At 41.3% G+C, this 563,268-nt stretch overlaps 11 protein-coding genes, 1 long non-coding RNA gene and 1 other non-coding gene across 28 annotated transcripts; 7 read left to right on the top strand and 6 right to left on the bottom strand.

Moving 5' to 3' along the window:
* Window positions 1–20,967: 20,967 nt before the first annotated feature.
* wdhd1 (WD repeat and HMG-box DNA binding protein 1) lies at window positions 20,968–63,868 on the bottom strand. Of its 4 annotated transcripts, none has more exons than XM_062968664.1 (26): window positions 63,850–63,868; window positions 50,241–50,326; window positions 49,795–49,906; window positions 47,351–47,502; window positions 45,541–45,652; window positions 43,982–44,032; window positions 42,317–42,412; window positions 41,910–42,002; window positions 40,419–40,525; window positions 39,323–39,464; window positions 38,987–39,188; window positions 38,672–38,850; window positions 36,545–36,729; window positions 35,900–36,141; window positions 34,709–34,846; window positions 32,840–32,996; window positions 30,996–31,110; window positions 28,631–28,762; window positions 28,166–28,407; window positions 26,311–26,462; window positions 25,632–25,673; window positions 24,517–24,560; window positions 24,254–24,415; window positions 23,597–23,727; window positions 23,295–23,430; window positions 20,968–21,913 (listed from the first exon to the last, which is right to left on the bottom strand). In XM_062968664.1, the coding sequence occupies exons 2-26, from the start codon at window positions 50,315–50,317 to the stop codon at window positions 21,707–21,709; spliced, it is 3,408 nt and encodes a 1,135-aa protein (XP_062824734.1). In that variant the 5' UTR covers window positions 50,318–50,326; window positions 63,850–63,868; the 3' UTR covers window positions 20,968–21,706. The 4 variants fall into 4 exon arrangements, with proteins under 4 accessions (XP_062824734.1, XP_008116546.2, XP_008116547.2 ...); XM_008118339.3 differs by lacking the exon at window positions 63,850–63,868 and adding an exon at window positions 53,097–53,244; XM_008118340.3 differs by lacking the exon at window positions 63,850–63,868 and adding an exon at window positions 53,097–53,244 and having other exon boundaries at window positions 26,311–26,456.
* On the top strand, window positions 61,705–80,126 carry socs4 (suppressor of cytokine signaling 4). Of its 3 annotated transcripts, none has more exons than XM_008118342.3 (3): window positions 61,705–61,928; window positions 66,873–66,978; window positions 78,078–80,126. In XM_008118342.3, the coding sequence occupies exon 3, from the start codon at window positions 78,187–78,189 to the stop codon at window positions 79,495–79,497; it is 1,311 nt and encodes a 436-aa protein (XP_008116549.1). In that variant the 5' UTR covers window positions 61,705–61,928; window positions 66,873–66,978; window positions 78,078–78,186; the 3' UTR covers window positions 79,498–80,126. The 3 variants fall into 3 exon arrangements, with proteins under 3 accessions (XP_008116549.1, XP_003225827.1, XP_062824735.1); XM_062968665.1 differs by lacking the exons at window positions 61,705–61,928; window positions 66,873–66,978 and adding exons at window positions 67,358–67,609; window positions 68,737–68,856; XM_003225779.4 differs by lacking the exon at window positions 66,873–66,978.
* Window positions 80,127–135,492: 55,366 nt separating this feature from the next.
* Window positions 135,493–153,121, top strand: mapk1ip1l (mitogen-activated protein kinase 1 interacting protein 1 like). The gene is made up of 4 exons (XM_003225783.4): window positions 135,493–135,617; window positions 143,894–143,921; window positions 147,459–148,139; window positions 149,119–153,121. Exons 2-4 carry the CDS (start codon window positions 143,898–143,900, stop codon window positions 149,128–149,130), a joined length of 717 nt encoding a protein of 238 aa, XP_003225831.3. The 5' UTR covers window positions 135,493–135,617; window positions 143,894–143,897; the 3' UTR covers window positions 149,131–153,121.
* Window positions 153,122–175,249: 22,128 nt separating this feature from the next.
* On the top strand, window positions 175,250–202,152 carry lgals3 (galectin 3). Of its 2 annotated transcripts, XM_062968663.1 has the most exons (7): window positions 175,250–175,385; window positions 192,683–192,705; window positions 194,814–194,925; window positions 194,968–195,275; window positions 199,475–199,563; window positions 201,327–201,495; window positions 201,725–202,152. In XM_062968663.1, the coding sequence occupies exons 2-7, from the start codon at window positions 192,688–192,690 to the stop codon at window positions 201,878–201,880; spliced, it is 852 nt and encodes a 283-aa protein (XP_062824733.1). In that variant the 5' UTR covers window positions 175,250–175,385; window positions 192,683–192,687; the 3' UTR covers window positions 201,881–202,152. The 2 variants fall into 2 exon arrangements, with proteins under 2 accessions (XP_062824733.1, XP_008116550.1); XM_008118343.3 differs by having other exon boundaries at window positions 194,814–195,275.
* Window positions 202,153–202,780: 628 nt separating this feature from the next.
* Window positions 202,781–249,051, bottom strand: dlgap5 (DLG associated protein 5). Its single transcript, XM_062968662.1, has 19 exons — window positions 248,891–249,051; window positions 245,482–245,723; window positions 243,929–244,146; window positions 242,751–242,828; window positions 242,091–242,175; window positions 240,037–240,150; window positions 239,726–239,796; window positions 238,674–238,966; window positions 236,980–237,119; window positions 235,832–235,946; window positions 235,413–235,498; window positions 228,261–228,421; window positions 227,067–227,162; window positions 222,931–223,144; window positions 213,659–213,872; window positions 210,062–210,125; window positions 208,512–208,752; window positions 207,925–207,986; window positions 202,781–203,284 (listed from the first exon to the last, which is right to left on the bottom strand). Exons 2-19 carry the CDS (start codon window positions 245,711–245,713, stop codon window positions 203,159–203,161), a joined length of 2,610 nt encoding a protein of 869 aa, XP_062824732.1. The 5' UTR covers window positions 245,714–245,723; window positions 248,891–249,051; the 3' UTR covers window positions 202,781–203,158.
* A 1,298-nt stretch (window positions 249,052–250,349) lies between these two features.
* On the top strand, window positions 250,350–256,706 carry imp3 (IMP U3 small nucleolar ribonucleoprotein 3). The gene is made up of 2 exons (XM_003225786.4): window positions 250,350–250,630; window positions 253,263–256,706. Exon 2 carries the CDS (start codon window positions 253,272–253,274, stop codon window positions 253,833–253,835), a length of 564 nt encoding a protein of 187 aa, XP_003225834.3. The 5' UTR covers window positions 250,350–250,630; window positions 253,263–253,271; the 3' UTR covers window positions 253,836–256,706.
* A 4,341-nt stretch (window positions 256,707–261,047) lies between these two features.
* Window positions 261,048–345,946, top strand: fbxo34 (F-box protein 34). 5 transcript variants are annotated; one of them, XM_062968659.1, is made up of 4 exons: window positions 261,048–261,195; window positions 318,237–318,318; window positions 341,999–342,205; window positions 343,201–345,946. In XM_062968659.1, exons 3-4 carry the CDS (start codon window positions 342,126–342,128, stop codon window positions 345,287–345,289), a joined length of 2,169 nt encoding a protein of 722 aa, XP_062824729.1. In that variant the 5' UTR covers window positions 261,048–261,195; window positions 318,237–318,318; window positions 341,999–342,125; the 3' UTR covers window positions 345,290–345,946. The 5 variants fall into 5 exon arrangements, with proteins under 5 accessions (XP_062824729.1, XP_008116554.2, XP_003225835.3 ...); XM_008118347.3 differs by lacking the exon at window positions 261,048–261,195 and adding an exon at window positions 274,719–274,872; XM_003225787.4 differs by lacking the exons at window positions 261,048–261,195; window positions 318,237–318,318 and adding an exon at window positions 323,451–323,642.
* A 9,687-nt stretch (window positions 345,947–355,633) lies between these two features.
* atg14 (autophagy related 14) lies at window positions 355,634–384,801 on the bottom strand. Its single transcript, XM_062968655.1, has 10 exons — window positions 384,617–384,801; window positions 374,660–374,722; window positions 374,512–374,554; window positions 370,947–371,028; window positions 369,319–369,556; window positions 367,005–367,234; window positions 364,529–364,646; window positions 361,705–361,795; window positions 361,520–361,605; window positions 355,634–359,529 (listed from the first exon to the last, which is right to left on the bottom strand). The coding sequence occupies exons 1-10, from the start codon at window positions 384,799–384,801 to the stop codon at window positions 359,220–359,222; spliced, it is 1,446 nt and encodes a 481-aa protein (XP_062824725.1). The 3' UTR covers window positions 355,634–359,219.
* A 30-nt stretch (window positions 384,802–384,831) lies between these two features.
* Window positions 384,832–404,723, top strand: LOC134295613 (uncharacterized). Of its 2 annotated transcripts, none has more exons than XR_010002245.1 (4): window positions 384,832–385,149; window positions 393,758–393,956; window positions 398,927–399,066; window positions 401,749–404,723. It is a non-coding gene; the product is annotated as an uncharacterized LOC134295613 (long non-coding RNA). The 2 variants fall into 2 exon arrangements; XR_010002244.1 differs by having other exon boundaries at window positions 400,750–404,723.
* Window positions 388,862–403,089, bottom strand: tbpl2 (TATA-box binding protein like 2). Of its 2 annotated transcripts, XM_062968657.1 has the most exons (8): window positions 403,000–403,073; window positions 401,906–401,920; window positions 400,803–401,191; window positions 396,797–396,884; window positions 396,454–396,545; window positions 393,770–393,937; window positions 389,893–389,987; window positions 388,862–389,171 (listed from the first exon to the last, which is right to left on the bottom strand). In XM_062968657.1, the coding sequence occupies exons 1-8, from the start codon at window positions 403,048–403,050 to the stop codon at window positions 389,092–389,094; spliced, it is 978 nt and encodes a 325-aa protein (XP_062824727.1). In that variant the 5' UTR covers window positions 403,051–403,073; the 3' UTR covers window positions 388,862–389,091. The 2 variants fall into 2 exon arrangements, with proteins under 2 accessions (XP_062824727.1, XP_062824728.1); XM_062968658.1 differs by lacking the exon at window positions 401,906–401,920 and having other exon boundaries at window positions 403,000–403,089.
* actr10 (actin related protein 10) lies at window positions 404,579–417,269 on the bottom strand. 2 transcript variants are annotated; one of them, XM_003225781.4, is made up of 13 exons: window positions 417,111–417,269; window positions 412,626–412,698; window positions 411,865–411,947; window positions 410,673–410,781; window positions 409,839–409,946; window positions 409,333–409,400; window positions 408,196–408,275; window positions 407,042–407,077; window positions 406,801–406,880; window positions 406,618–406,691; window positions 405,908–405,989; window positions 405,400–405,601; window positions 404,579–405,106 (listed from the first exon to the last, which is right to left on the bottom strand). In XM_003225781.4, the coding sequence occupies exons 1-13, from the start codon at window positions 417,185–417,187 to the stop codon at window positions 404,925–404,927; spliced, it is 1,254 nt and encodes a 417-aa protein (XP_003225829.1). In that variant the 5' UTR covers window positions 417,188–417,269; the 3' UTR covers window positions 404,579–404,924. The 2 variants fall into 2 exon arrangements, with proteins under 2 accessions (XP_003225829.1, XP_062824726.1); XM_062968656.1 differs by lacking the exon at window positions 417,111–417,269 and adding an exon at window positions 412,788–413,577.
* Window positions 407,251–407,328, bottom strand: mir5435c (microRNA mir-5435c). The gene has a single exon (NR_130065.1). It is a non-coding gene; the product is annotated as a microRNA mir-5435c (primary transcript).
* A 29,111-nt stretch (window positions 417,270–446,380) lies between the features above and the next one.
* Window positions 446,381–533,072, top strand: armh4 (armadillo like helical domain containing 4). 3 transcript variants are annotated; one of them, XM_062968654.1, is made up of 8 exons: window positions 446,381–446,639; window positions 466,929–468,246; window positions 474,656–474,817; window positions 480,043–480,252; window positions 496,984–497,250; window positions 523,345–523,376; window positions 523,767–523,901; window positions 529,294–533,072. In XM_062968654.1, exons 1-8 carry the CDS (start codon window positions 446,628–446,630, stop codon window positions 529,360–529,362), a joined length of 2,205 nt encoding a protein of 734 aa, XP_062824724.1. In that variant the 5' UTR covers window positions 446,381–446,627; the 3' UTR covers window positions 529,363–533,072. The 3 variants fall into 3 exon arrangements, with proteins under 3 accessions (XP_062824724.1, XP_062824723.1, XP_008116556.2); XM_062968653.1 differs by having other exon boundaries at window positions 474,614–474,817; window positions 529,297–533,072; XM_008118349.3 differs by having other exon boundaries at window positions 474,614–474,817.
* Window positions 533,073–563,268: the final 30,196 nt, after the last annotated feature.

The following is a 563,268-nucleotide window of genomic DNA, read 5'->3' as shown; positions in this document are numbered from 1 at the left end:
CTTGGCTTTGCAAACAAGCCTTTGGAAATGGCTAAGACACCGACCAAACAAATTGACCAAAGTGAAGAAGCGGGGCCAGGAATACATCATTCCCCCATGTCTCCTGTGTCAATATATTTATTTATTTATTTCAATTACAGTAGAGCAGGGGTCCCCAAACTAAGGCCCGGGGGCCGGATGCGGCCCTCCAAGGTCATTCACCTGGCCCCTACCCTCAGTTTTCATAGAATCATAGAATCATAGAATAGTAGAGTTGGAAGAGACCACATGGGCCATCTAGTCCAACCCCCTGCCAAGAAGCAGGAAATCGCATTCAAAGCACCCCCGACAGATGGCCATCCAGCCTCTGCTTAAAAGCCTCCAAAGAAGGAGCCTCCACCACGGCCCCGGGGAGAGAGTTCCACTGTCGAACAGCCCTTCTCACAGTGAGGAAGTTCTTCCTGATGTTCAGGTGGAATCTCCTTTCCTGTAGTTTGAAGCCATTGTTCCGTGTCCTAGTCTCCAGGGCAGCAGAAAACAAGCTTGCTCCCTCCTCCCTATGACTTCACGTATTTGTACATGGCTATCATGTCTCCTCTCAGCCTTCTCTTCTGCAGGCTAAACATGCCCAGCTCTTTAAGCCGCTCCTCATAGGGCTTGTTCTCCAGACCCTTAATCATTTTAGTCGCCCTCCTCTGGACGCTTTCCAGCTTGTCAACATCTCCCTTCAACTGTGGTGCCCAAAATTGGACACAGTGTGATTCCAGGTGTGGTCTGACCAAGGCAGAATAGAGGGGAGCATAACTTCCCTGGATCTAGACGCTATTCCCCTATTGATGCAGGCCAGAATCCCATTGGCTTTTTTAGCAGCCGCATCACATTGTTGGCTCATATTTAACTTGTTGTCAACAAGGACTCCAAGGTCTTTTTCGCACACACTGCTGTCAAGCCAGGCATCGTCCCCCATTCTGTATCTTTGATTTCCATTTTTTCTGCCGAAGTGAAGTATCTTGCATTTGTCCCTGTTGAACTTCATTTTGTTAGTTTTGGCCCATCTCTCTAGTCTGTCAAGATCGTTTTGAATTCTGCTCCTGTCTTCTGGAGTGTTAGCTATCCCTCCCAGTTTTGTGTCGTCTGCAAACTTGATGATCGTGCCTTCTAACCCTTCGTCTAAGTCGTTAATAAAGATGTTGAACAGAACCGGGCCCAGGACGGAGCCCTGCGGCACTCCACTTGTCACTTCTTTCCATGATGAAGACGACGCATTGGTGAGCACCCTTTGGGTTCGTTCGCTTAGCCAATTGCAGATCCACCTAACCGTAGTTTTGTCTAGCCCACATTTTACTAGTTTGTTTGCCAGAAGGTCGTGGGGGACTTTGTCGAAGGCCTTACTGAAATCCAGGTACGCTACATCCACAGCATTCCCTGTATCGACCCAACTCGTAACTCTATCGAAAAAAGAGATCAGATTAGTCTGGCATGATTTGTTTTTGGTAAATCCATGTTGACTATTAGCAATGACCGCATTTGTTTCTAAGTGTTCGCAGACCACTTCCTTAATGATCTTTTCCAGAATTTTGCCTGGTATTGATGTGAGGCTGACCGGACGATAATTGTTTGGGTCGTTCTTTTTTCCCTTCTTGAAGATAGGGACCACATTCGCCCTCCTCCAATCTGCTGGGACTTCTCCCGTTCTCCAAGAACTCTCGAAGATAATTTTATAATATAATATTTTTATATCAGTTTTAATAATATAATATATTGTATATACATATAATATTGATAATAATATTATCATGTTATTCAATATAATACTAATAATACCACATAATAATATTAAAAATATGTTATATATTACATATAATATTACAGTATAGTGGTGTAGTTCAATATGATGATATATAATGCTAATATTGTGCTATGCTAATAATATAATATATTGTATGTACATACAGCTGCTCCGAGTCCCCTTCGGGGTGAGAAGGGTGGGATATAAATGTAGTAAATAAATGTAGTAAATGAATAAATAAATAATTTTTGACTTAGGCTCGCCCAAAGTCTGATATGACTTGAAGGGACACAACAGCAACAACAATTCTAATTAACTTGACTATCTCATTGGCTAGAAGCAGGCCCACACTTCCCATTGAAATCCTGATAGGCTTATGTTGGTTAAAGTTGTTTTCATTTTTAAATATTGTATTTGCATTACAAATAAGACATTTGCAGTGTGCATAGGAATTTGTTGGATTTTTTTTTTCAAGTGATAATTCGGCTCTTCAACAGTCTAAAGGATTGTGGACCGGCCCTCTGCTTTAAAAGTTTGAGGACCCCTGCAGTAGTCTCACTTATCCAAGCTAAACGGGCTGGCAGAAGCTTGGATAAGCGAATGTCTTGGATAATAAAAAGGGATTAAGGAAAAGCCTATTAAACATCAGGGGGCCAGTCGAACATTGGGCACCTAGTTTCTGCTGTAGAGCCCCCAAGAGAAGTAGGTCTGTGTATGGGAATTCCTACGATCTCTGGGAGGGGGAGATATGACGGTAGGCTCAGGCCGAATATTAGAGGGAGGCTGAGTCGACGGAAGACTCGGCCCCCCTCTGACCTGCGGCCTATCCCCAAGTGCACCTATGACAGGCGACCAGTTTCCTCCCCTCCTACCCTGGTGTTGGTGAATGCTAGGTCCATAAGGAATAAAACTGCTACTATCAGAGATTTTCTTACTGACCAGGGAGCTGACCTAGTGTGTATCACTGAAACCTGGATCCAAGAGGGGGACGAGATCCTACTCCAGGAAATAACATCTCCAGGTTATGTAATCACCCACCAGATGCGGAGTGGGAGGCGGGGGGGTGGGGTGGCTATGCTCTCCCGAGAAAGCTTTTCTCTTAGGGCAGTTCCTGTTGTGGACATCTCTGGCACTGAATGTGTTGGTCTGGTGTGGGATTCCCCTGAGAGCATGGCCTTTCTGCTGGTGTACCGTGCGCCTAGTGCACCAGCAGACAGCCTATCCCAGCTGCTCGAGACTGTGTCGGAGTGGTCCTTGAGGTTCCCCAGACTTGTTGTCCTGGGGGACTTCAATGTCCACGCTGATACGGACTCTTGCTCAGCAGCGGCTATGGACCTAGTGTCTACCATGGAGACACTAGGACTCTTGCTCTGCAGTACTGGGCCCATGCATCAAGCAGGACATACGCTAGACTTGATCTTCAGCACAGGAATTCAAGTGACCCAAGCCTCTATTTTAGAGGTTCCATGGTCGGATCACTGTGCCCTGAGAGTCAGGCTGGAGCATGCCTACCCACCTGGCAAGGGCGCCGAGCCGATTTGGGCTCGCCCAAGAAGACTTATGGAACCTAGTAGGTTCCAGAATGCTCTGAAGGATCTGGAGCCTGTCAGCGACTCAATCGATGTGCAGGTGGACATGTGGAACATCAGGCTGTCCAATGCACTCGACGAGATCGCCCCTAGACGCCCTCTCCAACCCCGCCGAAATCGGTCTCCTTGGTTCACCGAGGAACTTCGATCGATGAAGCGGGAAAAGAGACGGCTAGAGGGCGTGTGGCGAGAACTTCATGACAGAGCTTCGAGATCAGCTTACAGGGCATTTATGGAGTCCTATGAGCATGCTACCATCGAAGCAAAGAGAGTATACTATGCCTCTTTGATAGAGTCCGCCAGCTCACGCCCGGCAAAATTGTTCAAAATAATTAGATCTCTAACGACGGTTCCTACCAACCCAAAAAGTGATGATCAGACCCCTTCAGCCGAGGCTTTTCAAAGCTATTTTGCTGACAAGATCTCACTACTACGCCGGGACCTCCCCGCCACAACTGATACAATGAGAGAACTTGAGACTCCGTGGCCACTTGCTGGGCCCACCCTCGACCAGTTCATCCCACTGGACGCAGAGGGTCTCGATAGGCTCATAGCTGCAGCTAGACCGACCACTTGCTCCCTTGACCCGTGTCCCTCTTGGTTAGTAAAATCCTGCTTGGAGGGATTACGTGACCCGCTGCTGAAGATAATAAACAGCTCCCTTGAGCAAGGAGTCTTTCCAGAGGGATTAAAAGAGGCAGTGGTCTCTCCTCTGCTGAAAAAACCAGATTTAGATCGTTTGGTTCCCTCCAGCTACCGCCCAGTTTCGAATCTTTCATTTCTGGGCAAGGTGATTGAGAGGGCAGTAGCGGTGCAGCTGCAGCAGTTCCTAGACGACACAGCCGGACTGGATCCTTTCCAGTCTGGCTTCCGTGCGGGGCATGGGACAGAGACTGTATTGGTTTCCATCACAGATCATCTCCGATGCCAGCTTGACCGGGGCGGGTCGGTGTTGCTTGTGTTATTGGATCTCACAGCAGCATTTGACACAGTCGATCACAATCTTCTGACCCACCGCCTTGCCGTTGCTGGAGTTAGGGGGACAGCTTTAAATTGGCTGGCCTCCTTTCTTCACAACCGTGGACAGCGAGTGGAGAGGGGGGGCCTGGTCTCTGAGAGGTCCCCTCTACATTGTGGGGTTCCTCAGGGGGCCATTCTCTCCCCTCTGTTGTTTAACATCTATATGCAACCACTTGCTCAGCTGGTCCGAGATTTCGGGCTCGAGTGTTATCAATATGCTGACGACACTCAGCTTGTGTTAAAGATGGAAGGCCAACCGGAGTCTGTACCCGACAGTTTTCACCAGTGCCTCGAGGCCATTATTGGATGGTTGCGTTCCAGTAGTTTGAGGGTGAATCCAGCAAAGACGGAGTTCCTATGGCTGGGCCGACCGGGCAGTGGGGATATCCAGTTGCCAACCCTGGATGGCGAAGTGCTACGCCCGTCTTCACTAGTAAAGAGTCTGGGAGTCCTCTTGGACCCTTCATTGACGATGCAGGCCCAGGTCTCCGCCGTTACCAAAACTGCCTTTTTTCATCTTCGGCAGGCTAGACGGCTAGCCCCCTATCTATCTAGGGACAACCTGGCTACAGTGATCCAGGCTACAGTCATCTCGAGACTGGATTACTGTAATGCCCTTTACATTGGCCTTCCTGTGTCGGTGATCCGGAAGCTCAAATTGGTGCAAAATGCAGCTGCCCGGCTCCTTGCGGGAGTCCCCATAAGATGCCACATAACACCAATCTTACGGCAGCTGCACTGGTTACCAATTGAGCACCGGATCACTTTCAAAGTGATGGTGCTTACCTTCAAGGCCTTACATGGTCCAGGGCCGATGTACCTGAGGGACCGCCTCACCCCTTACAAACCCCAGAGATCCCTCTGTTCTGAGGACCAAGACCTGCTGGAAGTCCCCAGTTTTAAGACCTTGCGTCTAACTGCAACTAGACGCAGAGCCTTTTCAGTAGTGGCGCCATCTCTGTGGAACACCTTGCCACCTGAAGTTCGTGCCTTGCGGGACTTGTTGGCCTTCCGCAGGGCATGTAAGACACACCTGTTTCGGCAGGCTTTTGAGTTCTGTTGCTGATGTTTTAAAAGGTGCTTTTAGGATGTTTTAAAGATTTTTTTTAAATGATGTTTTTAAAATGTTTTTTAAATTGTTGATTTTAGCCGGTTCTTGTAAGCCGCTCCGAGCCCTAGGGGAGTGGCGGCATATAAGTTTGAAAAATAAATAAATAAATAAATAAATAAATTAGTTTATGATTTTATAAATTAAGCACCAAAACATCATGTTATACAACAAATTTGACAGAAAAAGTAGTTCAATACGCAGTAATGTTATGTTGTAATTACTATATTTACGAATTTAGCACCAAAATATCATGATATATTGAAAACATTGACTACAAAAATGGCTTGGATAATCCAGAGGCTTGGATAAGCGAGGCTTGGATAAGTGAGACTCTACTGTATACCCCGCCCATCTCACCCGAGGGGACTCAGGGCGGCTTACAAGTGGCAATTGATGCCGTTTACACCGTTATACAATGAACTCAAACATTAAAACAGTTAAAACAGTCATAAAATACAATATACAAAGTTTAAAACAATGCAAAGTACTTATGCCATTTATCCACCAGACCTTATAACAGGTAAAGGTAAAGGTTTCCCTTTACGTTAAGTCCATTCATGTCTGACTCTGGGGGTTGGTGCTCATCTCTATTTCTAAGCCAAAGAGCCGGCGTTGTCCGTAGACACCCACAAGGTCATGTAGCCGCCATAATATATTGTATGTACAATAGATTCTCGCTTATCCAAGGCTTGTTTCTCCAAGGTTCTGCATTATCCAAGGCATTTTTGTAGTCAATGTTTTCAATATATCATGATATTTTGGTGCTAAATTTGTAAATACAATAATTGCAACATAACATTACTGCATATTGAACTACTTTTTCTGTCAAATTTCTGTCAAAACATGATGTTTTGGTGCTTAACTTGTAAAATCATAACCTAATTTGATGTTTAATAGTCTTTTCCTTAATCCCGCCTTATTATCCAAGATATTCGCGTATCCAAGGTTCTGCCGGCCCGTTTAGCTGGGATAAGTGAGACTCTACTGTACTTTATAATGGAGTGGACAAAGGGGGCCGGGGGCGAGGGTGCCAAGCACACCCTCAAAGAAAGGCTGACATCCCACTGGCCATAACATTTGGACGCAGTATTTCAGCAGAAATTTATTCTTCTTTTTCTTCCCAGTGCCCAGCCAGAGGAGCCATCCGGTCCAGCTTATCTATCCAACAGTATCTCCCTTTATGAACCAGTTTGAGCACAGGGAGGTCCTGCTCTCGGTCCCACTGCCTTTGAAAGCGCGATTGGTGGGTATGAGAGACAGGGCCTTCTCGGTGGTGGCCCCTCAGCTGTGGAACTCCCTCCCCAGCGAGAGCAGATTATTATTTCCAATATTTCCAATTAGCCCCCTCCCTCCAAGCATTTAGGAAACAAGTTAAGGCTTGGCTATTTAAACATTTCGGAGAATAACAGAATGAATGCAATCTAACTGTCAGGGTGGTGTGAATGATAGGATGGGGAGTTGAATTGATCGTCGCCCTGACTGATTTGGTGAGTCAGTTCTCTCCGTCTGCTCACCCGAAGGACCACTTTATGCAGCTACAAAGTGGCACCAACAAAACGACAGCTCAGTTGTTATTTACTGCTGATCCCAGCAGGTCTAATTACTTTATTATACACTAGCTGTGCCCGGCCACGCGTTGCTGTGGCAAAGTGGTGGTGGTATTGGTTAAAAATGTTTTGTAATTTTTATTTGACATTATTTGCATTTTTTTATTAATTTTATTGTAAGTTATATTTTTATTTATTATATTTTATTATTTTCTTGTATTATTTTTAGTTATTTTCTGTTATTATAGTATTTTATTGTATTAATTTTTTAGTGTCACGACCCAGGCTACAGAGCACCAATAACCATACGCAGAGGCCAGATTCTATCTAATATCTTTATTAAGGAAATATATAAAGTTAGTAAAAGCAAATGTAAAAGATAGTCCAGAAGCAGACCTTCCAGGAAAGGTCAAAATTAGTCCAAAGAAATAATGTCCAATATGAAATATTAAGGTCCAAAGTTGTAATCCAATAACCGAAACACTCACTTTGACAAGCAAAGTGAGGGGAGATGACAAGGTCCTTTAGTCCATGAAACTTGAGCGAGGCTAGGAAATAACTTGATACTTGAAACAAGGCTTAAAACGTGGAACAAGGTAACTAGGAACAAGAACAAGGTCCGTGGAATAACTTGGTAAAATCCGTGGAACAAGGCAAGGATTGGTCCTGGGAAACAAGGCAAAGTCCGTAGATAAACAAAGGCTGGGAAGCAAGGCGAAGGCTGGATAGCAAGGCAAGGCTTGAGCAGGAGCGAGGCTTGAATCGGAGCGCGCTGTCCAGACACAACTCGCTCCGTAGGCTGACGAATTGACTCCGCGAAGTTACTACGCGGGCAAAACACCTATATAGAGTCTAACTTTCCCACCGAAGCAGTTCTCTGGGAATCAGAAACGAAAGCTAAACTCTGAGACCAGATGTTAAACTCCTTAAAGATTCTCACGAGAAGCAGTCTTAATTGGCTACATTCTTAGCTGCAATTCTTGCACTCCTGCGCGAAGCTGAATCCAAACTTCTCTGTTGTTTACAAAACTCCCGGCGCAAGAACACGGGAGAAGTAGGCTCTGGGCTTGTTTGACATACTTCTGGGAGACAACTTTCTTGCAGGTGCAAGGTTCCCAGATCTGCCTGGGAAAGATCTGGCTGAGAGGAATCCAGTTCAGACTGGGAAGGTAAAAAACCCAAGTTTTCATCTTCATCAGGAATTACCATGTCCTGAGCAGGACTACAAGGCCCATGGGTCATCACACTATCCCCCTCCTCAAGGCCCCTCCCAAACTGGGGCCCTCTCCCCGAGGCGCGAGGTCGCGGCTTGGCGGGATAGGTCTGATGAAAGCGACGGGTTAGCTCAGGAGCATGGACTGTGGAGGCGTCTTCCCAAGAGCGTTCCTCAGGGCCAAAACCCACCCAGTCAATGAGATATTGTAGGCGGCGGCGGTGAAAGCGAGAATCCAAAATGTCCTCAACCTCGAACTCCTCCTCCCCATTCATCAAAACAGGAGGGGGGGCCGGTTGGTCTGTATCAGGACGCACACCATCCGCCGGAAGGAGCAGGGAACGGTGAAACACTGGGTGGATGCGCATTGAACGCGGAAGTTGGAGTTTGAAAGTCACGGGGTTTAATTGCGCCACCACTGGATAGGGGCCAATGAAACGGGCGTCTAACTTCCGGCAAGGGCGGTGGGAGGGCAGAAAGCGAGTGGACAGAAAAACCCGATCTCCTACCTTGATTTCGGGGCCCGGCTGGCGATGTTTGTCAGCGTGGCGTTTATAGTCCTCCTTGGCTTGGTCCAGTTGCTGGAGCAAAAGTTGTTGTACCGCTGTGAGTTCCTGCAGCCAATCCTCTGCTGCGGGAACTTCTGAAGTTTCAATGACAGGGGGAAAGAAACGTGGATGGAAGCCGTAGTTTGCAAAGAACGGCGTTTCTTTTGTAGAAGCTTGAACTCCATTGTTGTAGGCAAACTCAGACAGTGGTAACAGAGAAGCCCAATTGTCCTGTTGGTAGTTTACATAACAGCGAAGATACTGCTCCAAAGTGGCATTGGTGCGCTCCGTTTGCCCATCTGTTTGGGGATGATGAGCTGAAGATAAGCGAGAGTCTATGCCCAATAGTTGTTGTAGCGCCTTCCAAAAACGAGAGGTGAATTGAGATCCACGGTCTGTGACTAAACTCTTGGGCAATCCATGTAGTCTGAAAACATGTTGAAGGAATAGATCCGCAGTCTCTTTGGCCGTGGGGAGGCCTTCGCAGGGAATGAAATGGGCTAACTTGGTGAAAAGGTCCACCACCACTAAGATCGTGGTGAATCCACAGGAAGGTGGTAGGTCAGTGATGAAATCCGCAGAAATTATTTCCCATGGGCGAGATGGGGTAGGAAGGGGGTGTAAAAGTCCTGAGGGCTTCTCCCTTCTTATCTTGGAGCGCTGGCATACTGGGCAGGTGTTGACATATTTTTCCACATCCTTGCGGATCTTGGGCCACCAAAAGTCCCTTAGGATCAGATGCATGGTTTTAAATAGTCCGAAGTGTCCTGCTGGTTTGCAATCATGACACAGACGAAGCGCTTTTTCCCTGCCCGGTCCGGGTGGGATATAAACATGATTTCTATAGCAAAGCAGCCCATCCTTAAGCGAAAAGGGAAAATGCAGACCTTGGCGAAGTTGGTCCTGCGCCCAGGCATCTGCTTGCTGACTAGCCCTGATTTCTTGAGCACAGAGGGGTCCTGGAGTAGAGGAAGTTGAACCAATGGGAATGGATTTGGTGTTCCCCACTGTGAGCGTGGCAAAGTTCTCGGGTTGTAGTAGTTGGGATTCAAAGGTCTCCTTGCGTCCTGCAGCGTATTCCGGTTTACGTGACAGGGCGTCTGCTTGCTTGGTCTGGGCTGGGGTCACATAATGAATCTGGAAGTCGAAACGTTCGAAGAATAAAGCCCAACGTTGCTGCCTCTGATTTAGTTTGCGGGCAGTTCTTAGATGTTCTAGATTACGATGATCAGTGTGGACTTCAATGGGAAATTTGGCCCCTTCTAGCCAATGTCTCCAAGTTTCAAAGGCTGCCTTTATGGCCAGTAGTTCTTTTTCCCAAATGGTGTAATTCCTCTCTGGTGTGGTTAGTTGACGAGAGTAAAAGGCACAGGGATGGAGGTGATCTCCCACCGGTTGTAAGAGTACAGCCCCAATTGCCACATCTGAGGCGTCCGCTTGCACAACAAAAGGGGTTCCAGGATTTGGGTGCTGTAGAATTGGCTGGGAGGTGAATAGTTTCTTTAGTTGCTGGAACCCTTTCTCTGCTTGATCAGTCCAGCGGAAAGGCTGCTTTCCACGGATGCAGCTAGTGATGGGGTCGGACCAGCGGGCAAAATCTGGAATGAACTTGCGGTAATAGTTCGCGAACCCCAAGAAACGCTGCACCTCTTTCTTGTTAGTTGGCGCCCGCCATTCCAATACTGCTGAAACCTTGGCTGGATCCATGGAAAGCCCTAGAGGCGAGATGCGGTAACCAAGGAAATCTACCTCTTGTAGATCAAAGGCGCATTTTTCCAGCTTGGCATAAAGTCCATGATCCCGCAATCGTTGTAACACCATTTTGACGTGGTTCTCATGTTCTGATTGTGATCTAGAAAACACCAAAAAATCGTCCAGGTAGATTATCAAGAACCTGTCTAGATAGTCCTGAAAAATGTCATTGACAAAATGCTGGAACGTTGCGGGAGCTCCGCATAAACCGAAATTCATAACTCGGGACTCGAATAATCCGAATTTGGTCTGGAAGGCGGTCTTCCACTCGTCCCCTTCCCTGATGCGAACTAAGTTGTAAGCCCCCCGAAGGTCCAGCTTGGTGTAAACCTTGGCTCCTCGAAGCCGATCCAGTAGATCCGAGATTAAGGGCAGGGGATAGCTGTTCCGCTTGGTGATATTGTTCAATGCTCTGTAGTCCACCACCAAGCGTAGTTCCCCTGACTTCTTCTTCACAAACATCACTGGGGAGGCGGCTGGGGATTGAGAGGGTCTGATGAATCCCTTGCGAAGGTTTGTCTCTATGAATTCCCTGAGAGCTTCTTGCTCTGGTTCAGTCAGGGAGTAGAGATGCCCTCGCGGGATCGGGGCCCCCTCCACCAAGTCAATGGCACAGTCATAAGGTCTATGTGGGGGTAATTTTTCGGCTTCTTTCTCATTGAATACATCCCAATACTCGGAGTACTTCTTTGGCAAGGTGATGATGGGCTCGGTGTCCGTGGCATGGCAGACCTTGGCTACGAGGCAATGGTTTTGGCAGTACGGTGAAGCAAACTGCAGTTCTCTGTTGGACCAGGAGATGTTAGGGTCGTGGAGAGTCAGCCATGGAATTCCCAAAATCACAGGGAAATGGGGAACCTCGGTAACAAAGAAGGAAATCTCTTCCATATGTTCCCTTATCCACATCCTGGTGGGTTCCGACCACTGACTTACGGGGCCCGTCTTGAGGGGGCGGCCGTCTATGGCTTGCACCACACGGGCATTCTGGAAATCATGATATTGTAATCCCAGAGAGTCGGCATACTCTCTATCAATGAAATTGTTGGTAGCTCCAGAGTCTATCATGGCGTGGATCATGACGGGTCCCCTTTTTGCTGACCATAATGTGACCACGAGAAGGAACAGGACCCCGGTTGGCGGCTCTTGAATGGATTTTTTGACCGGGTTGGCGAGCCTCTCTACACCCGGTCGTTGGCTTCCCCCGCCGGCTGTGTGACAGTCGGCTCAGACGTCTTCGTCTCCGTGGAGGACGCCGCCGCAAGACGGGCGGCAGGCTTCCCTTTGGCTGGGCACTCTCTGGCGAAGTGGCCCCCGTTCCCGCAGTACCAACAGAGGTTTAAGCGTTGACGACGGGCCTTCTCGGTGGCATCTAGTCTGGGACGCACATTGCCCAACTGCATCGGCACCTCCTCGCCTCCTCTGGGGTATGGGGTTGGCGGTGGGGGTCTCCACACTGGACGTGGCTGAACGCTGGCGGGAGCGGGGGGTTTTGCCCCGGCTCTACTGCCCTGGCCTCGAACCCACTGTTTCCTGTTGGCAATCATGACTTCAGCCCGTAAACATTGATCAATGAGTGCCTCGAGGGTCTGGGGAGGATCCACCTTGGAGATTTCTTCCAGCATTTCAATGTTGAGACCCTCCCGGAATTGTCCTCTGAGGGCTACATCGTTCCAGCCGGTGTTGTGGGCCAGCACTCGGAACTCGGCTATATACTGAGACATAGGTCTGTCTCCTTGGAAAAGGCGGCGTAGTTTGTGACCGGCTGCCTCCAAATTGTCCTCGATTCCCCAAGTCTCCTTGAGGTGGTCCAAGAAGTGTTGCGCTGATCTTAGGTGTGGAGAGGCTTGGTCGAACAGTGCCGTCGCCCAATTGGCCGCTGGCCCGTCTAGAAGACTGTAAACCCACGCCACTTTGATGTCTTCTTGGGGAAACTCGGCATCACGGGCCTCTAGATAAGCTTGACATTGGCGACGGAAAACATGAACCTTAGAAGCTTCTCCAGTAAACTTGGTAGGCAACGCCATGGCCGGGAGGCGGATTCCGCGCTCCCGCAAGCCCTTTATTTCTCCATCCTGGGCGTTGAGTCTGTCGCGGATGCGATCCACTTCGTCCTTGCTGATGGTGTAGCTCAGTGGCTGCCCACCGGGCACGGTTCCGGTAGACATTCTGGCCGAGGTTAATTGGTGCTTAGGGTGGCGGAGTCAAACTGTCACGACCCAGGCTACAGAGCACCAATAACCATACGCAGAGGCCAGATTCTATCTAATATCTTTATTAAGGAAATATATAAAGTTAGTAAAAGCAAATGTAAAAGATAGTCCAGAAGCAGACCTTCCAGGAAAGGTCAAAATTAGTCCAAAGAAATAATGTCCAATATGAAATATTAAGGTCCAAAGTTGTAATCCAATAACCGAAACACTCACTTTGACAAGCAAAGTGAGGGGAGATGACAAGGTCCTTTAGTCCATGAAACTTGAGCGAGGCTAGGAAATAACTTGATACTTGAAACAAGGCTTAAAACGTGGAACAAGGTAACTAGGAACAAGAACAAGGTCCGTGGAATAACTTGGTAAAATCCGTGGAACAAGGCAAGGATTGGTCCTGGGAAACAAGGCAAAGTCCGTAGATAAACAAAGGCTGGGAAGCAAGGCGAAGGCTGGATAGCAAGGCAAGGCTTGAGCAGGAGCGAGGCTTGAATCGGAGCGCGCTGTCCAGACACAACTCGCTCCGTAGGCTGACGAATTGACTCCGCGAAGTTACTACGCGGGCAAAACACCTATATAGAGTCTAACTTTCCCACCGAAGCAGTTCTCTGGGAATCAGAAACGAAAGCTAAACTCTGAGACCAGATGTTAAACTCCTTAAAGATTCTCACGAGAAGCAGTCTTAATTGGCTACATTCTTAGCTGCAATTCTTGCACTCCTGCGCGAAGCTGAATCCAAACTTCTCTGTTGTTTACAAAACTCCCGGCGCAAGAACACGGGAGAAGTAGGCTCTGGGCTTGTTTGACATACTTCTGGGAGACAACTTTCTTGCAGGTGCAAGGTTCCCAGATCTGCCTGGGAAAGATCTGGCTGAGAGGAATCCAGTTCAGACTGGGAAGGTAAAAAACCCAAGTTTTCATCTTCATCAGGAATTACCATGTCCTGAGCAGGACTACAAGGCCCATGGGTCATCACATTTAGTGTTTTTTATTATTATTTTTTGGGTTGCTAGGAAACCAAGTTGGAGGAGCTTAGCCTTCTAACTGGCAGCAATTGGATAAAAGCAATTATTCCTCTCTCTCTAATTAGGACTTTATTTTTCTTTTCTTTTTGTTGTATCAACCTAGAGGCGTGGATGATGGGTCGTGTTGTCAAATTTCGAGGTTGGGGGGCCTGTAGTTTTGTTGTTTTGTGGGTCGCCGTGATGCCATCACTCTTTTATATATATATAGATAGATATATACAGTTGCTGAAAGCCATAGATCTCCGGACACATGGAGCATCTTCTCTGCTCTGCTCGGCTGTTATCTCTACAAAACTGGCACCTCCCGCATTCCTCCGGCCAGACGGAAGCCCTGACCTATTGGTCCTGTGGGCAATCAATCAAGCTGGCTTGTGCTTAACCCTTGTGCTGCTGGAATGCTTTGCCAGTTTCAAAACACCCAACAGCTTAACTTGATATAACATTTCACCTTAAACAGAATGCACATACCACTAACATCCTGTCATGACATGGTCAGAAATGAAGTAGCTGAATTATGACTACAGATGGGTGCAATGTGATATTTGTGTATTGGATTTATCATGCTTAATATGTTACTGGTTTTAGATTGTATCTTATGTTTACTGTTTTAATGATTTTACGTTGTGTTTTAACAGTTTGTATAATTGAGGCATTGAATGTTTGCTGAAATATATGAAGCATGCCGCTCTGAGTCCCCTGCAGGGTGAAAAGAGTGGGATATAAATGAAGTAAATAAATAAAATAAATCCTTAGAGTTGGAATAAATCCCAAGGGCCATCCAGTCCAACTGTGTTCTGTGTTAAGGAACACACAATGCTGTCACTCCCAAAAGATGGTCATCTAGTGCAAAAACCTCTAGAGAAGGAGACTCCCTGGGACTTCCAGGCAGTCACAAATTTCTCTCTCTATATATGTGTGTGTGTGTGTATGATATAATAATACAATCTGTGAATAGGTAATAGACAGCTATTGTGTGTACACATTATATATGATGAAACCTTTTATATGATCTATTAATTTCCTTTACAAAGTTATTCTTTTCACTTTTCCCTCCATAAATTCCACTATTGAACAGCTTTTACTATCAGGAAGTTCTGATGGAATCTCTTTTCCTGTAATTTGAATCCATTGCTCCATGTCCTAGTGTCTAGTGCAGCAGAAAAAAAGGTTTCCCTAGCTTCCCATGCGGGGACATGAGAGAAGCCTTCCAGCAGGATGGTAACACATCCGTGTGTCCCCTGAGCAACATCTTTCTAGACAGCCGATTCAGTCCACACCACTGAAGGGAGGGGAACCACTTGCCTGCAGGTTTCCATTGTCAATTCCGATGAATCCCCTTCATCCCCAAAAAAGCATTTTTGCCCTAAAAATGACTAAATAATGAGCTCTAATGAGGTGAAAAGGCCAATTTTATTTGGTGTTAACTGCTGAGACTTGTGCCATCAACATGATTCAGACTTGTGAAATTGATCCATTCTTGGGTTTTTTCCTGCAAGATCTCTTCAAGGGAGGTTTGTCATTGCCTGATGTTATGGTGAGAAAATATGACTGGTACATATACGGAGCCTCTGGTGGCACAGTGTGTTAAAGCGCTGAGCTGCTGAACTTGCAGACCGAAAGGTCCCATGTTCAAATCCGGGGAGCGGAGTGAGTGCCCGCTGTTAGCTCCAGCTTCTGCCAACCTAACAGTTCAAAAACATGCCAATGTGAGTAGATCAATAGGTACCGCTCCGGTGGGAAGGTAACGGTGTTCCATGCAGTCATGCCGGCCACATGACCTTGGAGATGTCTACAGACAACGCTGGCTCTTCGGCTTAGAAATGGAGATGAGCACCAACCCCCAGTCGGACACGACTGGACTTAACGTCAGGGGAAAACCTTTACCTTTACCTACAGACATATACTAGGTTTCCATATGTACCTTTTGTTAATGTGGGATTTGTGTATTGGTAGTGTTTAAATGCAATTTGTGTCTTGGTTTGTATTGCATACTGATTGCATCATCCAGAGTGTACTATAGTCTGTAAAGAGTTAATTACTGAGAAGCTGTGATGACCTTGATGTGTGGCTGGAACTGGGGAGTGTCCAGACACAAGTGTGTGTGCATTACTGATTGCATCAGTTCAGTTCTGATTTGAGTAGTGTTCTGTTCTGTTCTGTCTGCTGAGAAGTCAAGTCCTGTGTTTGTCCGCAAGTCTGTTTGTCTTGATTACTGCTTTCAGTAAAACTTTGTATATAGTTTTACTAACGTCTTTTGATGTCTCTTCGTTCTCCATTCCTCTGACTCCATCCAACTACTGCTGCGCTGTGTAAATTACTCTGACACCTTTGAGATTGAGGTACAATTCGATGCCACTTGTATTGCCAGGGATTAACACTAGGAGTTGTACTTTGATGAGGCACCAGTATTCTTTGGCACAGAAGGCTAAAAAAGTGCGTGAAACTCTAATTCTGATGGAAACTCCTTCTTTTATTACCTACCCCTTGTGTGAGTTCCCTAAAAGCACCATAGATTTTTCATTTTGTAAAAATGTGAGTTATTGGCAATGCGAGTATTAAGTAAGCCCTGTTCCAAACGAACAGCTTATTTGTCTTTTAGTTCTGTTGCCCGTTATACTGTACGCAACATGGGAGGGAGAAAACTGTAAGCTGCATTGACAAAATCAGTAAGGGGAAGTATGTCATGAACACACACATTAGTGACTCATTTCCTCACCACCCCTTGGACACTAATGTCATTAACACAGAAGAGAAAATAACTACAACGAGACACAGGGTTGTTGTATGTCTTTCGGGCTGTGTGGCCATGTTCCAGAAGTATTCTCTCCTGACGTTTCACCCACATCTATGGCAGGCATCCTCAGAGGTTGTGAGGCATGGATAAACTAGGCAAGGAAGGTAAATATATATCTGTGGAGTCCAGGGTGTGACAAGAGTCCTTTGTCAGTTGGAAGCCTTTCCAATGCTAATTAGGGCGATTAACTGAAACATTAGCGCTGGCTACACAGAAATGAATGATTATTTAATCCTTCTTCCACCTTCCGTAACTTCTTGAATTATATTCAGTGTATTGAGAAACAGTCTTCATATGGGAAGAAACAGTAACTTGTTTTTATTTATAGCGTTCTTGTGACATAAGCGTAATGGTTACAATTGTATAATTTGTTGTCGAAGGCTTGTATAATTGCTTGGTGGTTGAGTAACAACGTATCAGTACAGCTTTCCTTCTATCTTTCTTTTCCTTTTACACAGAAAGGATTACTTTATTACTACGTAGCGGTAGATTTTCGATTATTTTCAACTTATTTTTCTGACTACTTCTTCAAAACACCATCCCTTAATGTACTCCTTGACTCTTACTGTGTTTCCCCGAAAATAAGACAGTGTCTTATATTAATTTTTGCTCCCAAAGATGCTGTAGGTCTTATTTTCAGGGGATGTCTTATTTTTTCCATGAAGAATTCGCATTTATTGTTAAACAAAAAAAATGAACATTTATTGTATACTGTACAGTAGTTGTCATCACAAACCAGCATAACGAGACAAACTGTGAATCCTATCAATAATTTCTTGTTACTACCAGTATTTCCATGCACAACACTCTATGGTGCGTACATTTACCAATCCTGTATGCTCTGGTGTTCTGTTCAGCAAGCATGCTTCCAAACAAAAACTTTGCTAGGTCTTACTTTTGGGGGAGGCCTTATATTTAGCAATTCAGCAAAACCTCTACTAGGTCTTATTTTCTGGGGATGTCTTATTTTAGGGGAAACAGGGTATTTACTGACTAGTAAGTTATCATGACCTTCCAGCTAGCTCCTTGTCTATGCCAGTTTTTAAGGTTGACTTTAAGCCCATCCTTAAATCTCTTTTCCTGCCCACCAACATTGTTTCCCATTCTTGAGTTCGGAGTAGAGTAACTGCTTTGGGAGACGGGCATTCGGACAACGTGGCCAGTCCAGCGGAGTTGATGGCGTAGGAGCATCACTTCAGTGCTGGTGGTCTTTGCTTCTTCCAACATGCTGACATTTGTCCGCCTGTCTTCCCAAAAGATTTGCAGGACAACAGTAAGTAGTTACAATTTGAGAGTCATCAGGATATAGTGGTTTGCAGGTTGGACTAGGCCATTGAGAAACCAGGATTCAAATCAAGACACACAACTATTGGTGGGTTGCTGTGGGTTTCTCAGCCTGTATGGCCATGTTCCAGAAGCATTCTCTCCTGATGTTATGCCCACATCTATGGCAGACACCCTGCAAGGGAGGTTTATATATCTGTGGAAGGTCCAAGGTGGGAGAAAGAACTCTTTTGTCTGTTGGAAGCAAGTGTGAATGTTGCAATTAATTACCTTGATTAGCACTGAAAAGCCTTGCAGCTTAAAGGCCTGGCTGATTCCTGCCTGGGAGAATCCTTTGCTGGGTGGTTAGCTGGCCCTGATTGTTTCCTGTCTGGAATTACCCTGTTTTCTGAGTATTGTTCTTTATTTACTGTTCTGATTTTAGTTTTTTAAAATACCGATACGCTAGATTTTGTTCATTTTCATGGTTTCCTCCTTTCTGTTGAAATTGTCCACATGCTTGTGGATTTCAATGGCTTCTCTGTGTAGTCTGACATGGTGGTTGTTAAGAGTGGTCCAGCATTTCTGTTCTCAAATAATATGCTGAGTCCAGGTAGGTTCATCAACCTGGACATACAACTATCAATTTACTGCATTTCCAGAATACCCCAAATCAGGTGGCAAAGGAAACATTATCACTTTCTAATGAGAAGGCAGAATCCACTCTGTTTATTGTATTCTCTGGGGCAAAGACAAGACATGGTCTTCCTGGAGAAATATTCAACTCTTATCTGCAGGCTAAAGTGATACCACCTAGGATAGGTTCTCTCTCTATTTCAGTGGTTCTCAACCTGGGGTCTCCAGATGTTTGTGGCCTACAACTCCCAGAAATCCCAGCCAGTTTACCTGCTGTTAGGATTTCTGGGAGTTGAAGGCCAAAAACATCTGCTTGACATGCTTTATGTAACCAATTGTTTTTATCGCATGATTCTCTAATATTCCGGTGGAATTCTTTGCTTGCAGCTTTTTAAAAAGTGGGTAGCCTGCCTTAGCGTTTGGGCATTGATCTGTAGCAAGGATGGTATGTTGTAACAGATAAAGATTTGAGCCCAGGCTCTTGGCAAAGGCTGCTTGAGGTCAAATTCTATTTGAGTTGTGTAATCAATAAACAGAACGGATCCATTCCCCAAATGTCAAAAGTTTTCCAAAGTTCAACACTAAGCTTTCCTTGTCCCCCCCCCCCCCCAAAAAAAAAGAATTCTTTTCATTTCACAAAAAATCACTGAGCTTTTTTCTATCTGCACATTTAGACCTTTCCAATGCTGCTATAAAAAGTTACTCTTTGAAGTATAACTCTCAGAACACGAAGATGGGGGTTTCTGGGAGATATTGTTCAAAATGTAATGTTGCCAAGCGTTGCTAGATTTCAATAATTCTCCTAGAAAGAAGGCACTTCTTTCCCACAATAAACTGGAAACAAAATTAAAAGTTTCCACACAGCACTCAATACAATGCTTTGCTAACTAGTCATGCTCTTCCATGTGGACAAGCACCTTTAATCCTCCTAGAGTAAATTAAAAGCTAATTTTGAAAGAAATTGCCTCAGTGTAACTTTCCATTCTTGCAGAGTATGATTAACAGATGTCTTTTCTCTTAACAGGACAGACATAGCTTAGTTAACAATGCAGATATCTTCTAGAATAATTCTTAGAAAATCTGGAACTCAAGGTAGAAATAGCTTGGAAGGAATAGGCAGATGTTTCTGCACCTTGTAAAATAAAAGGTTCAGCATGTTTCAGCAACCTTTTTCTTCAAATCTTAAATCCAGGCATTCCTCTGGAATCTTTTCTTAATTCCATCTGTGCATATTGTTAGCTTGAACTAGAAGTTGCTGAAATGTGTTGAAAGGGCCTAACTACCTTAAAGATAGCAGATCCTGTCCGATTTTAGAAGCTAAGCAGGGTCAGCTTAGACATGTAGTTAGTGTATATTGATGAAAACAGAAAGCAATCATATGTGCCTAATAATCCATCTAAGACACAGATGAACAAAAACAAACAAGCATCTTGAACTCTGAGGATCACCTGGGAAGAAATCCCACTGGAGCATTGCAGCACACCAAAATACCTGGGAGTCACTCTGGACCATGCTCTTACAAGAAGCACTGCTTGAATATCAAGCAAAAAAGTGGGTGCTAGAAATAATATCGCAAGAAAACTGGCAGTTTTGGGATCACAACCAGACACAATGAAGACATCTGCCCTTGCGCTGTTACTCTGCTGCTGAGTACACATGCCCAGTGTGGAATACATCTCACCACATTAAAACAGTGGATGTGGCTCTTAATGAGACATGCCACATTATCACAGGATGTCTTCGCCTCACACCACTGAAGAAATTATACTGTTTAACTCGTATTGTATAACCTGACATCCACTGGGAAGTAGCAGCCAGCAATGAAAGGACCAAGGCATTGACATCTCCGGCCCATCCTGTTCGGATATCAGCCAGCATGCCAATTACTTCAATCAAAAATAGTTTTCTAAGATCTACGGATACTTGCAGGAACACCTCATCAAGCAAAAGTCCAAAAGTGGCAGGTAAAAACCCGGAACCTCAATCAGTGGCTGATACCGGATGAGAAACTCCCTTCTAGGCACACAGAAAAGTGGCTGACTTGGAAGCTGTTGAACAGACTGTACTTTGGCACAAGGTGCAGAGCAAATCTTAAGAAATGGGCCTACAAAGTGGAGTCCACGACATGCATGTGGAGAAGAGCAAACCACAGACCACTTACTACAATGCAGCCTGAGCCCTGCCACATGCACAATGGAGGACCTTCTTGCAGAGACACCAGAGGCACTCCAAATGGCCAGCTTCTGAACAAAGGAAATATAGTGTAATGCCAAGTTTTTAACTTTGTGGATTTTTTATTCGTTATAGCTGTATTCTCAATTTGCTTCTGACGTGATAAATAAATAAATGTGTGGCCTGTGGCACTAAAAAACAGCTGTGACTTTGCATCTCTTTTTTCATTTACTAAAGAACATAATTATTCTGAGATTAGAATTTAAACCAGATTCTTGTACAATGACAGCAAGGCAGAAAATGAGAAAGAAATCTGCAACAGATAAAAAAGGATAATTTTGTTTTATTTATTCACTATTGATGAGGCAAAAATACAATATTCTAAGATCTAGGGGAAAAACATGGTTGTGCTGCAATATGAGTTCAGGGCTGCACATTTGCTGCTTTCAACAGATACGAGCAGATGTTACATCTCATATGTCTGGGGTGAAAAACCTCTTTATCTTTTCCTTGTATAAGGTTGGATGTGGATTGAGAGAATGTTATTCAAACTGGATCAAAACATGGCTCAGAAAACTGTCATCTGATTTGCAGAAAACATAGCGAAAACTGTCATCAGATGATTCGTCAGATGACTGGTAAACAGAGGCCTTGTGAAAGGCTCTTCAACTCAATTATCCAAAAAAGTGAGAAATGCTAATTTTGAACGGCAATGCAGGGTAAATCTGGCATGCAAGTGAACTTACATACTTTGCCTTTTTTGATGGATCATATCTAGTTTCCCCCTGCTGTGACATCCTTAAAATAACCCATCACACCATTGTAAAACCAAATCTTATCCAGGGAGGATTGAGTCCTTGCTCGCTGAAACCAAAAATATATTTATAACTGTCCTGTGCAATGACGATAAAACTACACACATCAGGTGTGTAGCTATGTTTCCATGCAAACGTCTTTGCATGGATGGTCAACACACAATCATTTCTCCTTTGGAGACCTGTCTTTCCCTGCCTGTTGGGAGGAAGGTTCACACAACAGGTTAGTAAAAAAAAAGGCCAGTTGGTTTAGCTTGGCTTGTATGCAAACGCTGATAGCCTTGTGACAGTAGACTTCTTAAAGGATTTAGATTTTTTAGCTGAGCTCGAGTCTTCGTTTGGCCTTTGTAGTTGGTCTTCTTCTTGCTTGTTTTCATTAACACCTTCCAGGCGCTTCCGTTTTTTCCCTTCGGCCGGGTCACTGGCTTCTTTTCCTTTGGCTTTCTCAGTCCAAACCTTGGATTAAAATAAAAAGCAATAAACAATAAACCCTACTGTGATGTGGACTGAGAATGACTATATATTTATGAAAGTGGGGAAAGGATCCTGTAGGAAACTAGGAAAGGAAAACAGGAGAAAAGAGCAGGATGACACACTAGAAACAAACCCAAGCCAACAGAAAAACAAAGTTCTCAAAGTATTGTTCACAGCCAGAAACACTGGGGTGTTGTGTGGTTTCTGGGCTGTATGGCTGTGTACTAGTAGCATTTTCTCCTGATATTTCACCTGCATCTGTGGTTGCCATCTACAGAGGATATGATGGTGGTAAAGCAAGTGAAGTTTATATATATGTGGCAGTCCAGAGTGGGAGACAGGGTATAATTAACAAGCTTAATTTCAAGTGTGGAGTGGGATCCACTGACATGCTAATCCTTTACACTTGCTTAACAGACAATAGTTCTTTCTCCCATCCTGGACACTCCACAGGAATATATACACCACTTGCTTTACTACCATTAGATCCGCTGAAGATACCAGCCACAGATGCAGGCAAAACATCAGGAGAAAATGCTGCTAGAACACGGCCATACAGCCTGGAAACCACACAACACCTCAGAGTTCTCAAAGTGCTTGTATTTCTTAATATGTCTATATTTCAGAATTATTCATAACCTCCTTGTCAGGAACAGACTGATAAAAAATATTTGTGCACTCTGGAAATAACCGAGAAATCCCAATACTTTGCCATGGATGCACTCACACTAGAAGTTTTTTCAAAAAATTGAAGTTCTTCTCACAATTTACTATTAGGTCAGTTGGGCATATGGATATATGCAAACACAGCCTGGGAGGGCAGCATGCAAACTCAGAATCACACTTTTCCTTCCACTATATTTCTTGTTATTGTCTTGCAGTCAGATCAGCTTTAAGTTGATCCTATGCACAAGAGCCTTCTCTGAGCCCTAGGCATTAACTGGTTTGCAAACATGGGGCCATGTTTTCCTGATTTAATCAATGCACCTTTAAAATAACTCTCCTCTTTTCCGACTGCTTTCCACTTTACTGACCATCATTGTCTTTGACAATGAGTCATATAGTCATATGATCTGTCCAAAAACATGTATCTTATTTAAAGAGAAAAAAAAACACAACATAGCCTGCTTTCCAGCAACACAAAGATAACTCCTTCGAATCCAGGGGAACTTTGACCCTCAAAGAGATAACTGAACCCCAATTCCTAACATCCACAATTAGAATGACAAAGAACCAAGATACTGGGAGTTGTAGGATAACAACTTCTGGAGGACTATGTGAAAACAACACACAAAAGGACATTTGTAAAGTCATCGGAGAAGAACGTAATCCAGGGCTATGTAGAAAAAGAGGAGTCCATTACCATCCTTTCTTCAGCCGACAAAGCTCTGAACCGACTCATGCCTTCCTTTATTATCTCTGTTTCTTCAAAATGAGGGTTATCTGTCAAAATACAGCTTCTGTTCTCTTCAAGCCACATCTGGAATCCAGTCTTAGGTCTGAAAAGAATTGAAAAAGATTTCTGTTCAGGAAAATACTCCCAAGCGAAGGCTCTGAAATACTGGACATCATTTCTATTTTCACATTTTGATTTTTTTCCCCCAAGAAGAGGTGTTGGGACAACAGAGACATCAGCAATGAAGAAAGAGTCTGTGGCACACTGACCTTTTACTGTCATTATCTTCAGTTAAAGTTTTGGATTCAGACTCTGGAGTTCCATTTTTCTCTCCTTTCTCTTCCACTGATTTTTTCTCAGTTCTAGGTGTTCGAGGTTGGAAAAATGCAGCAGCTGCAGTCTACAATAAGATACACATTTCTACAATTCACAAATGAACACTTACATAATTTCCTTTTAGCAGAGTGGTTCTCAACCTGCGGGTCCCCAGGTGTTTTGGCCTACAACTACGGGAAATCCCAGCCAGTTTACCAGCTGTTAGGATTTCTGGGAGTTGAAGGCCAAAACATCTGGGGACCCACAGGTTGAGAACTACTGTATTTAACACACCAAGAATGCTATAAAATCAGCCTTAATAGTCAAAAGAGTTGTAAGTTATAACTTTATTTTGCTGCAGTACCTCAAATATCATGAAAGAAAATATTTGGGGAGGAGAAAATAATTAATGTTTCTCTTTTTTAGATAATAGTCACTTGAAGAATAGTAAGAGAAGAACACAGGAACGAGCTTACTTTCTTCTTTTTCCTATCCACACATCAATTTCCATTCTTGGTCCTAGAACTTTTAGCTTATGCTTGATAATGGAGTGAAAGCAATGGAATCAAGGACTGTTACAGTCAACCAGCACAAACATTTAAGATCTTCACCTGCTTTAACTTGGGTTTAGGTATCAAGGGTTTTATAACCGGACTCTTCTCTTTGCTTGGAGCGCCTCGGCCAGTCGGTGTGGTATTTTTCTTAGACAATTTAGTCATGTTGTCTAGAATGTTAGCTGAGTGACCGAGTGACTCCTTTTGACTATTGGAAACCTAGAAAAACAAAATATTTGTGAAAACATTCTGTCCTCAACGTTTCCCCATCAGGACTTCTAATTTCTTTCAAGGTCATGGGAAATCATAAAAATTCTTACTTTGAAAGGATTGGTTCTCCCTTGGTTGGCAGCTACAGGTGCAGCTTTTGTTTTGAAAAGGGGAAGGAATAGAGAAGAGAAGGAGAGCACAAAGTTAACATTCTGAAACAATCTCGTGCCTTTTCAAAAAGGCACTCAATAATTTTGATTCACAGCAGAAATGTATAAACTAGCTCTATAACCATAATCCCCCTTGGTTCCTTAGATAGAGACAGAAACATGCCTCCCTCACCTTATTTGGCTATAAAAAGAAAGAAGAGAAGGGAGGAGAGATACAAGGGCTAACAGTTGTTATTGTCATTGATGTTATTATAATTATTATAATATAATAATAATTATTATTATTAATAATAATATTGGCATATACTTTCATGGATATAAATGTAATTCTTCTGATGCATCCCTGCATGATATTTAGGCCTCAGGATAAAACAAATGTTTACATAGTTAATAGAAATGGGAGGTAATAGGATGAAGGAAGATGCCAATCATAAGTCTTATCCTAAATTTTCAAAGGGCTGTAAGAGTCTCCCTTACCCAAAATGCTTGGGATCAGAAGTGTTTTGGGGAGTTTGGAATTTTTTAGATTTTGGAATACTTATATTTGCATATATTTACGTAATGAGATATCTTGGAGATGGGACCAAAGTCTAAACATGACATTCATTTGTATTTCATATGCACTTTATGCACATAGCCTGAAGGTAAATCTTATACAATTTTGGAATAATTTTGTTTGTGTACAGTGAACCATCGCAAAGCAAAAGTATCCCTATCTCAGCCACCTATCTGAACTACTTTGGATTTTGTAATATTTTAGGTTTCAGAATACTGGATAAAGGATGCTCAACGTATATAGGTCTTTCAGACCTTAGCAGTGGCTAGTTAGTGTTGTGAAAGCAATAAATCTGCTTGTCAAGTATTTGGCACAGATCACATTTAAGAGGTTCCTATTTATTTAATTACCCTACAGACTTCCTACAGGACACAAACAAGTTGTTTAACTAACTAAATAGGAGGAAACAGATTTGGACAGCAGGTATCAAAGGCTTAGACAAGTTTGTCCAACATTCAGAGAAGTTTTCCTTGCTCAGAATAAATTCAGTCTGACTCACCAGATTTGGGAGTAGATGCACTTTCACAGGGTATGGGAGATCCTTCAGAAGGACACAAAAATAATGTGCATTTGAATGCCAATATAAAAAACAGCAACATTTTAAGCATCTTCTCAGTTATTATGTTATGGGCCATATTCTAATACAAAGAGAATACCAGGGTGGATAAGGGAGCTTTTACATGCTGAAAAAACTAGAAAAGCACAGTTCCCACTTGCTATTAAGGAGAAGAGGAAGCAATACACTTTTCCTTCATAAGAAAAGAGATTCAAGGGGGGAAATTACGCTTTTGTTCCCCTTTTTCTGAGGCTGTTAGCTATCATATCTCCTCCTATAACAAGTCTGGGCTACTGTGTGAGGCCCAATTTTCCCCCAAGACCCACCTTCCCAAAGCAAGTTCTAATACCTCCTTTTTCCTCACGTCACTTCTTGTTACAGCTTTGAGACAGAATGTAGAAGAAAACAGAGGTATTTGGGGAACAGTGCATGGTTCTGGGGGGTTTGTGAGAAGTATTTTTGCATGTTTGGGTTTTTTCTGCCTGGCAAAAAATAATTGCAATTACCCTGATATTCGTAAGTTTCCTACAGAATGCCCCATGCCTATTTGTCCAATGGAAAAGGATCTACTTGATAATCAAAACTGGCCATCCTTGCAAATCTGAGAAATATCTGAACATACCCTGAATATTGCTGTCTGCTTTACTAGGTTTTGTCTCAACAGGTATGTCTTCCTTGGCCTGGTCTGTAATTTCTTCATCGTTTTCCGTGCTCTGCTGGCGCTGAGGTTTTCTCACACGAGCCTGATTCCATTCTGTGGGAGTATTACTGTAACTTAAGCAGAAAGATAAGAGAGAATTGAGAGAAAGGGAGCTTTCACAGATCCAATGTAAGGGAGGCTGGGTCATGGATAAAATAACGAGTCATGGCTACAACCCCCAAACCTGATTGTTATGACAATAAATTTCACAATTTCTACTGACCAAATATTTTGAGGACAAAAATCAAAGTCTTGTGGAAAAACAAAAGAATTTGGTATTGTCAAAAGTTATTACAAAGGCATCCTATTAATAATGACTACTACCAATATTAATTACAGCAACAGAAATATACTGCTATCATGAAATTAAACAGTCACTCCAAAACTCATCAGACATGAGAACCTTTGGCTTCGTGTCTAAAAGCCAGTATGAAAATGACCAAATTCAAACCCAATGTACCATTTCCTGAAACTCAATGAGCATAAGCCTGATCGGTTTCTTGAAGGGTTCCCTGAATGCAATTTGCTCTGAGTGGTTTAAAAAGGAAGTGCAGGATATACACTGAAAATAAAAGGATCTGACATTCTGCACATTATCTCCCATTATCTGCCTTAAAGCAAGCTCCAAACTCCTGGTTGAGAGTAAACCCAGGTGAAAGTCACTGGGAGCATAACCTTAAAACTAACTGGGAGAAGTGGGTGAAATTCAGGCATGAGAGCAACTTAATTTCTTAACCAAGAGATCAGGAATGTTAGAGCTGTGCAGAACCTGTGTGTAAGCTATTTTTATATTGGTTGAATGTGTTGTCGAAGGTTTCCATGGCCGGAATCACTGGGTTGCTGTGAGTTTTCCGGGCTGTATGGCCATATTCCAGAAGCATTCTCTCCTGACATTTCACCCACATCTATGGCAGGTATCTTCAGAGGTTGTGAGGTCTGTTGGAAACTAGGGAAGTAGGGTTTATATAGGGTTGTTGTATGTATTCCGGGCTGTGAAAGCCTTCAACAACACAGGGTTTATATATCTGTGAAAAATCCAGGGTGGAAGAAAGAGCTCTTGTCTGTTTGAGGCAGTGTGAATGTTTCAATTGGCTACATTGGTTAGCATTGAATAGTCTTTCAGCTTCAAGGTCTGGCAAGGTCAAGGCCTGGGGGAATCCTTTGTTGGGAAGTGTTAGCTGGTCCTGATTGATTCATGCCTGGAATTCCCCCTGTTTTCTGAGTGGTGTTCTTTATTAATTGTCCTGGTTTTAGAATAATACTGGTAGCCAGATTTGGTTCATTTTCATGGTTTCCTTTCTGTTGAAATTGTCCACATGCTTGTGGATTTCAGTGGCTTCTCTGTGTAAACTGACACAGATATATAAACTCCACTTGCATAGTTTCCAATATACCTCACAACCTCTGAGGATGCCTGCCATAAATGCAGGTGAAACACCAGAAGAGAATGCCTCTGGAACATGGCCATACAGCCTGGAAAATTCATAGCAACCCAGTGATTCCAGCCATGAAAGCCTTCGACAACACAATGGAATAGATGGCTTTGCAAAGTAGTGGACTCTCCTTCTTCAGAGGCCTTTAAAAAGAAGCTGGCTGGCCATCCCATAGATGTTTTAGCTGTGTATTTCCGCACTGCCAAAGGATTGGATTAGATGGCCCCCACCAGCAGTCTCATACAACTGTAGGGTTCTCTGAATCTATTACTTTATGAAATCAAAATGGTTTCTTTCTCTGCATATATTGGTTAACCACTATATAAATTAGAATTCACTATTACCCAGCATTTAGATGGTTCCTGAAATCCTGTTGTGGCTGCTGCTGCTCCTTTCCCTCCTCCTCCTCAGATTCTTCAGCAGCTGTCTGCTCTGCTGCTCTCTCTGCAGCGAGTTCACTCAGCCGCTGGGCAAGAACCAGCCTCCGAGAGCGAGAGGCGTACTTGATAGCTAGGCTGGTGGCATTGTGTGTCATGAGCTCAGCCAGCTCCATGCAGCGAAACTCACGTTCCAGTGTGCAGGAAAGCTTTAAAAAGAAAGAGGGAAGATTATCTTGAAAAGGTAAAGCCTGGATCGACACTGCCAAATGACATTAATCCACCATGAATCCCCTCAGGGAGAGAGGGCGGAATATAAAATTTTATTATTTTTTATTATTATAAATGATGCAATTTGAATCTGCATTACATGGGCAGTGTAGACCTATATAATGCAGTTTTTTGAATTTAAGACACTGCTTGCTTACTTACTGCAAACATTTTCATCAAGAGATTCTGCTGTTCTTGAACTGCATGGCCTTTGACACTTTCATCATGTTCATATCCATTTTTGGATAAGTAATCCAGGTAATTGTGAAACAAGACAGAGCGCCAGAACTCCTCCTAAACCATGCAGAGGAAAGAAAGAGAAATAAATCCAGACTTTACATGTAACCATTTTAATCTATGCCAGTTGTATGCCCTCATTCCATAGGAGCACATAGATGGAACAAAATGATCTTAGTCAGGGATTGCAGGTAAGGAAAAAAGTCAAATCTATATTAACACAATTTTCCAATTTGGTTGGATTCTGAGTTTACATGGAAAGAAAATTTAGAATTTGAATAATGCTGAATGATTACTCTTTCACATAGCAATTATTATTAGTTATTCAACACTAAACCATTATGCTTAACTAATGGAAATATTAACTTCTCTGCCCCCTTTTTGCTTCTGAGATTTCACCTCAGGTTCCCAATGACATTTCAAGCATATATTTGCAGACATGATGACTAAACATTTGTTTTATTGTCTGATGTCATACGTTTCTTGGTAAAACCTGGCATTGAAAAGTTCTACTGAAAGCCAGATCTGAAGCAGGCCCTAAAGTCTCCTCAAAAGATGTGCTATAAAGAAAGACACAAATGTCAATACTGTACCTTCTATATGGCATAGAGTAACATATATACAACTAAAGCGACCTTTTATATGGTTTTTCCTTGAAGCAGACAACTATAAGTCAACACGTAATGCCATTTTCCAGCTACATAGATAAGTGTGGAAGTTCTACATTGTCTTTTTTTCAAAACAAAGAATCATCTGCACCATTAATATTTGTAATTGGTATTCAATTAAAAGATCATGTAAAATCCCTTAAGAGGCAAAAGGAAATCATAGCATCATTGAGTTGATAGAGACCCCAAGTGCCATCCAGTCTAAACCCATTCTGCTATGCAGGAAGACGCAATCAAAGCACTCTCAACAGATGGCCTCCCAGTCTCTGTTTTAAAAAATCCAAAGAAAGACCCCACCTCAGTTGGTGAAGTGCAAGAAATTCTCTTTGGGAATCTGCTCCCAATCTCTTTGGTGGGCCTTGCCAATATTCTTCAGCCATGGCAAATGCCACAGAGCCACTCTGGCTCTCCAGAGCATGGTAGTGATTGGCTCTGGTGGGTCACACCAGCTATTCTACTGCTGCAGCATCACAAGGCCACTCGATTAGCAAGGGCTTGTTCTGCTGACCTCTGAGAAACCTGGCAGATTCTGAAGAGCTGTTCATTGGTTGTATGAAAAGCAGAGGGCTCATAGTCACAGGACTAAGCAATTTGGTGGAGTAAAGAAGAGGGGAAGTGCAGCAGCTGTGCATGTGATGGATTGTTATCTTGCCGTGGTGAGGGGGCTTGCGTGTTCCAATGAACCTGAGGGCACAACCACTGGAGTCATGCACTCCCAGGAGTGGCCACAGGGGAGGATCCAGACCAAGAACAATCCGAAGACCCTAAGACCTCAATGGCGGAACAGGCAGAGGATAACATGGTACATGTGAAGGGGGAAGAAGGCTGCAACAGACTGAGAAGCCACTCTCGTTGTGTTAATCACACCACTGCTGGGACCTCACTCTATGAAGACTGTGTTGACCGGCCGTGCACCGACTTCCACACATTAAAAAAAATCACGCACAGGCGTCTTCCAAGAAAAATTACTGGAAGACCATCATCCTCAAACTACGAGGGATCACCTAAGTACAGTTTCCAAAGGTAATGATGCAAGAGGGGAGGAGATGGACCACACATGCACACTTTGATGTTCTTTGTTTGCCTATGCACTATTTAACCCTTGGGTCTCCACCTTCCATGGGCCTTGGCATCTGGAATTGAATGGCTGACCAAGGATAGACTGGGTAGAACTAGTAGTTTAGGCACCAAATTCTATCATTGGCTGAGAGGGAATTATGGACTTCCTCAGCAAACAGGCTGGGATGTGTCTTTGATGTATATTGTCTGAATCATTTGGCACCAAACAGTATTTGGCACCAAACAAAAGCTTGGGAAGTTCTGGAACTAAATCCGTTTCCTTCAGTACAGAACATGTGCCCCTTCTTCCAGTAATGGAATTTCTTCAGCTCCGATTCCATACAATACAAAAAAAAGTATACCAAGTAAATGTGAGCAATGAAAGTGAACTGCCAGCACTTATATTCTTCTCCAAAAGGTCCCTAGGGACTAAAAGGTAAGTTCCGATTAGGAATATGTTGCATGAACAATCTTACATGCCAACCAAATACCAATCCCGCCCCTCCCGCCACACACATACCTCTAAAAGTCAACAAACAGGGCTGATGTCCACTATTACGTACCTCCATTTGGCCCTTATCTGTTGCAGTCTGACAAAAGGGAAGTTTAAATGGCAGCACAGCTACTGCGGGACGGGGAAGGGTAGCAGGGAAACGGGCTCCTTTACAAGGAATGCACCTACATGGGAAAAAGACATAAAACTCATACTGATGTCTATGGAAAGGATCTATTTACATATTTAGCAGCAGTACAAGGCAAAGCTTTTAATTAATTTTTAGACTTCAGATCAATAATAATAATAATAATAATAATAATAATAATAATAATAATAATAATAAATCTTTATATCCCACTTTTCTCCCACACAGGACCCAAAACAGCTTACAACATATTAGAATCATGTAAAACACAATCCAAATACATCGATACAAAGTATAAATCATAAAATAAACAGTTTTAAACAACAATAATATACATTCACATTCTTGTGGCATCATGTCAGATCATATTGCATTTTGTTCCAGTACATAAACATTATGGTGTTTATGTTGGCATATTTCTTCCACAAAACTTCTTTTTTTAGTAAGCATATAAAACAACAGCATATCAGGAAAGCACACAAGAATGTTGAGATATCACAACAGCTCACAGGTTTCTATGTATTAAGATTTTAATAGTAGTATTATCAGGAACAATAAAAATTGCAGAAAATACAAGAGGCAAACAATTAGTATTTGGTCAAATAATTAAAATTATACTACAGGGGCAATTATCAGAAAACAGTTTTCAAGATCTCATCAAAAGTTGGCCCCATGAATTACAGGCAGCCCCCAAGTTACTAACAAGGTAGGTTCTGTAGGTTTGTTCTTAAGCTGAATCTCTATGTAAATCAGAACAGGTGTATTTTTAATATAACCACACACATACACATACACATGGATGCACACACACACACACACGCACACACAAGCTTTGGAGAGTATAGGAAAGGATTAACACCCCTGTAGTGTTTGTTTTGCTGTTTATGCCCCTGTTCAGAAGATTTCATCTTCCTTTCTGTCCCTGTGATAACTGGATTTTGAAACATTTGGCTTGTTGTGGAAACAAGGATTTATGAGAAAGCTTCAGTGGAGACACCTTTCTCCCATAATAACTCTTTCAGGAGTGTATTTCCTCCTAGTTCTTAACTAGGAGTCGCTTCTAAGTCGGATGTTTGTAATTTGGGGGCTGCCTGCACTCTAATAATCAAGCTTCACCTTAGGAGTGTTGTTTCATTCTAACAAGGAACAATTCGCTATATTTAAATAACGTTCTCTTAAGTTATCTTGGAAGGGATGAGAAAACCACAATGACTGTCATTCAATGATTGTCTGTCCAATATGTCCTTGGGCTTGCAATGAATTTCCTAGAAATGGGTGACTTGAAAGAGGAAACACAGGAACACAGTTGGCAAATTGGACAGATAACAGCAAAATGGCTCTTTGTCAAATTGCACTGGGCTCCAGCTTAATTTTATCAATGGAAGTGCAAGAATACTTGACTAAGATGTGGCTGTCCTTAATGTTTAGGAGAGATTAAATGGCAAGGAAAGAGCCACAATATCCTTTAAGTGAATATGTTGATGACAGGACATCAGCAGTGGCAAGAGAAGTGCAACTCAATTTTAAAAGAGGAATGAGCTCATGACAGCTCTATAGCCCACTTTCTAGCAAAAAATTAAAGTTAGGGGTGTGGCTACTCAGCTGGAGATGAAGCTATGAAGACCTGAGGCAGAGAGCAACAAAGGATTGCTGAACAGGTGGTGTGGGCTCAGATCTGTTTGAAAAGTTCTGTATGAAACAATAGTACCTTTTTCAACTTATAGATATAGAAGACAAGAAGAACCAATACAAAGTTATCTTCCTACCTGAGTTGTTGAGGGTTTTCATGAATGCCAACAACCCAGTAATGGTCTGACTTTCCTTTACAGTGTTCCCGTGTATTACAGACTGGAGTCCATGTATTACCAAGCCCTCTATTCAGCATGCGCACGATGCCCTCTGAATCCACGTAACAAGGGGTGCCTGTTCACCAGCAACACACAGAACACACACACTGAGACAGTTTCCTTTAAAGCAGCTTTACGAGTTCAGGACCTGAAATGATTCTGAGTCAATAAGCATCTCTCTGCTGTCTTTGAATATTAAAAATGTAAAACATTTGGAAGAGAATCAATTCATCTGCTGATAATTTTGGAAATATCACCACCTTCTGGTAGTTTGCAGTAATGGAACCACAGCCATTCAAGTGAAACAACCATCACAACAGGTATCAGAGCAGCTTTTCTCATACATTCCCAGTGCATTGGACTACAAACCCCAAGATCCCCAGCCAACCAGAATGATGGGGTTTCTAGAACAAAGCAAGGGGAAATGTCAGATTAGGTCTGGCATCATCGTTCCTATATTATTTTTTCCAAGTGCCTTCAAGCTAATGCCGATTTATACCAACCCTAGTCTAGTTTTCTAGGTAAAAATTCTTCAGAGATTTGTTATACAATTCCTCTGAGAGTGAAAGTTCAGAGTCCTCTAATCCAATGGTTTTCAATCTCTAGGTCCCCAGGTGTTTTGGTCTACAACTCCCAGAAATCCCTGCCAATTTATCAGCGGTTAGAATTTCTGGGAGTTGAAGGCCAAAACATCTGAGGACCCACAGGTTGAAAAGAACTGCTCTAATGGATTTCCATTTTCTATAACCCATAAAACTGTGCTGTTAGGTTTGTTGTGCAAACAGTGAAACTAGAATCTGAGAAAAAATGATCTCCAGAAGAAAACCCAGAAAGAATCGATATATTTTTGTTTGGACTGCCTTAAAACACTGAAGGTTAAGTGTTTTAAGCCATCTTTTATGTTTGTGACTAGTTTCTTGAATAAACTGTTTTGCTCTCTAATTGGCGTCTGACTTTTGACACCTTATCTCGTAGATCCCTAGTCCAACACTCAAATGATAATTACCAGGCCCTTTTGTAATTTTCAATATTGATCAAAGGCGCTCTCATATAAACTTTAAATACATCACCTCCGCTGAACAAAGCATGTAGCTGTATTATTGGTGACATTTTATTCTCTTTTATTTATATCCTTCTTTCTTCCCAATATGGGCTCAAGGTGGCTCACAACAGACTGAAAATCGATTCTTTCTGGGTTTTCTTGGGGAGATCCATTTTCTCTCAGATTCTATTTTCAGAGTTTCACTGTTTGCACAACAAACCTATCAGCAGTTTTATGGGTTATAGAAAATTCCATATACAGTACTATAAAAGAAGAATGTGTGAGCAGCTTTTCTTGCATACAGACATTTGTGCTATCTATATTTCAGAATATATAAAGAGCAAGTTTAAAAGGCCCAGCACAATTTACTCTTTATGTTACACTGACCACAAAATTCTGTTTGCAGCCATTATGAATATTTTCATCCGTACATCTGTTTACAAAGATCTGTAACAACCCTGCCCCTTCCTCACATTTGCAGCTGATGGAAGTTACTCTGTGAGTCACCCTAATGATTAGTGGCTTGGCTGCCAACAGGTTTCCCCCCTGCAGCTGGAACAAAGATGCTGTCCATGGAACTATATTTTCTCTACTCCGACCTCTTCAGCTTTTGCTCATGGGAGTTCAACAATATTAGGGATTTAGTGTGAAATTTAGTGTTGGGGCAGTGGAAAGAAATCCCCACAGAAACAACTGGAAGTCAGATCAAATATTGATACTTTTAAATAAAAAGGGGGGAATTTTACCTTCTGCTGAAAATCCTACCCATGTTGCGTAGGATTTCCTAGATAGGGGAAGTGGGTCACCATGTAAAACTTGTCTCTTTTTTCGTCCAAGTTCTATAAGCTGCACCCCAAGATTCTGATCCCCTTCAAAGCCAGTACCTAAAAAAGGGGGAAAGTGATCAATATGAATCTGAAGGAATATAGAACAGCTCAAAGTTTCATTCTACATGTTCCAGTAGCTATCGATATACTTAAAATACCTTGTTGGATTTTTATTTCCTGGGTAAATTTGATCCAAAAATATAAAGATATCAGAATATAAAGTTTTATTTTTGGAAAACAAAGTAATATCCATGGTGTGAAATCTAATGTACAAATTTCTGCAAAAGAAGATTGCATCTAGTTTTAATGCTCATTTGTTTCTACTATTTTGTTTTTAAAATTCAAGATTTATAAGACTGAGAAGAGAACCCTTAACTTTTAGAACTCCTGTTGTTCTCTCTTTAAGCTATTTTGAAAAAATCCAAACAGAGGCAAATAGAAAAAGGAAGTCCAGAGGGAGCCACACAATAAAATGTGATTGCCAGGAGGGTGGACTGGATGGCACATGGGGCCTCTTCCAATTCTAGGATACTATTCTAAGACCACGTCACTTTAATGTCTGAGGCATTTCACGTTAGAGAAGTAATGCTGCAGCTGGGAAGATGGGGCAAATACAGATTTGAAAAAAGATAGTGTAAGCCAGCGGTGTGATAGTTAAAATAAAAAAGTAGATGGGACCTTATTTTATGAACATTTGTATGTATTTGCCTTCAAGTTGCCTGTCGACTTATGGTGAACCCACTAATTTCAAAGCAAGTTTTCTAGGCAAGAAATACTCAAGGGGATCTTATGAGAAGCTTACAAACATTTAAATAACTAATCACAGTAAATATTTCAATAAAAGATAATAATAATAATAATAATAATAATAATAATAATAATAATAATAATATACATTGACAAAATTACTATCTGCCAACTGCAAAAGGCCACCCTACTAGGATCTGCGCGCATCATCTGAAAATACATCACACGGTCCTAGACACTTGGGAAGTGTTTGACTTGTGATTTTGTGATACGAAATCCAGCATATCAATCTTGTTTGCTGTGTCATACAATATAATAATAATAACAATAAAAAAGGTAAGAGAAGCAAGATAGGGGAAGCACCTTTGTGAAATATCACCAGGAGTTGCTCTCCATGGCCCGCCATTGATACCACAGGGCCAGGGAGGCTCAGAATCTCTTTCTGGACTCCCCCAATGGTGAACACACGAAGAAGGCGGGAGCTGGTGGCACAGGCAGCCCAGCCGTGGCCCAGGCAAATGGCTTCCACCTCTTCACCCTGCAGCATGTCCACAGTCCATTCTTTGCTGGAGTCCCAGGAGTTAAAATGGATGCAGTGAAGCTTGCTAAAGGTGAAAGGGGAGAACCAGCAATGTGGAAAACAACAGCTGAGTATAACTCAGGAATGAGTTAAAAGAAAACAACTCACAGCAACCCAGAAAACACTGGACTCTACTGTTCAGTTTGTATTTAGAAACTAAGCAGTTTATCCGAAGAACACATGCATTCAAAGTACCTTAAGGAATATGAAAATCGGATATTAAGAGGTTTGCACTCATTAATTCTACCCTTTCTTCATCCTTCTGCTGTTCTCTTTCAGTTTTGCAAGAAACACAAGCTACATCATCTCAAAAGTTGACATATGCCTAACAACAAGCAGAGATGTATTCATTTCATCCTGACTGCCTCCACCCCTTGCCAGTAAACATGTCAAAACTGATTTTTCCACATAGACACAAACTGGCTTACCTTGCTAGCTCCTCCGTGCTCTCGCAGGCTAGCAAAATAGCTTCTCTCGAAAGATCAGCCAGTGTGTGATTCAAAGAATTTGGCAAGTGCATTGCATGATGTATGGCAGTGTCATGGAATTCAACATCAATAGCGTTATCTTCCTCATCATTATAACAGCGTATGATACCAACAGAATTCCAAACCTACAAACGGGATGTCAAAACTGGTTTAGGAAAGGCAAGGTATAAATGTTTAAAATATACAATGCCTGATTTTGCTCAAGACAACATTTGTTTATTTATTTCAAGTGTTTCTGTATCACCTACTAGGAGCCCCCAATGGCGTAGTGGGTTAAAGCCTTGTGACTTGAAGGTTGGGTTGCTGACCTGAAGGCTGCCAGGATTGAATCCAACCCGGGAATAGCGCGGATAAGCTCCCTCTATAAGCTCCAGCTCCATGTGGGGACATGAGAGAAGCCTCCCACAAGGATGGTAAAAACATCAAAACATCCGGGCATCCCCTGGGCAACGTCCTTGCAGACGGCCAATTCTCTCACACGAGAAGCGGCTTGCAGTTTCTCAAGTCGCTCCTGACACTGAAAAAAAATCACCTACTAGCCCACAAGGCTTTCCAAGGTGATAAAAAAAGTAAAAACCAATTAAAACATTTTAAAAACACATTGAAATACTCCTTAAAAATTCCAAAAACAGCAGCTTAGAAATAATCCCAGAATACAATTAAAACAGCAATTTCAAACATTGAATGCCATGAGGTGGCTGACTTCCAAAATCTTAAAAGAGATGGTGCTAGATCAACTTTCTTGAGCAGGGAGTTCCACAGTTGAGTGCACTGTTAGAGAAATCCCTGTGATGTGTACCTTCTAATCTAGGTTCATAAGGAATCGTAACATGTCTTTAATGCAACAGAGAACTATATCCATCCGTGCAATCTAGCTTACTCTAATGTACTGTGAATGATACCAGTCACCAGTGTATCTTCCACTCCTGTGAGAGGAGCTTTTCAGTTTTACCTGCTTCTCCATCCATAGAGAGCTCACCCTAACAAGGACTTCCTAGACCAGACATTGTCTCCTTTTCAGTGCAAAATTAAGAAGCTTCTTGTTCTAATCACACTGACTGACTAAAGACATTTTTCTACTATTTGATGGAATTGGATTGGTCAGTTTTCAATATTGTGCTACTAATTATTCCATGGGCTTGTGAGGAACAGGGCAGGAGTATGTATTGTTTATGTTACATGTAATTTGCAGTAATCTGCTCATATTTCTGTTCTGAATGGCATCAGAATCTTCCTGAAGGTTCAGGTGCATAGTCTGGTTGCATTATCTGGGACTATAGGCAAGCATGATTTTTACCATTGTAGCCTCATCCACTGGCAGTGGTCATACTTTGATGAGCTAAGAACTATGTTGCATGCATGTCCTGATAATCCCCAGGACACAACCACTAAGTGATACTACATTTAAAAACTATTTGGAAATTTATATTAGTAGTTGTAGCTGCAGTTGTTATTTTTTTTATTAAACCTCACTTTTCAGTGTGAGATCTGAAACAGGCTACAAAAGCTTAAAATAGATGGAGTGAGAAAAATTACATCATACAAAATGTAAGCTTTAATAAAATTAAAAACAGTTAAAAGGATGTATTGTTGAAGGCTTTCATGGCCAGAATCACTGGGTTGCTGAGTTTTCCAGGCTGTATTACATACAGATCTAACTATTAAAATGTATCAAACCATTCTGGTACAGGACTTGGAAAATGCATTTTATAGCAGAAGAATGCATATCATCAGCACGTCTTTTGATTGCTGTAGTTTATTAAGATGGATTTGGTACCTTTTTGGAAGCAAGCTCCACAAAGACAAAGAACACAGAACACAAAATGACCTTTCGCCTTGAGCGGTCAACCCTTAAAGGTCTGCTGAGAGAAGGACAGCAAAGAAGGCCAATCCAAACAATCTAAAAAGGGAGTTTCAAGGGCTGGGAGCAGTCACTAAGAAGGCCTTTTCCCATGGACCCACCAAATGTACCTGCGAGGTTGTGGGATAGGTGGAAGAGCAGTCAAAGAGGATTTCAAGACAAGCAGGTACATAAGAGCCAGTGAAACAATGAAACCTGAAACTTACCATGAAGCGATGTGTGAGATGCACTGGGGTGGAACCAGCCTGGAATGGCTTTTGCCGAGGTGTTGGCACTGGTCCATCATAGAAAGGTCTCTGGGTTGAAGAGAGTGGCTGGACTGGAGCAAGGCTTTCTTCATCATCGTCTTTATCATGGGTAGAATCAGCTTTCAGCAATCCAGTATCTGTGAAAGCCAGATAAGCCTGATTTGAGAGTTTAATGGTTTTCCGCAGCTTCCAAAGAGTGTTGGTAGCTAAACTAACAGCATCAATTCTAAACTCATCTCTGCCTCTCCATCCCACTTGTACAGAAATTCTAACCTAGAGAATTCTCATCATCCTCTATTCTTGCTCCTTTATTTCTGGATCGTCCTGATGCCATCATAAGGTCATCGTCGTCATCTTCTTCATTTATGACTGCTTTTGAACCCCAGTCAACTTCATCCAAGTCTCTATTCAGAAAGTCTTCATTATCATCCTCATCAAAAAGATCATCATAGTCTTTGGTAGTGGGAACTGATGTCTGGAGCCAAGATTTAAATGTTAACAATCTTAAATATATATGCCAAGTTCAACATCAATAAAACATGGAACTGTATACTCGATCCGCAATACTTGAGATTTACACCTGGCCAAAAAAAGTATCATGTGTATTACCGCTTTATGTGATTTCTTTTCATCCACATCACAGACACTTTCAATTAATCCCAGATTGCCTTCCATGTCTGTATAAGCAATTTGACCTCCCTTCGGGTGCCATGCCAGCCCACAGATGGTATAACGCTTTTCATGCTTCACTCTAAAAAAAGGCAATATAAATAATGAAAATACTGGGGTTGCATAAGAGGCTCTTGTTTAAAAACCACATTCCATTACAACAGTTGCAGGAATGGAAAATGCCTTTGGTCCACGGAATTAGAGTTGGTCAAATAATAGTTTGAAGTGATGCATTCATAGAGATGAACAATACATGATCATTTCAATTATATTTGATGTACAGTAGGCTTAAATAAGAACTAGTGAATGGCTCTCACTTGCTATGAAGGGAGTTCATGTTTCTTTGGGTTCTTTCGATAGTTTATTCACTACACCACAGTAGTTCAGGAACCAAACAAGGATTGATTAAGCCTGCCATTCCAATTTCAGTTAAATAGGGTATCTCATCTTATTTATACATTCTTTTAATTTGTTTTATTGGAGCCCCCGGTGGAGTAGTGGGTTAAAGCCTTGTGACTTGAAAGTTGGGCTGCTGATCTGCAAGCTGCCAGGTTCGAATCCCACCCGGGGAGAGCACGGATGATCTCCCTCTATCCGCTCCAGCTCCATGTGGGGACATGAGAGAAGCCTCCCACATGGATGATAAAACATCAAAACATCCAGGCGTCCCCTGGGCAACGTCCTTGCAGACAGCCAATTCTCTCACTCCAGAAGCAACTTGAGGTTTCTCAAGTCACTCCTGACACGAAAAAAAATTGTTTTATTTACTTTATTTTTATCCCTCCTTTCTCTCAATATAGCGACTTAAGGTGGCTAACAATAAATATGACACAATGAAATTAAGTATCAAGAATCAGTCTGTTACAGACTTGGGGCTGAATTCTGATTTGATATAAGAGAATCAATACAAGGCCTCAGAAAAGGAAAGGGAGGCTGTCCCATCATAAACGGTTTTGCCTGTAGACTAATCGACAAAAGCTGTAAAAAGAACCAGGTGTCCCTTTTTACAAGAAATCCTAAGAAAATAAACTGGTACCTCTCTAGGCACTCCTGGGTATCCATCTTCCAAATCGCTATACAGCCATCGATACTTCCAGCTGCCACATACTGTCCACATGGAGACCAAGCTACAACATTGAGGGTCTAGTAGGCAAAAGGAAAAGATGTATTTTTAGCTTGGAATCATCTTATTTTCAATTTTGAATTCATACTACTGTTGTGATTATCAGTGCTTTGTGGGATTTTCTGGGCAAAGTAAAAGGAGAAATATAGGAAGACACAGTGCTTTCTTTTATCATCTTTGTGATGAATGAAAAAACAGATATTTTAAAATCAGATATTTCCATCATCAGTTGGAAGATTTAGAATGTATTTCCAGTTGTCTATAAATTCAAATGGATTCCACTTTACCACTTGAATGAATATTAAATCTCACAGGCAACCTATTTCATTATGCTGTTACTTACTCCCCAAAGCAATGAGACATCTAAAGGCTGTAACACTGGGCTGAATTTACCTGTCAGGGCAACCTTTACAGTTGAAGCTTACGACATCATTGCAATTACTTATTTATGATATATACAACAGAGAATGTCAGCTGCAATCAGATCCCAGGCAGCATATAGACCCCGAGTGCAGGTATAAATGAAATCTTTCTACAATCAAACTCTCATTTTCTCTCTATTGCAGTCTCTTTGGCTCTCTCAAACACTACACTTGCTGATAAACTAGAATCCTAGAATCCTAGAGTTGGAAGAGACCTCATGGGCCATCCAGTCCAACCCACTGCCAAGCAAGAAAATTGTGTCCAAAGGACCCCCGACAGGTGGCCATCCAGCCTCTGCTTAAAAGTCTCCAAAGAAGGAGCCTCTACTTAGGTAAACACTTCCAATCATTAAAAAATAATAATCACAACCCTTCTGAACCAGACTGTGGGAAAAAACCTTCACTGAATGAGTTGCATTTCTGACCTCAATGAGGCTTCTGGTTGTATTAAGGGTAAAGATAAGCTACCCAGGCTACATAGTATTTTGTATTGTTTTACATCTTTATTTTAATTGCTTATGTTTTTATTCTTTTGTATTGTTGTGTATTGGCATCAAATTCTGCCAGTTTTGTATGCCGCCCTGAGTCCCTTCGGGTGAGAAGGGTGAGATAGAAATGATAGAAATAAATAAATAAATAAAAATAATAGTGCTGTATTAGCACATTGGAAAACCAGAGCTCAAATCCCTGTTTGACAATAGAAACCTACTGGTGACTTTGGGCAAGTTACATTATCTCAGTTTCAGAGGAAAGCAACGACAAATGCTCTTTAAACTAATTCAGGAAAGACAATGCCATATTAGGTTCCCCCAACTTTCACTGTAAGTCAGAAATTACTTGAAAGCACTCAACAACAAATAATGCACATGGAACTCTGCATGGTGCAGTGGCTTAAGCATCGGTTGACAACTATGCAGACCAGGGTTCAAATCCTCCTAATAACATATTCAAATTAAACAGCAGCTAGTCAAATGATACTGGCCTGTGTAATGAAATCATCCTTCAGATCCAGCTGATGATGCCAAGTTTCTCTTTTATACAGTTTAATGATTTTCTCAACTGGAACAGCTAGCAGCTAGCAAGGCAAGAAGCAAGATGTTTATTTATTTATTATAGTATTTCTTTCCCGCCTTTCTCACCCCCGAAGGGGGACTCAGAGTGGCTTACAACCAATTATAAAACCAATATAAAACAGTTACAATACAACAATAATACAATTAATCAGGTTAAAAACATCCATTAAAACATTTAGAGGCGCATTCAGAGTCTCAGTCCAAGTCTATCCGTTCTTTGTTGTAAGTTCATAATTATTAGTGCCCCCATCCATTTAGTTTTCCAGATCTATATGCGCACCTTCACAGAACTCAAGAGACAAACAGAATGTATTACCTTTCCTGTCTTTGGTTGCCAAGAGAGTCTACATATTGATTTTGCATTCACCACATCATTACACTTCTGCAGCAAGGGCCAACTTGTTTCACAAGTCTAGAAGTAAAATATATTCATGCTGTTTATTCAATTTGATGTGCACTCTTCTGAAATTCAAAATGAAAGGAATTCTGGGTAGTGTAGCACACCCCACCACAAAATAATTTTTGCTCAGTAATATCGTAAGCATGAGGCATCTAAAACTGCATTCTCTTAACCTGACATAAGAGTTCTGTTCTGCTGATAATTACCCTAATACTACACCTACCACAGAATCATAGTTGGAAGAGACCACAAGGGCCATCCAGTCCAAACTCCTGTCATACTAATATACATATTATTAATTGCTACATTTCTTATATAGCGATTTTCAAATTATCCTGAGTTTATGGATGCTATTCAGCAGTTTCTTAAGAGAACCAGGAATAGCAAGCAAACTTTCATGAAAAATAGATTTGCCACTGCTACTGACCAAAGTATTAGCAAAAGTGGGTTTCATCGCTCGGACTTGGGTTCCCCGAGTTCATGGGGTGTACTTCCAGATGAGCACAGAATTAGAGCATCAATCCCACTGTTATCTGCTTATTATACAGCACTGAGACTGAAAGCTACAGTTACAGATTTCACTGCAAAGGTTCAAATGGCACCCTGTTTGTAATCCACATGCAGCAGACCTGGCTCATGTGCATCTCTCTTTCTGGTCAGGAAAAAGTGTCTTTGTGTGCCTTCCAGTCATTTACATCTCACAGCAAACCTAAGTGGTCTCTGGTCAAGTAGTCCCTGATATAAAAAAGTTGGGAACCACTGGTTTAGAGGGAGTATGCCATTATCTTCCTCTGCAGCTAAGAAAGGGTGATTTCCCAAGGTTACACATACTGTATCAATGTATTTGTATTGCTAAAACACTAGGCTAATTTGTATTTGAATTTTTCAATGTTCATGTGCTTCAGTCAGAACTGTTATGATTACTCAGTTACAATGATACATCAAATCACATGGTTTCACCTACATCCTATAAGTCTTTTTTTAATAGATGATTTGTTCATTTTGTCAAAATTTTCTGGAATTTTAGCTACAATGTTGTGGTATGGTCTGGCATGGGAAGTCATGGAAGTGACACCATGAACTGCTGTACTGAATGACACTGGATGGTGATTTCATTGACGAGCAAGACACAGTGGTTTCAGTATTGTTCTTTTAAATTATAAGCCCCTTTGAGTCCCAATTTTGGTGGAAAAGTAGAATACAAATCAAACAAAAGCAATAATACTAGCCACATGAGATATAGTTTTTTCTCTTTGTGTTTTAATACTATGTGAATTAAATTAAAATTAAGTTCTGTGAAGAGCAACTGATTTACATTCGCTCAGTTGCGTCTTTTTGTAGAGAGGCGACTTCACTGTACAGTTTTTCAAGGGATCTGTTTTGAAAAAGCAGAAGAACAATACATTTCTTTCACAAGAATAAAAAACCCAGCAGGCACTGACATCTATGCTCCACAAAATGCTAATATTCAAACAGGAACAATACAACATGTATAACTCAATAAAATCAATGTAGAAATGAGAGAAATTCCAAATGTTATTAAAGCATCTTTTGTAGCCAGATTCTAGAAACAGTTTTTACCTGTTCTGAAATATTCCACACTCGGACAGATCCATCACAACTTGCTGTGGCCTATAGAGGGGAACATTTTATAGCATTATTAAAGCAATGGAGTAACAAATACTGTTGCATTAACATTTATCTTTAAAACAGCACAGTGATTCCATATCATAACTGCTTTATGTTAGTGGACCAAATATTAGAGGACATAGTGGTCCTGAAATACCCACTAAAAGGAAATCTAATCAGCCAAGACAGGTTAGCTTGCTTTCTAGGGAAAAAAATCTGCTGATGTGAAACATGAAACAGTTACAGTTCTGAATAATTAAGTCATCTGAAGAAAACTCTATGAAGTTCAAAAACTTTAATTTTTTCTACAAAAAATGTATACTACATCTCTTTACGCATGTAAGATGCCACAAGACGTTAAGATGCTATAATTCTTTTCACAAAGAGCTAATTACATGCAATCCCTCTATCTCAGTGCATACCAGAGAAAAAGATGGAAGTAATTCTGATATTATGGGTAGTAACCTATTTTGCTCCTTAATGCATTCAGTCTAGCACAAGAAAAAGACACGTACAATGCATTTTGAAGAACTTTAAAATCAACATACTAGGATGCATGTTAAAACCAACATAGGAAAAAAAAATTCCACTGGTACTGGAAAACACAGGCATAAGTAATCAGGAAAGACATCTATGATTTCCTTCGCAGTGGAGTGAGTGCCACAAATAACATTCAATTACACCTGTAAGAGAGCTATTTTTGCAAAACTAATATATAAGACATAGCTATATTCTCCCAAGTTTTACACTGTACACTTGAAGGAAATTACTGTTTTCATGTGCTCAATGTGCTATCTAGGAGAACAGCAAAAGCATCCAGCTGTGACCTTTTATCTTGAAAGTATGTTGCTTGTCAAACACACACAGAATTCCATTTCTTTTTTTTAACTGATGCTGTAATACCTCAATACCACACACCATAACACTTAATAGTGCATAAAGACCTGGTTTTCTAAGTAAGAAGAATAAAAACTGGGAAATAAATTCTCTCTTTCCATAGATAAGCACATTGGGAAAATGAAAAGTTAACCTCTACTAATATCCAAATTCTAAGGGTTAACCTAAAACAGTCCCTCACACTTGGCAAGTCCACCTCCACTTCTCCCTTAGTCTCCTTTATTATAACTCAGCTCTCAGATCCCTCAGTTGTAGTATTTGCAGGAGGTTCTGGGAGTAGCAAAAGATAAATGAAAGTAGCAAAAAGAGAGGCAGGAGCTTTTTCATCTGTGGATTCTGTTCAACCAGCATAACATTGAATGGTTTCTCAAATCAATAAAATTGCAATAATAAAAAAGCCGTCTTTACATAGTCACTTCATTAGAAAATCAGTTTTGTAAATACATTAAAGGTGCATTCCTTAGTCCATATTCTCAATTTTGCTGTGCAGATGTTATCTGAGTAGCTGAATGGATGTTGAAAATACCACAAAACGAATTTCATTTTAGAAATTATTAGAATTAGAGTGTATACGATTAAGAGAGTAAGAAAAATGTCACAAGAAAATGTTTTACCAGAAAAGTGTCCTTTGTATCAAATGAAACGCTTAAAACAGGGGCATCATGTCCTCTAAATGTCTTCTGCTTGCTGCTGTCAGCTACCTCCACAATCTTCACCAGAAAGTCACTGGAGATCATCACAATATGATCAACAAATGTATTTTAAACTATGAAATGTAGAAATACTGTTTCAGGATGCAAATGAACACAATATTTCCTTCATTTAAAAATGTTTAATCATTTAATCACATTAGAACTTTGTTTCTCTGCCCACCACCTGAAAAACAATTCCAGGGGATTGACCTAATTTAAAACCACAGTTTTGAGAACTATACGCCCCTGTATTGGGTGGGGAGGAATGACCACCCTTTCCACATAAACTGGATCCCACTGTAATGCCAGGGGAACTCCATGATTAATTCCTACCCTCTAACTATAATTCTGCAGTAGCAAGTGTGTGTAAACATAAGCAATCAATCGTAATTAATTCATTCTACAAAAAATAAAACAAACAAACAAAGAAAAATCAGAACAGAACAGAAATTCAGCTTTGGTGAACTTCTGCAGTTCTGAAATTCATTTAGTATAATAGGCATTTTAATTATTAATTAAATTGCTTTTTTGACTTGGATATTTTAATTGATAAATAGTTGATGGATCTGGTGTTAAGGGGCTGTACACATTAAAATGAGTACAGTATAGATAAAAACAATGCAGCACCTCTTAAAAGCTTTTCTCTTTAAAACCTTTTAACAGATATACCTATGACAAAAAAGCAATTAAAATAATATACTGCATATACCAAAGGTTGGGTAGTCAAAGTTGTTGGACCACATATGCTGTTAAAACTGTAGTTCTCAGAACCCCTCATCAAAATCTAGAGCACTAGTTCATTTCTGTTGCATATAAGAAACTGCAGGAATTTGATACAAGAACACAAACAGCTTTTTATGATCAAGTGCATATTTTACTTGTACACTTCTCAAGAAAACTGTCAATATCAAACAGGGAGCTGTTACCATAACATGCCCAACACATAAGGCATTTCTGAACGATGCTGTCTAAATAGCCACATATCTTCTGGCATCGTTTTGCTGACATGAAAGATTTGTCTGGAACAGGAAACATCCTGGCTTTCTCCCACAGGAGAGCCTTGAAGACTGATTCCTGTACACTTATGGGATGAATGCTTGATTCTCTCATTGTGACCTTCATCCAGGCACAAAAGATAGCACAAGTGACAATCTTTCTTAGATATCTTGGCCACACAAGAAGTACACTGTTGAAAAGAGATGGATTAAGCCATTCTAAGTCTCATCACAAATCAAACATGCAAGCCAAATGCAATTCATTACCGAAGTCAGGAAATCTGTAATCAAAATGAAAACCAAATCACAATCCAAAAGTCAACCATATGTTCAAATCTGAAAAAAGCCAAATGTCAATCCAAAAGAGAAATAAAAAATCCAAAGCAAAGTCACCTATGCTGCTTATGTGGTGGACAAAAAGGAACTGGTGCCCCTTCTACACATCTCAATAAAATCCCACATTATTTGCTTTGAACTGGAATATATGGCAGTGTGAACTCAGAAAATCCAATTCAAAGCAGATATTGTGGGATTTTCTGACTTGATATTCTGGGTTATATGGCTGTGTGGAAGGGCCCAGAGACACTGAATGGGAACCGCGTTGGCCTCATTTACCAGTGCAGGAGGGCTCTAGCCCAAACACCAAATAGCTCTAGAAGGTCATAAATACTAACCCATTGTAGGAATCACTTAGACAGCAAAGAAGGACCTAAATTTCCCTGCATCTTTCAAGTTACCTGGATCCTGCAGCTACTTTATTCCCATCAGCATTGAAAACCACATGATTGGCATTCGTGGTGAAGCGTGTCAGGATACCATCTGGAGCACCGTCCGGAAATGTATGGATCTGAACAGCATTGTTAGACGTTGCTGTTATCAATTTCCCATTCTACAAATAAGGCAAAGTTAGTGTTAGACAATATAAAGGAATCATGAATTGACACAAAGGAAACAAGTTTATTCTCATCTTTCATGTAGAGAAACAGTGGGAAGAACACGACCAACCCATCTGTAGTTGGACCCACTCCCAGCAGCCCAAACTCACCAAATTAATGGTGAGGAGTCCTGGGAGTTGCAGTCCAAAAATATAAGGAGGGCTACATGATTCCTTGTATGAAAACACAGAAAAACTGGGGAAAATTGCTTCCAAATCCAACATGACTGCCAATAAAGCTATCAATATATCAGGCCATCTTAAATCAGGATAAAACTATATCATGAAGAATTCTATCTTTTGTTTTTTCAAAAGTGCAGTAATCAAAAGTGAAAAGAAGTGTACATAACTCTTTCCTGGCCTTCTGATTTTCCCTTAGAAGTGCTTCCCAGCCAAAGGTTTTTAACATTTTTTTCCAGAAGTGAAAGTGTGACAAAAAAAATAAGATCAGCTGATCCCAATTTGCAGAATCAGGAAATAAGTAGTGGACTAATTACCTTCTTTTCACACATTGTTATCTTTTATAAGTATTAATTAATTATCCCTCATTGAGTCTACTTTAGAAAATATAGGTTTGGGAATGTCCTGAATTGATATTTCAGTTTACAAATTACTGTGAAACATATTTGCATAAAAATCCCATAACCAGGTTAATATTTATACAACTAAATGACAGCCATTGAGCAATTAAAATTCGACACTATTTTCCACATAAGAAGAGCATGATCAAGGCTAGCTACACATTGTTATTGGTTGAACAAGATTAGACATTGATCACAGATTTAACAAGGGCATCTTGGGGTCAAATGGCTAAAGACTTTTTATGCCAACTCCCCAGGGCAGCTTACTGTTACCCAATTAAAAATTAAGAAAGAGCAGGAATGAAATTTGGAACTTTTCGATCAGTATGGATGTGCCCTCAGAGAAAAAATGGTGCTTCTCGCTGACATGTCAAAATGTGTGTGTGTGTCTTTTTACAGCATTAACATTTTCCAGGGAAATTTATAAGCCCAATGCAAATATAAGGCTTAATAAAAGACAAGATACAAACTAATTGAGGGCTGGTCTACTTCTAGAAAACAATTCTTAAAAAAAATTCCTTGCCATATTCACAAGGGGGCAGAGCTGGCCTAAGTTTCACAGGTAATACACTATTCCGAAAAACTCCAATTTACGCACCAAACCTAAAACACACACACACAAGAGTTTTGAATAAAATCAATTTTCTTAAGAGCCTAACATAATATTGAGGGAAAACATACCAAATTATAATTTTTATCTCTTTTATTAATCAACCCACAAAAATGTTGCCACACTATAAATGAATCTAGGCCACTTGTTCATGTTATGTGTTGTTAATCATATCTGTGCTAAATGGTATCAATAGTTGACATGGAAAAAAGAAGGAAACCCAGCTCTTTCAGTTTAGAAAGCTTTAATGCCAGATCATGAATTTTAGTTGTCACCAGGGAACTGTCTTCAAACCCGAAATAACTGTCTATGAAAATGTAATTGTTCAAAATCACTTCCACCTAAACCAATGATGGGCAAACTTTTGCACTTGGTGTGTCAAAATTCACCAAAAAACCTAGCATGACTTGGGTGGTGTGTCACTTGGAGAGAAAAAAAACCAGAATTTCACAATATATATAGTTTAAATAACAAAAATATATAATTGTAATAGATAACTGTATTTAATAAACCAAAAACTATTTACTGCCATTATTTCCATGTACAACAATCTATGGTACCTCTTGTAGTTTCCACACTGATTTCTCTCTATTGTAGTTTCAGTGTAGTCATGAATAATGAATAATAATATAATAATAATATAATAGTAATAATATTATAATATACTACAATAATAATAGAATAATAATAGAATGATTTTATATATATATATATATAAAAATGTAATGTAATGTATATATGTATATATAAATGTAATGTGCATAATTCCCATGGAGTAAACAACAAAACCACTGGACCAAATTACACCAAATTTGGCCACAAAAGACATAGTCATCCAATCCATCTGCATGCAGCAGTGTGTCAGCAAAAATGGCTAGGCGTGTCAGTGCTGACACGTGTGTCATAGGTTGGCCATCACTGACCTAAACCAATACAGCAAATATCTGTGTATATGAAAATAACATTTTCTTAATCCACAGGCCTATTCAATGATCTTACTTTTATAAATGAGAAAATGCATACTGGAAGAACTTGATGCAACACAGGTCACTTTACCTTAAGAGCAAATGAGTAGGCTTTTTCTCCCACATTAATGGACTTGGGATCATCATCATCTAGGCTTTCCCAAATTCTGACATCTCCATCACTACCACAAGTTACAATGTAGCTATTTTAAAAAATCAACAACAAACAAAAATATATGGAATTATTCCAGAATTGTTGACTTACATACAAAGCTTCCATTAAAATAAACATTAACAAAGCATTAAATTATCCAAATGTAATAAAAATGATGACATCAGTTTAAGATCTGTAGATTGCAGAGGTCAAAAACAAGACAGAGAGAAATGGGAAACATCTGCTGACATGTTGTTTCCAAGTCACAGACAGAACTTTTAAATGCATTTGAAAAACAAAAGGTAGCACTGTATGTATTAGAGATGTATTAGAGCACAATTTATAAGATCTACTTGCATGAGTATGACTATGGGTTCACTTACCTCCCAGTGTCATCAAAGCAGACCTCTGTATGGCCTTCTGTGTGACCATATCGCATTGGTTTTTGTGAGGATGGCATTTTCTGTATCTAAGAAACAATGTTAATAAAACAAATGTTAATTAACACCAGATTATTATTGCATTTTTTTAAAAAATCACCTTTCTTATTTACTTTAGATTTACTCAAGTCTAACGTGTCACTAAATGTAATGCACACCACAATTTTCAAAACTCTGAAACCAAACAGGTATTTTCTGACGAATGGAATGCACAGCAGCAAAAGGTGCACGCTTTGCAATATACCCAGTTGCTGCCTGGTTAGAATTCCTTCCTTAAAAACAAAAGTGTTAGAGCACCAAAGCTTCGAGTAATGGAAAAGAAAACGTTGGGGTATCTATTAGGAAATTGTATAATTATTACAAATTTTACTGGGAGATTTTACGTGTACTGTTGTTTTATACATATATCATGTATTTATACTTGTGTATTGTTGTTCATACGCGGCACTTGCAGTGTTTCTGTGAACCATCCCAAATCCCTTCGAGGAGATGGTGGCGAGCTACAAATAAAGATTTATTTATTCATGCTGAAGAACAAATACACTTTAACAGCCATGATTCAATGCTAAGGAGTCATGGGGGATGTAGTTTTACAAGTTCTTGGGCCTTCTTTGCCAAAGAATGCTGGTGCTTCACCAAACTACAAATTCCAGGATTTCATAGCATTGAGCCCTAGCCAGTAAATTATAGGTGGCATCCCTCAACTAGAAGCTTCAAGTGTATCTCCTGATGCAGTTTCCCCTATTGCTTTGACTCTAGGATGACTCTAAGCACTAAGATTACCATATTATGCAAAATCCAAAACACACCCCAATTTCTGCAAGGTGATTTAGTTAAAAATAAAAGGTGAGTGTTAAAATTGAAGTAAATACAGTATATACTACATCCTTCACAAGAAGAGAAACAATTCACCTCTAGAGAAGTCATGCTATCTCTCTATTCTGCCTTGGTCAGACCACACCTGGAATCACACTATGTCCAATTCTGGGCACCGCAATTGAAGGGAGATGTTGACAAGCTGGAATGTGTCCAGAGGAAGGCGACTAAAAGGATCAAGGGTCTGAAGAACAAGCCCTATGAGAAGCTTAAAGAGCTGGGCATGTTTAGCCTGCAGAAGAGAAGGCTGTCAGGAGACATGATGGCCATGTATACATATGCGAGGGGAAGTCATAAGGGAAGAGGGAGCAAGCTTGTTTTCTGCTGTCCTGGAGACTAGGACGCAATGGAACAATAACTTCAAACTACAGGAAATGAGATTCCACCTGAACATTAGAAATAGCTTCCTCACTGTGAGGGCTGTTCGGCAGTGGAATCTCTGCCTTGAAGTGTGGTGGAGGCTCCTTCTTTGGAGGCTTTTAAGCAGAGGATGGATGGCCATCTGTCAGGGGTGCTCTGAATGTGATTTTCCTGCTTCTTGGCAGAATAGGGTTGGACTGGATGGCCAGCGAGGTCTCTTCCAACTCTAAGATTCTATTATTATATAACTAAACTACAATATATACAATATATTATTAGTATATTATACTATTACAGTAGTCTCACTTATCCAAGCTAAATGGGCCGGCAGAAGCTTGGATAATCCAGTATCTTGGATAATAAGGAGGGATTAAGGAAAAGCCTATTAAACATTAAATTAGGTTATGATTTTACAAATTAAGCACCAAAACATCATGTTATACAACAAATTTGACAGAAAAAGTAGTTCAATACGCAGTAATGTTATGTTGTAATTACTGTATTTACAAATTTAGCACCAAAATATCACAATATATGTTAATTATCACAATATATGTTATCACAATATATGTTAATCTATGTTAATTTTATCAATATTTTTATGTATGTATTTTTATCCTTTACAATTTTATCTTGTAAATCGCCTAGAGCATCGTGGATGGAGGGCGATTAATAAGTAATTAAATGATGATGATGATGATGAATATATTGAAAACACTGACTACAAAAATGGCTTGGATAATCCAGAAACTTGGATAAGCAAGGCTTGGATAAGTGAGACTCTACTGTAGTATTACAGTAGAGTCTCACTTATCCAACGTAAACAGGCCGGCAGAACGTTGAATAAGCGAATATGTTGGATAATAAGGAGAGATTAAGGAAAAGCCTATTAAACATCAGATTAGGTTATGATTTTACAAATTAAGCACCAAAACATCATGTTATACAACAAATTTGACAGAAAAAGTAGTTCAATACACAGTAATGCTATGTAGTAATTACTGTATTTACGAATTTAGCACCAAAATATCACGATGTATTGAAAACATTGACTACAAAAATGGCTTGGATAATCCAGAAAATTGGATAAGCGAGTGTTGGATAAGTGAGACTCTACTGTATATATTGTTTAACATTATTAAACTACAATATATAAATTATTAGTATATGATGCTATTACTATTATATATTATATTGTATTATATTTATTATACTACAATATATACAATTTCTCCTCTATCTGATTTAATCTAACTGGAGTTAATTATTATTTAATATTATCCATATTATTTAATAACAATTTTATTGAATTCTTATAGACATGTTTTTAAAGGCGCATTATTCCACATTCTTTTCAATTCTTGAATATTCCGTCTTGTATTTTAAAAATCAATCAAAAATCATTATTTTAATAGTTCATTTCCCCCCTTCCCCCCCCCCCCCCAAATCTGCACCTGAGGAAAATAAAGAGGGTCCCTTTCCCAATGAAATGAAGCGAGGAGACGCACACATAGAGATACATTCATTCCCCCCTTCCATTCCACTTTAATCAAGTCCCCTCACCAGCCCACGAAGGCAAGGCCTCTCTCGCTTCTCCTTCCCCTTCTCCCGGCTTCTTCGAGGTTTCCCGCGCTCTGGGCCCGAGGCGGAGCCCCGCGCTGGCGTCAGAGGCGGGGCCGGGCTTGGCGCCCAGGAGGCGGGCCGGGAAACTACGAGAGGAGGCGGAGCCAAGAGGGCGGGGAAACAACTAGGCCTCAACTCGCCTGGGAGCCCACCCACACAGCGACATGACCCAGAATAGCAAAGCAGATTATTCTGGTTTATATGGCTGTGTGGAAGGACCCTGGGTTATCTGAAGCCCCTTCCACACAGCTGAATAAAAACCCCACATTATCTGCTTTGGACTATATGACAGTATGGACTCAATTCAATATGGGTTTTATACAGTTGTGTGGAAAGGGATATTAAGGCAGAAAACCCCACAATATCTGCTTTGAACTGGGGCCCCTTTCACACAGCTGAATAAAACCCCACATTTTCTGCTTTGAATTGGAATATATGGCAGTGTGGACACAGATAACCCAGTTCAAAGCAGATGTTGTGGGATTTTCTGCCTTGATAATCTGGAATATAGGGCTATGTGGAAGGGCCCTGGGTTATATGGGTCCACATTGCCATATATATTCCAGTTCAAAGCAGATAATGTGGGATTTTATTCAGCTGTGTGGAAAAGGCCTCAGATCATGTGCTTTGAACTGGATTATATACATCTGCACTGCCATATAATGCAGTTCAAAGCTGATAAACTGGATTTTTTGTGGCAGTGTAGATGGGGCCTATGTAGCACGATTTTTGTTCCTGGGTTATGAATGATTCTATCATAAAAACATGGGAAAAGGTTTATCAAACTGCAGAAGTTTTGTTTTGGTTTGTAGGACGGACATCATCCTGCGCCACATTTTGCTCTAGTTTTTCAATGACTATCTCACCGAGTCTCAACCAATTCGACATAGTTTGTGCCACGGTTTCCGGCGTATGGTAACTACTTTCAAAGTAAGGACTGCACAATTAAACAGGAAATAATGCTTTCGAATGAGGAACAGAATTTATTTTATTTTCAAATTTTATTAACTTAACGTTATTTTCCACGCATCAATACGCTGCACAATTCCCTCAGCAGGACTCCAAATTTCCCTTTTTAAATTTGGCCTCAAAAAGCATTTCAAGGACTCGCAATTTTAATGTTTTAAGGTTGCAAATTTCTAGTCTGTGAGTGTAATAAATAAATTCATTCCTTCATGGCCCTTTCTTTTGCTATAAAGTCCACATTTGCCCTGCTCCATTGTTCGTTCCTATGCTATTTTCTTCAACCAGTCCCACAAAAAGACCCAAAATTATATTTTACTCGTAAATATTCCTCACATTTTCCCACACCATCACCTCAGATTTTCCCATTTACTGTTTGCCTCACAAATATTCCTCACAGTTTGACCATTCTTTGGCCATATTACTTTCCCCATTATTCTTATGCTGCTTTCTTCAACCTTTTTTCCAGACACAGAAAACCCCCAAATTATTTATTTACTCATATATAACATACATGATTCCTCCTCCAGCACGGCCTCAGATTTTCCCATTTAATTCCACCACATAATTTAGCTGACTTCCCTTTCTCTACTATTCCTATGCGATGTTTAAAAACCATTCAATTCCACACCAAAAAAACCCCTAAAATAATTTTACACACAAATACAGTAGAATCTCACTTATCCAAGCTAAACAGGCCGGCAGAAGCTTGGATAAGCGAATATCTTGGATTATAAGGACTGATCAAGGAAAAGCCTATTAAACATCAAATTAGGTTATGATTTTACAAATTAAGCACCAAAACATCATGTTTCACAACAAATTTGACAGAAAAAGTAGTTCAATACTCAGCAATGTTATGTTGTAATTACTGTATTTACAAATTTAGCACCAAAATATCATATATTGAAAACATTGACTACAAAAATGGCTTGTATAATCCAGAAGCTTGGATAAGCGAGGCTTGGATAAGTGAGACTCTACTGTATATTCTTCACAAATCCCTCACCCGACACAGATTTCCTATGTAATTTTGCATCACAGCTTTCCTTTGCTTATACCTTTCCCATCTCTTTGCCCTTATGTGTACCCTGGTCCCATTTTTTGGACCCTAAACCCCTTATTGTGGCATCTGATTCACCTTTATATTCTTTTTGAACCCCACTTTTGTGGCTCCTAGGCCCCCTTAGTGACCCCAATTCCCACTTTTTTATGGCCTTTAATCCCGTTTTGGTGACAAATAACCTCCTTTTTGGTGACTTTTGACATCGTTTTCTGGTTTCTAACTCCTTTCTCTATGGCTCTGATCTCCTTTTGTGGTCCCTGATCCCCCTTTTTGTGGCTCCTGACCCCCTTTTTGGGAGACCCGTTCCTCTTTTATGGCCTTATCTCCTTTATATGTAGCCTGGTCCCCTTTTTTTATCTCTAATTTCCCTTTTTGTTGCCCCTAATCTCAATTACAGCATGTGATCCCCCCCTTGGTGGTTCCTAGTCCACTTTAGTGACCCCAATTCCATTTGATGGCCTTTGATCCGATTTTGGTGACTAATAATCTCATTTTTTGTTACCTTGATGTCTTTTTCTGGTTTCTAACCCCTTTATGACTCTGATCTCCTTTTTGTTAATGTGGGATTTGTGTATTGATAGTGTTTAAATGCAATTTGTGCCATGCTTGTATTGCAACTAATTGCATCATCCAGAATGTACCATAGTGTGGAAAGAGTTAATTGCCAAGAAGCTATGATGACCTTGATGTGCGGCTGGAACTAGGGAGTATCCAGACACAAATTTTTGTGCATAACAATTGCATCAATTCAGTTCTGTTCAGTTGAGTTCTGTCTGCCTAGAATTTGAGTCAAGTTCTATTGGAGAACAGAGCAGTCCTGTGTTCGTCTGTTGTCTGCAAGTCTGTTTGTGTTGATTACTGCTGTATACAGTAAAACTTTGTAAATAGTTTTACCAACGTCTCTGAGTGTCTCTTCGTTCTGTGTTCCACTGCTTCCATCCAACTACTGCTACGCTGCAAATACTCTGACACTTTTGTGGTCCCTGAACCCCCTTTTGTGGCTCCTGACCTCCTTTTTGAGGAACCTGATCCCCTTTTATGGCCTTACCTCCTTTATGTGTAGCACAAGATCTCAACAAGGACCTGAAATTACCACCATTGTGCAAAAGTTCTTCACAGGTAATAGGTCCTGAATCTTTGCTCCCTCTTGTCGGCCACAAAGGACAATCGTTTCCACAACTGGCAAGTATCTTTCTGTTTTCTTCTGCATTCTTTTCTCATCAAAGCATTTTCCATTGCAAATTAGCAAGAAGTTTTCATCCAAGCAGAAGTTGTTCTGATGGTACTGGTTTTTTGGTGTCTGTCGAAAACTTCTATTGCATTTTCCCATCGCACCAAGGGTTTAGCAACGAATGCACCAAGCTTCTGATGACCACCTTTACGCCCAAACTTCTCATCCAAATATCACACCGTACTTAGAGAGCATACCTTGTACATGAAATGAGTAGACTAACCAGGGAAATCTGCTGCACGATTTGGGTTGAAGCCTTAGATACCTCTTCTTATCTACAGTAAAGACATATCCTGCAATGGAGTCTGGGGATTTTGCACTAACTGAGCTTTCACTTGGTCATCCAAAACACTCTTGTTCATATAAAGTCCAAGGTCTAACAATGGCACAGCTTCTTGTCTTTGCTCCTGTTCCATGGTTTCTTTGGCAGGGTTTGGATTAGATCAGTGATTCCCCAACCTGTGCCCATGGACCACCAGTGGTCCCCAAGAAATAAAATATGGTCTGTGGCCTCACTGTTGCTACACCATTGCAACAAGAGCAACTGGTCTCACAAAACCCTCTTATAGTGCCAAGGCAATAGGGATGTCCAGAGGGTAGAGGCTGACTGTCCATAAAAGGCACAACAACAAGCCTCCTGACTGCTGCTTCTCCTCCTCCTGAGCTTAGCCGTTCCATGTGGTGCCTAGAAGCCTTTGTGCATTCGTTTTTAGGCTTGTTCCTGGGGTTATTTGTGGTAGTGATTCTGAAAATTGCATTGGATAGACCACATCAGCTCTAGAGCATTAAATATGGTTTTCTGTGGGTGAGCAGATGGCGACTACTGGATGGCATATGTTCTGTATCAGAAAGTAGAGCTGATGTGGTCTACCCAATGTAATTTTCTGAATCTAGACCCACATAACCAAACTGAATCTAAAGTTTACCAAAAACTGATTTATAAGCCTCTTGGTAAGGAGCCCCGGTGGCAAAGTGTGTTAAAGCACTGAGATGCTGAATTTGCAGACCGAAAGGTCCCAGGTTCAAATCCTGGTAGTGGAGTGAGCGCCCGCTGTTGCTCCAGCTTCTGCCAACCTAGCAGTTCGAAAACATGCCAATGTGAGTAGATCAATAGGTACCGCTCCGGCGGGAAGGTAACAGCGCTCCATGCAGTCATGCCGGCCACATGACCTTGGAGGTGTCTACGGACAACGCCAGCTCTTTGGCTTAGAAATGGAGATAAGCACCAACCCCCAGTGTCAGACATGACTGGACTTAACGTCAGGGGAAACCTTTACCTTTAAGCTTTTTGGTACAAATGTTGGCGAGTGGTCCCTGGTCAAAGTGGGCCCTGGTCAAAGTGGTCGCTGATCAAACAAAGGCAGAGAACCACTGGATTAGATGAACCAGTGGGAAACACCTCCGTTTCCTCAGTTTTCAGTTTTAGTTGATGTTTTAATTAATCTTAATTAGATGTGGGCGAAACGTCAGAAAAGAATACTTCTGGAACATGGCCATACATACAACAACCCTGTGATCCCGGCCATAAAAGCCTTCGACAACATACTTCTGGAACATGGCCATACAGATCGGAAAATACAATGTGATGCGGCTGCTAAAAAAGCCAATGGGATTCTGGCCTGCATCAATAGGGGAATAGCGTCTAGATCCAGGGAAGTTATGCTCCCCCTCTATTCTGCCTTGGTCAGACCACACCTGGAATACTGTGTCCAATTCTGGGCCTGCAATTGAAGGGAGATGTTGACAAGCTGGAAAGCGTCCAGAGGAGGGCAACTAAAATGATCAAAGGTCTGGAGAACAAGCCCTATGAGGAGCGGCTTAAAGAACTGGGCATGTTTAGCCTGCAAAAGAGAAGGCTAAGAGGAGACATGATAGCCATGTACAAATATGTGAGGGGAAGTCATAGGGAGGAGGGAGCAAGCTTGTTTTCTGCTGCCCTGGAGACTAGGACGCGGAACAATGGCTTCAAACTACAGGAAAGGAGATTCCACCTGAACATCAGGAAGAAATTCCTCACTGTGAGGGCTGTTCAGCAGTGGAACTCTCTCCCCCGGGCTGTGGTGGAGGCTCCTTCTTTGGGAGCTTTTAAACAGAGGCTGGATGGCCATCTTTCGAGTGTGCTTTGAATGCAATTTCCTGCTTCTTGGCAGGGGTTGAACTGGATGGCCCAAGACTCTTCCAACTCTACTATTCTATGATTCTAAAACAGGGTTCCTCAAACTTTTTAAGTGGAGAGCCGATTCACAGTCCCTCAGACTGTTGGGGGGCCGGACTATGAAACAGTCCAAAATTAGGATTGTTGTTGTTGTGTACCTTCAAGTCATTTCAGACTAAAGTTTAGGACAGGGACCAGGTTAATGACCTTGGAGGGCTGCATCCGGCCATGGGCCTTAGCTTGGGAACCCCTGATCTAGATGATCTCAAGACCATAGGTAAGCAAAGAAACCTCCAAAGACCATCTAGATGGTTTCATAAGACCATAGATAAGCAAGGAGACCTCCAAAGACCACCTAGATGATCTCATAAGACCATCAGTAAGGAAAGAGACCTCAAATACCATCTAGATGGTTTCATTAGACCATAGGTAAGGAAAGGGACCCTCAAAGGCCATCTAGACGATCTCATAAAACCGTAGGTAAGTAAAGGGACCCTCAAAGGCCATCTAGACAGTCTCATATGACCATAGGTAAGGAAAGTGACCTCCAAAAGCCATCTAGATGGTCTCATAAGGCCGTAGCTAAGCAAAGAGATGAAAGACCAAGTAGACTTAGGTCAACCCTAAGTCTAAAGCAGGGGTCCTCAAACTTTTAAAGCAGAGGGCCGGCCCACAATCCTTCAGACTGTTGAGGGGCCAAATGATCATTTGAAGAAAAAAAAAATGAACAAATCCTATGCACACTGCATATGTCTTATTTGTAGTGCAAAAACAACAACAACAACAACAACGAAAGAAAAATACAACATTTAAAAATAAAAACAATTTTAACCAACTCAAACCAATCAGGATTTCAATGGGAAGTGTGGACCTGCTTCTGGCCAACAATATAGTCAAGTTAATTAGGATTATTGTTGTTGTGTGCCTTCAAGTCATTTCAGATTCTGGGCAAGCCTAAGTCAAAATTTATTTATTTATTTATTTATTATTTACTACATTTATATCCTGTCCTTCTCACCCCGAAGGGGACTCAGAGTGGCTTACAATTTATATCTATATACAATATATTATATTATTAGCATAGAACAATATTAGCATTATATATTATTATATTGAATTATCCCACTATATTGTAATATTATTAGCAATATTACATGCAATATATAATATATAATTAATATTATTATATGGTATTATTATTAGTATTACATTGTAATATTTCTATCAATATTATATGTATATACAATATTATATTATTAAAACTGATATAAAAATATTATAAAACTGAGGGCAGGGGCCAGGTAAATGACCTTGGAGGGCCGCATCTGGCCCCCGGGCCTTAGTTTGGGGACCCCTGGTCTAAAGTTTAGGACAGGGGCCAGTTAAATGACCTTGGAGGGCCTTAGTTTGGGGACCCCTGGTCTAAAGTTTAGGACAGGGGCCAGTTAAATGACCTTGGAGGGCCTTAGTTTGGGGACCCCTGGTCTAAAGTTTAGGACAGGGGCCAGTTAAATGACCTTGGAGGGCCTTAGTTTGGGGACCCCTGGTCTAAAGTTTAGGACAGGGGCCAGTTAAATGACCTTGGAGGGCCTTAGTTTGGGGACCCCTGGTCTAAAGTTTAGGACAGGGGCCAGTTAAATGACCTTGGAGGGCCTTAGTTTGGGGACCCCTGGTCTAAAGTTTAGGACAGGGGCCAGTTAAATGACCTTGGAGGGCCTTAGTTTGGGGACCCCTGGTCTAAAGTTTAGGACAGGGGCCAGTTAAATGACCTTGGAGGGCCTTAGTTTGGGGACCCCTGGTCTAAAGTTTAGGACAGGGGCCAGTTAAATGACCTTGGAGGGCCTTAGTTTGGGGACCCCTGGTCTAAAGTTTAGGACAGGGGCCAGTTAAATGACCTTGGAGGGCCTTAGTTTGGGGACCCCTGGTCTAAAGTTTAGGACAGGGGCCAGTTAAATGACCTTGGAGGGCCTTAGTTTGGGGACCCCTGGTCTAAAGTTTAGGACAGGGGCCAGTTAAATGACCTTGGAGGGCCTTAGTTTGGGGACCCCTGGTCTAAAGTTTAGGACAGGGGCCAGTTAAATGACCTTGGAGGGCCTTAGTTTGGGGACCCCTGGTCTAAAGTTTAGGACAGGGGCCAGTTAAATGACCTTGGAGGGCCTTAGTTTGGGGACCCCTGGTCTAAAGTTTAGGACAGGGGCCAGTTAAATGACCTTGGAGGGCCTTAGTTTGGGGACCCCTGGTCTAAAGTTTAGGACAGGGGCCAGTTAAATGACCTTGGAGGGCCTTAGTTTGGGGACCCCTGGTCTAAAGTTTAGGACAGGGGCCAGTTAAATGACCTTGGAGGGCCTTAGTTTGGGGACCCCTGGTCTAAAGTTTAGGACAGGGGCCAGTTAAATGACCTTGGAGGGCCTTAGTTTGGGGACCCCTGGTCTAAAGTTTAGGACAGGGGCCAGTTAAATGACCTTGGAGGGCCTTAGTTTGGGGACCCCTGGTCTAAAGTTTAGGACAGGGGCCAGTTAAATGACCTTGGAGGGCCTTAGTTTGGGGACCCCTGGTCTAAAGTTTAGGACAGGGGCCAGTTAAATGACCTTGGAGGGCCTTAGTTTGGGGACCCCTGGTCTAAAGTTTAGGACAGGGGCCAGTTAAATGACCTTGGAGGGCCTTAGTTTGGGGACCCCTGGTCTAAAGTTTAGGACAGGGGCCAGTTAAATGACCTTGGAGGGCCTTAGTTTGGGGACCTCTGTTCTAAAACATACAACAACCCTATGATCTCGGCCATGAAAGCCTTCAACAAGATACTTGTGGAACATGGCCATAGAGCCCTGAAAACATACAACAACCTAATGATAACGTGAATAAGCAAAATTTGTTTGAGATAGTGCTTGCAGTTCTGGAGGGAGCCTAATTTTGCCTTCTCATAGACTTGGCAGGGGGGGTTGGTTAAGCAGTTAAAATTCATGAATAAAGCATTGTTTTTTTTGTTGTTGACCTGAAACATTTCGGGGGTGGTTTGAACCCCTAAACCGCCCCTTTGGCTATGGCCCTGTTTCCCCTTCTTTTCCTATCTCTCCCTCCCCCCTTCTTCTCTGATTGTGATGCCTTCCTTTCTCCCATTCCCTTCCTTCCTTCCTTCCTTCTCTTCCGTTCCGCCCCCGCAGCCCAGCCCAGGCCCTCCTCCCTCTTTCCCTCTTTCTCCAGCTGTGCAGCTGATCCATGCTGCCTTTGTGTCTGACAAGGAGCAGATGCGCCTGGCAATGAGACCCTGCTCTCCTTCTCTGGGTCACACGGAGTGATGCCTCCCAGAGCGCCCCTTCTTCTGGGTCTGCCCCCCAAAAGGCCCCTTCTCTTCATCAGCAGGTGAGTAGGCGTTCTCTTATTATTATTATTCTTATGGCAATTCCATTCCACATCCTCTGTCCAGGGCCATTGAACTTCTGCTTGTGCTTTACTTGGATACTGTGTTTCCTTCAATGTGGCCGGGAAAGGATATCCGCTATTTGTAGCTCTTTCAAGGGTGGAAAAAAAGCTACAAAATCTCTTAACAGATTCACCATCAGGGATATTTAAAAAAAAAAAAATCCCAGATGGCAAAACTTTTCTAAAGAGTCTTATGTCGAATTTTGAAACCACTGCTCCAGCCTAAAGCTTTGTCAAGGAAACTTTTGATTTTTTTCCCCCTAATATGTTCCAGAGCAGGCATGGGCAAACTTTGGCCCTCCAGCTAAAGTGGTGTCAAACTGTATTCATTCTGCAATGTAAACCACGCCTAGGGCAAAATTTGGCCCTCCAGGTGTTTTGGACTTCAACTCCCACAATTCCTAACAGCCGGTAGGCTGTTAGGAATTGTGGGAGTTGAAGTCCAAAACACCTGGAGGGCCCAAGTTGGCCCATGCCTGTTCCAGAGAGATTTGTGTGTAGGCAATGTGGCCCCTTCCACACAGCTGAATAAAATCCCACATCTGCTTTGAACTGGGATATATGGCAGTGTGGACTTTTAACCCAGTTAAAAGCAGATATTGTGGGATTTTCTGCTTGGCCATTCTGGGTTATATGGCTGTGCGGAAGGGCCCTTTGACTCAATTCTGATGCATTCATGTGCATTTTAGAGGACAGCATGCATTACAATTACAGGATGATGATTATTATTATTATTATTATTATTATTTTAAGTTATTATTATATTTATTTCTACCCTGCTTTATCTCCCCAAATGAGACTCAAAGCAGCTTGACATAAAAGCATTAGTATATAATTTAAAATATACAAATATGCAAACATTAAAACACAAACAGCACTAAAAAATATGATGATGATGATTATTATATTTATTTATACCCTGCTTCATCTCCCCAAAGGGGACCCAAAGCAGCTTGACATAAAAGCATTAGTATATACTTTAAAATATACAAATATGCAAACATTAAAACACAAACAGCACTAAAAAATATGATTATTATTATTATTATATTTATTTATACCCTGCTTCATCTCCCCAAAGGGGACCCAAAGCAGCTTGACATAAATGCATTAGTATATACTTTAAAATATACAAATATGCAAACATTAAAACACAAACAGTACTAAAAAAAAATCATGATGATGATGATATTATTATTATTATTATTATTATTATTATTATTATTATTATTATATATTTATTTATACCCTGCTTTATCTCCCCCAAAGGGGACTCAAAGCAGCATGACAGAAAAACATTACTATATAATTTAAAATATGCAAATATGAAAACATTAAAACAGAATTAAACACAAACAACACTTAAAAAAATTAGTTAAAACCCATCAATACGAATTCAGAGTTAAAACCACATCACTCCCTGACTAGATCTTGAACCCAGTATATCAAGGCAGAAAATCCCACAGTGTCTGCTTTGAACTGGGTTATCTGAGTCTACTGCCATATATTCCAGTTCAAAGCAGAAAAATTATTCAGCTGCGTGGAAGGGGCCCGAATAAGAAGGTTTTAGCCTTTTGCTCTGTTCCTAGACACACTATTCACTTGCATTTGGTCGGTAGAAAATAATATTCACAGAGAGGTCAGCTTTAGCCTTAATAAGTTGCCTTTTATCTTGCAATTCTACCATGCAGCTACTGTTCCTTTTCCTAAGTGAGCACAGAACTTGTTATTTTTAACTTTTATCCACTCATGCTGCCATTAAAAGTTAAAAATAAGGTTTCCTTCTCCTCCCAGTCGGTCATTTCCAATGTGCCTGCTGATGTTACCCTTTCTTTCATGCATACTCTTTTAAGTTTAATACCTTAATATATATTCTTCTTTCTTCTTCTTCTTCTTCTTCTTCTTCTTCTTCTTCTTCTTCTTCTTCTTCTTCTTCTTCTTCTTCTTCTTCTTCTTTGCTTCATGCCAGCAAAAAATGACATAGATGCATGTCTTACTTTACTTCTTCAGTGTGTGTTTGAAATAGTCCAGAAACATGTTCACAATGATAAAAATAAAAACCTGAGAGGTCATAAAGAACAACGATTTTTGCCCTGCCTGCTTGTGTGTTAATATTTGGCTGTTGTTGATATCTAAGCTGATAAAATGTTTCTGGGTGGCTTGTTTGATTATGTTTACAGTACATAGGAAAGTGTTTCAGGACTCATGTTGATTTATGAGATGTGTGTCTTACTGTGGCAAAATACATTTTAGGATATGTTGATGTGCTTTTGAAAAAAAATGTTGGTACCTCATTCTGTTTCGAAGAGTGTGACAATTTTATTACACTACTAGCTTGGGTACCCACCATTGCACGGATTATTTGAGAAAGTCAATTTTTCATTGTACAAAATGCATAAGGTTGTGGATTAACTTCAACTGACATCATGCCAGGTTAACCCTGAGAAATTAATCAGTACTAAAAGTTTGTGATGTTGGGCAAGTTTGCTCTAGATGCATCATTGGTGGGGTTCAGTGTGCTCTCTGGCTGTAGGGTAAACTACAACTCCCACTATGGTGAGCCAGTCCCCTCAAACCCCTCCAGTAGGTTGAGTTAGTCATGGGATTCTGCTTGCCAAGTTTGGATCAGGTCCATCATCGGTGAAGGTCACAGTCTCCCTGGTTGTGGGTGAACTACAACTCCCAGAAAGGAAGGTTAGTTCCCCCAAAACCCCTCCAGTAATCAAATTTCGGCATATCAGATATGTGTGCCAAGTTTGGCACAGCTCCATTGGTGTTTGGGTTCACAGTGCTCTCTGGATGTAGATGAGCTACAACTCCCCTAAATCAAGGTGAATTTTCCCCAAAGACCTCCAGTATTTTCTGCTGGTCATGGGGACTCTGTGCCAAGTTTGGTCCAATTTCAGCTTTGGTGGAGTTTAGAGTGCTCATTAATTGCAGGTGAACTGTAAATCCCAGTACCTACAACTCCAAAATGTCCAGGCCAATTCCCCTCAAAACCCATCAGTATATAAATTTGGGCATATTGGGTATGCATGCCAAGTTTGGTCCAGATCCATCCTAGTTTGGCTTTCATAGTGTGCTCTGGATGTAGGTGAACTACAACTCCTATAAATCCCTCTAAAACCACTAGTATTTTTTGTTGGTCATGGGGTTTCTGTATACCAAGTTATTTGCAGAGTCATTGTTGGTAGAGTTCAGAGTGCTCTCAGATTGCAGGTGAACTATACATCCCAGTACCTGTAACTCCTATAAATCATGGTGAATTCTCCCCAGACCTCTCTAGTATGTTCAGTTGCTGATCAATTCCTCCTATACTGTATGCCAAAGAAAATAATAGGAAAGGGCCATGGGAGAGGCTGTGGGCGGGGTCATGCAAATTCCACACCAATTGAGAGAGTCAGAAATACTGGGATGTCTGTGGTGGATGAAAAATAGAAAATCTAGGATGAAATTGTCTCTGTATGAAAGCCTTCCCTTGGCTGATGGGCATGATGGTGTTTGTGGAGGACATTGACAGGCTCTTGGACATGTTCACAGTGCTTGCTATAACCTGCAATGTCATTGGAGGGAAGGCCATTGGTGTCTTCATAGTAGTGGGAGCTATAGGTATTTTTGGAAGTGGGATCTCAGCCACACACATATGTACACATTTTCTCTTTAATTATGTGCATAGATGGATAGGACCAAATAGGCTGCTCTGCTTTCAGGTTTCTGTCATCTCTTGGTCTGTTGTCTTCATTTATTTTATTTTATTTCTATTCTAATCTGAAGATGTTTTTCTTAGAGCTTGAATTTCCAAAGAGCAGTTGGGAATGTGCCCATCTTTATGCCACGCCTATCTCTAGCCTTATCCACTTTGCCTTTTCAGGATCAAATACTTGTGGATATATGGATCTAATACAGGGCTGTGCAAGTGTTAGTGTCTCGGCGGAGCTATTGCCTCCTCCATGGGCCTTGAGAAGGACACACCCTCTGGGAAAAAAATTGATTTTCCTCTTCATCCATTGCTTTCTAGTGGGTGGGAATTTTAACAACATTTTTTGTCCTGTCTGTGCCATTTTTGGGTCAAGAGAAGCCTTCTTTTTCTAAACAGCAGTGCCTGGAAGTCAGTTCCTCAGTCACTTCCTGTTAGGAAGAGAGAAAAAAACTTCTTGAACGTAAAATGGCTTGGGGAAAAACATTGAGAAATTGCTTTCATATCCTCTGGCACCATTTGGGGGCAAAAATGTGTGTTTATTTATTTGAATGGCCTCCGGGAAGGCCTTGGAATTACAAAAATAGCCCTGGAGACTAGTTTATTTATTGCATTTTATGAAAGCACTTCTATCCTGCCCATTATGATAGAATCTCAGGACAATGTGCAAAATAACAGTGTCTCTACTCCCAATCTAGTAACATCAGTGGATTTGGGGCACTTTTAAAGACAGCAGGATAAGGAGATGCATTGGGAAGCTCTTTCTATAGAGATCAGAACAAAATAAATGGGAGCTGCGTGAAAATATATTGTCTGCTTCCCTTCACTTTAGACCAGGCATGGGCAAACTTGGGCCCTCCAGGTGTTTTGGACTTCAACTCCCACAATTCCTAACAGCCTATAGGCTGTTAGGAATTGTGGGAGTTGAAGTCCAAAACACCTGGAGGGCCCAAGTTTGTCCATGCCTGTTTTAGACTCAAGTCATTTCTACACTACTATATAATCCAGGTTATCAAAGTAGATATTCCATATTATCGGTTTTTTAACTGGATTATCTGAATCTACATTGCCATATAATCCAGTTCTGATAACAGTGTGATTTGGAGGTCTCTCGTTCATAGAATTGTCTTAAGTCAAATGTGAATCCACACCAGTTAACAACAGCAATCTTCCATTAATTTTCTCAGGGCTTTCTCAGATTTCCCAGAATAATGTGTTCCATAGAAATGGTGTGTTGTGAGATGCCATTTGGGTTTCCTCCAAGTGGACCAAATGACTTATACATACGAGGAGGTAAGGAATCAATACCTAGTATCAAAGCATTTTGGTGATGTGATTTCATCATCACACTTACAGTCATAGCACTATTCAGTTACAGTTATATTACAGGCAGTCCCCGAGTTACAAACATCCAACTTACAAAAGTCTCATGGTTATAAAAACGGGGTGACACAACAGGAAGTAAGAGAAATCTACCCCTCGGAAGGGAAATCCACTCCTGGAAGAGTTATTATCATGAGGAAAAGGTCCTTCCACAAAAGCTCTATCTCCACAACAAGCCAATTTGTTTCCACAACAAGCCAATTTTAAAAAAATCACGGGGACAGAAAGTGAAATTTCATCTTCTGAACAGGGTCACAGACAGCAAAACAAGCACCACAGGGTGCTAACAGGGATTTCAATGGTTTCTCTGTGTAGTCAGGCATGGTGATTGTTAGAGTGGTACAACATTTCTGTGTTCTCAAATAATATTCTGTGTCTAGGTTGGTTCATCAAGTGCTCTGCTATGGCTGATTTCTCTGGTTGAGTTAGTCTGCAGTGCCTTTCATGTTCCTTGATTCGTGTTTGGGCAATGCTGCTGCGTTTGGTGGTCCCTATGTAGATTTGTCCACAGCTGTATAGTATACACTAGACTCCTGCAGAGGTGAGAGGATCTCTTTTGTCCTTTGCTGAACATAGCATTTGTTGGATTTTAAAATATATAAACCCTACTTGCCTAGTTTCTAACAGACCTCACATCCCCTGAGGATGCTTGCTATAAATGGGGGCAAAACATCAGGAGAGAATGCTTCTGGAACATGCCCATACAGCCCGGAAAACTCACAGAAACTCAGTGATTCTGGCCTTGAAAGCCTTCGACAATGCTTTCCTGTAATTTCAAACCCCTAGCTCTTGAGGCAGCAGAGATCAAACTTGTCCCCTGTGTGACAGTCCTTGAGGTATATGCAAGAATATCACCTCTCAACCTTCTCATCATCATATTGAGCAGGGGTCCTCAAACTTTTTAAGCCGAGGGCCGGTCCACAATCCTTCAGACTGTTGAGGGGCCGGATTATCATTTGAAAAAAAAATACAAACAAATTCCGATGCACACTGCATATGTATTATTTGTAGTGCAAAAACAACAACAACAATGAAAGAACAATACAATATTTAAAAATAAAAATAATTTTAACCAACATACATTTATCAGGATTTCAATGGGAAGTGTGCTCCTGCTTCTGGCCAATGTTAATTTAGTCAAGTTAATTAGGGTTGTTGTTGTTGTTGTTGTTGTGTGCCTTCAAGTCATTTCAGACTTTGGGCGAGCCTAAGTCTAAAATGTATTTATTTATTATTTATTTATTTACTGCATTTATTTACTACATTTGTATCACACCCTTCTCACCCCAAAGGGGACTCAGAGCGGCTTACAAATTAGATGTACATACAATATATTATATTATTAGCATAGCACAATATTAGCATTATATATTACTTTATTGAACTATACCACTATACTGTAATATTATTAGTAATGTTATATGTAATATAGAATATATAATTAATATTATTATATGGTATTGTTATTAGTGTTGTATTACATTATAATATTATTATCAATATTATATGTATATACAATATATTATATTATAAAACTGAGGGCGGGGGCCTGGTAAATGTCCTTGGAGGGCCGCATCCGGCCCCCGGGCCTTAGTTTGGGGACCCCTGATATTGAGCATGGTGAAGTCTCTCAATTTGTTCTCATATTTTGTACTCTGTACCTTTTAGGTCAAGGTGGAAGAAAGAATCTCATAGTCTGCTGGGAACCTAACTCTGCCTTATCCTAGTCCAAACTTTAACTGCAACCCTTCACTGGCTCTGTGCCTTTGTGAGCTCACATCCAAAGAGGTAGAAGTGAGTTTCCTGGAGTGAATAGTACAGCCAGAATTTACTTGCCTGTGTATCCAGTCTCATGAATAGTGACCCCTAAATCTCCTTTACTGAAGCAGGGAAGTAGGTTTTGCTGAGTTGTATTAATAACTTGCTTACTTACTTTCCTTTTCTGAACATGCAGCATTACACATAGCTATTCAGCTCTTTTGTCCTTTTAGTTTCTCATTGCTGTACAGTTCCTGTACAAATGGAATTACAGATTTAACTGCATATATACAGTATAAGTTGCAGCATCAAATTGCTCATTGGCATTCGTATTTTAGTATCTACTTTAAGATACAAGCAGATTTTAAATAATATTTTTGGATGGGGAAGTATTGGCACAAAGTTATAAAATACCCAAACAGAGTCATTTCCAGTTTGACACTTGCTTTTTAAAAAACATTTATTAGACCCAAAAAGTTATTATATTAAAACCTCTTTTTTCTTTTTTTCTTTTTAAAAAATCTATTGTAGCATATTCTATAATATGTGGCACCTTAAAAAAAACCTTATGGAGCAAGAATTTGTATTTAATAGTTGGCTTTCTGATGGCTGTTTATTAAACAATCTGAGAGAAAATGGGCATCTTGGCTGAGAAGGAACAAGTGGCTGCCCAGGAGTGTGTTTTTGGAGAGTGTTTTTTGTAGCTGTTATGGTTTGGGTGTATGCTTACAGTTTGAGATATTTATTTGTAGCCTACAACTGTATTGTTACATTGGACATATCCTTGGAGGCCACACTCCCTTTCAACAGAAATATAGAGATGGGTCATTTCCTAGTCTTTAACCATCAGTCACTTAGAATGCACCTATACCAGGCATGGGCAAACCTTGTCCCTCCAGGTATTTTGGACTTCAACTTCCAGGGTTTTTTTTAATATTGGTAGTCATATTTTGTTCATTTCCATTGTTTCCTCCTTTCTATTGAAATTGTCCACATGCTTGTGGATTTCAATGGCTCCTCTGTATAGTCTGACATGGTGGTTGTTCAGCATTCCTACCAGCTGTTAGGAATTTGTGGGAATTAAATTCCAAAATTCCTGGAGGGCTGAAGTTTGCCCATGCCTGATCTATACTGTAGAAAGAATGCCATTTGACACCACTGCAACAGTCATGGCTCAGTGCTTTGGAATCAAGGGTATTGTAGTTTTACAAGGTCTTTGTGCTTCTCTGCCGAAGAGTACTGGTGCCTTACCAAACTACAGCTCCTGGAATCCCATGGCATTTAGCTACAGCAGTTAAAGTGGTGCCAAGTTGCATCCATTCTGCAGTATAGACTGTCTCAGAGAGCCTCTTTACTTGGTACAGAGATGATCAAGATAGAAAATAACATGTTTTACCCTTCACCAATCTTCTGCCTTTCCTGGGTTTGGTGTAGGGGGAAAATCCTACAATCTTCTATGGAAGTAAGTCAGAAACCTATAGCTTTTGTGAGGAATTAAAGGCAATATTCTTGGTTCCATGCTCGCTCTAAGATAAGAGTGCAGCGAAATTGTAGTCTGCTAAAGAGGCAGTCCTGTGGGAAGGAACAATGGATCAAACTGCTCCACTTCATTTTTCATGCTTTGGTGACTTCCCTTGTGGCAGAATCATATGGTCCGAGGGGAACCCTTCATTGTATTGTCTCTATATGGAAGCTAGCTGCATGTTCAAGTGTTTTGTCAAATGCACAGTGCTTTTAAAATGTGTTCATTGTGCTCTCTAACAAATAAGATGGCCACGGAGGATGCGAGGATCCTTTCTGCAGAGGTACTCTGCTTATATGTCACATGTGTGCTCAGTTTTGTGAAAATAAAGGCCAAAAAAGCAGACTTCAGAACTTGTCTTACTGAATGGCTCACTCCATTAACAATGCCCTTGGGGTGAAAATTTACTTAATATCTCTGCTGCCTTTCATTTTTATCTGTATTGCTGGTATTAGTGGTCCTAAAGCTATATACGTACATTTATTTAATTAAAAAATCTTTGGGTTGTGAAGAGAGAGATAAAGCTGAATGTGGATGTGTGGACTGGATGAAAATGACAACAAGGAAAGGTATGGTGTTGAGATGAATCTAGTTCAGATGAGTGTTCTTCTACAGTACAGCAAGCGTGATGAGAATTTTTCTGTAATCTAACTGTCTTGTTAATGTATATGCACTTTCTTTTGATTTCCCGTGGTTACACAAATAATGTAGTTGTAGAATGTTAAATATGCTTCCAGGCATTTCTTCTGCCTTTTTCCTCCAGCATTTCAAAATGGTGCTATAAACAGGTAGAAAATCATCCCTTTCTCTCTTAGTCATTCACTGCTTATACAAGGGAAAAAAGTATGTTTGAGAAATCAGTATATGTCCCCTCAGGGAACAGGGCAGGGAGACTGAGCGTCTCGTGCAGCAATATGGGTAAATATAATAATGAGAATGGATTAATTAGATGGAGAGAAGAACTAAGAGCTTTGTTCTTTTATCTTCTCAATCAGATTAATAAGGGAGAAGTGGAAAGTGGGGCTCAGGGAGGAAGGAATGTGCAGCTTTAATATGAAATCATTGCTCTGAAGGTCAAATGGAAAGCTGGCTTTAGACCCCCCATACCATCTCTTTTTAATCTTATGTATAGATGAGCTCCTTTCTCCTAATCTGAGAGAAATTTCTGATTTCAGGTATACATTTATAGAATTCTTTTCTGTTTTCTTAGAACCTAAGCTAAGTGGGGGTGGGAGCATGCTTAACAGTGTGTTGTTGAAGGCTTTCAAGATCTCATAACATCAGAGGATGCCTGCCATAGATGTGGGCAACACATCAGGAGAGAATGCTTCTGGAACATGGCCAGACAGCCCAGAAAACTCACAGTAACCCATGCTTAACATTGCTATTTTTCTTTGATTCTTATCAGAGACAACATTTAAAATTACATCCACTTTGGATTATGATGATATGAAGTTGCTTTTCAGGAGGGCTTGGAAACTTCAGCCAGTCTGATGAGCTCCAGCCAAAGGGGTGGTCAGGCCACATCTGCTTTGTTTCAACAGTTCCACTAGCAGTCTGTCCATTTCTGAGTGAAATTCATAGTTCTGGTTATGGTCTTGTGAACCTGATTGAGTTTTGACACGTTGGAGAAGACCCTTCTTTGTCCCGCCACTCTCATGGGTTCTTTTTGTTAGGTTTTTGTTAGGGGAAACTCCCAAAATACAGCAGAGCATCCAAAATACAAACAGGATACTTATAGTTGAGCATTCAGCTCACAGCAAGCACAGAGCGAAGTGTTGTGGCCATGAAAAGAATTTGGAGCTTAGGAGGCAAAGATGCAGAGTTCAATCTTTAAAATTACAAAAGATTTATTTACAAAAATAATAACTACATTTTAATACAGTAGTAAAGAACTGGGTCTGAGCTACTCACTATCTCTATATCTCTAGGGTTCAAAAGAGAGAGAGAAAAACCTCCAAGCACTGCATCTCTTCTGACATACACAAGCAGAGAGAGGTCTCAAGGCACACTAAGATGTAACAAGCAGAAGTCTGAAACAAAAGCATACACCTGAAAAGTATCCATTCTACATAATCAATCAGAATGAGAGCAGAAAGAGAGAGAACAAATAGATATATTCCTACTGTCATTCAGGAGTCAGGGGGGAGGGATTCCTGCAGCCTATTCTAAAGCTAACAAAATGTTCCTCATTGAAGACAGCAGACTTGAGCAGTGTGGGATTGGATTGCAACATTTTTGATGGCAACACAGTAGAAGGCCTTGGTGGCTGCTTCCAGGCTCTGGAACTCACTTCCCAGAGCGGGATACTGGCATCTTCCTTATTATGTTTTCATGGACAGGTGAAAAGTCTTTTGTTCTGACAGGATATTTGAGAACAGATTTGTGTGGAAATGTGTCAATGTGGGATTTGTGTATTGGTAGTGTTTAAATGAAATTTGTGTCTTGCCTGTATTGCATACTGATTGCATCATCCAGAGTGTAACATAGTCTGGAAAGAGTTAATTACTAAGAAGCTATGATGTCCTTGATGTGTGGCTGGAACCAGGGAGTGTCCAGACACAAGTGTGTGTGCATTGCTGATTGCATCAGTTCAGTTCTGATCTGTTCTGCTCTGAGTTGAGTCAAGTGCTGTCTGCTGAAAGTCAAGTCCTGTGTCCATTGTCTACAAGTCTGTTTGTCTTTATTACTGCTTTCAGTAAAACTTGTATATAGTTTTACCATTGGCTCTGATGTTTCTTTGTTCAGCGTTCCACTGACTCCATCCAACTGCTGCTGCGCTGCGTAAATTACTCTGACAAAATGGGCCTTGCATAATGTGCTGGACTTTTATTTGATTTTGGCCTTATAATATTTTGTTTTCCCTGTAATTCTTTATAATCTGATTTCTTTGAATGTTTGTATACTGTGATTTTTTAACTATGCTTGCTTTAACTGTTGCAAGCCACCTGGAAACAGGTGGAATAACAACAACAACATCTTGAAATCATAGTTTTGACACAGCCCAATACATCTGTGATCCTGTGGTTATTGTGGAACTCAGAACCTGCTAAATCTGGCCAATACAAATTTACCATTGGAACACTAAGTCCTTAGTCTGTGCTGAAGTTTCTCCAATCTGTACTAGTTGTACACAGTTAACATGCCACTGAGAAGGGTGGGACGTATATTTCAGTACGCATTTATAGGATTGCTCAGTTTGAATTGTGCCCAGAAATACATTGGGAGCAAATGAAGATGTTAGAGTATCAGGAAAGTATGTTGTTTATGGCAGGTTCCAGTCAACAATCTTGCTGCCAAATCCTAAGCAAGCTGAAAATGCTGAGGATATTTCAGAGGAAGTTCCATGACGATTTGTGACAGAAGGAGCCAAAAATATGATGGCATGGTGGGTTAAGTGAGAGAAAGGGAAGGCTTTGGTTAGAATCACAGCTAGTAGTCCTTGATAGACTTAATATTCTCCTTGAATGTGCCTCATCCATCTTTAAAGCTCTCTGAATTATTTGCTGTCACATCCATGAATTAATTATGCATTGCATAAAACAGTACTTTTGGATTGCAATGGTGGCTTATCCATTTATATGCTTCCAAATCAGAACATATCCCTATTCTTAGAAAACTAGAATTTGTGGCAGAAGGCAAGGGTGGAAATCTTTTTGACATGCTAGCTTTCTGTATGCAAGAATGTAGTTCAAAAAATGTCTTCTAATGTAATCCTGCTATTTAAATTAATGTATATTAAAACAAAATTGGGAATCCACAACAAAACTGTGGTCAGCACTGATAAGGTTTCCATCTCTCCTGCCCCCCAGGTTTTATTCTAACTCCATTCTCTAATTTAGTATTGATATAAAAATCAGTGGGTTAAATCCTTTGGTGTGTGCTGTCATGAGTACAATGCAGATGACAGCCAGTTCCATTTTTCATTCTGCAGCATACACAAGCTGACAATGTTGAAAATCAACAGCTTCCTTTGGTTTTAAACAAGTGCATGTGGGCTGGGATTATAACTTAAAATATGTATATATTGCTATTCGTTAACAAAACTCCACAGCAATGTACAAAATTAATTAGATATCAAAGCATGTTAAAGTGGAAATATATATAAAAAAAGATTATCCTGTGGTAAAAAGCTTTTGACATGGAAAAAGCACCATTTTGGAGATTGTTACGAGGAATTATGATGTGCTCATTTCTCGAGATTGTTTGCCTTTAGTTGTAATAAACAGTCGCTTTCACTGGATGCTTGGTTGAGATGAACACTTGCCATCGTGCAGGTGAAGGGGTTTATATATCTGTGAGATGACCAGGGTGGGAGAAGGAACTCTTGTTTGCTTGAGGCAAGTGTGAATGTTGCAGTTGGCCAGCTTGATTAGCATTGAATAGTCTTGCAGCTTCAAAGCCTGGCTACTTCCTGTCTGGGGGAATCCTTTGTTGGGAGGTGTTAGGTGACACTGATTGCTTCCTGTTTGGAAAGAGTTGTTTCTGCCACCCTGGACGTTATTCCACAGATATATAAACCCCACTTGTCTAGCTTTCAACAGACCTCAGAACCTCTGAGGATGCTTGCCATAGATGTGGGCAAAATGTCAGGAGAGAATGCTTCTGGAACATGGCCATACAGCCAAGAAAATTCACAGCAAACCAAGGCCATGAAAGTCTTGGACAACACTTTATCACTCTGCTGCAACCCAGTACTCAAAGTACTTCCCTAGCCCTCTTTTACCATTGTCTTGATGCTGGTAAAAGAAAATGCCCAGTGGGATAGAGGCTGAGACTAAAAAGAGATGCCAGGGGCTTTGTTAACTGAGATATGCCTGTATTGTGCAGTGTCTCTCCATCTCTTTAGAAGAAGTCATGATTTGTTTCATCATGTGGCAAGAGTATGAGCTTATTAATAACTTTCCCATAATTGATTTTTAGCATTGCTGGCTTGTAAGCCACATTTCTAATCTTCTAGTTCTACAACACAGTACCTGAAAACTAGTTTGATGGTGTTCTTTTCCCAACTTTAGAGGTGCTGAGACAGTATATCCTTTTCAGACTAAACGTTGTGTTTTATTTTTATTTGTAGTACAACTTTCCTTAAAGTTGACTTTTAAATAATTTAATAATTGAAGTGCTCAGCAAAAAAATCCCTCAAGGGTTCAAATATACTTGAGTTATGCAGTGACATTTCCAGTTGCCTGTCTTCTTACTTCCTGAATAAAAACTCAGTTCTGAATAAAAACCGTCTGAGGCACATAAAAGCATATTATCATGCATGAGTTAATTCCTGAGGGAGGCTTAATTTTAGTAATGTCAATTTCTCTCTCTCTCATTCTGCCATACCTAAAAAGCATATCCACTCATCATGGTCTTTTAAAATGGCTTTCAGTCAAGGAACTGGATTTTATATAATCCCTTTCAATATGTAAAGCCTAGATAGTTCAGGAGCCTTGGGGACATCCTTAAAAATAAAATTCATTTTGAAAAGCAAGTGACAAGAGATTCCCAGTCTGTGACTTATGTATTTTTAATTAATTTCTGTCTTGAGAGTGACCTGAAAGTGTCACTACAGAATAGCATCTCTTAACATCATGCTTATGTGAACTAATATTGAACAAGCATAACATGAATCTTTGAGTATGTTATATTTCTTGACCTACTTTGTTTCTCTTCTGGGGTTTTTTGCTCACGAATGGTTCAGTGTCATGAATGCAGCATTTGTCCAAAAGACAGCCAAAGCAAAAAGGTGTCTAGGAAGCATCCCTTCTCCCTTGAAATCCAACACTGCAGCTTATTTGTCTGAGCCCGATAAGAATGGAAGCACTTGAAAACTAATTGGGTTAAGGTTAAGGTGACGTCTTGTGTGATTCAAACCACCATCGCCCACAAATCCATTTGTCTGGAAGCATTGCAAGATAAGCGGCTCCAAAGGCCTTTCACTGTCTTTTTTGAAAACGAGGGAGAGAAAACTAGCAATTCCAATGTACAGCTTATAAAGATGTTATCATTTACAACACATAGAAGAAGAAAAATACCTTTTTATGATTGTGCGATGTCTGTTGATGATGATGATGTTGTGGCTCAGCAAGATGCTGGGATTTCTCAGAGGAGGGGGGATGATGGGTTTCCAACTGAGGAGTCTGTGTGATCAGGGTGAATTGCAGGCTTTAGATCAGAGAGAAGTGCAGATAGTTGAAGATGGGTAAAGCAACAGCAACGGGGTAAAGTCCGTTTCTCATGAGAATCGGCCTTCAACTGATGGGGAATTTTCCTGTGTTATCAGATTAGGTCTCCACAGAGAGGGAGTGAAGGATAGATTAATTAAGTGGTCAGAGAGACTGTGTGGGAAGTCCTTGAAACCCAGATGTGTGGGGCATGATCTCATGGCTTCTTGGTTGGTCTTGGGCTTAAATTAAGTGATGGTTCCTTGGTGTCTCTCAGAGCAGACAACGTTGCCAAAAGGTTCTGATTTCTGTCTCAGTTCTCAAGTTCATGATTCAAGTTTCCTGTGTTGGCCTATGTTCCTGAAAGAGTTTTGCCTTGGAAAAAAGTCCTGTTTTCTTACTTATGGATTTATGCCTGTGATAATGACTTCCTTGACTTCATGTAACTTGCCATTTTTGAACTACTGTTCTTTTGTATGTGGATTACTGCTATTTTATAGTTCCTGTTCTACTGCTCATTTGGAAAATACCCTTTTCCCTTTGTACCTGCTTTTCTTAATAAACTGCTGTAGTTAGTACTACTGGTCTCTGTTGCGGTGCTGGGTGAAGAGGCGTCTCAAAGCTAGAGTGCAACAGATCAGAAATAGAGATCTTGGAGACCACATAAGCCCCCCAGAAGACTTTGGAGACCTGCACCCTTGCATAAACCATATATCTATATCTTTATAAATCAAAGTCTGTCTGTCTGTGCCACAGAAGCTGTTGCTAGGTGAAGTGGCCCTCTTTGATGTCAAAGGGAAAGAGAGGTGATGTATATGAAAGGAAGGGAAAGAGAAAAGCGCCACAAAGTGAGCCATGTTACCATGAAGACATTGTGATGTAGACCAAACCTTTTCAAGAAAACTATGTGATAGGGTCATCGACTTCAGAAACAATTTGAAGGTGTACAAAAAAGGAAGCAGAAAAATTCCACTGGAAATTTTAAAAAAATAAAATAGAGTGAGACAACACCTTTGCTAAGGCAGAAACAAAAAAAAAAATGAGGCACCCCTTCAAAAAACAGCCTGTACTGAGTATAACATTCTGGGTCAGTTGACAAACTAAACATGACAAACGAACTGACAAACCAACAAGATGATAACATCTTGCTTAGAAAGGAAACAAAGGATATTTTAAGGTTGAGGACTCAGTTCTAAAGGCCTTAGTGAAGAATTGTGAGAGACCAAGAGAGAAACAGACCAAGAAAGGCTATGAACAGTTTGGCGAGCTCAGGCATGGGCAAACTTGGGCCCTCCAGGTGTTTTGGACTTCAGCTCCCATAATTCCTAACAGCCTGCCTGCTTTAGACTCAGGCCATTTCTACACTGCCATATAATCCAGATTATCAAAGCAGATAATCCAGATTATCTATTTTGAACTGGATTATCTGAGCCTACACTGCCATATAATCCAGTTCAAAGCAGATAATCTGGATGGATATGTAGAAGGAGTAGGCTTTGCATGAATGGGAAGCAGGGCTGTGTACTTGGATTCTCACGCATGTACTTGACTGAATGCTCTCTTTTCTTTTTTCAAAGGTCTTTTCCAGAAGTACCTGATGGGTGCTTTCTGTGACAGAAACTGGGACAGAAGGATCTAGAAATAGCAACTTCAGAACTCTTGTGAAGTCTGTCACAACGGCAAAGAATGGCAGAAAATAAAGAAAAGAGTTCTAAAAATACCGATGTCCGACCTAAAACGAGCCGGAGCAGAAGTGCAGATAGAAAAGATGGATATGTGTGGAGCGGAAAGAAACTTTCCTGGACAAAAAGGAGAGAGAGCAGTTCTGATGCTGAAACAGCAAGTATCTCAGGGAAATCCTCTTGTGGTTTAAGGAACCAAGAAAGGAAACACAGTTGTTCCTCAACGGAGCTGGACCTGGAACGTTCCTGCGGCCACCGATTCTTAGGCCGTTCCCTTAAACAGAAACTGCAGGATGCTATGGGGCAGTGTTTTCCTATAAAGAACTGCAGCAGCCGGCATTCTTCTGTGCTTCCATCAAAGAGAAAAATACATATCAGCGAGCTTATGCTGGACAGATGTCCTTTCCCACCACGATCTGAACTAGCCTTTCGTTGGCATTTAATCAAACGTCATACCGCCCCTGTCAAGCAAAAATCTGAAAGTTGGTTGAGTTTGGACTCGTTGGCGGGGGAAAGGAAGGATGGCGAGCTGAGGGATGTTGAGAGTACAGATGGAGGAGGCTCGGCGATTTTGCAGGCTTGTAACGTCAGTGACAACGCTTCTTGTAGATGTGATCCTCTGGGGGAGTCTACTATGTTTAGGCAGCTGAAGAACAACAGAGAGGAAAGTGACATGGACTCTGATGACGAAATGATGGTGCTTTGTACCAGCTCTAGGAAAAGAAATAAGCCGCGATGGGAAACCGATGACGAACTGATACAGCTGGAAACGCCACCCAAGTATCACACCCAGATTGATTATGTCCATTGTCTTGTTCCTGACCTCCTTCAGATCAATAATAACCCATGCTACTGGGGGGTGATGGATAAATATGCTGCAGAAGCCCTCCTAGATGGGAAGCCAGAAGGGACCTTTTTGTTACGGGACTCTGCTCAGGAAGATTACTTGTTCTCTGTTAGTTTCAGGCGGTACAGCCGTTCCCTACACGCCAGAATTGAGCAGTGGAATCACAACTTCAGCTTCGATGCTCACGACCCGTGCGTCTTCCATTCTCCCGACATTACTGGGTTGCTGGAGCATTACAAAGACCCAAGCGCTTGTATGTTCTTTGAGCCACTTCTCTCTACTCCTTTAAATAGGACTTTCCCCTTTTCTCTCCAACATATATGCAGGACGGTTATTTGTAACTGTACCACATACGATGGCATAGATGCCCTTCCTGTCCCTCCGTCTGTGAAGTTATATTTGAAAGAATATCATTATAAGTCAAAAGTGAGGGTCCTCAGGATTGATGTACCAGAACAACAAGTCTAGTAAACGTTTAATGATGACTTTTGGGTCGTTAAAAAGTTTGAGAGGATTTGTGTGGGCTTTTTTGGTTGGTCTACCCCGCCTCCCCATTATTATTTATAGTTTGAATTCTGAGTTTTATGGTCCAAATAGATTTGTATTCCTCAACCCCAATGAACAGGTTTTTGTATGTGAAGATACACAATCTGTAGTTTTACTGGTTGTAATAGGGTTTTCTGGAACCTCACGTAGTTTTTTGGGTTTTGTTAAATTTTCACTCAAGCCTAAGCTTTTAGATTTGAAACTGAGTCAAAACTGAATCTGACTTGCCTTTTGTAAACTGATTTATATTATATGCGGTACAGGCATGTTTAAAACACTGTATGCAATGTTTTCTGCAGAGTGACCAATTTGTATTTTCTACCTTTATTTAAGAATCAGTACTTTGTCCTCTCCACAAAAAGTAAAATTAATATTTCTGTTTATAATGCTGATGCTGTGTGGGTTTTTGAGTATCTTTTTTTTTTGTATGACTGAAGTTTTCTCAGTTTTGAGATTCTAAATTACAATTATCTGGTAATTTGCACAATGTTTTCCCATTGTAGAAAACACACATATTGATCTGTATATGATTAAAACAGTATTTAACTTCCTCCTATGGATCCCATTCTCTAACTTTTCTGTTATCTCCCCTTTTATCAAAGTTAGTCCACTCCTCTCCCTAACACTCTACTCAGCTATTTTCCAATAATAATAATAATAATAATAATAATAATAATAATAATAATAATAATAATAATAATAATAATAGTTTTATTTGTATCCCACCACCATCTTCCAAAAGGGACTCGGGTGGCTTTATTATCGTATCAAAAGCATTGAATAAATAAATACATTTAAAACTGATAATATAAAGGGATCACAGGCTGCTAAATAGTTTTAGACCAAAAATTGGCAATAGCGATTGCATTGACCATAGCTCGAAACAGTTCTTCCTCTGTGCATGAGTCTGGGTGTTGCGGGCATTTTGCCAGATTGTCTTTTGATCTGCAACTCCGCTTCTGAGTCTGTTCAGGAACTTCCAAATTGTCCATTATTGGTTTGTCCCTGGAGAAAGACCCTTGTGGGGGTCTTCCAGTTGGAACTGCCTGATTTTGCTCTCCATGGGGATATTCTTGCTGTTGCTGGGGAAATATTTAGAGGAGTGATGGTTCTCATGAAACTTTGCCTTGATTTGAGTCTACTGGGAGGAGGCTGATAGCCATGCAGTGGGTGGCTTTCACAGTGTTCAATCTTATTTCTCACACAATTGGCAGCAACTTCCCGTCACATATCGGGAGGAGGGGAAATGCCAGTTAGCTTATACCGTGTTTCCCCGAAAATAAGACAGTGTCTTATATTAATTTTTGCTCCCAAAGATGTGCTAGGTCTTACTTTCAGGGGATGTCTTATTTTTCCATGAAGAAGAATTCACATTTATTGTTGAACAAAAAAATGAACATTTATTATATACTGTACAGTAGTTGCCATCACAAACCAGCATAACCAGACAAACTGTGAATCCTATCAAGAATTTCTTGTTACTACCAATATTTCCATGTACAACATTCTATGGTACGTACATTTACCGATCCTGCATGCTCCGGTGTTCTGTTCGTTGGGCATGCTTCCAAACAAAAACTTTGCTAGGTCTTACTTTCGGGGGAGGCCTTAAATTTAGCAATTCAGCAAAACCTCTACTAGGTCTTATTTTCTGGGGATGTCTTATTTTAGGGGAAACAGGGTAGAGTCTATCAACAGGTGTAGATTTAAGATAATCTGTGATTATTCTGCATGTCTCATTCAGTGCTAAGGGTGGCTTATGAGACACGTATTCTCAATATGCCACTTTCCGCACTCTCTAAGCCAGTGGTTCTCAACCTGTGGGTCCACAGGTATTTTGGCCTATGACTCCCAGAAATTCCAGCCAGTTTACCAGCTGTTAGGATTTCTGGGAGTTGAAGCCAAAACATCTGGGGACCCACAGGTTGAGAACCACTGCTCTAAGCCAACCTTTTATGGTTGCTAATATTCCTATTTTCCAAAAAGTGTGGAACATACCACATCCCAATCTAACTACCCACAATATAATCTGCAGAGAGCATTTCCACGGACCTTAGTGTTTCCACAGAGAATTTATATGTGAATGTCAGTGAACTTCCAACAGAATTGTGGTTGACGTAACAGATGATTTCTCAAAAATGAGTGAACTGGCATAGAGAAAGCTGAAAGGAAAAGCCAGAAGGTCCAAATCCTTCCATGGTATTGGGAATCACATGAATAGTGACTAAGTGTAGGTTGTAAACAGTTGTAAACGAAAAGAAAAAAAAATCCAAGAGATAGGATAACTAAGAAGCAGTGCAAAGGAAACTGTTAGAAGTAACAAAGACTTAATTCCAAAATAAAGTTTTGTCTGAATGAGGCATGCTTAACGCAAATGTTCACATTGGAAATGAAAGCAGAAAATATGGGATGTTGTGGAACATAGAACAACAGTCGTATAACAATACAATTGAAAGGGTTTTGAAGGAGGATAAGGAGATGGCAGAAAAGCTTGTGGAGTTCATCATTCTTCATAGCTGAAAAGATAGAGAAGCAACCATGCCTGGACTAATGTTTCTAGGAAGAAAGAGTGAGGAACTGAGACAAACAGCAGTGACAAAGGGGGATATTCTAAACCAGGCATGGGACAAACTCACAATTCCTAACAGTCTCAGGCCTCTTCCTTTTCCCGCTCAGTAATTGTAGGAGTTGAAGTCCAAAACACCTGGAGGGCCCAAATTTGCCCATGCCTGTTCTAAACCTCATTGACAAATCACAAACATCACTAATCTAGATCGCATCAAACCAGGAGTTCATAACAAAATTAAAAGATACAATCTTGGTCTTCTAATTCAGATAGGTAACATGGCCTTGAGATCAACATTTGAACCAGAAGACTGAAAAATGGCCAGTGCAAATATTTTTTTTTCCAGGAAGCTATAGGCCAGTTTGCTTAACCTCTGTGTCTGGTAAAATGGTGGAAACTAACTACTATTAACGACAACATCATTAAGCCTATAACAAGCCTTGTTGAAGAAAGAATCAAGATAGCTTGGCAAGGTAAGTCCTGTCTTGCTAAATTTGATATAACATCATAAACGTCTGAAAACATGCAGAGAAAAGTGACTAGACATTATCTGTCTAGATTGTGGGGTGGTTTGCTGGTAGCACTGAATTAATTAGGGTGATGAGAACAAGAACAGATTGTGAAGAGTACCAAAATTATATCTCTAAATAGGGAGAAAGGGCAATAAGACGACATGAGATTCAGCACAACCTGGTATAAAGTGGTACATATTTCTACGTGGATTAAAATCAACTCCCCAAGGAATATTCCAAGAAAGTGTGCCATTGCTTCTACAGAAACATACCCTGCAGCATGTGATATCCTTTGACTTTCTATATACATTGTTAGAACCTCAAGAAATGGATTTTGAGGTGGTAGTAGGTAATTTGAAGAAGATGTTTTGAAAGGGAGAGGAGAATGAAACTCAAGTTGTTCTTGCTGTGGTTGTTACTATGGTTATCTCTGTAGTGTCATCAATACTGTTGGTGTTCTTGTATGCCTTCAAGTCATTTCTGTCTTACAAAAATTTTAAGATGAAAGTGCTGCAGGATTTTCTTGACAGGATCTGTTCAGAGGGGGTTTGTCATTGCCTTCTTCTGAGACTGAGAAGTTACGACTTGCACAGGGTCACATAGTGAGTTTCCTTGGCTAATTGTGGATTCAAACTCTGGATTCATAATCCAAAGCTCAAACCACACCACCATGTTCCCATCATTATCAATACAGATGATGGTTAATGAATATAAAACAGCCAGAAGACACTTCCTGCCAAAGGTTGACAAATCTAATAAAGAAATATGGCTCTAGAGAGAGATTGATACAAATAAGGTTTTGACTGAGTTTTTAAAACATTAATTTTGGTCCGCAAGTTCAGCAGCTAAGCACTTTAACACACTGTGCCACCGGGGATCCCAACTTTTAATTATAGTCCATGAATTCTTCACTGGAGGGAAGGATATTAGAGGCAAAGTTGAAGTATTTTGGCCACATCATGAGAAGACAGGAAAGCTTGGAGAAGATCATGATGCTGGGGGAAATGGAAGGAAAAAGGAAGAGAGGACGACCAAGGGCGAGATGGATGGACGGTATCCTTGAAGTGACTGGCTCGACCTTAAAGGAACTGGGGGCGGTGACGGCCGACAGGGAGCTCTGGCGTGGACTGGTCCATGAGGTCACGAAGAGTCGAAAACGACTGAACGAGTGAGACGATGACGACCATGAATTCTTCACCTCTTTCTTGTAGGTTTCCAGGCCTCATTCCTTAGGATGGCATGTCTAGATCTCAATCATACATCTTTCATACAATTCTTTTCAAACCGTATATCATATTTCATGACACTATGGCATGTAAACAGTGATATGAAGCTGGAAAAATACAGAGAAATACAACAGAAATTATCAAAGGACTGGATTATTCCTTACAAGGAAACATGAAGCACTGAGAGGGATTTACCTTAGAAAAAAATAATGGGAGATATAAAGAAGATATGTAAAATTATTTAACCTATGCCAGTGATGGCCAATCTATGATACGCGTGTCAGCACTGACACGCCTAGCCATTTTTGCTGACACGCTGCTGCCTGCAGATTGATTGGATGACTAATGTCTTTTGTGGCCAAATTTGGTGTGATTTGGTCCAGTGGTTTTGTTGTTTACTCCATGGGAATTATGCACTATATATATATATATATATATATATATATATATATATATACACACACACACACACACACACACACACACACACACACACACACACACATATATATATACATACATACAGACATATATATATACATATATATATGTGTGTGTGTGTGTGTGTGTATGTATGTATGTATGTATATGTATATATGTGTGTGTGTGTATATATATATATATATATATACACACACACATATATACATATACATACATACATACATACACACACACACACACACACACATATATACATATACATACATACATACATACATACATACATTGTGCATAATTCCCATGGAGTAAACAACAAAACCACTGGACCAAATCACACCAAATTCTATTCTTATTCTATTATTATTGTAGTATATTATCATATTATTACTAATATATTATTATTATTCATTGTTCATGACTACATTGAAACTAGAATAGAGAGAAATCAGCATGGAAACTGCAAGAGGTACCATAGATTCTTATACATGGAAATAATGGTAAGAAATAGTTTTTGATTTATTTAATACAGTTATATACAGTAGAGTCTCTCTTATCCAATATAAATGGGCCGGCAGAACGTTGGATAAGCGAATATGTTGGATAATAAGGAGAGATTAAGGAAAAGCCTATTAAACATCAGATTAGGTTATGATTTTACAAATTAAGCACCAAAACATCATGTTATACAACAAATTTGACAGAAAAAGTAGTTCATTACATAGTAATGCTATGTAGTAATTATTGTATTTATGAATTTAGCACTAAAATATCACAATACATTGAAAACATTGACTACAAAAACGCGTTGGATAATCCAGAATGTTGGATAAGTGAGACTCTACTGTATTACAATTATATATTTTTGTTATTTAAACTATACATATTGCAAAATTATGGTTTTTTTCTCAAAGTGACACACCACCCAAGTCATGCTAGGTTTTTTTTTGGTGAATTTTGACACACCAAGCGCAAAAGGTTGCCCATCATTGACCTATGCAGAAGGTAGGAAAAGTTACTTTTTAATCTCTCTGATAATATTAGAACTAGAGTCATCTGCTAGATCTGAATAGTCTTAGGACAGAAAATAGGAAGTACTTTACACAGTGTGGTCAAAGTGGAAGCCATAGCCACAAGATGTAGCTCCGGCTGCCGATTTAGATGGCTATAAAAGAGGCATTTGGTCAGAGAGATTTGAATGTGTCATTCAACTCCAAACTCCTTACATTCATTGCAAATAACAGGGTTCTTCATCAATACAGAGAACGCTGTGTCCTTCAGATGAAGGTTTTAGGAAAGACACCTTCTTATGAGAGGCATTGGGGAGGTATAAAAATGGACTACATAAGCTGAACTACATTTGCACTTTGTCCTTCTTTGCAAGGACAGCGCTATGCTTCCTCTGAAATTAGAAGGAGAATATTAAGCTTTTTTTATCTGTTACTATTTTAAAATTGCTCTAGAATGTCAGAAGTCTCCCTGAATAGGATGGCAGAACACAGGTCCTATTTATCGGTCACTGTTCTTTGTGCATAGAAACGTATGAATACGTCTATGACGAATAATCCATCCTAATGCATATTTTTTTATCATTCCTTCCCCTTCAATCAATTCAGTCACTGTGTTTTATTCAAATATATGTATTCATATATATATATACTAGCTGTGCCCGGCCACGCGTTGCTGTGGCGAAGTATGGTGGTATGGGAAATAAAGTACTGCTTAGAACTGGATTATATGAGGCCCCTTCTACACAGCTATATAAAATGCACACTGAAGTGGATTATATGACAATGTGGAGTCAAGATAATCCAGTTCAAAGCAGATAATATAAGATTATAAATGGGTAATACAGCTGTGTGGAAGGGCCTTGAGTCTGCACTGCCATATAATCCAGTTAAAATGAGATAATTTGTATTTTATAGGCAGTGTGGAAGAGACCTAAGTGAGGCCTAACTCTGCCTGTCCCCTGGGCTGAGTGGGTTGCTAGGAGCCCAAGTGGGCAGAGCTTAGCCTTCTAACTGACAGCAGACCAAGTGGGTGAAGCTTAGCCTTCTAACTGGCAGCAATTGGATAAAAACAATTATTCCTCTCCCTCTAATTAGGACTTTATTTTTCTTTTCTTTTTGTTGTATGAATGTAGAGGCATGGATGAGGGGTTGTGCTGCCAAGTTTAGTGTTTCTGGGATGTGTAGTTTTGTTGTTTTGTCCTAGGCCGAAATTTCATTACCCTTTTATACAGTGTGTGTGTGTGTGTGTGTGTGTGTGTGTGTGTGTGTGTGTGTGTGTATATATATATATATATATATATATATATATATATATATATATAAAAATTCATAGACCTCTATATTCATGAAAAGCCATAAGAAGATTTTTTAAATCCAACTCAGCTAATGCAATATCTAATTTTCCACCTTTTCCCCCTTTCAAATGATCTTTAAAAAGGACTTTATTCATCTTATTAAAATCTCTCTTCACCTTTAGAAGATATCAAGGCAATATATATTTGATTTCTATTTCAATGGCTAATATATATTTCATTTTATTTCATCAAGATGCCCTACTCTCTGGATTGTTTTCTATATGCATTTGCTTTTCCCTTGCTGTTGTGTCTAAAATAATAAATGAAAACAGCCCCTGTATTTCCTTGCAATGAAAACCGAAAAACATTGTATTAGATAAAAGTCACTGTTGCCACCTTTCCCATTCAGGAGAACAATAATATTTGCACTGAATACCAAATGACTTTGCATAGAAAGTGTCCTTAGAAACCTCATTCTTGGAGCTCATCTTGTTTATGGGCATCTGAAAGGTTAATATAAACAACAAGATGCCCTGAGACAGGTTTTACTGCCTTCGAATATGCTGTTCTGTACTTTTGAAGCATTATTGACTTATGGTGACCCTGTGGCAAGCCTATCAAAGGATTTTCTTAGAAAAATTTTGTTCAGAAGGGTTTTGCCACGACCTTGTTTTGGGGTTGAGAAATCAATGGCAAATAATTAATTGTGAAAAAGCAGCCACTGGAACCATTTTAAGGTGTGTGGAACATCATGTTCAGTGCTCAAGAAGTACATTTACCCCATGAGTTTCCAGTTGTGATGGAAATCAATCCCCATGCCTTCATGAATTTTGGGCTCTGGAGCTGACCTTTGGTTGAAGACAGTTTCCTCCATATACAGTAGAGTCTCACTTATCCAAGCCTCGCTTATCCAACATTCTGGATTATCCAACGCATTTTTGTAGTCAATGTTTTCAATATATCGTGATATTTTGGTGCTAAATTCGTAAATACAGTAATTACAACATAACATTACTGTGTATTGAACTACGTTTTCTGACAAATTTGTTGTATAACATGATGTTTTGGTGCTTAATTTGTAAAATCATAACCTAATTTGATGTTTAATAGGCTTTTCCTTAATCCCTCCTTATTATCCAAGATATTCACTTATCCAAGCTTCTGCCGGCCCGTTCAGCTTGGATAAGTGAGACTCTACTGTACCATAAATTAGGGTGTATACCCAGCATTGCTTGCATGGGTTTGCATTTTCTTTGTAATGTTATAAAGAACTTTTCAATAACTTTAAAGCATAGGTTCTTTTTATTGCAATTTTCCAGTAAGAGGGAATCAGAACTTTTACACAAAGAACGACATTGGACATACAGATATACAGTAGAGTCTCACTTATCCAACACTCGCTTATCCAACATTCTGGATTATCCGACGCATTTTTGTAGTCAATGTTTTCAATATATCATGATATTTTGGTGCTAAATTCATAAATTCAGTAATTACTACATAGCATTATTGCATATTGAACTACTTTTTCTGCCAAATTGTTTGTATAACATGATGTTTTGGTGCTTAATTTGTAAAATCATAACCTAATTTGATGTTTAATAGGCTTTTCCTTAATCCCTCCTTATTATCCAAGATATTCACTTATCCAAGTTTCTGCTGGCCCATTTAGCTTGTATAAGTGAGACTCTATTGTACATTGAATCCATGACCAACCTTGGATTAGCTAACAAACAAAAAAGGGGGATTCCACATCTACTCAGCATTCACATTTTGTTGTTGTTCAATCACTCAGTCATTTCGAACTCTTCGTGACCTCATGGACCAGTCTACATTCATGTTGAGGTTTGTAAAGACACCATTATGGATGGGTTAACTGGAAAAGTATGTGTAAGAAGCTGATTGGCTGAGCCTGCGAACAGCTAAGAATCTGATTGGTCAGTTTCTCTGCCATGCCCCTGGGGAACCAATTTGGGCAGGTTTTTACCTTGGAGAGAGAGTGTAAGCTGACTGGAAACAGAGGCCCTGTTATTTCTAAGGTTCTGAGGCAATTTTATGGACTTTAAAAGGACTATTTATTTCTACTCTCTGTAAGCAATCAGAGAGACTATTGTAAATATTATTGTTCTGTTTGATCATTTTGAAGTCAGTAACTGCAAAAGGCCACCCTACTGGGATCTGCGCACATCATCCGAAAATACATCACACAGTCCTAAACACTTGGGAAGTGTTTGACTTGTGATTTTGTGATAAGAAATCCAGAATATCTATCTTGTTTGCTGTATCATACAATAAAATAATTTTATTTCTTACTCATCTCTCCTAATGTTTCAAGGCAGGTTACAACATTGCTAAAAACATACAATCATCTAAGAATATTCTACAAAACACACATATTGCAACATTTCTACAATAGTCAGGTATACAGTACTCATTTGTGACCTTGACATAAGCAATCTTATATTAATACAACACAAAAACTACAGCAGATGCTTTATATCTCAAGCAAAGCCCTTGGAGAGAGTATCTATTCGCTTCAGAGAGAATTGGAGCAAGAACTACAAGATTGAAGGAGGGCGAATGTGGTCCTTATCTTCAAGAAGGGAAAAAAGAACGACCCAAACAATTACCGTCCGGTCAGCCTCACATCGATACCAGGCAAGATTCTGGAAAAGATCATCAAGGAAGTGGTCTGCAAACACTTAGAAACAAATGCGGTCATTGCTAATAGTCAACACGGATTTACCAAAAACAAGTCATGCCAGACTAATCTGATCTCTTTTTTCGATAGAGTTACGAGTTGGGTCGATACAGGGAATGCTGTGGATGTAGCGTACCTGGATTTCAGTAAGGCCTTCGACAAAGTCCCCCACGACCTTCTGGCAAACAAACTAGTAAAATGTGGGCTAGACAAAACTACGGTTAGGTGGATCTGTAATTGGCTAAGCGAACGAACCCAAAGGGTGCTCACCAATGCGTCGTCTTCATCATGGAAAGAAGTGACAAGTGGAGTGCCGCAGGGCTCCGTCCTGGGCCCGGTTCTGTTCAACATCTTTATTAACGACTTAGACGAAGGGTTAGAAGGCACGATCATCAAGTTTGCAGATGACACAAAACTGGGAGGGATAGCTAACACTCCAGAAGACAGGAGCAGAATTCAAAACGATCTTGACAGACTAGAGAGATGGGCCAAAACTAACACAATGAAGTTCAAGAGGGACAAATGCAAGATACTTCACTTCGGCAGAAAAAATGGAAATCAAAGATACAGAATGGGGGACGCCTGGCTTGACAGCAGTGTGTGCGAAAAAGACCTTGGAGTCCTCGTGGGGAACAAGTTAAACATGAGCCAACAATGTGATGCGGCAGCTAAAAAAGCCAACGGGATTCTGTCCTGCATCAATAGGGGAATAGCGTCTAGATCCAGGGAAGTTATGCTCCCCCTCTATTCTGCCTTGGTCAGACCACACCTGGAATACTGTGTCCAATTTTGGGCACCACAGTTGAAGGGAGATGTTGACAAGCTGGAAAGCGTCCAGAGGAGGGCAACTAAAATGATCAAAGGTCTGGAGAACAAGCCCTATGAGGAGCGGCTTAAAGAACTAGGCATGTTTAGCCTGCAAAAGAGAAGGCTGAGAGGAGACATGAGAGCCATGTACAAATACGTGAAGGGAAGTCATAGGGAGGAGGGAGCAAGCTTGTTTTCTGCTGCCCTGCAGACTAGGACACGGAACAATGGCTTCAAACTACAGGAAAGGAGATTCCACTTGAACATCAGGAAGAACTTCCTCACTGTGAGAAGGGCTGTTCGACAGTGGAACTCTCTCCCCGGGGCCGTGGTGGAGGCTCCTTCCTTGGAGGCTTTTAAGCAGAGGCTGGAAGGCCATCTGTCGGGGGTGCTTTGAATGCGATTTCCTGCTTCTTGGCAGGGGGTTGGACTGGATGGCCCATGAGGTCTCTTCCAACTCTACTATTCTATGATTCTATGATTCTATGATTCTAAGATACGTATGAAGGACAAAAAATAAGGTCATCTTCAAGTCCATAGCAGTTTCCATACTTATGACCCAGCAAAGAAAGAAGATGAGAGTTTACTTTCACTATTGTTCTCTAAATAATTTTACAAGGGAAGATGCCTACTTGTTATATTGGCTTAATGATGTTTTGGAACGGTTTTTTATACTTTTGATTGGTCCAGTTTGAAAGCTGAGGTTCAGCTAAGGTATCTTTTTGTACAAGACATGGGGTGTTCAAGTTTGATATTAGTCATTTAGTTTTTGGTAGATTTACCAGGTTCGTCTTGTTTGGCATAGAAGCGTGATGTTTGTGGGGAAATGTTTGAAGGAGGGTTTTGTGTGTTTCCATGGAGTTTCATTATCTTTGCACACAGAGAAAGCAAGAGATTTTAAATCGTAGTCATTTCAAAAAAAGCATTTAAGTTCCTAAAATTTTCCTCTACGCCATATCACTTTCAATCAAGCTCTTCACCAGCTCCATCACCCAAATCCCTGATGATAATAATAATAATAATAATAATAATAATAAGGAAAAATAAAAATAAATAAATAATAATAATAATAATAATAATAATAATAATAATAATAATGAAAAATAATAAGGAAAAGCTGATAAGGAGAAGACCTGGCTCTGGCTCACGAATGGGACCCTGAAGAAGGAGACAGAAGGCCTGATCCTTGCAGCCCAGGAGCAAGACATCAGGACAAAGGCAATCAAGGCCAAGATCGAAACATCAGCTGATGACCCAAAATGCAGACTGTGCAAGGAAACCAATGAAACCATTGATCATATCCTCAGCTGCTGTAAGAAAATCGCACAGACAGACTACAAACAGAGGCACAACTATGTGGCCCAAATGATTCATTGGAACTTATGCCTCAAGTACCACCTCCCAGCAGCAAAGAACTGGTGGGATCACAAACCTGCAAAAGTATTGGAAAATGAGCACGCAAAGATACTGTGGGACTTCTGAATACAGACTGACAAAGTTCTGGAACACAACACACCAGACATCACAGTTGTGGAAAAGAAAAAGGTTTGGATCATTGATGTCGCCATCCCAGGTGACAGTCGCATTGACGAAAAACAATAGGAAAAACTCAGCCGCTCTCAGGACCTCAAGATGGAACTTCAAAGACTCTGGCAGAAACCAGTGCAGGAGGTCCCGGTGGTGATGGGCACACTGGGTGCCGTGCCAAAAGATCTCAGCCGGCATTTGGAAACAATAGACATTGACAAAATTACGATCTGCCAACTGCAAAAGGCCACCCTGCTAGGATCTGCGCGCATCATCCAAAAATACATCACACAGTCCTAGACACTTGGGAAGTGTTCGACTTGTGAATTTGTGATATGAAATCCAGCATATCTATCTTGTTTGCTGTGTCATAATAAAATTATTATTATTATTATTATTATTATTATTATTATTATTATTATTATTATTATTATTATTATTATTATTTGTTTATTATGTTTATTTACATCCCACTTTATCTCTCACCAAAAAAAACCCAATAATAGTGTTGCCTTAGAGCAGGCATGGGCAAACTTCGACCCTCCGGGTGTTTTGGACTCCAACTCTCACAATCACTAACAGCCTACTATCCTAAGGCTTTCTCCCAGGCAGGAATCAGCCAGGCCTCGAAACTCCAAGGATTTGCAATGCTAATCAAGGGGATTAATTGCAACATTCACACTTGCCTCCAACAGAGAAGAGTTCTTTCTCCCGCCCTGGTCATTCCACAGATAGATAAACACCACTTGCCCTGTTTCCAACAGACCTCACAACCTCTGAGGATGCCTGCCATAGATGTGGGTGAAACATCAGGAGAGAATGCTTCCGGAACATGGCCATACAGCCTGGAAAACTCACCATGATTCTGGCCATGAAAGCCTTCGACAACACAATGTGTACAAATATTTTCAGACTTGATCCAGACAGGGGAAGATGGTTTGAAAACAGGATCAAGTGTTTCTCGCCAAAACTGAGTGACACTGACCAAACTGTTTTCTAGTAAATCCATCAAGAAAATCAGGCCTTCAAAGAGATGAGAAAACTACAAAACAAAACAAATGAGCAACACTAGTTTGCAGTGGTTCAGCAATAAATATTGTCTAGATTGTGTCTGTACTATGAACAGCAATTCTTGAGAAAAATGGCTACCCATGTTTTCAGTAGCAGAAGAAAAACAGGGCTGTTTGGTTCGTTGCAGAAGGTCAAGGGATCATCTTACAACTTGCTACAATATTTATGTTTTTTTAGAAATGTGACGTCCTTTACTGTAGCATCTGTTTCCACAACACCGCCAGTTTCTCACCCACACCTTCTCATCTCAGTGGACAAAACAGCTCATCGGATCAGAAAGTTGTGTTGGTGAAAATAGTTGCCTCCTTCCTCCCTTTCTGTCCCGTCACAATAGACCAGGCAGAGCTTTTTGTTTTTACTTTTCACAGGTGTTGGAGAGTTCAAGGAGGCTGGAAGATTTAAACTACAGTAGAATCTCACTTATCCAAGACTCGCTTATCCAACGTTCTGGATTATCCAACGCATTTTTGTAGTCAATGTTTTCAATATATCGTGATACTTGGGTGCTAAATTCATAAATACAGTAATTACTACATAGCATTACTGCGTATTGAACTACAGTAGAGTCTCGCTTATCCAACGTAAACGGGCCGGCAGTACATTGGATAAGTGGATATGTTGGATAATAAGGAGAGATTAAGGAAAAGCCTATTAAACATCAAATTAGGTTATGATTTTACAAATTAAGCACCAAAACATCATGTTAGACAACAAATTTTGCAGAAAAAGTAGTTCATTACACAGTAATGCTATGTAGTAATTACTGTATTTACGAATTTAGCACCAAAATATCACTATGTATGGAAAACATTGACTACAAAAATGCGTTGGATAATCCAGAATGTTGGATAAGCGAGTGTTGGATAAGTGAGACTCTACTGTACATTTTCTGCCAAATTTGTTGTCTAACATGATGATTTGGTGCTTCATTTGTAAAATCATAACCTAATTTGATGTTTAATAGGCTTTTCTTTAGTGCCTCCTTATTATCCAACATATTAGCTTATCCAACATTCTGCTGGCCCGTTTATGTTGGATAAGTGAGACTCTACTGTACTAATTTTCCTGCCAAACGGGTTTATAGTGTGTAGAAACAGAGATTTTAGGAGTCGGGAAGCAATCGTCTTCAGAGCTCCCAATTCGTGCAGAAATGGCTCACGGTGCTTATTTTAATGTGGGATGGGAACTGTATGCATTGTTGTAGTGACATTAAAGAGTGTCCGTTCCTGTGAAGGATCTCAAAATGTGCCTTGATGGGAATACACTCACCTGTGTGATAGCTCCCAATGCAGCAGATTTGTGTAGAAATGGACGAAGCACATCATGTGCAATGGAGGTGAATAAATCATCCGTTTTTCTTATAAGACGATTCCCTCCGCTTTCTGCCCCAGAGAGAAAGGGAATGTCAAGATATGCAGGGAGCAAAAATAGATATATGTAGGCCAGTGTTTCTCAACCTGGGGGTCGGGACCCCTGGGTGGGTCACGAGGGGGTGCCAAAGACAATCATAAGGCAATGTGTTGTCGAAGGCTTTCATGGCCGGGATCACAAGGTTGTTGTATGTTTTCCGGGCTGTATGGCCATGTTCCAGAAGTATTCTCTCCTGACGTTTCGCCCACATCTATGGTAGGCATCCTCAGAGGTTGCGAGGTGACTCACAACGTCTGAGAATGCTGCCATAGATGTGGGCCAAACATCAGGAGAGAATACTTCTGGAACATGAACATACAGCCCAGAAAACATACAACAACCCCAATCAATACACACATAAATCTCAGCAACTACAACTCCCAAATTACAAAATCAATCCTCCCCCCCCCATCTCCACCAATATTCAAATTTGGGCGTATCAGGTATTTGTGCCAAATTTGGTCCAGATTCATAGTTGTTTGGTTTCACAGTGGTCTCCAGAGGTAGGTGAACTACATATCCTCTAAATCACTGTCAGCTTCTCCCAAATTCTCACAGTATTTTTCTGTTGGTCATGGGGTTCTGTATGGGAAGTTTGGCCCAATTCTATCATTGGTGGGGTTCAAGGGGCTCTTTGATTGTAGGTGAACTATAAAGCCCAGCAACTGTAAGACAATTACCTTCAAAGGATCCTGGCTCAGGAGGGAAATCAGACACAGAAACTCAGTCTCGTGAGAGATGCAAAAAGCAAAGTTTATTTTCTGATAGCTATGAGAAGGCGAACAGCCATACATACCCCAGAGGGCTGTATCATGAAAATGTGTTTATTATGTATTTATTATTTATTTATTTACAGTATTTATATTCCGCCCTTCTCACCCCAAAGGGGACTCAGGGCGGATTACAATGAACACATATATGGCAAACATTCAATGCCAACAGACAAACAACATATATAGACAGACACAGAGGCATTTAACATTTTTTTCCAGCTTCACGATTCCGGCCACAGGGGGAGCTGTTGCTTCACTGTCCACTAGTGGCTGTACTTCCTCATTCCTTTCCTCGTGTTTTGCTGGCAGTTTTATGATGTTATAAATTAGTTAAATTAGCCTCCCGCATAAAGCGTACCTAAATTTCCCTACTTGACAGATGCAACTGTCTTTCGGGACTGCATAGGTCAACAGCAAGCCGGGGCTATTTAATGGTCGAGGGGCTTAACCCGACCCAGGATTTGAACTCATGATCTCTTGGTCAGTAGTGATTTATTGCAGCTGGTTACTAGCCAGCTGCGCCACAGCCCGGCCCAGGCTGTTCTTAATTTTAACAGATGTTCTTAATTTTGGTCTAAGATGGCCGTCGCAACATGTGCGTAGCAAACAAAGGATTTTATATCTCAGCTTTTCTAGAATTGACCAATGGCTGAGGATCTTCCTCACCTTCCACACCTACTTGTGTTGTTAAAGTGTGCAGGGTTCCATACTTCGCACTTTAACAACACAACCGTTCAATGCTAAGGCTTCCCGCCAAATGGAACTGAGTTGAGGAGTTGAGGAGTTACGAAGGTGGAGGCATTACTTTTCATTCAACCCTCGTAATTGCGTCATATCTCAATTTCACCCCTAAAAGAGCACCCAGTTCGATTGTTGGACCAAACCCAGAACATCCTAGTTTTGGAGGAGGAAAACCGTGACATTTTGCACAAAAAACAGCAACTATAACGAATGTTTTACCAGCCTCTCCCTACAGCTCGAGGCGGGATAGGACATCATGAAAACAAGAGATAAAACACTATTCAAGCAAGGAGATGCTTCTTCACATGAGAAGACCTTCTGGAAAATAAGAAGCACTCCCTTTCTCCGTCTTACTGGAAGAGACTGTTTTCGCCCTGAGCAAGTTTGCCTGCAAACAAAGAGCCCTGTGCAATGCGAGCGAGAGAAACAAACCCATATTGGGATTACATAAGCTTGCTCCCTGGTTGCAATTAAGGGAAATGGTAGGGACAAAAAAAACAAGCAAACATTTTAACCATGGGATGGTATAAAAATATAAATATAGCATGGAAATGGCGGGGAGGAAAAACACACTGTAAAGCATTTGTCTCTGCTGTTTAGGTGTGGTCAGATTCTTGGAAAGGTAGAAAATTTTGTTGTTATTGCTCAGGTTCAACTTCCTTTAAGTTATTTATTTCTTTAGCAAATGTCTCATTATAATTTCATCACAGATGTTCTTAATTTTGGTCTAAGATATAATGAAATGGATCTAAGAGAAAAAAAATTTATAAGATGATGTTTTCACAATATTTTATTTATTATTTATTTATTTATTTACAACTTTTATATCCCTCCCTTCTCGCCTGAGGGGACTCAGGGCGGCTTACAAAAATTGGCAAAATTTAATGCCCAAAATACAATCATAAAAACAAAACAATAACAGATCTATTAATAACATTGTTAAAACACATTATAAAACCTTAAAAATGTATATATAATTAATTCCATTCGTCCGAGATCCTCATTCTACATCCTTAAATCAGTCCATGTCAACTTTGCCAATATTTGATCCCTGCCCAAAACATTGCCGGAATTTTGGTAAAGAAGACGGAACCTTTTCCCTCATGTAATAAAGAAAGGTTTTGGAACGAAATACAAAAGCCATTGAAAAAATATTCACAGTCCCAATCCAGTACATGACCATTGGAGAGAGATTTCTGTATAGATAAAACTGAAAAAAGCCAGCTGTATCAGCAATCTATATATATAAAAGGGTAATGAAATTTCGGCCTAGGACAAAAACAACAAAACTACACATCCCAGAAACACTAAACTTGGCAGCACAACCCCTCATCCATGCCTCCACGTTCATACAACAAAAAGAAAAGAAAAATAAAGTCCTAATTAGATGGAGAAGAATAATTGTTTGTATCCAATTGCTGCCAGTTAGAAGGCTAAGCTCCGCCCACTTGGTCTCCTAGCAACCCACTCAGCCCAGGGGACAGGCAGAGTTAGGCCTCACTTAGGCCTCTTCCACACTGCCTATAAAATACAAATTATCTCATTTTAACTGGATTATATGGCAGTGTAGAATCAAGGCCCTTCCACACAGCTATATTACCCATTTATAATCTTATATTATCTGCTTTGAACTGGATTATCTTGAGTCCACACTGCCATATAATCCACTTCAGTGTGCATTTTATACAGCTGTGTAGAAGGGGCCTCATATAATCCAGTTCTAAGCAGATAATATAAGATTATAAATATAATACGAAATAATTACTGTGGTATAATAATACAGAACAATATAATCTCTAAAATCAGGACAGTAAATAAGGAGCAACACTCTGAAAGCATAAGCCACAGCAACGTGTGGCCGGGCAAAGCTAGTAGAATAATATATTGTTGAAGGCTTTTATGGCTGGAATCACTGAGTTGCAGTGAGTTTTGCAAGCTGTATGGCCATGTTCTAGAAGCATTCTCTCCTGATGTTTCACCCACTTCTACGGCAGGCATTTTCAGAGGTTGTGAGGTCTGTTGGAAACTAGGCAAGTGGAGTTTATATACCTGTGGAATAATGTCCAGGGTGGGAGAAAGAATTCTTCTCTGTCGAAGGCAAATGTGAATGTTGCAATTGGCCAGATTGATTAGCATTAAATAGCCTTGCAGCTTCGAAGCCAGGCTGCTTCCTGCCTGGAAGAATCCTTCGTTGGGAGATGTTAGCTGGCCCTGATTGTTTCCTGTCTGGGATTCCCTATTTTCTGAGTGTCAGGACAGAAAATAAAGAACTACACTCAAAAAACAAGGAAATTCCAGACAGGAAACAATCAGGGCCAGCTAACACCTCCCAACAAAGGATTTCCCCAGACAGGAGGCAACCAATCTATGAAGCTGCAAGGCTATTCAATACTAATCAAGATGGCCAGTTGCAAAATTTGGTGAGACAGTCACTGGATGACCAGCCTCAGTTGACATTATAACTCTATCCTGAATTTTATTTGATCCCTTTTATTCTGGTATTTTAACTGATGATGTTATTTTTATATTGCTGCTGCAGTCCCCCCCACCAATGAAGTAGACTAAATTTTACTTGATGGTTGATTGATATTATTAACTCTTGTTTTATTGTCTTACTGTGTTTCAATTTTTTTTTTTTTTTTGTAAATTGTGCTAGTCGGGCCTTGCCCCATGTGAGCTGCGGGGAGATGGTGGTGGGGTATAAGTAAAGTATTATTATTATTATTATTATTATTATTATTATTATTATTATTATTATTACACTTGCCTCCAACAGACAAGAGTTCTTTCTTCCACCATCTTTCTTCCGCAGATATATAAACCCCACTTGCCTAGTTTCCAACATACCTCACAACCTCTAAGGATGCCTGGCAAAGATGTGGGTGAAATGTCAGGAGAGAATGCTTCTGGAGCATGGACATGCAGACCGAAAAACTCACAGCAACCCAATGGAAGAATGGATCATGAAGGCCTTCAAATAGACTGCCCTGCTCAGGTCTTGCGAATACAGGTCAGCGATGCAAAACAAGCAGGACATCCATGAGCTTGTTGCAACCACACATAATTGCCATCTTCTAGTAGGATCATTTTATTTTAATTACTGCGCAGAGCTGGAAAACAGGTCACTAATGCCTAATGATCATTAGAGTTAATCATTGTTCCAGGCAGCCGTTGCACTTTTCGGAATACGACTGGCAAATGAAAGAACATGGTTGGATGTGGTATTTCCGCAAAATGACCCTTGATGTTTAAGGCTACAAGGCAACTGTATATACCAGGCATGAGCAAACTTCGGCCCTCCAGGTGTTTTGGACTTCAACTCCCACAATTCCTGGTCTCAGGTCCCTTCCTTTTCCCCCCTCAGCCGCTTAAGCAGCCTGATGCTAGGGATTCTGCCTCGAAGAATGAAGGGAATGATGGATTTTTCACTGAGTCTGTGTGTGACCAGCTGAACCTGGGGCCAGGCTGTGGCGCAGGCTGGTTAGTAGCCAGCTGCAATAAATCACTATGACCAAGAGGTCATGAATTTGAGGCCAGCCCATGTCAGAGTGACCATTAAAATAAAAAATAGCCCTGCTCGTTGTTGACCTAAGCAACCTAAAAGATAGTTGCATTTATCAAATAGGAAATTTAGGCACCACTTATGCGGGGAAGTCATGAGTTCGAGGCCAGCCCATTTCAGAGTGAGCACCCGACCATTAAAATAAAAAATAGCCCTGCTCGTTGTTGACCTAAGCAACCTGAAAGATAGTTGCATCTATCCAGTAGGAAATTTAGGCACCACTTATGCGGGGAGGCTAATTTAACTACTGTATATACTCAAGTATAAGCCTAGTTGTTCAGCCCTTTTTTAAGACTGAAAAAGCCCCCTCGGCTTATACTCGGGTGAGGGTCCTGGTTGGCTTATATTTGGGTCAGCTTATACTCGAGAATATATGGTACATTTACTATTTTTCTCTGTTATTATTGGTATTATTACATTTATTATTTTTCTCTATTATTGTTGCTACGATTACCTTTATTTCACTCTATTTTTATTATTATTATGAATACATTTATTATTTCACTTTGATTTTATTATTATTATTGCATTTATTATTTTACTCTATTTATTATTACTTGTATTATTTTCCTGTATTTATTATTATTATTATTATTATTATTATTATTATTATTATTATTGTTATTATTATTATTACATGTATTATTTTACTCTATTATTATTAAAAGGATAAACAAGCACATTTACATTGAAGAAGATGAGAATAATGATTTGATCAGAGTTGGACAATCTTATCTTAAATTTGAGCTTTACGTAAATATTCAGAAACATTTAACCTACTGATGCCTCAATTAATGTAATTTTATTGGTATCTAGTTTTATTTCTGAAATTTACCGCTTTCAGCTTATACTGGAGTCAATGTTTTCCCAGTTATTTGTGGTAAAATTAGGTGCCTTGGCTTCTATTTGGGTCGGCTTATACTCGAGTATATACGGAGTATATTAATTGGGGCATCAGTAGGTTAAATGCTTTTGAATTGTTACATAACGCTGTAATTTAAGATAAGACTGTCCAACTCTGATTAAATCATTATTCTCATCTTCTTCCATGTCAATGTGCTTACGTATCCTTTTAATAATAATAGAGTAAAATAATGAATGTAATAGCAAGATCAGAGTGAAATAAATGTCTTAATAATAATAAAAATAAATGTAAAATAACAATAATAGAGTAGAATAATGAATGTAGTCATAATAATTAAAATAGTAAAATAACAAATGTAATAATGCCAATAATAATAGAGAAAAATAATAAATGTACCATATATGCTCGAGTATAAAGGTAAAGGTTTCCCCTGACATTAAGTCCAGTCGTGTCTGACTCTGGGGGTTGGTGCTCATCTCCATTTCTAAGCCGAAGAGCCGGCGTTGTCCGTAGACACCTCCAAGGTCATGTGGCCGACATGACTGCATGGAGCGCTGTTACCTTCCTGCCGGAGCAGTACCTATTGATCTACTCACATTTGCATGTTTTCGAACTGCTAGGTTGGCAGAAGCTGGAGCTAACAGCGGGTGTTCACTCAGCTCCCCGGGTTTGAACCTGGGACCTTTCGGTCTGCAAGTTCAGCAGCTCAGTGCTTTAACACACTTTGCAACCGGGGCTCCAATAATACCAATAATAGAGAAAAATAATAAATGTACCAAGAGAATTGGCCGTCTGCAAGGACGTTGCCCAGGGGACGCCCGGATGTTTTGATGTTTTTACCATCCTTGTGGGAGGCTTCTCTCATGTCCCCGCATGGAGCTGGAGCTGGTAGAGGGAGCTCATCCACACTCTCCCCAGGTGGGATTCGAACCTGGCAGCTTTCAGGTCAGCAACCCAACCTTCAAGTCACTTAGTCCACTACGCCATCTGGGGGCTCCTATGGTTGAGTATAAGCCGGCCCGAATATAAGCCAACCAGGACCCTCACCCAAGTATAAGCCAAGACGAGTTTTTTCAGGGTTATACTCGAGTATACGTGGTAAATTTCTTTCTGTGTTAGGAGTTTGTTGCACCAACTGATATTCCACTACAGCTGTGTTATCATACATAGTGGATTGTTATCATACCCTGTTGAGTACCCTCGATGTCACACTTCTCTCCCTTACTGCAGTTGTGCTAGTTTGCCAATTTATGACCGTGAGATAATATTTCAACACTTCTTGTAACCCTTTCTGAATCATGAGAAGGGAAAGCAGACTGGCCAAGGGATGCACTCAGAGTTGTGTGATGGGGACTGTCCTCAGTGATGGTGTTCCGGCTACAATGCTGGTTTGCCTGCCTTGTGTGATACACTCCTAAGAACGCACACACATGGCACACAACATCTGCCCGGGAGCTTCCTTCCTCCTCTGTCCCTTCCTTCTTTGCTGTCCTGACTCAGCAAGTCTTGGAGTCTCTCCCTCTTGACTCCTGAAGCCCCGAGGCATCCTTGTCTTTCAGTCTCTGCACAACTGTTTGGACTGCCTTTGGGGATTTGAGCTGAACTGAGCCATTCGAGATGACAGACAGAAGCTCTCTTGCTCAGCCACCCTTCTTTTCCATGTCTCCCTCTGCGATTTCACTGGTTTTGACATATGGCCACTGCTCCTTACTTTAAAAAATCACTCAACGGATTCATGAGCAGGACAGGTCTTCAATGACTGCTTTAAGAGGCTCTTCTAGGGTGTATCTACACTGTAGAATGAGTGCAGTTTGACGCCACTTGGCTCAATACTATGGAATCATGGGAGCTGTAGGTTTACAAGGTGTTTAGCTTTCTCTTCCATACTCCACAAGACAGGAGCAACATTCAAAACGATCTTAACAGACTAGAGGGGCCAGGCTGTGGCGCAGGCTGGTGAGCAGCCTGCTGCAATAAATCATTCTGACCATGAGGTCATGAGTTCGAGGCCAGCCCGTGGCGGGGTGAGCACCCGTCAATTAAAAATAAAAAATATCCCCTGCTCGTTGCTGACCTAGCAACCCGAAAGATAGTTGCATCTACCAAGTAGGAAATAAGGTACCACTTATAAAGTGGGGAGGAGAAATTTAACTAATTTACGACGTTGGAATGAGGAAGTGCGGTCACAGTGGATGATGAAGCAGCTGCTCCCCCCTGTGGCCAGAATCGAACATCCCCTCAGGAGAAGGTTAAATTTGTCAGGGTATTGTGAATTGTGTGAAATGTTAAAATCAATCTAGGCTGTTAGGATTGTTTTTCTGTATGAGTTTCAGCAACGGAGGAGTTAATAAGAACCTTTGATTGATGTAACACAGGACCAATGGGGTCAAGTCTGATTGACCGGGACTTCCTACATGATCTGTGGAATGCAGGGGAGTGGTTTGTGTTCGGCGTGAGCGTTCACTGAAGATGGACGATGAATGCTTTGCTCTGTAGCCGAGGAGACACTGCCATGTGTCTGGGACTTATTGCGAATGACTGCAACTGTATATAGTGATGTAAATAAAGTTTAAGTACCGTTGGATTTTCAACTGAACCTTTGACTGCTGGTGTTTTGTTGACCAGTGCTGATTCTCCGCATGAGAAGGCAGCCTGGAGAAGGAGGGATCTGTGAGACCAGGATGATGATTTTTGGAACCCACTCTGCATGGCAACCAGAGTCTCACCCCAATGTCCCCCTGACAAAATTGCCTCTGTGTCTGTCTGTCTCTGTTTGATGTATTTATGGGCATTGAATGTTTGCCCTATATGTATATAATGTGATCCGCCCTGAGTCCCCTTCGGGGTGAGAAGGGCGGAATATAAATACTGTAAATAAATAAATAAATAAATAAATAAATAAATAAATAAATAAAGAGGTGGGCCGAAACTAACAAAATGAAGTTCAACAGGGAGAAATGCAAGACACTTCACTTTGACAGAAAAAATGAAATGCAAAGATATAGAATGGGGGACGATGCCTGGCTCGACAGCAGTACGTGTGAAAAAGACCTTGGAGTCCTCATGAGGAACAAGTTGAACATGAGCCAACAATGTGAAAATGTAAAAAAGCCAACAGGATTTTGGCCTGCATCAATAGGAGTCTAGTGTCTAGATCCAGGGAAGTCATGCTCCCCCTCTATTCTGCCTTGGTCAGACCACACCTGGAATACTGTGTCCAGTTCTGGGCACCACAGTTGAAGGGAGATGTTGACAAGCTGGAAGGTGTCTAGAAGAGGGCGATTAAAATGATTAAGGGTCTGGAGAACAAGCCCTATGAAGAGCGGCTTAAAGAACTTGGCATGTTTAGCCTGCAGAAGAGAAGGCTGAGAGGAGACATGATAGCCATGTACAAATATGTGAAGGGAAGTCATAGGGAGGAGGGAGCAAGCTTGTTTTCTGCTGCCCTGCAGACTAGGACACGGAACAATGGCTTCAAACTACAGGAAAGGAGATTCCACCTGAACATCAGGAAGAACTTCCTCACTGTGAGAAGGGCTGTTCAGCAGTGGAACTCTCTTCCCCGGACTGTGGTAGAGGCTCCTTCTTTGGAGGCTTTTAAGCAGAGGCTGGATGGCCATCTGTCAGGGGTGCTTTGAATGTGATTTTCCTGGTTCTTGGCAGAATGGACGGGTTGGCCCATGAGGTCTCTTCCAACTCTAGGATTCTATGATTCCCTCGATCTGTTGATGCACTACAAACAACACTGGTTTCTGGGAGTTTGGGGGCGCACAGGTTGAGAACCACTGATATATGAAGACCAACTTCCTTCAGGCTTTAGACCAGGCATGGGAAAACTTTGGCCCGCCAGGTGTTTTGGACTTCAACTTTGTTAGTGTTGGCCCCATTTTAGGAGGCAACCCCTGGCAGTGAGACCAGGGAGAAGCCTGTTGGCAGAAACCCAGCCAAATGATAGCCTGAGCTGCCCATTGTGAGTCCCTGCTGTGGTGAGCATACAGACCAGGCCCAATTGAAATTAGCCAGCAAGCAAGGAGAGAAGGTGATTTTCAGCCAAGGAAGATTTTATTATCTGCAGATAAGATGCTAGCTAGTGATTCATTCACAAAGTAGATAGCACACAGAATACAGTTTCACAGCCCTTTTTATACACAAACTGGCACAAGGTTCTAATTCTGACCAGTCACAGAGAGGGGCTTGGCTCACTGGCCAGCATGGGCTGGGACAAGGGATGATTAAGTGTCAATGAGTGAGGTTCCTTTTACTGAACAGGAAAAATAACAAAGTGATTGAGGGCATCTCTGGCCCTACACAGGAATGATATTGTCTGGATGGGATGGACATGATCGGGCCCATCAGGGGCTGATCTGGCGGTTCCAGACCCCAGAGAAACAAAACATCATGTTCTGACATAAGCATGCAAAATGACAGAGGTTGAGGTTTGGCTGTAGACATTCAGATTCCTTCCAATGCGAGCAGTCCCGATCATCAAAGGTGCAGGGTGGTGAAAAGGTTCTTCCCCAGAGGGCAGGGAGAGGTGATTGCCCTGCCCGAGTAAACTATTGTGTTACAATGTCCAGATGAAGTCCAAGAGATGGGTGAGGCTGGAAATTGATAAGGAAATTCCCAGCTTGGTTTCGTCCCCGCAGGCTATATGATTGTGTGGGATGCAAGACATCTTTGGGTTCAGGATCAAGGTTTCCCCAAAGGGAAGGAATGGAGATCTGAGGAGCATAAAACATTAGGTTAACACAACATATAGGCAAAATAAGAACACATAGGGAAAAACATGGAATGTTTGGGGCAAATTATATGCATGAGAGACAGAGTTTTCCAAAGTACCTTTAACAAGCCAGGTTTCCCAGTAAGTCATGGCCCGGGGTAATCATGGCACATCATATAAACCTTCAGAGGAAGATTATGGCAAGGCATCTAAGTAGTGCTCTTTGCCTTTCATTGGGTTAGTGCTCCGGCAGGTGCCAGAGAGAGAGAAAAAGAGAGGGGCATCGCACCTTCACTTCACTTCACTTTATTTCTTAATTAGTCGCTCTCCACCAGAGTGCTCCGAGCGACTTACAATTTAAAATATCATTCCACAATATAAAAACATTCAACATAAAAACATTCAACAGTGACTATTTGGCAAATTAGATCTGATTTACTTAAATGCACAGCCAAACAGCCAAGTCTTGAGCGCTTTTACAAAAGGTTGCAACTCCGACATTGCTCTAACATATGGAGGCAATGAGTTCCACAGAATTGGAGCATAGGTTGAAAAGGCTCTACGCCTTGTAGCACCTCAGGTTAGGTTCACCTTGCTCAAGACACCAGACTGCACCCAGGCTGAAATCTTTTCTAGTTTATTGGGGCCGGGCTGTGGCGCAGCTGGCTAGTAACCAGCTGCTATAAATCACTACTGACCGAGAGGTCATGAGTTCGAAGCCCAGGTCGGGTTAAGCCTCCGACCATAAAAAAAAAAACAGCCCCGGCTTGCTGTTGACCTAGCAGCCCCAAAAGACAGTTGCATCTGTCAAGTAGGGAAAATTTAGGTACGCTTTATGCGGGAGGCTAATTTAACTAATCTACAACACCACAAAACTGCTCACAAGGAAAAGAATGAGGAAGTACAGCCACCAATGGACGGTGAAGCAACAGCTCCCCCTGTGGCCGGAATCGTGAAGCTGGAAAGATGTTAAAAATGCCTTTGTGTCTGTCTAAAACTGAATGTTGTTTGTCTGTTGGCATTGAATGTTTGCCATGTATGTGTTCATTGTAATCCGCCCTGAGTCCCCTTCGGGGTGAGAAGGGCGGAATATAAATACTGTAAATAAATAAATAAATAAAAGGTTCTTTAATAGTAAAGTTCCAAAAGATCGTTCCAAAACAAAGCCTTAAACATTGATCCAAGAAATCCCAAGGAATAAAACAAAGTCCCAGTAAAGCATGACAAAGTCCCAATAACATGAACACAAAGACTGCAGGATAATCCAGGAAACGAGAGCTTGCTTCTTGGTTAAACGAAAGTTGCTTTGTCTCCAAACGCACTGCTTTAATACCCTTTGCCAAGCATGAAAGCATTTCTTTGGCCTCTGACCTCCTTCTTATTTGCTATCCTAACACTTCTTCGAACCCTGAATTCCAAACGGTCAGCTCGATCTAGAGATTCTGTTCCATCAAGGCCACCCTGCTCATCAGCGTCTGCCTGCCTGCTATCAGGCTGAGAAGTGTCCTCCTTTCTGAGTCAACTTGCACCTGGCTAGTTTCAGTATCATCAACATCATTCCCTCCTGTGGGAAAAACTCTCTGTTGCTCATCTTCTACAAAAGGGACAGTCTGAACCTGATCAGGGACATTCTGAACCTGATTTTGAACCTGAATCCCATAATCTCCATCAGAGTCAATCTGAGGTTCCAGCTGAGTCACAACAAGGGGGAAAAGGGGTCTTCAGTGAGCGGTGACCTGGCCCAGGTAAACTAGACATCCCAAGGATCCAGGGCTGGTTTTCTCATGCAACATTAGGAATTGTGGCAGTTGAAGTCCAAATCACCTGGCGGGCCAAAGTTTGCCCATGCCTGGTCTAAAGCTTGGAGGAAGTTGGTCTTCATATATCAGTGGTTCTCAACCTGTGGGTCCCCAGACTCCCAGAAATCCTAACAGCTGGTAATCTGGCTGGGATTTCTGGGAGTTGTAGGACAAAACACCTGGGGACACACAGGTTGAGAACCACTGTCATATATGGATGCTTGCTTCTGTCACGACCCAGGCTGCAGAGCACCAATAACCATACACAGAGGCCAGAATCTATCTAATATCTTTATTGTAGGAATATATAAAGTTAATAAAAACAAGTGTAGAAAATAGTCCAGAATTAGACCTTTCAGGAAAGGTCAGAATTAGTCCAAAAAAGCAATGTCCAATAAGAAATATTAAGGTCCAAAGTTGTAATCCAATAACCGAAACACTCACTTTGCCAAGCAAAGTGAGGGGAGATGACAAGGTCCTTTAGTCCATGAAACTTGAGCGAGGCTAGAAAATAACTTGATACTTGAAACAAGGCTTGAACGTGGAACAAGGTAACTAAGAACAAGAACAAGGTCCGTGGAATAACTTGATAAATCCGTGGAACAAGGCAAGGATTGATCCTGGGAAACAAGGCAAAGTCCGTAGATAAACAAAGGCTGGGAAGCAAGGCGAAGGCTGGATAGCAAGGCAAGGCTTGAGCAGGAGCGAGGCTTGAACCGGAGCGCGCTGTCCAGACACAACTCGCTCCGTAGGCTGACGAATTGACTCCGCGAAGTTACTACGCGGGTAAAACACCTAAATAGAGTCTAGCTTCCCGCCGAAGCAGTTCTCTGGGAATCAGAACCGAAAGCTAACTCTGAGACCAGATGTGAGACTCCCCAAAGATTCTCACGAGAAGCAGTCTTAATTGGCCACATTCTTAGCTGCAATCCTCGCACTCCTGCGCGAAGCTGAATCTAAACTTCTCTGTTGTTTACAAAACTCCCGACGCAAGAATACGGGAGAAGTAGGCTCTGGGCTTGTTTGACATACTTCTGGGAGACAACTTTCTTGCAGGTGCAAGGTTCCCAGATCTGCCTGGGAAAGATCTGGCTGAGAGGAATCCAGTTCAGACTGGGAAGGTAAAAAACCCAAGTTTTCATCTTCATCAGGAATTACAATGTCCTGAGCAGGACTACAAGGCCCATGAGTCATCACACTATCCCCCTCCTCAAGGCCCCTCCCAAACTGGGGCCCTCTCCCCGAGGCGCGAGGTCGCGGCTTGGCGGGATAGGTCTGATGAAAGCGACGGGTTAGATCAGGAGCATGGACTGTGGAGGCGTCTTCCCAAGAGCGTTCTTCAGGGCCAAAACCCACCCAGTCAATGAGATATTGTAGGCGGCGGCGGTGAAAGCGAGAATCCAAAATGTCCTCAACCTCGAACTCCTCCTCCCCATTCATCAAAACAGGAGGGGGGGCCGGTTGGTCTGTATCAGGACGCACACCATCCGCCGGAAGGAGCAGGGAACGGTGAAACACTGGGTGAATGCGCATTGAACGCGGAAGTTGGAGTTTGAAAGTCACGGGGTTTAATTGCGCCACCACTGGATAGGGGCCAATGAAACGGGCATCTAACTTCCGGCAAGGGCGGTGGGAGGGCAGAAAGCGAGTGGACAGGAAAACCCGATCTCCTACCTTGATTTCGGGACCCGGCTGGCGATGTTTGTCAGCGTGGCGTTTATAGTCCTCCTTGGCTTGGTCCAGTTGCTGGAGCAAAAGTTGTTGCACCGCTGTGAGTTCCTGCAGCCAATCCTCTGCTGCGGGAACCTCTGAAGTTTCAATGACAGGGGGAAAGAAACGTGGATGGAAGCCGTAGTTTGCAAAGAACGGCGTTTCTTTTGTAGAAGCTTGAACTCCATTGTTGTAGGCAAACTCAGACAGTGGTAACAGAGAAGCCCAATTGTCCTGTTGATAGTTTACATAACAGCGAAGATACTGCTCCAAAGTGGCATTGGTGCGCTCCGTTTGCCCATCTGTTTGGGGATGATGAGCTGAAGATAAGCGAGAGTCTATGCCCAATAGTTTTTGTAGTGCCTTCCAAAAACGAGAGGTGAATTGAGATCCACGGTCTGTGACTAAACTCTTGGGCAATCCATGTAGTCTGAAAACATGTTGAAGAAATAAATCCGCAGTTTCCTTGGCCGTGGGGAGGCCTTCGCAGGGAATGAAATGGGCTAACTTGGTGAATAGGTCCACCACCACTAAGATCGTGGTGAACCCACAGGAAGGTGGTAGGTCAGTGATGAAATCCGCGGAAATTATTTCCCATGGGCGAGATGGGGTAGGAAGGGGGTGTAAAAGCCCTGAGGGCTTCTCCCTTCGTATCTTGGAGCGCTGGCATACTGGGCAGGTGTTGACATATTTTTCCACATCCTTGCGGATCTTGGGCCACCAAAAATCCCTTAGGATCAGATGCATAGTTTTAAATAGTCCGAAGTGCCCTGCTGGTTTGCAGTCATGACACAGACGAAGCGCCTTTTCCCTGCCCGGTCCGGGTGGGATATAGACATGATTTCTATAGCAGAGCAGCCCATCTTTAAGCGAAAAGGGGAAATGCAGACCTTGGCGAAGTTGGTCCTGCGCCCAGGCATCTGCTTGCTGACTAGCCCTGATTTCTTGAGCACAGATGGGTCCTGGAGTAGGGGAAGTTGAACCAATGGGAATGGATTTGGTGTTCCCCACCGTGAGCGTGGCAAAGTTCTCAGGTTGTAGCAGTTGGGATTCAAAGGTCTCCTTGCGTCCTGCAGCGTATTCCGGTTTACGTGACAGGGCGTCTGCTTGCTTGGTTTGGGCTGGGGTCACATAATGGATCTGGAAGTTGAAACGTTCAAAGAATAAAGCCCAACGTTGCTGCCTCTGATTTAGTTTGCGGGCAGTTCTTAGATGTTCTAGATTACGATGATCAGTGTGGACTTCAATGGGAAATTTGGCCCCTTCTAGCCAATGTCTCCAAGTTTCAAAGGCTGCCTTTATGGCCAGTAGTTCTTTTTCCCAAATGGTGTAATTCCTCTCTGGTGTGGTTAGTTGACGAGAATAAAAGGCACAGGGGTGGAGGTGATCTCCCACCGGTTGTAAGAGTACAGCCCCAATTGCCACATCAGAGGCGTCCGCTTGCACCACAAAAGGGGTTCCAGGATTTGGGTGCTGTAGAATTGGCTGGGAGGTGAATAGTTTCTTTAGTTGCTGGAACCCTTTCTCTGCTTGATCAGTCCAGCGGAAAGGCTGCTTTCCACGGATGCAGCTAGTGATGGGGTCGGACCAGCGGGCAAAATCTGGAATGAACTTGCGGTAGTAGTTCGCGAACCCCAAGAAACGCTGCACCTCTTTCTTGTTAGTTGGCGCCCGCCATTCCAATACTGCTGAAACTTTGGCTGGATCCATGGAAAGCCCTAGAGGCGAGATGCGGTAACCAAGGAAATCTACCTCTTGTAGATCAAAAGCGCATTTTTCCAGCTTGGCATAAAGTCCATGATCCCGCAATCGTTGTAACACCATTTTGACGTGGTTCTCATGTTCTGATTGTGATCTGGAAAACACCAAAAAATCGTCCAGGTAGATTATCAAGAACCTGTCTAGATAGTCCTGAAAAATGTCATTGACAAAATGCTGGAACGTTGCGGGGGCTCCGCATAAACCGAAATTCATAACTCGGGACTCAAATAATCCGAATTTGGTCTGGAAGGCGGTCTTCCACTCGTCCCCTTCCCTGATGCGAATTAAGTTGTAAGCCCCCCGAAGATCCAGCTTGGTGTAAACCTTGGCTCCTCGAAGCCGATCCAGTAGATCCGAGATTAAAGGCAGGGGATAGCTGTTCCGCTTGGTGATATTGTTCAATGCTCTGTAGTCCACCACCAAGCGTAGTTCCCCTGACTTCTTCTTCACAAACATCACTGGGGAGGCGGCTGGGGATTGAGAGGGTCTGATGAATCCCTTGCGAAGGTTTGTCTCTAGGAATTCCCTGAGAGCTTCTTGCTCTGGTTCAGTCAGGGAGTAGAGATGCCCTCGCGGGATCGGGGCCCCCTCCACCAAGTCAATGGCACAGTCATAAGGTCTATGTGGGGGTAATTTTTCGGCTTCTTTCTCATTGAATACATCCCAATACTCGGAGTACTTCTTTGGCAAGGTGATGATGGGCTCGGTGTCTGTGGCATGGCATACCTTGGCTACGAGGCAATGGTTTTGGCAGTACGGTGAAGCAAACTGCAGTTCTCTGTTGGACCAGGAGATGTTAGGGTCGTGGAGAGTCAGCCATGGAATTCCCAAAATCACAGGGAAATGGGGAACCTCGGTAACAAAGAAGGAAATCTCTTCCATATGTTCCCTTATCCACATCCTGGTGGGTTCCGACCACTGACTTACGGGGCCCGTCTTGAGGGGACGGCCGTCTATGGCTTGCACCACACGGGCATTCTTGAAATCATGATATTGTAATCCCAGAGAGTCGGCATACTCTCTATCGATGAAATTGTTGGTAGCTCCAGAGTCTATCATGGCGTGGATCATGACGGGTCCCCTTTTTGCTGACCATAATGTGACCACGAGAAGGAACAGGACCCCGGTTGGCGGCTCTTGGATGGATTTTTTGACCGGGTTGGCGAGCCCCTCTACACCCGGTCGTTGGCTTCCCCCGCCGGCTGTGTGCCAGTCGGCTCAGACGCCTTCGTCTCCGTGGAGGACGCCGCCGCAAGACGGGCGGCAGGCTTCCCTTTGGCTGGGCACTCTCTGGCGAAGTGGCCCCCGTTCCCGCAGTACCAGCAGAGGTTTAAGCGTTGACGACGGGCCTTCTCGGCGGCATCTAGTCTGGGACGCACATTGCCCAACTGCATCGGCACCTCCTCGCCTCCTCTGGGGTATGGGGTTGGCGGTGGGGGTCTCCACACCGGACGTGGCTGAACGCTGGCGGGAGCGGGGGGTTTTGCCCCGGCTCTACTGCCCTGGCCTCGAACCCACTGTTTCCTGTTGGCAATCATGACTTCAGCCCGTAAACATTGATCAATGAGTGCCTCGAGGGTCTGGGGAGGATCCACCTTGGAGATTTCTTCCAGCATTTCAATGTTGAGACCCTCCCGGAATTGTCCCCTGAGGGCTACATCGTTCCAGCCGGTGTTGTGGGCCAGCACTCGGAACTCGGCTATATACTGAGACATAGGTCTGTCTCCTTGGAAAAGGCGACGGAGTTTGTGACCGGCTGCCTCCAAATTGTCCTCGATTCCCCAAGTCTCCTTGAGGTGGTCCAAGAAGTGTTGCGCTGATCTTAGGTGTGGAGAGGCTTGGTCGAACAGTGCCGTCGCCCAGCTGGCCGCTGGCCCGTCTAGAAGACTGTAAACCCATGCCACTTTGATGTCTTCTTGGGGAAACTCGGCAGCACGGGCCTCCAGATAAGCTTGACATTGGCGACGGAAGACATGAACCTTAGAAGCTTCTCCAGTAAACTTGGTTGGCAACGCCATGGCCGGAAGACGAACTCCGCGTTCCTTCAAACCCCTTATTTCTCCATCCTGTGCATTGAGCTTATCACGGATTCGGTCCACCTCTTCCTTGTCGATGGTGTAGGTAATCGGCTGGCCGCTCGGCCCAGGTACGGTTCCGGTAGACATTCTGGCCGAGGTTAATTGGTGCTTAGGGGGGCGGAGTCAAACTGTCACGACCCAGGCTGCAGAGCACCAATAACCATACACAGAGGCCAGAATCTATCTAATATCTTTATTGTAGGAATATATAAAGTTAATAAAAACAAGTGTAGAAAATAGTCCAGAATTAGACCTTTCAGGAAAGGTCAGAATTAGTCCAAAAAAGCAATGTCCAATAAGAAATATTAAGGTCCAAAGTTGTAATCCAATAACCGAAACACTCACTTTGCCAAGCAAAGTGAGGGGAGATGACAAGGTCCTTTAGTCCATGAAACTTGAGCGAGGCTAGAAAATAACTTGATACTTGAAACAAGGCTTGAACGTGGAACAAGGTAACTAAGAACAAGAACAAGGTCCGTGGAATAACTTGATAAATCCGTGGAACAAGGCAAGGATTGATCCTGGGAAACAAGGCAAAGTCCGTAGATAAACAAAGGCTGGGAAGCAAGGCGAAGGCTGGATAGCAAGGCAAGGCTTGAGCAGGAGCGAGGCTTGAACCGGAGCGCGCTGTCCAGACACAACTCGCTCCGTAGGCTGACGAATTGACTCCGCGAAGTTACTACGCGGGTAAAACACCTAAATAGAGTCTAGCTTCCCGCCGAAGCAGTTCTCTGGGAATCAGAACCGAAAGCTAACTCTGAGACCAGATGTGAGACTCCCCAAAGATTCTCACGAGAAGCAGTCTTAATTGGCCACATTCTTAGCTGCAATCCTCGCACTCCTGCGCGAAGCTGAATCTAAACTTCTCTGTTGTTTACAAAACTCCCGACGCAAGAATACGGGAGAAGTAGGCTCTGGGCTTGTTTGACATACTTCTGGGAGACAACTTTCTTGCAGGTGCAAGGTTCCCAGATCTGCCTGGGAAAGATCTGGCTGAGAGGAATCCAGTTCAGACTGGGAAGGTAAAAAACCCAAGTTTTCATCTTCATCAGGAATTACAATGTCCTGAGCAGGACTACAAGGCCCATGAGTCATCACAGCTTCTTGGTTAAACGAAAGATGCTTTAACAAAGTTTTGTCTCCAAACACACTGCTTTCATATCCTTTGCCAAGCATGAAAGCATTTCTTTGGCCTCTGACCTCCTTCTTATTTGCTATCCTAACACTCCTTCGAACCCTGAATTCCAAACGGTCAGCTCGATCTAGAAATTCCGTTCAGATGTTTTGTCCTACAACTCCGAGAAATCCCAGCCAGTTTACCAGCTGTTAGGATTTCTGGGAGTCTGGGGACACACAGGTTGAGAACCACTGTCATATATGGAAGCTGCCAGCTACCATTATCTTGGCAGGAAGTCTGTTCAAACCAGAAAATCTTTACATATCAAGTGAGAAGAACTGATGCAGTTTGACATCACTTTCACTGCTGCAAATCAATGGTATGGAATCCTCGGATGTGTACTTTGGCAGGCACAAGCACTCTTTGGCAGCGAAGGCTAAAGACTTTATAAAAGTACAATTCCCATGACTCTGTAGCATTGAGCAATAGCTGTGATGTCTCAGGCACCTTTGGCCCTTGACCCCGCAGCCATTACTGATCAAGCTGCTGAGGAGTTTTTCCCACCTCAGCAAGTTTCTCTCCCTTTCCAGATGTCTCCTGTTGATGTTTATGTGCCAGAGCCAATTAAGGATGCCCTTGACTTGGAGCCGACTCTTCCAGGCTCTCCAGAGAATTTAATGTTTGATGTTTCTCCAAACACACCGGTCTCGTAAACAGAGTCTTCGCCGGAGCGCGAGATTAGCCGAACGGGAGGATTGTGATTGAGACCGCATTTGGAGCCCGTTCCCTTGCGAAGGAAAAGGGAGGCAGACATCTGGCGGGTTGTTGTTACTAGCTTGTTCCCTTGGGAAGTTTTGGGGCATCAGGCACCTGTTTGGGGGAGCTCTTGAACTTTCATAAAAGTTCTGTGCTGAGACTCTCCATTGCAGTGTCAACATGACTATTCAAAGAAGAACATCGTCCCTTGTTCCAGAGCTTCTAAGCGGCCCTCCGGTGCACTTACTAACAAGTAGACCGGGAGTTGCGTTTCCACTCCTGATCAAGTTTGGACTGCGTTTCAGATCCACCACGAATTACCTTGCCTAGCCTCAAATCCTTGTCTGGACTTTACTTCAAGAATCTCCCTGTGAATCCTTGCTCTTTCCCCACTCAAACTTCCAAAGAGTTTGAGTGTGTTTCGGTTATTGGATTATAGACTTTGGACTCTAATACTGGACATATAACTTCATTTATTTGGACTATTTTTGATCTTTCCTAAAAGGACAATTGCTTGACTATATACTCTGCATACTTTTGTTTTATTCTTTTATTGCATTAATAAAGATATTAGATTGTTTATTGGCCTCCGTGTTGGTTTCCAGTGTTCACGCAGCCTAGGGGTGTTACAGTAGCAATTAAAGTAGTGTCAAACTGCATTAATTCTATAATGTAGATGCACCCTACATTTCAGGGATTTTATCCTCAAGCCCAAATCTATGGTGTTCCTTTTTCCAACCAACTGTCCTCCTTTTCAGCTCAAGGAAGTTGTCGTTTCTGTGACTGATTTGTCCATGCTTTCCTTGTAAAACAGACAAGCTCTTAAATAATTAAAAACCAAGGAGGGAGGGAGCGAAAAAGGAGGATGGAGAGCAAGGAGGAGAGGAAGGAGTCTCAAGGAAGCTTTTAGTGATTTCTTTGGCCAGGTTTATTGATGGGCCGGTGATCAATTCTCCTCCGTTCTTTCCTGAATGTAATGCTAATGGGAGGTGAATGGCTTTTAGTTAAGCTGTCTGTACTCCTAGAAATAAAAGGGAGACACAGACCACTAAACAATGAGAAAAAAGCTATTCCCATAACCTTTTAGAAACCTGCGAAATGCAGCAAACTGGACTCCGAATGTCGCTTGTGTGGCCATTCGTGAGAAAAATGGCCTGTCCTCCCACCTCCCTCCCTCCCTTTCCTTCTTTATTTTACAAGAGATAACATAACCCGCCCTATTATTTATTCATGAATCGTTGCCATTAAGGCAATAAATCAAATTATCAGTTTCCTGTCTCGCTGCAGTTTTAATCATTTTTTACAGCCGGCGTAATACGGAGACAGCTTCCTTCCTATGAAACGGGAGAACCTTTGGTGACCTATTTATTAGGAACCTGCATTTCCTTCCCATTTTTAAGTCTATCCTAGTCGTTTTCTCTGTCAATTCGAGCCGTAATAAAAATCCAATAAGGAACTTGAACACTGATTCAATGGAGCAAAACGACCCATGAAACCAGGGGGCTCTTTCACCTTTCAAATATATAAAAGGAATAAATTATTTCTACGGCGTTCAAGGGATGCTTCAGAGGTGACGCGAGAGCAATGTTTAAATATTTGAAAGGATGTCATATTGAAGATGGAGCTGCTCCAGAGACTTAAGACATCGAGTCATGGGTTCAAACTACAATTTATCATCATAATCCATAACAATAGCTGCCTTACCAAGTCCTTGTCTATATCTGTAAAGAAGTGTGATGTTTTAGTTTATAGATGTCATGTTTAATTGTGTTTTAGAAGTCAGGTTTAGCTATGTTTAAAATGGGTAAGTATTAGAGTTAACAATAAGTGGGGGAAGGTAACCAGCTCAGCATTCTGAGGCAGGTTACCATAGCAACAGGGGCGGAGCCAAACATTTGGAAAGAAAAGGAGGGAATGTTTTAAAACCAGTTGAGTCTGTGATCTGAGAGTCACAGGAGATAGACTGGTTCCAGGTTTAGGGAAACCAGGGAAGTTCAAATCTTAGTCTGTGATTTTTAGTCACAGGAAAGACACTGGTTCCAGATTAGGGAAACCAGGGAAACAGACCTCTAATAGTGCCAGACTAAGCAAGTTGGGTGACTTGTTTAGGGTTATGTGTAGAGGCTGAGAAGTAAAGGGAAGTAATCCCAGTAGATCCAAGAGATCTGTTAATAGTTTTGATTGGAGAGGAGAAAGTATTTTGGAAGTTGGAACACCTCAACATCTATTTGTAACAGTTATTTAAGTGTCTTAAAGAAGTTATTGAACCACTAAGCTCTGTACATGAAATAAACTTGTTTTGTTCTTTAAACCATCTAAGCCTCTGTCACATTCATATTCAAACTAAGCAACGATACCATCAAAAGTGAAATAAGTAAATAAGAAGAATTAAAAAGAATAAATTATCCTCTGCCTGACATCTCCACAATTGGTGGCAGCGGATATATATATATATATATATATATATATATATATATATATGTTAATTAATTAATTAAAATCATCATCCAGACATGGGATAAAAAGATTCCTCCCTGTCACATCATCGCAATATCCTTCTTCAACATAAAGTACCAAGGACTGACACAGTGTTGTGACTTCTTCTGATAGAGCAGTGAACACAGACAAGTCTTGTATAGGAGTGTTTGCAAAGGCCAAGAGAGTGGGTGCCTCACAAAACTATAAATCCCAAGATCCTGTAGCATCGAGCCGTGGCAATTACAGTAGGGTCAAACAGCATTAATTCTACAGTGTAGAGAGCCATCCCAAAGACTGCCTTTATTGCCTTTTTGTCTCCCGGAGTATTTGGACTCACTCTGGTTGCATTCCTCACTAAGTTACAACAGGAACTGCTGTTGTAGTTTTGGTGAATGAGTTCCTATTTACTGAGGCATTTCTCTAAGTTTTATTGCTGTTTTCCTTGTGTGTGTGTTTTTAACGTCTCCGGTGGATTTCAATTGATTTCATGCTCCCACTCTGTCATTTTTATTGTTTTTGGGAAGTTTTATTGTATTTGTTATTTTTAGCCTGCAGGCTCTGCAGGAAGTCTTGTGCAGACAGGAGGTTTATTAATTGTCTACTCGGAATAAATTTTGAAATACATAAATACTCTAACAGTTGATATAGCCTTTGTGGTATTAATAAATAATACCCTTCTTCATAGAGCTTAAAACCCCTTAATAAATAATCCGTCTTTTCCTTTAGCACAGAGGAACATTGAATTCCCTAAGTCATTCCAGTTAAGGTCAATGTCGGAAAGATGGCATAGGAAACATAAAGAAAGTGCTTCTTCATATTGCGCCTAATGAAACTATGACATTAATTGCCACAAGAACAGTGTTAAGCGGCTTTCAATTTGAATGGTTTTAAAACGGATTTGGAAGCCAAGGAATGACTTAAGTTGCTGGGTATGCTTGGTTTGGAGAAGAGAAGACTGAAAGTTGAGATAATAGCAATCTTTAAATGTCTGAAAGGATGGTATGTAGAAGAGTGTGCATGGAATCATAGAACCATAGAGTTGGAAGAGACCTCGTGGGCCATCCAGTCCAACCCCTTTCTTTCAAAAAGCAGGAAAATCTCATTCAAAGCACCCCTGACAGATGGCCATCCAGTCTCTGCTTAAAAGCCTCCAAAGAAGGAGCCTCCACCACACTCTGGGGCAGAGAGTTCCACTGCTGAACAGCTTTCACTGTTAGGAAGTTCTTCCTGATGTTCAGGAATGTATCCTTCTGTCGCCCTGATGTTCAGGAATGTATCCTTCTGTCGCCCTGATGTTCAGGAATGTATCCTTCTGTCGCCCTGATGTTCAGGAATGTATCCTTCTGTCGCCCTTTCACGGTTAGGAAGTTCTTCTTGATGTTCGGGAATGTATCCTTCTGCCTCCCTGAGTCCCCTATGGGTGAGAAGGGCGGGATATAAGTATTAATAAATAATAAATAAATAATGTTTCTTATTTTTTCCTATTTTTCCGCAACTGTGTAATCATCATGCAATTCCGACATTCTTGATTCTTGTTCTGTCACGCGCTGGGCCTGTAGCTATTGTCTTTGTATAGGATGTATACTTTATGCCCAGTGGGAAGCCAGGGTGCCTCAAAGAGAGGTTCTTGAGGATTTTCCTGAAAAGGATAGTCCTTTGAGTCTTTAATGAGATCACAAAGTCTTTATTGTTGAACAAATAATAAATCTTCAAGGAGTCAAATAACGCTTCAAGGTTTCCTTAATAAACTGTTGGCCCTTTCAGTTTTGTCCCCAGGGGACAGACAATTGGCTTTGGATAACTGTGAAAACCCTCTTATAACCTCTCCCAGGCTGTCTATTATATGGGCCTAGCTGATGTAGGACCCACTACCGATTCCAAATGCGTCTGGGTATCGAGTGGACCTACCAACCAAAGCTTGTAGATGTTTCAGCTTTCTTTTGTTTCAGCAAAAGAAAGCTATCGAAGAAGAAATAGAGACAGTATAGCAATATTGGATTCATTGACAAGTATTTTTTTCCTTAAAATGAAAAGACAAGATTCAAGTGCAATGCAATAATGGAACTAACATGACACTATACGACCTCATCACATTGAGAGGGGAAAGCATGGGCGACCGTCCTTTTAATGTAGAAAATCGCCTCTCTTATATCATCAGCCGTCCCGTTTTGCGTTCTGCCTCCCCATCACACTCCGACGTGGAAACTTAAGAGCTGACAATACATTCATCTTACATTCATCACAAGGTGTTGCGTTACCTGACATTGTGTAGTATGTGTCTGTTTAGCACATTTCCTCCAGTTTTCAATCTTCTGTAAACTCCTGTATGTTATCCACTTAACAGCTGTGAGTCCATGGACCGTAATAAAATTTATATATGTTTTTAATCAGGAAATAATATCTGAAAACCAAGAGATCCCTTGCCCTGCCCAAAGCCCTTTCCATTAAAGGAGACTTAAAAGGTAAAGGTAAAGGTTTCCCCTGACGTTAAGTCCAGTCGTGTTCGACTCTGGGGGTTGGTGCTCATCTCCATTTCTAAGCTGAAGAGCCGGCGTTGTCCGTAGACACCTTCCAGGTCATGTAGCCAGCATGACTGCATGGAGTACTGTTACCTTCCCGCCAGAGTGGTACCTATTGATCTACTCACATTGGCATGTTTTCGAACTGCTAGGTTGGCAGAAGCTGGGGCTAACAGCGGGTGCTCATTCCGCTCCCCGGATTCGAACCTGCGACCTTTTGGTCCGCAAATTCAGCAGCTCAACGCTTTAACGCACTGTGCCACCGGCGGTCCCAACTTTTAATTATAGTCCATGAATTCTTCACCTCCTCCTTGTAGTTTTCCAGGCTTTATATAGACCACAATCATACATCTTTCATATAATTATTTTCAAACCATACATCATATAGAATCATAGAATCATAGAATAGTAGAGTTGGAAGAGACCACATGGGCCATCTAGTCCAACCCCCTGCTAAGAAGCAGGAAATCGCATTCAAAGCACCCCCGACAGATGGCCATCCAGCCTCTGCTTAAAAGCCTCCAAGGAAGGAGCCTCCACCACGGCCCCGGGGAGAGAGTTCCACTGCCGAACAGCCCTCACAGTGAGGAAGTTCTTCCTGATGTTCAGGTGGAATCTCCTTTCCTGTAGTTTGAAGCCATTGTTCCGTGTCCTAGTTTGCAGGGCAGCAGAAAACAAGCTTGCTCCCTCTTCCCTAGGACTTCCCTTCACGTATTTGTACATGGCTATCATGTCTCCTCTCAGCCTTCTCTTCTGCAGGCTAAACATGCCCAGCTCTTTAAGCCGCTCCTCATAGGGCTTGTTCTCCAGACCCTTAATCGTTTTAGTCGCCCTCCTCTGGACGCTTTCCAGCTTGTCAACATCTCCCTTCAACTGTGGTGCCCAAAATTGGACACAGTATTCCAGGTGTGGTCTGACCAAGGCAGAATAGAGGGGGAGCATAACTTCCCTGGATCTAGACGCTATTCCCCTATTGATGCAGGCCAGAATCCCATTGGCTTTTTTAGCTGCCGCATCACATTGTTGGCTCATGTTTAACTTGTTGTCCACGAGGACTCCAAGGTCTTTTTCGCACACACTGCTGTCAAGCCAGGCGTCCCCCATTCTGTATCTTTGATTTCCATTTTTTCTGCCGAAGTGAAGTATCTTGCATTTGTCCCTGTTGAACTTCATTTTGTTAGTTTTGGCCCATCTCTCTAGTCTGTCAAGATCGTTTTGAATTCTGCTCCTGTCTTCTGGAGTGTTAGCTATCCCTCCCAGTTTGGTGTCGTCTGCAAACTTGATGATCGTGCCTTCTAACCCTTCGTCTAAGTCGTTAATAAAGATGTTGAACAGAACCGGGCCCAGGACGGAGCCCTGCGGCACTCCACTTGTCACTTCTTTCCATGATGAAGACGACGCATTGGTGAGCACCCTTTGGGTTCGTTCGCTTAGCCAATTACAGATCCACCTAACCGTAGTTTTGTCTAGCCCACATTTTACTAGTTTGTTTGCCAGAAGGTCGTGGGGGACTTTGTCGAAGGCCTTTCAGAAATCCAGGTAGGCTACATCCACAGCATTCCTTGTATCGACCCAACTCGTAACTCTATCGAAAAAAGAGATCAGATTAGTCTGGCATGACTTGTTTTTGGTAAATCCGTGTTGACTATTAGCAATGACCGCATTTGTTTCTAAGTGTTCGCAGACCACTTCCTTAATGATCTTTTCCAGAATTTTGCCTGGTATTGATGTGAGGCTGACCAGACGGTAATTGTTTGGGTCGTTCTTTTTTCCCTTCTTGAAGATAGGGACCACATTCGTCCTCCTCCAATCTGCTGGGACTTCTCCCATTCTCCAAGAACTCTCGAAGATAATTGCCAGTGGTTCTGAAATAACTTCCGCTAGTTCCTTCAGTACTCTTGGATGTAGCTGATCTGGCCCTGGGGACTTGAATTCGTTTAGAGTGGCCAAGTGTTCCTGGACAACTTGTTTCCCTATTTGGGGTTGGATTTCCCCCAATCCTTCGTCCATTCCATGTTGCTGAGGTTGAAGATGGCTTTCTTTTTGTGAGAAGACCGAGGCAAAGAAGGCATTAAGCAGTTCTGCCTTTTCCCTATCCCCTGTCGCCATCACCCCATCTTCTCCTTGCAATGGCCCTATCGCCTCCTTTTTCTTCCTTTTTCTACCAACGTAAGCAAAAAAGCCTTTTTTGTTGTTTTTTATGTCCCTGGCAAGCCTGAGCTCATTTTGCGCTTTAGCCTTGCGAACCTTTTCCCTACAGGTGTTGGCTATACGTTTGAATTCTTCTTTGGTGATTTCTCCCCTTTTCCACTTCTTGTGCATGTCACTTTTGAGCTTTAGCTCAGTTAGAAGTTCTTTGGACATCCATTCTGGCTTCTTTGCACTTGTCTTATTTTTCTTCTTTGTTGGCACTGTTTGCATTTGCGCCTTGAGTATTTCACTTTTGAAAAACTCCCATCCATCCTTAACTCCCTTGTTTTTTAATATCGGCGTCCATGGAATGCCACTCAGTAATTCCTTCATTTTTTGGAAGTCAGCTCTCTTAAAGTCCAGAATGCGTGTTTGACTTGTCTTAGTTTCAGCATTCCTTTGTATTGCAAACTGCAGGAGCACATGGTCACTTGCCCCTAAGGATCCAACCACTTCAACTGTATTGATCAGGTCTTCCACATTTGTTAAGATTAGATCAAGAGTTGCTGATCCCCTTGTTGCCTCTTCTACCTTCTGGACCATAAAATTATCTGCAAGGCAAGTGAGGAATTTGTTGGACTTTGTACTCTTGGCTGAGTTTGTTTTCCAGCAGATATCGGGATAATTGAAATTGCCCATGACTACTATATCTCTTCTTTGTGCCTGTTTGGTCAGCTGTTGACAGAAGGCTTCATCAAGTCCTTCATCCTGACTCGGAGGTCTGTAGTAGACACCCACGACAAGGTCTTTTTGAGTCCCGGTTCCCTTGATTCTTATCCAGATGCTTTCAAGCTGGTTTCCTGGATTACAGTCTTGCATTTCTTCTGCAACGTAACTGTTTTTGACATATAAAGCTACTCCCCCTCCTCTCCCCTTTGTTCTATTTCTGTGAAAGAGGTTATAGCCCTCAATGGTTAAATTCCAGTGATGGGAGTCATCCCACCAGGTTTCAGTGATGCCTATGACATCGTATGTGTGGTGCTGTGCTAGGAGTTGGAGTTCGTCTTGCTTATTTCCCATGCTCTGAGCATTAGTGTAAAGACATGTAAGCCCCTGTGACCTCCCCTTGAGCTGTTTATTTGGGATTATTGTGCTCTCTGTACTTGGTCCTTGCTGTGTTTGTGCAGCCCTCCGTTTAGCCTTTCGGCGGTTCCCTGTGGTCATGGGTAATATAGTGTTCGCCAGGCTGTTGTTCCCCTCCCCCAGTGGATCTAGTTTAAAGTGCGCCTGATGAGGTTTGTGAGTCTGTGTGCAAAAAGATGTTTTCCTACTTGTGTGAGATGCACCCCATCGCTTGCCAGTAGTCCATCCTCTTGGAAGAGTAGACCATGGTCAAGGTAGCCAAAATGCTCCTCTTGACACCATTTTCTGAGCCAGTTATTGACCTGTACTATTTTTCCGGCCCTTGTAGAGCCGTGTCCTACAACGGGGAGGAGGGATGAAAAGATCACATGTACATTATACAGTTTTAGCTTTGTTCCCAGAGCTCGAAAATCATTTGTGATCTTTTGAAAAGTATGCCTAGCGGTGTCATTGGTACCTACATGAATCAACATAAGGTGGGGAGGGTGATGGGGCTTTAGGAGCCTGCTGAGCCTCTGAGTGATATGGTGTATTTTTGCCCCCGGGAGGCAGCATGTTTCTCGAGCCATCCCATCCGGTCTGGAAATGATGGCTTCCGTTCCTCTAAGGAGGGAGTCACCTACTACCAAGACCTGTTTACTTTGAGGATTGACAGGGTCCCTTTTGTGCAAGACAGTGTGTATGTCCCCTGAAGAGTGTTCCTGTTGAAGTGAATCATGTAGGTGTAAAGTGTTGTCCTCCTCCTCAACATCCCCAGTGCATTCATCAATGACAATCCATTGAGATACATCCGAGAGCCCTTACTCTCCCAAGGATGTTCCTGTTGCTCCTGGTCTATGATTGGGGATGGAGCATTTGCATGATTACATAAGTGTGACTGTGGTGATATAACAGTGGGCACTCATTCCGCTCCCCGGATTCGAACCTGCGACCTTTTGGTCCGCAAGTTCAGCAGCTCAGCACTTTAACACACTGTGCCACCAGGGGCCCAGTTAGGAGACTTACATCAGTTTAAAACCATTTCTTTCCATGGGATACAATTGTTCTGCCCCAAACCCCATAGGATACAAGAGACAGTGTTCCAGGTTAAAACCATTTATTTCCATGGTATAACATTGTTCTGCCCCAAATTCCATATGAAACAAGAGACTGCTGATGGTTGGGCAATGAAACGGACAGGAAACGGTGATGGTTCCCATCCTACCTGCTTTTTAGTTGTAAACATGGGAGTAAGTGTAATAAGAGACAAGAGTTCTGAATAGGATTGCTAGCCTGTGTTCAGGGTTCAGGACATGTTTGCCTCTTTTCAACCCTGGAACATGTGATGAGCTCCATGCCTCTCCATGCTTGAAAAGAGGCTGAAGTCTCCTACCGGAGGAAATGTCTCAATGTGATAAGGTTGATTGCGGAATTCCCTCCTTTCAGGACACTTCTGCCTCTTTTCAACCACGGAGGGCTATACATGACGGCCAGAAGTAGTTTAACTCATGTGATGAGATCAATGACTCTTCATGCTTGAAAAGAGACTAAAGTGTCCTATGATTGGGAAATTTCTCAATGTGATAAGATGGTTAATTGATTCACCAGCCAACTACTTCAGCCTGTTGTTTCTTAACAAATAGATATAAAGTAAGCATTAGTTCTAGACTGTGCTAGCATCCGTATTTCTTCAGGACAAGGTTTTGTTTTGCCAATGGATTTCCAAGAAACTGTGTGGGGTCAACTAAGGAAACATCTTGTTTAGTACATACAAAAATGTGTGATCAACAGGATTACTACCCCAAAGCACTGTTATCTGTTTGGCCACAACCACTAGTGTGTGTTGATCCTTCAGGAAACAACAACATCACAGGACAGGTGGGGTGGTACTGAAACATCACAACATCCTTTTTCATCACAACATCACAACATTCTTTCATAGATGAATGCCAGGACACGAAGAGCATACAATACAGCCAAGCAACATCATAGTATGGATGCACAAGAGTGCATGGCAACAAGAAAGCAAAAGTTATATATGTTTTAAGCAGAGAAACAATGGAATGGATGTATGGCTTCAGTTAAAGAAAGTCTGAAAGCCCTCTAGTTTTTGTCTCATATTAACCTTTTGCATACATTGCGTCTCTGTAATGTTGTCTGGTCATATCCAAGACCCTTTCCTTTAATTTCCATCGTCCCCATGGAAATGGAAAGATGGGAGGAAATTACTCAATGAATGTACATCAGGGCTCCCCGGGTCCGAATCCAGCTCCCATTGATAAGTTCGGAGCTATCTCTGGGAAATATACAGAATCTATGCCCCAAGCCAGCTTCACATATTGCTATATGTGTGTGTGTGTAAAGAAATCCTTGCAAAGATGTTTGCAAGAGATCTCTGCAAAAGAGCTCAGCTTTGCAGAGGCAAAGCCACGCCTCAAAACAATGTATCTGTTTGCTGGCAGATGGCTGGTTTGTCAGTTGGAATTTGAGCTTGCTGGGAGAGCACAGAAAAAGACAGGCTCTCTATATAGCTATGGTCAAGTAGCAGCTTAAATATGCTATGCTGGATATATTTTGAATGCTGATTGATTTAGTTATTGATCCTATGCAACTACAAGGACATTGTATGATTGCTGAACTGTTTATTTGACTTCAACTCAACAAGTAAAGTTTCCTTTTGTTCTTTCAATTCTTCTGCCTGGTCTGAGTCTTTTGCACATGGTGTTAACTGGACGTTGCTGGTTCCGCTATACACTCACCTGGTAACAGCCCGATCGTCCCCAAGACCCTTTCCTTTAATTTCCATCGTCCCCATGGAAATGGAAAGATAGGAGGAAATTACTCAATGAATGTACGTCAGGGCTCCTCGGGTCCGAATCCAGCTCCCATTGATAAGATCGGAGCTATCTCTGGGAAAGATACGGAATCTATGCCCCAAGCCAGCTTCACATATTGAGATGGTCATCATCCCCAAATATCCATTGTGTACACTGGACTAACCCTATTGTGCCAACCAGAGCTAATCAATTAAGCGTATCGGGAACTTAGTACATATTGCCACACTATATTCCTTCTGGATCGTACCCTTTTCAGAGGCAGACCATTAAATGTACTGGCACTTCAAATGCTTCAATAACATTTTATTGAATTTCCCATTACCACGAAGAGCCAACCAGAGCCTGAGACAGAGTGTGGTTCCTAGCTGGACAGTTTTCTAACCAATCAGTGTATAGCTGTCAAATGAAATAAAACTGCTCTGTGTTTTGGATTATGTTATGTCAATGCTTTGGAGTGCCTTTCTCCGCCGACATCCTCTTTGGCCATTGAGAATAAACCTCGGCTTTTGCCTTCTACCTTGTCTGTGTCTGATTTGGCCTTCTAGAACAGCTTGACATGCCAGGCTTCCAAAACCACAGTTCTTGTGGATGCTGAAATCATATAAAACTCTCACAAAAACATCAAGTCCACAAAATCTCCCCAAAAACATCTGGGGACGTTTAACCCGATAGACGCAATCACATGTTATGCTGTATACTACCCAAAATGCCTGTCTTGTTAGCTGAGCTCCTGTTTGCCAAGCTCCACAGACTGGGGCTGCAACTATATAGAGTGACAGTGGCTATTAGCTCCTTCCTCAATTACTAGGTCAATTTAACCCATTTTGGTAAGGTCTTTTAAAGAAAATAGATGTATCTCCAGAGTCATAGTTCAACATAGACCATGGTCTCTGGATCATAGGGCCAAGCTGTGGCGCAGCTGGTTAGTAGCCAGCTGCAATAAATCACTACTGACTGAGAGGTCATGAGTTCGAAGCCAGCCCGGGTTGGAGTGAGCTCCCAACCATTAATAGTCTAGTTCGCTGTTGACCTATGCAGCTCGAAAGACAGTTGCATCTGTTGAGTAGAAAATTTAGGTACCGCTTTATGCGGGTAAGCTAATTTTACTAATTTACGACACCATAAAACTTTCCAGCAGTGTGCGGAAGAATGAGGAAGTACTCCATCAAGGACTCAGTGTCACAAGTGGACGTTGAAGCGGCAGCTCCCCCTGTGGCCGGAATCGAGCATATCCTCATGAAACCAGAAGCTGGAAAATGTTAAAATTGCCTCTGTGTCTGTCTATATATGTCGTATATCTAATGGCACTGAATGTTTACCATGTATATGTGCATTGTGATTCTCCCCGAGTCCCTTTCGGGGTGAGAAGGGTGGAATATAAATATTGTAAATAAATAAATAAATAATAGTCCAATATACTTGTCTTAGGCTCGATCTACACTTGCTGTTATATCCCAGCCACCTTTGGATTCTGAACCTGGTTCAGAAATGAACTTTGACCAGGATGAAGCTTACTCTGACTTTTCACCCAGTTCTCCTCCGAGTTCCTTCCAATTACAGACCCCAGTTGTGGATAGCACCGAGGCTTCCTTAATTGGGAGAGATACTGATAACATTACTCCTGTGGAAGAACCAGATGTTCCAAGCTCCCCAGGGAATGTATCCTTTAACAGAAGACAGTTTTTGCAGCAAGAAAGATCCCAGACGCAGCAGCTTCTCAGGAGTCAACGATTGGCATCTAGAAGGGATACTGGATAGCAGATTGTTTTGGGAACCTTTGGGGAGTTGGGTTCCCTTTGCTGTTATTAGATCTAACTTCTATAAAAGTGTCTTGCACTGTGAGTCAGTTGTGGTGTCAACGTAGCGACTTCACCGTTTCCAGTTCCCTGATTCTCAAGCCGAGTCTCATGCTTCCTGGCGGCCAAGGCGAGCCGCGACTGCCATTTTAATCCGGAGTGAATTCATGTCCTGGCCTTGTTCCTGAATCCAGATTGCTTTTAGCTTCGTCTTTTGCCTGCCTTGAAATCCAAGACTTTCTAGTGACTTTGGACTTTGTTATTTACTCCTGCTTTCTTGTTGTTTCCCCGCTCAATAACTTTTCATCAGTTTTGAGTGTGTTTCGGTTTCTGGACTATGGACAATAATATTGGACATATCTCTTCAATGGTTTGGACTAATTCATACCACATCATAAAGGACTATTGGTCACTCATCCTTTCCACTTATTCTTTCCTGAATTTATTATTGTTTTAATAAAGATATTATATGACTATTGGTCTTTGTTTGGTTTCCAATGTTCAAGCTGCCTTGGGGTGCAACACTTGCCGTATAATGAACTTTGAATGCTCCACTATATGATCAATGTGGACCTATATAATGCAATTTATCTGCAATGAACTGTATTATATGAGTCTACACTGACCATATGATGCAGTTTCAAATGGCATTATATGGCAGTGTAGATCCAGCCTTAGAGAGAAGTAATGCTGTGATATCGTCATTTTGTTCTGTTCTTTGCGGTCGGGTTTTTGCAGCCGTGTTGTTCATTGCTTATTGTTTCGTAGACTAGCCTAAAATGAAATTAGAGACCCAATCTCTTACTTTTTCAGAGCTGGCCAAGTTATTACTCCTCATTAGCCTAAAATAAAATTAGAAACCCAATATCTTACTTTTTCAGGGCTGGGCAAGAATGAATGAAATGAACTTGCTGGCGTTTAGCAGCATCCTTCTTTTGCATCCGCCCTATTTCTTGGGAAGCCTGACTCATTGTTTCCCCTTTTCCAACTCAGCTGCAGCATGTTGCATCAATTTGTCAGGGCTTAAGATATCAATTAAAAGAGCCGCTCTGCATTCCCACCCTCCCCATCTTTGCTCCCTTCCTTCCTTCCTTCTCTCCATACAGACACAAAAATAATGAACTGCCTAATGCCCAAGAGGCAGTTTCAAATTATCTCGCATAATGAGGGGTCCGTAGCAGGAGATTTATTGGCCTCGTTTGATCTCCGGTTAATGTATTCCTCTGATCAGCCCAGCAGCGGTTCTTTGACACCACTGCTGCTCCGTTTATTTCAGGGGGTTTGTTAGCAACCGGCCAAAAATGACAGCAAAGATCTCAGCCTACCAGCTAATCCAATTGTTTGTCTCAGTTGGAAGCAAAATTGGATTAGGAGACTTCCTGTATTGCAACTTACTTTGAGAGGGAGACGTGCACACACACACACCATTCGGATGAGATGGATTTTGAAGAATTAACTCAATCGTTTCCCAAACGATTCAAGAATGAAAACCTTCCATGAGTCCATTGTGAAAGGAGGATGCTCACTGTGTCTCTTCCTGAGCGACTGCTCTGCCTTTGGCTCTTTCACATAAGGCTTTACTGGCAGAAAAAAATGATATAAGATTGGTGACACCTGATAGTACATATGGTAGGGATCTGCAGCGGGTCCCATCTCTGGTCACACTCGCAGCTCCAACTTTTTCTCCACTCCAAACTCCAGAAACAGGTCCAGTCTGTGCTCTGGTTCAGTCTAGGATCTGGCCAGTCTAGGAACTGGTATCTGGCCCATAACCAAATGTCAGAGTAATTTGCAGCGCAGCAGTAGTTGGATGGAGTCAGTGGAACGCAGAACGAAGAGACATCCAGAGACTTTGGTAAAACTATATACAAGTTTTACTGCACAAGACAAACAGACTTGCAGACAATGGACACAGGACTTAACTCTCAGCAGACAGCACTCGACTCAGAACTGAACTAAACTGATGCAATCAGTAATGCATACACACTTGTGTCTGGACACTCCCCAGTTCCAGCCACACATCAAGAACATTACAGCTTCTTAGTACAGTAGAGTCTCACTTATCCAACATAAATGGGCCGGCAGAATGTTGGATAAGCGAATATGTTGGATAAGAAGGAGGCATTAAGGAAAAGCCTATTAAACATCAAATTAGGTTATGATTTTACAAATTAAGCACCAAAACATCATGTTAGACAACAAATTTGGCAGAAAAAGTAGTTCAATATGCAGTAATGCTATGTAGTAATTACTGTATTTATGAATTTAGCACCAAAATATCACGATATATTGAAAACATTGACTACAAAAATGAGTTGGATAATCCAGAACGTTGGATAAGCGAGTGTTGGATAAGTGAGACTCTACTGTAATTAACTCTTTCCAGACTATAGTACACTCTGGATGATGCAATCAGTATGCAATACAGGCAAGACACAAATTTCATTTAAACACTACCAACACACAAATCCCACATTAACAGGATCTAGGAGTCTTAGTAGGCAACAAACTGCTCATGAGTCGACAGTGTCATTTCATGGATGAGGTAACAATGCACTGAGACCGGCATCCAGTTGGTTATTTTCAACAGGGCTAGACACTGTCAATCAATAGTTGAACAATGAGCTGACACAGAGATAAATCGAATTGATTCAGTGGGTGAGGTCCAGTCTAAGAAAGGAGTTAGGCCAACAAGGATAAAGTGATGCTCTGTCTATTTGATGTCGGCTCTCTAGCCAATCACACATACAAAGAAATAAAGTTTAGCTTCTGAGGAAAAGACTCAAGAGGGTGTCATAGAGGAACAAGGTGTCCACATCTATCACCAAATGGACAAACCAGCGGATGAGACCGGTGGCGGAAATGAATTTCAGAGTGCAGTCAGCTCTCTTACGGAGCTGAAGAAGAGATTGATTGCTTCATTTATACCATCTGACTTCCTGAAATGTCGCCCCGAGCCACCTAAGTGTTTCTGCAGTTTGTCTCCTCTTTATTCTGGCAAAATATCGTGCATCGGGAGCATCTGAGACCAAGGCAGGGAGGAAATTGAGATTCAGGGAAGGGGACACTTTGATCGGGCAAACTAAATTATAGTGTCAGTTATATATCTAGAAACACCCAATCTCAGCCGGATTTCAGAGTATCTTCTACAGCGGTGGTTTTCAACCTTCCTAATGCCACGACCTCTTAATACAGTTCCTCATGTTGTGGTGACCCCAACCCATAAAATTATTTTTGTTGCTACTTCATAACTGTAATTTTGCTACTGTTATGAATCGTGATAGTGAGGCGGGGGGGGTTAAGGAACCCCAGGAAATACCATATATGGGCAGAGATGGCGACAGCTAGCGACCCGGGTGCATAAACTCACAGAAACATGTGACTTCTGGGAAATCATGTGTTTCTGAAGAAATGAAAGCTATAGATAAACAAACAGAGCATGCGTACGCAGGCGCTCTGAAAGATTTGTGAGCACGGCACAAAAGGGTGCAGCCGGCCTGCTGGTCAGCATTGATTGGGCAGCGTCACAACTCTAAGCCAATGAATTTGCTTGTGGGCGGGCATAACCCGAACCCTGTAGTGTGTATAAATGTTTGCTCAGCATGCCACTGAGGGTTCCCCTGGAGAAGCACTTACTTTGTGCTAGGGGGACCCCTAGTGGCCATTAGCGAAATAAAACTGTTTTCTTGGAAATTCCTTCAGTTGTCCGTCTTCAAAATTCCTCCACTGCGCCAACAAGAACCGTAGCACGAAGGTTCCGCTACAATATAAATATCTGATATGCAGGATGTATTTTCATTCACTGGATCAGATTTGGCACAAATACCCGATATGTCCAAATTTGAATACTGGTGGGGTTGGGAGGATTGATTTTGCCATTTGGGAGTTGTAGTTGCTGGGATTTATAGTTCACCTACAATCAAAGAGCATTCTGAATTCCACCAACAATGGAACTGAACCAAACTTGGCACACAGAATTCCTATGACTAACAGAAAATACTGGAAGGGTTTGGTGGGCATTGACCTTGAGTTTTGGAGTTGTAGTTCACCTACATCCAGACTGTGGACTCAAACAATAATGGATCTGGACCCCAAACCTGCCCTCAAGTTATCTCTGAGGGGATACAGTATAGATCTCGTTTGCTGTGTCATACTGTCTTTCTGTCATAATAATAATAATAATAATAATAATAATAATAATAATAATAATAATCAACAACAAAACATTGCATGGAAAGTTCCTTGACAAAATTGAAGGGAAAGCTGATAAGTAGAAGACCTGGCTCTGGCTCACGAATGGGACCCTGAAAAAGGAGACACAAGGCCTGATCCTTGCAGCCCAGGAGCAAGACATCAGGACAAAGGCAATTAAGGCCAAGATCGAAAAATCAGCTGATGACCCAAAATGCAGACTGTGCAAGGAAACCAACGAAACCATTGATCATATCCTCAGTTGTTGTAAGAAAATCGCACAGACAGACTACAAACAGAGACACAACTATGTGGCCCAAATGATTCATTGGAACTTATGCCTCAAGTACCATCTGTCAGCAGTAAAGAACTGGTGAGATCACAAACCTGCAAAGGTATTGGAAAATGAGCACACAAAGATACTGTGGGACTTCCGAATCCAGATTGACAAAGTTCTGGAACCCAACACACCAGACATCACAGTTGTGGAAAAGAAAAAGGTTTGGATCATTGATGTTGCCATCCCAGGTGACAGTCGCATTGACGGAAAACAACAGGGAAAACTCAGCCGCTATCAGGACCTCAAGATTGAACTTCAAAAACTCTGGCAGAAACCAGTGCAGGTGGTCCCGATGGTGATGGGCACACTGGGTGCCGTGCCAAAAGATCTCAACCGGCATTTGGAAACAATAGACATTGACAAAATCACGATCTGCCAACTGCAAAAGGCCACCCTACTGGGATCTGCACGCATCATCTGAAAATACATCACGCAGTCCTAGACACTTGGGAAGTGTTTGACTTGTGATTTTGTGATATGAAATCCAGCATATCTATCTTGTTTGCTGTGTCATACAATAACATAATAATAATAATAATAATAATAATAATAATAATAATAATAATAATAACAACAACAACAGCACTTTATTTCTATTCCGTCCTATCTCCCAAGCGGACTCAGGGCAGATCACAGTACACATACAGGGCAAACATTCAATGACGTTTGGACAGACAAGACAGAACAGAACAGACAGAAAAGAGGTATGTTGTGTTTGAAGTCCAGCTTCGGTGCCTTGGAGATTGTGCTCAGATTCAGCCACAGGGAGGCGCTCTTGCTCCATTCTCTATGAAGAAAAGCCATCAGGACTTCCTCCATCCTTTTGGTCACTGGCATTTTATGGTGTTGTAAAATACCTCCCCCTGCTTAATTAGCTGTACCTAATTTCTCTACTTACACCTCTAAGCTGTTTTTGAACTTCTGGAACATGGCCACACAGCCCAAAAGACTTACGACAACCCTGTTTTTGAACTGCTTAGGTAAACAGTGAGCAGAGCTTGATAGTCGAGTGCTCACCCCAACCAGGCTTTAAAATAATTATTATATTACTAGTGTTAAATACAGTGAAAGCGAGGAAAACATTGTGCAAGGATAGTAAGGTGAGAGTGTCAGGGAAAAAGAGGTGGGAGAATAAGAGAGAGATAAGAAAAAGAGAAAAAAGAAAAACAAAACAAAAAAAGGAATAATAATAATAATAATAATAATAAAAATAAAGAGAGAAAAAAATTGTGTCTTCCCATTGTCCTCTTGAGGGTTTAAAAGTCTTTATAATTACCATTGTCCGTTGTCTTTTCTGGTTTAACAGTCTTGATATTTAAAGTATTTTCATACGTCGGAAAAGTCTATTGTTAGTGTATATCCGTGCATTCGAATGAAGTCTCTAAAGCCTGACCAGTCCGTTTTATCCTTTACATCTCTTAGTTTTTGAGTCAGATTATCCATTTGGATTATATCAAATAATTTTAGAATCCAATCGTCGATAGTAGGTACGTTTTTTGTTTCCAGACTTAGTCTAGAACCAGTCTTGCCGCAGTCCCTATTATCTTGATTTTTGTTCAATTTTACATTTGGTATGCCCAGCAGATACATTTCAGGTAGTAGGGTGAATTTTATTTATATTATTTTTTGTGTTGCTTTGTGTATATTATTCCAATATTCTTTAATTTTTTTACATTTCCACCATTGGTGGGAGAAGGTTCCTAATTTCTGTAAATGCCATGGCTCAATTCTTATGGCGTCCTGAGTAAAGTAGTTTTCACTCTGCTAGACAAGGTTAAAGACATTGCAAACTCTCAAGATTCAATGGCATTGAGCTTTGGTGGTTATAGTGGTATCAAACTGCATTAATTCTGCTGTGTAGATGCACATCAAAACAACAGCCTGAGCACCAAACCACTCTCCGCTTTGCAAGGCTTGCGTGCAGAGCCGTTTGTGAGAGCTTTGCCTTTTTTAATTTATCAGTGAAGCGTCTATCCAGTTCCTCAAGGGAGACCAGCTGCTGTTTCACAAATGCCGTTTCCTCGACATAATCTCTTCCTCCTCCTCTGTTCCTACACGAGCGAGTATTACATTAATAGCCCTGGGAGTTGGAAGAATTAGCCAATTGCCATGGAATTCGCTGGGTTTGTCCTTGTCGTCATAAATATCCCTAAGGACAGAAGTGGATAGGGGAAGATGTTTCCAATTATTTGTATAATGTTTGCAAAGCCATAATTGGAGAGCACACAGAGGAGCATCAAGGAGGGTTAAGAGCAAAAATAGTGCTTGTTTAAAGGGTTATTGTACAGAAATTATACCAATGGGCATGTTGATACCGTGCATCAAGCATCTAACCATACAAATATTCAGAGGAAGGCAAAAGCAAAGCATCTCTGGAGTACTCCTTGCCTTAGTCTGGATCTACACTGCCATATAATGCAGTTTGCACTGCATTAAAAGATCAGTGTAGACCCATGTAATGCAATTTGAACTGAGTTAAACTGCACTATATGGGTCTACATCAGGCATGGGCAAACTTGGGCCCTCCAGGTGTTTTGGACTTCAACTCCCACAATTCCACGGATTGGCACGGATACTCAAATTATTGGTTCTGATTTTTATGTTAGGAATTTACCTGTAGCTTGAAAGGTCTTTTCTTCTTTATACAAGCTTGAAAATAACTGGCTTTGGTACTTTTAAAAAATCTATACATTTTATAGTTCTTTGTTGCGGCTATTGCGAGCGCAATAAGCATATCGATTGTTGATTGTCACATAATCATAGAATCCTAGAGCTGGAAAAGACACCTAAGGGCCATCCAGCCCAACCCCTTTCTGCCATGCAGGAAGACACAGTCTAAGCACTCCCAACAGATGGCCATCCAGCCTCTGCTCAATAATAATAATAACAATAATGATTTTGTGATATGAAATCCAGCATATTATTATTATATTTGCTATGTCATACAATAATAATAATAATAATAATAATAATAATAATAGAACAATAGAATTCTAGAGTTGGGAGATACCCTTAAGGGCCATCCAGTCCAACCCCTTTCTGCTATGCAGAAAGACACAATCCAAGCACTCCCAATAGATGGCCATCCAGCCTCTGAATAATAATAATAATAATAATAATAATAATAATAATAATAATAATACCGTAGTAATAATAATAATAGAATAATAGAATCCTAAAATTTGGAGAGACCCCTAAGGACCATCCAGTTCAACTTCCTTCTACCCTGCAGGAGAACACAATCCAAGCATTCCTGACAGATGGCCATCCAATATCTGCACAATAATAATAATAATAATAATAGAATCATAGAATCATAGAGTTAGGAGAGACCCCTAAAGGCCATCCAGTCCAACCTCTTCTTGCCATGGAGGACACAATCCAAGCATTCCCAACAGATGGTCATCCGGCCTCTGAATAATAATAATAATAATAATAATAATAATAATAATAATAATAATAATATCATAGAATCCTAAAGTTGACTACTAAAAGGCAGACTGCGTTGGATAATCCGGAATGTTGGATAAGGGAATGTTGGATAAGTGAGACTCTACTGTATTTTGATTTGGTTTGTTTAGTTTCTGTTATTTATTATGGCATTGAATGTTTGCCATCTTTTGTTGGAGTCCCACCTGGGGAGATAGAGAGGGTTATACATACTAATAATAATAATAATAATACGAAATCCAGCATATCTATCTTGTTTGCTGTGTCATAATAAAATAATAATAATAATATCTTATTACAATGTTATTATTTCTACATATTATTATAATAATATAAAACTTGCACAAATGGGCAAAAGCAGGGTTTTCTAAAAAAGCTGAGTCTCTCAACCTTGCCGTGTCTTTATATTATTAGTCATGTTTTTCAAGTTCCCATGTAAGGAAAGGCAAAGAGAGATTGTAATAAATTTGGGATTTCACTCCAGCAGCAAGATCTTTTTTTAAAGGTGCAATTCCGGTTTCCCACCAGCAGCGGCCGCTGTCGCCTCTTAAGCGTCCTGCCCATTGGCGTACTCACTGATTCCGCGGAAAAGGGGGCGGGGCTAACGGTAGACGTCGCGTGGCCAGAGAGCCCACCTCCCTTCTCGCGAGAGCGGGGTCCATTTCCGCTTCCGCTTCCTTGCTGGTGAAGAAGAAAAGAAGAAAGCCGAGGAGAAGGAGTCTCGCCCGCTTGTGAGTCGTTTGTTTGTCCCCTGGGGGCTTGCCTTTATACCTTATTGTAATATTAATCTATATAATAATATATTAGATGGATTACAGTATATACAATAATATATTATGTATGATATTAATATATATGATATTAATATACTAGCTTGGGTAAAATGCATAAGGTTGTGGGTGAACTACAACTCCCATCATGCTAGGTTAACCCCGAGCAACTCCATCAGTACTTAAAGTTTATTATGGTGGGCAAGTTTGCTCTGGATGCATCATGGGTGGGGTTCAGTGTGCTCTCTGGTTGTAGGGTGAACTACAACTCCCATTATGGTGAGTCAGTCCCCTCAAATCCCTCCAGTAGGTTGAGTTAGTCATGGGAGTTTTGGGTGCCAAGTTTGGTCCAGGTCCATCATTGGTGGAGGTCGCAGTTTCCCTGGTTGTGGGTGAACTACAACTCCCAGAAAGGAACGTCAGTTCCCTCCAAACCCTTCCAGTAATCAGATTTCGGCATATCAGGTCTGTGTGCCAAGTTGGGTCCAGATCCATCGGTGTTTGGGTTCACAGTGCTCTCTGGATGCAGGTGAACTACAACTCTCCCAAATCAAAGTGAATTTTCCCCAAAGACCTCCAGTATTTTTTGCTTGTCATGGGGGCTCTGTGTGCCAAGTTTGGTCCAGTTCCATCTTTGGTGGAGTTCAGTGTGCTCATTGATTGCAGGTGAGCTATACATCCCAATATGTACCTACAACTCTGGAATTTATTTATTTATTTGCAGTGCAGTAGAGTCGCACTTATCCAACACTCGCTTATCCAACGTTCTGGATTATCCAACGCATTTTTTTAGTCAATGTTTGCAATACATCGTGATATTTTGGTGCTAAATTCGTAAATGCAGTAATTACAGCATTACATTACTGCGTATTGAACTACTTTTTCTGTCAACTTTGTTATATAACATGATGTTTGTCGCAGCTAGCAAATTGGGTTCCAAACTCTCAACCCCTTCTGCGGAAGTTGCACCCTCGTCCAAGGAGAAAAAACCCCAAAACAAACTGTCCTTTGGTAAAGAAAGATTTATATAAACAAAACATACAAAACACAGTCCTTTGCTTTTATCAGCAGCAAAAACAAAGCTTTCTTATCTTCAAGCTTTAACCTTTGTGGTTTCTGGACTCTCCGTCTTCAAACCTCTCTTCGGTTCTCCTTCAGTAGCTTTTCAGCAGCAATACCATCTTTGCCACCATCACAGCATCTTCATATTCACCTTCACTCCTCTCTCCAACAACACCACTACAACACCACCACTACAACACTACTACAAGACTTACTCAGACTCTATTAATAACCCTCAGTCTTTAGCAGGTGTCTTAATTGCTGCTGGTCAAACATAGATGGGACATGATTCTTGCAAACACTTATTCATTTTCACATGAGAAATGACCCAAATAATATAAAACTCTGACAATGTTTTGGTGCTTAATTTGTAAAATCATAACCCAATTTGATGTTTAATAGGCTTTTCCTTAATCCCTCCTTATTATCCAACATATTCGCTTATCCAACATTCTGCTGGCCCGTTTATGTTGGATAAATGAGACTCTACTGTATTTATGTTCCACCCTTCTCACCCCGAAGGGGACTCAGGGCGGATCTCAATGTACACATACATGGCAAATATGTCAGAGAGTGACAAAGACACACAGAGGCCAATTTCCCTGCAAACCTACCAATGTTCAAATTTGGGCATATTGGGTATGCATGCAAAGTTTGGTCGTGATCCATCCTTGTTTGGGTTCATAGTGTGTTCTGAATGTTGATGAACTACAGCTCCTATAAATCCCTCCAGTATTTTTTGTTGGTCATGGGAGTTCCACATATAAACAAACAGCACATGAGCATATAAACAGCAACATAAATTTAAAAACAACAAACATAAAATCACATCTGTTAAAATTGTAAGATTCCTAAAACCTAGTAGAACCTGTGAATAACGATGAGTATCTGAAGTTAGAAATCAAAGTGCGGAGTGAAGCAATTGGTGGATCCTTAATTCTGACCATAGATTACACAAGGTAAAAGGCCTAAAAAGCCTTGTTTTTAAACTAGCCCAAAAGGCTTGGAGAGTGGGGGCCAAACTTATCTCTCTAGGGAGGGTATTCCAGAGCTGGGGGGCCACCACCAAGAAGACCCTCTCTCTTGTCCCCACCAACCATGCTTGAGATTGTGGTTGGACCAAGAGAAGGGCCTCCCCGGCATATCTCAAAGCCCAAACTGGTTCACAAAAGGAGATGCAGTCTCAAAGATTGGTTGGGTCCAAAGCGTATAAAAGTAAAAAATAAGATGAACATCTGGTTCTGTAGAGCCACCCATCCCTGAGCTGTGAAGCTGAGCTGAGTTGTGAAGGAAGTGTGAAGGAAGGTTTTTTGCTTGCAATGTATTTTGCAAGAATTCCAGCACTGTCCTGTTCTTTATCTCTTTTAAGGAGAGACCAAAGACAAAGTATAAAGTTTACGACTATGGCGCCTTCTGTATCCGCATTATCTGCTTTAAACTGGAGTCTACACTGCCATATAATCCAGTTCAGAGTAGATAATCTGGATTTTATATAGCAGTGTAGAAGGGTCCTTAATTATTATATTGAGGGGGGAAACACTTGTTTTCCCAAGGGCCTGGAAACTGAAAGTACTTTCAAGTAAATGTTGACCTAAGTGAGGCTTTTGAAATTTAAATCTCTCTCCAATCCAGCGATCAGAAGGGATGCTCTTGACTTTCATGATAGCAAATATCCCAATTTCCCCCATTTCTAAAAATTCAATTTGTAATATAAAATATAATTAATGAAATTAACAGTACTTATACACATATAAATATACTTGAGCAAGTTACATAACTAAACAATTTTTCTCACCCAACATACATCTCTGTTGTAATTACATGTAACTTTAAAATACAAACATTTATACATAAATTATTTTTAAAAGAGGATTTTCTGCTTCCCTTTTGTCAGGTTCTATATAGTTTAACCATTTTTCTTCCACCTTGCATCCAGCATGCTATTTTGTTCTGCTTGTTTTTTACATTAACTAATCAATATCCTGGCAAATACCCCTTTTGTAATGAGATCTGTTGCCCCAAATATGTCATTGTTGACATATAATATAGGGAGAAGTTCTTTCTAGCTCTCTTCTGCAGACCTTTAAAACAATAAGGCCCCTTTGCTTCAGCAAATCTTGTTCTACGAAGCATTACATCTACTTGAAGTTAAGTGGTTTTGGACCTAGTTATTACTTGGATGGAAGACTATCAGGAGAGTATAACATGGATCTCCTTGTTGGGCCAGGGAAGAATCCTGCCAGAAATCCCAGCAAATAGTAACTAACAGTCAGAGTAGACAGTATTGGGCTGTATGGAGCAAAGTTCAAATGTATGATAAGGTGGTTTCCTGCATTCCAGTTATGGGTCCACTTAAGAGTGCCCCCTTTTATCTTTTTTGTAGCTACACAGGGTTGGATCTGGTTAGTACTTGGATGGGAAACTACCAGGAAGGATAGCCAGCGTGTTCCAAGTAGAGTGAAGAAAGAGTACCCCTATTGTAGTGGGAAGACATTATTTTATGCCTCTTTTATGAGGTGACAGGCTTTGATGTTATACAGCAACATAAATTGGTTGCATCTCTTAGCTTCACTTGGTAAGTTGGTAGTTCCCTTCTGTGGAGCTTTGCTGGGACCCTGACACAGCTGTTGAGGACAAGGCAAAACTTAGGAGTGAATGAACTGATAGTGGGGTACATAGTTCTCTTACCTTTTTGTGATAATTGGGACCTTAAAGAGCAGCTCGAAACAATTTTACAATTTGCAGCACTTGACAAATATTAACAAATTAGCAAAAGGCACATAGCAACATATATCCTGCATCTATAAATTATCAATACAGAGAGCTTAGTACATCTCCCAAATGGAACTGAATAAGAAATTAAGAAAAGAATCCCTTTCCTCTATAGCAGGGGTCCCCAAACTAAGGCCCGGGGGCCGGATGCGGCCCTCCAATGTCATTGACCTGGCCCCTGTCCTAAACTTTAGACTTAGGGTTGACCTAAGTCTACCTGGTCTTTGGACGTCTCTTTGCTTACCTGTGGTCTTATGAGATCATCTAGATGGTCTTTGAAGGTCTCTTTGCTTAGCTATGGCCTTATGAGACCATCACTTTCCTTACCTGTGGTCATAGGAGACTATCTCAATGGTCTTTGAGGTCCCTTTCCTTATCTATAGTCTTATGATGGCCTTATGAGATCATCTAGATGGTCTTTGAAGGTCCCTTTCCTTACTGATGGTCTTATGAGACCATCTGGATGGTTTTTGGAGGTCTCATTGCTTACCTAAGGTCTTGAGATCATGTAGAACAGGGGTCCCTAAACTAAGGCCTCATTTACCTGGCCCCTGTCCTAAACTTTAGACTTAGGGTTGACCTAAGTCTGAAATGACTTGAAGGCACTCAACAACAACAATCCTAATTTTGGACTGTTTCATAGTCCGGCCCCCCAACAGTCTGGGGGACTGTGAATCGGCCCTCCACTTAAAAAGTTTGAGGACCCCTGCTCTATAGGATGCTAGCTTAGCTATGGGACATGTTATCTTTCAGCAGTAGAAGCACTGATTTGCATGACACTTTATGCAAATCAGACTGGTTCCTGCACTCAAAAGGACTTGGACTTAAAGGCTAAAATAATTTGCCACCAGTTCAAACAAGAAAAGTTCAGGTGTGTGTCAGTTCTGATTTAGAAATTCGAACTATTGCTTCAATTTGTACAGAGATAAAATGCGGTCTCTGCACTTGGAAGACAATCCTACTCAGCCATGACTGATAGCATATGATAATGAAATAAGATTCTGTTCTAGAGACTTCTCAATAAAATTAGAAATTCAGTACATACCATTAACTCAGTTTGATGCAGTTTTCTGAGGGCCTTTCCACACAGCCATATAAACCAGAATATCAAGGCAGATAATATTCAATATTTGCTTTGAACTGGATTATCTGAGTCCACACTGCCATATAATCCAGTAAAATGTGGATTTTATACCACAGTGTGGAAGGGGCCTGAGAAATCTAAAGGTGCATTAGTGTTATTTATAATTGTTTCTTCTGTCTACAAGCAGTGGAATGTCTTGCGCCATGTCTTCTTTGTATTCTTCTTCTTCTTCGTCACATAGCTACGGTATTTGTACTGTCAATGAGACCAAGAGCTATTGAACATAGATTACTAAAAGTAAATAAATAGGAGGCATAATATCTTATATAATCATCGATAAGAAGGTTGAAAGACATTGTCTTACTATTTTTGTAGTTGCTTCTATTTTGCTGATAATTTTTGTAGTTGTATTTTTTATCTTCATATTCCTATGTTTAGTTTTATAGTATAAAAATACTGTGAAAATAATAAGAAGAAAATTAAGGTTCTTCCTTAATTGATAGCCTCCACTCAGAGACATATAGAATAATCACAAGATGTCTCAAACCTACACCTGTTGATACTCTATAAGCTAGATGGCATTTGCCACCCCTTGATGTGTGATGGGAAGTTGCTGCCAATTGCAAGAGAAATAAAGTTGAACACTGTGAAAGCCACCCACTATATGGCTATCAGCCTCCTCCCAGTAGCCTCAAATCAAGGAAAAGTTTCATGAGAACCACCACTCCTCTAAATGTTTCCCTAGCAACAGCAAGAATATCCCTCTGGGTAGCAAAATCAGGCAATTCCAACTTGATGCCCCCCATGAGGGTCTTCGTCCAGAGGCAAACCAAGAATGAGCAACTTGGAAGTCCCTGAACAGACTCAGAAGTGGAGTTGGCAGATCAAAAGACAACCTGGCCAAATGGCACGACCTAGAAGAATCTTCTGCCTTGTGGGACTGTGGAACAGAACAAACAACTCCACATCTGTATGCTTGCTCACAATGCCCTGCCTCATGCACAGAGGAAGAACTGTTTAAAGCTACAGACAATGTGATCTCTGTTGCCTGATTTTGGTATAAAACTACCTAGCAGCTTATGATCCCTTTATTTTATCAGTTTTAAATTTATCTACACAATGCTTTTGACACGAAATAAAAAAACTCAAAGAGGAGCCTCACCTCTTCAGGCATGCTGTTTTCTGTTGGCAACAACAGAAGTGGGCATGGCTTGTATTGAAGAGGTGAGTAACACCAGCGTGTTGTCACCTTCTGAATGCTTCTAATTAAATGAATTTCCCCACCCATTATTCATTATATTAAGATGCTTCCTTCTTCCTCCTCCAGAGTTGTGTCCAAGAGCAACTGGTACAGTTTTTCCATTTTGCTGTGGTGTTTGTTGTCTCTTGATGCAGCCTTCTACTTTACCAAGCATTATTGCCTTTTCTAATTAATCTTGTCTTCTCGTTATATGTCCAAAGTCCATTAGGAGACAGAAATACAATCTAAAACAGGTGAATACAATCTAAAAATTGTGAAAGAATTGGCTGGCCAATTTGATTTAGGCAGAGATGTCTCTTTCTAATATGAATTCCATTGTTGCAACCTTCCAGAATTCCCTCATGGGGCTATGTCACTGATACCAAGGGCGTTTGCCACTCTGTTGTTGTGATCATAGTTTCTGCCTCTTCTGGGCTTAGTCAGCAGCTGGCGTAAAGGTCCTCCGGCTCATTTTCCCTTGTTCCTCTGGGTCATTTTCCTTGCCTGGGTGTGGCACCACAGTTACATCGGGAATTCCAAGAGCAATTATTGCTGTAACAGTTCTATATTTAACTTTTATGGGTTAGCTGTTGAATACCAGGCACACTTTTAGATTTGTGTGTATTTTTATTCATATGTATCTAACATATAAACAGATTGTAGCTGTTGTATCTAGATCCTCTCACACAAGCCTCTCTAAAACCCTGGTGCCCTCCCCCCTTCCCTGTAACACATCATTCTTATTATTCCAAAAGTAAACATTTATTACATGGAGGAAGCCTAAAAGGCCATTAACTTGGTCTAAACAAGTTCCAAAGAACATGGCATCAATGAGAGAGAGAAATATAAGAACAAATAGATTTCAGTCATCTGCATTGAATTCAGGGTCACTTAAATGTCCAACTTCATGGCATGTATTTGGTGAGAAGATGCAAGAATAATATCCTGTCACCTGACGTTGATTTTCTTGCAGCTGATCATTTTTATTGAGCAGGCTTTCCTCCTCTCCATTGAGGAGGCTGATCATTGAGCAGGCTTTCCTCCTCTCCATTGTCACCAGCTGACTGCCCTGCACATTCTGATTTTAATTTTTAAAGTATATAGGTCACAATATATATTTATATACTGTATATGAGGCCCTTAGAATCCTAAGAAATGCCAAAAATTCACTGTTAATAACAATTTTTGAATTACCCCCCTTAAAAATCAAAGTGCCTCCCTGTGGACTCCACGTTGGAAACCAGGGCTCTAGATCAGGCATGGACAAACTTTGGCTCTCCAGGTGTTTTGGACTTCAACTCCCACAATTCTTAACAGCCATAGGCTGTTAAGTATTGTAGGAGTTGAATTCCAAAACACCTGGAGGGCTGAAGTTTGCCTATGCCTGATCTAGATGCTATTAGTTGCTTGCATTTAACGCAGTACTGGGATAATATTTTTTTGAAAACTGCAGAGGATTGGGGTTGCGGAGGGTAGCAAGGGAGATTCTGGGGTGAGGAATGCAAATGGTTGATGAGTCATTATGTAATGCCTTTTGGAATACTTCTCCTTATAAAAGAACAAAATAAAATACAACAGTTAAAATGTAGGATTTGTTTGTGACATATGTCAGATTCTGCCTAGTGCTTTGGGCACAACATCCCACTCTCACAACCTTATTTGGTATCTTCATCTGAATTTTTAAAAAAATATGTTCTAGGGGTGATGCATATGTGAGTAGTGAGTAAGATTTTCACATGATTTCTAATTTTAATTTTTTTAATTTATATTCCACTTTGCTCCTGACGTAGGATCCAAGGCACTCAAAACTTATTAAAAACAAAATAGACTAAAATCTATTTGGTACAAATGTTTTTTTAGGAAATTAAGTAAAGCAGTTCTGTTAAAAACCTTGCATGTTGCCATGTTCATCTCCTTTGAAGCACACTATATATATATGGATTCATGTGGTAATGTACCTAAACAATAGACTGTGGTAGCACTGGAGTTCTAATCAGAAATACATTGTACACTTCTTACATGCTGTAATAGTAAATGCTTTACATTAAATTATTCCTTTTTCCTCTCGATCTTTTACAGGAAAATGTCAGCAGCTGATGACTTTTCGGTGAGTTGTCCATCCCAACATTTTCCCAAATTATAAACTGTTTGCGGTGCTTAATGAAAATAATCCAAATGTTTGAGCAGAGAGATCTAGATCCTTAGTCATTGCTATTGTGTCCCTTCAAGTAAATTCTGACCTATGTTTGCCATGAATACTTTTTAAAACAAATGTTCTTTTTATTGCAATTTCCAATGTATATCAGAATTTTTATAGAACTTTTACACAAAGAATGACATTAGCCATCCAGACATACAGATTCTATGTAACTACATTGGATTCACAAACTACCTACAGTTACATTGGCTAACAAACAGATAAAAGGGAAATTTTTACTCAGCATTCACACGCATGTACATGCATTCAACCTAATACATATATCACAATTTCTCAATTTTTCCTTTGTGAAAAATACCTGTTAGGCAAGACTGCTTCCTTGCAAATCTGCCAATCCACCAAAGCTTCTAGAACACCAAAATGCATCCTTTCCCTAAGAACAATGCCAAGGATCAGAATCTTTGTTTTCTCTGCAGCAGAAACTGACTCCCTGCAATGTAAAATGACTCCAAAACGCACTCCTTCCTTTTCCCTTGAGAAAAGGAGGCCCCAGTGTCTCGAATTCTGCTTTCCATTGCAGATCTGCCACTCTCCATGCACCATCTCTTTCCATAGAGCATGGCGGGTAGACCAGAATTCACCCGTCTGCCACACTTTTGAATTGTCATAAGGTTTGTTATATAGCAATATTTTGCTGATGTTGTACCAAAAGTTGTAAATTAATGATAGACGTCTTTCATCCTGGAACATGTTGATTTCATCTCAGTTTCCTGGCAGATGTTGACTCTGTGTAATTGGTGTTGATTCTCAAGGAGCCTTGTGTTGACTTCCTTCTTAACATAAAGAATCTTGTAAACAGTTCCTTAACTTACAAGAGCCATTGTCTCTTATTAATGTAAACATGTTGTTTTTTCCCAAAAGTTCATCAATTACAGTTCAGCAAGCAGGTAGTTAGTAATTGCAGGTCTTAATATTTTTGAATGGTGTCTTCAGCCAAATTAGACCCCATCCATACACCTTTCATAAAATTCATTCATACCCACACATATTAAATCCACATTTATAAAATCTGCACATCATTTTCCATCATGACATGTTGACCCTAAGAGAAACCCATCACAGGCTTTTCTTGGCAACAATTTGTTAAGAAAGGGTTTGCTTTCCTCTGAAATTAAGAGTGTTACTTGTCCAAGGTCGCCCAGTGAGCTTCATGGCCAAGTGTGGATTTCAGCCTTCATATTCCCCCAAATTGAGTTCTTTTTTAATGGAGAAAACTTCAATTAACAGTCTCTAGTTTTTGGGACTGTGATCTGTGGCAGGGAGGAAGGGATCAAGTCATTTGGAAAGTTCATAGGAAGGATTTTTTGGAGAAGGAAACGGGGGTACCAGCAGCTTTCTTTGGAGGAAGACTAACACTTGTCAGGCCATCCCTAGCTTAGTCCCTTTCAGATATAGTAACCTACAGCCTCTCATATTCTCACAACCAGCACCTACCCTACCGTGTTTCCCCGAAAATAAGACAGTGTCTTATATTAATTTTTGCTCCCAAAGATGCACTAGGTCTTATTTTCAGGGGATGTCTTATTTTTCCATGAAGAAGAATTCAGTTATTGTTGAATAAAAACATGAACATTTATTATATACTGTACAGTAGTTGTCATCACAAACCAGCATAACCAGACAAACTGTGAATCCTATCAGGAATTTCTTGTTACTACCATTATTTCCATGTACAACACTTTATGGTATGTACATTTACCGATCCTGCATGCTCTGGTGGTCTGATTGTTGGGTATGCTTCAAAACAAAAACTTTGCTAGGTCTTACTTTCAGGGGAGGCCTTATATTTAGCAATTCAGCAAAACCTCTACTAGGTCTTATTTTTTGGGGATGTCTTATTTTAGGGGAAACAGGGTATGAAATAAAGAAAACAAAGTTGCCACTAGATAATACAACAAATTAGAAAGAGACTGTGGTCCATTTATTACCTATCTGAGATTTCTCAACAAATGCTTGGTAACTTGAAAGACAGTAGGAAAGAACACATTACAGGTACAGTAGAGTCTCGTTTATCCAACATAAACAGGCCGGGAGAACATTGGATAAGAGAAAATGTTGGATAATAAGGAGGAATTAAGGAAAAGCCTATTAAACGTCAAATTACGTTATGATTTTACAAATTAAGCACCAAAACATCATGTTTTACAACAAATTGACAGAAAAAGCAGTTCAATACATGGTAACATTATGTAGTAGTTACTGTACAGTAGAGTCTCACTTATCCAAGCTTCACTTATCCAATGTTCTGTATTATCCAGCGCAGTCTGCCTTTTGGTAGTCAATGTTTTTGTAGTAAATGTTGCAATGTTTTGGTGCTAAATTCGTAAATAATGTTACTACTTAACATTACTGTGTATTGAACTGCTTTTTCTGTCGATTTGTTGGAATACATGTTTTGGTGCCTAATTTAAAATCATAATGTAATTTTATGTTTAATACGCTTTTTTCTTAACCTCTCCTTATTATCCAACATTTTCGCTTATCCAATGTTCTGCCAGCCTGTTTATGTTGGATAAGTGAGACTACTGTATTTACTAATTTAGCACCAAAATATCACAATGTATTGAAAAGATTGACTACTAAAAAATTGACTACTAAAAAAATTGACTGAAGAATAAAATGAACTTAGAGTAACAACATTGTCTGAAGTTAAATCCGTAAAAGTTCACTCCTTTCTGCCTAAAGAAACAGCTTTGGATCTGGGCGGGAGGAAGACTGCGTTGGATAATCCAGAATGTTGGATAAGCGAAGGTTGGATAAGTGAGACACTACTGTAGATAGATTCAATCAAGAAAGCCATAGTCTTGAGTCTGCAAAACCTGAGCAGAGCTGTTGACAGTACGGTGATTTGGAGGTCTCATATTCATAGGGTTGCTGGACAACCAAATTAACTTGATGGCAAATAAACAGCAACAAATAAAATGGAATTCAGTCATGTTTGCATGATATTAGTTTTTTTAGATAATCATTGTGCTTTCTCATGAAATTGAATATCTCAGGTTTTCCCATTAAGCAGCAATACTTTCACTAAAATAGTTGGTTGAAATGAGAATGAAAAGAATTATGGTGGGCCCTTGATACCGGCTGGTTTCTGGTTCCAGGGTCCTTCTGTGGCTGCTCAAGCTTAAAGACACGATGATGGCACCAAAGCATTTCCCAGGCTGACACGAAATCACAAAATCGGATTGAGAATGTCTGAAAATGAGAATATCTGAATAACTTTGACAAATGGTGGTAGGATATAGGTCAGGAATGGGCAAACTTTGGCCTTCCAGGTATTTTGGACTTCAACCCGAATTGTGGAAGTTGGAAGTTGAAAACACATGGCCGAGGTTTGCCGATGGCTGATATAGTTTGATGCCTTGAACAATAGTGAGATAACAGATATGGTGGCTGCCCCATCTCACTGGAGTTTCTCTCTTCCAGCTGGCAGACGCTCTCCCGGATAGTTCTCCTGCCAAGAACGCCTCTGTAGGCAGCGCAAAACCTGCTGGCCAGCCCCCCCAAGCCTGGCCGGGTTCCAATCCCTGGAACAACACTCCTAGCGCTCCCCCTGCAGCTCCGTCCGGATTGCCTCCAAACACATCCACCTCCAACGTGCCCTTTGGACCACCTCCCACGGGAATGTATCCTTCCCTGCCCCCTGGAGCACCCGTCCCTTTCCCTCCCCCTGGGTCTGCTTGCCCCCCTGGCAGTCCCTACCCACCCCCAGGTCCCGCCCCACCAGGGCAATACCCTCCACCAAACATGCCCTTTCCAGAGCTGCCCCGACCATACGGGGGTCCGACAGAGCCAGCTGCACCCCCTCCGGCTGTAGGGCCTTGGGGGTCCATGCCGGCCGGAGGGTGGGGTTCCACTGTTGGGGGTCAGTATCCTGCTCCCAGTGTGCCGTATCCTCCCCCGGGGCCCTATTCTGCTCCGACCCACACACCAGGAGCTGCTCCGACAGTGCCGTGGGGAGCCGTCCCTCCGGGACCTTCGCCTCCAGCCCCCTTCCCCCCACCCACAGGCTCCTATCCGGCTCCAGGATTGTACCCTACGCCGCCTAATCCATACCAAGTGCCACCCGCATCTGCCGGAGCTCCGTCCATGCCTGGTGGTCCCCATGTGAGTATCTGAATTGTATGATCCAGCATTAGACCTAACAATGGGAATCGCAGCCCAAAAAGATCTTGTTGAGGCTGCAGCTCAGGCATGGGAAAATTTTGGCCCTCTGGGTGTTCTGGATTTCAACTCCCACAATTCCTAACAGCCGGTCTAAAACACGTGGAGGGCCGAAGTTTGCCCATGCCTGTCGTAGCTTGTGGGGATATTTTGGTATCTATAGCAGGGTAAAGTGCAGTGTGGCCAGCGCCATATAATAATAATAATAATAATAATAATAAAAAATATATTCCAACCTATCTCACCGGGGGGACTCAGGGTGGATATAGGAGCTTATGGTGGGAAACAGGAGAGAAAATATGCAAGATGGTTCTGGTAAGGTTTAAAAAGCTAAAAAAAATACTTTTATTATAGGAGGTAATAAATCCTCATATAAAAGAGTAGATAGACAAAAGGAAAGTTACCTAAATTTGGTAAAAGAGTCCCTAATGCTGATTCTTATGTCTCTGTGTTGGCCATCTTGAGGCAGAGAGAAGTGTCATGGTGCTCCATGGTGCAGTCATGAAGTGAAACACCTTGGGTTACATAGATTTTAGAAACAGCAGGGTTTTTTTAAATGTCAGAAGTGATTTGAGAACATACTGCAAGTTGCTTCTGGTGTGAGAGAATTGGCCGTCTACAGAGACGTTGCCCAGGGGATGCCCAGATGTGTTAGCATCCTGCTGGGAGGCTTCTCTCATGTCCCCGCAAGCTAGAGCTGACAGATGGGAACTCATCCCATCTCACAGATTTGAACTGCCAACTTTCAAGTCAGCAACCCAACCTTCATGTTGGCAATCCAAACAAAGTTTCCTCTATAATCCATTGCTGTATAGACAAGTATGGGTGCTTCTTCATTTTCAATCTTGCATTGATCGAATTAGCTAGCTCTAAACCCCTTGGCATTGTAGAAACAGATCTCTTTCGCTTTATCTTTTCACAGCCTTACCGTTGAGGTGGCGGCGTCAGGCTCCTGAAGTAAGCTCTCCCCACCTGCTATTTACAGAGAATTTTTAACAGTTGTTTTTGGTAACCTTTTGGAGTCTGGAAGAGCACGCCCACCTTCTGCGGTCCGTCTGAGGTGTGAAGGAGCACTGTGTGTAAGCCGGACTCTGTTCCAATGGTGAAATACGTCTTTTTGTTTGTCTGTCGAGATGAATTAGGAGAAACACGCCAATTGCCCCAGTTCTGCAATCCTTGCTTGAGGGAGGATCCTTCCTTGGGATAAATGGGTGTTGGCCCTGCAAGGAAGGACAACTCCGGAATAAGACCAGGGACCTAACGAAACCTGGGAATCTTTGCCATAACTGCTTCATCAAGAATGGACTTGCAGGCCTCACCAGAGTGATAACCCCTTCTGTGTCTTTGTTTGTTCAGGTGATTTTCATCATTTAAATAAACTCAGTGTGTTCTGGAGACCTCTGTAAAGAAATGGGCCGGACACAGTACAACCATTTGTCAGATTGAAGGGAAGCAAGGCATGTTAACGGGGAACCAATTTTCAGCATCCGCCTCATTTCCCTCTCTACTCTTGGGAAGTAATTGCAAAGATATTTGGGACTTTATTCCTATATACACATTTGTGCATTGTCTCACGAGTCAATTTAGGTGTTCTAGAAGCTGCCGTAAATCTGAGCTGTGAGGTTTGCCAAAATGACTTAGACTTTGTACATTTCATAAGCCATTTCAGAATTAAAATCCATGTTAAATGTGAAACTTAAGGATTTTAGCTTGACTGGTGAGACCTTGAAAGCGTTTTGGTTGTCTTGTGTGTTTTATTCCTGCAAACTGAAGTCCTGTATTGAAGTGTTTCATCTTGGAGAGGGTTAAGAAACATGATCAGAAATATATTTTCTTGCCCAGCACTCCAGAACCTTGGACATGTCCTGCATCGCTGTTATCCTGCTGTGGTATTATGTAGAGCTCCATAGACTGCAATTGGACACAGAGTTTAATCTAGGACTAATAATCAGGAAAGTGTCTAGTTGGGCTTATTCTCAGATAATTTCTGTTTAATTGTGCCATTCATGGGTGATAAACACGAGTCAGTTCTTGCTTATGGATTACACGTACATCTGTGCAGACTTTTGAGAGCACTAAACCTCACTTGGGATAAAGAGCTGGGTTTTTTAAAAAAGCAGTTGGCCTTATTAAAGCCTTTTTTCAAAACAGCTTTAATGCTTAATTTAGTAATCTGCAAGAGCAAGAATTAGCTCTGGTCCAGCTGATGTGTGTAAAATTCTGTCTGGTGCTCTCAGATCTCATAGCAAAAAGACTATGGGCCTGTTTTTCGAAGCCAGTTTTGTCAGAAAGATCTGTTGAGAATTGCTATTTCTCTTCCCAGTAGTTGATGGGCTGATTTAGCAGAACGCTAGGGTTGAATATGCCACAAAAGAAACTTCTGTGATAGTTATACGGCCATTTATTTGGAGTGGAATTAAAACATTGAGCAGAATTTATTACATGGAGATGAAAAAGTTTTCACAGTCAGTCCCTGGGCAAATTTGGGCTGTCTGTTTACCTTTTGCATGTCTCCCCACTACCAGAACCACTTCTTCCTTCTCTTGTAATGCTGTTGCATTGTCCCAGAGTGTCAAAGCACAGATATTGTGCTCCTGGGAAGAGGCAAGTGTCTTTCAGAAAACATTCACAATAAGTTTGAAATGCAGTCTGCAACATGCCTGTGCCTCTCACGAGCAACCACTTGTGGCAAGTGCAACTCATCACATCTCTGCAGACATGGAGGACGCCAAAACCACAACACTTTAAAGCAGTCATGGGCAAACTTCGGCCCTCCGGGTGTTTTGGACTTCAACTCCCACAATTCCTAACAGCCGGTAGGCTGTTAGGAATTGTGGGAGTTGAAGTCCAAAACACCCGGAGGGCCGAAGTTTGCCCATGACTGCTTTAAAATATAATCCTGCCTCTTTCAATTTCCCGGTTTGTCCCACATAGAGACAGTACTGCTTTCTCTTCTCCTTGACTGAAATATTTCTTCCTCCCCATGTCGCTGGACCTCATTGAACTTGACTCTGGGTATTTAAATATATATATAACATATGGAAATTTTAATTCAGCTTGGGGTACTTTGGCCATAGAAGAACCATAGGAAAACTTGTTTTTAATTCATCCTAAATTGGAGTAAACGCATCCATTATTTGCCACTGGTGTATTTTATACAAGGATGGGGATAACTTTGCTTCTAGGACTGCTTTGGAGTTGATGTTGACAGTTCTATATAGAAGTTGAAATTTCTGGGATAAAAGTATTGTGTGAAAAGATGACATAGTGCATATCATAGATCTGTCTTCTAAGATACTTTCCTGTATATTTCTGTCTGCTATACAGGCAGTCCCTGAGTTATAAATATAAAGTGAGAGAAATCTACTCCTTGGCAATTCACTCCTGAATGAGTTATAATGGGGAAAAGGCTCTCCACTGAAGCTTTCTCACCTATTGTAGTTAAAAAATGTATCTGTTCCGACTTGCAAACAAATTCAAATTAAGAATTAATCTATAGAACCTGTGTTGTTCGCTACGTGGGAACTGCCTGTATATAAATGGAACATTTTGTGAATGAGACTTAGAGCATATTACTTTTTCCAACCAAAGTTCAGGATACAAACAGGTTGGATTTATTGGATTAATCTCAATCTGTTGTTTGTCTCCATCATGAGGCCAGCCTGTTATAAAAGTACAGGAGGCACTTAATCCTGGGCAGAAAGACAATATGATATGTGTCTACTCAGAGATAGGTGCCAATTGGGTTCAGTTACTCCCAGGTAAGTGGGCACAACATTGCTCCTGAAGTCAGAATTACGGTTTATCCTTCTGCATAGACAAAGGGCAAAACCATTCCAAGACAAGTGGGATCATGTATGTGCAACAGATGCACTTTCAATGCGTGCCGTGTTTGATGGAGACGAGTCACTTCCAGTAAGTGAATTTAATCCAAGCAGTCTTCCAGGCAGCACACTTTGGCATGTAAACAACATAAAAATAGTTCTAAGAAAAGCCAGATCCTGTGGTTGTTGAAATGTGTGCAATGCTTATAATTCTGGGATGGATTAAAGAACTAAACAGGTTATTCAGCCTTCAGCTTTGTTCTCTGCTCTTGAACCCTGTGACTTCAAGGTATTGGCTTTAAAGTGGCCCAGTTCTGCCTCCTGCCTTTTCGTTGCTTGCTAGAAAAAAGCAACCAAAACACAGCCCTGCTTGCTTAAGGCATTAGTTATATGTAACTGTTTGCTGAAGGCCTTTAGGCCATCTAAAAAGTAACTTTGGTTCCTGTTCTGCGTCCGCATAGTAGAAGAGAAGGGCAAGGTACAGCCAGGTTTCAATGACAGATAAAATTCATGTATGAAAAGCAAAGGGCTTTTGGAAAAACATGGAGCTTACTGCCAACTCGGCATCTCTGCTTGGTATTACGTGATGTTATGAGGAAAGCTTGACTTCTTCTGTCCCATTTAGACAACTTCTCCCCCCCAGAAATCGTGAGGTGCTTCCCTTGCAACCAAGCAATTGTGGGACGTGGCTGTGTATTAAAAAGACATTTTAAACCATTCTGTCCCAAGTGTGAGCCTGAATTCTGGGCCTGATGCTTGTTAACGCAATGAAATCCGTATTGTTCTTCTTGTGTTCTTTGTGAGTAAAAAACTGCTGAGAAGTTTGGGTTGGTTTTTAAAATATATTTCTGTTTTTGGCTTGTGCTTCTGGGGTGGATATTTAACTGCATTTTGTTTACAACATGGAATTATTAAGCAATCACACTTCTGAAGGCATAGACCATATCACTTGCTGCTGTATTCGTTTTGTTTTCCTTTCTAGATGACAAATATTTGCTGTATGATGGTAGTGAAGAGGCTTTAAATACAGGATTTGATATTTTTTTGAAAATACTGTCACTTTTTGTATACAGTTAGACATTAAACGTATTTTCAAGATGAGCCTGTCCACTGTCCTCCATAAAGGGTATCTAACTGTTCTTGGGCTTTCAATTCACAGAGTAACCCATATTTTTCTGTGACTTGTACTTTAGGTGAGGTGCTGAGAATTTTCGATAGACACTTGGTTTTCCTCTCTTGACTTCTGCAAAATTTCCAGCAAGGGGGGGAATTATACACAGCCCTTTGATGCTGGAGTGGAATTCCCAACAGCGCAGCCAACATAACAGTGCAAACTCCTCCACAATCACATTCCCAAACCTGCCTTTTAAGGATTGCCTGGAGAAAAAGTAAAAGATAGTTAAACTATATACATCTACAGCAGCTCATTAACATAGCCCAGTACTATCTGGGATGATGGGAGACGGCCTGGATGGCCCTTGTGGTCTCTTCTAACTCTTACGATTCTCTGAATTGATTTCCTCCCATCATTGGATTCAAGAGGAGATGGGAGTTTTAGTCCTAAATCATCTGGAAGAAAGAATGTATAGTTTAGATACTATTATATTGGTTTGGATATTTTAGCACAGCAGGTTAACCACCAGCTGCAATAAATCTTGCCAATCCAAAGGTTGGCAGTTCGAAGCCCGGGTCGGGGTGAGTGCCCGACCATCTGCCTAGCTCACTGCTCATCTAGAAGATCGAAAACAGTTGTGAGTAGATAAATAGATACTGCTTAAGCGGGAAGGTATTTTAATGGCATCATAAGGAAATACCAGAAAAATGGCGATTAAAAGAGGCCTGTGAACAGGAAGTCACAGGGCCGGGCTGTGGCGCAGCTGGCTAGTAACCAGCTGCAATAAATCACCACTGACCGAGAGGTCATGAGGTCGAAGCCCGGGTTGGGTTAAGCCCCCGACCATTAAATAGCCCGGCTTGCTGTTGACCTATGCAGTCCCGAAAGACAGTTGCATCTGTCAAGTAGGGAAATTTAGGTACGCTTTATGCGGGAGGCTAATTTAACTAATTTACAAGATTATAAAACTGCCAGCAAAACACGAGGAAAGGAATGAGGAAGTACAGCCACTACTGGACGGTGAAGCAACAGCTCCCCCTGTGGCCGGAATCGTGAAGCTGGAAAAAAATGTTAAATGCCTCTGTGTCTGTCTATATATGTTGTTTGTCTGTTGGCATTGAATGTTTGCCATATATGTGTTCATTGTAATCTGCCCTGAGTCCCCTTCGGGGTGAGAAGGGCGGAATATAAATACTGTAAATAAATAATAAATAAATAAGTCTTCGATGTGGAGGATGGAGAAATAGTCCCCACCCCACCACGTGACCAAAATTGAGCACAACCTCCAAGATGCCGAAGATTGGAAATGCTTATACATCTCTATCTGTACTGTTATCTGTCCTGTCTGTGTATAATGGCATTGAATGTTTGCTGTATATGTCTTCTGTGATCCGCCCTGAGTCCCCTTTGGGGTGAGAAAGGCAGAATATAAATACTGTAGATAAATTTTAAAAAAAGTTAGAACAGTTTTAAACCTGATTTGACAGAGAAACAGTGTGGCGTAGTGGTTTGGGTGCCGGACGATGCCTCTGGAGACCACTTTCTGACCTTGGAGGAGTCACAGGGGCTCAGCCCCAGAAAGTCCCAAGGTAAGGTGGCCATAAGACAGATATGGCTTGAAGACTAAAAAAACAGATTGGATGTAATCATTAGATTTTCTAGAAGCTTTAGTAAGAGCCCATGTTTTAACTTTGTGCCAAACTGAAGCCAGTATTGACACTAATTGACCTGTAAGAGAAGGGCCTTCCTGTAACTCTCCTCCCACAATATCTTGCATCCCTTCAGCAGGTGTCAGTTTTGAGAAGCAGAACATAGAATCACAGGAGTTCTGAGTGGTTTGATGATGTCTCGGTTCAAGAAAGATATCAGCACTGGGAAATGTCCAAAAAGGGTTGCCAAAATGGTCAAAGATCTGGAAGCTGGCTTCAGGAGCTGGGGATATTTAGCTTGGAGAAGAGAAAGCTGGAAGGGGACATGACAGCCAAGTGGCTTATGGATATCTTTGATGGAGAGCTGCCCATTAAATGGTGGACAGGGATGCAGAGCTAGACCATATAGTTTTAGAAACATAATCTTCAATTAAAAGGAAGCCTAGTTGGTCTTCTATATCCACTGGTTTTGCCTCCACAGGTTCAACCAACCATGGTTTCAAAATATTTCCCTCCAAAATGCAAATTTTTGCCAGGTGGCATCTCACATAAACTCACATTTGTTCATGAATGTTTTGTATAAAGGACACCGTTTTACTATTCCATAATGTTATACGCCTACAAAACGTGGACCATCTACAGATGTCACACTCAACATTCTAGAACGATTCCAACAGCGTTGCTTCCAAAAAATCCTGCAAATCTCTTGGGAAGACAGGTGGAAGCAAAGACCACCAGCATTGAAGCCATGATCCTTCGCTATCAACACCACTGGACTGAATTCCAAGTTGTCCGAATACCCAATAATCACTGTCTCTCAAAGCAGTTATTCTACTCCCAACTCAAGAATGGAAAACGGAAGATTGGTGGACAGGAAAAGAGATTTGAAGATGGGCTGAAAGCCAACCTTAAAAACAGTGACATAGACACCCAGAGAGAACTGGGGAGCCTTTGAATGTTTGAATTGGCCATCAGCTGTGACCAAGAGTGCGGTGAAATTCAAAGAGGCACAAATGGAGGGCGGAAGGGAGAAACGTGTCAAGAGGAAGAAGGCATGTCAAGCCAACCAGGACCGCCTTCCACCTGGAAACATATCCTCACTGCAGAAGAACATGCAGGTCAAGAACAGATACAGTCACCTACGGACCCACTGCCAAGATCCTACACTTGGAAGGCAATCAAACTCAGACACGAGGGATCGCCTAAGCATGCCATAATATGTAATAGGACTTTTGGTATCCACAAGGGAACCTGCAACCAGTGGATACCAAAACCGACATACTACAGTATATATCAATGACGGGCAACCTTTTGCGCTTGGTGTGTCAAAATTCACCAAAAAAACCTAGCATGACTTGGGTGGTGTGTCACTTCAAGAAAAAAACCATAATTTTGCAATATGTATAGTTTAAATAACAAAAACATATAATTGTAATATATAACTGTATTCAATAAATCAAAAACTATTTCATAGAATCATAGAATAGTAGAGTTGGAAGAGACCACATGGGCCATCTAGTCCAACCCCCTGCTAAGAAGCAGAAAATCGCATTCAAAGCACCTCCGACAGATGGCCATCCAGCCTCTGCTTAAAAGCCTCCAAGGAAGGAGCCTCCACCACGGCCCCGGGGAGAGAGTTCCACTGTCGAACAGCCCTTCTCACAGTGAGGAAGTTCTTCCTGATGTTCAGGTGGAATCTCCTTTCCTGTAGTTTGAGGCCATTGTTCCGTGTCCTAGTCTGCAGGGCAGCAGAAAACAAGCTCCCTCCCTCCTCCCTATGACTTCCCTTCACATATTTGTACATGGCTATCATGTCTCCTCTCAGCCTTCTCTTCTGCAGGCTAAACATGCCCAGCTCTTTAAGCCGCTCCTCATAGGGCTTGTTCTCCAGACCCTTAATCCTTTTAGTCGCCCTCCTCTGGACGCTTTCCAGCTTGTCAACATCTCCCTTCAACTGTGGTGCCCAAAATTGGACATAGTATTCCAGGTGTGGTCTGACCAAGGCAGAATAGAGGGGGAGCATGATTTCCCTGGATCTAGACGTTATTCCCCTATTGATGCAGGCCAGAATCCCATTGGCTTTTTTAGCAGCCGCATCACATTGTTGGCTCATGTTTAACTTGTTGTCCACGAGGACTCCAAGGTCTTTTTCGCACACACTGCTGTCAAGCCAGGCGTCCCCCATTCTGTATCTTTGATTTCCATTTTTTCTGCCGAAGTGAAGTATCTTGCATTTGTCCCTGTTGAACTTCATTTTGTTAGTTTTGGCCCATCTCTCTAGTCTGTCAGGATCGTTTTGAATTCTGCTCCTGTCTTCTGGAGTGTTAGCTATCCCTCCGAGTTTGGTGTCGTCTGCAAACTTGATGATCGTGCCTTCTAACCCTTCATCTAAGTCGTTAATAAAGATGTTGAACAGAACCGGGCCCAGGACGGAGCCCTGCGGCACTCCACTTGTCACTTCTTTCCATGATGAAGACGACGCATTGGTGAGCACCCTTTGGGTTCGTTCGCTTAGCCAATTACAGATCCACCTAACCGTAGTTTTGTCTAGCCCACATTTACAGTTACTACCATTATTTCCATGTACAACAATCTATGGTACCTCTTGCAGTTTCCATGCTGATTTCTCTCTATTCTAGTTTCAATGTAGTCATGAGCAATGAATAATATAATAATAATATAATAGTAATAATATGATAATATACTACAATAATAATAGAATAATAGAAATTAATTATATATATAGAGAGAGAGAGAGAGAGCGCATTTATATTTATTTACAGCATTTATATTCCGCCCTTCTCACCCCGATGGGGACTCAGGGCAGATCACATTGCACACATAAAGGCAAACATTCAATGCCATGACACAGAACAGAGACAGACACAAGACACAGGCACCGGGCTGGCCTCGAACTCATGACCTCTTGGTCAGAGTGATTTGTTGATTTGTTGCAGCTGGCTTGCTTTCCAGCCTGCACCACAGCCCAGTCCATTTTTATATATATATATAAATGTAATGTGCATAATTCCCATGGAGTAAACAACAAAACCACTGGACCAAATCACACCAAATTTGGCCACAAAAGACATAGTCATCCAATCAATCTGCATGCGGCAGCGTGTCAGCAAAAATGGCTAGGCGTGTCAGTGCTGACACGCGTGTCATAAGTTGGCCATCACTGGTATATATCATAGACCAGTGGTTTTCAACCTGAGGGTCCCCAGGTGTTTTGGCCTACAACTCCCAGAAATCCCATCCAGTTTACCAGCTGTTAGAATTTCAGGGAATTGAAGGCCAAAACATCTGGGGACCCACAGGATGAGGACCACTGCTGTAGACAGATGTTTTGCATAAATAAAATCATAGCTGTAGTTTCCTAGTTTAGCCAGAAGAGAGCACCAAGCCCCCTACTTGATAATATTAGAAAGTTTATTGTTGGATAATTTATGCCAAATTGCTTAACTTCATTAACAACTTTAGACCATGTTTCCAAAAATAAATATATGACACAACTTCAGAATAAAGGTACCAATAGTCCAGAAAAAAAATCGGCATGTAGGTCACCACTAACTCAAGATTCAAATTGGTGAATAAAAAACAAAGCAGGGTTAATCAAAATCATTATACCTCTCTTGATTGGTTTGGGTATGTAAATGAGAATTTGAGGGAAAGATCATTTGTAGAATCATTCATACTGAGTGGGGATTGTGAGAGCTAGGCTCCGAAAAAGGTCAATTTCCCGAATTTTGAGATGGGTCAATTCCTAGCTTGGGTTTTTTTTTTCTTTATCCCCAAGTTATATAAAATTCCTAAATTGTTCACATGGGTGTCTGAAAGAGTGGCACCTTTATTTTCTCATGGTTCAGTTTAAACAAAATACATTTCATGTTCAAAATTACAAAAAAATGTGTACAATTACTTTAAAGCTGTATTTGAAACATACCGTGTTTAGATTTGAGTCCCATATGTTAGCGATATCATTGTATGCAAACAGGTATATGCAAAGGCTGCAAAAACAACCTGAAATCGAAAACACTTCCAGTCCCAAGCATTTCAAATCAGGAATACTCCACCTGTAATAATAATAATTCCTCACATACCTTACAAAGTTGTTGCAAGGTTATTGGAATATCGCACACAAATACACTGAAACCATGGGAAAGGTCTGCCTACATTTCTTCCTGAGCCAGCTCTACTGTGGCTTGAAAAGAGTCCATGTGAAAAGGATCTAGGAGTTTTAGTGGACCACAAGCTGAACATGAGCCAAGAGTGTGATGCAACTGTTTAAAAAGCCAATGTGATTCCAGGGTTGAGGGAAGTCATAGTCCCTTTCTATTCTGCTTTGGCCAAACCTCATCTGGAACAATCCTGTGTCCAGTTCTGGACAAAGCAATTCAAGAAGGAGATGGACAAGATGTAAGGTGTCCGTAGTATTATTGAGAAATCTACCCCCTCCTCTAATAATAACTGTACATTTATAGCATATTTTTAGAGCTTGACTGGGTCTCAGCCTAGCTCAGTTCCAGCCCAACCCCAAACATTCCTGGTAGGATTAATTTGATCAACTCTTCTTTTGTGATTCTGAGGAAACCCCTGGAGCTGAGATTAGGCTATGACTCCCAACACCTCAAGATTGACCTTTCCCTCACCACCTAAACCCCATCCTCTCAGCCTCAAGATAAAAATACAAAGATAAAATGCCCTTAACCCTGCCACCCAGGAAACAGCTACACATACAGATATAGAGAGATCGATTGATAGGTGAAATCATACATTTTAAAAATTAACAAAACAGGCCCAACTCTTTTCCACTGGGTATCTCTTTCCTTTTTTCCTAACTTCTTCACTGTTTACATAATTAAACTGCCATCTCCAATATTTTACCATTCTGTTTCTGCAACTGTGCCCCCGCTGTACAGTGGACCAGCGATCCAAGGTTATCAAATATCACATATTATTTACAGTGTTCCCTCACTTATCGCAGGGGTTAGGTTCAAGGACCACCGCCAATAAGTGAAAATTCATGAAGTAGGGACGCTATATATTTATACATTATTTTAGTAGTTATACACAATTTTAAGTCTTTATCAACCAATCATGTGTTGATAAACCGCCTCCTTCTCCTGTTGCCGCTTGGGCTCCCTTTCTCTCCCTTCTGCTTCTCCTTCCTCCCTTCCTTAGGCTGTAAATTGTAATTTTTTAAATTATTTATAATAGTATTTTAGTGTTTATTGAAAAACCGCAAAACAGCAAATCTGCAAAAAGCGAACCGCGAAATAGTGAGGGAACACTATAGTGACTGTGGACTATGTGGCTTATCTTGAGAAACAACCCAGATTCTTCCAGTGGACTCCCTGCTGGGAGACTGATTGCTAGAACCCAGGACTCATAAAGGACTTTGTTTATCTACTTGATTGACTTTCCAGTTTCCCAAGCCTCACTCTTTGTGTAGAGATTATTCCAAGCTCCCAAAGTTCGTTAGTGCTAATTATCCATTCTTTCCAGTCTGGATAATGGGATCCACACTCTCAGAGATGGGCACAGCAACAAACTTAATTTTGAACCTCACCAATCCCAGCTGTTCTCTCTTCCACTCCACCATAGTCTGTGATATCAGGAGGAAGTCTCAGCCAACGAGAATGTAGATCCTAGGAAGCATGTCTCTTGACCAAGCAGGGGAGGGAGTGGGAGATTTGAATGGCTGCACTTTTCCGTATGGGTTATGTCAGTTCTTTTGTGTGATTATGCTGTTCTGTCATCCATCTGGCCAGTTGAATAAACCTCTGTTATTGCCTTCAAACTCGGTCATGTTGTTCCTGACTTTCAAAGTAGCATGACATGCCGGGCAACGGACCATCACTGTCACCTGGTGGCAGACTGTTGCTTTTGGTAACAAAAGGTGGGCAACCAAAATGGTCAACAAACCTATGAATCCTTATGAGGAAAGAGTCAGGGAACTGAGGAATTCTTGGCTTGGAAAAGAGGAGATTGAGAGGAAGCATGACAGCCATTGTTATACCCCAGCCACCTTTGGGTTCTGAACCTGATTCAGAAATGAATTTTGACCAGAATGAAGCTTATTCTGACCTTTTGCCCAGTTCTCCGAGCTCCTTCCAATTACAGACCCCAGCGGTGGATAGCTCCGATGCTTCCTTAATTGGGAGAGATACTGAAAACATTACTCCTGTGGTAGAATCAGATGTCCCAAGTTCCCCAGGGAATGTAACAAAAGGGAGTTTTTGCATTGCCAGAGATCAGAAAAACAGGAGCTTTGAAGGAGTCAACATTTGGCATCTAGAGGGGATAATGGATAGGAGATTCCCTTGGGAACTTTTGGGGAGTTGGTTTCCCTTCGTTGTGATTAGATCTAAGTTCCATAAAAGTGTCTTGCAATGTGAACAATTCGTGGTGTCAACGTAGCGACTTCTGAGAACACTTCCCCATTTCCAGTTCCCTGATTTCACCAAGCCAAGTCTCCTGTTCCTGGCGGCCAAGCCGACCCGCAACTCCCGATTTGATCCGGAGTAAATTCACGTCCTTGCCTTGTTCCTGAATCCGGATTGCTTTGAGCTTCGTTTTCTGCCTGCCTTGATATCAAAGACTTCCTAGTGACTTTGGACCTTGTTATTCACTCCTGCTTTCTTGTCGTTTCCCCGCTCAAGAACTTCCCAACAGTTTTGAGCGTGTTTTGGTTTCTGGACTTTGGACAATAATATTGGACCTATCTCTTCAACTCTTGGGACTAATTCATACCACATCATAAAGGACTATTGCTCACTCATCCTTTCCACATATTCTTTCCTGAATTTGTTTCAATAAAGATATTATATGATTATTGGTCTCTGTTTGGTTTCCAGTGCTCACGCTGCCTTGGGGTGCAACAACCATGTTTACCTGTTTCAAAGGAGGCCTCATTGAGGAGGAGAAGCTTGTTCTCTGCTGCTCTGGAGACCAGGACACAATGGAGCATATACCTCACAACTTCTGAGGATGCCTGCCATAGATGTGGGCGAAATGTCAGGAGAGAATACTTCTAGAACATGGCCATACAGCCTGGAAAACACACAATAACCCAATGGAACAATGGATTCAAACTACAGGAAAAGAAATTCTGCCTAAAGATTAGGAAAAACCTCCCGAGCTATTTGGGAGTCTAGTGGAGTCTCCTTTTCTGGAGGTTTAAAGCAGTTGAAATCACCACAAGCAGAGTCACTCAGTGTAAGCAATTAGGCACTATATACCGTGTTTTCCCGAAAATAAGACAGTCTTATATTATTTTTTGCTCCCAAAGATGTGCTAGGTCTTATTTTTAGGGGATGTCTTATTTTTTCCATGAAGAAGAATTCAAATTTATTGCTGAACAAAAAAATGAACATTTATTCTATACTGTACAGTAGTTGTCATCACAAACCAACATAACCAAACCAGACAAACTATGACTCCTGTCAAGAATTTCTTGTTACTACTGTATAAATATAAATAATATAACATCTTAATATATTATTACCATTATTTCCATGTACAACTCGTATGTACATTTACCGATCCTGCAAGTTCTGGTGTTTTGTTTGGCGGGTGCCAGGCATGCTTCCAAACAAAAACTTTGCTAGGTCTTACTTTCGGGGGAGGCCTTATATTTAGCAATTCAGCAAAACCTCTGCTAGGTCTTATTTTTTGGGGATGTCTTATTTTTGGGGAAACAGGGTAGATATTCATTGTTGCTGAGTATAACAACTCCTGAAGAAGGGGATTTTCTCCCTGAAACAGGGTACAAAAATACCCGGGGACCCCTGTAGACTTGGGACTTTATTTGGACTTTACTTTCGAAGACTTTTTTGAGAGCGGTGCTCCATCATTATTTTCTTCATTCCAGTATACAGCAACACGACCAACCATCTGTTTAAATTGTTTGGAAGATATTTTCATTGACTATGTATCCCTGAAGCCTATATACATTGGAACCAATATCAGACTTGGATAACTTTTGTGTTAGAGCTGTTGCTCCTTTTCATTTCGTCTGGTAAGGCCAAATTGAGCTTTGCTCTGGAGACCAGGACACAATGGAGCATATACAGTAGAGTCTCACTTATCCAACACTCGCTTATCCAACGTTCTGGATTATCCAACACATTTTTGTAGTCAATGTTTTCAATATATCGTGATATTTTGGTGCTAAATTCATAAATACAGTAATTACTACATAGCATTACTGCGTATTGAACTACTTTTTCTGCCAAATTTGTTTTCTAACATGATGTTTTGGTGTTTCATTTGTAAAATCATAACCTAATTTGATGTTGAATAGGCTTTTCCTTAATCCCTCCTTATTATCCAACATGTTCGCTTATCCAACATTCTGCCAGCCCTTTTATGTTGGATAAGTGAGACTCTACTGTACCTCACAACCTCTGAGGATGCCTGCCATAGATGTGGGTGAAATGTCAGGAGAGAATACTTCTAGAACATGGCCATATTTATTTATTTATTTACAGTATTTATATTCCACCTTTCTTTCTCACCCCGAAGGGGACTCAGGGCGGATTACAATGAACACATGTATGGCAAACATTCAATGCCAACAGACAAACAACATACATTAGACAGACTCAGAGGCATTTTTAACATTTTTCCAGCTTCACGATTCCGGCCACAGGGGGAGCTGTTGCTTCACTGTCCAGTAGTGGCTGTACTTCCTCATTCCTTTCCTCGCGTTTTGCTGGCAGTTTTATGGTGTTGTAAATTAGCCTCCCGCAGAAAGCGTCCCTAAATTTCCTTAATTGACAGGTGCAACTGTCTTTCAGGGCTGCATAGGTCAACAGCAAGCCGGGGTGGTCGGAGGCTTAACCCGACCCGGGCTTCGAACTCATGACCTCTCGGTCAGTAGTGATTTATTGCAGCTGGTTACTAGCCAGCCGCGCCACAGCCCGGCCATACAGCCTGGAAAACACACAATAACCCAATGGAACAATGGATTCAAACTACAGGGGAAAAAAATCTGCCTAAAGATTAGGAAAAAAACTCCTGAGCTATTTGGGAGTCTAGTGGAGTCTCCTTTTCTGGAGGTTTAAAGCAGAGGCTGACGGAACATCTGTTGGGAGGGTTTGGATTGTGCCTTCCTGCATGGCAGAAGGGAGTTGTCTAGATGGCCCTTGGAGTCCCAACTCTACAATACTAGGACTTTTAGATGTATTCAGAATCTATTCAGGGAGGTCTTCTGAGACAGTTACATAGTCAACGGTCCTTGGGTTGGAAACGCTGTGCCCCATTCCTCCGAAGGGAGGGAACCTGGGCTCGGAGAGAGACTTCACTCCCCTGTGAAAAATGCTTCTGTGCATAACTGTGGTTGGGTGGTGGAGGGAGTGTGACTCACCCTTTGGCATGCGAAACCGTTTGAGTGTTTGCAAAGCTCAACTTCACCCACACAGCTTCACAAAACAAGGACTTCCCCGAAACAGCTCTCCTAGTGTTCTGAAGTCTGAAGGTTTTCATACAATCTGTGAAACGTGTTCAAGTGCTGACATGTCTTCTTCGAGAGTTCGCTGGAGATTTGGTTGCATGCACAGAAGCATTTCCCATCTGTGGCCAAGGGTGCGTCTACACTGTTGAATTAATGCGGTTTGACCCCACCTTGACTGCCATGGTTCAATTCTATGGAACAGGTGCAGTCGTTTGGCAGACCAGGCATGTGCAAACTTGGGCCCTCCAGGTGTTTTGGACTGCAACTCCCACAATTCCTAACAGCCGATAGGCTGTTAGGAATTGTGGGAGTTGCAGTCCAAAACACCTGGAGGGCTGAAGACTGCTCATGCCTGATACAGATCTTGCAAAACTACAACATCCATAATTCCATGGTATGGAGCCATCGCTATTAAAGTGAGGTCAGAATACATTCATTTGACAGTGTACATGCTCAGAATATGGTCGAACTGGAAGATGTTGAGTATAAATAACTACAATCTAAGAAATACTGCAGCAGTTTGCCTTTGCCTAAATCAAACTACAGTCAACCTTTGCTAAGTTGAGGGGCAGAGGATCCCAGTAAATTTGAAAAATTGCAAATAAAAAATATCCTTTTTTTAAACCTAGGAGATCACTGCTGCAGGAATTTCTAGGTCATCCAGTACAGTTCTTGAATCCATTTCTACAGTCAATAGATCTGCACAGGAGGATAGATCTGCACAGCCTTTTCAAGACCTTTCATTATTCTCGCCATAGAAATGACTTGATGCAATTATCATCATCATCATCATCATCATCATCATTGGCTCTCCAATTCCTGGGAAATTTCCCAGTTCCTGGGAAAAATTGAGAGCAAAATTGACAAGGAAAAAACATGGATGCAAATGGAACATTGAAAAAGGAGACGGAGGGCCTGATTCTGGCATCCCAAGAACAAGCCATTCGAACAAATGCCATCAATGACAGAATTGAAAAGTTGAGGACAGATCCCAAGTGTAGGTTCTGCAAGGAAGCAGGAAAAACAATGGATCACATCCTCAGCTGCTGCAAGAAGATTGCACAGACAGACTACAAGCAGAAGCATAATATGGTTGCTCAGATGATTCATTGGAACTTGTGCCACAAATACTATCTGCCTGTGATAAAGAACTGGTGGGATCATAAGCCTGAAAATGTTACAGAAAATGACCACGTCAATCTACTCTGAGACTTCCGAATTCAGACTGACAGTTTTGGAGCACAAGACTCCTGATCTCACGATCGTGGAAAAAAACAAAGTATGGATTGTCGATGTTGCAATCCTAGGAGACAGCAGAATTGACGAGAAACAACTGGAAAAGTTTGCATGATACAAGGATTTGAAGATCAAACTGCAAAGACTCTGGCACAAGCCAGTCAAGGTGGTCCCAGTGGTGATTGGCACACTGGGTGCAGGGCCTATAGACATTGACCAGCATTTGAAAATAATTGGCGCTGACAAAATTACCACGTCAGATCTGCATGCATTATTCACAGATATATTTAGTGAATATGAATATATTCACCGACGTGTGATCCAATACAACAGCCAGCAGAGTGATCTTGTTTGCTGTGTACTAAACTTGTTGTGTATCAAATAATAATAATAATAATAATAATAATAATAATAATAATAATAATAATGTACAGTACCACCTGCCAGCAGCAAAGAACTGGTGGGATCACAAACCTGCAAAAGTATTGGAGAATGAGCACGCAAAGATACTGTTCGACTTCCGAATCCAGACTGACAAAGTTCTGGAACACAACACACCAGACATCACGGTTGTGGGGAAAAAAAGGTTAGGATCATTGATGTTGCCATCCCAGGTGACAGTCGCATTGATGAAAAACAACAGGAAAAACTCAGCCGCTATCAGGACCCCAAGATTGAACTTCAAAGACTCTGGCAGAAACCAGTGCAGGTGGTCCCGGTGGTGATCGGCACATTGGGTGCCATGCCAAAAGATCTCAGCCGGCATTTGGAAACAATAGACATTGACAAAATTATGATCTGCCAACTGCAAAAGGCCACCCTATTGGGATCTGTGCGCATCATCCGAAAATACATTACACAGTCCTAAACACTTGGGAAGTGTTCGACTTGTGGTTTTGTGAAACGAAATCCAGCATATCTATCTTGTTTGCTGTGTCATAATAAAATAATAATAATACAAAATCCAGCATATATATCTCGTTTGCTGTATCATATGATGTCTTTGTGTCTATTATTATTATTATTATTATTATTATTATTATTATTATTATTATTATTATTGGCTCTCCAATTCCTGGGAAATTACTGGGAAATTTCCCAGTTCCTGGGAAAAATTGAGAGCAAAATTGACAAGGAAAAAACATGAATGCGCCTCACAAATGGAACTCTGAAAAAGGAGACGGATGGCCTGATTCTTGCAGCCCAAAAACAAGCCATTCGAACAAATGCCCTCAAAGACAAAATTGAAAATTCGAGGACAGATCCCAAGTGTAGGCTCTGCAAGGAAGCAGGCAAAACGATTCATCACATCCTCAGCTGCTGCAAGAAGATTGTGCAGACGGACTATAAGCAGAGGCATACTGGTAATACCATTGCTCAAATGATCCATTGGAACTTGTGCCACAAATACTATCTGCCTGCAACAAAGAACTGGTGGGATCACAAGCCTGAAAAAGTTACAGAGTATGAACATGTCAAGCTACTCTGAGATTTCCGAATTCAGACAGACAGAGTTTTGGAGCAGAAGACTCCTGATCTCACGATTGTGGAAAAAAACAAAGTATGGATTGTCTATGTTGCAATCCCAGGTTACAGCAGAATTGACGAGAAGCAACTGGAAAAGTTTGCATGATACAAGGATTTGAAGATCAAACTGCAAAGACTCAGGCACAAACCAGTCAAGGTGGTCCCAGTGGTGATCGGCACACTGGATGCAGTGTCTAAAGACCTTGGCCAGCACTTAAAAACAATTGGCACTGACAAAATTACCACCTGTCAGCTGCAAAAGGCCACCTGACTTGGATCTGCACACATTACTCACCAATACACCACACAGTCCTAGACACTTGGAAAGTGCCTGATATGTAGGGATTTTGCTGTGTACTAATCTTGCTGTGTATCTAATAATAATAATAATAATAATAATAATAATAATAATAATATAATAACCTGCTTTGATTGAAGTCAAAAATCAGAAACTCCTCAATGCACAGCAGACAAAAAGCCAGTACAAGAAAACCGCACTACAAACTAGAGCTGACAACTGGCACAACAAAACATTGCATGGAAAGTTCCTTGACAAAATTGAAGGAAAAGCTGACAAGGAGAAGACCTGGCTCTGGCTCACGAATGGGACCCTGAAGAAGGAGACAGAAGGCCTGATCCTTGCAGCCCAGGAGCAAGCCATCAGAACAAAGGCAATTAAGGCCAAGATCGAAAAATCAGCTGATGATCCAAAATGCAGACTGTGCAAGGAAGCTGATGAAACCATTAATCATATCCTCAGCTGCTGTAAGAAAATCGCACAGACAGACTACAAACAGAGGCACAACCATGTGGCCCAAATGATTCATTGGAACTTATGCCTCAAGTACCACCTCTCAGCAGTAAAGAACTGGTGGGATCACAAACCTGCAAAAGTATGGGAAAATGAGCACGCAAAGATACTGTGGGACTTCCGAATCCAGACTGACAAAGTTCTGGAACACAACACACCAGACATCACAGTTGTGGAAAAGAAAAAGGTTTGGATCATTGATGTCGCCATCCCAGGTGACAGTCGCATTGACGAAAAACAACAGGAAAAACTCAGCCGCTATCAGGACCTCAAGATTGAACTTCAAAGACTCTGGCAGAAAGCAGTGCAGGTGGTCCCGGTGGTGATGGACACACTGGGTGCCGTGGCAAAAGATCTCAGCCGGCATTTGGAAACAATAGACATTGACAAAATTACGATCTGTCAACTGCAAAAGGCCACCCTACTGGGATCTGCGCACATCATCCGAAAATACATCACACAGTCCTAGACACTTGGGAAGTGTTCGACTTGTGATTTTGTGATACGAAATCCAGCATGGTCTATCTTGTTTGCTGTGTCAGACTAGGTTGTTGTGTCAATAATAATAATAATAATAATAATAATAATAATAATAATAATAATAATGTTTTAATTCAGATGACAATCACACATAGGAACAGTGGACTTTGGGTAACATATACTCAGATCTCCAGGATGGTATCCTTTTTTGGACATCTCAGCAGTGTGCTTTCCCCAAGACATGTCAGTGCAAGTGCTAATAACAAACTATGGATGAATCAATAAGGAAAAGAGGTGAACATTAGTTTCCTTTATGGGCCCAAATCTGGAACCAAACTGGGACACCGATGGCCAAGCAAAACCAGAGTGTGGCCAAGGTGACAAATGAGACGATGGAGGAAAATCGACGTAAACGAGGAGAGTTTGGAGCAGTTTGCTTTTGGGTGGTATTATTGGCAATAAGTGAAAATGTGAACTTTAGCCAGATCAGTTGTCCATATGTTCTCTCTATGTGGCTTCCATACCTTCGGTCATGTTCCTCCTTTCAAAGGAACAAGCACAAAGCGCATTTAACCGCAGTGACTCTGAGCATGCACAGTGCTATTTCCAGCAGCAGTGAAAGCTGTCCATTTGTTGTTGTGCGCCTTCAAGTCCTTTCTGATTTATGGTGACCCTATCACAGGTTTTTCTTTGTGCATTACATTCCTCTAAGGCTGAGAGAGTGTGACTTGCCCAAGGTCACCAAATGGGTATTCTGGCCCCCAGACTCTTTGCTCAATGCCCAAACCATAGTCCTTTTAGAGACCTCTGTAAATAAATACTCAAGAAGTAAAGATAGATGTGTTATTTCTACTCTTTGTGGAACTAACTGAAGGTGCATCTGCACCATAAAATGAATGCAAACTGGCACCACTTTAACTCGGCTCAATGCTATAGAATCGTGGGAGTTGTAGTTTTACAAGGACGTCAAAATTCTCTGCCTTGTCAAACTACAAATCTCAGGATCCCATAGAACTATAGAACCATAGGGTTGAGAGAGACCACAAGAACCATCCATTGCAATCCTGTTCTGCAGAACAGGAAGACACCAACCAAACTCTCCCGACAGATGCTCATCCAGCCTCTGCTTAAAAACCTCCAGAGAAGAAGACTCAGTTTTCCCTTGCCTTGAGCCATGGTGGTCAAACTGCAATGATTTTCCTTGCTTTCCTCCCTGGGTGAATTTCATTGCCGACAAAATATGAGCAAACGTATAATTGTTTCCAAAGACACACGGAGCTCTTGCTGTTTTGCAAATGTAATAATGGGAATGGAAAACAAGGGATGAATCACCGTTCTGTGGGGCTTCCTGGGGCCTTGTGGGTTTTGATTTGAGGCCTCCGGCATGTGATGGCATGATTGCAAGCCTTGTGACCCCGATGTTGGCAGCAACGCTTCTATGCATCTTGGACAGCTTAATTTTGTGAGCCATGTGCCTATTGTTCCGCTGTTCTACATTGTTTGCTGTGTCTCTTCAAGTTGTTTCCAACTAACGGAGACCCTTCGGCTAAATTATAACAGGGTTTTCTTGGCAATATTTATTTGAAACGTGGTTGCCTTTGCTGTCCTCCGAAGTGGAGAAACTACACTGCAGCATAGTTAATCTGAGCATGGACAGAGTGTATTTTGTATGAAATGTAAATCAAGTGTTTACTGCTGATGAGCAAGAGTGTGTATTTTTCAGTAATGAAATAGTTAACAGCAGGCTAGTTTTGACTGACAGCCTGTTGTGATTGCTATGACCTATCAGGCATGACTTCTGGCCTTTGGGGGTCGGAACTTCCTCTGGACAGAGGAATGTGTTTCTTATCTTATCTGTGGTGTTCGGCTTGAGCTCTCTCTGGAGATGGACTATGAATGCTATGCTCTGAAGCCGAGAAATGCAAACTGTAAATAGACATGTAAATAAAGTTAATCAACAGTTGGACTTCGCCTGCTGGAGTATTTCTTGACCAGTGCTGATTCTCCGCATGGGAATACAGTCTGGAGAAGGTGGTGAGACCGGGATGATGAATTTTGGAATCCACTCTGCACGCCATCATCCCCTGACACAGAGTGCCATTTCCGCCACCATCAACAGACCGAGCCCTTTGCAACTGTGCGTGCCTTCAAAAACATTTCTGACCTATAGCGACCCGATTGCAGGATTTTCTTGGAAAGATTCACTCACAAAGCCTGAGAGTCTATCTTTCCTCTTGCAGGGAACTGGCCATTCAACACACCATCAGCCCAAACCAGGATAAGGGACGGTTTCCTTTGATATCAGACCCCAAGGCAACCCTATTTGGAGGTTTTCTTAGTGAGAATAGGTCAGAAGCTTTTCCTTGCCATAAATCCTGAGAGCTTAGCCCTCCTCTTGCAGGGATTTGGCCATTGATTGATAATGAGCCACAACCAGAGGGCAAAGTGGGTTCCTTTGGCACCGAACCATAAGAGAGTTTTCATGACAAAGCCTTTCCTTGTCACAAAACTTAAAAACTTACCTTTCTACTTGCAGGGATCTGCCCAACCACAACCAGGATAACAGGCTCATTTGATGCCAAACCCTACAGCATGGGATATTTTTGGAAGAATTGATTTCGAAGCCTTTTCCTTGTCACAAAACCTGAGAGCTTACCTTTCCTCTTACAGTGGTTCTCCATAAATGGTCTATCAATAAAACCATGGTGGGGCAGAGGTCCTTTTACATCAAATCTTAAAGTTTTTCTGGGCAAGATTGATTCCAAACCCTTATCCTGTCCTAAAGCCAGAGTGCTTACCTTTCCTCTTGCAGGGATCTGGCCATTGATGGCTGATAGATCAATTCCTTTGTTGCCAAACTCTAAAGCATGAGATTTTCTTGGAATAATTGGTTCCGAAGCCTTCCCTTGGTCACCAATCCTGGGAACTTCTCCTTTTATAAAAACCTGAGTGCTTTCTTTTCCTCTTGCAGGGATCTGGCCATTGATGGCTGATTGATCAATTCCTTTGGTGCCAAACTCTAAAGCATGAGATTTTCTTGGAATAATTGGTTCCGAAGCCTTCCCTTGGTCACAAATCCTGGGAACTTCTCCTTATAGAAAAACCTGAGTGCTTTCTTTTCCTCTTGCAGGGATCTGGCGCTTGACAGGTGATCAGCCATAACCTGAGGAAAGGGTGGGGTATCCTTTTGTGCAAAACCCAAAGGCAATGTTATCCGGATTTGCATTGTCGAAGGCCCGGAATACATACAACAACCCTGTTATCCGGATTTGTTCCAGAAGGATTCGCTTTTCTTTGTTACAAAGCCGAAAGCTTATCTTTCCTCTTGCAGGGATCTGGCCAAATTCCTAGCTCATAAATCCATGACAAAGGAAAATGGGTTCCCTGGAACTACAAAAAAAAAGTATCCACTGTTAGAGTAATACCAAAATTCTTTTGAATGTCAGTAAACATATATTTAGTTTAATGCATCAATATGAATTCAAAAACAAATAAAGCCATCACTATACAGTAAAACATAAGCTCATAAATCAAACTTTGGTGAGAACGGATACTTTGGTGCCGATGGGAGTATTTTCATGGCAAGGCTGGCTCAGAAGTCTTTCTGTGCCAAAAAGCCTAAGTGTTTACCTTTCAACTTGCAAACATATGGGTGTTGAGAAATCTTTAGTGACCAACCCAAGGGTTCTTTTATTAGCCATTACGGTTTAGAAGGATAAACTTGTCACAAAACCTGAGAGCTTGCAAAGATAGATAATCAGTTGCAAGAAGACGGTGTGGTTCTTTTGGTGCAAAACCCTATCAAGATGTGCTCCGAAAAGCCTTTTTTAAAAAGTGTTATGAAGCCTGAAAACTTATCTTTCCTATTGGAGGGATCTGGCCAATGGAGAGATCAAGCTACATAACAAAATTGGAGAAAATAAAATATTCTGTTCCTGGTTTGAAAATGATATTTCCCTACTGAAGTTGAGCTAGAATTTGGAGGGTCTCGCCCAAAGGGAGGGAGCCCGCAGCCTTTAGGATCCAAATTTCCCCTGAATTTCCTGAATAAATCTCACCAGAGCTGAAGAAAATGCCAGCGAGTTGTTTTATTGCGATCATAAAAAGGATGTCAAACCGTGATCATTTGTCAAGCAGACATACCACACAAAGCATTACAGTATACTTTATAGCAGAAAAACAGGGCAGTCACGGATGACAATCAGCTGTTCTTTCCCTTCACATTTAATTCCTTGAAATAAAATGTTATTTCCCAAAGGATAGAAATCCAAAGTGCAGAAAGTGAGATAGCAGTTAGTCTTAGAATTAGCCTAGGAAAGTATGATGCCAAAATGGTGCCGATCCATTGGCGCGCGGATACCGGGACCTAATGGTTCTCAGTATCCACGGTAAAGTTAAGATGAAATGATACTTTATTTGGGATTAGTTACATTGTTAGGTTTGGGGAGAGAAAGTAGAGGGAAAAGATCGTCACGGCTCGTTGAAAACTGCTGCTGGCGCACATCTCATGGTGGCTAGCTCAACGAAAGTTTTCTGGATCTGTGGAACTCCCTGCTGCAGGTCAGATTAGATTGAACGCAGGGAGCCCTTGGGGGCTCGATCTCACTACTCCAGAAACTTCATTTTGCCACAAACTAGGTTGAATTGGATGAGAATGATATTACAGTAGAGTCTCACTTATCCAAGCCTCTCTTATCCAAGCTTCTGGATAATCCAAGCCATTTTTATAGTCAATGTTTTCAATATATCATGATATTTTGGTGCTAAATTCATAAATACAGTAATTACAACATAACATTACTGCGTATTGAACTACTTTTTCTGCCAAATTTGTTGTATAACGTGATGTTTTGAAACTTAATTTGTAAAATCATAACCTAATTTGATGTTTAATAGGCTTTTCCTTAATCTCTCCTTATTATCCAAGATATTCGCTTATCCAAGCTTCTGCCGGCCTGTTTAGCTTGGATAAGTGAGACTCTACTGTAATTGGAAAACTATAGCCAAATGTGCAATAGCAGGATGTGTCTCCTGCAGAGAACAAAGTTTTGGTAGTTTAATAAACTTTTCCCATAAATGTGCTGTCGAAAGTTTTCATGGCCAGAATCACTAGGTTGCTGTGAGTTTTCCTGGCTGTATGGCCATGTTCTAGAAGCATTCTGTCCTGACATTTCACCCACATCTATGGCAGGCATCCTCAGAGGTTGTGAAGTCTGGTGGAAACTAGGCAAGTGGGGTTTATATATCTGTGGAAGGTCCAGGGTGGGAGAAAAAACTCTTGTCTGCTTGAGACAGATGTGAATGTTGCACTTGGCCACCGTGATTAGCATTGAATGGCCTTGTAGCTTCAAAGCCTGGCTGCTTCCTGCCTGGGGGGAATTCTTTTTTTGGGAGGTGTTAGCTGGCCCTGATTGATTCATGTCCGGAATTCCTGTTTTCTGAGTTTGTAGTCTTTAAAATCTGTTTTCTGAGTGTTGTTCTCTACAATCAAGACAGTAAATAAAGAACAACAATGAGAAATTATTTATTATTATTATTATTATTATTATTATTATTATTATTATTATTAAATAGAAACAATGATCTGGCCCCCCAGCTCTGAAACTCCCTTCCGAGGGAAATTATATCAGCCCCAGCCCTGTCCTTGAAGCTACAAGGCCATTCAATGCTAATCAAAGTGTCCAATTGCAGCATTCACACTTGCCTCCAACAGACAAGAGTTCTTTCTCTCACCCTGGAGATATATAAACCCCACTTGCCTAGTTTCCAACAGACTTCACAACCACTGTGGATACCTGCCATAGATGTGTGCGAAACGTCAGGAGAGAATGCTTCTGGAACGTGGCCAGACAGCCCGGAAAATTCACAACAACCCAGTGATTCCAGCCATGAAAGCCTTTGATAAGTTGAATTGGTTGAGAGTGATGTTCACTGAAAAACTAATGTGCTAGAGCAGGATGTCTCTCCTGCAGAGAACAAAGTTTGGGCAGTTTAATAAACTTTTCCAATAAATGTTTAGAGGATAGAACTACAGTAGAGTCTCACTTATCCAAGCCTCTCTTATCCAAGTTTCTGGATGATCCAAGCCATTATGGTAGTCAATGTTTTCAATATATCGTGATATTTTGGTGCTAAATTCGTAAATACAGTAATTGCAACATAACATTACTGCATATTGAACTACTTTTTCCGTCAAATTTGTTGTATAGCATGATGTTTTGGTGCTTGATTTGTAAAATCATAACCTAATTTGATGTTTAATAAGCTTTTCCTTAACCGCTCCTTATTATCCAAGATATTCGCTTATCCAAGGTTCTGCCGGCCCGTTTAGCTTGGATAAGTGAGACTCTACTGTATATTGAAAACATTGACTACAAAAAACATTGACTACTAACAGGCCGACTGTGTTGGGCTGTGGCGCAGGCTGGTGAGCAGCCAGCTGCAACAAATCACTCTGACCAAGAGGTCATGAGTTCGAGGCCAGCTCGGAGTCTTTGTCTTTGTTCTATGTTAAGGCATTGAATGTTTGCCTTATATGAGACTCTACTGTAATTGAATTGGTTGAGAGTGATAGTCACTGAAAAACTATAGCCAAATGTGCAAGAGCAGGATGTCTCTCCTGCAGAGAACAAAGTTTGGGCAATTTAATAAACTTTTCTTATCAATGTTTTGAGGACTGAACCAATTAGGAAATGATTTCGATAACCCAGGAACAAAAATCGTGTTGCATAGGTGCCATTAGCCACGACCAGAGAGAAGTTCATTTTGGTGCCACACTTGAAGAATGGGTTCAGAAAGAAGTTTTTCCTTGTCGCAAAGCCTGAAGGCTTACCTTTCCCTTTGCAGGGACCTAGCCATTGGGTGGTTCAAAGGCAGAAGCTGGTCTCTTTGGAGCCAGGCATTGGAGAGAGGCCACTTTACCCCTGAATCTCCTCCTCTGCATCTGGGTGAGCTCCTCCTCCTCCTCCTCTCGGGTGGGGCTTGGCTATTTGAGCGCCTCCAGCCCTTCCCTGTTGCTTCAGCCTGTCTTTGGCCACCGAGGAAGGCTCTTTGGCTACTGAGAGACACCCAGGTGTAGACCCACCCAGGTAAGGAGAAAAGGAGGAGAGGGATTGGCTTCTTGGGGTCTGGGTTTCCAACCCGAAAAAAGTCGCATTTCTCCAGAATTTGCAGATTCAAGTCTGAGAAAGGCTCCTTTTGCTTCCCTGGTTTTGGCAACTCTTGTATCATTAATGCAGGCATGGGCAAGCTTGGGCCCTCCAGGTGTTTTGGACTTCAACTCCCACCATTCCTAGCAGCCGGTAGGCTGCTAGGAATGGTGGGAGTTGAAGTCCAAAACACCTGGAGGGCCCAAGCTTGCCCATGCCTGCATTATAGTTAGAAGTTCTAGCATCCTGGAATCACACTGTGTCCAATTCTGGGCATCATAGTTCAAAACAAAGATTGACTCTAAGCTGGAAGGTGTCCAGAGGAGGGTGACTAAAAGGATCAAAGATCTGGAGAATAAGTCCTATGAGGATCAAAACTAAAAGGATCAAAGATCTGGAGAATAAGATAATAAGATCTGGATAATAAGATCTGGAGAATAAGTCCTATGAGGATCAAAACTAAAAGGATCAAAGATCTGGAGAATAAGTCCTTAAAGAGCTGGGCATGCTTAGCCTGCAGAAGAGAAGATTGAGAAGAGACATGAGAGTCTCACTTATCCAAGCTTCTGGATTATCCAAGCCATTTTTGTAGTCAATGTTTTCAATATATTTTGGTGCTAAATTCGTAAATACAGTAATTACAACATAACATTACCGAGTACTGAACTACTTTTTTCTGTCAAATTTGTTGTATAACATGATGTTTTGGTGCTTAATTTGTAAAATCATAACCTAATTTGATGTTTAATAGGCTTTTCCTCAATCCCTCCTTATTATCCAAGATATTCGCTTATCCAAGCTTCAGCCGGCCCGTTTAGCTTGAATAAGTGAGACTCTACTGTATTGTTCTTTTGATCTTGTTTAATGTAGTGTATATTTTCTTTTATTGTGTTGTTTAATGTGCTATGATTTGTTGTTCTATTATATTTTGTTATATTGTATTGTTCTGGGCATGGCCCCATGTAAGCCTCCCCGAGTCCCCGTTGGGGAGATGGTGGCGGGGTATAAATAAAGTTTATTATTATTATTATTATTATCAACACAACGACGTTGTATGGCACAGCAAACAAGATAGATATGCTGGATTTCGTTTCGCAAAACCACAAGTCGAACACTTCTCAAGTGTCTAGGACTGTGTGATGTATTTTCTGATGATGTGTGCAGATCCCAGTTGGGTGGCCTTTTGCAGTTGGCCTTTTGCAGTTATTATTATTATTATTATTATTTTATGTGAAAGGCTGTCATAAGGAAGAGGGAATAGGCTTGTTTTCTGCTGCCCCTGAAACTAGGACTCGGAGTAATGGGTTCAAATGACAGGAAAGGAGATTCCACCTGAACATTAGGAAGAAATTTCTAACTGTAAGAAGAGCTGTTCAGCAGTGGAACTCTCTGCCTCAGAGTCCATTGGAAGCTTTTAACCAGAGGCTGGATGGCCATCTGTTAGGGATACCTTGATTGTGCTTTCCGTGCAAGGCAAGGGTTGGACTAGGAGGCCCATGTGGTCTCTTCCGACTCTATTATTCTATGATTCTATGAATCTCTTTTCCTGCTTCTAAATCCATTGCAAGCTTCCAATATTTAAACCTGGCTCTCATGCTCCCCTTTCAGCCTTCTTTTCTTCAAGCCAAACCTCTCCAACTCCCTCTAATAAGCCTCTTCTCATTGGGATTCATAGTTTCCATATCTTGCACCATGTTGGTCATCTTTCCCCTTGTTAAAGGTTTAATACTCGGGAGAGTTCCTTTCTCCTTTCATGGCTTTGCAGAGCTGTTCAGCAGTGGAACTCTCTGCCGCAGAGTGTGGTGGAGGCTCCTTCTTTGGAGGCTTTGAAACAGAGGCTGGATGGCCATCTGTTGGGGGTGCTTTGAATGTGATTTTCCTGCTTTTTGGCAGAATGGGGTTGGACTGGACGGCCCATGAAGTTTCTTCCAATTCTATGATTCTAAAAGGGGATTTTCCCTCTCACGTGCCTTTTATTAGAATATTATAAACAGGCGTAAATATATAGACACAAACTAACATATAGACACAAACCAATATATCCATAAACAGTTTTTCCAACAATACATACATTACCATATACATTTCTACCATTCACAAACACATACCGTATATACTTGAGTATAAGCCGACCCGAATATAAGCCGTGGCACCTAATTTTACCACAAAAAAACCTGGGAAAATGTTGACTCAAGTATAAGCCGAGAGTGGTAAATTTCAGAAATAAAAATAGATACCAATAAAATTACATTAATTGAGGTATCAGTAGGTTAAATGTTTTTGAATATTTACATAAAACTCAAATTTAAGATGACTTTCCAACTCTGATTAAATCATTATCCTCATCTTCTTCAATGTAAATGTGCTTATGTATCATTTTAATAACAATAAAGTAAAATAATAAATGTAATAATAATAATAAGATCAGAGTGAAATAATAAATGTATTAATAATAATAAAAATAGAGTAAAATAAATGTAATAGTAGCAACAATAATAGAGAAAAATAATAAATGTAATAATGCCAATAATAATAGAAGAAAATAATAAATGTATCATATATTCTCGAGTATAAGCTGACCCAAATATAAGCCAACCAGGACTCTCACCCGAGTATAAGTCAAGGGGGGCTTTTTCAGTCTTAAAAAAAGGGCTGAAAAACTAGGTTTATACTCGAGTATATACAGTAAATCTTGCCCAGAAGAAACCCCCAGTCATCGGTTCATCTTACATCAACAATGACAGTATAATTTGAGTTGTTGTTGTTGTTGTTGTTGTTGTTGTTGTTCTTCTTCTTCTTCTTCTTCTTCTTATTATTATTATTATTATTATTATTATTCCAACGAAGCCATGGATTTTGGAAGACAGAGTTTCCATCCATCCCCATGGGCAACATATATCTATTTAATTTATCTGTCTCGCTATCTAATTATCTTGCTATGAAATGTTCCAAAAAGCAACAGGGAAAAGAAGTGGATTTGTTTTACAGTAATAGAAAGATCAAATAAAGCAAAGTAGGGTTGTGCCCCAAGGAACGTATCATTAAAATGTGAATATTTAGACGTCTAGAAGTTTGCTGCCAACGTTTCTAATGTTTGCAAAACACCTTGGTTGACAAACAGCCACGGGAAACAATAACACTAGAAAGCAAAACATAAATACAGCACAAATATAGGAACAACCTAAACATCAAGCTAGAAGAGGAAGATGTTTGCAAAAAAACAAGGTTTGCAATATCCCCATCCAGCATGTTTGCTGCATGATTCCTAGAATTGTAGTCCAAAAAAGTAACTTTTCCAAACATAGCAAGGGTTAGACTAGATGGCCTTGCAGGGTCCCCATGCAGTTCTGTGGTTTTGTAAATACAGTAGAGTCTCACTTATCCAACACTCGCTTATCCAACGTTCTGGATTATCCAACGCATTTTTGTAGTCAATGTTTTCAATATATCGTGATATTTTGGTGCTAAATTCATAAATACAGTAATTACTACATAGCATTACTGCATATTGAACTACTTTTTCTGCCAAATTTGTTGTCTAACATGATGTTTTGGTGCATAATTTGTAAAATCATAACCTAATTTGATGTTTAATAGGCTTTTCCTTAATGTCTCCTTATTATCCAACATATTCGCTTATCCAACATTCTGCCGGCCCGTTTATGTTGGATAAGTGAGACTCTAATGTAATTACAAGTTGGACCTAATGAAATTGCATTTGAAAAGTAAGAAAATGAGAGGAGGGAGTAGTGATACTGACATAATGCTATCAATGTTATTTTGTTGGTGTAACTATACAGTATATGATCTGGTTCCCAGAGTTAATAGATGCATCTACACTGTGGAATTAATGCAGTTTTGTGCTACTTTAACGGCCATAGATCAATGCTACGGACTCATGGGAGTTGCAGTTTGGAGGGCTTCTCTTTGGCAGAGAAGGCTAAGCTACTGACCTTGCAAAACTACAGCTCCCATGATCTTATTGAGCCATGACAGTTAGAGCAGTGCTAAACTGCATTAATTCTTCAGTGTAGATGCACTCAATATCTCATGCAACCCAGGGCTTCCAAATAACAACTTTGCAATAAGTTACATAAGTTCCAAAAGTTTTCCATTGGTAGGAAACTGCTATTAAAGTGACCTTATTGCTGCAGTTTTACTCCTTGCTATAACTTTATTTTTTGGAGAAGCATTTTGAGAGGCCCTTCTTCAGGGATTGCTCAAGATGTAGCCAAGAAAGAAAAAGGAATCAGCAAGGCAGCCAGTCCAGTCATGCGCAAGCTATGAGTCACTTTTAATAATATTTCAGTGAGGAAAAACATTTTTTTTAAATGGCCATAAACAGCAAAAAAAATATATTTAAAAGGCACGTCTGGCTTTATGTGGACAGAGAAACTGAGCGAACCAAAAGTCTTGCCAATCTGCTCTAACTAGGTTGAAAAGCAAAAGAGATAATTCCTCTTTTGGGTCTCTGAAGTGAGGCTTTTGTTGCCTAAATATTGGATGTCCTAAGAGACGTGCTATTACCTCTGACTCTCCTTCTGTGAAGGTATTATTTGCACCTGGGAGGAAAGCCCAGGCACGTCTGGGTTTGGTTTTGAAAAGAGTATTGATGCCAGGATGCAGTTCAAAGAAGATGAAAGATATGCACTTAAGACCAATGGCTTTTAAAATTCTAGCACATTGATGTCTTTGGGTCTCCTGAACTGAGGATGCATGATCTACACTGTAGAATTAATCCAGTTCGATGCAGGTGGTGCAATGGGTTAAACCCTTGTGCCGGCTGGACTGCTGTGCTGAAGTTTGGGTTGCTGATCTGAAGGTTGGCGGTTCGAATCTGTGAGGCGGAGTGAGCTCCCGTCTGGCAGCTTTAGCTTGCGGGGACATGAGAGTAGCCTCCCAGCAGGATAGTAACACATCCGGGCGTCCACAGGGCAACGTCTCTGTAGACAGCCAATTCTCTCACACCAGAAGCGACTTGCAGTATGTTCTCAAGTTGCTTCTGACACGATAAAAAAGATACCCCATGGCTCAAAACATTAGAAATCATGAGAGTTGTAGCTTTACAAGGACTTGTATCCTCCTTTGCCAAATAATGCTAATGCTTCACCAAACTCCCATGATCTAATTGTGTTAAAGCATGGCAGTTTTTTAAAATCATGTCAGAAATGACTTGAGAACATATTGCAAGTTGCTTCTGGTGTGAAAGAATTGGCCGTCTACAGAGACCTTGCCCAGGGGACATCCGGATGTGTTACCATCCTGCTGGGAGGCTACTCTCATGTCCCCGCAAGCTAGAGCTGACAGATGGGAGCTCACCCCATCGTGCAGATTCAACCGCCATCCTTCAGGTCAGAAGCCCAGCCTTCAGGTCAGCAGTCTAGCCGGCACGAGGGTTTAACCCAGTGGTTCTCAACATATGGATCCCCAAATTGCATTAGTTCTACAGTGCAGATGCAACCCTGAGACATGCTGAAATCTCTCTCACTGGTGTTTTGCAACCTAGGATTTTGCAACCTAGGATTATTGTTTTTTATTATTGAACTAGCTGTGCCCGGCCACGCGTTGCTGTGGTGAAATATGGTGGTATGGGAAATAAAATATTGAGGGAATTGGTGGTAGTTAAGGTAAAGGGTAAAGGTTTTCCCCTGACATTAAGTCCATTATAAATGGGTTATATAGCTGTGTGGAAGGGCCTTGAGTCTACACTGCCATATAATCCAGTTAAAATCAAATAATCTGTATTTTATAGGCAGTGTAGAAGAGGCCTAAGTGAGGCTTCTTGGCAGGGAGTTGGACTGGATGGCCCATGAGGTCTCTTCCAACTCTACTATTCTATGATTCTAGGCCTAACTCTGCCTTTCCCCTGGACTGAGTGGGTTGCTAGGAGACCAAGTGGGCGGAGCTTAGCCTTCTAACTGGCAGCAATTGGATAAAAACAATTATTCCTCTCCCTCTAATTAGGACTTTATTTTTCATTTCTTTTTGTTTTATATGAACGTAGAGGCATGGCTGAGGGGTTGTGCTGCCAAGTTTAGTGTTTCTGGAATGTGTAGTTCTGTTGTTTTGTCCTAGGCCGAAATTTCATTACCCTTTTATATATATATAGAAAGGCTGAAGGAGCTGGCGAAGAGAAAACCCAGGTGGAAACATGATCAAATTCCTTGCTTCCTAAGAGGATCGGACCAGGTCGAATAGCTTGAAGTTACAGGCAGGTAGATGATTTTGGTTGAACGTTAGAAGGGACTTCTTGACAGTCAGAGTAGTTCAGCAATGGAATGAATTACTTAGAAAGGTGGAAAGGTCTCCAAAGAAAAGCAAGAATGGATCCTTGTTGGGGATGCTTTGGCTGGAGATCCTGCCCTGAGCAGGGGGTGGACTAGATGGCCTTTAGGGGACCCTTCCATGACTCTCATTATCAAGGACCTTCTGAAGTCAACAAAACTAGATCTGGATTTCAATGTGAAACTGTAGAACCTCCCTTGGAAGAATCGCTGAGCTGCTATTGAGGATTGATATATGTACATATTTCTGCTCAACTCAGAAAGAGCCCTTTATCTGGTGCCCTTTTGGTGACTCACTCTTGCCTCTAGGCGACTAGGCAACAAGGAAAGTTATCTCTTTCCTCCCACAGCAATAAAATAAAATATCCTGCAAGTGACTCACAGAAGCAGCTATAGGTGAATGTACTTATATACTTTTTTTTAAGCATACAACAAACTTGATGTGAAGTAAAGATGCATCTACACTGTATCTTGAATGCAGCTTGACACTGCTTTATAAGCCATGGCTCACTGCTATGGATTCCTGGGAGATATGTTGTTCAAGGCTTTCATGACCGGGTTGCTGTGAGTTTTCTGGGCTGTATGGCCATGCTCCAGAAGCATTCTTCTCCTGACATTTCGCTCACATCTATGGCAGGCATCCTCAGATTCCAGGGAGTTTTAGTTTGGTGAGGCACTAGTGCTCTTCGGAAGAAGAGGCTCAAGGTTAAAGCAATGCTTCAAACCATCTGTAATGTTGATTCACCTAGTTGATGGGAAGCTTCCCACCGGAGTGGAAATCATCTATCGGACAGATGGCAAGCTATTTAACCTCAGCAGAGTGAGAGCCAAAACCAAGGTCACCACAACATCTGTTATAGAACTCCAATATGCCGATGACAACGTAGTCTGTGCGCATTCAGAAGAAGACATACAAGCCACTCTAAACACCTTCGCAGAAGCATACGAGAAGCTCGGCCTCTCACTGAACCTCGAGAAAACCAAAGTGATCTTCCAATAGGCACCAGCTAATCCCTCTGCAAAGCCAGGAATACAGCTTAACGGTGTCACATTAGAAAACGTTGACCATTTCCGCTACCTTGGCAGCCACCTCTCCACAAAAGTCAACATCGACACTGAAATACAACACCGCCTGAGCTCTGCGAGTGCAGCATTTTTCCGTATGAAGCAGAGAGTGTTTGATGACTGGGACATCCGTAGAGATACCAAGGTGCTTGTTTACAAAGCCATTCCCCTCCCAACCCTGCTCTACGCCTGCGAAACGTGGACTGTGTACAGACGTCACACCAAACTCCTGGAGCGTTTCCATCAGCGTCGCCTCAGAAAAATCCTGCAAATCTCTTGGGAAGACAGGCAGACAAATGTCGTTGTGCTTGAGGAAGGAAAGACCACCAGCATTGAAGCGATGCTCCTACGCCATCAATTCCGCTGGACTGGCCACGTTGTCCGAATGCCCGATCACCGTCTCCCAAAGCAGTTGCTCTACTCTGAACTCAAGAACAGGAAACGTAATGTTGGTGGGCAGGAAAAGAGATTGAAAGATGGGCTCAAAGCCAACCTTAAAAACTGTGGCAGAGACACTGAGAACTGGGAAGCCCTGGCCCTTGAGCGCTCTAATTGGAGGTCAGCTGTGACCAGCAGTGCTGCGGAGTTCAAAGAGGCACGAATGGAGGGCGAAAGGGAGAAACATGCCAAGAGGAAGGCCCATCAAGCCAACCCTGACCAAGACTGCCTTCCACCTGGAAAACGATGTCATCACTGAGGGAGAACATGTGGGTTAAGAATAGGTTTCTTCAGCCATCTACGGACACACCCCCAAGATGGAAGACAATCATCCTCAAACTACGAGGGATCGTAGTTTGTACATCTACACTGTGGAATTAATGCAGGTTGACACCACTTGGTTTAATACTATGGCATCCTGAGAGCTGTAGTTTGGAGAGGCACCGGCACTGCTTGGCAGAGAAGACTAAGACTTTGCAAAAGAAGAGCTCTCATGAATCTGTAGCATTTGGCCATGGCAGTCCAATTGGTGTCAAACTGCATTAATTCTACAGTTCAGATGCACCCCTCGCTACCCTTTACAGTCACAATACTGAGAGGTAACTGATGTTTCTACCTCTAAGCTGGCTGCCAGACCAGTTTTGGGAAGCGGCTGGAGGTGACTCAACTGAGATTAACACGAACTGACACGCCTGCAATTCAGGTTCTGCCTCTCGAGGGATCCCATTCTTATTCTTGCTATTCAGTTCTGCATGAAAGAGTCTCCAAAAGGGACAGAGGTAACTGAAAGCCATGCTGACTGATGAGAGTATAAGAACTGCAGGAATTAAAGATGGGTGCATCTACTCTTCAGATCGAATGCAGTTCGGCACCACATGAACTGCCTTGGCTCAATGTTATGGGATCCTGCGAGTTGTGTTTTGGTGAGGTACGAGCAGAGAAAACTCAAGATCTTGCAAAACTACACTTCCCAGGATCCCATGGCATTGAGGGAAGGCTGTTAAACTGCATTAATTCTACAGTGCAGATGCAGCAATGGCTTCTGTTGTCAGGCCATGCTCAGTCCCAGCAGCAATCCTGGGATGTAACAGCACCACAGAATTGTAGCATAGTCATAGAATCATTAATACAGTAGAGTCTCGCTTATCCAACCTACACTTATCCAACGTTCTGTATTAGCCAACACAATAGTCAATGTTTTTTGTAGTCAATGTTTTCAATATATTGCAATATTTTGGTGCTAAATTCATAAATACAGTAATTACTACATAGCAATATTGTGTATTGAACCACTTTTTCTGTCTAATTTGTTGTAAAACATGATGTTTTCGTGCTTAATTTGTAAAATCATAATGTGATTTAATGTTTAATAGGCTTTTCCTTAATCCCTCCTTATTATCCAACATTTTCACTTATCCAACATTCTGCTGGCCCATTTATGTTGGATAAGTGAGACTCTACTGTAATTAGAATTGTGATAATTCATATATCTGTGAAATGTCCAGTGTGGGAGAAGGAACTGTCGGAGGCAAGTGTGAATGTTGCAGTTGGACACCTTGATTAGCACTGAATGGCCTTTCAACTCCAAAGCCTGGATGCTTCCTGCCTGGGAGTATCCTTTGTTTGAAGCTGTTAGCTGACCCTGATTATTTCATGCCTGGAATTCCCCTGTTTTCAGGGAGTTCTTTATTAATTGTCCTGGTTTTAGAGGATTTTTTGTAATACTGGTAGCCAGATTTGGTTCATTTTCATGATTTCCTCCTTTCTGTTAAAATTGTCCACATGCTTCTTGTGGATTCCAATGGCTTCTCTGTGTAGTCTGACATGATAGTTGTTGGAGTGGTCCAGCATTTATGTGTTCTCAAATAATATGCTGTGTCCAGGTTGGTTCATCAGGTGCTTTGCTATGGCTGATTTCTCTGGTTGAATTAGTCTGCAGTGCCTTTCATGTCCCTTGATTTGTGTTTGTTGGTCCCTATGGAGACTTCTTCTCCACAGATGCATGGTATACGGTAGTCTTAAGTTGTTGTTGTTTGTTTGTTGTTGTTGTTAGACTACTGTAGAGGTGAGATCATCTCTCTTGTCCTTTGCTGAATGTAGCATTTGTTGGAATTTCTTAGTGAGTTTGCAGGTTGTGTTTCTTCATCAGCTTCCTATGTATCTGTCTATTTGTCTATCCGTTTGTCCATCTATCCACCTATCCATCCATCCATCCATCCATCTATCATCTGTATTTTATATCCTGTCTGTCTGTCTGTCTGTCTGTCTGTCTCTATCCATCCATCCATCCATCCATCCATCCATCCATCCATCATCTGTATTTTATATCCTGTCTGTCTGTCTCTATCCATCCATCTATCTAATATCTGTATTTTATATCCTGTCTGTCTGTCTCCATCCATCCATCCATCCATCCATCATCTGTATTTTATATCCTGTCTGTCTGTCTGTCTCTATCCATCCATCCATCCATCTATCTATCATCTGTATTTTATATCCTGTCTGTCTGTCTGTCTGTCTCTATCCATCCATCCATCCATCCATCCATCATCTGTATTTTATATCCTGTCTGTCTGTCTGTCTGTCTATCTATCTATCTATCCATCCACCTATCCACCTATCCATCCATCCATCCATCCATCCATCCATCTATCATCTGTATTTTATATCCTGTCTGTCTGTCTGTCTGTCCATCCATCCATCCATCCATCCATCCATCATCTGTATTTTATATCCTATCTATCTATCTATCTATCTATCTATCTATCTATCTATCCATCCACCTATCCATCCATCCATCCATCCATCCATCTATCATCTGTATTTTATATCCTATCTATCTATCTATCTATCTATCTATCTATCTATCTATCTATCTATCCATCCATCCACCTATCCATCCATCCATCCATCCATCCATCCATCCATCCATCCATCCATCTATCATCTGTATTTTATATCCTATCTATCTATCTATCTATCTATCTATCTATCTATCTATCTATCTATCTATCCATCCATCCACCTATCCACCTATCCACCTATCCATCCATCCATCTATCATCTGTATTTTATATCCTGTCTATCTACCTACCTACCTCTCTGGACGTCCTTCCTAATATTTATCCAGAATCTTCTTCATTGCTTTGAGATCTCTGCGTCCCAAGAAATGATCTCATCCAGGAATCCACTAAGACATCCCTGGGAGGTGGAGGAGGTCCAGCATATTTCAATTTTTCGAATGAGAAGTTCACTGCTGTCAGATAGCTCTTACCCTCAGGAAATATTTCCCACCAATGTTTTAGTTGGCACATCCTTTCTGATCATTTCATCCCAAAGTTCAGGCTCGTTTCCGAAACTGTCCGTTCATTCATTTCTTCATCGCACAGCACTTCATTTGCCAAGTTGGCTAAGTTGCGATGAAAATGAAAGGCTATCAGATAAAACTGCAACAATCATAACTGAAAAAATGTATGACAACAATACAGCCGAGAGATTTTTCAAACCGCCGAGTGACGGAATGGTTGTCAGTAACAATAAACATTAATTCAGGAGACATGACGGAATCGCTGGACAAAATAAAAGGAGATTTGCTTGGTGCCGAACACGAACTTGTAATTCTGCAGGATTGTGACATTTTGAAAACACAAAAATCGTGTGCCTTGAAACATAAACAGGGAGGAGGATAAATTATATATAGCTCTAAACTGACAATTAGGCTACAAGCTCACTTTTATTTTCAGCAGCTAAGGAGAGCAGAAGCAAAACATTTGGCTTGTTACTGAACCATTAAGTTCTGTTTCTTAACAACAATATCTATCAATCTCATCTATATATTTTATCATCTATCTGTGTCTGTCTGTCATCTGTATTTTCTATTCATCTATCAATAATCTCTCTCTTCTATAGCTATCTATCTAATCTCTATTTATCTGTCATTATCTCTCTTCTATATACATCATATCTATTCTATATCTATCTCTTTTCTATATATATCATATCTATCTCATCTATATCTATCCCTCTTCTATATATATCATATCTATCTCTCTAATCTATAACTATCGTCTATCCTATATATCATATCTATCTGTCTAATCTATCTATCATCTCTCTCTCTTCTATATATATATAACAAGCTGTGCCTGGCCACGCGTTGCTGTGGCGAAGTATGGCGGGATGGGAAATAAAGTATTGAGGAATTGGTGGTAGTTAAGGTAAAGGGTAAAGGTATGGAGTCCATATAATCCAGTTGAAGCAGATAATATAAGATTATAAATGGGTTATATAGCTGTGTGGAAGGGCCTTGAGTCTACACTGCCATCTAATCCAGTTAAAATCTGATAATTTGCATTTTATAGGCAGTGTGGAAGAGGCCTAAGTGAGGCCTAACCCTGCCTGTCCCCTGGGTGAGTGGGTAGCTAGGAGACCAAGTGGGTGGAACTTAGCCTTCTAACTGGCAGCAATTGGATAAAAACAATTATTCCTCTCCCTCTAATTAGGACTTTATTTTTCTTTTCTTTTTGTTGTATCAACCTAGAGGCGTGGATGATGGGTTGTGCTGTCAATTTTCGAGGTTGTGGGGTGTTTAGTTTTTTTGTTTTGTTGGTCGCCAGGATTCCATCACTCTTTTATATATATAGATTATCTATCATCTCTCTCCCTCTCCATATATATCATATCTATCTAATCTATATTTATCTATCTGTCATCTCTCTCTCTTCTATATAGATAGAGATATATAAGTCTCACTTATCCAACACTCGCTTATCCAAGGTTCTGGATTATCCATCGCATTTTTGTAGTCAATGTTTTCAATATATCGTGATATTTTGGTGCTAAATTCGTAAATACAGTAATTACAACATAACATTACTGCGTATTGAACTAATTTTTCTGTCTAATTTGTTGTATAACTTGAAGTTTTGGTGCTTAGTTTGTAAAATCATAACTTAATTTGATGTTTAATAGGCTTTTCCTTAATCCCTCCTTATTATCCAAGATGTTCACTTATCCAAGGTTCTGCTGGCCTGTTTAGCTTGGATAAGTGAGACTCTACTGTACTTACTTTGGAAAGTAGTTCTACTCCAGAAACTTTGTTTTAGTGGCACAAACTTATTTTGAATTGGTTGAGTCTCAATGAGATATTCAGTGGAAAATGAGAGCAAAATTTGCTGCAGGATGTCTCTCCTGCAAAAGCAAAGTTTTGGCAGTTTAATAAAACTTTCCCATGTTTTTATGATAGAAACCAACGAGGAAATGACATTGATAAACCCAGGAACCAAAATCATGTTACATAGTATACTAATTTGGGGAACAGGGTTGGAATCCCCACCCAGCTATGAAAATCTGTTGTGTGACCCAGGGCAAGTCACTGTGTCAGCCTCGGAAAACCCTGTGATTGCTTTGTCATAATCATGAACCCACTTGTATGCACACAACCACAACTTCAACAAACCCAAAAGTGATGGAGAGAGGCGTTTACCATGGCAGCAGCTTGGATTGTGTGACAAATAAACAGAGAAGCAAAGGCAGCAGAGTCCGATGCCCGGAGCCAAATCCATGGGTGTGTCGAGCGATGACTCGTATTTGCACAGCGGTTTGGAAGTGAAACTGTGGACAATCGCTGCTTGTGTTTCCCCAAAAACTATTGCTACAGTAAATTAAAATATCCCTTGGAACATTAAAGAAAGGGCTTACTGGTTGGGTTGGTTTTCCAGGCTGTATGGTCATGTTGCAGAAGCATTCTCTCCTGACGTTTCGCCCACATCTATGGCAGGCATCCTCAGAGTTTGTGAGTTCTATTGGAAACTAGGCAAGTGCGGTTTGTATATCTGTGGAAGGTCCAGGGTGGGAGAAAGAACTCTTGTCTGTTGGAGGCAAGTGTGAATTCCAGACAGGAAACAATCAGGGCCAGCTAACACCTCCCAACAAAGGATGTTTCACCCACATCTATGGCAGGCATCCTCAGAGGTTGTGAGGTCTGTTGGAAACTAGGCAAGTGGGGTTTATATATCCAGGGTGGAAGAAAGACCTTATGTCTGTTTGAGGCAAGTGTGAATTCCAGACAGGAAACAATCAGGGCCAGCTAACAGCTCCCAACAAAGGACGTTTCACCCACATCTATGGCAGAGATCCTCAGACGTTGTGAGGTCTGCTGGAAACTAGACAAGTGGGGTTTATATATCCATGGAATAACGTCCAGGGTGCCAGAAAGAACTCTTATCTGTTTGAGGCAAGTGTGAATTCCAGACAGGAAACAATCAGGGCCAGCTAACACCTCCCAACAAAGGACATTTCACCAATATCTATGGCAGGCATCTTCAGAGGTTGTGAGGTCTGTTGGAAACTAGGCAAGTGGGGTTTATATATCTATGGAATAACATCCAGGGTGGAAGAAGGAACTTATGTCTGTTGTCGAAGGCTTTCATGGCCGGGATCACAGGGTTGTTGTATGTCTTTCGGGCTGTGTGGCCATGTTCCAGAAGTATTGAGAATACAGGAGAGAATACTTCTGGAACATGGCCACACAGCCCGAAAGACATACAACAACCCTGAACTTATGTCTGTTTGAGGCAAGTGTGAATTCCAGACAGGTAACAATCAGGGCCAGCTAACACCTCCCAATAAAGGACGTTTCACCCGCATCTATGGCAGGCATCCTCAGAGGTTGTGAGGTCTGTTGGAAACTAGGCAAGTGGGGTTTATATTTTCATGGAATAATGTCCAGGGTGGAAGAAGGAACTTACTTATGTTTGAGGCAAGTGTGAATTCCAGACAGGAAACAATCAGGGCCAGCTAACATCTTCCAACAAAAAACATTTCACTGACATCTATGGCAGGCATCCTCAGAGGTTGTGCGGTCTGTTGGAAACTAGGCAAGTGACGTTTATATATCTGTGGAAGGTCCAGAGTGGGAGAAAGGACTCTTGTCAGTTTGAGGCAAGTGTGAATTCCAGACAGGAAACAATCAGGGCCAGCTAACACCTTCCAACAAAGGACATTTCATCCACATCTATGGCAGACATCATTAGAGGTTCTGAGATCTATTGGAAACTAGGCAAGTGAAGTTTATATATCTGTGGAATAATGTCCAGGGTGGGAGAAAGAACTCTTGCCAGTTGGAGGCGAGTGTGAATGTTGCCGTTGCCCACCTTGATTAGCATTGAATGGCCTTGCAGCTTCAAAGCCTGGCTGCTTCCCACCTGGGGGAATCCTCTGTTGGGAGGCGTGAGTTGGCCCTGATTTCAAAGTTTGCCTAGTTTCCTACAAACCTCACAACCTCTGAGGATGCCTGCCATAGATGTGGGCGAAACGTCAGGAGAGAATTCTTCTGGAACATGGCCATGCAGCCTGGAAAACTCACAGCAACCCAGTGATTCCTGCCATGAAAGCCTTGTTGGTTGTTTACGTCGTAAGCTCTGTATACAGGCTGCGCTGTGCATTGATCCTTTTCAACAAAACCAGCTCTGTTTGGTGTCGAGAAAACCCGAAATATGCTCTTTTGAGTTTGTTCCAAGTTGAGTCAATGCCATGTGTGTATAAAACGCAGAAGGAAAGACATGGGATGAGCACTGGGCGTGCTTCCTGCACTTCGCTGAATGGATGGAGCGAGGTTGCATTTCTTTAGAAGGGACCGCAAAGGTCATCTAGTCTAACCCTCAGCCACCTTGTGTCCTTCTTTGGCCCACTGTTAGCTTGTCTTTCCTCCATCCAACACTTCTCAAACCACATTTCGTGCCGAGTTAGAGGGTGCATTTACATTGTAGAAGAGGTATGGGCACGGAAGCCAAGCACATCTGGAGGCCAGATGTTCCCCTTGTTTTGCTCTCCAGCAAATAAGACACATCTGGACCTTCAGCTTCGTCCTCAATTCCTTGCCACCCTCGAAGTAAGATCAGAGAGGAAGAAAAGTTAGGGATTTTTCATATAATCCTCAGCGGAAATATTCCAGAATTTCTCAGCAAACTGTTTTTGCTGCTTTAACGTTTCTGACCTCAATAAACACCTGAAGACAAGCAAAACATCTGCCAGTATATATAGAAATGGAACACTTGCATATTGTTTTATATAATAATAATATATTCGTAACCTGCAGATTACATTTCATATCATGTTCTTCCCATTGCTAAACACTACAATTCCTAGTAATGTGTTGTCGAAGGCTTTTATGGCCGGAATCACTAGGTTGCTGTGATTTTTCCAATCGTTATAGCCATGTTCCAGAAGCATTCTCTCCTGAAGTTTCACCCACATCTATGGCAAGTGCGGTTTGTATAACACCTCCCAACAAAGGATGTTTCGCCCACATATATGGCAGGCATCCTCGGAGGTCGTGGGGTCTGTTGGAAACTAGGCAAGTGTGGTTTGTATATCTATGGACTCTCCTGGGTGGGGGAAAGAACTCTTGTCTGTGTGAATTCCAGACAGGAAACAACCAGGGCCAGCTAACACCTCCCAACAAAGGACGTTTCGCCCACATATATGGCAGGCATCCTCAGAGGTCGTGGGGTCTGTTGGAAACTAGGCAAGTGTGGTTTGTATATCTGTGGACTCTCCTGGGTGGGGGAAAGAACTCTTGTCTGTGTGAATTCCAGACAGGAAACAATCAGAGCCAGCTAACACCTCCCAACAAAGGATGTTTCTCCCACATCTATGGCAGGCATCCTCAGAGGTCGTGGGGTCTGTTGGAAACTAGGCAAATGCGGTTTGTATATCTATGGACTCTCCTGGGTGGGGGAAAGAACTCTTGTCTGTGTAAATTCCAGACAGGAAACAATCAGGGCCAGTTAACACTTCCCAACAAAGGATTCCTCCAGGGAAGAAGCAGCCAGGCTTTGAAGCTGCAAGGCTATTCAATGCTTATCAAGGTTGGCCAGTTGCAACATTCACATTTTCTTTAAACAGACAAGAGTTCTTTTTCCCACCCTGGACCACATTCCACAGACATATAAATAATAATAATAATAATAATAATAATAATAATAATAATAATAATAATCTTTATATATACCTTTCTAGCTCCAAACATAAGTACAAACAACACACACTTTCATAAACAGCACAATAAAACATATCGTTAAAACAAGATATAACTATACAACTAAGATAAACAACTGGCACAAACAAATCCCACTTGCCTAGTTTCCAGCAGACCTCACAACCTCTGAGGAGGCCTGCCACAGATGTGGGTGAAACATCAGGAGAGAATGCTTCTGGAACATGGCCATGCAGCCTGGAAAACTCACAGCAACACAAAATGCTAATAAATTCCAATTGATTTCTATTATGTTGCTGTTCATTATTATTATTGTGCCTTTCTCTCAATATAGGGTGGCTTTAGCTGTTAAAATACCACACTGGCTCTCATTTGCTTTGAGGTGGGGCCGGTGACATTTAAGGATATGTTGTGCTCTATTAATCCGTTCTGTTTTTCCTTTTCTCCTCCAGGAAAGATGTCTGACGGATTTTCGGTAAGTGCTTCTTAAAGGAGGTATTATTTTAAGGCATTAGTTTTGGATCCTCCTGTTTAGCTTTGTTTCTTGCAAGCAGGTGGAGACTTTTTTGCTTTGGCAGAACTTTCAGTACTGACTACTTTATTGAGAAAGAAAATGTAATGACATTCTATGTTATCCGTGCTGGTTGTTTCTCTAATGGTTGTGTTTTTAATTACGTGTTTATCAGACCCTGTGGAGATGCTATTGGCTAGTTATGTAGTTATGGAGTTGATCTAGAATTGAGGATGACATAAATATATTATTATACTGCACTCCAGTATACAACCTCAGCTCCCTATCAAAGATGTACATATACTACTTAGAGACAATTGAGATAGTACAGAAATGTTGGTTAGAATACACACAGAGAGACTCTCAGTTAACTGGCATGCATGGGATTGGTAGGTGCCAGATAAATGTAGTTTCTGGTTGCATGAGAGTTACTTTTAAAAACAAGCCGACCTAATGCAATATCCCGTACTATACCATACCCGAACTTTTATTGACTCCATATTAGTATTGAAATACAGTCATTAAAAAGCAAGTTTAATGTAACAAAGTTTCACTTTGTTATATAAAAGTAGAATTGTGTTACATTAAATTTTTTATTGACTTCATATTCGTATTGAAATACAGTAATTAAAAAGCAAATTTAATGTAACACAATTTTATAAAAGTAGAACTGTGTTTACATTAAATTTATTATGATTGCATTCTGCATTCACAAAGCAATTTATTATAAAAACTGCCATGTGAATGCAAAATGCAATAATAATAATAATAATAGCTTTATTTCTTACCCTCCTCTCCTCATGGCTTGAGAAAGGTTACAACACATAATCATCATAAGGTTTTCCCTTATCCTTAAGTCTAGTCGTGTCTGACTCGGGGGGGGGGGTTGGGGCTCATCTCCATTTCTAAGCCGAAGAGCCTGCGTTGTCCATAGACACCTCCAAGGTCATGTGGCCGGCATGACTGCATGGAGCGTCGTTACCTTCCTGCCGGAGCAGTACCTATTGATCTACTCACATTTGCACATTTTCGAACTGCTAGGTTGGCAGAAGCTGGGGCTAACAGCATGAGCTCACCTCGCTCCCCAGTTTCGAACCGCCTACCTTTCAGCCAGCAAGTTCAGCAGCCCAACAGTTTAATCCGCTGCACCACGGGGGGCTCCAATCATCATAAACATTATCTAAAATATATATATTAAAATGTATTTTTAAAAAATATGTATAGCAATACCCTCCTTCCTTACTTACTAAACTTACTAACAAAACTCCATTGTCAACTTATTATACTTTCCTTGCCCTTTCCCCCTCACTCTTATGGTATAAAAGTGTGAAAATTAAATTTTAAAAATGTATGAAAAAATACATATATTGAAATACACATAACAAATATTAAATAATAATAATAATAATAATTGTCCCCCGATTTATGTCTCCCAAAGGAGACTCAACTATAGTGAACACAAGACGTGAATATAAAGGAATTGTATTAGGAATGGTGGGAGTTGAAATCCAAAACACCTGGAGGGACAAGCTCACAAAATCAATGTGAGATTTGTGTAATGAGAGTGTTTAAATGTAATTTGTGCCATGCTTGTATTGCAGTCAGATTGCATCATCCAGAGTGTGTAATAGTGTGTAAAGAGTTAATCACTAATGAGCTATGATGACCTTGGTGTGTGGCTGGAACTAGGGAGGATCCAGACACAACTATTGCATCAGTTCAGTCTGTCTTGAGTTCGAGTCGAGTTTGAGACCTGTTGGAGAACAGATCAGTCCTGGGTTTGTTTGTCGTCTGCAAGAGTCTTGTTTGTGTTGTTTACTGCTTCATTCAGTAAAGCTTTGTATATTGCTTTTACTGACGTCTCGAAGTGTCGCTTCATTTTGTGCTCCATTGCTTTTCATACTACTACTGCTGTGCTACAATATTCTGACACAAACTTGGCTCAGTATGTGTATAGAGTCCTAGAGTTGGAAGAGGCCACAAAGGCCATGCAGTCCAACCCTGTCTTGCAAATGTTTTTGCTTGCAAATGCTGGCAATGGATTGTCTGATGCTGTTTTGCTTCTCCCGCAGCTCTCCGATGCCCTGTCAGGGTCCAACAACCCCAACCCGAATGCACAGCCTTCTTGGCCAGGTCAGCCGGGGGGATACCCAGGAGCGCCAGGCGCATACCCAGGAGCACCAGGCGCATACCCAGGAGCGCCAGGCGCATACCCAGGAGCACCAGGCGCATACCCAGGAGCACCGGGCGCATATCCAGGAGCACCAGGCGCCTTCCCAGGAGCTTATCCAGGAGCACCGGGCGCATACCCAGGAGCGCCGGGCGCATACCCTGGAGGCCCATCAGCCCCTGGCGCTTACCCCGGGGGTCCCCCGGCTCCAGGCGGATATCCCAGCGCACCAGGGGTTGTCTCGCCCGGAGCATCGGGAATGTATCCCTCTCCTGGGCAGCCACCAAGCGGTTCTGGAGCACAGCCGACTGCCCCACAGACTGGACCGGGATATGGGAGTCCTGGAGGCTCTTCTGCTCCAATGGTAAGGAGTATATTTGTGTGTGTTTGTGATTGTTGCACCCGTTAACCCAGCACCACACCAGAGCCCAGTAAAGGTTTTCCCTTGACATTAAGTCAAGGGGGTTGGTGCTCATCTCCATTTCTAAGCCAAAGAGCCGGTGTTGTCTGTAGACACCTCCAAGGTCATGTGTATGGAGTAGCATGACTGTATGGAGCGCCGTTACCTTCCCGCCGGAGTGGTACCTATTGATCTACTCACATTTGCATGTTTTCGAACTGCTAGGTTGGCAGAAGCTGGAGCTAATAGCGGGCGCTCACTCGGCTCCCCGTATTCGAACTTGCGACCTTTCAGTCTGCAGGTTCAGCAGCTCAGTAGTCCAGTAATAAAAATTTTATTGAGAAAATAATTTTAAAAAAATCTCAATTCCAAAAGAGATAAGTCAGGATAACATGAAATATATAAAACAAGCCAAAATCCAATCGCAGTACAGTAGAGTCTCACTTATACAAGCCTCGCTTATCCAAGTTTCTGGATTATACAAGCCATTTTTGTAGTCAATGTTTTCAATATATCATGATATTTTGGTACTAAATTCGTAAATACAGTAATTACAACATAGCATTACTGTGTATAGAACTGCTTTTTCTGTCAAATTTGTTGTATAACATGATGTTTTGGTGCTTAATTTGTAAAATCATAACCTAATTTGATGTTTAATAGGCTTTTCCTTAATCCCTCCTTATTATCCAAGATATTCACTTATCCAAGCTTCTGCCGGCCTGTTTAGCTTGGATAAGTGAGACTCTACTGTATTTCAAAAATGCCAAGGAAAAATCTCAGAACCAAGAAACCCAAAAACATAGAAATACTCCAAGGTAATTTCCATGAACATGAACACAGGAATCTCTTCCAGGTAAACCCTTCCAAGGTACATAGGCAAAGACAGGAACATGAAGCAAGAATCTTTACAATTCAAGAACCAGGAACTTGGAAACAAGAACAGGAGACTGCTTCCTATTTAGCAATGTTGTCTCCTCTGAAATGCACCTAATTTAAGCCCGTCCAGGTTCCCATGAAATCATGTCTAAGGCTGTTAGGAAATTGCAGGAGCTGAAGTCCAAAACACCAGGAGGGACAAAGTTTGACCATCTCTGGACCAACCCCTTATAAGAGATACTGAAACATCCCTAAATTGTAATAACAAAACACAACATCTATCATGAAAAGCTCTCATTTATATGTTTTCAAATACATGGTATGTAAGGTAATAGCATACATTTCCAAGATTTTTGTCACTTCTCGTTATGTCTGTGCGACACACTTACACACTGCAGCCGACATACTCACGTGTCACGACACACAATTTGTTACACCTTTCTGTGGTCATCGGTGAATAAATTAAAATATTACTTTTTCCCTCCGTACCCCTAGTTCACATGAGAAAGGCCTTGGATCCCAAGACATTCCTTGCATTAAGGTGTAACTCACCTCCCTTTTATTACCAGGTGTCTTGTTGGTGTCATGTAACATGTCTCTGGCTAACAATTAGTCCCATCTGACAAGTATCTAACACAACAACAACAACACTTTATTTGTATACCGCTCTTTCTCCACAAAAGGGACTCAGGCGATTTCCAATAAAGGTAAAGCATTCAGTACCAAACACAGAAGAGCATAAAATACAACATAGTAAAAAACATAAACATAGTTACTATTTAAAAAATAGGAAATAATTAAAACTAGTTTCAGAACTATTCCATTGGGCGACACTACTCTAATACCCATCAATGCATAGTAGTAGGAAATCCATAATACCTACAAATGCAGAGTATTGATAAGGCATAACAGGATGAAGACATCATAATCTCAAACACGGCTGATCCTAGGCGTAGGATCCTAACAGACTTGTCAGTTACCGAGGGCTGAGGAATTAAGGAAAAGCCTATTAAATGTCAAATTATGTTATGCTTTTACAAATTAAGCACCAAAACATCATGTTTTACAACAAATTGACAGAAAAAGCAGTTCAATACACGGTAACGTTATGTAGTAACTATGAATTTAGCACCAAAACATCGTAATGTATTGAAAACACTGAATACTAAAACAATGACTACTAAAAAATTGACTACAAATAAAGATAGAATTGCTGCCTAGAGAAACAGATGTGGGTCCAAGCGGGAGTCAAACTGTGTTGAATAATACAGAACGTTGGATAAGCGAAGGTTGGATGAGCGAGACTCTACTGTACTTTGATTCTAAGGATGTCATCAAATGGTTGGAGAGAAATGTGGAGAAACCATGCTTCTATGGTGGCTTTGGCTGCAATAAGATAAAAACCAGTATAGACGGTCCCCCAGTTGCAAAAATTTACAGATTTGAATAAAACCGTTATCTCTAAGTAATCTCTAGGTCACCCAGTGTAATTCTGTGGTCAGTTCAATCAAAGAGTCATGATGGAAGACATGGCAATTTATGGAGAGATGTACTCTTACATATAAAGTCTCACTTATCCAACATAAACGGGCCGGCAGAACGTTGGATAAGCGATTATGTTGGATAATAAGGAGAGATTAAGAAAAAGCCTATTAAACATCAAAATAGGTTATGATTTTACAAATTAAGCACCAAAACATCATGTTACACAACAAATTTGACAGAAAAAGTAGTTCATTACACATTAATGCTATGTAGTAATTACTGTATTTACTAATTTAGCACTATCAGAATGCATTGAAAACATTGACTACAAAAATGCGTTGGATAATCCAGAACGTTGGATAAGTGAGACTCTACTGTATATATCTTTCGTGAAGTCCCTGTGCTTGTAACCCTAGTCAATGTGGAGGACTGGCTCCTCGTCAACAAACCCGAACTATATATTAGAGTGAAGTGGACTTCTATGTATTGTTTTGGGATTGTTGCAGAGATTAGTATTACAATCAATATTCGTTAAGATGGATCTATGTTTGTCAGGATACCAGCCACAGTGTGACGCAAGGGCAAACTGGCTACAAATCCATGTGTAGGATTCCAGGATAGATCAGAAGTTGCGTCTACATGGCTGCAAGATGAATAGACGGATTTGCAGCACAACCGCTGCAAGTAGCCATTAATATGGGATTTACTGAGAAGGATAAAGGTCATGTTAATGTGGGATTTGTGCATTGATAGTGTTTAAATGCAATTTGTGCCATGCTTGTATTGCAACTGATTGCATCATCCAGAATGTACCATAGTGAGGAAAGAGTTAATTGCTAAGAAGCTATGATGACCTTGATGTGTGGCTGGAACTAGGGAGTATCCAGACACAAGTGTTTGTGAATACCGATTGCATCAGTTCAGTTGAGTTCTGTCTGCCTAGAGTTCGAGTCAAGTTCTGCTGGAGAACAGAACAGTCCTGTGTTCGTCTGTTGTCTGCAAGTCTGTTTGTGTTGATTATTGCTGCATACAGTAAAACTTTGTAAATAGTTTTACCAACGTCTCTGAGTGTCTCTTCGTTCTGCGTTCCACTGCTTCCATCCAACTACTGCTGTGCTGCAAATACTCTGACAGGTCCTGTCCACTCTCTAGACTCTCAAGACAGTTAAAGTGATATCAAACTGCATTCCTTCTACAATGTAGATGTACCTGTAGTGACAGGAAGGCAAGAATATTTTAAGGAAGCGGTGAATGGATGGGTAAAGGAGAGCTAGAAGCCACAAATAATGAAAATATGAAACAGCACACATTATTATTACTGTATTACTAGCTTGGGTACCCAGCGATGCCCGGGTTATTTGAAAAGAGCCTTGTTTGTTTAGGTCCAGGTGCATCATTGGTGGGGTTCAGAGTGGTCTTAGGTTGTAGATGAACTATACATCCCAGTCCTTACAACTCCTAGAAATCATGGTGAATTCTCCCCAAACTTGCCTCTCTCAGCTGCTGATCAATTTCTCTGCTTCCTGCGTGCCATAGGAAAGGGTTAAGGGAGAGGCAGTGGGCGGAGTCATGCAAATGGGAGAGAAAGGAACACTGGAATGTGCTTGCTATAACCTGCAATGTCCTTCGTGGCTCCTCAGCACTGGGAACTATAACCTGTTTGTGGAGGCCAGAGGCTGTCTGTGTGAACAGACACCCGTGCCACATACACACATACAGATTTTCACTTTTATTATGTGTATAGATTATTATTATGTCTTTATGTTTACTTGAACCTCGCTTTTTGTGCTCTTTTTCAGAAGGTTCCCTGCGATATACCTCTTCATTCTGGGCTCGTCCCTCGCTTGTTAATAACCATCGTTGGAACAGTGAATCAGAGACCAAACAAGTAAAGGATGGAGAAAGGGTTTGCGGGGAAGGGGAGGACTATGACTGGATCTGAAGTTTTCTTGTTTCTTTTATATATTGATTTGTTTATCCGTGCATTCATTTAGCAAATTGATAAATAACTCCCTCTTCTTCACCCCTTTTCAGGGACGTTAACCATCTCACAAACCATCTCAGAGAACTGAGTTGAATCAGAACTTATTTCTAGTTGGATTTTGGGGTAGACTCTGGTTTTTGGTGACTAGCTGAACTACCAAGAACTTGCAATCACTGCAGCTTGGGATTGAGGGTACAGTGAAAGTGAAAAATCAAATATAAAGTTATTGCATTTTTTTAAAAAAAATCTGGAATAATATCTTTATTAGAATTTCTGTTTCCCAGAATGACTCTGTGGTTAACTTCTGCTGGAAAATGCAATGGAGGACCTAGATCAGTGATGGCCAACCTATGACACGCGTGTCAGCACTGACACTAGCCATTTTTGCTGCCACGCTGCCACATGCAGATTGATTCGATGGCTAATGCCTTTGGTGGCCAAATTTGGTGTGATTTGGTCCAGTGGTTTTGTTGTTTACTCCATGGGAATTATGCACATTACATATATCACATTCTATTATTATTGTAGTATATTATTATATTATTACCATTATATTATTGTATTATTCATTATTCATGACTACATTGAAACTACAATAGAAAGAAATCAGCGTGTAAAACTGCAAGAGGTACCATAGATTGTTGTACATGGAAATAATGGTAGTAAATAGTTTTTGATTTATTAAATACAGTTATATATTACAATTATATATTTTTGTTATTTAAACTATACATATTGTGAAATTACGTTTTTTTCTTGAAGTGACACACCACCCAAGTCATGCTACATTTTTTGGTGAATTTTGACACACCAAGCGCAAAAGGTTGCCCATCATTGACCTAGATATTACTAAAGATTGTACAAAACTGCAATTCCTCCAATTCCATAGCGTTGAGTCGTTGCAAAGTTAAATTGCATTAATTATACAGTGAAAATGCACCCTGAATCCGGGAGAATTAAAAACACAAATGTCACGAAATAATAACAAATGTCTTCATATTCTTTTGTAAAGCCTCTCATGGGTTTTCTTTCTGTCATTGTAAACTAGCAATTATGGTGACATCACAATTTGCCTAAAAATAATCTTAGCCTAAAAAAAATATATTCCCAATATGTAAAAAATGAGCTTCTTCTTCATAGATATTGTTACCAGGTGAGTGTATAGCGGAATCAGTAGCGTCCAGTTAACACCACATGCAAAAGACTCAGACCAGGCAGAGGAATTTAAAAGAACAAGGGAACTTCACTCTTGCTTGTTGAGTTGAAATCAAATAAACAGTTCTGCAATCGTACAATGTCCATGTAGTTGCATAAGATCAATAACCAATCAATCAGCATCAATATATACAGCATAGCATATTCAAAACAGCTACTCGACCATAGCAAGAGAGCCTGACTTTCCTGTGCTCTCCTTACAAGCTCAGATTTCCAACTGACAATCTCAGCCACCTGCCATCAAATAGATACATTGTTTTAGGCGTGGCTTTGCCTCTGCAAAAAGGCTGAGCTCTTTTGCAGAGTTCCCTTTGCAAACCAATTTTGCAAGGATTTCTTTGCAAGGATTTCTTTACACACACACATAGCAATTTGGCGCAATAGATATATGTTTCAATATTCCTTGAAAACATCCAGGTTGTTACAGGTTGCATCTCCTTGTTTCTTTGCAGGATCCAGGTGGATTTGAAGAAAGGGAACGACATCGCCTTCCATTTCAATCCCCGGTTCAATGAGGACAACCGGAAAGTGATTGTCTGCAACACGATGGTGAACAACGGATGGGGAAAGGAAGACAGGACAGCTCCAAGGTTCCCTTTTGAGGCCGGCAAGCCATTCAAGGTAAGATGGGAGAAATTTCCCTTTTCGGTCCCTGTTGGTTTGTTTCATTTCTATTCCACCTTTCTCCCAGACCAAAGCAGGGTCCAGGAACATTCAATTGAAAGATTTTCACAATAAAATTTTTTAAAAAATTGAAATCATACAGTGATAAAGTTGGGAGACCACAAGGTCCATGCCACTTTCTGCCATGCAGAAAGACGTTATCTAAACCTTTTCAATCCTTTGTTAGATCCAGATCTTGTGTGAAGCGGATAATTTGAAGATCGCCGTCAACGACGCGCACTTGATGCAATACAACCACCGTATCAAAGAGCTGAACAAGATCAACAAGCTGTGCATCGGTGGAGACATCACCCTCACCAGCGTCACCCCAACCATGATCTAAGCCAACCTTTGAGTCGCAGAAGCTGAACGCTAAAGATTCGAATCCTGTTGGTGACTCCCAACTTGAGGAGATGCATTGAATCCAATTGTTTGATGTAGGTCAACACATAGCTACATCCAGTTGGGTCCGTGCCTTTACTCTGGTTAGGAGCAACCAACAGAATATTCGGCCTAGGTGTGAACAGCTGCTTTTAAAATATATATATGAAAAATATCTGGAGTTAACTTTGCAGGGCAAATTAAAAATAAAATTTAGGACCTGCTCAACAAAAACTGGGTGTCATTTTTATATAATAATAATACATTTGTTACCTGCCTCTCTTCTCATTATAAGAGAGGCAGTGTCATATATAAAGGTATGAGTGTTGGATTGGGGGTGCATTTACACAGAATTAATGTGGCTTGATACCACTGTAAATGCTATGTGTCAATGGTATAACATCATGCCATGCCATGCCATGCCAATTCTCAAACTGCCCCACCCACGTTTTTGGACAATTTGACAAAAATCGACCCTTTTAACTCTTTTATGATCCTGTACTGGATTATGGTAAATTTGAATGCAGCAAATGGACTCAAGAACAGCCATTTCTGGTCAATCATTTCTCCAAAATCAGGCAATATTCGTGAGGGGAAGCACCACACACTCTCACCATGGCGTGCCATAGGTTCGCCACCACTGAACCAACACGTCCAAAAGGGCAGTCAGGTGGACAGGAGTGACTCTAGTTTCAGTGCTGCCATAAAGGTTAATTGGAAAGACCCTCCCTTATACCGGGTACTTGTTTACAGCACTCTTTTGGTTTTGTCCATTGCTGTCCTATCTCAGGTCACCTTTGTCCAACATTCCATGTTTATGCCAGAAGGACAAATGGCAGAGGCGCAAACCATAGACAAAACATTTTTGTTAAATACATTTTTATTTCCACTGAATATTCAAGTATAACAACAAATTATCTAATAACATGAATGGTATCTTAAAAACCTCCAAGAAAATTTCTGCCAGACAATTAAGATTTTTCTCTTTCAACCTTAACAAAGACAAGTCAAGTCCTTTTATTTGCAGATTTTGGTTTTTTAAAAATTAAAACAGATAAAAAAAAGATGCTCACATCCATACTCTTAATCACATGCTGTTGGTCCTAGACCTCTATGAAACAATTACTTTAATATCCAAACCATATGAGTAAAAGTCATAATAAAAACAGAGACAAACACACAATATGAAGTCAGTGTCCAGGTGCAGTTGCTCTCGATTTGTATTCCATCTCTAGTAAACTCATTTTCCCTTTTCTGGGACTGCTAAGGGAGAGAATGACATAAGGTCATTGCACGCAGAGGCTCCTATTAATTGTTCTGTTTTGTTCCTGAGCGGAGTGAAAAAAAGGCTGTCCTCCAATTCTGGCTGTATGGAAAAAATGAGACAAGTGTCAGAGTTGGAATGAAAGGACCACAGTTTAGTCTACTGAACATTAAAAGGCTATGGCTCCTAATGGGCCTAGTGGTTATTAAATCCAAAGCAGGACTTTGGAACAGGACTCGAATCAGCTACTCACATTCACTGGGGATATAGGACCCATGTAAAAGTGTAAAATAAGTGAAAAAGCAGTTTTAAAACATGAAACAAAACAATCCACAGATTCAACCCACTGCAGATTCCGATCAGAAATAAAGACAACATAGTAAAAAGAAATACAAAAAGGCAATGTTTTAGTAAGTATTGCTAAAACTATGCAGCAGTATAACTAGCTTCTAGCATACCAAACTAAATCATGCAAACACGCTAACCTAACACATACACACATTAACATGTACATACTACACATGCCTAACTACAGAAACAATTCTACGAATCTCACACTCAGTGTCTCTTGATTTTTAGCCCTTAATAATATTCCCTTGAGAGAGTACTATATGACCACATTATAACCAAGGATATCATTTAATAGGGATGCCTAAGCCTTACTTCATGTTAGGAGCCTCCCTCAGCCTTGCGAGGCTTGCAGAGATTGCAAATGTGAGGCATGATTTAGAAATCCCTATTAAAAATGGTGTTGGGCAACAACAGCAGGGAATAAGCCACAAATAATAACACCTGCTTGTAGTACTTCATAAGCAGAGAATCAGTGTGGTGTAATGATTGGAGAGCTGGGATTATGAAACTGAAGGCATCCAACAACAATCTCACACAAGGAAGATGTCTGCTCCTATCGACAACTGCAGGTTACAGGTCTGTAAATTTTAGCAAATGTGGAAGCTGTATGCTCCAGAAACAATTGCCTCAAAACAGACAGCATACACAACTGACGCTCCGTTTTTATAAGTTTAGTTTTTTTCAAAATTGATTCATGGACTTGATTATAATGTTCACTCTAGGAATTGTTAGTTCCTCCAGTGAGAGTTTATGGTCAACTGCTGCTTGGAATTGACCATAAACATAAAGTCATGCTGGAGGGCCTGGAGAGAATGCCTCCTTAGGTCCTCTTCTTGGAAGTTGAACATAGAATCATGCTGGCGGATCTGAAGATTCCTAGAGCCTTACTCCTACAAATATGGAATGACAATTAAACACCTGCCTGGAGTTTCATTACAAACAAAGGCACTCTGGGTATGCCTGCATTTGCTTTCAGGGAGGGAAGCAAATTAACCTCATTGTTGCAGAAAACCTAGAAACTGGGTTAATATTGAAGATTCTTATACAGAGTTCCAGGGAAAGCTTCCAAATGATGGGCCTCATCAAAAGGGCCTCATTGTATTCTGAAATGTCCCTTTGGCTCCCCAAGCCACAGCCCTGCTTGCTTCCGAAACATTTCACCAACATTATCCTCACAAAACATTATATGATCTAGAACCAATTCCGATTATTGAAGTGAATGAAACATCTTCACCAACACGTTAGTTCAATCATGAGAACAATGACTTCAACCGCTTATTCTAACTGGGACCAAAATTGGAGTCAGTCCTTGCAATAGACTGAGCCCTTTGAGGAATTAATATTTTATTATTTTATTTCTCCCCAGCTTTCTCTCTCCCAAAGGAGACTCAAAGTGGCTTACATTAAAGGTATGACCACACAACGTATAATATACAAATATGCAAACATTAAGTATTATGTTTGCATAATGTTTGCAGAATAGTCCAATGTGGTACTGTACTTCGCTTTCTGGCAACCACCCCTTAGTGTTTTTCTGCAGACTACACTATTGCCATTTTAAATCTCCTTGTTTCCAGTATCTGATTGGAAATAGATACGAGATATTTGAACACTGAGCTTCAACAGCACCATTTCCTAGGAAGTGGCTTAAGAAACAACTGTGTGATCGGTTCCATTAGTAGGTTAAGCCTCCGACCATAAAAAAAAAAAAAGCCCCGGCTTGCTGTTGACCTAGCAGCCCCGAAAGACAGTTGCATCTGTCAAGTAGGGAAAATTTAGGGACGCTTTATGCGGGAGGCTAATTTAACTAATCTACAACACCATGAAACTGCTCACGAGGAAAAGAATGAGCAAGAACAGCCACCAATGGACGGAGAAGCAACAGCTCCCCCTGTGGCTGGAATCGTGAAGCTGGAAAGATGTTAAAAAATGCCTCTGTGTCTGTCTAAAACTGAATGTTGTTTGTCTGTTGACATTGAATGTTTGCCATATATGTGTTCATTGTAATCCGCCCTGAGTCCCCTTCGGGGTGAGAAGGGCGGAATATAAATACTGTAAATAAATAAATAAATAAATAGGTGGAAAAGGTAGGACTGGAAACTCAGTCACTGGGCAGCTTTGCTAGGGAAATTTATTGAGCAGGAACTGTGGATGTACTGTTCTTCCTTATATTCCTAGTTTACTTCCCAATTAAACTCTAAGAATCGAGATTAGAATCCAATAGTTTAATTCGGCAGAGTAACAGAGAGCTGGGTATGTCTGGCTTGGAGAAGGGAAAAATGGAGAGGTGACATATATTTAAATACCTGAAAGGATTTCATCTAGCATTTGGAGTTTGGTTTCTGCTGATGAAGACATGACTCAAGGAATTCAAATTACAAGAAAGTTCCACCTAAATATTAAGAAAAACTTCCTGACATCAAGAACTGTTTGACAGTGAAACTCTCTGCCCTGGAGTAGTAAAATCTCTTTCTCTGGAGGTTTTTAAACACAGGCTGGATGGCCATTCCTGTATGATAGAAGGGGGTTGGACTGGAAGGCTCTTGGAGTCCCGTCCAAGCGTTATGATTTTACAGGCAGGCTATGCTCTGCATGCACATAATAATAATAATAATAATAATAATAATAATAATAACAACAACAACTTTATTTTTATACCCCGCCCCATCTCCCCGAAGGGACTCGGGGCGGCTTACATGGGGCCTTGCCCGATACAACAATATAATAACAACAACAATAGGTAACAAAACAATAAAAACCACATGTTGAATATGCAGACAAAATTCCAACCAGAATCCATCTCCTCTAGTGGCTTTAATTAATTCAGAAACACACCTCATGGCAGTTAAAGCTAAATTGTTGTGGTTTGAATAAACGCAGGCCCTTAAAAAAAAGTGCCTTCCTCCCTGGGTGTCTCTACATCTGGCGTGTGGAATTGCACGCCTGAAAGGGTTTCTTGAGGAGACACTCCTGAGCCGCCTTCTTCTTGCTTAACAACCTTGCCTTGGGGAAGATCGGCCCAAACCTACCAAACTGGTTGTAAAATTAGGTGCCTCTTGGGGAAGACCCAAAGGTTTTCCCAAGCTTGCCAAGAACTTAAGCAACACTTGACTTCTCATATTCTCTGGGAGGAGTATTACAATATCAATTCTTGTATATATTAATCTGTAAAAGTACACCTTTCCCTATCTTGCTCCAACATGCCCTCAAAGCTATCCATATTAAACTCAGCCTTTGGGCCAGAATGCAATTTGTGGCTTCTAATGGGAGCAGACCTATTACCAAAGGTGTGATTTATCATTCAGCAATTGATTAAATGCATTTGCTGTAATTAGAAGACTCACAAGGGGCCCTCAGTGGTGCAGTGGATTAAACCCGAGCCACTGAACTTGCTGATTGAAAGGTTGGAGGTTCAAATGCAGGGAGCAGGGTGAGCTCCCGCTGTTAGCCCCAGCTCCTGCCAACCTAGCAGTTTGAAAACATGCAAATGTGAGTAGACCAATAGTTACCGCTCCTGTAGGAAGGTAACAGCGTTCCATGGTGTCTACGGACAATGCTGGCTCTTCGGCTTAGAATTGGAGATGAGCACCACTCCCCAGTCGGACACGACTAAACTTAATGTCAGGTGAAAACCTTTACCTTGAGGACTCACAATTCAAGTAGGCCTTTGAAGATGGATTCCAGGTGCCAATTGTCAAAGAATGTCGTCAAATCCATAATGGCCCAGCCAGCAAAGCCACATTTGAAGCTAGCCATCATGGCTAACAGCAAGTGTTTTGTTTTGGGAGCATAAGGTGGGGTGTTAATATAGCCAGGAGCAAAACCTGTTCCCTCTGTTAAAATTCTTCTTCTTCCTTCTAAATACTTCCATACAATCCACTTCTACTGCGGTGACTTAAGGTTCATTTCACTGCAGATGACATGTTCTGGCACATCCCACGTTGCTACTATGTATTGCTTTGTTCCTTTTCTTTTTATTGCTGAACTTAGAAAGCAAGCTTGTATGGGTCAGGAGGCCAGCCTGAGCTTTTTCCTTATGAAACTCGACTGCACTTGGAAAAAATGGCTTTTTTGGACCATGATTTCCAGAATCCCCAACCAGTGGCCATGACAATTGTGAGACTAAGTGTTGCAGCTCAAAAAACGTAACCTTCCCAAGCTGTCCCTTTAATGCAGTATCATTTGCATTATGTGAATCCTGGGATTGATAACATCTTGCTTTGCATTTTAGGCAAGTGGGAGGGAGTTGCCATTCTGATTCTTCTTCAATCCCATTTTAAAAAGGGGAGGGCATGGGATACAAATAATATGAGAAATACTAGAACAATGCAACTATGCAACTGAAATTAAGGAAAATCCCACTCGGCCGACTCCATTCCAAGCAAATGTACCTGCTGATCAGATGTTCCATTGCCACAGGGTATTTCGCAGGATAAATCACCAAGAAGGAGGGCTGGAAAATTAAGACAAGTTTACTATTAGAGGCTTATTGTAATTTAAGACTGGGTTAACTTCCAGTGCAGAGCGCTTGTAGAAGATCAAGTTATTATTGGGCTGTGCACAATAAGTTATTTATCTCATTACCAGAATGCTATAGCAGTTTGAGCATCAGAACTACGATTCTGGAGACCCAGATTCAAATCCTTGCTTAGCCATTGAATCCCACTGGATGACCTTGGGTGAGTCGCATACTCTCAGCCCCAGAAAACCACACAAGAGGGTTGCCTTAGGATCACCGTTAAGTCAGAAATGACTTGAAGGCACATAACAATAGCAAACTCATTGCAAGTACCAAAGATGTATGAATAACCGGAGTTAGCGGGAGACAGTAGTTGTGGGCCAAATGTGATGAAAAAAATTCCTCAAGTGTCCAGAATCAAACTTAAACTGGAGGAAGAAGCAGCCAAGTGCACTGGTAAACATGCTTTCAAAACATCTTGAGTTCACACTAGAAAATGGAAGAGCTTATTCTACTTACAATCTGAATCCTGCTGTGTTTCCTCCTGAAGGAGTTGGTTTTCAGACTGGGAATCTCTCTTGGGACTGCAGAAAATGTCTTGTTCATTCACAGATTCATTGCTTTGTTCCATCTCTTCTGCAGCTTCTGAAACTTCCTTTTGAACATTGGGATATTCCACGGTTTCGTCTAAGTTTACTGAAACCAAGACATCATTCTGATCTCTTGAGGATTCCTTATCACATATGGCTAACTGTGTGTCCTAAAAGATTTGGGAAAGAGAAAAGACCTAGATTTCAAACACCATGAAGAGCAGAAATGGGCCTGTTCTTCGTTATTTTACAGAAAAAGTGTCAGTTAGATCTGCAAATCCACTTAAACCAGGAGCAGACAACCACACTTTGCAATTATAGTGCCATGAGTCCACTTTTACCTCTTGTGTTAGTTAATGGAATCAAGAAGTATTGAGAATTCTAAGTTCAAGAAATATTGAGATTTCTAACCCAGGGTGCCCTTGTGCCCTAGCAAACTATAAATCCACAGAATGCAGTGTTGGGACTCAACCACATCCTGCACAAGTTTATAGTCCTCAACAAGGAAACAGATAGACAGATAAGTTAGATGGTAGGGAAAGCCCTTCCTCCGTTGTCCTCTTTCGTATCTCTCTTTTTATCTCCTGGTTTGGTGTGGGTTTTTCGGGCTGTATTGCTCATGTTCCAGCAACAGTCTCTCTTACATGGCCATACAGCGTGAAAAATTCTCAGCAACCCAGTGATTCCGGCCATGAAAGCCTTCAACAATTATCTCCTGTTTGTTAGACTGATACTTCTCAGGGACATGCCTCTTTTTATTCAATTTCCAGACTGCATGGCAAGCCTCCGAGTCTCCATATTCTTCTTCTCCTGTGAGCATGGAGAAAGGCAAGATGTCTCCAGAGAGCTAGATCGTTAGATAGCTAGGTCCTAAATTTCCTATACAGAAATGTAGTTCTTTCAATAAAGTCTTTTGTAACTTTTAAAGCTTGGCTCTGCTTCTGAAATTGCTGCAGCTCATTCGTCTACTGCTAGCTAAAGAAGCTTCTGAACTGCTAAAACTGCTGTTGTTACTGATTTACTTTTTAAAATCTTTTTTCCTTTTTGAAATTACTCAACATGCAGCCATGGGAGACGAAAGGAAATTGCAATACTGTATTTGATTAAGGCCCCTGTCATGTCAACGTCCATCTGGTGCATAAAACCATCAAGATTAAAATGGAAAAAAAAATAACAGCTTTGTTTGGATTCCATTCCATAGAACTATATAATTTCAAAGGATCTAGTAGCGCAGCCCTTTATTAACACTAAAATTCCATTTTTAAAGGATTTGCAAAACTTCTTATGAAGTTCCAGTAGTCAAATAAGCTTCTGCCGTCAGAAAGTTCCTGCTCTTGCTTTTGTTCAAATCCTTCTTTCCTGGCAGGAATTCATGGTTTCAGGCCTTTTTACCCTTTTGTGGTAAATCAATACTAACATTAATGGTTCAAGAATATGCTAGTATTTGAAATCAAGGATATACAGCAAGACTGGACTTACAATAGCTTCTTCTTCTGGCATGTTTTCTGTTGTAACGCGTGGCTCCTCTGTAGCTTGAGCGTCGCTGGAGAGGAAGGAGAACATTTCCTTGAGGTTATTAGATCAATACTCCGAAGAGAAAACAGTTTAGCACGAAGAATCACATAGCGGATTTGACTATTTGTTTTTAATAGTTTCAATGTCTAATCCTATTTTAATGTTTGAATGTTTTTAGGTTTGAAATTATATATTGTATTGTTTTTACAATAGCTTGCTTTAGAGAGATTAAGTGGGATAGAAATACAGTAGAGTCTCACTAATCCAAGCCTCGCTTATCCAAGCCTCTGGATAATCCAAGCCATTTTTGTAGTCAATATTTTCAATATATCGTGATATTTTGGTGCTAAATTCGTAAATACAGTAATTACAACATAACATTACTGCGTATTGAATTACTTTTTCTGTCCAGTTTGTTGTATAACATGATATTTTGGTGCTTAATTTGTAAAATCATAACCTAATTTGATGTTTAATAGGCTTTTCCTTAGTCCCTTCTTTATTATCCAAGATATTCGCTTATCCAAGCTTCTGCTGGCCCGTTTAGCTTGGATAAGTGAGACTCTACTGTAGTAATATTAATACATTCAGCTAAATATTTCTTTTAAAATGTACAGTCATAAAACACATTCCACAGTGTTGGAAATGACAAATCTTCTTCAAGCCCTCAGTAGTACTGTTTTATCTAGGATCCTGTTGCTTACTGTGGTCTGGTATGCAGCTTCCTTTACTCTATGGTTCCTGAGAAGTTGCAGAAGGGGCTGCTTTTGACTATATGACCTGTTGATAGCTATTTTGTTGTAAGAGATGCCCTGGCCCGATGGCACAGAGAATGATCTCAAACGTATCTGAAACTGGACTGATAAGTGTAGTACCTGTGTATGCTGAACACATGAAGGTTGTGAGTAAACCAAATATGGTATTTTTTATCAAAGCCTACTTCATTTTTGTCTCTTAAGTGCATGACAGAAAACAAGTAGTTTTATGGGAGATTAAAAGTCCCTTCGGGTGAGAAGGGTGGCATATAAATGATGGAAATAAATAAAATAAATAAATAAATTATATATTTTTGGACACTGAAAAACACTTCTAAAGCTCTGCTGTTTTTATGCACTGGCAATATCTCTGTTTTCCTAACAGATGAGAGATAACAGGTTATTCAGTCTAACAACTGAAACTATTTATTGGAAATAACTGCAACCAGTCTCTGGGCACATATCATTTTGGAAATAAACGGCAATTATAACCTTATCGAAAAGGAAAAATGATGTCACATCTCTTTGGCAAATGTGAATCAACATTAACATGTAGAGACCATCTTTTGAAAACTACTAGTCAAGAAAAGCATGACCTTGTTAGAAGTCAACCTTCTGAACAAGTGATATTCATAAGTATTCATGTAATGGCACAAAGATAACCCATCTGTTAAACTGAAGAATCATGTATTTAAACTGCCAAGGATAAAGACATGCCACTACACAAATATATTTGGTTAGTAGAGGATGGTTGTTTCTTTGAAATTGAAATTGCAGTTGCCCAAAAGATATACACTCCCTTGAAACCTCTTAGTTAAAATATGCACTCAGAGATAAAAAAAACAACAAAGTCTTCTTTGAAAAATAACATCTATTATTTCCTCACAAACATCTTGTATTAATTCACCATACAGGCACATTTGTTATTAAAGTTCAGTTATAGATAGGATGTAGTTCTCTGTGTTGAGTACACAGGGTATCATTCTTAATCAATAGTCCATAGTCTTTAGGTATAGCTGTACTCACTTAAGTCCAAAAGTCATACTTCTCTACTAAAGTCCAAAAGTAAATGGACATCCACCTCCACTGAGGTGTAAAGCAGACACTGAATACAAAATGGAGTCCTGAGTCTGAACATGCTCAGTACAATCACATGTCTATAACCCCTCCCACACCAAATAGACACAGTTAAACTAGCAAGTCAACATACACATTGAATACAGGTGAGCAAATATACATTACATATATAGTAAAAGGCTTGGGAGGTTGCTGTTTCCAACACCATTGCCTGGCATAATTACATCTGGTTGTATACCACAAGGGATGATTCTACTTTCAAGGGGTTTTGGCTCTTTTCTGAAAGGTCATGCTTTTCTAAAAGTTATGATCTCCAAAAGGTGTTTTCCAAAAGGTTAAAAATGCCATTTTCCAAAACACCTGCACCTGTGAAAAATGGTCTCTTTAGAAATTTGTCAGATCTTCCAGGCCATTCTCTGATTACCACAGAGCTGTGGATAGAGAGAATACCTCTCTAGGTCTCTCCAATGCAACTCCGTTATGCTGGGACTGGAAATTGGATAATTTCATGGTGTTGAGTCATATTTGTGATTTCAGGTAACTACAGTACGGCTGGGAACATCTTCCCCACAGAGATGAGTATCTTTACTATCGATCACAAATTCTGCCAGGTAAACAAGACATCTGCAACATGTATAGAATCATCTTTCCAATGGCTGGGCCAAAATATCATGCAACAGTTGGAGACAGATTTGATGCTATGCATGCCTGTACATGTAAACAACTAATATTAGATTGAATGTTATTGCTGGAAGGAACTGTGTTAGGGGAGGAATAATATGAAAGAAGAATTTCTCTTAAGGTATGATTGAAATAATTAGTGGCGTGTCTGTATGGCAGCTTCTGATGCAAGAAAAACCAAAATCAGGTTTTAGCAAGGGTTTTGTGACACAGGATGAAAAAATAAAGAAGCATCAACCATTGCTGTGCATCACAGCTTGGTAAGGCATTACAAGTGACATTGCTATCTATAATACAGTATTTTTTTCAGATAATAACTATAGTAGTCTCCTCCTTCTCCGTATTTTAGATTCAACATATTACAATTTTAGGTATATCAAGCATCAGTTTGTTGTTACTCCTAAAATATTACATTGAAGTCACTTTACAGCAGGCATGGGCCAACTTCAGCCCCCAATGTCAGGTGTTTTGGACTTCAACTCCCACAATTTCTAACAGCCGGCTATTAGGAATTGTGGGAATTGAAGTCCAAAACATCTGGAGGGCCGTAGTTGGCCCACACCTGTTTTACAGGAATGTTGAGTCATTAAGATTTGTGTCAAAAAGTAATTCATTATACAGTCTATTGTACATAATGGATTAATACTGACAGTATTGAGAGCCAATGTGGTGTAGTGGTTAGTGTAGTGAACTAGGGGTGCATCTACACTGTAGAATTAACACAGTTGGATACCACTTGAACTGCTCAGTGATGTGGAATCATAGGAATTGTAATTATGCAAGGTTTTCGGCCTCCTCTGCCAAAGAGTGTTGGTGCCTCACCAAACTACAACTCCCTGGATTCCACAGCATTGAGCGATGGTAGTTAAAGTGGTGTAAAACTGCATTTTTTTCTACAGCATAGATGCAACCCAGGGCTCTGGAGACAAAGGTTCGGGTCCCACTCAGTCAAAGAAACACACTGGTTGAACTAGGGTAAGATTCAGGGACATCACCCCAACAATGGCTTAGCAAAATGGTTCAGTTCAGTTCTGGTTTGACTGCATACCTTTGTTCAGAAATGGACCCAAGGAGGCTGGCTCCACAAGGCTCCGTGCATGCATCCAAATCTGGCAGGGGGGTAATGGCTTTGGTTGTTGCCGGAGTGCCATGCGTGAGAACACAGGTTTCTGCACAACTCTGGAGAAGGTCCTTCATGGCGGACCTTGGAGTCATTCGCTTCGTTGGTCGAGGAGTCCGGCCAGCAGATTTGGGAGTCCAACCTATGGACAAGTAGGATGGTGGAGTGGTAAGTTATCAAACACTGTCATTTCAATGTTATTCCATGGCAAAAGATGAACCAAGTTCTCAAAAACTGCACTGTGCCCCAGTCCAAGAATTTTTACGTACCCCCTGGTTATATAGGTGTATAAAACACTGTTTGCCGGCTGCTGGAGGAGCTCCGACCCTGCTCATCAACAAATCAGACTTTTAACAAACTTCTAACAAGTTTACCTTCTGAGACATCCAAATGAAGAGAAATAATAACAACAACAGTCAGATAAGTTCATATTAAATTACTCTTATCATAAGGGAAGCTTTGAACTTAACTCTATAAACATACTTCAAAGTAACTCGGAAGAGCAAAAGAGGTGGGAGTGAGAAACTAAACTGAACTGACTTGTTTGACATTCCAAGGAATGGAGGCAGAAACAAACACAGACTTAAAATCAGTGTAGTGGACACAGCAAAAATAACTATTCTATTACAAGTATTTGCTTGTAATTAATTTTTCACCCGCTGGTATAGTCAGTTTTGTGGTGGCTACAGAGTCAAAAGCTTTTGTTTGCTGTGAGCTTACTCTAATGCTGAAGAAGAGCAAGCAAGGAGAAAGAAAGAAGGGAGATATAAGATACAACTAAGCAAGTCAGAGCTTGAAGTTTCGGGACACTTACAACTTAAAGAAAGTCAACACAAAGTTTGCTGACCACAGAGACAAGTTCCTAGCGAGTCTGTTGCACTGCGGCAGAAGGGGTCAGAATACCTTCAACCAGCCTTTCTGTTGCTGCCTTTAGAACTACTTGAGAGGAGACTGCAGCTTCAGGTCCCTTTCCAGCTGGGCGCAAACACATATTAAAACCACACATTTACTGATAGCAAACTAGCATTTGCAAGGCTTGCTAAACACACTGATTTTCCTTTTAAACAAAGCACAGCTGAAGCATTTTCTGCAGAGTCCGCAGTAAAAAGTGCATAGCAGATTCATGCAAATGTCTAAAACAGCCACAAGGAGGCATTCACACTGTTGCCAATTTTTTTCAGGATTCCAATATTGAGCTAAAGGGCCCCCACCTGAGGCCAGGACCTGCAGTTTAAGAAGCAGTGCCCTAGAACACCTGGAAATTGCTTCTACCTATCCGGGAAGCAGAACACAAGGGATATGTTCTTTGCATAATGCAAATTTCAGATGAACTGAATTCTCTACTGAATTGCTATAAATGGCAGGGGTGGTAACTATTGGAAGAGTTTGGGATTCGTAGATTTTTTGCATGGTCTGCCAGGGCTTTAACTGTGCTTCTTTTTTGAATTGGGTGATGGTTAGAGATGGTTGAACCCCACCTTCTCCAAGGTGTACTGAATCACCTATACTGGACTCTGCAGGTCAATGGATACTCCACCACAGACATCAGAACAACTGCTAGGCCAAGAACAAGCCATGACAGTAAAAAAAAAAAGGATCCACCCGGAGGAAAAGTGTTCTTACCATACATCAAGAGAACCACTGACTGCATAGGGAAGCTGATGATGAAACACAACTTACAAATTATCTACAGACCAACTAAGAAAATCCAACAAATGCTACATTCAGCAAAGGACAAGAGGGATCCTCTCACCTCTGCAGGAGTCTACCATATACCATGCAGCTGTGGGCAAGTCTACAGAGGGACCACCAAACACAGCATTGCCCAGACATGAATCAAGGAAAGGCTCTGCAGACTAACTCAACCAGAGAAATCAGCCATAGCAGAGCACTTGGTGGGCCAACGTGGACACAGCATATTATTTGAGAACCCAGAAATGCTGGACTACTCTAATAACCACCATGTCAGTCTACGCAGAGAAGCCATTGAAATCCACAAGCCTGTGGACAATTTCAACAGAAAGGAGGAAACCATGAAAATAAACAAAATTTGGCTACCTGTATTTTAAAACTCTAATCAGGACAGTAAATAAAGAACAACATTCAGAAAACGGGAATAACTGACAGGAAACAATTAGGGCCAGCTAACACTTCCCAACAAAGGATTCTCCCAGGCAGGAGTCAGCCAGGCCTTGAAGCTGCAAGGCTTTTAAATGCTAATCAAGGTGATTAACTGCAGTATTCAGACTTGCATCCAACAGACAAGAGGCCTGGTTAACAGAGAAGTCCTCACCACCTGGTTTGCAGAGTACATAAAAGTTTTGGTTTTGAACTACAAATCCCAGAAACCTGCAGCCACCATGGCCATCACTGATAGTTTTGACATTCTATAACCTTTAAGCCACCAAAAAGGTTTTGAAGTTCTATCCGTTTCCAGTTTCAACAGGGCAAAATCACTTTTCTTTCCCAATTCAGGTTGAACGTTCCTTATCTGAAATACTTTGAACCAGAAGTGTTGCATATTTTGGATTTTTCTTTATTTTGGAATATTTGTAAATACATTATAAGATATCTTGGCAATGGGACCCAAATCTAAACATGAATTCATTTATGTTTCATGTACACATTGTACACACAAGGCCATTTTATACACAATAATGTAATAATTTTGTGTATGAAAACTTGGTTACACTGAACTCTTAGAAAACAAAGAGGTCACTATCTGTTATGATTGAGCCTCATGGCTCTGTTACTGACAGACGTGGGCGTAAGACTCCTCGGGAGTCAGATACTCTCGAGGAGCGAGAGAGAAAAAGACTGCGAGACATATTTGCAGCACCATCTGACGAAGAATCTTTCGAAGGGTTTACGGAGAGAATGGAGGAGGGGCTGGTTAGCTCAGAGGAGGATGAGATGGATTGGACTCGGGTAAGGGAGGAATTGGGGGCCACTGGCCATGATGGGGCAGAAGATGAATGGGGACCTTCAGGATTAGACCCATGGCTTAGCTGGAGGGATGGGACGGGATCCACAGCTGGAGATGCTGTTGGGCGTAGTCAGAGGTGTTCCAGCTCTGACGAGGAAAGTGATGAGGAAACGCCCGGGTTAAGGAGGACAGCTGACAGTGATGAAGATTTGTAACTGGCATAAAATGGGGCTTGGGAGCAATTGCAAATTGCGTCAGGCAAGGTAATCTGGGCAAACGCTTGGGATCCGTGTGTGTGTGGGACGCTTCCCTGAAGACTTGTGTACTTTCCTGTGCTGAGACGTAAGTTGATTGGAATCCAGGGTCAGACGGCGGGAGGGATTGTGTGGGCATTTGTTTGTGCAAACCTGTGCTTACTCTTATTAGCTTGACCTTCCGTCGTCTTTCTGACGGACGCCATCTCCTGCTTTGAGAACCCGGACTGAACTGACCACGGCTTGTCTTCCCCCCTTCTTGGACTTGGAAAAACTACAAACGTCTGCTTCTGGCTTTGATCTACGGAACGGAACTGGTCTACTCTACTTCTACAATCCTTGGCTGAATTGCTCGTGTTGGAGATCCTGTCTACTGTGTGTGTGTGGGAGCGACGCAAGTTACTCTAAGCACAGTGCTGGCAGCAGAGAGGAATCTGCTGCCAATTAGTTGCATTCTTTGTATCTTTTGTTCCTTGGCTTTCGTTCTGTTAATACCTAGGCTGAAGCAAGCAGTTTGTTTTTACCCGGATTAAACTCCGGTTTAATCCGGTTTATCTTTTGAACATTTACTTTTGTCCCCTTTTTGCTCCTAAAGGCAAAAATTGCCTGGCCCTTGTGTTTTTACGGGCATTTTTGAGTTCTGTAATCTAATAAACTCTGTTACTTTGAATCTTGTGGCGTTCTGTCCTTGACAGATTGCCTGACGCCCATAAAAAGTTTATTGCAGCAATAAACCCGTCAGGAAGACGATGGATGAGTTAAGAGCCAAAGTAGACCAATTGCAAACGGCCTTTACCGTAAGCCAAACAGCTTTTGCTGTGAAAGGACATGTTTTGACTCCTGAACGCTTTGACGGAACCAGGTGCAAGTTGCCAACCTTTTTGGCACAAGTGGAGCTTTATTTTTCCCAGCTCAGTGCTCATGCTTTTCCTACTGACACTAGCAAGGTGGCTTTTATTTTGAGTTTGTTGACCGGTCCCGCAGGACAATGGGCCACTAATTTAATTTTGGGAAATGACCCAGTCAAGGACAATTTGAATAATTTCAAAAAGTTGTTAACTGATACTTTTGGGGATCCTCTCCGCACGGAGAACGCTGGGTGGGCTCTGTATCGGTTGAAACAGGGAAAGGGGACTGTTTTGGATTACTTAAATAAGTTTAACCTGTATCGCCACCAGCTGGATTGGGGGGAGAATGCATTCATGCTTTTATTTACTGCCGGGTTAAGTGATATGCTCCAGGATGAATTAGCACGCTTGGAGCCGGCTGAAAGCTGGGACGCCTTAGTAGCTAAGGTGCTGCGTTTAGACGCAAGGTTCGAGGCTCGTAAACACTCAAAAGCAATGTGTGCGCCACCCATGCATGTAACCAGGGCACCTGTGGTGATGGGGGAAGAGCCCATGGAGCTTGGGGTCTTTAAAAAACTGTCTACAGAGGAAAAGAGCCGTAGGAGGCAGCTGGGCTTGTGTTTGTACTGTGGGAATGCTGGGCATTTTGCCAAAAATTGTAATGTGAAACCTTCCCAGCTTTCGGGAAAAGGCCAGCCCTAGTGCGACGTGAGTCCAACGCACTAGGGCTCCTCAAGCAGTCAACTGAGGGGAGGAAGCATGTTTTCGTACCCATTACATTATCTGTTGGGGGAAGGGAACTTGTTTCTACTCTGGCACTGCTGGACTCAGGAGCTACAGTCTCCTATGTAGATATTGAGTTTGCTAAGAAGCATGGCATTCCTAGAGTGCGCAAGGCATGCGACGTGTGGGTGGAGGGAGCAGATGGGAGACTGCTGGAGACTGGGGTGGTTAACCAGGAAACCTCAGCAGTAACGTGGGAGGTGCAGGGAGTAACGGGAACGTTTGTGTGGGATATTACGAGCTTGCCTCGATATGATGTGATCCTGGGGATGGATTGGCTAGCTGTAGTAAACCCACAAGTGGATTGGGCAACACGTAAAGTGATCTTAAAGAGGCAGGATTGTTGCACTCTAAACGTTACTCATGCTGATATGGAGGGAGTGCCTGCTGAGTATGGGGAGTTCTCTGATGTATTTTGTAAAAGAGAAGCGGACAAATTACCACCGCACAGGCCATATGATTGCGCCATCAAGTTGGCAGAAGGTGCGAAACTGCCAGCAGGGAGGCTGTATGCCTTGACTGTACCGGAAAGGCAAGCTTTGCGGGAGTTTTTAGATGAAAATTTAGCCAAGGGGTTTATTCGCCCATCTAGTTCTCCAACTGCGGCACCAGTATTCTTTGTAGCCAAAAAGACTGGGGAACTTAGGCTGGTCTGCGACTATCGGATCCTAAACAAATACACCATTCGGGATAGGTACCCGCTCCCTTTAATCTCGGAACTGTTATCAAGGGTGCAAGGGGCTAAGGTCTTTACCAAGCTTGACCTGCGGGGGGCCTATAACTTAATCCGTATACGGGAAGGGGATGAATGGAAGACGGCATTTAACACGTGTTTCGGATGCCACGAGTTCCGAGTCATGCCTTTTGGGCTTTGTAATGCTCCTGCGGTCTTCCAGAGGTTCATGAACGATGTGTTCAGGGACCTAATTGACCAATTTTTAGTGATTTATTTGGATGATATCTTGATTTTTTCTAAGGACGAGAAAGAACATCGTCAACATGTCAAGCAGGTTCTGCACCGACTGCGGGCTAATGGGCTTTTCGCCAAGGCTTCCAAATGCGTCTTTCATGTGCCTGAAGTGGAGTTCCTAGGTCATGTAGTGTCAGGTAGGGAACTTAAAATGGACCCACATAAGGTTGACGCCGTCAACTCATGGCAGGAGCTGAAAACTAAGAAGGATGTACAAAGGTTCTTAGGTTTTGCTAATTACTACCGGGAGTTTATTCCGAATTTTGCAAAGCTCACGGTACCTTTGACGCAGCTTCTGCGCAAGAAACAGCCATTTGTGTGGGGGCGGGAAGCTCACGAGGCGTTTCTACAACTTAAGTCTAGTTTTCAATCGGACAACATACTAACCCATCCTGATGTTGACAAACCGTTCGTGGTAGAAGCGGACGCTTCTAGCTACGCGTTGGGGGCTGTATTGTCTCAGAAGGATTCCTCAGGGACCTTGCGTCCCTGTGGATTTTACTCGCGGCAACTAACACCCTTCGAGCAGAACTATACCATATGGGAGAAGGAGTTGTTGGCGATTAAGGTGGCGTTTGAGGTGTGGCGGCACTGGCTTGAAGGGGCACGGCACCAGATCGTGGTCAGATCTGATCACAAGAATTTAGAGCACTTGCAAACAGCAAAGAAGTTAAACCAGCGTCAAATCCGATGGGCTTTGTTTTTCTCCAGGTTTAACTTCAAGGTGCAGTTCGTAGAGGGGAAGGCAAACTTGCGGGCCGATGCTTTATCCCGCAAGCCGGAGTTTAAGACCAATGAGCAGGTTGTATGTCAGACCATCTTGCCTACTGCCTCTCTGTGTGTTGTAGATAATGAGCTCGGGTTACATGACCAGATCCTTGAGGCTCAGAGGGATGATGTGTGGACACAGGAGCAACTGATGCTGCTCTCAGCAGGTAACCGTACCATACTGCCGCATCTACAAGATCAAGACGGAGTATTGGTACGCAGGGGGCAGGTCTACGTACCAGTGGGGGCCCTCAGGTTGGAGGTGATTAGAGCCCACCATGACGAACCCATGGCTGGGCACTTTGGCAGATTCAAGACCGTGCAGCTCATTACCAGGAGCTATTGGTGGCCAAAGATGCGGCAAGACATTTTGCGCTTTTGTGACAGCTGCGCCGTTTGCCAGCAGAGTAAGACGCCTGTTGGGCGCCCTAGAGGGTTGTTGTCGTCTTTACCTGTTCCGGACAGGCCATGGCAAATCATTTCCATGGATTTCATTTCAGATTTGCCTAAGTCTGGGGGTTATACTTGTATTTGGGTGGTGGTGGATTTATTTAGTAAACTGGCTCATTTTATTCCTTGTTCAACCATTCCGGCGGCCCCTACGTTGGCCTTACTATTTACTAAGCACATCTATCGTTTGCACGGAGCACCCGAGGTGATTATTTCAGATAGGGCTCCGCAATTTGTGTCACGCTTTTGGAAACATTTCCATGAGTGCTTGGGGACTAAGTTAAACGTTTCTTCAGCCTTTCATCCGCAAACGGATGGACAGTCGGAACGGGTTAATGGGCTCTTAGAGCAATACCTGCGTTGTTTTTGTTTAGATCAACCCACGGCTTGGGTGAAGTGGCTACCGGTGGCGGAATTTGCTTACAACAATGCGGTGCACACATCTAGTCAGCATACGCCATTTGAACTAACTTATGGTTTTCACCCACGGGGAGGTGTGGCGCCGTCGACCAATGTGGTCTCTTCGGACCCTGTGTACCGCTCTACGGAAATGGCTGCATTGCATGATGTTGCCCGTCGCTTACTGTTGGAAGCTAAGGCAACGCAGAAGACTCAGGCTGACCGCCACAGGCAGGCAGGGGAGGAGTTGGAAGAAGGGGATTTGGTGTGGTTATCTTCCAAACATATTAAACAGGCTGGGGGAAAGTTTGCGCCTCGGTATTTGGGTCCCTTTCCTATCGTTAAAAAGATTTCTTCCGTTGCGTTTCGTTTGCGTTTACCGTCTAGTTTAAAGGTCCATCCAGTCTTTCATCGTTCGCTGTTGAAACTTGATACCTCTAGTCGTCGTGGTGCTATAGCGGAGGGTATCACTGCCACTTCTCCGCCATCGGGGGAGGAGGCCTTTGTGAGAGGGGATAGTGTTATGATTGAGCCTCATGGCTCTGTTACTGACAGACGTGGGCGTAAGACTCCTCGGGAGTCAGATACTCTCGAGGAGCGAGAGAGAAAAAGACTGCGAGACATATTTGCAGCACCATCTGACGAAGAATCTTTCGAAGGGTTTACGGAGAGAATGGAGGAGGGGCTGGTTAGCTCAGAGGAGGATGAGATGGATTGGACTCGGGTAAGGGAGGAATTGGGGGCCACTGGCCATGATGGGGCAGAAGATGAATGGGGACCTTCAGGATTAGACCCATGGCTTAGCTGGAGGGATGGGACGGGATCCACAGCTGGAGATGCTGTTGGGCGTAGTCAGAGGTGTTCCAGCTCTGACGAGGAAAGTGATGAGGAAACGCCCGGGTTAAGGAGGACAGCTGACAGTGATGAAGATTTGTAACTGGCATAAAATGGGGCTTGGGAGCAATTGCAAATTGCGTCAGGCAAGGTAATCTGGGCAAACGCTTGGGATCCGTGTGTGTGTGGGACGCTTCCCTGAAGACTTGTGTACTTTCCTGTGCTGAGACGTAAGTTGATTGGAATCCAGGGTCAGACGGCGGGAGGGATTGTGTGGGCATTTGTTTGTGCAAACCTGTGCTTACTCTTATTAGCTTGACCTTCCGTCGTCTTTCTGACGGACGCCATCTCCTGCTTTGAGAACCCGGACTGAACTGACCACGGCTTGTCTTCCCCCCTTCTTGGACTTGGAAAAACTACAAACGTCTGCTTCTGGCTTTGATCTACGGAACGGAACTGGTCTACTCTACTTCTACAATCCTTGGCTGAATTGCTCGTGTTGGAGATCCTGTCTACTGTGTGTGTGTGGGAGCGACGCAAGTTACTCTAAGCACAGTGCTGGCAGCAGAGAGGAATCTGCTGCCAATTAGTTGCATTCTTTGTATCTTTTGTTCCTTGGCTTTCGTTCTGTTAATACCTAGGCTGAAGCAAGCAGTTTGTTTTTACCCGGATTAAACTCCGGTTTAATCCGGTTTATCTTTTGAACATTTACTTTTGTCCCCTTTTTGCTCCTAAAGGCAAAAATTGCCTGGCCCTTGTGTTTTTACGGGCATTTTTGAGTTCTGTAATCTAATAAACTCTGTTACTTTGAATCTTGTGGCGTTCTGTCCTTGACACTATCTGAGCTGTCCATGTGGACAATTTTGGATTTTCAGAGTATTTCAGATCTCATGCTGACAGATGATCTATCTCCAAGATTTGATACCTTCCAAAGGAGAACAATCTCCCTTTGAGAGAACTGGACTTACCTGAGAGCACTTTGGCAGGAGATTCGACTTGGAAAAACCCTCCATCGAAGACCACTTTCTCTCCTTCTACAGGTGCCTCTTGGCTCACAGATGCTTCCACCTGCTTCATCTTGCTCTTCATCATAGCCTTGATGGCAGCCAGGCGTTTCTGGGCTGCTGCCTTTTCCGCGGCCCCATCGCCTGCTTTGGTTGCCCTCTGAGGAGCAGCCTTCTTCTGGAAATGAAAAAGTTTGGCTAATGTTATTTCTTCCCCTTCACCTATTGAAGAGCTCAGTGCTACCAGAGGAATGTGATTTGGTGGGGAGAGACTATATAAACCGGCACAGGCAAACTTCAGTACTCCAGGTGTTTGTTCTTCATCTCCTAATCTATACACATAATAAAATTGAAAATCTCTATATGTATATGTGGTGGAGGTGCCCATTTACACAGATAGCCTCCAGGCTCCACAAACTGCTTTAACCCAGGGCTGAGGAGCCACAAAAAGCACTCCCTCCAAGGACATTGCAGGTTACAGAAAGTCACATCCCAGTATTCTTTTCTCTCTCCATTGGTGTGGAATTTGCATGACCTCGCTTCACTACATCTCCCTTAACCCTTTCCTATTATTTTCTGTGGCACACAGCAACTTAACATACTAGAGAGAGAGGTTTGGAGAGAATTCACCATGTTGTAGGGACTGGGATGTATAGTTCACATACAGTCAAAGAGCACTCTGAACTCCACCAACAATGGACCCGAACTAAGCTGGCACACAAACCCAATATGACCAACTTTGCATACTGGTGGGGTTTGGGGGTGATTGATTTTGAAATCTGTGAGTTATAGTTCACCCTTATCCAGAGAGCACTGAACCCAGCCGATGACAGATCTGGACCAAATTTGGCATACAGACCCAACATGGCCAACTGTGAATACTGATGTAGTTTGGGGAGGAGTGACCCAAGATTTTTGAAAACTGCCATTCATCCACATCCTTGTACATTTTCTAATGGGAGCATTCATTAAAAACAAAAGGATTGCATTTTTTCTAAGAAATAGCCTAACTTATGACCAAACTGATATTACCTAACATCCAAAAACAAACAATGGCCTTTTCAAATAACCTGGGCGTCGCCAGGTACCCAAACTAGTAAATTATAAAATCAAAGAGTAGGAAGTAACCACAAGGGCCCATTCAGTCCAATTCGATTCTGCCACACAGGAAGATACAATTCAAACACTCCTGATAGAAGTTCACCCAAACTGCTGAAAAACCTCCTAAGGCAGCAGCACATTCTACTATCAAACAGCTTTTACCATCATTTCCCCCCATTTTAAATCCATGGCTTAGTCTCTGTAGCTGCAGAAGATAAGCTTGCTCCTCAAAATATTGTTACCTAGTGCGAAGATGTAACCACCAAAGACTCAGAGAGGAGACCTTTTACTTTTCTTTCTTTCTTCTTCTTCTTATTCACTTTAGATGGTAACGCAACTTGGTTTATAATATACGCAACAGAGGCTTAGATGTTGGAGGAACAGTAACAAGTTTATTCAGGCACAGAGCTTAGTGGTTACAGTGTTGTTTCTCACTTAGAGGCACTGTTATTAACAGTTACAATACTAGAATGAGGTGAGTCAAACTCCCTGAAGTGTCACTTCTTTTACTTAAACTAGTTAGAACTTCTTCCTCTGCTACTTTTAAACCGCAGTCACCCTGTGATATACGATCACAGATTCTCTGTTTCTTACCAGGACACAGACTACATTAAATAAGTCACCAAACTTATTTTAAACTGACTCAAAATGATAAATTGAGTCTCCTTGATCCCCTCAACCTAGGATCAATCTTCCCTGTGCCTCATCAGAGCACAGACTGAATCCCTTTTTTAAACTCTGCACTTCTTCAACAAAACGGCAGTTGGCTCCGCCTACTTCTCCATGACAACCAGCCTCTAAGTGCTGAGATGCAATAACTGTAATACTTACCCTTTTAAAACACAAACACACAATTAAACGTAACATCTGTAAACCAAAAATGCATACTTCATTACACCTAGTTTACACATTTGACTCAAAACTTCTTTTATAGGCGAGGAAGAGAACAATTGGAAAGAAACCATTCAATTACCTGTTGTGCATGTTGTACAATCTGTATTATATCAAATACATTTATGGGATTTACCAAGATTAGGTGAAGTGCTTTTAATTAAAATCTCCAATGTGGGCTGATACCAATGCTCACGGTTTTTTGGACAATGCTCCCAAACAGAAATGGCAGGGAAATCCCAGGAAGTATACTCAAAGGTTTTAACTACTCAGGTCAGTATTCCTTTCTGTATGAGTGTAGCAGAGCAAAACACTTTTCTGTTTTCCAAATTAGGGACATCCTTTTAGGGATAACTATTCAATAGGCCCTTAAGCTGTAGTTTGGTTCCAGACTTCCCCGTAGATGCTGTTTTTGTGTACTGGACAAGGACTTTGGAAGACCAAAGTTAGAGTCACCACTCAGCCATGAAAACTTACTGGGTGATTTTGAAGTAGTAATGCTTTCCCATTCTCAAGAAGAAGGCAAGGCCAACCCCTGCGCTCAAAAATTCTGGTATAGAAAACCCTACAACTTCCCTTTAGGGTTGCTGTAAGTCCAAAATAACATACACACCTGTTTCGACAGGCTTTTGAGTTCTGTTGTTGATGTTTTAAAAGGTGCTGTTAGGATGTTTTAAAGATGTTTTTAAAGATGTTTTTAAGATGTTCTTTAAATTGTTGATTTTAGCCGGTTCTTGTAAGCCGCTCCGAGCCCTAGGGGAGTGGCGGCATATAAGTTTGAAAAATAAATAGTGACAGCAAAAATGCCATACAGGAAGCAGCGCCTTCTAGTGGCTAACTGCAGAATGGACATGGCCCCATTCATAGAAGTCAAGTGAGACTGGTGACAGACACTTGAACACAGTGTTTTGCCAGCAAACAACAGGTCCATGTACCTTCATATGGGGACATTATAATCCTCCCTCTCTTGGCTCTGCACCAAAGGGGAGCAGTCAAGAGTTCTTGGCCATGAAAAGCTGTAGGTTTTAAAATAGATGATATTCATTATTAAACTCCCAGGCTCTGGAACTTGCTGGCCAAATAGTTTCCACTGGCATCCTTCATTCCTATCTTTTCTCACCGAAATGGCAAACTTTCAAATCCAGCAGGCTTTTGAGAATTGATTAAGATGACATAGGCTAGAAGTAATGTGCTAGATTATTTTTGCTTAGTACTTTAATTATTTGTTTTAATTTTCTGAATAGTTTAATTACTTTTAGTTAGGAATTTTAACAATGTATGTTTTATTTATAACACCCTTTCCATGTAAGGGAAGAAATCAAACATTTAATGGTTAGAAAAAAATAATTAAACATAACATTACGCGGTTTCCAATGCTATTGGAAGCTGTCTTAAGACCTGAATTGGGAAGAAGATGGAAGATGATGTTATAGGTTAAGCATCCCTGTCTGGAACACCTAAAATCCCAAATTACCCACATGGCTGGGAGAGATAGTGGCACCTTTGTTTTAATGATGGTTCAATGTACGCAAACTTTGCTTAATGCATAAAATTATTAAAAGATATTATGTATAAAATAATCTTCACGCTTTTGTGTGAAAGATACACAGTCAGGCTTCCACATTTGCTGGGCTTAGAGGTACGGGACCTCTATGACAGTAGAAAAAGTGAATAAATTCTTTGGGAATCTCTAGGTCCTCCAGTATGGTCAATTTCCAGCAGAGGTTGACTATAAAGTCCTAGAGAGACTATATTAATCAAATCTGCAAATTGTGGGCAGCTCATTGAATATGAAACATAGGTGAATTCTTTGTTTAGGTCTGGGTCTCATCCCAAAGTTATATCATTCCGTAGATGTATACAAATACAGGTATTCCAAAATCTGAAATTCAAATCACTTCTAGACCCAGGTATTTTGGATTAAGGATGCTCAACCTGTAATAAGTACAACAAAGGCTCTGCCGGCATGAAGTAGAATCCCAAAGAAATGGACAGAGGGCTTGTTCTGAGCTACCATCTGCTGAGGCTGATGATAGCAGCCTTCAAAAACAAATAACATTTCCAACTAAGACAAGCATGTAGGAACAGAATCACAGCAACTGCCATACCTTGCATGGCTTCTTGGCTTGGACATCGGCCGCCATTTGCCATCCATTCCCCTGAAGCTTCCTCAGGTTCTCAAATTTTTTATTTACATCTTTTACCTATGGAAAGGAAAAAGCAAAATATGCCAGAACGGGCTCAGAAAACTTCATGGGGCCACATTCCTCATGAAAAGAAAAAACACAATTGAAATGGTTGGAACGACCACACCCTACACAAGGTTATAGTCCTTATCAGGGAAATAGGTAGGCAGATGAATCATCTGGCAATGAAAGCCCTTTTATCACTGCCTTCTTTGTCTGCCTTTCTCTCTTTCTCTATTGCTGTCTCCTGTTTATTAGACTGATACTTCTCAGGGACACACTTCTTTTTATGTAAAGTTCCAGGTCCTCTATTTTATTCTTCTCTGTGAGCATGGAGAGAGACAGATGTCTCTAGAGAGCTAGATAGATAGCTGTCCTATATAGAAATGTAGTTTTCAAAGTGTTTTCTGTAACTTTTAAAGCCTGACTCCACTTCAGCTCTGCTGAAGCTCATTCACTCTACTGCTACATTCTAGAAGCTTATAATCTGCTAAAACTGCTGTTGCTGCTGATTTTCTTTTTAAAAATGACTCAACAGAAATACATAGTGGATCAATTCCTAGACTGCAGCATGAGTAACTTGTAAATCATAGAGTAATAGAGTTGGAAGAGGCCACATGGGTGATGTAGTCCAACCCCCTGCCATTCAGGAAAAGCACAATCAAAATACCCCTGACAGATGGCCATCCAGTCTATTTAAAAACCTCCAAGGAAGGAGCTTCCACCACACTTCAGGATAGACTATTACATCCTGAAATTCTTTACATTTCGAGGTTGTAATCTTGGGTGCAGAATTCTGCATTTGGAGAGCCTCTGCTTTGGTTAAAGAAATACATTTCTAGCCCACAGTGGCCAAAATAGGCTGGGATTTGGCCTGCTAAGATCTCAGAAGTTAGAAGGCATTTGTACATTAGCTGAAGGTACCACTTCCATAGGATTTACAGCTATCCAGTCTTTTCCACAACTAGGATATTTTCCTTAAGACGATGCTACTATTTTATGACCTTATTCTGGCTGAAGAATCTAGGTGGCCTCCACACACAAGCACTGTCTCCATGCTTCCAAAGCACAGATTGAAAAATGCCGACTGCTAAGCAAAAGCAAAAGAATTCTTACCTGGAAGTTCACCATATCCCAAAATCCATCCAGATCTGTACAGGTTGTCTCCTTTTCACCGCGCTGGAACTCACAATTATCCACCAGCCCTTCAAACTGCTTGAATCTTTCTGCAATGAGCAGTCTGGTTTGTCCAATAGTTGTGCGAATGAGATCCTTTGCTGCAGAAACACACGTTCCATGATATATGTCAAGTACTGGTTAAATTAATTTGTAAACTGTGTTTACTTCATAAATCGTATTTTATTTCATTTTTAAAGGAAAAATTCAAGCAAAATTACAGGATGAGTTTCTCTTATCTGAAATGGTTGGGACCAGGAAGTGTTTTGGATTTGGTTTTTCTCCATTAATTTCAGAATGCCTCCATTTGTACATATGTACAAAATGGGAATTTTTGGGAGAGTGGACTCAAGTCTAAACACAAAGTTCATTGATGTTTCATACACACATTATCCAGATTGCCTAAAGATAATTTGTTATGATTGAGCCTCATGGCTCTGTTACTGACAGACGTGGGCGTAAGACTCCTCGAGAGTCAGATACTCTCGAGGAGCGAGAGAGAAAGAGACTGCGAGACATATTTGCAGCACCATCGGACGAAGAGTCGTTCGAAGGGTTCACGGAAAGAATGGAGGAGGGGCAGGTTAGCTCAGAGGAGGATGAGATGGATTGGACTCGGGTAAGGGAGGAATTGGGGGCCACTGGCCATGATGGGGCAGAAGATGAATGGGGACCTTCAGGATTAGACCCATGGCTTAGCTGGAGGGATGGGACGGGATCCACAGCTGGAGATGCTGCTGGGCGTAGTCAGAGGTGTTCCAGCTCTGACGAGGAAAGTGATGAGGAAACGCCCGGGTTAAGGAGGACAGCTGACAGTGATGAAGATTTGTAACTGGCATAAAACTGGGCTTGGGAGCAATTGCAAATTGCGTCGGGCAAGGTAATCTGGGCAAACGCTTGGGATCCGTGTGTGTGTGGGACGCTTCCCTGAAGACTTGTGTGCTTTCCTGTGCTGTGACGTAAGTTGTTTGGGATCCAGGGTCAGACGGCGGGAGGGATTGTGTGGGCATTTGTTTGTGCAAACCTGTGCTTACTCTTATTAGCTTGACCTCCCGTCGTCTTCTTGACGGACGCCATCCACTGTTTTGAATACCCGGACTGAACTGACCACGGCTTGGCTTCATCCCCTTCTTGGACTTGGGAAAACTACAAACGTCTGCTTCTGGCTTTGAATTACGGAACGGAACTGGTCTACTCTACTGCTGCATTCCCTGGCTGTGCTGGAAATCCTGTCTGCTGTGTGTGTGTGTGGGAGCGACGCAAGTTACTCTAAACACTGTGTTGGCAGCAGAGAGGAATCTGCTGCCAATTAGCTGCATTCTTTGTATCTTTTTTCTTGGCTCTCATTTTGTTTAGGCTGAAGCAAGCATTTTGTTTTTACCCGGATTAAACTTCGGTTTAATCCGGTTTATCTTTTGAACATTCATTTTGTCCCTTTTTTGCCCCTAAAGGCAAATACTGCCTGGCCCTTTGTGTTTTACGGGCTTATTTTGAGTTTTGTAACCTAATAAACCTTGTTACTGTGAATCTCGTGGCGTCTGTCCTTGACAGATTGCCCGACGCCATTAAAAAAGTTTATTGCAGCAATAAACCCGTCAGGAAGACGATGGAAGAATTACGGGCCAAATTAGACCAACTTCAAACGGCTTTTACCGTAAGCCAAACAGCTTTTGCTGTGAAAGGACATGTTTTGACTCCTGAACGCTTTGATGGAACCAGGTGCAAGTTGCCAACTTTTTTGGCACAAGTGGAGCTTTATTTTTCTCAGCTCAGCGTTCATGCTTTTCCCACAGACACTAGTAAGGTGGCCTTTATTTTGAGTCTGTTGACCGGTCCCGCAGGACAATGGGCCACTAATTTAATTTTGGGCAATGACCCAGTCAAGGACAATTTGAATGACTTCAAAAAGTTGTTAACTGACACTTTTGGGGATCCTCTCCGCACGGAGAACGCTGGGTGGGCTCTGTACCGGTTGAAACAGGGAAAAGGGACTGTTTTGGATTATTTAAATAAGTTTAACCTGTATCGCCACCAGCTGGATTGGGGAGAAAATGCATTCATGCTTTTATTTACTGCCGGGTTAAGTGAAATGCTCCAGGATGAATTAGCACGCTTGGAGCCGGCTGAAAGTTGGGACGCTTTAGTTGCCAAGGTGCTGCGCTTAGACGCAAGGTTCGAGGCTCGTAAACACTCAAAAGCAATGTGTGCGCCACCCATGCATGTAACCAGGGCACCTGTGGTGATGGGGGAAGAACCCATGGAGCTTGGGGTCTTTAAAAAGCTGTCTACTGAAGAAAAGAGCCGTAGGAGGCAGCTGGGCTTGTGTTTGTACTGTGGGAATGCTGGGCATTTTGCCAAAAATTGTAATGTGAAACCTTCCCAGCTTTCGGGAAAAGGCCAGCCCTAGTGCGGCGTGAGTCCAACGCACTAGGGCTCCTCAAGCAGTCAACTGAGGGGAGGAAGCATGTTTTCGTACCCATTACTTTATCTGTTGGGGGAAGGGAACTTGTTTCTACTTTGGCACTGCTGGACTCAGGGGCTACGGGCTCTTATGTAGATATTGAGTTTGCTAAGAAGCATGGCATTCCTAGAGTGCGCAAGGCATGCGACGTGTGGGTGGAAGGAGCGGATGGGAGACTGCTGGAGACTGGGGTGGTTAACCAGGAGACCTCAGCAGTAACGTGGGAGGTGCAGGGAGTAATGGGAACGTTTGTGTGGGATATTACGAGCTTGCCTAGATATGATGTGATCCTGGGGATGGATTGGCTAGCTGTAGTAAACCCACAAGTAGATTGGGCAACACGTAAAGTGATTTTAAAGAGGCAGGATTGTTGCACTTTAAATGTTACTCATGCTGATATGGAGGGAGTGCCTGCTGAGTATGGGGAGTTCTCTGATGTATTTTGTAAAAGAGAAGCGGACAAATTACCACCGCACAGGCCATATGATTGCGCCATCAAGTTGGCAGAAGGTGCGAAACTGCCAGCAGGGAGGCTGTATGCCTTGACTGTACCGGAAAGGCAAGCTTTGCGGGAGTTTCTAGATGAAAATTTAGCCAAGGGGTTTATTCGCCCATCTAGTTCTCCAACTGCGGCACCAGTATTCTTTGTAGCCAAGAAGACTGGGGAACTTAGGCTGGTCTGCGACTATCGGATCCTAAACAAATACACCATTCGGGATAGGTACCCGCTCCCTTTAATCTCGGAATTGTTATCAAGGGTGCAAGGGGCTAAGGTCTTTACCAAGCTTGACCTGCGGGGGGCCTATAACTTAATCCGTATACGGGAAGGGGATGAATGGAAGACGGCATTTAACACGTGTTTCGGATGCCATGAGTTCCGAGTCATGCCTTTTGGGCTTTGCAATGCTCCTGCGGTTTTCCAGAGGTTCATGAACGATGTGTTCAGGGACCTAATTGATCAATTTTTAGTGATTTATTTGGATGATATCTTGATTTTTTCTAAGGACGAGAAAGAACATCGTCAACATGTCAAGCAGGTTCTGCACCGACTGCGGGCTAATGGGCTTTTCGCCAAGGCTTCTAAGTGCGTCTTTCATGTGCCTGAAGTGGAGTTCCTAGGTCATGTAGTGTCAGGTAGGGAACTTAAAATGGACCCACATAAGGTTGACGCCGTCAACTCATGGCAGGAGCTGAAGACTAAAAAGGATGTACAAAGGTTCTTAGGTTTCGCTAATTACTACCGGGAGTTTATTCCGAATTTTGCAAAGCTCACGGTACCTTTGACGCAGCTTCTGCGCAAGAAACAGCCATTTGTGTGGGGGCGGGAAGCTCACGAGGCGTTTCTACAACTTAAGTCTAGTTTTCAATCGGACAACATACTAACCCATCCTGATGTTGACAAACCGTTCGTGGTAGAAGCGGACGCTTCTAGCTACGCGTTGGGGGCTGTATTGTCTCAGAAGGATTCCTCAGGGACCTTGCGTCCCTGTGGATTTTACTCGCGGCAACTAACACCCTTCGAGCAGAACTATACCATATGGGAGAAGGAGTTGTTGGCGATTAAGGTGGCGTTTGAGGTGTGGCGGCACTGGCTTGAAGGGGCACGGCACCAGATTGTGGTCAGGTCTGATCATAAGAACTTAGAGCACTTGCAAACAGCAAAGAAGTTAAACCAGCGTCAAATCCGCTGGGCTTTGTTTTTCTCCAGGTTTAACTTCAAGGTGCAGTTCGTGGAGGGGAAGGCAAACTTGCGGGCCGATGCTTTATCCCGCAAGCCAGAATTTAAGACCAATGAGCAGGTAGTATGTCAGACCATCTTGCCTACTGCCTCGCTGTGTGTTGTAGATAATGAGCTCGGGTTACATGACCAGATCCTTGAGGCTCAGAAAGATGATGTGTGGACTCAGGAGCAACTGATGCTGCTCTCAGCAGGTAACCGTACCATACTACCGCATCTCCAAGATCAAAACGGGGTATTGGTGCGAAGGGGGCAGGTTTACGTACCAGTGGGGGCCCTCAGGTTGGAGGTGATTAGAGCCCACCATGACGAACCCATGGCTGGGCACTTTGGCAGGTTCAAGACCGTACAGCTTATCACCAGGAGCTACTGGTGGCCAAAGATGCGGCAAGACATTCTGCGCTTTTGTGACAGCTGTGCCGTTTGCCAGCAAAGTAAGACGCCTGTTGGGCGCCCTAGAGGGTTGTTGTCGTCTCTACCTGTTCCTGAGAGGCCATGGCAAATCATTTCCATGGATTTTATTTCGGATTTGCCTAAGTCTGGGGGTTATACTTGTATTTGGGTGGTGGTGGATTTATTTAGCAAACTGGCTCATTTTATTCCTTGTTCAACCATTCCGGCGGCCCCTACGTTGGCCTTACTATTTACTAAGCACATCTATCGCTTGCACGGAGCACCCGAGGTGATTATTTCAGATAGGGCTCCGCAATTTGTGTCACGCTTTTGGAAACACTTCCATGAGTGTTTGGGGACTAAGTTAAACGTATCGTCCGCCTTCCATCCGCAAACGGATGGACAGTCGGAACGGGTTAATGGGCTCTTAGAGCAGTATTTGCGTTGTTTCTGTTTAGATCAACCCACGGCTTGGGTGAAGTGGTTACCGGTGGCGGAATTTGCTTACAACAATGCGGTGCACACGTCTAGTCAGCATACGCCGTTTGAGCTTACTTATGGCTTTCATCCACGGGGAGGTGTGGCGCCGTCGACCAATGTGGTCTCTTCGGACCCTGTGTACCGCTCTACGGAAATGGCTGCATTGCATGATGTTGCCCGTCGCTTACTGTTGGAAGCTAAGGCAACGCAGAAGACTCAGGCTGACCGTCACAGGCAGGCAGGGGAGGAGTTGGAGGAAGGGGATTTGGTGTGGTTATCTTCCAAACACATTAAACAGGCTGGGGGAAAGTTTGCGCCTCGGTATTTGGGTCCCTTTCCTATCGTTAAAAAGATTTCTTCTGTTGCGTTTCGTTTGCGTTTACCATCTAGTTTAAAGGTCCATCCAGTCTTTCATCGTTCGCTATTGAAACTTGATACCTCTAGTCGTCGTGGTGCTATAGCGGAGGGTATCACTGCCACTTCTCCGCCATCGGGGGAGGAGGCCTTTGTGAGAGGGGATAGTGTTATGATTGAGCCTCATGGCTCTGTTACTGACAGACGTGGGCGTAAGACTCCTCGAGAGTCAGATACTCTCGAGGAGCGAGAGAGAAAGAGACTGCGAGACATATTTGCAGCACCATCGGACGAAGAGTCGTTCGAAGGGTTCACGGAAAGAATGGAGGAGGGGCAGGTTAGCTCAGAGGAGGATGAGATGGATTGGACTCGGGTAAGGGAGGAATTGGGGGCCACTGGCCATGATGGGGCAGAAGATGAATGGGGACCTTCAGGATTAGACCCATGGCTTAGCTGGAGGGATGGGACGGGATCCACAGCTGGAGATGCTGCTGGGCGTAGTCAGAGGTGTTCCAGCTCTGACGAGGAAAGTGATGAGGAAACGCCCGGGTTAAGGAGGACAGCTGACAGTGATGAAGATTTGTAACTGGCATAAAACTGGGCTTGGGAGCAATTGCAAATTGCGTCGGGCAAGGTAATCTGGGCAAACGCTTGGGATCCGTGTGTGTGTGGGACGCTTCCCTGAAGACTTGTGTGCTTTCCTGTGCTGTGACGTAAGTTGTTTGGGATCCAGGGTCAGACGGCGGGAGGGATTGTGTGGGCATTTGTTTGTGCAAACCTGTGCTTACTCTTATTAGCTTGACCTCCCGTCGTCTTCTTGACGGACGCCATCCACTGTTTTGAATACCCGGACTGAACTGACCACGGCTTGGCTTCATCCCCTTCTTGGACTTGGGAAAACTACAAACGTCTGCTTCTGGCTTTGAATTACGGAACGGAACTGGTCTACTCTACTGCTGCATTCCCTGGCTGTGCTGGAAATCCTGTCTGCTGTGTGTGTGTGTGGGAGCGACGCAAGTTACTCTAAACACTGTGTTGGCAGCAGAGAGGAATCTGCTGCCAATTAGCTGCATTCTTTGTATCTTTTTTCTTGGCTCTCATTTTGTTTAGGCTGAAGCAAGCATTTTGTTTTTACCCGGATTAAACTTCGGTTTAATCCGGTTTATCTTTTGAACATTCATTTTGTCCCTTTTTTGCCCCTAAAGGCAAATACTGCCTGGCCCTTTGTGTTTTACGGGCTTATTTTGAGTTTTGTAACCTAATAAACCTTGTTACTGTGAATCTCGTGGCGTCTGTCCTTGACATAATTTTATACAGAAAGAGAGGTGTATAAATACTTATTATTATTACTATTATTATTAATGATATGAAATCCAGAATATCTATCTTGTTTGCTGTGTCATAATAAAATAATAATAATTTTGTGCATTGAACAACATTTTTGTCCATTGGTCCTTTAGAAAGGTATCACTGTTTCAGTCAAAATTTTTGGAGTATTTTGAGTTTCAGAATTTCCAAATGGAAGCTCATCCATACTACCTCACTAAAAAAATGGCTTAGAAATGTCACAAAGTCAGAAGAGCTTGGGCAAACAACGTGATCTTCCATGCTCTGCAGATAGTTCTGTACAGTATTCCACAGCTACATTCTGTATTTCTTCCCTTACCGTCCTCAGGGATGTCTGTTTCAGCTGTTCCGTCCCATTCAAGGCACTGCGCCGATAGCCTCTCAGTTTCCGACTGAAGGATGTTTCTTTTTTAAAAAGTCAGATCGGCACATACATTAGTCTTATGAGCATTATTATTATTAAAACTATTGATATTCTTCCCTCCTCTCCCCAAAATTGGGACAATACAAAGCCCACCAGGAGTTTTGAACTTCAACTCCCAGAAGCCTCAGCTCCTTCGTCAATGATGAAGGATTCTGGGAACTAAAGTCTAAAACACCTGGAAATCCAGACTTTGGAAAACACTGAAGCAAGGGAGCAAACTCAAAAAAAAGCACCCGTTCATCAATATGTAAGAGGTTTGATTATATATGGCCTCTGAAGTTTTCATGCCATAACTTCTGCCATTTTCAACAAACCTGAAATAGGGCACATCATGCTGTGCCTCCTTTGCTGGCTCTGCTACTGGACTTACAAACAGGTCTGTCAGCTGCAGACTGGGAGCAATTTCCATCAACTCCTCAGGAACAGATTCTGGAAAGGCAAAAAATATTTTACAAGAAGTCAGGTAGGTTCAGCAGATCCAGAGGATATTTTTTCCTCCTAAGGAAAAAAACCCATTACATCAAACCAGGATAATATTTACCACTTTAAAAAACTTTTTTAAAACACAAGATGGGATAAGAAAGTAAGATTTACTTTAAATGAGAATAGTAGGTCTAGGAGTATGAATGTAATTTTTATTTTTCTGGCAGGGAAAAATATTGATAAGGGCTCCAATGAGAAGGAAGGATAGAAATGGCCCTGGAAAAATTACAGAACTCTGAATACAACCGAGGTCAAAGGTAAGTTTCAGTATTACATTCTATGGCTGTTCAATTGATAATTGCTTAAAAGTCTTAAAAGATTCATATCACAAAATTTTGTCATTTTAGTTGCACTAAGAAGCCTGTTTTCCTGATTCCTGGCCCAAAGAATGGACATTACAACCAAGGCACTCTCAGAACTAGGGATCAACTGACCAAAGTATCCTCCCAGATCATCTGGCTACTTTTGGAAGTCTGGAAAGCTCCCTAAACCTGACAACAATCTTTTCTTCTTTCCTTCACCACCAATGCAAGATCTTGAAAAAACAGCTTCTGAAACATGCCATTACATGATTAGGTTTACTGATGTCAGCAGACCAAAGCCAAAAGCCACTTTTCAATTTGACTGTTGCCCATATTGTTGTCCTATATTGGACTTTTAGTGCCTTGAATGATTGTTTTACTATTTTTGCTTCAAATTGTTGTATTTAAATTATGACTTGTTTAATCAGTTTTTAACGTGATGCTTGTCTCAGCTGTTCATTTTATGATGTTATACAATTTGCTGGGCTTGGCCCCGTGTGAGCCGCTCCGAGTCCCCGTTGGGGAAATGGAGACGGCATATATAAAAAAAGTTTTTATTATTACTATAAAAGAATGAAGTCTCGCTGAAATTAGTTTGTTGTGGAATAAAGACCTCAAATGGGACCTTGGCCTCACAGCATAGTCACCTGATAACACAAAGGTCCCTTCTGACACACCTGTTTCAACTGCAGGCAATTCCAGCATCAGCTGATGTTCCCCGGTGATGTTCTCAGTCATTTCAGGGGTTGCAAAGAACTTCTGATTCAGACCACAGACATTGGACCCTAATTCTTTTGCATCTTCTTTAGGGACTTCGCTAGGAAAAACAACAACCTATTTTTTATATTCATAACTTGTATAACTTGACAGTTTTTCAATGAACTTATTAGACAAATTCAGTGGTTTTGAGCCTCTCAGTACCAGTGTCTGAGTAACATAAGTGGGACAGTGCTAATAACAACAACAACAACAACAACAACAACAACAACGCCCTACAGAAGTGTTTCTCAAATTGTGCTGCTCCAGTTGTTTTGGACTTCAGCTCCCAGAAATCCCAGCCATCTTACCAGCTGCTAGGAATTGTGGGACCCGAAGTCCAAAACATCTGAAGGAGCAGTTTGAGAAACGCTGCCCTACAGAATGACCATGAAATTAAAAAAAAAATCTTTCATTTTCCTTGTGAGAACACCTGTCTTCCATTGCAACTCTATAGGTAACACCCACTGTCGACTATAAAGTTGTGCTGGAGAACCTACAGATCTCTAGAGAGTTCTCTCTATGATCAGCAGCTCAACTTTATGGTCAACATCTGGATAAAGTTGAGCATAGATCTACATTGGAAGCTTTCCTAGAGATTCTTAGAAAGGCTATATGAACGAAGTCCAAAAAAGTTAAACTTGCAAATATACTCTAAATCCGAGTGTCTTACTGCCTATGTTTGCAAGAACATTATTTTTAATCTCATCAGAATAATAAGAACAAGTCAAAGGAACAGAGACTGGAAGTGAGAGAAAAACAGGAAGGGAAAAAAATACCTTTTTCAATTTTAAATAAAAGAATAAATTTAGAATGTGCACCAGGTGGTGAAGCAGGCCATTATAACTTCCTATAGCCTCTGTTGAATTAAGGTTTTCAAATACTCAACATTTCTCAAAAAGCCCAAAGACTGAATCTTAGACCAGACAATATTGGCTTGATTTGACATTTTAATCTTAAAAAAGACTTCAAGGACATTTTATGATTTTTTTCAAGTACAGTAGAGTCTCACTTATCCAAGCTAAATGGGCCGGCAGAAGCTTGGATAAGCGAATATCTTGGATAATAAGGAGGAATTAAGAAAAAGCCTATTTAACATCAAATTAGGTTATGATTTTACAAATTAAGCAACAAAATATCATGTTATACAACACATTTGACAGAAAAAGTAGTTCAATACGTAGTAATGTTATGTTGTAATTACTGTATTTATGAATTTAGAACCAAAATATCACGATATATTGAAAACATTGACTACAAAAATGGCTTGGATAATCCAGAAACTTGGATAAGCGAGGCTTGGATAAGTGAGACTCTACTGTATTCTAAACAACATCCATTTTAGGTGGAGAGTACTTAGTGGGAATTGTCCTGATGTCAGTAACAGTCTTCTAGATTAAAGCTAGAAGTTGATCACATCAGGAATATAGCTGTAGAGAAAGCTGGGAAAGTAATCATATGAAGAGATAAGGACCCTCACCAGCAGGAAAAGCAAGTGTCTGACCTGAGACACAGCACCTCCAAGCTGCAGACCATATGAGTGATTTTTTCCATGTCTCAGCATGGGCCAACTCTAAAGCATCTTACAGGAAAGCCTAAGTTGCAAGGTGTTTACCTAATATTCTTCATGGGACTCCAGGAGAGATTGGGCGACAGAAACCCGTCTGCCTTGGAGGGGGACATGGGCTTCACCTTGTAGGTGGTCAGGCCTTCCAGAGGCTTGAAGACGAAGTTCTGAGGAGCAAAGGAACGTGTTCTCTTTGGTGGCACTGAAGCTGGGATGTGAGAGGCTGGAAAGCTTTCGTTCTCAAGGAAAGCCTCATCCTGCATAGTTTCTTCAACAAGCAGAGGTGATTCCTCTTTTTTCACAGGGTCCATAACAGCAATCTCTTCCATCTTGTGCAACACCTTGTTAAAAGACAAGAGGGATTTCTTCATTACCACTTTAGTGGTCGATAGGCACAGGCTTCTAGACTCCTAGAAAATGCCTGGGTAGCTCATCCATCTATGGATTTTGTAGCCTCCCAGAGAGAATTACATAGAACCACAGAGTTTGGAAGAGACACAAAGGCCATCCAGTCCAACACCCTGCCATGCAGGAACACACAAGTATACCACCATCTGAGGATTTTTCTGTTATCCATTATGATATGCTCAAAACAGGGATGCAAAAGGCAGCTATGATCATTAATTGACTAAGAATATTGGACCAGAAAGCCACCAGTCCACAGGATGCACTGGACTAGCCAAAATCCTTGGCTTTTCATATTGTCAAGATGAACAAAACACAAAAACTAGTAAATCCAAACACAAGCTATGAGTCAATCCTCCACATTCTCTGAGGTTAGGAGCACAGGATTCTCATATATATGGGGAAAATTGCAAATTAAAAAACACACAGTTACCTGAGAGAACATCTCCCTAGGAATCCCTAGGTCCTCCGCTGGAAGTAGTCAAACAAATGCCTAGATAAGTATCTCTCTAATAATCTCTAGGTCATCCAGAGTGACGCTATATTCATATTCCAGCAGTAGTAAACCACAGGATAGACCTGAAGGACCTAGAGTTCCCTAAAAAGGGCATATCCATCAAATCTGCAAAACGTAAACCTGGAAACACGGAGGTCAATTAAAATGTGAAAACGGGCATTAAAACTGAGAAACTTACTACTGCCTCTTCCTTTTTGACCCCTCTTTGCTGCTTTCCTTTATTTGTTTCTTTTTTCTGTGCCGAATTGCCTAGAACAGAAGAAATCTAGCATTATATGAGCAACTTGTGACCACAACGCTTCAAGCTGACATACCAATATGAAAGCAAAGGACCGTGTTTAAAAAAAATAAAAACACACCAATCTGCCACTCATAGGAAGAGAAATAAACAGTGCATTATAAGGACGAAAGGGCAAAGGGTCAGAGAATTCCAACCAAGCTTGAAAACTAGGTTTTTTTACAAATAGAAACATATACTAAGTGACCCACCTGTAGTTGCAGTAGGCCGTTTGACCTGCGGTATTTTGGTCTTTGCAACAGCAGCTGCAGCTGCTGCTCTTGTAATTCTTCCATTTGAAACTGTGGAGATCACTGCTGGAACTTCTGAAAAGGAGAAGGGGTGAAAGGTGGGAATGCTTAAACCTTTCATATTCTGGTTGCAAAGCATTTAGGGTATTTTATTTATTGTGTAAGAAGCAACTTGAGAATACAGTTATAATTTATAAAAAAAACCACAAAGTTTAAATACCATGAAGTTAAAAACTTGTCATTATACTAAATTTCCTTTGCCCAGAAGCTGGCCACTTGGGAGTGCCTCTGATGTCCCTGTAAGAAGGTCCTCCATTGTGTATGTTCAAACTGCATTGTAGTAGGTGGTTGTGGCTTGCACTTCTCTGCACTCGCATGTCAAAGACTCCAGTTTATAGCCCCATTTCTTAAGATTGGCTCTGCATCTCGTGGTCCCAGAGTGCAGTCTGTTCAGTGCCTTCCAAGTTGCCCAGTCTTCTATGTGCCCAGGAGGGACTTTCTCATCGGGTATCAGACACTTATTGAGGTTCCAGGCTTTTAACTGCCACTTTAGGACTCTCGCTTGCTGAGGTGTTCCTATGAGTATCTCCGTAGATCTTAGAAAGCTATTTCTTGATTTAAGACGTTGGCATGCTGGCTGATATATGAACAGAGGATGGGCCAGAGATGTCATGGCCTTGGTCCTTTCATTGCTGGCTGCTACTTCCTGATTGATATCAGGTGGTACAAAACCGGCTAAACAGTATAATTTCTCCAGAGGTGCAGGGTGTAGACATCCTGTAATAATGTGGCATTTCCCATTAAGAACCACATCCACTCTTTTAACGTGGTGAGATGTATTCCACACTGGGCATGTTTATTCAGCAGCAGAGTCGCAAAGTGCAAGGGGAGATGTCTTCATTGTATCTGGTTGTGATCCCCAGGTTGTGCCAATCAGCTTTCGTATGTTGTTATTTCTAGTGCCCACATTTTGCTTGATATTCAAGCAATGCTTCTTCTATGTCAGGGCACAGTCTAAAGTAACTCCAAGGTATTTGGGTGTGCTGCAATGTTCCAATGGGATTACTTCCCAGGTAATCCCCAGAGCTCGAGATGATTGTCTGTTCTTAAGATCAAAAGCATATGTCCGTGTTTTAGATGAATTAGGAATCGGCTGGTTTCCCTTGTAATAGGCAGTAAGAGTACCTAAGGCAGACATAGGCAAACCTCAGTCCTCCAGGTGTTTTGGACTTTGGGAGTTGAAGTCCAAAGCACCTGGAGGACTGAAGTTTGTCCATGCCTGACATAAAACTGTGAAGAGCTTCTGTTCAACCATTTCAAAACTCTCTGTTTGAGCAGTGCATCAGGCTGCATTTAGCGTGCAATGCAGCTACTCAGAATTATACATTATACTATCACCTGAAAATAATTTTGTACATATTTTTAAAACATTTTGTGGATGAAACAAAGTGTGCGTACACTGAACCATCCCAAAGCAAAGGTGTCACTATCTCAGACACGAATGAGATAATCTTCCCTTAAGAACATTGAGATGTGGTGAAAAGTAGATGGCTTCCTGAGTAGGATCAAAATCTGGCCAAGTATGTTTATTATCCCCTTACTATCCAGGTCAAGCGTAAGTTAGGTGCAAAGCCAAAGATTTTGCAAAAATCTTGTGAAACAGAGGAAAAACATAAGGAATGAATTGAATTGAACATAATGGCAGGAGCCCAATTGGACATTTTAAACCCAATGATTTCATTACTAAATTGATGGTGGGTACATAGGTCACTACATTGTTTCAGTATGTCTACTCCAATCAGGATTAACAATAGAATTTAGGCTACTCCTGCTGTAGAGGCCCTCAAATGTGAAAAACCTCAGTTTACAGAACAGATTGTGACAACTAAAACAGTACAGGGTATGTATTAAACTGGATAGGCACTATGCCAGCAGATTCTGCTTTACACATACAGCACTTGAGTGGGCCTGGTATTTGAGTTAACCCAATACAGTTTGGATGATAAAGTTCATACCTTTTTTTTCCCTTCTGGGAAGTTTGTCTACATAGATCAGCTTCTGCTGAGATATCTGAGGAATGCCACTCTTACTGGGGGCCTTCTGCAGAGAGAAATCAAGAAAAATGTCATGACCCAAGAAATGCACATTTTCTACTAACCATCCACCCCTTTGGAGTTTGCAGGTTTTCTTTTATGTCCAACCACCTTGGCATTCTATCTCCCTGATTTAATAAAAAATCCAAAGATCTATTCTTTGGAAAGTATCATGTCTAATCATCTGAAGGATAACCCTACTTGTTGCAGATGGCTAGCAGAAGGTATTGCTTTTAAGTAATTCCTGCTAAATAGCATGCATTGAAGGCAACACCCAACTGAAGAAGTGATCTAAAGCAAAGGTCTCTGTTACACATGAGGCTGTCGATTTGTGCATCTTTCTACTCCTCGGGTAGAAAGACAATTTAAGTGTTCATCCTATTTAAAAACTATTTCAGCAAAAAGAGGTCTTTGGAGATCAAGCATCTGGCTTGAAAGAACTGTGTAACTACAGTCAGCCCACCACATTTGTGGATTTAGCTTTTGCAGAATTGATCAATACGGTCTCTCCAGAAATCCCCAATTTGTTTCCGTCTGTATTAAAATTTCAACAGTATAAATAATTAAAAATACAAAACCAACCAAAGAAAGCTGTGGTCTAATTGGATCTTGCGCCTGGTTCTTCGTCTTTGATCTTGTTACCCGCACGGGAGGTGCCTCCTAGGAGTGGCCCAGAAAAAAAAAGAGTCGGTAAACTGGACCTAGAATATGACTTGGATTATGTGATTTTAACTCTTGTTTTATGTTATGTTTTAATTGGTTGGTTTTAATGCTTTTCTTTCTTCAAGTTCATGCCATCAATTCAAGGATATATACACACACACACATGAGGCATTGAATTGTTGCCTTCATAAGGACCCCTTGAGTCCTCTTCGAGGTTAAGAAAGGCATGATACAAGAAATAAATAAAATAAAAATAAATAAACTACTTACTCCCTTCTTGTTGGATATTATAGTCTAGCAATAAATATATAAATAAATACAAACCACCCAATTAGGAATAAATTTGTACCACCTAATTTATTAAAGTGCCAGTTCTCAACTGAAAGGAATTCTCCAGGAACTTTGGTTGGGTCCAAGGAAATTGGGATTTGAACTTTTTTTCAGTAGTTTAAGCCCAACATTCTAGTTCTTCATCATCCCTGGCTATGTTGGGAGTTGCATTTCACCAACATTTGTAAGACAATACATCATCACCATTATTATTATTATTATTATTATTATTAATTAGCCTGCTTTTCTCTCAGGACCGGGGGGGGGGGGGGTCAAAGCAGCTCATTTCCCAATCCTTGTTTCTAATAGTGTAGGCTGCTACACTAGGCAAAGCCCAGGCAGGATTGGGTACAGAGGCATCATGCCAGAAAACATTAGATAAAATAACCTTTTTGAAGTGCTATAGTGCTGCACCAATGCAAGACAACATCAAGGACAGTTGGCAAAGAAAAAAGCCAGGGGCAGAAAGTATATCACTGGGACAATTTCTAATATACGAAACCCTATAGCCCTTCCTTGGGAGATAACATGTGGAATAAAGGTAACATTCTAAGTTCTAACATTCCTCTATATATGGCCTCCGAACCAGAACATGTAAACTACTTGCTTATTTAAGTCTAGATAAATAAACCAGAATGGGGATTAGGAAAGAACTGGAGCATTGGAGTAAAACAAGGAGCTTCTATATAAGCCCAAAATGTGATTTAGCGGTTATGCATGATTTCAGCTGTTTGGCTAAAAGGATGAAGGAAATTCAGCACAAGTACCACAGTTGCTGTTTTCACCACCGTCTCTTTCGGCTTGCTCAGGACTGGGATCTGTGATGCTTTTGTAAGAAAGCCCGGGGCTTCTGGCTTGAACCGGCCACATTTAAACACAGGTTTCTCTCGTTGCTCCTTTAATTTCCTTAGTTCTTTTTCAGCTTTGTAACGTTGGAGTAATTGAATACGTTGCTGTATCTTAGCTGTCGCTTTTGAAGTCTGATCTAAGTGGATTTTAAAAAAAGAGTGTGAATGCCCCCACCTTGAACTTAATTTCAGTTCGCCTTTGAGAACTTTGAGTCTCCTTTGCGGAGTATAAAAAAACAATAATAATGAACAGCCAAGTCTTATCAATGTGAACAGATAGCAAGAGTTGTCTACACCTCAGGACACAACATGAACAGGCTGAAATCCGAGTTGAAACTATGTCAATAAATGTTAAGTCTAGCAGTTAGGTACTTAAAAAGACAAAAGCAAAGGATGAGGAGATAGGCTTTGCTACAGCAGTGCATGAGAGAAGCTCTACAAGTCTCCATGGATCACAAGATGAACATTAGCCAGTCATGTGATGCAGCAGTTAAAAATGTAATCATAAGCTGCAATTGCCCATGCTAAAATATTTCCCATTTCCATATACAGATGTGAAAGCTAGACAGTGAAGAAAGCTGACAGGCAAAAAACTGAACCAGTTTAAAATGTAAGCCATGGGCTACTAGAAAATCTGAGAGGAAACCATGCCTGAACTCTTCCTAGAAACCTAATGAGTAAACTGACATCATTGCATAGTCAACCTAACATTGGAGCACAGTAGTTCTGTGAAAGTGAAAACCACATATAAAGAAATCACTAATTATTTTTTTAACAAAGATAATTCCACTCTATGAATTTCTTGGTCTTCCAGAATGACTCTATTAGAAAGTTCTTGGAAGAAAATGCTACTAGGTAGCTTTGGGAAACAGCAGCTTCAACTTCAATAGAAGTATTCAAGAAGAAATTGGACACTCTTGTCTATTGCATCAGAATCTGGGCTTCCAAGGCAATGTGTAATGAATAAAAACATTTAAAACACTGTGTACAATAACAAAAAACTTTGGAATACAGACAACTCAATTCCTGAAAAGTAATTTAAAAACCACAGATGAAACAGCTAGAGAATCTACACCTGGTTTGTAGGACATGCAAAACAATACTGTGCTAAGGGGAAAAGGTGCTAAGGTTAAAAAAGTTAGAAACAGCTTAATTTTCTAGGAGGGCATTCTATGTGATCCCAGTAATCTTGAATGAGAGTCCTCCAAGTCACCCTATTGTCAACAGATTTGTTCAGGTCTTGTAAAGGCAGGGCAGCCATGACTTCCCTGATGGAGTCTATCCATTTGCAATGTGATCTTCCTCTTTCCTCCTGCCTTTCATTCCATGCCTTTTAATACTTGATGAGCAATTAAAGTATGAGACATCCCAGTCTTTTTTTCCAAATTGGATCTTTATGACCTTAGGGAAGGCTACCATGGCAAAGTCTAAAAGAAAAGATTGTTAAACCAGTGTCACAGTTCTCTACTTACTCGGCTTAGCCTTTCCCTTGGGAGAGTGATCTTCCTTTGTCTCCTCCAGTCGAGAAAGGTTCTCCTCCCTTGATACCTGTGTATTCACATCTATCGGTCCAAACTGCCGGCCCCTATTAAACTCCTTGTACCTGCTCTCCTTCTGATGAAGAGATTTCCGGTGGACAAGTTTTGTCTTGAGCGTCTCGGTACTCAGATCCTTTTTGTACCGAGTAGAGAAATTAGTAGCCATCTTGTCTGTTCTGGATATGAATGAGAGATAAAAAACAGTTTATTTCATATGATTGCTACTCACCACCCAGGACATTTCTAATCAGAGATTGAAGGGGCCCTTTGACTTCAACCCTCTGTTCAATACAAGATCTCCATCTATGTTCAATTTTCACTGGAAGCTGAACACAAACTCACATGGCCAGGGCCGGGGGGGCGGGGGCGGGGTAGGGATCCCTAGATAGGTGGTGCCTCTAAAAATCTCAAGGTCCTCCAGCATAACTACTTGCAAGACCTGAGAAGCACTGTTGATGGCCAAATATAATATCAATAAATAAAGTGTAATATATTGCAATACATTATAACCAAATATAATATCAATGAAGTATAATATATTGTGAAACTGTATTACAAAGCATTATAACAGACTACAATATCAATTAAGCGTAATGTGCATTGTCAAAGGCTTTCATGGCTGGAATCACTGGGTTACTGTGAGTTTTCCAGGCTATATGGCCATGTTCCAGAAGCATTTTCTCCTGATGTTTCACCCACATCTATGGCAGGCATCCTCAGAGGTTGTGAGGTCTGTTGGAAACTAGGCAGGTGTGGTTTATATATCTGTGGACAGTCCAGGTTGGAAGAAAAAACTTTTGTCTGTTGGAATACGAATGTTGCAACTGGCCACCTTGATTATTGCAACTTCAAGAAGTGGCTGCTTCCTGCCTGGGGGAAACCTTTGTTTGGAGGCATTTGTTGGCCCTGATTGTTTTTTGTCTGAAATTCTTGTTTTTGAATGTTATTCTTTATTTACTGTCCTGATTTTATAAACCTACAAACTATCTACAGACCCACTAAGAAAATCCAACAAATGCTACCAGTATGTTTAGCAAAGGACAAGAAAGATCCTCTCACCTCTGCAGGTGTATACCATGCAGTTGTGGACAAGTCTACATAGGGACCACCAAACGAATCAGCATTGCCAAACATGAATCAAGGTACATGAAAGGCACTGCAGACTAACTCAACCAGAGAAGTCAGCTACAGCAGAGCACTTGATGAAACACCCTGGACACAGTATATTTTTTGAGAACATAGAATTGCTGGACCACTCTCACAACCACCATGTCACACCACACAGAGAAGTCAATGAAATCCACAAGCACCTTGGAAGTGTTAAGCTGGCCCTGATTGTTTCCTGTCTGGAATTCAAGTGTTTTCTGAGTGTTGTTCTTTATGTATTTACTGTCTTGATTTTATACTTTTTTAATGCTGGTAGCCAGATGTTGTTCATGTACAGACAGCCCGGATAATTCAAAGCAACCCAGTGTTTCTGGCCATGAGGGCCTTCGAAAACACATTGGGTAAAATATCAATAAAGTGTATATATTGCGATAATATATTGCAATGCATTATAACTGAATATAATATCAATAAAGTGTAATATATTATGGTAATATATTACAGACTGGCTCTGACTTTGGCTCGAAACTTCCCCTGTTGCAATGGTCACGTTTTAATTGTTTTAATTTGATTTGGACATCAGCTTTTATTTGTGTTTTATGTTTGGTTTTTACTACATGTTGTATTATATGTAGCATTTAATTCTGCCATTGTGTAAGACCGCTCTGGATCCCCGGGGGGTGGGGGTTTGGGGTGGGGGGGAGAAGAACGGTATATAAATTATATATATATATATATATATATATATATATACACACACACAGTAGAGTCTCACTTATCCAACACTCGCTTATCCAACATTCTGGATTATCCAACGCATTTTTGTAGTCAATGTTTTCAATATATCGTGATATTTTGGTGCTAAATTCATAAATACAGTAATTACTACATAGCATTTCTGCGTATTGAACTACTTTTTCTGCCAAATTTGTTGTCTAACATGATGTTTTGGTGCTTAATTTGTATAATCATAACCTAATTTGATGTTTAATAGGCTTTTCCTTAATGCCTCCTTATTATCCAACATATTTGCTTATCCAACATTCTTCCGGCCCGTTTATGTTGGATAAGTGAGACTCTACTGTATATATAAACATTATAACAGAATATAATATCAATAAAGTATATTGTTATATATCGGTTTAATTGTTGTTTTCCAAATATATTAAGCATATATATATATATTCATATTCATATAAATATATGGATACAGTATATATATGCTTAATATATTTGGAAAACTACAATTAAACTGATATATCACACACATATATATACTGTATATAAGATTATATATATAATATATAAATATCTGGATATATATACTTAACACATTTGGAAAACTACAATTAAACTGATATATAACGATATATATATATACACACACACAGTATGTATATATATATGTACACACACATGTATAATGCAAATATTAACGCTATTAATAATATTTAATCTATTATAACAAATCACTATTTTATTTTTATTTATTTTTTTCCGTGTCAGGAGCAACCGGAGTTGCTTCTGGAGTGAGAGAATTGGCCATCTGCAAGGACGTTGCCCAGGGGACGCCCGGATGTTTTGATGTTTTTACCATCCTTGTGGGAGGCTTCTCTTGTGTCCCCGCATGGAGCTGGAGCTGATAGAGGGAGCTCATCCACACTCTCCCCAGGTGGGATTCGAACCTGGCAGCTTTCAGGTCAGCAACCCAACCTTCAAGTCACTTGAAATCACTATATAAAGCATATAAGGCTCCAAATCACTATATAAAGCACTAGCTTTGCCCGGCCACGCGTTGCTGTGGCTTATGGGAATCCTTATGGAATAGCAGTGAATAGCCTTGCAGTCTCAAAGCCTGGCCGTCTTCTGGAGTAGCTGGAGCTTTTTATTGTATGAACGTAGAGGCATGGATGAGGGATTGTGCTGCCAAGTTTAGTGTTTCTGGGATGCGTAGTTTTGTTGTTTTGTCCTAGGCCGAAATTTCATTACCTTTTTATATATATAGATAGAAGAAGATGCTATACACACTATAATTTATTTATGTATTTATTATTCAAACTTATATGCCGCCACTCCCCTGGGGCTCGGGGCGGCTTACAAGAACAGGCTAAAATCAACAATTTAAAAACATCTTAAAAATCTTTAAAAACATCTTTAAAACATCCTAAAAGCACCTTTTAAAACATCAATATTGTTATGGAGAGCCAATAATGGCCGACCGCAGCCTTTCTCTTACCTTTCTCTCTTTTGCACACGCCCAACTTCGTTGAACTCCCGAGCCGACTGGTGATGGCTGACCGCCGCAAATTCAAATTCCAAACGCAGCGAGCGAGTGACCGTTGGAAAACGAAAGCGTGGCTTTCTATTGGACGAACATCCTGTCCTGCTAAAGTAATTCGCCTATCAGCGTCATCGGCAATAGCCCCGTCGTTCCCGATTGGATAACTGTCTTCACCTCTCACCTTCTACTTCGCCTCACGATGGCCCGCCTCACTCCTTCACTCCGTTTCTGATTGGTCGCAACCTGTCTCTAGATGTTTCATTGGCTCAGCTTAAGCCATAATACAAATCTCGAGTATCAACGCGCATGCGCTCAGGGAGTTTGGACTTCAACTCCCAGAATTCCCGGCCTGTATAATCATTGTGCAGGAATTCTGGAGATTGTAGTCTCCAAAACCTAGAGCGCAAAATTTAGAGAACTATCAATGTTTACTAGTGGTGATGCATATAACAAGAGGCTCCCTTAGAAAAGCCTTTGGTCCGCTTGAGGTTGCATCCACACTTGTAGAATTAATGCAGTTTGGTGCCAGTTTAGCTCCCACGGCTCAATGCTTGTATAAGGAGTTTTAGCTTTTCAAGATAATGGGAGTTGTAGCCTTGCAAGATAATGGGAGTTTTAGCTTTTCAAGATAATGGGAGTTGTAGCTTTGCAAGATAATGGGAGTTGTAGCCTTGCAAGACGAGAGTTGCAGTTTTGCAAGATAATGGGAGTTGCAGTTTTGCAAGATAATGGGAGTTGCAGTTTTGCAAGATAATGGGAGTTGTAGTTCTGCAAGATAATGGGAGTTGTAGTTTTGCCAGACAATGGGAGTTGTAGCCTTGCAAGATAATGGAAGTTGTAGATTTGAAAGATGAGAGTTATAGCTTTGCAAGATAATGGGAGTTGTAGTTTTGCAAGATAATAGGAGTTGTAGCCTTGCAAGATAATGGGAGTTGTAGTTTTGCAAGATAATGAGAGTTGCAGTTTTGCAAGATAATGGGAGTTGCAGTTTTGCAAGATAATGGGAGTTGCAGTTTTGCAAGATAATGGGAGTTGCAGTTTTGCAAGATAATGGGAGTTGTAGCCTTGCAAGATAATGGAAGTTGTAGTTTTGCAAGATAATGGGAGTTGTAGCCTTGCAAAATAATTGAAATTGTAGCTTTGTAAGATAATGAGAGTTGTAGTTTTGCCAGACAATGGGAGTTGGGAGTTGTAGTTTTGCAAGACAATGGGAGTTGCAGTTTTGCAAGATAATGGGAATTGTAGTTTTGCAAGATAATGGGAGTTGCAGTTTTGCAAGATAATGGGAGTTGTAGCCTTGCAGGATAATGAGAGTTGTAGTTTTGAAAGATAATTGGGGTTGTAGTTTTGCAAGGTAATGGAAGTTGTAAACTTACATATTTTGCAACTAGAAATCCTAGGACGCTATTGCATCAAGGCATGCAATGTTAAAACGGTATCAAACTGCATTCATTCTGCAATGCAGATGCACTCCAGGGTGGGTTCTTTTTTCCCCCCGTTAAAATCAACTCGGAATCTATATGTGGCGTATGCATCTTTTTTATTCATAAGTCTATCAAGCAGGAAAAAGGGGCGGAGCTTGGAAAGGAATAGGAGAACCGGAAGAAGGAAGTGGCAAAGGCGGGCTTTCACGTGTTTTTGCTGCAGAGAAAAACTGTCTCGAACGACACAAAAGCGGATTTCAGCAACGCTCAGGTAAATGTGATTTATATGCTGCTGGGGAGGAGGCACTTCCAGAATAGATGGGCTGTTGTTTCCCAGGAAAAGTTACTTTGGGGAACTACATCTCCCAGACCAGGCATGGGCCAACTTGGGCCCTCCAGGTGTTTTGGACTCCAACTCCCACAATTCCTAACAGCCGGTAGGCTGTTAGGAATTGTGGGAGTTGAAGTCCAAAACACCTGGAGGGCCCAAGTTGGCCCATGCCTGGTATAGACAGTTTTTAATTATTATATTTATTATATATTATATATTTATTGTTTACCATTTACATTATATTCATTTGTTATTTATTATTATTATATACTTCTGTATATTTATTGTATTTATATATTTTTATATCATTTATTAAGTCACTTTCAGAATTACATGAAAGGTAGTTTAGGAAAAAAGAGAGGATGACTGGGGAGGGTTAAGATATAGGATACGAATAAAGGTTGGGAGGGAAGTCAAGGTATGGTAAGATCAAATAAGGTAAGAGGAAGGGGAGAGGTTCTTTTGGTCTTCCATTCTTTTTTTTCTAGGTCTTTCCTTCACTTTTTTTCTCTGTTCTTTATGGATTAATTTACAATTCTTATCCCCTTTTTTTCTATCTGTTCTTCCTTGCTGTGATCGAAAGTCCAACAAAGTCTTCAGGAGAATCGTATTGATCTTCAATTACCTATTCATATATTCTTTGAAATATCCCCAGACAGTTGATTTAATTGGTCTCCCTGTATTGTATTTATATTTACTATATTACATTTATAGCACATTGGGTGCCGTGCCAAAAGATCTCAGCCGGCATTTGGAAACAATAGACATTGACAAAATTACGATCTGCCAGCTGCAAAAGGCCACCCTGCTGGGATCTGCGCGCATCATCCGAAAATACATCACACAGTCCTAGACACTTGGGAAGTGTTCAACTTGTGATTTTCTGATATGAAATCCAGCATATCTATCTTGTTTGCTGTGTCATAATAAAATAATAATAATAATACCCTCATTGGGTGCCGTCTTGTCATTGGCGGGGGACTTAACTACTTCCATGATGTTAAGTTGGGAAGTGTCTGATGTGTGATCCAATACAGCAGGCAGCAGAGTGTCTGCTGTGGACTCATCTTGTTGTGATTCTAATAATAATAATAATAATAATAATAATAATAATAATAAACTTTATTTATAGTACACCTTTCTCCCCAGGGGGACTTGGGGTGGCTTTCAGGCAAAAAGGCAAAGCATTCAATGTCTTGGTGATAAACAACACATAAATCAAATACTGCGATATAAACGTCGTTATAAACTCATAGATTACTAAACAAGAAAATAGAATTAATAATTACATAAGCCTAATTATCTACATCAATGGTTCTCAACTTGTGGGTCTTCAAATACGAGGGTTATCCAGAAAGTAGATTATGTTTTGGAATTAAAAATGAACAAAGTTTAGGAGAAAACATTTACCATATGCAGTTGAAAGCCACACCCAAATACCACCTCTCAACATAGTCCCCATTCAAATCTAGGCATTTATCATAGTGATGAATGAGCTTGGCAACTCCTTCCTCGCAAAACTCTGCCGCTTGCGTCCTCAACGCAGCGTTTTGGCAACGATGCGCAGCTGCGTGAAGGGGTGACCGACTGGTTGAGGACACAAGTGGCAGAGTTTTGTGGGGAAGGAGTTACCAAGCTATGATAAGTGCCTAAATTTGAATGGCGACTAGGCTGAGAAGTAGTATTTGGGTGTGGCTTTCAACTGCATATGGTAAATGTTTTCTCCTATACTTTGTTCATTTTTAATTCCAAAACGTAATCTACTTTCTGGATAACCCTCGTATTTTGACCTTGAACTCCCAGAAATCCTAACAGCTGGTAAACTGGCTGGGATTTCTGGGAGTTGTAAGCCAAAACACCTGGGGGCCCACAGGTTGAGGACCACTGATCTAAACAAACACATAAGCTCCATAATAACTAACAGTACCAATACCAAAATGCATAATAAAAGTAAAATAATTTAAGATGATTTATAGCAGCTTGCAGGGTCAAGATAAAATTGCCAATGACCCAGAAGGTAGTCATTACTATGTCTTAAAACTTTGTTTATAACCCGCCTTATTTTCCGCAGGGGACTCAGGGTGATTTCCATCAAAAGTGCCATAATAAAACATACAAACAACAAATCAATCAACGCAAAGAATAAAACAACATCGATATAAACTTATAATAACAAATCCACTATCCAACGTAAATGGGCCGGCAGAACGTTGAATAAGCAAAAATGTTGGATAAAAAAGGAGGGATTAAGGAAAAGCCTATTTTCCTTAATCTCTCCTTGCAGGCTGGAGACTGCCCAACAGGAAAAGTCTGCCGGTGGCATTTCGCCCTTCCCTGTGGTTGCCTGGCTCACTGGGATGCCCACTGTGCATTGCTGCCTAGAGAAACAGCTGTGGATCCAGGCGGGAAGCAGACTGCATTGGATGATACAGAATGTTGAATGAATGAAGATTGGATAAGTGAGACTGTACTGTATATCACATTACACACATTTACCAACATAATAAAAATACTTCGTAACTAAAATGCATTAAATATATATGTGTTTCTCTCTTTGGTGGTTCGCATCTAGAAGGAAAAAATGGTGCGCAAACTGAAGTTCCATGAGCAGAAGCTCCTCAAGAAGCTTGACTTTGTCAACTGGGAGGCCTCTACGGGGAACCTCCATGAGCTGCGCGTACTCCGCCGCTTCCGCCTGCAAAAGAGAGAAGACTACACTCGCTATAACCAGCTCAGCCGGGCGATCCGAGAGCTGGCTCGCCGCATCCGGGACCTTGGCGACGCACCCGAGTCGGCGGCTTTCCGGGCCCAGAGCACAGCGGCCCTCCTGGAGAAGCTGTATGCCATGGGGCTGGTGTCGTCCAAGCGCTCCCTAGAGCAGTGCGACAAGGTCTCGGCCAGCTCCTTCTGCCGCCGGCGCTTGCCCTGCCTGCTCCTGAAGCTCCGCATGGCCCAGAACATGAAGTCGGCGGTCACCTTCGTGGAGCAGGGCCACGTCCGGGTTGGGCCGGAGGTCATGACGGACCCAGCATTTTTGGTTACCCGAGCCATGGAGGACTTCATCACCTGGACGGACTCCTCTCGCATCCGCCAGCATGTGCTGAACTACAACCAGGAACGGGACGATTTTGACTTGGCTTGTTAAGAGTACTGTTTTCTCATCCCGTTAGTTAACCCCAATCTCTTATATAATCCTCTATGGCTGGATCTATACTGCTATATGAACCAGTTTCTTAATCCAGACTGTGCTTTGAACTGGATAGTATGAGGCCCCTTCTACACTGCCATATAATCCAGATTATCAAAGCAGATAATCTGGATTTTATATAGTAGTGTAGAAGGGCCCCAGGTTATCAAAGCAGATAATCCACTTTTCTACTTTGAATTGGGATAATATGAGTCTACACAGCCATATAAATAATAATAATAATAATAATAATAATAATAAACTTTATTTGTATCCCACTCTATCGCCTTGATAGGGACTCAGGGCGGCTAACAGCATATTACAGCAATATTCAATGCCGTATAATACAACCAGACAATGAACAAGACATAGCATAAATTTAAAAATGACCCAGCAACCCTTAATAGAAGCAATAACAAAGCATTATCACTGAATTAAATGAACACTAAAATTTCAATTTAACTCATATAACAAAACTAAAAAGTTTTAAAATTAGTTAAAAAATTAAAAACAATAAAATTTGATATAAACCCAAAGTAGCAGCCATTTCCATGTAATCCAGTTCAAAGTAGATAATTTGGATTCAGAAACTGGATTATATGGCACCGTAAATGGGACCTGTATATGCCTTTTTGTCCTCTGTTTATTTATGATACATCCACGCTGTAGATTAAGTGCAGATTGACACCACTTCAATTGCAACGGCTCAATGCTAAAGAAACGTGGGAGTTGTAGTTTTGGTGACACACCAGCACTTGTTGGAAGAAACCTTGTAAAACAATAAAAATTTCCCAGGATTCCATTGCTTTGGACCAAGGCGTTTAATTGCATTCATTTTACAGTGTAGATGCACTCTTAGTAATTTTGCTGGGATAGAATCATAGAATCATAGAATAGTAGAGTTGGAAGAGACCTCATGGGCCATCTAGTCCAACCCCCCGCTAAGAAGCAGGAAATCGCATTCAAAGCACCCCCGACAGATGGCCATCCAGCCTCTGCTTAAAAGCTTCCAAAGAAGGAGCCTCCACCACAGTCTGGGGGAGAGAGTTCCACTGTCGAACAGCCCTCACAGTGAGGAAGTTCTTCCTGATGTTCAGGTGGAATCTCCTTTCCTGTAGTTTGAAGCCATTGTTCCGTGTCCTAGGACTTAACCTGGGCAATTCTCACTGTTCCTTACCATTCCCCAAGCTGGCAAGTAGATGTGGATTTTCTACCATTTTGACTGATAATCACACAGCATTGTTTGAATGTCAGTGATTGCATCTACACTGTTGTGTTAATGCAGTTTGATACTACTTGAACTGCCGAGGTCATTGCTATGGAATTGCTATGGAGTTGTAGCACTCTTTAGCATGATTCTATAGCATGTAACAATGGCAATTAAAGTGGTGTCAAACCATGTTGATTTCATGGCATAGATGCTCCCAGTGTTGTGTTATCCAGTGGCTCTTCCAAGACTTGGTGGGCCCTAATTACTTAATGAAAATCTTCCATCTCGGTATGTCAGATGGCTCTACTGCAACAATTCTTTCTTGTTGTAAGAAAAGTAAAATACAAAGTGTGAAAAAAGTGTGTATTTTGAAAATCCAGAAGTTGTATATCCATAACTCTGTGTTCACGGTATCCAGCAGAGGGAGGTGGTGGACAAAAAGAGATCTAGGCGAACTCCGGTGAAAAAGCATATTGGCAAAATGGAGACAATAAAATCCCCATAACTGGAGATATCTTACCCACAGTTTCGCTTACCTGCGCCCAAGGAAAAATGGGAATTCGTTAGGTTCTCCAGCTAATTCCATGGAATGCTCCTCTTGGAGGTTACCATAGATTTGCATTGTAGGACCTAGCAAATTCCTAGAAACATTACCATTCTAAGGGTACACCTACACTATAGAATAAATGCAATTTAGCATCATTTTAACTGCAATGGCTTAATGCTGTGGAATCCTGGGCGTTGTAGTTTGATGAGGCATCCATTCTCTTTGACAGGGAACACTAAAGGTCTTCCTAAAACTACAACTCCCATGATTTTATAACATTGAGCTGTGGCAAAACTGCATTAATTCTACAGTGGAGATGTGCCCTAAAATATCTCTAGGTTTATCCAATGCAATTTTGTGGTATTCTAGGACTGGAATTCAGATAATTAAATGGCATTTGCTCATATCCCCCGTTTCAACCAATCACAGGGTCTTACTGTATTCTGTATATTATAGGTCTTTTCAAAGATCGTACTGGAGATTAAATAACTGGATTACATTTGACCCCTTTCCCGAAGGCAGCCTCAAATCTTGATCCATCTTGAATGCTTTAATAATAATAATAATACACAGATGAATTGTATTCACTTCTGATCTGGATGGCATCCAGGCTCACATCCTCATGACTATTCTTTTCAGAAATCTATTTTTTCCCCTTGGCCTTGCAGCAAAATCATTTTTCTGTTTGTCTCTATGGTAACAAGTTTCTTGATGGTGTTTCTTGATAGCCACTCCGCTGTTGCATTTCTTGGATAGGTCTTTAGTTTTCGAATTGGGGCTTTTTGTGTCTTTGTGCATTTGTTGTTCTTGGCTCTCTCCTCCATTGTTTCTAATGTGAAAGGAACACGTCTTTTCCTCCTCTGGTGTTTTTGGCAATAGCTTGACCCCAAAAGTGGGCTTTGAAATAGATTTTGGTGGGGCTACAATTATTAATATTATACCCTGTTTCATGGCCCAGTATGATTTAGCTCTTTTCCCTTGTGAAATGAAGTTTGTCCCCTAGCTTTGCATTATATTTTTAAAAACACATAGTTCCAAAATACTGTTAATAAACATGCAAGTTTGTAATCAATGCGCTGTGATGTCTGAGCAATGTAGTAGTTGGAGTTCAAAACAGCCATTAGATTTGTCAGTCATTAAATATCAATTTAGTAGCTAAGACTGAGCACTGGCATAGCTCTATACTGCAGAATGAATGCATTTTGAAATCATTTTAACTGCTATGGATCAATGCTATGGGATCAAGGGAGTTGTTGTTTTACAAGGTCCTTAGCCTTCTCTGCCAAAGAGGGCTGGTTAATTAAAGTAGTTCCAAACTGCATTAATTCTGCAGTGTAGATGCTCCCCAGCAGACATTCGGTGCGCACAACCTCGACAACATTAACAAAAAAATATGGGCAAGATATGCTGCTGAAAACCACAAACCACCAGAGAAATATGGAGGTGTGGGTCTCCTTTATCAGCTCTCCAAACCCAAGGAAAACAACAATTTGTGTTGAAACTCCAAACCAGAAGAGACATTACCTCACTTGCACCAGGAGTAAAATTATCACCCGTCAAAACCAGCAGTCACCTGCACTTTTGCCCCTGCTAGAACTTTTAAATGTTTCCCATATTAAATGAGACCTGAGTTGGAACAGTTATTTTCTTTACTACTAGCCTTTGGACAGCTGCATTGATCTGTCCGTACTATGTTAAAGTTTTGGACAGTGAACTGGGGGTATATCTACACTATAGAATTAATGTAGTTTGACATTACAGTACTCACATATGCAACACTCGCTTATCCAACGTTCTGGATTATCCAACGCATTTTTCTAGTCAATGTTTTCAATATATCGTGATATTTTGGTACTAAATTCATAAATACAGTAATTACTACATAGCATTACTGCGTATTGAACTACTTTTTCTGTCAAATTTGTTGTATAACATGATGTTTTGGTGCTTAATTTGTAAAATCATAACCTAATATGTTTAATAGGCTTTTCCTTAATCTCTCCTTATTATCCAACATATTCACTTATCCAACGTTCTGCCGGCCCGTTTATGTTGGATCAGTGAGACTCTACTGTACTTTTAACTGCCAGTTTTTGTTTGTTTGTTTTTGTTTTGTTTTTTTGTGTCAGGGGTGACTTGAGAAACTGCAAGTCGCTTCTGGTGTGAGAGAATTGGACATCTGCAAGGACATTGCTCAGGGAATGCCTGGATGTTTTGATGTTTCACCATCCTTGTGGGAGGCTTCTCTCATGTCCCCAGATGGGGAGCTGGAGCTGACAGAGGGAGCTCACCTGCTCTCCCTGGATTTGAACCGCTGGCCTGTCGATCAGCAGTTCAGCAGCACAAGGGTTTAACCCATTGCACCATTGGGGGCTCCAACAACCAGGTTATTAACCTCATAATTAACTTGTATTATTGGAATCCAAGATTCCTAGAGTTGGAAGAAACTCCAAGAACCATTCTTCCCAACCCTATTCTGCCATGCAAAAAGACACAACCCAAGCCCTCCTGACGGATGGCCATCCAATCTAAAAACCTCAAGAGGAGACCCCACTGAACGAGAAAGCAGTGGATTCCATTGTTGGACAACTCTCATTGCCAATAAGTTGTTCTTAATGTTTATTAGGTTCATAAAAAATGGAACCATCTTTTTCTGATGAACCTAATTGAACTAGAGAGGCAAAAAAGCATATTTGGTAAGAAAATAGCAGCAATGGGAGTCAGGTTTGGTGACTCCAAGGCACTGTTTGCAGTTTTCCTCTCCATGGAATGATCCTCAACTTATCCACAGGTCAAAGCAAAACCCCCAAGTTCGCCCCCAAAATTTTCCCTTGACTTATGAATGTATATGCAGTAAATTTAGACAGGAAATTGAGGGAAAATGTTATACACACATATGGTCACATTCAGTTTCACTCCCTCTTACACATGTTCTCATACTCCCTCTTATATTCTCACTGTAAGGAGCTAATAACGACTGCCACCAATTTGTAAAGGACTAAGAATGACTAAGGTTCTTTCGGGCAGGGGGGATCTTTTTTATCCCACCGCCGCCACCAATTTGTAAAGATGCAACCACCAAAGACTCGGGGAGGAGACCTTTTCCTGTGTTTTTTCTTTCTTCTTATTCACTTTAGATGGTAACACAATTTGGTTTATAATATATGCGACAGAGGCTTAGATGTCGGAGGAACAATAACAAGTTTATTCAGGCACAGAGCTTAGTGGTTACAATTGTATTTCTCACTTAGAGGCACTTTTATTAACAGTTACAATACTAGAATGAGGTAAGACAAACTTCCTAAAGTGTCATTTCTTTTACTTAAAGTAGTTAGAACTTCTTCCTCTGCTACTTTTAAACCGCAGTCACCCTGTGATATACGATCACAGATTCTCTGTTCCTTACCAGGACACAGACTACATTAAATAAGTCACTAAACTTATTTTAAATCGACTCAAAAAATGAACAATTGAGTCTCCTTGATCCCCTCAACCTACGATCAATCTTCCCTGTGCCTCATCAGAGCACAGACTGAATCCCTTTTTTAAACTCTGCACTTCTTCAACAAAACGGCAATTGGCTCCGCCCACTTCTCCATGGCAACCAGCCTCGGTGCTGAGATGCAATAACTGTAATACTTACCCTTTTAAAACACAAACACACAATTAAACATAACATCTGTAAACCAAAAATTCACACTTCATTACACTCACCCTCATTCATTTTATCTTATACACACATTTTCACATTCCTCTTATGCATACAAGCACCCTCCCTCTCATACATAAACTCCCTTACTCTTACACACAATTACACTCACACTAAGTCACACATTTTCACACTAACACTCATTATCACACTCCCTCCCTCCTAGGTACACACACATTCATTCACTCAGTCACTCCCTCTTACACATTCTCATATGTTCTCACATTATCTTACACACAGATTCTCACACTCACTCTTGCACAAACTTTTTCACACTCGTTCCATCCCTCTTGCAAATATGTACATTCTTACACTCCCTTTTACACAATGCATTTTCCCCTCATTTACATAAACATTCTCACACTCCCTTCTATACATATTTTTACACTTCCAGTTTCACAAATTATCGTGCACCCTCTCTTACACACACACGTAACATGCTCAGACACATCCTCACAATTTATAGTCAACCCTCTATATTCACAGGTTCTGCATACACAGATTCAGCCAACTATACCTTGAAAAATGGGGAACTTGATTTTGTTGCATGTGGAGCACTGTACTGATGGCCCTTGGTGTCTCTTCCAACTATAATTCGATGCCCTTCAAGCAATATTTATCTTCAATTTTCAGTCAAAGGTTGCATCTACATCAGAATAAATGCAGTTTGACACCACTTGAACTGCAATAGCTCAAGGTTATGGGATCTTGGGAGCTATAATTATATCGAAGTGGTGACAAGCTGCATTCATTCTACAGTGTATGAGAGTTGAATGAAAAGTAATGCCTCCACCTTCGTAACTCCTCAACAGATGGCAGTCCTGGTCTGCGGCAGATATTGGCTTGTTCAGTAGACTCTTCTCTACAGTTCCATTTGGCGGGAAGCCTAAGGATTGAATGGTTGTGTTGTTAAAGTGCAAAGTATGGAACCCTTCGCAGACGGTTGGTCAATGCGACTTAAGCAACTTACATTCACGGAATTCTTGACAGCAGAAGGTGTCACCCCAAAGGAGATTCATCAGAGAATGCAAGCTGTTTATGGTGATTGTGTTGATGTGAGTACTGTGTGTCGTTGGGTGAGTAAGTTTAAAGATGTTGAGGTGGGAACATTCGACATGCGTGACAAACAAAAGAGTTGGACGTCCTGTGACAGCAACTACCGAGTTTCACAAGCAAAAGGTTGACAGATTGATTCAGGACGATCGTTGTATCACTCAGAGAAATTTCAAGCATAACCGGCATTTCACAAGAACAAGGCTATCGGAAAATCTGTGCACAATCGGTAATGTGAGACTTCTGTGATGGCTTCAGAAAACATGTTCATCTTTGGCAGAAATGTATCCAATTGTCTAGTGATTATGTGGAAAAGTGAATAGTGGTAGTTAAAGAGCACATTTTAAGGATTATTTCTGTGTTTGATTTATTAAAATATTCCTATCCAAACCCAAGTAACGAAGGTGGAGGCATTACTTTTCATTCAACCCTTGGTATTTTCAAGGTATTGAAAGTGTCTTTCCAAACGTTACTGGCAAATAAAACAAACTCCTCGACAAGCACTGAAGTTTACTGAAGCCAAGCAAATATTTGGGGACACAGCTCCGCTTTGCAAGACCCCACAATGTTTTCCCTCCACGTTAATTAGGACAATGCTGTCAAACTGATCTGCTGCATAGCTAACATTCTTCCTTCCTGCCATAGAAACCGGGCTGCAAAGATTCTGACAGCTTTGTTTCCTAAGAGGTTGGAATGTCATGAACGTTCTGTCACATTGACCAGGCTCGAAGGTAGATTTCCACTTTGGAAAAGAGCTTCGGTATCACAGAACCCATGAAAGGTCAAGAAGAGTGAGAAGGTAAACAATAATAGAAAATAAGAGTCCTTAGATTAAAGCAAGGATGTCTAACCCATTTTCATGGAGGGCTACAACATCCTTATAGTTGCCTTCAAAGGGCCACTGAATCCTTGGACAGAGAATCAGTGGAAACAGAAGGTGGACTATAATTGTTTGACATGGTGGTCAGTGCTCTAGTTTTTACTCTATTAGGATTCCCTGATGTTATTGAATGAATCACAGCCTTCTCTTTAAACTGAAAGTGCATCTACACTGTTGAATTACTGCAGTTTGACCCCATTTTTAATTGACGGGCACAATGCTATAGGAACCCTGATATGTCATGGCTTGCAAAGATACTATATGTGTGTTAACTGGAAAACCAAATGCATGTTGCAGATTGGCTGAGTTTGCAAAGACCTGGGAATAGGTTTGCAACTGTTGTGTGCCATCGCGCCTGGGACTATAACTCTTAGCGAAAGAGGCATGGACGTGACATCTTTCCCCAGGGGATTGTTTCTTGCCCTCCTTTAGGGAAGCTGGAACTGCCAAGGATCAAAACACTATAGATAACTCAAAACTGGTTTTATTGTTTCAAAAGGTTATCCCTTTAAGGCAATAAGCTGGAAGTTTCAAAGGAGTAAAGGAAAACATACATTACAGTCTCTGATTGTCTTAAGTCCAAGGAGCTCTGCAGCTGAGAAGCTTTTCCAGGTCCCTCTTTCTCAATGGCTGTGAATGCTGGAGCAATCCTCAGCCTCAGTCCAAATGGCCTATGTTTGAAGACACAGTCTTCCTCTGGTGCCAAAGAACTTGAGACTCAACGTTGTCCAGGTTGGCCTGAACATGAAGCATAAGTCTCAAGGGTAGGAACTTCAGAATTGGTGCTGAGAGGTAACTTAATCAAGGGCTTTTAGAACCAAGTCTCTCTCTCACATCCATCTGATAGAAAGCTTGGTGGTGAAATGAAAAAGGAAACACTGACCCACTCCAGGAAAGAGTGGAGTCAAACAATTGAGCTGAGGGAGCAATATAGCTGGTGCAAACAGCATTGATTGACAGCTATAAATAACCAATCAATCCAACTACATTTAGAGGGTAAAGGCAAACTCAGGCATGATACAATTCAAATCTTGCAACTTACAGTTCCACATATAGATGGTGCCACTCACGCCGTCACATGTTGCTGTCCTGTTGCTGGAGAACCAGTTTGAACAGGTTTCTCGGTGTGTGTGCGTGAGAGAGTCTACTAAATACTGGCTGGAAAGAAGATGGCTCTGTACTCAGAGAGGCCTGACTATTTCTGAGGCCTTGTTTGCTGCTCATCTTCACTGAAGCAGATTTATGGACTAAGAAAGGACTGCTTATGACTGTTGATTTCTGTAAGCAACCAGAGGGACTATTGTAAAATACCATTGTTCTGTTGTTGTCTTGGGCTTAGTAATAGTTCCTGTGTTATTTGTTCTGCAAAGCTGAGTGGTGCATCATTCTGCAGGATGACTCTGGGTTCATGGGCACACGTAAGAGTTTCTACCTATCATCCACAATCCCCAACATGATAGTTTACCAAAGTGTCAGTATTATCTGGCAAAATTACAACGCCCAGGATTCCATAGGATTGAGGCATAGGCAGTTAAAGTGGGGTTAAACTGTTGTAAATCTATAGTATTGATGCACCTTAATTGCTGGAGACTCATATTCATGCCCTTGTGAACAGCTATCTTGGTTAATGTTATCTCTACAAGCAGCAGATTTTTAACATCTTCAGGCTAATAGGGATCATGGTCTTAACAGACGGAAAGTCCTACAAATGCCTAGGGAAATGATTGTTGTTGTTATTATATTTATTTATATCCTGCTTTATCCCTCCCTAACATAAAAACATTAGCATACGATTTAAAATATACATATATGCAAACTGTAGGTATCTCTAGGTGAGAGCTTTCCAAGCATTTTGTGTTGGTGACACACTTTTTAGATGTCATTTCACGACACAGCTCTTAAGTTTTACTGGTGAATCGAAGGTTGAACCAGATGCATACATAAATTGAAACAATGAAAAGTGTTAACACTAAACATTTCTCATGAAAACCTTTAATTTATATTTTGAGGAATATATGACTCATTGCTTATTTCACACAGACGCAGAGATTTCTCATTATGTTTGTGTGACACACCTGACATCGTGGCCGTCCCATTAATGTGTTGCGACACGCCGTTTGGAAAGCTCTGCTCTAGGTCCCTCAAGCATATCTCTGTGACAGAATTAGACAATAGTGAAACCAGCAAATGTGGGCGGCTGTTTACATTTTGGGACACCCTTTTTGTGTATATTTATGTGTGTGCATGTTTACACTTGAGGAATTTGTCTAATTCCTTCACAACTGCCCATAGGAGGCATTATACTATGCCTCTTTACTATTTTTATTTATTCTGTGCAACTCTTTGTGCTGGATTAATGTGTGCAGCTGGCCATTGAAGGGGTGTTGTAAGTAAGTGAGTGTGAAAATATGTGTGTGCATTAGCCTGCCATTCCCTCAGTGTCACGACCCAGGCGGCAGAGGCACCAATAACCATACACAGAGGCCAGAATCTAACTAATATCTTTATTGAAGGAATATATAAAGTTAATAAAAACAAGTGTAGAAAATAGTCCAGAATTAGACCCTTCAGGAAAGGTCAGAATTAGTCCAAAAAAGCAATGTCCAATAAGAAATATTAAGGTCCAAAGTTGTAATCCAATAACCGAAACACTCACTTTGCCAGGCAAAGTGAGGGGAGATGACAAGGTCCTTTAGTCCATAAAACTTGAGCGTGGCTAGGAAATAACTTGATACTTGAAACAAGGCTTGAACGTGGAACAAGGTAACTAAGAACAAGAACAAGGTCCGTGGAATAACTTGGTAAAATCCGTGAAACAAGGCAAGGATTAGTCCTGGGAAACAAGGCAAAGTCCGTAGGTAAACAAGGCTGGGAAGCAAGGCGAAGGCTGGATAGCAAGGCAAGGCTTGAGCTGAAGCGAGGCTTGAATCGGAGCGCGCTGTCCAAACACAACTCGCTCCGCAGGCTGACGAATTGACTCCGCGAAGTTGCTACGCGGGCAAAACACCTATATAGAGTCCAACTTTCTCACCAAAGCGGTTCTCTGGGAATCAGAAACGAAAGCTAAACTCTGAGACCAGATGTTAAACTCCTTAAAGATTCTCACGAGAACCAATGTTAATTGGCAACATTCTTAGCTGCTATCCTCGCACTCCTGCGCGAAGCTGAATCCAAACTTCTCTGTTGTTTACAAAACTCCCGGCGCAAGAACACGGGAGAAGTAGGCTCTGGGGTTGTTTGACATACTTCTGGGGCACAACTTTCTTGCAGGTGCAAGGTTTCCAGATCTGCCTGGGAAAGATCTGGCTGAGAGGAATCCAGTTCAGACTGGGAAGGTAAAAAACCCAAGTTTTCATCTTCATCAGGGATTACAATGTCCTGAGCAGGACTACAAGGCCCATGGTTCATCACACTATCCCCCTCCTCAGGGCCCCTCCCAAACTGGGGTGCTCTCCCCGAGGCGCGAGGTCGCGGTTTGGTGGGATAGGTCAGATGGAAGCGACGGGTTAGATCAGGAGCATGGACTGTGGAGGCGTCTTCCCAAGAGCGTTCCTCAGGCCCAAAACCCACCCAGTCAATGAGATATTGTAGGCGGCGGCGGTGAAAGCGAGAATCCAAAATGTCCTCAACCTCGAACTCCTCCTCCCCATTCATCAAAACAGGAGGGGGGGCCGGTTGGTCTGTATCAGGACGCACACCATCCGCCGGAAGGAGCAGGGAACGGTGAAACACTGGGTGAATGCGCATTGAACGCGGAAGTTGGAGTTTGAAAGTCACGGGGTTTAATTGCGCCACCACTGGATAGGGGCCAATGAAGCGGGCATCTAACTTCCGGCATGGGCGGTGGGAGGGCAGAAAGCGAGTGGACAGGAAAACCCGATCTCCTACCTTGATTTCGGGGCCCGGCTGGCGGTGTTTGTCAGCGTGGCGTTTATAGTCCTCCTTGGCTTGGTCCAGTTGCTGGAGCAAAAGTTGTTGCACCGCTGTGAGTTCCTGCAGCCAATCCTCTGCTGCGGGAACTTCTGAAGTTTCAATGACAGGGGGAAAGAAACGTGGATGGAAACCGTAGTTTGCAAAGAACGGCGTTTCTTTTGTAGAAGCTTGAACTCCATTATTGTGGGCAAACTCAGACAGTGGTAACAGAGAAGCCCAATTGTCCTGTTGGTAGTTTACATAACAGCGAAGATACTGCTCCAAAGTGGCATTGGTGCGCTCCGTTTGCCCATCTGTTTGGGGATGATGAGCTGAAGATAAGCGAGAGTCTATGCCCAGTAGTTTTTGTAGTGCCTTCCAAAAACGAGAGGTGAATTGAGATCCACGGTCTGTGACTAAACTCTTGGGCAATCCATGTAGTCTGAAAACATGCTGAAGAAATAGATCCGCAGTTTCTTTGGCCGTGGGGAGGCCTTCGCAGGGAATGAAATGGGCTAACTTGGTGAAAAGGTCCACCACCACTAGGATCGTGGTGAATCCACAGGAAGGCGGTAGGTCAGTGATGAAATCCGCGGAAATTATTTCCCATGGGCGAGATGGGGTAGGAAGGGGGTGCAAAAGCCCTGAGGGCTTCTCCCTTCGTATCTTGGAGCGCTGGCATACTGGGCAGGTGTTGACATATTTTTCCACATCCTTGCGGATCTTGGGCCACCAAAAATCTCTTAGGATCAAATGCATGGTTTTGAATAGTCCGAAGTGTCCTGCTGGTTTGCAGTCATGACACAGACGAAGCGCCTTTTCCCTGCCCGGTCCGGGTGGGATATAAACATGATTTCTATAGCAGAGCAGCCCATCTTTAAGCGAAAAGGGAAAATGCAGACCTTGGCGAAGTTGGTCCTGCGCCCAGGCATCTGCTTGCTGACTAGCCCTGATTTCTTGAGCACAGATGGGTCCTGGAGTAGGGGAAGTTGAACCAATGGGACTGGATTTGGTGTTCCCCACTGTGAGCGTGGCAAAGTTCTCAGGTTGTAGCAGTTGGGATTCAAAGGTCTCCTTGCGTCCTGCAGCGTATTCCGGTTTACGTGACAGGGCGTCTGCTTGCTTGGTTTGAGCTGGGGTCACATAATGAATCTGGAAGTTGAAACGTTCAAAGAATAAAGCCCAACGTTGCTGCCTCTGATTTAGTTTGCGGGCAGTTCTTAGATGTTCTAGATTACGATGATCAGTGTGGACTTCAATGGGGAATTTGGCCCCTTCTAGCCAATGTCTCCAAGTTTCAAAGGCTGCCTTTATGGCCAGTAGTTCTTTTTCCCAAATGGTGTAATTCCTCTCTGGTGTGGTTAGTTGACGAGAATAAAAGGCACAGGGGTGGAGGTGATCTCCCACCGGTTGTAAGAGTACAGCCCCAATTGCCACATCAGAGGCGTCCGCTTGCACCACAAAAGGGGTTCCAGGATTTGGGTGCTGTAAAATTGGCTGGGAGGTGAATAGTTTCTTCAGTTGCTGGAACCCTTTCTCTGCTTGATCAGTCCAGCGGAAAGGCTGCTTTCCACGGATGCAGCTAGTGATGGGGTCGGACCAGCGGGCAAAATCTGGAATGAACTTGCGGTAGTAGTTCGCGAACCCCAAGAAGCGCTGCACCTCTTTCTTGTTAGTTGGCGCCCGCCATTCCAATACTGCTGAAACTTTGGCTGGATCCATGGAAAGCCCTAGAGGCGAGATGCGGTAGCCAAGGAAATCTACCTCTTGTAGATCAAAAGCGCATTTTTCTAGCTTGGCATAAAGTCCATGATCCCGCAGTCGTTGCAACACCATTTTGACGTGGTTCTCATGTTCTGATTGTGATCTGGAAAACACCAAAAAATCGTCCAGGTAGATTATCAAGAATCTGTCTAGATAGTCCTGAAAAATATCGTTGACAAAATGCTGGAACGTTGCGGGAGCTCCGCATAAACCGAAATTCATAACTCGGGACTCGAATAATCCGAATTTAGTCTGGAAGGCGGTCTTCCACTCGTCCCCTTCTCTGATGCGAACTAGATTATAAGCCCCCCGAAGATCCAGCTTGGTGTAGACCTTGGCTCCTCGAAGTCGGTCCAGTAGATCCGAGATTAAGGGCAGGGGATAGCTGTTCCGCTTGGTGATATTGTTCAATGCTCTGTAGTCCACCACCAAGCGTAATTCCCCTGACTTCTTCTTCACAAACATCACTGGGGAGGCGGCTGGGGATTGAGAGGGTCTGATGAACCCCTTGCGAAGGTTTGTCTCTAAGAATTCCCTGAGAGCTTCTTGCTCTGGTTCAGTCAGGGAGTAGAGATGCCCTCGCGGGATCGGGGCCCCCTCCACCAAGTCAATGGCACAGTCATAAGGTCTATGTGGGGGTAATTTTTCGGCTTCTTTCTCATTGAATACATCCCAATACTCGGAGTACTTCTTTGGCAAGGTGATGATGGGCTCGGAGTCTGTGGCATGGCATACCTTGGCTACGAGGCAATGGTTTTGGCAGTACGGTGAAGCAAACTGCAGTTCTCTGTTGGACCAGGAGATGTTAGGGTCGTGGAGTGTCAGCCATGGAATTCCCAAAATCACAGGGAAATGGGGAACCTCGGTAACAAAGAAGGAAATCTCTTCCATATGTTCCCTTATCCACATCCTGGTGGGTTCCGACCACTGGCTTACGGGGCCTGTCTTGAGGGGACGGCCGTCTATGGCTTGCACCACACGGGCATTCTTGAAATCATGATATTGTAATCCCAGAGAGTCGGCATACTCTCTATCGATGAAATTGTTGGTAGCTCCAGAGTCTATCATGGCGTGGATCATGACGGGTCCCCTTTTTGCTGACCATAATGTGACCACGAGAAGGAACAGGACCCCGGTTGGCGGCTCTTGGATGGATTTTTTGACCGGGTTGGCGAGCCTCTCTACACCCGGTCGTTGGCTTCCCCCGCCGGCTGTGTGCCAGTCGGCTCAGACGCCTTCGACTCCGTGGAGGACGCCGCCGCAAGACGGGCGGCAGGCTTCCCTTTGGCTGGGCACTCTCTGGCGAAGTGGCCCCCGTTCCCGCAGTACCAGCAGAGGTTCAAGCGTTGACGACGGGCCTTCTCGGCGGCATCTAGTCTGGGACGCACATTGCCCAACTGCATCGGCACCTCCTCGCCTCCTCTGGGGTATGGGGTTGGAGGCGGGGGTCTCCACACCGGACGTGGCTGAACACTGGCGGGAGCGGGGGGTTTTGCCCCGGCTCTACCGCCCTGGCCTCGAACCCATTGTTTCCTGTTGGCAATCATGACTTCAGCCCGTAAACATTGATCAATGAGTGCCTCGAGGGTCTGGGGAGGATCCACCTTGGAGATTTCTTCCAGCATTTCAATGTTGAGACCCTCCCGAAATTGTCCTCTGAGGGCTACATCGTTCCAGCCGGTGTTGTGGGCCAGCACGCGGAACTCGGCTATGTACTGAGACATGGGTCTGTCTCCTTGAAGGAGGCGCCGGAGTTTGTGACCGGCTGCCTCCAAATTGTCCTCGATTCCCCAGGTCTCCTTAAGGTGATCCAGGAAGCGTTGTGCTGAATTTAGGTGGGGGGAGGCTTGATCAAACAGGGCCGTCGCCCAGCTAGCCGCTGGCCCATCTAGAAGACTGTAGACCCACGCCACCTTGATGTCTTCTTGGGGAAACTCGGCATCACGGGCCTCTAGATAAGCTTGACATTGGCGGCGGAAAACATGAACCTTAGCAGCTTCTCCAGAAAACTTGGTAGGCAACGCCATGGCCGGGAGGCGAACTCCGCGCTCCCTCAACCCTTTTATTTCTCCATCCTGCGCGTTGAGTCTGTCACGGATGCGGTCCACTTCGTCCTTGCTGATGGTGTAGCTGAGCGGCTGTCCAGCCGGCGCGGCTCCGGTAGACATCCTGGCCTCGGTTAGTTGGTGCTTATGGGCGGCGGAGTCAAACTGTCACGACCCAGGCGGCAGAGGCACCAATAACCATACACAGAGGCCAGAATCTAACTAATATCTTTATTGAAGGAATATATAAAGTTAATAAAAACAAGTGTAGAAAATAGTCCAGAATTAGACCCTTCAGGAAAGGTCAGAATTAGTCCAAAAAAGCAATGTCCAATAAGAAATATTAAGGTCCAAAGTTGTAATCCAATAACCGAAACACTCACTTTGCCAGGCAAAGTGAGGGGAGATGACAAGGTCCTTTAGTCCATAAAACTTGAGCGTGGCTAGGAAATAACTTGATACTTGAAACAAGGCTTGAACGTGGAACAAGGTAACTAAGAACAAGAACAAGGTCCGTGGAATAACTTGGTAAAATCCGTGAAACAAGGCAAGGATTAGTCCTGGGAAACAAGGCAAAGTCCGTAGGTAAACAAGGCTGGGAAGCAAGGCGAAGGCTGGATAGCAAGGCAAGGCTTGAGCTGAAGCGAGGCTTGAATCGGAGCGCGCTGTCCAAACACAACTCGCTCCGCAGGCTGACGAATTGACTCCGCGAAGTTGCTACGCGGGCAAAACACCTATATAGAGTCCAACTTTCTCACCAAAGCGGTTCTCTGGGAATCAGAAACGAAAGCTAAACTCTGAGACCAGATGTTAAACTCCTTAAAGATTCTCACGAGAACCAATGTTAATTGGCAACATTCTTAGCTGCTATCCTCGCACTCCTGCGCGAAGCTGAATCCAAACTTCTCTGTTGTTTACAAAACTCCCGGCGCAAGAACACGGGAGAAGTAGGCTCTGGGGTTGTTTGACATACTTCTGGGGCACAACTTTCTTGCAGGTGCAAGGTTTCCAGATCTGCCTGGGAAAGATCTGGCTGAGAGGAATCCAGTTCAGACTGGGAAGGTAAAAAACCCAAGTTTTCATCTTCATCAGGGATTACAATGTCCTGAGCAGGACTACAAGGCCCATGGTTCATCACACTCAGCCAGAAAGAAGAGGAGCAGAAAAAGGGGAGCAGCCCAGTGTCCCTCCGTCCCTGGCACCGCTCTTCTCCATCACATTTCAATGAGTTCATTTTCTTCCTATCAGATTTCCCCGTTGCTCAGCTTTCAAAACCCTACACAGAAAGAAGAACTATTGTATGATACATGATCTTGACCTTGGTATTACACTTGCATTTACCTTTTGGGGTTCTCATACCAAAATCTGTTGGTGATCAAGTACCATGATATCTATATATATAAAAGGGTAATGAAATTTCAGCCTAGGACAAAACAACAAAACTACACATCCCAGAAACACTAAACTTGGCAGCACAACCCCTCATCCATGCCTCTAGGTTCATACAACAAAAAGAAAAGAAAAATAAAGTCCTAATTAGAGGGAGAGGAATACTTGTTTTTATCCAATTGCTGCCAGTTAGAAGGCTAAGCTCCGCCCACTTGGTCCCTAGCAACCCACTCAGCCCAGGGGACAGGCAGAGTTAGGCCTCACTTGGGCCTCTTCCACACTGTCTATAAAATACAGATTATCTGATTTGAACTGGATTATATGGCAGTGTAGACTCAAGGCCCTTCCACACAGCTACCCTGTTTCCCCTAAAATAAGACATCCCCAGAAAATAAGACCTAGTAGATGTTTTGCTGAATTGCTAAATATAAGGCCTCCCCCGAAAGTAAGACCTAGCAAAGTTTTTATTTGGAAGCATGCCCATCGAACAGAACACCAGAGCATGCAGGATTGGTAAATGTACATACCATAGAGTGTTGTACATTGAAATATTGGTAGTAACAAGAAATTCTTGATAGGATTCACAGTTTGTCCGGTTATGCTGGTTTGTGATGACAACTACTGTACAGTATATATAAAATGTTCAATTTTTTTTCCAATAATAAATGTGAATTCTTCTTCATGGAAAAATAAGACATCCCCTGAAAATAAGACCTAGCGCATCTTTGGGAGCAAAAATTAATATAAGACACTGTCTTATTTTCGGGGAAACACGATATATTACTCATTTATAATCTTATATTATCTGCTTTGAACTGGATTACAGTAGAGGCTCACTTATCCAACATAAACGGGCTGGCAGAATGTTGGATAAGCGAGTATGTTGGATAATAAGGAGAGATTAAGGAGAAGCCTATTAAACATCAAATTAGGTTATGATTTTACAAATGAAGCACCAAAACATCATGTTATACAACAAATCTGGCAGAAAAAGTAGTTCAATACACAGTAATGCTACGCAGTAATTACTGTATTTATGAATTTCGCACCAAAATATCATGATATATTGAAAACATTGACTACAGAAATGCGTTGGATAATCCAGAACGTTAGATAAGCGAGTGTTGGATAAGTGAGACTCTACTGTATCTTGAGTCCACACTGCCAAATACTTCACTTCAGTGTGCATTTTATCCAGCTGTGTAGAAGGGGCCTCATATAATCCAGTTCTAAGCAGATAATATAAGATTATAAATATACAGTAGAGTCTCACTTGTCCAACATAAACAGGCCGGCAGAACATTGGATAAGTGAATATGTTGGATAATAAGGGATTCAGGAAAAGTCGATTAAACATCAAATTAGGTAATCATTATACAAATTAAGCACCAAACATCATGTTATACAACAAATTTGACAGAAAAAGTAGTTCAATGCTCAGTAATGCTATGTTGTAATTACTATATTTACAAATTTAGCACCAAAATATCACAATGAATTTGAAACATTGACTACAAAAACATTGACTACTAAAAGGCAGACTGCGCTGCATAACCCAGAACACTGGATAAGCGAATGTTGGATAAGTGAGATTCTACTGTAATATGAAATAATTACTGTGGTAATCCAGTCCAACCCAATTCTGCCATGGAGGACACAATCCAAGCACACCCAACAGATGGCCACCCAGCCTCTCAATAATAATAATAATAATAATAATAATAATAATAATAATAATAATAATATCATACAATCATAAGGTTAGGAGACACCCCTAAGGATCATCCAGTTCAACTTCCTTCTACCATGCAGGACGACACAAACCAAGCCTTCCTGACAGATGGCCACCCAAGATCTGCACAATAATAATACAAATCGAATCATAGAATCAGACAGTTAGGAGAGACCCCTAAAGGCCATCCAGTCCAACCCAACTCTGCCACTGGACGATACAATCCAAGCACTCCCAACAGATGGCTAGCCAGCCTCTCAATAATAATAATAATAATAATAATAATAATAATAATAATAATAATAATAATAATAATAAGAATAACAACATCATCATACAATCCTAAGGTTTGGAATGACCCCTAAGGATCATCCAGATCAACTTCCTTCTACCATGCAGGAGGACACAATCCAAGCACTCCTGGCAGATGGCCATCCAGCCTCTACATAATAAAGATGAAAATGATGATGATGATGATGATGATGATGATGATGATAATAATAATAATAATAGAAGCATATAATCCAAGAGTTTGGAGAGACCCCTAAAGGCCATCCAGCCCAACCCTTTCTACTATGCAGCAGGACACAATCCAAGCATTCACAACACATGGACAACATATAAATGCTATACAATATTACACAGGGACATAGACCTCTTCTATCCTCGCCACTTTCACAATACACAAACAACCAAATGCATACTAAACATAAAGACAACCATACAACAGACATTCAATACCACCACTACCTCAACAATTTCTCACCAACACCACCAGACAACGCCACAGCAATGCGTAGCTGGGCACAGCTAGTGTGTGTATATATATATATGTGTGTGTGTGTGTGTGTATGTATGTGTGTATACACACACACACATACTATATATATATACTAGCTGTGCCCGGCCACGTGTTGCTGTGGCAAAGTGGTGGTGGTATTGGTTAAAAAGTGTTGTGTAATTTTTATTTGACGTTATTTGTATTTTTTTAATTAATTTTATTGTAAGTTATCTTTTTATTTATTATATTTTATTATTTTCTTGTATTATTTTTAGTTATTTTCTGTTATTATAGTATTTTATTGTATTAATTTTTTTAGTGTTTTTAATTATTTTTTAGTGTTTTTTATTATTTTTATTGGGTTGCTAGGAGACCAAATTGGAGGAGTTTAGCCTTCTAACTGGCAGCAATTGGATAAAAGCAATTATTCCTCTCTCTCTAATTAGGACTTTATTTTTCTTTTCTTTTTGTTGTATCAACCTAGAGCCGTGGATGATGGGTTGTGTTGTCAAATTTCGAGGTTGGGGGGGGCCTGTAGTTTTGTTGTTTTGTGGGTCGCCGTGATGCCATCACTCTTTTATATATATAGATAGACTAGCTGTGCCCGGCCACGCGTTGCTGTGGCGAAGTATGGTGGTATAGGAAATAAAGTACTGAGGAATTGGTGGTAGTTAGGGTAAAGGTTTTACCCTGACATTAAGTCCAGTCATGTCTGACTCTGGGGGTTGGTGCTCATCTCTATTTCTAAGCCGAAGAGCCGGCATTGGCCGTAGACTCCTCCAAGGTCATGTGGGATGACTGCATGGAGCGCCGTTATCATCCCGCTGGAGCGGTACCTATTCATCTACTCTCATTTGCATGTTTTCAAACTTCTGAGTTGACAGAAGCTGGGGCTAACAGTGGGGGCTCTCTCCGCTCCCCCAATTCAAACCTGTGACCTTTCGGTCCAGAAGTTCAGCAGCTCAGTGCTTTAACACACTGCGCCATCAGGGGATATTATTTTGTAAAGGTTGTGAACATACAATATTTCTGATTTTTTTTGTCTGTTGGAGGCAAGTATGAATGCTGCAATTAGGGGAAATGACTAGGATGTAATGGCCTTGCATCTTTAAAGCCTAGCTGTTTCCTTCCTGAATGATTTTTTTGTTGGGAGGTGTTAGCTGGCCTGGATTGTTTCCTGTCTGGAATTCCCTTGTTTTCAGAGTGGTGTTCTTTGCGATATTAATTAGATAATCTGTGGAAGAGGCCTAAGTGAAGCCTAAGTCTGCCTGTCCCCTGGGGTGCATCGGTTGCTAGTAGACCAAGTGGGCGGAGCTTAGCCTTCTAACTGGCAGCAATTGGATAAAAAACAATTATTCCTCTCCCTCTAATTAGGACTTTATTTTTCTTTTCTTTTTGTGGTATCAACCTAGAGCCATGGATGATGGGTTGTGTTGTCAAATTTCAAGGTTGGGGGGCCTGTAGTTTTGTTGTTTTGCCGCTGCCCTGATGCCATCACTCTTTTATATATATAGATAGAAGATACACAGCTAGTGTGTGTGTGTGTGTGTGTGTGTGTGTGTGTATATATATATATATATATACACTGTATACACACACACATACATACACACACATATTGTGTGTATGTGTATATATATATATATATATATATATATATATTTATAGAGAGAGTGTAAGGGTAGGTAAGGAGTGTGAAAGTGCTTTGTGTGTGAGCATGAATATATGGTTTGTGCGCCTGCGCAGTCCCTTGGCCTTCGGAAGCCCCCTCCGAGCCGCTGCCCGCCTGTCCGTGGCCTCTGAGGCGGGAAGGAGGGAGGGCGGGCCGGGCGCAGGCTCCACCCCAGGCCGAGGATTGGCGGGCGGGACTAGGCCGCGGCTCCTCCCCGCCCAGTTGCGGAGGGAGACCGAGGAAGAAGCAGCAGAAAAGCAGCCCCGGCAGCAGCTTCGGAGGCCCCGCGCTCGGACCCCAGGTAAGGCAGGCCGCTCTGAGGCGCAGGCGAGGCGGAGGAGAAGCGCCATGATCCCGCTTCAGCTGTCACCGGGGGTCCATAAGGGCTGGGAGGGCAGGGAGGCCCCGGCTGGGAGATCCCGGAGGCCCCTTGGCGGGCAAAGGGGGCTCGAATCGCGATAACTGTGCCATGTAGGCGCCTGCCCCGTCGTTTGAGGGTTGCCTATTATTGTTATTATTATTATTATTATTATTATTATTTTATTATCTTATTTTTATTATTTTCAATATTATGTCTTATTATGCCTATTACTTTATTATTATTATTCTTTATTATTGCCTGTATTGTTACGTCATTATAATGTTTTTATTATTCTCCTTATGTTTCTTATTATTACCTTTATTATTATTATCAGCATCATTATATTATAGTATTTTTGTTTTTATTATTATTGTGTTTTATTATTATCTTTATTATGATTATGTTTATATTATCTTTATTGTCATTATCTTTATTATAATGTTTTTGTTATTATAATATTTATTATATTTAATGTCATTATTATGTTTATTATTATGTTTTTATCATTTTATTATTTTTATTATATTTATTATAATGTTTTTGTTATCTTATTTTATTGTCATTATTGTTATTACTATGTTTATTATTATCTTTATTATTGATTGATTTATTGCATTTATATACTGCTTTTCTCACCCCTGGGGGGGCTCAAAGCAGTTCATGGCATATTTTTATTATATTTATTATTCTCATATTTATTATAATGTTTTTGTTATTATCTTATTATTTTAATTGTCATTATTATTATTATTACTATGTTTATTATTATCTTTATTATTGACTGATTTATTGTATTTATATACTGCTTTTTCGACCCCTGGGCGGGCTCAAAGCAGTTCAAAGCATAATCAATAGCAAAATTCAATGCCTCACATATGTAAATATCAAATACCAAATCACCAACATATAACAATAAGATAAAAACCATTAAAACTATAAAACTGCGATAGCAATCACAGACATAATATAAAATATTTAGACATTGCATAAATCCTGGATGTTTTTCCATATTTCTGTCAATTGCCAAATGCCTGCTTGAATAACCAAGTCTTGACTTGTTTCCTAAACGCTAGGAGGGAGCGGGCCGATCTGATCTTACTGGGGAGGGAGTTTCACAGCCAAGAGGCCACCACCGAGAAGGCCCTGTCTCTCGTTCCCACCAGTTTAGATCTACCACCAATTTAGATCTACCATATCTATTTAATTACTTACCTTTTTGGCTAGTTATAATAAGTTTGTATTGATGTGTTTGCTTACTGTTTTATTTTGTTTCTATTGTTTATTATGGCATTGAATGTTTGCCATCTGTTGTTGGAAACCGCCCTGAGTACCACCAGGAAGATTGGGCGGGTTATTCAGGAGTATTTCTGTATCTATGTATTTGAATAAATGTAAAATGTAAATCCTGGTGGAGGATGGGAGACAGGGCCTTCTCAGTGGTGATCCCTTTGGCTATGGAACTCCCTCCCCAGGGATATCAGACTGGCCTCTCCCTCCTGGTCTTTAGAAAAAGAGTAAAAACCTGGTTATGGGATCAGGCATTTGGATAGGCATTGGGTGGTGCAATAGAAAATAGGCAAAACTGTATCAACAAAAATGACGACACTTGGATTTGGTATCATGGCTTTTAATTAGTTTTATGGTTGTTTATATGTTTTTATTGCATTTTTGTATATGATGTATTGCTTTTTATCTGATTGTATATGCAGCATTTAATATTGCCATGTTGTAAGCCACGTTGAGTTCCCTATGGAGTGAGAGAAAGCGAGATATAAATACAGTAAATAATTGTTGTACTTGGAGGAAAGGTATTACTATTTTCTTTATTATTATCTTTATTATTATCTTTATTAATATTATTTTTTATTTTCTTTATTATTACTATTATCTTTATTATGTTTATTATTATTTTGTTATTATAATTATGTTTTTATTGCCATTATTATTATTATTATTATTATTATTATTATTATTATTATTTTATGTTTATTATTACGATGTTTATTTCTACCCCGCTTTCTCCCTCTACTAACAAGACTTAAAGCGGCTTATAGTAAAACCAAATAACTTAAAATGTGAAAACTTGGAACATATACAAACATTTAAAAAGAATTAAATAATAATAATAATTCTGGGAGGAATGGGTATTGTCGCATTAGGTCTGAGCTCTCTTATTATTTAAAGGTTTGAAAATAACAACAGCAACAGAAATATCTCAGGCCCCTTCCATACAACTGTATAAAATCCACACTGACCTGGATTATATGGCAGTGTGGACTCAGAAAATCAAGTTCAAAGCAGATATTGTGGATTATCTGCCTTGATATTCTGGGTTATATATGGCTATGTGGAAGGGCCCTTATTGTTTTGTGATATTATTTCTACAACACATTTCCCACATTTCTTCCCATACTGGCATGTGTCAGCTATCTAATTATTTTTAAAGCTTGAATAACAAGGTTAATATTGTATTTTATGTTTTAAGTAATAATACATGTTAGTATTACTGTTTTACTAGTATTATTAGTATTATTGCTGCTGCTGTTACTATACTTGTACTTTACTTTTCTCTCAGAATTGGTATGTGTAAGCTGTCTTAAAGGCTTGAATAATAATAATAATAATAATAATAATAATAATAATAATAATAATAATAATAATATAATAACAACAACAACAACAAAACAACAACAACATAATAATAATAATAATAATAATAATAATAATAATATACTGCAACTACAACTATAACAGTTGCTACTATTACTACTTCCACTTTTCTCCCAATATGGTATATGTAAGCTAGCTTATTATTTAAAGGCTTTATTATTATTATTTGTGCCCCATTTTTCTCCCAAGACTGGGACCAAAAGTGATTTGCAGCCTTAAAAACCACACAACTATGCATACCATAATTCATGTAGTCCGCATAAGCTATCATATTATTTTAAGGCTATAATAATAATAATAATAATTTGTAACCCACTCCGTGCTCAGTACTGGGACCCAAAGTTGCTCATAGCCTTTGAAAAGCTACACAATTTTTTAAAAATGTGTAAATGTGACTCAGACAAGGAAAAAACACACACATATCATTTAAAGGAAAACCAAAGCACTGTGTTGACAAGTCATTACATTTCGACCTTGTAGTCCCATCTAGGCAGTATTTGGGGTTTTGTTGTGTTTGCTATTGTTTTTCTCTTAGACATAAGGTGCAGAAGGTGTATGACAGCATTTGGGGTTTTGTAAGGTTGTGTATCTCTTAGGTGCAGAGTAGTTATGAGTGTGTAAGGTATGTGTGTCCCTCACCTATGCAGCATTTGAGGGTTTGTAGGGTTGTTGTTTTCCCTCTCTGGGTATTACTTAAGTACAGTAGATGCTGAGTTGGGTTGTGGAGGTTTTGTGTGTGCATCTGAATCCCGTCTATGTAGTATTTGAGATTTTGTAGGGGTTTTATTTTTCTCTTTGGTATGGGTGAGTGCAGAATAGGTTGTGGATTTGAGATGTTGAGGGATTGTTTGTGTGTATGAGAGTCATTTATGTAGGGCTGTTTTCTCCTACGTGTGGGTGAGTGGGGAATAAGCTGTGGGTTTGAGATGTGGACAGTTACTATGTGGTATTATGGATTTTGTAGGGGCGTTTTTTCTTGGGTGTGGTGTGGGTAGTCATAGTTTTGAGTTTTAGGATGTGGAAGGTATGTGTCTCATTTATGCAACATTTGGGGGTTTGTAGAGTTTTCCCTTTCTTTGTTATGGGGTGGGTACAGAGTAGGTTTTGTGAGTATGAGCCTAATCTCTGCAGCATTTGGAGATGTAGGACTCTTTTATGGAGTGGGTGGGGAGTAAGCTGTGGGTTTGGGATGCAGTTTGTGTATTGAGTCTCATTTGGGATTTAGTAGGGTTGTTTACTATTGGATATGGGATAGCTGGGGAGTAGTTAGTGGGTTTGAGATGTAGAATATGTGTGTTTATGCAGTCTTAGAGGTTTAGTAGGGTTTTTCCTCTCTTGGGAATGGAGTAGGTGGGGAAGAGCCTATGGGTTTGGGATGTGAAGGCTGTATGTGTGTCTCATCTATGCAGCATTTGCCATTGCCTGTGTTGACTTTCAAACACATTTATTTTACACAATTTACAGAGATACTTAGAGGTGGGTTTTTTGTAAATTCCTCCTTTTGAAATATAGCTACAGCACCACGTATTTGTAGGTGGTCTCCCATCCAAGGACTAACCAGGGGTGACCCTACCTAGCTCCCAAGATCAGCCAGGATATGACACTTTTAGGGTTTTTAGGCCTGTTTAGGGGAACATTTGACTAGGCAGCTCCCTTCTTTTGGGTACAGGAACTTCATTTTTTATCTATAATTCAAGATTAGGAATGGAATTGGAAATGTAGCTTCAACCCTATATCCATTTAGAAGCAAGCATGTTTGAGGCTGGAGCTTTGAGATGAGGACTCCCAGTCCCATTTCCTCTTTATTAGAAACTATTACTCATTTCCAGTTTTAGATTCAGAGATGGCTGCCTCTGCTTTCAATATTTGGGCAGTTGTTGGTGGCGGCTTCTAATATGGGTGTTTATGGGTGTTAGTAGACCATGCATCCCAATATTTAGGATTTTATTTTGGGAAGGGGAACATAAACTAGGCAGCTGCTTCTGTTTCTTGTAAGATTTGGAAGCTGTCTCCAGAATGAGAAATGAGAAATTTCTTTTTTTTTTTTCAGCAGGGAGGAGGGAATTTAGGGGCCAACCTTTTATCTTTCCGATTTCCACTTAGATTTTAGAGCATGATCTTTGCCTTTTCATATTTCAGTTTTCTTAAAGGTAAAACAAAAGCCCTGGTGGCGAAGTGCGTTAAAGCACTGAGCTGGAGACCGAAAGGTCCCAGGTTCAAATCTGGGGAGCGGTATGAGCTCCAGCTTCTGCCAACCTAGCAGTTCGAAAACATGCCAATGTAAGTAGATCAATAGGTACCGCTCCAGCGGGAAGGTAACAGCGCTCCATGCAGTCATGCTGGCCACATTACCTTGGAGGTGTCTACGGACAACGCCGGCTCTTCGGCTTAGAAATGGAAATGAGCACCAACCCCCAGAATCAGACATGATTGGACTTAACGTCAAGGGAAACCTTTACCTTTAAAACAAGATCAGAGCACTCTTTTCTACCTGTCAATATCCACATCATAGGTTTTCATGTTTTTAAGGGTAATTTGCAGCGCACAGAGAATACACTTCACCATTAGCTTTGGTAGCTTCACCTCCTGGGTGTAGCAGCATTTGATGGGGCTTATGACTATCTAATTAGTTTACACATCAAGTAGAATTGAGGAACAATGGTTCTTTATGGCTGTTGGTATATGGTTGATGCTTTGAGATAATAAAAAACCAGTTTCAGTATTCCATGGCTAGAAGACCTTTGCCCTCCACCAGTTTTGATAAGCGACAGCGCCCATCACCCCTCAGCAGTAGCTAGGCAAGGACTTCTTAAATTTTTCCTGCTGGCAACCCCTTTCTGTCAAGAAATTTTTACGTGACCCCATGCATATAAGTATATATAAAAAGGTATAAAAACCAAACATTTACTGATAACCAATCAGCATTTGCAAGGCTTGCTAAACAAGCTGATTTTCCATTTTGTGCAATACATTTGAAGCATTTTCTGCAGAGTCGACTGTAAACACTGCATGTTATTGCTAACAGATTTGCGTTCAGAAATACTTTACTGTTGCCAGTTTTTTTCGTGACCCCAACATTGAGTGAAGGTGACCTCATTTGGGGTAGGGACCACAGTTTAAGAAACAGTGGGCTAGGCTAATGAGAGATATTGGCAGAGCATAGGAACTTTTGGAGAGTCACACTTTCCCTGTTATTTGTTATGTGCCTTTAAGTTGATTCTGACTTATGGAGGCCATCTCCTAGAATTTTATTGGCATGATATCTTTTGGGGTTTTGTCACCACCTTCTTCTAGGAGCGAGAGAATATGACTTGTGTTAGGTCTCTTGATGGATATCCAGATCTGCAGAGATTTGAACCCTGGTGTCCGGAAGTTGCCAACCAACACTCAAACCTTGATATCTCCACGGGTTTCTCATTCCTGCTTTAGTCACAGCTTAGCAATGTAGTGTGTAATCCTGACCATATGAGGTAAAGGTAAAAGTTTTCCCCTGACATTAAGTCTAGTCGTGTCCGACTGGGGATTGGAGCTCATCTCCATTTCTAAGTCAAAGAGCTGGCATTGCCTGTAGACATCTCCAAGGTCATGTGGCAGGCATGACTGCATGAAGCACCGTTACCTTCTCGCTGGAGCAGTACCTATTGATCTACTCACATTTACATTTTTTCGAACTGCTAGGATGGCAGAAGCTGGGTCTAACAGCAGGAGCTTACCCTGTTCCCCGGATTCGAACTGCCAACCTTTCGGTCAGCAAGTTCAGCAGCTCGGTGATTTAACTTGCTGTGTTTTAGTCACAGCTTAGAGATGTAGTGTATAATCTTGACCATATCAGTATATGCAAATTTCACTCTAATGTTTACCTCAATGAAGGGAATTTCATCCATTCATTAAGAAGCACTATTCTCTTTTCCACTGTTTCCGGTGCTCACACTCTGGGATGGGCAAACACACTTTCCACCTTTAAATAGTATTCCTCCAAGCCATTGTAACTACCTCTCTGCTCTTTTCTTCCTGAGGATACTCATGCCCTTGTAGTAGCTGCACCATTTGAAAGAAAAACTGTGAAATACATATAAAATGAAAATGATGGAAAGCTTGCATTTGGCCTCTTTCCATCTCTCCCTACCTTTTCCACCGTATAACTGTGGAAATTGGCTGTACAGATGATTTGTCAGTTTCACTTTACCACTGGAATGAGGCTGTAGATCCTTGTTGTGTTATTTCAAATTGTTTTCAACTCATATTAAACCTGTCATGGTAGTTTCTTTGCAGTATTTGTCCTCTGAGAAAATGCAACTGGCCAAGGTCACCCAGCCAATGATTTGAACCCTGGTCTCCAAAGTAATATGGTAGTCCAGTCTTCAAATCACTACACCATGCTAGCGGTTTTACCCATCCCATATTATTTTCTAAAAGCGAAATTGCTTCCGTGTGCTCTCTTTATCTTGGCAGACCTACTTTTGTTTTTTCAAGGTAAAGCAAGGAGCTCTTGAGAAACACTTTTGGAATTGAATTAGCAGATGATAGTGCATGGATGGCTCCAGGCAGTGCAGGAGGCTGAGTTATACACCATCATGGAGGACAACTTAACCCATAGCTGGTTGCTATATTTGTAACAGAAATGCTGAAGATAATGTCAGGCTTGTTCCAAACTTGCTAGCTTTCATTCATTTTTCAAAATATGCCAGCCACCCCTCTGAAGTCTAGAATGGTACAGTCCTGGAAAGCCATTACCATTTTCTTTCTGTTTAATATATAAAGGGATTCTTGCCAGCTGTGTATCTTCAGTGCCAAATTGCCCATCAAAAAAATTCTGTACCATGCAAATGGGTGGTACAGAGTCTTAATGTCTCGATTGTGCTCTTTACATGGGCAGTGTTTTTGTATAAATACAATCTGTTCATTTTTAAAAGACAAAATCTGCTCAAATGCAGTCTGTTAGAATCCTTTAAAAACCTGCCATCAGTCTTGTCCTTATTTTTATGGTTGCATGGTAAATTTTGTTCCCTTCCTTTCCTTCTGTCTCATTGCTGTGTGACAGTTACATAAAGAGGGTATTGTGAGACTGGATTGGGCAGAGTGTCGTCAGATGCGCAGGGACTCTTCTGAATTTGCTGATAATGCTCTGTAATGCGCACGGAACAGTGCGCCTGGAGTGAGATGGCATCATGTTTAAAATATTCAGCACGTTAGCGATTCTGCAAAACGTCCTTTTTAAGATAGCCTTCACATTGCTGTGTTTATACTAATTGAACTGTTAAATATAGGTTAAATGTGCGTATGTCATTTTGTTTAAACCAAGGAGGTAATGATAGTAGCTTGTGATGCTTGCTTTGGTGTTGAGGCTTCCAGGGGAATGGTGACGGAGCGCATTTGGAGGCATGTTATTAGGTTGCCAGCTTGAATCTTTTATTAACGAATGGAAGAGTATGACCTCAGGTTGCTGGGCTGGTTTGTGCATGTGTGTGTGTTTTAGAATTCAGCTTTTCTCAAATGGTTCTAGTCATTACCGCCAACATGTTTGTATAGTGGGCTCTTGGCATCTACTGGGTTTGATTCCAAGACTCCCCGGAGATACCAAAATCCTTGAATGCTCAATTCCCATTATATACAATAACATAGTAAGATGATCTTCCTTATATAGAACATTTACTTTTTGCTGAGTATTTTGAAACCATGAATGGTTGAATCCATGGATACAGAAAGCTGACGGTATAGATTGATGAGTATTTGCAAACCTTTTTAAAACAGGGAAACCATATTTCAGCATGAGAATGAGAGTTAACCTTGTGTCCACAGATATACGGGCAGCCATGCTGGTTGGAAATAATGAGAAGAGTAGCCAAGAACATACAGATAGTGCCGTATTGGAGGAGGCTGTGTTGACCCATCTTCTGCTTGCTTTCTAGTTTCATCCTGTATGGATCTACTTTATGAGCAGGGTTCTTAGGACCTTTCACATGTTCTTTTGGTGCTGTGAGATAAAACAAAAACATACGTGGTGTTCATTTATCTGCCCCAAATACTTGTTTACCCTACAAGTTAGCTGAATCATGTGTTCTCATTAGGAATAGCAAGCATAGCCTCCTCCCCTTTATGTAGACATGGTTGGTTGAGAGCATAAATATTCAATGCATCCTCTCTTTCTTAAGTGAAATTTAACTCTTGCTTGTGAGCCAAGAAGGGTTCTTGGCAAGTAATACTGTGGAATGGGCACCTTGGAGACCTCAGGTCAAATTCCAGCTCCATTGTTGGATTGCTAGTTCTGTCTTATAAATAATCTCTCTCCAAAAGTCTTGGTCCCCTATTGAAGCTGGGGATGATGATGGGCTTTAAAGATGAATGAGAAAATTGACTTATAAAGGACACTACAGGTTAAGAGCTTGTTTCAACTTGAAGGAGTAAAGACTAATGGTGGATAGAAACCAAAGGAATGGTTTGGAGTGTATCACTAGCTATAACCCTGTCAGGATAATACACCCTTGTTTTTCCCCCTCCCTTTATTATGCTTTCAGGAGTCTGCATGATTGTGGAATGTTTTTTTTTCCTTTTATCAAAAAAGTGGCTTATCTGTATGTGGAGATGGAATATACTTTTGTTATCTGAGAACTTGGCAGCACATTGCATTTATCACATCAAGCATAGGATTATTTTTGCCAGGTTTGGATGATTGGAAGCACTGATGCTTCCCTGGAGTCAGAGAGAATGGTAGGGGCCAGGTCTTGGAAAAGTTATTTTGAGGTCTACAACTCCCTAGCATCCATGTTAACTAAGTAAAAATCTAAGCATTTTAGCCCTCAAATCAACATTTTCAAGCACTATCAAACACACATGGGGGCAGGATGTCCTATTTATTTATTTATTTACAGCATTTATATTCCGCCCTTCTCACCCCGAAGGAAACTCAGGGCAGATCACATTGCACACATAAAGGCAAACATTCAATGCCATAACATAGAACAGAGACAGAGACAAGATGCAGGCACGGGCTGGCCTCGAACTCATGACCTCTTGGTCAGAGTGATTTGTTGCAGCTGGCTTGCTTTCCAGCCTGTGCCACAGCCCGGCCCACCTTCCCTATTATATCTGGTCAGTTAGTTCCTAAATGAATTCATTAACACCCCTATAACCATGGAACCTATATCTGTGTTTTCATTTACCCACACCTGGGGGGAATAGTCTCACTGAGCATTTGCTAAGTCCCCCATTATGAATCAATGGAATGCTTCCCCTGGAAATTACCACAGAGTCATTCTGGAAGACCTGATAAATTCTTAGAGAGGGTGCATCCTTCAGTCCTCCAATGCTACACTATGGTATGTTGGGACCAGAGGTCAGATTATGGTGTTTGGTCATAGCTATAGTTTCAAATAACCATGGTCCAGCCAAAATATATCTCCTCTGAATATGAAGTGTGTGTCTTATTGTAAAGGATAAGTAGAGAGAGTGCTGTTCTTGGTCCCTTATATGCTGATGTGTGAGGTTTCTTCCAGCTTCTTCCCCCATTCTGTGAGACACCCTTGGATTCTGGAGCTGGATTTCAAAGCAAAAGTATAACAAGAAGCTGTCTTCAGTTCCTTACTAAATAATCTGTGTTAGTGACACCAGACTCTCAGGACTTTACAGATGGAAATTACCCCAGCTACTTTCTGAGCGGAGGTGGGAATAACTTGGTCTTCAAAATGTTGAACTCTTGACTCCCAGCATTGCTCACCATTGGCTGTGCCAGTTGGTGCTGGTGGGAGATGCAGTCCACCCACTTTTGGAAGGCCACATAATTGCAGCCCCTGCTATAGAGCTTCTGAGGTCAACTTCCAAACTAATTAAGGTCTTTCCAGGGGCTACCTGAAGGTGTTTTAATCCCAGGTGTTGATACATGAGATTGAAATCTTTGGTGTAATGAATGGGCAGGACTTAAGCTAGTGGGAAAATTAATAGTCGATTTCAAAAGGTGGTAAAGTATGGCATATATCTATCTATCCATCTATCTATCTATCTATACTCTTCAATCTTCTCTCCTCATTACACTTGTTTCTATCATAAAAGCTTTGCTTGTCTTCTGGAGTTTGGCCCTTGAAATCATAACTGCAGCATGTTTCCTCCATAATAAATGGCTAATCTTAATGCTTCAGGGACTGGGTGTGTTTGGGCGACTGAGTTCTAGGGAGGGAGTGCCTTGTGCAGTTTTCCACACAGCTATGGAGTGAAAGAGCCTCTTTCAGGAGCTATGCTTGGTATCGCATCCAGCTTATCCCTGCTGCTGCTGCGTGGCAGCATTTGTCAATGGCTTTTATTGGGTTCTCAATAAACACAACAACAGAAATAAAACCTTGAGCGAGAAGCAGTTCTCAAACCGTCAACACCACTCCCTTGCATTTGCCCTACTTCTACCGTCCTAAAAAAGATTTAAAAACAGCGCCCTCGTTGCATTGCTTATTATAATTTCTAGGTTTAAATTTTAACCAGTGAAAGGACATGGGACTGCTTTTTTTTACAGTGCAGTTGCTATACTCTTGACATTCAAAAAAAGGCAGTCTACACACATATCTCTAAAATGCCCTCTGCCTTCTAAAATCTGGTTTTTAACCTAATTATATTTTGTTCAAACATTTCATTCTTCGCCTTTAGCAGTAATTCCTCTTTCCTGTGGACTTGTTTTTCTGGTTTTTAACCGACAGTGCATTAGCTGCTTTCTGAAAGTGCCACTTCAGACCTTTGTATCCTGCCTAATATGTCTATAGAAATCAAATATAATTACATAAGAAAACATGCTAATGTTATCCTGAGAATTAGCATGGTGGAGTGGTTTGGGCAAGTCACAAACTCTCAGCCTCTAAGGAGAGCCATGGCAAACCTATTCTGAACAAATCTTGATGAGAAAACAGTGCAATCGATTCCCCATGGGTTGAAAATTACTTAAAGGCACACAACAGTGGTATCCTGCATTCAGCAGTTTTCTGTGTTACATTTTTGCTTCCAAGTATTCCTTCATTTACTTGCTTGCATTTATATCATGCTTTTGTTCTAGTGAACACATGGAAGCGTATTGGCTGTCCTTCTCCCCACTGTATCCTGTGAGGCAGGTCAGACTGGGAGAGAAAGGGAATGTTAACTAGTTTCAAATCATTTGATAAATATCATGGTTTTAGTAGAGACTTCAACCTGGGTCCTCTTTCCCACTATCTGCAGACCACCTTTCTCATCACTAGACCATATTGCTTGTACTGTTCTATCAAAACTAAGCAGTAATAACCCTTTCTGCAGTGTCCGTTCTGTGCTTCATGCAGTGGAATTTCACATTTTTATAGAACAAGGTGGTTGTCATGGGATCTTAGAACTCCAGGTGTAGTAGAGTTTTGCTTATCCAACGTTCTGTATTATCCAACGCAGTCTGGCTCCTGCCCACATCCACAGCTGTTTCTCTAGGCAGCAATGCACAGTGGGCCAACATGCCCAAAAACAATACAAGTACAGCCACACTTCCAAACAAGTGGCAGATTTGTTGTAAAACATATTTTGGTACTTAGTTTGTAAAATCATAAAGTAATTCGGCGTTTGATAGGCTTTTCCTTAATCCTTCCTTATTATCCAACATTTCCGGTAATCCAGCATTCTGCCAGCCCGTTTATAAGTGAGACTCTACTGTAATAATAATAATAATAATAATAATAATAAAACTTTATTTATATCCCGCCACCATCTCCCCGCGGGGACTCGGGGCGGCTTACATGGGGCAGTGGCCCAAACAACATAAGAACAAAATATGAGCAACACAATACAATCACAATATAAAAAGATAAAACAATAATACAATATATCAATATAAACAACAATACAAGATAAAAATTTCATTTAAAACACATAAATGGAAAGACTGTAATAAAAACAAGATAAATTATTAAAAACCCTGTACTTGGATTGAAGGTTGCATCAGTAGAAATATAGATTGGGGGAAGTCATAGTCTCACTCTATTATTCTACTTTGGTTAGACTTCACCTGGAATAAAAGGAGCTCCTGGTCGCGCAAAGGGTTAAAAACTTGTGCTGGCATGACTGCTGACAGACAGGTCGACGGTTCAAATTTGGGGAGAGCGGGTGAGCTCCCTCTGTCAGCTTCAGCTCCCCATGCGGGGACATGAGAGAAGCCTCCCACAAGGATGGTAACACATCAAAATATCTGCCGTTCCCTGGGCAATATCCTTGCAGACAGCCAATTCTCTTACACTAAAATTGACTTGCAGTTTCTCAAGTCGCTCCTGACACAAAAGAAACCAAAACAAAAACCAGGAATAAAATTTTGGGCACTGCAATTCAAGAAGAAATATGGACAAGCTGGAACATGTCCAAGGAAAGGTTACCAAAATGACCAAAGGTCTGGAAACCATGAAGCCTTCTGAGGAGTGTGTTAGGGACCTGGGGATGTTTACTTTGAGAAAAGGCAAAGAGAAGATATGATGACTTATGTTTAAATATTTGAAAGAATGCCATATTGAAGATGGGGCCAGTTTGTTTTCTGCTGTTCCAGAAACTAGAACACAAGAAGAATCAATCCAACCTGCAGGAAAGAAGATTCTACCTGAGCCTTAGGAGGAACATACTGATGCTAAGAGTTGTTTGACAGTGGATTGTGCTGATGCCTGGGAGTCTGGTGGAGTCTCCTTTAGGGTTTTTAAAAGAGAGGCCAGATGGTCATCTGTTGGGGGAGCTTGGATTGTGTATTCTTGCAAGACAGAATCAAGTTGATTTGAATGGCCCATGCAGTTTCTTGCATCTCTAGGATTCTGATTCTACTTGATTCTACCTGATTCTACTTCAATGCTTGTCCAGTACTTGGAAGAAAATCCAGAAGCAAAAGCACTAAGCACCCACAAGGTATCCTTAGTGCCAGAATTTTATTTTGCCATTTCCTTCCTAAAACAGAGCTATCCTGTTCTCTATCCCATGAATCTTGTTTCTGAAACCGCAAAACATTGGCAGATTGCTAGAGGGAAAAGCATATTGGCCAGAGCCAATCAGCAATCAATAACATAGATAAGAGAATTTTATTTGCAAGGAAATCCCATTTTTGTTAGCATTCTTTGAGAACTCTTGAGACATCTGGGTAAAGAAGTTGCTGAGTTTGTAGTTTTAGCACTTGGGTGGATATATTCCTTTACATTCTGTCTGAAAAAGAGGTTTTTCTCTGTGTGTGGAAGACTAGATCACTTGGAGATGCCTGTATAGCTTCAAGGAGTGTGTTTGTCCTAAAGCAATAAGGGTGTGAGAGGAAATGAAATTTCACACCTTTTGCTTTCTCCATTGGCTTCCTGCCTCTTTTGAGATATAGTTCAAAATACTGTTTTAGCCTTTTGATCTCTTTGGGGCTTGGTTATCTCAAGAACTGTGTGTTTCTATCTAAATGGACAGAGACATTTGCATCTCTATTCCAAAATTTTTCTGAGTACCCTCAATATTATAGGTAATATGGATGGAAATCGGGAAAGGGGCCATATTGATGTTTATGTATGTGTGCCTTCAAGCCACCTGCCAACTCCATGAAAGAGTTTTATTGAAGGAATACTCGGAAGTGCCTTTGCCAATTCTTTCATTTGAAATACAGCCTTCAGTACCTGGTATGTGATGATGGTCTCCCTTCCAAGTACTAATTTGGGCTGATCTCACTTCCAAAGATCAGATGGGATATAATAATAATAATACCTACTTGGATCTGTACACATTATCTGCCAATACATCACATAGTCCTAGACACCTGGGAAGTGTCCAACATGTGATCCAATACAAAAGCCAGCATAGTTATCTTATTTGATGTGTACTAATCTTGTTGTGTATCAAATAATAATAATTGTATTTCTTATTCGCCCTCCTTGTGCCTCGAAGTGGGTTACAACATAGCTAAAACACATTGTCATCATAAATATTATATAAAATACATATATTAAAATGTATTTTTCAAAATAAATATATTCAAATACATAGAACAAAGGTGAAAATATACTAAAATAAAATGTGAATTTAAAATTCATGATTAAAGCTGACTGGGTATAGTGCTTTAGAGATGGCCCTCTAATTATGGAGTAGTGCTTTCATAGAGGTTTTTCTTGTTTCTAAATGCCAGTGTAGGTAAAGGTAAAGGTTTTCCCCTGACGCTAAGTCCAGTCGTGACCGACTCTGGGGGTTGGTGCTCATCTCCATTTCTAAGCTGAAGAGCCGGCGTTGTCCATAGACATCTCCAAGGTCATGTGGCCGGCATGACTGCATGGTGCGCCGTTACCTTCCCGCCGGAGTGGTACCTATTGATCTACTTACATTTTCATGTTTTCGAACTGCTAGGTTGGCAGGAGCTGGGGCTAACAGTGGGCGCTCATTCTGCTCCTGGGATTTGAACCTGGGACCTTTTGGTCCGCAAGTTCAGCAGCTCAGTGCCTTAACACACTGTGCCACCAGGGGCCCCTTAAATGCCAGTGTAGAGGTCCTTATTTGTCAGGATTTTAAGAAACAAATAATTTGCACCTGGCTTCCAAGAGTATTTACATAGCCTGACTTTGTATGGCTTTAAATTATTTCTCTCCATGGTATTCTTTACTTTCTAGAAAACAATTTTGATATGTTTTAAAAATGGTATTCTTGACCCCGCAGTCGTTCTTTAAATAGGGTCGCTATTATCCATGACTTCAGGTATCCATGCAAATTTTGGGCCATATTGGGCCATACAATATATGAAAATCTAAACGTATTTTCAGCATAGTGAAATCCCAGCTGGTTAACAATAAGTATCTTTTTCAAAATGCCCCCAGGCCATAGCAATTTCGTCCTGTACACAAAGCGGCCTTGTTTACAACTCTCAGAGTTATGTTAAGTGGTTTTTGCAGGAGATATTTTGATTCGTTTGAGGCTTTGAAGCCGGCTTCTTGTCTATCAAGCCAAAACCATAGGTGTGAAAACCACAGGGGAACCATTTGCTACTCAAAAGACCTGTTCTTTCCTTGGCAACAGTTGATCTTGGTGTTTGTTTTCCAGAAAACCCACATCATGCCCCTTTGCAAGCGGTTTGTGGGTTCAAAGGTCACAGCAACTTAAAACATGTTTGCTTTTCCATGCACATTGCTGTCTGGAATCTGAGTGATGAATGGCGCTTGTGAAAAGCTGCAGTCGGGCTGAATTGCTTTCCTTGCATTACTTTCTGCTGCATTATTTCCCCCAAAGAATGGATGTGCTAGGGATGGAGTCTCAATCTTACTTCTAGCTATAAAATGGTATTGATGTCTTTTGGGAATTTTCGAAGTAATGCTTTGCTGATGTTTTATTTCAATTTATTGCCTACTCACCTGATTTCCTACAGCCTGCAAATGGAAGACAAGTTGAGCTGATGGATAGAAGTGATAATTCTCACTCAGCAGAGGTCTCTTAAAGCATAAAAAAATCATAGCTCCCAAAGCCACCCTTCCGGGATAGGGATTCCTGGAATTATTGTCCGCAATGTGATTTTTCCAAGTCCTGTATCTTCTGAGTAAATCCCTGTCTGTTTCAGGGATGGTTTGTGTGTCTGGTTTGTGACCATTTTGAATTGTCCGTCTTGGCTACCAGGATACTTTGGATTAACATTGTTTATTGATATGATTTGTATTCTGTATCTTATGTGGTATTTATTATTTTAACGGTTTTTAATGTGTTTTAAGTTATTTTTATTGATGTATGTTTGATTCTGTTTTAATATTTGTATGTTGTAGATTTTTAATTGCAATGTTCTCTTTTAATACTGTGAGCTGCTTTGTATCTGTCAATAGATAAAAGTGGAGTATTATTGTTGATGATGATGATAATAATAATAAGGATAATTATTATGGTGTCATGGCTTAAGTGTTGGACTCAAATTGGGAGATGAGAGTTCAAATCCCTATTTAACATCAGCCTGCTGGTGATCTTGGGCAAGTCACATACTCTCAGCCTCAGGGGAAGGCAATGATAAACATCCTTTGAAGAAAATCTCACCAAAATAGAAGAGTGGTGTCATAAATTAAGAGTTGACTTGAAGGCACATAGCAACAACACTACTTATTTGTGGTATATTTTGCATGGCAAACTTTGATAGTGGACATGGTGGCTATGAGGTTTTGGGAATATATTTTATTTTCATGCCTAGTGAATTTTGGAAGTTGGAGAAGCACTGTGTTTCTCCCGGTATGTTATATGGCCTTCAAGTCATTTCAAATCATGGTGATCCTAAAGCAAACCTATCATGGGTTTTTCCTGGTAAGATTTGTTCAGAGGTCAAAAGGGGATCTGGAGTTTCATCTTCAGAGTTGTAATCCAGCACTTCTAGCATTACAGTACATTGAGCGCTCTATGCTTCTCTCATGCTTAGATTTTTGGGGGATGGGGACATCACTTTCAGCTGGGAAATGGAGTTTTAAATTGGCAGGAACCTTCTGAGAAACTGAGTTTTGAGTTGGCAGGAACCTTCTGGCATTTGTGGGAGGTAGAAAAGTCTTCTTTGGAATTCTCGCTGTGGGCTGTATAATCATTTGCCTGACTGCAATGCCACCCACAGTGCTTTGGAGAGAGATTCTTGAATCCCAAGGTAGAGCAATTATGTCAGGCTTACTACAGCAAATGCACTTGCAACCACCTCTGGCACAAAACCTGGCTTTTAGTTTCGTGTTGTGTCACAGAACATTAACATATGTAGGTATCATAAGCCAATCTGTGCCAGGGGTGCCAAGACTGTAAATTAGAAAGGATAACCAGTGCACCATACTGGTTGGAACATATAATTGTCAAGTAACCTTCTGTCTTGAAACTTAGTGGCTGTACTCCTCCCTCTAAGATTCTCCTACTTCTTAGGTTGTTGTGAGGCTATCTTCTGCAGAATTTTGGCCAGATCAGGGGGAATCCTTGGGTGCAAAATTAATGCCGTTTGACACTACTTTAACTGCCATTGTGTAATGCCTTGGAATCCTGGGATTTGCATTTTTGAGAGGCACTGACACCCTTTGGCAGAGAAGGCTAAAGACCTCATAAAACTACAACTCCCAGGATTCCATAGCCCTGAGCCATGGAAATTGAAATGGTTTCAAACTGCATTCATTCTACAATGCAGACACACTGCATGAACTGAATGTGCATCGTAGAGCATGCTAGACTTTCATTCAATACGTTTGTAGGTGACAGTTTATAAAATGGTCCCGATCTGTTCATTCCAAAACTCTTGATAATCTTTAAAGCCTCCACACTGGATGAACACTCGAGAGATAGATTTTCTCATCTCTGCTTGCTTTTTTGCTCCTCCACACTCTGCATTTCATCCTCTGCGTTTTTTTCATTTTGCTAGTGCTGATTTCTGCATCTATCTACTTGTAATACGTTTAAGTTTGTAATCTGCAGCAGTGATATAAAATGACAGCCTGCTGAAGGAAAGTCTTGGCTGATTAGAACCAGATAACTTGTGTTTATTCAGAGGAGCGGGTGTAATGCCACACTGAGGTCATGGGGATGTTTTTAGACAACTAACAGCAAGGAGGGCAAAGACTGTCAAGAGCTACAGAAATCATGCACACACCAGTGATGGAGTTGTTGATTCCTCACCATTTTTAAAAATTCTTGGTTATAATTCATCAGCCTTTAAATTGGTTTGTAGAGCTTGGTTGCAAATCTGTATTTCATTTGGCGGGACCCTAAAAGGGATTTAGGATTTTAAAAATTCAACCAGTGATGGTTTGTATGTCATTTGTTTGTTGTCACTAGACTTTCTAAATGCAGTTTTCCAAATTGGATCTATTGGGTTGACCATATTAGCAGAGCCTTTTGAACTACAGTGCCTATGATCTCCAAACAGTGTAGTCAATTGCCATGTGAGTTGTAGTTTTCTGGTAATCATAGTTCAAAAAAGGGATATCTTCTAGCTCTGCATATGAGTTATCCTAGTGATGCTTTGTTCATTCTGGCGGTACATCTTGCAGCTGGAAGAAGCGCTGGATGTGTCATTCCTGCTTATCATGTAGTGTTGCTCTTGGCATGAAATCAAAAGTTCTGCTTTGCTGAGTCAGACCAATGTCCGCTTCATTTGGCATTTCTCTGCAACAATGAACAGCTGGAGTTTTCCAGACGATTGTGAGCAAAGCGTGAAAAAGATAGCTAGTGCTGGATTCTGGGTTTTGAGGGCCCTTGGGCAAAACTAATGTCCACAAGCATTGACCCTGTGAATGAAAGACCACAAAGTCACCCTATCCTCAACAGCCCTGCTTGGATCTCAGAGGAACTGTGACTTCTTTGGTGGAATGCATCCATCTGAAATATGGCCTTCCTTTTTCCCTCCTGCCTTCTGCCTTACCAAGCAACATGGTCTTATCTAGTGAGTCATGTCTTCTCACGATATTTCCAAAGCGTGAGAGCTTCAGCTCAGTAATCTTGGCTTCAGACTTGGTTTGTTCTTAGACCCATGTATTTGTCTTTTTAACAGTCTGTGGTATCTGCTGAACTCTACTCCAGCATCACATTTCAATTTAGTAGATATTCTTAAATGTCCAGCTTTTACAACCATATATAAAGATGGTAACACAAGGCCATGGACCATCCTTAACTTCTTCAGGATTCTATAGTTACACTTCAGGATCTTGTCTAATTTCTTCTATTCTTCTTTTAATTTCTTGATGGCCTTTTCCATTCTGATGAATAATTGAGACAAATATTCATTGATTTAACTATTTTAGAGTCTTCGTCATCTGTTTTAAAGTTATGTAAATTACCTTTGGTTATTATCAGGCAACTAAGGCATGGAATTCACTGCTGCAGGACATACTTAAGACTGCTTTAGAATGGGTTTGGGTTGATAGAGATGGGGACACTCGGTCTCTTTTATGAATAGCTGTCATATCAAACATCTTCTTAGACACAAGATGTTTCTGCAAACACCGGGACTGTGGAATGAGAGACAAAGGTTGTGGTTGCCCTTCTGTTCTGTTAGTAGTCTGTTCATAGGCAACCAACCGACTGGCTAACTGTGCTGTGTGAGCAAAATGGGCAACAAGATTGGCGCTTTGATCTGATCCAGGTGCCCAGCGAACCTCAGCAAAGCAGAGTCTTATCACTTTCTGAGAAAAGGTCTTCCACTGTCAAACTGCTCTTGCTGTCAGGAAGTGCTTACGGATGTTTATCCAAACACCTTTTCTTAAATTTGAATCTGCAAATTTAGGTCCTACCACCTGCAGCACCGGAAGATCCAGCTAAACTGCCTAACTTTCTCAGTTGTTCCTCATTTGTCTTGGTGGCATTTCTTTTCTTTCAAGCTGAATCCTGGTTTCTGAAGCAGCAGAAACAAAAACAAAAATTGCCCCCTCTATAAGACACCAGATGTTAAAAGGGGCTGCAAGGCTCTCTCATCTTCTTTTCTACCCAGCTTTCTAAATCATTCCTTATCTTTTGCTATCTTGGTTGCCTTCCTCTGGACAGTTTGTCTGATTCTTTAGGCTTGATACAGTTTTGCAGGTGATGGTCTGACCAAAGCAGAATAGAGTGGTACTTACTTTTTTTAATCTGGACACTTATCATGCAGTGGTTTCCAACCATTGTTCCTCCAGTTGTTTTGGAATTTGACTCCCAAAGACCCCATCAAATTTGTCCAGTGGCTAGGAATTCTGTGAGCTGAAGTCCAAAACACCTGGAAGGCTAACGGTTGGGAAGCACTGTTACAAATGAAGCTGTTGATCCAGTATAGAATTACATTGAGTTTTGTTGTTTCATCACACTGTTGTTTCATGTTAAGCATGTAGTCTATCAAGGTGCTAGGCTTATATGCAATGCTTTGAAGTCAAGTATCAATCACTGTGCATATATGTATGTGCGCTTCTGATTGTTCCTTCCTAAATCTGTTGAAATCTATTTTGTTAGTTTTGTCCTAGATTCTCAATCTGTTAAGTCACCACGAATCCTGATTTTTGTCTTCTAAGGTATTAGCTGCTCCTCCTAGTTTGGTGTCACCTGCAAAATTAATGAGGTTTGGTTTTATCTGTTATCCGAGTCATTTATAAAAATGTTAACGAAAGACAGAAACCTGTGGCACCCCACTGATTACTTTTCTTAAGGATGACAAGGATTTGTTGGTAAGTATGAGAGTTGCAGTCTAAAACAGAGGTGTGGAATCATTAACCCTCTAGACCTTTTAGGCTACAACTCCCACAATCACTTGTCACTATGATGGCTGTGGCCTTTGAGAACTGAATTGCAAAACAGTCTGGAAGGTTAGGGTTGCTTCTACTTTCATGTAGAGGAATGGAAATAAAATTTGGTGGTGGTTTGAAATAGATTGTATAGTTGTGGAATTGAGAGCTAGTGGTTTGGAAAACAAGGTTTGAATTTCTGTTCAGCCATGGAAACTTACTGGATGTTCTTAGTCAGGTCACATTTTCTCAACCTCAGATAGAGACAAAGGCAAACCCTCTTCGAACAATCTTGCCAAGAAGCCCATGAGATAAGTTCAACCTAGGTTTGCCGTACGTTGGAAACAACTTGAAGGCACACAACAAGGTTTTGTATAACCTAACAGTAGGAATGTGGGGGGGGGGGGGGTGGGTATATTTTCCAAGGACGTTTTCTCTCTGTGAAGAGATCTGGGAGAGGCACTTTTACATTGGCTCATATTCAGCTGGTTTGCCAAAACTAGCAAAATGAATTTCAGCATGAAGAAATGTCAGGTACTTATACGAAATGTAGAGGTCTAGGACAGGTAGCTCCTGACAACAACCCATGTGAAAGGAATTTAGGAGTCTTAGTACACCATAAACTAAACATGAGTCAACAGTATGAGGTGATAGCTAAAAAAGCCAATGTGATACTAGGTTATATCAGTGAAAGTATAGTGTCAGGATCAAGGGAAGTCACAGTCCCTCATCTGGAATTTCACTATGTCCAGAAGGAGATTTACAAGCTAGAATTGTGTCCAGAGAAGAGCTACCAAAATGGTCAAAAATCTGGAAGCCAAGCCCCATGAGGAGCATCTGAGGGAGCTGGGGATGTTTGGCTTGGAGAAAAGAAGATTGAGAGGATGCATGATAGCTATATTTAAATATAGGATATCGCATTGAGGAGGACACAAACTTGTTTTCTGTCATTCTGGAGTAGAGAGTGGGACACAATGAAGCAATGGATTCAAATTGCAGAAAAAGACTCCATCTAACCATTAGGAAGAATGCTCTGACATTAAGAGCTGTTTGGCAGTGGAGTGCGCTGCCTGAAAGTCTCCTTCTCTGGAGGTTTATAAACAGAGGCTGGATGACTGTCTTTTGGGAGTGCTTGGCTTGCGTCTTGCTTCATGGGAGAAGGCGGTTCAACTGGGTTGCCCTCGGGGTCCCTTCCAACTCTATTGTTCAATTCTGTGGTTCCCTATTTTCGTGTGAATCTGTGCAACACAAGCTTCGTTGAAGTGCAATGCCTATGTTATTGTGTATAATTATGTTTTTATTTTGATGTATTTTTTAATCTTCTGATGAAATGTACAGTAGAGTCTCACTTATCCAAGCTAAACGGGCCGGCAGAAGCTTGGATAAGCTAATATGTTGGATAATAAGGAGGGATTAAGGAAAAGCCTATTAAACATCAAATTAGGTTATGCTTTTACAAATTAAGCACCAAAACATCATGTTATACAACAAATTTGACAGAAAAAGTAGTTCAATATGCAGTAATGTTATGTTGTAATTACTGTATTTACGAATTTAGCACCAAAATGTCATGATATATTGAAAACATTGACTACAAAAATGGCTTGGATAATCCAGAACCTTGGATAAGCGAGGCTTGGATAAGTGAGACTCTACTGTATTAAGTATGTATTTTTTCTGTTTTATTGTAATTATCCGGGTTTGGCCCAATGTAAGCTGCCCCGAGTCCCTTCGGGGAGATGGAGGTGTGATACAAAAATAAAGGTGGTTGTTGTTGTTATTGTTTATTAAGAGAAACTGTTGTGCATTAGGCAGAGTGCTTCCCTGGCACCTATAGTTGGCCCTGGGGATGGAGTTGAACAATCTGGGCATGTAATTCTTGTAGCTCAGACCTATATATTTTGGGCTCCCAAGCCTCGTCACACCCTGCATTGAGCTCTGTTGTAGAATTATGTAAGCTTGCCCTGTGTTTACACAGAAGTAGGTGATCTCCTGCCAAAGACGCCTGCCCCTAGGCAATGCTGGTATGTTCTGATCTCCCCACATTTTTGTGGGATTTGCGTTTATGTGTGGCTGTGTGCCTTGAAGTCTCATGTCAACTTACAGCGACCCCATGGATTTTATATGGTTTACTTAGTCAAGAAATACACAAAGATGGTTTGGCTGGTCCCTTCCTCTATTATATTTTATCTTTTCCTTACCTCTTTTCTTTCCTTAAAAAAATAGCCTTGCAGGTAAGAACCCGGTTTGGTAACCTAAGATTTATTACTGCCTGTTCTTACATTTGATCAGAACCATCTGTTCATCTTTTCAGAAGTTCAGCTTAAATAGCATAAACACAATTGCTGCATAGTACATTTCGTCTGGAACGAATATAGATAAGCTGGGAGTTGTGGTTGCTGTGACCCAGTTGGCACAGAAAGACCTCAATCATACTATTCCATGATGACAGATCTGGGGGTACAAACTATTCACTGGTTCCAGCAGGCATTCCGCTGGCCTATGAACTGTTTAATCCTACCCTGTCCTTCTTTTGCTTTGGTCATCTCCAGTAAAACTTCCCTGCCTGCTGGACTCTTCACTCATCCTTTTTAAAAAGTAATTCCTATTCAAGAAAACAACAAGCTAAAACACACAGATGCATACGTCCCATATTAGTCTATTCGCTTTAAATTATATTATATAGTCACACTTCTACCTTTGGTAACACTCTACTAATTGATGAGTCCTACAATTGACAAATGCCCCCATTGTTGTTTTGAAAAGATAATGAAAAAGCCCCGGTTTTTCTTAAAAGTCGGTCAGATTTCTCCTTAATCAGTATAGTCCATTTGTGCATTTCAACTAGTTCAGAGATCTTCATCATCCATTTTTTTCTTTCATTCCTTCCATCTCTGAACATATGTAATTCTTGTTGCATTTATCATATACTGTAATATTCTTCCAGCATTCCCAACAGAGAAAACTCTGGTTTCATTATCACTTCACTCATCCCCTAGCAGTGCCTGTTTGCCTTTACAGTACTCCAAATGTGGGCAACACACAGCTAGAGAGCTGTATCTGCTGCCAGTCTTATTTTTCAAACACCCAATCCACCTCGTCACTTCTGTCATCGGAAAGTGTTTTGTTTTTGTTGTTCAAAGGAGAATTCCTCTCTGGGACACCTCAAGGGGTGACACATCTCTTTCCCTAAAGCAAGGCAGTCAGGCAATAGAACATGGAGGCTCCAGCCTCACCTTTCCTCTTGATATCCCTCCTTCAGTGTTTCATGCATAGCAAGAACACACCGTCTTTAAAGAAGGAATTAAAGTCAATGTGCTTTTCATCATCATCTACCTTACATACAATAAATCCAGCCTTCCACATTTGTTGGGATTAGGGGCACAGGATGTGAAAAACTACAAACAAAGCAGCATGTTCGTACTTAAGAGAACAACTCTCTAGGATTTTTTAGGTTTTCTAACATAACTGGAAACTGACCCTAGAAACTCTTTGGAGGACCTGGAGATTCCTAGAGAGGTGTTCTCTCTAGAAATCTCTAATTCCTCCAGCATGAGTAGAGGAAGTTGATCATGGAGTCACACTGGAAGACCTAGAGATTCCCAGAGATAACATTGTTAATCAAATCCATGAACAATCAAATCCGCAAAAGTCAAAACTAAATGTGGAGGGACGACTTAAAGTGGCTTCAGATACACTTTATAGACTTGGAAAACTAAGTATTAATGGTGCCCACCATATACAGATTGATTTATTTGGTCCTCAAAAGGCATTGACTTGTGGGTTGAAGTAAATTTCCCCTTTACAGCTTTTTACTTCTTCCAGAAAATGGTTTACTAAGCACCTCTTTCAACACGATGTGCACATAAGCTTTGGAACATCTGATGTTAGATATAAGGTTTGTGGCCACTCTTCTGGCATATGTTGATTTATTTGTTTTCTCGTGTTTCAGATAATTAAAGGCTTGTTCATACAAGTTAAGAGTTTTCTCAGAGTTGTCACCCTGAAATGAACTTCCTGAGGCACACACCCCTTTTTGCCTATTGCAGCTCCTATGCGGAACTGGGAAACCCCACTTTTCAGACATGAGAGCCTCAATATCATTGACACAGGCAGCAGAAGGGAGAAACTCAAACCAAAAGTCCCTGTTTTCTATTTTATCTGACCGGCGATTAAGCCTAGGAAAATATGAACAAATCAGTGTCTGAACTGAATCCAACGTAGGATTTTCCCAACACATAAAAGGTGATGGGTGGTGAGATCAACTGTCTCCAATCTGATGCAATCGTGATTATTTGGATTGCAACAGTTAGCAATTCACCCTTTATAGTACAAAATGATGGGCACTGTCATTCAAAACCAACAAAAGGCACCAGGTTGGGGAAGCCTAGTCAAGAACACGGCTGTTATCTTATCTAAATAATGTGGAGAAAATGGAGTGACACACTAGTGGGATAGCTTCAGTTTCCTGTTTATGTGGAAGAAGAAAAATGTGTCCTCCAAATTCCCAGATCAGTGGAAGACAGCTGCAAGAAACAGACTTCTAAACCAAGTGGACTTTGGACCTAATCCGTCAGGGTGTTTTGATGTATATATGGTTCCCTTATCTTCATGGTCTTTTGATGACTCAAAGTAATTTGGATCAATGCTTCCCTTTCAGCATTATTGTCCACAACAATCCATTTATAACAGCTGAGAAAATCCACTTTTTACGATTTTTTTGGGTTATCTCTTAAACTAGAATAGGAATAGATTCTCTCAGTAGAGAATATTTGAGGCATGCCATCTTTTAAAACATTTTTATAGGCATACTTTATTCCTGCTTCGATGCTTCCTAACACTTAGCAACCTGGGGAATTTGCATAACCTTTTGGTAAACACTAAATCTCTCTAATTGCTGGTTTGTCTGATTATTGTGTTTTTAAAATGTTCTCAGCAGATCTGAACTATTTCTGGCATGCCTTGTCATTTAGTACAAGGTGTTCTGGATAGCTATTAATTATTAAAGTTCATTGCTGTTCTTTTGTTATGGCATGGGTAGTGTTGCTACACACACACAAAGATCAGTACAAACACAGATTTCCATTAGAAATGTCGTTTTTCTGTTTTTAGTAATCTGTAATGAGGCTTCAAAGCAGCCAATTACATAAAAAGGAAAAAATAAGGAGTAGAACTGGTCTTAAAAGCAAATTTCTCCCCAACGTCAGTTGTTACCACTTCAGAATGTTTCAGAGCATTTGGTTGGACCCAGAGTCTGCTCATGTTGGTGAAAGAGATACAGGATATGCTTTTTGCTGAATTTTCCCTTCCACAGTAATCCTTAAAAATCTGCTATAAAGAAGGACATGCATTGTGTGGTTTCAGACATAGGAGGAAGTAATGCAAACAGTCTTGGACTTTGTTCCCTTCAGTAAATGGGGAAAATCCTTTCTCTTTGTGGAAGGGGCACCTTGGGTCCAACCCATTGTCTTAAATAATGTGCCTTTTCTGATCCTTCCTAACACCCTGAAAATTCAGGCTATCTTTTGGGTCTGTCATTTGTAATCTGAGCATTTTTTTTGTCTTCAAAGCAGAATTGGTTTCATTTCACTAAATAAAAAGAACAGTTTGGACATGGGAACATTTAAGTTTCACAGGACATATTTGGGCATGTTCAGGAAATGGGTGCTTTCAAAATGAGAATAACACCTTTCCCAATTTGGTTCTCATTAGATGTTTGGCTACAATTCCTGTCATTCCCAGCCAGCATAGCAATGGGTTTTGCTGTCTCGCAGGCTACAGCTCTGCATACCTGTTTTCTCTGCCTTCTGTCTATGGTCTTTGTGAGGCAGTAGACTATTTATCTGACATGTTTGTTCTTTTCTAATTTTAAATTTTAAATATTATTAATCCCTTTTGGAGGATGATTATAGAGGTGGAAGAGACCACAAAGGCCATCCAGTCCAACGTCTGCCATGCAAGAATACGCAATCAAAGCATTCCTGGTATTGTTATGATATTTATCACTGTCATCCCACTTCTTTCCATTTTGTATTTGAGACAGTGTAGCATAGACAGGTCTTACAGGTGATTTACAGAAAATGTGTAGTATACAAGAGCTAAAAAGCAATGACATCATTAGAAAATTTGAGAGAAAATAAAATGACAACAAATAAAATTCCAGCACATTTGTGGCCCCCGAAAAATCAATCCTCAAGAGACACCCCTCAGTTTTCTCTTCACCAAACTGAACATGCCTAGCCCCCTTATTTATTTATAATTTATTTATTTACAACATTTCTACCCCACCTTTCCCAACCCTGGAGGGAACTCAAGGCAGCTTACATATAGGCAACTATTCGATGCCTTAAAAACAGCGTACAATTCAAGTCAACATTGAACATTATGCAGTTTTGTTCCAGAAATGTTGAAAGGCTGTTTCATAATCCTCAGAGGGAGTATGAAACATTTTAGGTGCAAAGTCAACCTAGTAGTTGGGAGGGTTGATGGGTCTTCACTGCCACAACAGTTGGTGATGTTAATGTAGACTGAAAATAATTTTCCTGAATAATATACTTTGTGCTCTCTTAAAATAGACAGGAATAAGATTGCTTTTTTAAGAGCACAAAGTTTCTATTTCAAGTTTTAATGAATTTCAAACAGTCCTTGTCCTGGTTCTGTCACAGTTCGCTTGGATCAGCAGTTTCTTGCCAAGCAGGACCGTATCTTCCCATATGAGCCTGTCTGAGCTCTAAGATTAGAGGCACAGCTGGTGGGAATCCGGGAGAAGGCCTGTGTTCTCCATTGTCTGCATTGAGATTTTAGCATCTATGGATTTTCGTTTCTGGAAAAAAGGGGAAGGGATCCTAGAACTAGCCCTGGTTAGTATTTTGATCACAGAGTCATAAGAGACCAAAAGGGCCATTCAGTCCAGCCCTATTCTCCTCTTCTGAACATTTTAAAGCAGAGGCTGGATGGCCTCATTGGGAGTGTTTTGATTGCATTCTCCTGTATGGCAGGCAATTGGATTGGATGGCCCTAGTGGTCTCTTCCAGCTCTATGATCCTAGGATTCTAACATGCAGGAATGCACAATCAAAGCACTCCTGGCAGAGGTCCACCCACCCTCTGCTTAAAGACCTCCAGAGAAGGAGACTGCACCACACTCCCAGACAGCATGTTCCCCTGCCCCTCTTGACTTTCTCTTCTCCAAACTCAACTTACCTAGCTCCCTAAGATGTTCCTCAAAGGACTTGGCTTCTAAAGCTTTAACTGTTTTGGTCGCCCTTTTCTGTACATATTCTAGCATATCCAAATAGTTATTGAATTATGGTGCTCACAACTGGACACAGGGTTATTCTAGGTGAGGTCTGGAGACCATCAGCAAATACTAGGTGCTATAGGCTATAGTTCAAAGAACTGGCAAAACCATTTCTGAGTGATCCTTGTCTAAGAGAATAATACATGAGGTGATGATGACAGGTGATTTGAAGGTACATATGTATATGGAATTGTGGGACTCCATTTATGTCTTGTTAGCGTTGATGGAGATATGAGTGCTTCTCTGCATTAAGAGGGAGATCTGGAGTCTACACTTAGAATGTAGACAATAGTACAAAACTTTTTTTTTTCTTATGAGCCTTCGAAATTTGCATTGAGAAATACCAAGCCAATATCACGTCTTGTCCAAAACACTCAGATGCCGACCATTTACCAACACTAGATGACATTCTTCGCCTGGGGAAACGATTAAGGTTTTGATGAGGATTTCCCTGAATTCCAACATGTCCTTTTTATTTGACATATTTATTACCGTAGTTTTAATGGCAACATCTGGGGGATTTGTGTACAGGGAATATTCCTTCATTGTATTTCCTGTTCTCCTTCCCTCGGAAAGCCAGTGTGCGAAGCGGTAGTGTAAACTTTCAGGGAGATGATGGTGTTTCAGGCAAAGCAGGGAGGCCAGTTTTATAATAAACGGCTTAGAATGATCTGTCAGGCTGTGCCTGGTGCAGAGCAATATTTAATTGTATTCTGCATGTCTAAGCAGACTTCAAAGCTTGACTGTCTTTTCTCTCTAAAAAAAAAAAAAAAAACATTCCGCCACACCCACCAGTACTGTAATAACTTGCATGCAGCTTCCAGCCAACTCAAGCTATTAAACTCTCTGGATATTGTTGTTCCACCTCAGGGTTCAAATAAATATGCCTCCCATGCTGCTTAGAAACTAGGCATTTCATAATCCACTTCCTAAGAGAGCATGACCTAGTACAGACCGGTTGGCGTCCTTTATGGAAGGTGCGTAGAGAGAGAGGGAAAGACTTTCCAGTTTTACGTGAGCTGTAACTTTCCTGTTCTGTATTTTCAGTGCGTTGGAGAGTTGTTTGAATAGAGTTGGCGGAGTGGAATTGGTGGAAGCCAACAAGGAAAGCTTAGCTTACCGTGGGTAGATCATTAACAACTCGTGTTTTCCTTACTACTTAACTTCCTTGTTCCTTGGGGAATCAACACTCATAAAAAGCGATTTGGTCCCTTAAGAGGAAATTGAATTTGGGGTGAAGTGCAGATCCACAGGCCTTTAAAGATCAACATGGATGTTATCTCATCCCGTCTACTTTTTTTTTTTTTCCCCCTGAGGCGCGAGACGTGGTGTGTTTTGCAGCCCACAGGATGGGGAGAATATATCTGTTTGTGCATGGCTGGCTGTTTTAATCACTGTTTGCACAGTAACCTGAGCTGCGAGGTGCCTGGTGCCAAATTCTCTTGTCTGTCTTTATTCTGGCTGGGAATGCAGGTCACTGGGCATTGGGCAGATTTTGTTTTCTGACTTTTTTTTCCAGAAAATGCTTTGCTTCAGTAAAACAACAAAGGAATTCTCTCACCCACCAACGCAGCAGCTTGTCCAAATGTTGCGTGACTGTTGAGGTTTTGCCAATGTCGTTCTAGGCCTTGTCCCAGTTCCTACCCAACTAGGAGTTTATTTGGACCAGCAGAGAATCACATGGACAAACAGTTTCTGGAATCTGGCAGAACAGGCTGTGAATGAGGATTATATGATTGAACGAGTATTTCAGGGGAGAAGGCTAGGTAAAAAACATCTTCTGAACATACCACAAAGAAAGTTTCTTTTCATTCTTGCAAACATTTCAGCCCATGATTCTCAGGTATGTAGGTATGGGGCAAAAGAGGTTACCTCATTTTGAAATAGAATTCAATCCCCCAAATATTTTCTTTCAGTACCCACATTTCCAACATTACAGTAACTTAAAAGCTAAGCTGGACATTTAGATTAATAGAATAATAGAGTTGGAAGAAACCACAAGGGCTATCAATTATCCAACCCGCTGCCATACAGGAAAATACAGTCAAAGGACATCTGACAGATGACCATCCAGTCTGTGATTAAAAACCTTAAGGCAGTACTTATCTTTGGGTCCCCAGATGTTTTGGCCTTCAATTCCCAACTCCCAATTCCCTAACAGCTGGTAAACTGGCTGGAATTTCTGGGAGTTGTAGGCCAAAACACCTGGAGACCCACAGGTTGAGAACTACTGCCTTAAGGGAAGAGGTCTTTACCATACTATTCCACTGTCAAACAGCTCTTTCCATCAGGAAGTTCTTCCTACCATTTAGGTGGAATCTCTTTTCCTGCCTTTTGAATTCATTGCTCCATTGTGTCCTAGTCTCTAGAGCATCAGAAAACAAGCTTGTCCCCTCCTCAATGGGACATCCTTTCAAATATTTAAACATGGCTATCATGTCCCCTTCTCTTCTCTAAGCTGAACATACGCATCTTCCTAAGCCACTTCCCATAGGGACTCATAGTTTCCAAACCTTTGACTGTTTTGGTCACCCTTCTCTGGTGGACACGTTTTAGCTTGTCAATATCCTTCTTGAATTGTGGTGCCCCAGAATTTAGTTATACAATTGAGGCCTCCAAAGAAAAGTGTCCAAAGAAAAGTGTAGTGTCCAAAGAGCAAACTCAAGATTTGCTTTTGGGAATTTTTTGAATATTTTCAGGTCATGGGTGGTGGAATCTGTAGATGCAGAATGATTGGATGTGGAGTACTAAAAATTTGGGAAACGAAGGAAAATTTCATAGAGGAAGTCTTATTGAGGAAGAAATGGCTATGTTTCCTTCACTCTTGATAGGTACACTTGGAGTGATTCTACCACCTCCTGTTTGAAAATGGCCCAGAAACAAGTTGCTCTTTGATGAACTTTATCTCTAATATGCTTCTACTTTTGGTTGCAGCAGTATTTCAAGTTACTGGGTCTAAAGGGATGACGGAGTGTTGGGAAGAGCCCTTAGATTTAAATTACTTTCCCCCTATTTTGATGTGGCACCTACTTTATCTCATGTAAACAGATTACAACAATTATTCTTAAATGCAGCATATCCCTGCCTTAGAGAGTTTTATCTTAAGGTGGACAAGGAAGACAAGAGAGTTATGGGAGAAACCTAATCTCAGTCCTCCCACATTCCTTGTTATTTATTCTCCCATTCCATTCTCCTATAATTCCTGCTCAGCATAGCCAAAATTCTCTTCCTTCAGCTCTATTGATCCCAGAGCCAATTTCACCACTGCTTTCCACTGTTGGAAATCTCTCAAATGTTTTAGAGCAAAACATTTACTCTTCATGAAGAGTAAATGTTTCATCAGCGATGTGTTTTGAAAACCTGTCATTGCAGATGGCCAAGTATTTCCCTTTTGTACTCCAGGGTCCATAGAGGAAGAACTTTGTTGTGCTGATGTAAGTGTGGTAGAGAAAAATAAATAAATTTCTTTGCTCGTATTATAGTCATGGAGCAGGCCTATTAAAATGGCTATCTGTTCCGTTGTGTTTGAAAGTCTTCCTTGACCATTGCTGCAGTCATTCGCTCAGATATTTGGTAACAAGAGATTATATTTAGGAAATATTGTATTAAATATGTGGATCATCCTGCCATTTCACAATTGCCTGGATCTCTGGATCACCAGCTCTAAATACCAGCCATACATAGGCTTATGGTTCAGATTTATGAGATCTCCCTCTCCTATCAGCTCAGCCCTTAATTCCATATTCTGTTATTCCTCTCTTTTTGTTGTTAACTGCCATCAGGTTGATTTTGACTTATAGTGAACCTGTCAGTGAGAGATCCTATCATTGGCAGTCCAGCGCAGGTCTTGCAGATTCAAGGCATCCATGCTTTCCTTGGTGGAGTCTATCCATCTGAATGTAGTCTTCCTTTTTTCTGACTGGCTTCTAACTTACCAAGCACCATTGTCTTTTCTAGTGAGTCATGTCTTCTTATGATGTCTCCTAAGTGTGACAATCTCAGTTCAGTCCTCTTAGCTGCTAGGAAGAGTTCAGGTTTGATTTGCTATTGGACCCATTGATTTGTCTCCTTAGAAGTCCACAGTATCCACAGAACTCTTCCAAAAAGTTAATTTCTTCCTGTCTGCTTCCTTCACAACCATACACAGAATTGGGGACCATCTTAACTTTAGCATGTAGGGAGATATCTTTACATTTCAGAATCTATCTTGTTAATAGCTTCTATTGCAAGTCCTATCTTCTTCTGATTTCTTGAATTTAGTCTCCATTCTCATCAGTGATTAAGCCAAGCTATGGAAAATCTTGAACTATTTCAACGTCTTCATTGTATGCTTTAATGTTATATAAATCATCTGCTGTCATATTTTGGTTTTCTTATTATTCACCTGCAAACCAACTTTTCACTTTCTTCTTTTACTTTTCTCATTAATCATTTCGAGGCTTTGCTATTAACTTCTAGTGATATGGTATCATTTGCATATTTTCAATAGATGATGTCCCTTCCTCCAATTTCCACGCCTTTCCTCTGAACCTAATCCTGCTGATATTTTCAGCATACAAGTTAAACAAATAGGGTGATAAAATAGAATGATAGAATTGAACCAGTGAAGGTCACATAAATGAACAAGAGTCTTGCTAGGTGTGACCATTGGTTGCAAACTGATACCACCAATATTGTGCTGTTCTGCAGCAGAACATGACTCTGGGAGACTTACAATGCAAAGGGCTAAGAAAGTAATACTGAATTAATCTCAAGTGTTTCAGATAATTTTATATAAGAGGCAAGACCATCTCTATAAGACAGAATGTTTTGTTGTTAAGGCACTCCTGGGTTGCATTTGTGTGTGTATGTTTCTGATTCTGATTCTTTTTTCTCTCAAACCTCCATGTTGGCTCTTAAAAAGAGGGAGGATTGTACACAGCCCGGATCAGCTTGGTCAGCTGCTGATCCCTTTCTTGTTACAGACCTCTTGCTAATGCTTAATCTCAATTTGCTTTCCCCTCATCTTAAAACCACTGGATTTTGTTGTATTTTCCATGGATACGGTGAATACAGCCTTCAAACTGAAGCAGGCAAGGTGTTCCCCGAAGACAAGCCGCAGTGTTGGTTATATCAAAATGCTGATAATGGCTGCTTTTGCAGCTAAGTCTTATAGGTCAGAGCTGTGGAAAACAGTAAGCCCCACTTCCCTTTGCCTATCAATTGGGAGGTTCCCATTTGCAGGATGAAAGAGATGAAAACAGTCTTGCTCACTGTCCCAGAAATTCTTTGAACGTTGTTGTTATTAATTTTTTCCTCTGAAATGGAAGAGAAAGAGCAGCAGTACAGCAAATGTGGAATGCAAGGGGTAAGGAGAGGGAGATGAGGTTTGAGGAAGAGGTCAAAACCTTCATTTGTAAAGGTTTTGTAAAGATTCCACTTAGATTTCTAGTCTCCCCCAAAGCCTGGGAAAAATACTTTCAGAGAGTAACACCTCTCAGTTTGATAATATGCATTGCAGGACTAAGGAATGCATGCATGTAATTTATTTCATTGCTATTGTACATATCTACACATAATCCAGAGACTTCTTGATGTGTGCCTTGATGTTGTTTCGGGCCTATAGTAAGTTAAGAGGAACCTATCTCAGGGCTTTCTTGACAAGAAGGGTTTTGCCATTGCCTTCTTCTAAGGCAGTGGTTCCTAACCTTTTTTTGACCAGGGATCACTTTGACCAGGGACCACTCTCCAACATTAGTATCAAAAGGGTTATGAATCAATATTTGGTCAACTTTAGATTTGGTTTGGTTGTTTGGGGTGCTGATTCAGAAAATTGCATTAGATAGACTACTTCAGCTCTAGTTTCTGATCCAGAGCATATGCCATCCAATAGCTGCCATCTGCTCACCCACAGAAAACCATATTTAATAAGCCTCGGCATATAAGAGGGTTTTGTGAGACCAGTCGCTCTCGTTGCAACACTGTAGTAATGGTGAGGCTGCAGACCATATTTTAGTTCTTGCGGACCACTGGTGGTCCATGGACCACAGGTTGGGAACCACTGTTCTAAGGCCAAGAAAATATGAATTGCCCAAGGTCACTTAGTGCAGTGGTACCCAACCCATGGGTCATGATTTATTTATTTCATGTCAAAAGCACTGCATAATAAATAAGTTTAAAAGTGATAAAATAAGGGAATCACAAGCAGCTAAATAGTTTTAGACCAAAAGCGTGCAGCAACAACCGCATTGTCGGTAGCTTTAAACAACTCCTCCTTCATTCATGATGCAGGACATTGTGGGCAAGCATACATATGTGGAGTTGTTTGTTCTGGTCCACAATCACACAAGGTGGAAGATTCCTCCAGGTAGTGCCATCTTGCCATCTTGCCAAGTTGATCTTCCCACTCGGCTTCTGAGTCTGTTTAGGGATTCCCAAGTTGTCCATTCTTGGTTTGCCCCTGGAGGCAGACCCTCATGGGGAGCCATCCAGTTGGAATTGCCTGGTTTAGCTGCCCAGAGGGATACGCTTGCTGTTGCTGGAGGAACATTATGATGAGTGGTGGTTCTCATGAAGCTTTCCCTTGATTTGAGTCTACTGGGAGGAGGCTGATAGTCATGCAGTGGATGGCTTTCACAATGTTCGACCTTATTTCTTTTTCTGGTCGCCAGACAGTGGTGAGCTATGAAAAATTTAAAAAAGGGAAAACAAAAATCACATCAACGCATCCTGCACAGGGACTCTTCTACCAAAGTTAGGTAGGTTTGCTTGTGTAAATATGTAAGTTTGGTGATTGACTGTATGGAATGTGGGTGCTGCTTGGCTTGTGATTGGTTGATTCTTAGATACATGTGTGCTGAGTGCCATAGTCTTGTTTCTTATGGGCAGCAATTGTTTTTCTTAGATACCAGTGAATTCTGCAAAATATAATACATTGTATGTTGACATGAATTGAATAATCCCATTTCCAAGGATCTGATGCGCAGCACATGACATGTTTTCCCTTCTTTGGCTGGCTGAGTAGCCAGCCAAGAGCAATCAACCACAAGTTGAGTAGTGCTGTAAGGTCCAGACACTACAGCTGTCACCAACAGCTCTTGATTTTTAATGTGCTGGGGTCACGGATCACTTTGCCTTTATAAAATGGGGTTAGGACTAAAAAAAGATTGGGAACCCCTGACCTAGTGGGTTTCACGGCTGAATTGAGATTCAAACCCTGGTCTCCATAGTTATAACCCAGCACTCAGACTTCTGCATCATTTTGGCTCCCTTAGTCCAGAGAATATCTATTGCTATGTAAAACTAAAAATAGTGTTTCACTGTGAACAAGCATTCCCCAACCTGGGATAGAATCAAAGAGATGGAAGAGACCACAAACGCCATCCAGTCCAGTCTCACATTTCCCCGTTGTTCTTGCTGACTGGTGGGAGTTGTAATTTGGGTTCTAGGAGGTAGCAAGTTGGTGAAGATTGCAGGCTAAATCACTGTCAAAAGAAATATGCAGCTGTGGAATGAGAAAGAAGAACCTTTCCTAGCAGATGTAAGATGCAGATACCTTTGCCAAGTCAGAAATTGTTCAATAGGTTAGTTCCCTAACATTGACATAACATTATTGCACATTCAGCCAGATAGAAGCAGAGCGAGTTGTTCCCACTGCAAATGTTCAAGTTGGTCAATATAGACTTGCAAAATTATGTGCTGCGTATTGTAGGGATATTTGGCATATGTTTCAGAGTAGAGTCGAGCATAGTCAATGCTATATATGAGTTTATAGTAGGAAATACGACAGAAAATATGCAAGATGTTTTAGTAAGATTTTTTAAAAAGTAAAAACCTATTTTTTATTGTAGGTTTTTTAAAAGTTACCCAACTTTGGTAGAAGAATCCCTAATTCTGACTCTCATGTCTGTGTGTAAGGCTACTTGAAGCAAGTAGAAACCTCATGGTGCTCCCTTCTGAAACAATGGTAATAAAGCACACTAAAGGATTTTGGGGGAAAAGGAGAAGTGGCCTCTATAGACAGGTAGGAAACAAAAAACATTGAGTTATATGGATCTACGAAACAATGGTGAAAAACAAGACAGCAGGCCCGCACTACAAGAGTCCCAAAATCCCCAATTGTTCTCTATATACAAGTGCCGATACATCTTCACTTCCAACACTTGTGACCTACAGAACTGGTCATCCCTGCTCCAGACAATCAGGAATGTGGAATAGTGGAGTGGCTGCTGCATTAAGAAGTACCCTTTCATTTCAGAAGATCTGAAACAGCATTGCGTACAGGTTTAAACAGTCCAGACTGGCCCACGGGGTTCTCTGCCCTTTGTGCAGAAAGGTAAATGTCATTGGAAATTTAAAAGCAGGCGCTTAGGACTCTGGAGAGGAGTTAATTGAGTTCTTTTATTGCCCACCTTTCGATCTGCGGTTAAAAGATGTACCAACCCTGAAGACTGGCAGTTAGCAGGGCACCAGCCGGGAGGGTGAGGGACAGCCTTTTATTCACTGCTATGGATGTATAATCTCCATCCAGCAGTGTATTAAAGGGATGTGTGTGTGTGTGTGTGTGTGTGTTTATTTTTCTCCTACACTTTTAAATCTTGAGTTTAGCCAGCTGCGAGCTTGAATGGAAAGCCAACAGAGGAGTTGTGCCAGATGTTGCTTTCATACTACAACAGTCTAGGTATTGTTGAATTTGTCTTGTCTTCCTCAAGTTGTAGGAAAATGTACAGTGCCACAGATCTTTCTCCTTATGGACTATAACTCCCAGTATTCTCAGTCAAGCTCTTTGTGGGATTCTGGGATTTTTAAAAAAACATTTGTGTTTCCCAAACTCTGCTACAAGCTTGTGTGTCTGGTTTGCTGTAAGAACTCACAACTGGAAGTGCAATCAAACACTATTTTTCTGTTGCTGGTTGAACTTTATAATGTATATCCATGTGTAAGTTGATCTTATGTATACGTCAAGGTGAGGTTTTGGGACCAAATTTATGGATTTTAATATGAGTTGAAAATCATTCTGGAGAGAGGAGAGAGCATAAGAGTTAAGGTACAGCATAATAATAACAACAACAACAATGTTGTGTGATCCAATACAACAGCCAGCAGAGTGTCTGCTGTGGACTCATCTTGTTGTGTTTCTAATAATTATAATAATAATAATCCTCTTCTCTTGGCTTGAGACAGGTTATAACATCACTAAAACACGTAATCATCTAAAACATTATATAAAATACACATATTAAAACATATTTCTACAAAATACGTATTAAAATACACAGAACAAAGATTAAACATAAGATGCCAGTTTAAAATTTGTGATTAAAACTGGCTGGATAGGCCTGCAGGAAGAGATAGATCTTCAAATGTGTTTTCAATTCCAACATAACTGGTTGACACACCTCCACCTCCAGATTAGGACCCTTGATGGCAAGCACCTCTGTTTTGTCTGGATTCAGTTTCAATTTGTTTTTTCTCATTCAGCTCATGATCTTCTCCAGGCATTTGTTCATGGTACCAAAAGCCACTGAGAGGTCCAGAAGCACCGAGACCCACACCCTTTGTCAGTTTTAATACTGAGATCATCCACTAAGGCAACCATAACAGTCTCAATTCTATATCCTTCTCTGAAGCTGGTTTGAAATGTGTCGTGACCTGTGAATAAGTCAATCCAGTACTTTGCTAAATTCCTGGACTTATATATGATTAAATAAAGAATTTAAAGTGTCAGTATTAATTTGAATCGTGCAGTGAAGGCTTGTCTACTCATTTGGAGTGATTAGAAACAAATATTTCCCTGCTCCAGAAAAAAAGAATACTATCCTCATTCTGTTAGGAACACTCTCGTAAAATAGCTATTTCTAGCATAAAGTGTAGGAAGGGAGAAACTGCTTCAAAATAGGAATAATGACGTCAAAGTAATCAAGTAAAGGGTGTGCAGCTGGAATGGAAGGCAAATTCTTGAGGCAAATAGTGAGAAGCAAATCCATAAAAGGCTCAGGACTGTGACAAGCAAGGATTGGCGAGAATAAATGGGGGAATTTCCTTGTGTTCTTGTGTTTTCTGTTCTTTCATGGAGTGCTCTAGAAGGACACAGATTGCTGTGAATCTGAAGGCATCATGCATGATTTCATAATAATAATAGTACTGGATTGACTTATTCACAGGTCATTGAACTAAATTATTTTATATTATACTTACAATTCTGTTACAATCTTCTATCTACTTAAGTATATTTTGTTTTATCCCTCCCCTCCTATCCCTCTTATCCCTTACACTTTTCTTGTGCCACCTCCACCTGTACCAATAATTGTCCAACAACATGATGTAGCAGTTAAAAAGGCCAATGTGATTCTAGGCTGAATCAATAGGAGTCTGGTGCCTAGATCAAGGAAAGCCATAATTCCACTTCATTCTGCTTTAATCGGATCTCACCTGGAATAATATAGGCAAATGCCAAAGTTACAAACATCCAACTTACATCTGACACATAGTAAAGAATGGGGGTGAGACTACAGGAAATGAGAGAAATCTACCCCTAGGAAGGAAAATTACCTCCTGAAAGAGTTGTTATGGGGAAAGGTGTCTCCACTGAAGTTTTCTCTCCAATCCTTGCTTACACAACAAACATTTTTCAAAATCCAATGATCACAGGGAAAGAAAGTAAGGTGAAATCTTCTGAACCTACATCCATCCATCCATACATACATACACATATGCACACACACATACATTTGATTGGCCAGAATTATATTTTTAAAAATGTACCTGTTCTGACTCACAACAAACCCAACTTCAGAACAAACCAACAGAACCTCTCTTATTTGTAACTTGGGGGCTGCCTGTACTCTGTCCAGATCTGAGCAACATAATTCAAGAAGTGTGTTGAGAAGCTGGAAGGTGTCCAGAGAAGAATGACCAAGATGAACAAAGGTCTGAAAAGCTAAGCCTGGCATCAGGAACTGAGTATGTTTAGCTTGGAGAAGAGAAGAATGAGAGGGAGAGGACATGATAGCCATGTGCAGATATTTGAAGGGATGTTGCAACAGACAAGCTTGTTTTCTGCTGCTCTGCAGATTAGGACATGGAGCAATGCATTCAAACTACAGAAAAGAAATTCCACCTAAACATTAGGAGGAAAATCTTAACTATAATGTTGTTTGACAGTGGAATATATTGCCAGGAAGTGTGTTGGAGTCTGAAGGTTTTTAAGCAGTGCTGGATGGCTATCAGTCAGGAGTGCTTTGGTTGTCTTCCTCCCTAACAGAATGTAGTTGATCTTGATGGCCTTTGGGGTCTCTGCCAACTCTAGGATTCTTTGACTTTATGCTCACTCTACAAATAACAGGTTGATTCCTTACATCTCCCCTGTCCAGCTGAATTAGCCTCGGCCTCTGAAACTCAGTTTTGTCTTGTTACCTAAAGGCCTCAGTAAGCAATATGCCACAATTCTGGGATGTGTGTTAAGACAGCACCCTTCTCCGCATCCCATATATGTGTTTATATGTAGGGATGAATGTACAGTACGTGGTGCTTTAGCACCAAGAGCACACTAAGCTGTTCTTACATTAGAACATGATAATGGAAATGTGTCCTTATCATTTTTTTAAGTCTTCAGTATGCTGTACTTGGGAAGCTGAATTCTGGAACTTCTATCCAACATATAAAGATAGCAATTTTTGCATATTTTACTCTGCTTTTCCTGGTCATAGTGAAACACAGTAAGACATGACAAGGAAGCGTTGCATCCCAAGCTGGTGAAAATTAATCACCTGTTGTCCAAATAAATACCTGTCCTTTCGGTCTTAGAGCCTAGAAGGTCATTTGTTTTCTTCTTTCTTTTTAATGGGACTCTCTCAAAACTGTATTTTGTGCTTCATATTTTATGCTCTTCCTTTCCCCATTTCTCTCTCAATCTGTCTTTCTCTGCAGGGAACTTCTCATATTGCCCTTAATGGGCTATTGCCCTTGCCATTCAGGATTTTGGGGGGATGTGGCTTCCAGATCCCTCAGCCAACATGGCAACTGATTATATTGGCTAGAAGATTTTGGGAGTTGTAGTCCAAATAAAGGAGATTCGTTAAAACCTGGAAGGGAGTCATTTGTGGTATGCACATCTGAGTAAAGGCGTATAGGACTGTGTGCATTACATAATCTCGTTCATTACATGAATGTGGTTTCTTCCCTTTTCCTCCCAGCCTCCCCCTTCAGCTATTTTTTGATTCTGTCCTTTCCTCACCCCCTGGGATTCCTTGTTCTTTTCTACAAGAGCTTTTCAGGGGAGTGAAAACAAAAGGCGAACGGCAGGGCTTGAAGTGCCAAGAAGGAGCAAGGCTCCTGGAATGTGAAGTGAATGCTTTTGACTGGTTGGAGCAAGTGCTTTGGTTGTTTCTTCTTGCCTTCTTTACAAGCGCCTTCATTGTTGGGGCTACAATAAGTGCAGGTCTAAACTTAGCAAAGAGGCTGGGGTTGTGGCGTTCGGGAGGGGTGGGACGTTGCCTGGCACTCTTGGCTTCCTTTTAATCCAGTATTTAAATATGATTTTGTGTGTAACTTCTTAGCTTTTCTATTGAGAGTGAAGGAAGGGTTTATGCCATCAGAACCTTGTATTTAGGAGAATACATACTTATCTGAAGCCACAGATATTTTGGGATAAATATACTATAAGACCATCTCCCCAGCTTATGCCAACCTAGCAGTTAGAAAACATGCAAATGTGAGTAAATCAATACGTACCGCTTTGGCGAGAAGGTAACGGCGCTCCATGCAGTCATGCCAGCCACATGACCTTGGAGGTGTCTATGGACAACGTCGGCTTTTCGGCTTAGAAATGGAGATGAGCACCAACCCCCAGAGTCGGACACAACTCGACTTAATGTCAGGGGAAAACCATTACCATTACCTTTAAAGGATCCAGCAAATTCATAGAGACCATTCCCCCCCTCCCCCTCCAGACTTGGATAGATGAAATCTGCCCATGGGCTTTGTAGTTATGAAGGTCTTTCTCTGCTGCAGTTTCCAGGGCATTAGAGATAAAAACATTTTATTTGTTGCTGCTCTGAAGATAACTCCGTTGAGCTTTTGTGTGGCTGCGAATTCAACTTTCTTCAGGATTCTCCGTCCACTTCAGTGTTAGGCTATAGCTGTAACTGTAAAACCAATAGGTGTTACAGAACAGTATTAGAAATGTGGTGCTCAGAGTATTCCAGGTGATGTCTAACCAAAGCAGAAGGGATTGGACTATTGCTTCCCTTGACACCATATACCCATTGCTACAGCCTAGAATCTCTCTGGTGAATCCATTTTGTTAGGTTTGGCCCAGATCTCCATTCTGGCCAGATCATTTGGATTCTGATCCTGTCCTGTGTGGGGGGAGGGGGGTTTAACTATACTTACTAATTTGATGTGTTCTGCATGTTTGATCAGCCAGCCCACTGGGCCCAAGACAGAACCCTGTGGCACTGCACTAGTTGGGAGCCTGTATAGCAGTCAGTTCCTTCCTTTGAGTTAAGAGGATTTTTGAAATAAAGAGAATGATAATCTCTTTGTCAGACCCCGACAAAATGTTACCAATCAGTATGCCAGTTCACAGTTTTTATTGGCTTTATTCGTTTTTATTAGTCTCATAAGTTGACCCAATTTTATTGAAAGTTGAAACCTGCATGTTTACCTTCATGTTGTTTTGGCTGTATATTTGGTATTCAGACCAAAGGTTGGAAATGTTACTTCTTTGGTCTACAATTTCCAAAATCACTTTTGGCAGGATTTGGGGAGCTGTAAACCTCGAGAGTAACTTTGGTTTTGATTATAGGATCGTACTGTAGTGATGTTTTGTTCTTCTTACTGGCATATTTGAGATGTGTAAAAGAGCTCCAGAGGTTGGTTTGTTCGTGTATAGTCATCCCCTCACATTTGCTAGGGTTAAGGATGCAGAACCTGTACAAAAGTGGAAAAACAGTGAAATATATCTGTCACATAATATATATGTGTGTGTGTATATATCAGAGAACATTTGTATGTATGTTTGTACTACAAGGTTGCTAGGTGAAGTCGCCTTCTGTGATGTCACTGGGAAAGAAAGGTGGCATGTATATTAGGGGAAGAATGGGAAGAAAGAGAAAAATAAAGGAAAGAAAGAAAAATGATGGAAGGAAGGGCAAGGGGAAAAAGTATGAAGAGAGCGATGGAAAGAAATAAAGAAGGAAAGAAAGAAAAAGGAAGGAAGGAAGGAAGGAAGGAAGGAAGGAAGGAAGGAAGGACGGAAGGAAGGAAGGAAGGAAGGAAGGAGTAAAGGAGGAAAGAGAAAAAGGGAAGAGAAAGGAAGTAAAAGAAAGGAAGAAGAGGAGGGAAAGGTGTATGAGGAAAACGAAAGGAAGGGCAAAGGTGTCTGAGAGAAAGGAAGGAAGGAAGGGAAAAAGAGCCACAAAGACAGCCTGCCCATAGATATCAAAGTGTTTCCATGGAGGGGGTAGGCTTTCTCAGAGCTGGAGAAGGGAGAAAGTAGGCAGGCAGCAGTCCCAACAACACCCAGACAGTGCTGGGTATATACGTGTGTGTATGTGAATGTATGCTCTCCTCCTTTTTTAACCTAAGAGAACACCTCTCTAGAAATCTTTAGGTCCTCCTGCATAACTCCATAGTTAACGTCGGGTCAACTTTTGTTGATTTGATTGTTCATGGATTTGATTGAAATGTTCTCTCTAGAAATTTCTGTGTCATCCAGCACAACTCTGTGATCAATGTCTATCTGATGTTGATCATAGAGTCACACTAGAAGGTCTAAAGCAAACTTGAGCCCTTCTGCCATTTTGGACTTCAACTCCCACAATTCCTAACGGTTGGTAGGCTGTTAGGAATTGTGGGAGTTGAAGTCCAAAACACCTGAAGGGCCCAAGTTTGCCCATGCCTGGTCTAAAGATTCCTAGAGAGAGCAACCAAATCTGCAAACCTGTGAAGGGCTGCCTCTATAATTTTCTGCTATTGTTGTTACTTCTAAAATTGTGCTGCATAATTTGTCCACTTTGTCATTCCCAACATTCTCCAGAGAGAATACCACTAATGGATTCTGAGTATTGTTTTTTAGAAGGTACATTTGCTTGATCTTGTCCTCCAGTAATTTTTATAGTATGTCCTTGGCTTTAAACAGCTTCCTACTAATTATGTGCAACCCTTTAACCTTCTCTTCTCCCCCTTGTATTTGCTTTTCAGAAATGCCCTTCAAAGGACTGTGCAAAACACAGAGGAGGGTGCTGTGATGTCTGAAACTGTGCAGAAGGGCTGCTCTCTGAAGGTACCTCTTACATCTTATCCCCAACAATGGATCTGTGATCAATGTATTTCTTCTACTATTGGCTTTTTTGGAAAGGGGGAACAGGAAAAGATCCCCTTTTAGACACACACAGTTTGCTTATTTTTTGTTTTTTAAAAAAGGGATAGGATCTGTCACTATAGTACGAGGGGAGTTGGAAACAGGAGAACATGGCGCATAGATTTGATGAAAGTGTTCTAAGTTGTTTGTTGTTGGGGCACACTAATGGACTATGAGAAAACTTCTGCTAGGCATAAATAAAGCAATTAACTCCAAGAATTTCCCTTCCGATATGACTGTTAACCATGCTGACTGGGATATTCTGGGAATAATGTAGTACAACTGCTGTATCCATGAGAAAAAATGTTCCTGAACATAAGGTGGAAACCAGAAATCATTAATAACACTGGTCAACACATGTTTTGTTGCCTCAAATGTTAGACCTGTTTCTGTGTATATTTGACCTCTTAAGTCCAAAAATGGCACCCGTTCCTCTCTATCAGCACTCGTTTTTGAGCTACAGAACATATGTATTTGAACCATTCTTTAAATGCTCACTCATAGAAAATCGTGATAGCCATATCTAAGAAACTAGAACTGATGTGGTCTATCAAATGCAATCTTTTTGTGTAATGAATTCTCTTAAAATGAACAATTTCCAGCAGAAGTCATCATAGAATTGCCCTGGATGACCTCTAGGTATTTGATCTATTGTAACCTCTGGCAGAAACATGCCATATGATCACTTGGAGGATCTAGAAAAGTCCTAGAGAGGACATATGTTGTTGGATATGGGCAGGTGAGATGGCAGTATTGATCCTGCTGAAACAGGGGTCGTACTACAGGGTGAAAAAAGTATATTTTATACGTCCTGGGTTGTATCAGGAAGATGCTTGCTTGCCATGTCCCTGCTATATTTTCTTGGTCTGGTCCGAATCAATTTTGACCAATTTGGTGATGTATTTCTTCACTGGCTCCTGCTGAAAAAGTATTGTATAGTAGAATATATTTTTTCACACCTATATTTCACATCTGTATGTGATAGTTGTATTAGTTGACACACACATGAACCTAGATAGCAGTTTTGGGGGGTTAGTGTAGATTCTGTTAAAGTACTCTTACCTTTTGTAATATTGTCAGTCAAAGCCTGGGAAGTTTACTGAGGGGCTGCAGTTCCCACAATCCCCTGCTAAGCCAGGCTGGTTGGGGAATTGGGAAATTGTAGCCCCCAAGTTACCTTTCTAAACTCAAGAACTAGTGCTAACAACCAAATATGACAATGGGGGTTGAATGAGAAAATCCTTGCAAGTCCATTAAGATTATAATTGAAAGCATTGATGTATTCTGCCAGCCTTACCTGACTTTTGCGTTGTTAGCTAAGCCTGGATTTTGCTTCACAATTTCCATAGTAGGTGGTCTTGTTTGTGAGATTTTGATAAGAGCTGAGACTCAGAATAGGTGGTCCTCAGTAGATCTAGGAGGGACAATGAGCTAGTGTTACCCATCTAAAGCTGGTTTTGGACAGAGACTGAAAGTCCACAAAGTTGGAGAAAAAGTGAAGGACTCAGGGAACAAGGAGGTGGGCAATGGAAAATCTTGGGGTTTGCTGTTTTCAGACATTACCAAGTATCTTTGGTCAGAAGAAACCAAGCCTGGGAGTGAGTCTCAAGCAATTGAGATGAGACTATCAACACTGTCTTTGTGCCTTCAAGGATTCTTCAGTGAAGCGGCCTTTTTATTGAAGGGAGGAACTAAAGTTGTAGTGTGTGTTAATTGGGAATGACTTTGATCAGGGATGTCCAACCTTTTTTAGCTTCTTGGGCTACATTAGATGAAGAATTGCATTGGGCCATACATAAAAAATACTCAGATGAACTATAGCTGATGAGCAAAAAACAAAAAGGTCCATGCATAATTTTCATGATATCCACCACCACAGATAAGCAAAAAAATTCCTCAAATAATCATCCCAATTATGTGCCGCCCCATTTGGAGAGTCTTTTGAAATCTTCAAGCAGGTTTTCTGGCCAAACTGTTTGCAATTATTCCATTACATTGTTGTCTATAAAGTTTGTGCTCAAGGACCGTGCAATCAAGTTCAAAAAAGAATCACAAGAAAACCCCATCATGTTTTAAATAAGTTTATGATTTTGTGTTGATTCATAGCTGTGAGTTGAACAAGTCTGACTTAGAGGAACCTGATCAAGTTGAAGAGCATACACCCAAAGTAGCCATGTTTCCCATAGCTGTTTTGGACCCTTCTTCACCTCTTCGGTGCCATCCTGGTTAGGTTTTTCTGATCACTCTTCCCTTTTAAGGAGTGCTGAGGCACCAGGAAATGGCATTTGCCTTTTGTTGAAGGCAGCGAACCATTCAGCTTGGTTTGAATGCACTTAAATGTTTTGTTTTGCCAACTTCCTTTTCAGAGATTTGAGCCACACTGGTCTGGTTTTTAATTCCTAAATGTCCATTGTGAATCTGCTAGAATAGTGGAGAGCAGGTAAATCTGTAAAGGCAGAGCTTTCAAACAGATGTTAAAAGATGATTAAAAGTACATCTATGCAGTAGACTTAATGCAGTTTGACACCACTTTAATTGGCATGGCTGAATGTTACGGAATCAGAGGATTTGGTGTGGTACCAGTATTTTGTTTTGTGGAGAAGAATAAAGATCTTGTAAATTTACTACTTTCGTGATTCCATAGCATTGAACCATGCAGTTAAAGTAGTGTAAAACTGCATTAATTCTACAGTGTGCATCCCAAGAGAATTTTTAGAAGATGAAATGGCTGGGGGTGGGCTATTAATTCCTTCTGAATTAATAACCTGGTTCCCTTTCTCTTATAACTCTGGGATATAGCGTTGTTCACTGGCCAAATGGTAGAATATTGAAGAAATTGCGTAATGAAATTTTGGAACTGATTGCTGAATTATACAGTTTTAAAGGCGATTTTAAGAATTCATGGAAGTTGGCCATGTGCTATCAAGTCAGCTTTGTCTAACTCAAGCCCCTTGCTCTGATCTTGCAAACTTTTGGCATTGGCTTCCTTGATTGAATCACTCCACCTAATAGTCTTCCTGTATTCAAACTGTTATCTTTTCCAATAAAAATTGTCATCTCATGATGTGTTCTAAATATAATAGCCTCCGTTAAGTGATTTTGGCTTCCAGGAAGTGTTTACTCTCTTGATTTACTCTCTGACCTATTTATTAATTTTGGCTGCCTATGGTATCCACAGAATCCTTCTCCAGCACCATGTTTCAGAAGAATTGATTATTTTCCCGTTAATTGTCTTCACTGTCCAGCTTTCCTATCTGTACATAGAAATTAGGAATACTATGGCATGGATGGTCTTGTTTTTGCTATTGAGTGGTTACTTTTATACTCGAGGATCTTCTCTTCCTTATCTTCATATCTTTCCTTTGAAGCCTTAGTTTTGATTTTATCTCCACTTGATTAATGACTGAGCCAAGAAAATCTTTTAACTATTGTATGGCTAGCTCTACACTATAGAATTAATGCAATTTGAGGCCATGAAATCTTGGAAGTTGTTGTTTTACAATGCCTTTAGCATTCTCTGCCAAAGAGTGCTGTTTTCTCACCAAACTACAAATCCTAGGATTTCCTGACGTTGAAGTGGTGTCAGACTGCATTAATTCGGCAATGTAGAGCTAAAGTCTTCATCACAAACATATCTGTATACTCTTCAGTATTAGAATCAGTACTTCAGTGCAAGTTGTTTAAGTGCTTTCTTATTAGCTTGCTGTAGACAAATGGTTGGCAATTGTGGAAACAAATTATAGTCCATTTTGTATATTGGGCTACATAGGATCTTAGTCTGATTCTTCAGGGTTCTTCTTCCTTTAGATATATTTCTGGCATGATTTTCCTAGAGCAGGGTTTCCTAGAACCCAAGTGTTCCTTCAGGGTTTTTTTTGGGTTCCTTAAGCGGTCATGGTTGTTTATATAGATACATGGTTGTTTATGTAGATATAGCTACAATATGTTTTATGCAGGGGTTCCTTGAGGCCTATCCCTTTTAAGCAGGAAGTCTCTGAAACCTGGGAATTATTTCAAGGTTTCCCCCAGCATAAAAAGACTGGCCTACAGGTTTTAAAGGGCTAGCATTTTCTTCTCCATCAACACTTCCTCCAAACCTCTGCCTTTGGGGCACTGATGGAAGGAGGTGCCTGTCTGATTCTTGAGGCTCCTCGTCCCAACATGCCCTTAAACACTTCTAAGAACAATGTTTGGTCCTGAACTTGGGGTGGGATGGAGAAGCGAGGAAGCTGGAATTTATAGGATGAATAATAAATGCAGCAAATTGAGTCAGCTCTCGGGTTGAAACACAATCCGCTCCGGACTTTGGTTGCAGTGGGGAACAGCTGTGAAGTGGCCTGAGGATTGTGCAAAATAGTGAAGCCTCTCCTTGTGCCAGGGCTGTCTATACACCAAGGAGGGAGATTGTGCGCACGCATAGAGAAGCACCTCTTCTGGCTGAGTTTGTCACTTGGCTGGAAGTGAATGGCTGGTCTGTTTGCTCAGGGCAAAGCTGCAAGATGTCAATGAGTTCTCTGTAGGTGGGTACAGCCCACCTCAATCCTTGACAAGGAAGGACTGTCAGTGTGTTTGAGGAACCGGCGGACTGGAAAAAATTAAAACAAGATCCCTAATGTGGAACATGCCGTACTTTGTGATTGCACTGGGGTTGGTTAGGGTCTTTGCCTAGGAATAAGAATAATAAAAAGTCAAGTTAGTTAAAACAACATAGCAAGCTGTGATCTAGAATCATAGAACCCCATTCTGCCATGCAGGAAAATACAATTCAGAACACTCCTAACAGATGGCCATCCAGCCTCTCCCAGGCAGGGCGTCAAGTGAAATCCCCTTCTATGGATGGCCATTTGTCGGGAATGCTTTGATTGTGTGTTCCTGTATAGCAGAAAGGGGGTTGGACTGGATGGCCCTTGGGTTCCCTTGCGACTCTGTGATTGTGTGACTTGACAGCCCTGTTTGTGTGTTGCGTTCACAAAGAAGCCGTCTCTGCCTCATGATCGTGCAGCAGTTCCCTAACGCTGGGTGCCGAACAGCCCCCATCATTCCCATGGTAACAGACTGATGTCACAGCCTCAAGGACGTGATTTCAGTGCCTGGATGATGCAGGGAGGCCTGATGTCTCAGGTGGAAGAGCAGGTGGGCTTATTTTCCGGGCTGGAACTCCGGAAGAGAACATGTGCCAAGGGGATGTGCTCAAAGCCAGAGGATGCTGTGCCAACTGACCTTGGAGCGCCGATGAAGCGTTGCAGGTATCTCTCTCTTTCTTGCTCAATCTCTCTCTTTCAAATGGATTGCTCAAGGGGGTGGGTTGAAATCTGAACCTCATCTTTGTGTATGTGTCTTCCAACCACCTGCTGACATACCGTTTATTGTTAAATTAATAGGGGTTATTTTAGGAAGAAATACTCAGAGGTGGTTTACCAGTTCCTCTGAAATGTAGGCTACAGCACCTGAGATTCTTTGGCGGTTCCCTATCTAAGTACTAACCAGGACAGCTTACCTCCACAGATCAGACTAATATACAGTGGAGTATCACTCCCATTGCCTCCAGACTGGGACCATGGGGTTTGCGATGCATCCTGCAAGTGCCAGCTTAGGAAGAGGCAGCTGTAGCTTGTCGCTTCCGTTGGTAGAAGTTTCCTATGTCGTCATCTTATATTAATTCTGTTCCAGTTGCCTCATTTCTTCTCTGAACAACACTCTTCCCTCCCCACCCTCTCTTTTTATTTGTTAGGAAAGAGAACAAACCATTTTTCTCTTTCTTTTCCTCTTACCCTCTACGTTACAGTCACATTTTCCTATATCCTATGAGCAGATTCCAAGATTGTTGAACCGGGTCCCCACCCTTTTAATTTGGCTGCAACCTTTTGCTCCCATGGAAGCGAGGCCGATTGTTCTGAATCTCTGTGGATATATGCTTTGGCAGGGCTTAAAGGGACCAACAGTCACACCGCTCTTTTGTCAAACAAATCAAAACGGTGCAGCCCCAGGGCAGTAAAGATAATGGTGTGGTACTTCTCCCTCCCCACCCTCTCCTGCCCTTCTTCTTTTCATGATTTATGAATTCCCACAAACTATCCTTTTCTCTGTATGTTCTCATGTATCACACTCATCGATAGAGGCTCTCCATCTCACTACTCCTGGCTTGGTGGGTTTAAATTCTTATATGTTTCCCCTCTTCCCGCCACCAATGTAATAATAATAATAATAATAATAATAATAATAATAATAATAATAATAATAATAATACAATTTTATTTTTGTACAGTTCATTCCACTCCTTTTTGCTTGCACCTTACATGCAGAAAAGCTCTTGTGTTTCCTTTGGCCTTAGTTGTATGTTTTTTTTAAAAAACATTTGTACTAATATCTTATCTATTTCAATCTTGCCTACTCTGTCAAAGGCTTGCTTAAACCAAACAAAACAGCAAGTAGTGATCTGGATGCTGGACTATATGGGCTTTTGCTCGGTCTGCTGGAGTTGCTGACTTGTGACACCAGAAAGTCATGCGGTTTCTTCCTTCATGTGCCTCTTGCCTGTTGGAAGTAAGTTACATGCCCACCTCCTTGCCTAGAATTACAGTTGGAAGAGACCACAATGGTTTGATGGTATCTTTAATCTTGTGCTTTGACTCCGTTGCTCTGTGTCCTAGTTTCTAAAGCAGCAGGAAGCAAACTTGCCTGTCCTCAAAATGACATCATTACAGATAATTAAGCATGGCTACCAAGTCACCTCTCTGCCTTCTTTTCCCCAGACTCCTGTTTCCTCAACCACTCCTCATAGGGATTCATGGTTTTCAGACCCTTGACCATTTTGGCTGCCCTTCTCTGGACACGTTATTGCTTTTCAATATCCTTCTTGAATTGTGGTGCCCAGAGCTGGACACAGGATTATCCCAGATGAGGTCTGACCAAAGGAGAATAGAGTAGTACTATGGTTTCCCTCAATCTAGACACTATACTGTACTCCTCATGATGCAGGCTAGAATTTCATTGGCTTTTTTAGCTGCTGCATTACATTGTTGGCTCATGTTCAGCTTGTGATCTGCTAAGACCCCTAGATGCCTTTCATTTGTACTTCTGTCAAGCCAAGTATAACTCATCCTATATGTATGCATCTTGGCATTGTCCCAGTGAAATGCTGAAGACTTGCAAAGCTTGCTTCAGAGTCAAGTTGGCTTTGATTCAGTAATACTGGCTCTTGAACTATTTCCCAATAACATTGATTAGTAAAACTTGTGTTTTACAAATGTTTTTGTTATCAAATGTCTTTGTTAAAGGTGTGTTGTTTTTGTATCACAATTCCAAGCCTCCTCCCCAAGATCGCATGACCAATGACATTTATTTATTTATTTATATACTGCTTTTCTCAAACTAAACTCCGATTCATATGAAGAGAGAAAATCCCATAATACATAAATGCTCGGGTATACTTTACAGAAAGAAAAAAGAGGTGGACATTTGAAAATATGTCATTATTTCAGAACAGACAAATTCTAGCTTTTTAGCTTTGATTTGTGGAAGCTTCATTGTATCTTTGGTTTAACAAATCCACCAAAGGAGCAATGCCTTTATAGGTCACCCAAAATGTGCAAAATGTGCTCAATGTAAGAAGCTGATAGAGCTTTGAATGTTTGTATGTGTTTTAGGCCTTTTGGTTGGCTGATAAGGGTATCACTCCTTTGTGGATTTTGGATTTTGTGTTATGACGAACCCAGCTGCCTCTGAATATATTTCTTTTTGGTTTGAGAGAGAGTGTGTGGCCAAACCCATGGCACTGTGTGGCTCTTCAGGTGTTCCTGGGCTGTAATTCTCATCATTTCCTTCTACTAGTTATTCTGGCTGAAGTCAATGGAAGCATAACAGCAGAAGGGTCAGAATTTCTAGGCGGATCCTTCTGAATCTATGCAAAACCGGGACATATAGTGATTGAGCTCTGATTAGTACCACATGGATTTGGACCCATCTTTAGATATTGGAACAGCATGTCTCTGTCTGTATTGGAATGGGAAGCTGCAAAATAAGAGTGGGCCACTCTCACCACCATCATCTTTCTGGTGCGCTAGCACATGGCACATTGTGGTAGAAGTGATATAATGCCACTTCAGGCTGCTCTTTTGGCTTGGTTTTTGCCATTTTGGAGGGTGGGGACATTGCGGTGTTCTTGGAGTTTGGCGAAAATATACTGCCATATTTGTGGATGGTTTTTTGGGCGGAGAGATGATAGTCATAGAATCATAAAGTTGGAAGGGCCATCTAGTCCAAACCTCTTTGACTATGCAGGATCATGCAATCAAAGCAGTCTTTACAGGTGGCCATCCAGCCCGTTTTGAAAGCTTCAGAGATGGTGACTATGAGGTAACATATCCCTCATATGTCAAATAGCTCTTTCCCTCAGGAAGTTCTTCCTGATGTTTAGGTGGAATTGCTTTTCTTGCAGCTTGAATCCACTGCTCCCTCTCTTCCATTGTGTGTTGCCTCTAGAGCAGCAGAAGTAAGCCTGCCTCCTGCTCAGTGTGATCCTTTCCAATATTTAAACATGGCTATCATGCCTCCTTTCAGCCTCTCTTCTCCAAGCGAAACACCCCCAACTTCCTTAGCTGCTTCATTTCCAGACCTTTGACCATTTTGCTGACCTTTCTCTGGATGCTGGAAGCGTGTCCATACCCTACATGACTTGTGGTGCCCAGAACTGAACACAGTCTTATTCCAGATGGGGTCTGAACAACACAGAACATACTTTTTTGGGCAGTTTTCAGGCAAAAGAAGTCACCTGAAATTTAACCAATTTTTAAGATTATGAATCTGGGAACTTTGGTGTGGCCTCAACAAAACATCAGGGGCCACCTATTGAGACCCCGGGGGGCCACACTTTGCCCACCATGATCTCCAGTATTGGAGATCCCTTCCAAGTCAAGGACATGGTGTCTTGATTATTTGCAATTGCTGTGAAGACAGAAGGAAGTGGCAGAGTTTTTGACTGCTTGGTGATGGGAATTGGAACATTCTTGGCTGAGTAAGACTTCATCTGGAAACACTTTCCATAGCACACTTTCATTTACAAATGACCCACCAAGCTTTTCCCTCCAGCAAATGTGCAAATTGTGAATGACTTAAGAATTGCTTTGCCAGACCAAGCCAGAGGTCTGTTTTGCCCTACAGTCTCTTCAGTATTGGCCATCCAGAAACTGGAAAACTCATTAACAGAAGATAGTCACCTTTTCAAGTATTCATGTGTCATTTGGCTCTCAGAGGATAGAAGGAAGAGTTTCTGTTGTATAGAATACATACAATTGCTAGTGATTTGCTGGATAGTGTAGTTTGCAAAATTTATGATTTTGGATTGTACTTCCCAGAATTGGCTAGCTATCTGAGTATAGTAACTTTTGCAAGCTTTGAGTTTGCCCAAGAGCTCCTCTCTGTGGCCGGTAGGAAGAGAATAAATGATAGTATGTATTTAGAATTATTATTATTATTATTATTATTATTATTATTATTATTATTATTATTATTATTATTATGTTTGTTTATACACCGCTTTTTCTCCCCATGAGAAGACCCTAATTTTAGCCCAAAGCAATATGAAATAAGAATAATAGTAAGCAGATCTTTTTAATTTGCATATCAGTTCTGCTTCATTTGCATACATGTTATGGGTTTTTCAGTGTTTCTGTTCTGGAAGATAGAATTCTTGTTTTGGAGCAGATTAGGAAACAAATGGTCCCATTTAATTTAAACCAAGATTAGAAAAATCTTGCTTTCTGAGTTGTATTTTTATTCATTTTTTAACATTAATATGCCTGGAGCCCTTGGTCGCACAATGAGTTAAACCTTTGTGCTGGCAGACCACTGACTTGAAGGTTGGGTTGCTGATCTGAAGGTTGCAGGTTCGAATCCAACCCAGGGAGAGTGTGAATGAGCTCCCTCTGTCAGCTCCACGCGGGGACACGAGAGAAGTCTCCCACAAGGATGGTAAAACATCCGGGCATCCTCTGGGCAATGTCCTGGCAGATAGCCAATTCTCTCACACCAGAAGCAACTTACAATTTCTCAAGTCACTCCTGACACGATTTTTTTTAATATGCCACCTTTTTCCCAGAGCAGAACCCAGAGCGGCTTCTTAAAGCAGTAGGTTAAAAACAGATATCACACAATGTCAAAACAATTAAAATAATATAATACATTTTAAAATCAATTCAAGACGTACAAAAGTTAAAAGATTTGAATGGTGCTGCATTGCAGCTTCCACCTGCCTTAGCCAGTGTAACCAGTTGTGAGGACTGCTGAAGATGCAACTTACAAATATTATCTGGAGGACCACATATTTCCCCATTCCTTGTTTAAATTAAAAGGTGTTTCTTTCAATTGTCATACATTTTAGACGATTGCAAAATATGTGAATTTGACCTGTGTGTCACACAGCCTTTGCAAAACTGTCAACAAAATGACATAAGAATTGAGAAAAGGACTCCAGATTGTTCTGTAATCCGCAAGATTATGAAGTCTTTTGGGGATTTTTAACTTCATGTGTTTTCTTCCTTTCTTCCTTGTTCAAAGAAACAACTTCTTAAAATTGTGTCCATAATGGTACTCCTGGTGACCTGATTTTTTAAAATGCGTTTTGGAAGAATGTAGGTTTCTCTTAGGAGTAATATGTACCCAGTGTTATTTTAAAAATAAACCCTTTTTGTTATGTGGATATACAGTATTAGCAAATATTTCGTACCTACCATTTTATTTTTGTATTTACGTATTTAGAATCCTAGAATTAGAAGGGACCCAAAAACCACCCAGTCCAACACCAATCTGTCATGCAAGAACACCCAAACAAAGCACTCTTGATAGATGGCCAACCAACCTCTGTTTAAACACCTCCAAATAAGATTTCCAATCTCATTTTTCAATCTCATCCTTCCATTAAGAAACATTAAACCCACAACGTAATTAAAGCAAGTTTAAAGCATGCACACAAACAACAACAGTAGTTTATTAAAGCATCAAGAAAAGTTGACTACCCTTCTCCAAAATCAGAAGTGATCAGAAGTGTTTTGGATTTAGGATTGTTGTGGACTTTGGAATACTTGTATTTGGATGTATAGTCATAATGACATAGCTTGGAGATGGGATCCAAGTCTAAACACGAAATGCATTTATGTTTCATGTGTATCGCATACACATTGCCTGAAGGTAATTTTATACATTTTGTGCATGAAATGAAGTATGTGTACATTGAACTATCAGGAAGCAAAGGTGTCACTATCTCAGGTACCCACATGGACGATTTTGGAATATTTCAGGATTCTGCATGAAGAATCTGTATGTTCGACTGTTGAGAAGATCTGGGAGTTGTAGTTTGGTGAGGCACCAACACTCTTTGACAGAGAAGGTCAAAAACCTACTAAAACGAAAGCCCTTATGATCCCATAGCATTAACCTTTGTGTCAGTTTAAATGGTGACAAACTCTGTTATGTCAGGAGGTCATTTGCTGGCTTTCATGCATTTCTTTTCTTCTTTTATCTACCCTGTTGTCAGTTTTAGGCTGTAAGATTCTAGGAAGCTGTTATATGTTTTAGGAAACGGTGCAAAATCCCTGCCAACCTGCATCCTTTGTTGGTGAGACATACAGAAGATCTTCCAAAGAAGATGGCAAGTTACAGGCTTATGGTAGCTGGAGCTTTGCCTTTGTGTGTTTTTGTTAGTATTTGGGAAGCAATCCTTCTCATTGAACTGGAATTGTTGGTGGCCTAATGCACTGTTTCATCCCTGTGTGGACTTTTCCAAGATCTGCAGGGCGTGATGTGCTTCTTTCCAAGTTCCTGTCTGGGTGAGGTGACTGGGAGGGTCTGCTTGCAACAACAACAAGACAATAAAAATGATAAAAATGGCATTGCTCCGTCTTTCTTTGCTGGAAAATAATCCACTCTGGTATCAGCAGGACAAAGCAGTGCCAGATGGAGAAAAAAGGGAAGTCCTTGGATTTTGTTTTGTCCTCAACGCGTGTTCCTCTGTGATAGAATGGGGCTGGACTAGATGACCTTTGGGCGTGCCTTCCAACTCTAGGATTCTATTATCTCTTGATTAAGCAAATCAGGGATAGAACTGGGTTCCACAGAAAGTAAATGTCTTCTGAAACATTCCATGTTTGGGAGCCAATGGTCTAAATCATGTAGATACGGTTTTTCTGAAGGTCTCATACCCCAAAACGACAAAAAGGATTGGCCCAAATTTCACTTCCAAAGGGAAGTTTATAGTTTCACCTGGGATAGTGCAAAAATACTATCCCAGTTGTGTTGTGTGGAATTGCAAGGAAACAAAGGCTAGGGGCCCTGGCTGCATTCCCAGGGGTTATGTTGCCTTCCCAACAATGGAGGAAAATAATGTTGTAGTCCTTGTAGGTCAGGTGTAGCTATGTTGGCCTAGGCAGTGGAGTAGCTACCATAATAAAATGGCCATGGTAGAACAAGAGGGGAAGAAAATAAAGTTGACACCTCTTAGTCTGCTGGCACGGCAGCTTTCTCTGGCAACGGAAGTGCCTTTCCACCTGAAAATCGCTCTGAAAAAATACTGTGCTCTGCCGCAAATGACTGACTAGGATCCCAGCTCTCCTCCAATTCTGTTTTTCAAGAAGTGTGGGTGTGAGACAGTACATCAGATGTGAGGCAGTTTACTTGTCACTGGGAATTATTCAGCGTGATGAATACTCCGTTTTTCTCACATGTCATTTTGGTGGCGTTTGAGCTGCATTTGCTTGTCACTTGATGACTACTGCAGTTGCTTCACGTGGCTTTCTCTTGAGTTGCCATGTGTTGCGCCACGGGTGGATGCGAAGGCACGTGTGTGGCGGCCCCCCAACATCTGAGTAAAAGTCAGGGCATCCAAGGGCACTTACAATCCCCTTTATAAGACCATCTCAGCCATTTGTAATAGCTTTTCTACTTCTTTGTATCATATTCCAGCTACCTATATCCATAGGTTTCCTGTTTGCCCTTGTCCATCTTGACTTCCAGAAGCGACACAGTTTATGCCCCCTTATCAGTGTTTGCAACCACTTACAATCTTTTTGAATGTCAAAGAACAAAGACAATACTAAAAAGTAGATTGTCATGGTATCTGTCTATATATGTTGATTGGTTGGTACCATAAATATGGAATATGCTGATATATAGTGCTAGTGTTGTGCTGTGCTAGTGATACAATACACTGTATGTAAATATTATTTGTAAACCACTCTGAGTCCCCTTCAGGGTGAGAAGGGCAGGATATAAATATAATAAATAAATAAACAAATACAAGTTTCTACATGGCTTGATGGATCTGGACCAAACTTGGTACACATACTCATCATGAGCCAACTTAAAATATTAGTCAGGTTTGGAGGGGAACTGATAGAGGGCGATGGGAGTTGTAGTTCAGCACATCTGGAGATCCATGTGAATTCTATTCACAATGGATCTGGACCAAACGTGATATACCTATGTGATTTTATAAGAGGTTCCATTGTGTGGGTATACATTTCCCACTGGGGCAGTTGGTAACATCTTAATGCTAACTCTTAGTATTTCTAATAAAAAGAATTAGAAAATGTATACCAAGGCAACGCCAGGTACATAAGCTAGTATATAACTAAGACTAAACACCTATTTGACCACAAAACTAGATCTAAAACACACACAAATCTGGTGTGTGCCTACATTGACATACACACAGTAAACACACAACTACAGAATCTATTCTATAAACCTCACACTCATTGTGTCTTGATTTTTTACCTTATTCTACTCCCGTCAGATAGTACTATATAACCACACTTTTACTTTTAATACCACCCTTCTAATTCAGAAATCCATTCATGAAATTTGTCCCCATCGCTGTTGTGAAAAAGGGATAAGCAAGTCCCAATCTTTCTTGAAGTTGGTCAAGGATTTCTTCTTCATCAGTATCATCAGTTTGTCCATCTCAGCTAATTCATAGATCTTCAGCTGTTCATTTTGCACTGGGTTAAAGGGTTCCTTCCATCTCTGAGCATAGATTATTATCACTTCATTTATCATATATTGTAGTGATCTTCCATGCTTTCTTTCTAGTTGATTGCCCAACATTCCCAACAAATGAAATTCTGCTTCATGGTTTCATCCAACATCACTTGTATTTGAGTCCACTTTATTTGGGCCTTTTTGCAAGACCACCATATATGATAACATGCCCCAACTTGTGCTCACATTTCCAGCGTTTATTAGAGCTGCCTTTATACAGCTCTGCCTTTCTGGTGTCAAGTACTACCTGTACATCATCTTATAAAAAACTTTCTTTCAAAAGGAACTTCAAACTCTTTCTCCAAGAATGCCAAAGGTTTTTATGACTTCCTTCAACACCCATTTATTAAAGCGAACACGAAAGAATAGGTGAAAAATGGAGCACGAACGCCCTCGCATTCTTTAAGTGAATCTGTCACTTCCTCCTCCTTTTGATGGAAAATGAGAAATCTTGGAATTGATTTTCTGTTTGTTTTTCAGCCCAAAGCCTTCGTGTGATCTTTCTGGAGCGTGCCTTTAGCACAGAAATCTCTTGGCATCTCCTAAGCTTTGATCCTCCTTTGTTTTGAATCTCGGAAAGGAGCTGATGGCTTTCCGAATGCCCCATCAGCTCTGGGCTGCTTTGATTACCAGAAGAGATAGCAGCTTTAATTGAATTTTCTGGTTGGACATTTTTGATTTACCACATTTTCTCTCTCCCCCCTTCCAACCTAATTACATGCATAAAAAATTACTATAGCCGTAAAATGGGTCATTCGTATTGAGATCAGCTGAAGCGCCGAGAAAGGAGGTATAAGGAGGAAAAACAGCTTGAAAGGAGCAAATGGGAGGAGGGTTGCATGGGCCCACAGGTGTTTCTTCAGGCAATGACGATTGGAGAGCCCTTAATCCAACTCCAACCAACCGTGCTTCCTTGTGTCGGCATAAGTCCAAGGCAAACACTACTGTCAGGTTGCTCTTGTTGAACCTAGTGCTGTCCAGTTCCAAAGAACAACACACCTAGCTCCAGTTTCAAACTGCAGACAAAGAGGTGGGGTGTTGGTTAATGGACAGGTTGCAGAGTTTCTATATTGGTATGTTTGTAAGTTGCACTTGAAATTTCATGGTGTTTTAATGTTGTGGTGTTAGCATTGTAGCTTTTTGCCTGCTTTTACTCCGAGGAGTCAAAGTTCTGGGAGAAAGCAGGATATAAAACTGATAAAGAACTGGTGGTTCTTTCTCTGGAAGGGCCACCTCACCAGTAAATTCACCCAGGGGTTATCTTTGGGCTGTGGAAAGTATATTCTTATTTTTCTTGTTTAACCTGTCCAGCCGCTTGACCTTATTCATTATCCCCTTGTATCTCTCCCACTTCCTGGGTCCTTTGGAACAACAACAACATTTTCTTCCACCCCTCCTCCTTTTCCTCCTCTTTCCTCCTCACCTTTGGCTGTGACCTGGAGAAAAAAAGCCGAATGCCAGTCTTGTGTCTTAACGCATTTGTGTGTACCAATTGTATGTTATTTAATACTAATCTATACTGTCTGTAACAGTTGGTTTATCATTGACATTGTATATCTTTGTGTTTGTGGGCAAACATTTTTTTTGGTTTAAGTGTCGAGCCATTGGTATTTAGTGATGGGTGACATTTTCTCAGTCCTTACCCTGCTGTTTTCTTTGTTTGATGGCAGTTTTGAGCCACATACATTTTGCAGTCCTTTCCCGGCTCTCTTGGGCAGAAGGGCTGAGTGAAAATGAGGAGTGGGTTTGGTTAAATAATTGCATTTCCCCATGCCTATTATTTCACTGAGGTTTTTTGCTCTCAGTTCCCCCACCCATTTTCCTGCTTTGGCTATCACTGTGTGGGGAACAACTGTCCCACTTTTCCAGTCCAACTCCATTCCCTCCTCGCAATACTACTTCTTTCCTCACAAAAGTGCCATAGGAGCAGATGAAAAGTATAGTTCCATGTCTCCCAAGTACTGTAGATTGCCCTTTGGCAGTTTTGACATATCTGAAGGATATCAGCCTGCAGAAGCGTGTTGTCACAATTAATCTTTCCTCTTAGCAGAACTGGTGACAGCTGAGATTTTTATGCAGTCACTGTTCCAGATGTTCGATGTAGGTGTATAAAATGTTTTAAACAGAAGAGGTGCACAAAATTAGTATGTTAAAGGCATTTTTTTCTAATCTTGTGGCTCCTGGGTATGTTGGATTACATCTCCCACCTCCCAGAGAGCCATTCCAAAACAGAATCATAGACTTATAGAGTTGGAAGAGACCCCCCGGACCACCCAGTACAATCCCCTTCGGTCATGTAAGAATACACAGTCCAAGCCCTCCCAATAGACATCCAACCAGCCTCTGCTTAAAAACCTTCAGAGAAGGAGACTTCACTGGACACCCAAGTAGCATATTCTACTGTTGAAAGCTCTTAGCATCAGGAAATCTTGCAATTTGAATCCATTGCTCTGTGTCCTGGTCTCTAGACGAGTGGAAAACAAGCTTGCCCCTTCCTCAATATGATGTTCTTTCAAAATTTCAAGAATAGCTATCATATCCCCTCTCAAACTTCTTTTCTCCAAGCTAAACATATGCATCCCCATATATCACTCCTAACAGAGATTTATGGTTTCCGTTTTGATGACCCTTCTCTGGACACCTTCCATCTTGTCCATATCCTTCTTGAATTGCTTTGCCCAGAACTGGAGACAGGATTATTATTCCAGGTGGGATCTGACCAAAGCAGAATATAATGGGACTATGGTTTCCCACAATCTAGACACTAGGTGCTTATTGATGTACCCTGCAATCACATTGGATTTTTTAGCTGCCACATCACACTGTTGACTCATGTTCTGCTGGCCAGAAACTGGTTTAAGACTCCAAGATCCCTTTTACATGGACTGTTTCTCCAACATCCAACTAGAATGACCTCTCTTACTCTGTAGGGTTGCTGGCCAGAAACTGGTGTAAGGCCTCCTTGAGAACAAGAACTACTTTCCTTTGTGGGACAGTCAATTACAGTCGACACTACATATCCACAGGTTCAACCAACCACAGGAAAAATCTTAAAGTGGGAAATCCAAAAAAGCAAACTCTCTTTTGCCATGTTCTGAGCACTATGCTGCTGATATGAGGACATATCCTGCTCTATCTTCCACCATGTCACAGATCAACATTTTATAGGGCAATGTTTTACTGCCCATTATATATAACAGAACTTGAGCATCCATGGATTGTGATATCCATTTGGGGGGGGGGGGTCCAGGAGATACCAAGGATCCATTGTACTACCCAGAAACTGGTTACTGGGTCTGGAATAAAACATACTGATGCAACAAATCTTTCTAATAAAAACCCATGTTCGGACCGCCTTAGGTTGCCATAAGTTAGAAAAGGAGCAGCTACACACACAAAAAGAGAGATTTCCTGACATTAACCGACCTGCATCTAGACAGTGGTGCCATTAAGTACATTTTTAAAATGAGAGAAGCAAGATTTGGGGTGTTTCAAAGGCTGTCCCTTTGGCACAGTTGATGCTGCACCATTTTGTGCAGCTTCTCTTCTGATCTCCTTTTCATTCTACCACATCTCTTTCTTTTATTTCCCTTTTCTAAAGCCGAGGGATTTGTGTCTGCAGCATCCGGATATCAGCAAAAGCCCACCTTAATTTCTTGTAAGAATAGCCACCCAGTGTGTGCGGAGCTGTTAAGCTGCCCAGAGCCATGGGTGTTCCCCAGGAAGGATTGCATGTGGTCTTTGGGTTTTCATGCTTTAAGCAAACATATAAGACAGAGGAATGAGTGTACCTACCTACTGATCGCCACCCCCTCAGCATTTTCCGAAGGGATGGCATGTTCTGTCTCACCAACGTGCAGAGCACTGATTTTTTTCTTTTCTAGCTTTTAAAAATACATTAGAATTTGAGTTTGTAAAAGCCACCATTCAAAGTCTCCCTTATGCTTTTGTTAGTCAGGCTTGAAACACTTAAAAAGGTAAAGGTTTCCCCTGACGTTTAAGTCCAGTCGTGACCGATTCTGGGGGTTGGTGCTCATCTCCATTTCTAAGCTGAAGAGCCGGCGTTGTCCATAGACATCTCCAGGTCATATGGCCGGCATGACTGCATGGAGCGCCGTTACCTTCCCACCAGAGCGGTACCTATTGATCTACTCACATTGGCATGTTTTCGAACTGCTAGGTTGGCAGGAGCTGGGGCTAACAGCGGGCGCTCATTCCACTCCCGGGATTTGAACCTGGGACTTTTGGTCCACAAGTTCAGCAGGTCAGCGCTTTAACACACTGTGCCACCAGGGGCACAGTGTGTTAAACATTTGGATGACTGCAATCAACCTTCCAGATTCATTGGACCTCTTCAAAAATGAAAAATAAAAAATGCAGTGTGTTGTCGAAGGCTTTCATGGCCGGAATCACTGGGTGCTGTGAATTTTTCGGACTATATGGCCATGTTCCAGAAGTATTCTCTCCTGACATTTCGCCCACATCTATGGCAGGCATCCTCAGAAATTGTTGAGGTTTGTTGGAAACTAGACAAAGGAGGTTTATATATCTGTGGAATATTCAGGATGGGTGAAAGAACTCTTTTCTGTTGGAGGCAAGTGTGAATGTTTCAGTTAATCACCTTGATTAGCATTGAAAAGCCCTGCAACTTCAAAGCCTGGTTGATTCCTGCCTGGGGGAGTCCTTTGTTGGGATATATAAAACCCACTTGCCTAGTTTCCAACAGATTTCAACAACCTCTGATGTGGGTGAAATGTCAGGAAAGAATGCTTCTTGAACACAGCCATACAGCCTTGAAAACACATAACAACCCAAAAATGCAGTTTTTGTACTCAAGTATTTCTGTAGTAATGTCTAAGTAGGTGGTCCTCAAACTTTTTAAACAGATGGCCAGTTCATTGGGGGGACGGGACGGGACGGGGACTATAGTTTTGGGGGGGGGGGGGGAAACCATTAACAAATTACTATGCATTCTGCACATATCTTATTTGTACTGCAAAAAACATGAAAGAACAATACAATATTTAAAATTAAGAACAATTTCAACCAACATAAATTTGCAGTGTTTCCATGCAAAGTGTGGGCCTGCTTTTGGCAGATGAGACAGTCAAGTTAATTAGGATTGTTGTTATGTGCCTTCAAGTCATTTCAGACTTTGAGCAGCCTTTCCTTAGCTGCTCCTCAAAGGAATCCATGGTTTCCAGATCTTTTCCTATTTTAACTGCCATCCTTTAGAAATATTCAAGTTTATCCATGTCTTTCTTGAATTTTGGTGCCCAGACCTGGGCAGAGAGTTGTTATTCTAGGTGAGCTCTGACCAAAGCAGAAGAGAGTTGTTATTCTAGGTGAGCTCCTGTTGATGCAGCTTAAAATTGAATTAGTGATTTTAGTTGCTGCATCACACTTTTTACCCATGTGGCCTACTAAGACTCCTAGACCTCCTTCATATGTAATGTTGGTAAGCCATCTTATGTCTTTACAGTTGCCTTGCGTGTTCTGCATGGAAAATAGAGCAGGACTGACCCATAGGCTGTGCTGGAGCCTCAAAGTGGGCCCCTTAATGATTAGATAAGCTGTGAGATTTTGGAAGTTTTCTGTAAACATGGGGTCATGCAAAGCAGGACTGGAAACTCTCGAGTTCAGATGCTGTTGAGGTACATCTCCCATCGTTTGAACACGTAACCAACCCACACTGTGAACTCTAGTTGGTTGTTGTAAATTAATGTGGATGATTGTTTGGATTTTATGTTATTATATAATTTTGTTTGACTACATGTAGCTTAATTTATTGATGTTAGACTTTAAATTGATAGGTTTTAATGTTATTTTTATATGTGGGGTTTCTCTGGGATTTTATCTCAGTATTTGCTTGTTTACGGAGGCATTGAATGTTTGCCGTTGTATGTTGGAATCTGCCCTGAGTCTCCTTGGGGAGATAGGACGGAATACAAATAGTATTATTATTATTATTATATATTATCATGCTCTAGCCCTTGGCCTTTGTGCTAGGACTTGTGGGTAATGCAGTCTGGCAGGGATCACATTGGTGGAGCTCTGACCTTAACATGGCGATGCAGGCAGAAACCACAAAACAGGTGCCATGATAGCCCATATCTGCGGAATAGCACCACTGGCAAGCTTCGTGCTACTGAACATTAACCAGCTGCATGGAAAATGCCCCTGTATTTTGCTGGAGGGTGGAAGATAAGCAATGAATTCTTACGTGTTATCTTTATGGAACAGATGGGGCATTGTCTGCTGCTTTTCGGTGGCAGGATCTCAGCGCTGCCTCTATGTAGTGGAGTCCCAAGTGTTGTTGTTCTCAGATACTACTATCATGGCCTGTGTGTTATCTGTTATCTCTGTGCAGTATTTTTCTAGAAATGAACTCCTTTAGCCCCTTTTGTGTGTGTCTGGGCAAGTCCACTTATTTGTATTTTATTGTGTTTATTATTTTAGTCAAACGTTCAGCCTGTTTTGCATAAACATTCCCTATTTGTTGTTCTGGAATGCCACCTTTACTTATTTTTTTACCCCCTGGTGAGGCAAAATCTGTTATATTGATGTACTAAAGTGGGCTGGGGTCCATATTTTCTTTCTCCTTGGAAAGTTGCTCCTTTCCCTCCCAGTTTGGCCATTTTCCTGGAAGGAACTTGGAAAATGTGCAGAATTGTGCGAAACTAGGTGCCAGGAGAAAAGCGTCACAGTGAAATTGTCATAGTTCAGCAAGACCAGGAATGTCTTCCTAAATACACCATTGGAGGCAGCATTTATAATTACAGTAGAGTCTCAGTTATCCAACATAAACGGGCTGGCAGAATGTTGGATAAGTGAAAATGTTGGATAATAAGGAGGGATTCGGGAAAAGCCTATTAAACTTCAAATTACATTATGATTTTACAAATTAAGCACCAAAACATCATATTTTACAACAAATCGACAGAAAAAGCAGTTCACTACATGGTAACGTTACATAGTAATACAGTAGAGTCTCACTTATCCAACGTTCTGGATTATCCAATGCATTTTTGTAGTCAATGTTTTCAATACATTGTGATATTTTGGTGCTAAATTAATAAATACAGTAATTACTACATTGCATTATTGTGTATTGAACTACTTTATCTGTCAAATTTGTTGTATAACATGATGTTTTGGTGCTTAATTTGTAAAATCATAACCTAATTTGATGTTTCATAGGCTTTTCCTTAATCTCTCCTTATTATCCAACATATTCACTTATCCAACATTCTGCCGGCCCGTTTACGTTGGATAAGCGAGACTCTACTGTAGCTGTATTTACAAATTTAGCACCAAAATTTCACAGTATATTGAAAAATTGACTACAAAAACACTGAGTACTAAAAGGCAAACTGCGTTGGATAATACAGAACGTTGGATAAGTGAAGGTTGGATAAGTGAGACTACTGTATTTAAAAAATCTGTATGGATTTACATAATAAAAACTTACAGTAATACCAAAATTGCCTCAATTTATATTTTCAAGCTTTTGTTGGTGGGAATTTTTCAATAGTTTCAGTAACTCAAATTTATATATAATTTACAATAATATATAATAATTATAACATATTGTATATACATATAATATTCATAATATTGTAATACAATATAATACTAATAATACAATAAAATAATATTAATTATATATTATATTTTACATGTAATATTACTAATAATATTACAATATATTGATACAGTACAATATAGTAATTTATTACCAGTATTGTACTATGCTAACAATATAATATTGTATGTAAATTTAATTTGTAAGCCACTCTGAGTCCCCTTCGGGGTGAGAAGGGCGGCATATAAATGTAGCAAATAAATAAATAAATAAATAAATAAATAAATAAATAAATAAGGTAAATCAGATTTGAAACACAAATGTGTTGGATGATTGAGTTGCCCTTGACTAGTTGTGCTCCTTTGCCACATTTTCAATGAATTTGTCATTCTGTTGAACGATCTCTCAGCTGAAGAATCATAAGCTGGTCCTGTACAAAACAGTTTAATGGCAAGGCAAATAATGGCAAATCGACCTTGCAGTTTTTTGTCATAAATTTCATTCAGAAGTCCAATCGTGCTTCTCTCAGAGCAGAAAACTGTCTTGTGAAAACTTCTAAGGTAAAAGGTTTTGTGCAGTAAGTCTTCTGACAGATTTTTCTCATATGTTTTGCCACAGATGTTGACCATTGGCATAAACGAGAGTATGAATAGTGATAAATCACAAATATGAAACAAAACGATGAGAAGATAATGTACTTTGCCAAATAAAGTAGTTCATTTTAGCTGGATGGACAAAACATAAGTTGATATTTTATAAAGTTGCCTTCCCTATCCCAGAGAGGAAATATTTTTTCCTCCAAGTGCAAATGATACCTCTTGGTCTTGTTCTGCTCACATTGGGTTTCAGCTTTAATTTGCACTAGGTCTTTAGTCTCCTGCCCATTCTAGTTGGTGCAACTGGAGGTTTTGGACCTCATCCTGAAGGTAGTGTCTCTGATGGGATTCATACCATCATCAGATTGAAGACATGAATGAAGTTTGGGAGGAAATGTGAAATAGGATTTTAAGGGTGCCTTTTGCACCTTTTTTTAGTGCACAATTCTGGAGGGAATGCTGGTGTGGGTATGATACTAACTGGCCATGAAAGCTCTTGACTGAGGAACATTAGCAGGTATTTGTAGTAAGACTGCTGGAAAAAGCATCCTGCTTGAGGATTTTCCATGTCCATGCAGGTATCTCTAGTAGAGTGCAATATTGCTAATGCTATATTTGAACTTTTCATCCAGAGCTTGATAGATTGGTGGTCTTCAGGGACATAAGAAAAATTATTGTTTTTTTCTTGTGTGCCTTCAAGTCATTTCTGATTTTTAGCAACCCTAAAGTTTTCTTGGCATAATTTTGGCAGAGGGTCACCCAGTGGGTTCCATGGCTGAATGGGGATTTGAACTTTGGTGCATAGAACATAGTAGGTCATCTGGTTTGTGTAGAGAAAGTCCTTTGTCTGGTGTGTGTTTGGGGGGTGGGGGAGTCAGCTTGAACATCCCTTATACGGAACCCAAAATATTGCAAAATCACCCACAGGATGGCTAGGATTGTGACTCCTTTGTTTTCTAATGGTTCAGTGTAGACAAATTTTATTTAGTGCACAAGATTATCAAAATATTATATGAAATTGCTTTCAGACCATGTGTATAAAGTGTATATGAAACATAGATTAATGTTGTATTTAAACTTGGATCGTATTTCCAAGATATCGGATTAAATACATATCTGGAAGTAAAGGTATTCCAAAACTCAAAAATATCTGAAACCAAAAACATTTATATCCCAAGCATTTTGCATAAGATTCACTCAACTTGTACTAAAATGGGTTTGTCTGACTTAATACGGCTGTTAGTAATTGTGGGAATTGAAGTCCAAAACCCCTGGAGGGCCCAAGTTTGCCTATGCATGACTTAGTAGAATGTGGTTTCCTTTCCCATTACACAGGCTACATTCCTGACGTGACCTAACCACATCTCTCATTTTTATTCTTTTGCCTCAGCATTTTGTAGGTGCCAAAGACCTGGTTGGCCACTGTGTGGGGCGAGACAAGCGGGTGCAGGAGCCCCAGCGGAGGGCTGAGATGGACTGGCTGTGACGGCCTGCCGCAGGTGGAGGAGCAGGGAGTTATGATGAAGAGTTCCTGCCGAGCTGGACTCCACCGGGAACTGCTGAATTCCACGTCCTCCACATTCCACCCAGTCAAACGGTATAGTAGACCAAGGCTCTCTGCCCATCCAAATCATTCTAAATCATGCAAACATAGAGTTGGAAGAGATCTCAAGGGCCATTCAGTCCAACCCCATTCTGCCATGCAGGAAACCACAATTAAAGCACTCCTGATAGCTTCCCATACAGTTTCTGATTCAAAACCTCCAGACAAGTAGATTCCATCATATTCTCAGGCAGCATATTCCACTGTCAAATAACTCTTAATGCCAGGAAGCCTGTTATGTCACAATTCCTGACATTTTCCTATAATTTGAATCTGTTGTACCATGTCCTAGTCTCCAGAGCAGCAGTAAACAAGCTTGTCCCTCCTTAATGTGACAAGTATTTAAACATGGCTCTCGGTGTCCACACTGAACCTTGTGTTCTCCAAGCTAAACATACCCAGCTCCTTAAGACTCTCCTCCTAGGGCTTGGTTCCAAAGCTTTGATCATTTTGGTGGCCCTTCTCTGGACACTGCCTACCTTTCCCATATCCTTCTTGAATTGCTTTACCCAAAACTGGACTGTTTTCAAACCATTTATCCCCCCCTCCCCGCCATCCTATATCTGTGCATTTTGGTTTTGTCACCAAAGTGTAGTACTGTACGTTTCTCCCAGTTGAATTCCATTTTGTTCATTTTGACCCAGCTCGTCAATTTGTTCAGGTCATTTTGGATTCTGATCCTGACCACCACCACCCAAATTTGGTGTCATCTGCAGGATGATTATCATGCCTTCTATTCATCATTGAATATTCTATTCATCATTGATAAAGATATTGAATAGCCCTGGACCTGATGAGGAAGAGGATCAATTGGACAGAAGCACCCTTTGGGTTTGGCCAGTTAACCAATTCCCAGTTTCCCTAACAGAAATATTATCTAGCCCAAATTTTACTAGCTTCTTTGTGGGAATGTTGTGGGGGACATCCAATCTTAGGTACCATGGTTCTTTAACAGACATGTGATTTCTGTGTCTTCTCCCTTTCCTTAGAATATCTGGCATGCACTTAAAGCCATATCTCAAGTTGCAGAAGAAGGAGCGATCTCTTGACTTAAGCCTGGACTCCCCACGAAACCCACCCATGAGCCAGCAAAGGGGGGCCAGTGAGGAGGAACCCGCCAGCGCCTCGCCGAGCCTTTTCCCCAGCCCTTCTCTCCGAAAGCCCCTGCGCGGCATCTCCCCCAACATCCTCTGTGTCAGGACCGGCAGCCAAAGCCATGCGGAGGGGCCCAGCGTCAAGGAGAGGAGAGCCGCCCAGCCTGCCACCATTCACCAGGGTGACGATGGGGAAGCACCTCTTGATATCTGGGCGGTTGTGAAACCGGGGAACACCAAGGAAAAAATTGCCTTCTTTGCCGCCCAGCAGTGCAGTGACCACCGGGTGTCCTCCATGAAGAACAAAAGCAGCTGGGACATCGACAGGAGGGCGACGAAGCGGAGGAAAAAATCCCTCGATATCAAAAGGGCCAAGGTCCACCTGGAAAAGATGAGGGAAGCCAGTGGGAGGTGCCACCAGCCTGAGCCATTTGCCTGCAGCATTGAGCACTGCTCCGTACATAATGTGAATGAAGCTGGGGAGGGGGGCTTCCCGACCCGGCCCCTGTCGGTCGTTGAGATGGTCGCTTTCCTAGAACAGAGAGCCAGCCTTTTACTGGGCGGTTGCGCCAAAAATTGCCCCAGTGCCTCTGCCGTAATCAGATTCCCAGGGCAGCTGAAAGCCACTGCCTCCTCTGCCCCCGTATCCTTCTCTGCCGTTGGAGCTGATGAGTCGCCGTCTGAAAAGGCACCCTGCCAAGGAAATGGTGGAGGTGGCAGCAGCGGTGACAGTGGGCCACAAGCCGAGCCGGTGCGTGTTTTGGAAATGGTCGCAAAGCTTGAATCGGAATGCCTGAGGCGCCAGAGCGAGCGAGAGGCAGGGAGCCTGTCCCGGAACAACAGTTTCCGGCGGAATGTGGGGCGGGTGCTTTTGGTCAGCGGAGCAGCACCTGAAACTGGTGCCGAGAAAGTGTCTTCTGTTGGGCAGGAAGAGCACAACGATGAGGAGGTAGGGGAGCAATGGAAATCTCAGCACAGCTCTTCAGCAGAAGACAGCGGATGGGAAGGTCCATCCCCTGAGCAGCCATCTCCATCCGTTGGTGCCCCAGAAGTGAGGAAAGACCTTCATCTTGACCAAGGAAACTCAGATACTGCAATGATCTCCAGGCTTTCTCACCTTTCAGCATATCCAGCCATTGCTCAGGCGTGCCCACATTCCTCATGTAGCAAGAACACCGTTCTCAGCTGTACATCTCAAGAGCCAGTTGTGAATTCAAACATTCGTGTAACAGAGTCTGTGAGTATTTGCATATCAGTCACCAGGACGGAGAAAGGTCGTAGGAAGAGCCAGCCTTCTGACTCCAGTTTTGGTGAAGACGCCGTGCCGGGGAGATTGTTTTTGCTGCTTTCTGAGTGTGAAATCTCTCAAGAGCGGCCTTCAGAAGAACATCAAGCGGATGATGCTCAAGGTAAGGAGCTCTCTTCCGCTCATTGCGTTTCTGGCGAATTCCCCGAACTCCCTCCAGAGGAGAGCGCTCTGCAGACGCTCGGCTCTTCCGCTCTGAAGAGGCAGCGGTCGCACGACTTCTTAGAGACCCGCTTCAAGATCCAGCAGCTTCTGGAGCCCCAGCAGTACCTGGCCTTCCTGCCCCACCACATCATCGTCAAGATCTTTGCCTTGCTGCCCACCCGGAGCCTGGTGGCCCTCAAATGCACTTGCGTCTACTTCAAGTTCATCATCGAGTACTACAACATCCGGCCGGCGGATTCCCGCTGGGTCCGCGACCCCCGCTACAGGGAAGACCCCTGCAAGCAGTGCAAGAAGAAGTACTCTCGGGGGGACGTCTCTCTCTGCCGGTGGCACCCGAAGCCCTATTGCCAAGCGCTTCCCTACGGCCCCGGATACTGGATGTGCTGCCACCGGTCCCAGAAGAGCGTCCCCGGGTGCAAGTTGGGTCTCCACGACAATCACTGGGTCCCCGCCTGCCACAGCTTTAACCGCACGCTTCACAAGAAATCCAGGGAGTCTGAGGAGGACTGTTAGGGCATCCTTTCGAGAGCCACACGCTTTGGTGGTAGGAAGAGGAGGAGGAGGAGGACTCCACGCCTTGTGTGATGTTTACACTGTATATAGTTTGTGGGTGGTTGTTTCCTTTTTTTCCCTTTCCACAGGGCTACGAAACTGCACATATTTTTCGAATCACAAAAGCCTTTTGACCTTTTTAGAGGACATGTCGTGTGTTGAGGCCATCTCTGTACAGAAATAAAGCTCTCAAATCTCTTTTTTGTCCCCGAGAGTGTCGAACAAGCGTTAATTTGCTACAACGCAGCTATTTGAGAGTGTTGCGGCTACAGTCCCGTGTTTTAAAGTGTCTTGTTCTCAGTCTGTATATCCTGTATAAAGTATACATACATATATATAAATATATATATATAAAATATATATATTAAAAATTGTTTCTGGAAGGAAACTCTAAATAGATAAAAAAGAACAAATCTTCAAAAAAAAAAAAGATGGTTTAACTGGACAACCTAAAACTAGACTTAGAACAAATATTTGTTATATCTTAGGGTGGGAACTGATCAAAAGAGGAATATTCTGTAGGAAAAGAGTATTAAGAAGAGCTCTGGTCTACTGTGTCCACCTTACCTGGTTTTTGTTTGCTTTGTTTTTTTACTTAAATAAAATGTGCATTCTCAATCTGCCTTTCCTTAAATCATTCCCCCCCTCCTCTACTCTACCTCCTTTTTGTCAAGTATTGCAGATGCCCAGGATGTATGAAAGTGACCCATATTCTCCTTCTGCCTGATTTGGAGTGGGGTGCAGAGCATCAAGGTTTGAAGATGTTCCTGTCTTGGACTGCAAGGCCCAGAACTGCAGCCCACTTCGATTTTGGGAGTGGTAGTCTCGAAAAAGGAATCCATATTCTCCATCTCCCAGATTACTATAGTGAGCATTGTGTTTTGTAGGTGGGCTATAAAGATGATCAATAACACTATGTAACACGATTTTTGTTCCTGAGTGTGTATGTCTCACTTATCCAACATAAACGGGCCAGCAGAATGTTGGATAAGTGAATAAGCGAATATGTTGGATAATAAGGAGGGATTAAGGAAAAGCCTATTAAACATCAAATTAGGTTATGATTTTACCAATTAAGCACCAAAACATGTTATACATCAAATTTGACAGAAAAAGTAGTTCAATATGCAGTAATGCTATGTAGGAATTACTGTATTTATGAATATAGCACCAAAATATCATGATGTATTGAAAACATTGACTACAAAAATGCATTGGCTAATCCAGAACATTGGATAAGCAAGTGTTGGATAAGTGAGACTCTATATATATATATACATACATACATACACACACATACATACATACATACAATTTTTATATTCTGCCCTTCTCACCCCGAAGGGGACTCAGGGCGGATTACAATGAACATATATATGGCAAACATTCAATGCCATCACACAGACAACATACAGTATAGACACACACACGGGCAATTTTAACATTTCCAGCTTCATGAGGGTATGCTCGATTCTGGCCACAGGGGGAGCTGTTGCTTCATCATCCATGAGTGACACCGAGTGCTGTACTTCCTCATTCCTTTCCACGTACTGCTGGCATTTTATGGTGTTGTAAATTAGTTAAATTAGCCTCCTGCATAAAGCGTACCTAAATTTCCTAATTGACAGATACAACTGTCTTTCGGGCTGCTTAAGTAAACAGCAAGCCAGGCTATTTAATGGTCGGGGGCTTAACCTGACCCGGGCTTCGAACTCATGACCTCTCGGTCAGTAGAGATTTATTGCAGCTGGTTACTAGGCAGCTGTGCCAATGGTTTAAAGCCATTGTTCCCCGTCCTAGTCTCCAGAGCAGCAGAAAACAAGCTTGCTCCCTCCTCCCTAAGACTTCCTCTCACATCTTGATACATGGTCCTCACCATGTCTCCTCTCAGCTTTCTGTTTTACAGGCTACACATGCCCAGCTCTTTCAGCCGCTCTTCATAGGGCTTGTTCTCCAGACCCTTGATCATTTTATCCACCCTCCTCTGAACACATTCTAGCTTGTCAACATCTCCCTTCAATTGCAGTGCCCAGAATTGGACACGGTGTGATTCCAGGTGTGGTCTGACCAAGGCGGAATAGAGGAGTAGCATGACTTCCCTGGATCTAGACACTAGACTCCTATTGATGCAGGCCAGAATCCCATTGGCTTTTTTTGCTGCTGCATCACATTGTTGGCTCATGTTTAACTTGTCCACGAGGACTCCAAGGTCTTTTTCACACGTACTGCTTTCGAGCCAGGCATCGTCCCCCAGTCTGTATCTGGTAAGGAACAGGAGAGAATACACACAGGGTGCTCTCATAAAGCTTTTAAAAGGTCAAAACACAATGTTGCAGGTAATACATCTCAGACGAAAGAGTAGATAGACTAAGTCACCTAATTTTGATAAAAGAGTCCCTAATGTTGACTCTCATGTCTGTGAGCAAGGCATCTTGAGGCAGAAAGAAGCCTTCAAACAAAGGATAATAAAGGGTTGTTGTATGTCTTTCGGGCTGTCCGGCCATGTTCCAGAAGTATTCTCTCCTGACGTTTCGCCCACATCTATGGCAGGCATCCCCAGAGGTTGTGAGTCATGGATAAACTAGGCAAGGAAAGGAAAAATATATATATCTGTGGAGAGTCCAGGGTGTGACAAAGGATAATAAAGCTCACTAAACACCTTGAGATAGAGATTTGAGAAACAGGTGAAAAACAAGATCGCAGAGTTCCCTCTGCCCATGATTGTTCTCTATACAAGTGTTGATGCTTCTTCGCTTTCAACAACAATGTGCCTTCTTTTTAAATAGTAGAACCCCACGTTTTGGTGTTTGAAAGTGAAATAGCAATGCCGAGGAGCATCTGTTATTTCAATTTGGAAGAACAAAGTGCTTTTGAGAAAACGCTGAGGGCAGTGATTTGTTTGCAGGAACAAGGACTAGATTCCCAATTCTGTCTACCTTTGGTTACTTCTATTTCAGGATGGGCAAAGGTTTTTTTTTTAATTCTACCAAACATCTGACAACCTTCTGGATGTCCCCCAGGTGATCTGGATTTGCTCTTTGGCATGCTTAAGTTCCCTTACATAAGCAGGTAGGCATTTTTGGCTGGTCGTCAACAACTATATTCATTCAATGCTTACAAAAGCAATAGCAGTATTGCATATCGCTGCACCTGTGTTTTTGCAGTGTTGCAGTTTCCACGATGGTATAAATGACACAGTGCAAGAGAGGTGTCGAGTCAAGGATTTTGGCTACCGAATGCAGAATGCAGAACAAAATGTATGTGTATATATACACTTAAAAACTCCCACAAATTGTAATACAAATCAGGATTCTACAACTCTATATTAGAGTACTTCTCATAAAAAAAAATAGCTTTTCAAAATATCATCAACAATGGTACAGTTTCCATGTCATAATCTTAACACAGTATACTATTGAAGGACCACGCAACTCCAGGAACAATATGGACTTGGTTGTCTCTTTATGTCCTTCAATAGTATACTGTGTTAAGATTATGACATGGAAACTGTACCATTGTTGACGATATTTTGAAAGCTATTTTTTTGATGAGAAGTACTCTAATATAGAGTTGTAGAATCCTGATTTGTATTATAATTTGTGGGAGTTTTTAAGTGTATATATACACATACATTTTGTTCTGCATTATTATAGATATTGTGCATTATTCGCTACCGAATGCAGAATCTCAGCTTCCCCATCCCAGAAGGTCTTGAATAAAGGCAAAAGGACCAAGCGGATTGTTTGGATATGTAAGGATTGTAGCAACAAGAGAATATACGCTTGGTGGAACATATGCATCGAGCTGAATCAGACCAATGGCATCTGAGATTCTTATATACCAGATAGCAATCCTCATTGGGAGTCATAACTAACATCTCTGAACTTATCTAACTATCATGTAAAGCCATTCAAGTTTGGAGTTATCACTAGATTTGGAAGAGAGCGACTCCCTTCTGCCATGCAGGAATACACAATCCAAGCCCTCCCAACAGATGACCATCTATTTCAAAACCTCCAGAGGAGATCACCAGATCCCCAGGCGGCCACATATTCCAATGTTGAACAGCTCATCAAGAGGTTCTTCCTTCAAGACCCATCCTTATGGAAGAATGGGAAGCCTGTTGGAACAGGAAATTGAAATTCACATACTCATACAATTTGAAAGAGAATTGGATGAAAATGCTGTATAGATGGCATATTACACCTAAGAAAATTGGAATAATAAACAAAACAGCAAATACAAAATGCTGGAAATGCGGCGAAGAAGAGGGAACATACCATCATATTTGGTGGAATTGCAAAATGGCGAAGGATTTCTGGAATAAAGTTCATGAATGTACGCAGGAAATTTTGGATACCAAATTTCGGAAAACACCAGAAATTTATCAACTGACTATTTCCAAAATACCCCCTGGATCAAACGAAGAAAAGATACTAACATACCCTGTTTCCCCGAAAATAAGACATCCTCGGAAAATAAGACCTAATAGAGGTTTTGCTGAATTACTAAATATAAGACCTCCCCCAAAAGTAAGACCTAGCAAAGTTTTTGTTTGGAAGCATGCCCGGTGCCTGCCAAACAGAACATCAGAGCATGCAGGATTGGTAAATGTACATACCACTTGTACATGGAAATAATGGTAGTAACAGGAAATTCTTGATAGGATTCACAGTTTGTCTGGTTATGTTGGATTGTGATGACAACTACTGCATAGTATATAATATATGTTCATTTTTTTGTTCAACAATAAATGTGAATTCTTCTTCATGGAAAAATAAGACATCCCCTGAAAATAAGACCTAGCACATCTTTGGGAGCAAAAATTAATATAAGACACTGTCATATTTTCGGGGAAACACGGTACTTGACAACAGCTGCCAGAATTACATATGCCAGATACTGGAAACAAAATAAAATCCCTCCAACAGCTGAGTGGCTTGTTAAAATTTTAGAAATAAAAAATATGGACAGACTGACCTTTTTGATGGCTTAGCAACAAGGAAGACCAAGGAAAGAAACTGATTGTAGCCAAGTAGAGAATTACTTAAAAATTAAAAAAATAGAATAGAAGAAATGAAAAGAAGAATGAAAGAACATGTGACAAGAGAAACATCTACTCCCCTTAATATGGTCTAAAGAGAAAAGGATTAAAAAAAATCAAGAAAAGAATGAGGGTAAACACCAAAGAATAAGGACATATAAGACAAAAAATAAAAACAACATAATAACAACAACAACCATTGGGACTGACCTGGAAGCCAAAACCTCCTCTATTCCATCCTCCTGTTTCCCTCTCCCCCCCCCCTTTTTTTCCTTTTTTTTCTCCCTCTTTTTTTTCTCTGCCCCACCTTCTTGACCCCAATTCTCCTTTTTCTTTTATATGTATATATTGTAAAAACTTAAATAAAGAATATTTTACAAAAAAAATAAAGAGGTTCTTCCTTCAGGTGGAATAACTTTTCTTGCAATCTGAATCCACTGCTCCGCTGTGCGTTTGTCTCTGGAGCAGCAGAAAACAAGACTAACCCCCTCCTCAATGTAGCATCCTTTGAAAATCATGTGACAGTGAGTTCCACTGGTTAATCGTGCATCGGATGAAGAAGCTTATTGTTTTATGTGTCCTGAATGCCAGCATTTTGCGTCAGTGGCCGAACCCTACTGGGTTGTCGGAAAGAAAGAAAGGATTCTCTATACTTTCCCCTTCAGTGGGTTCACCGTTATCATCGCTTCCATTTGCTTTGTTTCCAAGCAAAACAGCCCCCAAAGTAATATACAGTATTGTTGTATGTCTTTCGGGCTGTGTGGCCATGTTCCAGAAGCATTCTCTCCTGACGTTTCCTGACAAAAATGCTGGACCATTCTAACAACTATCATGTCAGACTACACAGAGAAGCCATTGAAATCCACAAGCATGTGGACAACTTCAACAGAAAGGAAGAAACCATGAAAATGAACAAAATCTGGCTACCAGTATTAAAAAACTCAAAAATCAGAACAGTAAATAAAAAGCAATACTCTGAAAACAGAGGATTTCCAGACATGAATCAACCAAGGGCAGTTAACGACTCTAAACAAAGGATGCCCCAGAGGCAGGAAGAAGACAGCAGATAAGCTTTTCAATGCTAATTAAAGTGATTAACTACACAACATTCACACTGACCTCTCTCACTCTAGACTTTCCACAGATATATATTAACCTCTTTGCTTAGTTTTCTCCATACCTCACAACCTCTGAGGATGCCTGCCATAGATGTGGGCGAAACGTCAGGAGAGAATGCTGGAACATGGCCACACAGCCCGAAAGACATACAACAACCCTGTGATCCCGGCCATGAAAGCCTTCGACAACACATTAATATACAGTATGTTCTGTCTATGGGACCTGGTTCATTTTGTATACCCGGAACACGGATATCTATAACTAAGATACACGAGGTATTATGTTATTGTTATTTTTGAAACCTCAATTATGTTATTGCACGACAGGTCTACTGTTTATATACAAAATATACAGGTACGAATTATCTCTATCCTGAACAAATGTCCTTATTTATACAGATTTCAAATGTGAGACCTTCTTAGGTGTTGCAAACACCGAAACAAGGGATACGACCCAGGACACCTTGTTGTAACCTTGGCCACCGAATAGAACTCTTCTTATAAGTGACTTTTTAAATCATCAGACGTATTTCGTCAATATATTGGATTGTTGTGTTTATCTAGGTGAGATTGATGCCTCACATTTGAAATCTATATAAATAAGGACATTTGTTCAGGATAGAGATAAGTTGTACCTGTATATTTTGTATATAAACAAAAGACCTGTTGTGCGATAACATAATTGATGTTTCAAAAATAACAATACTTTGTGCATCATTTTGTTTACCTCTCAATTTCCCCAATTTGGAGGGCACCAGGCTGATTTTAAGATGCCCCAGTTTCTCTTTCCTCTCCCCAATTTTCCTCCTCTTCCTTAAGGCAGGATAAAAAGGCCGTATCGATAAATGCCCCAAAGTGTCAGAGTTACCACTACAGGTTGACTTTCCCTTATTGAAATGCTTGAGACCAGAAGTGTTTGAGATTTTTGATATTTTTTTTCAGATTGGAAATGGGATTGCAGTCTAAACACAAAATACATCTATGTCTCATTTTTTGTGTGTGTCAGGAGCAACTTGAGAAACTGCAAGTTGCTTCTGGTGTGAGAGAATTGGCTGTCTTCAAGGACGTTGCCCAGAGGACGCCTGGGTGTTTGATGTTTTACCATCCTGTGGGAGGCTTCTTTCATATGGGAAGCTAAAGCTGACAGAACGGATCTCATCCCGCTCCCTGGATTCGAACCACCAACCTTTTGGTCAGCAGTCCAGCTGGCACAAAGGTTTAACCCATTGTGCCCCTGGGTGCTCCATCCATATCGATATACACCAGTGGTTTTCATCCTTCCTAATGCTGTGACCCCTTAATACGGTTCCTCATGTTGTGGTGACCCCCAACCATAAAATTATTTTCGTTGCTACTTCATAGCCGTTAATTTTGCTACTGTTATGAATCGTAATGTAAATCTCTGATATGAAGGATGTATTTTCGTTCACTGGACCAAATTTGGCACAAATACCTTATATGCCCAAATTTTAGTACTGGCAGGGGTGGGGGGCATTTATTTTGTCTTTTGGGAGTTGTAGTTGCTGGGATTTATAGTTCACCTACAATCAAAAGCCCCTTGAAGCCCACCAATGATAGATTTGGGCCAAATTTCCCACACAACCCCCATGACCAACAGAAAATACTGGAGGAAATTGGGTGGAATTGTCAGCGATTTAGGGGAGACGTAGTTCACCTACCTCCGGAGAGCACTATGAACCCAAACAACTATGAATATGGAACAAATTTGGCACAAATACCCGATATGCTGAAATTTGAATGCTGGTGGGGTTAGGGGGATTGATTTTGTCATTTGGAAGTTGTAGTAAAGGTTTCCCCTAAAGTCCAGTCATGTCTGACTCTGGGGGTTGGTACTTATCTCCATTTCTAAGCCGAAGAGCCGGCGTTGTCCGTAGACACCTCCAAGGTCATGTGGCCGGCATGACTGCATAGAGCACCGTTATCTTTCCGCCGGAGCAGTACCTATTGATCTACTCACATTGACAGGTTTTCGAACTGCTAGGTTGGATGAAGCTGGAGCAACAGCGGGCGCTCACTCCGCTCCCGGGATTTGAACCTGGGACCTTTTGGTCTGCAAGTTCAGCAGCTCAGCGCTTTAACACACTGCACCACCGGGGCTCCTGATTTATAGTTCACTTAAAACCAAAGAGCATTCTGAACTCCACCGATGATTGAATCGAACCAAACTTGGCACACAGAACTCTCATGATCAAGAGAAAATACTGGAAGGGTTTGGTGGGCATTGACCTTGCGTTTTGGAGTTGTAGCTAGCTCACTTACATCCAGCCTTCTCTGCCAATGGGGTTCCTAAGACCATCAGAAATATGTTTTCTGATGGTTTTTGATGACACCCCTTCGCAACACCCCTTTCCAGAGGTCCCGATCCCCAGGTTGAGAAACACTGATATACACCTTATAAATACAGCCTAATTTTACATCCAATATTTTGCAGTACTTTTGTGTGTGAAACAGCTTGTGGGCATCGAGCTGTCAGAAAGCAAAGGTGTTACTATCTTGGCTACCCAGTTGGACAGTTTTGGACTTAAAGCATCTCTTATCCAGAAATCTGAAATAATCCAAACTGAATTTACAAGAAACCCAACCCCTTGCTATTCCTTTTACGGTAAGCTTTAAATCAAAAGTTATTTCTGATAACTTAGGAGAGATTTAGCACGGAGCAGCTTGGAAAGATGGCTTACTGCCATCCTGAGTGTCCCACCTGGAGAGAAAACCGTTCTTCACTCCCTTCCAAGTTGTCCCCAATCATGTTTGTTGGCAAACACAAGAAGATGAATCCGGAATTATATCTGGACAGTTGGATTCAGAGACTTGTTCGGAGAGGGATTCATAGAGTTGGAAGATACCCAAGGGCCACCCAGTTCTAGCCTGTGTTGCCATGCATGAATACACAATCCAAACCTAACCGATGGCTATTCAGCCTCTGCTCCAAACTCTCCAAAGGTCTCCACCAGACTCCAAGGCAGCATATTACCTTCAGGAAGGTCTTCCAATGTTTAGGTGTGATGTCTTTTCCTATGATTTGAATCCGTAACTCTTGTGTCCTAGTCTTCAGAAGAGCAGAAAACAAGCTTGCCCCCTTCTCAATGGGACATCATTGCAAATATTTAAACATGGCTATCACATCTCGTTTCAGCTTTCTCTTCTCCAAGCTGAACATACCTAACTTCATCAACCACTTGTCATAGGGATTCATAGTTTCAAGACCATTGATGATTTTGGTTGCCCTTCTCTGGACACGTTCGGACTTGTCAATGTCCTTAATGTGTCTCAGACTATGGGAAAATAGTTGGGTGTTGCAATGTTGATTCCTCCGCTCTCCAACAAAATAGAAATGGCTGTTTTGGGATCTGGAGATTTGGCTGCTGATGTGGCGATATCGGTTGACTCAATTACAACTAAAAAGAATGAGTTCAATCTTGTAGGTAAAGGTAAAGGTTTCCCCTGACGTTAAGTCCAGTCATGTTTGACTCTAGGGGTTGGTGCTCATCTCCATTTCTAAGCTGAAGAGCCGGCGTTGTCCGTAGACACCTCCAAGGTCATGTGGCCACTGGCATGACTGCATGGAGCGGTGTTACCTTCCCGCCGGAGCGGTACCTATTGATCTACTCACATTGGCATGTTTTCAAACTGCTAGGTTGGCAGAAGCTGGAGCTAACAGTGGGCACTCACTCCGCTCCCAGGATTTGAACCTGGGACCTTTTGGTCTGCAAGTTCAGCAGCTCAGCACTTTAACACACTTCGCCACCAGGGCTCCTGTAGTCTTCCTGAAAACCTAGGTCTTATAGCTCTACTAAGGATCACATCTGGCATCTTGTTGGTCACTTTATATTACCCAAGCCACTGAAATGTGACATTTTGAAGCCTCTGGTAGCTCTGGAAAAGCTAGGTTCCCTTTGGGATGGCCACAAGAGTGGAACACACTACATGTACCCCCAATCGAGCTGGAAACCATTGGCCATTTGGCACTACGTTTCCCAGAATACCCCCTTATACAAGCCCAAAGTCACAGCCCAAACCATCTGGAAGGCACCACATTACAGACAGCGCAAGGATTCCCACATTGAGGATGTATTTAACCATCACAAGCAACTGCAGGACAAAAAGCAAAACAAACCAGCCAACTTTGGAAAAAACACTTGTTAAAGATTTATTGCAGTAATACAATAGTTTCTTTAAAAAAAACAAAACCCACCAGCATCCCTGTGTTTTGTTAGAAGCTTACTGCTTTGAAAAGTGGCACCGCAAGGCCGGGAGAGGGAAAGATCTGCGGCCCCAAATTCTATTTTTTTTGTGGGGCTCCTTTCTAAAGGGCATAATCTCTCTGAAAACACTCCACTTTTGGGCATAATAGGACCATGGTTCCCAATGGATGCACAATTTTCCCTTTGTGGCTTCAAACTGAGGGCTGTCACACAATTACCGCATTGTGATTCCATGCAAATGGCGAGAATCCTAGAATTTGCCATTTAAGAAGTGGTCCTTGGAAGTCTCGGCCAAACTACAAATCCCAAGATTCCAGCCAAGGGGTTTCAAGGACCTTCCCAAAAGAAAATCTTCCCAAAGCAGACCGTTTCTCAAATTGCACCAAACTTTCAGAAGCTGTCTTCTTCTCATCACTGTGTGTGCAAACCTTTATTTAAAAAGCAAGCCCTTAGAAAAGGCATTTTCCTTTTCTTCTGTGAAAGACGCAACACCAACCTCTGCCTGATATGGATCCATGGCACCTACCTACAGAAGAGTGGCTTCGTTTCAAAGAGAGGAAACCATGGCAGGTAGAGAGGAAGGTGGCTGAGCGGAAATTAAAAATCTCTTAAACTTGGAAATTGGCAATCTCATGATCACGTTTGGAGAGTTTGCTTGGTTATATCATAAACCGGAGTGGGAGGAAAGGGGAACACACAGAAATATTTACACAGACAAGGACATTGGGCTAACGTTCCAAGCAGCTCTGATCCACAACACATAATGGTCAGGGCTTGGAAAAGTTCCTTTTTTTGTTTGTTTTTGTGGCTGGCTGGGGGATTCTGAAAACCATCCTCTCAAAAATTACAAAAAAATGAGCTTTTCTCAGCTCTGGAAGCAGCCCCGTCTCATTTGCAATTAATAAAGTGTCGATTTCCTTCCCAGAGTTTCTCCCACAACATTCTCAAGACGCAGGAAGAGACCTGGGCAATTGCAAATGGCTAAAAGCTCCCTTCATCTTCCAACTTGACTGCTTTGATGTGACCATCCTCCTCAGGGCAAAGAAACTGCACCAAATCAAATGGGGGAAAAGTCAGGACACAAAAGAACTAGAAGTGTCTTTGGTTTAGTCGCAGAAACACAAAGGATGAAGCCTTACTCGCATCTGCTACGGCCAACATGTCAAACGCAGTTGCTTAAGATCCCTGTGGAAACCCCACAGTAACTATTCCAAGCCCAGTGCTATCTCTTCAGCAATTGGCATGCTATTCTGCGTGGGAATTGTGTAGTGCCATCATAGCATACCTCTCATAGATTTTGGAGTGCAATCACAGATTTTGAGGATGGAACTGCCAAAAGCCCTCTTTCCCCTTCTCTTATGGGATATATAGGAATCCATAAAGGCTTCTCCATGTATTCTCACTATATATCCACACCCATCGGATATCTACGAAGAGGAAGGAGTGGGCAAGGAAGAAGGGGTCTTTCAGACTGTCCTGGGAGGTGGGCTTTGGAGGCTTAAAGCCAAGGGCATAAAGCAGGCATGGGCAAACTCCAGCTCTCCAGTGTTTTGGACTTCAACTCCCACAATTCCCAACAGCCTCTTACTGCCTCTTCTCCACTCATGATGTAGGAAGAGCACACCAATATCCATCATGACGGACAGCTTCTCTGCACTTCCTACCAGCTGTTAGGAATTGTGGGAGTTAAAGTCCAAAACACCTGGAGGGCCAAGGTTTGCCCATGCCTGGGGTAAAAGGACAAATGGCATAATACAGAAATGGGAACACACATATGCTGTAATGCCCCTCCTTACTTTCAGATTGGCACTGATAGGTGGGCACCAGGGGAAAAAGAAAAGAGCCTCCAAAGGAAGCAGAGAGTTCCACTGCTGAACAGCTCTTCGAGTCAGGACGTTCTTCCTAATGTTAAGGTGGAATCTCCTTTCCTGTCATTTGCCTCTCCCTATTGCTCCATGAAGCAGAGCAGTCACCACCTGGTGTCACTGGATAATGAGGATGTTGTTTTTTCAGATATGTGGTTTTGACACTTGTGACAAACAGTTGTGGCTGCTTCTTTGTTGGGAAAGTGCAGAGAAGTTGGCTGCCATGTGCATGGATATTGGTGTACTCTTCTTACATCACGGGTGGGGAAGAGACGGTATGTGCCAAGCTCCATCCCATGACCAGCTCCCTGCCCATAGAATCATAAGAGTTAGAAGAGGCCCCAAAGGTCATCCAGTCCAACCCCCTTCTGCCAAATAGGAACACCCAATCCAAGCCATCCTGGCAGATGGCCATTCAGCTTCTGCTTAAAAACCTCCATGGAAAAAGACTTCACTGGATTCCCAGGTGGTCTATTCCACTGTCAAAGAGTTCTTCCTAATATTTAGGTGGCATCTCTTTTACCTGCAATTTGGATCCACTGCTAGTCTTACTTTATTTGGGTCTATGTGAAATTGGACAGACCTAAAAGAAAATATTAACCCACAATGACCAGTTCAGATACTTAGGGAAAAAAGAGGTCCTGAAATCCAAGGTATGTTGTGCCACGTCTGCCATTGTCAAACTAAATGGCAATCACAGAAGGAAGAGGATCACTTGGCATTCTGACAGAGAAGGAAGATGGGGAAATAATCTGATCTAAAAGATGCTGGTTTCCCATAAACACAGAGGCCAGGGATCACAAGTGACCAAAAGAGTGGTGGTTCCTTGCCATGAGAGTGCTTTTTGTGAAAGAACCATTCAATGACCACTTTCTATTGGCTGCTCTTTGGTGTGTGGTGGCTTTGCAGACAGTGGGGGATCTCCACAGCAGAAACATTCAGACAAGCCTCCCACCGGATGAACACGGCATACACACAAACAGGCATATCTTACCAACAATCTTCTTCTTTTACAACAACAAAAAAAATAGCGATCGGTACTGGTGATGTTTTGCTGTATTAAAGTTACGGTAAAGGAGATAAGAAACCATTTTAAAAAGGCGTCGTTCGTACAACTTTTCGAGAAGGGTCTTGAAATGTGCATTTGTGCTGTAAAACTGCTCCTGTCCGTTGCACACACACGTACCTGTTTGAAAAAGAAAGAAAACCCAAGATCCCCACAGAAGATGGACGGGACTGATGCCTTGGCCTGGCCGTCAAGCTGATTCTACCAAATGGTTTTCTCTCAATCGTTTATGCCTCAAAAGTGATGGCCAGGTTACATGCCCCAAAGTTGGCCTCCCTTTTTTCAGCGGGGAAAACATAAAGAAACAAAACAAAGATTGACAGGCAGGATTCTTCTTCTTCCCTCCTTGGCAAAACGGACGGACTCGGACGTCCCATTTCCGACGTAGGTCTGGAGGTCTTGAGGAAGCATTACTGCTCTAAGTCAAGCTGGGGAGATTTAGGAGTAGGCAGCTAGCAGTCTGACCCCTGTGTTGTTTGAGGCACTACTTAACTGAATAGGTAAGGTCTACTAACAGTGATGGTGGGTCGACAGGGAGGGTTGTCCTTCTTCCCTGGCGGAGATACGGCCGTTCCTTAGCGGTGTCCGGTGTACGCTTTGAACCAGGAGGTCACGGAGGCCGCCGCGGAGGAAATCATACCCCCGGCGCTGCTGCTGGCGGCAATCGGCTGGGAGGCCTGGGTGCCCTGGCTCTGCAGCATCTCCGCCGTCTGGGAGGGGATGTCGCAGAAGCGCGGGCTGGGAAGGTTCTCCCAGTCTGTCCCCAGGTCCGTCTCCTCATCGCTGATGTGCTCGTCGCCGCTCTCGTCCGTCTCGCCGGCTCCGCTGGGGTCCACAAACTCCATGGAGTCCTCCAGGTCGGCACTCACTTCGAAGGGACCAGACCTGCAGGCGTTTCAAAAAGACACGGTGTTGGAAGCAAAGGAGCAGCAACACTTCATAGAATCCTAGTTGGAAGTGATCCCATACCCTGTTTCCCTTAAAATAAGACATCCCCAGAAAATAAGACCAAGTAGGGGTTTTGCTGAATTGCTAAATATAAGGCCTCCCCCGAAAGTAAGACCTAGCAAAGTTTTTGTTTGGAAGCATGCCCGCCAAACAACACCAGAGCATGCAGGATCGGTAAATGTACGTACAATAAAGTGTTGTACATGGAAGTATTGGTAGTAACAAGAAATTCTTGATAGGATTCACAGTTTGTCTGGTTATGCTGGTTTATGATGACAACTACTATACAGTATATAATAAATGTTCATTTTTTTGTTCAACAATAAATGTGAATTCTTCGTCATGGAAAAATAAGACATCCCCTGAAAATAAGACCTAGAGCATCTTTGGGAGTAAAAATTAATATAAGACACTGTCTTATTTTCGGGGAAACACGGTAGAATCATAGAATAATAACAGTTGGAAGAGACCACATGGGCCATCTAGTACAACTCCCTGACATACAGGAAACACAATCAAAATACCCCTGACAGATGGCCATCCACTTTCTGTTTGAAAGCTTCCAAGGAAGGAGCTTCAATAACACTTAGAGGCAGAGAATTCCATTGTTGAACAGTGCATACAGTCAGGAGGGCCGTACATTTCAACCTCATTCTATCATACAGGAAAAGCACAATCAAAGCACCCCCCATCCAGCCTCTGTTCAAAAGCCTCCAAAAAATGAGCTTCTACTACACTTCACGGCAGAAAGTTTCACTGTTGAACAGCTCTCACTGTTGAAAAGCTTTCAGCAAAACATTAGGAGGTTCTTCCTAATGTTCAGCTAGAATCTCCTTTCCTGTTATTTGAACCCATTGCTCTATTAAGGCCTAGTCTCCAGGGCAGCAGAAAACAAGCCTGCTCCCTCTTTGTTATGACATCTTTTCAGATACTTAAACATGGCCCTCATGTCTCCTCTCAGCTTTCTCTTCTTTAGGCTAAACAGACCCAGCTCTTTAAGATGGTCCTCAGAAGGATTCATGGTCTCCAGACCTTTGATAATTGTATTGAGAGCAATCAGAGACAGAGGGAACCTTGTGCCGCCTGCCTGCTGTTTTGTTTTTCACCTGTTTCCTAGATCTGTGCAATTCAATTTTGCTCCCTGCCTGCATAGTCTTTAGTGTGTTTTATTACAAGGGAAGCATCACAAATAGCAGATGCTATTTGGAAATATGTCATCTTCTACAATAATGGTTCTCAGTCTTTGGCCCTCCAAGGATTTAGGACAGGCATGGGCAAACCTGGGCCCTCCCTCCAGGTGTTTTGGATTTCAACTCCCACAATTCCTAACAACTTACTGGCTGCTATTTATTTATTTATTTATTTATTTACTTACTTACAGTATTTATATTCCGCCCTTCTCACCCCGAAGGGGACTCAGGGCAGATCACATTACACATATAAGGCAAGCATTCAATGCCTTGACATAGAACAAAGACAAAGACAAACGCAGGCTCTGAGCTGGCCTCGAACTCATGACCTCTTGGTCAGAGTGATTGGTCTCAGCTGGCTGCAGCTGGCTGCTCACCAGCTTGCGCCACAGCCCAGGCCTGTTACACTATATTACACCATAAAGGACCTAAAGATATGTACTGAGAATATTGTAATCAAATCCATGAATAATCAGAAATGCAAAAGTCAAAATCCACAAATGTGGTGGGCGGACGGTATTTCAATTCCTCAAAAATATCTAGCCACGTTTCCATTCCAAGAAACCGAGGGAAAAAATAATCCAACAAAGTTTCGAAATGTCCAGTCTGGGCTTGTAGTCAGAGCAAACCCTCCTGAGCCCCTAGACTATTAATCAGATCCAACATCAGGCTGTTTTAACTGCAACAAGTGGCTTTCAGAAGGTGAGGGTCTCAGGGGGGCAAAGCTTGCGTCTTACCTCCCCAAGTGTTCTGTCTCAGGGCTGACGAGGTACATCAGGTTCCTGAGCGTATGCAGGGGGTGGAGGAAGTCTAAGTTTACATGCTAGAAAAGCAAGGAAGGGAGGAAATGCAAATGTTAATTAAGGAAGACTTGCAAAGATAAGTGAACATGTGTCTAAGAGAAGGAACAATCGGCCCTTACCTGCGAAAAGCAAAGGTAAAGGATATTGGCGTTCAGCTTCTTCACTGCCCATGTAAACTTCTTCCTGCTGAGATTCTCCCCACAGAATTCACTGCAAAAGATGTAAAGTCACTCACATATGTTGAGGAAAATGAAAAGCAGGACCCAAAGCCTGTACCATTAATGTGTTCTCATTCTACATAGAAACAAGTGCAACTGTCTATACCAGTCCTTGACAAGCTTCGGCCCTCCAGGTGTTTTGGACTTCAACTCCCACAATTTCTAACAGTCTACCAGCTGTTAGGAATTATAAGAGTTGAATAATAATTCAACTAGTAGTCTCTCACTTATCCAAGCCTCGCTTATCCAAGGGTCTGGATTAGCCAAGCCATTTTTGTAGTCAATGTTTTCAATATATCGTGATATTTTGGTGCTAAATTCATAAATACAGTAATTACAACATAACATTACTGGATATTGAACTGCTTTTTCTGTCAAATTTGTTGTATAACATGATGTTTTGGTGCTTAATTTGTAAAATCATAACCTAAATTAATAATGTGTATTATGTTGTTATGTAATGTTTGTGTTGCTTTTATGACTGTAAACTGCCCTGAGTCCCATCTGGGAGATAGGGCGGTATATAAATAAAGTTTTATTATTATTATTATTAATTTGATGTTTAATAGGCTTTTCCTTAATCCCTCCTTATTATCCAAGATATATGCTTATCCAAGCTTCTGCTGGCCCGTTTAGGTTGGATAAGTGAGACTCTACTGTGATAATAATAATCATAATAATAATAGGGTTGTTGTATGTTTTCTCTCCTGACGTTTCTCCCACATCTATGGTAGGCATCACAACCCCTGAGGATGCCTGCCATAGATGTGGGTGAAACGTCAGGAGGGAATACTTCTGGAACATAGCCATACAGCCCGGAAAACATACAACAACCCTGTGATCCCGGCCATGAAAGCCTTCGACAACACAATAATAATAATACTTTATTTGTAACCTGCCCTATCTTCCCGAGGGTTTCTAACAGAAAAATGGCAAGCATTCAATGCCAAAGATGAACAATAACCAATAAACAACCAATCTAAAACCAATAAACAAAACAATATAAGAACTTATAACAACAAGATATTCAAATAGTTAAATTGAACGTAATTAATCCAAATCAATCAAACATTTTTGTTTACCTCACAACCTCTGAGGATGCCTGCCATAGATGTGGGCGAAACGTCAGGAGAGAATGCTTCTGGAACATGGCCACACAGCCCGAAAGACATACAACAACCCTGTTATCCCGGCCATGAAAGCCTTCGACAACACAAACATTTTTGTTGTTTATTCATTCAGTCGCTTCCGACTCTTCGTAACTTCATGGACCAACTCACGCCAGAGTTCCTGTCGGCTGTGGCCACCTCCAGCTCCTTCAAGGTCAAGCCAGTCACTTCAAGGATATCATCCACCCATCTTGCCCTTGGTCGGCCTCTCTTCCTTTTTCCTTCCATTTTCCCCAGCATTGTGATCTTTTCCAAGCTTTCCTGTCTTCTCATGATGTGGCCAAAGTATTTCATCTTTGCCTCTAATATCCTTCCCTCCAGTGAGCAGTTGGGCATTATTTCCTGGAGGGTGGATCTTCTTGCGGTCCAAGGCACTCTCAGCATTTTCCTCCAGCACCAGAGTTCAAAAGTGTGTCTCTCCTTCGCTCAGCCTTCCTTGTGGTCCAGCTCTCACATCCATAGGTCCATCCAAGCCCCATTTTCAGGGCTCAGATTTAGAGGATCTGAGTTTCAGACAACAGTCTCCCCATATGTTCCTAAACCCAAACTTTCCTCAGTCCTTAGCAACATGGATAATGGTGAGGAAAGATGGGATTCGAAGTTTAACAATTAATGTAATAATCTGCTCAAAATCCACACTGTTTTTTCCCTGTCTCCACCACCTCCACGATTAGCTAATACAGGTATACTTCAGTTAATGAAGTCAATATGTTTTTGAGCATTGTAAGTTCAACTGAAATTTTGGTATCAGAGGCAGGTATATGGCCAGAATAGGGTCAGGTTCCTTCATAGAGAGAGAGAAAAACAGTTCAATCAGTTTCAGCAACTCTTTTATCTAAAATGAACCTTATACACGTGAGAGGAAATACCTGGAAGACCGAAGTTTGCTCATGACTAGTTTAAACACATGTTCAGCCATGTTTCTCAGAAGAGGCAAACACTACGGAAATGTTCCTACAGTTACTCGTCAGTTTGAAGAACAGAGTAGAGGTAGTGTAACATCACGGAGGACAAGGAAAAAGGCCTTCCTGATGGCTCATTCTAAATCACTGAACTTCCTGCCACAGGAGGTGCCTTTGCTCTTTCTGTTTTCTTTCTTCAATCAGGCAGAAATCACAATCCCTGTCCCAACTATTCCTTTCACTATATGTTCACCAGATTCTCCAAAGGCAGCATGCGAATCTATACCGATTATTTAAATTGTATAGGAATCATAGTCTTGGCTATAGGTTAGGAGTAGTTTGAATCCATGGCTACATTATGTCCTAGACTCCAGAGCAGCAGAAAACAAGCTTGTCCCTTTCCTTCATGTGGCATCCTTTCAAATATTTAAACACGGCTATCAGGTCCCCTTCTCTCAACCTTATCTTCTCCAAGCTAAACATCTCCAGCTTCCTCGGCCGCTCTTCAAAGAGATTCATGGTTTCCACACCTTTCTTTGGACACATTCCACCTTGTCAATATGCTTCTTGACTTGTGTTGCCCAGAAATGTACAAAGGATTACTCCGGGTGAGATCATGGGCACAAACAACTGGGTCCACCTGAGAAGACTTACCTGTTGTACAGCTTCTTGGGAAGGTTCACATCAAGTATGTGTGACAAAATGTTGGCCAGCTGAGTTGCATAGCACAAAGCAGCACTGATGGTGTAGGCGGGGTTGTTATGCTCCATTTCTAGAATGGAAGAGGAAGATAAAAAGCATAAGCAGCCCTTATGACAACAAGTAAGGAAGAAGAAAAAATGAAACTCTCTCCACAATGCCATACAGCAGAGCTGGGCAGAATGTGGACCACAGGCAACCACTGAATACCACAGTTCTGGTCTTGTGATTTCTAAAGACAGCAGGCTTTAAACCAGGCATGGGCAAGCTTCAACCCTCCAGGTGTTTTGGACTTCAACTCCCACAATTCCTAATAGGCAATTAGGAATTGTTAATTTCATTAACTGAAGGCAATTAGGGGCCGGGCTGTGGCGCAGCTGTTGAGCAGCTGCCTTAAATCACTCTGACCATGAGGTCATGAGTTCGAGGCCAGCCCGTGGCGGGGTGAGCACCCATCAATTAAAAAAAAAAATAGCCCCTGCTCGTTGCTGACCTAGCAACCCGAAAGATAGTTGCATCTATCAAGTAGGAGATAAGGTACCACTTATAAAGTGGGGAGGCAAGATTAACTAATTTACGACCTGGAATGAGGAAGTGCCGTCAGTGTGGATGATGAAGCAGCTGCTCCCCCCTGTGGCCAGAATCGAACATCCCCTCAGAAGAAGGTTAACTTGCCTCTGCGTGTGTCTCTCAGTCTCTGTTTGATGTGTTTATGGGCATTGAATGTTTGCCCTATGTGTGTTATAATGTGATCCGCCCTGAGTCCCCTTCGGGGTGAGAAGGGCGGAATATAAATACTGTAAATAAATAATAAATAAATAAAGACAAAGATCCACCTAGAGGCAAAGTGTCCTTCCCAGACATCAAGGGAACCACTAACAGCATAGGGAAGCTGATGAAGAAACACAACATACAAACTATCTACAGACCCAATAAGAAAATTCAACAAATGCTATGCTCAGCAAAGGACAAGAGGAATCTTCCAACCACTGCAGGAGTCTACCAGATACTGTGCAGCTATGGATAAGTCTACTTAGGGACCAACAAACGCAGAATTGCCCAGACATGAATCAAAGAGCGTGAAAGGCACTCCAGACTAATTCAACCAGAGAAGTCAACCATAGCAGAGCACTTAATGAACCAACCATAATATTTCAGAATATTATTTGAGAACACACAAATGCTGGACCACTCTGACCACCACCATGTCAGGCTACACAGAGAAGCCATTGAAATCCACAAGCATGTCGACGATTTCAACAGAAAGGGGAAACCATGAAAATGAACAAAATCTGGTTACCAGTATTAAAAAAACAGAATCGAGACAGTAAATAAAGAACACCACTCAGAAAAAAAACTCCAGACAACAAGCAATCAAAGGCCAGAGAACACCCCCCAAACAGAGATGCCTTCAGTCAACAAAGCCCAGGTTACCTCTATGCAGATAAATCAATGATTGACTTTGCAGCTTCATGGCTACTCAATGCTATTCAAGTTTGCTAACTGCAACATTCACACTTGCTGTCATCAGACAAGGGTTCTTTCAACAACCCTGGACATTCCACACGTATGTATACACTCCACTTGCCTCACCTCTAACAGACCTCTGAAGATCTAATAATATAATAATAACTTTATTTTTGTATCCCACCTCCATCTCCCTGAAGGGATTTTGGGTGGCTCACAATGGGACAAGCCCAATCAAACACAGAATAGCCCCATTCTCGAGGTGTTGCCAATGCTATATTGCACTTTGTCCATTTCAATTGTGAAATTACCTTCCCCATTTCGGCCCATTTTGTCACATGTTGCACTTTGCCTGGGTTCTATGAATTAGTCTCCAGTGTTAATATTGTATGTTTTATGTTGATTTTAACAATTGTTTTAACTGTAATTGATGTTTTTACTGGATAACTGTTTTACTGCTGTGTTTTGATATTTGATTGTTTTATCGGGCAAGGTCCCATGTAAGCCGCCCCGAGTCCCTTTGGGGAAATGGGGCGTGGTATAAAAATAAAGTTATTATTATTATTATTATTAGCAAATTAAAACATCCTATCACATAAATCCACATAAAACAGCATAAAACACGTCAGCAGCAGTTTAGGGCCTGAGTAATTATAGTCACTAGGAATTCAGAGGGTCTGGGTTTGTGCAAAGAACTCTGGGTAGGACTTACTTGATGGAATCAAGCAGTTATAAATATGGTGGAGAACCGTGTCAGTAATAATATAATACCTATAGGACAGGGACTGTGATAAAGTGCAGTAGCTGAGGTGACGTCAGCCACAGATGCAGGTGAAACATCAGGAGATAATGCTACTGGAACATGGCCATACAGCCCGGAAAACTCACAGCAACCCAGTGGTTCTGGCCATGAAAGCCTTCGACAACACAATTCACACTGAGCCTAGTCAGACTCTTTACTCACCTGGCCCTTGAGTAGTTTTCTTCTCTTCCACCCAGTTGTAGTAAGCTGAGTAATCTCCGTTGCTGGGGAGGGTGATCCAAGGCCCTGTGATGCTGATGCTGGTGTCTCCATTGTGATCGTCGCACACCCATCGCCCGGACAGGTAAGTGGTCCGCCGGGCTTCCGCCAGCTTGCTCACAGTGCTTGATGTCATGGCATTGTCGCTCTCAGAGGAGACATCTGCAGGATCCCTGGAAGAAAGACAAAGGATGGACATTAAAGGGCCTCCTAAATCCAAGCACAAGATCAATAAAGTCCTCGCCTGGAATAACACTGTGTGCTGTTCTCGGCACCACAATTCAAGGAAGGTATTGACAAACAAGAAAAAGAGTGACCACAATGATCAAACCCTATGAGGAATAGCTGAGGGAGCTGGGTATCTTTAGCTTGAAGAAGAGAAGGTTGAAAGAGGACATGAGAGCTATGTTTAAATATTTGAAAATGTCAAACTGAGGAGAGGGAAAGCCTGTTTTCTGCTGCTCTGGGGCAATGGAAATGAGATTCCACTTAAATAGTAGAAAGAACTTCCTAATTATAAGAGCTGTCCAGAGTGGAATATGCATCCTTCCCTGGAGGATTTAAAGCAGGAGGCAGTATGGTTATCTGTTGGGAGCACTGTGATTGACTTTGACTGAATGGTCCTTGAGGTCTCTTACTATTCTATGAAGTCCTATTGCAATCAAAGGCCTGGCAGGAATGTGGCCACGGGGGATTCCTGGGCTGGGCATGATTAGAAATTCTTCTAGTTGCCAGAGTACAAACAAGACTAAACTCCTATGTATACAGCTTCCTCTTCCCCTCTAGTTGTTTCAACCAAACTGTCTTTCCCCTTTCTCCGGGCTGACTGGTGCTTCCATGGTCTCGCCATTTCCCCAGGATCCCAAACTCATCACTGACCTCCTTCAAGAGGAATTTGGGTTCAGTCTCTCGATCAGGAGAAAGTTTGGAAGAGGGAACATGGCCCAGCCAGCCATACTGGGAGTTGCAGTCCCCAAAAGTAATATTTCCAAACTTTGCTCTGGATTTATTCTGCTGTGAGTCTGCATCTCCTTCTAACTCCACTCTCACCTCTTCCAGGACTCACACTTTCACCATTGTTTGGCTCCCTGACTATGGCTGAGGACTCAGTTAAAGCATACAGCTCATAGGAGTTAGGTACAGTAAAGTCTCGCTTATCCAACCTTCGTTTATCCAACGTTCTGGATTATCCAACGAAGTCTGCCTCCCGCCCGGATCCACAGCTGTTTCTCTAGGCAGCAAGGACTGAACTTTAAAAGGATTTAACTTCCGACAATGTTTTTGTTGTACGTTCATTTTATGCAATTCTATCTTTATTTGTAGTCAATTTGTTAGTGGCCAATGTTTTTGTAGTCAATGTTTTCAATACACTGCAATGTTTTGGTGCTAAATTCGCAAATACAGTGATTACTACATAATGTTACCGTGTATTGAACTGCTTTTTCTGTCAATTTGTTGCCAAACATGATGCTTTGGTGCTTAACTTGTAAAATAATAATGTAACTTAACATTTAATAGGCTTTTCCTTAATCCATCCTTATTATCCAACATTTTTGCTTATCCAATGTTCTGCTGGGCCCGTTTATGTTGGATAAGTGAGACTTTACCGTAGTTTTAAAAATGAAAAAGCATTCAAAAAGGTAAAGCAGCAACAACAACAGCAGCTTTAATAGACCAGAAGCTTCTTGGGCACAGCAGTAGAGTGAACGAATCCAAGGATGGATTTGCAGCTTGGTGTGGCACTCACTGGCAAAGAAGGCTAAAGAACTTGTAAAACTACTGCTCCCATGATTAAGATAGCACTGGTAGTTAAAGTGATATCAAACTGCATTGCAAATGCACTCCAAATCTTAGCATGACCACAAAGCTTGCTAGATGACCTGGAGTTAGTGCTTAATTTTCTCCTGTCTCTCGCAGAGTTACTGAGTGCTTGTGGCTCCTTGGAGTAGCAGCAGGATGAAAAATAAATGAATGTGAATGTGAATAAATATTTAAAATGAAACTAAAACTAGTGCTCAAATGGGAAATTTTTTCTAAACACGGTTCAGACAAATAGGGAAAGGGGAAATAGAATAGCTCCCTTCACAGTAATTCCTTATGCCCAGTTTCTTGCTGCTTTCCCATATCATCGCTTTCCTGTTCCCAATTCTATAGCAAATAAAGATACATAAGGAATCCTTTCTGCTTCACAGGCAGGGAAGGCCAAACATCCCAAGGATGCTGCTGGCTATATTTATTTACGATGCTTCCTCCTTACCTCATGCCAATCTTCACCTCCTCAATGGGGAAGATGACGGAGGTCAGCTCCAGGACGTGGGACCGGCGGAGGTTGGCGAGATGCTCATGCTGGCCTCTCAAGTCGAAGTTCCTCTTCTCAACCAGCTCCCCCAGTTTGCGGTTGTGCCGCTGGATCTTCTCCTTCTTCTCCTGGTGGCGTTGCGCCCGGCGGTAGAGCTTCTGGTTCTCATCCTTAATTCTGAGGAGCCACTCGGAATCTAGGATGTGATTTTGTTTGCTTGTTTATTTACAGTCAGCCCTCCATATTGGCTAGAATTAGAGGCTGAGGACACCACCCTTGTGGTAGTGAAATAAATGAAACTATAAATATCACTATTATTTTAGGGCATTCTGGGAACATGCATAGGAGTGCTTCCTCAATTCATACTGGGTGCCAAACAGGACTGGTTAACCTCATGTGCAGGGAGTCTATCTGGAACAGAGGCTGGATGGCCATTTATAATAATAATAATAATAATAATAATAATAATAATAATAATAATAATAATAATAATAATAATATATTTATATACTGCCCTATCCCCCGAATGGGACTCAGGATGATTTCCAATCATAAAGACAACACATACATTACATTACAGCGTAATAACACATTATTAAACAAAGTAAAACTATACAATTAAATAGCAATAAATAACACTTACACAACCTGATCAAGGGGACGGGAACCATAAACTCAATATATCAAATAAATCATTTCAGGCTTGTCGGGAGTGCTTAATTTGTGTATTAAAACATGGCAGGGATTCAGACTAGCCCTTGTGATATCTTCTACCTCTGTGATTCCAATTCCTCCTTAGTGCCAAAATTGGTAACTGAACAAAATATTCTCTTAAATTCACTACTGGACTATAAAACTTATATCTCACCTTTTTCTACCAGCAACTAGTGACTCCTGATTCGTTGGCATTTTATCAAAGATGCCCCCATAAGCTTAGGAAGAATCCTATAATTCTTCTTATGATGTAGTGAGCTAGTCTTTTAAAGCAAAAAAGTTTTTAAGAAGGAACCAGGGGGAGCTGTAAGGAGTTTCAGTTATTTTAAAGAGATTTTATTTATTTGTTTTTAACTCATTTTAATAATTGGACATTGAATTCTATCTTAATATTTCTATTTTGTAGGCTTTAAATCGAGCCCCCGGTGGCGCAGCAGATTAAACTGGTGAGCTGTTGAACTTGCTGATCGAAAGGTCGGTCGTTCAAATCTGGGGAGTGGGGTGAATTCCCACTATTAGCCCCAGCTTCTGCCAACTTAGCAGTTCGAAAACATGCAAATGTGAGTAGACCAATAGGTACCACTTCGGTGGGAGGGTAATGGCGCTCCATGCAGTCATGCCGGCCACATGACTTTGGAGGTGTCTATGGAAAACGCTGTCTCTTCAGCTTAGAAATGGAGATGAGCACCAACCCGCAGAGTCGGACATGACTAGACATAATGTCAGGGGAAAACCTTTACCTTTAGGCTTTAAATTTTATTGTTTTTATTGTTGTGAATCACTTTGGGTCTTGATTCAGAGAGAAAAGCGGGATAATATTAATAATAGGCTGGGGTACAGTTACAAGGGAACCCCAGCTAAAATAGACTTACTTTTTGCCATTTCTTCGTTTTCTTTGCAGATAGTTTGCTTCAGTTGCTCAATTCTCATCTTGCAAGACATTATTTTCCATCTCTGAAAGACATGGAACAAAATAGTAGTAGAAAATGCCCATAACCCACCATCTTAGTTTGCATTCTTCACGTCAGAGAACTGTTCCTTGCTCCAAATTCCAAAGCAGGTGGCAAAGCATTGGGCCAGTTCCCCTTTAGCTGCGTCTTGAAATGCATTTGGTTGGAAGCAAAAGTCTAAAGGTTTCTTAAGACTCATAAAAGGCAAGCATTAAGTCATCACAACACCCCAGATTTAGCTTGGGGTGGGTGTAGTGTCATAGTCAAGGGGACATTTTAACATCATATATAAATATCTTCCTTATGAAATGAAGCCATAACAGACATCGATCCAATAAGCCCCAAATCAGCCTGTAAAGCAGGCATGGGCCAACTTGGGCCCTCCAGGTGTTTTGGACTCCAACTCCCACAATTCCTAACAGCCGGTAGGCTGTTAGGAATTGTGGGAGTTGGAGTCCAAAACACCTGGAGGGCCCAAGTTGGCCCATGCCTGCCCTAAACCTCTGCTCTACAGGCAATTTTGGATACAGGAACACACAAAATGCCAGATTCTGAATTTATTCTTGCTGTTGTTGTGTCCACCAAGGGTGAGAGAGCTTACAGAAAGAGGGATTAGATATCTTGCCTTCCTTTACTAGCTTTTTCTTCTTCTGCCAGTCGCCAACCCCAAAAGCGTTTCGGACAGATAACATCGTCTGGTTCAGTTACAATTAACAGAACCAGACTTGCCTTCTGTTGTTAAAAAAAGAAGCAAAACACTGGCCCAGACTGAACCCTTGAGCCCTCTTCTCTCTGCTCTTTAGTGAAGAAAAACATGCCTCAACATGTTTCCCTCATCATGTTTACCTTTTAGATTCATTTAGAAAGGATCAGATTACTGAGATCCAATAAATGTTCCTCCTGTAGAAGATTAATAATAATAAATAATAAAACTTTATTTATATCCCGCCACCATCTCACCACGGGGACTTGGGGCGGCTTACATGGGGCAGTGGCCCAAACAACATAAGAACAAAATATAAGCACCACAATACAATCACAATATAAAAAGATAAAACAACAATACAAGATAAAAATTTCATTTAAAACACATAAATGGTAAGACCGTAATAAAAACAGGATAAATTATTAAAAACCCACTGGGGCTGATTGATTAATGACTATCTCCGAAGGCCTGCCGAAACATCCAAGTCTTCAGTTGCTTCCTGAAGAAAGGTAGAGAGGGAGCCAACCTAATCTCCCGGGGGAGGGAGTTCCAGAGTCGGGGAGCCACGGCCGAGAAGGCCGTCTCTCTCGTCCCTACCAAACGCAGTTGTGAGGAGGGCGGAAGTGAGAGGAGGGCCTCCCCGGAGGATCTCAGCGATCGGGTGGGTTCATAGGGGACGACGCGGTCACGAAGATAGGCAGGTCCCAAACCGTTTAGAGCTTTATAGGTAATAACCTGCACCTTGAATTGGGCTCGGAATATTATCGGCAGCCAGTGGAGCTGCTTGAACAGGGGGGTTGACCGCTCCCTGTAAGCAGCTCCAGTTAGTAACCTAGCTGCCGACCGTTGTACCAACTGCAGTTTCCGGACCGTCTTCAAGGGCAGCCCCACGTAGAGCGCATTACAGTAATCCATCCTTGAGGTAACCAGAGCATGGACCACCATGGTCAAGTCAGACTTCTCGAGGTACGGTCGCAGTTGGCGCACTAGCTTTAGCTGTGCAAAGGCCCTCCCGGCCACTGCGGACACCTGAGCATCAAGTGACAGCGATGAGTCCAGGAGGACCCCCCGACTGCGGACCTGTGCCTTCAGGGGGAGTGTGACCCCGTCAAGCACAGGTAGCCGCCCTATACCCCGATCAGTCGCACGACTGACCTGGAGGACCTCTGTCTTGTCACGATTAAGTTTCAGCTTGTTGGCCCTCATCCAACCCATTACAGCGGCCAGGCACTGGTCTAGGATCCGAGGGGCTTCCTTGGAGGTAGGTGGAAAAGAGTCGTAGAGTTGAGTGTCATCTGCATAGAGATGGCACCGAACTCCAAAACCCCGGATGACCTCGCCCAGCGGTTTCATGTAGATATTAAAAAGCATGGGGGACAGAATGGAACCTTGCGGGACCCCACAGGTCAAAGGCCAGGGGTCCGAGCAGGTGTCCCCCAGCTTCACCATCTGGGTGCGACCCTCCAAGAAGGACTGGAGCCACTGGAGAGCAATACCCCCAAGGCCCATCCCGGAGAGCCGTCTGAGAAGGATACCATGGTCGATGGTATCGAAAGCCGCTGAGATGTCCAAGAGAACCAACAGGGTCACACTCCCCCTGTCCAGCTCTCTACGGAGGTCATCCACCAAGGCGACCAAAGCCATCTCAGTGCCATGACCAGGCCTGAAACCAGACTGGAAGATTCTAAACTTCCTTTCATACTGAAATTTGGTTCTTTCACACTGAGCATTCTATGATGGACAGCTCTACGGTAAATGGGGTAAAACCTCTAACAGGCCTTTTATGCCATTGATAATCCATCACAGTCCTTCTCCTCTTATGCACCTTACCCTCAAACGGTTGTCTTCATTGGAATCTGTCTCAAAATAGGGACATAACTGAGATGGCACCACTTCCGGTCGCTATGTTGAGAAAGATTCATATGAAAAATGGAGGAATTTTGCTGTAGGATTTTTGGTTTTTTGCAGCCACTGGACCAAGCCATATACCTCACAGCCTCTGAGGATGCCTGCCATAGATGTGGGCGAAACATCAGAAGAGAATGCTTCTGGAACATGGAAGTACAGCCCGGAAAACACACAACCATATATATCTGGATTACTGGACAGCCATTTGTGAGGCTGCATCAGAATCAGAACACTGATTAGTTCAACCCACTGGAAATCTAGAATGAATGCCAAAAGCTTTATAATTGTTGCCAGAGATTATGGGAATATTTTGTCCGTGAAGCAAAGCACCATCTCCCCATAGTTTTTTCTGCAATTGAGTACAGAGCTCACCTAAAGAGCACAATGTTTTAACCCAGGCATCTTTGCAATTTCCACCAAATTACAAGACTTTATATGGATTCAAGGGGCCCCTGGTGGCACAGTGTGTTAAAGCGCTGAGCTGCTGAACTTGCGGACCAAAAGGTGCCAGGTTCAAATCCCGGGAGCAGAACGAGCGCCCGCTGTTAGCCCCAGCTCCTGCCAACCTAGCAGTTCGAAAACATGCAAATGTGAGTAGATCAATAGGTACCACTCCGGCGGGAAGGTAATGGTGCTCCATGCAGTCATGCCGGCCAAATGACCTGGAGATGTCTATGGACAACACCGGCTCTTCAGCTTAGAAATGGAGATGAGCACCAACCCCCAGAGTCGGTCACGACTGGACTTAACGTCAGGGGAAACCTTTACCTTTTATATGGACTCAGGGAGCTATAAACACAGTATTGTTTCCTCAAAGCATTGAGGGATGCAGCTCCCTTTAAGTGTTAACCAGAATACTTCCAAAGGACTCACCAGCTGATCAGTTATCCATTTCCCTTCCATAGCTTTTAATAACCTACAAGAGATGAGGAAAGGAAGAGAGAATTAGCTGACAAGCAGAATCGCACCTTTGTCGGGTATCAGGGTCAGAAAGACGATCTCCTACTGAATCAGCACTTACTGGGACTGAAATTCATGCTGCTTGTTCCTAAGGTGTTTTAATCTCTCCTTCTTTTCAGAAAACCTGGGGGAAAGAAATAAGTGGAATTAAGAATATGAGCAAGTTATTCTAACCTTTGAAAATCTAGTTATCAAGACATACTCTGTCGGTGGGGTCAAAATTGTAATTTTTTAATCTCTGCATTTATCTTTTGAGAATTGTAGGTGTTTAATAAGGAGGAAAATATTTACTACCTGCGCTGGCAGTAACGTGGATTGAATTATGTCAGAGAACGATATTATTCTTGAGAAATATTCTGTGTGATGAAGTTTTCATATAAAGTTGATAAGGGTCATCGTTCAAATTATTAATATTCTATATATTTAGTAGTACAGTAGAGTCTCACTTATCCAACATAAACGGGCCGGCAGAACGTTGGATAAGCGAATATGTTGGATAATAAGGAGAGATTAAGAAAAAGCCTATTAAACATCAAAATAGGTTATGATTTTACAAATTAAGCACCAAAACATCATGTTATACAACTAATTTGACAGAAAAAGTAGTTCATTACATATTAATGCTATGTAGTAATTACTGTATTTACTAATTTAGCACCAAAATATCATGATATATTGAAAACATTGACTACAAAAATGCGTTGGATAATCCAGAACGTTGGATAAGTGAGTGTTGGATAAGTGAGACTCTACTGTAAATGCAAAGCCAAAAATTACTGCTTACTAAAGTAGCTAAGAATATATTTGGGAACAGAGAAGATGCTGAAATGAGTGTGAGAAATATAGAAAAATCACAGTTCTGGATTCTTATTCATTGTTGTCAGTAAATATAATCTTGAGGTGACAAGAAAAAATAATTTACTTCTCCAGTTAGTGTCTGAAAACATTATTTATATACTAAACGTGAAGTTTCTATGCTTTAAAAACTGGTAGATTGTATGAATATTCTAAAACAGCTTTTCAACTTTTCATGTTTCTCTCTTGACTCTTATGTTTTGTAAACATTCACGTCAATTTCATTTCTTAGACAACCACAGAAGTTAGAGAGCTCAATCTGTTCCATTTATCAACCCTTGTAAACCACATAAAATTATCCTTACAAAAGCCAAGGGGACCAAAAAGTCAATACCAGTTTTCTCAAAATGTTATCTGGACCTTATAAAGTTGCGTCATGAATGGGAATAGCATTTGAAGATAGAACAGAATCCGTGTCCCCACCCTCTGGAGGTCCAATTCCCCATTTTGTTGTCAACAGGACCTTTCAAATAAGAGCATGGAGGTTCAATGAGGGCCCATGGTCTACACCACTTTTGTGGGGCTGAAGTTTGTCCACGTTAGCTATAGCCTGTTTAATATCTTCACCAATAAAGCACTGGGATTCTGGAGAAAAAGGGCACAGTGCAAAGATTGAAATCAGGCTCTTGATTTAGAGCAGACATGAGATTTTTTAAAAGCCAGTCAGGTTTAATGAAGCTTGAAACCCAAATTAACAATGGACTGAAAGGTATATAGACAATATCCTATTTAAACAGTATTTTCTTCCTCCCTGCCCCATGCAATTCTCCTTAGTTTCTCAATCAAACTTGCACTTTTGAATTTATTATGCAACTAGCTGTGCCCAGCCACGCGTTGCTGTGGCGTTGTCTGATGGTGTTGGTGAGAAATTGTTGAGGTAGTGGTGATATTGAATGTCTGTTGTATGGTTGTCTTTATGTTTAGTGTGCACACTGAAGTGGATTATATGGCAGTGTGGAGTCAAGATAATCCAGTTCAAAGCAGATAATATAAGATTCTAAATGGGTTATATAGCTGTGTGGAAGGGCCTTGAGTCTACACTGCCATATAATCCAGTTCAAATCTGATAATCTGTGGAAGAGGCCTAAGTGAGGCCTAACTGTGCCTGTCCTCTGGGCTGAGTAGGTTGCTAGGAGACCAAGTGGGCGGAGTTTAGCCTTCAAACTGGCAGCAATTGGATAAAAGCAATTATTCCTCTCTCTCTAATTAGGACTTTATTTTTCTTTTCTTTTTGTTGTATCAACCTAGAGGCGTGGATGATGGGTTGTGTTGTCAAATTTCGAGGTTGGGGGGCCTGTAGTTTTGTTGTTTTGTGGGTCGCCGTGATGCCATCACTCTTTTATATATATAGATGTTGTCTCTCCAGAAAGAGAAATCCTGCCTTATATTTTGGTAGCATTTTCAGGTTGATCATCTGTAGTTGAAAAATAAATATTGATGGGAGAAGTTGCAGGACAATCCACTCAAAGACAACAAAACAAATATGCCTTTTAACAGAGCTGCATATTAGCAACATGATTCAAAATACACAAATCCTTTTACACAACAGGTTTTAGTGTGTACAAACAGAAAAAGGGTTGTTTTTTAATTCAATCTAGGAACAGGTTGTGTCTCAATTGTCAAACACTTCAAAAATCACAGGTTACACAAGAGGTGGCCCTGAAGTGTTCATCTACTAGTCATCCATGATACACTCATGTGATTAAAAGAGGCACGCCAATATTAAAAGCTGTCTTTTGGCAAAACAGCTTCTTTGTCTTCTAAACTGAAAACAGTCATCTAGACCTGTTGGATGCTTAAACCTCAGGACTGAACACTCACAGGTGTTGCGAATTTTCCTTTCCCAAAAGCAGAAATGTGCCATGCTGAAAGAACTGATTGAAAAATGTGGCATAACAGGTAAGGCACCTGATCTACACAAAGGCCCAACACAGATGTCAGAACCTGTACAAAAGCCATGAGAATAGAGTTTCTGTTTGCCAGAGGAGGCAACACCTGGTTGACATTTTTCGCTTATCAATGGATCTATTAACTGAAAAATTATTTTACGTCATCTGCGTTGCTGGATTTATTTAGAACACAGTTGGCACCCGACAATTTCAGGCTTGACCTTTGCAGATTTAATCATCCATAAAATGTTCCCTTCAGGAATCTGTAGTCCTCCAGTGTGACTTCATGGTCAACTTTCTACAGTCCCACTGGAAGTCCTAGAAATTTACAGAAAGAACATTTTAAATCCAACTTGAGAATAAGCAAACCTGTAAAAGTCAAAACTGCAAATGTGGAGGGATGACTACAATGATTTATTATAAGGCTTTGTGCATCCAATCTATGAATACTTATTCTGAAGAATGCCTCACTATTTTTAACAGAGTTTGTTCTTAGATACCCTCAAGTCAACTCTGACATGTCATAAGGTTGGGTTGTTTTTTTTTTGCAAGTATGCAGAAAGTTAATCGCCACTACCTTCTCCTGATGCTAACTGTGATCTGACCAAGGTCACCCAGAGGGTTTTTACAGCAGAGCAGGGACAGGAATCCTGGTCTTTCCATGGATCGAAAATCAACTTCAAACCATTACACCACACTTGCTCTCACTCTTAGGGCTTTCTTGACAAGATTTACACTTTGCTACTGAATCCCTTTGCAGCTGAATGTGACTTGCCTATGGTCAGCCAGTGGGCTTCTATGGCTAAGTGGAGATTGGGATCCTGGTCATTTAAACTGTTACACCATGCAGGGAAGCCTACTGCCAATAATGCTGCCTAAAGTTTCACAAAAGCATATATAAGCCATAGTGAGACTTACTTCTGAGTATAAAATGGGAGAGAAAATCTAAGTTTCTCTTTCCTAAATTCCAACAGACTCCATATGTTTCTAGTAACAGCAAAAAGAGACACCTAACTATCGCAATTGCTTTTTAAAAGCTCAATAACTTGTCATTCTAGCTGAAGGATCCAACAGACAAAATTCTGATTGTGTTGTCAAAGGCTTTCACAGCCAGAATCACTGGGTTGCTGTGGGTTTTCCAGGCTGTGTGGCCATGTTCCAGAAGCATTTTCTCCTGACGTCAGAGAAACATCAGGAGAGAATGCTTCTGGAACATGGCCATACAACCCAGAAAATTCACAGCAACCCAAAGTTTACTGGATTACTGGATGAGCTGCTAAAGAAACTCACCAAGATGCCAAAAGCAAAATGGAGAAATAAATAAAAATACCCTTTGACCAATTAGAAATGACATTACTTATCGTAAGATCATAGAACAGGGAGAATATCTGAAGACTCTATGAAGCAGCAGCTTGCTGTAATGTATTACTTCAAAATACAACGTTAACCCGCAAATGTGGAAGGTTGACTATAATTTGTGCGTAACTGTCAGATATGTCAGAGGTCTGCTGTGAGGCAGAAAGGTGTCATATAAATATTTTGATTAATTTATTAATCAAATAAAATAGCAGTAAGCTTCACAATGCGGCTTGACGCAGGCACACTACGGAGTTCCTAGTAGAGGTGAAATTAATTGCAGAGCTTTCCCATTCTACACTCTTAGGACTTTATGCTCCACTTAGTCTTGTTGCCTTTTAGAAACACTCCTCCCATTCCCCTGATGTTGTTGTTGCCATAATTAGGTTGCAATTCTCAAAATACATTGCACAAGGCCAGGGCAAAAGGACACGGCTGCTTTCGTTAACGGCAGGACTTCCTGCCACACAATGAATCATTGCAGCTAATTAAAGGTTAACCAGCCCAAATGTCAAACACACACATACAAAAGGAATACAAAAGACATTTCCTGAAACGCACATGGGGTTTCAGCATATGTGAATGACAAACCTGACTATGCAAACCAAACCCGTGGTGAAATGGACCCAATATTTCTATATGTATATTGGTGGATTTAGTGTGGCACTTTAAAGACATACAGGACAGAGCCTTTTATCTTCTGCACAGTAATGCCATGTGCGAACACATAGACATAACACATTTTATATACCGATATAAACAACAACAAAAAGAAGAAACATACATTAAGTCATTTTTCCCTTTCCCTGTAAATTCCCAGTTTCAACTGATACGCAAAAGATGCATTTGGCCTTCATGGCAGCATGCTAAATGCCTGCCCTTGCTCTTTTCAGCTGGAAAACATACTATGACACACCACAAGTAGAAGCTCATATACCCCCTAAAATATAACTCTTTTTCAAATAAAGATCACCAATCTTGTAGCTCCTGTTTTCCAAGATGAGAAACACGTCACCAAACAAACTTTGGAAAAGTACTTTTCAATCCATTTATTTCCAAGGGGGTATTGTAATTAAAAATCCTTTGGGGAAAAGCCTATCCAAATTTTAATGGCGATGAAGGTAAGATGCCCTTTAGGTACTGATTTTTCTCTTACATTTAGGGATTACAAGTCAATTAGGGATTAAAATTCCAAGCAGCATTATGTTGCAGTGGCATTTTCTTTCTCTCCCCAAGCCCTTTATTTGGGTAGATCAAAACACTGGCCACAAGTATTAATAAACACCATTTAATCTATTTATAACTATACAGACATCACCTGAAAGACATCTGTCAAGCAACAAGGCGGGTGCACTTTGGGTTACTAAGGGAGCAATGAAGATAGTCACTGAAAACAAACCTTGAAAAGAAAGATTGAAAGTATGCTTAAGCCTGGAAAAGACTGATAGCCATCTCCAAATATTTGATGTGCTGTTAGATAAAGTCAAAGACTAGTTCACTGTTGCTCTAGAGAACAGAATCAGATCTAACTGGGTTAAAGAGAGTAATATCTGTTGAATACTGAAAGAAATTGCTAGTAGGAACATAAATGCAATTCATTAACTAGAAGGCCTATATGCTTCCCTGGACTTAGAGGTTTTCAAAAGAGGCTAAACACTGGTGACCTATTTCTGGATTTCTTCCACCAAGTGAGGAAGGGAGTTGAAGTAAATTATCTGTATTTTTCCAACCCTCCAGGGTCAATTAACTTATTCTGTAGCTACCTTGAGTCCCTATATTGGGAGAAAGGCAGGATATAAAAACCAAGTACAGTAAATAAAAATAGAACTGGAGCTCAACACATCATGCCCAAGTCTGTAGTCCTCATCAAGGACAAAGAAAAGCAGCATAACAGGATAAGGCTAGCGAAGACCTTACCCATTATCCTCCCTGAATGCTTGTTGTCTTTGTCTGCCTGTCTTACTCTCTATATCCTCCCTGGATTAAATGACAGTGTAGACTCATATAATCCAGTTTAAAGCAGATAATCTGCATTCAGAAATGGTGTTATATGGTCAGTGTAGATGGGGCCAAGGTCTTCTGTGAGAACTGAATGCAGAATGTAGTATTTTGAGTCTTTCCTTGTGTTTGATCGTAGATGGAAATTAGGGTTATACCAAAACTCTACTTAGATTTAGCTGGATGGTTTAGACCCCAATTTTTCTATCTAGAAAATGTAGTTCTTTGTTTTCAATAATGTTTTGAAATTTTTAGACTCTGCTGCTCATTGTTTTTAAGCTCAAGATTCCTTCAGCACACTGCTGCAACACAGCAACACTGAGTGTCTAAGCTACTTTCTGCTATGTTTTGTCTTATAAATGTCTGTTATTTGGGGGGAATTTCCACAACAAATAGAATGCAATTGCTTATGCAAAGATCAGACTAAAGATCTACTACAGGGATGAAGTTTTGGCTATCCAATTGTCACTCTACTCCTACCACCCCTGACCATTGGCTATGTTCACTGTTACCAATATGACCTGGACTCTAAAATCATCTGAATGACCCCCAATTCCCCACCATCTAACTTAAAAGCCAATCAAAATTTCTGAAGAGTCCACAAGAATGGCCTGAAGGCACCCACTATGCTGGCTGGCTTTGCACCAAGCGGAATTCAAAGCTCTACTTTTAACATTACTGCTAGTAATCACCGATAAGATTGTTCTTAACAGTTGGATCCTCCACAAGTCAGAAGGAGAAGAGAGCCAAGCTTAGTCCCAGGTCTTTGCCCATTTATGCCCTGGAAGCTCTGAAATGTGAGTAATGATGTTTCTTTGATCATACATAGAGTCCTTTAGGTACGTCATATTGAGGTGATGCTACAACTCCCATACACACAATCTCAATATGACTTACCTACGGAAGTGAGCCAATAGCAAAGGATGATGGGAGTTGCAGTCCACCTTCTGGGGAATCCCCAGCTCTACAGAAGTTGGGACTACAACTCTCATATGCTCTCTTTAGGGAACCCAATACTGAAAGATGATGTGAGCTACAGTTCCAACCTCAGGAGAACCAGGCCCTTTCAACACAGCTGTACAAAATCCACACTGAACTGGATTATATGGCAGTGTGGACTCAGATAACTCGGTTCAAAATGGTGTCCCTTAAATATAATGAGATTGCTTCTCCAATTTTGAAAAATGTTTTCAAGGTCTGAATGCCTGAATCCATAGATGCATAATCTACGGATATGGAGGGCCAATTTTCAACATAAGAGATACTCTGGCTATCTATAGCAAGAATGGGCAAACTTTGGCCTTCAAGGTGTTTTGGACTCAGTTTAGGTGAGCCCTAGAGATTAGACTGTAACTCTGAGGCGTTTAACCTGAATATTTAATTTATGTTCCATGTAGTTATTTCATGGGTGTCGGGGTTTTATAATGTTACCAGCTGTGCCCAGCCACGCGTTGCTGTGGCAAAGTGGTGGTGGTATTGGTTAAAAATTGTTGTGTAATTTTTATTTGACGTTATTTGCATTTTTTTATTAATTTTATTGTAAGTTATATTTTTATTTATTATATTTTATTATTTTCTTGTATTATTTTTAGTTATTTTCTGTTAGTATAGTATTTTATTGTATTAATTTTTTTAGTGTTTTTTATTACTTTTTATTGGGTTGCTAGGAGACCAAGTTGGAGGAGCTTAGCCTTCTAACTGGCAGCAATTGGATAAAAGCAATTATTCCTCTCTCTCTAATTAGGACTTTATTTTTCTTTTCTTTTTGTTGTATCAACCTAGAGGCGTGGATGATGGGTTGTGTTGTCAAATTTCGAGGTTGGGGGGCCTGTAGTTTTGTTGTTTTGTGGGTCACCGTGATGCCATCACTCTTTTATATATATAGATAAGTTGCTAATTTTATACATCTTGTAGCTTATGATTGTATTTTTTACATTATGTAACTGTTTTCTGGTTTTATATGCTGTACGCTGCTTTGAGTTCTGTTCTGGGACAAAAGTGTGATAGAAATAAATAAATAATAACTCCTATGAGTCCTCCTTACTGAGCCCTACAGAGAACTAAGGAGGACTCATGGGAGTTCCAGTCTAATCTATAGGGCGCATTAAGGAGGACTCATGGAAGGTGTAGCCCATTTTCTGTAGGCCTCACTATGGAGAATTCATGTGAGTTACAGTCTAACCTCTGTACAGAGCTCATCTAAGGAAGACTCATGGGAATTCCAGTTTAATCTGTAGGCCTCACTAAGGAGGACTCATTCAGAGCCCCCAGTGGCACAATAGGTTAAACCCTTGTGACAGTAGAACTGCTGACCGACAGGTTGGGGGTTCGAATCTGGGGGGAGCAGGATGAGCTCCCTCTGTCAGCTCCAGCTCCCCATGCGGGGACATGAGAGAATCCTCCCACAGGATGGTAAAACATTAAACATCGGGGCGTCCCCTGGGCAACGTCCTTGCAGTTAGCCAATTCTCTCACACCAGAAGCGATTTGCAGTTTCTCAAGTCGATCCTGACACTAAAAAAAAGGAGGACTTATGAAAATTGTAGTCCATCCTCTGTAAGTCTCATTAAGGAAGGTTCATAGGAGTTGTAGTCCATTTTATGTTGGGCTCACTAAGGAGAACTCATAGGAATTGCAGTCCATTCTCTGTAAGCCTCATTAAAGTAGGCTCATGGGAGTTATAGTCTAACCTCTGTATAAAGCTCAGCTAAGGAGGACTCATGGGAGTTGTAGTCCATCTTGTTGGGCTCAGTAAGGGAGGCTCATGGGAGTTATAGTCCATCTTATGTTGGGCTCACTAAGGAGGACTCATAGGAGTTGCAGTCCATCCTCTGTAAGCCTCATTAAGGAAGGCTCATGGGAGTTACAGTCTAACCTTCACTGCCCATTGAGATTAGGCCAGCCCCCACTTTACTAGCCTTTAAGAAAGACTTAAAAACATGGCTCTTCCGGTGTGCCTTTGGAGAGTAACTGTCATATCTTTCTTCGGTTATTCCCCTTGGATATCTATCCTTTAGACTGTTCCACTATTTTATGTCCCTGTTCCCCGTGGTTTTATTCATATGCCTTTCTCACCCAAGTTTTAACTTAGTGTTCATGTGGCCCGCCCTGGTTTTTATTGCTTTTTCTGAAGTTGGGTTGTAATGTATGTTATTATTTATTGTATTGTTAAATTGTGTTATGATGTGTTGTTTTATATTTTGTTATATTGTATGGTTCTGGGCATGGCCCCATGTAAGCCGCCCCGAGTCCCCGTTGGGGAGATGGTGGCGGGGTATAAATAAAGTTTTTATTATTATTATTATTATTATTACTATTATTATTATTACCTCTGTATAGAGCTCACCTAAGGAAGACTTATGGGAGTTGTAGTCCATTTTCTGTAGGGCTCACTAAGGAGGACTCATGGGCGTTCCAAAGTTTTTATTATTATTATTATTATTATTACCTCTGTATAGAGCTCACCTAAGGAAGACTTATGGGAGTTGTAGTCTATTTTCTGTAGGGCTCACTAAGGAGGACTCATGGGCGTTCCAACATAATCTCTGTACAGAGCTCACTAAGGAGGGCTCATAGGAATTACACTGACCTCACTGAGGAGGACTCATGGGAGTTGTAGTGTAAGCCAGCCATGGGCAAACTTTGGCCCTCCAGGTTTTTTGGATTCCAACTCACACAATTCCTAACAGCCGGGAGGATTAGACTGTAACTCCCATGAGTCTTCCTTAAGTAAGGCCCACAGAGAATGGTCTACAACTCCCATGAGTCCTCCTTAGTGTGCCCTCCCGTGAGTCTTCCTGAGGTGAGCCTACAGAGGATGGGCTCCCAACTCCCAGGGGCGGGACTCCATAGCCGGGGCCTTGTTGCCTTCCTTCCCTCCCTTCCTTCTTGCCTGCCCCCTCCTGCGCATGCGCACCCACCGTTCGGCGTCGCGCCCGTCGAAGAAGACGAAGTCCCCGCCGCGGACGCAGTGGGCGCAGGTGAGGCGCCGGCGGGCGGTGTTGCAGAGCGGGCAGCGCTCCACGGCCACGAAGAGGCCCTCGTAGGCCGGGCCGGACTCCGCCTCAGGCGCCCGCCGCCGCCGCCCGCCCCTGGGAGACGCCATCTTGGCCGCCCGCGGGTCACGTGAGGACTTTGTTTTCAACAAGGAGCATCACGGGAAAGGAAAGGCAAACGAGGAAAAGAGCGAAGGAATGGCGTGACGTATAGAAAGGGGCGGGGTTAACTACGCATCTAGTGACGTTTTAAAGGAGGCGTGGTTAAACACACGCGCAGTGACGTCAAAAGGGGGCGGGGCCGCAGGACCAGCGCTTTTTTGTCCGGCCCAAGTCGCGCTTTCTGCTGCCATGGCAACATCGAAGCCATGGCAGTTTGAGCGGGGCAGAACTGCGTTAACTCTAAAGTGTAGACACTTTCCTGTATGAATCTGGAATAAAAAGCTGAAGAGCCAGAGGTAAATAGAAATTATATCTATATATATAAGAGTGATGGCATCAGGGCAGCGGACAAAACAACAAAACTACAGGCCCTCCAACCTCGAAATTTGACAACACAACCCATCATTCACGGCTCTAGGTTGATACAACAAAAAGAAAAGAAAAATAAAGTCCTAATTACAGGGAGAGGAATAATAGTTTTTATCCAATTGCTGCCAGTTTGAAGGCTAAGCTCCGCCCACTTGGTCTCCTAGCAACCTACTCAGCCCAGGGGACAGGCACAGTTAGGCCTCACTTAGGCCTCTTCCACAGATTATCAGATTTTAACTGGATTATATGGCAGTGTAGACTCAAGGACCTTCCACACAGCTATATAACCCATTTATAATCTTATATTATCTGCTTTGAACTGGATTATCTTGACTCCACACTGCCATATAATCCACTTCAGTGTGCATACTAAACATAAAGACAACCATACAACAGACATTCAATACCACCACTACCTCAACAATTTCTCACCAGCAACACCAGACAACGGCACAGCAACGCGTGGCCGGGCACAGCTAGTAATATATAAATTATATAAATCAATAAAGTATCTAAAAGTATATAAATATAAAGTATACAGTATATATAAAATTATATAAATCAATAAAATATACAAAAGTATATAAATATAAAGTACATAAATATAAATAAATCGTATAAATATGTAAAAATATATAACATTCCTACAGATATAGATATGTATAAAAATTATAGAAATAAATTATATAAAATTATATAAATATAAGCAAGATGTATAAATATGTAAAAGTTATATACATTTATAACATTCCTATAGATATAAATTATATGCATAGATAAAACCTTTAAGTAAATATGTAAATTATATAACTATATAAAAAGATATGAATATAAAATTATAGAAATAAATTATATAAAATTATATAAGCAAGATGTATAAATATGTAAAGATAATATACATTTATAACATTCATATAGATATAAATTACATGCATAGATAAAACCTATAAGTAAATATATAGGTTGTTGTATGTCTTTCGGGCTGTGTGGCCATGTTCCAGAAGCATTCTCTCCTGACGTTTCGCCCACATCTATGGCAGGCATCCTCAGAGGTTGTGAGGTACCTCACAACCTCTGAGGATGCCTGCCATAGATGTGGGTGAAACGTCAGGAGAGAATGCTTCTGGAACATGGCCACACAGCCCGAAAGACATACAACAACCTTGTGATCCTGGCCATGAAAGCTTTCGACAACACAGTAAATATATAAATTATATATAACTATATAAAAAGATATGAATGTATACAAATTATAGAAATAAATTATATAAAATTATATAATGAAGATGTATAAATATGTAAAGATAATATACATTTATAACATTCATATAGATATAAATTACATGCATAGTTAAAACCTATAAGTAAATATGTAAATTATATAAATATACAAAAAGATATAAATATAAAATTATAGAAATAAATTATATAAAATGATATAATCAAGATGTATAAATATGTAAAGATAATATACATTTATAACATTCATATAGATATAAATTACATGCATAGATAAAACCTATAAGCAAATATATAAATTATATAAATATATAAAAAGATATGAATGTATACAAATTATGGAAATAAATTATATAAAATTATATAAACAAGATGCATAAATATGTAAAAATAATACATAAGTAAATATATAAATTATATAAATATATAAAATTAAATAAATACATAAATAAATACTACTAATAAATTAAGTATAGTGTTCATATATAGATAGATATAAATGTAAATTATATATATTTGCAGTGGTGCAATGGGTTAAAACCTTGTCCTGCTAAATTGCTGACCTGAAGGTTGGCAGTTCGAATCTGCGGGACGGGGTGAGCTCCCGCTGTTAGCCGTAGCTCCTGCCAACCTAGCAGTTCGAAAACATGCAAATGTGGGTAGATAAATAGGTACGGCTTTGGCAGAAAAGGCTCCTTGGTTTAGAAATGGAGAAGAGCCAGAGCCAGAGATGAGCACTGCCTCCAAGAGCTGGAAATGAAAGGAGAAGCCTTTGCCTTTGCCTGTGTGTTTCTAATTGTATTATACAAGGCGTTGTATGTTTGCCTGTATCTGTTTACACTGTAATCTGGTCTGTGTCCCAACAGGGAGAAGGTCCCAATATTAATAAAGTGTTATTATTACATTGAAATTATACTAAAATATAAATAATATAAATATTAAAAATATATAAACAAAAAATAAAAATATTATAAATATTGACACAACATATAAATAAAAATAATAGAAATATTGACATAACATATACATAGATATAAATGTAGATATAAATATAAATTATACTTAATACATAAAATACATAAAAATAAAAAATAAATATAAATCTATATATATATAAAAGGGTAATGAAATTTCGGCCTAGGACAAAACAACAAAACTACACATCCCAGAAACACTAAACTTGGCAGCACAACCCCTCATCCATGCCTCTACGTTCATACAACAAAAAGAAAAGAAAAATAAAGTCCTAATTAGAGGGAGAGGAATAATTGCTTTCATCAAATTGCTGCCAGTTAGAAGGCTAAGCTCCGTCCACTTGGTCTCCTAGCAACCCACTCACCCCAGGGGACAGGCAGAGTTAGGCCTCTTCCACTTAGGCCTCTTCCACACTGCCTATAAAATAATAATAATAATAATAATAATAATAATAATAATAATAATAATCTTTATTTATACCCCGCCACCATCTCCCCAACGGGGACTCGGGGCGGCTTACATGGGGCCATGCCCAAAACAATACAAAATAAACAGCATATAAAAAAAACAACACTTCAGAACACAATGAACAGTACAATAAATAAAATGAAATACAGATTATCTGATTTCCCATACCACCATATTTTGCCACAGCAACGCGTGGCCGGGCACAGCTAGTTATATATAAAAACATAAATTATATAAATATAAATATATGAATAAATAAATGTGTAAAAATAATATAAATATAAATTATGTTAATATAAAAGTATATAAATAATATAACTATAACATTTATATAGTACAAGCCCCAGAACCTAGAAATTTGGCAACACAACCCACCATCCTTGCCCCTAGGTTCCAACAACAAAAAGAAAAGAAAAATAAAGTCCCAATTAGAGGGAGATAAATAATTGTTTTTATCCAATTGCTGCCAGTTAGAAGGCTAAGCTCCGCCCACTTGGTCTCCTAGCAACCCCCTCAGCCCAGTTTTAATAAAAGAATAAAAAATAAAATAAATACAAATACAATAAAAAATAATAAAAAACACTAAAAATTAATACAATAAAATACTATAATAACAAAATAACTAAAAATAATACAACAAAATAAAATATAATAAATAAAAAGATAAGTTACAATAAAATTAATTAACAATACAAATAACGTCAAATAAAAATTCCACAACAATTTTTAACCAATACCACCACCACTTTGCCACAGCAACGCGTGGCCGGGTACAGCTAGTAAGACTATATATAGATATAACATATTATTTACATTTCTATCTATCTATCTATCTATCTATAACATTCATATAGATATAGATATAAATTATATAAATAAATATGTAAAAATAATATAAATATAACATTCATATAGATATAAATGTAAGTTATATAAATAAACAAACAACATTTCAGGACAGTTTTTTAAAATTATATTTATTTCAAAAATACTAACTCAAGCTTCTCTAGTATTTCAACAAGAGCTGGGATTTATATCTGTATCAATATACAGAGATATATATGTGTATGTATTTGTTACATATCATATTTTACACGTAAAGAGCATTTTTTTAGTACAGAGTGGAAGATGTGGTCAGTCAAACATATACAAACCTATATGTTCATTTTGCATTGTTTGTTTCAAAATTAAGAGGATTTCTTGAAACCTTTCAAGATCGGGTAGATGTTTTCGAAGGCTTCGTATATTTCGGAACGGTCCTTGGCACCTGGAAAAAACAATTGACAAAAGGAGACTCCATATCCACAGATTAATAATATAATTATAATATTTATAATTATTATCATCACTCCATATCCACAGATTAATAATATAATTATATTTATACTTATTATCATCACTCCATATCCACAGATTAATAATATAATAATAATAATTATTATTATTATCACTCCATATCCACAGATTAATAATATAATATAATTATAATTATTATCACTCCATATCCACAGATTTAACCACCCACAACTTTAAAATCCCCCCAATTAATATTTAAGTATTATTTTGTTTTATGTGTTGTCGAAAGCTTTCATGGCCGGAATCACTGGGTTGTTGTGAGTTTTCCGGGCTGTCTGGCCATGTTCCAGAAGCATTCTCTCCTGACGTTTCACCCACATCTGTGGCAGGCATCCTCTGAGATTGTGAGGTCTGTTGGAAACTCGGCAAGTGAGGTTTATATATCTGTGGAATAATGTCCAGAGTGGGAGAAAGAACTCTCACCTGTTGTGAATATTGCAATTGATCACCTACATTAGCTTTGAATAGCCTTGCAGCTTCAAAGCCTCGCTGCTTCCTGCCTGGGGGAAATCCTGTGTTGGGATTTTCTCCCAATAATGAGACCAAAGCTAATAATACCGTATTAAAACAATGCAAATCCTATAGTGTAGATACACCCCCGAGACATAGTTTGCGATGCATGTATTACTTACCGGTCAATACGACTTTTCCCGATACAAAGATCAGCAGGACAATCCTCGGTTTGACCATTCTGTAGATGAGGCCCGGAAACAGTTCCGGTTCATAGCTGCAATTTTTTTGGGATTTAAGTGTCATTTACAAAAAAAAAAGGCTGAAGAATCAAAACTCATTGACAAGTTTGCAACAACACCTTCCCCTTGAAATATTTGAAAGATGAGGTCTAAACTGCATTAATTCTACAGTGTAGATCAGGTGTATGCAAACTTGAGCCCTCCAGGTGTTTTGGACTGTAAAGAAGTGTGATTTTATTCGTTTACAGATGTCATGTTTAATTGCGTTTTAAAAGTCATGTTTAACTATGTTTGAAAGGGTAAGTATTAGAGTTACCAGTGCATTGGGGACTGAGGCAGGTTGCCATAGTAACGAGGGCGGAGCCAACAGCCGTTTGGAGAAAAAGGAGGGAATGTTTCGAAGAGAGTTCAGTCTGTGCTCTGTTGAAGCTCAGGGAAGACTGATCCTAAGTTAGGGGATCAGGGAGACTCAATTGGTCATTTTGAGTCAATTTAAAATAAGTTTGGTGGCTTATTTTAAGATAGTCTGTGCCCTGCTGAGGTGCAGTTGGGACTGGTTCTCAGTTGGAGAATCGGGGAGACTCAAATGTTTATTTTTGAGTCAGTTTAAAATAAGTTTGGTGGCTTATTTTAAGATAATCTGTTTCCAGATAAGGAACAGATAGTCTGTGATTGAAATTCACAGGGTGACTGCAGTTTAAAGCAGTAGAGAAGGAGGTGATGTTTTAAGAAGTTTGAAACACCTCAATATAGCTTTGCAACTGTTAGTCCAAGTGCCTCTAAAAAGAAGTTACTGGAACCATTAAGCTTGTGCCTGAATAAACGTGTTATTGTTCTTTTTAACATCTCCATCTCTGAAATCTATATTACCATCAAAAGCAAACAAGAAAGAAGAAAAATAAAATTTAAAAAAATCTCCTCTCTAAGTAGCCAGTGGCTATATCATCCCATAGTGGTGGCAAGAGTTGATAATCAAAGTAATAAATACCCACAAATACAGTAATATGCTTTAGTAATGTTCAGTCAACAGGTATGAAGTATAAACTCATATAGAATAAAATACTGGATGTTTAAGTTACAAACTGAGCATCCCCGAGGTCTTAACGAACACAACTCATATAATTATTTCATGTGAATCTGTACTTGGTATTTCTTACCATACTATAAATTCCAACCATACTGGGAGAACCATCAGCGCCATCTAGTGTTGATTAACATATATATCAATATATTCAGTAACCCCCTATTGCTTTAAATGAATAATTGCTACCTGAAATCACTCCACCTGATGACAAAACTTCCCATTATATTGTGAGGTTACCAAATAATAGTCTATACTCGCTATAAGAATTAACCAAGAGCCAGCAGAGTATCTCATGAACATATAAATCCATGGACACTGTGAGTATATAAATAAGATATAACTTTCTTAATTGAAACCAAAAAACCTTAATTTATGTTATAGCCACTGTTTGTTCCTTTTATTTAGACCCACCCTAGAAAAAAAAGAAGACATAAATACACAACTAGAAAGAGGAACATAAAGGGTATACATATGAATGTACTATTGTAAGTTTCTATGTCAAATTTATATATGACATTTATGTGGATGTGTTATATGCTTTTGTTAATTCATTATAATTTTCCCAGATTAATTCACTTGAAGAAGACCTAGTCGAAACCGGTCGTGATCTACTGTGATCTACTTGCTCTTCAGCTCAACGAACTGATTGAATAAGTGAACAATTATATATAGAACATACATTGTTGAGCCAGACAGTCATTTTTTTATGTATGGATTATGTTTATTGCAATTGTGAATTCTGAACATATTGTATTTTATTCTATACTAGCTGTGCCCAGCCACGCGTTGCTGTGGCGAAGTCTGGTGGTATGGGAAATAAAGTATTGAGGAATTGGTGGTAGTTAAGGTAAAGGGTCAAGGTTTTCCCCTGACATTAAGTCCATTATAAATGGGTTATATAGCTGTGTGGAAGGGCCTTGAGTCTACACTGCCATATAATCCAGTTAAAATCAGATAATCTGTATTTTATAGGCAGTGTGGAAGAGGCCTAAGTGAGGCCTAACTCTGCCTGTCCCCTGGGCTGAGTGGGTTGCTGGGAGACCAAGTGGGCGGAACTTAGCCTTCTAACTGGCAGCAATTGGATAAAAAACAATTATTCCTCTCCCTCTAATTAGGACTTTATTTGTCTTTTCTTTTTGTTGTATGAACCTAGAGGCATGGATGAGGGGTTGTGCTGCCAAGTTTAGTGTTTCTGGGATGTGTAGTTTTGTTGTTTTGTCCTAGGCCGAAATTTCATAACCATTTTATATATATAGATGAGTTTATACTTCATACCTGTTGACGGAACTTTACTAAAGCATATTACTGTATTTGTGGGTATCTATTACTTTGGTGCATAACCAGGAACCCATTTACCTAATAAGAGTTGACAATCCCCTTAACATCTGGTGGCCGCCTTATAAACATCTTTACCTCTGGTGGCAGCTTTTAAATAAAACATTTTTAATAACTGGTGCCAGCGGATATAAAACATATAATCTACTAGCTGTGCCCGGCCACGCGTTGCTGTGGCGTATGGGAATTCTTTGTTAGGTAGGTGGAATAACAGTGAATAGCTTTGTAGCCTGAAAGCCTGGTCATTTTCTTATGTGAATCCTTGTTGGTGAGGTGGAATAGAAAGGAATAGGCTTGCGGCTTGGAAGGTTAGGTAGTTGCCTTTTAGGGGAATGTTTTTTTGGGGTGGTAAAATGGTAATGAATAGTCTCGGTGGTTCAAAGCCTGGGTGCTTGCTACCTAGGGGAAATCTTTGGTTGGTCAGCTTCAGAGTAGTATCACTGTTTCAATGCCTGGTCACCTTTTACGAATGTTAATCTTTTATTGGTGTGGTTGAATTGCACTGAATATCCTTGCAGCTCCAATGTCTGGCTGTATTTATTATTTTGCATTTTATATATATATTACAAAATATAGAAAGCATGGCACATTGCCTGTTGTGGGTTCTGGCCTTTTTTTGGTGTTGTGATTGTGTTTTTTGTGTGATTGTGTTGTATCTTACTGGAGGCAGGGATGATGGATTGTGTTGCCAATTTTAGAGTTTGGGGGGTGTTGGGTTTTGTTGTTTTGTGAGTCGCCGTGATGCCAAAAGCCTTTTATATATATAGATATATATAAAAGAGTGATGGCATCACGGCAGCAGACAAAACAACAAAAGTAAACACCCCACAACCTTGAAAATTGACATCACAACCCCTCATCCATGCCTCTAGGTTGATACAACAAAAAGAAAAGAAAAACAAAGTCCTAATTAGAGGGAGAGGAATAATTGTTTTTATCCAATTGCTGCCAGTTAGAAGGCTAAGCTCTGCTCACTTGGTCTCCTAGCAACCCACTCAGCCCAGGGGACCCTTTACCTTAACTACTTTATTTCCCATAACACCATACTTCGCCACAGCAACGCGTGGCTGGGCACAGCTAGTAATAATATAAATATAATTAATCAATAGAAACTCATTCCCATCTCCGCAATTGGTGTCAGAGGTGAGATTTTATAAAAAGATTTCTCCCCCTTGATGACATCTTTGCAATTTGGTGGCAGCGATGGGATAAAAATATTTCCCCCCTGCCTGAAAGAGCCTCAGTCGTTACTAAACCTCTTTGCATGGACTGCAACAGCCGGTAGGCTATTAGGAATTGTGGGAGTTGTAGTCCAACAAAACACCTGGAGGGCTCAAGTTTGCATATACCTGGTGTTAATGCATTCCTTATTTGCTGCCTATCCAGGTGAGGACACACCTGCTGAACTGCTGATGAGTGAGAACCAAGCCTTCCAACCGGATGGAGAACTTCACGTCGCAACTGCCAACCATGTTCTGGATTTTGAAGTCTAGGAATTTCGCCGGGAAGCCGAGTTTCTGCACCACGCGAGCGTACTTCCGGGCGGCCAGCCGGGACTGCTCTTCGCTGCAAGTCAACAGGAAAGGTGAGCAACAATGAGGTCTTTTCAGGTCATGTTTGTGTCTTTCCATAATATTATTTTTGTTCCTGGGTTATAAAAATGTCATTTCCTAATTGGTTCTATCATAAAAAAACACAGGGAAAGTTTACTAAACTGCAACAGCTTTGGCTTGATGGGCTGTATGGCCATGTTCCAGAAGCATTCTCTCCTGACATTTCACCCACATCTATGGCAGGCATCCTCAGAGGTTGTGCAGTATGGAGAAACTAAGCAAGGAAGGTTTATATATCCGTGGAATAATGTCCAGGGTGGGAGAAAGAACTCTTGTCTGCTTGAGGCAAGTGGGAATGTTTCAATTTATCACCTTGATTAGCATTAAATCTTGTAGCTTCAAAGCCTGGCTGCTTCCTGCCTGGGGGGAGGATCCTTTGTCAGGCGGTGTGGCGCAGGCTGGTTAGTAATAATACAAAGAAAGGATTCCCTGAAATGCACAGGCAAGAGGCCACTACAGCTAGAAATGTAATCCAATGATATGGACTATACAACAGTAATTAAACCAAAATATAATCCATGTGTTACCAACACATATACATTCATAGAAAGTAAAACTCTATATTCAGAGTTTGTGCTTGCCTAAGGAATCAAACCAGTAGCAGAGCACCTCTGTGGGATAGTTTTTTTAGGAGAGTTTATCATTGTCAATGATACATTGAATTTATATACTCAAAGAACGAAATTGACTACTCCAGGTTTTCCATACCTGCATAACCACAACCTGAGGAAGACTACACAGTCGAAACCGGTCATGGATGGTGACTAACCTTGGACTTGTTAGAGCATTGGATTTCATAAAAGGATTCACTTACTTGGACGTTTAAATTTGGACTCACAATTAGAGATTTATACAGTCCTCCACGTGGAACATGAACTCTGGTGGGCATTGGACTCACAAACTCTGAATATAGAGTTTTACTTTCTCTGAATATAGAGTTTTACTTTCTATGAATGTATATGTGTTGGTAACACACGGATTATATTTTGGTTTACTGTTGTATAGTTCATATCATTGGATTACATTTCTAGCTGTAGTGGCCTCTTGCCTGTGCAGGCTGGTTAGTAGCCAGCTGCAATAAATCACTCTGACCAAGAGGTCATGAGTTCGAAGCTAGTCCTTGTCAGAGTGAGCACACAACAATTAAAATAAAAAATAGCCCTGCTCGTTGTTGACCTAAGCAACCCGAAAGGTTGTTGCATCTATCAAGTCGGAAAATTTAGGGACTGGGTTGTTGTATGTCTTTCGGGCTGTGTCGCCATGTTCCAGAAGTATTCTCTCCTGACGTTTCGCCCACATCTATGGTAGGCATCCTCAGAAGTTGTGAGGTATGAATCACCTGACAACCTCTCACAACCTCTGAGGATGCCTGCCATAGATGTGGGTGAAACGCCAGGAGAGAATACTTCTGGAACATGGCCACACAGCCCGAAAGACATACAACAACCTTGTGATCCCGGCCATGAAAGCCTTCGACAAAACAATTTAGGGACTGCTTATGTGGGGAGGCTAATTTAACTAATTTACAACACCATAAAAATCATCCAGCAGCGTTTGGAATGAGGAAGTATCCAAGGACTCAGCGTCACAGTGGATAACGAAGCAGCAGCTCCCCCTGTGGCCGGAATTGAGCATACCCTCAGGAAGCTGGAGAAGGTTAAATTGCCTCTGTGTCTCTGTCTTTGTTTCTATGTTCATATGGCATTAAATGTTTGTCATGTGTGTGTACATTGTGACCTGCCCTGAGTCCCCTTCGGGGTGAGAAAGAAGGGCGGAATATAAATACTGTAAATTAAAAAAATTATCTGTCTATCTATCTATCTATCTATCTATCTATCTATCTATCTATCTGTGGAATGTTCAGGGTGGGAGAAATAACTCTTTTCTGCTTGAGGCAAGTGTGAATGTTTCAAATAATCACCTTGATTAGTATTAAATAGCCTTGCAGCTTCAGAGCCTGGCTGCATCCTGCCTGGGGGAATCCTTTGTTGGGAGGTGATTAGCTGGCCTTGATTGTTTCTTGTCTGGAATTCCCCAGTTTTTAGAGTGTTGTTCTTTATTTATTACCCTGAGTTTAGAGATTATATTCTGTATTATTTTAGAGCTTTTAATACTGGTAGCCAGATTTTGTTCATTTTAATGGTTTCCTCCTTTCTGTTGAAAATTTCCACATGTTTGTGGATTTCAATGCCTTCTCTGTATAGTCTGACATGGGACTATGGCTGAATATTACAGAATCCTGGAAGTTGTAGTTTGGTGAAGCATCGGCACTCTTTGGCAGGGAAATTAAAAGACCTTGTTAAGTGACAACAACTCCTAGGATTCCATAGCACTGAGCCATAGCAGTTTGAGTGACGTCAAACTGCATTAATTCCACAGTGTAGACACACCCTTCGACTTAAAATCTGCAAGCCAGGAATTGTCCTGAACCTGGCAACCCTATTTTAGAAAGATTCCAAGCATTCTTACCTTTTTGCTCCCGTGCAGACCATTTTGCCGGAACTAAATATAAGAGCAGTCGTTCTTGGTTCTCTGATTCTCATGATCACAGCAGCAAACCTCTAAAATTCAGAAAAATCCAGATTATCACTTAGCGAGCCCGTTTTTGGGCTCTAGACCAGGCATAAGCAAACTTGGGCCCCTCCAGGTGTTTTGGACTTCAACTCCCACAATTCCTAACAGCCTACCGGCTGTTAGGAATTGTGGGAGTTGAAGTCCAAAACACCTGGAGGGCCCAAGTTTGCCCATGCCTGCTCCAGATCATCCCCCAAAGCGAATAATTGTCAGAATTTCCTGTCTTTTTTCCCCTTACCTTGGGGTTGTATTCTGCATTTCTGGCATGAAGGGCTATATTCTTGAGATCCAGCTTGCAAGCCAAGTTGACAGTGGCCACTATATTCCTAGGAGATAAAGCAGACGTTTTAAGGAAGCAACACAAGCCAAGGCAGGTAAATGTAAAGTTTTTCCCCTGATGTTAAGTCTAGTCATGTCCGACTCTGTGGGTTGGTGCTCATCTCCATTTCTAAGTCAAAGAGCCGGCGTTGTCCATAGACATCTCCAGGGTCATGTGGCCGGCATGATTGCATAGAGCGCCGTTATCGTCTCGCAGAAGCTGTACCTATTGATCTACTCATATTTGCATGTTTTAGAACTGCTAGGTTGGCAGAAGCTGGAGCTAACAGCGGGTGCTCACCGCACTATCCGGATTGGAAACACCAATCTTTCGGTCAGCAAGTTCAACAGCTCAGCAGTTTAATCCGCTGTGCCACTGGGGGGATCCCAAGGCAACGTAGTGCTTAAACCCAAAATACTACTACTCAATGCTAATCAAGCTTCCTCATTGCAACATTCACACTTGCTTCAAACAGACAAGGGTTCTTTCTCCCACCCTGGACATTATTCCACAGGTATATGTAAACTCCACTTGCTTAATTTCCAACAGATCTCTGAGCAAAACTCTGATGGTGCTTGCCACAGATGCAGGCAAAATGTCAGGAAAGAATGCTACTGGAACATGGCCATACAGCTCAAAAAATTCACAGCAATCCAACCATGAATCAAACTGGTTTTTTTTTTACCTGCAAAAACACAGCCAGTTTTAACCCTTATATTTTAAATTGATATCCCATTGCTATGATAGATTTTATCGTGTGTTTCGGCCTTGTTTTTAATCTATGGGTTTCAAATAGATTAATGTTTTAATCATTATATTTTTGCCTAATGTATTTAACCCCGGTGGTGCAGCAAGTTAAACTGCTGAGCTGCTGAACTTGCTTACCAAAAGGTCCACAGTATGAATCCAGAGAGGGGGTGAGCTCCCACTGTTAGCCCCAGCTTCTGCCAACCTAGCAGTTTGAGAACATGCAAATGTGAGTAGATCAATAGGTACAACTTCGGTGGAAAGGGTACAGCGTTCCATGCAGTCATGCCGGCCACATGACTCTACTGATGGAACCAAGAATCACATTGGCCTTTTAAGCTGTTGCATCACACTATTGACTCTTGTGGTCCACTAAGTCTTCTAAATCCCTTTCATAGGTATTATCATCAAGTCAGGTGTCCAGTTCTGTCTCCTATCTCTTTCTTTTAAATTGAATTTCTACCTATTCCTTAATTTTCTCTTTTCACATTTCTCAGTCTGAGTTGGCTTTAGATCCCAAAGCGTCCCAACTATTAGACATTGCCCACCATGCTCTAACAATTGCTATGTGAAGCTTTAGCTGAAATTCTGAAATCATCATCGTCATTGTCATGCTTTCTCTCGCCCAAAGGAGATTCAAAGGAGCTAACACTAAAAATAATGCAATATGTAATGATATGCTAATATTGTTGCCAAAACTGGGCTGTAGTGCAGCTGGTTAATAGCCAGCTGCAGTAAGTCACTATTGACCGAGGGGTCATGAGTTTGAAGCCAGCCCGGGTTGGATTGTGCTCCCGAGCATTAATAGCCTAGCTTGCTGTTGACCTATGCAGCTCGAAGGACAGTTGCATCTGTTGAGTAGAAAATTTAGGTACTGCTTCATGCAAGGAGGCTAATTTAACTAATTTACAACACCATAAAAAACTTCCAGCAGCATGCGGAAGAATGAGGAAGTACTCTATCAAGGACTCGATGTCACAAGTGGACGATGAAGCAGCAGCTCCCCCTGTGGCTGGAATCGAGCAGACCCTCATGGAGCAGGAAACCTGAAAATGTTAAATTGCATCTGTGTCTGTCTATATGTTGGCCAGAATCGAACATACCCTCAGGAAGCTGGAAGCTGGAGAAGGTTAAATTGCCTCTTTGTCTGTCTTTGTCTCTGTCTCTATGTTCATATGGCATTGAATGTTTGCCATGTATATGTGCATTGTGATCTGCCCTGAGTTCTCTTCGGGGTGAGAAGGGCGGAATATAAATACTGTAAATAAAATAAACAAATAAACCTTTTTGGTTTCTTTCCAGTGACATAAAGTGGGCCCTTGGTATCTGCTGGGATTTGGCTCCAAAGATCCTCTGTGTATACCAAAATCCGTGGATGCTTAAGTCCCATCATATACAACGCCACAGTAAAATGGCATTCCTTCTATAAAACGCCAAAATCAGTAAGTGTTTTTTGAATTTCCAAGCTGTGGATGGTTAAGTCTGTTGGAGTTTTAATATATACTAACTTATTTTGAAGTTATTTTGAAGCCTGCAAAACCTTGCTCTTCCGGCAAGCTTTCAATGGGTGAAAAACTTGGGGCTATGTCTGTTTTTATTGTTGTTTTTATTGTTTTTATTATTTTAAAGCCAAGTGTATTGTTTTAATCTATTTTTGTAAACCGCTCCGAGCCAAACTGGGAGTAGCAGTATACAAGTTTAATAAATAAATAAATAAATAAGTTAAAGGCTGGGTTACTTTAAGTATTATAAGTACTGAATTACAGTTACAGTGATTAAGCATGAGGAGAATGAAACCCTAAAGTTAGGTTTGCATCAGGTGTATAAAACAATGAAAGCATGAATTGAACATTGCCTCATGTGAGTGTATATACGAGGGTTGAATGAAAACTAATGCCTCCACCTTTGTAACTCCTCAACAGATGGCAGTCCTGGTCTGCGGGAGGTACCGGCTTGTTTGGTAGACTCTCCTCTACACTTCCATTTGGTGGGAAGCCTTAGCATTGAATGGTTGGGTTGTTAAAGTGCGAAGTATGGAGCCCTGCGCAGACGGTCGGTCAGTGCGACTTAAGCAACGTGCAGTCATTGAATTCTTGACAGCAGAAGGTGTCACCCCAAAGAAGAAAGGTGTCACCTTTATTCTCGTAACGCGAGAAGAGTCCCTGGCAAATTTCAAGTCTGTGCGCTTTCATTTTAGGCATCAGCATCCTGGTTACCCATCGTGCACAGATCTTCTGATAGCCAAGCCAAGCAATAATGTGACCCACACATTCTTGTGAAATGCCGATTATCCATGAAATTTCTCTCTGAGTGATACGACAATCGTCCTGGATCAATCTGTCAACCTTTTGCTTGTGAAACTCGGTGGTTGCTGTCACAGGACATCCAATACTTTTTTTGTCACGCAAGTCAGATGTTCCCACCTCAACATCTTTAAACTTACTCACCCAATGACGCAGAGTACTCACATCAACACAATCACCATCAACAGCTTGCATTCTCTGAGGAATCTCCTTTGGGATGACATCTTCTGCTGTCAAGAATTCAATGACTGCATGTTGCTTAAGTCGCATTGACCGACTGCGCAGGGTTCCATACTTCACACTTTAACAACACAACCGTTCAATGCTAAGGCTTCCTGCCAAATGGAACTGTAGAGGAGAGTCTGTTGAACAAGCCAGGACCTGCCACAGACCAGGACTGCCATCTGTTGAGGAGTTACGAAGGTGGAGGCATTACTTTTCATGCAACCCCCGTAAGAACACTAACAGAGTAAGTTGTTGTCAGGTGATGTGATGATGTGTAGTGAATTGGAGGATTCTGGAGAGAGGTGTGAATACTGTAAATACCTGCAACGAAAGATAAAGCCTTCCTGTGGAAAGAAACTCCTGTGTTTGCTGTTTATTGCAAGTGTTGCTCATACTAGAGACAGTACTTTAATACTGCTTGGAGGTTTGAGCTGAGAAACTCTGCTTCAGGTTAAAGAAATACTTGACAAAATTCATGGATTGTAGAAATGCCAATGTACCTAACTGTAAATAGCAATACTAAAGTCCAACTAAAACAAGCGTAAGGCTAGATATGGAGTGATGATGATGATGTTGTGTACCCCACTTGTCTCCCAGGACTGAGACCCACTGAAATATTTTGCAAGACCCATCCTTAAGAGTTGACTCACTGTAATTGGGGAACGATGCCTGAACTTTCGGAGGTTGGCGTCATAGGAGTCATTGGGGTCACAGGGAAGAAGCCCCCCAAGGAATCAGACGAGGGCTGAGCTGCATTTCCATCCCTCGGCCGAGATGGACTGCCGCTGTCCAAAAACAACCCATTCTCTGGCATCTCCAGCTGAGCCCCATGTTCCTCTCTCAGCATGTTGTCCCCATTGTCCTCTTTGCTATTCCGGTCCAAATCGTCCGGTAGGAAGCTGAGGTCCACTGAAGAGAAATCTTTGATTTTATCAGCCTGGGAACCGAATGATATGTCCAAGGTCGGAGACATGGGCATGTCAGTCGTAAAAGGGCTCATGGGAGGGAATCCTTGTGGGCTGATGGATGGAAGGTCATCCTACAATAAATATAAATGAGAAAAAGGGTTAAGACATTGGGCCTTACAAAATACTAGGTACCATTGAGCAGAACTTTCAAACCCCAAGGGTCATCAAACTGTATTAATTCCATAGTGTAGGTGCACTTTGGAGCGTACTTCAGAGGAAGGAACTGGCCAAAACCAACTGAGTATTCCCTCCTAAGAAAACTCATTTAAATGCATAGGGTTGCCATAAGTCAATAACTTGAAGGCACATGTGTATATGTGACTCTAGATCAGGCATGATTTAGTACAGGTTTCTTATCTTAATGTCTAAAGTCCTACACAACTGAGGTCCCCTTATTCCCCATTACCTTAAAATATTGGAATTCTAGGCTTTTTTACCCAACCAAAGATTTTTCCTCCCTTGGTTTGGGGTGTATCTACACTATGGAATTAATGCAGTTTGGTACCACTTTACCTCTCATGGCTCAATGCTATGGAGTAATAGGAATAAATCTATTATTGTTGTTCAATAATGTAAGTGTTCTTATATATCCAGTTTGAGAACATTTATAATGCAGTTTTCTCTCTAGATTAGCATGCATTTGAAAGACAATGAATTCTCGGGGCTTTCAACAACAACAACAACAACAACAACAACAACAACAACCACCACCACCACCACCACCACCACCACCACCACCACCACCACCACCACCACCACCACCACCATCATCATCTCAATCTTACATTTTGACTTGGCACCTAAAAAAAATAAATCAGAATTGGCATCTGAATAAGCACAAGTGTAACAACACTGTAGAATTAATGCAGGTTGACACAGTGAAACCCCTTCTTCAATGCCCTATCATTTGAATTGCTTCCTACAGACATAATTATTATAATTAGAAGTACAAGAGAAATAATATAACTATATATTTAGTCATTGCAAGAATAAATGCAATTTGCTGAACTTTGCAATAGAATGGCTCATTTGCATGGTCTGGACTAAAGAACAATTCACAATACTATTACTATGAGCAGCAGAAATAACAAGAACAGCAGCAGCAGCAGCAATAATAATAATAATAATAATAATAATAATAATAATAATAATAATAATAATAATAATAATATAATGTATAGCCAACTTTTCTCTCGATTGACAACTAAAGTGGCTCACAACATTCAAAACAATACAATTTATAACCCAGAATATATAAATATGCAACTATTCTAGTTCCACCTAGTAAGCTTGGAAATAATTACACTATGGCCCCATCTACACTGCCATATAAAATCCAGATTCTGCTTTTATAATCTGGATTATATGGCAGTGTAGAAGGGGCCTAAGTAACACGGATTTTTGTTCCTGGGTTATAAATGTCTTTTCTTAATTGGTTCTATCATAAAAACATGGGCAGCATTTATTAAACTGCAAAAACGTTGTCTTTGTGGGAGGGACATTATCCTGCAGCACATTTTGCTTTAGTTTTTCAATGAGTATCTCATAGAGTCTCAGCCAATTCAACCTAGTTTGTGGCAGCCACAAAAACTCTGCTTTTGAAGTCTATCAACTACTTTCAAAGTAAGTTCCACACAATTAATAACAGGAAATGCTTTCAAACCAGGAAGACAAAATCTTTCAAATTTGGTTATAAATGCCACTCATAGTTCCTAAAAAGCCTTTTGGGGCCAAGGAAAAATGTTGATATCTACCTTGAGTTCCTATGTCAAGAGAAAGGTGAGATAGAAATAAAATAAATGAGAAAGTAAATGAATAAAGTGAGAAATAAGTTGAAGGGATGTGCCCTAAAGTCATGTTCAGCATCCTTTCTCTTTACCTGGTTTGTGCATTGGTCTAAGTAGCTTTCTAGGGAGAATTCCCCATCCATGGCTCTTCAAGCTCTGGGAGAACTGACTTCTGAATTCTCTAGGGTAGATGAGATGTTGGAAAGTTCACCCCCAACTTCATCTTTCCAGCAAAGGCGAGTCAGATAAATACCTGCAGCTGTGTGAATGAGGATGCAAAGTGGAGATCCAGGTGCACTGAATGAAAAAGGCTGAGATTGGGGGCCATTCATTCTCAGGTGAACAGAATATATAAATATACAACTAACAAGATCCAAGTTCATTTCCTCAGCTAGTTTCTAAGGTGAGAAAAGATCTGTTTACATACTGATATTCCAGACAAGTGTAGCAACAACTTTAAAGCATCCTTTAGGATTTAATAAATCAGCAAAGACATAACATTCATGGATTCTTAATACTTTAGGCTGGATCTACACATTGGGCAATTTTAGATGCACAAAACAGGCCTTTTAATAACTGGGAATAAGCCAGAAGTGAGTTCTAGTTTTGAAAAAAACGCTTCTCCTGGGCTTAAAAACAGTTCAAGACAACATAAAAACATAGCAAAACTGCCACATTCCCTAGAAGGCATTTTGAGACAAGAAATGCAGCCCCATAGCCTCCCATGATTATCCATATTTGCATAGAAAAACAATATAAGATCAAGTCGGGGGTTCGGTGGTTTTAGCTATGAATTAAGTTTTTAGCCAGTTTATTTCTTTTAATGCATTAATATGTAATTCTATTTTAATGTATTTGTAGGTCTAAAATAGTATTGTATTAGCTTTACTGTAAATTTGTTTGATCTTTTTTTTAAAAAAGCAGGTTATAAATAATAATTCAGTGTTTCTGTGATAGAGAGCAAAAGGAAGGCTTCGCAGAAGGCAACTTTTACAATTAATGTAGCTTACATGAATTATGCCATATCCAGAATTTTCAAAGCCAAAATACTTCAAATTTGTTCATTTGGGTTGCTTTCTGATGGTTCAATGTACACAAACTTGGTGTCGTGCACAAAATTATTTAAAATCTTGTGTTCAAAATAATAATCAGGCTAAGCGTATATGAAAAATCAATTGATTTTATGTTTACATTTGTGTCTTTTTTTAATGGTATTTTATTATTTATATACATGCATTAAAAAATCCGGGGGGGGGGGGGTGATTCTTCTGGTCCTAAATATTTTGTACTGTATTTCAATGTAATATATTTGTTACCCTTCTCTACTAATGCCTTGAGTTGTGATACGATACAGTTAAAACATATCAACATAAAATACATACAAGGAAATACATATATTATATATTATGATTAGGCTCCTTCTTTAGAGGATTTTAAGCAGAGGCCAGATGGCCATCTGTCAGGGGTGCTTTGAATGCGATTTTCCTGCTTCTTGGCAGGGGGTTGGACTGGATGGCCCATAAAGTCTCTTCTAACTCTAGGATTCTATGATTATATTAAATAAAACACAGGGTAGCTGGTTACATTAAATGTGTACTTTGCCTACCAATCTTTCCATGCAAGATGTAATCAAAGGACTCTTCTGAAAGGAAGGAAAAACACACACAATGCTACAATTTCATTTTTCTATGTTTAATAGATGACTAAAGTAAACTACAACATTACATTGGCAAAGATAGTTGCATGTGCAGTTCTGAGCTCAGAGAAGCTTCAGTTTCAAATGCTTTAAATAATAATAAAAGCCAAAGTCTTGTGACCTTGTTTGGTGATTACTGTACACAATAAATAAGCACAACAATGGGGTGTCGTTTAAGGTTGGTGTAGCTGACAGAAGAGGTCAACTTTGTGTCCACTGATCCGGAACTGCATTCAGTTCTATGACAGTTCAGCATCAGGAAGAAAAGCGAGGAAGGGAGTGCCATAAAGTGGAATGAATTCCTGTCCCAGAGGGAAAATTCTACTTCTCCGTGGAAAAGGCTCTCTTCATCAAAGGGGGAGGTGTTTTTCCCACATCAAACATCATTTCCAAAGGAGGGTTATTGAGGCAGCACCAGTCGGGAATGCGGCCTGTCTGGTTGTAGTATTCTTTTGACACCGAACGGCTCCCGAGGATGTCTTGGAGGGCCCCAAAAATGGCTCCTGTAAAGGGGAACAAATGAGCCATTTTGATTCATGAGACAAAAACAAACAAACCAACTCAAAGACACAAGTGACAGTGGCTACAGACCAGGCTTGGGCAAACTCCGGCCATCCAGGTGTTTTGAACTTCCACAATTCCCAAGTTGAAGTCCAAAACGCCTGGTGGGCCGAAGTTTGCCCATGCCTGCATTAGATTCTCAGTGACTGCTCAAAGCTGGATCTATCTGATATGCCCCATAATTCCAGTTCCCCGCCCCACCCTGTGCTTTCTTCTCAAGTTATTCCAGACTGACCTCCTAACCAGGCCACGCAGTTGGGCTTTGCAGGCGGAGTGTGCACTCGGAAGGTCTTTGAGCCCAGGATCTCCTTGTACTTGGGCTTCTCCACCAAGTGCCTGATTTCGGCCATCAGCCTGTGCAGGAATCCTGGCAGCATCGCTGTGCCGCCAATGACCACCAAGTTCTCGGCCAACTGCTTTCTGGTATCTATTGGACACTGGCCAGAGAGAAAAAGGAGGGAAAACATTTCATTAGACCCATGAACAGGATCCATCCTACAGAAAGCCAGAATTATCTCTTATTTGCCAATTGGCTGTATCCACAGATTCAATCATCCACTTCTTGAAACTATTTTTTAAAAATTCTCCTTAAAAATTTCAATTTTTTGATTATATATAAGGGACACCATTTTACTTTGCTATTGTGTATCATGGGTCTTGAGCATCTAAGAATTTTGATGTCCATAATGTGTAATGGACGAAGGGGTTTATTGCTGTCAGGGACAGATGGATAGCTGTGGTACCTCCATAAGTGAGTCCAGTATTAATGTGGCCACTGATTTTTCTTCATTATCCTGCTCAAAGAGTATTTCAACAACAGAGTCTCTGTAGGTAAGAAACAAAAGGAGGCACTGAGTAATCCATATGCTTTAAAAAAGACCATTTATTTTCAAGAGACTAAAGTAAATTGCCCACCCCTTTTCACCTTTCCTACGGATTCCAAAGGTGTAAAAAAATCATTGTGTCAGAAGCGACTCGAGAACATACTGCAAAGTCGCTTCTGGTGTGAGAGAATTGGCCATCTACAGAGACATTCCCCAGGGGATGCCCAGATGTGTTACCATCCTGCTGGGAGGCTTCTCTCATGTCCCTACAAGCTAGAACTGACAGATGGGAATTCACCCCATCTCGCAGATTTGAACCTCCAACCTTCAGGTCAGCAACCCAACTTTCAGGTCAGCAGTTCAGCCAACACAAGGGTTTAACTCATTGCACCATCTTGGCTCCTAGGGTAAAATTGATCTTATGGACAGTGTAGGAAACTGATTAGAAGAACATCAACTCATGTGAAACGTGTTGCTGGATAAGGCTTCTACAGATACTATGGACTGCTAATGAGGAATATAAATTAGTCATAGGGTCCTAGCAGAATTGTTACCAGAACCTAGTACATAAATGATAGGGAGATAACATCAATCCACATGATAATGCAAAACACAGCCATGCTTCTCACCTAATGGCTCCACTGACATGTAAAATCTTCTCTCCATCCAGCGGATAATCTACATCAGGAGGTGGGGTTGGTCGCTGAAAGAGAATCAACATTATCAAATGGAGAAATGTTTAAAAAATCTAACATTTTCACAAAATCAAGTCTCTTTGACTGAATTGGAAATCCACCTTGTTCCACACATACCTCAGCACTGCCATCCATATTGAACTTTGCTGCCTGTATTTTTAGCCCTCGCTGGAGGTCACTCACGAAGCAAGTACGAACTTCAGAGAAAGACAAAAGTATTCTCAATTACAGCCAGCTCTCCAATTAGTGGGTTTGACTTTTGGGGATTTGATTATTTGTGGGTTTGATTAAAATGTTTTTTTCTAAAACTCTCCAGGTCAGTAGGGAGAGTATGATTTATATAAAGACATTTATTTACCTTTTATATCTTCTACAATGTCTTCTGGAACAGAACCTAAAAATACAGGAAGCAGTTTAGTCTAACAGATCTGCATTCAACATGAACTGACTAGACCTCAATGCAGAGTGTGCTGGGAGCATAGCTGCAGCTGACAAAATATATCCACTTTAGACATTTTTAGGTTCTCGGGGTGATTCTATGACAGGCTTCCACCGGAGACTTATCACACAGACGAGCCGGAGGTCCTAGTAATGCCTAAAGTTATTTTTTCTAGGCATTTGCTAGATCCTCCAGTATGACTCCATGGTTTTGCATTTTTCATTCCATAGGATTAGCTATTACCCATAGTTTTACATAAACACATGAAGTCCTGGAATATATGCCCCACTGAAACAGGGGTCAAACTGTAGAAAAAGACAGTGAACTGCTCTTTCAAAATGGCAGCATTAAAACACATACTTGTGTTGTCGAAGGCTTTCATGGCTGGGATCACAGGGTTGCTGTATGTTTTCCGGGCTGTATGGCCACGTTCCAGAAGTATTCTCTCCTGACGTTTCACTCACATCTATGGCAGGTATATTTATTTATTACAACATTTATATCCCGCCCTTCTCACCCAACAGGGGTCTCAGGGCGGCTTACAATAAAACACATATATAAAAAATGTACAATGCACTATAAAACAGTTAAAATTATTAACTTACAACCTCTGAGGATGCCTGCCATAGATGTGGGTGAAACGTCAGGAGATAATACTTCTGGAACATGGCCATACAGCCCAGAAAATGTACAACATACACATACTGTTTGTTCAACACTAGTCTAACAGAATATTGAAATTGAGCATCTAAAGTCACAATATATATGTAGCTTCTGCCAAGTTAATCTTAAAAATACAGAATTGAAGAAACTGAGATCCAGTGTACTGGCTATTCCCCTGAATTAACTAACACCATCACTGTTAGAAGAAGAGGCTTCAGTAAGGCTCACTAACTACTGCTTCTTAGGTCCAATATGATTTCAGAAAGACATTTCTATTCACTTTAATGAAGACAGACTGCCCACGGATTTTATTTTTCTAATATTAATAATCAAACGGGGATATAATTATCCTTCCTCAAAACAGTGCAAATGAGAAGCATTTTTCTTAAATTAAAAAAAAAATGAATTACCCATCACTGATGGGAGACTCTGTCCTTTGGTGGCTCCAGTGTCCACAGTGCTCTGTTCCAGCAGCTGGTATTCCAGTTCTCTATAGGATTGCAAAGAATGGCCATTTTATCTCTCTATATGAAAGTGTATGGATGCATAGATATGTGTTCCACAAAGTGGGATGGTGTGATGGATCTCGACTACCACAAACATGCAACCTAAAATACATTCTCTCTAGGCATTTCTAGGTCCTCTAGTGCAATTCTATGGCCAGAGGAAGCTGACTATAGAATTTCACTGGAGGACCTAGAAATGCCTACTGAGAACACAGCTAGGTCTTCCCGTGTGATTAACACCCAGAAATGCACAGAGAGAAAACTTGGCTAGCCACTTCTAGATCATCCAGGCATTGACCAGACTGGAGGACTTAGAAATGCCCAGATAAGTGTTTTTATATTTTAAAAAGCAGGCCTATAATTCTGGTTTTTCCACCTTTAAAATACAAGGACGAGAAAAATATTTATTTCCAACATTTATATCCCGCCCTTCTCACCCAAAGGGACTCAGGGCGGCGTACAAAACTGGCAACAATTCGATGCCTACACATAATTAAAACAGCAATGAAAATCCAATTAAAACAATATAAAAAATATAAAACATATGATTAAAATCCAATTATCCAAAATCCAAAATAACAATTTAAAGGGCCTTCTGTAACAGTTAATATTTATAGACCAATGAGGCCAAGAGAAAGCCTGTCCACAAGTCTTCAATCTCAGGAAGGCCCATATTGGGAGATACGGACTTTAAAACAGTCTGTAGTCAAACTGTAATTATTATTCTTTCTCCATGCCATCTCTGAACAATATGCTATTTTCTATACATATCAAACACACGGTGGTTGATATTATGGATTTTGTAAAAAAATTCATGAATCTCTACAAAAGACTTTGAACATATCTACAAGGATTGTTCTGATATATTTTTCAGGTGTCCGAACTGCAGATTCTTAGGGACACTAGCTTGTTATTTTCTGCACCTTTCCATCAAATTTGGAAAAGCGATCGCCTGGGCACACAGAAATCTTATCTCTGAATGTATCCAGTATTTCCATCCACAGTATGAATGCTTTAACAAAATATTTTCTGTCAACTTACTTGTGGATGGCTTTTCCTCCCAAAGGAAGGGCACCCCAGCAATTCAGAACTGGTATTCCTTCATAAATCTGCAAGCAGCTAAGGATGTTTCATTTATGCTATTTATGATACAGCAGGCCAAATACGTGCCCTAAATTGCACATACAGTCATTTGGGCATCGTACATAGACTTCAAGTAGTTTTAATTTCTTGTGATAGTTAAATATTTGCTGATCTTACTGTTAATGAGAGTTGCTTTTATTGGTAAGATTAACTGTACTCTTGATCTCTTATGCTGAATCTTGCTTTAACATTTTAATTGCATTTCTTCACCATAAAAATTCATCCTCCATTCCATTTTGGGAGTAAAGGCATGACATAAATCCAAGAAATAAATACATCTTCTTTCCAAGGCTACAAGTTAATTGGTTGATATGGAAACTATGTTTTCTTCACTATTGCAACCCTGATGCCTTACTTATACTGAAGAATTTCAGGGAGACGGAGAATCTAAACATAAAGGATACAGGTAACACCAGACTTTCTGTGTAACCGCAATCCAAGACCATGGCTGAATTAATCCCAAGGGTCAAAAGGGACATCAGGTGACCCGGGGCGAAGAGCACAGAAGGAACCTAGATTAAACAAAAAGTAGATGAATTAAGTGACAGTGAAGATATTCCCACACTATGCTTTACATACAGAAGCCCTTGGTCTTATTATCTAGTTAAAAGGATCCGAGGAAGGAAAAATGTTGCTAGTACTGGACTTGGTTGTCAAATACAGTTGGTCTTCCAAATCTGCAGGTCTGATTATTGTGGATTTGATTAAGATGTTCTTTTTTGGGTATCTTTAGTCCTCCAGTATGATTCTATGGTCAACCTTTGGCAGAATTGATCCGCTTGGACATAAAAGGCACACACTTTTGCCATCATTGTCCTAAAAATATATGGAACAAACGCTTATTCTCCTCAGGAGCATGCAAAAGACTCCTCTGTTTGACATGTATATTAATTAAATGGATATAAAAAGTGAGTGAGAGCTTCATAAACAATATCAGAGCAGATATTTGAAACAGAATATGGAAAAGTTTTACAGCTCACAAAATTGTAGTGTTAAATAATATTTTTTCCCAAGACCTGGTCTGAACCTGGAAGTAAAACAGTTTTCATACTAAAGATTGTGATAGCAATACCTAAAGAACAAGCATAGCTTCAGGCTTCTGGAAGTCTCCCAGCAGTGATTACAGAAGATTTTGAAAAACCCAGTTCAAGACAGCAGATGATTCTCCCACAAGCAAGCCAAAAAACCCTCAATATGTATTAAGATGCCAGCAGTATCAGAGGTTTTGAATCCATTACCTCAAAATACTTGAACAGAACCCTTGTGAGTGTCTCTCTGAAATGGGAAGGGGACAGCACTGACTCCACAATCACAACACGACGGTCTCGGGGGTTTACCAGTAAGTGCCTGAAAGGTTAACGCATAATACCAGAAAGATGAATCACAGCTGGTTAACCATCTGTACAAATTCATTTTCTATGAAGATATTCCAGCAGACTTAACACTCAGAAGTTTCTAAACTTCAAGACAAATCTTACACGCAATAAATATGGAGTAAATTCCCCCTAATAACAATAATACTTATATTCAAGTAAACATGCACAAGATTGTATGATTAATCAACATATCAAAAGGCATCAGAAAAAATGTGGAAGGTTTTTGTTGTGTTTCTTGACACAGAAAGGCTTTAGGAAAGAACTAGATAGCTCTCTCACACCATGCTTTTTATCTTTTCCTTTCCATATTGCTTTAGATGTTCTGTTTTAATTTAAATTGTAAGCTGCTTTTAATCCCATTCAGGCGAAATACTGGATAGAAATCAAATCAATCACACGATCCCATGACTCCATACTGTATAGATGACGAAAAGAGTTTACAGAGGAAAGTGCTCTAAAACTGCTAATATAGAAATCAGGTTTTATGTTTTACTGCCTTTATTTCCACTCATTTTATGGCCTTGGGATTTGCTTACCTTTCATCTTACACTTTTTAAAGTACACAAAACATACTGTAAGCACAGCACTCTCACTTTGCACTGTACTGTATATTATTTTACCATCTCTGCCTTATAAAGGAGCCTATGAAGTCTTGAAAGCGTGTGTCGTTTATGTTGCGCATTTTGGTTGGGCCAGTAAAAAGGTATTACCATAGGAGTGATTTATTTTGCTGTTTTTATACCTTACTAAAATATAGATTGCTCTTAAGCCTTGGGGAGACAAAAAAGAGGAGGCTTTTATTTGCCTGATATTAACAAGGCTGGCATACATGCTAAGACTCATATAGCACCATCTTCATAAGTATTGCACCATATCCTCTGCAGTCTTGATGGAACTGGAGATTTTAAACTATATAACACAAATATCTTGTTTTATTTTGATTGTACACATACACTCTCCTAGCCATTTAATTTAATTTATAGCCCAACTCCTCCTCTAAAAAATGTCAGGGACAAGGTTACCAAAAGAAAATGAATTTTCCCTTTTTTCCTACCTGAAATAAAGCATGTGGATAAATTCCTTCAGGTACGAATACAATTCTTCTGTGTTAATGTTGTATTGGACCACTTTGACAGGCTGTGGAAGAAAAAAAGCACGATCAAAAGCAATTTTTAAAATGTCATTCATATATATATATAGATAGATAGATAGATAGATATTGTATCAGCTACTTGAACAGCATGTTGAAATGTACCCATTTTTAACTAATGTGCTTTTCTCCATGCAAAATTTGAACAAGGAGGCTGCACTTTAAGTACCTGTTAATTGATATCTTTTAGCTTGCTTGCTTACTTTTGGTTAGCATGCTATTTAATAGCCCACCACTGCCATCCAACAAGCTCAGTACTTATATCAGCGGTTTTCAAACCCCATGTGTTTTGGACTACAACTCTTTATGGCTGACATGTGTGTCAGCTGATTAAGATGTGAAATACAAGAAAGGACTCCTGTACCTAATAGTTATGCAGAAAAATGAACTTTTACAAGTACTGATTGTCATGCAAACAATCAGAATCATAGCGTTGGAAGAGACTTTGACAGCCATCCAATTCAACCCTCTGCCTTACAGGAAACATAATCAAAGAATAATACACCATCACACATAAATGCCTTCTTCTACACAGCTATTAAAAGCACTGAAGCACTTTCTTTTCTTTTATTATTCATAGGAGAAACAACCTGTAATTATCCAAACTGACATTTACTATACACTGAAACAGTAACACCACGCCATGTTTAAAAAAAGAGGTCTACCTTTGACATGCCTGGTTTCTTTATTTCACTAGGAATGACACATCTTGGTCCTGTTTCTCCTGCAAAGCCACATCTGGAAAAAAATAAGTTTATATGCAAACATGCATTTATGTAAACCAAAGAACAACAGAATTTAGATTATCTGTTTTTTGTTTCAATTACCATTAAGTCGAGTACTTCATCCAGTTGTGGTTACCATAATATGCCAACAGTTTGACCAAGAAGTCACCCTTTCTCAGAACATGTAGGAACACAACGTCTTCCACCTTGTTCCTGTATATTTTACTATAGAACTTGGATTTCCTTCTGGAAAGATCTGAAAACTTGGATGTTCCCAGGTGCCTTCTCATAACCAATAATTAATTGTCCATGTGCCTTACCTAGGCCTTGGCCATTCCATGCACTTTATTACCTTTAGTCGTTCCCATCCCTAGTCACCAAAGAATATGTATTTTCAGATTTCCATTCCCCTTAAAATGGCCCATGTCCTATGGTGCTTGACCACGGATTGGGATTACTGTCTATGTTTTAAGTTATTTTAACTTTTGAAAGATGTGTTACTATACTGTGAATTTATTGTACAGTAGAGTCTCACTTATCCAAGCTAAATGAGCCGGCAGAACCTTGGATAAGCGAATATCTTGGATAATAAGGAGAGATTAAGGAAAAGCCTATTAAACATCAAATTAGGTTATGATTTAATTCTTTTGTTTGCAATTGAGTGTTGTCCAGATACTTGGTCTTGCCTAATTACAGGCTGTGACTTATCTGTTTCTTTTTGATGCTCTTTTGGCATTATTCCAATTGTGGGATTCAGAAACTCAGCAGAATTAAAATTAATACATTCTAATTTCTTTTGGATAGACTCTAACTTGGAACATATCAGATTTAAATTATCCAGAGTTAAGAATACTTGTTTAGCAAACAGTTCATAATCAGATATAGACCCCTTATGCTCCGTGGAGTTAATCACACTGCTAGTTTCAGCGTCTATTTTCCTCTTGTCTTTAGTTAACACCTCATAGCAGCTATCGTCCGGGTTATCTTGAAGTAACTCATATTTTTTGCTGCAAACAAGGTCAGATATAGAATCATCCTGTGGAGAAACCTCTCCTTTCTTTAGCAGTTTACTTGCTTTGCCATTCTGTTTGCCTGGGGGAAGTCGTTCTCTCTTCCTTTTTCCCATTGCAAGTTAAAAGAGAAACAGTCAAAATGTCTTGCCAATGACTAAAAGCAACAGCCAAAAAAATAATAAAACATAAAAGAATAAAAACTCTTGGCCTCCACGTTTCCCGAAAGAAGCACATTTCCTGAAAGAAAAATCAGGAAAATAAGATTTTGACGGCAAACAGAAGGTCCGCTGCTGTCCTCCCATGCTTTTTGCCTTGTTTTTATTTATGTTGCACTTTGAAATGGTCATATGACTGGTCAAACAAATAAATTATTATTACAGTAGAGTCTCACTTATCCAACATAAACGGGCCGGCAGAATGTTGGATAAGTGAATATGTTGGATAATAAGGATTAAGGAAAAGCCTATTAAACATCAAATTAGGTTATGATTTTACAAATTAAGCACCAAAACATCATGTTATACAAAAAATTTGACAGAAAAAGTAGTTCAATATGCAGTAATGCTATGTAGTAATTACTGTATTTACAAATTTAGCACCAAAATATCACGATGTATTCAAAGTGAGTGTTGGATAAGTGAGACTCTACTGTAGATGATATACTCCAGAAACAGGGTTTTTGTGGCTGTCACAAACTAGGCTGAATTGGTTGAGACACTATGAGATACTCACTGAAAAACTAGAGCAAAATGTGCTGCAGGATAATGTCCCTCCCACAAAGACAACGTTTTTGCAGTTTAATAAACGTTGTCCATGTTGTATGATAGGACCAATTAGAAAAAGACATTTATAACCCAGGAACAAAAATCTGTGTTACTTAGGCCCTTTCTACACTGCCATATAATCCAGATTATGATTTGTTGTTCTTTTTATATTCTGTTATATTGTATTGTTCTGGGCATGGCCCCATGTAAGCCGCCCCGAGTCCCCGTTGGGGAGATGGTGGCGGGGTATAAATAAAGTTTATTTATTATTATTATCAAAGCAGAATCTAAATTTTATATGGCAGTGTAGATGGGGCTGTAGTGTAATTATTTCCAAGCTTACTAGGAGGAACTGTAGAATAGTTGAATATTTATATAGTCTGGGTTATAAATTATATTGTTCTTAATGTTGTGAGCCACTTTAATTGTTGATCGAGAGAAAAGTTGGCTATACATTATTATTATTATTATTATTATTATTATTATTATTATTATTATTTATTGCTGCTGTTGTTCTTGTTATTTCTGCTGCTCATCCAGAACGTTGGATAAACGAGTGTTGGATAAGTGAGACTCTACTGTATTATTATTGCTTATGATTTTATAAATAAAGCACCAAAACAGCATGTTATACAACAAATTTGACAGATAAAGTAGTTCAATACACTGTGATGTTATGTTGTAATTACTGTATTTACGAATTTAGCACCAAACATAACGATATATTGAAAACATTGACTACAAAAATGTACTGGATAATCCAGAACCTTGGATAAGCGAGTCTTGGATAAGTGAGACTCTATTGTATTACTGTTTTTATTGATGTAGTATTTGTTTTGGGCTTGTCCCAGTGTAAGCCGGCCCGAGATGGAGCGGGATATAAATAATTGGATTAAACAAGAGTTGAAATAATCTTGTCTGTCCCAGTAGGTTCACGTCAAAAGCATACTGCACGATCTGTTCGTTCGTCGGGGAAGGCCCTCCTCTCGCTCCCACCTCCGTCACAAGCACGGTTGGTGGGGACGAGAGAGAGAGCCTTCTCCGTGGTGGCCCCCCGGCTCTGGAACTCGCTCCCCAGGGAAATCAGGCAAGCCCCCACCCTGGTAGCATTCAGAAAGAGCTTGAAAACCTGGCTCTTTACTCAAGCCTTTAGATAAAGATTGCTAATCCAGAAGCAATCTGTATCTGTGACCATTCTTGTACCGGTTTGCACCTTTTACCTTTGTCAACTCGATATAGACACAGGGTCTATTCCCATCCCAATTTGCACTTCCAGAATTTGCAGCACTTTATCAGTCACCTTGTGTTTACAATATTTATATGGTGCACCTTACCCAGTCTACTTTTACAATCTCTCAGTTTTAATCCTTGTTTTTATTAGTTCTTGTTTTTTATTGGCTAATGTTTAATTTTTTTTTATTGTGCAAGTTGTTGTCTATTGCTGTGTTTTATACTGCTACTGTTTTTATTCGGGCTTGGCCCCATGTAAGCCGCCCTGAGTCCCCTCCGGGGAGATAGAGGCGGGGTATAAAAATAAAGTTATTATTATTATTATTATTATTGACACAATGACATTGTATGACACAGCAAACAAGATAGATATGCTGGATTTCGTTTCACAAAATCACAAGTCGAACACTTCCCAAGTGTCTAGGACTGTGTGATGTATTTTCGGATGATGCGTGCAGATCCCAGTAAGGTGGCCTTTTGCAGTTGGCAGATCATAATTTTGTCAATGTCTATTGTTTCCAAATGCCGGCTGAGATCTTTTGGCACGGCACCCAGTGTGCCCATCACCACCGGGACCACCTGCACTGGTTTCTGCCAGAGTCTTTGAAGTTCAATCTTGAGGTCCTGATAGCGGCTGAGTTTTTCCTGTTGTTTTTCTTCAATGCGACTGTCACCTGGGATGGCAACATCAATGATCCAAACCTTGTTCTTTTCCACAACTGTGATGTCTGGTGTGTTGTGTTCCAGAACTTTGTCAGTCTGGATTCGGAAGTCCCACAGTATCTTTGCGTGTTCATTTTCCACAACCTTTGCAGGTTTGTGATCCCACCAGTTCTTAACTGCAGGGAGGTGATACTTGAGGCATAGGTTCCAATGAATCATTTGGGCCACATAGTTGTGCCTCTGTTTGTAGTCTGTCTGTGCAATTTTCTTACAGCAGCTGAGGATATGATCCATGGTTTCATCGGTTTGCTTGCACAGTCTGCACTTTGGGTCACCTTGACGTGGTGGGGGGGTTTAACTGCTCCAATGATGACTGAGGGCTGTGCTGGCGGTAGTGTAACTACCGGTAGGTCCAACCAAGCCAGAGAGGCCTCAGCTGAGGAGCAGAACTAAGAGCACCTAACCCATTAGCATTATGGAGAAACAAACCCAAACGAAGTCTATACTGGCTCGGTCGTCGCCCAGGATAAAAAGGACCGCGGTGGATGCTGCTGATTCTGGACATCCATCGACAAGTGGGCTACGGAATCATCAAACCCCAAATGAACAGTCACAGAAGCGGCAGAAATACACAATGCCAGAAAACCGCACAATTATTATTATTATTATTATTATTACTGGTGCGTCCACACTGTAGAGTTAACGCGGTTCGGCACCGCTTGAACTGCCTAATGCTGAAGGGGAGGGGCTCTTACTTGGTGAAGGCCGCGCCCAGGTCCATCACGACCGCGGTTTTCTCTCCGCCACTCCCGAGGCCTTCGTAGAGCGGCATCGCTGCGGCCTTTCCCGAAGAAGGCCAAGCTCCAACGACTGAAGCAAAGGAACACAAGGGGGCTTTTCTCAGAGCGGCGCACGACGTGGATTGGCCGAATCCGCCAGTCGGGGGCCTTCCGCAGCCGCCGGCGCATATTATAGTTACCTAAGTTGCTGCCTGATGCCAGTCATTATTTATATCTCTCCGTAGGGTTCTTTATTTCCTACCACACACTTTCTTAAATACACAGCTTCTTTAGCGGGAGATGCTTTTTAGATGGCGTCCCTCTTTTTCCCAATAAGTGTCGCTCCGACGCGCGCAGGCGATTTTGAAGACACCTAAAAACACCGCCTCCGTTAACGCCCGCTGAGAAGGCATTTTTAGTGGATTCCAGAAAGAGTTGGGTAAAGAGGTGCGGGTTCTTTGCGCTTGCAGCAACATTTCCGGTTATAGATGGCAGGCATTGTAATCTCAACTTGCAAGCACATATATGATGATAGAGAGATATGTGATTATAGCATGCAAATATATATGTGTGTGTATATATATGCGTGATATATGCATGATATATATTTTCAGGCAAATAGATCTATATATATAAATGAGTGATGGTATCACAGCAACCCACAAAACAACAAAACTACAGGCCCCCCCAACCTCGAAATTTGACAACACAACCCATCATCTACGCCTCTAGGTTGATACAACAAAAAGAAAAGAAAAATAAAGTCCTAATTAGAGGGAGAGCAATTGATTTATCCAATTGCTGCCAGTTTAGAGGGCTAATCTCTGCCCACTTGGTCTTCTAGCAACCAACTCAGCCAAGGGACAGCCAGGGTTCAGTTAGGGGACAGGCAGATTTAGGCCTCACTTAGGCTTCTTCCACAGATTATCTAATTTGCACTGGATTATATGGCAGTGTAGACTCAAGGCCCTTCCACACAGCTATATAACCCATTTATAATCCATTATTATCTTATATCAATATAATCTTATATTATCTGCTTTGCATTGGATTATCTTGAGTCCACACTACCATATAATCCACTTCAGTGTGCATTTTATACAGCTGTGAAGAAGGGGCTTCATATAATCCAGTCCTAAGCAGATAATATAAGATTATCAATATGCAGTAGAATCTCACTTATCCAACATAAACAGGCCGGCAGGATAAGTGAATATGTTGGATAATAAGAAGGGATTTAGGAAAATCCAATTAAACATCAAATTAGGTAATCGTTATACAAATTAAGCATCAAAACATCATATTATACAACAAATTTGACAGAAAAAGTAGTTCAATGCTCACTAATGCTATGTTGTAATTACAGTAGAGTCTCACTTATCCAACATTCGCTTATCCAATGTTCTGGATTATCCAACGCATTTTTGTAGTCAATGTTTTCAAAACATCATGATATTTTGGTGCTAAATTCGTAAATACAGTAATTACTACATAGCATTACTGCATATTGAACTACTTTTCTGTCAAATTAGTTGTATAACATGATGTTTTGGAGCTTAATTTGTAAAACCATAACCTAATTTGATGTTTAATAGGCTTTTCCTTAATCCCTCCTTATTATCCAACATATTCACTTATCCAACATTCTGCCAGCCTGTTTATGATGGATAAGTGAGACTCTACTGTATATATATATGTGTGTGTGTGTGTTGGATAATGAGGAGTTAAGGAAAGGCCTATTAAACATCAAATTAGGTTATGATTTTACAAATTAAGCCCCAAAACATCATGTTATACAACAAATGTGACAGAAAAAGTAGTTCAATGTGCAGTAATGCTATGTAGTGATTACTATATTTACGAATTTAGCACCAAAATATCACAATGTATTGAAAACATTGACTACAAAAACATTGACTACTAAAAGGCAGACTGCGTTGGATAATCCAGAACATTGGATAAGCGAATGTTGGATAAGTGAGACTCTACTGTAATATGAAATGATTACTGTGATAGAATAATACAGAACAATATAATCTCTAAAACCAGGACAGTAAATAAAGAGCAACACTCTGAAAGCAGGGAAATTGGGAATTCCACAAAGGAAACAACCAGGGCCAGCTAACACCTCCCAACAAAGATTCCCCCAGGCAGGAAGCAGACAGTCTTTGAAGCTGCAAGGTCATTAAATGCTAATCAAGGTGGCTAATTGCAGCATTCATACCTGCCAAACTGAGACTATTGCTATTCAACCTGGCCAACCAAGGATTCCGCAAGGTAGAAAGCGGCCAGGCTTGCAAGCAGCAAGGCTATTCAGTGCTATTCAACCTGGCCAACCAAGATTTCCCCTAGATAGAAAACCCCCAGGCTTTGAAGTCACGAGGCTACTCCATGCTATTCAACCTGGCCTAGCAAGGAAGCCCTATGTAGAAAGTGGCCAGGCTTTTAAGCTGCAAGACTATTCAGTGCAGTTCAAGCTGGCCAAACAAGGATTCCCCTACTAAGGAAGTAGCCAGGCTTCAAAGCGGCTCTTTGATTGAGGATACGACTCCAGCTACTCCAGAAAACGACCAGGCTTTAAGGCGGCAAGGCTATTCACTGCTATTCCACCTGGCCAACAAATGATTCCCATAAGCATACTGTCTGCAACATTCTTTCCCTTATTTAGTTAATTTATTACAAAGTATAAAGGTGCACTGTGGTACATTATCCTCGACTCTTGATTCTTTGTATCTTCCTTGCCTCCTTTGACTTTCTGTGATATTGCTACAATGTAGGTGCACCCTTAATTTGATTTCCTTTATTTCCTTTTACCTCTTTCTGGAAAAAAATGCTAGACTAATTTTTTTCAATTACTGTATATACTCGAATATAAGCCTAGTTTTTCAGTCCTTTTTTTAAGACTGAAAAAGTCCCCCTCAACCAGGGTGAGGGTCCTGGTTGGCTTATATTTGGGTCAGCTTATATTTGAGAATATTGGTACATTTATTATTTTTCTCTATTATTATTGGTATTATTACATTTATTATTTTTCTCTATTATTGTTGCTGCAATTACATTTATTTTACTCTATTTTTTATTATTATTAATGCATTTATTATTTCACTCTGATCTTATTACAGTAGAGTCTCACTTATCCAACACTCGCTTATCCAACATTCTGGATTACCCAACACATTTTTGTAGTCAATGTTTTCAATACATCATGATATTTTGGTGCTAAATTCGTAAATACAGCAATTACTACATAGCATTACTGCGTATTGAACTACTTTTTCTGCCAAATGTGTTGTATAACATGATGTTTTGGTGCTTAATTTGTAAAATCATAACCTAATTTGATGTTTAATAGGCTTTTCCTTAATGCCTCCTTATTATCCAACATATTCGCTTATCCAACATTCTGCCAGCCCGTTTATGTTGGATAAGTGAGACTCTACTGTATTATTATTGCATTTATTATTTTACTCTATTTATTATTACTTGTATTCTTTTCCTGTATTATTTATTATTATTATTATTATTATTATTATTATTATTATTACATGTATTATTTTACTCTATTATTTTTAAAAGGATACATAAGCACATTTACATTGAAGAAGATGAGAATAATAATTTGATCAGAGTTGGACAGTCTTATCTTAAATCTGAGCTTTATGTAAATATTCAAAAACATTTAAGCTATTGATGCCTCAATTAATGTAATTTTATTGGTACAGTAGAGTCTCACTTATCCAAGCTAAATGGGCCAGCAGAAGCTTGAATAAGCGAATATCTTAGATAATAAGAAGGGATAAAGAAAAAGCCTATTAAACATCAAATTAGGTTATAACTTTACAAATTAAGCACCAAAACTTCATGTTATACAACAAATTTGACTGAAAAAGTAGTTCAATACGCAGTAATGCAGGGGTCCCCAAACTAAGGCCCGGGGGCCGGATGCGGCCCTCCGAGGTCATTTACCTGGCCCCCGCCCTCAGTTTTATAATATAATATATTGTATATACATATGATATTGATAATAATATTATCATTTTATACAATATAATACGAATAATAATACCATATAATAATATTAATTATATGTTATATATTGCATATAATATTACAGTATAGTGGTATAGTTCAATATCTATATATATATATAAAAGAGTGATGGCATCAGGGCAGCGGACAAAACAACAAAACTACAGGCCCCCCAATCTCGAAATTTGACAACACAACCCATCATTCACGACTCTAGGATGATACAACAAAAAGAAAAGAAAAATAAAGTCCTAATTACAGGGAGAGGAATAATAGTTTTTATCCAATTGCTGCCAGTTAGAAGGCTAAGCTCCGCCCACTTGGTCTCCTAGCAACCTACTCAGCCCAGGGGACAGGCACAGTTAGGCCTCACTTAGGCCTCTTCCACAGATTATCAGATTTTAACTGGATTATATGGCAGTGTAGAATCAAGGCCCTTCCACACAGCTATACAACCCATTTATAATCTTATATTATCTGCTTTGAACTGGATTATCTTGACTCCACACTGCCATATAATCCACTTCAGTGTGCATACTAAACATAAAAACTACCATACAACAGACATTCAATACCACCACTACCTCAACAATTTCTCACCAACACCACCAGAAAATGCCACAGCAACACGTGGCCGGGCACAGCTAGTAGTAATATATTATGCTAATATTGTGCTAGGCTAATAATATAATATATTGTATATACATATAATTTGTAAGCCACTCTGAGTCCCCTTTGGGGTGAGAAGGATGTGATACAAATGTAGTAAATAAATGCAGTAAATAATAAATAAATAAATAAATAAATAAATAAATAAATAAATTTTAGACTTAGGCTCGCCCAAAGTCTGAAATGACTTGAAGGCACACAACAACAACAACAACAACAACCCTAATTAACATGACTATCTCATTGGCCAGAAGCAGGACCACACTTCCCATTGAAATCCTAATAAATGTATGTTGGTTAAAATTGTTTTTATTTTTAAATATTGTATTGTTCTTTCATTGTTGTTGTTGTTGTTGTTGCTGTTGTTTTTGCACTACAAATAAGACATATGCAGTGTGCATCGGAATTTGTTTGTATTTTTTTTTCAAATGATAATCCGGCCCCTCAACAGTCTGAAGGATTGTGGACCGGCCCTCGGCTTAAAAAGTTTGAGGACCCCTGCAGTAATGTTATGTTGTAATTACTGTATTTACGAATTTAGCACCAAAATATCATGATATATTGAAAACATTGACTACAAAAATGGCTTGGATTATCCAGAGGCTTGGATAAGTGAGGTTTGGATGAGACTCTCTACTGTATCTATTTTTATTTCTGAAATTTACCACTCTTGGCTTATACTGGAGTAAATGTTTTCCCAGTTTTTTCATGGTAAAGTTAGGTGCCTCGGCTTATATTCGGGTCGGCTTATACTCAAGTATATACGGTAAGCATTAAGGTAGTGGAATAACTGAACTATACAGACTGATGATTATATCATTTTAAGTTGTGGTATTTTCTGTTTCTGGCTTATTTTGGCTTATTACTGGGGAGATTTTCATTATCTCAACCCAGTTCTTCATTTCATTGATTTTCTATACATTTTAACAGACTCTGCTTTGGAAGTCTCTTTTTAGGCTTCCTTCCCAGAACTGCAACTCACTTCCTTGTGTGACCTTGGGCAGCACAGAGAATTATCTGGGTCTTCGGACTCAGCAGTTTGCCTTCCCGGCTCATATTTATCTGCTGACTTCCTTTATAAAAAGTAATAAAGATCTCGTTTCCACCGTCAGCAGGACAGAACCAGCGCATGTTCTCCAACCTTTCACAGATGAAAAGTAAGGCATGTGCATCATCAGAGTGCGATGAGGACGGCAGAAATCGTCAAATAGGAAACAAATGGGAAGATGCTGCAGTTTGCTTTTGCCGGGCTGTGGCGCAGCTGGCTAGTAACCAGCTGCTATAAATCACTACTGACTGAGAGGTCATGAGTTCGAAACCCGGGTCGGGTTAAGTCTCCGACCATTAAAAAAAAAATAGCCCCGGCTTGCTGTTGACCTAGCAGCCCCGAAAGACAGTTGCATCTGTCAAGTAGGGAAAATTTAGGTATGCTTTATGCGGGAGGCTAATTTAACTAATCTACAACACCATAAAACTGCCAGCAAAACATGAGGAAAAGAATGAGGAAGAACAGCCACCAATGGACGGTGAAGCAACAGCTCCCCCTGTGGCCGGAATCGTGAAGCTGGAAAGATGTTAAAATGCCTCTGTGTCTGTCTAAAACTGAATGTTGTTTGTCTGTTAGCATTGAATGTTTGCCATATATGTGTTCATTGTAATCCGCCCTGAGTCCCCTTCGGGGTGAGAAGGGCGGAATATAAATACTGTAAATAAAAATAATAAATAAATAAATAAATACTAATGGGAAAGCAAAGATTTTAGCCCCTTCTATGCTGCCATATAATGCGGATCGAACTGCATTGAACTGGATTGCATATATGAGTGTAGATGGGGCCTCAGTTGAATCTACACTGCCATATAATCCAGTTTCAGAATGCAGATTAACAATTTGAACGGGGTTCGGCTCATATAATCCACTTCAATGAAGTTAATCTGCATTCTGTAATGCAGATTATATGGCAGTGTATATGGGTTATATGAGAGTGTAGATCCAGGCTAAGTCCCCTTCTATACTGCCATATCAAATCCAGATTGTCTGGATCCAGTGTGGACTCATATAATCCGGTTTAAAGCAGATAATGTGGATTATCTGCTTTGATAATATGGTTTATATGGCAGCGTAGAAGGGTCATTTTGGTCGCTCTTCTCTGGACAATTTCCAGTTTGTCAATATGCTCATTGAATTGAGGTCTAACCAAAGCAAAGCAAAATAGAGTATGATTATGACTTCTCTTGATCTAGTCAGTATTCCTGTTGATGCAGCCTAGAATTGCCATATCACAAAATTTGGAAAAAAAATCTGTTCCTGGTTTGAAAATATTATTTCCTACTTCATTGAAAGTACAGTAGTCTCACTTATCCAAGACTCGCTTATCCAAGCCTCTGGATTATCCAAGGCATTTTTGTAGTCAATGTTTTCAATATATCATGATATTTTGGTGCTAAATTCGTAAATACAGTAATTACAACATAACATTACTGCGTATTGAACTGCTTTTTCTGTCAAATGTGTTGTACAATATGGTGTTTTGGTGCTTAATTTGTAAAATCATAACCTAATTTGATGTTTAATAGGCTTTTCCTTAATCCCTTCTTATTATCCAAGGTATTTGCTTATCCAAGCTTCTGCCGGCCCGTTTAGCTTGGATAAGTGAGACTCCACTGTACTTTTTATACTACAGAAACTTTGTTTTTGTGGCTGCCACAAACTATGTTGAATGGGTTGAGACTCCATGAGATATTCATTGACAAATTATAGCAAAATGCGCTGCAGAATGCCCTGAAAAAAACAAAGTTTAATAAACTTTCCCCATCTTTTTATGATAGAGCCAATTAGGAAATGACATTTATAACCCAGGAACCAAAACCTGACTCATGTTCAGCTTGTAGTCTACTAAGACTTCTAGATCCCTTTTTCATGGACTATTTTCAATCCTGGTGTCACTCATCCTGTATGTGTGCACTTCATTTTTATTGCCAAAGTATAGTATTGTACATTTTTATAGTTAAAATTCATTTTTTTTAAAAAAAAGTTTTGGTTCAGCGCTCCAATCTGTTTTGGTCATTTTGGCTTCTGATCCTGCCCTCTGGGCTATTAAATCTCCTTCCCAATTTGGAGCCATCTGTAAATCTTGGCCAACATATCTTCTATTCCAGGGGTCCTCAAACTTTTAAAGTAGAGGGCCAGTTCATAATCCCTGAGACGGTTGAGGGGCCGAATTATCATTTGCAAAAAAAAATTATGAACAAATTCTTATGCACACTGCACATGTCTTATTTGTGGTGCAAACCTCCCCCAAACAACATTTATTTATTTACTACATTTATACCCTGCCCTCTCTTGCCCCGAAGGGGACCCAAGAGCGGCTTACAAGTTGTATGTACATACAAGATATTATATTAATGGTATAGCACAATATTATCATTATATCTATATATATAAAAGAGTGATGGCATCACGGCGACCCACAAAACAACAAAACTGCAGGCCCCCCAGCCTCGAAATTTGACAACACAACCCAACATCCACGGCTCTAGGTTGATACAACAAAAAGAAAAGAAAAATAAAGTCCTAATTAGAGAGAGAGAGAGGAATAATTGCTTTTATCCAATTGCTGCCAGTTAGAAGGCTAAGCTCCTCCAACTTGGTCTCCTAGCAACCCAATAAAAACAATAAAAAACACTAAAAAATTAATACAATAAAATACTATAATAACAGAAAATAACTAAAAATAATACAAGAAAATAATAAAATATAATAAATAAAAAGATAACTTACAATAAAATTAACAAAAAAATACAAATAATGTCAAATAAAAATTACACAACAATTTTTAACCAATACTACCACCACTTTGCCACAGCAACGTGTGGCCGGGCACAGCTAGTATTACTATATTGTATTATACCACTATTACTGTAATATTATTAGTAATATTACATTTAATATATAATGTATAATTAATATTATTATGTTGCATTATTATTAGTATTCTATGGTATGACATTATAATATTAGTATCAATATTTATATGTACATACAATATATTATATTATTAGCATAGCACGATATTAGCATTAGATATTACTATATTGTACTATACCACTATACCGTAATATTATTAGTAATATTACATTTAATATATAATGTATAATTAATATTATTATGTTGCATTATTATTAGTATTATATTGTATGACATTATAATATTAGTATCAATATTATATGTATACAAAATATATTCCATTATTACCATAGCACAATATTAGTACCGTGTTTCCCCGAAAATAAGACAGTGTCTTATATTAATTTTTGCTCCCAAAGATGCGCTAGGTCTTATTTTCAGGGGATGTCTTATTTTTCCATGAAGAAGAATTCACATTTATTGTTGAACAAAAAAATTGAACATTTATTATATACTGTACAGTAGTTGTCATCACAAACCAGCATAACCAGACAAACTGTGAATCCTATCAAAAATTTCTTGTTACTACCATTATTTCCATGTACAATACTCTATGGTAGGTACATTTACCGATCCTGCATGATCTGGTGTTCTGTTCGGCGGGCATGCTTCCAAACAAAAACTTTGCTAGGTCTTACTTTCGGGGGAGGCCTTATATTTAGTAATTCAGCAAAACCTCTACTAGGTCTTATTTTCTGGGGATGTCTTATTTTAGGAGAAACAGGGTAAATGAAAAAACAATACAATATTTAAAAATAAAAACAATTTTAACCAACATACAGTAAACCTATCAGGATTTCAATGGGAAGTGTGGGCCTGCTTCTGGCCAATGAGATAGTCAAGTTAAGTAGGATTGTTGTTGTTGTTGTTGTTGTTGTTGCTGTCATTTCAGACTTTGGGCGAGCCTAAGTCTAAAACTGCGAGCAGGGACCAGCTAAATGACCTTGGAGGGCCACATCCGGCCCCCGGGCCTTAGTTTGGGGACCCCTGTTCTATTCCATGTTGGATATTTCTGATTTTCCAACTGTATTTGTCTGCATATATTTATGAATAAATCTTGAGGCAGCAGAAGAAAAGCCGTGTTAAAGACTACTCACCAGCCTGACTTAGCCTGTGGCAAGTCCTAGTTCGTTAATTAGCCTAATTAGGTGAAATCGTGCCCAGAGCGAAAGATCCCAGGCTGCCCTGTGGCACAATGAAGTTATGGCTTTCAAAAATAGAAATGCCTCCAATTATATGGCTGTGGCATTAATTGGAACCCACAGGTCCCCAGTAAGGCAGGGGCGGGAAAACTCAGTATTGCTCCGGTTAACAAAGCAGAGAATTAGCAACACACTCCTAAATCTCAAAGTCTGGATGAATCAAAAAAGTCTTTGCATGGTGCCAAATTATATTAAAGTCGTAGACAAGTGACTTCTTTGGAGACAGGGCTGGATTTAAGAGAGAAGCAGAGGTCTTAAACTATATCTCCTTTGCTCACAATACGGCCTGTTTTAGCATCAGTTTTACCTATGGTATTTCCTTTTTCAAAAATTCAGGAATTATTTTGAAACATATATTCTATTAATGCACATTCAAGCTTATAATACATAAGATAAAAAGGAAAATTATTTATTGTTATAATTATATTATTCTACTTTGTTTAATAATGTGTTATTACGTTGTTATGTAATGTTTGTGTTGTTTTTATGACTGGAAACCGCCCTGAGTCCCATCCGGGAGATAGGGCGGTATATAAATAAAGTTATTATTATTATTATTATTATTATTATTATTATTATTATTATTATTATTATTACAGTAGAGTCTCACTTATCCAACATAAACGGGCCAGCAGAACATTGGATAAGTGAATATGTTGGATAATATGGAGGGATTAAGGAAAAGCGTATTAAACATCAAATTAGGTTATGATTTTACAAATTAAGTACCAAAACATCATGTTAGACAACAAATTTGGCAGTAAAAGTAGTTCAATACGCAGTAATGCTATGTAGTAATTACTGTATTTATGAATTTAGCACCAAAATACCACGATATATTGAAAACATTGACTCCAAAAATGCGTTGGATAATCCAGAATGTTGGATAAGCGAGACTCTACTGTATTATAAAAGCTTACAAACACACAAACCTACACAGACCAGCAAAAACAACAGCTAAAACTGGATCTACACTGCTCTATAATCCAGTTTCAGAATGCAGATTACCTGCTTTGAATTAGATTACATAAATCTACACTGCACTATAATCCAGTTCAATGCAATTAACTCTGAAACTAGATTATAGGGCAATTTGGGTGTAAATCTACTAGTATACTTTACACTACTTAGGCTAGATCTACACTGGCCTATAATCCAATTTCAGAATGTGCATTGAACTGGATTATCTCAGTCTACACTTCCCTATATAACCCAATTCGTTGCAATCAATCTGCATCTTGAAACTGAATTATAGGGCAGCGAAAATCCAACCTTAAACTAACGGACGAGGAAATAAATGTGATTTCCAATTTGCCAGTTGCAAGGATAACCTGCTTGATATTTCTAACTCCTCTATTGTCTCTCATATTTGTGTATTTCATTTTTATTGCCAAAGTGGAGTCCTGTACATTTCTCTCTGTTGAAATTCATTGTGTTAGTTTGGGCCCATCTCTCTAATATATTATGTTATATTGGACCCTGATCCTGTCCTCTGGGCTACTAAATATTTATCCCAATTTGGTGCCATCTGCACATGTAATCGGACCTCACAACCTCTGAGAAAGCCTGCTATAAATGTGGGCAAAATGTCAGGAGAGAATGCTTCTGGAACATAGCCATACAGCCTGGAAAACTCATAGCAACGCAGCATGTCTTCCATTCTATCATCCAAGTCAATGATAAAGATGTTGATGATCCCTGTATTATGAATTATGAATCCTCTTTATGGTATCCAAATACATTAGTAACTTCTTTCCAGGATGAAAAAGAGGAACAATTGGAGAGAAGCACACTTTGGGTTTGGTCTCTTAACCAATTACAGATCCACCTAATAGTAGCCTTGCCTAGCCCACATTGGACTAGTTTCTTGCAAGAAGGTCATGGGGACTCGGTTGAAGGCTTTATTGAAATCAAGATATGTTACATCCACAGCATTCCTTGTATCTACCAAGCTTGTAATTCTAGTCGAAGGGTTGCTTTTATTGTGCTTTTGCTGCATGGCAGAAGAGAGTTGCATAATCTTCCTCTAACTTCTCATTTCATTGCAACCAGGATTAAGAGGAGGAACAATTGGGAAGCATCCTTTGGGTTGATCAAGGAGTTTCAAAGGAATAAATACAGGTTCCAATTGTAGCTTAATCTTCAAAGTCTTCAAATTTTTTTGTTCTCAGCTTGAAAGTGTTATTCCTGTTTAATTGAGCAGTACAGTAGAGTTCCGGTTATCCGACATAAGATGGTGAAGCTGGGGGACACCTGCTCGGACCCCTGGCCATTGACCTGTGGGGTTCCGCAGGGGTCTATCTTATCCCCCATGCTATTTAACATCTACATGAAACCACTGGGAGAGGTCATCCGGAGTTTTGGAGGGCGTTGCCATCTCTACGCAGATGACACGCAAATCCACTACTCGTTTCCATCTGACTCCAAGGAAGCCCCTCGGATGCTGAACCAGTGCCTGGCCGCTGTGGCAGACTGGATGAGGAGGAACAAGCTGAGAATCAATCCCGACAAGACAGAGGCCCTCCTGGTCAGTCGTGCGTCGGATCGGGGTATCGGGTGGCAACCTGTGCTGGACGGGGTCGCACTCCCCCTGAAGTCACAGGTCCGCAGTTTGGGGGTCCTCCTGGACTCAGCGTTGACGCTTGAGGCTCAGGTGTCGGCGGTGGCCGAGAGGGCCTTCGCACAACTCAAACTTGTGCGCCAACTGCGACCATACCTCGTGAAGTCTGACTTGACCACGGTGGTCCATGCCTTAGTTACCTCTAGACTGGACTACTGTAATGCGCTCTACGTGGGGCTTCCCTTGAAGATGGCCCGGAAATTACAATTGGTCCAACGCTCGGCTGCCAGATTAACAATGGGGGCAAGTTACAGGGAGAGATCCACTCCCTTGTTTAAGGAGCTCCACTGGCTGCCGTTCATCTTCCCGTCCCAATTCAAGGTGCAGACCATCATCTATAAAGCCCTAAACAGTTTGGGACCCACCTACCTCCGTGACCGTATCTCCTTCCATAAACCTGCCCGATCTTTACGATCATCCGGGGAGGCCCTTTTATCACCACTGTCTATATCCCAGGCCCGCCTTGTGAGTACAAGGGAGAGGGCCTTTTCTCCTGTGGCCCCCCGACTATGGAATTCACTACCCACTGAAATCAGGCAAGCTCCCATTCTGTTAGCTTTTAGGAAAGACTTGAAAACATGGCTCTTCCGCTGTGCTTTCGGTGAGTAATTTCTGTTATATATTTCTGTGTTACTCCCCCCCAACATCTATCCTCTAGACTGTCCCACTTTCATGCGTCCCTGTCCACAGTGGAGTACTCCTCTGTCCCTCTTCCTCTGTCCCTCTCACTCCGAGTTTTTATCTTGGTGTTCATGCGGCCTGCCCTTGTATTACTGTTTTTTTTGGTTTTTTGATGTAATGTATATTATCATTTATTGTATTGTTTTTAATTGTGTTATGGTATGCTGTTTTTATATTTTATTATATTGTACTGCTCTGGGCATGGCCCCATGTTAGCCGCCCCGAGTCCCCGTTGGGGAGATGGTGGCGGGGTATAAATAAAGTTTTATTATTATTATTATTATTATTATTATTATTATTATTATTATTATTATTATAAACGGGCGGGCCGAATGTCGAATAACTGGATCTGACGGATAATAGGGAGGCCCTATTATCCAGCAAGCCGGTTGAAGGAAGTGCCCTGTGCACGCTTCGCTAAGCCGAGTGCTCGCTGCTCTGCATGGGCGCTTCCCAAGGGGTGGAGCGGTGAGCACTCGGCTTAAGATGCACCCCTGAGCGTTGTTAGGTAGCTTGTTATCTACCTAGCAATGTGCAGGGGCGCCTCCCAAGAGGCAGGGCAGAAGTGCTCCTGCGTGTTGCTAGGTAGCTTGCTATCTACCTAGCAATGCGCAGGGGCGCTTCTCTGCTCGCCGCCCTGCCTCTTGGGAGGTGCCTGTGCGCGTTGCTAGGTAGATAACAAGCTACCTAGCAAAGTGCATGAGCGCCTCCCAAGGGGCCTGGGACATCAGATAATACGGAGTGTCGGTTAACCAGAAGTCGGTTAACCGGAACTCTACTGTACTTACTTTGAAAGTAGTTTTCAACTCCAGAAACTTCATTTTTTTGCGGCTGCCACAAACTATGTTGAATCGGTTGAGATGCTATGAGATATTCATCGAAAGAGTAGAGCAAAATGTGCTGCAAGATGTCCCTCCTGCAGAAACAAAGTTTTTGCAGTTTAATAAACATTTTCTGCGTTTTAATGATAGAACCAATGAGGAAATGGCATTTATAACCCAGGAACAAAAATTGTGTAACATAGTGTTATGAATGTGCCTCAGTACTTTTTTTTTGCTATCTCGAAGCCCTTTCTTTTTGGTAATACTTTCAGCATGAATTTGAATACAGTAGAGTCTCACTTATCCAACACTCGTTTATCCAACGTTCTGGATTATCCAATGCATTTTTGTAGTCAATGTTTTCAATACATCGTGATATTTTGGTGCTAAATTCATAAATACATAAATACTACATAGCATTACTATGTAATGAACTACTTTTTCTGTCAAATTTGGTGAATAGCATGATGTTTTGGTGCTTAATTTGTAAAATAATAACCTAATTTGATGTTTAATAGGTTTTTCCTTAATCTCTCCTTATTATCCAACATATTTGCTTATCCAACGTTCTGCCGGCCCGTTTACGTTGGATAAGCGAGACTCTACTGTAATTCTTTAAAATCGCAGAATTGGAAGAGATCCCCAGGGCCATCCAGTCCAACCCCCTCCAGCCATGCAGAAAGGCACAATTCAATCCCTCCCAGCAGATGGCCATCCAGACTCTGCTAGAAAACCCCCAGAAGAAAGAGACTCTTGAACAGGTCTTCTGGTCAGGAAGTTCTTCTTAATGCTTAGGTAGAATCTTTTTTCCTGCAATTTGGATCTATTGCTCCGTGTGTCCTAGTCTCCAGAGCAGCAGAAAACAAGCTTGCCTGTTCCTCAACGTGACCTGTATTAGAAATCATTTCTGGAGTTGGATATTACACTATGTAACACAATTTTCGTTCCTGGGATATAACTATCATTTCCTAATTAGTTCTATCATAAAAAACATGGAAAAAGTTTATTAGACTGCCATAACTTTGTTTCTGTGAGACATCCTGCAGCACATTTTGTTCTAGTCTTTCAATGAATATCTCACAGAATCTCAACCCATTCAACATAGTTTGTGGCATTCACAAAAATGAAGTTTCTGGGGGATAACAACTGCTTTCAAAGTAAGGACTACACAATTAAATAGGAAAATATGTTCAAATAATAACATTTTTCAAATTTTGTTACATAGTGTTATTTAGCACAATATAAATTTTAAGCCTTTCCACATTTTCCCCAACTTGAAATTTGTATTTTATGACCTGCATTGTATGCGTGCATTTCACTACACATTCCATTTCTCACTCTTCTTCCCCATCTAGTTTTAAGTGTACAGTAGAGTCTCACTTATCCAACATTTGCTTATCCAACGTTCTGGATTATCCAATGCAGTCTGCCTCCCGCCCTGATCCACAGCTGTTTCTCTAGAAAGCAAGGACTGAACTTTTTCTAGATTTAATTTCCGACAATGTTGCTACTGTAAGTTCATTTTATACAATTCTATAGACAATTTGTTAGTAGCCAATGTTTTTGTCGTCAATATTTTCAATATATTGTGATGTTTTGGTGTTAAATTCATAAATACAGTAATTACTACATAATCTTGCCGTGTTTTGGGCTGCCTTTTCTGTCGATTTGTTGTCAAACATGGTGTTTTTGGTGCTTAATTTGTAAAACCATAATGTAATTTGACTTTTAATAGGCTTTTCCTTAACCCCTCCATATTATCCAACATTTTTGCATATCCAACGTTCTGCCGGACCGTTTATGTTGGATAAGTGAGACTCTACTGTATGTACATCCTACCTTTCCCCCCAATGCAAGTCTTATTGCATCAAGTTAAGACGGAAGTACAAGAAAGACCCATTTGATGCAAAAGCTTTTTATTAAAAAAAAACAAGACATTATATTTTGGAAAAAAACACTAAATTACACCCATTAAAACCATATTACAACCTCAGTAAAAAGATAAAAATATGAGAGGTCGCATTAAAAAGATCTTTCTGCTGCAGGAACTTAAAAGCCAAGAGCCTGCCCTAAATAAAAAGGAATTATTAAAATTAAGGCTGTCGGTTCTAAATCTTTTTAAACTGCTTGCCTAGTTTGAGAGCTATTTTTAAAGAGGAGTTTGGAGTGCTTCTAATTGGTTTTGAGTCATTTCTTTAAAAGTTCCTTGAAGTCTTTTTATTAATCGCATGTCGCCTCCAGAGCCCTTGATCGACTGAAAGGCGGCTAATGTATTTGTTTGTTCTCTCTCTGTCTTTCTTCTCCCATTTTTAAATTGAAACCTCGTGTTCTTCTGCTTCTGTAGATGCATCCTTTTAATGTGTAATTTCAACAGCGTTTGTAGCAAAATGATGGACTACTGCTGAGTTGTCATCCGTTCAATTCTGTTACATAGTTCTTCACTGTATTGTTTCCATTCCATTGGATTGTGATGTCTCAGGGACCCTTGACCCATGACCCCGCAGCCATCATAGATCAAACTGAAGAGGATATGGGTTTTTTCCCATCTCAGCAAGATTCTGTTCCATTCCAGATGTCCCCTGTTGACATTTTGGTGCCACAGCAAAGTACGGACACCCTTGAAACAGAGCCTGGTTCCCTGGAAAGTGTTGTGTTTGATAGGAAGTCTTTTCTCAAAACACATTGCTCCCATAAGGAGTCTTTGAGACGAAGTGCAAGATTAGCGGAGAGAGAGGATTTTAATTAACCCGTTTCCCATGGGAAGTATCGGGGAGGCAGGCATGTTGACACAGCTACTTTCTCTGGGAACAATAGGGGAGTTAAACACCTGTTGGGGGGAACTCTTGAATTTCCATAAAAGTTCTGCAATGAGCTCTCCCTATCGCAGTGTCAATGTGACTAATCCAAGAAGAACATCGTCTCTTGTTCCTGAGCTCCTAAGCGGCCTTTCCGTGCGCTTACTCACGTTTTCACTCCTGTTCAAGTTTGGCCTGCGTTTCAGATCCACCACGAATTACCTTGCCTAGCCTCGAATCCTTGTCTGGACTTAACTTCAAGAATCTCCCGGTGAATCCTTGCTCTTTCCCTACTCAAACTTCCAAAGAGTTTGAGTGTGTTTCGGTTATTGGATTGTAGACTTTGGACTTTAATACTGGACATATGACTTCATTTATTTGGACTATTTTTGATCTTTCCTATAAGGACAATTGCTTGACTATATACTCTGCATACTTTTGTTTTATTCTTTTATTGCATTAATAAAGATATTAGATTGTTTATTGGCCTGTGTGTTGGTTTCCAGTGCTCACGCAGCCTAGAGGCGTTACATGGATTTTAATTCCTTCTTGAACATGTAGGGTTTCTTTTCCCGGTCAGAGAGCATCCCCATTCTTGGTTTAAAATTCCTTTTATTCCTTTGCTCTTGTGGAAGAGGTCACTGGGACCTCTATTTTGCTTTGGTTAAACCTCTTTACCTGGAATCAAATTGTGTCCAATTCTGGGCACCACAGTTCAAAAGAGATATTGACAATAAGCTGGAAGGTGTCCAGAGGAGGGTAACTAAAAGGATCAAAGGTCTGGAGACTGAATTCCAACGAGGAGTGTCTTTTTACCATTGTCAACTTGATATAGACACAGAGTCTATTCCCATCCCAATTTGCACTTCCAAGAATTTGCAGCACTTTATCAGTCACCTTGTGTTTACAATATTGATATGGTGCACCTTACCCAGTCTACTTTTACAACCTCTCCGTTTTAATCCATGTTTTTATTAGTTCTTGTCATTTATTTTTATTGGCTAATGTTTAAATTTTTATAATTGTGCATGTCTTTTGTCTATTGTTGTGTTTTATATTGCTATTGTTTTTATTCGGGCTTGGCCCCATGTAAGCCGCCCTGAGTCCCCTTTGGGGAGATAGAGGCTGGGTATAAAAATAAAGTTATTATTATTATTATTATTATTATTATTATTATTATTATTATTATGACACAGCAAACAAGATAGACATGCTGGATTTCATATCACAAAATCACAAGTCGAACACTTCCCAAGTGTCTAGGACTGTGTGATGTATTTTCGGATGATGCGTGCAGATCCCAGCAGGGTGGCCTTTTGCAGTTGGCAGATCGTAATTTTGTCAATGTCTATTGTTTCCAAATGCCGGCTGAGATCGTTTGGCATGGCACCCAGTGTGCCGATCACCACCGGGACCACCTGCACTGGTTTCTGCCAGAGTCTTTGAAGTTCAATCTTGAGGTCCTGATAGCGGCTGAGTTTTTCCTGTTGTATTTCGTCAATGCGACTGTCACCTGGGATGGCAACATCAATGATCCAAACCTTTTTCTTTTCCACAACTGTGATGTCTGGTGTGTTGTGTTCCAGAACTTTGTCAGTCTGGATTCGGAAGTCCCACAGTATCTTTGCGTGCTCATTTTCCAAGACTTTTGCAGGTTTGTGATCCCACCAGTTCTTTGCTGCTGGGAGGTGGTACTTGAGGAATAAGTTCCAGTGAATCATTTGGGCCACATAGTTGTGCCTCTGTTTGTAGTCTGTCTGTGCGATTTTCTTACAGCAGCTGAGGATATGATCAATGGTTTCATCGGTTTATTATTATTATTAAAGAACTGGGTCTGTTTAGCCTGCAGAAGAGAAGGTTGAGAGGAGTCATGATGAGAGCCATGTATAAATACTGTATGTGAACAGGTGTCATAAAGAAGAGGGAGCAGCCTTGTTTTCTGCAGCCCTAGAAAACAGGACTCAATGGAGCAATGGGTTCAAATTACAGGAAAGGAGATTCCACCTGAACATCAGGAAGAACTTCCTGACTGTATGAACAGTGGAACTCTCTGCCTCGGAGTCTGGTGGGAGCTCCTTCCTTGGAAAGTTTAAACAGAGGCTGGATGGCCATTTGTCAGGGGTGCTTTGATTATGCTTTTCCTGCATGGCAGGGGGTTGGACTAGATGGTCCATGGGGTCTCTTCCAGCTCTATTGTTCCATGATTCTATGCTTCTTTGTGGCAGCTGGTAGTGTCCACATATGTCCATTTCACATATGCATTTCCTCCTGAAACGTTTGCAAATCCCCCCCCCTCTCTCTGTGTGCACGCGCATGCGCATTTCCCCTACAATATTTGCAAGCCATATATATATATATATATATATATATATATATATATATATATGTCTATATATATTTGTGTGTTCATTTCCCCCTGTAATATTTGCAAGCCCTATATATAGGTAGCTAAGAATATATTCATATTTATCCAGACATCTCTCTTTATATAGATATTTGCAGACATATGAGGGTAAATTCATATATAAAAATAATGTATATGTATGGCTACAGATACACAGGTACATGGATCTATATGTATAAAGGATTTGCAAAGACCTGCAAACATATGAGGGGAAATTCATATATAAAATTAATGTATATAGATAGATACACATATAAAGGTACATAGAGATGGCAAACGCCTGCAAGGGGAGTTCTGTAGGAGAGTTTAACAAATATTTCGGGGAAAATGCTTTCATAAGATTAATGAATATATATTTTTCTTCTTCCTGACTTGCAAGGATGTCTTTCTCTTTTCAAAACATTCCCTTGATTAAGAGTGAGGGAGGCCTTGCAAAAGAAAACACACTGATAAGGAAGAAGAGAAAAATAGATCACATATTGCGAGCAATAGCCTGCAGGCTCTGTTGCTGGCCTTGACGTTGACCCGATTATAAGCCGGGGAGGCTTTTTCAGCTCATAAATAAGGGCTGAAATACTCGGCTTATCTACTCAGTAGCTTTGTAGAACAAAGCTGGGGCGCAGCTGGCTAGTAACCAGCTGCAATTAATCACTACATTAAATAGCCCGGCTTGCTGTTGACCTATGCAGCCCCTAAAGACAGTTGCATCTGTCGGTTAGGGAAATTTAGGTACGCTTTATGCGGGAGGCTAATTTAACTAATTTACAACATCATAAAACTGCCAGCAAAACACGAGGAAAGGAATGAGGAAGTACAGCCACCAGTGGACAGTGAAGCAACAGCTCCCCCTGTGGCCGGAATCGTGAAGCTGAAAAAAAAAAGTTAAATGCCTCTGTGTCTGTCTATATATGTTGTTTGTCTGTTGGCATTGAATGTTTGCCATATATGTGTTCATTGTTATCCGCCCTGAGTCCCCTTCGGGGTGAGAAGGGCGGAATATAAATACTGTAAATAAATAAATAAATAAATAACACAGAAACTTTTACTGAACCCAATAGATCAACAGAACAATGGTATTTACAATAGTCCCTCTGATTGCTTGAAGAAATCAACAGTTATAGGCAATCCTTTCTTAGTCCATGAATCTGCTTCAGTGAAGATCAGCAGCAAACAAGGCCTCAGAAATAGTCAGGCCTCTCTGAGTACAGAGCTAGCCAGTACTCAGTCTCTCTCTCACACACACACAAAGAGAAGCCTGTTCAAACTGGTTCTCCAGCAGCAGGGTAGCAACAGTTTCAAAACCAATTCCCAGGTTCTTGCAAAATCAGCTAATCGGCTTCATGCATTTGATTTTCCAGTTAACACACATATAGTATCCTTGCAAACCATGACATTCCCTCCAGGTGTTTTGGTTAAAACTTAAGCGGCTGAGGGGGAAAAGGAAAGGGCCTGAGGCTGTTAGGAATGGTGGGAGTTGGAGTCCAAAACACCTGGACGGCCAAAGTTTGCCCTTGTCTGGACTAGATGGTCCTTTCGGTTCCCATTTTTTGATTTTAATTGAGGCGAGACTCTTGGGAATAGTTCTTGCTGCGATGACTAAGCCCTTGTGTTCCAACTAGACTATTTTTATGTCCTACTGCTGGTACATGAACAAATGGTTGAGAACCAGAGATATAAATAGGAGATTACTGATTTCTTGGCACAGATCACTGCTTCGGAGCATGGTATGCATACCAGCCCAAGCTGGTAAAAGGCAGTTTGAGTAAGTATTCGTACTTCCGTCCCACTTCCACTAAGATTGCCAGGACAGGACTCTTCCAGGTACAGAGATTTGGAGCGTATTTATACAATAGCAATTGGAGCATATTTATACCTGTGGAATAATGTCCAGGGTGGGAGAAAGAACCCTTGTCGGTCTGAAGCAAGTGTGAATGTTACAATGAGCAAGCTTCATTAACATTGAGTAGCCTTGCAGCTGCAAGGTCAATCAATGAGAGTATTTGCATAGAAGTAGCTTGGCTGTTGTAGCCTGGAGGCATCCCTCTGTTTGGGAGGTGTTAACTGGCTCTTAATTGCTTGTTATTTGGAGTTCTTTTTCTGAGTGGCGTTTTTTTATTTTCTGTCTTGATTCTGGTGGATTTTTTTTTTTTAATACTGGTAACCAAATTTTGTTCATTTCCATATCAGACTACACAGAGAAGCCATTGAAATCCACAAAGATGTGGACAATTGCAACAAAAAAGGGAGAAAACCATGAAAATAAACAAAATCTGGTCACCAGTACAGTAGAGTCTCACTTATCCAAACTAAACGGGCTGGCTGAAGCTTGGATAAACAAATATCTTGGATTATAAGGAGGGATTAAGGAAAAGCCTATTAAACATCAAATTAGGTAATGATTTTACAAATTAAGCACCAAAACATCATGTTATACAACAAATTTGACAGAAAAAGTAGTTCAATACGCAGTAATGTTATGTTGTAATTACTGTAATCACGAATTTAGTACCAAAATATCACGGTAAATTGAAAACATTGACTACAAAAATGGCTTGGAAAATCCAGAACCTTGGATAAGCGAGGCTTGGATAAGTGAGACTTTACTGTATTAAAGAAACACCACAATCATGCCAATTAACACCTCCCAAACAAAGGATGCCTCTAGACACAACAGCCAGGCTACCTCTATGCAAATACCCTCACTGATTGACTTTGCAGCTGCAAGGCTATTCAATGCTAAACAAGTTTGCCATTTGCAACATTCACAATTGCTTCAAACAGACAAGGGTTCTTTCTCCCAACCTGGACATTATTCCACAGATATATACACCTCACTTACCTCACTTCCAACAGAATTTCTGAATATGGCATTAGTCAGAGATGCAGGCGAAACGTCAGGAGAGAATTGACAGCGTGGAGGTCAGGGTGTGTTGCTGGATGGGTTTCTTCAAGCTCCATCAATCATCTTCTCCAGCACCCTGATGAATTGGTTGCAATCGTCTGCCTCACCAATTCCTCTGTTCAATGTCAGACTCAAACACATCTGTAGTCTGAAGTCCAAACATTTATTTCAATATCTATAATACATATTTACAAAGAACAGCAAAAGCCATCGCTCTGAGCTGGCATTCTTCTATAGCCTCTTTGCTCGGCAAGCACCGCTCAACACACAGAGAGATAAGATAAGCACATTCCTCAGTCCGAAGGAAGTTCCCAGTCTCCAAGGCCTGATAGGTCATAGCAGGCTGTCAGTCAAAACTAGCCTGCTGTTAACTGTTTCATTGCTGAAACACACACTCTTGCCTAACAGCAGAAAACACTTGATTTACATTTCATACACATACAACCATAATCCAACAAGAATGCTGCTGGAACATGGCCATACAGTCTGAAAAACTCACAGCAATCCAGTTATTCCAGCCATGAAAGCCTTTGACAACACATTAAACCATGATCAGTTTGCCTTAGTGTCACCATAACCTGGAAGCAACTTGAAGGCACACAACAAGAACCATAAAAGCAATGCTGTCTTTAAAAAATACCTACTTCAAACTTTAGTAAATGAGGAATAAGTGCACACAAAAGTGTGGCCTAATGGTTGCATCAGCATTCCAGAAGACGAGAGTTCAAATCTCCCTCTAAACATGCTGAGCAGCCCTGGGCAGGGTACACTAACATCTCAGCTCTATTGGAAAGAGGAGAATCCAAGGCTGGAGTCAAAATTGCTGGAAGAAACATTAACAACCTTAGATATGCAGATGATGCCACTTTGATGGATGAAAGTGCGGAGGAGCTGAGGAGCCTTATCACCAAGGTGAAAGAAGAAAGTGCACAAGCTGGGTTGCAGTTAAACATCAAGCAAACCAAGATCATGGCAACCAGACTGATTGAGGACTAGCAAATAGAGGGAGAAAACGTGGAGGCAGTGACAGACTTTATATTTCTAGGCACGAAGATGACTGCAGATGCAGACTGCAGCCAGGGAATCAGAAGATGTTTACTTCTTGGGAGGAGAACAATGACCAATCTCGATAAAATAGTGAAGAGTAGAAACATCACACTGGCAACGAAGGTCCGCATAGTGAAAGCAATAGTATCCCTCATAGTAACCTATGGATGTGAGAGCTGGACCATAAGGAAGGCTGAGTGAAGGAAGAGAGACGCTTTTGAACTCTGGTGCTGGAGGAAAATCCTGAGAGTGCCTTGGACCTTGGCAAGAAGATCCAACCAGTCCATCCTCCAGGAAATAATGCCCAATGGCTGCTCACTGGAGGGAAGGATATTAGAGGCAAAGCTGAAGTATTTTGGCCACATCATGAGGAGACAGGAAAGCTTAGAGAAGATAATGATGCTGGAGAAAAGGGAAGGAAAAAGGAAGAGAGGCCGACCAAGGGCGAGATGGATGGATGGATGGTATCCTTGAAAGGACTGGCCTGACCTAGAAGGAGCTGGGATGGCCACCTGACAGGGAGCTCTGGCCTGGGATGGTCCATAAGGTCACCAAGAGTCGGAAGCGAGTGAACGAATAAACAAAGAGGAAAGCAAGAGCAAAATCTTCTCTGTGTAAACTTTGCAAAGAAAACCTTATGGTAAGGTTGCTTTTAGAATCATAGAATTGGAAAAGACCACAAGGGCCACCCAGTCCAACTCATTTTTACCAAGCAGGAACACAGAATCAAAGGACAAGAACTTGCTGATGATAAGAGCCGTTCAACAGTGGAATATGTTGCTTGGGAGTGTGGTAGAGCAGGCCTGGGCAAACTTGGGCCCTCCAGGTGTTTTGGACTCCAACTCCCACAATTCCTAACAGCCGGTAGGCTGTTAGGAATTGTGGGAGTTGGAGTCCAAAACACCTGGAGGGCTCAAGTTTGCCCAGGCCTGGTGGTAGAGTTGCCTTCTGCAGAGAGAACGTTATTAATCTGAGACTGGATGTCCATCTGTCAAGAGTGTTTTGATTACATAAGCCAACAAAATCAAACTTTTTGTAATCATCAGAAATAAGAGTAGCACAGTTTAAATCAATTTGTACGCCGATTTTAAATATGTCTTTATTTTTTTCCTCCATCACATCAACTTTTAAAACTATAACGAATGGTACATTACAGCGGGCTACTGAAAAGTCTGCACATTTCGCATCCTATTAGTGTAACACAGGCCAACAAGTATTTTTCATCAGATATAATTTTAGTTCATTCCTATAGATTTTTTTTTTTTTTGTGGAGCCCCGGTGGCGAAGTGTGTAAAAGCACTGAGCTGCTGAACTTGCAGACCAAAAGGTCCCAGGTTCAAATCTTGGGAGCGGAGTGAGCGCCTGCTGTTAGCTCCAGCATCTGCCAACCTAGCAGTTCAAAAACATGCCAATGTGAGTAGATCAATAGGTACCGCTCTGGTGGGAAGGTAACGGCGCTCCATGCAGTCATGCCGGCCACATGACCTTGGAGGTGTCTACGGACAATGCCGGCTCTTTGGCTTAGAAATGGAGATGAGCACCAACCCCTAGAGTCAGACATGACTGGACTTAACATCAGGGGAAACCTTTACCTTTACTTCATGCCAACTAGTATTTTTCATCAGATATAATTTTAGGTCATTCCTATAGAATTTCTTACGCTGAATTCAGATCTGTGTTCATTTGTAATCTATCACATGTAGTTTTTGCGATGAGGCTAATTGAATAATTAATGCATTTACGCTCTGATATCGATACTGTTGTAGTTGGGCTGTGTCCTGACAGATACAATTGAATTGATATCTGTGCATAAATGCAGTAAATATTCAATTAGCCTCATCAAATAAAGTACACGTGATAGAGAAAATAAAGATCTGAATTCAGTGCAATTTTTAAAATAAGAATGAACTAAATTTTTATTATGGGGAGCACTGGTTGTGTAGTGTGCTAAAGCGCTGAGCTGCTGAACTTGCAGACCGAAAGGTTGCAGGTTTGAAATTCGGGGAGCAGAGTGAGCGCCTGCTGTTAGCCCCAGCTTCTGCCAACCTAGCAGTTTGAAAAAATGCCAATGTGAGTAGATCAGTAGGTACCGCTCTGGCGGGAAGGTAATGGCACTCTATGCTGTCCTGCTGGCCAGGGGAAACCTTTACCTTTTATAGTATATTTTGTTAGATTATGACATGGAAATTGTACTTTTGTTTATGATATCCTGAAAGCAATTTTGTTATATGCAATATAGTTTGAAGAGAATTACTCTAATATAGAGTTGTAGAAACCTGATTCGTATTGCATTTCTTGGGATTTTTACAAGAGTGTGTATAGTAAAGGTTAAAGGTTTTCCCCTGACATTAAGTCCTGTCATGTCTGACACTGGGGGTTGGTGCTCATCTCCATTTCTAAGCCAAAGAGCCGGCGTTGTCCATAGACACCTCCAAGGTCATGTGGCCGGCATGACTGCATGGAGTGCCGTTACCTTCCCTCCGGAGCAGTACCTCTGTGGAGTAGGCTGGATAGCAAGCCAGCTGCAACAAATCACTCTGATCAAGAGGTCATGAGTTCGAGGCCAGCCTGTGCCTGCGTCTTGTCTCTGTCTCTGTTCTATGTTATGGCATTGAATGTTTGCCTTTATGTGTGCAATGTGATCTGCCCTGAGTCCCCTTCGGGGCGAGAAGGGCGGAATATAAATGCTGTAAATAAAGAAAGAAATAAATACCTATTGATCTACTCACCTTGGCATATTACTGTTATTTGTTTGTTTTATCGGGCCAGGCCCCATGTAAACCGCCCCGAGTCCCTTCGGGGAGATGGGGCGGGGTATAAAAATAAAGTTATTATTATTATTATTATTGTTATTATTATTATTATTATTATTATTATTATTATATTTTTGAACTGCTAGGTTGGCAGAAGCTGGAGCTAACAGTGGGCGCTCACTCTGCTCCCCGTATTTGAACCTGGGACCTTTCGGTCTGCAAGTTCAGCAGCTCAGTGCTTTAACGCACTTCGCCACTGGGCTCCTATTATTATAGATATTTGTGCATTATCCGATCCGTTGGACTGTATCACCCTTGGGACCCGTTTCAACTCCATGATGCAACCTGTGCTCAAACCATGCCTTTTCAAGGTGCAGACCACCACTTATAAAGCCCTAAACGGTTTGGGACCCACCTACCTTCGTGACCGTATCTCCCACTATAAACCTGCCCGATCTCTCCGATCATCTGGGGAGGCCCTCCTTACGCCACTGCCTATATCCCAGGCCCCCCTTGTGGGTACTAGGGAGAGGGCCTTTTCTGCTGTGGCCCCTCGACTATGGAATTCACTGCCCATTGAGATTAGGCAAGCTCCCACTCTATTAGCTTTTAAAAAAGATTTAAAAACATGGCTCTTCCGCTGCGCTTTTGGAGAGTAACTGTTATTTATTCCTTTTCCTGCTCCTCTCCAACATCTTTCCTCTAGACGGTTCCACTTTCGTATGTCCCTGCTCCCCGTGGTCTCCATTCCCTTTATCTTTCTCACCCGAGTTTTTATCTTTGTATTCATGCGGCCGGCCCTGTTTTTACTGTTTCTTTGATTTGCGTTGTAGTGTATATTGTATATTATTACTTATTGTATTGTTTAATTGCTCTATGTTTTGTTGTATTTGTACTTGTTATATTGTTTTGCTCTGGGCATGGCCCCATGTAAGCCGCCCCGAGTCCCCGTTGGGGAGATGGTGGCAGGGTATAAATAAAGTTTTATTATTATTATTATTATTGACACAACGACGTTGTATGACACAGCAAACAAGATAGACATGCTGGATTTCGTTTCACAAAAACACAAGTCGAACACTTCCCAAGTGTCTAGGACTGTGTGATGTATTTTCAGATGATGCGTGCAGATCCCAGTAGGGTGGCCTTTTGCAGTTGGCAGATCGTAATTTTGTCAATGTCTATTGTTTCCAAATGCCGGCTGAGATCTTTTGGCACGGCACCCAGTGTGCCCATCACCACCGGGACCACCTGCACTGGTTTCTGCCAGAGTCTTTGAAGTTCAATCTTGAGGTCCTGATAGCAGCTGAGTTTTTCCTGTTGTTTTTCATCAATGCGACTGTCACTGGGATGGCAACATCAATGATCCAAACCTTGTTCTTTTCTACAACTGTGATGTCTGGTGTGTTGTGTTCCAGAACTTTGTCAGTCTGGATTCGGAAGTCCCACAGTATCTTTGCGTGTTCATTTTCCACAATAATAATAATAATAATAATAATAATAATAATAATAATAATAATAATAACTTTATTTTTATACCCCGCCTCTATCTCCCCGGAGGGGACTCAGGGCGGCTTACATGGGGCCAAGCCCGAATAAAAACAGTAGCAGTATAAAACACAGCAATTGACAACAACTTGCACAATAAATAATAATAATAATAATAATAATAATAATAATAATAATAAAATAAAAAATTAAACATTAGCCAATAAAAAACAAGAACTAATAAAAACATGGATTAAAACTGAGAGATTATAAAAGTAGACTGGGTAAGGTGCACCATATAAATATTGCAGGTTTGTGATCCCACCAGTTCTTTACTGCAGGGAGGTGGTACTTGAGGCATAAGTTCCAATGAATCATTTGGGCCACAGAGTTGTGCCTCTGTTTGTAGTCTGTCTGTGCAATTTTCTTACAGCAGCTGAGGATATGATCAATGGTTTCGTCGGTTTCCTTGCACAGTCTGCATTTTGGGTCATCAGCTGATTTTTCGATCTTGGCCTTGATTGCCTTTGTTCTGATGGCTTGCTCCTGGGCTGCAAGGATCAGACCTTCTGTCTCCTTCTTCAGGGTCCCATTCGTGAGCCAGAGCCAGGTCTGGCTCACGAATATTATTATTATTATTATTATTATTATTGACACAACAACGTTGTATGACACAGCAAACAAGATAGACATGCTGGATTTCGTTTCACAAAACCACAAGTCGAACACTTCCCAAGTGTCTAGGACTGTGTGATGTATTTTCTGATGATGTGTGCAGATCCCAGTAGGGCGGCCTTTTGCAGTTGGCAGATGGTGATTTTGTCAATGTCTATTGTTTCCAAATGCCGGCTGAGATCTTTTGGCACAGCACCCAGTGTGCCCATCACCACCGGGACCACCTGTACTGGTTTCTGCCAGAGTCTTTGAAGTTCAATCTTGAGGTCCTGATAGCGGCTGAGTTTTTCCTGTTGTTTTTCATCTATGCGACTGTCACCTGGGATGGCAACATCAATGATCCAAACCTTGTTCTTTTCCACAACTGTGATGTCTGGTGTGTTGTGTTCCAGAACTTTGTCAGTCTGGATTCGGAAGTCCCACAGTATCTTTGCGTGTTCATTTTCCACGATCTTTGCTGGTTTGTGATCCCACCAGTTCTTTGCTGCTGGCAGGTGGTACTTGAGGCATAAGTTCCAATGGATCATTTGGGCCACACAGTTGTGCCTCTGTTTGTAGTCTGTCTGTGCAATTTTCTTACAGCAGCTGAGGAAATGATCAATGGTTTCGTCAGCTTCCTTGCACAGTCTGCATTTTGGGTCATCAGCTGATTTTTCGATCTTGGCCTGGATTGCCTTTGTTCTGATGGCTTGCTCCTGGGCTGCAAGGATCAGACCTTCTGTCTCCTTCTTCAGGGTCCCATTCGTGAGCCAGAGCCAGGTCTTCTCCTTATCAGCTTTTCCTTCAATTTTGTCAAGGAACTTTCCATGCAGTGTTTTGTTGTGCCAGCTGTCAGCTCTAGTTTGTAGTGCGGTTTTCTTGTACTGGTTTTTTGTCTGCTGTGCTTTGAGGAGTTTCTGATTTTTGACTTCAATCAAAGCAGGTTCTTCACTTTGCTTTACATATTCTACCAGGGCATGTTCTTCTTCTTTGACTGCTTGTTTGACTTGTAAGAGTCCTCTGCCCCCTGATCTTCTAGGCAGATATATTATTATTATTATTATTATTATTATTATTATTATTATTATTATTATTATTTTCTGGATGCAAACCATGTGCCCTGTGCCTGATGTGTCCCTTTGCCTGCCTCTGCATCCCACTGCCCTCTCTTTCTACCAACTCCAATGGGCAGAAAGCAGGGTCTGGCTATAGGCTGGCGAAGGAGGGCTCGGGGAGGCGGGTGGGTGTATCTTGCTACTGTCTCTGCCCAATCTCCGAGCCGGGGAAGGAGTACCTTATGAATATGAAAAGCATCCCAGCTCCCTCTGTTCCCTCCCTTTCTGTCCTCCTCTCCTTGGCCATGAAGGCAGCAGCCGAGCAGCTGTGAAATCCGGATGCTGGGGACCAGCGGCGAAGATCTCTTCCTCTCGGGCACCTCAAAGATGCTTCCTAGCTAAAGAGAAGATGGGCGTTCAGGTGAGGATGGAGGCGGACCTCTTGTGTTGCTTTTGCCTTAGCAAGGCCAGGGGAGAACTTGTCTGCAGAGTCTGCCTTGCCCAATTTGAGGAGGTGATGGATGAGTGCTACCCTTGGCCTGTTTTTTTGGGGGTGATGGAGAAAGGCAAGGGGAGCAAGCAGGCCTTGCTGGGCAATGCAGGAGTTCCTCTCCTCGCTTTCTTCACTCGCCAGCATTGAATCCCACAAGAATAGAGGAGAGGGTGGCTTGCTAGCCCTGAGCCTTTCTTTGTGCCTGCTTTTGTGCTCTTGCCTTTTGTTGGGGGATTTGTCTCTCTCTCTCCCCTCCCTCTTCAGTCTCCCCCACCCTCCTTTCTGGCGAAAAGATCAAATTTCCCTCAATTCATGGCATTGAATTCATTCATTTTCCCTTGCGCTCCCCTCCCTCCTTCTCCCAGCTTCGGGTCAGCGGTCTGGTGGAATTCCAAGATGAAATGGTTGCAAGAAGAAGGTGCAGGAGCCAAATGAAAACAGTCCTTGCAGCATGTTGTTGCTGTTGTTGTTATTCTTACAAATAAATAAACAAACAAACAAACCATGTGTTTGATATTAAAATATCCAGCAAGGCCATGGGATAGATGGAAACATGGATGAGGTATATGTCGGGAGCAAAACTTCGCACTATTGGTCTTTTGTCTGTTTATGCAGATGCTAGGTTTGCTGGCATACACAACTTGGAAAAAAAAGGAGACAGCACTAAGGCAGCAATCTTGGGCAAGGAAACATAATGTGATGCAAGTGTTATTTGTCATTGCAATGAATGCACTTTAGTTGCAAAAAAGAAAATCACAAAGCCGTGTCTTATGAATGAAGGAAGTTTATTTTCCACCTAAGGCGAAGAATTTTAAATTGTTTACTGCTTTATTAGCAAATCAATTATGTATTTTTCTCATTTCCCTATTTGGTGCCTCTGTGGTTTTTCACTGTCTGGGATTCAGAAAACATGGTTATGTGTCCAAGCTTTTGATGACTAAATGACAAAGTTGACATGGCCTGATTTAAGGATGAAGTATGAGGATCTCGGATGAATGGAATTAATTATATATACGTTTTTAAGGTTTTTATAATGTGTTTTAACAGTGTTATTAATGGATCTGTTTATATTGTTTTGTTTTTATGATTGCATTTTGGGCATTAAATTTTGCCAAGTTTTGTAAGCCGTCCTGAGTCCCCTCGGGTGAGAAGGGCGGGGTATAAATGTTATAAATAAATAAATAAATAAATAAATATACTTTCTGTGGGTCTCACTGAAACAGAACGACCATCAGATGGCAATTGAAGGGTCAGTGCACATAGATAGCCATAGTTTCTCTCTTTGTAAAAATCTTTTTTGCACCTGTGCCCAACTTACTCTGATGTCATCAGTGTAGTAACTCTGAGCATAGAGTTGTTGCAGGTTCGGCACAACACAAGGCAAGCTCTGGTTGAGTTGGCCAAACCAAATGCAATCAATCCATCTGTTAGGGATTCCTCATCTTCAGAAGAGGAAGGGGAGCAGGAAAGTGTTCATGAATCTGATGGTGAGTTGGAATCTGAGGAGGAGATTTTGCAAGTACCCACATTTCAGGAGAGGTGAAAGGAAACAGAGCAGAGACATCGTTCAGCTAGAATAGTTGCCAGAAATGCAGCTGAGTAATTGGGAACTGCCCTAGCAGCTGTGAGGGGACTCAGGGCTATAAAGCAGAAGCGGATGCAGCCAGCTCTTGCTGGTAACAAACTGATTATTTGCTCTCCTTGTGCCTGCTTCAAGTCTGCATCTGGGAAACTGCTCCTAAGGATTTATTGCTGTTTCTTTGAATTAAGACTGCTATTTGATTTGGGAATTTAACAAAGACTAAGACCTGTGTTTGCCCTAAGCCTTCCTTGCTTCCTTTTGCATTATTACACTGAGTGTGCTGTACTTTATGTTTTGCTGAAGTAAAGCAGTTTTCATTTACTTACCATAGTGTTTTAAGGTTGTTCTTGAAAGACAAAACAGGACACCATCTAGCATTGCCCCAAGAGAAGGGAGAAGAAAAGATGCCAATGGGTTATGTGTGGTTTTGTGGATCCAGATTTATATGGGCCTGCCCACTAGACAAGTAGCTCTGGCATGGGCTGGTCCATGACATCACAAAGAAGCGACTGAACAATAAATAACAAGCCCACTAGAATCATGGAATCATAATTGGAAGAGACCACAAGGGCCATACAGTCTAGCCCCTTCTACCATGCAGGAAGACACAGGGTTTAGGAAAAGCCTGAAAACCTGGCTGTTCACACAGGCTTTTGAATAGTACCACCCTCTTGAATGTTAAATTCTTGTACAAATGGTTATCCTTGATCGGTTGCATCTGCATGGGTAATTTCTCTATATAGCCTCAGGGTTCAACTCACTTTTGGGTTCTCCCCCATGTTCTTATAGCACTTTTAACTTCCTCCATGTTTACAAGTCTCACTTAGTGCACTTTGATCAACCTATCCTTATGTTTTTATTGATGTGTTTTAACTTTGTATTATTAATGGTTTGATTTTAATCGTATGTTTTAATTTTTCATTTGTGCATTTTCAGTATTTGATGTTTTTGTATGTATACTCTTTTGCATTTGTAAGCCACCCTGAGTCCCTGCGGGGAGATAGAGGCGGGGTACAATAAAATAATAATAATAATAATAATGATAATGATAATGATAATAATTGAAACCCTCCCAACAGATGACCATCCAGCCTCTGCTTAAAAACCTCTCAAGAAACAGATTATATTGGACTTCAAGGGAACATATTCCACTAGGGACCTTCCCAAGAGCCCCCGGTGGCGCAGTGGATTAAACCTCTTAGCTGCTGAACTTGCTGACTGAAATTTGATTCTGGGAGCTTCCACTGTTAGCCCTAGCTTCTGCCAATCTAGCAGTTCAAAAACATACAAATATGAGTAGATCAATAGGTACCACTCCGGCAGGAAGGTAATGGCACTCCATGCAGTCATGCCGGCCACATGACCATGGAGGTGTCTATGGAAATGTGTTGGCTCTTCAGCTTAGAAATGGAGATGAACACTAACCCCCAGATTTGGACATGACTAGACTTAGTGTCAGGAGGAAACTTTTACCTTTTAATTTCCTTGACTTTTACCATTTTCTGTTGCATGCCTCCTGTCAGGGATTGACATTTTGACATCTGGAGAATCTCATAAACTCTCTCCCTGACATTGACAGCCTGGACCAGCAGATTTCTCACATGAAACATTTCACACATGAAAACTAGGATATTTGTAACCAAACAACATTGGAGTGTGCTCACACTGACAAACATTTCTTACAAGGAAAATCATACAAACTAGAAGAGGATGCAAGAGTTTGCTTTTGCCTGAGCTTACCAAGAAAGGCAAAACTCTATCAAGTTATCTCCCATCCCTCTATCTTTCACTGACTTAATTCAGTGTTAACTACTATTGCATTTTGACCTCAGTTTGCAGGAAATGAAGCAGACCGAGAGCAAAGTGGGAATGTGGGAGAGAAAAACTAGGACATTTTAAAAGCAGGTGGAAAGGCAGAATGGTAGAAGATCAAGTGGGACAATCCCCGGGAAATTGGGACAATGGAAAGATAAGCCCTTGCTATAGTTTGTTTCTACTTACAGATTGTATTTGGTTTTCTGAGTTTCAAGTTGTGTGTGCCTATGTAGATACTTCATTTTGACTCTTGCCACCTTCTCTTGCTAAAATTAGTTTCTACATATTTATAGAGTATGTTATCTCTCAAACTTTCTCCCAAGGAATCGAGACCAGTGTTTCTGGTGGAGGTGATAATTCCATTTTTGTTTCCACAACTATCCTGTGAAATAAGCCAGGCTGGTTGACAGTGACTTCCCTAGTATCAGTCCAGGCAGTGGGTATCCCAGGTCTAATTGGAATGGATCGAACTCTTATCTGCCAACCTGCAGCGAGTGAGAATTATTTGAAATCCTATTGCATTTCCAAGGAGCCGTCCTGCAGAGTTGTTTTGAGTGGTCAGAGGGCTATAAACCACTGATCCTTAAATGGAAAATACAGACCATTCAACAGCTTGCTCTGAATTATTTGCACAGTGCTTTGCAGATAGAGTCACTCAGATCTCCTGACTTGGATGTTGTAGCTCATATAGTTCCAGTGGATGTAAAATTGGATCCTGCTTGTCCAGGATTTTCAGAGAATTGAGAGTTACCTTATATGTTTTAGACCAGGCATGGGCAAACTTGGGCCCTCCAGGTGTTTTGGACTTCAACTCCCACAATTCCTAACAGCCTACCGGCTGTTAGGAATTGTGGGAGTTGAAGTCCAAAACACCTGGAGGGCCCAAGTTTGAGCATGTCTGGACTAAAGGAACCTTTAACCTGGAGGGACCAAGTTTGCCCATACCTGATCTAGGTGAATTTCTTTCTGGTTTTAGACTTGGTTATGGGAAAGAGACTGCTTTGCTCACCTTGACCTATGCAGAGAACTGGATAGTGGAATATTAATTCTACTGGACCTGGGTTGTTGTGTGTTTTCTGGGCTGTATGGCCATGTTCTGGAAAAACATGGCTATACAGCCCGGAAAACACACAACAACCCTGTGATTCCGACCATGAAAACCTTCGACATCTACTGGACCTCTTAGAAGCTTTTGATTCCATTGACTATGGACTTTTGGACCACCTCCCTAGAATGGGGCTTGGAGGAACTGCTTTATATTAACTCAATTTCTTCCTGGAGGGACAAACCCAGAAGCTGTTACTGGGGACTCCTGTTTAGCCTCATGGGTGTTGTCTGTGGCCACCCCATGCTAGTCAACATCAGAGGTGGTTCAACCACCAGGCCAACTAGGCAGTTCCCTTTGGCGCCATCTTGTTGGGGGCGCCATCGAGGCAACTTTTGTCTCCTGCGGCCTGCCTCCGCAAGGTATTGAACTGCTTTTTCTGTTGATTTGTTGTAAAACATGATGTGTTAGTGCTTAATTTGTAAAATCTTAATGTAATTTGATGTTTAATAGGCTTTTCCTTAATCCCTCCTTATTATCAAACATTTTCGCTTATCCAACGCTTTTACTTTTCAGTGATTGGTTTCGGGGGGGGGGGGGGCAAAATTCTGTTCGCCTACACTTGAAAAATACCTAGGGCCGGCTCTGGTCAACATCGATATGAAACCATCAGGAGAGGTCATCCAGAGGTTTGGGATGAGATGTCATCAAGATTTATTTATTTATTTATTTATTGATTTACAGCATTTATATTCCGCCCTTCTCACCCCGAAGGGGACTCAGGGCGGATCACATTACACATATAAGCAAACATTCAATACCTTTTAACATAGAACAAAGACAAACAAACATAGGCTCCGAGCGAGCCTCGAACTCATGACCTCCTGGTCAGAATGATTCATTGCAGTGATTCATAGCAGCTGCTCTCCAGCCTGCGCCACAGCTTGAGCCCAAGACGAGCAATACATATCTCACAACCTTGTGGACAAGACGAGCAATACATATCTCACAACCTCTGAGGATGCCTGCCATAGATGTGGGCAAAATGTCAGGAGAGAATACTTCTGGAACATGGCCATACAGCCCAGAAAATATACAACAAACCTGTGATCCTGGCTATGAAAGCCTTCGACAATACTTCTCCTTTTCACCTCAATTCAAGGAGTCTGGCTTGGTCGTAAACTAGTGTCTGTCATCAGTAATGGACTGGATAAGGCCAAATGAATTGAAACTTTGTAGTAAGATTTGATAGGTACTCTTGGTTTGTTGAAAGGTAGATCAGGGAATAGGGGTCCAATGTGTTCTGGATGGGGTTACACTCCCCCTGAAGACACAAGTCCACAATTTGGGGGTCTTCTGGACTTGATGTTGAACTTAGAGGCCCAAATTTCAGCAGTGACCACCAGTGCCTTTGCACATTTAATATTTGTGTGTGAACTGCACCTGTTCCTTGAGATGCTGGACTTGGCCATTGTGGTACATTCCTTTGTTTCATCCTGTTAGAATTATTATAATGTGTGCTATGCAGAGCTGAATCTTAAGAAACTTTGGACCCCAACAGGTACAGAGCCCTAATAATTTATACAAACTTTAAAAACATTTTTCAAAAACAGAGCCTGTCATATGACGCAGAATTACTTCTGGGCAATCCCTGTGGATCCTGTCATAAAAAGGTATTTAAAGTGTGTAGAAACTGGTTTTAGGAGTTGGGTAGCAATCATCTCCAGAGCTCCCGATGTGTGCAGAAATGGCTAAAGGTGCCTATTTTAACGTGGGATGGGAACTGTCAGATTCCCCCATTTCAGATTGTTGTAGTGATGTAAAACTGTGGGCATTCCTGTGGGTGATCTCAAAATGAGCTTTGCCAGTAATCCTCCTTTAAATGCGATTTTCTGCTTCTTGGCAGGGGGTTGGACTGGATGGCCCATGAGGTCTCTTCCAACTCTATGATTCTACAATTCTATGATCCTGCATAAAACTTTTACAATAAAAAATATTCTTAAGGAATTGTGCAATTTTGATATATCACCACTTCGCTGTGGGCATATTTCTCCCCTTTTAGACCTAGATTTTGGATTTTTGCAATTGCAAAGTTTCCCTTTTTAAAGAATATGGCATGGGTGGGGACTGCACTCACCCGTGCAATAGCTCAGCACACAGAGGATTGCAACAGAAATGAACAAAAGTACATTGCATATGATGTGGTGAATATATTATCCATTTTCCTTATAAATGGAACATACTGAAACATTATGGTAAGAAGATGATTCCCCATTCTTTCTCCCAGTCATGGAATGAGGTCTGTTGCCTGGTCCAAGGAGCTGTAGCCAGATGGTTAATGAAGTCTTGTTACAGGGATCACACAGATCCTCTGCTGCAACAACTCTACTGAGAGCCAGTTTGTTTCTGGGCCCAACACAAAGTGCTGTTCGTGACCCACAAAGCCCTATAAGGCTCTGGGTATCTGTATGTGTTGTACTTGGGACTGCCTTTGAAGAGTGTTCAGAAACTGTAGCTGGTCTAAGCAGCTGCAGCCAGGCTGTTAACTGGGACAAGTTACGGCGACCAGACTATACGCCAATTAAAACAGCTCCACTGGCTGCCTGTTTGTTTCCAGGCACAATTCACAGTCATGGTTATGACCTATAAAGCCCTATATATGACACAGGCTATCTGACAGATTTGTTTCTCCCTATTTGAGTCTGTTCAGGTTTCAAGATGCTATTGTTTTATTTGAGAGAGCGGTGTTTGGGCCTCCAACTCCCAGAAGCCATGCCATCATATCCAATGGACGGGAATTCTGGGAGCTGAAGTCCAAAACACCTGGAGAGCCACTGGTTGTGCAGTCCTCACCTAGAGATTCTTGGAGAGGTGTTCTTCCTAGAAATCTATGGATCCTCCAACATGACGGTAGAAAGTTGACCAGAATGTTGTGAATCACTTGGATAGCAAGGGTGAGGGGATGCCTTGGAGCAGGAGCCCAGCAGTGCCCAGCAGCTCCCTTAGAAAACCTTAGAAGATCTTAGAAGCTATGGAGCCTACAGCCTGCAGAGCAGGTACTGAAACGGCAGACAAAGCTTTGAGGCAATGAGACAAAGAGAGTTCCGAGTGCTGCAGAAAAACGATGTTTATTTTCAGTGGCCACAGAGAATATAGACCCTCCTGTCTCCAGAAAAAAAGGGTACCGAACAAAGAATCACAGGGCTTTTTATACCATTTTGTAGCCATCTACATACGTCATATGGGCATTATCCATCACCAATTAGTGTCAAAAAAGTCTTACTTTTGCACTTTACTAAGAGCTACTTTTACATTTTTCTAAAACATAGGCTACTTTCAAGACCTCTGACCCTCCATTAGGCCTTATCTAAGGAATCCCCCTATCTAGGCTTTTAGGGTCCCATTAACTGAGGAATTTCCCTATCTAAGCTTTTAGGGTCCATTTAGCACCCCTTATTTTATTTATTTATTTATTTACAGTATTTATATTCTGCTCTTCTCACCCCGAAGGGGACTCAGGGCGGATCACATTATATACATATAGGGCAAACATTCAATACCCATAAACACATCGAACTGAGACAGAGACAGACAGACGCAGAGGCAATTTAACTTCTCCTGAGGGGATGTTCGATTCTGGCTACAGGGGGGAGCAGCTGCTTCATCATCCACTCTGACGACACTTCCTCATTCCAACGTTGTAAATTAGTTAAACTTGCCTCCCCACTTTTATAAGTTGTACCTTATTTCATACTTGATAGATGCAACTATCTTTTGGGTTGCTAGGTCAGCAACGAGCAGGGGCTATTTTTTATTTTTAATTAACGGGTGCTCACCCCGCCACGGGCTGGCCTCGAAGTCATGACCTCATGGTCAGAGTGATTTATTGCAACAGCCTGCTCTCTAGCATGCACCACAGCCCGGCCCCAGGTGCTAGGTTACCTTAAGCTTATTTTGACAACCCAAAGCCTTAATTTGTCTTTTGTCCACTGGTATGGAAGCTTATCTGACTTGTTGACGCTTTAACATATGTCTCTGCCACTTAGGTTTGAACTTTGGTCTCTGCTATGAGGAGACTGCTAGGGCAGAATGTATTTTGGGGAGATATATGCTCACATTCTGCTGTGGTTATATATTTTACTTATTCCTATTTCTAATATGATTACATTCAATATATGGTTTCCAATACAAGTACAGTAGAGACTCACTTATCCAACAATCACTTATACAACGTTCTGGATTATCCAACACATTTTTGTAGTCAATGTTTTCAATATATCGTGATATTTTGGTGCTAAATTTGTAAATACAGTAATTACTACATAGCATTAATGTGTAATGAACTACTTTTTCTGTCAAATTTGTTGTATAACATGATGTTTTGGTGCTTAATTTGTAAAATCATAACCTATTTTGATGTTTAATAGGCTTTTTCTTAATCTCTCCATATTATCCAACATATTCGCTTATCCAACGTTCTGCTGGCCTGTTTATGTTGGATAAGTGAGACTCTACTGTATTATATTTTCCCAATACACCTTCATCAGTACAAGCAAGCTCCTCTGAGCAGGCGTAGGAAAGATTAAATGCCCCAGCTTTTGTGGACCTGTGAAGAGAAAAAGCACAATTCCATAGGTCTAGATTAGTAGAGAAACGAGCTAGCAATAGGGAACACCTAAGAACTTAGTCCAGACAAGGGCAAACTTGGGCCATCCAGGAGTTTTGGACTTCAACTCCCACAATTCCTAAGGAAGTTGATGTCCAAAATACCTGGAGGGAGGGCCCAAGTTTGTGCATGTCTGACTTAACCTATAAAGGCTCAAGTGTGGCACCTTAATGCTGGCAGCAACATCAGTGTCTGGAGCTGCGACCTCGGACTTTTAGTTGTCTTGGATTCATGATCTTTGGGCTTACTCTTGGACTCTAGCTTTTGGACTTTGGACTGACCTTGGATTCTAGACTCTGTTGAATTCGGTTTTGGGTCTTGGAATGGACTATCAGCTTCTCTGGTGTGTTTTGCTGCTGTTGTTGCCTCTTAGGTTCCTTCCACACAGCTGAATAAAATCCCACATTATTTGCTTTGAACTGAAATATATGGCACTGTGGACTGAGATAACCCAGGACCCTTCCACACAGCCCAGTAACCCAGAATATCAAGGCAGAAAATCCCACATTATCTGAGTGTGGACTCAGATAACCCAGTTTAAAGCAGATATTATGGGATTTTCTGCCTTGATATTCTGGGTTATAGGGCTGTGTGGAAGGGCCCCCAGTTCAAAGCAGATATTATGGATTTTTGCCTTGATACTCTGTGTTATATAGCTGTGTGGAAGGACTCTCAAATAACAATTCAAAGCAGATATTGTGGGTTTTTTGCCTTGATATTCTGATATATCAGGATGTAAGGGCCCTAAGCTGCATTCTTTGGCTTGAGCTTGGACAGTTTATTAACTCGGCGGTGGTGAGACCTATCTTAAAGAAGCCCTCCCTAGAGTCGACCAACTTGCATAACTACAGACCAATCTCCAACCTTCCATTTTTGGGCAAGGTCTTGGAGCGGGTGGTTGCCTCTCAGCTCCAGGGATTCTTGGATGATACGGATTCTCTGGACCAATCGCAGTCTGGCTTCAGGCCTGGTTTCAGTACCGAGACGGCTTTGGTCGCCTTGGTGGATGACCTCCGCAGGGAGCTGGACAGGGGGAGTGTGACCCTGCTGGTTCTCTTGGATATCTCAGCGGCTTTCGATACCATCGACCATGGTATCCTTCTGGGACGTCTCTCCGGGATGGGCCTTGGGGGTACTGTTCTGCAGTGGCTTCAGTCCTTCCTGGAGGGGCGTTCCCAGATGGTGAAGCTGGGGGACATCTGCTCGGACCCCTGGCCTTTGTCCTGTGGGGTCCCGCAAGGTTTTATTCTGTCCCCCATGCTTTTCAATATCTACATGAAACCGCTGTTCGAGGTCATCCGGGGTTTTGGAGTTCGGTGCCATCTCTACGCGGATGACACCCAACTCTACTACTCTTTTCCACCAAAATCCAAGGAAGCCCCTTGGATACTGGATCAGTGTCTGGCCGCTGTGTTGGCCTGGATGAGGGCGAACAAGCTGAGACTTAATCCTAATAAGACAGAGGTCCTCCAGGTCAGTCGAAAGTCCGATCGGGGTATTGGGTGGCAACCTGTGCTTGACGGGGTCGCACTCCCCCTGAAGGCGCAGGTCCGTAGCTTGGGGGTCCTCCTGGATTCGGGGCTGACGCTTGAGGCTCAGGTGTCGGCCGTGGCCGGGAGGGCCTTTGCACAATTAAAACTTGTGCGCCAGCTGCAACCATACCTCGAGAAGTCTGATCTGACCATGGTGGTCCACACCTTAGTTACCTCTAGACTGGATTATTGCAATGCGCTCTACGTGGGGCTGCCTTTGAAGACGGTCCGGAAACTGCAATTAGTTCAACGCACGGCAGCCAGGTTTCTAACTGGAGTAAATTACAGGGCACGTTCAACGCCTCTGTTTAAGGAGCTCCACTGGCTGCCGCTTACTTTCCGAGCCCAATTCAAGGTGCAGGTTCTTACCTACAAAGCCCTAAATGGTTTGGGACCCGCCTACCTTAGAGACCGCATTTCCCCCTATGAACCCGCACGATCTCTTCGCTCGTCGGGGGAGGCCCTTCTCTCGCTTCCACCACCCTCGCAGGCGCGGTTGGTGGGGACGAGAGAGAGGGCCTTCTCTGTCGTGGCCCCCCAGCTTTGGAACCTGGTCCCTAGGGAGATTAGGCTGGCCCCCACCCTCCTCTCCTTCCGGAAGAATCTGAAAACCTGGCTTTTCCGGAAAGCCTTTGATGAGTGACTTTTGTTGGTTTAAGATGCCTGCCTACGTAATAATAGACCCACTGATCTGCCCTCTTATTGTCACTATTGTCATTTATAGTACTTCATTGACTATGTCAATTATGTAACTATCTCCCCCCGACTTGACACATTCACCTTTTGGACCAGACTTGTGTTTGATATACCTGTTTTAACATTTTATTTTGTAAGATTGTCCTTTTCGATTGTTTTACCGATATTGTTGATTTGTTGTTGTAAATTTGTGTTTTTGTTTTGATTTTGTATTGTGATGTTGGGCAAGGCCCCATGTGAGCCGCCCCGAGTCCCTTCGGGGAGATGGGGCGGGGTACAAGAATAAAATTATTATTATTATATATATTATTATAACTCCCCACTTGTAAACAAGGTTGAAGCATGTGGCACAAAGTCACACTGCAAAACCTAGAGAGTCTAGGAAATAACATTTTAAATGAAATTCACAAATTACACCATGTAACAAAATTTGAAAAAAATCGTGTTCCTGGTTCGTAAGTGTTGTTCCTGTTTAATTATGCAGTACTTAATTTGAAAGTAGTTGTTCTACTCCAGAAACTTTGTTTTTGTGGCTTCCACAAACTAGGCTGAATTGATTGAGACATTATTATTATTATTATTATTTTATTATGACACAGCAAACAAGATAGATATGCTGGATTTTGTATCACAAAATCACAAGTCGAACACTTCCCAAGTATCTAGAACTGTGTGATGTATTTTCGGATGATGCATGCAGATCCCAGTAGGGTGGCCTTTTGCAGTTGCCAGATTGTAATTTTGTCAATGTCTATTGTTTCCAAATGCCGGCTGAGATCATTTGGCACGGCAACCAGTGTGCCGATCACCACCGGGACCACCTGCACTGGTTTCTGCCAGAGTCTTTGAAGTTCAATCTTGAGGTCCTGATAGCGGCTGAGTTTTTCCTGTTGTTTTTCGTCAATGCGACTGTCACCTGGGATGGCAACATCAATGATCCAAACCTTTTTCTTTTCCACAACTGTGATGTCTGGTGTGTTGTGTTCCAGAACTTTGTCAGTCTGGATTCGGAAGGCCCACAGTATTTTTGCGTGCTCATTCTCCAAGACTTTTGCAGGTTTGTGATCCCACCAGTTCTTTGCTGCTGGCAGATGGTACTTGAGGCATAAGTTCCAATTGATCATTTGGGCCACATAGTTGTGCCTCTGTTTATAGTCTGTGCGATTTTCTTACAGCAGCTGAGGATATGATCAATGGTTTCCTCAGCTTCCTTGCACAGTCTGCATTTTGGGTCATCAGCTGATTTTTCGATCTTGGGCTTAATTGCCTTTGTCCTGATGGCTTGCTCCTGGGCTGCAAGAATCAGGCCTTCTGTCTCCTTCTTCAGGGTCCCATTCGTGAGCCAGAGCCAGAGTTGTTGTTGTTGTTATTATTATTATTATTATTAAAGCTGGATGGCCATCTGTTGAGGATGCTTTGATTGTGCTTTTTTCTGCATGAAGACAGAAGGGGATTGGACTAGACGGCCCATGCAGTTTTTTCCATCTCTATTATTATTATTATTATTATTATTATTATTATTATTATTATTATTATTAATATTATTAGGACTGGATGGCCATCTGTTGGGGGCGTTTTGATTGTGCTTTCTCTGCATGAAGACAGAATGAAGGGGGTTGGACTAGATGGCCTTTAGAAGTCCCTTCCAACTCTAGGATTTTATTAAAGGAATCTTAGTTGAACACGAGCCAACAGTGTGATGCTGCAGCTGAAAAGGCCAATGCGTGAATAGGAGAAGCCTGAGAAAATAATAATAATAATAATACTTTATTTTTCTATTCCGCCACCATCTCCCCGAAGGGACTCGGGGCGGCTAACATAGGGCGATACCCAAAACAAAACAGAATAAAGCAATTACAATGAATATCAAAACAAAACAGCAATAACATAAATCAAATAAAATAAACAATTTAAACATTATGAAAATACAATAAAACACATAAAATCAGAACAAATGAGCAATAATACAGCATCAACAGTATGCTGCTGGGAGGTGGTACTTGAGGCATAAGTTCCAATGGATCATTTGGGCCACATATTTGTGCCTCTGTTTGCAGTCTGTCTGTGCGATTTTCTTACAGCAGCTGAGGATATGATCAATGGTTTCATCGGTTTCCTTGCACAGTCTGCATTTTGGGTCATCAGCTGATTTTTCGATCTTGGCCTTAATTGCCTTTGTTCTGATGGCTTGCTCCTGGGCTGCAAGGATCAGGCCTTATTATTATTGTTGTTGTTGTTATTATTATTATTATCCCCCGCTTTCTCTCTCCTGAAGGGGACTCAAAGCAGCTTAACATAAAAGTATTAGTATACAATTTAAAATATACAAATATACAAACATTAAAATATAATTAAATATAAACAGTATTAAAAATTCACAGTTAAAAACCATTCAAACATATTCAATGCATATCCAAGTTAAAACCACAGCACCTCTTGACTTGATCTTAAGAACCTTCATATTTAAAAAGCCTGTCTGAATAATAAGGTTTCAGCCTGACTCTAGGAGATACTCATTAAAAACTATACCAAAATGTGCTGCAGGATGACCTGCAAAAGCAGTTTTTGAAGTTTAATAATCTTTTCCCATTTTTAATAACAGAACCAATTAGGAAATGACATTTATAACCAAGGAACAAAAATCTTGTTACATAATGTAATCAAATCCACAAAATCCAAAAGTGCAAAAGTGTGGAGTGACAAATGCAAATTAGACAGTAAGTAAAACTATCTATCAGTTTCATAGATATGGGAATAGCATTGTATTTTGAATTTTAATTCCCAGAATCTTGGCCAGAGATCAGAGATAATGGAAGACAGAGTCCAAAATATATGCAAAGACTTCAAACTACTGGCTTAGGCGCCTTCCACACAGCTGAATAAAATCCCACATTATCTGCTTTGAACTGGATTATATGGCAGTGTGGACTCAGATAACCCAGTTCAAGGCAGATATTGTGGGATTTTCTGCCTTGAGTGTGCTGGCTCACACAACACACAATCTCCTCCTCCCTTCCAACCACCTTTACAGTCTCTTTCCAAATATCCTTAATTGAGAAATGAGCAGTGCTACCTAGGACAGATGAGATGTCATAAAATTCTTCATCTGGAAATGGTGGACACATGCCACGAGCCACTATTGATCTGCTCATTTATATAATATACTTGTGTCCATCTTTTTTTTCTAATGAGAAATCGCTAAGGAGGAAGATTGCCATTTGAGTTGACATTTCTAAATCTCTACTTAGTAGAGACCTTAGAGATTTTTTTGACGATTTAAAATCAATATTGCAAAATGTGTCCCTTTTCTTTCTCTGCTCTCCTTGTTATCTCTTTTCAACAATTTTGGCATCCTGGCGTGTGTGTCCTGGAACCAAACACTTCTGCTGCGGCACTTAGTATGAGGTTCTCCCCATAGAAACTTGACAAGACTTTTCACTTTCATAAATTGAACTGAGGAGCAGCTTAGGGAGCTGTGTGTGTTTAGCTTGGAGAAGAGAAGGTTGACAGGGGATACCTTTGCTTTCTGATGGTTTAAATCAGTGGTCCCAACCTTTTATTTTGACCAGGGCCCACCTTGACCAGGTCCAACTTTGACCAGGGACCACCACTTTGACCAGGGCCTACCTTGACCAGGGACCACCGTTTTGACCAGGGACCACTACTTTGACCAGGGACCACCGCTTTGACCAGGGACCACCACTTTGACCAGGGACCGCTTTGACCAGGGACCACCACCTTGACCAGGGACCACCACCTTGACTAGGGCCCACCTTGACCAGGGCCCACCACTTTGACCAGGGCCCACCAATTTGACCAGGGCCCACCTTGACCAGAGCCAACTTTGACCAGAGCCAACTTTGACCAGAGCCAATTTGACGAGGGACCACTTTGACCAGGGACCACCTTGACCAGGGACCACCACTTTGACCAGGGACCACCACTTTGACCAGAGCCAACTTTGACCAGAGCCAACTTTGACCAGGGACCACATTGACCAGGGACCACATTGACCAGGGACCACATTGACTAGGGCCCACCTTGACCAGGGACCACCACTTTGACCAGGGACCACCACTTTGACCAGGGCCCACCTTGACCAGAGCCAACTTTGACCAGAGCCAATTTGACCAGGGACCACTTTGACCAGGGACCACTTTGGGACCACTTTGACCATGGCCAACTTGGACCAGGGCTCACTTTGACCAGTGACCACTTTGACCAGGGACTACTTGACCAGGCACCATTCTCCAACATTAGTAGCAAAAGGGCTATGAATCAGTTTTTGGTCAACTTTAGATCAGTTTGGTTATTTGGGGTGCTGATTCAGCAAACTGCATTGGATAGATCACATCAGCTCTAGTTTCCAATACAGAACATATGCCATCCAGTAGTTGCCATCTGCTCACCCACAGAAAACCATATTTATTAATCTAGAGCTAATGTGGTCTATCCAGTGCAATGGTCAGCTCTGTGGAAATAAAATAAATAAAGAGGAAGGGAAATACTGACAGTGATCCTTTAGGAGGGAGAACTCCCAAATCTAGCTGTCTCTCTCATGCCTTTGGGAGATGTACACTTGGCCTTCCACCTTTGATGGTTTGACTGTGGGAATCCAGTGGAGTCTCCTTCTCTGGAGGTTTTTAAGCAGAGGCCGGATGGCTATCTGTCGGGAGGGATTGGATTGTGCCTTCCTACAGGGTTGATCTGGATGCCCCTTGTGGTCCTTTCCAATTCTACAGTTCTATGACTCTAATGTGTCTTTTAAAAGCTGCTTGAAATGTCTTGCCACGTTTGAGTTGCTCCTGGATGGAAAGGGAGAGCACTCTGGTGAAGCTCTCAGCTAGACGTTTTAATTGCTGCACTAAATGGTGTTTCTGACGGAACCGGGCAGCGTGTTGGGAGATGGCAGCTGACAGTGGCCTGCCGTTCTTCTCAAGAGAGCCACAAACCCAGATGACATGTTCTTTAAGCTGCAGGAGCGAAAGTGCTGACGCTAAACACACCAGGCATCTCCATCCCCAAAGGAACACTTGGCTACTGCAATGGTCCAGGTTGCGTCAGCCAAGTCCTCCTCCTCCCAGTCCTCATCTCTGCTGTTATCCTCCGCTCTGTTACAACTGTTTTGAAGCTAATTTAAAGCAAGGCAGGAAAAAGTGGGAATGGTAGTCTAGTTGGGTGCAAACATGCACACCCTAGAATCCTAGACAATGTCATAAGACCATAGGTAAGCAAAGAGACCTCCAAAGACCATCTAGATGGTCTCATAAGACCATTGGTAAGGAAATTGACCTTCAAAGACCATCTAGATGATCTGATAAGGCCATCAGAAGACCATAAATAAGGAAAGGGACCTCAAAGACCATCTAGATGCTTTCATGAGACCATAGGTAAGGAAAGGGGCCACCAAAGGCCATCTAGGTAAGGAAAGGGACCCTCAAAGGCCATCTAGATGATCTCATAAGGCCATCAGAAGACCATAGATAAGGAAAGGGACATCAAAAACCATCTAGATGGTTTCATGAGACCATAGGTATGGAAAGGGGCCACCAAAGGCCATCTAGATGATCTCATAAGGCCATCAGAAGACCATAGATAAGGAAAGGGACCTCAAAGACCATCTAGGTGGTTTCATGAGCCCATAGGTAAGGAAAGGGGCCACCAAAGGCCATCTGGACAATCCCATAAAACCATAGGTAAGGAAAGGGACCCTGAAAGGCCATCTAGGCGGTCTCATAGGACCATAGGTAAGGAAAAAGACTTCCAAAAGCCATCTAGATGGTCTCATAAGGCCGTAGCTAAGCAAAGACACCTTCAAAGACCATCTAGATGATCTCATAAGGCTATAAGTAAGCCAAAGACCAGGTAGACTTAGGTCAATCCTAAGTCTAAAGTTTAGGACAGGGGCCAGGTAAATGACCTTGGAGGGCCGCATCTGGCCCATAGCCCTTAATTTGGTGACGCCTGATCTAGACGATGTCATAAGACCATAGGTAAGCAAAGAGACCTCCAAAGACCATCTAGATGGTCTCATAAGACCATAGGTAAGGAAAGGGACCCTCAAAGACCATCTAGATGGTTTCATGAGACCATAGGTAAGGAACGGGGCCACCAAAGGCCATCTAGACAATCCCATAAAACCATAGGTAAGGAAAGGGACCCTCAGAGGCCATCTAGACAGTCTCGTAGGAACAAAGGGAAAGAAAATGACCTCCAAAAGCCATCTAGATGGTCTCATAAGGCCGTAGCTAAGCCAAAATACATTCAAAGACCTTCTAGACAATCTCATAAGGCTATAAGTAAGCAAAGAAACCTGCAAAGACCAGGTAGACTTAGGTCAACACTAAGTCTAAAGTTTAGGACAGGGCCAGGTAAATTACCTTGGAGGGCCACATCTGGCCCATGGGCCTTAGTTTGGGGACCCCTGCCCTAGATTCTCCTGAAGCCCTTTAAAAAGATGAGCTTGAACCACAGCCCTCTCTTCACATTTGCTGGGGTTAGAAACATAGAACTTCCATGAAAGTTAACAACTGAAAATAATGAAATTGCTATTTTTTAAATACTTTTCAAAGAATTTTTAGGTCTTTCAGCATGACTTTAAGGCAGGCATGGGCAAACTTTGGCCCTTTAGGCAGTTAGGTGGGAGTTGAAGTCCAAAACATCTGGAAGGCCCAAGTTTGCCCATGCTGGCTCTAAGGTTATCTTCCACTAGAAGCTGATTATACAACTACACTTGAAATGTTCCAAGAGTTTGTTAAGGATTTTAGATGATGTTAAATAGAAGCTCTTACATCCACCTGTGAACCAAAGTCACCCTGCAGGGTAATGATGTGCCACTCAGCTTTGTAGAACAATTAACAGGAAGTTTACTGACTTCAAAATGGTCAAACAGAGCAATAGTATTTACCATAGTCTCTCTGATTGTTTACAGAGAACAGTAGGAATAAACAGTCCTTTTTAAAGTCCATAAAATTGCCTCAGTGTCTTAGAAATAACAGGCCCACTGAGATCCTGGCTGTTTTCAGTCAGCATACACACACTTACTCTGAGGGAAAAGAACCTGCTCAAAACGGTTTCCCAGTGGCATGGCAAAGAAACTGACCAATCAGATACCTAGCTGTTCGCAGGCTCAGCCAATCAGCTTCTTACACGTACTTTTCCAGTTAACCCATCCATAATGGTGTCTTTACAAACCTCAACAGAGTTCTCTTTAGAAACCTCTAGGCCAGTAGTTCTCAAACTGGGGTCCCCAGATGCTTTTGGCTCTCAACTCCCAGAAAATCCTAACAGCTGGGAAACTGGCTGGGATTTCTGGGAGTTGTAGGCTAAAAACATCTGGGGACCCCAAGCTGAGAACCATTGCTCTAGGTCCTCAAGCATGACTTGAAGAAGTGGCACAATGGAGGAATTTAGAGATCACTAGAGATACCATTTTAAAACAAATCTGTAAAAATCAAAACTACAGATATGCAAGGCCAGTGGTTTACTTTATCTTCCCTCCTGGAGGCTCCCAACCTGCCTGGAACACAAATAAATAAGCCCAATGGGTAATTGGAAGTGATGTGGTCTCACTCCTGGTGCATTGAAACATGGTGGTGGAGTCTAATTGGGCAATTTTTGATGTTAGGAAGTCAATGAAAAGCTGTACAGTAAGACACCTATAATCATGGAGCCCATAAAGCAGTTTTACTTACCTGGGCCCGGGCTAAAATGATCTTCCTTGGTATTTGCTATATCTGCTATAGTAAACTTTCCATAGGAAATCACATGAAAGGACACTTCTCTATAATATGCTGGCATGGAAGCGAGATAATTCAATTGTACTGAGTCTTATTCATGGTTTCAGGTAATCACAATCAGGTTGGGAACATATCCCTTGTGGATACATGGGCCTTACCTTTATTCAATTTCCATATTATCCTAGAAAGCTTTCTGGTTTTTTTAAAAAGAATTTTATTAAATTTTTATACTACATCCAAAGAGTGAGAACAATCAAGGTATAGAAAAGTAGGAAAAAGAGAGAAACATACAAGTCTACAATCTACAAAAGTGTACCCACACAAAAAAACCAAAAAAAAAATGTGACTTCCATTCCATCTTCTTGGATAATATTTTCTTATTATTAAATAATATTTTTCCTTACTAAAGAAAAAAAATAGTAAAATTGTCTCTCGTAATCTTCATTTTCTCAAATTATCCAGATAGTCCTGAAGATCGTCCCGATTCGTTCTTTTCATTATCTTGCCTGTATTTTTCTTCAACAAAAAAGTCAGTTCGTCCATATCCTTTATTTCTCTTATCTTCTAGAAAGCTTTCTGTTGTTGTGATCCTTCATGTCATTTCTAACCTATGGCAGCATGGTAGTAAACCTATGGTAGGTTTTTGGGGAGCAAGATTTGTTCAGAGGAGATTGCCTTCCTCTGAGTGAGTATATTTTACCCAAGGTATCCTAGTGAGTTTCCATGGCAAAGTGGGAGTTTGAACCCCGGTCCCCTGGTGTCCTAATCCAACACCAAATCACATCATGCTAGCTGTTGATGTTCCCATAACTTTAAAGATTTGGGTGAGAACTTAGGGAAGTAGTTTTGTTTGGACCACACCACTCAGAATCCCATGTAGATTGTGCCATTCTGGAAAGTGCAATCCAAATATGTAATTTTTCCAAATTACGTTCTGGGCATCACTGTCTTCAGTTGTAACCTCTTTGCTTCTTCTCTCTTTTCTCCTAGCACAATACTTCTCCACGCAGTCTGAAGTTGTAGAGAGCTTCCCCATATGACAGCGATATAGCTGCAGCTGGCAGGGCTGCTCCTGCCATTACGAAATGCTAATTTTGCAAGGCAGCAGACACCAACGGATCTCTTTTGCCTCTTGTTTCTAGGGCTCATCCGCCGGTGCCATGGGATTTGCTTGTTTCTATGCAAACTTCTCCTCCACCGTGAGACGTCGGATGGGGCTGCCTGCGTTCCTTGCCATCTGCTTCGTTCTGCTGAGCTTCTGCAGCTTGCCATGCCTCGCTTTCCGCAGTCCGGAGGGAAGGCACATCAGGAGACTACAGAGGGCCTTAGCAGCAGGGATCGGCTCGGAAGATGTGGCCAACGCGAGCCTCTCAAGCCCAGAAAGTAACTTCAGTTTACCTTTGCAAACAACCAGCACCCTTGCCTCCGAAAGCTTGTACAGAACCCCATCAGAGCCATCTGGGAGTTCGGTCTACACAGCCACCACCATTAAAGCAACACTGCAGAGCATTTTGGGCGTTCCCGGTTTCTTGGGAGGCCAGAATTCGGATATTTCTAGCATTGCAGAGGCAGGAGTTGAGGCAAACGAAAGGCAGTTCCTTACCAGTGAACCCAAAAAAGAGCTGGATCAGAAGGCGACAGTTTTGACTCCTCTAGTTTCTAATGTTCAGGATGATGTCCCAGATAGAGACAGTGGTGGGGGAGTGGGACCTATCTCTCCAGGGGATTTATATGGGGAAGTTTTTACACCCATTATCCCAGAAAGCATCAGCTACTCAGCCACAGTCCAGCCAATCACACGAGGACAGATGGCAAGTCTTCCTTTTACAATGTCTGGTGACCAAACCACAAATCCATCCCCTCCCCTTGGCCGTGCAGTCGATTCTGAGCAAACCCCAAACGGAGGTAGGCCATTGGTTTCAGAAGGCACAGAGTCTACTGTAAAGCCCACTTTACTTCCCACCAATGGGGATATTGGCTTGGAAGTGGGTGCCTCCACCAATCCAGGGCAACCCAAAGGCAACCCCACCGGTGCTCCTGGTGCCGTGCCAATGAGCGACGACTGGGATGATACAAAACTTGCACCGAGCACTCATGCAAGGGCAACACAGCTGGAAATGGTGAGCCAGCTCCACATAGTCACCGAACTTTACCCTTCAGCAGAAGGAGAGGAGGAAGAAGATGATGTCAAAAGGGTCCCGCCACGGATTTTGGCAGCGAAAGAAAGCGAAGGTATTCTGACTGCCGCAAGCTTGGTCTCCACTCAGGGTGGACCATCCACTATGTCCTCAACCGGCTTGGATCATGTCCAAACCACTCATCCATCAATGAAGTCTGAAGATCCTGCTGAAGGCAGAGAGGAAAAGCCAGGGACAGCTGAGACGCAACATCCAGAGACCGCCACCACAACCGACGTCACCAAATCCAGCATCTTCCAAAGCCAAGGAGTTCCCATAAGAGGTACATATCTTCCTTCATCTACACCAGTGATCCCCAAACTCTAGTTCTTCAGGTGTTTTGGACTTCAACTCCCAGAAACCTCAGCTGCTTTGGCCAATGATTCTCAACCTGTGGGTCTCCAGATGTTTTAGCCTTCAAATCCCAGAAATCCTAACAGCTGTTAACCTGGCTGGGATTTCTTGGAGTTGTAGGTCAAAACACCTGGGGACCCACAGGTTGAGAACCACTGACCTAGGGATAGGAAACTGCTCTAGGTATGGGGATCATTTTTTGATCCCTGATGTGCTCAGCAATAATAAGTAACTGGAAGTGACAAGTTTTTACAATTGGTTTTCTTTTCAAGTGAAACAGTGAGCCGGGGAGGGGAAATTATACTTTAAAAAACCATAACAAGCAACTTTATAAAGCAAAAAGAAGAAGACAGGTAAATGATAAGCAGAGCTTATTGGAGCAGATGGTCATGTACCTATTTCAGATTGAATTTCCATTCCAGTCTTTGGTGTAGGAGTGTTTTGGAGCTCTTCCCATCCTCTTGAACATTTCACAGAAGAAAACTGGGACATAAGTGATCGAGCAAAAGAGTGTCGATAAAATAGCATATGTTCTCATACACAGATTTGGAGAGAATGCAGTAGTTGCTTTTGCCTGAGCCTACTGGGAAAGGCAAGATTATATGTTTCCTCTCCTTGCTGAGTTAATGGAGAGTAGAGGACTTTTGTATGTGCTTTAGGTTCAGTTTGCAGCAGTTGAAAGTAGCTGAGGACAAAGGGGGGAAATGAGAAGAACAGATAAAAACTGGGACACCTTAGAAACAACCGATATATTGGGATAGCAGAGGGTTAATTTGGAATTATCTCTTGCAGACTGGTACAGTTGGAGGGTTTTAGGTTCAGTTTGCAGCAGTTGAAATAAGCTGAGGACAAAGGGGGAAAATGAGAAGAGCAGATAGAAACTGGGACAACTTAAAAACAACTGATATATTGGGATGGCAGAGGATTAATTTGGAATTATCTCTTGCAGACTGGTACAGTTGGAGGGTTTTAGGTTCAGTTTGCAGCAGTTGAAATAAGCTGAGGACAAAAGGGGGAAATGAGAAGAACAGATAGAAACTGGGACACCTTAGAAACAACCGATATATTGGGATGGCAGAGGATTAATTTGGAATTATCTCTTGCAGACTGGTACAGTTGGAGGATTTTAGGTTCAGTTTGCAGCAGTTGAAATAAGCTGAGGACAATGGGGGGAAATGAGAAGAACAGATAAAAACTGGGACACCTTAGAAACAACCGATATATTGGGATAGCAGAGGATTAATTTGGAATTGTCTCTTGCAGACTGGTACAGTTGGAGGGTTTTAGGTTCAGTTTGCAGCAGTTGAAATAAGCTGAGAACAAAGGGGGAAATGAGAAGAACAGATAGAAACTGGGATACCTTAGAAACAACCGATATATTGGGATGGCAGAGGATTAATTTGGAATTATCTCTTGGAGACGGGTACAGTTGGAGGGTTTTAGGTTCAGTTTGCAGCAGCTGAAATAAGCTGAGGACAAAGGGGGAAAATGAGAAGAGCAGATAGAAACCGGGACACCTTAGAAACAACTGATAAAATGGGATGGCAGAGGATTAATTTGGAATTATCTCTTGCAGACTGGTACAGTTGAAGGGTTTTAGGTTCAGCTTGCAGCAGTTGAAATAAGCTGAGGACAAAGGGGGGCAATGAGAAGAGCAGATAGAAACTGGGACACCTTAGAAACAACTGATATATTGGGATGGCAGAGGATTAATTTGGAATTATCTCTTGCAGACTGGTACAGTTGAAGGGTTTTAGGTTCAGTTTGCAGCAGCTGAAATAAGCTGAGGACAAAGGGGGGAAATGAGAAGAACAGATAGAAACTGCGACACTTTAGAAACAACTGATAAAATGGGATGGCAGAGGATTAATTTGGAATTATCTCTTGCAGACTGGTACAGTTGAAGGGTTTTAGGTTCAGCTTGCAGCAGTTGAAATAAGCTGAGGACAAAGGGGGGCAATGAGAAGAGCAGATAGAAACTGGGACACCTTAGAAACAACTGATATATTGGGATGGCAGAGGATTAATTTGGAATTATCTCTTGCAGACTGGTACAGTTGAAGGGTTTTAGGTTCAGTTTGCAGCAGCTGAAATAAGCTGAGGACAAAGGGGGGAAATGAGAAGAACAGATAGAAACTGCGACACTTTAGAAACAACTGATAAAATGGGATGGCAGAGGATTAATTTGGAATTATCTCTTGCAGACTGGTACAGTTGAAGGGTTTTAGGTTCAGCTTGCAGCAGTTGAAATAAGCTGAGGACAAAGGGGGGCAATGAGAAGAGCAGATAGAAACTGGGACACCTTAGAAACAACTGATATATTGGGATGGCAGAGGATTAATTTGGAATTATCTCTTGCAGACTGGTACAGTTGGAGGGTTTTAGGTTCAGTTTGCAGCAGTTGAAATAATCTGAGGACAAAGGGGGAAATGAGAAGAGCAGATAGAAACTGGGACACTTTAGAAACAACTGATAAAATGGGATGGCAGAGGATTAATTTGGAATTATATCTTACAGACTAGAGTGTATGTGTTTTGCTGTAGCTTTCTGGATTCTTGGACATTCCTATATAGATGCCAGTGATACTGTGGAAGAAAAGAAAATATTTGACCTTCAAGTTCTGCAGTCCGGAGCAACGACTGCTGTGAAATCCTTGTTGGTTTATTTATTTATGGCTGTTTCTGTGCCTCTGCAGCGCATGGTGGTTGGGCAACATCTGCTCTGATAAAATTAGCTCACAGTAATAAATGAATGTGTCGTTACAAGTATACCAGCAGGAAAGTAGCCTGAATTGTGCTGCTCTCTCTCTGTCCCTTGGTAGCCACCCAAGGACCTCCAAGATTGAATTGCTCCTTTCCATTTCCTTCTCATTTTGCTTTCTGCAATGGAAAGATCAATCGAGGCTACACAGGGGTTGTGGCAATTGGAGCAAAAGATCCACGGACCTGTAAATGGGAAGCAGATTGGTGCAATGTGACAGTTCCTCTGCGGTGTTGTGGCTGCAGTGATAAGAATCTCCTGTCAATGTTGAATGCAAGAAGAGCTAGGAAGACAAAAGGGAAGGGCTCAGAGACTCTGATGGAAATCTCAAAAGGCCAAAATCCTATTTTGGGAGCTGTTCCCATGGAGTTATGCATTGGTTGTGCTAAGTGCTCTTTGTGCTGAAAGGCAAGGTTGGCAACTAAGGATGCATCTACACTGTAGAAATAATAATTTAATATACTTTATTTATATTCCCCTTTATCTCCCCGAGGGGACTCAGGGTAGATTATAGATCACATATACAGCAAGCATTCAATGCTGTTATACCATTAACAATGGCAGACAATACACAGACAGAGGTATTTATTTATTTATTTATTTATTTACAGTATTTATATTCCGCCCTTCTCACCCCGAAGGGGACTCAGGGCGGATTACAATGAACGCATATATGGCAAACATTCAATGCCAACAGACAAACAACATACAGTAGAGACAGACATAGAGGCATTTAACATTTTTTCCAGCTTCACGATTCCGACCACAGGGGGAGCTGTTGCTTCACTGTCCACTACTGGCTGTACTTCCTCATTCCTTTCCTGGTGTTTTGCTGGCAATTTTATGGTGTTGTAAATTAGTTAAATTAGCCTCCCGCATAAAACGTACCTAAATTTCCCTACTTAACAGATGCAACTGTCTTTCGGGGCTGCATAGGTCAACAGCAAGCCGGGCTATTTAATGGTCAGGGACTTAACCCGATCCAGGTTTCGAACTCATGACCTCTCGGTCAGTAGTGATTTATTGCAGCTGGTTACTAGCCAGCTGTGCCACAGCCCGGCATTTCCCATCTTATTTACGGCATCAATATATTTCCGGGTGGTGCTGTTACTCCATCTTCCATGCCAAGGAGCTTTGTCATCCTCCCAATCAATGTCCTTCAGGGTGCCTTTATTACCTCCTTTCTAAAAGCAGTACCTATTTATCTACTTACATTTCTGCTTTCAATCTGTTAGGTGGGCAGGGAGCTGGTGCTCACCTCAATCCCGGGCTCAACCTTTCGATCAGCAGGATATTAATGCAGTTTGACATCACTTTCACTGCCACCGCTCAATGCTATGAAATCATGGGTATTGTAGTTTGGTGAGGTACTAGCTTTATTTGGTAGACAAAACCAAAGACCTTGTAAAACTATAAATGCTTTGGTGCCATAGCCTTGAACCATGGCAGTTAAAATGGTGCTAAACTGCATTTATTCTACAGTGTAAAGGCAACCTAAGTTTACTAGGTATTTTACCCTCCAACCATCTCAGTTTAACAGTTTAATTGTCTATTGTTCCACTTTTTCAGCAGCTCTAGATGTCAAGGATCACCTGTGGCCCTTTTGTTCAGTGCATTTAGCACTATGGAAAGCAAAAGCACACCTGAGTGGAGATCCAACTCTCTTTTATTTCTCTCTGTTTGGGAAAGGTCGGCGGTTCGAATCCAGGGAGCGGGGTGAGCTCCCACTGTTAGCCCCAGCTTCTGCCAACCTAGCAGGTTGAAAACATGCAAATGTGAATAGATCAATAGGTACCACTCCAGTGGGAAGGTAACGGCGCTCCATGCAGTCATGCTGGTCACACAACCTTGGAGGTGTCTACGGACAACGCCTGCTCTTTGGCTTAGAAATGGAGATGAGCACCAACCCGCAGAGTCGGACACGACTAAACTTAATGTTAGGGAAAAAATTTTACTTTACTAAAAGAGATTTAGGGGGCTTAGGGCCCTTTCACACTGGTCTTTATCCCAGGATCTAATCCCAGATTATCTGCTTTAAACTGGAATCTACAAATCCAGGTAACCTGGGATAAACAGATAATCTGGGATCAGATCCTGGGATATAGGCTCTGTCTGCAAAGGTCCTGAATAGACTGCAAGCTGATCGCGAGTCAGCAATGTAATGCAGCAGCTAAAAAAGCCAATGCGATTTTGGGCTGCATCAATAGGAATCTAGTGACAAGATGGAAGAAAGCAATGTTACCCTTCTATTCTGCTTTGGCCTGGCCTCACCGAGAATACAGTGTCCAGTTCTGAGTGACACAATTCAAGAAGGATGGGTTCAGATTGTAGGAAAAGAGAGTCAACCTAAACATTAGGAAGAACTTCCTGATGGTAAGAGTGTTCAGCAGTAGAATATACTGCCTGGGAGTCTGTTTGAGTCTCCTTCTCTGGAAGATTTTAAGCATAGGCTAGATGGCCATCTGTCAGGAGGGCTTTGATTATGTGTTCCTGAGTGGTATGTTTCAAAAATGTGGATGATGGATGTGAGGTGGATGAATTGAGACTCACAGCCTTCTGTCTCAATATTCCCCTCCATTCGGTCTCAATATTCCCCTCGGTTTGATCTCAATATTCCCCTCCAATCAGTCTCAATATTTCCCTCGGTTCAGTCTCAATATTCCCCTCCATTCGGTCTCAATATTCCCCTCGGTTCGGTCTCAATATTCCCCTCCATTCAGTCTCAATATTTCCCTCGGTTCGGTCTCAATATTCCCCTCCATTTGGTCTCAATATTCCCCTCGGTTCGGTCTCAATATTCCCCTCCATTCAGTCTCAATATTTCCCTCGGTTCGGTCTCAATATTCCCCTCCATTCGGTCTCAATATTCCCCTCAGTTCGGTCTCAATATTCCCCTCCATTCAGTCTCAATATTTCCCTCGGTTCGGTCTCAATATTCCCCTCCATTCGGTCTCAATATTCCCCTCGGTTCGGTCTCAATATTCCCCTCCATTCAGTCTCAATATTTCCCTCGGTTCGGTCTCAATATTCCCCTCCATTCAGTCTCAATATTTCCCTCGGTTCGGTCTCAATATTCCCCTCCATTCGGTCTCAATATTCCCCTCGGTTCGGTCTCAATATTCCCCTCCATTCAGTCTCAATATTTCCCTCGGTTCGGTCTCAATATTCCCCTCCATTCGGTCTCAATATTCCCCTCGGTTCGGTCTCAATATTCCCCTCCATTCGGTCTCAATATTCCCCTCGGTTCGGTCTCAATATTCCCCTCCATTCAGTCTCAATATTCCCCTCTGTTTGGCAAACTCAGCATCTGCTTGTTAGCACGAACAAATTAGACTGCATCGCTGTCTGCGATCTCGGCAGTAATCAATCTTTATTTACAGTATTTACATAGAAGCAGCTGTGGCTGCTCCATTACCTTGACAATATGGGGTTGGACTGGATTGTTTTTGGGTTTTCTTCCAGTTCATTGAGTCTATGAATAGCAGACAGAATGGTCTTGTTCTGTGCTTCCTTTCCTCTCCCTGCTGTCACTCAAGGGGCAGCAACGGCATCCCACGACTTTGATGATCTCTTCCCAGCTGTGACACCTGGAGACTTCACTACTCAAGAACATCAGGCGACCGAAGAAAGAGCGTCAGTCACTCTTCCTGGTGCTTCCCCATTGCTGAAGCAGTCTGAAATCTCTGCAAATACTGCATCCCCTACCTACGTTACTGTTGTTGAAACATTGGATGTTGGAGGTTAGTTGATATGTTTTGACTGTATGTGCTCATGTCCTTAATCTATTTGCAGAACCACCTTTTCTGTGTGCAACATGCATTAGATTTTGCTTTTCACTTTGCATGGTGTTATCACATTCGCAAGTGAGTCACATCATCTCCTGATATGTCTAAAAATGCCAATCTCTTTTGGAAAATCCACTAACTTACTTAGAAAAGAAAGTGCGAAAACAGAGAGTGTATCTATACTGTAGAGTGCATGCAGTTTGATTTCACTTTAGATGCCATGACTCAATGCTAGGGATTCATGCAAGTTGTAGTTTGGTGAGCTCCCGGCACTTATTGGCAATGAGTAGTTTTAACTTTGAATATGCATTTTAACTGTGATTTTTTTTTAAAAATACTGTTTATGTTTAATTCTGTTTTAATGTTTGCATATTTGTATATTTTAAATTGTATGCTAATACTTTTGTGTTAAGCCGCTTTGAGTGTCCTTTGCAAGATATAAAGCAGAGTATAAATAATAATAATAAGAAGAACAAGAATAATAACTGGCTGAAAAGACCTTGTAAATCTATAATTCCCATGATTTCATAGCATTGAGCCATGGAAGCCACAGGGGTGTCAGACTGCATTAATTCTGTAGTGTAGATGCACCTTTAGACTGGGTTGTTGTATGTTTTCCAGGCTGTATGGCCATGTTTCAGAAGTATTCTCTCCTGACGTTTTGCCCACATCTATGGCAGGCATCCTCAGAGGGCGAAACGTCAGGAGAGAATACTTCTGTAACATGGCCATACAGCCCGGAAAACATACAACAACCCTGTGATCCCAGCCATGAAAGCCTTCGACAACACAACCTTTAGTCCATACCTCACAACCTCTGAGGATGCCTGCCATAGATGTGGGTGAAACGTCAGGAGAGAATACTTCTGGAACATGGCCACACAGCCCGAAAGACATACAACAACCCCAACCTTTAGTCTGTTATGGATTTCAGGCACCTTCCCTAAAATGTGGCTAAATCACCAGGTACTTGCTGGTGTTACTCTGTAGTTATCCTCCAAATGTATTTTCCTTTGTGTCCTTGTAAAAATGGTCACCTTGTTGGCAATGTTTGGATTAACCCCAATTAGCATGTTGGGAAATTCATGGCTGCTTTGAAATTCTCATTCTTAGGGAGGAAATTTATTCTGCACCACTGACAATTAGCAATCCAATTTGTTTGCTTCCATCGTGTACATTTGCAAATGCTATTTTTCCCCTTCTGTTTGAGCAATGTGATAAACAAAGATGTTCGACTTGTTTCATTATTTTAGTTGTTCATTGAAATATTTTGGAGCCCCCCGGTGGTGCAGTGGGTCAAACCACTGAACTTGCTAACTGAAAGGTTGGCGGTTTGAATCCGGGGAGTGGGGTGAGCTCCTGCTGTTAGCCCCAGCTTCTGCCAACCAAGCAGTACAAAAACATGCAAATGTGAGTAGGTCAATAGGTACCGCTCTGACGGGAATGTAAAAGCGCTCCATGCAGTTTTGCCAGCCACATGACCCTGGAGGTGTCTATGGACAATGCCGGCTCTTCGGCATAGAAATGGAGATGAGCACCAACCCCCAGAGTTGGACACGACTAGACTTAACGTCAGGGGAAAACCGTTACCTTTACCTGAAATGTTTTTCACCTGCCCTTTTGAATAATGAGATCTCATGGCAGCAGAAGTTGCTTAAGGTGAAATAATTTATATAATAACTAGCTGTGCCCGGCCATGCGTTGCTGTGGCAAAGAATGGTGGTATGGGAAATAAAGTATTGAGGAATTGGTGGTTGTTAAGGTAAAGGGTAAAGGTTTTCCCCTGACGTTAAGTCCAGTCATGTCTGACTCTGGGGGTTGGTGCTCATCTCCATTTCTAAGCCGAAGAGCCGTCGTTGTCTGTAGACTCCTCCAAGGTCATGTGGGATGACTGCATGGAGCAGCGTTACCTTCCCACCGGAGCAGTACCTATTGATGCACTCACATTTACATGTTTTTGAACTTCTGGGTTGGCAGAAGCTGGGGCTAACAGTGGGGGCTCTGTCAGTTCCCCCAATTCAAACCTGCGGCCTTTCGGTCCAGAAGTTCAGCAGCTCAGCGCTTTAACATGCTGTGCCATCAGGGGACATTATTTCCTAAAGGTTGTGAATATACAATATTTCTGATTGTTTTTTTTTTGTCTGTTGGAGGCAAGTATGAATGCTGCAATTAGGAAAAATGATTAGGATGTAATGGCCTTACAGATTTAAAGCCTAGCTGTTTCCTCCCTGAGTGATTTTTTTGTTGGGAGGTGTTAGCTGGCCCTGATTGTTTCCTGTCTGGAATTACCTTGTTTTCAGAGTGGTGTTGTTTGCGATATTTTATATGCTTCTACTGTCTGTGGCCCTGAGAAAACAGAGGATTGGCCAGACTTTGATGATGGGAATCCTTTGTTGGGAGGTGTTAGCTGGCCCTGATTGTTTTCTGTGTGGAATTCCCCTATTTTCAGAGTGTTGTTCTTTATTTAGTGTTCTGATTTTAGAGATTGTATTGTTCTGTTTTATTATACCACATTAATTTTTATATATTCTGATTTTAGTGTTTTTGAATACTTGGAGCCAGATTGTATTCATTTTCACGGTTGACCGCAACACAATAATAATAATAATAATAATAATAATAATAATAATAATAATAATAGTAAGGATAGTAATGATAGTAATAATAATGACTTTGGTAATACATAGTGCTTCACTGCCTTCTCAGCTTCCTTTCTGGAAGAATCCTTTCTTGGGAGGTGTTAGCTGGCCCTGATTGTTTCCTTTGTGGAATTTCCAATTTCCTTGCTTTATTTACTTTCTTTATTTCTTTATTACTGTCCTGGTTTTAGAGATTATATTGTTCTGCATTATTCTATCCTAGAAATTATTTCATATCAAAGTAGAATCTCACTTATTCAACATTCTATTATACAATGTTCTGGATTATCCAACACAGTCTGCCTTTTCATAATCAATGTTTTTGTTTCGAATTCATTGTGATATTTTACTGGTAAATTTGTAAATACAGTACAGTAGAGTCTCACTTATCCAACATAAGTGGGCTGGCAAAATGTTGGATAACCGAATATGTTGGATAATAAGGAGGCATTAAGGAAAAGCCTATTAAATATCAAATTAGGTTATGATTTTACAAATGAAACACGAAAACATCATGTTAGACAACAAATTTGGCAGAAAAAGTAGTTCAATACGCAGTAATGCTATGTAGTAATTACTGTATTTATGAATTTAGCAATATATCATGATATATTGAAAACATTGACTACAAAAATGCGTTGGATAATCCAGAACGTTGGATAAGCGAGTGTTGGATAAGTGAGACTCTACTGTAAATACTACATAGCATTACTGCGCATGGAACTACCTTTTGTGTCAAATTTGTTGTATAATATGATGTTTTGGTGCTTAATTTGTATAACGATTACCTAATTTGATGTTTAATTGGCTTTTCCTGAATCCCTTCTTATTATCCAACATATTCACTTATCCTGCCGGCCTGTTTACGTTGGATAAGTGAGACTCTACTGTATATTTCTAATCTTAAATTATCTGCTCAGAACTGGATTATATGAGGCCCCTTCTTCACAGTTGTATAAAATGCACACTGAAGTGGATTATATGGCAGTGTGGAGTCAAGATAATCCAGTGCAAAGCAGATAATATAAGATTATAAATGGGTTATATAGCTGTGTGGAAGGGCCTTGAGTCTACACTGCCATATAATCCAGTGCAAATTAGATAATCTGTGGAAGAAGCCTAAGTGAGGCCTAACTGTGCCTGTCCCCTAACTGAAACCTGGCTGTCCCTTGGTTGCTAGGCAACCAAGTGGGCAGAGATTAGCCCTCTAAACTGGCAGCAATTGGATAAAAACAATTATTGCTCTCCCTCTAATTAGGACTTTATTTTTCTTTTCTTTTTGTTGTATCAACCTAGAGGCGTGGATGATGGGTTGTGTTGTCAAATTTCGAGGTTGGGGGGCCTGTAGTTTTGTTGTTTTGTCCACTGCCCTGATGCCATCACTCTTTTATATATATAGATAATTTATTTATTACATCACTTCTACCCCACCCTTCTCACCCATCAGGGGACCCAGGGCGGCTTACAATATAAACATATACATCAAAAAACAGTTTACATCAGATTTAAAAATCTATCGAGACTAAAAATTACAATAAAATTATTATTAATAATAATAATAATAATAATAATAAAACTTTATTTATATACCGCCCTATCTTCCGGATGGGACTCAGGGCGGTTTACAGTCATAAAGGCAACACAAACATTACATAACAACATAATACACATTATTAAACAAAGTAAAATAATACAATTATAACAATAAATCACACTTACATGACCAGATCAAGGGGACAGGAACCATAAACCCAATATATTAAAATGTATCATTTTAGGCTAGGGAAATCTTGTGCAATATATTCAGGCTCAGAAATTGGCGGTAAATTAAGAGTATACATTAAAAAACATACATAATTATACATTAAATATACATTTAAGGCGCTTTTCATGTCCAGGTGGGGTCTGTCAGTAGGTCATATATTCATATCTCATTTTTGCTGCTACTCATGCTCAAATGCCTGGTTAAATTAAATTCTATTAAATTAAATTCCAGATTAAATTCTATGAATACTTTTTTCAAAAGATCCAAAGATTGAGAGATTCCAAAATAGAACATTTTAAGTCAAATCCATGAATAGTCAAAACTGTAAAAGTCAAAACTGCAAACATGGAAGGGTGACTTTTACTGTCAGTTGGACTCGGAATCAAACTGGACTTGTTCATCAAACTTGTTTGGGATCATTACACTATGTAACAAAATTTGAAACATTTTCTGTTCCTGGCTTGAAAGTGTTATTTCCTGTTTAATTGTGTGGAACTTACCTTGAAAGTAGTCGTTCTACTCCAGAAACTTCGTTTTTGTGGCTGCCACAAACTACGTTGAATGGGTTGAGACTTGATGAAATAGTCATTGAAAAACTAGACCAAAATGTGCTGCAGGATGTTCCTCCTGCAGAAACAAAGTTTTGGCAGTTTAATAAACTTTCCCCATGTTTTTTTGATAGAACCAATTAGGAAATGGCATTTATAACCCAGGAACAAAAATTGTGTCACATCGTGTTACCTAAACCATTTTCTTGTTCTGTCTTCACCCTGCAGTTCCTGCCACATCTCAAGAAAAGGCCGGGGTTGCTTCCATTGCTGAAGCTCCGACTGAACCAAGAGTGCGGACGGAAGAGATCTTTGGCGTGACCGAAGCCATGGCCGCTCCTCCTTCCTCGGCATCTGCCACAAGGAAGACCACTGTCCCTGCCACGCACCAGATAACCACAGCTGCCACCTATGAGCTGGACAGACTGGAATCGGAAGGTAACTGTATTAAGTGGTTTCTAGGTACAGCCGGCTTACAAATGACTCCTAGTTATGAATGGGGGTAAGACAACAGGAAGTGAGAAAAATCTACCTCTAGGAAAGGAAATTCACTCTTGGAAGAATTATTATCCTGGCCACCTATACGACACAAATTTTCGTCTTGCTTACGAAAAAACCCAAAAATTTTCGGACTGTGAAAATTGCCACACATGGAGGGCATTTCGACCCCTTTTAGCCCACCAACTTTTAAAACATTTGGGTCTCCCCCAGAGTACTATTGTTATTAATATTATTATTATTATCAAGACCCATCAATACACATCAGATGTAATTGGGAGGCACTGCTCTCCCAAACTCAGCTTAGGGTGCCAGAATAACTCCTCCTCCTCCTCCTCCTCCTCCTCCTCCTCCTCCTCCTCCTCCACCTCCACCTCCACCTCCTCCTCCTGCTCCTGCTCCTGCTCCTGCTCCTGCTCCTCCTCCTCCTCCTCCTCCTCCTCCTCCTCCTCCTCCTCCTCCTCCTCTTCTTCTTCTTCTTCTTCTTCTTCTTCTTCTTCTTCTTCTTCTCCTCCTCAAGACCCATCAATACATATTGGATGTAATTGGGAGGCACTGCTCTCCCAGACTCAGCTTAGGGTGCCAGAATAACTGCTGTTCTTAATATTAATATAAATATTATTATCAAGACCCATTGATACACATCGGATGTAATTGGGAGGCACTGCTCTCCCAGACTCAGCTTAGGGTGCCAGAATAACTGCTGTTCTTAATATTAATATTATTATCATCAAGACCCATCAATACATATTGGATGTAATTGGGAGGCACTCCTCTCCCAGACTCAGCTTAGGGTACCAGAATAATTGCTGTTCTTAATATTATTATTATTATTATTATTATTATTATTATCAAGACTCATCAATACATATTGGATGTAATTGGGAGGCACTGCTCTCCCAGACTCAGCTTAGGGTACCAGAATAACTGCTGTTTTATTATTATTATTATTATTATTATTATCATCAAGACCCATCAATACATATTGGATGTAATTGGGAGGCACTGCTCTCCCAGACTCAGCTTAGGGTACCAGAATAACTGCTGTTTTATTATTATTATTATTATTATTATTATTATTATTATTATTATTATTATCAAGACCCATCAATACATATTGGATGTAATTGGGAGGCACTGCTCTCCCAGACTCAGCTTAGGGTGCCAGAACAACTGCTCTTCTTCTTCTTCTTCTTCTTCTTCTTCTTCTTCTTCTTCTTCTTCTTCTTCTTCTTCGGGCTGTGGCGCAGGCTGGAGAGCAGCTGCAATGAATCATTGCAATGAATCACTCTGACCAGGAGGTCATGAGTTCGAGGCCCGCTCGGAGCCATGTTTGTCTTGTCTTTGTTCTATGTTAAAAGGCATTGAATGTTTGCCTATATGTGTAATGTGATCCGCCCTGAGTCCCCTTCGGGGTGAGAAGGGCGGAATATAAATGCTGTAAATAAATAAATAATAAATAAATTATTATTATCATCAAGACCCATCAATACATATCGGATATAATCGGGAGGCACTGCTCTCCCAGACTCAGCTTAGGGTGCCAGAATAACTGCTGTCCTTAATATTATTATTATCAAGACCCATCAATACAAATTGGATGTAATTGGGAGGCACTGCTCTCCCAGACTCAGCTTAGGGTGCCAGAATAACTGCTGTTCTTAATATTAATATTATTACTATTATCAAGACCCATCAATACATATTGGATGTAATTGGGAGGCACTGCTCCCCCAGACTCAGCTTAGGGTACCAGAATATCTGCTGTTCTTAATATTAATATTATTATTATTATCAAGACCCATTGATACACATTGGATGTAATTGGCACTGCTCTCCCAGACTCAGCTTAGGGTGCCAGAATAACTGCTGTTCTTATTATTATTATTATTATTATTATTATTATTATTATTATTATTATCAAGACCCATTGATACACATAGGATGTAATTGGGAGGCACTGCTCTCCCAGACTCAGCTTAGGGTACCAGAATAGCTGCTGTTCTTAATATTATTGTTATTATTATCAAGACCCATCGATACACATCGGATGTAATTGGGAGGCACTCCTCTCCCAGACTCAGCTTAGGGTACCAGAGTAACTATCTTTATTTATATTAATATTATTATTAACACCCATTGGTACACATCAGCTGTAATGGGAAAGCAGCTTTCTGTCAGTACCTGCTTATTGTTACGGGGCCAAAACGAAACAAAAACAAAAGCAAGCACGATGATTGTGCGGCTTTTATTTTCGTGTTGCCTCTCGTTTCCTACGAAAATGTCGTCATTTGTTTTGTGTAGAGGAACGATTGAAAAGAAATGATAGCAAGAAGGAAATGAAGGAAATATTTTAGTGCACATCTCTAATGCACAGGCATACATATACATACACATGCATGCTTTGGCTGGAGTTACACTTAAAAATTTGTTCCTCTTCCGACTTACCGTACATACAAATTCAACTTAAGAACAAACCTACAGAACTTATCTTGGTCATAACTTGGGGAATTGTCTTCCCGTTCTATGTTATTCTTCTGCTAGAAGTTACCATATGTTTGTTTATTTATATTATTTGCTTTATTTTGATCCTGCCTTTGTCCTGATATAGGAACTCAAGGTGACTATCATAAAACCATGCTTGAAAATTCGTATACACATCTCTAGGAATTCTCTCTAGCTCCTCTGATGCGACTATGCATATGGCAGAAGTCATTCATTTCAACAAGATTCACTATTACTTATAGTTTCTGGTTTTTGTTGTAATATCAGTAATGTATCCCTGGTGGATACAGGGGCTGTAATAGCAACAACAACAACAAAAACAACAACAACAACAACTTTGGGGTTCTTGTATGTATTCTGGGATGTATAGCCATGTTCTAGAAGTATTCTCTCTTGACGTTTCGCCCACAACTATGGCAGGCATCCTCAGAGGTTGTGAGGCATGGAGAAACTAGGCAAGGAAGGTTAATATATATCTGTGGAGAGTCCAGGGTGTGAGAAGAATTCTTTGTCAGTTGGAAGTCAGCGTGAATCACCTTAATTAGCATTGGAAAGGTTTGTCTCTTGCCTGGAGGGCATCCTTTGATCAGAGTCATTAGCTGTCCCTGGAGCTCCTCTGCCCTCAGAGTGTTGCTTCCCATCTACTGTTCTGATTTTTGAGTTTTTTTAAATACTGGTAGCCAGATTTTGTTCATTTTCATGGTTATTTCATGGTTATTAACCTTCCTTGCCTAGTTTCTCCATGCCTCACAACTTCCGAGGATGCCTGCCATAGATGTGGGTGAAACGTCAGGAGAGAATACTTCTAGAACATGGCCATACAGCCCGGAATACATACAACAACCCTGTGATCCCGGCCATGAAAGCCTTCGACGACACAGTAATAACTTTATTCTTTTATCCTGGAGCCTCCATTGGCCTAGGGGATAAAAGCCTCATGACTTGAAGGTTGGGTTGCTGACCTGAAGGCTGCCAGGTTCGAATCCCACCCGGGGAGAGTGTGGATGAGCTCCCTCTATCAGCTCCAGCTCAATGCAGGGTCATGAGAGAAGCCTCCCAAAAGGATGGTAAAACATCAAAACATCCGGGCATCCCCTGGGCTACGTCCTTGCAGACGGCCAATTCTCTCACTCCAGAAGCAACTCCGGTTGCTCCTGACATGAAAAAAAAATTCTTTTATCCTGCCACCATCTCCCCGAAGTGCCTAAAAAGCAGAACATAAAATAAAATACAACATAAAATACAATTGAATGAAACATATAAGCATGTAAAACAACAACTTAAAACTCAGATTTAAACAGCAGTCATCCATCAATGGCAGTAAGCTAATGTAAACATGGCCAGGCTGTAAACAATAGGGCAAGGGAATGGGAATAAGTGCAAAGCTGAAGCATGGGATGAAGGCATGGGATGAAGGCAAGGCTGCATTTCATCCCATGCCTTCATCCCATGAGTCTACATTGACCATATACTGCTGTACTATATATGGTCAATGTAGACTCATGTGAAACAGTTTAACTGCATTATATGGATCTACACTAGGCATGAGAACAAGCCCTATGAGGAGAGGCTTAAAGAGCTGGGCATGTTTAGCCTGCAGAAGAGAAGGCTGAGAGGAGACATGATAGCCATGTACAAATATGTGAGGGGAAGTCATAGGGAGGAGGGAGCAAGCTTATTTTCTGCTGCCCTGTAGACTAGGACACGGAACAATGGCTTCAAACTACAGGAAAGGAGATTCCACCTGAACATCAGGAAGAACTTCCTCACTGTGAGAGCTGTTCGACAGTGGAACTCTCTCCCCAGGGCCGTGGTGGAGGCTCCTTCTTTGGAGGCTTTTAAGCAGAGGCTGGATGGCCATCTGTCGGGGGTGCTTTGAATGCGATTTCCTGCTTCTTAGCGGGGGGTTGGACTAGATGGCCCTTGAGGTCTCTTCCAACTCTACTATTCTATGATTCTATGATTCTATGAGCAAACTTGGGCCCTCCAGGTGTTTTGGACTTCAACTCCCACAATTCCTAACTACATTATATGATATTTCCAAACTACATTATATGACAGTGTAGATCCAGCCTTAGAAGATTATAGAAAGTCATATGATGGTTTTAGGTAACTGGTGCAGCATGACCCAATTATTATCAGACTCAATATCTATGATTTCACTTATCCATGCTCAAAAAATATTCCCTCCTGGAAATGTTTGTGGATCTCTCTAGGGCCCATCTGCACTTGTCGTATAATACAGTACATTATATGAGTCTATATCAGGGATCTTCAAATTTTTTAAGCAGAGGGCCTTAGTTTGGGTATTTCTAGTCTACACTGACCCTGTAATGCAGTTTCAAACTGCATTATATGGCAGTGTAGATGTGGCCTGGCTACTCCAGTGTGATTCTATGGGATGCTAATCAAAATATAGGGTTTACTACTATTCAGTTTTAGTACCCCAAATGTGTCTTGGAACATATCCCTCATGGATACGGGACCACAGGACCACACTTTTCCCACTGGGTCTTAAAAAGAAAGTGTAGGGCACCATGGCATCCTATAGTACATCTGCTAGAATTCAATCTCATTGACTTCTTATGTAGCTCATTTCTAGGGAAGTATACATTGTTTCACTTATGGTGGAATACGAGTGTTGAAAATTTTTACCTTTCTGACTGAGCCTATTTTTTTTGACAAGGAGAAATCTATTCATTATTCCCCAAACGTTCACGCTTGGTGCCAGAGCCGTTACATTTCTTCCAGTCCAGCCAGCCATGAAGCGTGTCCCCCGTGAACTAATCCTCTACCAGCTAACTTTTCTTCTCATATTTAAAAGCCGTGAACATAATTGCTTTTCCCTTGGGGGAAAAAAATATGATTGCGTTGGTCTGTTGCTAGATATTCCTGCATTTTAAGCTGCTTCCTATCTAATGGTAATAGGCAATGTGGGTAGTTCAACATTACGCCTTAACGTTGTATGCGCTCAAGACATTTCCCGACTAATGGAGACCCTAAGACGACTCTGTTACAGTTTATTTGTTTGTAAGACCTTGTAAAACTACAGCTCCCACAATATAATTGCATTGAGCCATGGCAGTTAAAGTGATACCAAACTGCATTAATTCAATGCAGTAGCCTGTTAGGAATGGTGGGAGTTGAAGTCCAAAACACTTGGAGGGCTGAAGTTTGCCCATGCATGGTTTACATGCATCCTTAGCAATCTCTTACCCAAGTACAACACCACCCAATGATGGTTAGCTTTCAAACTCTAATGAGGTGCGTGTTTTGTGGTGGATATGACATGAACTGGAATCTAACAATATTTGGAGAGCCACTTGTTCTTCATCCTCGAATTTTGGATTTCTGAGGTTATAATCTTAGCCTTTTCCTTGCTGGTTTAATTATTACTTGTCTGGGGCCTTAAGGAAAAGATGGGCAACATAAAACATAGTGTGGGAAGAGTGGCCTGGAGACAAAAAGTTGTAGAAATGTCTGCTTCAGGATATACTTAGGTTTGTTTCTTGTTTTCTTTTTTCACTTCCGCAAACAGTTGTTGGACTGGAGTCTGTTGTGTATACAGCTGGCTTTCCACATGTGCAGGCTTGACTTGTGCAGGTTTGATTATTTTCAGGTTTGATTAAAACGTTGTCTTAAGTCTTTAGGTCCTCCAGTGCAATTCTGTGGCTAGCTCTGGATGTTGACCCGAGAGTCACATTGAAGGAAATAAATATTCCTAGGATACTACCTCTCTAGAAGACTCTAGGTCCTCCCCTGTGAATCTATGCCCCCTAGGATTCTATAACATCGATCCAAGGCAGTTAAAGGTGGTTGATTTTGTAGCAAGCATGGGCAAACCTGGGCCCTCCCTCCAGGTGTTTTGGACTTCAACTCCCACAATTCCTAACAGCTGGTAGGCTGTTGGGAATTGTGGAAGTTGAAGTCCAAAACACTTGGGGGGGGGGCAAGTTTGCTCATGCCTGTTCTATAGCATAGATGCACCCCAAGGTTTTATTTTCCATTGCTAGAAGTTTTGGTGTTCAAACACATTAGCCTTTAAAGAAGGAATTCCAAGGATGCTGATACTTCAATGCATGACCTTTTTGGCCAGATTACAAGGAGTTCACTTTTTGCTGCTATGCATTACATTTGATAGCAAATCCTTTTTTATGGTTTCGGGGTTTTGAAAATTGAGGTGTGTATTAGATTTGATGGTGCATGAGACTTGAGTTAATAGTATAAGATGATGATGATGATGATGACAATGACAAATTTATTACGCACCTCTTCCTGCAGCTTGAGGCAGGGCACAACATCATTAAAACACTATTAAAAGACATACAACAAAATACACAGAGTTAAAATCTATTGAAAATGTGCAAATTAAAATTCACAACTTAAAATTGACCAGGTAGGCTTGTCGGAAGAGATGAGTCTTAAATTCTGACATCTGATTTAGCTGTTGGATCTCTTTCAGCAGGTCACTCCAGTCTTGGGCAGCCGATCAGAATAGGAGCAATATGCTTACTCCTGAGTGTCCCTGTGGCAAATCTGGCTGCTGTGTTTTGTTCTAATTAGAGTTTCCAAACTTGGTACAAAATACAAAATTGCAGAAGACCAAGCTTGAGGTGACCAGTGTGTGTTCCACCAGTGTGTGGTCCTCCAAATCTAGGAAGGGGCACAGCTGGCGTATAAGTAAAAGCTGATAGTAAGCCCTCCTGGGTTGTTATGATTAGCATGCCAATGGGTCTCCAAAAACTGGCATTTCTAGGCAACTCCATAAAGGTGGCATCTGGTCACTCCAATGTCACTGGGGCAATGCATTTTTACTGGGTTTGGGCAGGAACATTAAAGGAGGTTCAGTACCTTGGATAGTTCCTGTCCCCTTTAGACTAACCCAATGAATTTCAACAGGGAGACGTGTATGGTAGACAGTAAGAATGACATGCATATATCTAGGATAAGTAACGCCTGGCTTGAAAAGAGTCCACGTGAAAGGGATCTGAGGAGTCTTAGTAAACCACAAGATGAACATGTCAGAGTAATTCGCAATGCAGCAGCAGTTGGATGAAGTCAGTGAAACGCAGAACGAAGAGACACCCAGAGATGTTGGTAAAACTATATACAAAGTTTTACTGTACAAGACAAACAGACTTGCAGACAAACACAGGACTCTCACTCTAGGCAAACAGAACAGAACAGGACTGATGTAATCAGTAATGCACAAACACTTGTGTCTGGACACTCCCCAGTTCCAGCCACACATCAAGGTCATCATAGCTTCTCAGTAATTAACTCTTTACAGACTATAGTACACTTTGGATGATGCAATCAGTATGCAATACAAAACAAGACACAAATTGCATTTAAACACATCAATACACAAATCCCACATTAACAGAACATGTGTCCACATAGTGATTTTTGTGTGTGTGTGTGTGTGTGTCAGGAGCAACTGCAAGTCACTTCTGGTGTGAGAGAATTTGCCGCCTGCAAGGACATTGCCCAGGGGACACCTGGATGTTTTGATGTTTCTCTCATGTCCCTGCATGGGGAGCTGGAGCTGACAGAGGGAGCTCATCCGCACTCTCCCCTGATTCGAACCAGCAACCTTCAGGTCAGCAACGTAATCTTCAAGTCAGCAATCCTGCCGGCACAAGAGTTTAACCCATTGCGCAACTGGTGGTGCTCACAGTGTGATGCAGCAGCTAAAAAAGCCAATATGATATTAGGCTGCGTCAGTATGAGTCTAATGTCTGGATCAAGAGGTGTCATAATCCCAATCTTTTCTGCTTTGGTCAGACCTCACCAGAAATAATGCTGTGTCCTATTGTGGGTACCACAGTTCAAGGAGGATATGGTCAAGAGAAGAGCGACCAAAATGATCCAAGGTCTGGAAGTCATGAATCCCTCTGAAGATCCCTTAGGAAGCTGGGCCTGTTTAGCCTGCAGAAAAGAAGGCTCAGAGGAGTATCTTGGCAACTGGCATTAGGAATCATGATTACTATGGGTATGCCTTGATTTTGTTCTTCTCCAGGCAACAAAATGTCTTGGGACAAACCTGGCACCTCAGCAGAGCCAACTGCAGAGCTTGGCAAAATTGTGGCTCCAATCTCTGGAGGAATCCTTACCTAAGAAGCAGTTTGGTTCTGCAAGATTGCAGGAACAATCTTGAGGATGGAGAAAGCCAGTTTTAAATATCTCAAAGGAGGTCACATTAAGGATGGAGAAAGTTTTTTTCTGATGCTTTGGAATCCAAGACACAGAGCTATGGATACAATTTCAGGAAAACAAATTGTAAAGATTTAAGAACGACTGAGGTTCTTTCAGGCAGGGGGGAAAACTTTTTAATCCCACCCCTGACACCAATTTGCAGAGATGTGGAGATGGAGGTTGTTTTTAATTATATATTATATTATTATTGTTATATCCGCTGCCACCAGTTATTAAAGATGTTTATTTACGCTGCCACCAGAGGTAAAGATGTTTATAATGCGGCCACCAGATGTCAAGGGGATCATCAATTTTTGCCACCACTATAGGAATACATAGCCACTCGCTACTTAGAGAGGAGACTTTCAAATTTTGGTTTTTCTTCCTTTTTCTTAGATGGTAAAACACGTATGACAGAGACTGAGATGTTAAAAAGAACAATAATACGTTTATTCAGGCACAATCTTAATGGTTACAATAACTTTTCTTCTTCGAGGCACTTTGACTAACAGTTGCAATAACAGAATGAGGTGATTCAAACTTCCTAAAATGTCACTTCTTTCTCCACTGCTTTAACCTGCAGTCACCCTGTGAATTACAATCACAGCCTATCTGTTCCTTATCTGGAAACAGGTTACCTTAAAATAAGTCACCAAACTTATTTTTAAAATGACTCAAATAAACTCTTGAGTCTCCCTGATCCCCTCAACTGAGAATCATAAGAACACAGACTCTAAAATCAACCTTCCCTGTGGTTCTCTGACCACAGACTGAGTTTCCCTCCAAATTTTGCTCTCTCTTCAGCTAAACGTAGTTGGCCCCACCCCCTTCTCCATGGCAACCACTTATGAGTGTAGAGTAACTGAAATATTAACCCTTTTAAAACACAGTTAAACATGGCATCTGTAAACTAAAAAAAAATCACACTTCGTTACACAAATGTTCTTCCTAAACATTAGGAAGAAATCACTAAATAAATCACTCTGACCAAGAAGTCATGAGTTCGAGGCCAGCTCGTGTTGGAGTCAGCACCCGATAATTAAAATAAAAAAATAGCCCTGCTCGTTGTTGACCTAAGCAACCCGAAAGATAGTTGCATCGATCAAGTAGGAAATTTAGGTACCACTTATGTGGGGAGGCTAATTTAACTAATTTACAACACCATAAAATCATCCAGCAGTGTTTGGAATGAGGAAGAATCCAAGGACTTGGTGTTACAGTACATAATAAAGCAGCTACTCCCCGTGTGGCTGGAATCAAACATACCCTCAGGAAACTGGAAGCTGGAGAAGGTTAAATTGCCTCTGTGTCTGTCTCTGTCTCTGTCTCAATGTTCATATGGCACTGAATGTTTGCCATGTATGTGTACATTGTGATCCAGTCTGAGTCCCCTTCGGGGTGAGAAAGAAGGGCGGAATATAAATACCGTAAATAAGAACTCCCTGAGGGTAAAAGCTTTCAATGTTGGAATATTGCTGCCTGGGAGTCTGGTGAGTCTCCTTCTCTGGATGCAGAGGCTGAATGGCCATCGATCAGGAGTGCTTTGGTTGTGTGTTTCTATATTGCTGGGGGTTGGACTGGATGGCCTTGAGGGGTCTCTTCCAACTCCATGATTAAAATTCATGCTGTCATTCTTATTGACTAATGCAAGTGTGAAAGTTCCCTTTAAAAAGTCTGTACTCATAAGATGAAAAACATCACATTGCAATATTTCTTTGCACATCTAGTTGTGCAGTGTTGCAAGTCATGGATACACAACAGTCACATAATCTATGAGTGTAAAGTTACGCTTGAGCTTCTTGATGCCGGATCTTGACATGAGAGCCACCTGGAGTCAATGAAAAGTCATCTGGTGGGATTTACATGCTGCAGGAAAGGCAGGATGCCAGCCTGTAGTCTCTCCTGTTCCTGCAATCTTGCAGAACCAAACTGCTTCTTAGGTTAGGATTCCTCCAGAGATTGGAGCCACAATTTTGCCAAGCTCCGCAGTTGGCTCTGCTGAGGTGCCAGGTTTGTCCCAAGACATTTTGTTGCCTGGAGAAGAACAAAATCCAGGCATACCCATAGTAATCATGATTCACAATGCCTAATGCTAGTAGTTGCCAAGATACTTTGGGAAATGAGAGAGAAAATCCACATCATCACATCTCCCCATCTCTAGCAATTAAAAAAAAAGCCAACAATGATTAGAGTAACATGATGTAACACAATTTGTGTTCCTGGGTTATAAATGCAATTTCCTAATTGGTTCTATCATAAAAACTTTTTCAAGATAGAACCAATTAGGAAATGATATTTATAACCCTGGAACAAAAATCGTGTCACATAGTGTTATCTGTGAATTAGCCGAGATGGACCAACTGTCTTTGTGGATTAAGGAGACATCTTTGACCAAAATTCAAGGAAGATTGGGAATTGTTTATTGTCTTTTCACAACAACGATGGGGCAATTGTCAAATTGTTGGATTTATGAATTAGAAGAAATGTCACTGCCTTGGTCCTTTCATTTCAGGCTGCTACTTCCCAGCGGATGTCAGGTGGTGCAATACCGGCCAAACAGTATAATTTCTCCAGTGGTGTAGGTCGTAGACATCCTGTGATAATGTCTCTCACCAAGAGCCACATCCACTCTTTTTAAAAAAAATATTTTATTTTAATTTAATTTTTATTTTTTAAAATAATTTTTATTACATTTCTATTCATTGTGTTACAAAAAGAAAGAAAGATATTTACAATTCGTATAATTAATTCTTTTCCTTCCCCCAGTGTGCTACCCATTGTGCTCCCCATCACCAGAATCCATTTCTTTATAGTCCCACCAGAACCTCATTGGTTCTGGTGAGGGTTAGTTCCCATCTTCTCTACTTAATGTTTCCTCGATAAATTTCTTCCATATACTTTCAAAATCATTTTTCTTCCTTAGGCCTTTTTTAACATTTAAATTACATATTAATTTATCATTTATTGCTAATTTCCAAATTTCCTTGTACCATTCTTCTATTTTAATTTCCACCTCTCCTTTCCAATTTCTTGCTATTAATAACCTTGCAGCTGTTAACAACATTGTTATCAAATTCGTTTCATTTTCTTTCCATTTATCTGTATTATATATAGATAATAGTATAGTTAGCTGGGTTTATATTGATTTTTTTCTTCATGATGCTTTCTATTGGGTCAAGGTCAAGGCCAGCAACAGAGCCTGCAGGCTATTGCTTGCAATATGTGATCTATTTCTTTCTCCTCCCTTATCAGTGTGTTTTCTTTTGCAAAACCTCCCTCACTCTTAATCAAGGGAATGTTTTGATAAGAGAAAGACACCTTTGCAAGTTAGGAAGAAGAAAAATATATATTCATTAATCTTATGAAAGTATTTCCCCCTGAAATATTTATTAAAGTCTCCTACAGATATATAGGCATTAACCCCTTGTAAGCTTTTGCCATCTCTATGTACCTTTATATGTGTATCTATCTATATACATTAATTTTATATATGAATTTCCCCTCATATGTTTGCAGGTCTTTGCAAATCCTTTATACATATAGATCCATGTACCTGTGTATCTGTAGCCATACATATACATTATTTTATATATGAATTTACCCTCATATGTTTGCAAGTCTCTGCAAATATCTATATAGAGAGATGTCTGGATAGATATGAATATATTCTTACCTACCTATATATAGGGTTTGCAAATATTACAGGGGGGAAATGAACACACAAATATATATAGACATGTCTAGATAGATATGAATATATATATACATATACATATATATGGCTTGCAAATATTGTAGGGGAAATGCACACACACACAGAGGGGATTTGCAAACGTTTCGGGGGAAATGCATATGTGAAATTAGTGTCTATAATTATAGATCTATATCTAGATCTGCGTTGTTTATATAAGCATTGAATGTTTGCCTGTTACTATGTTGGAATCCGGCCTGAGTCCCCATGAAGTTGTTGTTGTTATTATTATTATTATTTTATTGTATGACACAGCAAACAAGATAGATATGCTGGATTTCATATCACAAAATCACAAGTCGAACACTTCCCAAGTGTCTAGGACTGTGTGATGTTTTATTATTATTATTATTATTATTATTATTATTATTATTATTATTATTATTATTTTATTGTTGATACCATATTGTTTTTGTTGCCCTTACTTTTCCACTTATAGAGCTAGTTAATTGTTTTTCTTTGAAATACGGTAAATATTCAAAAACATTTAACCTACTGATGCCTTGTTTAATGAAATTTTATTGGTATCTATTTTTATTTTGAAATTTACCCATAGCTGCTGCATTTCCCACCCTCGGCTTATACTCGAGTCAATAAGTTATCCCAGTTTTTTGTGGTAAAGTTAGGTGCCTCGGCTTATATTCGGGTCGGCTTATACTCGAGTATATACGGTACATGGCAGAAACTCAGATTTAGTTTTTTGTTAATTCCAGTGAATTTAACTTCACACATAAACTTTCTCTCCTTGTGTTTTCTCCTGCATTCACGTGCCTTTTCGCCTCTCCAGCAACAAAATGTTTTCCTTCCTTAATTTTCTCAAAAGGCGAGCTCCCTGCTAGTTTCTGATAGATGGCAGTGTTTCCTTCTGTTTCAAATGCTGAGAAATTAGCAAATGCTGGTAGTGCCATGATGTTAGGGCATAAGGCAAGCCCTGGCACCATTATCACATTGACGCACAATAGCCGGAGAAAAAGAGAGACGGAAGACCTTTCGGAAAAAGATCCGCCTGCCAATTATATCCATGCTTTTATATATTATGGGTTGGAAAGGTGAAACAAGGTTCGGAATAGAGCTATCCAAGGTGCTACCCTTTTCCTTTTGAAATAATGTTTTTAAAAGAGTGTGCTAAATGCCGTGATACGAGTGGAAAAAAGTGCATTTTTTTCATGGAAAACTATCTATAATCTATATCAGGCATGGGCAAACTTGGGCCCTCCAGGTGTTTTGGATTTCAACTCCCACAATTCCTAACAGCCTATCGGCTGATCTGTATCTTCTGTCATCTGTATCTATCTATCTCATCTATTTATTTTATTATCTACTAGCTTTGCCCGGCCACGCGTTGCTGTGGCTTATGGGAATCCTTTGTTGGCCAGGTCAAATAGCAGTGAATAGCCTTGCAGTCTCAAAGCCTGGCCGTTTTCTGGAGTAGCTGGAGCTTTTTGTTGTATGAACGTAGAGGCATGGATGAGGGGTTGTGCTGCCAAGTTTAGTGTTTCTGGGATGTGTAGTTTTGTTGTTTTGTCCTAGGCCGAAATTTCATTACCCTTTTATATATATAGATTTATATTTCTCTCTTTCTCTAATACAGTAGAGTCTCACTTATCCAACACTTGCTTATCCAACGTTCTGGATTATCCAACGCATTTTTGTAGTCAATGTTTTCAATACATCGTGATATTTTGGTGCTGAATTCGTAAATACAGTAATTACTACAAAGCATTACTGCGTATTGAACTACTTTTTCTGCCAAATTTGTTGTATAACATGATGTTTTGGTGCTCAATTTGTAAAATCGTAACCTAATTTAATGTTTAATAGGCTTTTCCTTAATCTCTCCTTATTATCCAACATATTCGCTTATCCAACATTCTGCCAGCCCGTTTACGTTGGATAAGCGAGACTCTACTGTATTTGGAATCCAGATGCCTTTTCCTCCAGCACTTTGGAGAAAAGCAGCCTTTCTGGATTCATAGACTTAAAACCCAAATATCACACGGCCTCAATTTAGAGGATATTTTCATCCAGCGTCAACTGTTGAAAACATAATGTTCTAAACTGCTAAATTGGATGCAGTTCAGTTTAATCTTTAATGACTGAAGCAGGCAAAGCTAAATTGTTTTTTTTTTGTGTTATACCTTTTAGTTCTGTTTGTTAATCACTTACACCGGTTGTGGGGATATCATAAATCAGATAATCAGAAATATTTGGGGTTTTTTTCCTGCAGATTTTGGAATAATTGTACTTGCATATGTGTGTGTGTGTGTGTATGTGTGTGTGTGTGTGTGTATGTATATATATATATATATATATATATATATATATATATATATATATATATACACACACACACACACATATACACACACACACATACACATATATACACAATGATCTACCCCCAGTGGCACAGCAGATTAAACCACTGAGCTGCTGAACTTGCTCACCGAAAGGTCAGCAGTTCGAATCTGGGGAGTGGGGTGAGCTCCCTCTGTTAGCCCCAGCTTCTGCCCACCTAACAATTTGAAAACATGCAAATGTGAGTAGATCAATAGGTACCACTACGGCAGGAAGGTAATGGCGCTCCATGCAGTCATGCTGGCCACATGACCTTGGAGGTGTCTATGGACAACGCCGGCTCTTTGGCTTAGAAATAGAGATGAGCACCAACCTCTAGAGTTGGACACGAATAGACTTTTGTCAGGTGAAAACCTTTACTAATGAACTATGTTGGTGATTGGACCGAAATCTAAACATGAAATTCATTTATAATTTCATATGCCCCATGTACACATATATTGAAAGTAATTTTATACAACATTTTAAATAATTTTGTGCATGGAGCAAAGATCTGTGTACACTGAATCCTCAGAAAACAAAGGTGTCATTCTCTCAGCCACTCATGTAGTCAGTTTTGGATTTAGGAACATTTCTGATATCAGAATTCCAGATAAGAGATGACTAACCTAAATGTATTTATTCATTTATATTATATAGGCTATCTATATATAGGTAGATATATAGAGATCTACTAATACGAAGTGCAGATATATGATTTAAAAGTAAACCAAGTTTGTCCAGAAAAAATGCAGTTAATGCTGCCTTGAGTCTCACACCCAGGCGTGGGCAAACTTGAGCCCTCTAAGTGTTTTGGACTTCAACTCCCACAATTCCTAACACCTGGTAGGCTGTTAGGAATTGTGGGAGTTAAAAGTCCAAAACGCCTGGAAGGCTCAAGTTTGCCCACACCTGCTTTAAAGTCTTGGCTGAACATGAACATTTTCATTTGCCAGCAAAAGCAGATCAAGGAAAGAACTATCCTAGGGTGCATCTACACAACCAAATTGATGCAATTTGATGCTACTTTAATCACCATGGTTCAATGCAATAGAATCTGGTGATGTGCAGTTTGGTGAGGCACCAATCTTCTTTGGCAGAGAAAATGACAGATTTTGCAAAACCACAACTTCCAGGACTCCGTAGCATTTACAGTATTTTTTTACAGTATTTATATTTTGCCCTTCTCACCCCAAAGGGGACCCAGGGCGGATTACAATGAACACATATATGGCAAACATTCAATGCCAACAGACAAACAACATATATAGACAGACACAGAGGCATTTAACATTTTTTTCCAGCTTCACGATTCCGGCCACAGGGGGAGCTATTGCTTCACTGTCCACTAGTTGCTGTACTTCCTCATTCCTTTCCTCGTGTTTTGCTGTAAATTAGTTAAATTAGCCTCCCGCATAAAGCGCACCTAAATTTCCCTACTTGACAGATGCAACTGTCTTTCGGGGCTGCATAGGTCAACAGCAAGCCGGGCTATTTAATGGTTGGGGGCTTAACCCGACCCGGGCTTCAAACTCAAGACCTCTCGGTCAGTAGTGATTCATTGCAGCTGGTTACTAGCCAGCTGCGCCACAGCCCGGCATCAAGCCATGGCAGTTAAAGTGGTGCCAAACTGAATTAATTCCACAGTGCAAATGCATCCCTATTCTCATTTCAGGATGAGAATTTCCAAGTCACCAAAAAGATCTTCTGACTTTCATCCTGTCGGTTTTGCTCTGAGTCTACTTCATAGGTTTGTTGTGTGGATAAAGTAGGGAGGAGGAATGCAAAGGTTTCCAAGTTCAGCTCCGGTTCTGCCGAAATGTGAAATCTCTTTGTCCTGGAATAAAATGTCATCTTGCTGTTCTTTCCTGCTTGTCTAGAGGAAGAGGAGGAGGAAGAAGAGGAAGAAGAGGAGGACGAAGAGGAACCAGATGAAGAGGATGAGGACGAGGAGGAAGAAGATAATGACGATGATAGAGACCTGAATGAAGCTTTGGATGGAGATGCTGACCTGTCCAGTTTCACGGTTCCTGGGGAGACTTCGCAGGAACCTTTGGAAGAGCTGGAGAACCCGGTAGGAGAGCTCTCCGGAGTCTCTTACCAGGTGCCAAGCGCAATCGAATGGGAACAGCAGAACCAAGGACTCGGTAAGCAAAATCCACTCTCTGTAGCATTGTATATGTGTGTGTGTGTGTGTGTGTGGATGCTGGGCAATGGACCTTGCAGGGAAGTATTTTGTAAGCTTTCCCTCTCAGAGGAAAAAAAATGCATCTAATATTGTCAGGAATCAAATGGGAGTACAATTGTATGACTTTGTACCCACAGCTTCCACCATTCATGGTGTCGCACCTCAGGTTAGTGTCACCCCTGGCAGCGGAGCACTGGAAACCAATACACAGAGGCCAATAACAGTCTAATATCTTTATTAAGGAATTAGTAAATTAGAACAAAAATAAGCAGAATATATAGTTCAGCTTTAGACCTTTCAGGGAAGGTCAAATATAGTCCAGTAAAATATTGTCCAGTATATAATATTAGAGTTCAAAGTTATAATCCAAACCAAAACACACTCAAACTTCCAAGCAGTTTGAGTGGGGAAAACGTCCAAGATTTTTCTAGAGTTCAAAGTAAGTCCAAGGCAAGGAATTGAAGACAAGACTGGATACTTGACACAAAGATGCAAGGCTGGAAACACGGCAAAACAGGACAAGAAACACGGCAAGGCAAGGCACGATGAGATGGGAAGTTAGCAGACTTAAAACGCAGTCCACACTTGGCTGGAACCGAAGCTAATCCTTCGAACTGACTTGTTGACTCCGCGAGGACTAGCCAGTGCGGGGAACTTTTAAAGAACTTCAAATCTTTCTACAAAGCAGGTGTCCAGTGCTCCTTTTCCCAAGGGAAAAGAACTGAACCAACATCTTCGTCCAGATGCAATCCTCCCTGAAAACTCTCAGGGGAAACGAGCTAATTAGCACTCTCTCTGGCCGCTAATCGGGCGCTTTTTCGTGTTTGCGCTTTCTCTGAGCGGCTAGCTTCCCAAAACTCCCTTCTCGCAAAGGGGGGAGAGGTGCTGGGAATAGGCGCCTGTTCAAGGTCCTTTTTAATGAGCTCCGGGCTAGAATTGTCAACAAAAGGCATCTGGAAAGGAACAGTCTCTTGTTGAAATGGCAGAAATCCCATTTCTTCATCACTGTGATCCATAATGGCGCCAGGGTCATGACCCAGAGGGCCATGGGACATCACAGTTAGCTTCACCTTGCTAAAGACACCAAGCCACATACAGGAAGTAGTCTTCTGTAGTTTATTTAGAAAATAGGCAAAAGATAGTTCATAAAAGGGTAAAAGTTCAGTTCCAAAAGATAGGTACAAAACCAAGGCTGTAAGCAATAAGTCCATAGAAACATAGAGCATAAAACAAGGTCCTTTTAATAGAAGCCAAAAGTCCCAGCAAATAGAATATATCCACGAGATATTACAGGAAAGCAAACTTGGCACAGGGAAGCAGACTTGCTTCTAGATCAAGCGATGGAGTTGCATTGACAGAGCTTTCTCTACGAGCAGACTGTTTTAAAAGTATGACATAAAGGCCTTTGATCTCTCGTTTATTAGCTATGCGAAGATTTCTCCGAAACCCCCTAAATTCCAGTCTTGTAGCCCGATCAAGATCCTCAGAGTCAAGGCCACTGTCGCACCACAGATTAGTTCACCTTGCTATAGATATCCAGTCAGACACAAATGGAAGTCTTTTGAGGTTTTTATTAAGCAAAGCAGTATATGAATCAAGCAAGCAATCAAAAGGTTTTTCAAAGTTGCAATGAAAGCATCAATAAGAATTCAATTGTATCACAAGGCAGAAAAAGGTCCATAAATCCATAAGACAAGGTCCGTTAGTCCATGAAAACACAGCAAGAGTAATAATCCATAAAGCAAGGCAATAGTCCATAGAATCCACGAACAAGGCCCAAGAATCCCAAGATCCAAGAACTCTGATGACAAGAACATCCACCTAGATTAAGCGAGAAATTGCTCTGACAAGGAAACAACGTGCAAAGCACACTTTTAATAACAACTCAGAAAGGCGTTTCTTTTCCCACAGCTGGTCTCTTTTTTGCACGCCAGCCTCTCACTTCTTCGAACCTGAGAACCTCTCCAAGATAAACGGTCCTCCCTAGATAAATCATTGCTTATGCTAACGTTATCTTGCACCTGGAATGGGGAAGAATTATCTCCCTCATTTCCCTCATTATTTCTCAAGGGAATGCCAGCCTGTCCGTTATCTATAGCTCCTGGTGTCAGCAGTTCATCCTGCTCAAACTGAAACTGCAAATCTCCGGCCTCTGAGTCAGAATGCGTCTCTGAATTAACTTCTGCCTCTGCCGGCTCTTGAATCTGAAAACCAAAATCCCCTTCGTCTTCATCCCGAATCATGTCAGCCTGTGGCTGGGTCACAACAGCCACTGAGCTCATTACTGTTATCAGGCGGAGGCAAAGCGCTATCCTCCCTTTCTGCTTCCTGCACCTGAAATTCCTCGTTAGAAACAACATCATGATTTATTCCCATGGGAACCACTCCCTGCTCTTCATTTCCCACAGCCGGAACGCTCCTATAATTCCCAACATCAGAGTCATCTTCAAATTCATCCTGAATCCCATCATTATGCACATATAACCCAGAATCCTCATCAGAGTCACACAAAGGCACATCAGGGTCACACAAAGGCAAAGGCTGAGTAATAACACATGGCTTGAAATTGTCCCTCCCTCCAAAACATTCCAAAAGGAAACATTGAACTTAAAATACTTAGGCGATCCCTCATTGTCTGAGTATGATAGCCCTCCAAGTGTAGTGTCATGGCAGTGGGTACATAGGTGACTGTGGAGTCCTATTCTTGACCCGCATGTTCTTCCACAGTGAGGGCATTGGCTTCCAGATGGAAGGAAATCCTGGTCAGGGTTGGCTTTACGCACCTTCTTCCTCTTGACATGTTCCTTCCTTTCGCCCTTCATTCATGCCTTTTCAAATTCCACAGCACTGCTGCTCACAGCTGACCTCCAGCTAGAGCTGCCTTGAGTCCCCTCCAGGGTTGAGAAAGATGGGGTAAAAGTACTGTAAATAAATAAATAAAATAAATAAGAGCGCTCAAGGGCCAGGGATCCTTCCCAGTTCTCAGTGTCTATGCCACAGTTTTTAAGGTTAGTTTTAAGCCCATCTTTCAATCTCTTTTCCTGTCCATCAACATTCTGTTTTTCATTCTTGAGTTGAGAGTATAGTAAATGCTTTGGGAGATGGTGATCAGGCATTCGGACGATGTGGCCAGTTCAGCGGAGTTGAGCGTAGGAGCATCGCTTCAATGCTGGTGGTCTTCGCTCCTTCCAGAACACTGACATTTCTCTGCCTGTCTTCTCAAGAGATTTGCAGGATTTTTCAGGGGCAATGCTGATGAAATCGTTCCAGGAGTTGAATGTGAGATCTGTAGACAGTCTACATTTTGCAGGTGTATAACAGGATTGGAAGCTTTATCAACAAGCACCTTAGTATCCCTACGGATGTCCTGATCCTCAAACACTCTCTGCTTCATTTGGAAAAATGCTGCACTCGCAGAGCTCAGACAGTGTTGTATTTCAGTGTCAATGTTGACTTTTGTGGATCTTGAAATGATAGATAAGAGACATAGAAACCAAAGTATATAATTGGTACTGTTAGATAGATTGGAAATTGGATCTACAGTGCCATATAATCCAGATCATCAAATCAGATAATCCACATTATCTGCTCAGAACTGGATTATGTGAGTCTACACTGCCATATATACCAGTTCAAAGAGATAATTTGGATTTTATATGGCAGCGTAGATCCAGCCTCTGTTAACCATTTGGACCCAAAGGGACATCTTGGAGAGAAGTTGCCATTGAGGTGCCACAGGATTTAGTCCTGAGCCCTAGTACTATTCCACATCTTTTATCAATGGCTTGGATGACGGAACAGAAGGCATGCTGACCAAATTTGCAGATGAGCCCAAATTGGGAGGTGCAGCTAATATTCCAGAGGACAGTATTAGAATCCAAATGTCCTTTTAACAGATTTGAGAGCAGGGCCAAAATTAACAAAATGAATTTCAGTAGGGAATAATGGAACGTACTACACTTAAGCAATAAAAATGAAATGTACAGATATAGGATGGGTGACAGCTGGCTTGAAAGCAGGACCTAGGGGTCTTAGTAGACCACAAGATGAACATGAGTCAACAGTGTGATATGGCAGCTAAAAAAGCCCAATGTGATTCTGGATTGAATCAGTAGGAATCTAGTGTCTAGACTGAGGGAAGTAGTAGACTCACTCTCTTGTGCCATGGTCAGAACTCACCTGGAATAACTCTGTTCCCAGTTCTGGGCAAAGCAATTCAAGAAAGGATATTGACAATCTCAAATGTGTTCAGAGATGGGCAGCCAAAGTACTCAAAGGTCTAGAAGCGATGAATCCATATGACAAATGGCTTAGGGAGCTTTGTATGTTTAGCCTGGAGATGAGAAGATGAAGAAGGGACAGGATTGCCATTGTTTGAAAGGATGTCACATTAAGGAGAGGACAAACTTGTTTTCTGCTGTTCCAGAGACTAGGATATGGAGGAATGGGTTCAAATTTCATGAAATGAGATTCCACCAAAACATTTGGAAAAACTTCCTGACAGTGAGAGCTGTTCAGAAGTGCAATATGCTACTTTGGAGTGTGTGAATCTCCTTCTTTGGAGGTTTTTAAACAGAGTCTGGATGGGAGTGCTTGGATTGTGTCTTCCTCCATTATGGAGTGGGGTTGGACTATATGACCCTTGGGTGTCTTATAACTCTAGGATTCTATGGATTTCTTTTCCTGGAACCCAAGTGGATACCAAAAACACAGTCTATTTGGGGTGGTTGGTCATCCTCAATCAAATCATTAGGCTTGAGCGATCCATAAAAAAATTGATTCTAAACTCGTTTCAAAAGTAGGGGGCGCCAGCGTTTCGTTTCTGATGTCATTTCCGAATTTTGCCCTCAAAATTTTTCGAATAACGAAAATTCGTTAGTTTCAAAAGTAATTCGTTAATGGTGGACGCGCATGCGCAGTGGCCAAAAAAAACAGCACGAGGGGAGATTTTACAGGACTCTCCCGCCCTCATTTTTTGAGTGATCTTCTTCAAACTTGGTACAGTGGTAGAACACATTTAACACTGATAGCTCACCAAAATTTGGAACGTTTCCCTTATCCTCTGATTTTTGGCGAATTTTCATAGCTTTTATAATAAACCATTTTTTAATAATTGCAGAAATCTGTTCCTGGTTTGAAAGTCTTATTTCCTGTTTCATTGGGTTGTCTTTACTGTGAAAGTCATTGTTCTACTTCAGAAACTTTGTTTTTGTGGCTGAAACTTTGTTAAATTGGTGTGTGTGTGATATATACTGTATATATAACATAACATATTATGGTTTGGTCCACCAATTTAACAAATGTGTGTGTGTGATATATACTGTATATATATATATATATATATATATATATATATATATATATATAGAGAGAGAGAGAGAGAGAGAGAGAGAGAGAGAGAGAGAGAGAGAGAGTCCCTGCATATGTGTGTGTGTGTGTGTGTGTGTATATAGGTAAAGGTAAAGGTATCCCTTGACGTTAAGTTCAGTCATGTCTGACTCTGGGGGTTGGTGCTCATCTCCATTTCTAAGCCCAAGAGCCAGTGTTGTCCATAGACACCTCCAAGGTCATGTGGCCGGCATGACTACATGGAGTGCCATTACCTTCCCGCCAGAGCGGTACCTATTGATCTACTCACATTGGCATGTTTTCAAGCTGCTAGGTGGGCAGAAGCTGGAGCTAACAGCGGGCACTCACTCTGCTCCTGGGATTTGAACCTGGGACCTTTCGGTCTGCAAGTTCAGCAGCTCAGTGCTTTAACACACTTCGCCATTGGGGCTCATGTATATATAATATACATACACATACACACAATGTGGAGAATATGTGGAAAGGTAGATAGATAAGTTGGGAGCCACAGCGAAGGCACCTTCCTGGGAGCAAGGTCTAATAATAATAATAATAATAATAATAATAATAATAATAATAATAATAATAATAAATCCCTTACAATATCCAAGATGGCTCACTGCTACAGAATCTTGGGAGCTTTAGTTTGGTATGGTACCATTATTGGCAGAGAAAGCTAAGCTGTAGGAGTTGAAATCCAATCATTTATCTTCCCTATAGAATCAATTTTATATGCATTTTTAGCTATGATTTATTTGCTATTTTATTGTGTTGTGTTTTTATTATTGTATAAGGCATTGAATATTTGCCTTTGCATTTGGAAGCTGCCCTGAGTCCTTTTGTGGAGAGAGGGCAGGTTAGAAATAGATTAATAACAATTATTATTATTATTATTATTATTATTATTATTATTATTATTATTATTAAATATCTGGAGGACTAAAGTTTGCCCATGCCTGCTCTATACTGCACTTTCCAGAACTTTCCCATCACAATCTGCTTTTGAGCTGGATACATGATCAAGACATTATTTCCAGCTTACTGAAGTTGGCTGCATATGTTTTGTCTGAGGGTCAGAAATGGCCTTAAAGCCATCTTGTGCAGCTTCCAAAACCCAACACTTGAGAACATTTTGCACTATAGCCAAGGTCGTACTCAAAGGGCTTGGCAAATATACCCTTTTTTGAGATGGATCTAAATCAGGCCCTCCAGATGTTTTGGACTTCAACTCCCACAATTCCTAACAGCCAGTATTTGAGAACACAGAAATGCTGGACCACTCTAAAAGCCACCGTGTCAGACTACACAGAGAAGCCACTGAAATCCACAAGAAGCACATGGACAATTTCAACAGAAGCCAGGCTTTGAAGCTGCAAGGCTATACAATGCTAATCAAGGTGACCAATTGCAACATTCACACTTGCCTCCCACAGACAAGAGTTCTTTCTCCCACCCTGGACCTTCCACAGATATATAAACCCCACTTGCCTAGCTTCGCACAGACGTCAAAACCTCTGAGTATGTCTGCCACAGATGTGGGTGAAACGTCAGGAGAGAATGCTTCTGGCACATGGCCATAGAGCCCGGAAAACTCATAGCAACCCAGCCAGTAGGCTGTTGCTGAACAACCTATGAACTTTTAGCATTTAAGGAAAAAATGCCCAAGATTTTATCACTTAATACTGTTGGCATGTCTGGAGAAGAAGAATAGAATGCTTCTGTACCAGGCAAGGGCAAACTTTGCCCATGTCTGGTGTTAGGAATTGTGGGAGTTGAAATTCAAAACAATCTGACAAAAAACTGGGAGCTGTAGTTTGGCATGGTACTGGCTCTCTTCTGCAGGGAAGGCTAGGGACTTTGTAAAACTACAGCTCACATGATTACATGGCACTGAATCTGTTGCAATTGAGCTGGTGCCATAATCCTTTCCTGGAGATCTCCTCTTAGATTATCTCTTAAAGGGATATCCTCTGGCTCTAAGGATTCCATTTAGGAAGGCTTGCCTGGCTCTGGTATTCCCCTTTAAGCCTGGCTGGAAAGTCTGGAAAGAAGCAAAACCAAACACGCGCGGCTCCAAGGCAGGGCGAGGAGAAGGCCAAGCGCAGGCAGGCATGTCTCTTCTCTCTTCTCTTCCCTCCCTCCCTGTCTCTCTCTCTCTCTCTCTCTCTCTCTCTCTCTCTCTCTCTCTCTCTCTCAGAGAGAGAGAGAGAAGCAGGGAGGGGAGAGAGAGAAGGGAAGAGAGAGCAATGAAGAAGGCTTCTACTGAACCGGTGGTCCCCGCGGGGGGGGGGGGGGTCTCAATGGCATTTTTAAAATGCTAGCAGATCGATGACCATGCCTCTCCCTCCCTCCCTCTTCCGCTCTGATTGGCTGAGAGGCATGCCAACATGGCTTCTCCTCTCAGAGGGGCTACAGCTACATCCGAAGACATCAGAAACAAACGAAAAAAGGTACTTTTATTATTCAAATTCGTAATATTTGTAAGGCAGTGAGCAGATGGTTCAAATGTCAATTCAAAAGTAATTACGAAACGAATTTTTAACGAATTTAACGAACTAACGAAAAATTTGCTCAAGCCTACAAATCATCGTTTCAGTTGGTGAAGCTGGCATTTTTGCCCCGTTGCAGTACAATTTAAGGGTTACTTCTAATGTGGTTTTGGAAAGATACTGGGTCTGTGAGCTTCTTTGCTCCAAAGCCCCTTCTTAGTTTCAGTGTGCAGAAAAAGAGGCAAATGAGATTTGGACCAATGTATGTCGCAAAAGGATATTTGATTAAAAGGGGAGTTGTTGATGCCCGCTGGAGTTTAATGACAAAATTCACCTTCTGAAGGAAAAGTCTCTGACCTTTATAAGCCAGGACGTTTCGTCTCAGAGAAGACTTGGCATGTAATCACTTGGGTCCTTTCCCTCCAACCTTCATTTTGTTAGACGAAAAAGGTTCTTGGAGGTCTGGGATTTTCAGCAAAGTAGTGCTAGTGGCAGGCAAATCTCTCCCTATGCATATCTCTTTCTTTTGGTTGTTTTTGCACACAGGGTTACGGCCGGAAAGAAGCCTAGAAAGGGAACAATTGTGCAGCTTTGCTGTTGTCATTTCCCCCCGAAATGTCCCAACCCTCCTCTATTTTGCTGCCTTTTTGTGTGTGGATAAGTTGAAGGTTAGAGGGAATTTGCTCTGAAGCTTTTGTGGATGCCTTGCATCTGCAGATCCACATTTACATATTGATTTCTAATTTTGTTTTATTCATTTATCCATCCATTGTGTGCCCCTTTGCCTCTGCGATGGCGCAACGGGTTAAACCATTGAACTGTTGAATCTGCTGACCTAAAGACTGGCAATTTGAAGCCGTGGGTTGGGATGAGCTCCCGCTGTTAGCCCTAGCTCCTGCCAACCTAGCAGTTCGAAAACATGCAAATGTGAGTAGATCAATAGGTACAGCTTTGGTGGGATGATAATAAAGATGCCATGCATATTACGAATTGATGCTGATAAATTTATTTTATTTATTTCAAATATTTCTATCCCGCCCTTCTCACCCGGAGGGACTCAGGGCGGCGTACAATTGGCAACAATTCGATGCCGATAAATGGAAGCTCTTACGTGTGCCCGCAACCCAGAGTCACCCGCAGAACAATGACATGCCACTCAGGTTTGCAGAACAAAAATACAGAAACTTTACTGATTCCAAGAGATCATAAACAGTAGTATTTACAATGGTCCCTCTGATCACTTACAGAAGTCCACAGTCTTAAAAAGTCCTTTCTCAGTCCACAAACCTGCTTCAGAGTAAAATACAATCCTGGATCTTCTCCCTCTTCTCTCAGCAGCAAAATAGTAAGGCTTTTCTGAGTATACTCTGCTGTCTTCACTAGCAATATTCAGTCAGCACTGAAAACTTGTTCAAACAGGTTCTGCTGCAGCAGAACAGAAACAGTATCAAATCAATCCCTAGGTCTTTGAAGGCTCAGCCAATCGGCTTCATGCACTTCATTTTCTGGCCAGGAAAACACCTTAGGAGGGTCATCATAGGTTGGAAACGACTTGAAGGTGCACACTGCACAACAGTCATGAAGATACTCTTGTAATTTTTACATTGCAGACTTTTTAGCTTAAAAGATGCAGACGTTGCCCCTGACTTATCACTGTGTTCCCCTTCTGTCCCATTTAGCTCTATTGTACATAAATGGGTAAAAACCTCCTAGTTTTAGCCTATGTAGTGTTCCAATCAGTCCCTAAAATCCATATATCCCATAAATTGCTATATTTTAAGCCTCTGAAGCCTGGATAGATTATTACATAATAAGATTATCAACATTCAACAGTTTGAGACTCCAAGCAGCTTACAAGAGATTTTAAAGAGACCCTGGGGTGCATCTACACTGTAGAATTAATGCAGTTTGACACTACTTTAACTCCATGGTGTCATCCTGGGATTTGTAACTTCATAAGTCACCAACTCTCTTGACTGCAAAGCTACAAGTTTCAGGATTCCATAGGTGCAGATATGGCCCTGAAAGTGGTGTCAAACTGCTATAATTCTGCAGTGTAGATGCATCCATCATGTCTTTTCTATCTTTTGGAGAAACTAGAGGGGGGAAAAAGTCTTCTTGAGGACAAGACAAATCAAAATACTTCCTTTTCGTAAACACATACATCTTAATTTTATTCTGGGACTAGAAAATGATAGCTGGATAGATTGAGTAGCTGCTCTCTTGCTCTGTTTCCAATAAAAGTCTAACAGCTTGAGGCAAGAGTACTCTTCCCAAACCTTGAAAAGCAGCATTAATCTCCACGGAGGATGTTACCAGGGAGATTTCTCCGGCTCCCGATTCATCGTAAATAAAGGAAAAAGAATAAAAACTCAGTCTGAATTGAGAAGTGGAAACAAGGAGACTCCAAAAGAACTCTTTCCTTTTAGCCTCGCAAAAGCGTTCAAGGTTTTGCTGCCAGCTTCGAGAAGATTTATTCATCTTCAGACATTGTTTGATGGAATCAACTATGGCTATTCCTTGAGATGACACAGTGACACAAGCTGCTTGGACGACTGTAATGTACTGCACCCGGGGCTGCCCTTGGAGACTGTTTGGGAACGTCAGTGAGTTCAAAATGAATGGAGCTAGATGGAGGAATAATATAACTCTGTTGGGGATTGTGGATGATAGATAGAAGCTCCTACGTGTGCCCATAAGCCCAGAGTCACTCTGCAGAATGATGCACCACTCAGCTTTGCAGAACAAATAACACTGGACCTTTACTGAACCCAAGAGATCAACAGAACAATGGTATTTACAATAGTCCCTCTGATTGCTTGCAGAAATCTGCAGTCGTAAGCAGTCCTTTCTTAGTCCATAAATCTGCTTCAGTGAACATCAGCAGCAAACAAGGGCTCAGAAATAGCCAGGCCTCTCTGAGTACAGAGCCATCTTCTTTTTAGCCAGTACTCAGAAGACTCTCTCTCACACACACACATCGAGAAACCTGTTCAAACCGGTTCTCCAGCAGCAGGATAGCAACAGTTACAAATCAATTCCCCAGGTCCTGGCAAACTCAGCCAATCGCCTCCATGCATTTGATTTTCCAGTTAACACACATATAGTATCTTTGCAAACCCTCACAAGAGTGTCCTATAAAATTAATTATAAAATTAAAAGTGATTAATTGAAAATTAAAAGTAATTACTGTATATACTTGAGTATAAGCCTAGTTTTCCAGCCCTTTTTTAGGACTGAAAAAAACCTCCTCGGCTTATACTGGGGTGAGGGTCCTGGTGGGCTTATATTCAGGTCGGCTTATACTCAAGTATATAGGGTATATTTATTATTTTTCTCTATTATTATTGGTATTGTTACATTTATTATTTTACTCTATTAATGATCATTATTACATTTATTATTTTACTCTATTACTGTTATTACTTTTACATTTATTTTACTCTATTTTTATTATTATTAATACATTTATTATTTTACTCTATTTATTATTACATTTATTATTTCACTCTATTATTATTAAAAGGATACATAAGCACATTTACATTGAAGAAGATGAAAATAATGATTTAATCAGAGTTGAACAGTCATATCTTAAACTACAGTTTGATGTAAAGATTCAAAAAAATTAAACTACTGATGCCTCAATTAATGTAATTTTATTGGTATCTCGGCTTATACTGGAGTCAATGTTTTCCCAGTTTTTTTGTGGTAAAATTAGGTGCCTCGGCTTATATTCAGGTCGGCTTATACTCGAGCATATACGGTACAGTAGAGTCTCACTTATCCAAGCCTCACTTATCCAAGCCTCTGGATTATCCAAGCCATTTTTGTAGTCAATGTTTTCAATATATCATGATATTTTGGTGCTAAATTCGTAAATACAGTAATTACAACATAACTTTGCTGCGTATTGAACTACATTTTCTGTCAAATTTGTTGTATAACATGATGTTTTGGTGCTTGATTTGTAAAATCATAACCTAATTTGATGTTTAATAGGCTTTTCCTTAATCTCTCCTTATTATCCTACATATTTGCTTATCCAAGCTTCTGCCAACCCATTTAGCTTGGATAAGTGAGACTCTACTGTAATTATAAAATTAATTATATAAAATTAAAAGTGATTAATTGCAATATTCACACCTGCCTCCAACAGACAAGTTCCTTCTCCCACCCTGGACCTTACACAGATATATAAACTCCACTTGTCTAGTTTCCAACAGATCTCACAACCTCTGAGGGTGCCTGCCACAGATGTGGGTGAAACACCAGGAGAGAATGCTTCTGGAAAATAGCCATACAGCCCGAAAGACTCACAGCAACCCAGTCACCTATAAAACCTTATACAGACTATTGTAGACCATATTTCCCAATACAGAGATTAAAAATCTTCACAGGGAAGTTTTCTTTTTCAGTCATTGCACCATCACTGGCTTCCTTCCTGAAGACACAAGAAGTTTTAAAACAGAGGCTGAATTGCCATCTGTTGGGAGAGCTTTGGTTGTGTCTTTCTGCGTGGCAGAATGGGGTTGGACTAGATGTCCTTGGGGGTCTCTTCCAATTATATAATTCAATAATAGAACCTTCACAATGTCTACTCCCATCTCTGGAAACTCCTTTCCAAAGGGTTGGATTAGATGGCCCTGGAAATCTCTTCCTATTTTATGATTCTATGTTTTTCTTTTGTTCAGATTCTGTGTGAAGTATGAAGCTAAGTAGAGCCAGGCTTGGTTAGTACTTGGATGGGAGACCACCAGGAAATCTATGATTTATATGGTTGTCTGGGATGGATCTGGATTGTCCATCTGGGGCAGGAAATGATTTTTAGATGCATCTACACTGTAGAATTAATGCAGTTTGGCACCAATTTAAATGCAAAACCTCAATGCTGTTGAATGTTGGGAGTTGCAGTTTGGTGAGGCACCGGCACTCTTTGGCAGAGAAGGCTAAAGACCTTGTAAAACTACATCTCCAATTATTCCATAGCATTGAGCCATGGCAGTTAAAGTGGTGTCAAACTGCATGAATTCTATAGTGTAGATGCATCCTTTCTCAACCCTGTCTCCTTTGCACCACATATTATTATATTACCTTTCCCTTTACAAAATTGCAAATACATATACTTCCTGTCTAGCCCTCTTGGCAAAAATCCTTCCCTGTCTTTTTCCTAAAATAGTTTTCGTTGTGCTTAAATCCCTTGTAAGGGAAGCAGTGCATATTCGGTATTAACTATCCGGAATTGCTGAACTGTGAAGGTATGTTTTCTTTGAACTGATAGAGATGATTGTGAATGCAAGGTCACATTTCCTGGGCTTTGCCAGCGAGATGTCACCAAAGGAGCCATTCACTGGAGTTTAAATGCTAATTGCTTGGGCAAGAAGTCGCCAACGTACTTAAGTGCCACTGTGATTAGCGGTGGGAAGAAATTATTAGCGCTCGCCTTAGAAGTTTCCGCAGCTGCAGCTAAAATGTCAGAATGATGTGCTGCACAGGTTCATTTTGTAAAACAACTCGGAGCAAGTGGGAATTCAGAAGCAAGAAACACAAGAAGTCATATATATAACTAGCTGTGCCCGGCCACGTGTTGCTGTGGCCAAGTCTGTGTCAGGGTATTGTGTATTGTGAAATGTTAAAATCAATCTGGGTTGTTAGAAATGCCTTATGTGTTAGTTTTCGGCAAGGCATTTCAGCAGTTATGGAGTTAATGAGAGCCTGCTATGATTGACGTATCACAGGACCAATGGGGTCAAGTTCGTTTTGACCGGGACTCTCTTCTTGTCCTGTGGAATGCAGAGGAGTATCTTAAGAGCAGTGTGTGTGCATGAGTCGCTTCGGCAAGAGCATTCATGGAGAAAGGACTGATTTGCTCTATTTGTATATAGTCATGTAAATAAAGATTTATTGCCGTTGGATTTCCAACCGAACCCTCGTCTGCTGGAGTGTGTTTGTCCAGTGCTGTTTTTCCACATGGGGAGACAGTCTGGAGAAGGAGGTGAAGACCGGGATGATGAATTTTTGGATTACACTCTGCTACCCATCATCCCCTGACAGTCTGGTGGTATGGGAAATAAAGTACTGAGGAATTGGTGGTAGTTAGTACAGTAGAGTCTCACTTATCCAACATAAACTGACCGGCAGAACGTTGGATAAACAGATGTGTTGGATAATAAGGAGAGATTAAGGAAAAGCCTATTGAACATCAAATTAGGTTATGATTTTACAAATTAAGCACCAAAACATCAGGTTATGCAACAAATTTGACAGAAAAAGTAGTTCAATACGAAATAATGCTATGTATTAATTACTGTATTTACGAATTTAGCACCAAAATATCATGATTTATTGAAAACATTGACTACAAAAATGCGTTGGATAAACCAGAACGTTGGATAAGCGAGTGCTGGATAAGTGAGACTCTACTGTATATGTTATTTCTTAAAGTGTGTGAATATACAATATTTCTGGTTGTTCTTTACTTTATCTGTTGGAGGCAATTATGAATGCTGTAATTAGCCAGGATGATTAGCACGTAATGGCCTTTCAGCTTCAAAGCCTGGCTGCTTCCTCCCTGGGGGAATCTTTTGTTAGGAAGTGTTAGCTTTCTAGAATTCCCCTGTTTTCAGAGTGTTGTTCCGTATTTACCATCCTGATTTTAGAGATTATATTGTTCTGTTTTATTATCTGCCCTTGGCATTCTGGGTTATATAGCTGTGTGGAAGGGCCTCGAGTCTACACTGCCATATCATCCAGTTCAAATCAGATAATCTGTATTTTATAGGCAGTGTGGAAGAGGCCTAAGTGAGCCCTGTCTGTCCCCCGGGCGCCATTGTGGCTGAGGGGGTTGCTATGACATGAAGGGGGAGGGGCCTAAAGGGGGAGTGGCCTACCATTCTGACTGGCAGCTAGGGGGAGAGTGGCTCTTCCTCGTCCTCTGTAATTTGGACTTTTTCCTAGGTTTTTTAAATTGAAAGACATAGATTGGATGATTATGTCTTTTGTGGCCAAATTTGGTGTGATTTGGTTCAGTGGTTTTGTTGTTTCCTCCATGAGAAAAACACACAGTACATTCGAGAAAGAATTCCTACTAAAGCATTGCACATCTCTGATGCCTGCTATCACAATCTAGGATGAAATTACACTATAGAATTATGTTAGCTGCCACTGACTAATGCTGTGGAATCATGGGAGTTGTAGTTTTGCAAGATCTCTTCTGACAAAGAATGCTAGTGCATCACCCAATGACAAATCCCATGATTTCATAACATTGAGTTGTAACAGTTAAACTGGTTTCAAGCTGCATTCATTCTACAGTATACATGCACTCGAGACTCTCAGGGCTTCCAGTATGTTGGAGAATGTTATGCATTTCTGATCTTTTGGTATGCAATACACATTCCTGGAACCATGGGATCTGTAGTTTGGTAAAGTACCACCGTGAACCCCTGGTGGTGCAGCGGATTAAACCACTGAACTGCTGAACTTACTGACCAAAAGGTCAGCAATATGAATCCGGGGAGCGGGATGAGCACCCACTGTTAGCTCCAGCTTCTTCCAACCTAGCAATTCGAAAAAATGCAAATGTGAGTAGATCAATAGGTACTCCTTGGGTGGGAAGGTAATGGCGCTCCATGCAGTCATGCCAGCCACATGGCCTTGGAGGTGTCTATGGACAACGCTGGCTCTTAGACTTAGAAATGGAGATGAGCACCAACCCCCAGAGTTGGACACAATTAGACATAATGTCAAGGGGAAACTTTTACCTTTTTTTAAAAGTACCACCTCTCTTGGGTAGAGATGGATAAAGAACTTATAAAACTACAACTCCCATGAGTCCATAGCCTTGAGCCATGGCAGTTCAAGTGGAGTCAAACTGCATCCATGCTGCAGTGTGGATGCAGCCCAAGACAAAAAGAATGCTTTGAATGTTTGGGTGCCCGCAGAAAGCTTGGCCATTACGACTATTAGTCCATTTCATCTTGTCTGTTTAAGGAGTGTCAGCCTTGAATGACTGCAGAGATATTTCCAGAGACAGGCCTCACACATTCCCGCACTAAATTATAAATAACCCCAGTGTCCTAGAAGAAGATCCTGACAGCTCTGAGCACCCCAATTTTGGGCAGATTGACAGGGAGGAGGAAATAGCAAAAGTAGCCCAAAACCGGGTAGATTCCATGACTCATTTTTAGTGTCTCTCCAGCCTTTATAGTTAGGAATAAAATGCCCATAAGAGTAGGTCTGTTCATAGCTTCCAAATATGAGACTTGAATGAAAAGTAATGCCTCCACCTTCGTAACTCCTCAACAGATAGCAGTCCTGGTATGTGGCAGGTACTGGATTGTTCAGTAGACTCTCCTCTACAGTTCCATTTGGAGGGAAGCCTTAGCATTGAACAGTTGTGTTGTTAAAGTGTAAAGTATGGAACCCTGTGCAGACGGTCGGTCAATGCGACTTAAGCAATGTGCAGTCATTGAATTCTTGACAGCAGAAGGTGTCACCCCAAAGGAGATTCATCAGAGAAAGCAAGCTGTTTATGGGGATTGTGTTGATGTGAGTCCTGTGCATCATTGGGCGAGTAAGTTTAAAGATGTTGAGGTGGGAACATATGACTTATGTGACAAACAAAGAGTTGGACATCCTGTGACAGCAACCATCAAGTGTCACAAGCGAAAGGTTGACAGATTGATTCGGGACAATCGTCGTATCACTCAGAGAGAAATTTCAACATAATCAGCATTTCACAAGAACGCGTGGGTCACATTATTGCTTTTCTTGATTATAAGTGGGTACTGTGAGATGCTGGTTGTGGAAACAGAGTGTCGACTTCTTCCGTGACAGCTTCAGAAAACTTGTTCATCGTTGGCAGAAATGTATCCAATTGTCTGGTGATTATGTGGAAAAGTGAATAGTGGTAGTTAAAGAGCACATTATAAGGATTATTTCTGCATTTGGTTTATTAAAATATTCCTATCCAGACCCAAGTAACGAAGGTGTAGGCATTACTTTTCATTCAACCTTTGTAGAATGGCTAGAAAAAAAGCTAGAATATGCAGGCAAACTATATGCTGGGGGTGGAAATCCCTTCAGCATATAAGGGAAATCCCTCAGCCCTTCAGATGTTGGATTGCAATACCCATCATCCCTCCATTGCACATATCTGGAAGGTTGCGTCATAATACAGTGCATTCCCTATATTATAATTGTGGCCCTGAGGAAGCCATAGAAAACCATATTATATCTGTCATGCATTGCAAGTGATATGGCAGAAAGATTAATAGATTCATAGACTAGCGGATTGATTGGCACTATTTACAGAAGGTGTCCCTTGGAGGAACAGACTTTCCATTATGGATTTGCCAGGATCTCAGCTGGGGACTCTGCAAATGCCCATCCAGCCAAATTGCAGCATCCCTTCACAGACCTGAAATGGAAAGTTCTGAAACACTTCCATTCACCTAACTGGCAATTTTGATATTTCTTTTTGCCAAACTCAGTTTAGGAGGAAAAGCACAGGAAAGGTGCAAGGACATTTGCTGCTGTTGTGTGCCTTCAAGTTATTTCTTGATTTACGGTGACTGGAGGTATATTATCTATATTGAAGAATGAATGCAGCTTCACTCCACTTAGTTCTCAGTGCTATGAAATTGTGGTGGTTAGTTTAGTTTGGTAGTGAAAGCTTGAGACTTTGTAAAACTATAGCTTCCAGGATTCTGTTTAGCCCGGAGAAATAGAGGCTAGGAGGGAACATGATAGTTATGTTTATATATTTGGATATTGTTAATGTGGGATTTGTGTATTGGTAGTGTTTAAATGAAATTTGTGTCTTGCCTGTATTGCATACTGATTGCATCATCCAGAGTGTAACATAGTCTGGAAAGGGTTAATTACTAAGAAGCTGTGATGTCCTTGATGTGTGGCTGGAACCAAGGAGTGTCCAGACACAAGTATGTGTGCATTGCTGATTGCATCAGTTTAGATCTGTTCAGTTCTGTTCTGTTCTGAGTTGAGTGCTGTCTGCTGTCAAGTCCTGTGTCCATTGTCTACAAGTCTGTTTGTCTTTATTACTGCTTTCAGTAAAACTTGTATATAGTTTTACCATCGGCTTGGATGTCTCTTCGTTCTGCGTTCCACTGACTCCATCCAACTGCTGCATACAGTAGAGTCTCACTTATCCAACATAAACGGGCCGGCAGAATGTTGGATAAGCGAAAATGTTGGCTAATAAGGAGGGATTAAGTAAAAGCCTATTAAACGTCAAATTACGTTATGATTCTACAAATTAAGCACCAAAACATCATGTTTTACAACAAATCAACAGAAAAAGCAGTTCAATACACAGTAATGTTATGTAGTAATTACTGTATTTACGAATTTAGCACCAAAACATTGCAATGTATTGAAAACATTGACTACAAAAACATTTATTACTAAAAGGCAGACTGTGTTGGATAATCCAGAACGTTGGATAAGCGAAGGTTAGATAAGCGAGACTCTACTGTATTATATATTTGGATATCATATTGAAGATGGAGAAGGCTTGTTTTCTGCTGTGCCAGGCACTAGAGACCTTATTACACACACTGGAGAAAATGTCTGTTAAGTGGGTAACCCAAGGTTAAAGAAGACTAGATAAGGACTGTATTCATTCTGGATACATACCTACCCCATCACACCCATTTTTCTCCTTTCTGTGTCAAATATAAATAACGTGTGTTTGACTTATCACACCTGCCAATGGATGACTTCTCCCATCTGTCCAATGTACCCCTACGTTGCTGTCGTAATTCCTGCTTTTTAAAAATGTTTTTTTGGGTGGATCATGGGCAATTATGCAAGTCTACTCATTTGTGCCAGCAGAGAAACCCAAAAATATATTTCCTGTCCTCCGAAAGTGCATAGTTCGGAAATTTAATTTTTAAAAAAGGAATAAATGAAAGGAAAGTAGAAAATATTAATTGGGCATTTTCCATCCGCCACCGCAAGTGCAATACCAGTTACTTTGGCAAAAGAGAATAAAAAAGGATGAAAAGCCGGTCTGTTGTGGACAGCTCTGAACAGCGAGGCTGCAGAAGCGGGTCTGTCTCTTTTACAGCAGAGCTGAATTCAAACACAGAGCAAGATCAGTGGTTCTCGACCTGGGGTCCCCCGATGTTTTTGGCCTTCAATTCCCAGAAATCCTAATACATTAGAGTCTCACTTATCCAACAAAAACGGGATAATGTTGGATAATAAGGAGAGATTAAGAAAAAGCCTATTAAACATCAAAATAGGTTATGATTTTACAAATTAAGCACCAAAACATCATGTTATACAACAAATTTGACAGAAAAAGTAGTTTATTACACATTAATGCTATGTAGTAATTACTGTATTTACGAATTTAGCACCAAAATATCATGATAAATTTAAAACACTGACTACAAAAATGCGTTGGATAATCCAGAACGTTGGATAAGTGAGACTCTACTGTAATAATAATAATATCAGAGTGAAATAATAAATGTATTATTAATAATAATAAAAATAGAGTAAAATAAATGTAATAGTAGCAACAATAATAGAGAAAAATAATAAATGTAATAATACCAATAATAATAGAGCCAAATAATAAATGTACCATATATTCTCGAGTATAAGCTGACCCAAATATAAGCCAACCAGGATCTCACCCGAATATAAGCCGAGGGGGGCTTTTTCAGTCTTAAAACAAGGGCTGAAAAACTAGGCTTATACTCGAGTATATACAGTAGTTACTGGCTGCAATGTTTGTGTTGGAGTTTATTTATTTACAGTATTTATATTCCGCCCTTCTCACCCCGAAGGGGACTCAGGGCAGATTACAATGAACACATATATGGCAAACATTCAATGCCAACAGACAAACAACATACAGTATAGACAGACACAGAGGCATTTAACATTTTTCCAGCATCACGATTCCGGCCACAGGGGGAGCTGTTGCTTCACCGTCCACTAGTGGCTGTACTTCCTCATTCCTTTCCTCATGTTTTGCTGGCAGTTTTATGATGTTGTAAATTAGTTAAATTAGCCTCCCGCATAAAGCGTACCTACATTTCCCTACTTGACAGATGCAATTGTCTTTCAGGGCTGCATAGGTCAACAGCAAGTGGATTACAATGAACACATATATGGTAAACATTCAATACCATCAGACAAACAACATATAGTATAGACACACACAGAGGCAATGTTAACATTTCCAGCTTCATGAGGGTATGCTCGATTTCGGCCACAGGGGGAGCTGTTGCTTCATCATCCATGAGTGACACTGTGTGCTGTACTTCCTCATTCCTTTCCACATGCTGCTGGCAGTTTTATGGTGTTGTAAATTAGTTAAATTAGCCTCCCGCATAAAGCATACTTAAATTTCCTAGTTGACAGATGCAACTTAGGTAAACAGCAAGCCAGGCTATTTAATGGTTGGGGGCTTAACCCAACCTGAGCTTCGAACTCATGACCTCTCGGTCAGTAGTGATTTATTGCAGCTGGTTACTAGCCAGCTGCACCACAGCCCGGCTCATCCCTTGGCTTTGGTGACTGGACTGACTCTGAACTACTCTTGCGGTGTTTACTGACTGCTTCAGAGACAAAGAAGGGGTAAACCTGATCGTGCCCACAAAACATGCCCCAAAGGACACATCACTGTCACAGAGAACAAGATGCAGGTGACCTGCAGATGGGTGTAACATCACATGCAGAACAATGTGCCTCTGACATTCACAGAGAAAGTAAAGACGAGTAAAAGTAAAGTCGATCGTTTTTCATTTCATAAACAGTCTTTGCCTTTGGGTACCTACGGGTTACGTATGAAACAAACCCTGCGTCATGTAAAAAGACTGCAGGAACGAGTAGGCAAAGGGCATCGGCGACTGTATGATAAAGTTCTTATAAGTCCTCAATTGTTCAATTCAGTCTGGATGGCTTCATTCGGAACATCATCTATGTCCGCCATAGTTCTGTTACTGCTTATTTTTGTCTCTTTTTCTTATATTCCTCATATAACTTCCAATCAGTTTGTTTTACTGGTTTTCCTTTATGTTGTCTCAGCAGAAATGTTAGTATGTCCATATCATATATGTCTTCTAACTTCTCAAGCCGTTGTTCTGTATTTGGGATATACTGTATTTTCCAAAGTTTCGCAAATGTTATTCTCGCTGCTGTTATCATATAGGTAAATAATATATCTTCTTTTCGATTAAAATATGTGTCTTTGTCCGTGATTCCTAAAAGGAAGTACAGTAGAGTCTCACTTATCCAACACTCGCTTATCCAACGTTCTGGATTATCCAACACATTTTTGTAGTCAATGTGTTCAATATATCGTGATATTTTGGTGCTAAATTCATAAATACAGTAATTACTACATAGCATTACTGCATATTGAACTACTTTTTCTGCCAAATTTGTTGTCTAACATGATGTTTTGGTGCTTCATTTGTAAAATCACAACCTAATTTGATGTTTAATAGGCTTTTCCTTAATGCCTCCTTATTATCCAACATATTCGCTTATCCAACATTCTGCCGGCCCGTTTATGTTGGATAAGTGAGACTCTACTGTACTCTGGTTTCAAAGGGAAGGTCTTTTTCAATATTTTTTTGTGTTTCCGAGTGAATAGCTTTCCAAAATTTCTGGGTTTCCTTACATGACCACCATATATGAAAATATGAGCCCACCTGATTCTTACATTTCCAGCAATTGTTTTGTACATTTCTATACATCAAACCTAATTTTTCCGGTGTGATATGCCATCTATGAAACATTTTCAACCAAATTTCTTTTAAATCTAGCGCATAAGTATAGTTCTGCGTTTGGTCCCAAATCTGTTCCCATTCATTTAATCTAATTTGCCTGCCTAGATTTTGAGCCCATTTCACCATACAGTTTTTTATCCCTACCGTTTCTGTGGACCATTCCAGTAATCTATATATATAAATGAGTGATGGCATCACGGCGACCAACAAAACAACAAAACTACAGGCCCCCCAACCTCGAAATTTGACAACACAACCCATCATCCACGCCTCTAGGTTGATACAACAAAAAGAAAAGAAAAATAAAGTCCTAATTAGAGGGAGAGGAATAATTGTTTTTATCCAATTGCTGCCAGTTAGAGGACTAATCTCTGCCCACTTGGTCTCCTAGCAACCAACTCAGCCCAGGGGACAGGCAGACTTAGGCCTCAGCCTCTTCCACAGATTATCTAATTTGCACTGGATTATATGGCAGTGTAGATTCAAGGCCCTTCCACACAGCTATATAACCCATTTATAATCTTATATTATCTGATTTGGATTATCTGGACTCCAGACTGCCATTTAATCCACTTCAGTGTGCATATAATCCAGTTCTAAGCAGATAATATAAGATTATCAATATAATATGTAATAATTACTGTGATATAGAATCATAGAATAGTAGAGTTGGAAGAGACCTCATGGGCCATGCAGTCCAACCCCATTCTGCCAAGAAGAAGCAGGAAATCACATTCAAAGCAATTAATAATAATACAGAACAATATAATCTCTAAAATCAGGACAGTAAATAAAGAGCAACATTCTGAAAGCATAAGCCACAGCAACGCGTGGCCGGGCAAAGCTAGTTTGTTATAAAGTTTTGTAATACCCTTTTTCTCATTCTTGAGCAGCTTATCCCAAATAGTTTCTGTTTCGTTAAATCCACTTTGTTTATCTTTTATGTTTGATTCTTTAATTTGGGCATATTGAAACCACGATAAATTGCTGTATATCTTTTTAAATTCGTCCTGACTTTTCAGTTGGAATCCTTCCTTAGTTTTTGTCAATATTTCCTTATATCTAGGCCATTTCGACCATCCCAAGATTTTCCTCTGATTGGCTTCCAAGGGGCAGACCCACATCGGAATTTTTACATACCAGTATCTCTTATATTTCCCCCAAATTCTAATAAGAGAAGACAGCACAAAATGATTTAATTGTGTCTTCTTGCTTGGATTAAGGGGGTTGGACTGGACTGGATGACTCTTGGGATCCCTTCCAACTCTATGCTTTTAGGTGAAACCCTTGTAACGTATTTCTTCCATGTTCTGTGGTTGGAACAATAAAACGAGCTAGTGAGCATGGTGACGTAAGAGATGGCAGACCTTTCTGTCTTCCCATAAATGTCAGCCTTTGAAGAGTAATTCTCAATTTATTTCACACTCTTAAAGAAAAATCACACATTCATCTTGTGGTGATAATTTTACTGGGCCAGCCCAAAAGTGCAAAGCACACCTTGCTAATTTACTAGCTTCTTCATCAGTTAAAAATCATTAAAAAATTCATACGGAAGAAGATGTAGCCACACTGCTGCTCTCTTTCAAATTCTTAAGGAAAGCACATTGAATTCTGCATTGAATAATAAGGAACCTGATTTTAATTAAATGAAGCAATCTGAAGAAAGACATTGCATCCATACAGAATTCCTCAGTACGTTGACCACTTTCACATTGGAAAATAGCTTTAGAAGATCAACAGCATATGTAACTAAAACATGGGGTTAATGTTGAATTAATGCGATTTGACACCACTCAGTGATAGGGATCTTGGAAATTATGGTTTTACAAGGTGTTTCTTTTCCCCAGTGGCACAGTGGGTTAAAGTGCTGAGCTGCTGAACGTGCTGACTGAAAGGTCTGCAGTTTGAATCTGCAGTTTGAGTGGGGTGAGCTCCTGCTGTTAGCCCCAGCTTCTGCCAACCTAGAAGTTGGCAGAAGCTGGGGCCGGGCTGTAGGGCAGGCTGGTGAGCAGCCTGCTGCAATAAATCACTCTGACCATGAGGTCATGAGTTCGAGGCCAGCCCGTGGCGGAGTGAGCACCCGTCAATTAAAAATAAAAAATAGCCCCTGCTCATTGCTGACCTAACAACCCGAAAGATAGTTGCATCTATCAAGTAGGAAATAAGGTACCACTTATAAAAGTGGGGAGGCAAGTTTAACTAATTTACAATGTTGGAATGAGGAAGTGCCGTCAGAGTGGATGATGAAGCAGCTGCTCCCCCCTGTGGCCAGAATGGAACATCCCCTCAGGAGAAGGTTAAATTGCCTCTGCGTCTGTCTGTCTCGGTCTCTGTTTGATGTGTTTATGGGCATTGAATGTTTGCCCTATATGTATATAATGTGATCCACCCTGAGTCCCCTTCGGGGTGAGAAGGGCGGAATATAAATACTGTAAATAAATAAATAAATGAATGAATAAATAAATAAGTTCAAAAACATGCAAATGTGAGTAGATCAATAGGTACCGCTCTGGTGGGAAGGTAACGGTGCTCTATGCAGTCATGCCATTGGCCACATGACTTTGGAGGTGTCTATGGACAACGCTGGCTCTTAGGTTAGAAATGGAGATGAGCACCAACACCCAGAGTCGGACACAAGTAGACTTAATATCAGGGGAAAACCTTTACCTTTACTTCTTTGCCAAAGAGTGTTAGTGCCTTATCAAATTCCAAATTCCATGATGCCATAGCATTGAGCCATGGCTATTAAACTGCATTAATTCTGTGGTGTAGATGCAGTAATGGAGGATCTTTTAATGGGTTGCTGTTGCTTACCGTATGTTTAGGTACTCAGTATTGCAAACTTTTTTTAACCTGTTTTCCAAAACCTTCTGTTTTAATTGCTTTCTCAGCTCTGCAAGGCAGCTCATTTGTCAGTGGTCACTTTTCTTTTCAGATGGAGGCAGCCTTCAACTATTAGGATGACCTGGAGGCACAGGAGAGCTTTTGGCATTGCTTGCTAAAATGAACCTTAGGCTTGTTAGCTGGGTTATAGTCAATCCTGCATTTTGATAATGCAACTAGCATATATACTTGGTGTGCTTTTCTTTTCCTTCCCTTCTCTTCATACATATGTCACAGCCAATCTGCTTCATCCCCTTTCTGTATTTGATGAAGCAAAGGGCCACTTCACCTAGCAATCTGCTTTCTTCCTCTTAATTTCCTCTGCTGTGGTCCTGAAAGTGATGGTTTTCCCCTCCTCAATTATTTCAACTTGGATAATGAAGGGTATGATAACAAATCTGGTCCAGAACCATCAAACCAAGAAGAAGCCTTTGTGGTACAAACCAGCATACATGTGTATATACTTTGACTTGTATTGAGAGCGATTTGGAATAATTTTGTGTACGAAACAAAGTTTGCATACCTTGAACCATCAGAGATGTCACTATCTCAGCCACCCACGTGGATAATTTTACATTGTGGAGTATTTTGGATTCCAAATTCCTGGATAAGAGATGCTCAGCCTGGTTGCATCTTTGTATCTGATGAGGCAAAGGAAGAACTGGTATTGCTTTAGTGCTAACAGCATTGGCTTTTTGGCCAAATCAAAATGCTTTTAAGCATAGACTCCAACCACCTCTGCTTATTGAGGGCGGTTTATACTTATTGCTTGATTAACCCAACAATATCATAGTGTTTCCTGGGATCCATAAAACAGGACCACACTGACATACAAAGAAATGATCAAGAAAAGAGTAAATCAAAAGAGACCCAAACCACTTGATTTATTATTATTATTATTAGTTATTATTAGTTGTAGGAAGTAAAAAAGTCTATAGGCACATGGAACTCCAAGGAGGTAACGGGGTGATAAATAGAAGACTCTACTTTACAGAGTCTACTAAAGTTATCCTTTTGGATTTCAACTCTCAGAATCCTCCTGGATGGGGATTCTGGGAGCTGTAATCAAAAAAGTTTAGCTGTTCCACAATCTGTTAAATGATTGTGTGTGGTTATAGATTGAACATTGAATGCTGGGTTCAAATCCCCATTCAGTTGTGGAAGTCCATTGGGTGACCTTGCTCAAGTCACACTCTCTCAGCCCCAGAACCCTCTGGTGGACAACCCATCCTGACAACTTCATATTACACTACGTCACACAGTTTTTGTTCCTGGGTTATAAATGTCGTTTCCTAATTGGTTCCATCATAAAAAAACATGGAAAAGGTTTATTAAATTGGCAAAACCTTGTTTTTGTGGGGACATCTTGTAGCACGTTTTGCTGTAGTTTTTCAATGAATATCTCAAAAGTCTCAACCAATTCAACATGATTATATTATTCTATGATGAGTCTACATAATACAAGCTGCATTATATGGCAGTGTGAAGCCATCCTTTGTCATTTTGGTTCAATAAGAATTCTGCTTGCAATTAACACACATTTTGTTGATTTTCTAGTGAGAAGCTGGATGGAAAAGTTGAAAGATAAGGTAAGGGGGGGGGGGTCTTCACACTATTTTAAGACCCTGTATCCATGTGGGATATGTTTTGGTCAGATTGCAGTGACCTAGACTAGGGATATGACTGCCTGGGAGTGTGGTGAAATCTCCTTCCTTGGAGGTTGTTAAACTAAGGCTGGATTTGTCAGAAGGGCTTGGATTGTGTCTTCCTGAATCATAGAATGCGGTTGGATTGGATGGCCCTGGGGTTCACTTCCATCTCTATTTCCCAGTGCATTTTGTGGGACACTTGATGTTCCAGAAGCTGCAAAGAAGCCACAGAAATGAAGGATCTTTCAAGTTGTTCTAATAGTGGCGGAAGATCGGCTTGGTGCCAGCCGCTTACTCAGTATTCCTGCAGCCGCTTCCTCTGTTTTGCAGGCAGGCTACATGTCTGGGATGCTGGTCCCGGTGGGAGTTGGTATCGCTGGAGCCCTTTTCATCCTGGGAGCGCTTTACAGCATCAAGATCATGAACCGCAGACGCAGGAATGGATTCAAGAGGCACAAGCGAAAGGTAGCAAGGATGCTGTCGCAGTTGTCACAATGCCCAACCTTCTCCCCTGCCAAAAAGCCTTGGAACAGTTTGGGATCATAAAAAGCACTATATCTTTTGTTTCAAATTAGCAGGGGAGTGTTTGTATAATTCTTGCCGAGATCTGTGCGGCAGTCATGCTGGGAAGAAAATACATTAAATTCATCCATCCCAGGCATCCATGCCTTATATCCCAGGATCTGATCCCAGACTATCTGCCTATGGCAGTGTAGACTCATATAATCCTATGCCATCACACCCAGGCACCTTTTAGAGCTTTACGGTGTGCTTCTTTCTTTGCCCAGGTGTACTGCAGGGGCCTTACTTTGAAGCTCAGGAATCCCAGTAACCAAAGTCACTTCAAGTTGAACAATCAAACAAGATTTTATTTTCTCAAAGTCCTTGGCAGACTTGGCACACGTAGTTAAGGTTACAAATATAAACAGTCAACTTATAAAACCTTGCAGACATTCCTTTCTTGCTTTTTCCCCAGTTGCTGAGTTAACTTCTTCCAAAGGCGAAGAGATCCTGAGATCCTCTCTACCCTAGCCCTGAGCTGCTATATCAAAAAAGAGCAGGTCTTTCACTATCTAAGCTCAAAGCTAGCTTGGAGATGAAGTAATTAGAGCTTCTTCCAATGGCAAAGAAATCCTGGGATGTTCTTTGCCCCAGTGCTGAGTTGCAATCTTGGAGAGAGCAGGTCTTTTCCTTTCTGCTCAGCACCAGTTTCAAAGGCAAGAAGTCAGTACTTACGTTGGCTTGTCTGAGCTGGCCTGGCTTGACCACACAAGCACATCTGAGTTCTTTTCTCCTCTGTGGAAAGGCAGAAGAGGCTTCTCAAAATGGAGATGTCGTGCCCAGGAAAAGGGGTGGTCTCAAAAACAAAAGGATACTTTGCAAGCTTTCAGCAGCAAAGGCCTTGCAGAATGGTTACAACTCTCTGCTAATGGCTGTCAGAGTGCTACTGAGTCTGCAGCAACCCTGGAAAAAATGCAAAAAGGGTGTTATTCCCTACAAACATGGGAGAATGCAAATCAAATCCCCAGGAGATGGAACAAATCCAGTTCAAAACAGATAAACTGTGATCAGATCCTGGGATATAGGGCAAAGTAGATCTAGCCAAAGTCTCTCCTAATTCCATTTACAACGCAGAATTAATGCACTCTAATTGCTGTGGCTCAATGCTATGGGATCCTGGGAGTTGTAGTTCGACAAGGCACCAGCACCCCTTTGACAGACCTTGTAAAATGACAACTTCTGTGATTTTATAACATTGGACCATGGTGGTAAAAGTGGTGTCAAATGGCATTAATTGTAGATGCGCCCCCAGGCTCCTTCTACACTGCCATGTAAAAGCCATATTATCTGCTTTTAATTGGATTATACGGCAGTGTAGATCTAGCCTCAGAGTCCCCGGTGTCACAGGGGTTAAACCGGTGAACTGCTGAACTTGCTGACCGAAAGGTTGCTGGTTCGAATCCGGGAAGCGGGGTGAGTTCATGCTGTTGGTCCCAGCTTCTGACAACCTAGTGGTTCGAAAACATGCAAATGTGAGTAGATCAATAGGTACCGCTCCAGCGGGAAGATAATGGCGCTCCATGCAGTCATGCCTGCCACATGACCTTGGAGGTGTCTATGGACAACGCCGGCTCTTCGGCTTAGAAATGGAGATGAGCACCAACTCCCAGAGTCGGACACGACTGGACTTAACGTCAGGGGAAACCTTTACCTAGACAAAGCAGATAATCTGGACTCAGGAACTGGGTTATATGGAAGTGTAGATCCAGTGTGAGATTATCAAAGCAAATAATGCAGATTATCTGCTTTGAATTGGATTATATGATAGTATAGGCCCATATAATCCAGTTCAAAGCAGATAATCTAGATTTTATATGGGCCTGAGTTGTCATTTTCTAGAACCTGAAATCTATGGGTGAATTTACACTTTAGAATTAATGCAGTTTGGCCCCACTTTGAGAGCTAACACAATCGAATAATTAGAGTTGTATTTTACAAAATCCTTTGCTTTTAAGCAGAGGCTGGATGGCCATCTGTCGGGGGTGCTTTGAATGTGATTTTCCTGCTTCTTTACAGGGAGTTGGACAGGATGGCCCATAAGGTCTCTTCCAAATCTAGGATTCTATGATTCCCTGCCAAGGTGTGTTGGTGCCCCACCAAACTACAGCTCCCAGGCTTCCATAGCATTGATCCATTGTAGTTAAAGTGGGATTAAACTGCACCAATTCTACAGTGTAGATGCACCATTTGTTTATGAACCGATTTGCTGATTTGCCCTGTCCCTTTTAGCTGCCCTCTGTGCTCTGGTTGGTTGTAGAATAACCCAAAATTTGCCTTCCTTTGGATGTGTCTTAGTGCGGCTCACCCTACTCTCACCCCAAGACATCACTTTTAGGCTGGATCTACACTGCTCTTATATTCCCAGATCTGATCCTCCTTTGAACTGGATTATGACTCTACACTGCTAGATAATCTGGGACAAGCAGACTTTTTAAATCGTGTCAGAAGCGACTTGAGAACATACTGCAAGTCGTTTCTGGTGTGAGAGAATTGGCTGTCTACAGAAATGTTGCCTAGTGGATGCCCGGATGTGGGGACATGAGTCTTCTCTCATGTCCCCACAAGGTAGAGCTGACAGATGGGAACTCACCCAGTCTCATGGATTCGAACCGGCAACCTTCAGGTCAGCAACCCAACCTTCAGGTCAGTTGGCACAAGGGTTTAACCCATTGGCTCCTTGGATAAGCAGATAATCTGAGATCAGATCCAGAGATATAGGGCAGTGTAGATCCAGCATCAGATTTCAGATTTATGTATTATCTATATCTTTGCTGTATTTTGTTGTCTACCCTGAGTCCCTTCAGGGAGATGGTGGTGGGGTAAAAATAATAATAATAATAATAATAATAATAATAATAATAATAATAATAATCGGCGCATTGGGTGCCGTGCCAAAAGATCTCAGCCGGCATTTGGAAACAATAGACATTGACAAAATCACGATCTGCCAACTGCAAAAGGCCACCCTACTGGGATTTGCACGCATCATCTGAAAATACATCACACAGTCCTAGACACTTGGGAAGTGTTTGACTTGTGATTTTGTGATACGAAAGCCAGCATATCTATCTTGTTTGCTGTGTCATAATAAAATAATAATTTGAAACACAACAAGATGAGTCCACAGCAGACACTCTTCTGGCTGCTGTATTGGATCACACGTCAGACACTTCCCAAATGTCTAGGACTGTGTGATGTATCGGCAAATAATGTGTGCAGATCCCAGTAAGGTGGCCTTCTGCAATTGGCAAATGGTAATTTTGTCAGTGCCAATTGTGTTTAAGTGCAGGCCAAAGTCTTTAGGCACTGCACCCAGTGTGCCGATCACCACTGGGACCACCTTGGCTGGCTTGTGCCAGAGTCTTTGCAATTCGATCTTTAAATCCTCATATCAGTCAGCTTTTCCAGTTGTTTCTTCTCAATCCTGCTGTCACCTGGAATTGCAACATCGACAATCCAAACCTTGTTTTTTAACATGATCGTGAGGTCATTATTATTATTGACACAATGACATTGTATGACACAGCAAACAAGATAGATATGCTAGATTCCGTATCACAAAATCACAAGTCGAACAATTCCCAAGTTTTTATTTTTATATTATTATTATTATTATTATTATTATTATTATTATTGACACAACGACATTGTATGACACAGCAAACAAGATAGATATGCTGGATTCCGTATCACAAAATCACAAGTCGAACACTTTCCAAGTGTCTAGGACTGTGTGATGTATTTTCGGATGATGCGCACAGATCCCAGTAGGGTGGCCTTTTGCAGTTCGCAGATCGTAATTTTGTCAATGTCTATTGTTTCCAAATGCCGGCTGAGGTCTTTATTATTACAGTAGAGTCTCACTTATCCAAGCCTCGCCTATCCAATGTTCTGGATTATCCAACACATTTTTGTAGTCAATGGTTTCAATATATCGTGATATTTTGGTGCTAAATTCGTAAATACAGTAACTACTACATAACATTACTGCATATTGAACTACTTTTTCTGTCAAATTTGTTGTATAACATGAAGTTTTGGTGCTTAATTTGTAAAATCATAACCTAATTTGATGTTTAATAGGTTTTTCCGTAATCCCTCCTTATTGTCCAAGATATTCGCTTATCCAAGCTTCTGCCGGCCCATTTAGCTTGGATAAGTGAGACTCTACTGTAATATTATTATTATTATTATTATTATTGACACAACGACATTGTATGACACAGTAAACAAGATAGATATACTGGATTTCATACCACAAAATCACAAGTCGAACACTTCCCAAGTGTCTAGGACTGTGTGATGTATTTTCAGATGATGTACGCAGATCCCAGTAAGGTGGCCTTTTGCAGTTGGCAGATCGTAATTTTGTCAATGTCTATTGTTTCCAAATGCCAGCTGAGATCTTTTGGCACGGCATGCAGTGTGCCAATCACCACCGGGACCACCTGCAGTGGTTTCTGCCAGAGTCTTTGAAGTTCAATCTTGAGGTCCTGATAGCGGCTGAGTTTTTCCTGTTGTTTTTCGTCAATGCGACTGTCACCTGGAATGGCAACATCAATGATCCAAACCTTTTTCCTTTCCACAACTGTGATGTCTGGTGTGTTGTGTTCCAGAACTTTGTCAGTCTGGATTCAAAAGTCCCACAGTATCTTTGCGTGCTCATTTTCCAATACTTTATTATTATTATTATTATTATTATTATTATTATTATTATGACACAGCAAACAAGATAGATATGCTGGATTTCATATCACAAGTCGAACACTTCCCAAGTGTCTAGGACTGTGTGATGTATTTTCGGATGATGCGTGCAGATCCCAGCAGGGTGGCCTTTTGCATTATTATTATTATTATTATTATTATTATTATTATTATTATTATTATTATCAGAATCAACCAACAAACACTGATTTTCAACATGGGCAAAGGGAAGAAAGAGAGGAAAAGGAGACCTAAGTAGCAATGTTTTTGGGGTGGTTTGGACATTTGAAGCCAATTTTTTAAAAATTGGGGGGTGTTTTATCAGTTTGGGGAGGGTTAGTCGAAGGCTTTGGAAACCACAAAACAGGCTCCAGAGAGGTGAATCCAATCCAACCCTATCCATTTCCAACCTCTGTTTCCCTGTTGCCTTCCCTACAGCTTTGTGCAATTCACCAAGACTATATGTTTGCCAGGAAGAAAGCCTTAAAAAGAAATGTTTTTTCCCCCCTTTCCTTGTGTATCTGATGTTATTTCCCGCTCCTTTCGTTTCCTCTGTTTGTCTTTTGTTCTCTCTCTCTCTCTTTCCCACTAGCAGAGGGAATTTAACAGCATGCAAGACCGGGTGATGCTTTTAGCCGACAGCTCCGAAGATGAATTTTGAATCAGACTGCACCGCCGCGGCAGCGTCGTGATCTCGAGTGACTCTCTCTCTCTGTCTCTCTCTTTCTATATATTTTTTTCCTGCAAAGGGAGGTGGGCCAGGAGAAGGCATTTTTTCTGCTGCATCACAGCTGCCAACCACATTCCCGCACGGCAGTGGCAGTTTGTACAGCCCGTCCCCGAACGAAACCACACACTCACTTCCAAAACACCCACACCGAAAAAGAGCATGCTGCAGCGCAAGCGTAACACACAACTACATTTGATATTTTTTAATACATATATATATATAGACACCCAATACTGTGGCAGTGCAACTTCATAGTCATGCGCTGCATGTCATTCAGAGGTAGTGTCGACAACGGATACAGTGGCACAGAGGCCGAAATGCGGGATAAGAGACCTTCAAATATTAATTTCTATTCTGGCCGACAGCGATCAAGCTGTCGCCGGTCTTGTTACAGTTATTGGGGAAGGAAGATACATTCTGTTCCTCAAAGTCTTCTGCCTAGATACATTCTGCTCCTCATTGGGAAGCTATTTCTTTCCTTTTTTAAAGTTGCGTTACCTGAGCGGGAGTTCACGGCGTCTAAAATTAACAGCTGTGTTTAATTAATGAAGTGCCGACTGGAAACAGCCTGTTTCCACAGCAAGGTAGTAGCTACGTAGAAGGCCACCAACAGATGCAACGATATGTATAGTATGCTATGCTTAGGGCTGAACTAAACAATGCATTTTTTAAAAAAACCATGCAAAGTAGCTTGAAAAGAGGCAGATGGGAAAAAAAGGTGAAGAAGTGCTTTATCTTTTCCCTACTTAACAGTTTTGTGCTGGATCTGCTCCTTTTCCAGTAGGATATGTATGGAATAGATATTCGGCAAAGCAAAGTTAAGCATTTCATTCTGCTTGCTGATGTTCTTAAAACTGACAGTCCCCTCAACCTGCGTTTTGATTTAAATTAAAATAGTATTCTTACATTTTCCATCCAATTTGGCCTTCTAAGCATGTTGGCTATGCGAGATAAATAACAAATTGCCGTAGACTAGGGCTGCAGGCTTATAAATGCGGATCAGGAATAACCCTCGTGCCGATTTACGGGCTGCGAATAGGTATGCTGTTTGGTTATTACTCAGCTCTCCTGGCTGGAAATATCAGAACCGTCTTCCTTGTTGGATGTCACATTTGGTGCGGAAGTCATGAGTCTGTGCGGGTGTTGCAAGGGCTACGAAAATGAATCCACTCTCCATCTAAGCTCCACCTTGTCAGGAGCGACTTGAGGAACTGGTATGAGAGAATTGGCTGTCTGCAAGGACGTTGCCCAGGGGATGCCTGGATGTTTTGATGTTTTTACCATCCTTCTGGGAGGCTTCTCTCATGTCTCCAGCATGGTGAGCTGGAGCTGACAGAGGGAGCTCACCCGCTCTCCCAGATTCGAACCGCCAACCTGTTGGTCAGCAGTCCTGCTGGCACAAGGGTTTAACCCACTGCGCCACTGGGGACTCCTATCAAGTATGGTAATGGAGCACATCATGGTTTCCGTTGTCTGTCATGGATAAATGGGTGCGGTGCTGATTCTGTTCCCTGTTTTATAACTGGATTGGGTGCTTTTCTTTTGAGCTCAGAAAGAGAGATAGAGTATGACCCCCATATCCACAGGGGATATGTTACAAGACCCCCTGTGGATACCTGAAACGTAGCAAAACCTGGAAGCTTAGCATGAAATCACACAGGAGGGCCTCGAGAGGCATACAAAGACTTTTAGAGATGGTGGGATATCCTTTAGGACATGGGTAAGAGAACTCTGTGGATAATGGGGGTTGTAGTGTATATGTAGAGCTTAGAAATTATATTTTTTAGACTCTAACTCCCAGAATTCCCCCGCCAGCTTGGCACCTGGCCACTCTTCATACACCTCGAAGGTGTAGGACAGGCGTCCCCAAACTAAGGCCCATGGGCCGGATAAGGCCCTCCAAGGTCATTTACCTGGCCCCTGTCCTAAACTTTAGACTTAGGGTTGACCTAAGTCTACCTGATCTTTGGAGGTCTCTTTGCTTACTTATGGCCTTATGAGATCGTCTAGATGGTTTTTGAAGGTCTCTTTGCTTACCTATGGTCCTATGAGACCATCTAGATGGCTTTTGGAGGTCACTTTCCATACCTATGGTCCTATGAGACTGTCTAGATGGCCTTTGAGGATCCCTTTCCTTACCTATGGTTTTATGAGACCGTCTAGATGACCTTTGGGGGCCACTTTCCTTACCTAAGGTCTTATGAAACCATCTAGATGGTCTTTGAGGTCCTTTTCCTTATCTATGGTCTTCTGATATCCTGATGAGATCATTTAGGTGGCCTTTGAGGGTCCCTTTCCTTATCTATGATCTTATGAGACCATCTAGATGGCTTTTGGAGGTCATTTTCCTTACTTATGGTCCTATGAGACCGTCTAGATGGCCTTTGAAGGTCCCTTTCCTTATCTATGATCTTATGAGACCATCTAGATGGCTTTTGGATGTCATTTTCCTTACTTATGGTCCTATGAGACCGTCTAGATGGCCTTTGAGGGTCCCTTTCCTTACCTATGGTTTTATGAAACCATCTAGATGGTCATTGAGGTCCTTTTCCTTATCTATGGTCTTCTGATGGCCTGATGAGATCATCTAGGTGGACTTTGAGGGTCCCTTTCCTTATCTATGGTTTTATGAGACTGTCTAGATGGCCTTTGAGGGTTCCTTTCCTTACCTATGGTCTTATGAGACCATCTAGATGGTCTTTGGAGCTTTCTTTGCTTACCTATGGTCTTATGAGATCGTCTAGATCAGGGGTCACCAATCTAAGGCCTATGGGCCCCTGTCCTAAATTTTAGACTTAGGGTTGACCTAAGTCTGAAACGACTTGAAGGCACACAACAACAACAATCCTAATTTTGGACTATTTCATCATAATCCAGCCCTCCAACAGTCTGAAGGACTGTGAATCGGCCGTCCACTTAAAAAGTTTGAGGACCCTTGGTATAGGATGTAACTTCAGGGGCCTTAGGCTGTTAGGAATGGTCGGAGTTGAAGTCCAAAACACATGGAGGGCCGGAGTTTGCCCATGCCTGGTGTAGATGCATCCTAGGTCTATATCCTTGCCAAACGTGGACCATTGGAGGTTATGGAACCCATAATGTTATCCTTCCGTAGTGTGAAAGGACTCTAGTATGGAACCAATCTGAGCCAATACACTCTTACAAAAACAGAGGGAACAGCTTTATTCCAAATTCTGTTATCCATCTGCTTAACACTAGGTCTCTAATCGGATCAGCAGGGTTTTATTTTGCTTCTTGAGCTGAATGACATTTCTCCTCCTACTGCTGTTCAATGTATAGAAGCTGTAATTGAAACTTTAACGTCAAAAATAAGCTAGGAAAGTAACGATCCAAACAGCTTTGCCTTCCGTTTTTGCTGCTCCCCATTATCTGCTGCCTGAGGCAACTGTTTCGTTTTGCTTCGTGATTGAGTCGGCTGTGCCGATTCACCTGGCCTGCTCTCCGAATCTTTTAGCAAAACATACAGTAGAGTTTCGCTTATCCAACCTTCGCTTATCCAACTTTCTGTATTATCCAACGCAGTCTGCCTTTTAGTAGTCTTTTGTTTTTGTAGTCAATGTTTTCAATACATCGCAATGCTTTGCTGCTAAATTCATAAATACAGTAATTACTACATATTGTTACAGTGTATTGAACTGCTTTTTCTGTTGATTTTTTGTAAAACACAAATGTTTTGGTGCTTAATTTGTAAAATCATAACGTAATTTGACATTTAATAGGCTTTTCCTTAATCCCTCCTTATTGTCCAACATTTTCACTTATCCATTTATGTTGGATAAGCGAGACTCTACTGTAAGAGAGTCTCCAAAGGCCATGCAGGGAGACACAATCCAAGCCCTCCCGACAGATGGCCATCAGACTCAGTTTCAGAGTCTCCAGAGAAGGAGACTCCACCCCACTCCTTTCCAACTTGAACTTCATGAAAATAGAATTGGAAGAGACCCCAAGGGCCATTTGGTTCTATTCCTTTCGGCCAGGCAGGAAGACACAATCCAAGCACTCCAGACAGATGGCCATCAGCCTCCAGAGAAGGAGACAGCATTGGAGTCCCATACAGTAGTGTCTGTCTTTCACCACTAAACAGCTTTTGTCATCCGGAAAGTCTTCCTAATATCCAAATGCATCTTCATTATGCAGAGGAGAGCTAGTTGCACCCACAGACTCTCCTTCCCAATTTGGGACGAATTATCTCATCAAGCAAGAAATCTCAACACTGGGTTCATCTACATGGTAGAATTAATGCAGTTTGACACCACTTTAACTGCTATGGGATCCTAGGAGTGGTAGTTCTGCAAGCCTTATCTGCCAAAGAGTGCTGCTGGTGCCTCATTAAACTATAACTCCCACAATTACATACTATTGAGCCATGGGAGTTAAAGTGGTGATACATTCATTGTGTTGTCGAAGGCTTTCATTGTTGGAAACAATGGGTTGCTGTAGGGCCATGTTCCAGAAGCATTCTCTCCTGACATTTCACCCACATCTATGGCAGACATATTCGGAGGTTGTGAGGTCTGCTGGAAAATAGGCAAGTGGGGTTTATATATCTGTGGAAAGTCCAGGGTTGGAGAAAGAACAATTGTCTTGATTGCTGTGAGTTTTCCGGGCTGTATGGCTATGTTCCAGAAGCATTCTCTCCTGACATTTCACCCACATCTATGGCAGACATATTTGGAGGTTGTGAGGTCTGCTGGAAAATAGGCAAGTGGGGTTTATATATCTGTGGAATGTCCAGGGTGGGAGAAAGAACGATTGTCCTGATTGCTGTGAGTTTTCCAGGCTGTTTGGCCATGTTCCAGAAGCATTCTCTCCTGACGTTTCACCCACATCTATGGCAGGCATCCTCAGAGGTTGTGAGGTCTGCTGGAAACTAGGCAAGTGGGATTTATATATCTGTGGAATGTCCAGGAGGGTGGGAGAAAGAATGATTGTCTTGATTGCTGTGAGTTTTCCGGGCTGTATGGCCATGTTCAAGAAGCATTCTCTCCTGACGTTTCACCCACATCTATGGCAGGCATCCTCAGAGGTTGTGAGGTCTGTTGGAAACTAGGCAAGTGAGGTTTATATGTATGTTGTGTGAATGTTGTAATTGATAACTTTGATGAGCATTGAGTAGCCTTGCAGCTTCAAATTCTTTGTTGGGAGGTGATTAGCAGGGCCAGCTAATCACATCCCAATAAAGGATTACCCCAGGCAGGAAGCAGCCAAGCTTTGAAGCTGCAAGGCTATTCCATACTCATCAAGGTGGCCAATTGCAACATTCACACTTGCCTCAAGCAGACAAGAGTTCTTTCTCCCACCCTGAATATTCCACAGATATATAAACCCCACTTGCTGAAGGCAGGAAGCAGCCAAGCTTTGAAGCTGCAAGGCTATTCCATACTCATCAAGGTGGCCAATTGCAACATTCACACTTGCCTCAAGCAGACAAGAGTTCTTTCTCCCACCCTGAATATTCCACAGATATATAAACCCCACTTGCTGAGTTTCCAGCAGACCTCACAACCTCTGAGGATGCTTGCCATAGATGTGAGTGAAATGTCAGGAGAGGATGCTTCTGGAACATGGCCATACAGACTGGAGAACTCATAACAACCTTCTCATACTGCATAAATTTTACAGTATAGATGGACCCAGGGTTGCATTTTATTTTTTACACTTTGTAAAGTTAGGAAAGATAAGACTATGATGAAGAATTGCACCTGATATTTTTGTGACATAAAGGTGCTCATCCGGAAAACGGCAGACATTGCCTGGATTCTTCCATACATATGAATTTGTGAGTCATGGATATTTGAACTGACCCCAAGCATCCAGAATGGGGCTTATCTCAAAATATTGGGTCAAGAATATGAAATGTTATAGAAAAGGTACCTTCTAACCACTGTAGATTTGACACTTGGATTATGCATAGAGGAAACGAGATGTGTATTTTTTAGCGGCGAAAAGAATAGAGGCTGAACTGGGAAGACACGGAACTATATCCCTTTACTGACAATGGAATTTCGGCCTTTTATTATTATTATTATTATTATTGGTGTGTCCCATTAGTTCCTTGCCTTTTGAAATGGGAATATAGTTGTGACCTACCTCACAGGGTTGTTGTGAGGGTAAACAATAAAGCTTGTGAAGCACTTGGCCAATCCACAAAAGAGTGTGCTATATAAAAAATGTCGCATTGAGTTATATAATCAGTTCAAACTTCATTCTATGGGTTTACACTGGGATAATGCAATGTAGAGCCAGACTTTATGGTCATGTTGGCCCCATTTTAGGAGGCACCCCTGGCAATGAGACCAGGGAGAAGCCTGTTGGCAGAAACCCAGGCAAGTGATTCTCCTGAGCTGCCCATTTTAAGTGAGTCCCTGCTATGGCGAGCATACAGATCAGCTCCAATTGAAATTAGCCAGCAAGCAAGGAGAGAAAGTGATTTTCAGCCAAGGAAGATTTTATTAGCTGCAGATAAGATGCTAGTTAGTGGTTCATTCACAAAGTAGATAACATACAGAATACAGTTTCATAGCCCTTTTTATACATAGGCTGCAGTCAAGCCTCTAATTCTGACCAGTCACAGAGAGGGGCTTGGCTCACTGGCCAGTGTGGGCTGGGAACAAGGGATGATTAAGTGTCGATAAATGGGGTTCCTTTTACTGAACAGGAAAAATAGCAAAGTGATTGGGGGCATTTTCTGCTATTGTCACACCTCAGAATAGTTCACCTTGCTAGACACTCAGTCAAACACAGAAGACAGTCTTTTGAAGTTTTATTGAGAAAAAGCAAAGATATGAATCAAAGTAGGCAGTTGATAGTATTTCAAAGTTGCAATAAAAGAGTCAATAAGAATCCAAATAGTTCATAAGTCATGAAAATCCAATAGTCCATAAACCATAGCAGTCTAATAATCCATAAGGCAAGGCAGTAGTCGATAGATCCCAAAAACAAGGCCCAAAGGTACCAAGATCCAGGAATACTCTTCCTAAGCATGGAGCAAGAACATCCACCCAGATGAAGCGAGGATTTGTTGTCGAAGGCTTTCATGGCCGGGATCACAGGGTTGTTGTATGTTTTCGGGCTGTGTGGCCATGTTCCAGAAGTATTCTCTCCTGACGTTTCGCCCACATCTATGGCAGGCATCCTCAGAGGTTGTGAGGTATGGATGATTTGCTTTGACAATGAGCTGTCTGCAAACACACACTTTTAAAAGCACCCGAGAAAGGCATTTCTTTTCCCAGAACTGGCCTCTTTCTTTCCCGCTAGCCTCTCACTCCTACAGACCTGAGAACTTCTCCACAACAGACGGTCCACCCTAGATGAATCAAGGTCTTCGTTATCTTGCACCTGAACCGGGACTTGAGAGCTCTCTTGAGAGTTCTCTTGCTCATTCATTCCCATGGAAATGTCCTCCTGTCTGTTATCTATAGCTTCTGGGGTCAACAGTTTATTCTGCTCAAACTGCAATTCTCCAGCCTCTGATTCAGCCTGCATTCCCATGCCATCATCTTCTGGCTCTTGCATCTGAAACCCATCACCTTCTGGCTCTTCTATCTGAAACCCAGAATCCCCTTCTTCATCCTGATTCTGGATATACTGTGGCTGAGTCACAACAGCTATTGTCTTATGAGATAAACATGGCATGGCCCATTAATTGGGCTGGGCTGGCGATTCTGGACCCCAGAGAAACAAAACAACATATATTAATACAATCATGCAAAAATGACAGAGGATGGGTTTTGGCTGTAGAAATGCTGATTTCTTTTCGATGTGAGCGGTCCTGTTCATCAAAGGCGCAGAATGGTGAAATTGGTTCTTCCCTAAGGGCAGGGAGAGGTGATTTCCCCCTCCTGAATAGAAGTATTCTGTTGCAATGTCCAGGTAAAGTCCAACAATACAGGTGAAACTGGGAACTTGATGAGGAAGTTCCCAGCTATACAATTGTGTGGGATGCAAGACATCTTTGGGTTCAGGAACAACTTTTCCCCCAAAGGGAAGGAATGGAGTCCTCAGGAGAATAAAACACTAGGTTAACACAACATATAGGCAAAATAGGAACACATAGGAAAAACATGGAGCGTTTAGGGCAAATTATATACATGAGAGACATAGTTTTCCGAAGTACCTTCAACAAGCCAGGCTTCCCAGAGGAAAAAGGGGAAGGAAGGCAGGCAGAGTGGAAGAAAAGAAGGAAAGGAAAAAAAAGTGAGGAAGGAAGAAAAGGGGAAAGGAAGGAAAAGAGGGAGGAAAGGATAAAGAAAAGAAGGGAAGGAGGAAGAAAGAAAAGAAAGGAGAGGGAAGGAGGAAGAAAAAAGAGGAAAAAAAAGGAGACTTCAGTGAGTGGGGACCTGGCCCAGATAAACTAGACATCCCAAGGACCCAGGGCTGGTTTTCTCATGCAACAGTCAAGTTCATCTGGAGGATTAGATTATAAAGCCATATAGGAACCTTTGTGGTAAAAACCAACCTGCCGACCCACATACATACATATCTACTTTGACTTTTATATAGGGAGATGTTTATGCATTTTTGATAGTGGATATACAGTCGCCTGGAGAGTTCTTTTGAAAGGAAGAAAGGAAAGTCTCTGGTTACTTTCCGAGGAGTTCTGTGCATTTCTTAGTCCCTCCGGATGATGGACAGATCTGGAGCTGATGCCCCTCAGGTAGAGCTGGTACTTGGATCGTAAAGACAGCAAGATTCCCCAAGGGCTGACTCCTTCGGGACACCCGGGCTGGTCTCGTCTGGATGTTCCTGGAGAAAGAAAACAGAGAAAAGCGATCAAAATAATATATATATATTGGCCAATGTGTTGTCGAAGGCTTTCATGGCCGGGATCACAGGGTTGTTGTGTGTTTTCAGGCTGTATGAAGGCAAGAGGCCACTACAAACAGAAATATAATCCAATAATCTTCTATATATATAAAAGAGTGATGGCATCAGGGCAGCGGACAAAACAACAAAACTACAGACCCCCCAACCTCAAAATTTGACAACACAACCCATCATTCACGGCTCTAGGTTGATACAACAAAAAGAAAAGAAAAATAAAGTCCTAATTACAGGGAAAGGAATAATAATTTTTATCCAATTGCTGCCAGTTACAAGGCTAAGCTCTGCCCACTTGGTCTCCTAGCAACCTACTCAGCCCAGGGGACAGGCAGAGTTAGGCCTCACTTAGGCCTCTTCCACAGATTATCAGATTTTAACTGGATTATATGGCAGTGTAGACTCAAGGCCCTTCCACATCTATATAACCCATTTAGAATCTTATATTATCTGCTTTGAACTGGATTATCTTGACTCCACACTGCCATATAATCCACTTCAGTGTTCATACTAAACATAAAGACAACCATACAACAGACATTCAATACCACCACTACCTCAACAATTTCTCACCAACACCACCAGACAACGCCACAGCAACGCGTGGCTGGGCACAGCTAGTATAAACTATAAGACAGTTTTTCATATATATGCTATAGACATGGAACATTTAATGTGCAGGCAAGGATGGTCAAGGTTCAAATTATACTAAATGATTCCAAATACATGTCTCTAAACCAAAATCATCCTTGTATAGGAAAGGCGAGAATTCCTAAAGCAGAATCCAAAACAATATAATCAATGTGTTACAAATGCACATGTTCATAGAAAGCATAGCTCTTATACTCAAGGTTTGTGAGTCCAATGACATGCAAAGTTCATGTTCCACATAGCAGACTGTACATTCAAACCTATATGTCCAAGTTTGTAAATCCTTTTTGAATCCAAAATTTAAACAAATCCAAAGTTTATAACCAGCCATGACCGGTTTCGACTGTGTAGTCTTCCTCAGGTGGTAGTTTGTAAAGGTACAGAAAACCTAGAATAGCCAATTTTCCACTGTAGCACGTTCTTCAAGGAAATAAATTCAATGTATAAGTATCATTGAATAGCCTAGCAATTCCAGACATGAATCAGTCAGGGGCAGCTAACGACTCTGAACAAAGGATCCCCCCAGGCAGGAAGAAGCCAGGAGATGAAGCTTGCTAGGCTATTCAGTGCTAATCAAGGTGATTAATTACAACATTCACACTGGCCTCCAACTGACATGAGTTCTTTCTCCCACCCTGGACCTTCCACAGATACATAAACCTTCCTTTCATTGTTTTCCCATATACTTCACAACCTCTGAGGATGCCTGCCATAGATGGGGGAGAAACATCAGGGGAGAATACTTCTGGAACATGGCCATACAGCCTGGAAAACACATAACAACCCTATATATTGGCCTCCTCTCATCTTTAATTTGGGAATGGAAATGATGAAAAACTCAAGATATTGTTGGACTGCATTGTCTACATTCCTCTCAACTGGTTTATGCTGTTTGGAGATGTTATGAAGGGCGGTCCAACCATGTTGAAAGGAACCAATGGATAAAATCCAAATGAAATCATCCCTATTTGAAACCCAGTGGTAAAGAAAATCAGATGTCTGCGTAGATTTCCTTTAAAAATATGTTTTCATCTTAGAATCATAGAAGAATAGAGTTGGAAGAGACCACATGGGCCATCTAGTCCAACCCCCTGCCATGCAGGAAAAGCACAATCAAAGCACCCTGGACAGATGGCCATGAAGCCTCTGTTTAAAAGCTGTGGCAGTCTTTTGCAAAGTTATGTTGGGGATTGTGGATGATAGGTAGAAGCTCTTACGTGTGCCCATGAACCCAGAGTCACCCAGCAGAATGATGCACCACTCAGCTTTGCAGAACAAATAACAGGAATTTTACTAAGCCCAAGAGAGCAACAGAACAATGGTACAGTAGAGTCTCACTTATCCAAGCCTCGCTTATCCAAGCTTCTGGATAATCCAAGCCATTTTTGTAGTAAATGTTTTCAATATATCATGATATTTTGGTGCTAAATTTGTAAATACAGTAATTACAACATAACATTACTGCGTATTGGACTACTTTTTCTGTCAAATTTGTTGTAAAACATGATATTTTGGCACTTAATTTGTAAAATCATAACCTAATTTGATGTTTAATAGGCTTTTCCTTAATCCCTCCTTATTATCCAAGATATTTGCTTATCCAAGCTTCTGCCGGCCCGTTTAGCTTGGATAAGTGAGACTCTACTGTATTTACAATAGTCCCTCTGATTGCTTACAGAAATCAGCAGTCATAAGGAGTCCTTTTTTAGTCCATAAATCTTCTTCAGTGAAGATCAGCAGCAAACAAGGCCTCAGAAATAGTCAGGCCTCTCTGAGTACAGAGCCATCTTCTTTCCAGCCTGTAATCAGTAGACACTCTCTCTCTCTTCTCTCTCTCTCTCTCTCTCTCTCTCTCTCTCTCTCTCTCTCTCTCACACACACACACACACACACACACACACACACACACACACACACACACACGAGAAACCTGTTCAAACCGGTTCTCCAGCAGCAGGACAGCAACAGTTGCAAACAGATTCCCAGGTCCTTGCAAACTCAGCCAATTGGCTTCATGCATTTGATTTTCCAATTAATACACATATAGTATGTTTGCAAATCATGACAGGTTAGCACATCTTTATTGCTCATTTGAGAGCAAGCCACTCTCAATTCCTTTGCATAAGACCTGCCCTTCTTGACACATAATGGCCAACATGGTACATTGTTGCAAAGTGATCTTGTTGCACATTCAAAACTGAATGAGGCAGGCTCTACAGTGTAGAATGAAGGCACTTTGGCGCCACTTTAATTGCCATGGCCCAATGCTATGAGATCCTGGGATTTGTAGTTTGGCGAGTCACAGCACTCTGGTAGGGAAGACTTAAGACTATAAAGCTACAACTCCCATGGTTCAATAACATTGATCTATGGTGGTTAGTGTGCTGTCAAACTGCATTCATTCTAAATCGAGGCTGGATGGCCATCTGTCAGGGGTGCTTTTACTGTGCTTTTCCTTGCACTAGATGGCCCATGTGGTCTCTTCCAACTATTATTCTATGATAATATGCAGATGCACCAGTAGAGCATGAAGTTGGTATCATGAGCTTTCGTAGACTAAGGCCATATTTATAATTATTGAAATCACCCAGTTGAATATTAGGTGCGATGCTGGGAGCGCTTTGACAAATCTGTGGACTGGACATCACTGCAGGAAGCATCTCTATCCCAGAGGTTGGCTAGAGATCTCGCATTCCTGGCTACTAGAATATGGCGCCTTCATCCAAGAAAAGTCTTGGATGGGGTGCGCATAAGTCGGAGCTGGTTTGCAAACACAGAGCAGCACCGTTGATTTTGCCGTGGGTGTTTTTGCAGCAGGTGTTCAAGTAGGAAACAGAGTCCATCTTCAAAGTCCACCTATGGGCTGGAGAGACAGGCTTAATCAAATAAAGCGAGGCTGTTCATTTAGCCCAGCAAATCCCTCCAAGCCTTTTGAGGGCAGCACAGGAGCTGAAAGGGTTTGACAATTCAATAGATGGGAGGACAGAATTCTCCATAAAGGTGAGCAGGGCTGGCCGGTTGCCAAGGTGAAAACAGAAGAGAGAGAAAGAAGAGAGAGAAAGCGAGGCTGCAATGCAAGGAGTCTAGAGCCCAGGACCAGGACTCCAGGGTTCAAATCTCTATTCTGACAAGAAACCCCCTGGGTGACTTGGAATCATATGAGGGTTGAGTGAAAAGTAATGCCTCCACCTTCGTTACTTGGGTTCGGATGGGAATATTTTAATAAATCCAACGCAGAAATAATCCTTTGAACGTGCTCTTTAACTACCACTATTAACTTTTCCACATAATCACCAGACAATTGGATACATTTCTGCCAACGATGAAGCCGTCACAGAAGAAGTTGACACTCTGTTTCCACAACCAACGTCTCACAGGACCCATCGTGCACAGATCTTCCGATAGCCAAGCAAAGCAGCAATGTGACACACACATGTTCTTGTGAAATGATGATTATGCTTGAAATTTCTCTCTTAGTGATATAATTGTCCTGAATCAATCTTCCCACCTTTTGCTTGTGAAACTCGGTGGTTGCTGTCACAGGACGTCCAACTCTTTGTCACGTGAGTCAGATGTTCCCAACTCAACATCTTTAAACTTACTCGCCCAACGACGCACAGGACTCACATCGTCACAATCCCCATAAACAGCTTGCATTCTCTGATGAGTCTCCTTTAGGGTGACACCTTCTGCTGTCAAGAATTCAATGATTGCATGTTGCTTAAGTTGCATTGACCGACCATCTGCGCAGGGTTCCATACTTCGCACTTTAACAACACAACCGTTCAATGCTAAGGCTTCCCGCCAAATGGAACTGTAGAGGAGAGTCTACTGAACAAGCCAGGACCTGCCGCAGACCAGGACTGCCATCTGTTAAGGAGTTACGAAGGTGGAGGCATTACTTTTCATTTATTTATTTATTTATTTATTTATTTATTTATTTACAGTATTTATATTCCGCCCTTCTCACCCCGAAGGGGACTCAGGGCGGATCACATTACACATATAAGGCAAACATTCAATGCCTTAACATAGAACAAAGACAAGACAAACACGGGGCTCCGAGGTGGCCTGGAACTCATGACCTCTTGGTCAGAATGATTTGTTGCAGCTGGCTGCAGCTGCTTGCTCAACAGCCTGCGCCACAGCCCGGCCCATTCAACCCTCATGTGATTCTATTTTAAAGCACTTGCATTCAGAAACATCCCAGGAATGTTAATGCTTGACAGGTGGAAAGTAAGCAGCCCTGAAAAATAACTCAGGTAATGGCTATCGTCAGACTTAGTTGGCCAAAAAAAGGAGGAGGATGAAGACTAGATGCTGTATTCCAGAGACTCATTTGAGCAAAGGAACATACACCACCAGGCAAGATAGCAAGAGGCATCTGCTAATGGGGATCGGCCTGCCTTTCAAGTATATCTTGTTGATGGGGCGATTCTCCCAAGAATGGAGGCTGGTTTCTTTTTATAACAACTGAACACAAAGCGGTGCTGTGAAATCAGCTGGAGCAAGTGCGGCTGTCCATCAGCTCCCTCATTTTCCACAACAACCTGCCTGACTTGTTGATAGATGGACTGAGGATGGCTGCAGCTCCAGGCAGGTTGGCTGCAGAGGGAGGGAAGCTGAGCTATTTGCCCTTTCTATAGTCCTGAGGGTAACAATTCTCCTTCTCCTTCCTCCTTCCCTTCTTCTTCTCCTCTTTATTTTCCTTTTCATCCTCTCCTCCTTCCTCTCCTTTTCCCCTCCTCCTTTTTTAGTCACACCACACTGCTGGGTTTATTGTATTTTTCTTTGTCTTGATGGATTTTCTTTAACCTTCTTACACCCCCTCTTTTGTTTTCTTTGCTTCCTCCATTCCTTTTTTTCATTGCAGAGCCTCCGGTGGCCTAGGGGATAAAAGCCTTGTGACTTGAAGGTTGGGTTGGTGACCTGAAGGCTGCCAGGTTCGAATCCAACCCGGGGAGAGTGCGGATGAGCTCCCTCTATCAGCTCCAGCTCAATGCGGGGACATGAGAGAAGCCTCCCACAAGGATGGTCAAAACATCAAAACATCCGGGCGTCCCCTGGGCAACGTCCTTGCAGACGGCCAATTCTCTCACTCCAGAAGCAACTCCGGTTGCTCCTGACACGAAAAAAATAAATTTAAAAACATTTGCAGAGCAAATAAAACATTTTCCCCCCTTTCCGTTGCCAAAGTATCTTGGTTCAGCTCTAGATTTGGAGTGCATACTGGAATGCAGGGTGCATCCATACTGTAGAATGAATTCAGTTTGACCCCACTTTAACTGCCAAGGCTCAATGCTATGCTATGGTGGGAGTTGTAGTTTTAAAAGGTCTTTAGCCTTCTTTGCCAAAGAGTGCTGGTGCCTCACCAAAATCCAACTATTGTGGCTGATGGGAGATATAACACTATATTGTTGATTTTTTGAGGCAGAAAAGACTTTCTGTATATATTTCAGATTTCAATATTAATGTCAAAAATACGTAGTATGATTTTACATAGGATTTGTGCTACATTAGAACAGTAAAGGCAAATATCACTTAAGTAAAATAAACATTAACTATTAAATAACCAAAAAAGATAAAATAAGGTGTAAACACTAAGCTAATCTGGGAATCTGCTATTGCAACACATCCAGTTTTATTTTGGCGTGGGATTTCCTCCAACAGTTGTGGCTGACAGAGCTGTCCTCTTCTATTTATACATTTTCAAATACAGGCAAAGAAACATACTACACTACAGTCTCACTTATCCAACATAAATGGGCCGGCAGAATGTTAGATAAGCGAAAATGTTGTATAATAAGGAGGGATTAAGGAAAGCCTATGAACCCCAGGGTCTTCTTAAAATCTCTTGTAAGCTGCTTGGAGTCCCAAACTGTTGAGATGTTGATAATCTTATTACATAATAATCTATCCAGGCTTCAGAGGCTTAAAATATATAACTTATGGGATACAGTAGAATCTCACTTCTCCAACATAAACGGGCTGGCAGAACGTTGGATAAGCGAAAGGGTTGGATAATAAGGAGGGATTAAGGAAAGCCTATTAAATGTCAAATTATATTATGTTTTTACAAATTAAGCACAAAAAACATCATGTTTTACAACAAATCAACAGAAAAAGCAATCCAAAACACAGTAACATTACATAGTAATTACTATATTTATGTGTTGTCGAAGGCTTTCATGGCCGGGATCACAGGGTTGTTGTATGTCTTTCGGGCTGTGTGGCCATGTTCCAGAAGCATTCTCTCCTGACGTTTCGCCCACATCTATGGCAGGCATCCTCAGAGGTTGTGAGGTATGGAGAAAACTAAGCAAAGAGGTTAATATATATCTGTGGAAAGTCTAGGGTGAGAGAGGTCAGTGTGAATGTTGTGTAGTTAATCACTTTAATTAGCATTGAAAAGCTTATCTGCTGTCTTCTTCCTGCCTCTGGGGCATCCTTTGTTTAGAGTCGTTAACTGCCCTTGGTTGATTCATGTCTGGAAATCCTCTGTTTCAGAGTATTGCTTTTTATTTACTGTTCTGATTTTTGAGTTTTTTAATACTGGTAGCCAGATTTTGTTCATTTTCATGGTTTCTTCCTTTCTGTTGAAGTTGTCCACATGCTTGTGGATTTCAATGGCTTCTCTGTGTAGTCTGACATGATAGTTGTTAGAATGGTCCAGCATTTTTGTGTTCTCAAATAGTATTCTGTGTCCAGGCTGGTTCATCAAATGCTCTGCTATGGCTGATTTCTCTGGTTGAATTAGTCTGCAGTGCCTTTCATGTTCTTTGACTCTTGTTTGGGCGCTATATTTATGAATTTAGCACCAAAACATCGCAAAATATTGAAAACATTAACTACAAAAACACTGGCTACTAACAAATGGACTACAAATAAAGACAGAATTGCATAAAATTAACTTACGGTAGCAACATTGTTGCAAATTAAATCCATAAAAAATTCAATTCTTGCTGCCTAGAGAAACAGCTGTGGATCGGGGCGGGAGGCAAACTGCGTTGGATAATCCAGAATGTTGGATAAGCGAATGTTGGATGAGACTCTACTGTATTACATATTTAATCGCCATTAATATGTCATAAAAATATCACATTCTCCTTTCTAACATACATGTGGGATATATATATGCATATCTCAGCATTTCTCTATCTAGAAGCAGCTTGTGGCAAGTTACAGACACTAGGATCAATTACAGAGATCCAGGCCTCTGAGATGTATAAATAACATATTCACCTTCACCTCCCCATTTTAACACAAATCTTCTTCACCATCCCTTTGTCCTGCCAGCTTGTGCATCTCTAAGAATCTAACATAGAGAGAGTCTGATTCTTTCTATCCATTTCATGTGCTTATTGGCACACAATATATAGATGTGATTGTATTTATTTCTAAATGTAGCCTTATCACAACTATTGGGATTTCATAGCATTGAGCCATAGTAGTTCAAGTGGTGCCAAATTGCATTCATTCTACAGTGTTGATGCAATCCTAGTTTAGGTAAAGATAAAGGTTTCCCCCTGACATTAAATCTAGTTGTGTCCAACTCTGGGGGTTGGTGCTCATCTCCATTTCTAAGCCGAAGAACCAGTGTTGTCTGTAGACACCTCCAAGGTCATGTAGCCGGCATGACTGCATGGAGCGTTGTTACCTTCCAACCGGAGCAGTACCTATTGAACTACTCATATTGGCATGTTTTCGAACTGCTAGGTTGGCAGAAGCTGGGGCTAAAAGCAGGAGCTCACCCCACTCCCCAGATTCAAACCACCAACCTTTCGGTCAGCAGGTTCATTTTATTTATTTATTTATTTATTTACAGTATTTATATTCCGCCCTTCTTTCTCACTCCGAAGGGGACTCAGGGCGGATTACAATGAACACCTATATGGCAAACATTCAATGCCAACAGATAAACAACATACAGTATAGACAGACACAGAGGCATTTTTAACATTTTTTCCAGCTTCACGATTCCGGCCACAGGAGGAGCTGTTGCTTCACCGTCCAGTAGTGGCTGTACTTCCTCATTCCTTTCCTCGTGTTTTGCTGGCAGTTTTATGGTGTTGTAAATTAGCTCAGTGCTTTAATCTGCTGCGTCATTGGGGGCTAAACTCCTAGTTTAGCAAGGGCAAAAGAAAGGTCTCAGGTCTTTGCAGCAGTCATGCTTGCTTATTTGCCAGGTTTTACATCATCTTCCTTCCTGACGCCAAGAAATGCCCACAATGACTGAGAAAGTCTTTTGAGGAAAAGTCACAGAGAGCTTTCACTCTCCTTTGTCAACCAAAGGACGGTTGAGAGGTGAACTGCTGCCAGAAGGTAAATATTGCACCTTGTTACCATGCATCTGCAGCCTCTGCAAGACAGGAGACAAATGGCAGAACGTGGCTCAGTTGCCATATTAGGTTTGCATAGTAGATTGTGGAGTAGACTAAACAGCATCTGTACCCTTGCCACAATGCCCTACCTCGTACACAGATGAAGAAATATTTAAAGCGAAAGACAATGCAGTCGCTGTTGCCCGATTTTGGTCTAAAATGAATTAGCTGCTTGTGTTCCCCTTATTTTATTAGTTTTATACTTGTTTATATATGCAATGCTTTTGACACTAAATAAATAAATCTATATATATAAAAGAGTGATGGCATCAGGGCAGCGGACAAAACAACAAAACTACAGGCCCCCCAACCTCGAAATTTGACAACACAACCCATAATTCACGGCTCTAGGTTGATACAACAAAAAGAAAAGAAAAATAAAGTCCTAATTACAGGGAGAGGAATAATAGTTTTTATCCAATTGCTGCCAGTTTGAAGGCTAAGCTCCGCCCACTTGGTCTCCTAGCAACCTACTCAGTCCAGGGGACAGGCAATGTTAGGCCTCACTTAGGCCTCTTCCACAGATTATCAGATTTTAACTGGATTCTATGGCAGTGTAGACTCAAGGCCCTTCCACACAGCTATATAACCCATTTATAATCTTATATTATCTGCTTTGAACTGGATTATCTTGACTCCACACTGCCATATAATCCACTTCAGTGTGCATACTAAACATAAAGACAACCATACAACAGACATTCAATACCACCACTACCTCAACAATTTCTCACCAACACCACCAGAAAATGCCACAGCAACGCGTGGCTGGGCACAGCTAGTAAATAAATAAGTGGTGCCTCTCTGTATGCTGAATTATAGTCAATTGATTTGCAAAACACTTGGTTGAACAGCAACATTGTGCAACTGGACTCAAACCCAAATAGCAAATTAAACTTACAATCGTATGCATATGTGCCTATGCCATAACCATGTGCATTACATGGACCTCTTCCATGTGCTGTGGCACCGCATGTACACCTCACCTTCTACAATTGCAGGAAAAGGGATCCCACCTAAACATTAGGAAGAACTTCCTGATGGTAAGAGCTGTTCAACAGTGAATTATGTTGTCTTGGAGTCCTCCGGAGTCTCTTTCACTGGAGGTTTTTAGAGACTGGATGGCCATCTGTTGGGAGGGCTTGGCTTGGGTGTTTCTGCATGGGAGGGGGTTGAATTGCATGACCCTTGTGGTCTCATCCAATTCTAGGATTCTATGATTCTAACTTAAATGCAGATGTATTGCTGAAGACTTTCAAGGCCAGACTCACTGGAGTGTTGTGTAGTGTCTGGGCTGTATGGCCATGTTCTAGCAGCATTTTCTCCTGTGGCGCAGCTGGCTAGTAACCAGCTGCAATAAATCACTACTGACTGAGAGGTCATGAGTTCGAAGCCTGGGTCGGGTTAAGCCCCCAACCATTAAATAGCCCGGCTTGCTGTTGACCTATGCAGCCCCGAAAGACAGTTGCATCTGTCAAGTAGGGAAATTTAGGTACGCTTTATGCGGGAGGCTAATTTAACTAATTTACAACATCATAAAACTGCCAGCAAAACACGAGGAAAGGAATGAGGAAGTACAGCCACTAGTGGACGGTGAAGCAACAGCTCCACCTGTGGCCGGAATCGTGAAGCTGGAAAAAAATGTTAAATGCCTCTGTGTCTGTCTATATATGTTGTTTGTCTGTTGGCATTCAATGTTTGCCATATATGTGTTCATTGTAATCCGCCCTGAGTCCCTTTTGGGATGAGAAGGGCGGAATATAAATACTGTGATGACTCATGGGCCTTGTAGTCCTGTTCCTAGTACTATTGTGGCAGATGAAGACGAAAACATGGGGTTTTCGCCGGTTCAACAAGAACTGGAGTCTCTTCACCTGCCGGATGTTGATGTTTGCCCTCAAGAATTCAGTAAACCAGGCCTTGGGCAGTACTCCCCTCCGTTTCCCAGGAAGGAATTTTATTCTAAAGACAGGGGAGTCAGAGAAGCTAATCGGAGAAGTCTAAGAATCGCTGCCAAACAAATGGCTGATTAGGTCTGCTTCCCTTGGGAAATTCTAAGGAGTCTTGCATCTGGACAGAGTTGGGTTTCGCTTCTCGTTCTCTAGGGAAAGAGTTCTGTTGGCAGGAAAACGAGACCCAATATAGGTGTTTGGCGCGAGGGATTCTTTGCGGAGTCAATTGATCACCTTCAGGAGAGAGATCGTGTGTGGACTTCGTACCCCAGTTCCTTGCTTCCCGGATCAAGCTTCAAGCCTTGCCCTGCCTCGCGGTTTTACCACGGACCCTGCTTCATGCTTCATGTTTTGCCTTGTCTCCAGTCACGGACCTAGCCAAGAATCAAGTTTATTTCCAGCCTTGTTGTCAAGCTTCATTGGACTCTAGGACTCTGCTATTTCCCCACACTATTGCTTGGCAAAGTGTGTGTTTCGGTCAAGTGGATTAAAACTTTGAACTCTAATATCATTTATTGGACAATACATTTTTGGACTATATTTGACCTCATTTGAAAGGTCTGCTTCTGAACTATATTCTTCACTTGTTTTTATTGATTTTATATATTTCTTTAATAAAGATATTAGATAGAGACTGGCCTCTGTGCAAGGTTATTGGTGCCCTGCTGCCAGGGTTCTGACAAATACTGTAAATAATAAATAAATAAATAAATAAATAAATAAATAAATGTTTCACCTGTGTCTGTGGCTCACATCTTCAGAGGATCTTATAGTAGGCAATGAAGTGGAGTATATGTATCTGTGGGATGTCCAGGGTGGGAGAAAGTACCATTGTCTGTTAAACTAGTGAGAAGGGTGCAATTAGCAAGCTTGGAAGTAGCCTTGCATTTCCCCCCTTTGAATTGTTTGTTGCACAATGGGAAAAACTGCACACAACTTGCACATGCAGAAGACACCAGCAGGTTTCCAACCCCTGTTGAGACAGGTGTCAGAATGCTGTATGTCTTTGGGAAATCTATATTGAAAATCTTGACTCAGCTATGCAGGTGATTACGAGAAAAGTACCCAGGAGAGTACCTACAGTGCACAACAATACAAATCCAATTTCAATTGTTATAACAAAAGTGGAAACTACATTTAAACATAGCAGCGTGGAGAGTTCCTATTCAGCTGCAACCTCTTCTTTGTTGTTGCTAACTGCTGTCAATTACACTTATGGCAACCTTATGAATGAGAGACGACTAACTCAGTCCGTTCTCAACGTAGGTTCTCTAAGTAGTTCTTGCAAACTCAGAACAGGTTTGCCTTGATTGAACCCATCCATCTATAATGTGGTCTTCTTCTGCAGTGCTTAAGTGGTGTGTTAATATTTACATGGTGTGCATCTCTACACTGCAGTTTCATTGTGATCAATGGGACTGAGACTGGCCACAACTTCATACACTGTCATAAACCACAGTTCTGGTTTATGACTCTTTCCGCAAAATTGCCTATGAAGCATGGCTCCTTCCCGCCCTTATCCCTGGGTATAATGCAGATCAATATTTCATTAATTTTGTAAATAATATGCCAAAATAATGCATACTGTAAATTCATTGCTTGAATTCTACTAAAAGGGTCTCTTGATAGCAATATCCAGGATTAAAAAGCTCCGGCTGTTATTATCGATCATATAGAGCAGCCATGAGTAACTGGCAGAAGTTAGTGGCTATATAAATCCCTGCAAGATCTCTGCATTTATTGTGTGCCTTCAAGTACTTTCTGAAGCATAGTGATCCTAAAGCAAACCTCCCCTGGGTTTTCTTGGCAATATTTCTCCAGAAAAGGTTTGTTCGTGCTCTCCTCTGTGGCCGAGTGAGTGGGATCTGCCCAATGTCACTCAGTGGCTTTCCATGATTGGCTTCAAACTCTGGTCTCTTGGAATCAAACCACTACTTCACCCCAGAGCTCTTTCAAAAGTCAACACTCCACCTTCACAACTGTTTCACCTCCAAACACCTTAGTTCCTGTACATTTTTGGGCAGCAGTGGGCAATTTTGGAACCATTACAGATCCTTTTTTGACAACGGGAAGTGAATGAAAATAATAATAATAATAATAATAATAATAATAATAATAATAATAATAATAATAATAATAATCCACACTATCTCCCAGAGGGGACTCAGAGCAGATTACAGAATACATATATGGCAAACATTCAGTGCTTTTATACAATTATCAGCCAAGACTGACAGTACATATACAGAGGCCAGGCTTCCCTCGTTCATTTCTGGCATCTGGAGCCTGTGTTCGACTTGGCCATGGGGACATGCTATTATTCCATTTTTCCACGTCAGCGAGCCTGCTGTCCATTGATACCTTCCTGAGCAAATTGCCTGCATATTTTTCTGGGGCGTCTTTTTCCTCTCTTTTAAGGTGGTACCTATTTATCTACTCACATTGCTATTTTTGAACTGCTAGGTGAGCAGAAGCTAGGGCTGATGGCGGGAGCTCACCCTGACCCACAGCTTAAACTGCAAACCTTCTAGTCGGCAAGATTTTCTGTAGCTGGCAGTTTAACCCGTTGTGCTAGCCATGGCCCCATTGTCAGGGAATCGGTGACCCCAACTGATTGATGAGCAAGGTCTCACCTCTGCTCCTCTGTCAGACCACTCTGCAAACGGCGAAAGTGGCACTGACCAAGAATGACAACTTTGTTGCTTTTATCTGCTGAATCCCAGTGGCACTGAAGCTTTATTTACAACAATATTTACAGTGCTAAATTCCAAAGCTGTCAGGACACATCTTGCATCTGTAAGATCAGAGTCCGTTCTCTGTACGCAGAAGCATCTCCTCTGCATTCCACAGCCTGTGGTGTATCTTCCTGTCAGGTAGCACAAACGGAAGTCTCTGTTCATTTGCCCTTCCAGCAATCAATCAGGGCTTGCTGCAATTAACCTCTTGACTGCTGGAATGCTTGCTGGAATGAAATACAAACACTTTCACAGCAACAATAGATTAACCATTTCACTCCATATCACAAAAACAGTAACACCCATACCTCAGTTGTGAACATGTAGATTTAATGAAGATCACTTTGACAGCTCTTCAAAGGCAAGCTGCCATGCTAGCTCCTGATTGATCCATGCTGGTCCTGGCTAGAATCCGCTCCCTGGTTAGTCCCTAGTTCTGTCTGTCAACATTGCTGGTTGGCCGCAGGCATGGTGGGAAATTTAATAAACGGTCATTGGAGTATTTTGAAGACTTGTGTCTGTTTATTGATCCGACCAGGAGAGGGATGCGAGCTGAAAGGGATGCCAAGTGGCAAAAGATAATGGGCTGAAATGGGTCTTGATGTCCTTTCTCCAGTTAACACAATGAGTGCTAGTTTGGTAAACAAACAGGTGTTCAGGGTGTTGGCCATTTCAATGGGAATCCCAGGGAAGGGGAGGAAACATTCCCAGGAATAAAATCAGATCATATCAGGAAAAAACAGAAAAGACCCTATGGCTTTTTGTAAGTCCATTGTATGCTCCATGTATCTTTCCGAGGAATTGTGAGGGGATTATGCTAATGAAGATACCACCATTCTCTGAGGTCTGAGATGTGTATGGTGCTTTTACAACGTTTCAGGGCGGTTCAATGAAAATAATCTGAAACTAGGAAAGAAGTCAACACAGGTTCCCTAATGTATCCTTATGGAATTGCAGACTATACGGTTCATTTTCGATAACAGTGTGGTGATGCACCACTACTTTTTGGCAGAGAAGGATAAAGACATTGCAAAATTACAGTTCCCAGGATGTCATAACTTTGAACCAAAGAGTGTCAAAGCCATGGTCTGGGAAGGAATTTTGTCAAAATATCTATGACCCTGAAAAATGAACAGAAACGTAACTTAGGATCCAGGACAATGAAGGTTTTTTGTTACTGGTTGGTCAATTTAGAGACCTCCCAATCCTCCCGTTGTCTTCATGGTACCCAGAGCTTGGGAAAGGTACTATGGGGACTGCATATCCCAGACTACATCTCCCTCATAGGAACTCCCCCATGCTTTGTGCCTGCATCAGCCTGGCTCCGAGGCCCATGTTCTCTCACGAAAGGACTCCAGGAGTGATTTATGCCACAATTAAATCCCCGGTGTGGTAATAATTTATTATCGGCTCCACTGTGTCAACAGTGATATAATTGAGTTATTGCCTGGTGATTTACAACAACAAGGCTGTCCTCCCAAAGATCAGGGAACATGTTTTTACAGAGAGATTCCGGTAAGAGGAATCTTGATTAAAATGTCTCCATGGGGGAAAGAAATAACCCAGGCAGCCACGAAAAGCTTTAAATCACCAGCAGAGAGACAAGGATGCCATTTGGTTCTACCGGCAGAAAAGGAATAACAATGAATCTAATTGAACTCCTACAATGCAAGTGTAGGGACTTAATACGGTTAATTGAGGTCCCAGGTGCTGGGGTGCAATTTACTACTCTTTTGTTTCAGCAGGTATTTAACCAAAGACTTAGGGTGCTTCCACCCAGCCATATAAAACTGGGCTATCTGAGTTCACACTGACATATAATCCAATGTGGATTTTATACAGCTGCGTGGAAGAGGCACAGTGAACCGCAGCGCTCTCTGGACCATCCTCCAAAAAATCGGGTGCCCTGCCAAATTTGTGAACATCCTGCGGCTCCTCCATGATGACATGAAGGCAACAGTCTTGGACAGCAACGGCTCCCAAAGTGACCCATTTAAGGTGGAATCAGGTGTCAAGCAGGGATGTGTTATTGTCCCCACCTTATTTTCCATCTTCATCGCTATGATACTTCACCTTGTTGATGGGAAGCTTCCCACCGGAGTGGAAATCATCTATCGGACAGATAGCAAGCTATTTAACCTCAGCAGACTGAAAGCCAAAACCAAGGTCACCACAACATCTGTTATAGAACTCCAATATGCTGATGACAACGTAGTCTGTGCGCACTCAGAAGAAGACCTACAAGCCACTCTAAACACCTTCGCAGAAGCATACGAGAAGCTCGGCCTCTCATTGAACATCGAGAAAACCAAAGTGCTCTTCCAACAGGCACCAGCTAATCCCTCTGCAAAGCCAGGAATACAGCTTAACGGTGTCACATTAGAAAACGTTGACCATTTCCGCTCCCTTGGCAGCCACCTCTCCACAAAAGTCAACATTGACGCTGAAATACAACACCGCCTGAGCTCTGCGAGTGCAGCATTTGTCCGTATGAAGCAGAGAGTGTTTGATGACCGGGACATCCGTAGAGAGACCAAGGTGCTTGTTTACAAAGCCATTGTCCTCCCAACCCTGCTCTATGCCTGCGAAACGTGGACTGTCTACAGACGTCACACCAAACTCCTGGAGCGTTTCCATCAGCGTTGCCTCAGGAAAATCCTGCAAATCTCTTGGGAAGACAGGCAGACAAATGTCAGTGTGCTGGAAGAAGCAAAGACCACCAGCATTGAAGCGATGCTCCTACGCCATCAACTCCGCTGGACTGGCCACGTTGTCCGAATGCCCGATCACCGTCTCCCAAAGCAGCTCCTCTACTCCGAACTCAAGAACGGGAAACGTAATGTTGGTGGGCAGGAAAAGAGATTTAAAGATTGGCTTAAAGCCAACCTTAAAAACTGTGGCATAGACACTGAGAACTGGGAAGCCCTGGCCCTTGAGCGCTCTAATTGGAGGTCAGCTGTAACCAGCAGTGCTGCGGAGTTTGAAGAGGCATGAATGGAGGGCTTAAAGGAGAAACGTGCCAAGAGGAAGGAGCGTCAAGCCAACCCTGACCGAGACCGCCTTCCACCTGGAAACCGATGTCCTCACTGCGGGAGAACATGCAGATCAATAGGTCTCTTCAGTCACCTATGGATCCACCCCCAATTCACCAGAGATGGAAGAAAATCGTCCTCGAACTACGAGGGATCGCCTAAGTAAGTAAGTAAGTAAGTAAGTGGAAGAGGCCTTAGTTACAAGATCAGAACAAACTGCATCTCTGCAAAGAAGGATTTAGTGTCTGGGTAGGACTGAAATTTCAGCCGTCCTACAGATTCATGGAACCGTGGAACTGAAAGAGATCCCAAGGTCCATCCAGTCTGACCCCATCTTGCCAGGCAGCAAGACATGAACAAAGCACTCCTGACAGAGGATGCCCAGCCTATGTTTGAAAAACCTTCTTATTGGGATTCATGGCTTCCAGACTTTTGGCCATTTTGGTCACTTTCTCTGATCACCTTCCATTGTCTCCATCTCCTTCTTGAATTGCTTTGCCCAGAACTGGACACTGGATTATGAACCGGTGCTTGGCAGCTGTGACGCTCTGGATGCGAGCGAACAAAGTGAAACTGTGTTGTCGAAGGCTTTCGTGGTCGGAATCACAGGGTTGTTGTGTGTTTTCCGGGCAGTATGTCCGTGTTCCAGAAGTATTCTCTCCTGACGTTTTGCCCACATCTATGGCAGGCATCCTCAGAGGTTGTGAGGTATTCCTGGTCAGTTGTAAGGCCAAATAGGGTATAGGATTGCAACCTGAAGACACAGGTTCTCAGTTTGGGAGTCTTCCTGGATTCATAGTTGAGCCCAGAACCCCAGGTCTGGGCAGTGGCCAAGGGCATTTGCACAATTAAAATGTGTGTGCCAGTTGCACCTGTACTTTGAGAAGCCAGACTTGGCCATGGTAGTCTCCACGCTTTTGTTACATCCCAAAAAGACTACTGCCATGCACTCTTTGTGGGATTGCCTTTGAAGACTGTTCGGAAGCTTCCAGTAGTCCAATGGGCAACTGCCAGATTTCTTACTGGAGTGGTGTACAATGAACATATCACCACCGTTGCGTCAGCTCCACTGGCTGCCAGTTTGCTACCGAGCACAATTCAAAGTGCTGGCTTTAGCCTATAAAGCCCTAAATGGTTCCGGTCCTACTTACTTGTCCAAATGTATTTCCTTCTATGAACCACCTCGGAGGTTAAGATCTTCTGGGGAGGCCCTGCTCTTGGTCCCACCTCTTTCTCAGGTGCCGATGGTGTGGACGAGAGACAGGGCCTTCTCAGTGGTTTCCCCTCAGCTGTGGGACTCCCTCCCCATCGAAATTACATCAGCTCCCTCCCTTTAGTCCTTTAGAAAGTAAGTAAAAATGTGATTGTGGGACCAAGCCTATGAACAATAACACAGTGCAATAAGTGGCTATGGAAGAAGTGTAATCACAACTGGAATGGCTCCTTGGATTATGATTTTGGGCTTGTGTGGTTTTATTGGTTTTACTATTAGATGTTTTTAACTTCTGGGTTTTTAATGTATATATTTTTTATTTGTATGTCTGCTTCTGCGGCATTGGATTGTTGCCACTTGTAAACTGCTCTGAGTCCTCTTCAGGGTGAGAAGGGTGGGGTATAAATATAGTAGATAAATAAATAATAAATAAATTATTCCCACTGAGGTCTGACCATAGCAGAAGAGTGTGGGACTATGACTTTCCTTGATCTCGACACTATCCTCCTATTGATGCAGCCTAGAATCGCAATGGCCCTTTTAGCTGCTCCATCACATTGTTGACTCATGTTCAGCGTGTGGTTTACTAAAACTCCTAGATCCATTTTACATTCAGGAAGCCCCCCCTTTATATTTGTACTGTTTAAATATTTCAATTTTAAATATTTGTGAATATCTTTCCATCCAGTGCGTGTGTGTAAGAGAGAGAAGAGAAATGCAGAGTGTATCAATAAGAATAGTTTCCAGTTAAAACCATGTGCAAGTGACTTTTGGTGGCCCCATTTGTTGGCACCATTTTAGGAGACAACCCCTGGCAATGAGACCAGGGAGAAGCCTGTTGGCAGAAACCCAGGCAAGTGAGCCTGAGCTGCCCATTTTGAGTCCCTGCTATGGCGAGCATACAGATCAGCCCCAATTTAAATCAGCCAGCAAGCAAGGAGAGAAGATGATTTTCAGCCAAGGAAGATTTTATTATCTGCAGATATGATGCTAGCTAGTGATACATTCACAAAGTAGATAGCATACAGAATACAGTTTCACAGCCCTTTTTATACATAGGTTGCAACCAAGCCTCTAATTCTGACCAGTCACAGAGAGGGGCTTGGCTCACTGGCCAGTGTGGGCTGGGAACAAGGGATGATTAAGTATCAATAAATGAGGTTCCTTTTATTGAACAGGAAAAATAACAAAGTGATTGAGGCATTTCTGGCCCTACCCAAGAATGCTATTGTCTTATGAGATGAACATGATCTGGCTCATTAATAGGGCTGGGCTGGCGAATCCAGACCCCAGAGAAACAAAACATCATATATTAATACAATCATGCAAAAATGACAGAGGATGGGTTTTGGCTGTAGAAATGCTGATTTCCTTCCGATGCAAGTGGTCCCATTCATCAAAAGCGCAGGTGGTGAAATTGCTTCTTCCCCCAAGGGCGGTGAGAGGTGATTTCCCTCGCCTGAATAGAAGTATTGTATTGCAATGTCCAAAAATATAGGTGAAATTGGGAATTTGATGAGGAAGTTCTCATCTTGGTTTCTTTCCCCCAGGCTATACAATTGTGTGGGATGCAAGACATCTTTGGGTTCAGGAACACGGGGAATGGGGATTTGAGGAGCATAAAACATTAGGTTAACAAAACATATAGGCCAAATAGGAACACATAGGGAAAAACATGGAGTGTTAGGGGCAAATTATATACATGAGAGACATAGTTTTCCAAAGTACCTTTAACAAGTTAGGCTCCCCGGTAAATCATGGCCAGGGATAATCTGCCCCTGGTTGTCATGGCACATCATATAAACCTTCAGAGGAAGACAATGACAAGGCATCTAAGGAGTGCTCTTTGCTTTTTATTGGGTCAGTGCTCTGGCAGGCGCCATAGAGAGAAAAAAGAGGAAAAAAAAGGAGACTTCAGTGAGCGGTTACCTAGCCCAGGTAAACTAGACGTCCCAAGGACCCGGAACTGGTTTTCTCATGCAACACATTGATTTCATATGGTTTTTAATGCAACGAAAACTCAAGTGTTTTCACCAATTCATTCTTCTGAAGTATAGTCAACAGCACCTGGCATTCACTGGCGGTCTCCCATCCAAGTACTAACCAGGGCTGACCCTGCTTAGCTTCCAAGATCAGAGAGGATGTGATACCTTTAGGACAGGGGTCCCCAAACTAAGGCCCGGGGGCCGGATGCGGCCCTCCAAGGACATTGACCTGGCCCCTGTCCTGAACTTTAGACTTAGGGTTGACCGAAGTCTACCTGGTATTTGAAGGTCATTTTGCTTACCTATGGTCTTATGAAACCATCTAGATGGTCTTTGAGGGTCCCTTTCCTTAGCTATGGTCTTCTGGTGGCCTGATGAGATCATCTAGATAGCCTTTGAGGGTCCTTTTCCTTACCTATGGTCTTATGAGACCATCTAGATGGCTTTTGGAGGTCACTTTCCTTACCTATGGTCCTATGAGACCGTCTAGATGGCCTTTGAGGGTCCCTTTCCTTACCTATGGTTTTATGAGATTATCTAGATGGCTTTTGGGGGGCCCTTTCCTTACCTATGGTCTTCTGATGGCCTGATGAGATCATCTAGATGGCCTTTGAGGGTCCCTTTCCTTACCGATGGTCTTATGAGACCATCTAGATGGTTTTTGGAGGTCTCCTTACTTACCTATGGTCTTATGAGATCATCTAGATCAGGGCTCCCCAAACTAAGGCCCTCCAAGGTCATTGACCTGGCTTCTGTCCTAAACTTTAGACTTAGGGTTGACCTAAGTCTGAAATGACTTGAAGGCACACAACAACAACAATCCTCATATTGGACTATTTCATCATAGTCCGCCCCCCCCCCCCCAAACAGTCTGAGGGATTGTGAATCGGCACTCCACTTAAGAAGTTTGAGGACCCCTGCTTTAGGATATTTAAGTCTTTGAGTGCTGCTGTAAATTATCCAGTTGCCCTGAAGCTAGTTTAGAATACCTAGCTACAAATTTCGCCACCAGGAGGAGCAGGATTCTAGTTTTTCTGCTAATCTTGAGATTAAAAAAAACCACACACTCACTCTCAAAGGCACAATGACAAGAGAAAGCATGTCCCATCCGGTTAGGATCATGTCTCTCATTTGCATTTTCAAGGGCACAAGTGAGTTTTTGGAAGGTGGGATGTTCTGGGAAGATGCACCAAGAAAAGGAAAAGTTGGCAGAATGACTGTATCAGCAAAAACCTGATCATGACACATTTCTGGTAGTGGCTGCGCAGTTTATTTTGGGAAATAGATCTATGTTTGTATATCTCTCTGTGTTATGAACTTGCACAGTATTCTTAAGATTGTGCAAAGATCTGAAATTTTCAGAATGTTTTCAGTAAAAGGGAGTAAGAGGAAAGCGAGTGAGATCACAAAACAGTGCATAGTCTCATCAAATCCTCCTACATTTCACAAATCTATATATATAAAAGAGTAATGAAATTTCGGCCTAGGACAAAACAACAAAACTACACATCCCAGAAACACCAAACTTGGCAGCACAACCCCTCATCCATGCCTCTACATTCATACAACAAAAAGAAAAGAAAATAAAGCCCTAGTTAGAGGGAGAGGAGTAATTGTTTTTATCCAGTTGCTGCCAGTTAGAAGGCTAAGCTCCGCCCACTTGGTCTCCTAGCAACCCACTCAGCCCAGGGGACAGGCAGAGTTAGGTCTCACTTAGGCCTCTTCCACACTGCCTATAAGATACAGATTATCTGATTTTAACTGGATTATATGGCAATGTAGACTCAAAGCCCTTCCACACAGCTATATAACCCATTTATAACCTTATTTTATCTGTTTTGAACTGGATTATCTTGACTATTTCCCATACCACCATACTTCGCCACAGCAACGCGTGCCCGGGCACAGCTAGTCTATATATATAAAAATGCAATGTGACCCTTTATTATGGAGTAAACAGCAAAACCACTGAACCCAATCACACCAAATTTGGCCACGAAAGACATAGTCATCCAGTCTATGTCTTTCAATAAAAAAACCTAGAAAAATAGTCCAAATTACAGAGGACGAGGAAGAGCCTTTCTCCCCCTAACTGCCAGTCAGAAAGCTTTAGGCCCCTTCATATTCTAGCAACTCCCTCAGCCAAAATGGTGCCCATGGCAGAGGCAGAGTGCACTTAGGCCTCATCCACAGTGCCTATAAAATACAGATTATCTGATTTGAATACGCTGTTACCTTCCCGCTGGAGCAGTACCTATTGATCTACCCACATTTGCATGTTTTCAAACCGCTAGGTTGGCAGAAGCTGGAGCTGACAGGGGGCATTCACTCCGCTCCTCAGATTTGAACCTGGGACCTTTTCGTCTGCAAGTTCAGCAGCTCAGCACTTTAACACACTGCGCCACCGGAGGCTCAGTAATTATAATAAAAGTAATCATTATATTACTTTTGGGATCTTTTCCAGCTTTATGATTGTAGTACTCCCTAGTCCAGAAACATCTGGTTCTCCAGATAACAAAGTTGCTAATCATACCATGGGTGTGGTTAGGTTTGACAAATAAATGACTACTTAATACATTAATAGGTAAACCAAATCAAATATTTTGCAAGCTTCCATCCCATTTGTTAATATACCCCATTGGCCCATTTTGCACTGTTCCCCCCCATTGGCTCTTAAACTAAAACATTTCTCTACTCTTTACTCTCAGGAGAACAGCCTTGAGTCTGCATCTGCTATGCTACTCCCAGTTGCAGCTGTATAATAAATCTACCAGGCTTCGATAAATATTTCCTAACTAAGTACAGCTTTCTCCACCAGGTTGCCATCAATGCAAGCAAATATCTGCACGGTCAAAGCATGGCAACATTGGGTTGCTGTGAGTTTTCCAGCCTGTCTGGCCATGTTCCAGAAGCATTCTCTCCTGATGTTTCACCCACATCTATGGCAGGCATCCTCAGAGGTTTCGAGGTCCTGATTCTAGCCAGATTGTGTTCATTTCCCAGGTTTCCTCCTTTCTGTTGAAATTGTCCACATGCTTGTGGATTTCAGTGGCTTTCTCTGTAGTCTGTCGGTGGTTGTGAGAGTGGTTCGGCATTTCTGTGTTCTCAAATAATATGTTGTGTCCAGGTTGGTTCATCAGGTGCTCTGCTATGGCTGACTCCAAAAAAACTTTACAAACAGGACAGTAAATAAAGAACAACACTAAAGAAGGGGGGGAATTCCAGACAAGAAACAATCAGGGCCAGCTAGCACCTCCCAACAAATGATCCTCCCCAGTCAGGGTGCAGCCAGGCTTGAAGCTGCAAGGCCATATAATGCTAATCAAGGTTGCTAATTTCAACATTCACACTTTTCTCAAAGAGATAGTACAGTGGAGTCTCGCTTATCCAACATTTGCTTATCCAACATTCTGGATTATCCAACACAGTCAGCCTCTTGCCTGGATCCACAGCTGTTTCTCTAGGCAGCAAGGACTGAATATTTTACAGATTTAATTTACAACAATGTTGTTACTGTAAGTTCATTTTATGCAATTCTATCTTTATTTATAGTTAATTTGTTAGCAGTCAAAGTTTTTGTAGTCAGTGTTTTCAATACATTGTGATGTTTTGGTGCTATATTACAGTAGAGTCTCACTTATCCAAGCCTCGCCAAGCTTTTGGACTATCCAAGCCATTTTTGTAGTCAATGTTTTCAATACATTGTGATATTTTGGTGCTAAATTCGTAAATACAGTAAGTACAACATAACATTACTGCATATTGAACTACTTTTTCTGTCAAATTTGTTGTATAACATGATGTTTTGGTGCTTAATTTGTAAAATCATAACCTAATTTGATGTTTAATAGGCTTTTCCTTAATCCCTCCTTATTATCCAAGATATTCGCTCATCCAAGCTTCTGCCGGCCCGTTTAGCTTGGATAAGTGAACCTCTACTGTTAAATACAGTAATTACTACATAACGTTACTGTGTATTGAACTCCTTTTTCTGTTGATTTGTTGTAAAACATGATGTTTTGGTGCTTAATTTGTAAAATCATAACGTAATTTGACATTTAATAGGCATTTTCTTAATCCCTCCTTATTATCCAACATTTTCGCTTATCCAACGTTCTGTCGGCCCGTTTATGTTGGATAAGTGAGACTCTACTGTAGTTCTTTCTCCTACCTGGACATTATTCCACAGATATATAAACCCCACTTGGCTAGTTTCCAACAGACCTCACAACCTCTGAGGATGCCTGCCATAGATGTGGGTGAAATGTCAGGAGAGAATGCTTCTGGAGCATAGTCATACATCCCGGAAAACTGACAGCAGCCCAGTGATTCTGGCCATGAAATCCTTCGACAACACATGGCAACATCCATCATCCATGCATAGGGGGATATCTATACATTATAACTATATTCTCAATTTGCTTCTGACACAATAAATAAAAATCTATGCATAGCTGTTGCAAGCAAATACACATAACAAATGAAGAAACAAAGGGGAAAAACATGGCAAGCCTCCAAGAAACATGCCAGGACTCTTATTCCTAACACCTTGGGGATTGGGTTGATCCCCAAATGGGACTCACCACCTGATGGTTTGTGGTTCCAGATGGACTGGAGTCTATGAGAACATTATTCGCATTGATCTCCAGCTTCAAAGTCAAAACCTGGGGTGAGGAAAGGACTTGGGTAAAGGAAGAGGAAAAACAATACCATCGATTTACTGGCCCCGAAGGTTAAAACAAATAAGGCACGAAGCAAACCACAACGCTCTCACCGGCTTTTTTTGACCCTTCCATTTGCAGAGCTTTCCTTTGTCTTTCATGGACATGATGTGCATATATAAATAATATCCCTGGCCATAATGTAAGGGAAACGTATCCTGCAACATTGATGCCGCAGTTATAATTATAATTCCAGCCAAGGAAGCAAGACTCTTGATGCGAAGGCATGATTTTTATGTTATTTACCATATTTTCTATCTCATTGTTCTCTTGATATAGGAGCATAATAACCTCTGTGCAATATTTGGAGACTTTGGATTAATGTCAAT

Source organism: Anolis carolinensis, chromosome 1 (assembly GCF_035594765.1).
Source record: "Anolis carolinensis isolate JA03-04 chromosome 1, rAnoCar3.1.pri, whole genome shotgun sequence".
Lineage (NCBI taxonomy): Eukaryota > Metazoa > Chordata > Lepidosauria > Squamata > Dactyloidae > Anolis > Anolis carolinensis.
Note: the sequence above shows the minus strand (reverse complement) of the source record. Positions and strands in the feature narration are given on the sequence as shown.

Coding starts and splice junctions, on each gene's coding strand:
- wdhd1 (XM_062968664.1), bottom strand. CDS start 50,317: ATGCCATCCTCACAAAAACCAATGCGATATGGTCACACAGAAGGCCAT. Junction 36,142..36,544: donor AGCACGGAGGAGCTAGCAAG/GTAAGCCAGTTT, acceptor TTTCACCTTTAG/CAAGCTTCACTGCATCCATT. Junction 25,674..26,310: donor AGCAGACAGCAATATTCAGG/GTATGTTCAGAT, acceptor GTCCTTCTGAAG/GATCTCCCATACCCTGTGAA.
- socs4 (XM_003225779.4), top strand. CDS start 78,187: ATGGCAGAAAATAAAGAAAAGAGTTCTAAAAATACCGATGTCCGACCT.
- mapk1ip1l (XM_003225783.4), top strand. CDS start 143,898: ATGTCAGCAGCTGATGACTTTTCG. Junction 143,922..147,458: donor CAGCAGCTGATGACTTTTCG/GTGAGTTGTCCA, acceptor TCTCTCTTCCAG/CTGGCAGACGCTCTCCCGGA.
- lgals3 (XM_008118343.3), top strand. Junction 195,276..199,474: donor GAGGCTCTTCTGCTCCAATG/GTAAGGAGTATA, acceptor GCTCTTTTTCAG/AAGGTTCCCTGCGATATACC. Junction 199,564..201,326: donor GTGAATCAGAGACCAAACAA/GTAAAGGATGGA, acceptor GTTTCTTTGCAG/GATCCAGGTGGATTTGAAGA.
- dlgap5 (XM_062968662.1), bottom strand. CDS start 245,713: ATGGCTACTAATTTCTCTACTCGGTACAAAAAGGATCTGAGTACCGAG. Junction 227,163..228,260: donor GGGATATGGTGAACTTCCAG/GTAAGAATTCTT, acceptor TCCTTTCCATAG/GTAAAAGATGTAAATAAAAA. Junction 207,987..208,511: donor AACACAGCAGGATTCAGATT/GTAAGTAGAATA, acceptor TTAATTTTCCAG/CCCTCCTTCTTGGTGATTTA.
- imp3 (XM_003225786.4), top strand. CDS start 253,272: ATGGTGCGCAAACTGAAGTTCCATGAGCAGAAGCTCCTCAAGAAGCTT.
- fbxo34 (XM_062968659.1), top strand. CDS start 342,126: ATGATGAAGAGTTCCTGCCGAGCTGGACTCCACCGGGAACTGCTGAAT. Junction 342,206..343,200: donor ACATTCCACCCAGTCAAACG/GTATAGTAGACC, acceptor CCCTTTCCTTAG/AATATCTGGCATGCACTTAA.
- atg14 (XM_062968655.1), bottom strand. CDS start 384,801: ATGGCGTCTCCCAGGGGCGGGCGGCGGCGGCGGGCGCCTGAGGCGGAG. Junction 369,557..370,946: donor AAACGAAGAAATGGCAAAAA/GTAAGTCTATTT, acceptor ATCACATCCTAG/ATTCCGAGTGGCTCCTCAGA. Junction 359,530..361,519: donor GAGACAGAACACTTGGGGAG/GTAAGACGCAAG, acceptor AAACGCCTGCAG/GTCTGGTCCCTTCGAAGTGA.
- tbpl2 (XM_062968657.1), bottom strand. CDS start 403,050: ATGGATGGGGAATTCTCCCTAGAAAGCTACTTAGACCAATGCACAAAC. Junction 396,885..400,802: donor GGCATCGTTCCCCAATTACA/GTGAGTCAACTC, acceptor TTTATCTCCTAG/GAATATAGTGGCCACTGTCA. Junction 393,938..396,453: donor GTCTGCACGGGAGCAAAAAG/GTAAGAATGCTT, acceptor GTTGACTTGCAG/CGAAGAGCAGTCCCGGCTGG.
- actr10 (XM_003225781.4), bottom strand. CDS start 417,187: ATGCCGCTCTACGAAGGCCTCGGGAGTGGCGGAGAGAAAACCGCGGTC. Junction 412,699..417,110: donor CTGGGCGCGGCCTTCACCAA/GTAAGAGCCCCT, acceptor ATTTTTTTCCAG/ATGTGGCTTTGCAGGAGAAA. Junction 406,692..406,800: donor ATATGGATGGCAGTGCTGAG/GTATGTGTGGAA, acceptor ATTCTCTTTCAG/CGACCAACCCCACCTCCTGA.
- armh4 (XM_008118349.3), top strand. Junction 468,247..474,613: donor CCAAGGAGTTCCCATAAGAG/GTACATATCTTC, acceptor CTGTCACTCAAG/GGGCAGCAACGGCATCCCAC. Junction 523,377..523,766: donor TGGAAAAGTTGAAAGATAAG/GTAAGGGGGGGG, acceptor TCTGTTTTGCAG/GCAGGCTACATGTCTGGGAT.